Source organism: Homo sapiens, chromosome 13, assembly GCF_000001405.40.
Source record: "Homo sapiens chromosome 13, GRCh38.p14 Primary Assembly".
Taxonomy (NCBI): Eukaryota; Metazoa; Chordata; class Mammalia; order Primates; family Hominidae; genus Homo; species Homo sapiens.
Window position 1 is genome coordinate 42,028,271 of NC_000013.11, and position 534,032 is coordinate 42,562,302.

At 39.2% G+C, this 534,032-nt stretch overlaps 2 protein-coding genes, 1 long non-coding RNA gene and 4 pseudogenes across 30 annotated transcripts, besides 31 other annotated features; 4 read left to right on the forward strand and 3 right to left on the reverse strand.

Moving 5' to 3' along the window:
- Positions 11,535-11,704: an enhancer, noted in NCBI's record as "active region_7637". NCBI's record gives its function as "activates an Ori minimal core promoter by ATAC-STARR-seq in GM12878 lymphoblastoid cells {active_cell/tissue: GM12878}" and the evidence as "EXISTENCE:reporter gene assay evidence [ECO:0000049][PMID:35858748]".
- Positions 11,800-228,314, forward strand: DGKH (diacylglycerol kinase eta). Of its 8 annotated transcripts, NR_123715.2 has the most exons (32): positions 109,788-109,879; positions 112,127-112,573; positions 125,480-125,645; positions 127,021-127,125; positions 127,397-127,529; positions 130,996-131,102; positions 131,741-131,866; positions 137,061-137,163; positions 138,245-138,404; positions 140,170-140,278; positions 140,409-140,548; positions 145,790-145,874; positions 149,865-149,950; positions 158,779-158,878; positions 160,766-161,039; positions 162,133-162,255; positions 166,615-166,746; positions 167,493-167,689; positions 170,208-170,323; positions 171,296-171,406; positions 171,543-171,639; positions 177,769-177,876; positions 180,689-180,802; positions 181,061-181,195; positions 182,332-182,495; positions 186,237-186,342; positions 187,305-187,397; positions 190,960-191,079; positions 191,416-191,524; positions 200,829-201,014; positions 224,139-224,211; positions 228,014-228,314. NR_123715.2 is itself a non-coding variant. In NM_001204504.3 (30 exons), exons 2-30 carry the CDS (start codon positions 20,504-20,506, stop codon positions 200,879-200,881), a joined length of 3,495 nt encoding a protein of 1,164 aa, NP_001191433.1. In that variant the 5' UTR covers positions 11,800-11,856; positions 20,492-20,503; the 3' UTR covers positions 200,882-214,626. The 8 variants fall into 8 exon arrangements, 6 of the variants coding, with proteins under 6 accessions (NP_001191433.1, NP_821077.1, NP_690874.2 ...); NM_001204504.3 differs by lacking the exons at positions 109,788-109,879; positions 112,127-112,573; positions 125,480-125,645; ... (1 more) ...; positions 224,139-224,211; positions 228,014-228,314 and adding exons at positions 11,800-11,856; positions 20,492-20,695; positions 99,193-99,303; positions 101,282-101,362 and having other exon boundaries at positions 170,208-170,325; positions 200,829-214,626; NM_178009.5 differs by lacking the exons at positions 109,788-109,879; positions 112,127-112,573; positions 125,480-125,645; ... (1 more) ...; positions 224,139-224,211; positions 228,014-228,314 and adding exons at positions 20,378-20,695; positions 99,193-99,303; positions 101,282-101,362; positions 192,994-193,124 and having other exon boundaries at positions 170,208-170,325; positions 200,829-214,626.
- Positions 11,855-12,414: a silencer, noted in NCBI's record as "silent region_5294". NCBI's record gives its function as "represses an Ori minimal core promoter by ATAC-STARR-seq in GM12878 lymphoblastoid cells {active_cell/tissue: GM12878}" and the evidence as "EXISTENCE:reporter gene assay evidence [ECO:0000049][PMID:35858748]".
- Positions 12,435-12,524: a silencer, noted in NCBI's record as "silent region_5295". NCBI's record gives its function as "represses an Ori minimal core promoter by ATAC-STARR-seq in GM12878 lymphoblastoid cells {active_cell/tissue: GM12878}" and the evidence as "EXISTENCE:reporter gene assay evidence [ECO:0000049][PMID:35858748]".
- Positions 12,715-12,824: a silencer, noted in NCBI's record as "silent region_5296". NCBI's record gives its function as "represses an Ori minimal core promoter by ATAC-STARR-seq in GM12878 lymphoblastoid cells {active_cell/tissue: GM12878}" and the evidence as "EXISTENCE:reporter gene assay evidence [ECO:0000049][PMID:35858748]".
- Positions 19,525-19,614: an enhancer, noted in NCBI's record as "active region_7638". NCBI's record gives its function as "activates an Ori minimal core promoter by ATAC-STARR-seq in GM12878 lymphoblastoid cells {active_cell/tissue: GM12878}" and the evidence as "EXISTENCE:reporter gene assay evidence [ECO:0000049][PMID:35858748]".
- Positions 20,155-20,684: a silencer, noted in NCBI's record as "silent region_5297". NCBI's record gives its function as "represses an Ori minimal core promoter by ATAC-STARR-seq in GM12878 lymphoblastoid cells {active_cell/tissue: GM12878}" and the evidence as "EXISTENCE:reporter gene assay evidence [ECO:0000049][PMID:35858748]".
- MAPK6P3 (mitogen-activated protein kinase 6 pseudogene 3) lies at positions 39,447-43,608 on the reverse strand (annotated as a pseudogene).
- Positions 66,503-66,797: a silencer, noted in NCBI's record as "tiled region #14917; HepG2 Repressive non-DNase unmatched - State 24:Quies". NCBI's record gives its function as "represses a minimal TATA promoter and a strong SV40 promoter by Sharpr-MPRA in HepG2 cells {active_cell/tissue: HepG2}" and the evidence as "EXISTENCE:reporter gene assay evidence [ECO:0000049][PMID:27701403]".
- Positions 141,599-142,230: an enhancer, noted in NCBI's record as "OCT4-NANOG hESC enhancer chr13:42744005-42744636 (GRCh37/hg19 assembly coordinates)". NCBI's record gives its function as "activates a minimal SCP1, AML or CMV promoter by ChIP-STARR-seq in naive H9 embryonic stem cells {active_cell/tissue: H9 hESC(naive)}" and the evidence as "EXISTENCE:reporter gene assay evidence [ECO:0000049][PMID:30033119]".
- Positions 153,194-153,927, reverse strand: CHCHD2P11 (coiled-coil-helix-coiled-coil-helix domain containing 2 pseudogene 11; annotated as a pseudogene).
- On the forward strand, positions 227,601-228,305 carry FHP1 (fumarate hydratase pseudogene 1; annotated as a pseudogene).
- Positions 230,551-230,816: a transcriptional cis regulatory region, noted in NCBI's record as "candidate enhancer chr13.544 targeted for multiplex CRISPR interference". NCBI's record gives its function as "positively regulates AKAP11 gene expression with high confidence in K562 cells {active_cell/tissue: K562}" and the evidence as "EXISTENCE:mutant phenotype evidence [ECO:0000015][PMID:30612741]".
- Positions 231,197-231,703: a transcriptional cis regulatory region, noted in NCBI's record as "candidate enhancer chr13.545 targeted for multiplex CRISPR interference". NCBI's record gives its function as "positively regulates AKAP11 gene expression with high confidence in K562 cells {active_cell/tissue: K562}" and the evidence as "EXISTENCE:mutant phenotype evidence [ECO:0000015][PMID:30612741]".
- Positions 243,072-243,251: an enhancer, noted in NCBI's record as "active region_7639". NCBI's record gives its function as "activates an Ori minimal core promoter by ATAC-STARR-seq in GM12878 lymphoblastoid cells {active_cell/tissue: GM12878}" and the evidence as "EXISTENCE:reporter gene assay evidence [ECO:0000049][PMID:35858748]".
- On the forward strand, positions 243,207-294,991 carry AKAP11 (A-kinase anchoring protein 11). 21 transcript variants are annotated; one of them, XM_011534904.2, is made up of 13 exons: positions 243,207-243,494; positions 257,716-257,765; positions 258,030-258,129; positions 264,115-264,231; positions 267,425-267,472; positions 268,778-268,912; positions 270,263-270,527; positions 271,093-275,593; positions 280,184-280,339; positions 284,777-284,860; positions 285,624-285,670; positions 289,258-289,418; positions 290,818-294,991. In XM_011534904.2, the coding sequence occupies exons 3-13, from the start codon at positions 258,079-258,081 to the stop codon at positions 290,956-290,958; spliced, it is 5,706 nt and encodes a 1,901-aa protein (XP_011533206.1). In that variant the 5' UTR covers positions 243,207-243,494; positions 257,716-257,765; positions 258,030-258,078; the 3' UTR covers positions 290,959-294,991. The 21 variants fall into 21 exon arrangements, with proteins under 21 accessions (XP_011533206.1, XP_047286029.1, XP_047286033.1 ...); XM_011534903.3 differs by lacking the exon at positions 243,207-243,494 and adding an exon at positions 243,752-243,813; XM_017020381.3 differs by lacking the exon at positions 243,207-243,494 and adding an exon at positions 243,882-244,491.
- Positions 243,792-244,141: a silencer, noted in NCBI's record as "silent region_5298". NCBI's record gives its function as "represses an Ori minimal core promoter by ATAC-STARR-seq in GM12878 lymphoblastoid cells {active_cell/tissue: GM12878}" and the evidence as "EXISTENCE:reporter gene assay evidence [ECO:0000049][PMID:35858748]".
- Positions 255,782-256,283: an enhancer, noted in NCBI's record as "NANOG hESC enhancer chr13:42858188-42858689 (GRCh37/hg19 assembly coordinates)". NCBI's record gives its function as "activates a minimal SCP1, AML or CMV promoter by ChIP-STARR-seq in naive H9 embryonic stem cells {active_cell/tissue: H9 hESC(naive)}" and the evidence as "EXISTENCE:reporter gene assay evidence [ECO:0000049][PMID:30033119]".
- Positions 270,164-271,363: an enhancer, noted in NCBI's record as "BRD4-independent group 4 enhancer chr13:42872570-42873769 (GRCh37/hg19 assembly coordinates)". NCBI's record gives its function as "activates an origin of replication core promoter dependent on BRD2, P300/CBP, MED14 and CDK7 cofactors, and independent of BRD4, by STARR-seq in HCT116 cells {active_cell/tissue: HCT116}" and the evidence as "EXISTENCE:reporter gene assay evidence [ECO:0000049][PMID:35650434]".
- Positions 306,001-306,070: an enhancer, noted in NCBI's record as "active region_7640". NCBI's record gives its function as "activates an Ori minimal core promoter by ATAC-STARR-seq in GM12878 lymphoblastoid cells {active_cell/tissue: GM12878}" and the evidence as "EXISTENCE:reporter gene assay evidence [ECO:0000049][PMID:35858748]".
- Positions 325,927-326,016: an enhancer, noted in NCBI's record as "active region_7641". NCBI's record gives its function as "activates an Ori minimal core promoter by ATAC-STARR-seq in GM12878 lymphoblastoid cells {active_cell/tissue: GM12878}" and the evidence as "EXISTENCE:reporter gene assay evidence [ECO:0000049][PMID:35858748]".
- Positions 326,057-326,146: an enhancer, noted in NCBI's record as "active region_7642". NCBI's record gives its function as "activates an Ori minimal core promoter by ATAC-STARR-seq in GM12878 lymphoblastoid cells {active_cell/tissue: GM12878}" and the evidence as "EXISTENCE:reporter gene assay evidence [ECO:0000049][PMID:35858748]".
- Positions 331,047-332,246: an enhancer, noted in NCBI's record as "BRD4-independent group 4 enhancer chr13:42933453-42934652 (GRCh37/hg19 assembly coordinates)". NCBI's record gives its function as "activates an origin of replication core promoter dependent on BRD2, P300/CBP, MED14 and CDK7 cofactors, and independent of BRD4, by STARR-seq in HCT116 cells {active_cell/tissue: HCT116}" and the evidence as "EXISTENCE:reporter gene assay evidence [ECO:0000049][PMID:35650434]".
- Positions 340,758-341,451, reverse strand: FABP3P2 (fatty acid binding protein 3 pseudogene 2; annotated as a pseudogene).
- Positions 340,778-340,827: an enhancer, noted in NCBI's record as "active region_7643". NCBI's record gives its function as "activates an Ori minimal core promoter by ATAC-STARR-seq in GM12878 lymphoblastoid cells {active_cell/tissue: GM12878}" and the evidence as "EXISTENCE:reporter gene assay evidence [ECO:0000049][PMID:35858748]".
- Positions 349,739-349,818: an enhancer, noted in NCBI's record as "active region_7644". NCBI's record gives its function as "activates an Ori minimal core promoter by ATAC-STARR-seq in GM12878 lymphoblastoid cells {active_cell/tissue: GM12878}" and the evidence as "EXISTENCE:reporter gene assay evidence [ECO:0000049][PMID:35858748]".
- Positions 353,189-353,258: a silencer, noted in NCBI's record as "silent region_5299". NCBI's record gives its function as "represses an Ori minimal core promoter by ATAC-STARR-seq in GM12878 lymphoblastoid cells {active_cell/tissue: GM12878}" and the evidence as "EXISTENCE:reporter gene assay evidence [ECO:0000049][PMID:35858748]".
- Positions 366,483-366,532: an enhancer, noted in NCBI's record as "active region_7645". NCBI's record gives its function as "activates an Ori minimal core promoter by ATAC-STARR-seq in GM12878 lymphoblastoid cells {active_cell/tissue: GM12878}" and the evidence as "EXISTENCE:reporter gene assay evidence [ECO:0000049][PMID:35858748]".
- Positions 367,433-367,582: an enhancer, noted in NCBI's record as "active region_7646". NCBI's record gives its function as "activates an Ori minimal core promoter by ATAC-STARR-seq in GM12878 lymphoblastoid cells {active_cell/tissue: GM12878}" and the evidence as "EXISTENCE:reporter gene assay evidence [ECO:0000049][PMID:35858748]".
- Positions 372,294-372,383: a silencer, noted in NCBI's record as "silent region_5300". NCBI's record gives its function as "represses an Ori minimal core promoter by ATAC-STARR-seq in GM12878 lymphoblastoid cells {active_cell/tissue: GM12878}" and the evidence as "EXISTENCE:reporter gene assay evidence [ECO:0000049][PMID:35858748]".
- Positions 377,316-378,515: an enhancer, noted in NCBI's record as "BRD4-independent group 4 enhancer chr13:42979722-42980921 (GRCh37/hg19 assembly coordinates)". NCBI's record gives its function as "activates an origin of replication core promoter dependent on BRD2, P300/CBP, MED14 and CDK7 cofactors, and independent of BRD4, by STARR-seq in HCT116 cells {active_cell/tissue: HCT116}" and the evidence as "EXISTENCE:reporter gene assay evidence [ECO:0000049][PMID:35650434]".
- Positions 377,609-378,018: an enhancer, noted in NCBI's record as "active region_7647". NCBI's record gives its function as "activates an Ori minimal core promoter by ATAC-STARR-seq in GM12878 lymphoblastoid cells {active_cell/tissue: GM12878}" and the evidence as "EXISTENCE:reporter gene assay evidence [ECO:0000049][PMID:35858748]".
- Positions 384,623-384,772: an enhancer, noted in NCBI's record as "active region_7648". NCBI's record gives its function as "activates an Ori minimal core promoter by ATAC-STARR-seq in GM12878 lymphoblastoid cells {active_cell/tissue: GM12878}" and the evidence as "EXISTENCE:reporter gene assay evidence [ECO:0000049][PMID:35858748]".
- Positions 389,530-389,669: an enhancer, noted in NCBI's record as "active region_7649". NCBI's record gives its function as "activates an Ori minimal core promoter by ATAC-STARR-seq in GM12878 lymphoblastoid cells {active_cell/tissue: GM12878}" and the evidence as "EXISTENCE:reporter gene assay evidence [ECO:0000049][PMID:35858748]".
- LINC02341 (long intergenic non-protein coding RNA 2341) lies at positions 396,622-457,686 on the forward strand. Its single transcript, NR_135319.1, has 4 exons — positions 396,622-396,708; positions 406,930-407,023; positions 409,048-409,202; positions 457,199-457,686. It is a non-coding gene; the product is annotated as a long intergenic non-protein coding RNA 2341 (long non-coding RNA).
- Positions 467,757-467,856: an enhancer, noted in NCBI's record as "active region_7650". NCBI's record gives its function as "activates an Ori minimal core promoter by ATAC-STARR-seq in GM12878 lymphoblastoid cells {active_cell/tissue: GM12878}" and the evidence as "EXISTENCE:reporter gene assay evidence [ECO:0000049][PMID:35858748]".
- Positions 496,203-496,322: an enhancer, noted in NCBI's record as "active region_7651". NCBI's record gives its function as "activates an Ori minimal core promoter by ATAC-STARR-seq in GM12878 lymphoblastoid cells {active_cell/tissue: GM12878}" and the evidence as "EXISTENCE:reporter gene assay evidence [ECO:0000049][PMID:35858748]".
- Positions 521,081-521,130: an enhancer, noted in NCBI's record as "active region_7652". NCBI's record gives its function as "activates an Ori minimal core promoter by ATAC-STARR-seq in GM12878 lymphoblastoid cells {active_cell/tissue: GM12878}" and the evidence as "EXISTENCE:reporter gene assay evidence [ECO:0000049][PMID:35858748]".

A 534,032-nucleotide genomic window follows, 5' to 3' on the forward strand; every position in this document is an offset into this window, starting at 1 on the left:
AACCCATTTGTGGCACAGGCATGACACAGGAGGTAACACCAGCCAGGTCAGGCCAAGCTCCTGAAGTCCTAGCCCATCATCTGCCTGTGGCCTTCCAGGCTCCTTCTGGGCTAAAAAGGCAGAGAGATGGAGGAGAGAAAGGGGCACCTCAGGATGATTAGCTGGGTCCCCGGTGGGTGAGAAGGTGCAGGAAGCAGGGTCAAAAGAAATCAAATGAAGGAGAGTGTCTAGGAAAGAGGTGTCATGTATGCAAGAGGCTGGTAAAAGGGAGGGACAGACTGGACCCAGCCTGTTTAAGACCTTTGTACTGAGGGCAGCTGCTGTATCCTGGGGCAACGGGAAAGAAAACACACTTTAGCACTGGATTCCAGTCCAGGTCATAACAACAGTTAACATTTGCAGTGCGTTTCTCTTCCTTGTGTCCTTTATTCTTGGCTCTGAAAAGACAGAGTTCTCCAAGTCTTATTCCTCAACCTGCACACCAGACCTTTCCCCACTGATTAGTCCTCTCTCTTTGGAATGTCTTTCTATTCCCCTACTAGCTCCTTTACACTTGTCTTAACACATGTTTGTTTCCCTCTATTGCAAGACAATAATAACCTCCCTCCACAACTTCACCACCTGAGTTCCTGAAGTGTAGTCCATTCTCCTTCCCACTCCTCCCTTTGCACCGTGATTTCCTGATTCGTCTTCTACCCCTTTTTATTGGTAAAAAAATTAAACTGTGAGGGGACTTCTGTGCGCTTAGAACTCCACATCTTAGCTCCATTTCCTAACAGTGCTCTGACCTTGGACAAATTGTTTAATTCCTGAACCTTGGTCTCCTCATCTATAAAATGGGGATAATGATAATCTCCTCATATGGTTGTTCTGATGATTAAAACTAAAGTGTCACTCATTTAAAAGAGAGCTTTAAAAACCTGTTATGTGCAAAAGTTTTTAAAACCTATGGGTTTCTAATTCTAGTAGCCACTAAAAGTATATGACTTCCTGCATTAATAATGAGAGGCAATGCTCCCCAAGTAATTTGGTGACATAAAAGTAATAATCCTCCTATTTCTTTTCCTTTTCAGCTGGGGTTTTTATGCATGTAAAGAACTCATATCATGCCAGACATTTTTAGTACAGTCTTTCATTTCGCCCTCCAAGGGTACTAAGAAATTGGTATTATAATGCTTGTTTTAAAATGGGAGAAACAGCTGGGTGGGGTGGCTGATTCATGTAATCCCAGCACTTTCGGAGGCCAAGGTGGGTGGATCACCTGAGGTCAAAAGTTTGAGACCAAGAGTTTCTGTATTTAGGGATTTAGTAGAGATGGTGAAACCCCATCTCTACTAAAAATACAAAAATTAGCTGGGTGTGGTGGTGCGTGCCTGTTGTCCCAGCTACTTGGGAGGCTGAGGCAGGAGAATCACTTGAACCCAGGAGGCGGAGATTGCAGTGAGCTGAGATCACGCCACTGCACTCCAGCCTGGGTGACAGAGTGAGACTCTGTCTCAAAAAATAAAAATAAAATAAAATAAAATAAAATGGGAGAAACAACTTGCCTAAAATCCTGAGGTTGATAAACAGAAGAGCAGGCGTTCCAGCACTGTTCTCTTTAACAGCAAATTCCATGCTCTTTTCACTAAGCGCTAGTGTAGCTAGTGTACCTTGGTGACAAAGTGCCAACCCTCACTCTTCTTGCCATGATTCCTTCCTTGCATAGTTTTCCAAAAGAAAAGTGTCCCTAACCCTCTTTGAGAAAACCACTGCATAAACATTGCTGCATTTCTTGCTTCAGGTTAGTCCCTTAACCTGGCCTGGTTTTGCTGAAGTTCCCTGCCCCTGGTGTCGAAGGCCAACAATTGGCCACTGCTCCCACTGTGCTCTCCAGCCTCCTTGACTCCCGATTCCTTTTCTGCCGATGGGCACTCAGCTTGGTCCTGAGCCACCTGCCTTGGCACTTCCTTCATCCCCCTTGCCCCAGTTCTCAGCACTTCACCTGGGCTTGATTCATGCTATTCAGTTCTTGACAGCCCCCTTACTACAATCTAGAACTCAGTCCTTTAAAGCAGCTGGGGCCTTGCCACTGCCCAGATGAAGTCTGCTGAATGTATTCTCAGGGATCACGAGAGCTACATTCCTCATCCTTTACTCTGCTTGCTTGGTGGGAACCCCATTTTTTTTTAGATACAGTCTTGCTCTGTTGCCTAGACTGGAGTGCAGTGGCACTATCTCGGCTCACTGCAGCCTCCACCTCCTAGGGTCAAGCGATTCTTCTGCCTCAGCCTCCTGAGTAGCTGGGATTACAGGTGCCCACCATCACACCCAGCTAATTTTTGTATTTTTAGTAGAGATGGGGTTTCACCATGTTGCCCAGGCTGGTCTCGAACTCCCGACCTTGGGTGAGCCACCTGCCTCAGTCTCCCAAAGTGCTGGGATTACAGGCGTGAGCCAGTTGTGCCTGGCTGTAACCCCCTGCAGTAACCCAACATTTTGCTGTTGTTTGAATCACAACTAAACCTGTCACATTGTATCTTAATCCTAGATCTAATTTTGCACCCTTGCCCAGCCTAGAACAGAGGTCCCCCACCCCCCGGTTACTGACGGGTACTGGTCTATGACCTATTAGAAACTGAGTTGCACGTTGATGCAAAAATCCTCAATAAAATACTGGCAAACCAAATCCAGCAGCACATCAAAAAGCTTATCCACCATGATCAAGTGGGCTTCATCCCTGGGATGCAAGGCTGGTTCAATATACGCAAATCAATAAATGTAATCCAGCATATAAACAGAACCAAAGACAAAAACCACATGATTATCTCAATAGATGCAGAAAAGGCCTTTGACAAAATTCAACAACCCTTCATGCTAAAAACTCTCAATAAATTAGGTATTGATGGGACGTATCTCAAAATAATAAGAGCTGTCTATGACAAACCAACGGCCAATATCATACTGATTGGGCAAAAACTGGAAGCATTCCCTTTGAAAACTGGCACAAGACAGGGATGCCCTCTCTCACCACTCCTATTCAACATAGTGTTGGAAGTTCTGGCCAGGGCAATCAGGCAGGAGAAGGAAATAAAGGGTATTCAATTAGGAAAAGAGGAAGTCAAATTGTCCCTGTGTGCAGGTGACATGATTGTATATCTAGAAAACCCCATTGTCTCAGCCCAAAATCTCCTTAAGCTGATAAGCAACTTCAGCAAAGTCTCAGGATACAAAATCAATGTGCAAAAATCACAAGCATTCTTATACACCAATAACAGACAAACAGAGGGCCAAATCATGAGTGAACTCCCATTCACAATTGCTTCAAAGAGAACAAAATACCTAGGAATTCAACTTACAAGGGACATGAAGGACCTCTTCAAGGAGGACTACAAACCACTGCTCAATGAAATAAAAGAGGATACAAAGAAATGGAAGAACATTCCATGCTCATGGGTAGGAAGAATCAATATCATGAAAATGGCCATACTGCCCAAGGTAATTTATAGATTCAATGCCATCCCCATCAAGCTACCAATGACTTTCTTCACAGAATTGGAAAAAACTACTTTAAAGTTCATAAGGAACCAAAAAAGAGCCCACATCGCCAAGTCAATCCTAAGCCAAAAGAACAAAGCTGGAAGCATCATGCTACCTGACTTCAAACTATACTACAAGGCTACAGTAACCAAAACAGCATGGTACTGGTACCAAAACAGAGATATAGATCAATGGAATAGAACAGAGCCCTCAGAAATAATGCCGCATATCTACAACTATCTGATCTTTGACAAACCTGAGAAAAACAAGCAATGGGGAAAGGATTCCCTATTTAATAAATGGTGCTGGGAAAACTGGCTAGCCATATGTAGAAAGCTGAAACTGGATCCCTTCCTTACTACCTTATACAAAAATTAATTCAAGATAGATTAAAGACTTAAACGTTAGACCTAAAATGAGAAAAACCCTAGAAGAAAACCTAGGCATTACCATTCAGGACATAGGCATGGGCAAGGACTTCATGTCTAAAACACCAAAAGCAATGGCAACAAAAGCCAAAATTGACAAATGGGATCTAATTAAACTAAAGAGCTTCTGCACAGCAAAAGAAACTACCATCAGAGTGAACAGGCAACATACAGAATGGGAGAAAATTTTCACAACCTACTCATCTGACAAAGGGCTAATATCCAGAATCTACAATGAACTCAAACAAATTTACAAGAAAAAAACAAACAGCCCCATCAAAAAGTGGGCAAAGGACATGAACAGACACTTCTCAAAAGAAAACATTTATGCAGCCAAAAAACACATGAAAAAATGCTCACCATCACTGGCCATCAGAGAAATGCAAATCAAAACCACAATGAGATACCATCTCACACCAGTTAGAATGGCGATCATTAAAAAGTCAGGAAACAACAGGTGCTGGAGAGGATGTGGAGAAATAGGAACACTTTTACACTGTTGGTGGGACTGTAAACTAGTTCAACCATTGTGGAAGTCAGTGTGGCGATTCCTCAGGGATCTAGAACTAGAAATACCATTTGACCCAGCCATCCCATTACTGGGTATATACCCAAAGACTATAAATCATGCTGCTATAAAGACACATGCACACGAATGTTTATTGCGGCATTATTCACAATAGCAAAGACTTGGAACCAACCCAAATGTCCAACAATGATAGACTGGATTAAGAAAATGTGGCACATATACACCATGGAATACTATGCAGCCATAAAAAATGATGAGTTCATGTCCTTTGTAGGGACATGGATGAAATTGGAAATCATCATTCTCAGTAAACTCTCGCAAGAACAAAAAACCAAACACCACATGTTCTCACTCATAGGCGGGAATTGAACAATGAGCACACATGGACACAGGAAGGGGAACATCACACTCTGGGGACTGTTGTGGGGTGGGGGGAGGGGGGAGGGATAACATTAGGAGATATACCTAATGCTAAATGACGAGTTAATGGGTGCAGCACACCAGCATGGCACATGTATACATATGTAACTAACCTGCACATTGTGTACATGAACCCTAAAACTTAAAGTACAATTAAAAAAAAAAAAAAGAAACTGAGCTGCACAGCAGGAGGTGTTGGAGAGGTGCCTGTGCGAGCATTACCACCTGAGCTCCGCCTCCTGTCAGATCAGCCGCAGCATTAGATTCTCATAGGAGCGCAAACCCTATTGTGAACTGTGCACGTGAGGGATCTAGTTGCATACTCCTTATGAGAACCTAAGGCTTGATGATCTGAGATAGAAGAGTTTCATCCCAAAACCATCCCCCACCCCATTGTCCGTGGAAAACTTGTGGAAAAACTGTCTTCCATGAAACTGGTCCCTGGTGCCAAAAAGATTGGGGACCGCTGCCCTAGCGGACAGAACCCTATGCCCCTGTTATTTTGCCTTCTCCTCTGCTCCATTGCTACCTCATTCTCAGGCCCCAAATACATTTTTTCTGTATTTAGGGATTTATATTTTCATAATTGTGTTCTACATTGATTTTTTTGTTAACCTAATTATGAGCAATTATTAATAATTTTCTTCTCTCATAAGCAAAGAATGCTTATTGTGGGAAAACAAAGAATATAAAAAATCCTACCACATGTCAAACAAAAACAAGAAAGGAAAAAACACATGAGGATTACGGAATCCTACTGTCCATCACTAATCACTAACCACTTTTCCAGGCTGCAGTGTAGTGGCGCCATCAGGGCTCACTGCAGCTTCAACCTGCTGGGCTTAAGTGATCCTCCTGCCTCAGCCTCCCAAGTAGCTGGGACTGAAGCCACCTGCCACCAAGCTTCACTAATTTTTAAACATTTTTAGTAGAGAGGAGGTTTCGCTACACTGCCCAGACTGGTGAACTCCTGGCCTCAAGCAATCCTCTCACCTTGGCCTCCCAAAGTGCTGGGATTACAGGTGTGAGCCACTGCCCAGGTGGCCAATATATTTTAAATAATTTTTAAGTTTTTTTTGTCTCTTTATATTGTATGGGATGAGGGCAGGAGAGAAAGATAAGATCATCTGTAGAATTTGCACACCTGAGTTGTGGTCTATAAGAAATCGAGAATATCACTGCACACTTGGCTACATGAAGAACCATGAAGGCCATTCTCACTAAAGACAGCAGGGATAATCTAGCCAATGAGACTAGAGAATAGTTTGGTTTGTTATGAATCCTCTTTTTGTGTGTTTCAGATTACTTTCATAAAGTAAAATGGGGGCTGAAATTTCCATCTCTTGCTTCAGGTTCATTATTACTACGATGCCATCTGCTTATGAACCTGCTTCAAGTGTAATCCTCAATGAGAAAGTCTTTATCAGATTATTTCTATGAGAAGGTTTGTTAGACTCCAATGTATGCTCCATAAAAGCTCTGGCTGGGTGGGCAGTGGAATGCTGCAGCGCTTTGCTTTTCCAGTGTGAGGACTCTATGCCTGTATTTTAGTAGGTTACATTCCCCATTGAAGAGAATCCATGGTCTCCAGGTGTTGTGTCAGAGGGAAGGAATATCCTTCTATGCTTGCAGGCTGTGCTGATAATGGACCTCTGAGTCCCCAGGAGCATGAACACCAAAACCTACTGAGATACACCAATGCTGTATTGGATTATTCCAAAGATGACACCACAAGCATACATAGCTCATTCCACGTGTACTTCTTACAATGTTCCTGACTTCTCCCCCTAATAGGTGAGGGTCTATATTCTATACTCTTCAATCTGGACAAGGTCTTTTTCTTCTCTTTTTTCTTTTTTTTTTTTTTTTTTTTTTTTTTTACAGTTCCAACCAATTCATTTGGTGGAAGTGATGCTATGTGACTTCTGAGGTGACTTTATAAAAAGGATAGAGCTTTCACCTAGCTCTCACTCTTGACATACACCATAGGAATCCTGATCCTACATGTAAGAAGTCAGTTCAGCTACTTCAAAGCTATGATGCTGTGAGGAGTTGTGGGGAGGGCTCTTGGAGATAGGGAGAAATACCCAAGGATTCCCAGTTATGATAGCCCTCAGCTGTTTTGAGTCTTCCAGCATCAGCTGCCAGAATATGAGTGAGCCAAGTAAACCTATAGATTCCTGGCAGAGTCAAAAGTAAGACCCCTCTAGATAGGTGGCTCCATAAGGCATGCATTACTTCCACGGAGAACAAGTCCTACTGAAGAGAAGCTCACAGAAAACATAAAGCTTGCAAGGAAACAAGCCACTGCAAATATGAGTCAGCAAAGGCAACAAATGCGAGAATTTACACACCAGCAACTCTAGATAATAGATCAACTTGAAACCCACTTCTAAATAAATGTGTTTAAAATGTTTAAAAAGACAAAGAAAGACTAGACTCTAAGAGAAAGTTAGATATTATGAAAAAAGAATGTAAATTTGAAAAATAATGAACATTCTAGAAATGTAAATAAAAAGTTAATGGACATATTATAGACTGAATATAATTGCAAAGAGAATTAGGGAATCAGATAATAAATTTGAGGAAATTACCCAAGACTAGCAAAGAGAAGTAAAAAGATGGAAAATTCTAAAGAAAAATTAAGACATGGAGGATAAAATGAGAAACTCCAGCCCATAGCTAATAGGAGCTCTAGAAGGATAAAACAGAGGAAAATGCATGGAGTAGGGGGTGGGGTAAGTAATATTTGAATACATAAGGGCTGAAAAATTTCCAGAATTGAAGGATTTTGGGGTCTTCAGGTTAAAATGCACACCAAGTCCTGAACAAGATATACAAAAACAAAACCCACCTTGAAACAGTGCAATAATGCAAATATCAAGTGATAAAAGAAAATGTTAACTAGAGAGAAAAAAAAATCTGTAAGTGATAATGAGACTGACTGCAGACTTCTAATCAACAGCAGCAGATGACAAAAGATAATGGAATAGTCACTTTGAAATGTTAGTGTCAATGATGTCAATTTAGAATTCCCTAGCTGATAAAATTATTACTCAAAAGCATAAGGGAAATGGAGTGAGAGTGATATACAAAGTTGTAGAAAATTTTACCCACAGACCTTTGGTGAAAGAACTCCTAAAGAATGTGCTTCCTCAAGACAGAAATTAAGCCCAAAAGGAAAGCATGAGATAAAAAAACAAGCAATAAGAGAAAACATTGGTAAAATATGTTGGTAAATTGAATTAGATAATAACTATAAAAGCAGTAACAATGATGACTAATCAGTAGAGAATTTAAAATAAGAGGGAATTTAAAAATACTAGACAGTAATACATAGTTTATAGGAGGGGAATTTGAGAGTTAAAATGTTTTCTTTTGTTTAAGATCTTGAAAAGAAGGGGGAGATATTAACTAACCTTTGATATTAAGTATAAATGTTAACATTTTAAGGGTAATCACTAAGAATTGAAACAGGAGGTATACATTTTAAATCAGTAGAAGTGTTTAGAAAAGTGAGTAAACTAAAGAAAATTCAATCAATTCAATTAATAAAACAGCAGGCAAGAAAGGAGAAAAAAGAAGCAAAGAAAAAGAAAGTGAAATAAATACAAAATGAGAATGTGGTAATAAATCCAAAGATAGTCATCATAATTTAACAGAGAGTGCTAGTTTTCAGCAAAATCTGTTAAGTCTTCGGTAGTAATAGAATTGCGGTTGGGATACAGCTGTCCAGCTAGTGACCTCATTTTCCTGCTCCTTTGCTGCTAGCTACGGTCATGAAACTAAGTTCTGGCCATTGGGATATGAGCAGGTGAGAAGTGGGTCACCACTCACTTCTGGGTCTGGGCCTTAAGCAGTTGGGTTTGTGCTCCTTTATGCTCTCTTCTTCCTTCCTTAAACAGGGTCTCCCTAATCAGCTTTCACCCTGTAGATAAGGGCAATGCTCTAGAAATTGGAACGGCAATGTGGAACAAAGAAGCCACCCCCAACAAACTGACCACTAATCCTGGCACTGTTCCATGAGAGAAAGCAACACTGTGTGTCTGGTGAGGCAGGGGGAAGGATCTTTCTTATGACAACTTTTTATTCTAATTAATAGACATGATAAATGAAAACAGATGAAAATAGACTACTAAAAGGCAGACTCTCAGAACGGGTCAATAATATAAAAATTCAAGTGTTATTTACAAGACACACTTAAAACATAATGACTCAGACTGGTTTAAAATAAAAAGATGGAGAGATTCTTGGCAACCACTAACAAAAATCTACAAAATAGAATCATACTAAACAGAATTTAAGGGGAAAAATAATGGATAGCTGTCATAGTCTGTTTCGGCTGCTCTAACAACATACCATAGCCTGGGTGGCTAATAACAGAAATGTATTTCTTACAGCTCTGGAGGCTGGGAAGTGCAAGATGCAGATGTGTTGTCTGGCGAGGGCCCGTTTCCTCATAGTTAGCCATCTGCTCACTTTAACCTCACATGGCAGAAGGAGTCAGAAGTCTCTTTCTGGACCTCTTTTATAAGGGCACTAATCCCATTTATGAGGGCTCAACCCTCATGACCAAATAGTCTTCCAAAATTCCTACTTCCTAATACCATCACCCTGGGAATGAGGATTTCAACATATGAATTTTGGGGAGACATAAACATTCAGACCATAGAAACAGGCAAACATATAATGAACTGAACTGGGCAAACTGAGTTCAAGTCCTGGCTCTGAAGTATATACAGTAGAACCTTGGGCAGATTGCTTTATTCCTTTGTAGCTTCAGTTTCCATTTCTATAAAAGGTGATAATGATATATCTTTTGCAGAACTGTCAAGAGTGAAATGAGATAACGCATGGGAAAACGATTTTCTATAAGCCACAAAAATATAATAACTCAAGGTACATCACATAATTAATTCATTCCACAAACACTGAGCACCTACTAATGTCAGGAACTGTACTGGGAACTAAGAAGACGAAAGTAAGTCTGTCATAATACTTGCCATCAGGAAGACTATAAATAAAAACTGAGTTTAATAAAGTCTTCTAAAGCATTATAATTGGGGGAGAGAGGCATTTAGTGTAGAGAAAGCTCAGTGAAATCAGTTCTAACCTGCAGCAGGGTCAGAAATGATTTCATAAGGAATGTGACTCTTAGGGTGAATCTTGAAAGAGCAGGTAAACTTAGGCTGTGTAAGAGAAAGGACACTCCATGTGAGGGCACAGCATAAAAGTAAGTGGCCCAACAGGGAATGGTGGTGCAAGAAACTCACTGTTTAAAGAGAGTGGAGACTTAGGCCCTGGCTAAGATATCGGGACTTTACCCTGCAGGCTATGGGGAGCCATTGGCAGGGCTGATGTGGGGAATGACTTGGTCAAAAATTTGTATTTTAGAAGGCTTACTTCGGTCACAACGTGAGATGGCAAGGGTGGAGGTGCAACAAACTTAGAGGCAGTGAGACTAATAAGGAGAGTAATATAGTGTTTCAGGGTCTTGAAACAAGAGACCTGAAACTAGGCAAAAAGCAGTGGAATGGAGGGAAGGTGATAGACAGAAATGATAGGTGCATGGATGGGCAGACAGCAGATGAGAGAAGGAAAAGCCTGGGATAATTTCCAGATTTCTCCTTTGGGTGACTAAGTGGATTGTGGTGACATTTACTGAGAATGAGACTAGAGAGAAAAGCCAGCTGGCAGGAAAGTTGAGTTCTGTTTTAGTCAAGTTGAGTTTAAGGCCGATGGGACATCTGGGTAGAGATTTCTGGTAAAAAGTTCGTTTTATAGAACTGGAGATGTGGGACAGAAATGGAAATTTATGAGTTATCAGCACATGGTTGGTAATTGAAGCCATGTGCCTAGGCAGCATTAGAGACAGACTAAGGGCAAGACCATTTAGATGCTCCAACATGCAAGAGGTGGCTGAGCAAGAAAAGGTTAGGAAACACGGAGACCGAGGTGTCACAGAGCCAATGGAAGGGATGGTTTCAAGAATAAAAATCGGGGCCAGGCGCATTGGCTCACTCCTGTAATCCCAGCGTTTTGGGAGGCCCAGACCAAAGGATCGCTTGAGGCCAGCTTGGGTAACGTAGTGAGTCCCCCCTCGTCTCTACTAACAATAAAACAATTAGTTGAGCTTTGTGGCGCCCGCCTGTAGTCCCAGTGCTGGAGAGGCTGAGGCGAGAGGATCGCTTTAGCCCAGGAGGTCGAGGATACAGGGAGCCATGATCGCGCCACTGCACTCCAGCTTGGGCGACAGAGCGAGATCCTGTCTGAAAATAAATAAATATCTGATCAACAGTGCAAACGCTGCAAATAGGTCAAGTAAGACGGGCATTGGAAAATATACAATGGTTTAGGGGATTTTCAAAACCACGAAGTGACTTTCGTCAGTGCAGTCCCCGTGGAACAGCCGGCACAGAAGTCGGTTTGCAGGATCCTGAAGAATTAGAGGGCTGGGGACGGGCTAGATCAATTATGTGTTTTTGACTTGACGATTTGTTTTTAAAATTTGTGAATGCATTTGACATGATGGCATGATTGAGGGCCCTGAAAAGATGCTGAAAGAACGAACCTGAAAGTCCAGGAGGGGGAGTAACCTGTGTAAAGCCAGTCACACTTGGACTGGAACTAGATGAAAATCGCTTACAATGCCAAGATGATCCGAAACGCTTTTTCAAAGGGCAGGAGGAGACTTGCTGTTTACTGAGTGCTCACTGAGAGCCAGCCCATGTCCTAATTTGAGTCTAGGGATAAAACTGGAAGACAGATCGACTCCTTAGCCGGTTCTTTCCATGAAAACGTTGATAATGAATTTAAAAAGCACGCCCTCAAGTTTAACCTCTCCTGTAGTTGGTAACCCATCTGCATTCTTTTGAACGTCACAAGGAAGAAACGGTGCCCGGCGCAGCTTGCCCTGGAGCGTAGCTGGAGTGCGGCTGAGTTTTCGCTCCGCTGAAGCCGGTTACTGTCCAGTGGGATTTCGCTCAAGCCTCAGCACCCCCAGGAGGGGAGGCGCCTGCAGCGCGGGCCGCCAGCGTTTGGAGGGAGGCGGGTGCGGGCTGCACCGGGAGACGGCGAGAGCGAGAGACAGGGGCGCTGGGAGGCGTCTCCCGGGACCCGCGTCTGCTCCCGTCGCCAGCGCGGTGGCCAGCCTAGCCCAGCCCAGCCCGGGCTTTCCTCGCCGCTCTCCGCGCGCCCGGCCCCGGGGGAGGCCGCTCCTTTCCGCGCGGCCGCCCGGTGCCCGTGACCACCCGGCGGCCGCTTTCGGTTCCGCGCCTTATAAGGCCTGACAGGGGGGTCACGTGTGTCCCGGGCCACCCGCCGGGAGGAGGGGCGGCGGGGGGGAGGGGCGGGTAGCGGGGAGGAAAAGGGGAGGGCGCCGGGGGCGGAGGAAGGAGCGAGGGGCGGATTCTGCGCCCGTGGGAGGCTGCGGCGGTGGCGGGGAGCGGACCGCTCGGAGCCGCGCAGGGGAGCGGGACCGTGGAGAAGGAGGAGGCGGCGGAGGAGGAAGGGACCGGCGCGGGGGCGGGAGAGCGCGGCGGAAGCCGGAGACGGCGGGTGGGCCGGTGGCTGGCCCCGGGCGGGGAGCCGGGGCGGCGGCGGCGGCGGCCGAGAGGGACCGCGGCGAGGGAAGCGCATCCAGGAGCCCCGGCGCAGCGGCGGCGGCGGGGACCCGGGTCTGCGCGCCCGGGCGGCCGGCGGGCGCGGGCTGGCGCGATGGAGCCTCAGCACGTGCGCCCCGCGCCCGGCGCCCGCAGCCCAGCGTGGGAGGAACCGGTGGGTACCGCGCCCGCGCCCACCCCCTCCCGCTTCTCCTTTGCTCCCCCCGCCCGGGCCGGGTTCCGTTCAGGAAATGGCCCGGGATGAGGTCCCCAGCTGCTTCCCAGCCGGGTTAGCGCTTCCTCCGCCGCCCGGGCTCCTCCTCGCGCGCCGCCTGGAGCGCCTTTGTCCGGCTGATCGAGGCTCTCCCCGAGGAACCGCTGGCAAACCGCTGGCGACGGCCCTGCGAGGACCGTTTCCCGGCTTCACCGACTCCTCAACTTTTCACTTGCTTTGAGACCGTGGAATGTAGGCGGGGGAGAGGAGAAGCCAGGCTGCGCGGTCAGCGTGGGGAGTCTGAGGAGCCCGGTTTTCCCTGTCGAGACCGCGCCCTGGTCGTCACCTGGGCGCGCAGGTTCCCGGGGACACGCGCCTGGAGAGGCTGAGCGCGGCGCGGAGCCCAGAACCACGCCTCCGACTCCTGCCAGCCGCTAAAGCTTGGGCGTCTGGAGGGTGCAACGGGTTTTGCCGGGGACGAAGCAGAAAGCTGACTTCGCTTTCGCCTGGGATTTCGCTGCACACGCAACGCGGAGGTTGAGTAATTTTAGGAACCAAGAGTAGTGTGTGTGCGTGTCTTAAGTGTGCGAGGATAAGGAGGAAGAGACCAGGGGGCTTTGGATTTGTTCCCTCAAACTCCCTCAACTTCCTTCTCTCTTCCGATTCAAACAGAACCGTCTCACATCCCTCCAGGGATTCCACCCCGGAATCCCCCTCTCACTCAGAGCTCTGGAAGCCTGTGTGGGCTGCCTTTTCCCTGGCGTCGAATTTTGACTCTCCACGCCCTGCCTCGATATTTGCTACTCCTTCTTGGTTGACATTGTGAGCCAGTCTGAAAAGCCCCGTCCGAAATTTCTGGCCTCACCCATGTTCCGGTCAACGTGTTCGGATGCTGTTTTCCCAGGGACTCTCCGAGTCTGCTCAGGCCGGCCCTCTGCCTGTTGAGAGCCGCTAGGTCAGGTGCCAGGGTTGGCTGTCCTTTTTCTTTTCTAGTATATACGCTCTCAGCTCCTTTGCCCAGAGTACCTCCTTTGCCCAGAGTACGTTTCTCGGCCTGATTCCTGACCTTTCAGAAGCGTCCTTCGACTCTGATCCCTCTGCATCTGCAGCTGTCTTTGCTTTCGTGAATTTGAACATGTCGTCAGGTTGCCCATCTGCTCTTGTTTCTTCCATTGTGGTTATCACAGGGGCTTAAGCTAGTCTCCAAATTAAAAATACAATCCAGTTTTGAAGTTTAAATCAAAGATCATTGAGAACTAAATTCAGTGACTTTACTTTTAAACTTTCCTGTAGGAACCTGCATACTTTAAGCCAACACCAATCACAATGGAAATATCCGGGTGTATGTGTTTTGCTTTAGGCTGCTGATGTCGGAACTACTTAACATTTAGAAAATTAGATAATTTTTTTTTCTTCTCAAAAGTGACAAGTAAAATGCTCATTTATTTTCCACAGAAAATATTCAGTTTCCAGTCTTAGCACTGGAGCCTCTAAAACTAGAGCCCTAACATAAATGTGTGAATGGACTACAATACTTTATTCAGACTGCAGAGCCATCTTTTAAAAATTAGGTTTATTTTCTTTAAACACTGAAGGCCTTTTCATTTGCTCTGCACCTATTTTCATTCCGCACCTATTATGTTCCGGGACTGTTGGATAGCAGTTACCAACAACAGAGAAACAGATCCTTGACCTCAGAAAGCTAACGTTCTTAACTAAACAGAATGTCTTGTTTCGTATATGTTAATGGTTTACAATCAGAAAGTCACAAAAAATACATTCAGAGATCATGGCTATGTGGCATAAAATAATACTTTTTACAAGCGACTTTATTCTAAACCCTGTGGTCGTACAGATATCACCAAGTCCATCGAAGAACTAATGAAGGGAATTTTCATTTAACTTCTTAAAAAAGACAATTTATCCAAATTACTAAAAAGTGGCATATAAAGATAAATGTGGGATACATTAGGGAAAAAAGTAGTGTTTAAATGTTAAACCTTTCAGGCATTTGGAGCAAGGGGAAAAGGGGGTGGAGAGACAGATTAAATATGTTTTGAAGGGACACAAAATCCATCAAAATTGGGGATTTGTGACCTTTTTTGGGGTCAGCAATCCCTTTAAGAATCTGATCAAAGCTATGGACCCTTTTTCCCTCAAACATGCACTTATGTGACATATATGTTACATACATATGCTTTATATATGTATTGATGTGTGTGTGTATATATATATGTAAAACATTTTAATACAATTTCAAGAGTACCACAGATTTCTTTAAGACCAATCTGTGGATCCTCAAAGACCTCAGGTTAGGAATACCTGCTTTGACTTGGACTCCATTTCAAAGTTTTTTTTTAATTTAAAAACTTTTTTGTTTTGTTTTTTTTGAGACAGGGGCTTGCTGTGTTGCCCAGGCTGGAGTGCAGTGGTATGATCGTAGCTCACTGCAGCCAGGAGGGATCCTCCCGTCTCAGCCTCCTGAGTAGCTAGGACTACAGGCACATGCCACCATGCTGGGCTCATTTTGGATTTTTTTTGTAGAGGTGGGATCTGCCCAGGCTGGTCTCAAACTTGTGGCCTTAAGAGATCCTCCTGACATGGCATCCCAAAGAGCTAGGATTACAGGTCAGAGTTATGTAAAATTTGCTTTTTAAATTCAAATATAGGCAACTTAATGCTTTACCATAAAAGTATGCTCATTTACATTTATGAAAAGGAATGTTCAATACTGAACAATATTGAATACGCTTAATATTCATTCTGTTCAATAATGAACAGATCCTGTTGCATTATCCCTTATGGGATAACATAAGGGCATGTACATATAACAATAGCATGCATGTAACCATTTACTCTCCTCATTGTTTGAGGCAGTGTCTCACTGTGTCACCCAGGCTGGAGTGCAGGGGCCTGATTCTCAGCTCACTGCAACCTTTGCCTCCTGGGCTCAAGCAATTCTCCTACCTCAGCCTCCCGAGTAGCTGGGACCTATAGGTGCTTGCCCCCATGCCGGGCTAATTTTGGCATTTTCTTGTATAGATGGGCGTGGTGGTGCGCACCTATAGTTCTAGATATGTTGCCCAGACTGGCCTTGAACTCCTGGGCTCAAGCGATCTGCCCACCTCAGCCTCCTAACGTGCTGGGATTACTGGCATGAGCCACTGCACCTGGCCTCTCCTCATTCATTTTTGATGGAACCTAAAACATGATGGTGTGATTCTGCGTGGAACTATTCAGGCAGAAGAGTAAACACAGTATCAGGAATTGATGCTGACAAACAGTAAAGAGAACAGCACTTCTTTCTTTTTTTTCTTTTTCTTCTTCTTTTTTTTTTGAGACAGACTCACTCTGTTGCCCAGGCTGGAGTGCAGTGGCGCCATCTTGGCTCACTGCAACCTCCGCCTCCTGGATTCTCCTGCCTCAGCCTCCCAAGTAGCTGGGATTACAGGCGCGTGCCACCATGCCTGGCTAATTCTTTGTATTTTTAGTAGACACGGGGTTTCACCTTGTTAGCCAGGATGGTCTCGATCTCCTGACCTCGTGATCCGTTCGCCTTGGCCTCCCAAAGTTTTGGGATTACAGGAGTGAGCCACTGCGCCCGCCCCAGCACTTCTTTCTTAAAACGCAGCCATGTTGAGCTGTTGCTGAACTTTACGACACGATTGGGAGATGAACTGAAGTTAGTTAAGCGAACCATTTAAATAAACGATCAGCCTTAGCATTCTGGGGAAGTCATTGGGCCTAAAGAAGATAAATTTTAGCATTCTAAGTTTCTGTGTATTTTCTTTAATGCTAGCTTTGAAATGCAATCAAATTTCAGTGGAAATAGAGGCATAAACTAAATTTCTAATCAATTAAAAAATACTTTAGTGGTGGGCATGGATGGGTAGAAAGATATTTAGCCAAACAAGCCTTACTGGGGGGAAAATAGGTAGTTAGAATTCTAGCCAACACTTCAAAAATGTGGAAGTATTTACAAAGTAGTCCTTAGTTGGGGGATGCTAGAGTACACTTATTAAAATTTGCTTTTGGTGCTGTGGCTCATGCCTGTAATCCCAACACTTTGGGAGGCCGAAGTGGGAGGATCTCTTGAGGCCAGGAGTTTGAGACCATCCTGGGGAAGATGACCAGGGGGAGATGATGTCTAAATAACAACAACCACAACAAAACTAGCTAGGACTGGTGATGCATGTCTGTAGTCCCAGGTATCCTGTGACTACCCTGGGAGGCTGATGCCAGAGGAGCCTTTGAGCCCAGAGTTTAAGGACGCAGTGAGCTGTGATTGGCCATTGCACTCCAGCCTGGGCAAAAGAGCAAGACTTTGTCTCTAAAAAAAGAAAAAAAATTTGCTTTATTTTGAAATGGTTTTATACTAGTTAGCGCTGATAAAACTATCCAGGTCGAAAGGAAAATTAGGAAGGAAAGAGTTTCAAAGGATAGGGCCAAAATGTAAATGAGAGGTTATAAACATCTTTGCATTAGGTCTAGATGATGAAAGGTTTTTGCCTCAGATACGAGGATGACCATATGTATATGCAGTTAATATCACAGTTAATCCCCAAATCTTTTTCATTCAGGTAACAACTAAGGAAATGGTAATAGGTTAAAAGTTTCGAATGTTAAATTCTTAATATGTAGCAAATAGCGTGTTCTTAAGTTTTAATTAAGGCAGCTTCTCAATGCCTGTACTTGGTCAACCTGCAGTATTCTTTGCATGGTTCCTTATTGATTAGGAACACAAGTCCTAGAACACTTTGAACTCTTCAGGATATAAAATGTAACATTCTGCGTATTTATGGCGTAATATTTAAGATAAAGCCATAGAATATGTGAGATTTGAAAGTTGCCAATGGGTATAAAACCCCTTTTGTTATGAGTAGTGATCAGTAAAAATACAATTCAAAATACCTCTGTAGAAAATAATACACGAATATTCATAAAGTTGACATGAAATTTGGCTGTGACTTACACATCTTCAGTCTAATAGGTGTTCTTTGTTTTAATGGGCCAGGATCTCTATTAAGTAAAAACCTAATTTAGGGGTAGCTACCACCTATTTCCATTTCACCCTAAATGCAGTGTCTACACAGCTTATGTTGAAGTCTTTAATAGTGTGTTTGTCACATGTTCTGAACAGAGATTTCAAAGTAACAATAAAAATGTAAGATGCATCTAAGCAATTACTGAAAAATCTGAAATCACTAAGTAAGGAAAAGATCAAGGAATTCTTATAAATCAAATAAATAATGTAAGATACCACATATTTGAAATTGTTTCAGTTGCTATTTTGAGCTACATGGTTGAAATGGTTGGAAAGATTGAGACCTTGACCTTGTAATACTCTTGAGGAAGGTGAAGTACATTGCAGGTACACAGTGCACAAATTAGATATTCATTCTAAAAACTTCTAATTTACAGATAAGACCGAGAAGAGGCTAGTAAGTCAGGTATCTTAAATAATGGATTCGTTGAAACTGGCTCTTCAGAAGAGGTGATTGCAGAAGTGCAAAGCTGGCTCTGAGGTTAAATCTTTATGAGAAAGGAATACCTTTACTTTGAGGTATTAAATGGCTCAGCTCTGGGATATGAAACTTTTTAAGTATCTTTAAGCAATCAGTGTTCAAATCAAAGAGTGAGATGCGTAATCTGACCTGTTAAAATCACAAAATCAGGCTGGGCATTAGATAATGCCTTTCAGTTTAATCACTCGCTGCCTGGATTCTGGAAAATGTTGCTATATAAAACACATAATGTATGAATAGAAGTATATGGTAACTGACAGACTTTTGTTATACAGTGTGATAAAGTGAATAGAACATTAGAATACTAACCGCATGATTTTGACTTTGGTCTCAGTTTGTCAGTTGGGGCCTTAGTTTCTTTACATTAAAGGAGAAGACTAAACTAAGTTTATTCTTTCAAAAGACCCTTTACTAGGTGTCCTTGTCTACATTTCCAAAATATTGGACTTGTCCATGACCAAACAGGTGGGAATGAAGGCCATTATTTTGATTATTTTTCTCTTTTAAGAATTTCCAGAAATATGTTCTTTGTAGATAAAGAATTACATATTTGTAGAGTTCTAAGCGTTCTTAAAATTCATTTTGCCCAACTCCTTCCTTTCCTAAAGGAGACAACAGAAGCTGCAGAAATAGCCTCTCTGTTATTATTACATAGCAGCAGTCTCCTGTCTTTAAATATTTGAACTAAACACATTTTACATTTTAATGAATTTAATTTACAGTGTGATGTCCAGTATTGGGATTGCATACTATTTCTTAAAACTTCTTAGAACTGTTAGCTCTAATATATCAAATTTCTTGTTGGGAGTAAGACTGCAAGTTAAAAAAAAAAATTAGAACCTTAGTTTGGAGGAACCTTAAAGGTCATGTCAACTGAAAAAATACGAAAGGAATGGTACTGAAAGGCATGAACATAACAGAGATTGAATGCTTTCTCCAGGTGGAGAGACTCCACAGTCTGGCAGGGACTTTTTGTCCTATTTAAAAATATAGCTAACACCAGTTTGGTGTTCTCTTTGGATGACAAGAGGGATCTGTCGTTTTAATGTCTTCTCTCGCAGCCCCCTCACCGCAGCCCCCTCACACCTGTGAGGCTTCTTTGACGTTGAGCGTGCACAACCCGCTGCCAGTCCGCGGTTCCCAAGTGCCCGCGCAGCCAGCTTGCAGGGGAGTTGTGCGCGGTGGCTACAGCCTGTTGATCCCACTTCCTCCTGCTCTAGTCCGGGCTAGGGAGTGGCTCTGCCAGGACTTCCAAGGCTTTTTGTCTCGGGTACTGGTGTTCGCATGGCTCGAGTGTATTGTTTTCTTCCAGGCAATCTCGGTTAGCGCTTCAGCTTAGACACTTCTTGTGCGTTCTGTCGTCTTGGGCTGCGTGTAGTCTCTTGTTTCTGCGCTTTCTCCACGCCCTTCCCAGTTTCCTGTTAGCCGAAGGGGATCGCTCTTTCTGAACGAAAAGTTCTCAGAGCGGAGCTGAACCTCCCGGAAAATGCTCTTCTCTTCCGTGTGCGCCGGATGGGGGTGGGGGTGGGCCAGAAACTGAACGCCGCCGTCAGGAGAGCTGAGGGGACCCGACGGCCCTGGCGGAGGCGGGAGAGGTACGGTCCTCGGAGTGGGGCTGGGGGTGGGGAAACCGACGAGGGGCAGCCCCCGACTGTCTTGGTGGCAGAGGGGACTTTTATTCAGCTGGAACCGCGCGGCGAGGCCCAAGTGTCTCTGGAGAGATTCGGGGTTCAGGAGGTGGCGGGTGCACCCAAGGGTGCTGGGAGGAAGCTCCAGGTTCCCATTCTTCCCCAGGGATCGGCGTTGCCCCTGCTGTCCAGAAGTGAGAGGGGGTGTGCGGGCATCGCCACTACGGGGTGGGCTGCAGAGGTTTCCTGCCTCCCCCACCCTCCTGTCCATCCTAGGGACCCAGACCGTAAGGGAGTGGAAGAGATGTTGCTCCAAACCCTGTCACCCCATCCTCTCTACCCGCGCTGGTCCTATCCGAGGCTGGGTGCGCAGGGGTCCGAGGCGGGCGGGGGTCCGTTACCTCTGCGTCCCACCGTGGCCGCCGCTCCGGCGGGAACCGAGCGGAGGAGCCGGGTGGACCCCTGCCTGGAGGGCGCCTGCCCCGGGCGACCCTTACCTCGCGGGGGTAGCTAGGGAAACGGAAGATGGCGGCGGCGGCCGGGCACGGGGTTCCGGGCTCCGCTCGGGCAGAGCCCACCCGCTGACCAACGCCGCCGCCCCCGCCGGGCGGTGCTGTGTCCCCGCAGGAGTCGGAGAGGATGGCAGGGGCCGGAGGCCAGCACCACCCTCCGGGCGCCGCTGGAGGAGCGGCCGCCGGAGCCGGCGCCGCGGTCACCTCCGCCGCTGCCTCGGCGGGGCCGGGAGAGGATTCGTCTGACAGCGAAGCGGAGCAAGAGGGACCCCAGAAACTGATCCGCAAAGTGTCTACCTCGGGGCAGATCCGGACCAAGGTAGGGCGGAGGAGGCGGGCCTGAGGGCCGCGTGGAAAGCGGGAGGTGGAGAGGGCGCGGGGGCGCTGGAACGCGCCGGGCGATCCCGGGAAGGCGGGGAAGGCGGGGAAGGCGGGGAAGGCGGGGAAGGCGGGGAAGGCGGGGAAGGCGGGGAAGGCGGGGAAGGCGGGGATGGTGAGACGGTGAGGCGGGGCGGGGCCTGGGGCGCGGGCGGGGCGGGGAGGGGTGGGGCGGGGCCCGGGGGCGCTGGACCGCGGTGCTGCGGGACGGATTCCCGGCGGCTGCGCGGGAGGCTGCGAGCCTGGGCTCCCAGGGAGTTCGACTGGCAGAGGCGGGTGCAGGGAACCCGCGGCTCGGCGGGAGCGTGGGAAAAAGCTGACGCGCAGTCGCGAGTTCCTACTTAGGGAACTTAAAAGGAGAGTTTCAATTTTTCTTCCCTGCCGTTCGGGGGAGCGTGCGCATGTGCTGGCCAACCAGCCTGCGCTGCAGTGAGCCCTGCTGCTTTCCCACTTAGGCCCACTCAGAGGGTGGGTGGAAGGTGACACCGGTCAGCCTTTCCTGCCCCTCTGCCTCCTGCTGCGGTCTGGAAGGCAGAAGCCCCGAGGCAGGCAAGTGGGACATGGTGTTCGCGGCTTAACCGCACCCTGCATGGCTCCAAGGGCTGGCCAGGCTTTCGTGTCGCAGGTTCCCGCCAAGTGCAGGCAGGGTTCAGAACCATGCGTCCATGGTTCTTTTTAATAATGAGAAGTTACCTCTGTGCTGTGTGGACATTAGGATGGTGTGTTACTCTTGTTAATGAAGCTTGTGCTGTCGACCTGTGAGGTCTCAAAGTTAATTTTTAATTTGATCATGAACATACCAAAGCAAATGCTTATGGATATTAAAGGATTTTTATGTATTCTAATTTTCATTGTAATTTAAAAATCTTCACAGAGAGAGTCTGTTATCAGTAGGGAAATTTAACGAGGATATTGAAAACGGAACCACAAAATCATTGGCTTGGGGTACCGTTTTTAAAAATAAATTTGCAAAAAATTCATTCTACAGTTATTTTTATGAAAAATTTTCCCTAAGGTCAATGAACTCCTATTTGGAAACATAATTTTTATTCAGTGCCTGTGGAGGCCGGTAACGGTGGCTCATGCCTGTAATCCCAGCACTTTGGGAGGCCAAGGCAGGCAGATCACTTGAGGCCAGGAGTTCCAGACCAGCCTGGCCAACATGGTGAAACCCCATGTCTATTAAAAATAAAAAAATTAGCTGGGCTTTGAGGCGTGCACCTGAGATCCCAGCTCCTCGGGAGGCTGAGGCAGGAGAATCGTTTGAACCCGGGAGGCGGAGGTTGTGGCGAGCAGAGATTGTGCCACTGCACTCCAGCCTGAGCGACAAAAAAAAAGCTAGTGGATTAATGTTTGTAGTAGCCTGCCTCCTTATTTTCTGAAATACATGTGTGTAAGAACAACACACAAGAACAACTGTTGACAAGATGCACTTACTAAAGAGTTAGGGATTCAGTCACTTTAGTTAAGAGTACATCTTGTAACTCCTTTTAATAGTGACGTTTTTGAGTTTGTAGTAAATTAAGAATATGGCATTTAATGTGTTTTTTAAGATTAAGGCTTTTACAAAGTTAGGGACTTTCCTAAAAGTGTTTTTAATATTTCAAATCTTAATTCTGAAAAAAGTTCATAAACTGTGTTAATGATGGGCAAAATGGCAGGTAAAAAAAAAAATTGTATAGGGGCCGGGCATGGTGGCTCACGCCTGTAATCCCTGCACTTTGGGAGAACAAGGTACCTGAGGATCACTTGAGCCCAGGAGTTCAAGGCTGCAGTGAACTGAGATCTTGCCATTGCACTCCAACCTGGGCAATGAAGCGAGACTGTCTCTTAAACAAACAAGCAAACAAACAAACAAACGTGTATGTTACATATTTATATGAAATGGTCAAAATTCCATGCATACTTATATCAGGATTAACCAGTAGATTTATACTGTTCGAAAGAAAACTGAGAGATGGCTCTAAATTGAATTGAATCATGTCAAACAACAAATTTGTTGGGAGTACCACTGTATTTTATAGGTTTCATGCGCTCGTTGTAATAGCTAAGATTATATGCTTATGGAGACTACAAGTAAATTTAAAAAGCACATTATTTGTGATTTTCTATCTGACTTTCTAATAAAAACATTTAGCACATACATTTTGCCATGAGAGATCATTTTTGACTATGAAATCAAATATTGCTTGAATTTCAAAAGTGTATTGAATGTCAGAAATTCAGCATTTTACAATTTCTCCTATGTTAGAGTGCATGTAAGTTCATCAACATTTTCATATATGAACACTTGAGATCAGGGTATAAGATTCTGAGACCAGTGAGCTTCAACCTCATACCCCGCCTCCTGCAACTGGACTGTTCATGTATGTCACAGACTTCATTATTTACGTCTTTTATCACATATACTGATTCTTGGGGAAGAAAGTGAGAGCAATAGGGGGAATTTATAGAATGAGAACTACTAAATTTAACGTTGGTTCCCAGTCTTCAATTATGATTCAGATGAGAATTAAGGAAGGATCTTTAGAAAAAGACAAATACTTTCTGTGTCTCCGCACAGGTGTGTAAGATGGGAGCACCTGGAGGAGAGGTAGGCCCTAAGATTAGCTCAAAGCCATCTTTTTTTTTTTTTTTTTTTTTTTTTTTTTTGAGATGGAGTTTCACTCTTGTTGCCCAGGCTGGAGTGCAATGGTGTGATCTCGGCTCACTGCAGCCTCCACCTCCCAGGTTCAAGCGATTCTCCTGCCCCTGCCTCAGCCTCCCGAGTAGCTGGGATTACAGGCATGCGCCACCACACCCAGCTAATTTTTTATTTTTAGTAAAGATGGGGTTTCTCCATGTTGGTCAGGCTGGTCTCGAACTCCCGACCTCAGGTGATCTGCCCACCTTGGCTTCCCAAAGTGCTAGGATTACAGGGGTGAGCCACGGCCTCAGCCCCAGTCATTTTTAAGACAGCACAAGCAGTTCTTGCTCATCTATCCTGCTTTGTCAGTAGGTCAAAACTGGTCAAATATGGAATGCTTCATATGGTTCAATCTAATATGTCATCATTTAACCAGTTTTTTGCAGAAGTAAATATGGGTTGTTTTAGGACAATGCACTAATCTCAGCTTTTTCATAGTGGATTTGATGGTTTTTAAGTAAAGAATGGAACTGGTATGCTTTTGAAATCAGTGTGGCTTAATAAAATCCTCATGTGTATTTTAGCACCCTCATCATAACTCCATACAGTATACTTTTTGTTCCCCTTTTCATTTTCCATTTATTCCTGGTTTCTTTGTATGTCTATGCTGTCCTCTCTACTATTTTCCTCTTCCTCTGTTTTGAACTTTTTCCTTTCTCTGAATAACCTAAGTGGAATTTCAGGTGGTCTCATCTAGCCACTCAGGTGCTAAACACTAAATGATTTTATGCCTGCCTTTATTTCCCAAAGACAAAAAGTCACTTATGTACAAAAGTGAAAGTGGTGCTGATGCAGGAAAGCCAAAATGGAGTCCTAACACTTGTCATATCTCTTCCCCCTCTTTACCTTCTTGAGTTTTTGGATTTGCATTCAGACATACTGTTGTAGAGAATTTCACAGGTATTTACTGAGAATAAGATATTTTTGAAACAACGCTAATACAGATTCAGACAAATTGGGTTTTGAGGATGAATGTGAAAGAAGCTTTGTGTGTTTTTTGTTGGCCCATGAATACTGCAACCTTTCATTTTATGGGAATGGCTGGAAGAAACTTGGTCAGGCTTACAGCCTAGGATTGTTCAACAATCATAAACCAAACAGTATAAACAAATGGGAACCATCTCAATGACTTTTTCTGCCTTTGGGTCATCTCGGCTAAGGTTGTGAAGCTGCATGTGTCAAAAATACTCCTGATGAGGTTTATTGTGTTCTCATTTATTTTTTATTTTTTGACATTTATATGTCTTCTTACAGCTAATGGCCACAAATGAGTCTCTAAATTTAGGTAAAACATACCTAAACACTAAAAAGATATTCAGAATTTTGCATCAACATTTTATCTAGGCTGAGGGCGGTGGCTTATGCCTATAATCCTACCACTTTGAGAGGCCAAGGTAGGACAATCAGTTGAACCCAAGAATTCAAGACTAGCTTGGGCAACAGTGAGACTCCATCTCAAAGAAAAAAACAAACCCAAAAGAAGACCAAAAAACACACCAGTATTCTATCTGGATTAAGATATATTTTTGGTGCAGCAAACCACCATGGCACATGTATACCTATGTAACAAACCTGCAGGTTCTGCACATGTAACCCAGAATTTAAAGTAAAATAAAAAAAAAATCTTACTACTACTACTAATTATATATATAACTATATATATAACTATATATAACTATATATGTAACTGTATATATATAACTATATATGTAACTCTATATGTAGCTATATATAACTATATATATAACTATATATAACTATATGTATAACTATATAACTATATGTATAGAACTGTAACTATACATAACTATATATAACTATATATGTATATATATAACTATATATGTATATATATAACTATATATGTATATATATAACTATATATATGTATATATATAACTATATATGTATATATATATATTTTTTTGAGACGGAGTCTTACTCTGTTGCCAGGCTGGAGTGCAGTGGCATGATCTCGGCTCACTGCAACCTCCGCCTCCTGGGTTCAAGCAATTCTCCTGTCTCAGCCTCCTGAGTTGCTGGGACTACAGGCGCATGCCACCATGCCCAGCTAATTTTTTTGTATTTTTGGTAGAGACAGGGGTTTCACCATGTTGGCCAGGGTGGTCTTGATCTCTTGACCTTGTGATCCACCTGCCTTGGCCTCCCAAAGTGCTGGGATTACAGGCGTGAGCCACCACGCCTGGCCAAAAACATGTATTTTTAAGCCCAGTAAGGATAATGATCACATTCTTCAATTGATATCTTGGTTTTAATTTAATATGAAGGATGTATAAGTAAACTCTTGTTCCTTTATGGTAAGGCAGTATATGAAAGTATTGATTTGCATTTTTCACTGCCTTACAAAGTACAATTTGTGCCATTAAAACATTATCTTTCATCACAAACCCTAGGTGAAGTATGCTGGGGAAGCCTTGCTCTGTGTTTTTGAAATTGTAGGTGGCAGCCCATTACTGGGTCATATGGTTCATGGCCAGCATTTAAAAGAGAAACAGAATAAATTAGGAAATATTATTTAAAACTTTTAGCTAGAGTTCTGTGTGGAAACATGGGAATCATAATGATCCAAATAGATGGGAAACAGAAACATGGCCAGAAGAATATTAGGAAATGAGAGTAAAGTGATACTGACAGCCTTATTGCTCTGAAACTCAATATGAAATGAGAAGCAAGTAGGAACTTTTACATTTTGATAGGTGATGAGCAGAAAGATATCTCAAGCAATTAACACACATCCAGGTCAGAAGTTGGCTAACTTTTCCCATAAAGGGCCAGATAGTAAATAGTTTAAATTCTGTGGGCCATAAGGTGTCTGCTGAAATTATTTAACTCAGAGAATGGAGGTTACTAAGAAGGGGAGGGTGCTGGGGAGAACTGGATAACTCCAGAATAATTCTGAGAATAAGTTCTTATTCTGGAGAATAGAATAAATTCTTTTGTACAGTAAGGTGACTGTAGTAATAATAAAGCATTGTATACTTGAAAATTGCTAAGAGTAGATCTTAAATGTTCTCACCCACAAAAAATTAAGTATGTGAGGTGATGGATATATTAATTCGCTTGATTTAATCATTTCACAATGAATACATACATGAAAAATCACTCCATGTACCAGAAATATGTACAATTTTTATTTGTCAATTATACCTTAGTAAAGAAAAAGAAAAAAAATTACTCTACTTTGTCATTGTAGCATAAAACAGCCATAGACAATACTTTAAGTGTTGCTGTGTTCCAACAAAACTTTATTTAAGGACACTGAAATTTGAATTTCATGTAATTTTCATGTGCTAAGAAATATTATTATTCCTCTTTTTAAGAAATCAGTTTGAACATGTGAAAACCTTCTTAGCTCGTCGACTATATAAAATCAGGCGGCCGGCAGGATATGGCCCATGGATATAGTCTGTGGGCTGTAGTTTGCTGGCACCTATGTTAGAAAATGGAAGGTAGTATAGTTAGGTTTGCCAAGCATTGCAAAGTTAAGGTGCTGTTAAATATGATCCACATTTAAGGGACCAAATAAAGCTAGATTTCAGTCCATTTAAAAAATCTAATCTTTGTAGAACATTTTATTTTTAGCTTGGTTTGCGTCTTTGCTTCCATTTTAATGTGAACTAAATATAGACTGGAAATTCTGACTCTCAGTACAGTAATATATGGTATAACACCTTTCTTTCCATTTTGATTACAAGTTAAACATGATATCCCATTATTAAAGATAAGAGACATAATAAATAATTTACTAAACCTTTACATATAACTTAACGATGCCGTATTTTAAAGTATCTAAATTTAGAACTCTTTCACTTAGTTTAAGTTTGCTTGTTTGCTGTTGTGGTAAAGAGGCAAAAGGTTATATGAAACTACCAGTATAAAGGACGTGGGGCCCCGTTCTGTTTCCAGGGTACAGTGTTTTTCACTCATATTGGATTTGTTAGGCTTTACTTACTCAGGAAATGTGTTTATAAGCAAAGGTTTTAATTAAAGAGAGTTTGTTTTACATCTAAGAATAGACCTTTGAAAAAGGCCATAACATGTTAGTACATTACAGTTTCCCTTGGCAAATTTGTTTGGTTTTGTTGGATATTGAGTATTTTACTCTATGACTATTTAGTCACTGGAAACACATTTGTAGCTGGGCACCGTGGCTCATGCCTGTAGTCCCAGCAATTTGGGAGGCTGAGCTGGTAAGGTTGCTTAATGCCAAGAGTCTGAGACAAACTTTAGCAAAACAAGGAGACCCCATCTCTATAAAACATTAAAAAATAAGAAAGTTAGCTGGGCGTGGTGGCACCTGTGGTCCCAGCTACTTGGAACCACTGCTCTCCAGCCTGGGTGACAGAGCAAGACCTTGCCTCTAAAACAAAAGAAATAAAGAAACATTTGTATTTTTGAGTTGGTTAAATGATTTTAAAGTGGTCAACAGCTATTGGTGATAGTATTAAATTAGGAGTTAATGTGCATCATTCCTATTTTATATAGTTCCTTATTTTTTTTTCAAATGATCATATATGGTAATAATTCTCTCCCTCCTGCTTTTTGTTATGAGGCTATTTGGGAGACTGTTAGGCTTCTGTTTTATATGAGGAAGTACGGTTAACTTTGTCATGTGTAGGGCTGGAATCTCTGACCTTCTCACTGTGTCATTTGAGTATCAGCACTTTTTCAGACCACCAGAATGTAATTTAGCATAATAGATCTTTTTAAATACAAGCTTGGTGCATTTAATTCAGAAATTTAGAAATACTTTTCTATTTAGCATTTTATTGGTTACAGAGCAGTTTTCTATACATGATCTTATGGAACAGTTGTGTACAGTTACCTAAATTTTATAAATGATTATACAAAAGTTTGAATATCTGCTGAGTAACGGACAAAGCTGGAACTCAAAAGCAGTTCCTTCTGATGATTGTACCCATATCCCTTTCACAGTGGATTAAAATGGGTGGGTTCCAGATGCCTTGCTTTCGGTAGCCCTGTAGCTTCTTGGGCAGTGAAACTTTAATCTACAGCATGCAATCATGTGTGTGTGCAGGCAGACAGGCTCCTTACTTCTCTTGGCCTCTCTCTCCTTCTCCTTCCCTTCGCTCTTTTCTCTCTCCCTTAGATTCCTCTTTTCCTCTCCCTTATTTCCCCCTTCTTCCTGCTCCTGCCTTTATTCGTTTGTTTAATCCATGAGCATATCTCTCATCAATGTTTTAGGTTTCATCATGCCGTTTTGCATTTGGATCCTACGTTTTTAGGGACAGATATATGACTGCACATTTGAAAAGTAAATTTTGAAATAAAAAATTCCAGCTGAAATTTATATTCATTTGAATTAAACTTAACAAAAATTATTGAGACTTTTTAACGTACTTTTAAAAGGATTATTTTAGAAAAAAATGCTTCTAGGTACCTAACTCTTCAAATAGGTTTTCAAAGAAAACTGTTAGTTTCACTTCTATAAGGTAAGATGCCATTTTTGAAAGGTCATGGTATAGTGTTAAAAAGAATCATGTGAAGTAATTTTCCACATGGCCTATTAAAACATATTTGAGGAAAAAATATGAGTAAAATTTATTTTTACCTAGCTAGAGAATGAAAACGACAGGAATTTTTTGGCCTACTTTTCTCCATCTCACTATTTTATGTAGGTAAGAAAAAGTGCAAGAGTTTTATCTGAGCAGGCACGGTGATTTGAGTTGTATTGTTCCTCGACACTCTTGTAGTACTTTAAAATTATGTGATATTATAATATTTGATATTTATAAGAATATATAATATCTCTGTAGTTTGTGAAGCACAGTGGTAAAATGAACACCCGTGAATCCAGCTTCAGAATGGGAACATTTTCAATATCATGCATCTTCCTGTGTGCTCCTTCTCAGTTTACTCCTTTGTTGCTCCTCAATTCATGCATTCAAAGAAATATCTATGGTGTTCCAAGTACTGCTGTAGGTACCAGGGATAGAGCAGTAAGCAAAAATATACAAAAACCTCTGCCCTCATGGAACTCACATTTTAATGCAAGGAGAATTTATGAACTTGTAAATACTTGAAACGCATAGTATATGAGAAGGTGATAAGTGCTATAGAGAGAAATAGAGCATGGCTGTGAGTGGAGGTGGAGTGGGAAGGGATTTTTAGGCAATGAGCCATGTGGACCTCTGGGTGAAGAGCAGGCTAAGTAGAAGGAACAGCAGCTGCAAAGAGGGAGGTCAGTGGGGCTGAAGGGGGTTGGGGGGAACCAAGTAGAAAGTTGAAAGTGAGTTAACAGTGTCCAAAGTAAGGTACTATAGAGAAAAGTTCTTAGCCTGGGTTCATGCATCCCTGGTTTTGTTGGGTTTTAGAGGGCTCTCCACCAAAGTTTATGTCTATGTGTATGCCCCTCAGAAGGTTAAAACCACTGATTTGTGAAAGGGAACTGCAGGTCAGAAAATAGAGATAGGTGAAAAAAATACATATATATGTAGTAAGTCCTCACTTAACATCGTTGATAGATTCATGGAAACTGACTTTTAAGTGAAATGACATATAACAAAACCAATTTTCTTTCTCATTGATGTTATAATGAAATGATGCATGAAAAAGTGTTATTCTAGGACCTACTGTACATCATTTCACTTAACATCACAGTTTCTGAGAACCTATTGATGTTGTTAAGTGAGGACTTACTGAATACACAATATAATTCCACAGTAATATTGAACTCTTGAATATAAACCAGCTGTTGTCATTTTCATTTGGAGAAATGTTAAATTTGCTGGTGGGTTCAATGAAATGGAGTGAGCCAGCGGCATAGAATAGCAAGGTTCCTGGAGAAGTTAGATAGTGTTGGGTTTGATTCTCAGCTTGTCATGTACTATATTATATTAGATGACCTCAGACATGTTACTTAAGGGGGCAGAGAATGCTGTGCCCACTGATAACTGTGTTTTTCTATTCTTCTTGGCCCACCATTAGACTTCCTTTTCCCCTTGCAGATAGATGGAGCTATGTAACTGACTTCTGGCCAGTGAAATACAGGTGAGAGTGATGTCTGTCACTTGGCCTCTCAAGCTGTGGGACTCTCCATGCCTTATGTTTTCCCTCACCTGCCAGGTAGATACAGATTATCCAGTGGAAGCAGCCTGGATCCCTGAATGACTTCATGGAGCAGAGCCCTTTGTGCTCCTCCCTGAATCCCATTAGCCACATTGGATTTTGACATGAGGGGGAAATAGAGCTTTATTGTGTTAAGTCCCTGAGATTTGGGCATTGTTTGCTATAGCAGTTAGCATACCCTGAGCAATACACATCATCACTCTGAATTGAGGATTTCTCCATTTCCAAATTGGACGTAGTATTCCTACCTTGTAAGGTAGTAATGGTGATTAAATAAATATAAAATATGTTTTTGTATCTGTAATTATTATAATTATTTTAAAAAATTGGTATTAAAATTCTGATAATTACTCCTATGTGTGTCTTTTACATAATTTAATCTGTGGTGTGTATAGGCCACTGTCTTTTGTTAATGATTTTTCAAGTGTCTTTTTTCTTTTTTTTTTTAAGACGGAGTCTCGCTCTGTTGCCCAGGCTGGAGTGCAGTGGCATGATCTCAGCTCACTGCAGCCTCTGCCTCTGGGGTTTAAGCGATTCTCCTGCCTCAGCCTCCCAAGTAGCTGGGATTACAGGTGCGTGCCACTGTGTCCTGCTAATTATTGTATTTTTAGTAGAGACGGGGTTTCTCTATGTTGACCAGGCTGTTCTTGAACTCCTAACTTCAAGTGGTCTGCCCACGTTGGCCTCCCAAAGTGCTAGGATTACAGGCGTGACCCACCGCGCCTGGCCTTCAAGTGTCTTATGAAAAAATATTTTAATAAGAATGAATGACCACTTGGAGGTGGTAGTGGAAATAATTGGCCAGGTTGGCTTTTAGGTGCTTCTATGGCCTGTTCTATTTAATCTTGAAATATCTTTCTAAGAGCCTTCTTATCTGCCCTTCTTCAGCTTCTATTTACTCTTCATTCTACTGCAGCTATTTCATGAAACTTCTTTTGCAAAGGCCCTTAGTAATTTTAATTGCTAAAATCGAGTGGTCTCTAGTTTTCAGTCAACTGCTTCTTGCCAATTTGGATGCTATTGACCACATCTTCTCACATCTTCTCTTCTTTTGCTTTCAAAGTTTAAGTTCTCTCTCTTTTTTCTTTTTTTTTTTTTTTATATATATAGAGTCTCACTCTGTCATTCAGGCTGGAGTACAGTGGCACAATCTTGGCTCACTGCAAACTCCGCCTACCAGGTTTAAGTGATTCTCCTGCTTCAGCATTTTGAGCAGCTGGGATTACAGGTGCATGCCACCACGCCTGGCTAATTTTTGTATTTTTAGTAGAGATGGGGTTTCACCGTGTTGGCCAGGCTGGTCTCGAACTCCTGACCTCAGGTGATCCACCGGCCTCGGCCTCCCAAAGTGTTGGGATTACAGGCATGAGCCACTGGGCACAGCCAAGTTCTCTTATCTTTCTTACTGTCTTTTCACTGCCTCTTAGCCTCTATCCCTGATTCCTTTATCTATTGTCAAATGTTTTTGTTTCCTAGAAGTCTTAATTCTGTTTGCCCCTTCCTAAGTTAATGTGATTAATTAGATTAGGCTTTGACCACCACCTCTATCGGTCTTTTTCTAGCCTGTACTTCTGAGATCTGGGCCTCTAGTTCCTTTGCCTACCAGACATTTCCTGTAGGGGGTCCCCTAGCCATCTCAGTCTCCGTATTCTCAAACTGAACATATTTGTGCAGTCTACTCATTCCCGGCCAAATTTTGCTCCACAGCTTTTATGTCCTGTAGAATAAATTGCCTCGTATAGAAGGGATTGACTTTTTGTCTTGCTAATCACTATCATTAATTCATTTGCTTTCATCAAATACCCATTTAGTGCCTGCTATGGCCAGGCATAGTGTTAGGTGCTGGTGATTTAGAAGTGTATGAAAGAGACACATCCCCACCCACAAGGACCTCACTCATAGTCAGTGGTCACCAAATTTGTTCATTTCTGTATATCTTAGATCTTATTTAATCCTCATAGTAAAACTATGAGGTAGGTAAGTACAATTATTCTCTCCTTTTTAGAAATAAGAAAACCAAAGATTAGATAAGTAACATGCCCCAGGTCACACATGTCAAGTGACTTGTTTGATGCCTGATTTAACTGTTTTTGAAGTGGCTATGTTGTCTGGGGTATATACCCTGGGGTTCATTGTCACACTCCAGGAAAACTTAGGACATGGACACACAGGAGGAGTTTAGGAGCGGCGGTTTAATAGGTAGAATAAAAGAGAAAGGGAAACAACTTCCTCCATAGAGGAAGGGGTCTCCGAGCAGAAAGGACTGGCTGATGGCAAATGCACTGAGTTTTATAGTCCCGTTTGAGGAGGCGGTGTCTGATTTACATAGGGCTCACAGATTGGTTCAATCAGGTATGATGTTTATATAGCATGTGTGGAAGGCTGGTTGCCCCACCCTAATCTTCTTATGCAACTGGGCTTTCCCGTTGATCTGCGCCATCTTGTCTGCTCCTTACAATACACGTAGCTGGCAGAGAAGGGAAGATGGAACTGCCATCTTGAAAATGTCTAGTCCTTAGTTCCTGCAGGCATTCACCTATGCAAGCTCCCAGCTTGTAGGCCGCTCTTTGTTAGAAAATGATTTGGGGCTGCTTTTTATTAAAAAGAAAAGCCTTACCGAGGACTCCCATACTCTTGCTATCTGTCTAAGTAATTTCTTCTTAACTCCTATATCATTATGATATACTGTCCCTTTGCTGCATGAATCTCTCCTGAATTCATTTCTCCCTTTCCATTTGCTGCTTACCCTAACTTCATTTAACCTTTATTATCTGTCATTTGGATTTTTGCCATATATTTCCTCTCTTCTCCATTCTCTACTCCAGTGCCAGAGTTATCTTTGTAAAAGAGAAATATGATACATAATACATTTTGCATAAGCTCTTAGACTTTGCCCATTACTGGTGGGATAAAGTCTAAATTAGTCTTTTCTAATTTGATACTAAATGACCTTTCTATTCATTCAACCAATTTTTATTGAGTTCTATTCTAGGTGCTGAGATGGTAAAAGAACATAAAAGCCCTGCTGTTATAGAGCTTATAGTCTATCAAGGGAGAAGTTAATTAACGTATACACAGACACAGTTCTATCATATAGCTGGTGTTCATAAGCATAATGAAGGAAGATAAAGCAGGGTAAAGGGAGAAAGATGGAGAGTGTGTGTGTGGGTGTGTGTGTGTGTGTGTGTGTAAAATATTTGGGTTCAATTGACCAGGATAGACTCTCTTTGATAAGGTAATATTTGAACAGAGATCTTAGTGAAGTGACAGAAGCTATGTATGCAGATATCTGGGCTCCAAGCACCCTAGGCAGAGCCAATGCCATGGTATTCCAGTTGTGTTTTCTGTCACTGTCATCCTCTGTACAGTCATGCAAACTCTTCTGTTTCCAAAGTAAGGCAGGCATTTTCATCCATCCAAGTGTTACAGGTATCTCCCTTTTCCTATTTCTCTGTTTGACTTTTTATTTATATACCATTATTTCCACACATTTTTCAAAATATTCAAAATGGTTTATATTCCACACTGTGTATTAAGCTTAGGTAAAATAGGGCTAGAGGACTATGAGATTAGGAAGAAGGTTAGAAGGCTAATATATAGAGTGAGGTGTCTTGCACAGCTAGAGATGAGTTGTAAATTTGATCCCGGGTAGCCAGAGCAGCAAGACCAGTTATAAAGTCGTATTACCAGCGGGAAAAAAGCCCTCTAGATTTTAAGGGGGAAAAGCTTTTCTAGCTTTCCTTGGGGGAACCAAAGAAATATGTTCTATCAGTCTTTGATGTGGGTGGGAGTGAGGTCTGCAATATGTTCCCCTCACCTACATCCACTTGGGAGGTGTCCTTATGATGTCCTCCCTTGTGAGGTCAGGACATAATCCAGACTTCAACTTTGTGTGACAGTAGTTCTGTAGGAGATGTAATTAAGGCAGTTTTAGTTACGGCCAACTTCAGGCATAAAATCCAAATTATTTTTGAAGATTGAATAAATGGCATGTACTTGAAACAGTTCTCGGGTTAAACCAGGTATCTGCTGAAATACTTTCAAAGTGTAGAATCTCAGGTTATCTGCGTTTTTATTTATCTGTTCACTTGTAGTTGATACAAGGGGATGGAGTGATATGTTCTTAGCTATTATGGGAAGAAAAATCTGGTATTTCTTGGTGGCTCTCATAAAAACTGGTAAAATGATTCTACATTCAGGTTTAAAAAATGTTCTTTGGAGCTTTATGAGTGCATTGCAGAATATTAAAAGCTGTGTGTATTTTAGGATTATTGTGAAAATAGTGTTGACTTCATGGACCTTTGAAAAAGGTCTTGGGAACACTTGAAAATCCTGCTAGGGCAATGTATCTGGACCTATTTTTTTTTTTGAAGAGAGTGCCATGAGGATATCTGGAGGAAGAGCAGAGCAAGCTGAAAGAACAGCAAATGCAAAGGTTTTGAGGAAGAGACACACCTGACACATTCCAGGGATGAGCATTCCCGAACAGCTGACACATTCCAGCTGGTGGGAAGGGAGTGAGGGGAAAGTGAGTAGCAGGAAAAAAAGTCAGACATCAGGGGAGCAGTAGAGAGGTTGCTGTGACAATTTCCTTGACAGTTTAGCACAGTGGTTAGCACATAATTAGCACTTAATAGATGCTAGTTACCATATTAATATTAAAAGAATACTATTGCCGATCCATTAGCAAGTTTGATCTTTAAAATCAGCATCTAAAACAAACCCTTTAAACGAGAGGAGGGAAAAAATGAAGCAGTGGCTGGAGAGGGATGCTGGGGTCAAGCTACAGCTTTTTTAAAAAAGTGAAATGACTTTTTTAGGAGAAAGACTGTGGGCTGGCCGGATGTGGTGGCTCACGCCTGTCATCCCAGCGCTTTGGGAAGCTGAGGCGGGTGGGTCACCTGAGGTCAGGAGTTCGAGACCAGCCTGACCAACATGGAGAAACCCCGTCTCTATTAAAAATACAAAATTAGCCGGGCTTGTTGGCGCATGCATGTAATCCCAGCTAGTCGGGAGGCTGAGGCAAGAGAATCTCTTGAACCTGGAAGGCGGAGGTTGTGGTGAGCTGAGATCGCACCATTGCACTCCAGCCTGGGCAACAAGAGCAAAACTCCGTCTGAAAAAAAAAATATATATATATATATACTGTGGGCTGAGGAGAATAATCTAGCTGAGAGAAAAGATTAAATGATGCAAAAAAAGAGAGGAGAATTACTGGAGCAATGTCCTTATATATGCGAGATGGGGTGGGATGGCGTGAGGAGCTGGGCTTCCCTCAGAGCAGGTCAGTTTATCCATACAAGCCACTTTATCCATAAAATGCAGTAGGGGCAGAGGTTGGCACTTCTAGAAATTATTTTCTGATTATTTTGATTTTCCCAGTGGAATATGAAGTTAGGTCGTCAGCTGAGAATCAAGATGGAGAGGGTATGGAGGTCTGAGGCTAGAGGAAAGGTATGAAATGCTTGAACAGGGGCGTGGGAAAGGGAATAGACTAGAGAAATGCAGCAGTGTGAATATCAAGTTGCATTTAGGGCACACCTGAGCCGGGTGACCAGGACTCTAAGCGCTGTCAGCCTGGTGTGGGATCATGTTCAGCTGCTTGGGTGCAGTAAGTGAAGTGGAGGACAGGGTCAAACCACTGTTGCGGTTTGTCTGTGTGTGCCAGGAAAAGCGTGGGTGGATACAGTAACAAGCTCTGGAAATGATGTTGGATGAAGAGTGAGGGCTCGAGTCAGGTCCTAGGGAGTAACCATGGGACTGAGCAGCTGAGGTAGGAAGGAAGAGAAGACTGTTGGCAGAGGTTAAGTCCAAGAATTAAACTTTAATCATTCAAATTTAAAAAAGGAAAGAAAGAAAAGAAAGAGTACTAAAAGAAACTGTATAATTTTAATGATTTTAGATATGCATTAGAGATGCGTTAATAACAGGTTTTGCTGGGGAAAATCTCTAGCTCATGTATGCACAGCTGGGGGCCCTCTTTAGTAAAATACAAAGACCGTTTTACTTAGAACACAAAAAGAAAGTATCCTAAAGAAAGAAATAAATCTGATTTGGATTTTTTTTTTTAAATTTACAAATGAAACCCTGAAATGCATTGAAGAACACGAGTCCCAGTTTGAGTTCCTATTAGGCAAGTTATATAACCTCTTCAAACCTTACTTTTCCTCATATGTAAACGTTCATAAGGATATTCTGAGGATTAAGGAGATAAAACCTTCAGCCTGGCATACAGTAAGTGCTAGTAAATGCCAATTACGTATTCAGGAATCTTGACGTGAAGGGCACTTTTTCCAATAGGGCACCTCCGAACGTCAGAAGGGTGTGAGTGAATGAGAAGCTAGTGAAATCTTCCAGTCACAGGGAAAGAATTCTCATGCATGTTCTGCCTTGGACAAGCCAGAAACCAGAACTGTTTGTAAACCTTTTTGTAGATTTTGTAGATTGAGTATCATCTAAGTAGACAGAGCTTTTTATCATAGATCTAGCTAAGATTCCACAGTAGGAAGGGAAGAATGTTGAAGGAAATTCAACCTTCCCTTGGTAATAAACACTTCTACCTTATCATCATTCATGGATGTCACAACAATTTTAAATTATTACCGTTTGAGTATTTGTGGTCTTACTCTTTCTCCTCTTAGAGAGGCAACACCCTAGCCTGTTGGATCAACTCCTTCATTGTCATTTGCTATGGAACAAGGGAGTGGATATAATGAAGGGAGAGGAGAGAATCACTTTATGGCATTGCCTTAAGGCCCCAGGGTGTGTGGAGTAATTGAGGGTCTGGAGTGAACAGGTGAGTCACAGGAACTTTACTTTCCTGTACAGTGGTGGACTGGGGGTAGTTGAAGGGAGAGGCGAATATGAGCATATGTGAGACATTCTGTAGGAAATACTTGGGTGAGGAAGGAGGCCGGGGTCCCATCGGAGTAAGTAAGGGAAATAGCCAGTAGTAAAATGTGGATTATTGTCATCATTGTAACCCCATGTTTGTCTGTAGGCTGATAAAGCTTGGGGAGCTTGATGTACTCTTTAATTAGCCACAAGCAATGTGATCATATGATATATAAAACATTAAAATTATTATTATTTTTTGAGACAGAGTCTCCTTCTGTGATCCAGGCTGGAGTGCGGTGGTGTGATCTTGGCTCACTGCAACCTCTGCCTCCTGGGTTCAAGCAATTCTCCTGCCTCAGCCTCCTGAGTAGCTGGGATTACAGGCGTGTACCACAATGCCTGACTAATTTTCTTGTATTTTTATTGGAGACAGGGTTTCATCATGTTGGCCAGGCTGGTCACTTCTGAGCTCAAGTGATCCGCCCACCTGGGCCTCCCAAAGTGCTGGGATTACAGGTGTGAGCCACCGCGCCCAGCCGAAAACAATACAATTGTGAAGCAGTTCTACACCATGTTCGTAGCAGCGTTATTCATAGGAGCCAAAAAGTGGAAGCAACCCAACTGTTCACTGATGGATGAATGGATAAACAAAATGTGGCACACACATATAATAATGGGACATTATTCAGCCTTGAACTGGAGGGAAATTCTGACAGGTCACTGTGAGGTGAAAGGTCGCATTTTCAGGTGTCAGGGAATCTTTACTGCAATTTGCTGACATTATTGAACACCACCACATTTAGCATATTTTCACATAACAAAAAACACTACATGTATGTACTTAACATTTTATAGGGTCGATCTTCCTTATTCATGGTTTCAGTATTTGCTAATTTACCTACTCACTAACATTTATTTGTGACTCCAAAATCAATACTTGTATGTAATTTTTCACATGTGAAAAATTGGAGTTGCCCAATGTGCACATTCGCAGCTAAGGTTGAACCTGGCTGTGCTCTGTCTTCTTGTTTTAGCTCTCATGCAATAAACAAGCACCCTTTCATGACGTGGTTTTGCATTTTTGTACTTTTTGTTGATGATCTCACTGTTTACAGCGGCCCCCTGTGCGGAAGTGCTGTCTGGTTTTTTCCTAAAAGTAAAATGTTATGATGTGCATTATTGAAAAAATATGTGTATTAGTCAGGCTTCCTTCAGGCATGAGCTATAGTGCCGTTGGCCCTGAGTTCAGTGTTAATGAATCAAGTATACTTACATTTTGTTTAAAGAATGTATGTATATGTTTTATTAAGAATATAACATATAACATGTGATGTTATATATGTCATATATATTGTTAATATATATGTATATACACATATTCTTTAAACAGAAGCACACATAAAATGAAATTATATGTTGATTAATTGACAAAGATGTTGTGACCAGAGGTTTGCAGGAACCTAAACCTAGTATTTCCCATAGGGTCAGTGGTTCAATATCTGTTAATCTAGAGTTGTAGTGACTTTATTGAACATAACTACTGCAAATAATGAGAATCAAATGCGTGTTAAACTATTTTAAGGGAAAAATAGTATTAATTTCTGTGCTTTTCAAGGAAAACCAATATTTGAGTTGAAATCCATCAGTTTAGAACCTATCAAATGAGAATAGTATATCAAATCAGAATAGTATACCCAAAAATCTCTTCTGTAAAAATAGATACTAGTTTATGCTTTAATTTTCAACACGCTTAAAAAAGAATTTGAAGATAGAACACAGAATTACTCATTTCATTTAAGAAGACCATTTTTCTCTCCTCACCAAGCACATATCTGGCTTTGAGATAATTTGTTCATGTCATAGAAAAATGTCTTTTATTCTAGAAAGATCATAAAGGCTTGAAATGACAAATAGATACCATTGTGTGTGCTAACGCCAACATTTTATATTACCTCTTAATCTTTAGTTTTAATTAATTATTGCCACAACTGATCTAGCAATTAATAGTACATTTCTTGCTTTTATAGTTGATTTAATTAATTAATTAATTAATTTTTTTTTTGCTGGCCATGTTTTATTTGTCCTTTTACTTCAAACAGGATAACCAAAGATATAGACAGTATTCAATAAAATAAAATAGATGAAACAAATTCTAAGAGACTGTGACGCCACATGCTACATTTAACCTAATTTTATTCATGCTTGCCTTGGGATGGGGAATAGATCATTCAGTGAAAACAAAATGTCTTATCATGTACAACTTTTAAACTATAATAATGATGTACCTTAATTACTTCCATGCACACAATTCTAACATTCATTTTTTTAAAAAAATAAACACAATTAAGACTTCTAGAGCATTTTATAATAAAGTAATTCCTAATTAATTTTTCTTTGTAGCTAGATCAAGCACCTCCAAAATACAAATTCCTATACACAGTGAGCACGTTACTTAAAATGAGTATGTGGACCGCCTTAGGATAAACTGACATAGATTCGGCTAGGTAGGCAACAAACCATAGTGCCAAATGGAAAAAGTGTATTTGCAAATAAATTTTAAAAACTAAGTTAATTTTTATAATTAAATACAGAAAATATATTGATTTGCTAAAATAAATAAGATGTGATGTATTAACACTTCACTATAAAGAATGAATACCAGAACATTTATAAACAGTGAATGAGTCTTATTAAGAATAGTTTACTACAATACACACTGGCTAAATAGAAGTGCGTTTTGTGAAGCACTATGGGTGGTATGTTTTGCCGCATATTTTTGTTACTTTGAGGTAGATAACACACATATACCAAATTCAGCATTCATTTTCAGTTGCTTCTGGTATCGTGTGTTTTACGAAATGTGTACAGTATGAAAAACTTGAAACTACTCATGAATGAAAAATGTCTTAGGATAAAAATAGATATTTTCATGCAATTATGTACAGTCTCACTGTAAATTTCAAGGCAAAATTTGTTTCCTGTAAAACAGATCATTGTTCTATGAGAGGATGGTCTTCACTTGTCTTAGTGCATTTCTTTTGTCTCCTCCTGCATTGCATTATTTTGCTCTATTCATTTTGCAAATGACATGTCAGTTAAAATGAAAACTATCTCACATGTAGAAAAAGAAAGTCTGGATTTTAAAAACCAAGTACTCATAAAATCCTTACTAAATGACACCATCTGATTCAAGTAAAAAATGACTTAAACTCTAGTAATAAAAAAGACAAAATACATTTCATAAGAATACAAAGATAAATGTCTGCTGAGTGTTTTAGTTCAGATGTTCAGAATGCCGCTGTATGTTTGATGAGGAATTTGAGGGGAAGATTTCATAGCAGAAGCTGTTAATGTGGCCTGTATTGACTTAAGTGGTGACCCAACTGGACTGTGAAACTGCGGGATGCCTATTGGGCTCGAGCTGCTTATTAAAGAGGAACTCCTCACTGTTGTTCAGAAATCCTTCCTCATTTCTCTCTCCCCAAGCTTCCCATCCTCTACTGGCTCAGTTTCTAGCATTTCAGGATCTTCTTTCCTGCTGAAGAACTTGTCTAAGTAACTAGTGTGTTTTCCTTCTTAACTTGTTCATCCTTTCTTACTTCACAAAACTGATTTATGAGAAAACAGTTCTCCCCATCACTCACAAACTGGCTGTCCCAAGAAGATGGGTACAAAGTTTCTAATTGAGCCAGATTTGCCATTCCTTTTTCCTGTTTTTCTTGACTTACTGACTTTGATATCAAACTTTTCAATTCTAGTTGGGACACTGAGCTATTCAAGTCGATTTAATTTATCAACAACATCAGTAGACTCATGTTGGAAACTAAATTGAATAGTTCCTGCAATAAAGGAATGAAAATCAAATCCCTGATTCTTTTCCCTTTCTTTTCCAGCCAGTTGCCGTGATGCTTCCTCTAGCGCTATCTGGGCTTTAACCAATCCATTCCTTTCACATTTTGATTTTCTTTTCTTATCAGATTTTTCTTTGCTTTGTTCTTTCCAATTGGAAAGATCTGTAATAAGCTTGGGTTCATAGTAACAGTTAACTTCATTCTCTCTCCAAACTAAGTTATCTAAATATGATCATGACCTCGTTTTGTAATTACAAGTATGGCTACACTCCAGATCACAATATTTGTTTTCATGATGATCTGGGTACTGCCAACAAGGCTCAGCAGAGTAATTGGTATGGAAAGCAGGATCCCCCAGATACCTTTCCCGATCTCCATCCAAATAATTTCAGGGATCGACTTGTACTTCTTCATCAGTGACATCAGACAGAGCTCTTGGATTAAGCTGAACTTCATCAATATCAAAGTTGTTATGTATAGGCCAATCATGCTCTGAAAACTGACAGTCATAGTACCTTTCCCAGTTATAAATGTGACTGTGAGTTTCATCCATAAGCAAAATATTATGAGCTTCATCTTCAATATGAAAAGGATGGCTTGAAATTGGCTTATCCATTGGAAAAGAACATATGCTCATGTAAGGATGGGAGAGCGCTTCTTCTGCTATTAACCAATCCATGGGGCTAAATGTCAAAATTTGTTCCAGGAAATTCAGTGCTTCGCGACTAATTCCTGGAAGTAGCTGAGTTAAAGGTTTGTGTGGCTCAGTCATGTGATTTCTAATGTAAACTGGAATTACGCTGAGAAGCTCCTGACGATCTTCCTCATGTGCAACAGGAATAGATTCTAAAGTCAGCTGCATCTGTTCAAGTTCATGTGCACCTGCAAAAAGGGTTTTACAAAACAGTCAGCATTTCAGCAGAGATGCAGCCTGCAGCCCACATGTCAATGGCTTTAGTATAATTATTAGGAGAAAGTAAAAGACATGGAGATCTGTACCATTTAGTAACCAATCCTTCAAAAGATGACTCTTACGGGAATAATGAGGATCCATGATCCGTGCAAGACCAAAGTCGCCTATCTTCAGCACCAAGTCTTCAGTATTAATGAAAAGATTAGTTGGTTTGAGATCTCTGTGCAGTACATTTGCAGAGTGAATATACTTGAGCCCCCGTAGCAGCTGATACATGAAAAGCCTGGCATGCTCTTCCAGTAAAGGGCCCTGCTCCAGCACTTTAGACAAGTCTGTCTTCATGTACTCCTGAACAATGTAAACACTGTTTAGTTCCGTAAGAGAGCCCACATCATCTGTTAATTGGCTCCCACTGGGACCAGGAATTTCAAACACTTTCACAATGTTATCATGGTCAAGTCTTCTAATAATCTTGATTTCACATAGAGCATGTTTGACACTCTGGGGATTGGTAAGGACAATTTTCTTGATGGCTACTCTTTTGTCACAATCATTGTCTACAGCAGAAAAAAACAAGTAATTGCCTCCACAACCCAGTGGTTTTAAGTCCATATACGTAGAATCCAGATCAAAACCATGAATGTTCATGAGACTTTCAAATTTCTCTGCCACTTTGAAACCCTTATGATTGCCTTTTCCTTTGGAATTGTTGAACTTGTGTAAACAAGGAAGAAAACTGGCATCAAAAGGAAAGATCTTTCAAAAAGGGATAAGAAAAATAATTATGCTTCCACAGCAAGATGGTTTCTTGATGTTCATTGCTTCTGCCAAACAGGCCTGTTGATTTCCCCGTAGGTTTAAAGCTCAAAAAGCTCTACTCATGTTGAGAATTTAAAAGATTGCAGTACTCATAGTTCAAGAAAGGGGCAGCAACTCTGCAGACATTTAAAGAAGACACTCAAGAAACTCAAACAGAATGAAATGACATACTATGCACTCAGATTACTCTGCTAAACGATTTAACATTTAACAAAAATGTGAATAAATATGCACACAACAGGCTTCTATGAACATTCTCCTCACAGTGCAGATACATTCAGTGTTGGACTGGTCCTGAGCAGCATCGTTCTAAGGTGCTGGTAAGCACTATTTGCGTTTTGCTTCTTTTCTTCCTTTGTTGCTATATATTTCAACAGGAACCCCTGGCGGCTGTTGGATAACAGAAGATGTCCTTTGTTAATGAACAGGTGGCTCCAGCTCACCACAATTAAAATCAAAGCTACTGTCCATCTTACTCTGATACAACGGGACTTCTCTGACTCATCAAGAGAGTGCAGGCCCCGCGGACAGCCCCCAATGTCAGCTCAGGTCTCTGGCTGTGCTGGCGGCAGTGGTGTCTCTGAGGCCCTCACTTTGCCGCAGTCACCGCCATGTAACACCGACCCGTGAGAGAGGGCCATGTTGGTTTAATTTAAAAGGAACAACCCTGAGACTAGAGACATTCTTAGAGACAGAAGGATGTGGTTTACTTTTATCAGTACATTTTATTTCCTTTTCCCTATCGTAAAGACCCTGGCATCACTACTCAGTGTTTATGTAATAGATTCCCAAGATGGTCTTTAAAAATAGGAGCTGTATTTTGCTCCTATGAGTTCATATTGCTTAATGTTTGAATTAGAAGAAAAAACTTTTGTTAGGTCACTTTCTTATTAAGTTTATATTTGAACAGTTAGTAAGCAGGCATATTGAAATGCTGTATGACATAACCGCTCTTATCTTTGAGGCAATGCAGTGTTGTGGTTAAGATCATGGACTTTGTGTTTTGAGAAAGGCCTGGTCTTAAATCCCAGTTGTCCTATTTACCCTCTAAGTGACTTCGGGTAAGTTACTTAATCTCTGTAACCCAGCCTTATCTCTGAAATCTGGACAATCAATGTACCTACCTCACAGAGTTGTCGTGATGATTTGCATGAGATAATTTGAGTATTTAGAACTGTGGCTGGAACATATTGGTTCTTAAAAGAGATAAATTATTGTATTGATGTTAAAAGAATATAGATGATGTTCCACAGTAAGTAAATAAAATCAGCATCTAAAACAAACTTGAATTGTGATGATCAAGAAAAAAAATGTTTACCTTGCAAAGAAATACAGATCTGCCCACTGTCATGAGACAGTGGCTTCCCATTAGCTCTGTTTTAGATCATTTCTAAATTTACTAGATTGTAAAATCTCATTATGAAAGCCTAGACAGGGTGATGTATGTGGAGTTCTGTTTATAATTAACACCTTATAGAATGTAATGTTTTTAACCAATGAATTTTTAAACAAAAGAAAAAGGGATTTTCAACTAATAAAAGTCCCTCCCTCACCTCAGAGGTCACCTTCTCAGGGCGACCTGCCCTGGTGATGCTATCCAGCATTGCAGTCCCCACCCCCAACCTGGCATGCCCCAACTTCCTTTCCTTCTTAACTTCTCCCCTTAGCACTGATCACCACCGAATACACTAGATAGTACCATTTTCTCTAAATCCATCTTCTAATATTAGAATATAAACTCCATGGGGGCAGGGATATTTGTCTATTTTTTTCCCTGCCCTGTCTCCTGTGCCCAGAACACTGCCTGTTACATAGTCATTGCTTAAACGATATTTGTTGAATGAAAAAGGGAATGGTTCTAGTTTTGAGAAATTCTTTTATATATTTTAGCTGTTATGATAATGTTCATCCTTCTCTTTGCTATCTATTTGGTAAGAGGAATGAAATTTTAGAGCAGTGTCCTGCTCGATATACCCTCAAGATTTTAGAGCAGGGTATGCAGTGTATTAATTCTTTGTTTTCTTTGCCATTTATTAAAATAGTGTGTATTTTGTGCAGGAGATCAACAATTAGTAGAATGCAGTCCTTTCTTATAGTGGGGGAGACAGCTATATGTACAGATATACAGATGGTCTTTGACTTTTGATGGTTTGACTTAAGATTTTTCAAATTTACGGTGGCAAAAGCAATACATATTTAGTGGAAAACATACTTTGAATGCCCATACAACTATTCTGTTTTTCACTTTCAGTACAGTACTCGATAAATTATATGAGATATCCAACACTGTATTATAAAATAGGCTTCATGTTAGATGATTTTGTCCAACTGTAGACAAAATGTGAGTGTTCTGAGCACATGTAAAGTAGGCAAAGCTAAGCCGTGATATTTGGCAGGTTAGGCGTATTAAATGCATTTTCAGCTTATGATATTTTTAGCTTTCTATGGGTTTAAGAGGATGTAATGCCATTGTAAGTTGAGGAGCATCTGTATATGGTATACAACCATGCATGCAAATATATATGGTAATGGATACATGCTGTCACAGAAACAAACATAGCGGGCACTCTTGAGCAGATATGGAAGGCTTCCAGAGAGGGTCACATTGAGCTGAGTATTGAAATGTGGTTAATGACAGTCGTGCACCAGGAAAAGGATAGCATTCTAGCATGACTGAACTGCACAATGGCTTTGGCATTTCCTCCTAGTACTCTGCTATGAAGCGTCCACTGAATTCATGGAACTTAGTTCTCATAGAAATTATCTTGATGTTTTTGTTAGACTGTCTACAACAGGAAAGATGAACTAGAAAATTTACTGAGTTGTTTATACTCTTATTATGATCAAATAAGTGTTTTTGAATTAAATATATATAAAATTAGAGTCATTATTGTCTTAAGGTACATAGTGGAAAACTCAATAATAGTTGAAGGAAGCTGATTTGTTTGCATTGCTGTGTTTTGGACATAGAGAATTATTACTGGGGTAATGTGTTTTGTTTTAAAGAGTAATTTGGCTTAGGTATTGCTATTCTTCAGAATATGATTTCTGCCATTTTTAAACCCTATTATTCTTACAGCTTCATGTCTTCTGTCAGGTCTTCACATCATTTATCAAAATTTCCATCCTGAGGATGATAAAAGTTCAGGTATCTCATTCCAAATTGGTTGTGAAAATTACCTAGATTTCATCTTCCTGTTTTCCTTCAAATAAAGGAAATATTTGCAAACTTTTTATTTATCAGTGACATAGTAAAATAACTATTAAGATATGATTTGAAAGAATCCACATGGAAGGGCAAGAAAGACACCCTTGCCCTACCTTGGCATACAGGCTATAACTTACCTGTTTATTTCCTAACCCAAATGATGTATCAAAACAGGCCACTGTCTGTATTGTATCTATCCGTCCATCCATCCATCCATCCATCCATCCATCCATCCATCCATGCATCCACTCATCCCCTAACAACTTGAATATAGATCCTATTTATGTGCTGGACTTACAAAGACTAATGAAACACGTCTACATTTTAGCTGTTCACTATCTAGTGTGGTTATCTAATGTTGAAGAAAAGCTAGAGACATGCTTCTAATAAATGCATAATTTAATTTAGCAAAACAGTTTTTGGAAAAATAGAATTGGAATTTGAAAGTGTGTGCCACTCATGAAATAAGGGTTACGTGGGGCTTTGTTTCACATGGAGCATGAGAGTGGCAATGTGTAGTAATGGAGATTAAGTTAGTACAGCAAACAGGCCTTTATGCCTTTTATACTTACTAATTGTGTGATAATAAAGGAGTTATGTAACATATTAAAACCTCAGTTTCCTAATTTTAAAATAGAGATACATTCATATGGTTGGATTGTTATACAGATTAAACGAGATAACTGCAAGTGAGCTTTGATTTACTTCTTGTTTTTTCATACTTTTTCCTGTGTTAGTCGTGTTTCTGCAGTTTGTTAAATTCATGTGTACATTTTCTAGTGGTGTTTGAAGGTGTAATAATCCTTCCAATTTGTTAATACATTTAGAATAGTGCTTTTGGGGCTAGAAGATTGGTGGTGACCATGCTGTCACATTGTTTCTCACTGTTCTAAAGTGAAAGAACTTTATAATGAAAATATTTATTTCATCATGAAAGTGTGTCTCTTGGGACCCAGGACATCAATGAATATGAGATCTAAGTGTAAAAGTGCACTAAGGACTTGGCGCAACTTCCACTATCATTATTTTTGCACCATTGTTAATCTGTATATAAAATAACTTTTTCTTTCCTTAAATCTTTCAGAAGCCCCTTTGAAACTTAGCCCTTAACAGATTTGTCAACTCATGCCTGTTGCTGCTGCTAGCTTATTTAGTCTACTGAAAGGTTATTTATTAATGTCTACAGGTTGCTGGAGCCACTAACTGAAACTTAAGAAAGGTGCAGGTGGGGACTCTTTTAAGCCTCATGCCATGATGGATGTTCATCCAGTCATCATGGTTACCATGGCAAGCACTGGCTGCTACCTGTTTCAGCAGCTTCCTCCTACTCTTTCCTATTTTCAGACTGCTATCTACATTTTACAAGCTCATTGTCACCTTGTTTCTGCCAGTGTTACCTAATTCCATCCTTGATTTCTATGCTTCTAATTGAACTTTCCTGTTTTTATTTTTAAAGGCACCAAATCTCCAGAACAGTCTTAAACAATGTTATAATACCATAAGCTTTAAGTATCATACAATAATAGCCTTTTCCTTTTTAATATAGCCCACTTTCAATGTGATTCTACTTTCCATTTGGGATTGTTGCGTGTAATCCTCTTATAGCCTTTTTCTGGAAATTCCAGATGGTGTTTGTAAATATTGTGCAAGTGTATTTTGTAAATAAATTCCTCAAAATTTAGTCTATGATTTTTTAAAAAAACCGAAGTCTGTAGGCACCAAGACACCAACTTAAGTTTTTAAAAATCACTTAACAAGTAAAATCATTTCTCATGTTGTTTGCAGCCTGTGTAACAGACTGCTGTGTTTGTTGGATAGGAGACAGCTCAATTCTTTATTGGCGTAAAGAATAAAAGAATTATTACACAGAGAGAAATTCCATGTATGCTATATTTGTATGTGCAGCTGATCTAAAGTAGTGATTCATTTTCTATTACCTGTCATATTCTTGTCACGCAAACTTTCTGTACTGGCCTTTTGGATAATGGCCAATTGAAGAGAGAAAAGAAAATCAACCCCCAACATAGAGCTGGAGGGAGAAAGACACGGTATTTATATCAGGAGAGTGTTGTGTAAGAAAACATCGTAACCCTCTTTTTTATTGCCCATTTTCCAGAAATCTTACTGCTATTCAAGTTTAGGTTAACCCCTTTTTGTCTGCAGTTGGGTCTATTTTTACTTTGTTTCTATGTCTTGTGACCATAATGTTTTAACATATAATGTTGGGAATGTAATTATTTTACCACAAATAATTTATGGCTCTTTTCCAAGAATATATAAGCAACAGAATATTGGTTTAAAAAAAGTACTGTTTAGATTTTTTTCTTTCTACAGATGTGACAGTGTAATTCATCCAAGGGAAGCTGCTTGAATCTGCTAATTAAAATGACTTGTTATAGCTCCAATTTCTGTAGGATGAGAAAGAAGTTATATAAGTTATTGGAAGTTATGGGTTCTTATTTCTTAAACATGCTGTAAAATGTGTCTGTGTGTAATTTTTTTCTTTCAGTAGTTCATAGCTGAGATTTTTATCCTGTTAAATGAAAGCCCTCAAAGATTTTCTTCATCACCTTTTATAGAATATAGAATTATGCATCACTTTCTCTTCATAATGTTTACTTACTTTCTTTTGGCAGTTTGGTTTAGATATTCTTCTTGGTACTTTCAAATTGCTCATATTTGTAATAATTCTTCCACTAGACCATTAATAAATTCTGTAACATAGCCCCTGAGAGACTGGATAGTGTATAAAAAGACTAAAAGCTGCTTTATTATTCTGCCCATATTATGAATTTCACAACATTTGTAAAAATAACAGTATGTTTTCCTGATGTGGTTTAGATCTCCACTTTATTAATACTTAAAATACTTAATAAATTAATACTTAGAATACTTAAACATGAGTTGCAAACTTCAGAGCAGAAAAACATCATTAGAGAAAGTCTGGTATCAGAACCTTGGAAAGCTTCATGAAGCTTTACTATTGATTATTACTGGTGACACTACCTTAATGTTTCAATAGCAAGAAAGAATAAAGTCATTTATCCAAGATATAAAAAAGGATCAATAGTATGGTCATACAAGGAATGACAAATACAGTTTTCTGAATATTATCCATCTGAAGCAGAATAGAAATTGGAAAATAACTTTTACTATGCTTGGCCCTGGCCTTGAACTTTTATCTGGTTAATGGAAAAGTTAGAGTGATTTAGGTCAGCCTATTTAGAAACATCTTAGACTGGTTTGTCTTTGGTTGAAGGCATTCATATTCTCTTCTGTCTAAAGAAAATAAAAGAGACAGCTGACCATCCAGATTTAAAGGCTGTCTACTTCCATTCCAACCAAATAGAATTAGGATAAAAATATCCAGCTATAATGTGAGCTGCAAGGGTAGTTTGGGGTTATTTCATCAGCAATCTAAGTGATTTTTCTGATTCCAGCCCTGCTTCCCCCTAGTTCTTTCTCTACAGTTAAAATGATCTGTTTATTTCTTTAAAAGAGAAATATTTTGGGGAAAATGAATGGAAAAGTAAAAAGAAGATAATAGTCTTTCATAGTCCCACCATCCAGAATTAAATAGCATGAACATCTTGTTATATAGTTGCTCCTATTCTTGTTTTTATTTTCTGGAACTAAAATTACTCTGTTCTTTTTGCAAATATAAATATGATACATCAAAGAATCAAAAGAAGTGTAGTAAGTACTGCATCAGTGAGCTTTCAATGTTGGAAGCAAAATATTTTAGGCGTTTTAAGCAGAAAGGGATTTAATTCAGGGAATTGCCTTCTTAAAAAATTCCTGAGAGGTCGGGATGTGTGAAAATCAGAGGCTGCCACTGGACTGTAAGTGTTAAGTTGCCATCTAGAGGTCAGGAGGCCGCTCCTATTACTGGTAGCACTGCTGCCACTGCCATAGCTGTCTCATACCTACAGGGCTGGTGACTAGATGCCGGAATATGGATTCTGGTCACTGCAAACACATACTTCTGTTGGACCTTGTTTTCTGGCTACCTGTTAACAGCTAAAAGATGGCCTTTACTTCACTTTCACCTTTCAAATCTAGTGCATCTGATTGGCAGAACTCAAATCACATCCAGAACCTATGGGAGTCTGGGAAATGGAGTTTTTAGCTTTCCTGCCCATGTGCTCTGAGGGGTTGGGCGGGGGACATGGGGGATGCACATGGATGCCAGATGCCAACAGATAATACCAAACTGAAGCATAAAACTGAAAACTCTAAAAAAACCTTGAAATTCCACTTGCCAGAAATAACTCTAATTAACATTAGGGGTACTTCATTCCAGACATACTTTCTATGCATATAGACAGATAGACAAAAATACCTTAAGAATTAGGTTCATACAATAGATATTTTAAAAGTAATTCATTTTACTTTAACATACTGACAGAATGACTGAATTTCAAATACATTACTTTCCTCTCTTAAAGAGGTATATTCTCCTTTTTTTTTTTTTTTTTTTTTTTTGAGATGGAGTCTGTCTCTGTTGCCCAGAGTGCAGTGGCATGATCTTGGCTCACTGCAACCTCCGCCTTCTGGGTTCAAGCGATTCTCCTGCCTCAGCCTCCCGAGTAGCTGGGATTTACAGGCACCCACCATCACACCCAGCTAATTTTTTATATATTTTTTAGTAGAGACGGGGTTTTGCCATGTTGCCCAGGCTGGTCTTGAACTACTGACCTCAGGTGATCCACCTGCCTCGGTCTCCCAAAGTGCTGGGATTACAGGCGTGAGCCACCATGCCTGGCCCAAGAGGCATATTCTTTAAAAATATATGTACAAAGTTATGGAGTATATGCACAAAGTTATTTGTATATTTTTAAAAAATATATACCAAGTTATGGGTATATGTACAAAGTTATGGGGTATATGTGCAATTTCATTACATGCACAGATTGCATAGTGATCAACTCAGGGCTTTTAGGGTATACATCACCCAGATAATATACAGTGTACCCACTAACCAATTTCTCATCATCCATTCCCCTCCTACCCTCTCGCCCCTCCAAGCCTCCGTTGTCTCATTTCACTAAAAGAGGGATATTCTTAAAGAAACCTCTAGGTTTAAGAACAGAGTAAAAAAATGATTTCAGTTGCTTTGGTCAGTGGGTTTTTTTGCTCTTCACCCCCATTCCAGTTTAGGTGTGCTCCCTTGACCTACTAGGAAAGATGAACTATTCTCACTCACGGAGTTCATCCCTGTCCCCTCCCACCACCTCCTAACTTTGTATGATCATGTCGACCTTTTGTTTTGTAACCATAATGCTAACTTTAAAAATTATTTTTATTTGAATGCATTCAGCACTCACCATAAGTCATTTTACCACAGTTTGTGCACTTCTGAGTTCTTTATTTTTGACTCTGTTCTTAATTACTTGTATTTCATTGTTAAGTAGTACTTCCAAGAATGGTGCATGGGTGTTTTTTGAGTTCTTTGAGGTTTGAAAATGTCTGCTTGTTGTTTTTAATACACAAATAACTTGGCTAAATATGACACTCTTTGGTCCCATTTTCCTTCCACTTTCTTTTGACTTTTTTATTGTGGAAAAACCTGAGGTCAGCCTGATTTTCTCACGTTGCTTTTTCGATCAGGATAACCTGAAAAATTCTTTCTTTATCTTTGAAGTTCAATAATTTAATGTCTTTGTTTTCACTATACCCAAATACAAAATTAAATTGCTACTTAACATGGTAATTTAGATTTCTTCCTCATCTGTTGGTGCCCTTTTTATTGTATGCTTTTTGATGTGGTGCATTCTACAGAATAGTTAATGTTTGTTAGATCAAATGTAAGAGTGTTACAGAAGGCATTTAACTGCACGATTCCAGATTCACTCTATACTTTATGAGGTGCTGAGTTTCGTACCATATAGGTGGATGAGCACTTGTGGTTATGAGATGGATTTCTGCCCCCTGGGAGAGAAGTTCCTTCCCAGCTTTGTTATTCCTTAATGAGTATATTATGACTTCCAGTATAAGCTCATACCTAGGCCGTATTCTAGTGAAATTTTTTGAGTGGTCATTATGTTTGGTGTAATGAAATGAATGAACTGTTTCCGTTTCTTGGTCATAATCTCTTGAAAACTAACTTCTGAATTCATTTTACAGAAATCTTCCTCGAAGAGTTTTAGATTCGGAAAAGGCTACTAAATATGACAATTGTGAATGAAGGAAAAATCAAGTCTACAATATTATATTAGAGTATAACAAATAATCTTTGTGACTATTTATTTGCCTGTCCTACTTTTTTTTTTCTTGAAATCTGTAAGCTCCAGGTTTCCAGGCATTTTCTGATAAGTATACCAATTTTAACTGTTATTTAAGCTTTCCTCGGAAGATTTTTATCTCATTATTTATCCGAGTTTTATATATTACAGCTTTTTATAAGATTTTATTTGAAAAAAGAGGCTTTATTGAATTTAATAGTTTAGAACTATGAATCTAAGTTCATATCACTTTACAGGCGAGGAAACTAAGAATCAGAGAAGTAAGTGACCTAGCCCAGCCCAGCCAGTAAGTCACAGAGCCTGACTCCTAATTTTTATGCTTCTTTAGCCAAACAATACTGGGAAATGAAAGCTTGGATTATTCTTTGTTCAAAATTTACCATGCTATATACATATTTTTTAATATTAGAGATACATTTTATTTTGAAATAATTACTATCATGGTTGCCAAATGAATTTTCCAATTTTATCGTTCTTTATTTTCATCATTCTTTTCTCTATTTAGGTTGCCATGCTACTAAGAAAAATCTTTCTCTCCTATTTTTTTTTTCCTGGAGATGTGTTCTCGCTCTGTTGCCCAGGCTGGAGTGCAGCGGCACGATGTTGGCTCACTGCAACTTCTACCTCCTGGGTTCAAGCGATTCTCCTACCTCAGCCTCCCAAGTAACTGGGACTACAGGTGTGCACCACCACGCCTGGCTAACTTTTGTGTTTTTAACAGAGACAGGGTTTCACCATGTAGGCCAGGCTGGTCCTGAACTCCTGACCTCAAGTGATCCACCTGCCTTGGTTTCCCAAAGTGCTGAGATTACAGGTGTGAGCTACTGCGCCTGGCCTTTTTCTCCTATTTTTAAAATTATCTTTGTATATATCAGTTTGGACTTAAACAGCTCCATGTTTTATTCAATGTATATAAGCCATTAGAATTATTATTTCTTTGGATGCCTGAATTGTCTCAGATTATAACAGTAGGAGCCACCTCAGGCTGTTTTCTCAATTCTTCTGATATGTCCCCAGCATTCTTAAGCACTTAATTTTCTGGCATAATGAGATATCCAGAGTTCATCTTGCTCTCTCTTTGCCCCAGCTTTGAAATAGCTCTTTCTCCAAGGATTCCTGCTTCCTTTCCGTGAAGAATAGTATTTAGAAACCAAGATCTGAGCCTTAGGTGTGCTCATTGGTATTGAGGTGTCACTGTTCCCAGGCCCTCTCAGTGGACAGAGTTACATCTTATTTATTTTTGTATCAATTAATATTGAAAACAATGAGTTCACATAGGAACCTTTGATTCCAGTCCACCCCACAAAGTTCATTCACATTTTTTTCCTTAGACAGTGAGAAATGTGGCTCTCATTATCCTCAATATATTTAACCTATCAGATCAATCCTCATTGCTATCCTCATTCCATGTAGTCTCTCACACCTCCTGTTGGGCTGCACACGTATCCTTCTTGCTCTGCTTGGACTCTGACACTGGCACTGGCTCATGAGGAGACCTGCATTACCCTTCTGGGCATTTGACACCCCACACTTGTCTACCTTGCTCAGTCTCACCTAATGGCTTTTGGGTTGAGTTATTAAAGAAGGGAAAACATCTTACATGTTTATTGATAGCAATAATAGCAAAAGTAAAGCTATTTTAAAAGAGTATTTTTCTAGACCTTACAATTGTATTTTTAATGACCTTCTTTATGTCCTTAGGATTTTCATATTCTTTACTTAGTGTTTATTCTCATGTTGTTTGCCTTATTATCCCAAATTATATTCAGCCATCAATTTCTATTACAGGATTTTTCCTTCCCCAGAGTTAATACATTTCCAAGACAAAGACCCATTTTCTTTTGAACTTTAGTTTATGGTACAGTGATTTTGCTTGAGGTCATGGATGATTGGATCTCACTGCTTGTCCTGCAGTAGAAATAATGTTTGTAAAATAATGCTAGGTTGCTCCAAGTAGTCAGTATTTTCAAGTCACCATTTTCACCAGGTTCTAGAATGCTGTCTAAATTTACTAAGAGAAAGGCACTCCATATTGACATTTCTTGTAGAAGGTTAGATGCCCCTTCTGTGGACATCAGTAATACTCTGTATTTCCCTTTCCTTTACATGTACAAATTGCATTGTCAATTTATATTTGTTTCCCCACTAAAGCCTCCAAACCTTGCTTGTTTTGTTTAAGTATCCCTGGGGCTCATCACAGGGCCTGTTGAAGTTCTTTTGAAATGAATTGAAGAATGTGAATAATAGTTCTAGTTCTTCGGGATAATGGAAAGCTAATAAGGTTTATGCTAGAGGCTCTTACTGCTGGGACTCTCTTCCTGTTTTTGGTTTTTAGGAAAAAAGCTAGAAAATCCAACTTCAGCTAGAGTAACAGTAGTAACTGACTTGAAAGTATGTCAAAACAAAAACTGTTAAGGTCATGAGGATTTTAAAAGATTAGTGAATATAAATGAAGATGTTTAAAGATGACACTGTTAGTAAATATGCTGCCAGTGGTCAGCATTTTAAAATGTGTGTGAAGCAAAAAACAAAAACAAAAACACAAAAAAAGAGGGAGAGAGATTTGCTTCGTGCTTCAAGGAACTTGCAACTTAAATGATGAGAAATCCAGAGGGGTGGTGATGCGAGGGTGTGGTGATACTGTAAGTAGTGGTATGACGTCGGAAGGTCATTGAAACTCTTTTTTCCGCTTGTAAAATGGTGACATGCTCTCCTCTTTCTGTTTTATTCAGCTGCGAGGCTCAAATGGAGAACTTTTAAAAACCATAGTTATACAAATGCAAGTTTGGGTTATTTTACTATTTGGTAATGCAGGAAGTTCTGGCGGGGTTCCTGGCGCCATTTTATCTAGCGCCGCCGCTGTAGGCGTGGAAGTACCTTCCCTGCCCTGGGGTATAGCGGAAGTTTGGATGCGGGCTGAACTGGGCTTCGGGTTGGACTGGGCTTCTGTGGCTTCCCTGAGCAACTCGTTGCTTCTTGAGGACCCATGTCTGGGTCACTAACCCACCCACTAATCTTTTCCCTTTAGGGAGCCCAAGCTACTAGGACAGACAACTTAACCTCTGTCTTTAAAAGCTTTTAAAGAAATATTGAAAAAATGAAACAGGCTAAATAAAAAGAGAGAGAAGAGAAAAAGTACTCCTGGAAACCAACGATATTTTCTCAAGTATTGTACTTTGTAAGAAATAAAAGTGGAATTAGTGTTAAACCCACTTTCAAGAAGCATGAACGACACGGGGATGGGCAGCATTCCTGCCCGTCTCTACCTGGAATGCAGGTAGAGACAGCGACCAAAAGTGACCTTTTACAGGTAGAGACAGCGACCAAAATATGAGAGCAAATTATGGTGAAGCCATAACTAGAAATTGATCACTAACCTTTAATCAGAATCTAGACATAATTATTGATATAAAATAACTCCTGGTCATCCATATTCATGTAAATATATTCAATATTTAATATAAAAGACAATAGACATTTATACATATATGTCTTGCATCATAGTTTGTATACGCTTACAGATGCTTGCTCCATAAAATTATTTTTAAAAATCACTTAAAAATTTTTTTTTGCCATGTTTATTCACAGGTATCTCTTGGAAGTTCTTTGCTGTTCATTTTATTGCTGTCCAAATAGAAATAGTACAATCTGTTTTCTTTTTCTTTGATACTACATCTTAGGAAATGATCCCATCTGCTATTCAGTGTTGTATATAAGAGTGCTTGTGTGTTTTTAGTTTAGGTGTAAATATTTAAAACTACCAGATTTTTTTAAAGGAAGTTATTCACAATAGCCTCATTCATCTTAAAGAGTTTTATAATTAAAAATTTTAGGTAACTAGATCTATGTTTATATAGAGTTAACCTTAGTTATATGTATTACAATGTATTGCGTATTTTTAAACAAATGTTAAAATAACTTTGATGGCTATGTTTTATTTAACCTTTATATTTTTAGAATATAATTTTACAGTTAACAATATTCTTTATAGGTTGCTACAGCTAAGGATTAGACTTTTTTTTTTCCAGGCTAGTAGTATAAACGTGCTACTAGTTTATATACCCTTAATAATTTGGGTTGGTAGTGTCTGGCAAAATGACAAGGACTTTAATGCCACCTAGGTTCTAACCATAACTAAGATGTATAGCAATTTGGAAAACAGATGTTAGTGGTTAATTTAATCTTGCTTTATTAACCTAGTGAAAAGTTTCATAATGATTGTTCTTAGTAAAAAAAAAAAAATTAATCCTATAAATAGATATGTATGCATTCTGGATTTCTGTTTTTGCTCATGATACTTTACATTGCTATTTTTATTCCTACTTTTAAACATGAAGCAGTTGTCCATTTTGAGTTACCCATTTTATGAATTGGCATATGATATAATATAAGAAAAAAATTTAAATTTAGGTTATGTTAATGCAGATGATATAAAAACAGCTGAGACATGCTAGATCATTACCTGAATTAATAGCTGGGGGATACTGACCAATGCAGTCTTTATAGGGCATGCGAAACCTCTTAGAATATAACTGAATATGTAAATCATAATTAATGTTACATTTCATGCTGGTGAAATGTAGGTGAGCAAAATAGTTTATGGATTCCCTTTCTCCCTTCCCCCTATGCTTCTCTCTCCCCAAAATGGCCGTCCTGCCTGTGAACCTCTCTAGAAGCTGCCCAGAAATGCCATGGTTCCATGGAATACACTCTGAGATACATTGCTGTAAAGGGAAAAGCCCAGTGATTGTGATTTGGAGTTTGTGGCAATAGGTAATTTGAAGGTTCTGACCATTCTCAAAATATGAGCAATAAGGCTGCTATGATATGGCAGACCTACACTGTGAAATGTTAAAAGAAATGATTTAAGATGGTAGGTTTACAGCAGAGTAAGCCTATTATGTGGATGGAAAGGATTGTTTTTGGGGAAAAATGTAAAGTAGAAATAACATTTTCAAAGAGAACAAAAAAACGAGCCAGAGTTTGATTCTAAGACATAATCTTGTGCTTTTTACTTGAAGCTAATATAGCCAGAATATTTAAGTTGAAATAATTGTTTTTAAAAAAATTATTCAACTCTTGGAAAATCCAGGTATGTTTGAAGTCCATAGTCTGAGTGATCTCTTTCCTCTATGAATTTCTGTAACACTTAAGAAATATTTTTCCAAAGATATTTACTACATACTGATACTCATGCATGATGTCTGTATTTTTATCTAACCTATTAAACTAAGTTTTTTTTTTTGAGACAGAGTCTTACTCTGTTGCCTAGGCTGGAGTGCGTAGTACAGTCATGGCTCACTGCAGCCTCTGCCTCTGGGTTCAAGCGATTCTCGTGCCTCAGCCCTTGAGTAGATGGGATTACAGGCATGCACCACTACACCCACCTAATTTTTGTATTTTTAGTAAAGATGGGGTTTCATCATGTTGTCCAGGCTGGGCTTGAACTCCTGACCTCAAGTAATCCGCCCACCTTTGTTTCCCAAAGTGTTGGGATTACAGGTGTGAGCCCCCATGCCCAGCAAACCTTAAATTTCTTATAAGAGCAATAAAAACAGGGATCTTTCACTCATCTTTGTGTCAACCTTGTTGCCTAAAGTGTTGCTTTAGATATAATCAGATTCAGTAAGTGTTTATTATGAAGAAGTGAGCAAATTTCCTTGCCATTTCTCTTACTTTGCTGTCTCTACAATATTGGTATAAGGACAAGCCTGAAAGCTATGATAACTTTATTGTTACATGGTCAACCTGAAAATTTTATATTTTTATGGTTTTGTATACTGAGGAAAAAATTACTCTAACATATATCTTCCAACTATAATTTTTCTCAAGCAAACAACAAAAATCAGTTATAATATGTTCTTTTAAAATTGATTTTATACAAATGGATTTTTAGAGAAAGGAAACAGTTTTAATTAATAACAAAATAATTTGTCTTTGGCAAGATAGACTAACAGGGACTTTCTGCCTTAAAGAACTATTCTAAACAATGGTCTGTTTTCAGACCACAGGCAGGACATGACAGTGATCACTTAGAGAAAGAGGGAAAAGCAATGTAAGAAACAAACCTGGGTGTGAGCCCTCTGATTGTCCCAACTTGCTGCCTAGAGAGTTTTCAGACCACAGTGCTGGAGGGGAAACCCAAAGAATGCCCTATGGTCTTGTTGAGTTGAAGCAGCAGAGTTCAGAGTTTGAGGAGGCTAGAATTTGTGGGGGAAAATATGAGAGAGTTGGGAACCACACAGAAAGAAAGCTCTAGAGATCTGCTGTGTCGGCCTGAGTCTGTGGCCAAGAACTATTCTGTGCGTTAATGGGAGAAAATTGTTCGAGGAAAGAAATGCCAGAAGGAAAACACACACACACACACACACACACACACACACACACACACCTCAGAACAGAGTAGGCACAACAATCCTTGAAGCTCATACAGAACTAGGAGTAGTTCATATTCCCACTGGACAGAGTGGAAAGGCCTCATAATACACAGAGATCCTGTAGAAGCCTCAGAAGGGCCTTGCCTCAGTAATGGGACAGGTTAGCCTTAGAGTAAAGGCTGCTCTGGACATGCCATAACAGAACTTAAAAAGTAAGCCTGAAATGAATTTAAGTGTATCCCACTACAAAGCCTGACAATATTTAAAGGAATACAACAAAATCCAGATCCCAACAGTGTAACATTAATAATGTTGAATATTCATTAGAGCATCATCACACATACAAAAGCTGGAAAATTCAACCCAGAAATAGGAGAAAATGTAACCAATAGAAAAGGGGTTAGAAATGAAAGGGATGATAGAATTGGTTAACAAGTTCATTCAAACAACTACTATTAGTATACTTCGTTTGTTCAAGGAGGTAAAAAAAACATGAACACAAGAGGATTCATAAAGGACTCAGATTCAACTTCTAGTGATGAAAATGCAATATCTGAAATGAAAATACTCTGAATGGGATTAACAGATACTACAGAAGTAAAGAAAAGTCAATTTGAAGACACAGAATTTAAAAATACACAATATAAAACAGAATAAAAAGTTGATGCACTGCTCATTTTTTTTTTTTTTTTGCAATGAGCTGTGGGACAGTATCATGCTTCTTACATAAGCGTATTTGGAGTTCCAGTAGGAGAAGAGAGAGAGACAGAAAAAGCATTTGAGGAAGTAATGGCCACAATTTCCCTAAATTTGATGAAAATTATAAATTCACAAAATCCAAGAAGCTCCATCAGCTTCAATCAGAAGAATCATGAACAAAACAACCTGATAGCACATCAGAATCAACTTGCAGGAAACCAGGAGTAAGGAGAAAATCCTAAAAGCAGCCAGAGGAACAAAGACAGATTTTATGTAGAACAAAGATTAAAAATTAATAGCAGATTTCTCAACAGAAACTATGACAGATAGAAGACAATAGAGCGACAGTTTTAAATGGCTAAAAGAAAAAACCATCAACCTAGAATTATATGCTCAGTGAAAAATATCTTTCAAAAGTGAAGGCAAAATAAATAATTTTGGACAAACAAAAACTGTGAGAATTTATCACCAGGAGACCTTCACTGGAAGAAATTTTAAAGGAAGCTATCTAGGCCAAATAAAAATAGTACCAGATGAAAATTTGCAAGTTCAGAGAGGAATGAAGAGCACTAGAAATAATTAGAATATGGGTAAATACAAAAGACATTTTCTGATTATTTTCCAAATTAGAGGATAATCAACTTTTTAAAGTAAAACTAATAATGTTTTCTGGGGCTTATAAACTTGTGAAATAGCAGTAGAACAAAGGAGGGGAGTTTGAGGAAATGGATGTTTACCATTGTAAGAGTCTCATACTGTAACCGAAGAGAAAATATTATTTGAGTGCACATTGTGATAAATTAAAGATGGATATAGTAAACCTTAGAGAAACCACTTTAAAAAATAGAAACACTAAAAAAAAGAGCATGAGTAATAAGCCAAAAATGTTGATAAATTGAATCCTAGAAAATACTGAGTTAATCCAAAAGAAGGCAAGAAAAAAGAAAGAAGAGATGAGACCAATATTAAACAGCAAAATTGTAGATTTAAACCTAATTATATTGATAATCACATTAATTGTAAGTTTTCTAAACACTTCCTTTTGAATGCCTTGTTGGGCTGGATAAATCAATACAATCCAATTATTTGCTCTACAAGAATCTCACTTTAAATACAAAGATACAGATGTTTTAAAAGTAAAATGATGGGAAAAGATATACCATGCAAATGTAAATCAAAAGGAAAAACTAGAGTTGTTATATTAATATCAGACAAAATAGACTTCAGAACAAGAACCATTACTAGGGATAGTGAGGGATATTACATATGACAAAGGGGTAAATTCATCAAGAAGATCTAATATCCTAAATGTGCATGCAGCCGATAACAGCTTTGAAATGCATGAAGCAAAGATTGATGGATCTGAAAGGAGAAATGGACAAATTCCCAATTATATTTGGAAATTTCAGCACCCTTTTTCAATAACTGATAGAACAAGTAGACAAAAATCAGTAAGGATATTGACTGGAACATCATTAACTAACTTGACCTAATTAATATTTGCAGAGCATTCAATCCAACAGCAGCAGACTGTACATTCTTTTCAAATATATTTCCTAAGATAGGCCATATTCTAGATAATAAAGTATTAATAAATTTAATGTTTTCATTTTTTATGGCTATGGTGACAAATGACTGCAAACTTATTGGCTTAATACAATACAAATTTATTATCTTATAGTTCTGGAGGTCTGAAGTCCAGAATGGGTCTCAGCTAAAATCAAGGTATTAGCAAAGCTGTGTTCTTTCTGGAGGCTCTGGGAAGAGAATCTATTTCTTTGCCTTCTCCAAGTGCTAGAGACCACTAACATTCTTGGCTTGCAGTTCCATTCCTCTATCTCCAACAGCAGCAATATCTAATTTTTCCTCACACCACCATCTCTGCTTCTCTGCCTTCTGCTGCCTTCTTCTACTTATAAGGATCCTTGTGATTTCATTGGGCCCCCTTGGGTAATCCAGAATAACCTCCATCTCTCAAGATCAGCTGATGAGCAAACTTAACTTCATCTGGAAACTTAATCCCCCTTTGCCACATAAAGTAAAGTATGCCCAGGTTCTGGGGATTAGGACATGGTCTCTTTGTGGAGGGACATTACTCTGCCTACTACATTTTAAATGGTTGAAATCATGTCAAATATATTCTCAGATTACAAAAAATTAAATTAGAAAAAAAACAAACCCCAGAAAGGTATTTGGAAAATTCTCACATATTTGGAAGCCAAATAATGCACTTCCAAATAACCCATGGATCAAAGAATAAATCACAACCCTAATTATAATATATTTGGAAAAGTTGGGTGAAATCCCAGAGGAGCTGACTGGAAAAAAGGTGAAGATGTGGCTACTGGAGTGGGACACTCTGATTTTGTGGAGCAACAGTCCTGGCATCTGAGGAGGGAAAACTGCACTTAAAATAGTATCAAAATGAAATATCTATGAATAAATTTTAAAAAACTGTATGCAAAATTGTGAACTAAATATTATAAAACATGCATAAAATAGATATCTTGGGTTTATATATTGGGAGGAATTAATATTGTTAAAATTTCAGTACTCTCCAAAGTGACCTACAGATTCAGTGTAATCCCTATGAAAGTTCCAGTGGCATTTTTTTCATAAATAGAAAAATACGTTCTAAATTTCATGTAGAATCTCAAGGGACCCCAAATAGACAAAACAAATCTTGGAAAAGAACAAAGTTGGATGTCTCACACTGCCTGATTTCAAAACTTATAAACTACAATAATGCAAAGAGTGGTACTGGCATAAAGACAGACATATAGACGAGTGGAATAGAATAGAGAGCCTAGAAATCAACCCATACACATATGGTCTAATGATTTTCCATGACGATGCTAAGATCTTTCACTAGGGAAAGGACAATTTTTTAACACATTGTTTTGGGAGAACTAGATATCTGTATTGCAAAAGCATGAAGTTAGACCCTTACTGCTATGATCTGAATGTTTTCGTCTCCTCCAAAATTCACATTGAAACTAAATTGCCAGTGTGAAGGTATTAAGAGGTAGGGCTTTAAAGAGGTGATTGAGCCATGGGGACAGAGCCCCCATGGATGGCATTAGGGTGCTTATGATAGGGTTTGAGGGAATGGGTGTGCTTCTCTTCTGCTCTTCTGCCGGTGAGGAGACAGCGTTCCTTCTCTCTGGAGGATGCAGCAACAAGGAGCCACCTTGGAAGCAGAGAGAGCAGCCCTCACCAACACTGAACCTGCAGGTGACTTGATCATGGACTTCCCAGCGTTCAGAACTGTGAGAAATACATTTCTGTTGTTTATAAATTACTAATTTTGTGGTATTTTGTTATAGCAGCACAAATAGACTAAGACATTTACATTACATTATATGCAAAAATTATCTCAAAAGTGATCAAAGACCTAAACATAAGAGCTAAAACTAGAAGAACATAGATATGCTCGTAGAAGAAAACATAGAAGAAAAGCTTCATGAAGAGTTTCATTAGATTTAGCAATGACTTCTTGGATATGACACCAAAACATAGATAATAAAAGAAAAAATAAATAAATTGAACCACATTAAAATTAAAAACTTCTGTGTGTCAAAAGACACTATCAAGGTTGAAAAGGTATCCTAAGAATGGGTGAAGATATTTGCAAATCATATATCTGATAAGCAGTTAATATCCAGAAAATGAAAAGAACTCCTACAATTCAACAAAAATACAAACAACCCAATTAAAAAAATGGGCAAAGGACTTGAATAGACATTTCTTCAAAGATATACAAATCATTTTGTGTAAGGCACAAGCAACAAAAGCATAAATAGATAAATGGTATTACATCGAGCTACAAAGCTCTGCATAGCAAAGGAAACAATGAAGTGAAGAGACAACCTACAGAATGGGAGGAAATATTTGCAAACTGTTCATCTGACAAGGGATTAATAACCAGAATATGGAAGGAACTCAAACAACTCAATAACAACAACAAAAAATCCGATTTAAAAATGGGCAAAATACTTGAATAGACATTTCTTAAAAGAAGACATACAAATGGCCAACAGGTATATGGAAAAATGCTCAACATCACTAATCATCAGGGAAATGCAAATCAAAACCACAATGAGCTATCATTTTACACCTGTTAGAATGGCTATTATCAAAAAGGCAAAAAATAATAAATGCTGGGATTGTTGGATCATATGGTAGTTCTTTTTTAGTTTTTTGAGGAACCTCCACGCTGTTTTCTGTAATTGGCTGTACTACTTTATAGTCTTACCAGCACTGTATGAGTGTTCATTTCACTTCAGTCAGAATGGCTATTATCAAAAGACAAAAGATAACAAGTTTTGGCAAGGATGTAAGGGGAACCCTTACACAATATTGGTAGGAATAGAAAGTAGTAAAGTAGTGCAGCCATTATGGAAAGTAGTAGAAGGTTCCTCTACAAACTAAAAATAGATCTACTGTATGATCCAGCAATCCCACTGCTGGCTATATATCCAAAAGAAACGTATCAGTATACTGAAGAAATATCTGTACTCCCATGTTTATTGCCCACTGTTCACAATAGTCAAGATATGGAATCAACCGAAGTATTCATCAATGGATGGGTGGATAAAAAATGTGGTATATATACAAAATAAAATATTATTCAGCCATGCAGCCATGAAAAGAATGAAATTCTGTCATTTTCTGTGACATGGATGGAACTGGAGGTCATTATATGAAGGGGAATAAACCAAGGACAGAAAGACAAGTATTGCATGTTTTCACTCATGTGAGAGCTTTAAAAAAGGTGAATCTTATTGAGATAGAGAGTGGAATGGTGGTTACTAGAGGCTGGGAAGGGAAACGGGGAGGGAGAGGATGAAAGAGTCTGGTTAATGGTACAAAAAATATAGTTAGATAGAAGGAGTAAGTTGTAGTGTCTGATAGTATAAAATGGAAATTATAGTTAATAATTTATTGTTTATTTCAAGAACTTTAGAAAAAAATAATCGTAATGTTACAAGCACAAAGAAAAGGTAAATGTTTAAGGTGATGGATGTCCCAATTAACCTGATTTTATCATTACACATTGTATACAAGTATCAAAAACAGCATGTGTACACCCAAAATGTTACAATTATGATACAACAATGCAAAAGTACAAAAAAATTTAAGAAGAAGGTATACAAATCATCAGCAAGCACACGAAAAGATGCTCAGCATTGGCCGGGCACAGTGGCTCACACCTAAAATCCCAGCACTTTTGGGAGGCCGAGGTGGGCAGATTGCTTGAGTCCAGGAGTTCCAGACCAGCCAGGGCAACATGGTGAAGCCCTATCTCTACTAAAAATGCAAAAATTAGCCAGGCATGGTGGCACACACTTGTAGTCCCAGCTGCTTGGGAGGCTGAGGTGGGAGGATTACCTGAGCCCGGAAGATGGAGGTTGCAGTGAACTGAGATCATGCTACTGCACTCCAGCCTGGGCGTCAGAGCAAAACTCTGTCTCCAAAAAAAAAAAAAAAGATGCTCAACATCAGTAATCATTTGGGAAATGCAATCAAAACTACGATGAGATACCACCTTACACCCACTAGGATGGCTGCTCTTAAAAAAAAAGATAAAGAAAATAGCAATGTTGGCAAGAATGTAGAGAAAGTGGGACCCTTCTGCACTGACGTATAATTGTGTAGCCATGGTGGAAAACAGTATGATGGCTCTTTAAAAAAATTAAAATAGAATTATTTCATGATCCAGCGATTTCACTTCTGGTAATATACTCAAAAGAATTGAAAGCAGGGTCTTAAAGTGATATTTATACATCTATGTTCATAGCAGTATTATTCCTAATAGCCAAAAGGTATAAACAACGCAAGTGCCAATAAACAGACGAATGGGTAAAGAAAATGTGGTGTATACATACAGTGGAGTATTTTTCAGCCTTAAACAGGAAGGGAATTCTGACATGTTCTACAGCATGGATGAACCTTGAAGGCATTATGCTAAGTGAAATAAGCCAGTCATAAAGGGATATTTCTGTATGATTCCACTTATATGAGGTACCTCGAGTAGTCGAACTTACAAAGACAGAAAGTAGGATGGTAGTTGCCAGGGGCTGAGAAGCGGGGGAGTGGGGAGTTGTTCCATGGGTGTAGAGTTTTGGTTTTGCAAGGTGAAGAATTCTGGAGATTGGTTGCACAATACTGTGAATGTACTTAACAGCACTGAACTGTACACTTAAAAATGGTTAAGATGGTAAATTTTGTCATGTGTATTTTCCCTCAATAAAAAAAACTTGCAGAAATTGTATAACAATGATGTCAAATTGAACAATGAGAACACATGGACACAGGAAGGGGAATATCACACACTGGGGCCTGTTGTGGGTTGGGGGGAGGGGGGAGGGATAGCATTAGGAGATATTCCTAATGTTAAATGATGAGTTAATGGGTGCAGCACACCGACATGGCACATGTATACATGTGTAACAAACCTGCACGTTGTGCACCTGTACCCTAAAACTTAAAGTATAATAATAAAAAAAGATGTCAAAATAGCATTTCTGATCTAACAATTGATCAACTCTGATGATACTTTTAAATTTTAAGCAGCTTTAAAAGGCAAACTTTGACTCAAACTTGTTAGTACAGTTTTCATCTTTAAATATACATTTTTTTCAATCATAAATTAGAGTTGGGCTTGGGGGAAATATTAGAATTTAGTGTGAGTCTTTGAGAAGCATCACGAAGTTCAAAGAGGTCTGTCTTGGTATCTCTGTGGTAATGCTTTGTTTGAATGTTGATGTTTCACAAAGAGTTTACATTTTATCTTCCTATTTCTCACAGGCCTAGGTCTGTGTAGTGAATTGAGCGTCCTCAGTTGGATGGAGTTAAGAGCCAAACGTACAACATTGTACCATTTACAAGTTTTATTTCAAAAGGAGATTTAAATTTTTATACAGTCAAATTTCTGCCAAAAGAGAGATTCCAAATTAATTTTTGTTTATGCAAAGCCCATATGTTGTTTTCCACAGTCTCAAAAAGAGTGCAAATTGACAGATTCCTGCATCTGTATCTCACAGGATACATATGTATCATTGCTACCACTCACTTATTTCCTGCCAGATTTTTAGCAATTGTGTTTGAAAAGAAAACCTGTAGAAAGGTAGCAGAAAACAAATGGGTAGTGGGATATGTGTCAGCTAGTTCCCTAACTATAGAAACCCTTGAAATAAGGCAAAAAACTTGTGTTAACCTGGGAAGGAAAGGAAAAATTGGGCAGCAGGATATGAAGGGGCCATGGAAGGAGCGGTGGGTCCTCCTGAGACGCTTTCCTGCTTTATAATTTTTTCCATTTTGACTGTGGGAGATACTACTGTAATACTTTCCTAGATATAGCAGCCGCTCAATAAATGTTGACTCCTTTTTTTTTTTTTTTTTTTTTTTTGAGACAGAGTCTCCCTCTGTTGCCCAGGCTGGAGTGCAGTGGTGCGATCTTGGCTCACTGCAGCCTCTGCCTCCCAGGTTCAAGTGATTCTCCTGCCTCAGCCTCCTGAGTAACTGGGATTACAGGCACCTGCCACCATGCCTGGCTAATTTTTTTATTTTTTGTAGAGATGGGATTTCACCATGTTGGCCAGGCTGGTCTTGAACACCTGAACTCAAGTGATCCCCCTGCCTCAGCCTCTCCAAGTGCTGGGATTATAGGCATGAGCCACTGCACCCAGCCAAATGTTGACTACTTTTAATGAGTGCTTAATACCTATTGGTAGAAGAAATTACATGTTGGAGTTAGGAGCTGTGTTTTTAGCCTTTTAACTTGAATTAGACACTGATGATTAGTAATTTTTTGTTCCTCCCAATTTTCTTCTATATTCCCTCTCCTTCAAAGAAAAGCAAAGGAAACTCGTTCTTCCTGTTTTTCTTAAAATGAATTTAAAATTTTACCATCTCTATATATCTATGTGAATATATATTTATATGCCCCACTTCTATAAAGCAGTATTTGATTTGGTACCTATGGATAACTATTAGCCTAATACTGCCATAATTACAATTCAATTAAGTTTATAACCTGACTTGTTCACTAGTTGGGAAGTAACTATGCATTTGTTGGCATTCTGGTTTAAAAACTTTACATTTGCTTGAACCAATCTGTCTAAATTTATAGAACAGAGTACTTACAAATGTCTAATTGTTTATTTTAAAGTTATATTGTTTCTATGTCATTGCTTGTTATTTTCTTAATAGAATTGAAAACTTTTTTGATTTTATGAATACTTATATTTTGATTTTTGTAAATTCAGTAGTTTTAGGTCACAACAAGTAATGTTTTGTCTTTCAAATTTAATTTGATTTTCATTTTATTTTAAACTTTTATGTTCAGGGGGGTCCATGTGCAGGTTTGTTACCCGGGTATATTGTGGGATGCTGAGGTTTGGAGTATGAGTGATCCTGTCACCCAGGTACTGAACACAGTACCCAACAGTTAATTTTTTAACCCCTCCCCACCTGCCCATCTAGTAGTCCTTAGTGTCTGTTGTTCCCATCTTTATGTTTATGAGTACCCAATGTTTAGCTCCCACTTATAAATGAGAACAGGCAGTATTTGGTTTTCTGTTCCTGCGTTAATTTGCTTAGGACAATGGCCTCCAGCTGCATCCATGTTGCTGCAAAGGACATGATTTCATTCTTGTTTATGGCTGCATAGTATTCCGTGGTGTATATGTACCACATTTTCTTTATCTAATCCACCATTGATGGACACCTGGGATGATTCCATGTTTTTGCCATATGACAAGTAATTTTTGAGAGACTTCAAATTTAATTCAGATCCCATTTATGTGGTAAGCTTTTCAGTCACTCCAGACTTGCCTGTTCTCTCCTGGCAATGAATTTCAATGACTTTTACCCAATAATGTCATGCATTGCACATTCTGCAAGGTTTAGTGGAATTGGCAAAGATGAATAAAATTGCTACCCTACTGGAAGCTAATGTTCCTGTTACCTGACTGAGGACCCTTTCAAGATGGAGGTATCATCATTTGAGGTGGGGTTGAGGGAACCACATGAGAAAGGAAAATGTACAAAGATTATTCAGGGACCAATGAGTTTGATCATATGGGAAGAAAAAGTCCTGCACACGTGGGTTTCCGTGTCTGAAGATGGTTCCATTTTTCTTTAACACAAGATTGGTGGTTCATCTGGGTTTAGAATTCTAGGTGAGAAGCCATTTATCTCTCAGACCATTGAAGGCATTGTTCCACTGAGTTCTAGCCTCCAGAACTGGGAAATCCTTTACAAGCTGGATCTTTGTATAATAGCTTTTCCCCAGCCTTTCCCTCCGGGGCTTTCAGGATCTTCTCTTTTCCTTAGGAATCTGAAACTTCAAAGTGAAATTCGTGTGGGTTTATTTTCATCCATTGTGTGGGCTTTTTGTATTCCCTTTCAGTTTTCAGTTCTGGGAAATTGTCTTGAATTAGCTCTTCCTTCTGTTTTCTCTGGTCTTTCTTTTTGGAATCACTATTATTTAGATGTTGGACCTCTTCCACTTACTGTGTAATTTTCCTATCTCCCTATCTCCCCCATTTTTCATCTTTTTGTCTTTTCATTCACACACACAAGAGAACACGAATACCCTTGAAGCCGACTGGAATCTCTGTGTTGGTTCAGTGGGGGGACTTGTCGCCTGTGTCCGTCACTGTTTAATCAAACTAGTCATTTTGTTGGTAACCCCTGTTATCAGCATTTTTTAACTCTTTTCTCTCAACTTTGTTAGATCCCCAAATAAGACTCATCCAGTGGAAAGTTGTAGCCCCAGATGCCGGCAACTGGGAGCCCAATAAACAGGAAATCCAGGGAACTCTGAATATTTAATATGTAAAATTTGTGTAACCCTCCTGTTTTCAATAATATATTCTTGCCCTCAGTTATTTTTGGGTCTTCTATTCCAGACATTCTCTGCTGGACCCTCTCCAGAATAAACCTCCAGCCTTATTCCTGGGTGGGGGAGGCAGTTGCAGCTTTCCAGAGGTGAAGAAATAGGGAGTGAGGTGCAGGGGGTGTGTAAGGGGAGGAAGGAGCACTTAGTGATTCTAAAATACATTTTCACCCAATCCTTGTTAGCTTCATCTTATCCTGGCATCCAGAGGTACATGGTACTGCCAGTTTTTGAGACATTTGAGGATTGTTTGTTCAAGTGAGTTGATTTTCAACCCTATATCTGTCTTCTGGTTGTGCTAAGTCAATTCTCAGCCATCCATCTGCTTTATATCTTACAAAATCTTCCAGTTCTTGTCTTCTCTCCCATTTTGTTTTCCTTATAGTTTTACACATTTTTAGAAGTCTCTTTTTTATTGGGAATGAGTAGAGCTAAAAGCCTACACTCATTAAGGTGTTTTTAATTAGGAATTTGAGAAATTAAAACTTTACACAGGTGAAAAAATAATTAATATTATAAATTGAAAATTAGGCCAGGGCACGGTGCCTCATGCCTGTAATCCCAGTACTTTGGGAGGCCAAGGTGGGCAGATCACTGGAGGCCAGAAGTTCAAGACCAGCCTGGCCAACATGGCGAAACCCTGTCTCTACTAAAAATACAAAAATTAGCTGGGCATGGTGGCACATGCCTGTGGTCCCAGCTACTCGGGAGGCTGAGGCATGAGAATGACTTGAACTCGGGATGCAGAGGTTCCAGCGAGCCAAGATCATGCCACTGCACTTCAGCCTGAGCAACAGAGCGAGACTCTGTCTCAAAAAAAAAAAATAAATTAATACTTAAAAGTTTGTTAATGTGTAGTGGCATTTGTGTCATATTTTAGGAGCCATTCCTTTTGATGACACTTACAAAATCAATCAGAAGATTCTTAAGTATATGATTCTTCAAGTTTTTATTTTCTTTATGTTCTTAATGTCATGCTGGTCTCTTTGTGATCTAAATGATGCAGTGAATATTTCATAAATACAAATAATTTAATCTTAAATTTGTTAATAGTGTGTATTTATAAAGTGAATTTTATTAAAAATCCACTAACAACTGTTTGAGTGCATCTTTGTGCTAATGCTATGAGGTAATTATATTCTTAAGCTAAAGTCAGCACTTCCGAATTACTCTCAGGTGAGAAAAATAACTTTTAATATGAAAGGACACATTCCGGAAGTACACTGGAGTGCATAAGGAGTTACCAAAGAGTTTTCTTGTTGGAAAAATTACAAATTCATAGGAAACATGATTAAATGCCAAATTCTATATTAGACTTAATTGCAATAGAAGGTCAGAGAGAGAGAAATCAGTGTGGGCCAGGATAGCAAGAGGTTGCTTCATCCCTGCTTGTGTAGCCTTTTGTCAAAAATGCACCTTTAAAACTGGACTCCTCATCTTCTCGCCCACACTAATTCATAGAGTCAGGTTTGCGAGTAACCTTAAAGGTGCTCAGTTCACTGGCGCTTTCCGGCTGATTTCATCCTGTCCTGCTTGTGTTTCTTTGCCTTATTCCACATTATCAAGGCTTGTTGATTCTTCCTTTGTAACAGGTCTCAGTTTGTCCATTCAATCTAGTGCCTCAACATGTTTATTTAAGCATCTACTGTGTGTCAGATGTTGTGCAGAGTGCGGGGCTGAATAAGGGCCCTGAAGGAGCCTGCATCCCTTCATGTGTGCAGTGGACACAGAAAATTTCCGGAAAAATGTGGGGTGTGCTAGGAAAGTGTTCACACTGGGTCTGTGGCAGCATGGAGGATTGATGCTGAAGCCACCTGGGGAGAAGACCTGAGAGAGCAGGGGGTATTTGGGCATAGTTCAGTGTCTCTGAAGTGTGAATGGCGGGGCTGAGGCCATCTTCACTGCAGGTGAAGCAGCACTGGTAGTAAGCAAGGGTAAAGGCTTGAAAGGTGTGTTACCCATTCAGCAAATATTTATTGTGTGCCAACTACGAGCTAGGCAACTATTTTGCAACCGAATGCAACAGTGAAGAAAACATGAAAAGCATAAGTATGATAAATAAGATGACTGAGTAGCGCGTGTGAAGGTGAAATGTGTTGTCGAAAATGATAAAGCAAGATGATGGAGTTGGGGACTTTGGGCCCTAAGCTGGGGTTGAAGGATGTTTAGGGTGTACTCCACAGAACTCTGGGGGCTGCAGAGGTGCTTCTGGGGTCTATAAGAATTGTTCTAAATTTTGTTTTAAAATATGCCTTAAAACATTTCAAAAACAGTAATGAAGAACAGCATGAGCAAACAGATACATTATTGTGAAAATTTACACATTAGATCAGGGGTCCCCATCCCCTGGGCCACCAGTCCGTGGCCTGTGAGGAACCAGGCCACACAGTAGGAGGTGAGTGGGGGGCAAGTGAGTGAAGCTTCATCTGTATTTACAGTTGCTCCCCATTGCTGGCATTACCACCTGAGCTCCGCCTCCTGTCAGATCTGCAGCGGCATTAGATTCTCATAGGAGTGCAAACCCTGTTGGGAACAGTGCATGCCAGGGATCTAGGTTGTGCACTTCTTATGAGAATCTAACTAATGCCTGATGATCTGTCACTGTCTCCCATCAGCCCCAGATGGGACTGTCTAGTTGCAAGAAAACAAGCTTAGGGCTCCCACTGATTGTACATTATGGTGAGTTGAATTATTTTATTATATATTACAATGTAGTAATAATAAAAATAAAGTGCACAATAAATGTAATGTGCTTGAGTCATCCTGAAACCACCCCCTCCACCCCCGATCCATGGAAAAACTGTCTTTCACGAAACCGGTCCCTGGTGCTAAAAAGGTTGGGGACTGCTGCATTAGACACCACCAGCGCATTAACTGGTGCCGCCATGGTAGCTCATGTTTGGAAAAATGCGTGGATTTTAAAACAATTTTTTTTATTAATTGACTTCATAATATATAATTTTGCCCATTTAAACCTAAAGTTGAATTTACATTAATAAAACATCTCATTTACACATTTTGTATAAAGAGAATCTACTGCTGAAATTATTGGACATTCACCTTACAGGAATTCAACCCGCCTTACTCTTGGATTATCATAGTTGCCCTCAGCACCTTCAAATTATCTCCCTTCTAATCTCTTTTGCATACCATTGCTAGAGTTAATTTTCTTAAATCACTAAATCTTTTAATTAAATGCTTGAAACTCAAACTCTGTGGTGGGGGCAAGTAGACTTACTAGTTACAGTTCTGCCACAAAATGCTCTGTGGCCTTAAGCAAGTCTTTGTTTTCTCATCTGTAAGAATCTTTTTTGCTCTCAGATTTTACTCCCATAACTCTCCTCACTAGCTGTTGATGATCTTTGTGATCTGTCTCTAGCTTATCCATCCAGCACTGGCTCCCCCACTAATCTCTGCCTTTATCCTCTGCTCTAGCATGGCCATTCTCTTCATTCCTGTCTCCTTCCTTCTGCAATGCACACACCACTAGCTGATTAATTATGCTCGCATATGTTGATGTTATTTCCCCAGCCCAGACTGGCCTCTTTAGTTCATTGACTTACATTCTGCGTATCCTTTAAAAATAGTCTTCTAGAACTTATGGTTAAAGAAAATTTATTGGAAGAACAATAACGGCACCAAATGATACAGCATTAAGGCACATTGAGAACTAGGAATAAACCATTTGATTTGTTGAAAGCTGTGCTGTCTAGTACAGTAGCCACTAGCTACATGTGGCTATTTAAATTAAAACCAATTAAAATTTCACACAATGAAAAACTCAGTTTCTCAGTCTTACCAGTCACAGTTCAATGGTTCCATTTGGCTAGTGGCTACGCTATCAGACAGTGCAGACAACGAACATTTCCATCATTGCAGAAAGGTTTGTTGGACAGTGCTGGTCATGGGTGGCTTGAAAGTTTTGTTTCAGGGACTTCTGGAGGAGAAATAATATATTTACAGATGGTCCAGAAGGAAATGTTTGATAAAGAAATGGAGGTGAGGAGTATTGATTCTAGAGGTCTGACAGTGGCAAGAAAGAGGGACGGGGAACAGGTAACGTCCAAGTTAAAAGAGGTATGTGTGTATGTGTGTGTGTGAGAGAGAGAGAGAGAGAGAGAAAGAGAGAGAAATAAGAACATTTTTAAAGGCAAAGAAAGTTGTGGCAATGGAAAGACTGGATCTGTTGTAGACATTGGAAGAAGAGTGTGTAGGAAGAGGTAGGCATATTGGATGTCAGGAAAACAAGTGAAACAGGATGTTGAGATAGGTTTCATTCTGTCTCAGTTTTGGCTGAGGCCCCAAAACATTACCAAGAAAACAATAAGTGGCAATGAAATCACATTCCTTAGTGAAGGTTTCTAACCCTCAGCCCAGCATCTTGATGGTGTGATTGAAGTCCAAGAGATCAAGGCCGGGGCTGGGAAGGCAGGAAGGAAAGGGATGATTCCGTCTCACCTCAGGCTGAGTGAGGGAGTTGCAAGGAGACTGCTTGGCTCTGTTGACTTGCTCTGTGTCCTCTGGAGGCTGTGGAGACACTAAACCTACTAACCCTGAACTAGAGAAGTTTAGAGGTCAAACACCTGCTGGAGCTACACCTGCCTGGCTGGCTGCAGAGCAAAGAGGCAGCTGCACTGGGAGCCAGCTGTGCTTTTGCTAATAAAGCAGCAGGATCTGCTGTCCAGGGGCCAGGAGAAGCCTGGTGGCTTTTTAAAAAGTGGCCCCACTCAAGAGTCCTTCCTGCCAATGGACAATGTGGCCTTGGCAGTGGAGGCTGGAGGTGTGCCCAGCAGACGCAGATGTTGGAGTGTAGGCAGCATTCTAAGTGACCACCTGCTTGGACCCTGGGAGCTGCAGAAGGCTCCTTCCAGCAGGAAAACCTCTGCAGAATGAATGAAGAAGTCCCATTTGAGGAGCAGACACTCTGCCTAGTGAATTAAAGGAAGGAGCTGACTGATTCAGGAGAATCCTGCTCTGCCTGGAATAGCCCAGATGGGGGAGAGGAGAGACAACTTTGAGTAGAGTTTGGAATTGGGGCCTGGACGTTTTCCCTACTGAAATGTAACATGTTTTTGTGAGTAGAGGTGACCAGAGAACTTTGAATTTTTTATGAAAGACTAGGAAAGCCTTGGAACGGAGTTCATTCAGGACAAGAAATGAATAGGCTTCTGAATGACTTTAGATGCCTGGAGAAAGCATGGCTTTTTGCTGCTTGCACTCTGTAGGGTCCTACTTACTTGGGACAATGACTATACTGATTTGGTGTTTGATGAGAGTACAGAATGTTTAGAAAAGCTCTGAGAGATGTGTTGAGAATTAAGAAGTAAGTGAATAATAACCTGCAAGAGGCCTGATTGAAGAGAAGCAGCAGGAATTAAGTGGACTGCTCAAATGAGATTTTTTGCCTCCCTTTCCAGAAGAAGTCTGCAGTCTGGGATCAGGAGATTGTTGTATATTTATTTGGGGTTATAGTGTGGGTAATTGGAAGCCTTGTGGTTTTGTGGAGTGTCATTTTGAAGGAAGCATAAGGTAAATGGAGAATGCTACTTGAATGCAGCTGGGTTTTCTTCTGCATGTGGTGGTGCAGGAGCCCTTTGATGTTATTAGGGTGGTAGTAATTAAACACGTTTCTTCCATATGAAATGATTGGGATAGGGAGTAGTATAATATTTCTGTTTCTAGCATGGTTTATTTATTATCTACATTATATGAGGACTCTTGTTGTATTTTATTTGTTAGGATGCTGCAGTTAACAAAAAAACCCACATCATGTTGGCGAAGCACCTGGAGACAGGGCCAGCTCTGACTCACTTCCCTCTGCGATTCCCAAGTCCCTGCTCTCCCGCATGAGTGCTATCCTTAGCAAAGTGCCTGAATCAATTCCAGGTGTCACATCCAGGCAGCAGACAGAAAAAGGGTTCTCTCTTGCTGTGCACCAAATGCAGTCCCCCATGGCACCTCCACTTACCTCTGATTGGCTGGAACTGGGTCACATCTCACCTCTGAACTAATTGCTAATGGCAAGGGGAAAGGAATCCTCATAAGCAATTTATTAAACTAATTAGTATGTACTTGCTAAAGCCAGGAATAGAGTCAGCATTCCCTAAGCACATGACTTGGAGAGAAGGAGTGGATACCTAAACCAAATCAGGGTTCGGTTAGGAAGGAGGAAAGGGGAAATGGATGTTGGGTAGTCTTGCACCTCTTCCTAGAATTATATAGAATGACTACTATAACTAATCAAAAATGAGTGATTACGGATTAGATGGTAGGAACATATTAATAGTATATATAGACTAACAAGCTGTGGCAAATGTCAGAAATGCAGTGGCTCAAATAACATCAAAGTTTATTTCTCTCTCACCAGTAACAGTTCAGAGGTATGTGGTCCTAAGCTGGTGGGGTGCCTCTAATATAGCTTAAATATTAGAGTTGTAAAGTTGTAATAACAAATAAGTCCCCCAAATTCAGGGACTTAGGGAACAAAGACATTTCTCTCTTATATCCCAGTCCAAGGAAAGCTGCTGAAGTGAGTATCTCTGTTGCACGGGACCATTCAAGGGCCCAGGTTCCTCCCATGTTGTTGCTCTGCCATTTCTCCCCCCCAGGGAATTGTCTTTGCTTGGGCTAAAACTGGGTCACCACTTCCAGGTTCCAGCTAGAAAGTGGAAAAGGAGAACATGAAGGAGATAGACCAGTTTATAAAGGCCTAGGCCAAAGTGGCACCCGTGACCATTGCTCGCATTTCATTGGCAAGATCTTAGTGACATGGGGGCTTCAAACTTCAAATAGCCTGGGATATGTAGTCTCACAGGGCAGTTTTCAGTGTTGCTTGAGTCGTCCCTATTTCTGGTCAGTAGAAAGAAATAGGACCAGGTGTCTTTAAGAGGATGAATCTTAAGTTGCATCCCTCATTTCCGCTCATGTCCTGTTGGCCTAAAGTTGTTCACATGGCCAGATGCTAGGGAGGTCAGGAAATGGAGTTTGTAGCTGGGAGGGTAAGTACTGGGAGAAAGAATGGATTATGGTAGACCATTAGCTGTTTCTCTCACACAAAAATTTCTCTCTGCTCTGCATAGGATCTTTCTATCTGGAGACCTGACTTATTAAATGTTAAAGAAAATTTTATCTAATGCCTAAAGCTGGTAATTCCTCATCATTATTTGGCTGAATTTGGTAACTTGCCATTCTTCTACCATAGGAAAGACTGATATTAATAGTAAAGCAATATTACTTTTTTGTAATAGACATTACAAAAAAAAGTTCCAAAATGCTTTTTATAAAATATATGAACTTGGCCTTCTAAAACAACTTGTATAGTTGTATCATGTGTTTATGTACATACATATGTATGTATGTATGTATGTATGTATGTGTAGTTTTAAACCTTTATGACTGTCTTAGTCTGTTTAGTGCTGCTATAATAGAATACCTGAGATTGGATAATTTATAATGAACAGAAATTGACTGGCTCACAGTTCCAGAGGCTGGGAAGTCCAGTATCAAGGGGCTGGCATCTTGTAAGGACCTTCTTGCTGTGACATCCCATGGCTGAAGGCAGAAGGGCAAGAGAGGGCCAGAGAGAGAGAGAGAGAGGAAATGAGAGCAAGTGCACGAGGGGGTTAAACTCGTCCTTTTACAAGGAACCCCCTCTATGATAACAACATTAATCCATTCATGAGGGCAGAGCCCCTGTGACCCAGACACCTCTCATTAGGCCCCACCTCCCAACACCACCACACTGGGGATCAAGTTTTCAACACATGAACTGTGGGAGATACATTCCAACCATAGCAGTGACCTAAAATTGTATGTTTGATTTTTTTTAAAAGGCATCCTTTTGGAGATGAGTAGTGAATTATCTTCTCAAAGTCTGTTTAGACTTTGATTCTGCTACTTTGATGTGGACTTCTGCTTTCTTATCTGGAAAAGTATTGTCTGAGTTGTCATAGGATGTTGTCCTAAACTTTGATGTTTATTCTTCCACATGCTAGCTCAGGTTTTCTTTGGTCATGCCTACAAACTGGTAAGCTTTATAAGTAGATAAGGAGATTAAACAAACCTTTTATATGTAGGTAAATGAAATTAGGTGTCAGAAATCCTTTCTAGATCTTAAATATGGCCTTCGATATATGGTTAGCTCCCTGCAAGCAGGCATTTTTCTTTGTTTTGTTTACTGCTATATCTCCAGCACTCTCAGCACTTCCTGGCATGCAGTAGGCACTCAGTAACTATGTTTAATTAATGAATAGATCTGTGAAAACAATGTATTTCATATGTGAATAATTAAACCTGATTTTTACCTTGGAACTTAAGGAATGTGGTTTTTTTTTTTTTAATTTTTTTTATTTTGAGACAGAGTCTTGCTCTGTCACCCAGGCTGGAGTGCAGTGGCACAATCTTGGCTCACTGCAACCTTCGCCTCCTTGGTTCAAGTGATGGTCCTGACTCAGCCTCCTGAGTAGCTGGAATTACAGGCGTGTACCACCATGCCTGGCTAGTTTTTGTATTTTTAGTAGAGATGGGGTTTCACAATGTTGGCCAGGCTGGTCTTCAACTCCTGACCTCAGGTGATTCACCCACCTTGGCCTCCCAAAGTGCTGGGATTACAGGCATGAGCCACTGTGCCTGGCCTCAGGAATGTGTGTTTCTTAGGCATCTGGATGAAGTCATCTTTATTTGCCATGCCTTCCAAGTGAAAAGCTCAGCAAGCCTTCGAGTCCTGCCTGGCTCTGCATACTCTCAGCAGAGGACGACTGCACCGTGTGCAGAGCAGCATAGACAATGAGAGTAACATGTGATATGGCCTCACATCCAGGACGTAGGAAAAGAAATGCTTCACTTCATCCCAACAATGAAAAAAGTCTACTCTTTTCAAGACAGCTATTCTCAAGTAGAGTGGCATGTGGGTAGGATGAAGAAATAAAGTAATTTGGATGCTGGAATGACTTTTGGGGTTAGGGAGATAAAGTTAGACTATCTTCTAAAGATTGAGTGGATAAACTTAACCTGTTTTATGATTTACCTTCTCCTCATACTGTAATACAGATTTCAGAATTCATATACCACTGAAAATATTGAAAAAAGAGGCTGGGCGCGGTGGCTCATGCCTGTAATCTCAGCGCTTTGGAAGGCCGAGGCGGGTGGATCACAAGTCAGGAGTTCAAGACCAGCGTGGCTAAGATGGTGAAACCCCGTCTCTACTAAAAATACAAAAAAAAGTAGCCAGGCACAGTGGCAGGTGCCTGTAATCACAGCTACTCGGAAGGTTGAGGCAGGAGAATCACTTGAACCTGGGCAGCAGAGGTTGCAGTGAGCTGAGATTGCACCACTGCACTCCAGCCTGGGCGACAGAGTGAGACTGTGTCTCAAAAAAAAAGAGAGAAAAGATAATTTTGTGCATCACACTCCTGTGTGAATCTATTGCAATTTACAAATATGGCTCTGTGAGGACTGACAACATAGAATTGCAAATGAGTGAGCTCTGCTTGAGTGACATTTGGAGGAGCGGTTATTTAAGTCCAGCATTTAAGGGTGAGTCACGAGAGGAAAGGTCCAGGGCGGGGGTGTGCATTCTGCACCTGCAGAAAGCCACCCATATGAAGAACCCAAGGTGGGAGGAAGATGAGTGTTTTGTTTGGCCAATGGCAGGTAGACCAGAATGCCAGGAGCAGACACTGCAGGCAGTGGGGAGTGGGGATAGAAGTGATGTTTCAAGAGGGTGAAGCTGTGAAGATGAAACCAGTGGGAGGCCTTCCATGCCGAATTAAAGGGCTTTGCCTTGTTCTGTAGTTGATGAACAACCAATAAAGATTTTGAGCAGGGAAGTGACCAGATGAGATCTGCCTTAAGGAAACAATTCTGGAGGGAGGGAGGGAGTATGGAGGATTAATTAGACAGGGGGCTAGTTCAGTGTAAGGAAATACATCTGTTTTTCCTGTTTCTGTCCATGTGATTGTCTTGTGAACAGTGGGGGACTTTTGTGGGACTGTGGTGTTCAGTTGAGGCCTGCCCGGGTAAGGCAGCCCCGCTGTGAGTACAGGAACAAGAACTGCAAGGACAGATCGTAGACAGGCAAGCAGGAGGGCTCGGCTTCTTAGCTTTGGTGTGGAGACCTTGAGTGTGCTGTCTCTCTGAGCTTGTGCTCCTTGGCCTTTGGGGACCCCTGGTATGCCCCTGATGGGGGAGCTGAGACAGAAGGGTCCTAGAGTCTCTCTTTGGGCTCAGAGGCATGGAGGACAAAAGGGATTTTGTCCTATTGTCTAAAATGGTACTTTCTGTCTACTTCCCTTTTATTAGTGCCAACCTTTAGAAAAGTCTTGTTTGAGTGTTCTGTGTCACCTCTGCTTTATTACGAGTCCTTAAAAGAAGAGTCATTTTTCACACTCGGGCCAAACTTCAAGAGGAATCAAATGAAGAGTTAGTGTTGTGACAGGCAGGTGGTGGTTCTGGCCCTGCTCACCATCAGGAGGTTCTTTCTGGTGTGCTGGTCTTGGAAGCATTTCTTCATAGGGGGTCATTGTTATAGTCTAGGCAAGAATAATAAAATCACAAGCATTAGGTCACTGGGCACAGGAGCAAAAAGGAAGACCAGTTTTCAGAAACCTTTTGATTGGCAGATTAATTTAAGGGTGAGGGAAAATAAATTTAAGGGTGAGGGAAAATAAAAGATAGGTTGGGAGTTCTGGGGTTCCTAAGCAGTGCTTAGGAAAATACACTGCTGCTAGCAGGTGAGGTCATAGGAAGAGGAGCAGAATTGCCACGGGAAGGTGCTGAATTCATTTGGAATTCCGTATAGAGTGACTTTTACCCAGTGCCGTGTAGTTAGCTGCTGGCAATTTTGGAATTAGAATCTAGGTTTTCTGAAGCCAGGCCAGTGTCTTTTCTATTAAACTAAGACATGTGTTACGTGAAATAAAATGTACTTGAGTTTCAGGTGGTGACGGCATCTCTAAGTGGAGATGTCAGGCAGGCAGTTGTAAATGGAGCTGGAGTGAAAATGAGAATAAATACAGAAATTTATTTTAGGAGTTATGTATATATTTAGAGGAGATAATTGGAACTATGGGAAGAAGTTCATTCAGAGAGATTTGGCACATAGGCTGTAATTGGAAATAGCCAAGGGGTAGATTTCCTGAAAAGGAGGGAGTGGAAGCTATAATGCATGCAGTAAGGCTGAAGGAAAGGAAAGGACAGAGGCAGCGAGAGGATTCTAATTTTTTAAAGCGGTTTTGTCATAATGGAGAGGAAGGCATAGCTTGGAAGCTGGGACATAATCAAGAGGTGGAAAAAGTTGTTATTTTTAAAAATAAGATATGCCAACGGGAAGGAATGGATGGAGAGAGAACGATTAGAGATGAAAGACAGAGGGACTAGTTCAATTTAGTTTAACAAACAAATTGTAAGTACCACTGAGGTGATAGGCATAGTGCTGGGTGCTAAGGAGACAAAGATGAAGTAAACATGAATCTGACTTGGGGACATTTACTGTCTAATAAAGGACAGGAACGAGAGTAACACAAGACCAGCTGGTATTTACTGAGCACCGTGTGTCAGGAACCATTGCAGATACTTTACATGCATTGACTCACTGAGTCCTCACAACACCCCTATGGCTTAGTTATTGTTATTATCCATAAAGAAGCAGAAACTCAGTCACAGAAACGTTAAGTAATTTGTTCAAAGTCTTTAACAACTAGTCAGCCGTGGAGCCAAGGTTTGAACCCAGGCCGTACCTCTGCACCTCTGTGCATGATGGAGATGGACGATTACACCACAACGCAAAGGTGGAAATAAGAACAATAAACAGAAGTAGCCTAAGGGAGAGAGGGCTTAGATTTTTTTGGCAAATGATAGAGAAATATAGAAAGATCTCAAAGGAGGAATAAATGGAAGACAGGATGGATCCAGATGAAGGGATGCAAGAAAATGCTGTCAAGACCAAAGTAGAGAACCCATGTGCAGCTGTGCGTGCGTGCCTGTGCGTGCGTGTGTGTGCGTGTGTGTGTGTGTGTGTGTCTGTTGCTGTTTTTTCTAGTAATTTGCACAGCCTTCATCTCTGACCATTTCTTGGTTCCATGCTAACCATTTCTTGGTTCCATGCTAATCACAGAGGACACTCACATTTGATTCTCTTCATTTCTGTGAACAGTTATTAATAAGATATTTTTAAAAAATCTACTAGAACTGGGTTATCCTTTTTAGGGGTATCAGTCTGGTCCATCAAAATCATCATTGGAGTGGAGTTTATGATATTAAATATAACATATATATGTGTATCTATCTATATCTATCTATCTATGTATCTAATCTGTCTACCCATCCAGAGAACTGACAGATTTCTAACTGATTTCTGATTTCCCATGTAGTTGGGACTCAGATATTCTTTGGGGAAAGAACTAGAGAATTTCAGAGGCAGATTATTGAAGATGCAGTTGAAATTCCAGAAAATAAGCAGATCTTTTGCGTGAAATGCTGAGTAGCTCTTTCTGAGATAACTGTATGTGGTAGATGTGAGATTCCTGATTGTCTGTGGCTCAGCAGTCAGATGCCTGCACTTCACCCTGTTTCCCATCCCACCCTTGACCTTACCACTGACCCCCAGCTCCTCCTGCAGCCACAAACTGCATTCCAGGATAGGGGACATTGTAAGCGCAGCAGTCCTGTGAGACTCAGGTATGGTGTGAGGCTCTCTACTTTGCACATTAGTTATTAGTTAAAAAAACAAACGTGATGTCTAGTGGTTTATTTTAGACAACATCAGAATGTCCCCACATCAAAATAGTTGCATCATTGTGGCCATGGGGGAAAGTGGTTGGTTACATCAAAATGTCATGTGTGGGCAAAGGGATTATTCTTGGATGTGAGTAGGGGCATTTGATAAGGAAGAAGTAAATTCAGAATTTGAAGGATAATCATTCATTCATTCATTCATTCGTTGTTTTACCCATTTACAACACAGTTACACATACGACATTCAGGCATTTACCAGTTACGGGAAGGATTTGTGCAACTGAAGAAAAGCCCATCTGTGTTCACATTTGAGAAAGAAAATCCTAATCATTAGCATAGCACCACTGCCACCTTGTGGTAATGCATGGTAGTTCATTATATTTTATGAAAAAACTGTTATGTCTGGTATTTATACAGCATGTACATTTTGTACCTTCTGCATGTAACGGTACGTTATAAAGCCATATACTTTTACCTAATACTAATTTAAAAATACACTCAGTGGGGGGAGGAAGAGCATTAGGAAAAATAGCTAATACCTGCTGGGCTTAACACCTAGGTGATGGGTTGATAGGTGCAGCAAACCACTATGGCACATGTTTACCTACGTAACAAACCTGCACATCCTGCACATGCACCCCGGAACTTAAAATAAAAATTAAAAAAAGAAAAATACATTCAGAAACTGCTCTAAAGAAGGTACATATAAAAAAAGGAGAGACAGCTTAATTTTAGAAATTAATAAATAAATGTTCACAAAATACAGTCTCAAGGAGGTAATTACATCATTATAGATATTCTCGAGAAAATTATAAGCCATTGCAAGGGACAAAGTACATTAGCAATCACTAGATGGTTTACTGATACAGAGGGTGATTAGAATATGTTGGATAGGCCAGGCACAGTGGCTCATGCCTGTAATCCCAGTACTTTGGGAGGCGAGGTGGGCAGATCTCTTGAGGTCAGGAGTTCGAGACCAGCCTCGGCAACATGGTGAAACCCCGTTTCTACTAAAAATACAAAAATTAGCCGGGCGTGGTGGCACGTGCCTGTAGTCCCAGCTACTTGGGAGGTTGAGGTGCGAGAATCGCTTGAACCTGGGAGGCGGAGGTTGCAGTGAGCTGAGAGTGTGCCACTGCACTCCAGCCTGGGGAAGAGTGAGACTCCATCTCAAAAAAAAATATGTTGGATAATCTTCATTATTTTGCTTTAGAATGCATAATTTATATTTAAATGTAAATGTCCCAAATATTAGAGTTTATAGTATTTCAAACAAAATAATAAAGATATTTGAATATATCCAGAGGTGTTGGAATACTTCACTAGACAGGGGGAAGCTTGCTTCTGTGCATTTCTTGGGCATACATTCCCTCAATTAGGTCTCGCGGGGCAGACATAACCACTTCTCAGGTTTGCACAGGCTGCAGCATAACTGGCTTTTGACAGGTTGAATTTCTTCCTTTCTGGACAGGGAAAAGGGCACAGGAATTGTGGTGGAAAGCCATTTTTTTTATACCTGGGTTGAGCATGGCAGGATGGAATACTGCAGACAGACCCACTGAAGAGCGAGCGCTTCACTGGGCTTCACCCTGGCATGCCCTGCACAGAGAGTGAATGCTGCCAGCACACATTACACTGTGGCCAGACTACAGCTTTCTGTCACATGGATGTCTCAGACAACCAGAATCAGAACATGTGTGTGTTTTATATGTAAAAGTAAACGATTACTTCTAGTGAAATTAAAAACAAAAACAAAAGTCGTATATGGTTTTTGTGAATGAAAACAGACTATTGTACAAACCTCTAGAATATTAAATATCAAGGTTTTATGTAATGTTAAATGTCATTATAGTCAATGCATACCATCTAGCCTTGTGGCTTTTTTTTTTTTTTTTTGACTTAGTCTCGTTCTGTTGCCCAGGCTGGAGTGCAGTGGTGCAATCATAGCTCACTGCAGCCTTGACATCCTGGGCTCAAGCGATCCTCTGGCCTTGGCCTCCTGAGTAGGTGGGACTACAAGAGTGAGCCACGATGCCTGGCCCCACGTGGCTTTGGAACTCTGTTTCACAGAGCCATAGAATTCCTCAGAGGCATCCCAGAATGGGGAGGCTGTGCTGCTTAGATTCTGGATGGCCTGTTCAAAGTGCCTGGTCACATGTATTTGGGAAAAGCTCAGATGATCCTGATACACCAAACTGCTTGAGAACAACTACTCCTGGTGGCAGTTTATAAAAAGGGAAATGTTTTGTGATATTGTAAATGACAAATCACCCTCATCATCTGATTGCATTGTCATTAAATGTTGATCCCAGAAACATCCCTCACCGCCATTCTCCTGTAAGCGGGGACATCATTCTCTGAAGCTCCCCTTGTTCCCGCTGTAGTTCTTCCACCAGCATTTGCTTTCCTGGCGAGGTCAGCGAGACAGTGCGGGGATGGACATATCACAAAAGGGGGCATACAGCAGCTGGAGCCATTCTTCTCTGCCCGTGTCCAGAAATTTCCCAGCACACAGGGTTGAGTCCAGTACCCATGCAGCTCTTATTCCCTCGTTGGAGGTCATATTCCAGTCTTCATCTGCAGTTGGATCTGGCTTTTGTTCGGATCATAGTTGAGTGTAGCTTGGTTTCTTGTGGGTGGCTAGCCCTGAAGAGCTACAGTGAGCATGCTCAGTCATTAAACCTAAATTAGCTTCTGCTCCTACTCCTGGGTGGGGGCAGAGCTTCCTAAAAATGTGTTTTAGGAAGATTTTGACACCAGATTTTTAAAATGCACAGAGCCAGGTAAAAGTAAGTGGTTACACTTAATGATATTAGTTAAAGGTGCGTGGAAAAAGGAACAAAAGTGCTGAATTATACCTTTTTAAAGGGTTTATGCAAATTATTATATGTACAATAGTCTTTTAAGCCTGATAATTCCAATCACCAAAAGAGATTTTAGTATGTGTAGGTTCCTATGCCCTACTCTAAACCAATTGAATCAAAGTGCATTAATGTTTATAAAGGTCTCCAAGTAATGATCAGCCAGACTTTAGAGCAACTGGCTTATTTAATAGAGCTTAGTGTCATGTATGTATCCTTATTTAAATACAGAGTCTTACATTTACTTTTAAGAAAGTAGGAAATTCATGGTGGGACAAAATTCACAAGGGGAAAGGAGGATACCAGCACAAAGCCAAGAGTCTGGAGTCAAAAGGAGCTGATGGGAAAGTTTGGAGGCTGATACGAAAGCCAGGCTTGAAGCAGTTTCACAGGTGGCCGATGAAGGAGGTTGACAGATGGAATCAGAGCAAGATCAAATGACTTCCCTTCCAGACCCACGGGAGGAGGAGCAGTCATTGCTGAGATATGAGTTCCGGCATGGCTACGGGGAAAAATAGTTCTTATATGATAATCACATAAAAATATTTAGAAGGGCAAATAAAAGGAAAAAGCAATGTTATGATAGGAGACACAATATATTGAATATATTGTGGTGAAGATAGGCTTTAGGATGGGGTAAAACATGGGTCTGTGTGGTTTGTGTTTGGCCACCTTTGAAGCTAAATTATGCTAAGTTTAACTGCTGGATAAAATATGGAAGGATAGAAAATCTACTGTCTTTTAATTTCACTCTCTACAAATAGTAGTTCATTTACACATTTTGTAGGTATATCTCTTCTGTATACCCATCCTCTCCACAAAGATAATATTAATGTGGACAAGATAGATAGCTTCCCCTAATAACAATGAAATGGTAGTGGATAAAAGCAGAATGGCTTTTAATTTGGGGGAAAAAAGTCCAGAATAGACAACAGCTAATTGCTTATATTTGCCACAGGGACAATTTGCAAGTGAGGAGATGACCCGCCACAAAATAGGCACCTCTGGCTAGAGTTCTTACAGTGCTGCTGGGTTCCTGCCAAGGGTCTGCCTGAAGAGCTCCTAAAGATAGGCTTCTGTGCAAGTTTCCCCCAAAAGCCATCTCAGCTACTTTATCGGAATGTCAGTGTTCATTCATTCATTTGTTCAGTATATCATTACTAAGAGCTATTATCTGTGCCAGGAACTCTGGTAAGCGCCAGGGCTCCAGTGATGACTGAGGTGGACATGGCCTCTGCTCTCGCTGAGCATGCAGGCTACTCAGGGAGACAGACATATTAGTTTGGGGCTTATTGAATTTTGAAGAGCCAGTGGCATCCAAGTGGAGTTATCCAGCAGCAATTCTAATCATTTCCTAATTTTCACTGGTAAACAAGATAAGATCGGTGTTCTAAGAAGTAAAATAATATACATAGCTTGTTATAAACCATGCTCCATTATTATATTAAATAAAATTTCATGATTGATTTTTGCTTTTATGCTTAAGATTTAGAAAACTTTAGACATTTTCTTTATGTGGTTAAATTAGGGTTTTGTGCAATAATTTATCCAAATAGAAGCATTAGGCCCTTGTCCAGGATTGTCTCTTTATGTACTTTGTATCAGTCCCACTAAAAACACCTTTTTCCCCAAAGTGTGACCTACTCAAATAGTACCTTACTTCTGATACTTCATAGCATTTCGGAGTTTACAGGAGATATTTGCTTATCATTTTGTTTCTTCCTGACAAGTCTGAGGAATACAGGGCAGGTGATGTTTATTTATTTACAGATGGGGAAACTTAGGTTCATAGATATGATTACTTATGTGAAGTCACAGAGCTAGTAAATGGTGGAGGCGGAAGTGGAACCCAGCCTGGGGCTCTTTTACAGGAGTCAGGTCTATTTTTGTTTTATGCTTCCTGCCAGTATAGTGACTTGCTGGAAAGAAAAATCGAATTGTCTTTTTCCACTGAATTCCTCCAGTTGTTATCAAAGAAAAAAAGTTTTAATCGTTTAATTTCTTACTTTTTGTTTCCTGATTCTTCAACAAATTAGTTAACATGTATTAATTATTTTCTTCATATCAAATACTTGGCTATATGTGGGATAGAAAAATAAATGAGGTACAGTTTTTGTCACTGAGAAACTCAGTCCTATAGGAGAGACCCAGGCATTAAAAAAAATCCCTATGCAGCATGATTAATGCTATAAATAATGCATGAGCATAGAGCTGTGGGTATACCAAGGATGTGATAGTGGCCAGAGCTTTGAAGGAGGATGGGATGGGGTGGGAGGTTTAGAAGAGGCAGTGGAGGACGATATTGAGTAGAAGGGAGAGCTGGTGAAAAAGCTTGGACACAGGGAAGCATGGTGTATTTGGGGATTACCAAGTACTTCTCTTTTACTTTACTATTAGGGGAACTTAGGAGGATTGCTGAAGATGGGGCTGTTAAGGAAGGTGGGGCACTTATGGACAAAAGAGTCTTGTATGACCAGCTAAGAGGTCTGGAATTATGCGGGTGATGGGTACACCTTGAACATATTGAACCAGAGTTTGGCAGTTTTTCAGAGATAATTTTGTCCACAGTGGAAGGAATGGACTAGTGGTGGGAAAAATTGATAGCATGGAGAGCACCTAGTAAACTATTGAGTCCAAGAGAATTAGAGGAGCCCAAACTAAGGCAATAGCAAGAGGAGTGGAAAGGGATGGATTTAAGGAACAAAAACTTTTCCATAATAAATAATGCTTAGGATGAGGACTGTTATGATGATAATATCTTGACATGCCATGTTTTTAAAGAATTATATATTATTTTGAATCCATTGCCTCACATATCATCATAGCACATAGTGATATGCAGGCATTATTTCCATTTCAGAGGTGTAAGTCTGTTAACTATAGAGGCTTAGTTTGACCATTAAAGATAGTCAGATAGATTCATGATGTTACAGGTTTTGTACAGACACCCAAGAAAGCCTAACACAGCTTTCCTGGAATTTATATGACAAATGAATAAGGAAATATATAGGCCAAAGAAAAATTGTTTGAGAGGACACAATAGATAGTAGTTAGAAGAGACAGGAAAGAAGTGACACAAATAAAATGTAGAGTGTTGAAATCTCCCCTGATCCATCTCTCCCATGACGCCAAATTCCATTCCTTAGATGAGAAGTGGAGGTCATGCTGGGACATGACTGGTAGAAGCTAGAGGTTCTTCTGGAATTCTTGAAGGCATCTGTAAAAGACATGCATCCTCACTGACCTTTGCACTTTACACACCTGTTTAACACTCCTCTAAAAGCCAGCATCGCATATGAAAGTGTATACCTACTGGATAAATCAGGCAGTGCCTGATTTTTCAAGGATTCTTAGCTTTACAAAAGGCTCATCGAAGGGCTGTTTTTAAAGTTGCATTCTCCTTGGGGCATTAAAGTGGTTTTCCATCTAAGGAGCTTCCACTTGTGACACAGAGGCGTTTCTGAAAATTTAGGTGACATCCTGGAGCATCCATGTGTGTATATAATTTAAAAGAGAAATTACTTTTATTTTCTTTAAGCAAAGGGCATGAAATGAGCAATTCTGCAGCTTTAAGACATTGGACTAAAAACAGTTACAGAAAGCCAGCTATATAAAAATTTATTCAACTTGTAATGCTTTTATTTTTGGAAAACGATTTTTCAAAGTCAGGTTCATTGATCTTTTTGCTTTTAATTTTTTTAAACTAGGTTATTGGATTCCAGTTGGAGTCTATATGGCTTTACTGATTTTCCATGAGGGTCAGGTAGTACTAAACCATTAACTGCCAGATTATATGACTAAATGGCAGTTAATACAAATGTTTCTAAGCCCTTTTTGGGAGGAGGGGGGAGTTAATGCCTCATCCTAGAATTTGTGAACAAAGTAAAACTAAAACATACTTGCTTTTAACAGATTCTTAACCATAACTCTGATTATAACTATTTCTTATATTTGTTACTAACTTTGTTATTTTGGTTGAACATTAATATCGAATATAATAGCATGATTTTTAAAAAATGAATCTTTGTTTCTTCACTTGGTATACTCATTATTTTGAAATATTTGGAGCCACTTGCTTTTTTCTTAACCACACTTTGATTGTATGATTATATTTGCTAGAGCTGTTACAAATTAATCACTTTTTGGTTATGCTTGTTCTTTTATGAGAAGCGTCTGTTTAGCCGTACATAAACAGAAGTTTATTTTGAGGATTAACTTTCACGTGAATAACTGCCTCCCAGCTAAATCTTTTTAATCATATCTTTTAGAGGAAGGCAAGAATGTTTTTTCCTTTTCTTTTTTTTCTTCAAGAATTTAAAATTAGCTGTTTGTATATTGTAACATAGAGAGGTTTGTAGCTTCGTGAAGGCAAGGACTATATTTTATACATCTTTATATATACACCACAGCCTCACACATCACAGGAGATTAATACATGCTTATGTAAGATTTGAAGAATGTAATAATTCTATAGAAAAAACATAAATTATTTGCTTTGAAAATGACTCTATAAGGAACATCTCTAAATGCACAATATTCTCATAAAAAATCAGGATAGACATTTTCTGCCCCTCCAGAGGTATACCTTTGAGCGTTGTGTCCATTTTCATACACGTGAAAAGAAACAGCCTGAAATCTGCTGAACCCTGGAAACCATAAAGGCATTTCCGGCCAGGCGTGGTGGCTCACACCTGTAATCCCAGCACTTTGGGAGGCCGAGACAGGCGGATCACGAGGTCAGGAGATGGAGACCATCTTGGCTAACATGGTGAAACCCCGTCTCTACCAAAAAGACAAAAAATTAGCCGGGCGTGTTGGCGGGCGCCTGTAGTCCCAGCTACTCGGGAGGCTGAGGCAGGAGAATGGCATGAACCCGGGAGGCGGAGCTTGCAGTGAGCCCAGGTCGCACCACTGCACTCCAGCCTGGGCAAGAGAGAGAGACTCCGTCTCAAAAAAAAAAGCATTTCCAGCCTGTGTTTCTTGTTTACTCATTGATACCATTTCCCCTCAATCAGGGGCCCAGCGCTTTCCCGTTTTCTAATTTTTTGTCTTTGTTTTAAAATACACAGTTACCTTACATACCATTGTATACTGTTGGTAAAAGTTGTTTAGGTCAACTCAACCAACATTTATTTATGGAGGCCCTATGATGTGTTACCTAATGCCATGGATGGTGATGTTACAAAAATGGGTAGGTTGCTGTCTTTGCCCTCTTAAAGGCCGCGACCTGGTGGGACCATAAATATGTGGATGGACACTGTTCAGTGTCATAGGTGCTGTTACACAGACAGGATAAGGATGTATTAGAGACCCGAAGGTGGGAGTGGTGGCTTCTTCCTACCCCTACGGGGTCAAGGACGCCTTCCCAGGGCTAATGGTGCTGGATGAATGTTGAGATGAATAGATTTCAAGACAGACAAGTGGAGCAGAGGATATTTAGGGCAGAGGAAGGAGCTTAGGAGGGGTAGGCCACGCATTTGGAGGGCTGTGTAGGGGCCTTCTATGGTACATGTAGGAGCTTGGACTTTATGTAGCAGGCAGAAGAGAACTAATGAAGGGCTTGAAGCGGTGGCGTAATTTAACTAGATTTTCATTTTAGAAAATTACACGCAAAACCATGGGAGAATGAAGTAGGTTATTTACATTTCCTTAAAACAGTACTTTTAGAACATAAATAGACCAAACATTAACTTTTCTTCCCCATTGCCTTAAACAGAACTTTACAAAAATCCGAATACACCCACTTCTGCCATTTGAATTTCCAAATGATTTATTCTTTGGCCAAGATGTATTTTTATAGCACTTTAATGTTCTGTGTTTGGGTTTAGGAATTATGGGCTGCCTACCTTGGGTGACACCAGATGCTACGGTGATGCAGCTCATCATATAACTCTCCGGAATCCCCCTTGGCAGTGGCTGCAGGCTTCCCGTATTTCTCCTCAAAGCATCTTGAAATAGGACTGTATTGAATGGGCATGACTGGACTGCATATTTTAGGCATTTTCAGGAAAAGAAATAAAGAATTTGTATGTGAATGAATCTGAGCAAGCATCTGAAAGAAGAGGAATGGATTTAGAGTAACAAAAGACTAGCATGATGTCACATGACAAAGTTCAGAGACGCTCCTCTTAGCCGAGGTGGCTTCCCATGGTGTTACTGGTCATCTGCACTCTGGTCCAAAAAGCAGTCCTGTGGTCAGTGCTAGGCCATAAGTCTTCAGTTCTGAACACGGTGAGATGGCTCTTCCATGACATTCAGTGTAGTTTCTTTCTCCTTCTCTCACTAACTTTGTTAGACTAGAAGCTACATTATCCTCTTAAAAGTTTTTAGCTCTTATCCCAAGGACTTTCTGGGATATTTAAGAGTGTTGTAATCTCTTCTTTTTAAAAAAATTATTTACATTATGGTAAAAATTTTATAACAAAAATTTTATAACAGAATTTACTATCTTAATCATTTCTAAATGTGCATTTCAGTAGCTTTAAGTATATTCACATTGTTTTGCCATGTAATCTGTATGTTTTTAAATGAATACTTCATATTCCTTTCTCATCAAGTTAATGATTATTTAACATACTATCAAGTCTTGATTTTTATACCTCTTATTTTTTGCACATTCTCTTTTTAATCATAAATGCTGAATCAATGTTATTTTTTTGAAGAATAACTCTCTTAAATACTGATAATACAAACTTTGATACTTCCTTTCTACTGTGGTTATATTTTCCCCATATTATCTTTTGACCTCTCTCTATGGCAGTGTCCTTTTATGAGTCACAAGTGCACACTTTATGCAGCAGTGAACCATGAAACTGGATAGGACATTAAAGACTCTGAACCGTTGTTTGGTTATTTCAGGTTATTGAGGTGTGGGTGCTAATTGAGCTTTCCTAGTCTAAAGTGAAAATAATATGTTACCCAGAGGTTCCACATCTCCAATCTTGGTTTGAAAATAAACTAGGACTGAAAACATGGAATGAAAATATATTCTTTTGTGTTTTGAAGGAATGAATATTTGAATTCAAATTAATTTTTCTTAGGGTAAGCTTTTCATTTTTATAAAATAATGTTTAATCATCTTGGGAAGAACAACTATGTAGTATATCTTCAAAAATAAAATTTTCAAATTGAATAAATAAGTATATTTCAAACTTTCGAATTAGGAAATGCCTGTATATTTTAGGATTTGTTTGGTTATATAATTATTAACTACTGCTGAAAATGCAACAGAAAATTGGAACTCAAAATTTTTCAGTTATTGCTCTCTAACCTCAAGTAATATCAAATTACGCTGTTTCAAATGGTATAGGAGACCATTAAGCTAACTGAAGACAAAGTTTAAAAGAATTATTATTTGTTACCCATAACCATATTAAGGATATGATTTATTTAAAAAACAACAACCAAAAAACTAATCCAATTATTTAAAAAACAACCACCAAAACACTAATCCAATTTACTGTTATATGGAGGCTGTAATTTTTAGTTATGGTAGATCTCGAAAGTTCATGAACCCTCTAAAATTGTATGTAATTTTTAGTGTGTATATTGTGTGTGTATGTGCGCACATGCAGGCATGTTTCTGGAGAGATAGTATTCACAACTTTCAACAGATTCTGAAAAGGCATCTTGATCCAACCAAAGTTATGAACCACTGTCACAGAGGTTACTTTGCCCATTTTCCTTTTTACTTACAGACCCCAACCCACAACTAGATTTTGTTCCAGAAGTAGTTTGTTTATGAACTGGTTGTTTGGAACTTAGACCACATTTTTCTATGAAAGTAATAATATATATTATACACACACACACACACACACACACAACATGCGCACACACACACACACGCACACAAGACATTCCCTGACTTACAGTGGTTCAACTTAATAATTTTCCAATTTTCTGATATGAAAGCAGTATGAATTCAGTACAAAACGTACTTTGAGTTCTCATGCAACCATTCTGTTTTCACTTTCAGTGTGATATTCAATTACATGAGATATTCAATACTTTATTAGAAAATAGGCTTTGTATTAGATGATTTTGCCCACCTGTAGGCTAACGTAAGTGTTCTGAGCACGTTTAAGGTAGATTAGGCTAAGCTGTGATGTTCAGTAGGCTAGGTATATGAAATGCATTTTTGACTTACAATATTTTCAACTTATGATGAGTTTATTAGTATGTTCATTGTAACTTGAGGAGCATCTGTACTTACATAAATTATAGAACCTTCACAATGGTGATACAAAGACAAATGAGATAGACCTCCCGGACTCCAAGGAGTTTATAATCCAGGCCAGTGCAAAAGGCAGGTAAAACCTATCCTCAGTTGAGATTGACCTCCTAATTTGCCTGTGACCTTCCTGTTCATTTTTCTGCAGCTATGTCAGGACTCATTCCTTCTCACCACTACACCCATAGAAGTATTAGGCAACTGGTATCCTTGGGATTCAGACACATGAGACTATAGCATGGGGACTTAAGCGTTAAGGCAGATTTATGACATGGTTTCTATGGAAAGATGTACTCCTAGTTCTAACTTGGAACCCAGGTTCCTGGGACACAGAGAGTCCTTCACTTGGAGCCTCATTAGTGGATACTGTCTGTGTGATGAATGAAGAGTACACCTCACCTCCGCCGTGGAGTCTCTCCCTCAAGAGTTCTTTACACAGCCAGAATAAAGACCTTCTCATTACTAATGACCATTTGTGTTTGAAATATTCATAAGTCAGACTTTTCTTTCTGAGGTGCGGCATGAAAAATTTTCCCCACTACCCCAATTAGGTTCTTGATGAGGGACATGATAGTTCTTTGTAGCTAGACTACATAATTTCTGGTAGAACTTTTATAATATATGTTAGTTGTTGACCAAAGGGAGAAGCTAAAGGGTGAAAGAGGGCAGAAAGAGAAAGTGGAATGAGAGGGCATGAGTGCTTCATGATGTCATCACAAGATTTAGCTTCTCATTATGCCACATAAAGAGTGGCAGTTTCTTAGTTCATTTTTCTTGCTTAGAACACCTGAGGCTGGGTGATTTATAAGGAAAATAAATTTATTTGTTACAGTTCTGGAGGCTGGAAAGTCCAAGGGCATAGCTGGGCATCTGGTGAGAGCCTTCTTCCTGGCAGGGACTCTCTGCAGAGTCCCAAGGTTACACAGAGTATCACATGGCAAGGGGGCTGAGCATGCTAATGTGCTAGCTCAGATCTTTCTTTCTTCTCTTGTAAAGCCATCAGTTCCACTCTCATGTTAGCCCATTGATCCATTAACCATTAATCTATGTATGGATTAATCCATTCATGCAGGCAGAGCACTCATGACCCCATAGCTTCTTGAAGGCTCTAGGTCTCAACACTGCCATATTGAGGATTGTATTTCATCATAAGTTTCAGAGGGGACATCAAATTATAATAGACAGTGTCAGTCTTTCTTTATAATTCTTCATGTTTTCTACAGGTCCTGGGAAAGCTTTTTAGATTAGACTGTTAGCGTATCTTGTCATTGCATATGATGTGTGCACATATTTTGAAACATGGATCAAGAAGACATGCTCCACCTATATAGATGAATAGGAGGAAATTTTGTCTTCAGAGAATACAGCAAAGAGTGGTCATGTTTTGGAGTTAAACATGAATTTACACTAAGAATTATAATTACTTTAGCCAAATAATTTTGCAAGATGTTCTTTGATTTGACTAAAAAATCTGTATGATCCAAGACCACAATAATTTTTAGCGTTATAAAAAGATGTGACTAACTTTAGAAAAGTCAGATTGGATTAGCTTGTACATTCACCATTTGCTACCAAAAAGCCAACGTAGAGGACTGTGGTCTATTTCTTAGTTACATATTAGCTACATTAAGTCGCTAATTCCTCAAATATGGAGGTGCCTCTTTATGGATATGCAAAATGTATATTATAAATTTCAAAAGTTATACATTTTATGATGTTCCTCTAATAGTTTATCTACAGGGTAATTGCTACAAACCAGTATTTTAGATAATTATACCTGTTCATATTTTCTAAAAAAAAAATAAAGCAATGTAGACAGGAAATTAGTAACAGAACAACTGAAAATTGGAATGACTAGATTCTATGTTGAGATTAATAGTCATGCATGTGCAAATAATGTTTTCCCATAGAAGATAATCTTTGTGACTTTGGGTTAGACAAAGCTGTTTTAGATTTGACATGATTCATAAAAGAAAAAAATTGATAAATAGGACTTCATCAAATTCAGGATCCTCTGCTCTTCAAAAGATGCCATTAATACAATGGAAAAAAAAAGTCACAGACTGGGAAGAAATATTTGCAAATCACATATTAGATAAATATCTTGCATCCAGAATATGTAAAGGGCATTTAAGATGCAAAAATAGGAAAACAGTTCAATTTTAAAAATGGACTAAAGATTCAAACAGACATTTCACCAGTGAAGATGTGCACATGAAAAATAAGCAGAGGAAAATGCTCAAAGTCAGTAGTCTTTAGGGAAACGCACATTAAAACCACAATGAGATACTATGTACCTATTAGAATGCCTAAAATTAAAGTGACTGACTGAATGTTGGTGAGGATGTGAAGCAACTGTTGGCAGCAGACCAGTGGTTGCCTGGGGACAGGTAGTGATTATAAAGGGATGCAAGGAAAGTTTTGAGTGTGGCGAATATGTTCAGTATCTTGACTATGGTAGTGGTTTCATGGCCATATTTGTATGTCAAAACATATCAAATTGTATACTTTATGTGCAGTTTCTAATATGATCATGATATCTCAATAAAGTTGTAAATTTTTTTTCCTGTAATGTTGCTTCCTTTGGTTTGTATTTCTGACTTAATTGGTGATAACATAGATTTTATTTCAGGGGTAAATTCTCAAGATATATGACATTTAAAATATACAAAATAATTAGATGATTAATATGGATTTTTAGTCTTTCTGGTATAAATGTCACATAATAAATCTGAATATTTTTGGTAACTGACATGTAGCTAATACTGATACGCACTTACTATAACACTCTCAGCCTCAATAGATTTAAATAATTTGACTTATTTAGAAATTTATATCATTTATGTTTTTCCCCTTTTTAAAAATACCTTTGTTATGCATGTGTTTTAATTTTTATTGTTATAAGCAAAACTTTAGTGTGATTTATGGAATAAAAAGGTAATTATAGAATATAAGTCAGTGTGAATTGCTGGTACATGTTATTTCCTTTCTGTATTGGGATTCCATGTTATGAAATATTGCTAAAAATAAGTAGGCTTTGGGGTGAGACTTGGGGACCTTTTAATTCCTGCTACAGTCAGTGGTGGTAATGGTGTATTTGGTGATGGGATTTGCCCTGTGTTTACATGGGTCCTGAGCTCTGGTGATGGGAGAGATGATAGAAGATAACTTATTCCCATCCCTGTATATTAAGCTGGTACCATGTGGTAGGACATTGAAATGGTTGTTTACACTATAAAAAATGAGTTGCAATTATAAAAACAAAGGCGGAGGAGGGAGGCCATAGAATGCTGGCATTAAATCTTATTTTTCTTAAGAGTCTGTGCAAAATGGGGCCTGGAGTTTCACTCCAGGAGCACTTTTAGCTGCTGCCACATGAAGCTTATTAAGGGCAAGATTTTCTCCTGACACCTGGCCTTTCTCACTGCTTCCTCTCAGGAGACCTCTCTTACCATTGCTTCTGTGTGGACTCCGACAGCTATAATTGGTTTAGATGTGCAGCTAGACCCTCCCCTAGTCTAAGGCAGTGGTTTTCCACCGTGGCTGCCATTTGAATCGCCACCTCCTTTCTCACCCGTTTCCCCATTGTCACTTTCCTGCCTTAAACATTTCCCTAGCTTTTTGCACTTAGAAGAAAAAGCACACTCCCTGTTGTGTCCAGCATATTCTGACTCTTGTCTCCTATAACCTCCTCTCTTGATACAGTCCTACTCCAGCTGTTATTTGTCCTGACAGTGGCTGCAAACACTTATTTACTTCTTACAAGAAGCTCTTATAATTTGATGCCTGGCAAACACTCCCTGGACTTAATAGCATAATGATATCATAATAATAACACTTTCTGCCATCTATTGAATGTTTTCTCTAACCCAGACAGTGTGCTAAGTGCTCTACAGGCATTATCTTATAATTAAGTTAGATGCAACAAGCTTGTGAAGTTGGTATTGTTATTTCCGATTTTTAGGAGACAAAACTGAGGCATAGAGTTGGGGTAATTTGTCCAGGTTCATACTGTTATTGTATGCTGGAGCCTGGCTTGAAATCTGTCTGTCTGACTCTAAATTTGCTCTTTGGTACTGACTTTCAAAAGTGTTTTGTTACGATTAAATTGTAATGATTTCATAACAGTTCCAGGAAGACAGTCTTAGAGCAAGCTGTAGAGTAAAATTCTTATTGAAATTCAAAGTAAATATTAACTCAACTTAACTGTCTTATTGGAGACAACAAACTTTTCTCAATATATTATGTCTTTATGGTAGTAAGAAATAGTGTCATGTAAAAGTTGGAAATGAACTGTGGAATCAGACAGACAGAAATATGATCTCAGCACCTGCCATTTATTCATATAGATCTCATTATCATATGTAGCAGATAATGTTCTAGGCACTGGAGATATTGTCAGTGTGCAATCCAGTGGGATGATTAAAAATTTTGGTTCTACAAGCTGTTTTTGTCTTGGAGGCTCACTATAGCACTGTAACTCTTTATTGAATGCTGTATAAATGTGATCCATCTTGGACCCTATCCTAAGGGGGTCTATTTGAGCCAGTGTTGTGACATGGCCTCTAAGGTAATCCTATAGAAAGGCTCTAGTGTAGTTTGCTTTCTTTTTTCCTTCCTCTCTTCTTTCCATCCAATTAAAATGAAACATTAAATTTAACTTTTTTAGATATAATAAACTCAGGGACCTTATATTCTAATAGGGGTAGCACAATAAACGTAGTAAATTACATTATGTGTCAGAAGATGGAAAGTACTTCGTGGGGTGGGTAATAAGATCAGGATGGGGGAAAATATGGTGAGCAAGCACAAGTTTCAGTGTGAAACACGCAGTTACTCAGGTGGGTCTCATTGAGATGGTCAAGACCTGAAGGAGGTGAAGGGGTCAGCCAGAGGGATATCTGAGGGAGGAGAGGGGAGGTAGTGCCAGCCTACAGCAGGAGTATGTAGGCCCACTGCAGAAGAACGCAGCCATTGTGATGGAGGAAATCAAGAGAGGGAAACGCTAGATGAGGTCAGAGAGGTTCAAAGTATTTTGCTGGTGAAAACAAAATGAACTAGCATACCTAAGGCACTTAACCAGAGCCTGGCCCAGGGCCACAGAGTCCCTGCCTACCTCTTACAGCTGCATCTCCCTCTGCTCCCTCTTGCAAACTTTTCACTGCATTTATAGCAGAAAGCTCTTTGAAGATGCCTCAAATATCCATGTTGTTTTAACCTTTCTACTTTTGCACACACCTAAAATGCCCTTCCCCCATCTCTTGTCATAAACTCCTTCAAGACCCACCTTGGGCCCTTGTCTGGGAACATTGCTTTGACTCCCTCTGAGGCGAGTTGATGCTTCCTTCTCTGGACCACCTGCATAGTACTGTGTATATGTTAGAAATAACACCTGGCTGATGGTAACTAACTTTAATGAGCACATACTATACACCATGCACTAAGTCCTTTAACGTGTTTTTCATTTATTTCTCACAACAACCCTATAAGGTATGTCCTATTGTCATCCCCATTTTACAGATGAATAAATAAAGCCATGAAGAAGTTTAGTAACTTGCCTGAGATCATCCAGCTACTAAGTGGTGGCACCAGGAGGTGAACCCAAGGTTTCTGGCTCCAGGACCTCTGCTCTTTCGTAATCATATTATACTGCACCTCCACCATACTTAATATATACAAGGCAGTGTGCACATAACACTGTATTGCAAGTATTAGTGTATGTGCATGTGTCTTGCCTATTATTTGTGAATTCTTTGAGGGCGGAGAACCATGTCACATTCACTTTTGCTCTTTGGGGCTTTGCACATATGCAAAGCTGTGGTGAGAGTAAAATATTCTCCTGTAATTTGTAAGACATGAGAAATATTATTCAAAATGTTAATGAAAATGCACCATTGGCTCTGAATTTCATTTGGTTTTGAATTTCATTTTAATCGTGTCATTGTGCTTCTGCTTCTCTCTAGACCAGTATTAAAGAGGGACAGCTATTGAAGCAAACCAGTTCTTTCCAAAGGTGGAAAAAGCGATACTTCAAACTTCGAGGCCGCACCCTTTACTATGCAAAGGACTCAAAGGTAACTCACGAGAATACTAGTTTCAAGCAATTGAGGCTATGGATGGATGTAAAATTTTGGTTCTGTAAGCTGTTTTTGTCTTGGAAGCGCACTGTAGCATTATGCTCTTATATGAATTCAATATAAATGTGATCTATCGGTGACCCCATCCCAAGCGGGTCTATTTGAGTCAGTCCCATAACAGGTCCCTAAGAATAATCTTTTAGGAAGGCTCTAGTGTAGTTTCATTTCGTTCTTCCTTTCTTCTTTCTTTCCAATTAAAATAAAACATTAAATGTAACCTTATTAGATGTAATAAACGCAACATTCTGGGTTTCCACCTTTTACCTTGTAAATCTTTCCCTGACCATGAGAGAGAGAGAGAGAGAGAGCTGCTATAGTTGCTAAGAATTCATGCTCTGTGTTCAGACAAGAGCTCATATCCCACTTCCAGCATATTCCAATGGAGTGGCTGTGGACAGCATGTGTTGCTGAGAGGAGGCTTAAAGGAGAAAATACACATCAAGAGCTTCCATAGTACCTGATTCAAAATAATCACTCCAGTATGCTAGCAATTAGGAATACAAATCATATTGAAATAAAATCAAGACTTAAAATATTTTTTATATAACCATTGAATCAAATAATAATAATATAGTTTTGGGAGAAGCAATTTGTAAAAACTCGTATTTTAGTATTCAAAAATAAATTAAGATTTCTGGCTACTGTGCCAGTTGAATAATTAATTATTTTCATTTTTATAAATGTATGCTCCTGATATAATTGGTAGGGTTGTACACCAGGAGGTAAAAACAAGCAAACAAACCTAATTCTAAGTTTATGTATCTATAGAAGTAATAACCATGTAAAATAATCTTATTTTACAAGTCATTATGTTCAAAATTGTCCCTGATCTGTCTCCATCCTGATTTTTCACATTTATCTCTAGACAGCATTGGCTATTTGACAGCCTCCAGTTTGGGCTCATGCTACCATCACTAGGATGACTTTTCCTTTTCCATCTGCACTTGACAAAGTTCCCTGTTTTCTTCAAGATCCCCTCAAATAGTCCTTATTCCATGATTCACGAGAGAGAGTTCAGTTTTCTGCTGGATAAATCATCTGTGATCTTCTATAGCATTTCATTGTATTTCTTCTCTTTTAATTGTCTATCTTACCTTAAAGTTAGTTGTGTCTATTTAATCTCCTGTGCTAGACTGTAGGTTCCTTCCAGTCAACGAACAAGTCTTACAGTCACATTGGTTGAATTGAAGTAGACTAGTTCTACAGTCTACTTCAGTTTCAAGTTCCGCTGTCAACTACTTCAAGTTCTAGTTTCCGCAGTTCTTGCGGTGCACCGTTATCCCTGCCTTGCTGGAACAACGCTGAATGAGTATGAACAATGAGTGACTAAAAGTGGGAAGCCTACATTTATTGACTAGGATTTCCTACTTGCTACCTTGGATGTTAAGAGTATACAAAAAAGGTCATCTGCTACTTGCAAAGCAAATTCATTACCTCATTTGAACGCATAGTTATAGATGAGGAAAATAAGGTTCAGAAGGTTCAGTTACTTGTTGTGAGCTAAGCCAGGACTGGTTCTCAGCTCTCACCTTGCAAACCTGGAAACAATGATATTGCCTCTGCCTCCCTGGCAGAGCTGTTACAAGCTTCAGAGACATTGCATTGTGCATGTGTATGCCACGCACTCAGCAGGTTCCCCGTAAGTGGTAGCTGTTATGCTTCCAGAGAGCACAGCACATTTGCATTGAAACAGTGTTCCCAGGGTGTCTTTAAAGCCCTTTTCAGTTGGGGATTTATGGATTAGTTGTACTTTATGCTTTTATTTTTCCTTTCTAGGAAGAAATTGCAGAAAGTACCACCAACTTAACTTTTTTCCCCCATTTTCTATTCCTAATTCCTGTATTGAAAAAATGTATTGAAGAGCATTGAGTTAGGTTTTCTTCTAATGTCTTTGTATGTTTTTTTTCATTAACAGTCTCTGATATTTGATGAAGTTGACCTCTCAGATGCTAGTGTAGCTGAAGCAAGCACGAAAAATGCTAACAACAGCTTCACGGTATGGTTATATTCTGCTAACTCCCTTCTCAAAAGTTATAGAATGACCTTTCTTAAGCGTGTACAGAATGCCCTGTTCAATTACAAACTGTTGCTAACTTATGCATGTTGGAGTTCCTACCAACACAATCAGCTTTAAATACACTGTATATTCTAACACCCAGTACCAGTTATGACTCAGTTAACCTGAGGTTAAATATACTTTTTAAAAATTTTATAATTTTTCCCTTTTAATTTTAGTGCTTTAAGTTTTTCACCTCCTCTAAATTAATACTTCAATTAATTCCATTGTTCTTGAATATTTAAGAAGTTTATTTACCTTCAGTCTTAAATATAATATTTTCTCCATGTAGCCTACTTTCACTCCATTTCACCCCAGTTGCCATCGTTCAGGCAGTTGCCATAGTTCAGGTCACTTCTCACTTAGGTGATTCATTCGGCAGCTCTGTTCCAGTTTCTTCTTTTCTGATCACAGATCACATTGCTTAAAAAGACCTCACTGGTTCCACATTGCCTGCAAATGGCATCCCCCAACTCAGTCTTCAGATCTTGTAAGATCATGCCTCAGCATTCTAGTATTACCAGACAATTTATTTGTCCTTCTCTGTCCCACCAGTGCAGCAATTCTACCCATGCCTATGCTTTTCCTGTTCCCTCTGACTTCAGTGATTCCTCCCCCATCTGTCACGGTGGGAATCCTACCAATTCTTCAAAGCTTATTTCAGATAACCCATTTTTTTCCAGCTTCTTTCATTCACAAAGTATGGATTGAGTTCCCACCATGTGTTAAGCACAAGAAATTCAGAGGTGAATGTGTATGTATATAATTTCCCTCAAGATATTCCTGACGTCGTTCAGCCCAATTTCATGTGGGCTACTTTTTATAACTACATACTCCCTAGGTCTTCAAAGGTGCATTGTTCTTGCTGTGTTGTCACTCCCATCCACACTCCCAGTCCTCCCTGGAAAGCTACCACTCCTGACAGCAGTGTGCAGTGTCCATCCCCTAGGCATGACAGAGCAGGGGAGACAGACTGCTAAACAGGTGCACAGCGGTGCCATGATAGAGGTGAGCACTGGTAGGGGTTGGGGGAAGAGAGGACACAAATGAATTCAGATGTTGCCTTATTGATTTATGGGCATGTGGGTTAATTCATAGTGTAAATATTCCTCCCCGTCTCCCCTGATCCCCAGGGAGAGTTTAGTTTGAGAAGAGGAAAGCCAAGAATAGAGTCCTGGGAAAATGTTAAAATTCAAGGTTTAACCAATAAAGACTGAGAGCATTCTTAAGTAAAGGAGAATCAGGAGTCAGTGATGTTATAAAAACCAAGCAGAAGAGAGTTTCAAGACAGATGCTTTGACACGTCCTATACTGTAGAGAGGTCAAGTCAAAGAAGAATTGAAAAGTGATGGTTCAATTTGTTAACTTGGAGGTCATTTGGTCCCATTGATGTGAGTAGTTTCAGTGTGGGGCAGGCTGGGGGCAGGCATTAGGCTGTACTGTGAATGCAAAGTGAAAGGCAGGCAGAGACAAGGTAGGTAACTGTTTTCTAAAAGCTTGGCTGTTAAAAGGAGAACAGAGATAGCTAGTAAAATGTTTCATCCAGAAGAGAATTTTAGTTTTGTTGTTGTTCTTTTGTTGTGTTTTAAAAATGATTTTGAATGCATTTATATGAAGAGAGGAGGAATAGTTAGAACCAAAAGTTGAAGACTCAGGAGAGAGAGGGAATGACTGATGAAGCATGATTGCTGAGTAAGCTGACGGGTGTAGGAATCAGAGCGCAGGTTAAGAGATCAGCATTGAACGGGAGACAGAAAGCTTACAGAGGCAGGTGTGACCAGGAAGTTTATATATTTCAAAACCAAATACTGTTTTCTCATTGAAATTGAAGGATAAGGTTATTTGCTGTGAGTGAAAGTTGAGGATGGTTAATAGTGGCTTCTATAGAAAAAGATAATCGAAACTGAACAGGGACCTATAGATGATTACTAAGTAGTGAGTGGTGTCTACCAAAGATTGGAGATCAAGTTTAGTAATGTTGTTACTCGCTGTGCTTATAACATTTTCTTTAAGTGGGAGTAGAGAACAAACAAATGAATTGATCCAGGGTTGGTGGTTTATAGGGCATATTGGACAGAAAGAGAAAGGGAGAGATTGCTAGATATTTGAGGGATTGTTAACTCATCCATCTCCCTGCTCTTCTCAGTTTTTGAGACTACAGTACAAAGAGTAGGGGACAGCTTTGGCTGAACAGGATCCAACAACCACTAAATGCAGAGCTTCTGATGAATTGTTGGAGACCTAAGGCCAAAACCTTGCTTATTCCTTCTTTCTTCCACTTGAAGGTGGGGTAGGGTGAGATAGAAAGAACTTCACCAGTCCTACTAGTAGGATTAGCCACTTGCTTTTCCCTGAGCAGTGAAGAATAATCGTCTCTCTGCTGGAGCCTCATGGAGGGTGAATAAGGTTTTCCCCCAATCAACATTTATTTGTTTTTTAATGCTTTTTATTTTTTTAATGACACACAATGATTGTACATATTTGTAGGATACATAGTGATGTTTCGATATATGCAATGTACAGTGATCAGATCAAGGTAATTAGGATATCCATCATCTCAAACATCAACCATTTCTTTGTGTTGCACACATTCAATATTTTCCTGTGGCTGTTTGAAGCTATATAATATGTTATTGTTAACTATAGTCATCCTACGGTGCTATAGAACACTGAAAATTATTCTTCCTATTTAGCTAGAATTTTGTATCCTTTAAGAGTTTAATCTGAAAGAGGGTTTCAGAATTTAAGATTTGAAGCATGCATTAATTTCTGGTGAAGACAAGGTCTAGGGTTTTGGAGTAGGAAATTATTCAAATCCTTATACAGGTCTTTCTTGGCCCTTCAGCTGGGCTTGTGATCTCTCCTGTAATGTCTTTCTTACAGAATTTAGCATATGCTGCCTTATACTTAGTTAAGTATTTATTTTTGACCAGGCACAGTGGCTCACACCTGTAATCCCAACACTTTGAGAGGCTGAAGCAGGAGGATTACTTGAGGCCAGGAGTTTGAGACCAGCCTGGGGAACATAGATTCCCATCTCTACAACAAATACAAAAATTAGCTGGGTATGGTGGCATGCACCTATAGTCCCAGCCACTCAGGAGGCTGATTGCTTGAGGAGTTTGAGGCTCTAGTGAGCCATGATCCCAGCCTGGGCAACAGAGTGAGACCCTGTCTAAAAAAAATTTTTTTTTGGCCGGGCGTGATGGCTCACGTCTGTAATCCCAGCACTTTGGGAGGCTGAGGTGGGCAGATCATGAGGTCAGGAGATCGAGACCATCCTGGCTAACACGGTGAAACCCCGTCTTTACTAAAAAAAATACAAAAAATTAGTCAGGCATGGTGCCACGTGCCTGTAGTCCCAGCTACTTGGGTGGCTGAGGCAGGAGAATCGCTTGAACCCAGCAGGTGGAGGTTGCAGTGAGTCGAGATTGCGCCACTGCACTCCAGCCTGGGTGACAGAGCAAGACTTTGTCTCAAAAAAAAAAAAAATTTTTTTTTTTACTATTTATTTTTATTATAACCTCCTTGAGGATAGGGACTCTGTCATACCTTTTTAATCTTATGGTGCCTTATCCATAAGTATTTGTTGATTTTAACTAATAAGATGAATGTTTATTTTAGGCATGAGAAGACTTTTTGTTGAAATATTTTGAAGAAGTTTCTTCATTCAACCAAATACTATTTTTTTAGTTTACTGGACTAGAAATATAGGGACTGGTTGGGCACAGTGGCTCACGCCTATAATGCCAGCATTTTGGGAGGCTGGTGGTAGGATCTCATGAAGCCAGGACTTTGAGACCAGCCTGGGGAACATAGTGAGACACCCCTTCTCTACAAAAAAAATCCAAAAATTAGCCAGGTGTAGTGGTGCGTGCCTGTAGTGCCAGCTATTCTGGAGGCTGAGATGGGAGGATCGCTTGAGCTCTGGAGTTTGAGGTTGCAGTGAGCTATGATTGCACCACTGCTCTCCAGCCTGGACAACAAAGTGATTCCCTGTCTCTAAAACAAAACAAAACAAAATAAAAGAACAAAGAACAAAGAAACAAAAACAAATGTAGGGACTAAAAAGTTAGGCAGATTGCTTAGGGTTTTAGAGCAAATGAATTTGGTAGAACTTTCCAGGGTATAAAATGGAGCAAGAGACATGTTTTCAACCAGTAATTGACAAACCTTCCTCTCTTTAAATATTTAAATATCTTACCTTCCTCAATTATTGTGACTGCTACTGATGCTGTTATTGTGGCTGGTTTGTGTCAGAGGCTAATGGTGCAGTTTGGTGTATTATGGCTGGAGGATCCAGGAATGGCCAAATTCGACTTCATTTCAGCCATCCCTCCTCTTGCTGAAGTTTCTAAGGGTGATATATTGACAAAGTACAATAGTGGGTGGAAACTACATAAACGGTAAATGGAAAATGGAAAACCTGTGCTTTGCCTGAAAACCCAGTGCTGAACTCTCTGGTAAAATGGGTTCTAGAGATCAGGGCAGTGATTGACCTAGCCTGGGAAGTTCCTCAGTGTCATTTCCACGACATTCAGTTGGTATTCAATTGGTATGAATGAGTCACTAAGGCCAGCCAGGCTTCAAGGGGGGCCACAGACATTAAGACAGTCGTGTCAAAGGATTTGGGACATGATTTAAAACCTACACACAGTAAGATTACTCTTCCTTTCTTGTGCAGTCTCTCACTCCCATCTCTGGAGTTAATAACTTTGTTTTTTCAGTTATCTAAATTGCCTCAGGTATTCTATTAGTTTTCTATTGCTGTATAACAACCAACCACAAACTTAGTGGCTTAAAAAAACAAAGCCCATTTATCTCAGGTTTTATAGGCCACACAGTATTGCTAGATTCTTCTGCTCCAGGTCTTACAATATAAATAAATAGATATGGGTTGGGCAGGGTGGCTCATGTCTGTAATCCCTGCACTTTGGGAGGCTGAGGTGGGTGGGTCACTTGAGGTCAGGAGTTTGAAGCCAGCCTGGCCAACATGGTGAAACCCTGTCTCTACTAAATACAAAAATTTGCTGGGCGTGGTGGCTCATGCCTGTAATCCCAGCACTTTGGGAGGCCCAGGCAGGTGGATCGCTTGAGGCTAGGCGAACCCCCCTTGTCTACTAAATATACAAAAATTAGCTGGACGTATTGGTGCATGCCAGTAGTTCCAGCTATTTGGGAGGCTGAGGCAGGAGAATTGCTTGAACCCGGGAAGCGGAGGTTGCAGTGAGCCGAGATCGTGCCACTGCACTCCAGCCTGGGCAACAGGAAAAGACTCTGTCTCTAAAAAAAAGAAAGAAACAGATATGACAAATTTATATATATACTTGTATTGACTCAAATTAAGCTAATTTTAGCCATAGTTTGAGTTTATGATTACACAAGTGTCTTCTGCCATAATAAAACTTACTAACAATGAAAGTATTTTTTTGTGATTTTAGGTGGCAGTGATGCAATCAGGGAATGGAAAAGGACAATTTCTGACAGGATTTAGGTTAATGTTTATTAATATATTTGTAGTTCAAGCCAGGCATGGTGGCTCATGCCTGTAATCCCAACACTTTGGGAGGCCGAGGTGGGAGAATCACTTGAGCCCAAGAGTTTAAGACCAGCCTGGGCAAAATGGCGAAACCCCATCTCTACAAAAAATGAAAAAATTAACTGAGCATCGTGGTGCATGCCTGTAGTCAAAGCTACTCAGGAGGCTGAGGTGGGAGGATCTCTTGAGCGGAGGTTGCAGTAAGCCAAGATCGCACCACTGCACTCCAGTCTGGGTGGCAGAGAAAGACCCTGTCTCAGAAAAAAAAAAAAAAAAAGAGAGAGAGAGAAAAAGAAAAAAAATAATAATTTATTTGTAGTTTAAGTTCTACCATGGCATTTTCTATGATTGTTAAATCAATAAAATGTTCTTTTTTGTTGTTCATTTAAAAAAATTCATTTTAAAAATTTGATTGCTATCTGCATGGTGTTCTGGAAGTTTCATTTTTATCTTTAACATAGCCCTATGCTGTATGTGAATGTATTCCTCCCAGATGAGGCTAGAGAGAATTGATCTCCTTTTGGTCACACTGATGCCACCCTGGGAAAGGGCTCCCAGACCTCCTGATGTTTAATCTAAGGCTCTTTCCAATCAGACAGAGTCCTTTCTATCTGGGTAGTCTCTGCCTCTACTGTTCTCTTTCTTCCTCAAACACTGCTCTCTTTTCTCACTAATCATGATATGTCTATCCCCAGATTTGTTTTTATTTACCCAATTTGTAGAGGATAGGAGCTTAGACCATGAAAGTCAAACAGCCTGGGTTTGGGTCCTGACTTGGCTACATCCAGTTATGTGACCTTGGACAAATGGGTTAACCTTTCTAAATCCCAGTTTCCTCAACAGTCATTGAGAATAACAAGAGTACCTACCTCATAGGATTATAAGGATTAAATTAAATGTGATAATACACCACAATACCTGCAGTTTAATAAAAGTGGCAGTTATTCTCCCGAGTTTATCATCTCCCTATTTCCAAGTAGCAGTATGTTGCCGATTCCTGAAAGTTTGGGAATTTGGAAGAAGAATGTGGATGAACTTTATCTTGAGAAAACATTCCATGCTGCTTATCTTTCAGAGATATAGCAAAGATTTATTTCCACTTTTATCTCATATTAATAACTATGACTGGGAATAATAAATGAAATTATAATCTGACCATGTTAGGTAAATGTTATTTGCGAAAGAAGAGCTATTTAATGATATGAAAGTCATCACAATCACATGGCATATGTTAACCTTTCAAAGCATGCTGTTCAAATGACTGTTTTCTTTAAATTTTAATGAAGATTAGGCTAACTCTTAAATGAGTCACAATTTTAAAGAAATTTTTGTACTGGTATTGTTAAAACTTCTTATGGAAGTTTGCTAGAGAAAGTAGCATGTGTTTTTTATTTGTTTGTTTGAAGTAGAAAGAAATACATAGGTAATTTAATTCATTTATTTAACCACCCATAACATTTTCTGGGGGCAGTCTGTAGGTGTGTGTGAAATTTCATGGGTACGGCACACCCACATGGGCTTACTCGGTTGATGAAACACAGGCACCCTCTGGTAACACTTATATTTAGAACTAAATGATCACTGGAAGAAAAAGGGATTTTAGTTCAGGGGTCCCTTTCCACAGCAGATGTGAGTAAAGTTTATTAGCATTAGATTATTATTCTTTCTACGAGGGTTTAAAAGGTCTACATAAAAAGACACCAATAAACATGAGAACATACTCTTATGGCACATCAAATATCAGAAATTATGCATTCATAATATAATTGAAATGAGCAGAGTGGGTTTTAGTGGTACAGAACAAAATGTTCTTAAGAATTCCTTTAATGTTTCCTTTCTATTTATTCTGCTTTTCCCTTAGCTTCCTCTCAGTTAATACAGTTTACTTCATCTCTCTCTTAGAGGGAGATCACATCCTTTGAACTTAAAAAGCTGTCAGTTTATTTTTCTCCATTAATCTATCAATATTTACTTACAAAGGCAATAACTAAAAGCTACTTTCTTTTCATATCACTTGTGAATGCACACACACAAAAGGTATTTAGATTATCACCTGAATAATCACTGACAAGTAAGTTGCCTACCTTATTTGATATTTGTTGTAACTGTTATATTTCTGTTCTGAATGCTTTATGTCTGATAACTCATTCAATTCTTTATATGAATCCTAGAGTGCAAGAATTATTGTGATTCCCATTTGATAGATGAAGAATCTGAAACAGAGAGGCTAACATCTAATAATATAATGACTAGAATCTGAACCTGTCCACATCATCTGGCCTCAATTTCTATCTTCATGACTTTGCTATGCTGCGTCTTTATTGTGGAGTTTTAAATAAATGTGGTTTAGGTAGTATTCCTCTAACTGGTTATTACATGTTCAGTTGTTTTTTCTACAAGTCAAGCAGAGTCTTATGCTGCATCACCAGATGAATAGCAAGCACTTGCTGGTCAGACTACAAATTTAGAATATTTCATTGTATTTTGGCACTGTACTTTAAAGAGAAATGTTGACTAAAGAGCTCACAGAGGATGGTAACCATTATTATAAAAAAGGTCTGGGAATCCTGGGATTGATTGGCATTTCAGGGCACTCTTTATTTTAAAAATTTGGAAAAATGTGACAAATGTATTTTTAATATTTGAGGCGTTATCATATAGGAGAGGCTGTAGACAGGTTTTGTGTTACTGCAGTGCGCAGGACCTGTGGTTGAATTCGTGGAGGAATAATTCAAGCTCAGTATAACAGAGAACTTTCTAACTTGAGTCATCTGATAGAACAGGCCCCTTGTGAGGTAATAGCTCTTCCCATTATTAGAAATCTTTAGTCATCTCATTCCCTGTGAGCTGAAAGGGGCCTTCAAGAAGAGAGTTCTCAGAGCAGACTCAGCTTTAGGTGCTGAAATGAATTTCTCAAGGTTAGATGGCTAATAGCAGGGCACAGCTAATATGGAATTCAGGGCTCTCAGCTCTTGATGTTTGTTGGGAATAGGCAAAGAAGAGTGGATTTAGAGACTGCTGGGCACTATGCTAGACACTTTACATATGGAGGCCCATTATACCACACAGCAAGAGCTAAATGACCATCTTTCTAGAATGCAGTTGGGGAGTTCTTTGCACAGTGTGTGCATGTGAGAGGGGGTGAGGAGAGATGGTGGAAACTGAAATTTCCTTGCAGATGCAAAGACTGTGTCTTCTTTACCACTGAATCCTCAAGGCTAACACAGTGCCTGGCACAGAGGGAAAGCTAATAAATATTTGTTGAATAAATGAAGGGATATATCCTTGTTGGATGAATGAATTAGTGACATTTGTAAACTGTAGTGGGTTTTTTTGGACAAAAAGTATTAGGTCATGTTTTGGCTTAGAGAACAGTTTTCTAATCCCTCCCTATGATATTGGTTTATATATATTATACCCATAAATTCTTGCACCCTCATTGAAATATTTATGTAATGACTTGACTATTTTATACCATGTTTACAAACATGATTCTTGCCTTTCATTAATCATTGCAGTGGTCCCACCTTTGCTTACATAATTTTTAGATGACTGATAGCAGCAAACCTCATATTTTAACATTTATATTAGTTAAAATATTTTATAGCACTCTAAAATGATGCCATATTAATGCAATTTAAGTGGTTGTGTTTTTTGCCTTTTAAAACTGATTTAAGTACAATTTAGATGGCTTTATACTCTGAAAGCTGATAATTTATGTTAAGTTTAAAATTCATATTCCTTTTTCTATCTTAGAAATTAGGGGCTTTTAGAAATGAAATATCTTATCTTTGTTTCTGTGGGTGTTTCATATTTATCTTTTTATTTAGTGATATAGCATCTTTTCCAAGACTAACCCAGAGAAATAGCTCTTAAGGTTATTATTGGCTTCCTCACACCAAAGTCTTAGGGCGTAAGAAACCATTGGTCCTTTTGTAGCTAGACGAAAATCTTGGGGTGAAGATAAGGTGTGGAAGAAGAACAGAACCGGTGTCTCCACCTTCACTAGTAGCCTTCCAGAAATCTTTCAAATGGGCTTTCTAAAGTAAGGCAAGACCCAGTGAGCATGTCCTCGGTTCTTCTGCCAACTCTGGAGCTCTGGGAACCTAGGACTTGCTTGCAAAACCAGACCAGGGGAGTCCCAGGACATAGATCAGTTTCATCAAAGGGTCCGAGGTGGTTAATAGACACTATCAATAGGTTGGGAGAGGGCACTTGTCATCCAAAGAGCTGTGTCGGACTTTCAGTCAGGGTGTCATGATCATTTGCTGTGCCTGGTGTTACCATGTTCCCCTTGCCCTTACTGAAGATCCATGACTCGGAAAACATAGTGCTCCTGCTCAGTAACCTTCAACCTGCTGCCTCTAGTACTTTTTCTGTCCTAGTCTGTTGCACAGCAGCCCACTCCCCATCTATCTGTCCACTTCCAGGACTGCCCTTAGAATTCATTCATTCATTTATTTAACAAATATTTATCGAAGAGTTCATTATATATAGCAGGCATTTGTGCTAGATTTTGGATATACAGTGCTAAATAAAAAAAATTGGCCACTGAGTACCAAATTTTTAAAAAGTTTTTGCTTGAATTTAAACAAATTTAAAGGCTATGCTGCCTGCCTTCAGGGATAGGTCCCTGTCTTTAAAGTATGTGGCCTTGTGAATAGGATTATTTGGATACCAAAAACGAGGAACTCGCCTCCCAACTGGGACTGGAAACTGTGCCATCATAGGGGCCCAGGTTATAGGAAGGAGGGGACGGAATTACAATCTTCTTAGAACTTGAGGCCCAGACCATTCAGGATTCCATAAACAAACTTCTGTGAGACTAGTTCATCTGCTCTTCTCCACAAACATGCCCCCCTCCCAGTATTTCTGAGGCCAAACCCTGGCCACTGTGTAGAACTTTTTATCCCTGAGTCTGAATATCCATGTTTTATGAAGCTGATTTCCTAGGTGGCCTTTAGCCTTTGGCACCTTGTGGATTGCCAGTGGCAGACTGCTGTCACATGAAAAGCTTGGCCAGTTATAACCTTGTATCATGGAGGACTGACCTTCCCAGTGTGTGTGCCATGTTGTAGCTCCCAGTGCATGGCCACGTGCTGTGCTGCCTCCTGGTCTTGGGGCTGGTTATAAATCTGCAGTTCACTCATGTGTTCCTATACGAGGCCTTTTACAGACTCCAAATAGATGGTCCTGAGCTGATACTGTCATTGTCACCATGATCCTGGAGACACAGCCTGTAGCTGTGTGGAAGTAAACTTCTAAAACCTGTCTCTTCTGAGAGTTACTGCATGAAAACAGGCAAGGATGGGTCAAGTTTTGGACCAGCAGCCCAAGTTCCACCAACCACTCTGTTATACAGAGGCTTCTAAGCTATGCAGAGTGCTATGAAGGGTTTATTCTTCTTTTGCCCACCTGACTGATATACTGATGTACTTTTTGAAGAAGGGCAATGGAATTTACCTAGACGTCACTGTGGTCTTGATGTGGCTGAAGTGTTTTGTTGAAGGCTCTTTAGTCCTGTACTCATTTAGATTGACTCTCACTTCTGGTCCCTTTTTGTGGTGCAGACTAAAGCCTCAAACTCTGTAAAAGACAATGGCTTGTCTCATGTAAGTATGTGGAATAGGGGCCTAATACGGGAAAATAAGCTACTGGCAGTAAAAAAATTTTATATTTTTATTTATTTTTTATTTTTTTATTTTTATTTTTATTATACTTTAAGTTTTAGGGTACATGTGCACAACGTGCAGATTAGTTACATATGTATACATGTGCCATGTTGGTGTGCTGAACCCTCCTAATGCTATCCCTCCCCCCTCCCACCAACCCCACAACAGGCCCCAGTGCGTGATGTTCCCCTTCCTGTGTCCATGTGTTCTCATTCTTCAATTCCCACCTATGAGTGAGAACATGCAGTGTTTGGTTTTTTGTCCCTGAGATAGTTTGCTGAGAATCATGGTTTCCAGCTTCATCCATGTCCCTACAAAGGACATGAACTCATCATTTTTTATGGCTGCATAGTATTCCATGGTGTATATGTGCCACATTTTCTTAATCCAGTCTATCATTGTTGGGCATTTGGGTTGGTTTCAAGTCTGCTATTGTGAATAGTGCTGCAGCAAACATACATGTGCGTGTGTCTGTATAGCAGCATGATTTATAGTCCTTTGGGTATATACCCAGTAATGGGATGGCTGGGTCAAATGGCATTTCTAGTTCTAGATTCCTGAGGAATCACCACACTGACTTCCACAACGGTTGAACTAGTTTACAGTCCCACCAACAGTGTAAAAGTGTTCCTATATCTCCACATCCTCTCCAGCACCTGTTGTTTCCTGCCTTTTAATGATCTCCATTCTAACTGGTGTGAGATGGTATCTCATTGTGGTTTTGATTTGCATTTCTCTGATGGCCAGTATTGATGAGCATTTTTTCATGTGTCTTTTGGCTGTATAAATGTCTTCTTTTGAGAAGTGTCTGTTCATATCCTTCACCTACTTTTTGATGGGGTGTTTGTTTTTTTCTTGTAAGTTTGTTGGAGTTCATTGTAGATTCTGGATACCCTTTGTCAGATGAGTAGATTGCAAAAATTTTCTCCCATTCTGTAGGTTGCCTGTTCACTCTGATGGTAGTTTCTTTTGCTGTGCAGAAGCTCTTTAGTTTAATTAGATCCCATTTGTCAATTTTGGCTTTTGTTGCCATTGCTTTTGGTGTTTTAGACATGAAGTCCTTGCCCATGCCTATGTCCTGAATGGTATTGCCTAGGTTTTCTTCTAGGGTTTTTATGGTTTTAGGTCTAACATTTAAGTCTTTAATCCATCTTGAATTAATTTTTGTATAAGGTGTAAGGAAGGGATCCAGTTTCAGCTTTCTACATATGGCTAGCCAGTTTTCCCAGCACCATTTATTAAATAGGGAATCGTTTCCCCATTTCTTGTTTTAGTCAGGTTTGTCAAAGATCGAATGGTTGTAGATATGTGGCATTATTTCTGAGGGCTCTATTCTGTTTCATTGGTCTATATGTCTGTTTTGGTACCAGTACCATGCTGTTTTGGTTACTGTAGCCTTGTAGTATAGTTTGAAGTCAGGTAGCGTGATGCCTCCAGCTTTGTTCTTTTGGCTTGGGATTGACTTGGCAATGCGGGCTCTTTTTTGGTTCCATATGAACTTTAAAGTCGTTTTTTCCAATTCTGTGAAGAAAGTCATTGGTAGCTTGATGGGGATGGCATTGAATCTATAAATTACCTTGGGCAGTATGGCCATTTTCATGATATTGATTCTTCCTACCCATGAGCATGGAATGTTCTTCCATTTGTTTGTATCCTCTTTTATTTCATTGAGCAGTGGTTTGTAGTTCTCCTTGAAGAGGTCCTTCATGTCCCTTGTAAGTTGGATTCCTAGGTATTTTATTCTTTTTGAAGCAATTGTGAATGGGAGTTCACTCATGATTTGGCTCTCTGTTTGTCTGTTATTGGTGTATAAGAATGCTTGTGATTTTTGCACATTGATTTTGTATCCTGAGACTTTGCTGAAGTTGCCTATCACCTTAAGGAGATTTTGGGCTGAGACGATGGGGTTTTCTAGATATGCAATCATGTCATCTACAAAAAGGGACAATTTGACTTCCTGTTTTCCTAACTGAATACCGTTTATTTCCTTCTCCTGCCTAATTGCCCTGGCCAGAACTTCCAACACTGTGTTGAATAGGAGTGGTGAGAGAGGGCATCCCTGTCTTGTGCCAGTTTTCAAAGGGAATGCTTCCAGTTTTTGCCCATTCAGTATGATATTGGCTGTGGGTTTGTCATAAATAGCTCTTATTACTTTGAGATACATCCCATCAATACCTAATTTTTTTGAGAGTTTTTAGCATGAAGGGTTGTTGAATTTTGTCAAAGGCCTTTTCTGCATCTGTTGAGATAATCATATGGTTTTTGTTGTCGGTTCTGTTTATATGCTGGATTATGTTTATTGATTTGCGTATGTTGAACCAGCCTTGCATCCCAGGGATGAAGCCCACTTGATCATGGTGGATAAGCTTTTTGATGTGCTGCTGGATTCGGTTTGCCAGTATTTTATTGGGGATTTTTGCATTGATGTTCATCAGGGATATTGGTCTAAAATTCTCTTTTTTTTGTCGTGTCTCTGCCAGGCTTTAGTATCAGGATGATGCTGCCCTCATAAAATGAGTTAGGGAGGATTCCTTCTTTTTCTATTGATTGGAATGGTTTCAGAAGGAATAGTACCAGCTCCTCCTTGTACCTCTGGTAGAATTCAGCTGTGAATCCGTCTGGTCCTGGACTTTTTTTGGTTGGTAAGCTATTAATTATTGCCTCAATTTCAGAGCCTGTTATTGGTCTATTCAGAGATTCAACTTCTTCCTGGTTTCGTCTTGGGAGGGTGTATGTGTCGAGGAATTTATCCATTTCTTCTAGATTTTCTAGTTTATTTGCGTAGAGGTGTTTATAGTATTCTCTGATGGTAGTTTGTATTTCTGTGGGATCAGTGGTGATATCCCCTTTATCATTTTTTATTGTATCTATTTGATTCTTCTCTCTTTTTTTCTTTATTAGTCTTGCTAGTGGTCTATCAATTTTGTTGATCTTTTAAAAAAACCAGCTTCTGGATTCATTGATTTTTTGAAGGGTTTTTTGTGTCTCTATTTCCTTTAGTTCTGCTCTGATCTTAGTTATTTCTAACATCACAATTAAAAGAACTAGAGAAGCAAGAGCAAACACATTCAAAAGCTAGCAGAAGGCAAGAAATAACTAAAAAAAATTATTTTAATTCCCACTATAAATATCTGGATATTAGCAAAAGAGAGTCTGATACACAGTAACCATCTCATTGAAACAGCAGAGCTCTGAAGAGTTTTAATATCTTGACAGTTCTATCCTGGCTAGCATGATGGAGTTCTGTTTGCTGAAATTTTTTATGTTCCATAACCTCCTTGAAAGCCAGAATCTTTGGTGTTAACTACAGTTTCTTAACTATACCTGTTAAGAAATAAGGTATAGTAGGGAGGCATGGTGCTCAAACTCTCTGGAAAATCCCAGAGATGTTTGCAACCCTATGCCTCGTGAACAACCCAAGCCTGGTGAAGTCCTGAATCACCCTAAGAGGCCCCCAGTGATGTGCACGAAAATCTTAGGGTGAAGGTAAGGGGTTCAGTGGGCCAGACCCGGTGGCTCACGCCTGTAATCCTAGCATGTTGGGAGGCCGAGGTGGGTGGATCACCTGAGGCCTGGAGTTAGAGACCAGCCTGGCCAACATGGTGAAACCCCTTCTCTACTAAAAATACAAAAATGGGCAGGGCATGGTGGCGCGTGCCTGTAATTCCAGCTACTCAGGAGGCAGAGACAGGAGAATTGCTTGAACCCTGGAGGCAGAGATTGAGCTGAGATCGTGCCACTGCACTCTTGCTTGGGTGGTAGAGTGAGACTGTGTCTCAAAAAAAAAAAAAAGAAAGAAAGAAAAGAAAGGGGTTCCATGTCCATCACACGTGGTCTTATTGACAACTCCAGAATTGGGCTTTACATCCTGTATGAAATGCTTTAAAAATATGAACACATTGTTATACCTCACAGATTTTGGTTCCATTAGACAGTAAAATCACAGTAACCAAGTAAAAGCCCACCCTTTTAAATAGGATTTAGTCTAGCCTGGCCATTCCTAGTGAATCCTTATTACCTTCAAGTGAGAAGAAAGCTCACCTAGAACAGTGTTGCAGCTAGCAGTGATTAAAGTGCTTGTGCCATGGCATTGATTCTTGCGGTCACTAGGTTGATTGTCTTTAATGGATGAGAGAGGATTAGCAATTTTGATTCCCCTTTGCATTTTATTCTTACGTAAGGATTTAATTTCCAACAAGAAAATCATGAAATTAGTTTCTGGCAAAAAGAGATTTTCTATTTACTGGTTTCTGCCTTACACATTTTTGTGGTCTCTGGATCCAGTTTAAGCTTCGCTGAGCCCAAATCTCAATTTATGAAGGCAAAAGTAGGTTTGTACTTAAGAGAGACAAATGACAATCTAGTCAGCAACAGATAAGGGAAGTCAGAAGCAAGATCTTCCTGTTGACAACAGATAGGTTGAGTGTTATCTAGTTGGAGATTTTATTTTTTAGTTGTTTATTTTGTCGGTTGCCACAGGTTGAGACTTGCTGGTAGCACATCTAAGGTCTTTGGGACAATCCTGGAACTCAGGGTTGAGGTGGAGGGTTGGCCAGCTGTCAGGATGCTCTCGGAACCTTCTGGTAAGCTGCTCCCACTGAGATGGAACTCAAGGCAGAAGTTAGTCTTTGTATCTTGGAAATAAACAGATTAGTAGTAAGAAACTATTAAAGAGAGCTGACATCTTAGAAGGTGTGGCTACACAACAGCCCTGGCCCTTGACATCAGGACTTGGTAAGGCCAAGACATCAGCGATGTCTTCCACTGATCCAAACACCAGGCAATGCCTAGTGATGTAGTTTTTTGGAATCAGTTGGTAGGGTTTCTTGTTGGTAGGGGATGCTTTGACATACTTCATTAATGCTTTGTAATAATCTAGCATAACACTATTTAGTATGAAATGTCTGACAGTAGTTAGCTACTGGGGGAGTAACTAGCAGCCACATAGGCCTAATATTTCAAGTGGCAAGAGTCACAGCATTCTGTGTTATAGATCTCATGTTTGTAAGAGCAGTAGGCTGAGTGTTTGGCCTTTGTGGTCTGGTTTCTGCACAAATTTTGGTCATTTTATTTTTCAAAATTCCGCCAGTAAAGGGTGCTAATAATAACTAATTTTTCCCAATTACTCAACAATATTATTAGAGCTGCCCCATTTGTTAGAACCATAATGTGAGAAAAGCTGTCAGTACAAAGCAGTTAATCCTTTTCCCTTTGGAGCCTTTGTAAGAGTTCAGATTCTGGGGAGGCTTTTTTTTTTTTTTTTTTGTACAGGTAAAGTATTCATATGAATGTACTTTAGATTGCATGGACCTTTTTAGGAAAATGTAGGATCTTGTCCACCAGCAAGGACAGACGTGACTATCCTCAAAATGACTGTAGATAAACTTCTAAAAGGCGTTTACCTGAAGTTTAACACAATATCAGGACACACACTTTATAGGACAGAGTGTAAAGAAAGGTTTTCAAGTCTTTAGATTCATCAGTGCCTTCACTACTATCATTATCTGGAATCAGCAGGCGTACTGAAGTGTGCCATTTATGTGTACAAAGACATGTATACAAGGATATGATTGCACATTGTAATAGCAAAAGATTGGAAACAACCCAAATGCACAAGTTAGAGACCCGTTGGAGTAGATTGTGAAATATATCATGCAATGGAATGTTATGCAGCCATTAAAAAGATGAATGAGTTCTGTCTGTAACAATACATACCAAACTTCAAGTTTTATTCAGTAGGAAAAGCCAGATGGGAAACAGTGTGAATTGTAAGATGTTACTCTGTGTGTGTTTGTGTGTGTGCACACATGCATGCATTTAAACCTCAACAGAGCATATAGTTGTTGTATATGGATAGAATATCCCTGGAGAGAAATACAAGAAGATAAATAGTTGCCTTCAGTAAAGGAAGTCAGTAGCTGGGGGCAGGCTTAGGAGGGATATGTGCTTTTCATTCTAAATACATTTTGAATTTTGTATCATAAATGTTTATTGCCTATTCAGAATTTTAAAAAATGCTACATGGGACCCACCTTCTGGAATGCATTTGATAGGAGTGATGGATTCAGCAGGAAGACCACCTTAGACACTGTCAGGATGTTCAGGGAAACCAGGATAAGGACATAGATTAGCTTGTCTGCACTGGGAAGGAAGGAAGGGCTAGATGAGAGACTTTGTGCACAAGGACTGGAGAGCTGTGTGGCCGAAGGGAGGGGAGAAGGAGAGGAGGAAGTGAATGTGGAGTTACTGATTTGGGGAGGATTGGTATATAAATGATGCCTTTAATTAAGAGTTGAAAATGGGAATAAAAGCAGGTTGGTAGTGGGGGTTGTGAAAAGAAGACTTCAGGTCCAGACATGGTGAATTTGAAGTGATGTGAGATACCCTGGTGATGTCTTGCAGTCAATTCAGAGAACAGCTTTAAACACTATTAAAATGGCTTAAAGTACTTTTTTGCTATCATTTTCATAGTTCTTTTGAAGTTTTTAGCATACTCAAATATCTTTTCCATTCCTTAAGTATGATTATGGTGTAATGGAAAATTTAGGTTTTAAAAATATTTTAGTTTTGTGGTGACCAATACAAAACAAGATAATTATTTTGTTTTGAAATTTCCCATTACATATGTGTCTTGTACAAAGCCATTTACCGTTATAAACTAAAAGAGCTTGTGCCAAGGGAATGAGACTAATGGATTGTTCCAATCTCTGGTACAGTCGGAAAATATTAAATGAATGGTAAAACATTTAATGTGTCCATTAACTAATACTGCTAATTTACAGTGGGAGTGTGTGTGAAAGCCTACATAAATAATTTCTGAAGTCACTGTGATCCCTGTAATTACAATTAATACTGAAAAAACTTCTCAATTTCCCATGTGCGTTGTAATAGTTCCAAAACAATGCCCTGTGTTAATATATATCTTGTAAATATTTTGTTCTCGGAAGGTGCCTGGCTTACATAGACTTGCCTATGTGAGTGAATGAAGTCATTATTACTATTATTATTACTAGCCAGCACTTTCACATTTCCTTTCTTGCTCACCATTTAAAAATGCATAGTAAGGTATAAGGCTGAGATGCAACTGTGCAGCAGCCCTCAATATTGTTCTTAAGGGGAGAAAAAGTGAGCAGCACGTGCAGTCTTTTCTGCCTGTCCTTTCAGGATAATGTCAGTAAATTCTTTGCCAATCCTTCATTCTCTCGTAGATGGCTAGGGAGGAAGGCAGATATAGTTTCAAATCTTACCTACACATCGTGACCTTGGACAAGTTGCAAACCTTTCTAAGCCTTAGGGTCCTCCCAGCAAAGGACTGCTTGCCACTCTTTGAATTATGTGGATGAAATGAGATGATATACCTGGCCTGTTATAATTACTCCATAAATGGTAAATCTTAGTATTTTGGACTTGTGAAATGATTTCAACTCCAAACATGAATAATGGAGTCATCTAAACCCTCCCTCACGGTCACTCCTCACAATGAGTTAGCAAGTCCCATGAATTCTACCTCCTAAAAATCTATGGAATCCTTTTTTATCTCTGTCAGCTGCTGAAATCTTCATGGAGTGCTCCTATGCACAGCAGCCTCACTGCACCCCTAACTCATGCCCTGCCATGCCTTTCCTGCCATTTAATAAGAGTCTCCCACCACGGCTTTCCACTACCAAGTGGACCATCTACACTGCTGCCCTGCCAGTTATCTTCCTAAAATGAGTATCTGGTTTGTGTCTCTTCCTGGCTTAAACCCCTTTAGTAACCGTGCTCTGTCACTTTTAGGATCAAATCTGTACTCTTTGGTGTGGTTAAAAGGTTCCTCATAATTGCCCCTCTGCTTTTATTTTCCATTTGCAGCCCATGGTTGTCACATCACGCTGTTTATAATGCCCAGCCCCTGCCTGATCTCTCTTCTTCAATGTGCTCATGTGTCCCTTGGCTTACAGTATCCATGCCTTCTCCTTCTCCCTCCTTGTGGCTTCTTCCCCGCCGACATACACAGGAAACCTTACTTGGCCTTCCCACCCACAACCCCGCCCGCCCCTTCTTTTTTTTTTTTTTTTTTTTTGAGACAAGTCTCACTCTTGGCTGGGCTGGAATGCAGTGGCGTGATCATAGCTCACTGTAGCCTCAATCTCCTGGGCTCAGGTGATCCTCCTGCTCCGGCTTTCCCAGGCATATGCCACCATGCTAGGCTAATTTTTGAGTTTTTGTAGAGATGGGGCCTTGTGATATTGCCCAGGCTGGTCTCAAACTTCTGGCCTCAAGTAGTCTTCCCACGTTGGCCTCCTAAATTGATGGGATTACAGACATGAGGCATCGCTCCTGACCTCTTCCTCCCTTCTTATTTGAGTATCTTCTTCCCCGACAAAGCATTCTCAGATCCTCTAGTCTTGGTTAGTTTCCCCTTCACTGTGTTCTCATTGCACCCCAGATGTTGAAAGCATAAATACAGTTCAGATCACGAAGGGTCTTGTAAGCCATGCCAAGTGGTTTAGAAGATGACAGGAACCTACTCCACTGAAATTAGTTTCACTTATCTGTGTTTCCCCATTGGACTGTGAGCTCTCTGAGTGAAAGGACTGGGTATTTCATTTCTGTTTCCTGGAGGCTGCAACATTGTTTGGCAGAAAATAGGAATACTTTGTATTTTCTAATGAATGAACGGATGGATTCAAATGGAGAGTGTAAGTTTTAAACTATCACAATAGGTGACCTTCTGCACTTTGCTCACAACCTTATAGCTTATCTAACCCTTCACCTTTGCCCATCACTGAAAACATTAACATACTCTGTTGTTGGATTGTCTTTTAGAATAAAGTCACAAAACAGACATGAAGTGGGTGCAGCAAATCAAATGTTAATATGTAAGTGGAGAAAAGTGCTATAAAGATAAGAATAGCATGTCGTGATGGAGAATAAAAGGGGAGACCTTAGATAAACTTATAAGGGAAAACCAGAAAACTCTTATTTTTCAAACACTTGTTTATTGAACTCACAAGGAGCTCACAAACTTGGAGACACTAGGCAAACTACATAGAATTATGCTGCAGATTTGTGTGGCTTGCGTGTCAGTTTTGAGTTCTTTTATTTACCTTGTAAAATATGCTTGCTTTATATTGGCAGTGTAGTATTAATTGACTTTAGTCTGTTCTTAGAGTACTAAGTACTTTTTAGATTTTTAAAACCAATTTTAGTAATAAGACATAGCTATGTATTATATAGTGAAATGAAATTATGCTTAATTATTTTAAAAATTATGATAGGAAAAATAATTTTGTTATTGGTAATCTGAAACTTTCTTTCCATATCTTAACCTTTTTATTTCTGTTGAACAGTTGTTTTTTATGACCTTTGAAATCTTAGAGTTCCATATAACAAAATATGGCAAAATGGATTGTGCCCTAGACAGGGTTCCATGGACTACGTGGAGGAGCCTGAGAAATAGGCACTATTTGTCTAGTATAACAGGAGAAAGAGGTTGTGATTTAAAGCTGAAAGACCTGACTACATCTTCTGCCTGCGTGACTTACCAAGTTTGCAATTTTAAAAAAGTTACATTTCTTTTTACCTCTTATATACACCAGTTACATGGAAGATTAAATGAGATGGTGAATATGATCATATTGATAGCAAAGCACTTTGAAAATGTAAGATGCTGCGGAAGTAATCCTTCTGTTTATTTATCAAAATCAGAGCCCCATTAAGTGTCCTGTGTTTAATGAGCTTAATTATTAGTTCTTTTGGTTGTTTGTAACCATAGATATTAATTGATATTATTGAAATTACGAATATAAGAGAATAGATTTCAGGTATTATTGATTTACCAGTTTATTACAATATCAAAATTTGTAATTATTTTTTTTATGGGTGTGGTAGGCTGAATAATGGACCCCCAAAGATGTTCACATCCTAATCCCTGGAACTTACAGAATGAGTGGCACGTTACCTGGCAAAAGAAACTTTGTAATTGTGATCATGTGATCTTCATATGAGATGATCCTGGATTATCTAGGTGGGCCCAGTGCAATAAGAGGGAAGCAAGAGGAATCAGAGAGTCAGAGAAGGTGTGACTATGAAGGCAAGAGGTTGGAGAGATGCAAGGAAGGGGCTGCAAGCGGAGGAAGGTAGGCAGACCCTGGAAGCTGAGAAGGGCAAAGACATGGATTCTCCTCTAGAGTCGAGAGTCTCTGGAAGGAATGGAGCCCTCCCAACATCTTTATTTTATTTTATTCATTTTTAAAAATAGATTTAGAGGGTACAGGAGCAGCTTTATTACATGGATATATTGCATAGTGGTGAAGTCTGGATTTTTAGTGTAACCATCACCTGAATAGTGCACATTGTGCAAATTAAGTAATTTATCATCAGTCACCTCCCTTCCACCCTTTAGAGTCTCCAGTGTCCATTATTCCACACTATGTCCATGTGTACACATTATTTAACTCCCACGTATAAGTGAGAACATGTGGTACTTCTGCTTCTGAGTTATTTCGCTGAAGATTAATGGCTTCTAGTTCCATCCATTATTCTGCAGAAGACATGATTTTATTCTTTTTTGTGACTGAGTAGTATTCCATGGTGTGTGTGTGTGTGTGTGTGTGTGTGTATACACATGTATATATATACACGTGTATATATATATATACACGTGTATATATGTAGTTTCACTTATATGTATACACACACACACACACACACACACACACACACACACCCCATGGAAAACTACTCAGTCATAAAAAAGAATAAAATATATATATATCACATTTTCTTTATGCAATCATCTGTTGATGGATACTGGATACTTAGGTTGATTCCATATCTTTGCTATTGTTAATAGTGTTGTAATAAACATATAAGTGCAGGTATCTTTTTAATATAATGATTTCTTTTCCTGTAGGTAGATACCCAGTGGTGAGATTGCTGTGTCAAATGGTAGTACAATTTTTAGTTCTTTGAGAAATCTCTATACTGTTTTCCATAGATGTTGTACTAATTTACATTCACACCAACAGTGTACAAGCATTCCCTTTGCTCCACATTCTTGCTAATACCTGTTGTTTTTTGACTTTTTAATGACTGCTCTAAGATGGTGTCTCATTGTGGTTTTAGTTTGCATTTCTCATGATGAGTGATGTTGAGCATTTTTTTTGTATGTTTCTTGGCCGTTTGTATGTCTTTTGAAAAATGTCTGTTCCTGTCCTTTGCCCACTTTTTAATGAGGCTATTTGTTGTTGTCATTTTGTTCAACATCTTGATTTTAAACTTCTGAAATCTACAACTTTAAGAGAGTACATTTGTGTTGTTTTAAGCCACTAAAATTGTGATAATTTGTTACAATGGCAATAGGAAACTAGTACAATGTGGATTGACTAAACATTAATAACTATAATTTGTTTGAATTCTAAGAAATTAAATTCTAGCTTTGTCCAATAGTCTTCAAAAGAAATGGTGGTGAAATTGAATTCTAGCTTTGACCAATAGTCTTCAAAAGAAATGGGGGTTTATTATTGAACATATGATTATATATGTGTATATATATATATACATACACACACATATATATACATACACATGTATACACACACATACACACACAAACATATATATATTATATATATATATAAATCACATAATAAGATACCCCAACAAGTAACACATGAAGCCTTTCTTGGTGATTCCTCAAGGCCAAGTCCTTTGTCATGTCATTTTCCCATGGAAGGCAGGGCAGAAGGGCACAGCTGCACAGGGACCTCTTTATTCTTGATGGTTTCACTATCACCTTCTATTTTTGATGCTCTGGTGAACCAGAGACTTCTGTGAAGTAACAGTTAGAACCATGATTCTGAAATACAGGCTTAAAGACATTAAGAGGGGACAGTTCCCTGGACTCCTCCGCGGGACCTGTGACAGGGGTGGGAGGGGTGGCTTGTTTCGCTGGGCCGAGTTCAAACCCATTGTGGGAGGGGGAGCACATGGGCCAGCAGGTCCTGGGGCAGGTGTGAGTGCTTTTGGGCTCCAGCCCCACGGTAGCATCTGGGGGTGTGTTACAATTAATGCTCTTTTAGCAGTTGCTGTCCGTGGACAAATCTAATCAGTAGATTTCTTAATCACAAGGCCTATAAATCAAAATAATTTTCCAGTTTTTTTTGCCTCTGGAAAACGTAACTGTATTAAGTGTGTTATGATCTTTCCTTGCTCATTACTGTTCACTTTAAAACAAGTTTTTATTGAAAAGGAGAAATTGCAAATGTATACATTTTACTTTAGTAGTATATAAGTACACATGGTTTATTTTGCTGAAATCATTTAGAATTGAGGCATTTGTGTAATTCCAAATACACAAAGAAAAATTAGAAGCTATTCTTTATCCTTCTTTCTCCCCTTTTTCTTGAATTCACAATGACTTTACAAGACATTTAATGTAAAGGCACTAAAGACAGTTAAAACCATTAGTCATCATGCTTTACTTAGAATTCAGCAAAGAACAAAGTTAAAGAACAAAATAGCAAGCCTGGTTTATTTGTCTGAATAATGCTTGTCTCATGATACTTTATCTCATATAAGGGAAGGAGAGGAAATCCTTAGTTACATCATATAAGGTAGCAAAAAATAAATACAATAAATGCTAGAGACAATATTTATTCAGAAAACATCAGTGAGTCCAGTGAAACTTGGAGACTCTGAAATGCTGTGCCAGTCATTAGAGCCAGGAGTGTATTATGATTTAATGGTACCTCTCTGCTGCATCTCATGAGCTGTCCTAGAAAAACATTTTGAAGCAATAAAGCATCCATTTGGCTCCTAAGTAATGAGAGGCATTGTTCTTTGCATTAACTATTTATTCAGGAAGAGAAGTGACCAACTGTTAATAAGCTTTATCCAAAGAGGGTCGTGGAAAACAAGAAAATGCAAAAGTGAGGTTCTCTTCAATTTCATATGCAATTAACAAATATCCAGAGCTGACTGATTGGTGCTCCTCTTCCATGTGACTTTTGGCTGGCTGTATTTAAGGGTGAGTGCCTGTTAGATGTATTCAAAGCTTCTGGGTTTAAGGAAGGATTCTGTAGCCTAAACCCATGACAAATGAGAGGCGGCAATGACTCGTGAGTAGCTAAGACTGGATTGATCTCTGTTGTTTTGAATATTGGACTTATTTTCTAAGATGAATAGTAATGATTTAGGCTTACTAGTTTATTCCTTTTGGGAAGGATTCTTTTTGTTTGTTTGTTTTAGAAGATTATTGCTTTTTCATTACTTGTGAAATCTGCTCTATAATCCAATGTAATGTTTAGACTTATCACTTGATCAAGAAGCTTTTAACTTGAGAAAAATTCTTATTTGGTATATAAATAGGTATGTGCTTTATTCTTTGGAAATAGTTTCCAGGTAGGAATGCAACATTTTTCTCTTGTTCTGCAAGTAAATAAATGATCTCTTCTTGACAGTAAATGTGTAGGATTTAGTAACTTTGAGATTCCAACCAGAATATTGTATTCACAAATAAATAGGGGCTTCTTTCAAGTCATTTCAGAACCTTACTTTGAAGCACTTTGATCCTATGAGAGTGTGAAGTTTTCATTCCACTTGCTTTAAGGTCCTTAATATAATTAAGTTGCCTTTTTAATAACATGAGAAAAGATAAAAGTCGCAATTCTTTCCTTCCCTAAAGCCAACAAAAGGATGTTTATGGTAATTCTTTGTCCCTGCTCTCGCTAAATACTAGTACAGTGGAGTTCTACACAGTGGGGGAAGAATCTTCATAAATCATTAAAATAGACAGTGGAAGTGATATGTAAACTCAATATTATTTAAATATTAACAGAATATTCTTGATACCATAATAAATCAATTAGGTGGCCGGGCGCAGTGGCTCACGGCTGTAATCCCAGCACTTTGGGAGGCCGAGGGGGGCGGATCACGAGGTCAAGAGATCCAGACCATCCTGGCCAACATGGTGAAACCCTGCCTCTACTAAAAAAAAAAAAATTAAGAAATCATTTAATATTGCATTCCTTTGATTTTTAATTTAAAAATATTTTCCATATTGAAAACTATGTATTCCTGCTAAGCTTACTATGAATTATTTTGAAGTATATTTAAAATCAGTTTGTAAGATGTATTTCGTGGAATAAGAATGCATTGTGTATTTGGGTCCATAGCCTTAGAAAAAAGGGCTAAAGAGCCCAAGTCAGTAGCAAAAGGATCAAAGGTAGAAAAACTCCTTAGGCTTTTTCTTTCCTAGACCACATTATTTTATCATACAGATTACAAAAACGTAAGAAATAAAGACTCAAGTTAGAAATGGAATTACCTCAGAAGATGTTAGGTTTTGCAACAATCTTTCTCTTTGGGTATTAACAATCATTAGATTGAATTATCCCTTTCAGATCATCACTCCATTCAGAAGGCTAATGCTGTGTGCTGAGAACAGAAAGGAGATGGAGGATTGGATCAGCTCACTGAAGTCTGTACAGACCAGAGAACCCTACGAGGTAAAATAGCATCTTTTCTTTCATCTCGTGTTCTTAGGAAATAAATGTTAACCAAAGGGCTAGAGCTCTACCGTGCAAACATAAGTATGTGTACACTCATTCAGCAACTTGTTTAAACCAGATTTTGAAATTCTTATCTTAAAGCAAAGTGCTTTGGTTTTAAAAATGATGGATTTGAAAATTTGACCATAACTATATGCATTCCAAACAGTTCAGCATCTGTAGCCTTGTTCACTGGCTTGGCAAATCTGTCCTCACATCTCATTTCTAGGTGGCCCAGTTTAATGTGGAACATTTCTCAGGGATGCACAACTGGTACGCCTGCTCCCACGCCCGACCCACCTTCTGTAACGTGTGCAGAGAGAGTCTTTCTGGAGTCACCTCCCATGGCCTGTCCTGCGAAGGTACTGTAGCACCTAGCATGTGTTTTCTCCCAACAGTAACCATACTGTAGACATGCTGCCACTGGTTTTATTGTAGCTTAAAATTGAGCTCTCCACACATAGGACTAGCTTGGAAAATATTTTTGCTCAGGAAAAAAAAACATAGTCATTTAAAGGAAACATACATCAAAATACAGCATTTCACCCCCAAGAAACTAGGAACTACTGTCTAAAAAAAAAAATCTTTGGACTTTGTATAATCATTCTGGTATTCTTTATTCTGGTTGATTATGGAGAGCAAAACTTTTTGTGAGGACAGTATATACTCTTTGGCAGAATTTCTGATTGTTAATTATATTGCATTGTTTTAAATATTGTTTTCTTTCATTTCATTTGTTTAATCTGAATAGGTATCATCCTTTTTAATTTCCTTAAAATTTTCTAAAAATAAGGCCTATGCTGTTGTTACTTTGTTTTGTTTCGAGAAGGGGTCTCACTCTGTCACCCATCCTGGAATGCAGTGGCATGATCAAGTCTCCCTGCAGCCTCAGCCTCCTGGGCTCAAACGATCCTCCTACCTCAGTCTCCCTAGTAGCTGGGACTACAGTCAAGCACCACCACACCTGGCTAATCTTTTTTTTTTAAGTTTTTTAAGTCTCACTATGTTGCCCAGGCTGGTCTCAAACTCCTGGGCTCAAGCAATCCTCCCACATTGGCCTCCCAAAGAGGCATGAGCAAATTTGTGAGTTATTTTTAATATAAGAGCAGTGACCACCAAAAGCAAATACATTAATAATTGCCAACAGAAAACTCATAACTTCTTTAGATTTATTTTATTTCATACTTCAGTGATTACACTGTTGTATACTACTTTTTGAACTATATATGATAATAATAATACCAGCTTTTTTTCTCTAATCCAAAAATTTCGTAATTTGGAATATCACTTATTTATAATTAAGTAATAAAGTAGTAATAGAATCACAGCCTTAATTGATTTTAAACTATAAAATCTGTGATATGTCATTGTTTCAACTATTTAATATGATACACCATAGTGGTTAAGAATAGAGCTCTTCAGTCAAACCCTCTTCCACTTCCACCATTACAAACTATAACCAGGAGAAGTTGTTTAACTCACTTAGGCTTTCCTCTCCTCATCGATAAGATGGGGATAATAGTCATTTATGCCTCATAGAATCACTATAAAAATTAAATGAGGGAATACATACAATAAAACTACTTTTCTAGTTCAATAAATTGGAAGAAGTTTGTAACTGTTTTGTAAGAAACTTATTCCAAATTTGCATCATGGGCTTGATGCATTAAAATTCATGAAGGAGAAAATTTGGAGAAGGCATTAAAGCTTTCTTTTTAGACTTAAAGAATGATTGCAAAAGAGATCTGATTGGCCTGTATTATGACTTTAGTAATCTAAAAGGATTCACATAGAGCTGAATAACTCCTACCAGGTCTGTAATATGGTATTATTTTAAAGATTTTACTAAAATCTTTATTCCAAAAATGCTGAAAAGACACCACATCTGAGACACTCTGTGGTACCCTTCTGATTTGAGTGTTATACATTATTAAATATTTTTATTTAAAAATTGAGTCAGTAGTGGAATGACTGAGTATTTTTCTAAGCATTTTAAAAGAAAAATGAAAATTACATTATTTGGTGAGAATAAGAAACTTAAAAGTCTTTAAATAAATTTGTTATATTCGGCCGGGCACGGTGGCTCACGCCTGTAATCCCAGCACTTCGGGAGGCCAAGGCAGGCGGATCACCTGAGGTTGGGAGTTGTAAGCCACCACGCCCAGCCTCAAGTGAAGTATTATTTTCTATATGAAGTCTGTGTTCTAGTTACACACTCATTTATAACAAAAATGGTGGAAGGGAAAGAATTTTTCAAAGTACACAAAAGAGAAGGTAAGCAAAACATTTTCAGTGTGTATACATTATTATCATTATTATTATTGTTATTATTTTTTGAGACAGAGTGTTGCTGTGTCTCCCAGGCTGGAGTGCAGTGGCATGATCTTGGCTCATTGCAACCTCTGCCTTCCTGGGCTCAAGCAATTCTTATGTCTCATAAGAATCCCGAGTAGCTGGGATTACAGGCATGCGCCATCACACCCGGCTAATTTTTTTATTTTTAGTAGAGACAAGGTTTCACCTTTGTGACCAGGCTGGTCTCAAACTCCTGACCTCAGGTGATCCACCACCTCAGCGTCCCAGAGTGCTGGGATTACAGGCGTGAGCCACTGTGCCTGGCCTAGACGAATATTTTTCAAGGATAAACCAGCTCAGTTTAACCATCCATTTGTACATAGACTAGTCATGATACCTGAAGCACTTTGAACATTTGGCTAAAGACATCTTAGTTATTTTACCTGAAACTTTTGTTTTCGTGTTATATCCAATTAAGACAGTTTCAAGAGAATGGTGTGTAATGCAAAATTTGTTAATGATTGACTTAGAAATCCAGAAAAATCACATGAAAAGGAGATACCTTTCATTTAAATTTAGCAACACTTACCTTAGTATGTTTCCACTGAAATGCTCTCTACTTTTAACTGTTTAGCTAAAAGTCAGGAGCTGACCTAATATCAGTATCCCCTCATACTTGAATAATTTCCTTAGAGAGATAAACATGTTTAATAATAGTCAAGTTCCAATTTTTGTAAGTATGGTCAATTTTTCAAATAACCTATAGTTCATTTGTTTTTCCATATATGTGCTGCTTTTTTTCCCTAGTTATTTCCTCCAATTTCTCTTTTATAAGTTCCTTTTGATAATATGGCTGGGGAGATTTAGTGAAGCCTGTAGTGACAACATCACTTCATCATCCCTTCTTTCTACATTTGTCATTTGGTCATCTCAACATAATACTTTCCAAAGATAGGGCCGTGTTGGTCACCCTCACCAACCTATTTTCCATGATGCCTGGCTGTCTTGTTGGTATACTTGCACTTTACAGCCCCCTGGATCAACTTTATCGTACTGACATTTTCAGACTTATAATCAGTATTTTATATGTATAGAAAAATACAATACCAGAAATGTACAGCTTGATGAATTTTCACAAATTAAACACATTCGTATAATCAGCACCTACATTTAAAATGGGATGTCACCAGCAGACCTGCTACCAAATTTTATTTGCTTCCCTCTCTCCCTCTCTCCTATGTGTGTGTTGTCTGCCTTCTCAAGCAGTAATTCTTTTGCATTTATTTCTTTTCTGTTCCTCTAAGTAGCAGTCTACTTATAGCTTTATAAAAGTGCTTCATAAATACATAGCCGTATTTGTTTTCTAGAATACCATTACTATTGTTGCAGAATAATTTAATCTTTTAAATATATTTGTTTTCTTCTACTTCCTCCTTCCCTTTTAAAATTTTATGCTGTGATTTCCTTTAATCATTGGTCCAAAATTTCTTGTCCACTTAAAAGCAGTTGCTCTTTTTTTTTTTTTTTTTTTAGTGTGTAAATTCAAGGCTCACAAAAGATGTGCAGTGAGAGCAACAAATAACTGTAAATGGACTACCCTGGCCTCCATCGGGAAGGACATTATAGAAGATGAAGATGGCGTAAGCTGCTGCTCTGTCTCTGCTCTCTTCCCACTAACTCCTCTTTTATGTTCTGCTCTTGTGGAAGCTGAGAAAGATAAGTAGGAATGCTTATTATTAGGATTTAATAGAAGGTTTGGTTGATTCTGAGTTTTTATTTTTAATTCAATCCTTCATAGCTTCTTTAGCTCTTAGATTTTGAAGGAAATCTGTTGTGAATAGGGCTTAGAAGTGGCCGTTGTGCTGGGCTGTTGTTGTCGACCTCTGATGAACTCTGAGATGTTCTTTAAGGCTTAGCTGAGAGGTTCACTCTTCAGACATTGGGGTTGCCTCTCAACAGTATACCTCCACTTTCAAAACCTCACCTCCACTGCACCATGCATATGGATTTCTGGGAACGCTTAGTGATCACTTTATTGTAATCCCTTTACATGCCTCAGCTAAATCTACCTGAACCCTGAAGGGAAAAGCTTTTACCTTACTTTTATATTCCTTGAACGTTCATAATAGATGCTCAATAAACGTGGGGTAAATGAGTGAATGCTATGCATGAAACGTACTACTGACCCTCTAGAGTGAGAAATGATTCAAAATCTCCCCTGGGGTAAGGTTGGTGTCCGCCAGTCTTCACCTGGCTGCCCTTTCTTCCTTCTCCACAGGTCGCGATGCCTCACCAGTGGCTTGAGGGCAACCTGCCTGTAAGTGCCAAGTGTGCTGTCTGCGACAAAACATGTGGCAGTGTTCTCCGTCTACAGGATTGGAAATGCCTTTGGTGTAAGACAATGGTGAGGGTTTTGGAATCAGTTCATCCTTTTTAATTAGCTTCTTTCCCTAACTTTGTCATCCACGTGGTTTAGAGGCAAAGCAAAGAATTTATGACAGAGCTGAACCTGGTAGCATACGCATCTCATGATGACATTCTTCTTTCCTTACAGTATAGTCCTCCTAGTCTGGTCATTGTTTCAAATGCCCTGTAAAACTTATTCTTGTTCATCCGTGTCCTGTGCCTCAGGATCTCTTACCCATAGTTGTATTGTTTTTTCATTTTGCTTTATCAACAAAGTGATTTGCTGTATTCAGGCCTATTTTACTACCTGAAAGCCCTTCTCTGGTATGTCACCAAATTTTGGTTGACATGTGACATGTAAATTTGCTACAACCCTACCAGTGCTCTCTGACAGAGGTGAACAGCACATGCAGCCGAACATGAAGCCAACAGCTGATTATTTATGCCAGATATGGTGAGGACAGGGCCTCTGGACTGTGTGAAGACAGTCAGAGTAGGAAGGAGATCATGTAGACAGTGGCATGGGACTGAAAAACTGCAGGATGAGGAGGTCGTGGGTGTGAGCGTTCATCTCAGCACTGGGCGATGCTGCTCTACAATGATAGTGATTGCCTTGCACTGGGGCTGACTTATTTGGTGGTTTTGAGTCTTGTCTTTTAACATTGCTGGCTGAAATTTGGAAGCCAGCCTCAAATTTTAAAATATGGAAAAACTATTGTTTTTGGTATGTATGGTGTAGATCAGCAAATGTAAGAGATGTGTGATGTATTGCTTTCCTAATCAATGAGATTGTCTGATAGGCTACAAAGGAAAATAAGTCCTACAACTTTTTAGTTAGGCCTGATAGGTAAATCTGTGTTTCTTTTCTTTGTCCTCATGCTTTTGTTATTCTTCATTGATTGCCTCTTTTACTAGCCTTAGATATGTTACTAATACTTTTTCTCTTATCTCATTTAATCTAATATATAGACTGTAACAGGTGTCTCTCTTTACAATCTTAGTGCAAGCCTAGCCCCTAAAACCTTGTCATGCCATTTTTTTATTTTAAAGGAATTCTACCCATAAACAAGATTTTAAATCATCATTCCACCTCAGATTTCTTTTTGAGAGGACAACCACTGATAACAAATTTTCCTGCTATTTTTATTGGCCTGTACATTTACTAAAGTCGATTTCTCTACTTCTAGAGCTTCAACTGTTCACTTCCAATGTATTAGAAAGAAAACACGGCCGGGCGCGGTGGCTCACACCTGTAATCCCAGCACTTTGGGAGGCCAAGGTGGGCGGATCATGGGGTCAGGAGATCAAGACCATCCTGGCTAACACAGTGAAACCCCATCTCTACTAAAAATACAAAAATTAGCTGGGCGTGGTGGTGGGCGCCTGTAATCCCAGCACTTTGGGAGGCCAAGGTGGGCGGATCATGGGGTCAGGAGATCAAGACCATCCTGGCTAACACAGTGAAACCCCATCTCTACTAAAAATACAAAAATTAGCTGGGCGTGGTGGTGGGCGCCTGTAATCCCAGCTACTCGGGAGGCTGAGGCAGGAGAATTGCTTGAACCCAGGAGGCGGAGGTTGCAGTGAGCTGAGATCGTGCCACTGCACTCCAGCCTGGGTGACAGAGCAAGACTCTGCCTCTCAAAAAAAAAAAAAGAAAAGAAAAGAAAAAGAAAACACATAATGTGTGATGAATTATTTTAGAAAGGTTTTATGTAAATTTTTTTCCCTGCAATTTGTATATCTTTACTTTAAAAAAAAATCAGTAGTTTTTAAACTCTGTTAACTTTAACAGCAGGAGTTAATTAGGTTTATTACTTGCTCATTCTATTCACCCCTAACTTTTAAACATTTCTTAACTAGAATAGCAGTGGTATTACAGATGGTAGAAGGGAGGATGCCTTTTCTCTCGTTTTTCGTGGCAAACTCAAATTTCACCTTGTGACATCATTCCTGCCCCACCCTATGTAAGTTGGACTTGCTGGTTTCTGAGCTACCATCACCTTATAGCACCTCTCTTAGTCTTGCACTTCCTATACACAACCATTTGCCTGTTTACATATTATTTTGCCTTTAAAACATGAGTTTCTGGCCTGGTGCAGTGGCTCATGCCTGTAATCCCAGCACCTTGGGAGGCCAAGGCATGTGAATCACCTGAGGTCAGGAGTTCGAGACCAGCTTGACCAACATGGTGGAACCCCATCTGTACTAAAAATACAAAAAAATTAGCTGGGCACGGTAGTGCATACCTGTAATCCCAGCTACTTGGGATGCTGAGGCAGGAGAATCGCTTGAACCTGGGAGTTGGAGGTTGCAGTGAGCTGAGATTGCACCATTCCACTCCAGCCTGGGCAACAAGAGCAAAACATCATCTCAAAAAATAAAAAATAAAAAAACATGAACACCTGTAATTCCAGCACTTTGGGAGGCCAAGGCGGGTGGATCATCTGAGGTCAGAAGTTCAAGACCAGCCTGGCTAACATGGTGAAACCCCGTTTTTACTAAAAATACAAAAATTAGCCAGGAGCAGTGGCAGGTACCTGTAATCCCAGCCACTTGGGAGGCTGAGGCAGTAGAGTTGCTTGAACCCTGGAGGTGGAGGTTGCAGTGAGCTGAGATTGCGCCATTGCACTCCAGCTTGGGCAACAAGAGTGAAACTCCATGTCAAAACACAAACAAAAACATGAGTTTCTTTTTTTTTTTTTTATTTTGCGTATGTCTTTTTTTTTAATTATTATTATACTTTTAGTTTTAGGGTACATGTGCACAATGTGCAGGTTAGTTACATAGGTATACATGTGCCATGCTAGTGTGCTGCACCCATTAACTCATCATTTAGCATTAGGTATATCTCCTAATGCTATCCCTCCCCCCTCCCCCAACCCCACAACAGTCCCCAGAGTGTGATGTTCCCCTTCCTGTGTCCACGTGTTCTCATTGTTCAATTCCCATCTATGAGTGAGAACATGCGGTGTTTGGTTTTTTGTCCTTGCTATAGTTTACTGAGAATGATGATTTCCAATTTCATCCATGTCCCTACAAAGGACATGAACTCATCATTTTTTATGGCTGCATAGTATTCCATGGTGTATATGTGCCACATTTTCTTAATCCAGTCTATCATTGTTGGACATTTGGGTTGGTTCCAAGTCTTTGCTTTTGTGAATAGTGCCGCAATAAACATACGTGTGCATGTGTCTTTATAGCAGCATGATTTATAGTCTTTGGGTATATACCCAGTAATGGGATGGCTGGGTCAAATGGTATTTCTAGTTCTAGATCCCTGAGGAATCGCCACACTGACTTCCACAATGGTTGAACCAGGTTACAGTCCCACCAACAGTGTAAAAGTGTTCCTATTTCTCCACATCCTCTCCAGCACCTGTTGTTTCCTGACTTTTTAATGATTGCCATTCTAACGGGTGTGAGATGGTATCTCATTGTGGTTTTGATCTGCATTTCTCTGATGGCCAGTGATAGTGAGCATTTTTTCATGTGTCTTTTGGCTGCATAAATGTCTTCTTTTGAGAAGTGTCTGTTCATATCCTTTGCCCACTTTTTGATGGGGTTGTTTGTTTTTTTCTTGTAAATTTGTTTGAGTTCATTGTAGATTCTGGATATTAGCCCTTTGTCAGATGAGTAGGTTGCGAAAATTTTCTCCCATTTTGTAGGTTGCCTGTTCACTCTGATGGTAGTTTCTTTTGCTGTGCAGAAGCTCTTTAGTTTAATTAGATCCCATTTGTCAATTTTGGCTTTTGTTGCCACTGCTTTTGGTGTTTCAGACATGAAGTCCTTGCCCATGCCTATGTCCTGAATGGTAATGCCTAGGTTTTCTTCTAGGGTTTTTATGGTTTTAGGTCTAAAGTTTAAGTCTTTAATCCATCTTGAATTGATTTTTGTATAAGGTGTAAGGAAGGGATCCAGTTTCAGCTTTATGAGTTTCTAACAGCAGGATATCTAGTGCCTAAAACATAATCTATGTAGTGAAAAAAGAAAACAAACAAAATAAAAAAGCCCATAGCCCTATAAACCTAATGAATCAACTTATAATTTTTCCTACTGTCATCCAGGTCTGTGGACATAGTTTTACCTTTTCTGTAAAAATTGTGAAGATATAATTTGATCATCTGCTTTTCTTATTTAGCATTATTATAAATACCTTTCTGTTTTGCTCCATGGTTCTTATACATTTTAAAATTACTTTTAAAGCTATCTGTGTGTGCTAGTTTTTCTAAAATGCATTTGGATTGTTAATTATTGTAAAGCATAATAGAAAACTGTCTAAAAACAGGTCTTCACCAGAATTAGAATTATTATTGAATTTTAGTTATTCTCCCAAAGGTTTTGATAAATACAGGTTTAATTATGCCAGTTTTCTAAAAGGACTAATAAAATAAAGTCATATTAAATAAGAACTTGATGAAAAGTGTCTGCTTTTACTGGTTAAAACATTTAGAAGGCTCTCCAGACAAGTACACAAACTAAATTGCCTGGGTCCTACTTAATAAGTTATCCTTGTTTTTGTTCTCAGTAGTACCTTGCATGACCATGAAACTCATTTCTACTGAAAGCACATTTACTGGGTGCCTGTGATACGCATCACTTTCCTTTACCTTACAGGGCAGCAGTCCAGCTGAGAAAATAAGCATGGGGGTACTTGTAACTTTAATAATAGGGAAATGTCATAAAAGAAATGTGAATAGAAAGTTATGGGATTACTGCAGAAAAAGCAGGCACTTTATAGATTTTATCTTTGTTAAATTTTATAAGAATTTTTATAAGAACAAAATAAATGTTCTGTCATCAATTTATTTTATGGGCAATGATATTGACACACTGGTTAGTTTCCGTCCTTCTTCTTCCTTTTCCCCTTCTTTTTCTCTTCTCTGCCTCCCTTCCTCTGCACTTGGTCTCTTCTCTTTCTCTCTCTTCGCCTTCAACAGTTATTCATTAACTATATATTCCTCTCTGAGATAATTACAAAAATTGGTTGCATGGACTAAAATCAAATTTCCATTTCTAAAATGTTTAGTCATTTCCTGAAGTATAAATGTTATACCATTTAAAGTAGTTTATGAATTACTGAACATTTTGTGGTACAGTTGATTCTAGATTATCAGTTCCTTAGATGTGATTTATAATGGCAGAACATTATTTTTATGATTCTTGAAGGTATATTTGTTTGTCATTAGGTACACACTGCCTGCAAAGATTTATACCATCCAATATGTCCACTTGGTCAATGTAAAGTATCTATCATACCTCCAATTGCACTAAACAGCACCGATTCCGATGGTATGTAGCAGTAGTGTAAGTACGTATATTTCTGGTATATTTAACATTGATATGTATATTTCTTTTCCTAGAATAATAACTATGATGGTAATTGACTATTGTAGTCAGTTTTTCTAAAATAATTCCATTTAAATTGCTGAAAGTACATTCCATTTTTAAAAGAATATATTTAAGTGAAAGTTGTAGAATAGCTGTTAACATTGGCGAAATTACTGTATATAAGACTTCTAGATTTTATGTTTTAGTAAATAAAACAAGATCATTACTCTGTACGGCAATACAATCTGAAAAGGTTAATTTTTATAAGTGTTTTTTTCCTCTATAATTGAAACTGCCTATTAGCATGGCTGTTATTAAAATCTGTTTTTCTGTAATTTCATTGTAGGAATTTATATTCCTATAAATGCACTTTTCCCAAAATCTTACAACTTAACTCTAAAGTGCTGAGGAACCCCTCTACAACACCGGTTTTGGGATTGCATACTAATTACTTCCTTCTAAGCAAACCGTATTGCAAAGGCTTTTTACCATGTATAATGCTATGCTGTTTTATGTAACAGACTTGAGCAACTGTGGATTTTGATATTCATAGGGTTCCTGCAGCCAATTCCCCCAAAATATACAGGGAGGACTGTACTATTATTAATGTCTTGCATTGATATCATGCCTTATGCTTTTCAAACTTTTTAATTTATGCCAATAGATATCTTAGATATAAGTTTATAAACCTGAAGATGTAAGTTTATAAACCTCAAAATATGTGACTTTTTTAAAAACCTGTGCTATTAACAGCCCTCTCCCCCAACCTAAGCCCTGATTTTGTTTACTATAAATTTTAAAATATTCTCTCAGACTTCAGAAAAGAGCAGTTAAAATACTTTGAAATATTGAATATGAACATAAGAATTACATACAAACATATAGGTTTGTATGTAAATAGTTAACCTATCTCTATTTGGAGAGCTAAATTATAACTTAATGCTCCAGTTTTTATGAATTTATTTTCTTTTCTCTGAATGTTTGCTAATAATTTAAAAGAGAAAGCTGTATGTATTGATCTTGTGTTGTGTTTTTTTCACAGGTTTCTGTAGAGCAACATTTTCGTTCTGTGTTAGTCCTCTATTGGTTTTTGTCAATTCTAAGAGTGGAGATAATCAGGGAGTAAAGTTCCTCCGTCGCTTTAAACAGTTGCTAAATCCGGCTCAGGTGTTTGATTTAATGAATGGAGGTCCTCATTTAGGGTAACTGATTATTGATAAATCTTATTTGAATACAATGTAGGACTAGGTGTTAAATGTGTTTGGTTTTTCAGCTCATGAAAATTACAGATTCCTCTAGATCCCTCCCTCGTTTTTAAAGCTCTAATTATAAGTTTTAACACAACCTTTTGGATAGTTATACAACTGTCTTGTATAAATTCCTAATTTCTCAATTCCAAAATTTGTTTAGAAAATGTTTTAGAATATATTCTACATCAAACAATACTAACAATTTCTTTAGCTCCAAGAAAGATCAACTTGCGTAAATATAGAAATATAAAGTAATATTAGAAAATGATTTGCATGGAAGGCTGATATTGATTTACATACAATATAAATAATCGATTATTAAACCAAAGTACAGGGACTCTCATGGCTGTCAAGGGCAGTTCTTCAAGGATCTCAGACTCAGTTCACATAAATGACAAAGAAATACTTTATTGATGATTCTTTTCAGCTTTCTGGATGTCATATAACTTAAAATCTGTAAGATAAAATGAACTAAGTGGTATTTTCACTGAGGGAAAATATACCTTTTGGCACTTTCAATACATTTTTAGGGTATGCATATGATTTTTCTTAAGAGGCGATATTATGTCTTCTGAACCAGGGGCCTTCAAACCTCTATGTAACATACTTACAGCAACTCAGCTTTTCTCTTGGGTTCCACCATTACCTTAAAGCATGAACACGGAAGTAGAAGTGGGGATTTTTGATACCAGTGCCTGAAAAGGCATTTTGTGTTTCGTAATGTGATACTTTCCTCTGTCTTCTCTATTTCTCTCCTTTCTTCTCTCTTGGTGCCTCTGTTCACTTTTGCCCCCTGAGTCTTCCTTCCTGCTTCCATTGCCTTTATCTTGCTAAGTCTCAGGCCCTTCTGGTCACATGGATGTTGGTCTTCTTCATTTATACCCAGCTTCCTCCTTATCTACGTGTACTGCCCTTCCTTTCCTCTGCTGAGGTCCTAGAGTTTCCTCATCTAGCCTCTCTTCTCACCTTCTTTGTCTCTGCCATGCTAGGGTAGTTTTGTCCCCCTTTCTAACACGTCCATTTTATAATCCTTTATAGTTCCATTATCTTATAGTCTTGATTTATTTTCCCATTTGTCCTCGAAGGCTTCAAGGACCTCTCTTGATGAAACTTCCTGAGATTGTCCCTCTAATATTTTTCAGATTTTCCATAATACTTGAAGTAAGTGTACAAGGGTACATTTAGGAGACGGGATGTGTCAAAAGTTGAGATGAGGGAAAATAGAAGGATGGGCCTGAGAATAGGAGAAGAGGAGGAGAAAAAGCCAGTTGGGAGTCCTGAGAGCAATACAATGATTGGTGTCTTTAGGAACTGCCTGAGCGTCACTCATTAGCATCAGCACCCTAGATTCCTTACCCATGGTTTGTAATTCTTAAGGAAAGAATTTATTCTTGTAATAGAAAGAGAAGAACCACTACTTCCACCATCTTGTATTACTTTACCTTTCCCGGTTTCTGCTGCTTTTTTGTTTTCTCATTTCTCACCCCCATTCCTCCTAATTTTATCTTCATTTCTACTTATCATTCCCTTTCCTCCTTATGATTCAGAAGTTTTCTTGAGTTAAAATTACACTTCAGTGAATGTTTATGGTATAATTAACATGTAAGTAGGAGTTCTTATATTTAATCTGAATATGAATACTGATACAGAATAACAAAGAATTGAGGAAAGTGATTTTTATTTCTTTATACTAAAATAAAATCCTTTTTGCTTTCAGTTTAAGATTATTTCAGAAGTTTGACAATTTCCGGATTCTTGTTTGTGGAGGCGATGGAAGTGTAGGTTGGGTTTTGTCAGAAATCGATAAGCTCAACTTGAATAAACAGGCAAGTGCTAATTCTTTTACTTGCTAGTTAACATGAATGCATACTAACATACTTACCAGAGAGGTGCAGAAATGCAGTAGTCCCTATTTCTCAACTTGTCTGAAAGTCACCCTGTTGCACTGTCTTTCAGTGTCAGCTGGGAGTGTTGCCTTTGGGTACAGGAAATGACCTTGCCCGAGTTCTTGGCTGGGGAGGTTCATATGACGATGACACCCAACTTCCTCAGATCCTAGAGAAACTGGAACGAGCCAGTACCAAAATGTTGGACAGGTAAAAGTAAATTCTTTTCTACAACTAGATGGAAAATGGCATACTGAAATCATTTTTTTGATGATTTCTTAATAAATATTTATTAATAAATTTTACTGACTAGAAGCTCCACGAAGGCAGAGCCTTCCTGATCTTGTCCACTGGTTAATCCCTGAGATGGAGAACAGGGCCTATCACAGAGAAGACACTCAATAAAGATGTTTTATAGTGAATGAATGAATTATAAAAAACTAGTCTGAGGAACTCATTATTTTAAATACAGAAGGCTATGTTACTACTATTTACTTTTAATTGCAGTTCAGGTCAGAAAACGAAAATAGTTCATTTTGTGGGGGGCCTTTTGATGAGTATGGTAGGTAGTCTCCTGTCATTGTATGGTTTCCAAAAAGCTAAAGAGGACATATAAACGTTAGATTTGTTAGAATATCTCCTCTTAAATATACATATTAAGAATGCATTGATCCAATAAGAACTAGATATGTTAAAATATAAGCAGTCCTTTCCCAGGGGCAGGAAAATATTAGGAAGACAGCTTCAAATGAAGGGACTATCATTGTGTTTATGCTGTTCTTGATCACATCTCTTAATTGCTTTCTCTCTGAATGTCCGTGTATAAAAAAGAAGCTACAATGTGTGTACCCTGCGTGTTATGGAGGAAGTGTTTAAAATTTGGGTATAAGGAACAACAGGACTCAGTAACCAGCCACTCCCCAACCCCCAATGTCAGTAGAAGACAGATGTCAAAATATCATGATCAACTTGAGGTAGCATAAATCAAAACAATTTTGATAGAATTAGCCATCTGTGGAACTCTTCCCGAAAATAACAAAATTTCACCAGGGAGCCACCAATCTGAAATGTAATTACTCTAAGATGGGCTATAACCTAATTAATTGTAACCTTGCCTGTCATAAGGTAAAATATTTTGCTGACAGAATATTTAAAAAGAGAGCTGGGAAATAGAACATTTGTCTCTGTTCATCCAAAATTACATGAGAGAGATACTCCAGTAGCTTGGGTGCATAAAAGTTTATAATCTTATGTGCTACTGGGTTCAGCCTCCATCCTTTAAAATAATCTGGAGGTTAAAAGAAGAAAAGGAATGAAAAAGAGAAATGGTACCTATGGATATGTTAGTTAGCTTGATTGTGTTGTATATATATCCAAACATCAAGTTGTACACCTTAAATATATACAATTTTTTATTTGTCAATTATACCTAACTGGGGAAAAAAGATTGGAAATAAATAAATAAAATCACCATTATTTGTAAATGAGCCTGGAGGTGACTTCCCAGACAACTGTCCAATTCTGTGGTTACCAAACAAAAGGGGTTATTTAAATGCTGTCTTTGTTGCAAATGTAAAGACCACTTCCCCTGCTGTTAGGCATTTCATCTACCCTGGGTATGTGCTTTCCCCTCGTGTGCTATAGAAATTCACTTCTCAGTCGGGGGAGGTGGCTCACGCCTATAATCCCAACACTTTGGAAGGCCGATGTGGGAGGATCACTTGAGCCCAGGAGGTGGAGGTGGCAGTGAGCCACAATTGCACCACTGCCCTACAATCTGGGCGACAGAGTGAGACCCTGTCTCAAAAAAAATTAAAAATAAATAAATAAATGAATAAAAAGTCACTTCTCCAGGTGGTTAGCCAAGAAACAGCACCCCCATGGTGAAATTCCTTGAATACCAACTGATATGCAAAATCAAAACAAAACAAAAGAAAATACACACACACAAAAATCAAAGTGGATTCAGAAACTTAAGATCTTTGTTAGAAACATAGGAATATTTTATTCCTATGTTTCCTTTATTAATTTACTGTTTGTAAAGAACAAGTGGGTTGGTTGCAGTGGCTCACGCCTGTAATCCCAGCACTTTGGGAGGCCCAGGTGGGCGAATTACCTGAGGTCAGGAGTTCGAGACCAGCCTGGCCAACACGGTGAAACCCCGTCTCTACTAAAAATACAAAAATTAACTGGGCATGGTGGTGGGTACCTGTAATCCCAGCTACTCGGGAGGCTGAGGCAGGAGAATCGCTTGAACCCGGGAGGCGGAGGTTGCAGTGAGCCAAGATCATGCCAATGCACTGAAGCCTGGCCAACAGAGCGAGACTCTGTCTCAAAAAAAAAAAAAAAAATACACCAGTTAAAAAGTCATTGTTTAATGTTTTAAATTAGATGAGTTTTTCAAATATATTTATTTGATCCTCAGAACAACACTTTGGGTTGGGTCAGAAAAGCATTATTTTACAAAGATGAAAATGTAGTTTTCTGGATACAGTGGGAATAAAAACAACTAATTTTTTGTCTGCTAGCACTTTCTAGTTGCTTTACTTCGTGTATCATCTCATTTAATTAAATCCCTTCTCCTAGAGATAGCTAATATTGCCATCTCCATTTTACTGGTGAAAAGGTTTAGGAGGCTTTCACATTATCTAAGTTAAATAGCTAATAAGTAATAGAACGGGCATGGTAAACTGCAATCCCTGCTCTGTCTAGTGTCCAGGGTCCTTTCTCAACTCTGCACTCTTTCCCCTTTATGTGTGTAGGCCAGATGGTTCCTTCCTTCTGGCCTGTGCCTCTGCTTAGCTGATACTCATATGCACCTCTTCCTCACTTTTTCATCTCTTGCTGCCACTTTCTCCTTTTTATTTAGCTCCAACCATTTCCTATCGAGTGGGGAGGTATAGCATGGAGGGTGCAAGGAACTCAGACATTTGGATGGATTTATTTACCATTTATTTAACTGTCTTTGACCAGAAAAGTATTTCCAGCTATAAGGAACTTGACTTTTATGTTTCTACTCGTGGTTTTCCCTGTTTGGATATTTACAAAGTTTAATTGTTTTGTTTGCTTGCATCATACCTATTTTTTGCACTGGAATGTTAGCTTCATTGGGGAAGCCTATTCACCCTTGTGTTTCCAGACCCTGTGACTTTGAGATGCTCAATATAGTATATCTGCTGCATGGATAAATGATGGCTTTTGGTTTTCAAATATAAATTTCTTTTTTTTTTTTTTTTTTTGAGACGGAGTCTCGCTCTGTAGCCCAGGCTGGAGTGCAGTGGTGCGATCTTGCCTCACTGCAAGCTCCGCCTCCCAGGTTCACGCCATTCTCCTGCCTCAGCCTCCCAAGTAGCTGGGACTATAGGTGCCCGCCACCACGCCCGGCTAATTTTTGTATTTTTAGTAGAGACGGGGTTTCACCATGTTAGCCAGGATGGTCTTGATCTCCTGACCTCGTGATCCGCCCGCCTCGGCCTCCCAAAGTGCTGGGATTATAGGCATGAGCCACCACACCCAGCCTCTTTTTTTTGAGATAGAGTTTCGCTCTGTCACCAGGCTGGAGTTCAGTGGCACAATCTCGGCTCACTGTAACCTCCACATTCAAGCGATACTCCTGCCTCAGCCTCCCAAGTAGTTGGGACTACAGGCGTGTGCCACCACACCCAGCTGATTTTTGTATTTTTAGTAGAGATGGGGTTTCACCATGTTGGCCAGGATGGTCTTGATCTTTTGACCTCTTGACCTCGTGATCTGCCCGCCTCAGCCTCCCAAAGTAAATTTCTTTTAAAGTATTTTCATGGGAAGAGTTGAATAGTAGCTAAAAGTAACTAGTTTACATGTCCCAAAATATAATGTATGTCTATTGGGGGGCTTTCTGGGAATTTGAATTTTTATGCAAATATTTATTCTCATAGGCTGAATGATACACTAGGTTCTGTTTAAATATTGATCTTGGGATTTTCCTCTGGGTTCTATCAGTAGCTTCAGCTGTGTTATGCTTTTCTTAAAATTCATTTGTTAAGGTACTGCTTTTATTATGCTTTGTTTCTGTGTAAAAATCTTTATTTTACATCTTTTTCTTTGAGATGGAGTTTTGCTGTTGTCATCGAGGCTGGAGTGCAGTGGCATGATCTTGGCTCACTGCAACCTCTGCCTCGCAGGTTCAAGTGATTCTCCTGCCTCAGCCTCCTGAGTAGCTGGGATTACAGGTGCCCGCCACCACACCTGGCTAATTTTTAATATTTTTAGTAGAGACGGGGTTTCACCATGTTGGCCAGGCTGATCTTGAACTCCTGACCGCAGGTGATCCACCTGCCATGGCCTCCCAAAGTGCTGGGATTATAGGCATGATTTACTGCACCTGGCCTTTTTTCTTTTTTTTGAGACAGGGTCTGGCTCTGTCGCCCAGGCTGGAGTGCAGTGGCATGATCTCAGCTCACTGCAACCTCCACCTCCCAGGCTCAAGTGATCCTCCCTCCTCAGCAATCCAAGTAGCTGGGATTACAGGTGCACAGCACCATGCCAGGCTATTTTTAATTTTTTTGTAGAGACAAGGTTTCACCATGTTGCCCAGGCTGGTCTGGAACTCCTGAGCCCCAGCAATTCATTCACTTCAGTCTCCCAAAGTGCTGGGATTACAGGCATGAGGCACCACACCTGGCCTTTATTTCATATTTTGTTAGTCTACAATAATGTCCTGGCCCAACTCTTCTTCCCAAATTTTGAAATTACTATTTTGGATAGAAAACTGGACTTATCTTGAGTTGATTGCTTTTCTCTAACACCAAATGATTTTATGTTTGCTTTGAAATTAATACTTGTAGCTAATTGAAATAAATTTACTTCAGTTAAGTATTATTAATATTTTCCCCCTACTCTCATGCTTACATTCATTATTTCTTAATTTAAGAAGGGGTATTTAGCTAATTTTCATTTTATGTATGTATAAGCTGATTTGGCAAGTGTGATTGAGTAACAGTTTATAGGTAGTATGTATTTATTTAATTTAAGACATTGTTTTAAAACTTTGGGTTATGACTCATTAGTAATTTATAACCTAGTTAGTAAACTGCAATGAGCATTATTTTTTAAATAGAACAGAAAAGAATGGAAAAGTCAGAATGCATTGCACCTGAGAAGAAATGGGGGCGTTGTAACGTGTGGATTTCTTATTGTGGGCTATGGGTCTTAAAACATTTGGAAGCCACTAATTGGAGAAATGGTAAGATGTAGAAATCATAAATTATAAATTCAACATTTTATGAGATTACTGAAATGTGATCTCTTTTCCCATTTTTGGTTGTTTTAAGATAAAATAAACCATAGTTCATGAATGTGTGTGTGTGTGTGTGCGTGCGTGTGTGTGTGTGTGTGTGCGCGTTTATGAGATGCTAACAGTTAGTTTATCCAATTTTAAGGAAATCTTTGACCAAAGAGTTTTTCTCCCTTCAGGTGGAGTATAATGACATATGAACTCAAATTGCCACCAAAAGCTTCCCTACTTCCAGGACCTCCAGAAGCATCTGAAGAATTTTATGTAAGACTTAACCCTTTACCTATCATTTGAAATGGGGGTGGATATCTTGAGAAAAAAAAAAGAAAGAGAGAGAAAATGTACTCCTAATATATTGTGGTAGCATGTTAACTTAATTTTATTTTTGGGGTATGGTCTCATTGACTGACTACCTCTAGTCCTCTCCCCCAGAGAGAAGAATCCTGAATCTAGGCTAGAGTCCTTCCATGACCACCCACACCGGGAGTGCCCAGTCACTCCTCTTCCTGGGACTCTTCATGTGTAAAGTGAGGCTACAAAGTCATGGGAGTTAAATGATGTAACAGATGTGTAAAGCACTATCTCTTCTCCTGCCCAGATAATTCCTCCCTGCATGTTCTATCTGCCTGTTTCCGTTTTATCAGCAGAGCTCTAGGAAGGTCAGCTGGTGTTTCCTGTTAGTGTTTATTCATCTTCTACTTTGGCCATTAGATTGTTTGATTATAAGATGTTAGCTTCTTTAAACAGTATCCAAACATACCAATACTCGTGGCCAGAATATTATGCAATTTCTGTCTTACTGCTTGCTTTGCGTACTCTTTTCTTGTTCTTTTCTTTTTGAGACAGGGTCTTGCTCTGTGGCCCAGGCTGGCTGGAATGCGATGATGCAAACACAGCTCACTGCAGCCTTGACCTCCTGGTCTCAAGAGATCCTCCTGCCTTAGCCTCCCAAAGTGCTGGGATTACAGGCATGAGACACTGTGGCCGGCCCCTACTCTTCTGAAGGGACAGCAAGACAGGTCTCTGGGTTAAGCCTGTTGATATAGTTAAAGAAAGACCACTTAATTCCATCTCTACTACAGACCATAAATGACTAACGTTTTTAAAGATTCAGCATTCTGATTAAACCTCAAAGCGGTGTAGATTTAAAACAGAACCTGACTTTCAAAGGATTAGTCTCTGACTCATTAAGACCATTTGATCTATGCTAGCTTATTTTTCCCTCCAGGAAAATTCATCTGTTTATTTTACAGTTGAAATCTTTGTTTTGTCATTAAGAAAATTATGATCTTGTCAAAACCAAGGCAAGGAATGATAACTAAAAACATGGGGCCGTTTCTTAGAGAAGCTAATTGTATTTTAAAAACTTTTTCTGACATAAAAACTGCTGATAGCCAAAACTGCTTCTAAAAAAATTTGGGAAATACAAAATTATATGAAAAAGAAAATAAAATCACCTGTAGTCCTACCACCCAGAGATAATCACTATTAAAGATTAATATATTTACCATTTTATTTTCAGCAGCATTTTTAGTTATGTGATTCCATAAACATAACACATTTTTATGGAAATCAGTCCTTTATCTTAACAGTATTTTTGTAAATGTTATTAATTTCTTTCCAAAAAAGACAAAAAGGAGAATTTTTTTCTTCCATTTACTTCAGAAATGTCTGTTTTCTAGCATATAAAATAACAGTAAATATTTACTTTTATCACGTGTATAATCACTAAATATGAGGTACAATTCTAAAGATATGAAGGAAATCTCTCTTTTTTTGTACAAAAGAGTTTTAAATGAAACTTTGCTTTTTAAAAATAAACTTACTTTTGTAACAAAGGGATAGCATACTTTAAGATAACAGATTAAATGAGTGTTCTGAATGGCCCTGACTAGGCCCTGAACTAGGCTGGCACCAGGAATGCATTTTACTGTGTGTGGCCTTTTTACCTTGAAAACTGCGATAAAAGTAGACTAAATCTTTCTTCTTAGCTTTTGTATACTTCATTAGCTGTGGGTCTTAGGCAAATTACTCAGTAAGCCTCAGGTTCTTTGGCTATAAAACAGGACAGAGGGGTAAATATATACAGAGTGCTTAATTACAGCGCCTGGTACACAATGCAAAATATTAACTCTTATTATTACTTACCTTTCTGACCGTGCTAAGTGACTGCATAGTAGGTTAATAAGTTACATCTATAATTTTATCTTTGAACATAGAGGCTATTTTATTTTCCTCTGAGAGAAATTGTATTTTTTGATCTTCAAATATTTTTAATGGACAAAAACTTGGATTTTTTGAATGTAAGTTTCAAATGGCATTAATCAAATGTTATTAATTAATACATTAGTCAACTGGCATTAATGAATTTATTAATAGCATTAATGATCATGTAAAATATTTTCTACCCTGCAGGGAAGAAAAATAAAACCAATCTCTGGAGAACATTTTCTTTTTTCAAATTTTAAAGTTTATTTTTAGATTATATATTTTCATTTTTCTCATCCTAGCTGTAAAGATGTAATTTTTAGTGTTTAAGAGATCAGTAAGGTGGATTTGTGGGTAAATGCAACATCTTGTGTAACTTGGGAGCTCCTGGCCTCACTTCCTTTCTTTGATGTAAAATTGCTTTCCTGTAGTGGTCTGCCTTTGAAGGAGAATGTAGAAATTTAAAAGAGTAACATACTTTTGAAAGAGTAACATAACCACTTGTGGAATGAAGGTAAATTAGGAATGTGGTTCTTTTGGGAAGAGTCTAGTCAGGAAAGCTTTGTGGGGAAGGCTTATTCAGACTTAATTGAATCTTCAAATAAGTCTGAATAAACTGAGGCTGATTGGTAGAAGTAATGAAAAGATACCTGAGTCAGGCAGAAGAGCATAGGCGGCCAGCTTGCCTAGAGCAGATCATTTATACTAGAAAATTTTGCGCTGTGTGAAATGGAATATTATTTGAGGCATACATTTGATGTAAGGCTCTGAATATGAGGCTGTTTAAATATTGTGCACATTTTTACATATTAGGAAAATGTATGTGGTCTTTCAACGGGATGTTAAAGTTTGAGTCAAATAGAAAAGGGATTATGGATGCTTTTGGCATTTTGACTATTGTTTAACAGAAATATTTATTTACATGATTATATGAAAGTGTATTCAGCATTTTTAAAAACTTTTTTATTGAATTATACATACAGAAGAGTGCACAGGTCATAAATGTATAGCTTGGTAAATTTTCACAAACTAAACAAATCTATGCCAGGCCACCCGTCAGTGTTCAAGTATCCCATAAGCCCCCTCATGCCCTCTTTCAGTCAAGACCCCCACCTCCTACCCCAATAATCACTGTGCTGACTTCTAATAGCATAGATTGGTATCTGTTTTGTACTTATAAAATAGAATCATTTTGTATGCTCTCATTTGTTTCTGGATTCTTTCACTCAATGTTATGTTTATCAGATTGATCTATACTGTGGCTTGGCTATAAATCATTCATTCTCATTCTCCTATGGTCTTCCATTGCACAAATACACTGCAATTTGTCATCTATTCTACTATTAGATGAATGCTGCTGTGAACATCCTAGTGCATGTCTTTTGGTGAACACAATTTTGCATTTCTTTTGGGTGTAGATATAGAAGTTGAATTTCTGAGTCCTGTGATATCATTGCATATGTTCAGCTTTAAGAGACACTATCAAATCGTTTGTGAGAGTGTATCAGTTTGCATTCCCATCAGCAGCGTTTGAGAATTCTGTAGCTCCATAGCCTTGCTAGCACTTGCCATTTTCTAGTTGTTTTCATTTTAGCCATTTTGGAGCTGCATGGTGGTACTGCATTGTGGTTTTAGTTTCCATTTGCCTGATGGCTGAGATTGGATATGTTTTCATCGGTTTATGGGCCATTTGGATATTTTTATATTTAAATGTCTAGTCTTTTGCCCAATTTTTATTAGATTTTTTGGCTTTTATTGTACTACTTTGTAGGAATTATTTTTATATTGAGATATTTTTACATTAAAAAATTTTGTAAAGGAGTTTTTATGGATTTCTATAAGAATATAAATTAAAGAATTCCAGAAACCGAAAGCCTTTTGCCAAAAGGAAATATCTATTTTGCATGATGACTCTTTCATATATTTCATTATAGTGATTGCCTTGCCTAAACATATGTCATGAAGGGTTCCATTTCTGGAGCAGCAATAAGTGAGTTGTATAAATGCCAGCAACAATAATACAGTGTAGAGTTTTCTTTTCTTCAGATGACGATTTATGAAGACTCAGTTGCAACGCATCTTACAAAAATCCTCAATTCTGATGAACATGCAGTGGTCATATCTTCTGCCAAGTGAGTTGTGGGTTTTAAGTCTTTAAATATGGTGAAAATGAAATGATAGCTGGCTCCTACCATTTAGGTCATTTCTTTGTGAGTTTTCTTCTCAAAAAATATCTTGGAAGTAGCTTATAAAATTAGATGTACTAAATTTGAATTGATTTTTAAAAATCATGTTAGCATCTTATTTGCAGTGGTGTATACTTAGAGGGTATTTTTTTAATGTTTAATTTGAAACATTTTTATCAAAAAGGTGTAAGAAGCGTTTAGAGTTTAATTAACCTAAATGTCTATTTAAGGAAATGTTTATGATTACTTATAATATGGAAAACACATTTCATTATAATTCATTATTTCCATAAACACTACTATTTAGGAACTGTTTACATCACATTAGAAAAAGGAAAATGATGAGATTTTTCAAAATGATGTTTCTCAGCATGTTTAAATTGAATAATTACATTTTAATTCAAAGTTATCATATTTTAGTGAAGTTGATTTTGTACATGGAGCCAAAGCTACTTGATGTTATTATCCCAAATGTTGCCTGGCTGGAATTTAGAATTTAGTTTTGAAACATCCTATGCTGATGTCAAGAGACTGGAAAGTCGACTAGAAGAAGGGGTGACACCAACTGAAATTTTCAACTGATAAGCAAAAGAATGCATTCAAATTCTGGCTTAGCAAGCACGGGTTACTGTTATGCAGGAAGAGAGCAGAAAAGGGGAAGAAAGAAAGAAAAGGAGTGGGAAAGTGGTAAAGAAAAAATATACAAATTTTGGTATATTATGTACTTAATTCACAGTAAAGTTGAGGAAAGACAAGATCAATCATTATAAACAAATTTGCTTGTGAAAAAAGTACAAATGTAGTAACAATTGCTTTTGACAACATATTCCCCAGAAATAGGAAGCAGGACTGCACAACAGGAAAAGAATTGAATGGCTTACAGCAAGGGAAGCACACTAGTTGGCCCAGGAGAGGTGGGCTGCAGACTGTATTTGGCGGGCAGTGCTGCAGGTTTCTGTTTTGTGCAAATATTGGACTAAAGCATCTTCTGCCATTTTTACTTAATTGAAAACAATTTTCCTTACAATCATGCAACTAAAATAAAATACAGAAATAATTGGAAACTGCATCGAATAGAAGACTGTAACTGTCATCTGTAACTTTATTGCTTAATTTTTCTTGTAAAGGAGAAAATTTAATTCTATCTAATTTATTAATGTCAACAAAACAGAGTTTTAGTATTTTAATATTGGAATTCTGTGTAAGATTGTATTTGAACCAGGTACCGTGGCTCATGCCTGTAATTCCAACACTTTGGGAGGCCAAGGTGGGCAGATTACTTGAAGCCCAGGAGTTCAAGACCAGCCTGGGCAATATGACAAAACCTCATCTCTACTCAAAGTATACATACTAAAATTAGCCAGGTGTGGTGGTGCTTGCCTGTAGTCCCAGCTTCTCAGGAGGCTGAGGTGGGAGGATCACTTGAGCCTGGGAGGTGGAGGTTGTACTAGAGCTAAGATGGCACCACTGCACTCCAGCCTGGGTGACAGAGTGAGATCTTGTCTCAAAAAAAAAAAAAAAAGATTTTATTAGAGAAAAGGTTTCCACTGCCAAAAATGTTGTACTACAAAGGTGTTAAGATTAAGAATGATAGGGAGAAAAAGGGGTGGCTACTCTAATTATCCTGTTTGCATCTGTAGAAATTTCTTAACAAGAATTCCACTTCATTAAAAATATGTGAAATATATGAAAGGTAGTGATCAAACACATGAAAGTAAATATAAAGGTTTTGCTGACATCCAAACTATAAAAAGTGGCCAGTTAAAATATTTACTTAACTATATTAAACAAAAAATAATTCTCTTATGACTTGCTATACCTTAAAAAAGCTTCCATTACAGCTTTCCACCTTTTCTAGCAATGTCCTCTGAAATGTCATATCAAAATACATTTGATTCACAGGGCAAGGGCCAGCCCATCACTTAGGTGTATGAACTGGGCCTGGGATGAGAAAGACAATAGGGAGTGCTAAAGCCTGGGACAAACTGGAGATTTGTCCATTTCACCATCAAGCAATACAATTCATTGAAAACCCCAGTGGCACTGCCCACCAAACAAAGAGAGTGTGTAGCCCACCTCTCCTGGGCCAGTCATTGTGCTTCCATTCAGCGTTTTTTCTAGTGTTCAATCCTGTTTCCTATTTGTGGGGGATATGGAAAGAAGGCCTGTTATTTCTCCCTCATGGAACTGCTAGGATAATTAAGCTGAGTAATATAATAAGTATAGAGCTTATAAATGACAGAGGGCTGTATTAAATTATGGTAGCATCACCTCACGTTTTACCCGATTACATTTCAGATGTTTTCTTTGACCTTGGCCTGACTCTTTGTCTAAGGCTCTGCTCCCAGCCCTAGCTTTGGGTTTCTCCCTAACCAGCTTGCCTGCCCTTAAGCAGATTCCATTCTGATGCAGCATCCCTCCTGTCACTCACTCATCTATGCTTCCAGGCCTTTACAACCCCAGATACAATTCTAGGGAATTTGCCATAAAGAGGCTGAAGAGAAAAAAGAGGAGACAATATATAATTATTTGGTACTAGTAATACAATATATGTTAAATTTTATTTCTTCTTCTTATTATTTTTGGAAGAAAATCACTTTATTCCAGTTATCTCACAAACAATAAAATCACAACAGCTGGTTTAAGGAGGCCACACATTTACCCAGTCCCAAATTCTATACCATCTTAATGAAATTCTGCACAGTAAGAATATCCTCTTCGGCCGGGCGCGGTGGCTCACGCTTGTAATCCCAGCACTTTGGAAGGCCGAGGCGGGCGGATCACGAGGTCAGGAGATCGAGACCATCCTGGCTAACACGGTGAAACCCCGTCTCTACTAAAAATACAAAAAAATTAGCCGGGCGTGATGGTGGGCGCCTGTAGTCCTAGCTACTCGGGAGGCTGAGGCAGGAGAATGGCGTGAACCCGGGAGGCGGAGCTTGCAGTGAGCGGAGATTGCGCCACTGCACTCCCGCCTGGGCCACAGAGCGAGACTCTGTCTCAAAAAAAAAAAAAAAAAAAAAAAAGAATATCCTCTTCCACTGCAATTCTGAAGCAAGGAAGCTATGAATGACAGAGGAGAGGCTTAACTGCTGGTTTCTCACTTTATACCTTCACTATCTGTTACATTTTTATGCTAAATTTACTTGGTCATGAAAGCTGATTTTCCATGTCTTCAGCTGAACTTGATTAGGCCAGTCCATGTGCACGTCTGCACTGTTTCAGCACCTCCTTGGAACCCTCACTGAGCTTGACATCACCCTAGTTCTGGGAACACTCCAGAAACTGTTCTGTCTTATACAAGCAAGGCTGCTGCTGCTGTGCAGCTAGTCTCCCAGAGGCTCCTGGTAAGTGATGTCAGGCCTTGTGAGCCCAGCATTACTTCCTCTGTTTAAGCCACCCCATTCCCATGATAGTTGACCCAGTATATGCCCCACAGCAGGGCCCACAGCCACGCCAGCTGCAGTGGTTGCCATCTGGACCATCAGACCTGGCTGCCAGGATGCAGCAGCAGGAGACTCAACTGCAGTGGGTGGGGCCACTGCTGGCAGCTGAGCTGCTGGTGCTGGCAGCTGAGCTGCTGGTGCTGGCAGCTGAGCTGCTGGTGCTGGCAGCTGAGCTGCTGGTGCTGGCAGCTGAGCTGCTGGTGCTGGCAGCTGAGCTGCTGGTGCTGGCAGCTGAGCTGCTGGTGCTGGCAGCTGAGCTGCTGGTGCTGGCAGCTGAGCTGCTGGTGCTGGCAGCTGAGCTGCTGGTGCTGGCAGCTGAGCTGCTGGTGCTGGCAGCTGAGCTGCTGGTGCTGGCAGCTGAGCTGCTGGTGCTGGCAGCTGAGCTGCTGGTGCTGGCCGGGGTGCAGGTCTCATTGGAGGTGGCTGGCTGGCCAGAGGGGCCATGCTGGAGGTGCAGCTTTGACTTCCATGTGCCATCACAAATGGGCAGTGGCTCAGCATCTCTAAATTTTATTTTTATGGACATTTTCAAACAAAACTGATATAATTACTTCCCACTGTACCCATCATTCAGTTTCAGTATTTACCAACATTTTGCCATCTGCTTCCTACTTTATTTTGCTACAGTATCTCTAAGAACATCCTGAAAATTATTCTACTACACTTTTGGTATATAGTCCTCCCTCTCTATCCATGGGGGATTGGCTCCAGGACCCCCTTGGATACCAATATTCATAGGTACTCAAGTCCCTCATAGAAAATGCCATAGTATTTGCATATAACCTACACACATCCTTCCACATACTTTAATCATCTCTAGATTATTTATAATAACAAATGTATTTGCTATGTAAATAGTTGTTATACTGTATTGTTCAGGGAATGATGACAAAAAAAAGTCTGCACATATTCAGTGTAGACAAAACAATCTGTTTTCTTTTTCAAATGTTTTCAGACCATGGTTGGTTGACTCCATGGATGTGGAACCCATGAATATGGAGGGCTAACTGTATGTGTGTGTGTGTGCTTGTGTGCACGTGTGCATGTGCGCACATATAATCTTTTTAAAAATCTAAAAATTAATAATAATTCTCTAACACTATCAATATTACTTAAGCCATATCCCATTTCCCTTAGTTTTCTCAGAGGTTTTTCTGTGAACCTTGTCTGAATTTTGACAAGGTCTTTAAAAAAAAAAAAAACCACACACACTTTATTTGTTCAAAATTCAGACAATGCTCACACACTACATTTGAGTGATATCTCTTTAAGACTTTAAAAATCTTGACCAGGCATGGTGGTCCATGCCTATAATCTCAACACTTTGGGAGGCCAAGGTGGGAGGATTACTTGAGCCCAGGAGTTCAAGACCAGCCTGGGCAACATAGTGGAATCCCATCTCTACAAAAAGTTTTAAAATTAGCTGGGTGTGGTGGTATGTGCCTGTAGTCCTAGCTACTCAGGAGGCTGAGTTGAGAGGATCCTTTGAGCATGAGAGTTCGAGGCTGCAGTGAGCTGTGATCACGCCATTGCACTCCAATCTGGATGACAGAGTGAGATCCCGTCTTAAAAAAAAAAAACACTTAAAAATTCTATAATGGTTTCCCTTTAAAAAACAATTCTTACTGAGGCATGACATATACAGTAAAGCACCTAAATCACAAGAGCACAACTCAATGATTAAAAAAATACTGCATGTACGCACAGTCACACACAGACACACATACACACTTGTAATTACTACCTAGATAAAGAATTCCCTTTTTTTGTGAATGTTATTTATTTATTCAGTGATACAATATTAAGGCAAAATGTTTAAACCCTCTTGTGCCTGTTTGTATTTATTTCATGCAATAATAATTCCCAGTAGCCTTAACTGTTTTCAGCTATTTTTAAAATGTTGAAATGCTAATGGAAAAGTTGTATTCCACTAACATAGCTAACATGTAGGTTAACCTAAAACAACATTTCTTTGACCTTAGAACTTCATCAATTTGGTATGGTAATAAGAGTTATCTTCTGAGAATCACAGCTCTAACTAGCAATCATAGATACCATTTATTAGTAAAAATGTAAAACAGTTATTAAATAAGTTGTCTTTAGCTACAATGTATGTCTCTCCTTTTATTTAGTCAGTAGTTTAAAAACTTTTTTAGCTTTAACAGTAGGAGTTAATTAGGTTTTTTACTTACGCACTCTACTCACCCCCCAAGTTTTGAAATAAATGCATTTTGTTCTGTGTACAAAAGTTTCAGAAAATGGGATAACTAGCTAGCAGGAATATTGACGCCATTGTCATAGAACCATAGAATTTAGATTTGGAATCTACTTTAGGGATAATTTAGGCCAACCCGCCTCATTTAATTGGTAAAGTGAGGTAGTTGTTAAAAATATTTCCTCAGAGCACAAAGACAGCTAGAGACAAAGATAGCTAGAGATTTTTATGTATTATGCATTGATACTTCTAAATCATCTTCAGTTTCAAATTGGAACTTTTTATTAGATGAAAAATGAATTTTTCAGATATGATGACCCTGCCTGCCAATCTATGATTCTGTCTGGGTACCATTGCCATATTTATCTTAGTGTAGTATGTGCATATTTTACTGTCATTTGCCCACACTTTAAGAAATTAAGTGGAAAGGTGATAAATGAGGGTACTAATACTAGTGATGAGAAGTATGGGTCTAACATATGTAATATAGTAGAGATGATAGTGGAAATCATCAGGTATGTGAAATGTGGACTGTTGTTAGCCTCAACTGAGTATTTGGTTCACACAGTTGACTATGTTCAATTTTGAAGGAAGAGAACAAAATTAAGGAAATAAAATGTTGGAAATGCCAAAAGTTCTGTCTAGGCCTTATGCAGTGGCTCACCCCTGTAATCTCATTGCTTTGGGAGTGCAAGTCAGGAGGATCGCTTGAGGCCATGAGTTAGAGACCAGCTGGGGCGACACAGAGAGACTACATCTCTACCAAAAAAAATTTTTTTAAATTAGCTCAGCATGGTGACATGGACCTGTGGTCCTAGCTACTCAGGAGGCTAAGCTGGGAGGATCACTTGAGCCCAGGAGTTCAGGGATGCAGTTACCTATGATCACACCATTGCACTCCAGCCTAGGCAACTGAGCAAGACCCCCATCTCTAAAAATGTTTTTTTTTTTTTAAAAAAAAAGTTCTAACATTGATTAAAGATATAATTAGGAATTTAGAATTTTTTAATCTCTATGGGAAAATCTGCATTCTACTTTCATTTATTTGACTTTTGCACATATTTTCTGGAAGTCTTATGTATAAAGTAGAAAACTGTGTGTATAGTTGGAGAATATCTTTTGTCTTCCTATAGTAAATACATCTTAAGATTGTTTTTTCTCCAATTTGCACGTTTCTGGTTGGTAGGACTTTGCAATCATACTGTTTTTAAGTATATATTTTATTTCTGTTTTAATAACTCTACATTCACTATTTAGGTATAATAAAAGGTTACTTCATTCCCCCAGAATATAAATATCCTATATTCCTTTTAGCATATGGAACTTAATGAGCAATAAGATAGAGCATGTCTTCTGATTCTTTCCACACTTGTGTGGCGAGCACTCTCCTAACCTTCACATGCCCCTTCCTCAGCTCCTTTGGCCACCACTGCCACAGGATCATAGTGTCTCTGTCAGCCTCTGTTTGCCTCAGTGACATGGCACACTGAGGAGGGGCACCCCTGCTGCCCTTTTCATTCCTAGGCTGATGGACTGAAGGGCTCTGTCTCTAGGAGTGAATAAGATACCAACAAAAGCAGCTATGATAATGATATGACATATGCAGTTTCACAAACCAAGAGAAAATTATGACAAGATGATGTTATAATAATGGCAAGAAAAACCTCTATTTCAGAGTTACAGGAAGATGCATCAATGCTCCTCTCCCTTAAAGTAGCGCATTTTACAGAAACTTTCAGTAAAATGCCTAGAAGAGATTTTGTGATAGTGTTATATATATTTCGAGAAATCCCATGAAGTATTGTTCATGATCAAAGAAGACAAAACTTGACATGAAGTACATGAATGCATGTCTAGTAAATGATAAGCTAGATTCTCTGTAGAAATTTGAGTTTAAAAAGCCAACAAAGAAGGTTCAGGATTAGAAAATATTACCTTTTGTTCAAATAAAATCTAGAAATGTTTGCTAAAAAATAATAAAACAAAAATTGTTAGGAGGAATACAATTTCCAAGGTGATAAATCTGAAGGTTGGTAGTGTGTGTGTCTGTTGGGGGAGGAGTGGTGGTGGTGGTGGTGTGTGTGTGTGTGTGTGTGTGTGTGTGTGTGTGTGTGTATGTCCTGTGTCTATTGAATTGCTCAAGTTCATAATACTGAAGTATATGGAAATTTACCATTTTGCCACTCAACTACCAGAGAAAGTTGTGAGTGTAATAGAAAAAATAACTGCTGGAACCTTTTTTAAATTTAAATTTCTCAATTTATATCAATGATAGAAAGCAATACTATGATTTAAAAAATAGCCTGATTCTATCAGCATAAGCCTTGGCTTTAAAAAAGCTGGTCATATACCATTCTGTTGATTGTTGTTTTTAATCCAGCACCAGATCCAGATCCAGATCCAAAGCCTTTCAAAAGGCAGATTTTGTTAGTGTTTCAAGTTATTTTGTCTTTTAGCTTATTTCTATCGCAAAGAAGCCAAATGTAATTAAAATAAACAAACAAGTAAACCATATACTGCTGACACTAACAAGACCTAAATTAAATTAGTCTTGTAGTTATTGCATTGATTATCTCAAGGAAAAAATGAATAGATTTACAGAGAATATAACTCAAGTGGCAGATTTGTTTTCAGCATAACGCACAACCTCTTTCTCTTCAGTAATAATATATTGTAACTGTAACAATCAAAATATCCATATGATGAGTCGTGGCTTGACAGTGACAAGTGACAATCTTATTTTTGTTCAGCAATGTAATTTCTGTTATGAAAATATGTAAGTTTAGAATTTCAGTGGAGAAAGCAAGATGATGCTTTATCATTTTTAAATGGGATCTAAAAATAATTTAAATGTTTGAGGAAAGCTTCTTATAACATTAATTACTATAATTTAAGTAATATACAGCAAGGCTTATTCATGTATGCATTTATCACTTAGAATGTCTTGGACTTATGTGAGACAAACTGCACAGCAGATAGAAGCATAGATTTATATACAGATGACCCAGATATTTGACAGTTTGCTTAATTGTGTTTCTTTTTAAATATATTCATAAATCAAGGCAAATTAATTCATGAAGCTTACTAAATTGTACAACTTCTTTTCCTCAAAGGACGCTATGTGAAACTGTAAAGGACTTCGTTGCCAAAGTAGAAAAGACGTATGACAAAACCTTGGAAAATGCCGTTGTAGCTGATGCCGTGGCCAGTAAAGTAAGAGGGGACTCTTCAGGGCATGAGAGTTGTTTATGGACAATGCTCACATTCAACTGTGTTTCAAAGCTAAATTGATTAGGTGGTTTTCCTGCCAAAACATCTTAAATCGAGAGAAAAATTACTTTGGATCAGATCTGAGAATTTTAAAAAATATTCTATTTTATTGTTACCCTTTAATATGTAGGAAAACTGCATTGCTGAAAACCTAACTCAAATCCCTGTCCCAGTGATTGATTTTTTTTGGAGACAGAGTCTTGCTCTGTCACCCAGGCTAGAGTGCAGTGATGCTCTCTCTACTCACTGCAACCTTCACCTCCCAGGTTCAAGCGATTCTCCTGTCTCAGCCCCCCAAGTAGCTGGATTACAGGTGCTTGCCACCACACTCAAATAATTTTTGTATTTCTAGTAGAGACGGGGTTTCACCATGTTGGCCAGGCTGGTCTTGAACTCCTGACCTCAGGTGATCCGTCCACCTCAGCCTCCCAAAATGCTGGGATTACAAGTGTGAGCCACCACACCTGGCCATGATTGACTGAAGGGGAGATGCATAGCAGTCAGACCACAGGGGATCCCATGCAGCTGGGCTCCAGTGGAGAAAGCAAGGTTTTCCATTTCCAAGCAGATTTGGGCCAGTTCAGCTGTCTTCCAGCATGGTTCTTTGGATTTCCTAGACATTACAATTCTTGGTCTCTTTCAGAGTGCTGCTTCTTGCATTGCTTTTTTCTTTACAGATTTCTTTCCCCCTTTATAAACTAAAATAAGAACAGTTTACTGAATCTTAAAAACTACCATCTTTGCTTTCATTGGTTCACAACAGGACCTTCTTACAAAAGGCTTGAGTATCTTGGGCTTGCAAAGGAATTAACTTCCCCAAATCCATGTTGGAGATGGCAGTTTAATTGAGTGGAAGAAAAAGAAAATAGAAATAAATATACATTTGAAGTTTTCTGCCTTTTTCTCTTGTCTTTCTGCTCTGTGGAGAGTTTCAGAAAATAGAAACCCTTTCTGGCCATACTTCTGTCTCTAAAGTATTTCTGCTCTAACCTTGTCTCAGCATATCATCAAAGACAAATAGATGAGGAGGAAAGGGACTGGAAATTTTATGGAGATGAAAAGTATATTGGGGGGTAGCATCAACAGCTTCAGTCCTAAATGTTTCTTCACCTCTCGTAATACAAGAAAAGCAGAAAGAAACAAGGGCTTGCCTAGTGCATGCTTTTCTTTCTGTATCCCTCTTCTTTTCCCTCCTTATCCTTGTGCATTTTCCTTCCTGCACTTTCTTTGAGCCAATAATCCCTTAGGCATTGTTCACTCCTTTGCAAACCAAAGCTTTGAAGGGGAGTTTGCCACAACTCAGCCAGATGTGCCATTTATGACGCTCAAAATGGTGCATTAAGTCAATTACTTTTTTTAAAAAGTTGATCCAATGTTTTGTGTAATGTATAGCAAATTTTGTGTAATTTTTTATATAAAGCATCCCTTTGTATAAAATGTCTGTTGTGTTATTTTGAGAAAAATAGCTGTATAAATATTATAAAGATGTTTTTCCCCATGAAATGGAGTCTGAGTGGCTCTGAAATTATATAATAATTGTGCCAACTTAAAAAATTATAAATTATTTCATGTAGTAAACATCAATAAAGCCATTGTCCCTCTAAATCAAAAGCCATAATTTAAATTATAGTTGTCTATCTCTACTAAATGGAGATTTTAAAATTAGCTGCTTCCAGAACCAAAACATCTACAAAATTAAAGGTGAGAATTTTGGTGTTTTTCTCTCTAGTGATTAAACTTTCAAAACATCTCTATAAAAATTTCTTGTACTTTGTCTGCTGATCTTGATTCTTTTTGAGTATTTTTCTCATTGCCATATTTTCCTCTCAGTGTTCAGTCCTAAACGAGAAGCTCGAACAACTGCTGCAGGCTTTGCACACAGATTCCCAGGCTGCGCCTGTTCTCCCTGGCCTCAGCCCTCTCATTGTGGAAGAAGATGCTGTGGAATCGTCCAGTGAAGAGTCCCTGGGTGAAAGCAAAGAGCAGCTTGGGGATGACGTTACAAAACCTTCCTCCCAGAAAGCCGTCAAACCAAGGGAAATCATGTTGCGGGCAAATAGTTTAAAGAAAGCAGTGAGGCAAGTCATTGAGGAAGCCGGAAAAGGTACACATTAACAAATTTAGCTTTGGAAGAAGTTGGCAGCATTTCTACTGCAAGCATAACGGAGTTTCCATAGTGGTCAGATTGGACACACTTTTTAAAAATAAAATTTTTAAGGCAAGATAGAAGATACAGTCATTATAAGAAAACTTGTACATAGTCTTATATATTGTTATGGTAGTAGTAAGAATCAGCATATTAGTGAGGAATAAAATAAAATAGCAGAAATAAATGGAAACATTTCTATCTAAAATACAAAACTAGTTTAAATGACATTTAAAAAATTTTAGATATAGTTTACTTAATTGGAATCTGTTGAATTCTTAAAGAAAATAAAACCTATAAACTACTTTGAAAATATAGAAAAAAAAATTTTTTGAGAAAGGGTCTCACTCTGTTGCCCAAGCTGGAGTACAGTGGCGTGATCTCAGCTCACTGCAACGTCCACCTCCCAGGCTCGAGCTATCCTCCTCCCTCAGCCTCCCGAGTAGTTGGGACCACAGATGTGCACCGCCATACCCAGCTAATTTTTTGTAGTTTTGGTGGAGATGGGATTTCACCATGTTGCCCAGGCTGATCTCAAACTCCTGGGCTCAAGTGATTCGTCCACCTCAGCCTCCCGAAGTGCTGGGATTACAGGCGTGAACCACTGCACCCTGCCAGAAAATATTTTCTTAACATTAATTTCCCAAATGTTTATGTTGCTTTATTAAGAGCTTATAAAAGCTCTGCCTTGTTTTAATTAATGTGTATATTAATACTTCTCAGAATTTTAGCTATAGTCTAAATGTTAATTTTAGTATGAATAATTAATGTTCAAAAACCCCTTTATAGATTGTAACTTGTAATTGTATTTCATTCTCTAAAATTCTTATACTTTACTTGTTTATTCTGATAAAAATATAATTTTAGCAACTTTAGTTTTTGATCTTTAGTTCTTCGGACATCAACCCCAAGTTCATTGCTAAATAGTGTTTATTTGTGAATCTGGAATTTTGTTTGGCATATGTTTCAATTTGCCTTTCCTGAGCATATCTTAATATTAATGGGCTTTATTTTCACTTATCCAAACTATTTGTCTTCTTACTACCTGAAGTTATGGATGACCCGACAGTTCACCCCTGTGAACCAGCTAATCAGTCCTCTGATTATGACAGCACAGAAACAGATGAATCTAAGGAGGAAGCTAAAGATGATGGTGCCAAAGAATCAATAACTGGTGAGGAAACTGGGAAAAAATTATTTTGGAATTAAATAAAATGTCATTTTGCTTTTAGTTTTCAAAAGGCTGATCAGTTTGAAAAAAACTATTTGTATTTTTATTTTTGAAAAGGCTTTTTGGAAGTTAAAGCTTAGATAAATATTCATGAATAATAAAACAATAAAGATAACACCTAGACTATTGTCCAGTACTCTCACATCCCTCTCTTATCATGTAATCTAGAGATTATAACAATAAACTAAGGATTATAGGACTAAGGATGATTAAATATGTTGGTTTTCCTGAGGAAAGAGGAAACACCTAAATCATCTGATTTGAACCTATTATAGCTCACAGATTTCTTTGAGAATTGTAAGAAAGCTGCAGCTCTCCTAACGCTCCAAATGCAGAAAATTTGGCATTTAAGTGATTCAGCAGTCCCTTAAGTTCCATCGATCAACCTTCTGGGTTGATAGTCCTTATTAAGCTTCAAAATCATAGGACTTTAAAGCAAGCGTTAAAATCACTGGACTTCTAATTACAGCCCTTGCTTTGTCAAAACTATTTTGGTAAGGAAATGAATATGTAATTGCTTGAAGAATGTTAAATATCTTTCTACCTTTTAGATTTTAATTGAAAATGAATTTATACTTTTAATATTGTATATTGCCTAAGGGAAAAGTTTCTAACGTACTGGAATAAAACAAAGCAGAAATTAAACTATTAATGAAGATGAGACAATATGAAAATAAATACATGGCACTTATGAAAAGTCAGCACAATTATATCAGAATTGTTTGCAGTCATTGGGGGCAATAGACAATAGACATTGGGGACTACTAGAAGTGGGAGGGTAGGAATGGTAGAAAAGCTAACTATTGGGTCCTATGCTCTGTACCTTGTTGATGATATCAATCATACCCCAAACCTCCGCATCACTCAATATACTCAGATAATAAACCTGCACATGTCCCCCTGAATCTAAAATAAAAGTTGAAATTATAAAAAAAGAAATTGTCTTCATACAATGAAAAAAAACCAAATTTTTGGAGAGCTGACCATATCAGATTAACATTTTCTGCTTGAGCTGTGGCATGATGAAGACCTTTCATTCCCCATGTTTATGGCCGATTTTTCCACAGGACTAGTAGTAGTGAGTACATTTTAAATTTTACATGTTTGAAACATCTCTTGTTAACTATGAAAAAAATTAGATAGTAGGTTTATTAATATGTTGTTGCTAAATTTATTCCAGCTTTCATATGAAGCTAAATAAGTAAAACGTAAACTTAATAAGTAAAAGAAAGGGTAGTTGATAAAGTTACTTTAAATTTAAAAACCTGTTTTTATCTTATTCTCAAAAAATTTTAAAAAATGTTTGCAATCATTAAATTTTTGCTTTTACTTTCACTACATATAAACTTGGGCAAATTTCTTAACCTCTTTTTGGTTTTCTCATCTCTAATATGAGGATAATAATCTACCTACTTCATTGGGTTGCTGCGAAGGTTGAAAAGTTACTATAAGTAAAGTGCCTAGAATAGTGTCTGGTAGATAGTGCTGCCTGAGTGTTCACTGTCATCTTTATTGTTGTTATTTTTATTGCTACTACTGCTGCTGCTGCTGTCACTAATTACATTAACGGTGAGAGAATATTTCATTGTACTTGAGACTCTTAAAAACTTTGAAATCAGACCTCATGGACCTCACATGTTCAGCATACCACCCAATGCAGGCATGTTCTAGGACCCTTGAAGCAGATGGCCACAAGCCTTAGGACCACTCACTTTCAATACATCCCACTCTTATGGTCAGCTCTAATTGTTAGAAAGTCATTCTTTATATTGGGCTTTCTATTTTCTCCCCTAAATTTCTACCCATGATTACAGTAATTATTAGGTTTTATGAATGATAGTTTGACAGTAACAACTACTGGCCTTTATGTAGTGTTTATGGTTAGTTTAAGGAGCAATTTCATATACATTTGACTGTATCAAAGAGGACTCTGACTCTGGAGCTATTTCTCCTCTTCCTTCTCCTCCTCCTCCTCCCTTCCTCCTCCTCCTCCTTCTTCTTCTTTTTCCTCTTCCTCTTCTTCTTCTTCTTCTTTTCTTTCTTCTTTCTTCTTCTTCTTCCTTCTTTCTTCTTTCTTCTTCTTGTTCTTCATGTGGCAGCCCTTTAATGATACCAAAAACAGCTTTGGTGGGATCAGATCTTCTCTCACCTTACATCTTCTTTTCCAGATGATCTGCCCTAAGGTTTCTCTACCAGTTTTTAAACTGATGATTTTAAACCTTTTGTTTTCCTTGTTGCACCCATTTGGTCAATGTTTATCTTAAAATGTGATGCACCATTTTAAACAAAATTCTTCAGATATTTTCTGTGGTGTATTAGCACATTGGTACCCATACACTACTCATTAAGGACATTTTTGATGTTACAAAGACTACTCAAGACTTCTCTTTTAAAAACCTAATTATAGTAGTTTACACTCATCCCAATGAACTTTTATCTTTTTTATTTAGATCTATTATTTCATCCTGTGAAGCTCTTTGGAAGCTTGATTCTATCATCTTAAGTTTATTTCATCTGTGAATTTGATAAGCAGGCCTTTGATGTTTTCATCTATTAGAAAGTGTTGATTACAGCAGAGATGACAATGGCATCCTTACTATACACTGATAATTCCTCCTAAGATGATGGCTGTTAGGAGGATTGGTTTGTCAAAGCTTATTTAATGGTTTTCCAACCGGCTATCATCCCACCTTGCCATACTCTTAAACTTGACACTTCCGTTGTGGCCTATAAAGGAAACTAAAAAATACAAATATAGTGCTGTAAATGTTGATATTGAAATAGACAGAGATTTAGAAAAGTCTTTAATGGTACAGTATTTGGTCTTTATTTTGGCTAGTAATCTAACTTGTTGGAAATGAATAGCAATAGTGGAAGTAGAAGTATATGAAATACTACTTTTTGAGGCACATTTATTGTATCATCATGTAATAATTCATATGTCTGAGATGTGAGAAATACCGTATATTAATATGATTGATGAGATGCTTTATTTAAGAAGAACCAGAAAACATTAATTTAGTTACTTGTAATGGAACATCAGTCTTAGTCATTAGTACGCTCTCTGCTTTTTGTCAGAGTTGAACATCAAAAAGTTGTTTTTATGAGAAATTAGCCCAGGAGTCCTATCTATTTAAAAAAGGGGTGGCTGTTCTGTTACTTTAGTGCAATGGGACTGTTTTTGAATGAGACAATAGAGTGTAAAATTAATATAGTTAGCTTGTAATTAGTTTTAGGGAGAGTGAAGATAATTAAGTTTTAGAGTATTTTAAAATTGAGTTTGAGAATTACTGTTTCTTAAAAATACCTACCAGTAACTCCTAAATTGGTTAAAGGTACCATTTGCTCTGCATTAACTTGCCTCAGTTTAGAGTTAAATCTTTCTTCTTCTTGTGTACTTTGAGAATAATTATGTTTTAGAATAATTTTTTAAATGTATTGAGCTTTTACAAGAATATGATAGAACTGTTTGGGCAAATCATCATTTTGAATAAATAATTGAGAAGTACAGGAAAAATACGTTCATTTCACTTGAAGATGGATGCTATTTTTCTTCCATTTATTTGTTTATGTATGAGACAGAGTCTTACTGTGTCACCCAGGCTAGAGTACAGTGATGTGATCATAGCTCACTGCAACCTCAAACTCCTGGGCTCACGTGATCCTCCAGCCTCAGCCTCCCAAGTAGCAGGGACTACAGGTGCATGCCACCATGCCTGGCTAACATTTTTATAGAGGCAGGGTCTCGCTGTGTTGCCCAGTCTGGTCTTCAATTCCTGACCTCAAGTGATCCTCCTGCCTTAGCCTCCCAAAGCTCTGGGATTACAGGCATGAGCCACCACACCTGGCCTCTTCCATTTATTGAAGACAATGTTAAATCATGTTTCACGTGTTTGCTCTGGGAATTACATTAATTAAATTTGATCATTCACTTGATATTTATGAGACAAGGATTACATGGGTAGTGTGCATTATAATACATATGTTTCATTTTCAAAAATGGACTTCAAAAGCTTCATTTATCTTTAAGTGTGCATTGATCATATTCAAATTTTGAGTATTAGTGACCTTTAATTATGGTAGACATCTATTTTCTACTGATATTCATTGATTTGAGATGAGGAATCAAGACTTCTTATTCCCTCCATGTAAGTCTCAAGAAAATGTAAACGATAGCTATGCATAATATTTTCATTTCTACTGATTGATTTAAACATTATTTTATGTTTTAAATTTATAGGAACGTGCTTATTTTTATAGCTTTATCATTATCTCTTTTTAATCTGGACTTTTTGCCAACAGTTAAAACTGCACCTCGGTCTCCAGATGCCCGGGCAAGTTATGGCCATTCCCAAACTGATTCTGTCCCTGGTCCAGCTGTGGCAGCCAGCAAAGAAAACCTCCCTGTGCTCAATACCAGAATAATCTGCCCAGGTAGTACAGATTCTGAAACATCGTGTATTTTTCAGTATTTCTGTGAAAAGGTGTAAGTATTTATTTCTATTACTGTGGAAACATGTTCTTAAAGATAAATATTCTTTAGTAGAATGTTCTTGTTATACTTTCAGTCAGAATCCAGGCCCTTAGATTCTTCCCTGTGTAACAGTTGCCTAGAAAGTATTAAAACACTTGTTTCGGCCAGGTGCAGTGGCTCACACCTGTAATCGCAGCACTTTGGGAAGCCAAGATGGGCAGATCACAAGGTCAGGAGTTCGAGACAAGCCTGGCCAACACAGTGACAAGCCTGTCTCTACTAAAAATACAAAAAAATTAGCTAAGTGTAGTGGTACACCCCTGTAATCTTAGCTACTCAGGAGGCTGAGGCCCGAGAATTGCTTGAACTCGGGAGGCGGAGGGTGCGGTAAGCTGAGATCACACCACTGCACTCCAGCCTGGGAGACAGAGTGAGACTCTGTCTCAGAAAACAAACAAACAAACACATGTTTCTGGGCCCTGCCCTGGGAAATTATGAGTCGGTAGTTCTGGAGTGGAGTCCAGGAATCTGCATTTACTAAGTTCCCAAAGTAAGTCTGAACTTACTAAGTTCTACTACTTCTTAAGCTTTCCTTTGGTGTTTTTTTAGTCAGCATTCTGCTGAATCCTTTTGGTTTTAAGCCATGAGTCTCTCTGTAGTCATTTTTAGACAACATTGATGTAAATTATTCATGATTTTGGATTAGGCAATGATTTCTCAGATATGACAAGCACACGCCACAAAAGACAAATAAATTGGACTTCACCGAAATGAATAGTTTTGTGATTCAAAGGACACTATCGAGAAAGTGAAATGACAATTTAAGAATTTACAAATAATATATCTGATAAAGGACTAGTATCCAGAACATATAAAGAACCCTTAAAATTCAACAATAAAAAGGTAAGTATCTCACTTTTAAAATGAGAAAGGAATCTAAATAGACATTTTCCCAAAGAAAATACACAAATAGCCAGTAAATACATGAAAGGATGCTCAACATCGTTAGTCACCAGGGGAATGCAAATTAAAACCATAATGAGGTGCCCCTTTATGCCACTAGGTTGACTGTGATCAAAATAGACAGATGATAACAAATATTGGCACAGATGTGAAGAAATTAGAACTTTCATGCATTGGTGGTAGGAATGTAAAATGGTGCAGCCATTTTAAGAATAGTTTCACAGTTCCCCAAAAAGTTAAACATAGAGTTTACATGTGACCCAGCAATTTTACTACTAGGTATACACCCAAGAGAATTGAAAATACATGTCTACACAAAAACTTGTTCATGACTATTTATAGCAGCATTCACAATAGCCCCAAAGTGGAAGCAACCCAAACATCCATCAGTTGAATGGAAGAAACAAAAGTGATATATTCATACAATGGAATATTATCTACCCATTAAAAAGAATGAAGCACTGATACATGCTATATAGAAACACTATGGAAAATGAACATAAAAGCCAAATGTAATATGACTGCATTTATATGAAATGCGCAGAATAGTCATAACGCATAGAGACAGAAAGTAGACGGTGGTTCCCAAGGACCTGGAGGTGAGGTGATCGACGGAATGGAAAATGACAGCTAGTGGGTACACCGTTACTTTGCAGGGTAACGAAAAGGTTTTAGAATTAACAGTGATGGTTGCACAACTTTGTGTATATATTACAAACAACTGAATTATCTAAAAACTTTAAAAGGGTTAATTTTATAATATATCAGTTGTATCAGAATAGAAATATTAAAAGAAAAAAAGAAAGATCAATCTGAAACAAACTGGTTCTGGAAAGGCCTTCAGGTTTAGATGCTGTGTTTCTATTCCAACTAGGAACCTTGGGATAACCCCTCTGGAATAAAGCTGAAAGGAATATGGCTAACCCTAAAACATCTTAGAAAATATTAACATGGCTGGGCGTGGTGGCTCACGCCTGTAATCCCAGCATTTTGGGAGGCTGAGGCAGGCGGATCACCTGAGGTCAGGAGTTTGAGACCTGGCTAACATGGTGAAACCCCGTCTCTACTAAAAATACAAAAATTAGCCAGGCATGCTGGCTCACCCCTTTAATCCCAGCTACTTGAGAGACTGAGGCAGGATTATCCCTTGAAGCCGGGAGGCGGAGGTTGCAGTGATCTGAGATCATGCTACTATACTCCAGCCTGGGCAACAGAGTGAGACTCTATCTCAACAAAAAAAAAAAAAAAAAAGAAAGAAAATATTAACACTTCCCTCTAGGGCAGCTGGAGTGTGGCTCTCACCTCTCCAAACTGTTCTTTATGCTTACTAAATTTATTGTTTTCTTCATTCATTTACTTGTTTAGACATAAGGGAAATTGGCATAAAGAAGTATGCCACAGTATATTCAAAACTATGACATTAAACGAAAGAACAAAATTCATTGTATTTGATAATTGCCTAAACATTAAAATAATGAATAATAATAATTCCCTAAGAAGAGCATAGTGCTGAGGAAAGGAATGTTTGCTAAAGAAAGGAATTGCTGGGCATGGTGGCACATGCCCTGTAGTCCCAGCTACTTGGGAGACTGAGGTGGGAGGATCGCTTGAACCCTGGGAGATGGAGGCTGCAGTGAGCTGTGATCACACCATTGCACTCCAGCCTAGGTGAGAGAGTGAGACTCATCTCTAAAAAAAAATAAAATAAAAAGAAAGAACTTGTTTTTCTAATTTCCTCGTGTTTCCCTTGTTCTTGTAGGTTCCTATTAGTTTGTCTCCTCTCCAGTCTTTAGTGCTTCTAGCTTTCATATTGGGTTGAGTAGATCATAAAATTCATTAGCTTTGAATACTGTAACAGTTAGAAAACTAGTTGGAAAGCATGTTGAAATAAATTTGAAGTAAGAGGCTTCATTTTTTATATTTAATACTATATTCTTCTAAAATTCACAGATACCTACATTTAATACTTTACTGCTTATTCTTAAAATTAACACTGAGTTTTCACCTTAATACATCTCTTAATATTTTAAATTAAGTATCATTATCTATGATTTGAGAATATGGAACTGATAACTCCATGACATTTTGGGTAATTCCGCCTTTATTGTAAATTCCTTATAGACTTAATACCATCTTTGCTATAACAAAGGAAGTAAAATGTATTTGTTATAGAATTATTGGGATGGTAAATGAGAAAGTGTCACAAAGCCATTCCTATTTAGGTCCTCCTCTCCTTAATTCTTTATGATAACATATAGATCCTTGGAAGTGTCAAAAGCCTTGTACTCACAAATGTCATTGTTTTTAATTTTCATTAATGAGAAGAGTAGGCACTGAAATAAGGCACTGAAAACCTTGCTTTTAAAAGTAAGATATTTGATATCAGGCCTGGATGGACTGGTTCTTTCTGTGTTTTTTCTTAACATGCGATCCCATATGTGTTTGCTTTTCTTTCCAGGTTTAAGAGCAGGACTGGCTGCCTCAATTGCTGGGAGTTCGATTATCAACAAAATGTTACTGGCAAACATTGATCCTTTTGGTGCCACGCCGTTTATTGACCCGGATCTAGATTCCGTGTAAGAAAATGCTTTTGCAAATATTTTGTTTGGGTTTTTCTTGTTTTTTTTTTTTTTCAACATGAACTGTAACATTTTAAATGTATTACAATAAATATGGTCCCATGTAAAAAAAGGATGATCAGAAAATTACAAAAGTTGATAATGCCAAGCACATTGAGTCTTTTAAAATTCAGTGGTCTCCGTGATCTGTCCCTGAGATAGGTCCTTTTCCAGCCCGTTCTCTCTGAGAGCAACCCTCTGGCAAAGGAAGGCACCAATAAATAGAACTGATGCTATTCCCTTTACCTCCTTTCTTCTCAGTCTTGCCAGATCTGTCATCTTTCCACGTCAGCTTCTAGGTTTACTTATTTTGGGAATCTTTTGGCCCACACTGATCTCTTCCCTTCTTAAGACTCCTACAATTTTTTGGCATTTCAAGATATACTTTCTTTTACTTCCTTTTTAAATTTTGCTTTTGTTATATCATTTCTGTAATGACATTCCTCAAGGAGAGTACCATATTTTAAACGTTCCAAAACACCTGGAAGAATGGATTGGATCTAGTACTTTTTTGCTCAATAAATATTTGTCCATTGTTAAGTGTAGAAATGGAGGGGACTTTCTAATGATAAAAAAGAGAGAGAGAGAATTGGCACCTGACTGTAAAGCCTTCCCATAATCACCTGCATTTTTTCTGTGTAGTGAGGAACTTAAGTAGAAATAGAACTAAGATTTTGTTACAGTTAGAGAAAATCACACCATAACTGTGTGTCTTACTCACCATCCCTTTATGTCACATGTACCAGAAATTGTACACATGTCCTGTGGTTGTACACATGGCATAGGAATAGGAAGTGATTAGTGCTAAGTTTTACAATCTGCTATAAAATGAAAGCTTAAATGGTTTTAAGTACTATCTTGTGTACAAATTGTAATTGTTATAATGAATCTCAAATTGACTTTGATGTACTTTTCCCTGTGATCATAGAGATGGATATTCAGAAAAATGTGTCATGAACAATTACTTTGGGATTGGATTAGATGCAAAAATTTCATTAGAATTTAATAATAAAAGAGAGGAGCACCCTGAAAAATGCAGGTAATTTTAGTAAAAGTAATAATGCTATTACATAAAGGCAATTTTTTCTTCATTTATTATGTCTTTTTGCTTGCTCTGCCTTTAAGGAGTAAATAAATAAAATTTCCTGAAATTGCCTGCCAATATTTATTTTCAGGAGCCGAACTAAAAACTTGATGTGGTATGGAGTCCTTGGAACCCGGGAGTTATTACAGAGATCGTACAAGAATTTAGAACAAAGGGTTCAACTTGAGGTAAGTTCATCTTAAAGTAAAGATATTTCATATTATCTTACTTAAAAAAAATATCGTTTTGGAGCTAATTTGACCTAAATGCGTTTTGATTAGCAATTAAATAAATATTCAAGGGGAAAAATGAATGTGATTATCAACTTTGTACTAAAGGAAGTATATACACAGGATATGAATGACACACTTAATTATCATCATCATTATCTCCTGAAATTGGGGCTACTCTGGAGTTGTGGTGCCCCACGTAAAAGTGGAGCCAAGGGAGCACATTTATAGGAGAGGGTTTTTAATGGATTTTCTCATTTAAGCTTCCAAATTCTGACCCAATTCTGTAATAACAAAAGTTTTTCAAATCCCTGAAAATAGCATTTGAAGTAAATAGAATCTTTTAATTTAAATATACGTTTATTTTTTGCTCCAATTATTTCTAACAACAAGTAAAATTAAAAGAGATTTTGAGCATTTAAATGTTTTACTGTTTTTTACTAATTTAAATAGGAAATTAAGGACAGAAAAAGTTATTTTATTTCTTCCAACAACAGAAACAACAAGGCTGAGGATATAGCTCTAAAAAGACTATTAATTTCTGTGAATTTTATTTTATTTTACCTTTGATCCAGGACTCACTGTTTATGCCGATGGGGCATGTCTTTCCTATCTTGTATCTTTTTGTAACTATATATTTTTAATTAAAGCATATCATACATATAGAAAATTATGAAATCTTAAGTCTACAGCTCAACAAAATAAATAGAACATTATTATTTGGGGTGTTATCCAAACACTGGAATGTGGACTAAAGAGGTGTCTCGCTCATTCTTTAAAAACTATATTTCCTAGTGAAGATGAGCCTATTATACTTTCCACTCTAAACATACAACTGTATGATCAGCTGGTTTGATTTATTATTGCTTATAAAATTAAGATAGACTTACTGGATAAAAAGGTACAAAATCAGGAAGGTTCACATTTTGTAAATGCTATCCTTGACACCCCATACCCAGGTCAGCTTAGGTGCTCTCCTAATCATGTAATCATTCCTTTTTTTCTTCATGTACCCCGGTTGGCCACATTCTTTTTATTTATTTATTTATTTATTTTTTTGAGATGGAGTCTCGCTCTGTCAACCACGCTGCAGTGTAGTGGTGCGATCTCGGCTCACTGCAACCTCTACCTGCTGGGTTCAAGCGATTCTTCTGCCTCAGCCTTCCAAGTAGCTGGAACTACAGGTGCACGCCACCACGCCCAGCTAATTTTTGTATTTTCAGTATACATGGGGTTTCACCATGTTGGCCAGGATGGTTTCCATCTCTTGACCTCATGGTCTGCCCGCCTCGGCCTTCCAAAGTGCTGGGATTACTGGTGTGTGCCACCGTGCCCAGTTTGGCCACACCCAAGGACACATAGGAAGTTGTTTTTATCTTTGTTATCCCCAGTGTTTAGCTCAGCACTGGTCCTATTTTGAGGGTGAAATAGATGGGTAAGTGATCACTTTAGCACAATTTATTAAGTGCTGTGATCAAGCATAGCCAGCTATCTTTAAGGGTTGAAAAACTGGCTGGATCTGAATGGCTGGATGGTCTTAGTTCCTGGAAGAGCCTCAGCTCTTCAGAAATAGGATTAGTAACCTCTTGTACTGGTGTTCCAAATTTTGAACAAGATATCTTATTTACACAGCTGCTTTGTACTCTCCTTTTTAAAAGGTTCTTAATCTTTTTTGAGTTGTAGGCACCTTTGGCATTCTGGTGAAAATAAAGACCCCTTCTCAGAATATTGTTTTCAAATGCATTATATGAAATACAGACTTACAAAAGAAGACTTACCAATAAGATTAAAATAAATTAACAACATATTTTTATGTTGCTAAAGAATAATATATGTGTTTCATCGTTACCGTATCAAATAAAAATCTAATGGCATGTCTAATAAATACCATAACTTCAAAGTGATGATGAACTTATATACAAGATATCTGAAACATCTATAACGTAATATAAAAATGTCTCATTTCGATTGATGATGAAATCACGGGTGTTACTAATGCCTTTTTTCCCCTACATTTATAATTGAGGGCGATGCTAAACTTCAGAGGTTAGTGAACATAAAGATACAGATTTTTACCATGAAGTTAACAAGTCACCTGAATCTATCCATGGACTCCTGGTTTCTGAACCTTAAGTTAAGAACACTTGATATAGATGTATATGTTAAATGATAAGGGAAAATAAAATGAGTAAAACAAGATAAATGAAAACATGTTAATATACATAAAAATAAAGTAGAAAAAGTAGAGCACTCTTTGCCATCATTAACAAAAAATAGTAACAATAAAGTAAACCAAAAAGATACATTCTACTTCTAAAGACGATGGAAGGCCGTTGTCTAAAAATTCATTTTTCTGATGATGGTTCACTCGGGATAAAGGTGGAAAAGAGAGACCCACACCTTGGGAGGCTCTTTCCAGAGAGACGCCTTCACCAATGGCCTTCCTTTTTAGCTTTTTACTCTTACCTTTTTCCTCAGATAAGTTTTCCCTCCCCGTTATGTTGTTGGTATGGAACGAGGCTGACTTCATGTCTTAACTTTAAATTTGTGCAGAACAAAGACTTTGACCTTGGTTTCCCTATATACGAAATTGATAAAATAATGATTTTATGCAAATCATAAATAAATGAGCCCAAGGTACTGTAAATCACAGTGTGAATGGGAAAGAACTGTACAAATGCAAACTTTGTTTCCCAAGCCACATTATCAGTGATTCTGATATATACTCAACTTTCAGAAACTTGGAGTGAGATTTAGAATCCTTTTTACAATGATGGGAATTCCAGAAATGTAAATAACGTCACAGTATCATATTTTGCTACTTTTAGAGTAGAAACACCTTTCACATGTAAATGGAAGAATTGTATTAAAATTCCAAACATTTTTTGTAAGAAGGATGACTTTTTTGCCCATAATATACGTAATTTACATGGGTTAAGGAGACTGTTCTATTTATTAACTGAAATAATAATTATATATTGTTTCAAGTTCTGTAAGTACTAAGATACATGAAGAAAAACAAATAACTTTAAAAAACAGTCTTCATCTGTAGGCTATAATGAAATATGTGATTGAGAACAAGTAGTTGTTTAATTCACATTTTTAGTTATTTCAAATCTTCCCATAATCTGTATCTTTTTAAAAAACAAAATAAATTTAGTTTATTATATTAATAGTAATTTCTGTATTTGTTTAATTCATTTCAGTAATAACTAGTTGTAACTACTTTTTAAATCATTTTGAATGAAGTTTACTGTGTGCCTTCTACATACCACCTTTAATTCTTAACAACTCATGAGGTAGGTATTATTATTCAGTTCGGAAGAGTAAAGGCATTGCTTAAGTTCAAACAGCTGATAAGTGGAAGAGCCAACATTTCAAATCCAGTGTTTTTTCCATAAGACAATTTGTAATTATAACTGAAGAAGGAAATTTACTGACTTCCCACATGTGTTCTAGGTGCTTTTCTTTACCTTATCTCATTGGCCTCACTGTGTGCTAAGAATTGTTAGCCCATTTTACAGATGAGCAAAGTGAAGCTCTAAAAGCTTAAGGGACTTACCCAAATACTAAGTGACAGAATTCAATCCAGCTCCACCATCTTCCCTCCATATCAGATTGTCTGGTGAAAGGAGCAGAGAAAACAAACACTAATGAGAAATATATATATAGCTGCAGTTTTGTAGCATTTTGCAACATCATGAACCACAAATAGAAACATGGGATGGCTAGGGAGCCAGCTCTGGTGGTGTGCACCTATAATCCCAGCTACTTGGAAGCCTGAGGCAGGAGGATTGCTTGAGCCCAGGAGTTCAAGACTGCAGTAAGCTGTGATGGCACCACTACATTCTATCCTGAGCGACAGAGCAAGACCACATCTCTCAAAAAGAATAAATAAATAAAAATAAAGGATATATGGGGCTACTGGAAATATTTTTTAAAAATTTAACACTCCTGAAGTTTTTCCTGGATATGAGAAACTTTTAAATCATGTGAATTTGTTAATTTGTTGAATCTGTATTCCTCGTATTTTTCCTATGAGACTCTATGAAATGGACATTAAGCATTTAGATTTAGATGTGTTGCTTAATATATATATATTCACTTCAGCACCGCACATAGGACTTCTTTCTGAAAATCTTCATCGTTTTCCATACCATGTTTGCAAATAAAGTGCATCCATTTGGAAAATATTTTTAAAATATTTCTTTTATATTTACAGAGATAGTATTTTTCCCCATTTCCTTTGTTAGTCATATGATTTAAAGCAGCTTTTTCTAAAGCACATAAAGATATCTGTTTAATGTATTGGGTTGAGAAAAAGTTTATTATTCTGTTAAGTATTTCATATTTATTCATTCAACAAATATACATTGAGCACCAATTATGTGCCAGACAAACCCCCAGGTGCATGGACCTTTGAATGTGAAAAGCTAAACCTGCTAATGGTTAACACTGTGTTTTCATGAAAAAGAAGAAAAGGAATTGTGAAACATTCCCGTGAAGGTAAATCAACCAATCCTGGCCTTCATCCATTACACCATTCCAATCAGCCAATAACCCTGAGGTCTTCCCAAGAACTGACTTTGGCTGAATTAGCGAACACAAGCTTCTGTGTGATTCTGATGGTGAACATTTTTTGCAGTACTTGGGGATGAGATTAATCTCCTATGCATCCTCACTAAGCTCTTATTCTTCCCCATTCTCAGATTCACAGAGCAGAGAAGTCCCTTACGGGTTGGTCTTGGACCAGCTGTAACAATTTCCAAGTGTTTGCTGGTCTCTGCCCTGGATTTTCACCAGTTTAGCGAGCTAACTTGGAGAATCAGAACCTCACTACTGAATAGACATTAAAGAAAATATTGGTACTCTTGACATTGAGACCTTTTCCTTCCATCTTTGCTAAACCCAAACCATCCTAGACCAGTAGGACTTAATACTCTTTTTAATGAGATGTCCCATTACAGAAACTCTTTCCCTCACCTTGGTTTCTCCCCTAGAACAAATTATTCTCTCACAGTCTCAGAAATACAGTTTATTTCTTTCTGTTGGAAATCATTTTTATTGGGCATTAAAATGTAATTTTTAAGAAGCTATGTTAATTATTTTTAATATAAGAATTATTTAATGAAAATATAGCATCCATTTTAGGTGTGACATCTGTAAGCTGTTCTCTTTTAAAATGAAGGCTTAAACATTTCCATTGGATTTAAATGTTCACTTAGAAAAATGTTAAGTGGTTTGGTTTAAATGTTAATTAAAATAATAAGTATGATCATAAAATGTATGTAACATAATTATGCTCATTTTTCTTGAGTAATTTTTAAAAAATTAGTTTCATAACTAATTGTTTCCTTAATAGCCAACTAGACTTTATTTAAAAGTTAATAGAATAAACAGCATTAATTGAAATTAAGAAACAACATTTATGAGAGAAGGTAACAGTTCTGCTTCTACTCAGTAAGAATTTATTCACATCCATTCACCAGCCATATCCTTTTTTTCCATTTACATGGTAATTTACTTTTCATTTAAGTGCTTAATGAGAAAGTAAGGACTGCAAGGAGCTTTCTGAGATGCATATATTTTTGCTTGACTTTGGTTCTGACTTGTACTTGAAGTATTCAGCTTTGAGTTTCACCAGTCCCCAGGTGGTTGTAGAGCCCCAGCAATGTACCAGGGACTGTGAGAGGGGCTAAGTGAGATGGTTAGGATCAACTTTCTCTTACCCAGTCTGCTTTCAAAAAGATGCTTAAAATAAGTACATAGAGGACCACAATGCAGGTGAAAGTACATAAAAGGCCTGAAAATGATTCAAGAAAAGGACTCCCTGGTTTTGGAGGAAAGAGGTAAAGCATTTCTTTAAAAATCAGTTTTTTGTAATAACTTCTGCTATAGTTATTTATACTTCAAACTTTTTTTAATTAAAAAAAATAAGATAAATGATTTGGTAACGTGTAGAGAGCAGACATTACGAACACACTGTGCTCCATTGTCCTTCATCTTTAGTGTTTTAGTATCTTCCATACTAGTGGTTCTGCTCTTTTTATCTAATCTCTACTTTTTTTTTTTTTTTTTACCTTACAGTGTGATGGGCAGTATATTCCTCTTCCCAGCTTGCAAGGCATAGCCGTGTTGAACATTCCCAGCTATGCTGGAGGCACTAACTTTTGGGGTGGAACTAAAGAGGATGATGTAAGTAATGGGAGTAAATAGTTTGTTTCCTCAAAAATAATTATATCACTGGAATAATTTGCTTTTGTAAATGGGCTGTTGAATAGTAGTTTAATTTCATGTTAAATATTTTGCATTGGGTAAGTGAGGCATGGAATAGATTTATTTAAGATTTTATTGTAACAGTCTCTTGTGGATGTACTCCAACTTTTCTCATGTTGAAGATACAGATATTCGTATCTTGGGATGTATGTCACAATTTTCTGGATGAACATTAAATAGTGGGTCTGCTTTTGGAAAGTAGATTTATGAAATAAGGAAGGGAAGATTTTACTTTTTAATTTTATACCTGCATCTGTTTTCTATCGCTGCTATAACAAGTTAACACAAATTTAGCCACCTCAAACACATTTATCATCTTACTGTTGTATATGATGGGAGACTGGCACAGTCTTACTGGGCTAAAATCAAGGTGTCAGCTGGGCTGTTGCCTTCCGGAGGCTCTAAGGGAGACTCTTATTTCCCTGTCTTTGGAGCGTCTCGAGGCTGCCCACATTCCCCTCCATCTTCAAAGCCAGCAAAGGCAGGTTGAATCCTTCTCACATGGCATCTCTCTGATGTCTGCTGCTTCCTCTTCCACTTTTGATGACCACTGTGATTACATTGGGCCCACCTAGATCACCCAGGATCATCCCCATCTCAAGGCCCTTTATTTAATCACATCTGCAAAGTTCCTTTTGCTGTGTAAGGTAACAGATTCACGGGTTTGGGGGATTAGGACATGGACATTTTAGGGGGCAGAGAGGGGGCATTATTCTGCCTACCACAATACCTTTTGGTACTTTTACTTTTTCTTTCTTTCTTTCTTTCTTTCTTTCTTTCTTTCTTTCTTTCTTTCTTTTTCTTTCTTTCTTTCCTTCTTTCCTTCTTTCCTTCCTTCTTTCTTTCTTTCTTTCTTTCTTTCTTTCTTTCTTTCTTTCTTTCTTTCTCTTTCTCTCTCCTTCCTTCCTTCCTTCCTTCCTTCCTTCCTTCCTTCCTTCCTTCCTTCCTTCCTTCCTTCCTTCCTTCCTTCTTTCTTTTTTGAGACAGAATCTTACTCTGTCGCTCAGACTGGAGTGCAATGGCGTAATCTCAGCTCGCTACAACCTCTGCCTCTCAGGTTCAAGCAGTTCCCCTGCCTCAGCCTCCTGGGTAGCTGGGACTACAGGCACACACCACCACACCTGGCTAATTTTTGCATTTTTAGTAGAGACGGGGGTTTCACCATGTTGGCCAGGGTGGTCTCGAACTTCTGACCTCAGGTGATCCACCCACCTCGGCCTCCCAAAGTCCTAGGATTACAGGGATGAGCCACTGCATCCAGCCTCAGTACTTTTAATTTTCTAAACTTGTGTGTGTATATATTTTTTATTTTCAGAAATATCAAGAGGGCTCATTTGGCCGGTCGAGTTTAGGGCTATTTTTGTTTTTCTTTTCATACTTTTCTATATTAGAAAAAGAAGAAAACACAACCTTACAAATGTAATTGTTGTGAAAAGAATGAAAGAGAGGGCACAATTATTAAAGTGTGTATATATATATATATATATATCAGTAAAAATGAGAAGTGTTATCACAGTCTTTATTTGAAGAGTCACATCCATTGATTTGAGTTTATGATATAATGATATAATGGTTCCTACTGATCTGTTATTCTCAAAGATCTTAAATGGACAGATAGGGATACAGTATAAGATCAATTGGAAAGTATTTGTAATTTTCATGACATAAATATATTCCAGTCCTATTCGAGTATAAAAGCATCTTTTGTCTGCTTGTCACTATTAAGTATTTTGAAGGGGAGAAATCAGTGAGATTAAGGTAAATAAAGCCAACATTCCTTGAACACCTGCTAGGTAGTCCGACAATGTTCTAAGAGCTTCACATTCATTATTTAATGTCCACGTTGTTTATTTGATTTTTACTGCTGAAGAATCTAAGACAAAGTTTCCAGTTAGTAATAGCAGAGACAGGGTTTAAATTCAGGCAGTATAATAAAAAAATTACAAATTACAATGTTAGCAACTTTGTGTCCTGATATTTTCAGTGAAAGTTTTAATTAGCTTATTACTTTATACTGAAAATTGTTTCAGATGCATATTATTTATGATATAGTAAAAGAGAGAGTAAGGTAATACAGCCTACATATAAAATTTTAGAGTAAATTAATTTTGTGAAAATGCATCTAATGTAAAGACAAAATAAGTCTGCATAATTTTTATCTTCTGAGGTTTCTATTTGCATACTCTCAAGTTCCCTCAAAAGTTTTGTATTAAAATATAAAGCACATATGTATATTGCTTGTAAAACCTTGAAAGATTTCCCTTAGAATATATCAAGTAAACTGGATCATAATTTGCATCTTCATTAGCTTTAACTTTATGAAACTATATCACCTTTCTATGACACTATATCGCCTTTGTAGTTTTTTTTAGATTTCCAAAACTTACATGTATCATCTTATTAACATGTTTGAATTAGGTATGAACATGTATTTAACATGTTTTATTCCAAGGTGAATTATTTAGAAATATATTAGTTAACTGGTCCAAAGAGTAGTTTAATGAGAGGTATGAGTAGTATATCCGTGTATATTTGAAAACCCTTTTTAAAGTTAGGTTTATTGGAAGTCATCTTCAGAGATTTTTTTCTTGGATTATTATTTCCTAATAATATTTACTTAAATATATTATTAAATATATTAAATATATGTAGATATATATTGCAGTTTACATTGCTTAACGTGCTCTTCACCTAAACATTCAGTAGAAGTGTAATGTAGTTTTTCTTTCAGATATTTGCTGCACCATCCTTTGATGACAAGATCCTGGAAGTTGTAGCAATATTTGATAGCATGCAAATGGCAGTTTCAAGGGTCATTAAACTGCAGCATCATCGAATAGCCCAGGTTGGTTTCTCTCGTCAAACCTGACTGCACTTCTTGGGCTAAGGAGGGTTGAAGGAATCTATTCTAAACAACTCGTACACTGGATATTCATCTATAATATTCTGACTTTGTTGTCATATCAGTTTTTACCATGTCATTTATAAGTGATAAAGCATAATAGTCTATTCTGTAGAATAGTCTAATACTCAAGCCTTCATAAAGATTGAGTGTCATTTTCTCTGGATGATTTGTACTCTAAAATGATTTGTTTTATTTCAGTGCCGTACAGTGAAAATCACTATATTTGGTGACGAAGGAGTCCCAGTGCAAGTGGATGGTGAAGCGTGGGTTCAGCCTCCAGGGATTATCAAAATTGTGCACAAAAACAGAGCACAAATGCTAACAAGGGACAGAGTATGTAACAAAAACATTCTTCTAGAATATTGTCAGGTTTTTAAAGAATCTGAAATTGTTATAAAAAAATAGAAAATGAAAACATTTAAATTGTCTCTTAAATCTGACATTTAGGTCATGGTGGTTTGAAATATGAACAAATATTTATTTATTTCAGTAGGAGTTTATTTTTTAGAGCCATTTTAGGTTTACAGAAAAACTGGGCAGAAAGTAAAGAGAATTCGAATTACGTTCCTATATACTTCCTCCTCCCCCTTCTTCCCTACACATGTAAATTCCCCTGTTAACATCTTGCATTAGTGTGGCACATTTGTTACAACTGTTGAGTCAATACTGATTGATTATTATTAACTAAAGTCCATAGTTTCCATTACTCTTTGAGTTGTACATCTGTGAGTTTGGACAAAGATATAATCACTTGTATCCACCACTGCAGTATCATACAAAATTATTTCACGACCCTAAAAATTCCTTATGGTCTACCTGTTCATCCCTCCTTCCCTTACCCTTACTCCTGGCAATCATTGATTTTTTTTTTTTTTTTTTTACTGTCTCTATTATTTTTCCTTTTGCAGAATATGTTTTTAATTAAGGTCTGTCTTTATCAAAGAAGACTGCTAATATTTGCCCATCTAGTATATATAAAATAGTAAAGATTAAAGAATAAATTGAAGCAATAGTAAAGATTGAAGCATGAAATATTTTTTTGTTTTTGTTTTTGTTTTGAAACAGTCCTGCTTCATTGCACATGCTGGAGTACAGTGGTGTGATCATAGCTCACTGCAACCTTAAACTCCTGGGCTCAAGCAATCCTCCTACCTCAGCCCAGCTAATTAAAAAAAAAATCTTTTTTGTAGAGATGAGGTCTCACTATGTTGCCTAGACTGGCCTCAGGTGATTGTCCCGCCTTGACCTAAATCTCTTTTTTAACTTTTAAATGATGTATTCATGATCATTGACTGCACTACTTTTCATGTGTTGCAGTACATTGGAAAACTTTGAAATGTCTTTTTTATACTTGTGATTTATTTGAGGAGTCATTAGAGAAAAAGCAATTGTAGTTTTATTAAAGCACACATTTACATGGACCTCTGAGTTCTAAACTAACAATTCGTTACAATATTGACTTTAAATAGGCCTTTGAGAGCACTCTGAAATCTTGGGAAGATAAGCAGAAGTGTGATTCTGGTAAACCAGTTCTCCGAACCCATTTGTACATCCATCACGCCATTGACTTGGCAACAGAAGAGGTGTCGCAGATGCAGCTATGCTCCCAGGCTGCAGAGGAGCTCATTACTAGGTAGGGGGCTCTGCTGACTTTTCAGGCTGTGGGAACTGTGGTCTCAGCCAATTTTTGTTTTTTTAATCTTAATACATTGTTTCAGTAGTGGTATCAAAAAGAGATGCAATTACTCTTCTTCACACAGCACTCTTTCCATTATTGTTTATTTCTCCATTTTATATACATCTTTACACTATACTACCTACTTATATGTTGCCTTCTAATTACTAATTAAATGTTTATGGAATGGAGAGGGAAGTCTAAACATTCATCCTGTTCCAGAGAAGAGTCAGGAGCAAAAAGAATAAAAAGACTTCAAAAACCAATTTCTGACAAGTTATTAGAGAGATTTTGAGACCACACATAACATTAATTCCAATAGACAAAAAGAAAAGAGATAAAAAGCAAGCCTATGAGTGTTAAACAAATAAAAATCACTATGACCAGGGAAAACTTCAGAGGGGAGGAGGGACCATGGGCCAGTGTCTTACCTCCTCACCTGAGTCTTATCTACCGAATGGGGCTAATAAGAGCTGTTTCAATAGGGTGTGTGAAGATTAAATGAGACTCTAGGGATGAGTCCTATAAGCACATTGTATTAGTCCATTTTCATATGGCTATGAAGAAATACCTGAGACCGGGTAATTTATAAAGAAAAACAGGTTTCAGGCCAGGCACAGTGGCTCATGCCTGTAATCCCAACACTTTGGGAGGCTGAGGCAGGTGGATCAGTTGAGGTCAGGAGTTCGAGACCAGCCTGGCCAACATGGTGAAACCCCGTCTCTACTAAAAATACAAAAATTTGCCGTGTGTGGTGGTGGGCACCTGCAGTCCCAGTTCCTCAGGAGGCTGAGGCAGGAGAATCACTTGAACCTGAGTGGTGGAAGTTGCAGTGAGCCAAGATCACGCCACTGCACTGCAGCCTGGACGACAGAGTGAGACTCCGTCTTCAAAAAAAGAAGAAAAAAAAGAGGTTTAATAGACTCACAGCTCCACATGTCTGGGGAGGCCTCACAATCATGGCAGCAGGCAAAGGAGGAGCAAAGGCACGTCTTACATGGCAGTAGGCAAGAGAGCATGTGCAAGGGAACTGCCCTTTATAAAGCCATCACATCTTGTGAGACTTAGTCACTATCACGAGAACAGTACAGGAAAAACTCACCCCCATGATTCAGTTACCTCCCACTGGTCTCTCTCATGATTCATAGGGATTATGGGAGCTACAATTCAAGATGAGATTTGGGTGGGGACACAGCCAAACGATATGACACATCATGTCTGGCATATTGAGTGCTCTGTGTATAGTAACTTAAGATTCTTCCCACACCTTCATCTGGTCACTGATAAAAATGTTGAAAAAGAAAAGAAGGAAAGCAAAGCTCAGTGGTTTCAGCGGCTAACTCACATCTTTCCTCCTCTCTACTATTTGCCATCTGCTCCCCTCCCATTCCTTACTCTCTTTAAATATTTATTAGATAACTAGACTGTGTGAGATGTTAGAGACAGAAGAGAAAAGGCATACACCCCCTACTGCTGGACCAACATTCAGAATTAGAATCAAGTCTTACAACTGCAAAATACTGGGCAGCTCAGAAGAAAGGGAAGAGAAAATGAATATTTACTCAGCTATACCCACACAGCTGCATTATTGTACATCTCGGCTTCTTATCCATAGGGTTGTTAGTTTCAGACTAAATACATCTCTTTTAGATACTACAGACAACTTCTGTGGCCTCTAATTTACAGTGTTTTTTTGAAACCAAAATATACTTCCCATGTTCTCATCCTGTGAACCAACCAAATAATCTTATTGTAAAAAGGAAGCGAAGATTGACTAGGCTTGCTTCTGGTCAACGTAGTTTGGCTTCCCATCTGTTTTTAAATTTTGCAGATGAAATCAGGCTCACTTGTCTATTTTCAGAATTTATTCATTGACTATGCAAACATATTCAATTTTTGAACCTCTTCTTAGGCTGGGGATACAAGATGATTATTTGACAGCCCTACTTAATTGGCTCACAGATTAGTAGGAGGGAGAAATGTGGCCAAAGGATTGACATGAGGCACACAGTGGACTCTGTAGATACACTCTAGAGGAAGTCAGAGGCAGTGAAGGAGGGCTGCCTGGAAGAAGTGACCTTTCATCCGAGTCTTGAGGGAAGAGTGAGAAAAGGAGCAATTTAAGCATGGGAACCAGCTTAGGAAGAGGCCCAGAGGAGTGTGAATGCATGCTACTTTCAGGAAATCTCAGAGAGTTTGGGGTGACTGAAAGGTTGGCATAGTATATGCAAGATTGTGTGGAATGTAGATGAAGAGGTGAGGAGGAGCCAGATCTTTACTGGGCTGTTCTAGAAGTAGTGTGGAGGGGTTTTTCTGGACGACAGCAAAGCTGGGGCAAGGTGAACACTGAGGATGCTGTAGAAGTTGTCCCTATAAAAAATGATAGACTAAAGCAGTAAAGATAGAAAGGACAAGCAAGATTAAAGACAGTTTAGGATTTAAAATTGGTAAATGGGTATGAATTAGGAAACAGGTTGACCTTAATGTTCTAATGAATGGCTGGATGATTGTGGGGTGCCTTTGATGGAGCCATAGGGTTCAGGAAGAGGAGTAGGTATTAGAAGGAAAATGATGGGTTCCATGTTGGGCTTTAGAATTTAAATTACATTAAAAATACCTAGCAGATTTCAGTAGGCAATTAGAAATGTTGATCTGAAGTTGATTTATGTCTTTCCCTTTCTCTGAAAATTAGAATAACCTTTATCCATCTCTGTTCTTCTGAAAAATAGCCCATTCTTCATGGTTTCTCAGGGTTGCTGATAATAGTGCTGAGGTGACATTTGCAAGCTTCTTTGTGCCTTAGATATCCATTGTATAATCCTTAAGAATTAAATTCTTTTTCTTTACTCTTGGTTCAGCTATATAGGGCCTCAGTCCCTTTTCTTGTTCTGTCCTTTCCAGATAGAAAATATTTCTCCATGAAGCTGTCAGAAGCAAAAAAAACACTTGAACAGCCCTGCCTTCTTGCTCATCTGCAGGTCTTACATCATTTTCTAGCAATCGGAGGGACTTTTTCTCCTTTCTTGTCCTTGGCCTTAGTGCCTTCCAGAATTTGGTCTTTTCAGGACTATTCTTAGAGGTTTGGATACCAGTGGAGTATGGCACAACAGGCTTTGGAGTTAAATAGACATGGATTCCGATCCTGGCTCTACGATTTACTGGCTCTGTATGCCTACCACGTCTCTCTGAGCCTCAATGTCATCATCAATAATATGGAGATAGTAAATCATAGCTACATTTAAAGGCTGTGAATGTTAACTTATATACTGCTTATGATCACTTTGTGTATTGATGACAAATATGGTAATGCTCTTCCCTAATCTGTTGCATTTGCAGTTTCAATGAATGAAAGAGAAGTTTCTAGTCTTTATACTTGTGATCCCTCTCACTTTCCAAGGATACTGAAAAATGAAGTATTACTATATTTCATTCTTCAAAATAGCACTTCAATATGTCTCCCTCTGATTTTTAAGCCTAATTTTTTATACAAAGATTTTTTATTTCATATTTTTTGTTGCAGTGGGGTCTGGATTTATAGATCTACCTGTGCCATTCATAATTGAGCAGCCATTAAAAGTGTTCTTCCATACTGATCTTCATATATTTTTTACTTGTTTTATCCTAACATTTCTATACTTCAAAAAAAATGAGCAATACTCAAAAAAGTTTTTTATTCATTTGTTTCATTTTTGCTTTTAGGATATGTGACGCAGCCACAATTCACTGTCTTTTGGAGCAAGAACTGGCCCATGCTGTGAATGCCTGCTCCCATGCCCTGAATAAAGCCAACCCAAGGTGCCCGGAGGTGAGGATCTAATGGTAAATTCTCATTCCACAGATTCTTTTGGGTGTTACACATGTATTTTAATACTGTAAAATATGCCACGCCCTGTGACAGAAAGTTATGTTGTCTATATGAGTCTCTACAAACCTGCAGTAAAATCGTGGACAACTTTTTATTTTCCTTTTCCTGTTATTTTTTCATTCCTGCTCTTAAATTCTCTCATTTTTTATGTTTCACTTTCAATCACTTGTCACCTTCCATCTGTCTTCACTTCTTTCTTTTTTGAACTTTAATCGTCCTTTCTTACTCCTTCTTTTACCTTACCTTCTGCCCTGTACCTTGTTAAAGGGCAATCCTAGATATCATCAGCGTGCATTTTGTTAGAGATGTCCACTCGTTTTTGAAGTTATGCACTGAAATTATTCCTACTTCATTTTGTTTTGCTAAATCGGAAATTGATGCTTCTGTAAAATTTTTAATGTATAAGTTAATAATAGAATGGATAGAATATAACTCTTAAAATGTGCCACATGGTACAATGCTATAGTATGGAGAAAACTGATAGCGTTTTTTTTTTTAATTATTTGATTGAAGTTACTTAAATTAATATACAGTTAAGTGCTTGTTCTCAAGATAATAGTCTAAAAAGCAATATGGTTAGTGTTACTGAGAGTAAAAGTTTTTTTTGACTTAACTTTTTAATGGGAATATGTATATGCTGGTGCTAGCATATACATATTCATTAGGTAGGAGATGTGATCCTGAGTGTATTCACTGTAATCGGTGCATTCTTTTTGTTCTGTAATATAATAATAATGAGATAGTCATACAAACAAATGTATGAAACTTTGCGATTATAGAATTTTGGTAGATTAAAAATGTGTGCTGTGAATTTAAATTATAAGAATAAAATTTAAAGTGTTTATGGTAATGAAATCCTATTTTAATACAGATCACATGTCTTTGATATTCTTCTTTTCTAGAGTCTTACAAGAGACACTGCCACTGAAATAGCCATCAATGTGAAGGCGCTGTATAATGAAACAGAATCTTTGCTAGTTGGCAGGGTTCCTTTGGTAAGGAAAAGAATGACTGGTAACATAAGAATGATGAATTAAATGTCTGGGTCTTACCTTCATTGGGGAACAGGCATTTGGCAGATTCTAAGGCAGAAGCAGCCTTCTGGCTTCCATCCTGAGAGCTGCCTCTTCACCTGGTTTTTGTCTTCAAGAAAATATATGGCTGAAGTTGGGAGTCATGATTCAGGCTAACAGGAGTGGAGATTTCCCCTCATATATGCCATCCTGTTTTTAGGCAGCCCTGCTCTGCCCCATTCAGCTTCGAGAGACGTGAGCTTTATAAAGTGTAGTAGACATTCCTTAGGTACTTATTATTGCACACAAGTAGAGGAACTCATGGAGTTTGTTCCCTGAATTAGCATTTGAATATGACTGGTATGGTCCTCCAGGTTTGCTTAAAAGAGGACATTTTCTAGACACAGTGTTTCAAGAAGTAAATTTCAAGAACTCTGCCTTGTTTAATCCAGATTGGTCCTGGAAATCAAGTTTAGGCCAAGTCTGAATCAGACCACAGTCCATGGATCTCAAGCATAAATGCTGGAAGCTTGTGGATGTCCTATTTTGTTAGCAGCACGAGTTAGCCTTTCTTTATAAATACCTCACCATTTTCAAGTATTCTAGCATCTTGGCTCTTGCCGCCACCTAGAGTTCGGTTGTGGCTTATTCCCACATGCTGTTATCACTGTGTGGAAGGCCTAATTCATTTGCTGTTTTTTTATTCCTTTTTATAATTCTGGTTAATTGGTAGTTGATGATCTTAAAACATTTCTTTTGAAAGTAATTTTCTCACTTGGTTGGGCAAATCTACACCTAAATAAAAGTGATACTAAGAGTCATAGTATCTGGCACAGTGGGTGAATGAATGGGAGGTGCATCCCACAGCCTTGCTATTAAGTGCCTGAGCTTAGGGTTTCTGTTTTCGCCTATGGTCCAGAAAAGTGCCACCTTTGGGGCATCCTTTGCTCTGAGAAGAGAAGCTGAAAGGCTGCATGAAAGCCATCACTCTTACCTACCTCCAAAGGAAACTGAAACACAGCTTCCTTGGGACAAGAGGTGACTGGCTCTACTATGGCCATGAAGAAAACCTTTTACGAAGAAACATTGGTTATCTCTTTTGATAAAACCAGTGGAGCCCCTTCTTGGCTTTTTTTGGCACTACTGTTTTTAACCAGAATCTTCTGCTGGTCCTATAGGAAATCCAGTGACCTATGACGATCATTTCTTACAACTAAAAGCATAATTTATTCTGTACTTATTTTCTCTACACGAAAAGTACCTGCTGAGTGCTACCTTGCTAATATTTATTATTTGTATTATGTTAATATGGATGGACTTTCCTTCTCCACTTTTAATTTTCTCTCATTGTTAAATATGAATTTTGGTTTAAAATGTGTACTGGTGAATTTTACCAAAACTTTTGACAATAGTGATATTACAATAAGGAATTGATTGTATTTGAGAGCAACTAAGGTTTACTCTATATTTTAGTGCCAGAATGAATTTGTAATAACCATTTTATACGTTTTATAACACATATTCTTAGACTAAACGAAAATTAATAAATTTTAAACACAACAGGGTAGAGAATCTCCTTTTTTTTTGAGACAGGGACGCACTCTGTCGCAGTAGCGTGATCTCTGCTCACTGCAACCTCAGCCTCTCTGGTTCCAAGTGATTCTCCTGCCTCAGCTGCCAAGTAGCTGGGACTACAATCGCGCACCACCATGCCTGGCAATTTTTTTTTTTCTTTTCAATAGAGACAGAATTTCACTATGTTGGCCAGGCTGGTCTCGAACTCCTGACTTCAAGTGATCCACCCGTCTCGGCCTCCCAGAGTGCTGGGATTACAGGCATGAGCCACTGCGCCCAGCCAAGAATCTCCGTATTTTTAATCACTACTAGAAGTGGTAGATACTGTGAATAACAAGGGGAAACAAAAAAAAAAGTTCATAATAACAGTAATATTATCTCTGAACTTTTAGTTCTAAAATTCTATAAACATATTTATGAGAACTCTATAATTTTAAAGTAATTTATAAATATATTGATTAGCTAGAAGAGACCTCAAAAATAATCTAGTCGGCCAGGCTCAGTGGCTCACGCCTGTAATTCCGGCACTTTGGGAGGCTGAGGCAGGCAGCTCATTGTAGACCAGGAGTTTGAGACCAGCCTGGACAACATGGTGAAACCCCATCTCTACTAAAAATACAAAAATTAGCCAGGCCTGGTGGCATGCGCCTGTAAACCCAGCTACTTTGGTGGCTGAGGCACGAGAATTGCTTGAACCCAGAAGGCCAAGGTTACAGTGAGCTGAGATTGCGCCATTGCACTTCCAGCCTGGGCAACAGAACAAGACTCTGTCTCAAATCATCATCATCATCATCATCATCACCTTGTGCTATTTCCAGAGGAAGAAATAAAGTCTCCTGAAGTCAATTAACCTTCCTTTGGTTACTTAGTTAATTACAAGGCCAGGAGTAGAATCCAATCGACTGCCTTCCAGTTCTGTGCAGAGGAATGTTTATTTAATCTTTATTCATTTATTGAACTTGTAAGTGCATTTTAATACCTGCTTTCAATGAGTTAATGCAGATAATAGGTGAGCAGTTAAATTCTCCTTAAAATATCCAAACCCAGTTTCAGATGATAAGCCATTGAGCTTTTTGCTTTGCCCTAATTTTTACAACAGTTTTTCATCACAGATTTTTCTAAGATTCATGATTTTTTACCCTTAAGCCTATTCTTTAAATTTTCAAGGAGATTTTTCTGCAGTTCTTTTTATATGACAAGTTTTTAACCAGTTTAAAAAGTATTATTTGTTCATGTGGTGACTTTTTTTTTTTTTTTTTTTTTTGAGTCAGAGTTTCTGGCTCTGGCACCCAGGCTGGAGTGCAGTGGCGCTATCTCTGCTCACTGCAATCTCCACTTCCCAGGCTCAAGCAATTCTCTTGCCTCAGCCTCCCAAGGAGCTGGGATTACAGGCGCCCAACACCATGCCTAACTAATTTTTGTATTTTTAGTAGAGGCGGGGTTTCATCATGTTGGCCAGTCTGGTTTCCAACTCCTGACCTCAAATGATCCGCCCACATTGGCCTCCCAAAGTGCTGGGATTATGGGCATGAGCTATCATGCCCAGCCTGGTGACCTATTTAAATCAGAAGGATTTTTGGCACAAATAAGTAGAATAGTAAGACTGCACACTTATACAACCAGGAAGAATTGGTAGATAAATGCTTGGAAAGCATGAAGGAGGGAGACAGGAAAGAAGACATTTACACAGAAAAAAACACCAAAATAATACTTTTTCTATGAAGTTATTAAAGTTACACTAGCTACTCATATGATCTTTGGGAAGTAATGATTAGATTAAATCTATTCAGATTTTTTAAAAATGAAATCAATATAAAAGAATTTATTCTTCTCTTAATATTCCTTAATTTAAAAAATACTACCTTAATAAGGAGTGAGGCTGTTCACTGTCAAAGTACAATGATTTATTCTACGTGAGGCTGGCCACTGAGTCTTGTTTTGTTTTGTCTTTTAATCTGCTGGTAAATAGCAGCTGGAATCGCCACATGAAGAGCGAGTATCCAATGCCTTACACTCTGTGGAGGTGGAATTACAGAAACTGACAGAGATTCCTTGGCTTTATTATATCTTACACCCAAATGAGGATGAGGTATGTAAAATTCAGCCTGTTTCTCTAGAAATGTAGACCATATTGCTATAGAATTTGAACTCATCTTTGAAAAAGAGATATTTAGGGAAAAATGAATTTTGAATACTACTTTCAAATGTTCTGTTCTTGAACAAATGAGAAAAGGCATTTATGTGAACGCATTTTAGGGGAATTGGGACATTTTTAGTAGTACATTGTGAACTTTTTTTGAAGAAGTTATCACTGTTCTATAATGTTTAGTGTTTATAACTTATTCCTGTGTTATCCCTATTATCAGAGTAGGTTTTTCTCCTTTTCATATCCTGAAAAAATTATTTTCTTGCTCGATTTGAACAGGAACCTCCTATGGATTGCACCAAAAGGAACAACAGAAGCACCGTATTTCGAATAGTGCCAAAGTTTAAAAAGGAAAAGGTTCAGAAGCAGAAGACAAGTTCACAGCCTGGTAGGTGGTCCATATGGAAGGGGAAATATAACATTATGAAAAAAGAGCTGATTAAAGTGACATCATGGAGGTCGTGAAAATGTTCTGGAGCTAGATGGTGGTTGAGCATTGTGCAGTATGATGAACATACTGTCATTGAATTCTATGCTTTAAAATGGTTAAAATGGGGAATTTCATGCTTTATGAATTTTACCATAAAAGAATCCTCTCATACCTAAAACACATCTGAGTATCAGTGGGAATCTCTAGTAAGGAAGCACACAAAAAAATGAAGTGGTTGCTAATTTGCTTCTACTTTGTTTAGTGGATGTCAGCATTTCTGTTCAGATGGTTCTTTCTCAACAGCAAGTCAAAGCATCAGTGTATAATTTGTTTTTCTTCTTTTAAGTACAATTTTTAGATTACTTTGATAAATGGAACATAGAAACTTTCATTTACTCATTTAACTTGCCGATTACATTTTCCACCTAAAGTTATATATTCCCTTTCTCCTGTTTTGAGGACACTGTTTCAACCCCTCGACAATGACAATATGCTGTGATACTTGCATTCTCAAGCAAAGATTAAGCCCCCTCTTCGCTGCTATTTCTCTCGTTCCTTTTTCACCTTTCCTTAGAGTTTAAATGTACAGGTATGCTAGTACTAAAGCACCTTCAAATTCTGTTTATACAATGGTAGCTGCCTTTCATAACCAAATAATTTTATAAATTCCTCTGAGTGTGCTATCTTTAAAAAAGTGATGTAAAGCCTTATTTGTGATATTCATAAAGCAGCTAATGAAAGCCATTTAAAAACCAAATACAGCAAATAAGTAGGCTTTTATTAAGCTAATCAATGTTGAATAAAATGTATAAGCAAATGATACACACTGAAAATAACGTAATCCAACTAATGTCAGAGAGCAGTGCTATGGACTTTTTAAATGATATTAAATTGTGATTTAATAGCACATTGATTGCCGTTATTATCAGTAGTAGGAGAATCAATCAACACTACACTTGAAGTCAGCAAGACCTTAAGCAGAAAAGTCTGTGTAAAATTGAATACCCCATATCAGATTTTAAATTGTAATTAGCATTTGTAGCTCATTTCAGTCTATAGCCGTTTTCATACAGGGTCTGAAGGAAATCATCAGAGCTTATTTAGAGCTTGCACCATTGATCCTAATGATGTGAAATACATTTTGTATGCATATTGTGTAGGTTGGGTGGCTTTAATGAGGAAACTGGACTAAAGCTAAGCATGGGTGCACGGCAGCAAATGGTTTTGTATAGTCGGATCCTTGTGTTGATAGTGTGTAACTTGCATGGGAAAAAGTGGAACTATGGTTTTGTTGAAACAACACCTTTAACCTTTTCTTTTGCTAGCACTGCCGCTGCACTCTGTTTTGCATCTTCTTTGGCCAACCTTTGCTTTGTAATGCATTGAGCATGTAGAAATTAAGGGGGTTTTGCTCTTAACTTTGGTAGTTCAGAAATGGGGCACAGAGGAAGTTGCTGCTTGGCTGGATCTGCTCAATTTGGGAGAGTACAAAGATATCTTCATCCGTCATGACATCAGAGGGGCTGAACTTTTGCATCTGGAAAGGCGAGATCTTAAGGTATTTCCTTTGTGCTCTTCTGTTCTTGAAAATTTTATTGCAAAACAGAATCCTTTCTCCTGTGCCTCTTCTGATACTTGCTTTTAGCTTCGCTTATGTCATGCAAATGTGTAGTAACCTAACATTCACTGTCCTGTGGTCTGAGTTTCTTGTATGCTTTTTAACAAGAATGTCAGCAGTATTTTCCTGTCAGAATCACTCTATTATAGCTAAAGCTTAGCATGAACTTAGTAATTTTTCTCTGCATCTAGTGATATGACTGTTGCTGTGCTAGTATTTCCAAATGGATCATGTTTCCATCAGCTCATTTTATTGCATCAGCATGGAAGGTGATAATTTGGCTGAAAATGACTAAAATCTAATATATGGTTAACAACTAAAAATTAATGCAAAATACCAATAACAAAGCCTTTCTAACATATGGAATGAGAAGAGAGACTTACAGCAATGGCTACTTAGAATCTTACAATTTGTTGTATTTCTAAGTCAGCCTTTTTTAGGTCACATGAATAACTAGACTGAGAAATTCAAATTTCCTTTCTATGACATATTATTAAAATTCTATTATTCTCAAAAAGAATTTTTTTTCTTTAGTAAACGAGGTAAAAATTTTGCCTAGCTTTTGCTAGAAAACAGCTCAGAGCCTATTTGTGAATTGACGATAGAGAAAACCATTCCTTCATCACCTGAGGCATTTCCCTTTTATTCTGTGGGTGAAGTCTCAGTAGTAGTAGAAACAGCTGAAGTAGGCTCTCTGGCCAAGGTTTAGGAGTAGGATTTTGTCACGTTGTATTTTCTTACCACATATTGCCATTTTAAATTTCCAATAAGTAGTAACGTTTGTTGGAGTGATCCCTTTCATGTAGACCAAGTTCTAAAATGCATTAAATTTTATCATAATACAGAGAATTCCTAACAAATTAATGAACTGTTGTTGCACCTTTATCTACAAATACATTAGCAAAGATCTTTGAATAGATAATTGGTAGTATAAAGATCTTTATTAAACAGATTCACAAAGAGTTTTAGCACATCAAAAGATGACACCACTTATACCTAAACAACTTTAGCCATAATAAAATAAAATAATTAATTAATTACCTTAGTTGAGAGTCCTAAATCTGGAACATAGCAAAATATGTAGTATTAGAGTTCATAAAGCAAAAGTTGGCTTCCAAGCTTGAAATGAGTCCACAAAAAAGTAAATGTAGGGGGGATCATGATATCCAACATGTTTTTGTAACTTCTGATATCCTTGGCAGATACCAATATTTATTAATGACTGATTAATATATTATGCTAGCTTCTCTGCATGATACCTGTCCTCTAGAAGCATGCACCGCATTTGCTGTGAATAAGCATACATTCAGGGAAAAGACTGTGTGTGTATGTATAAAAAATATACATACATAAATGCATATATGTGTACGTGTTATATATATACATACAAACATAGATATATACAGGTACACACACAATGAATGTAGCAGAATGAATGTGTAGAATGGAAAAACATACACTAAGGCAAAGTTAGAAAAGAATAGAAAGAAGATGGTTAAGAATTATCTTAGAAAACGTTCTTTTTGCTTTTCATGGGACTTTTTTGTTCTGTTTTGTTTTTATTTTTAATGCAAATTACATTCTCTCTCTTAAAACTTTTAGACATTTGTATTGACATGGATTTTAAAAATTGTATTAGGTCTGAAACAAGATGTGGGGGGTGGATGAGAAAAGGAACATTTCACAGAAAGAGTCTTCTGTAGCACAAAATCATAAAGCTAGAGAAGAGCTCCCATTGTTCTCTGCGGTTGTAGCTGTCAGCAGCGGCAAGTCCTTCAGACCGATGCCTCTAAATGCTGGTGAGGGATCACTCACTCCTTAGGTACTCCATTGCTTCCGGTACTACTTGTGAATATGTCAGTGGCACACAGGTTCTCTCTCAGCCCTGCCTGACCTGATTTGTGAACTTTTGGATTATAGCACCAACCGGCTACTTGGTACTCAGGTATTATACAGGGATATCAATCTCTGTTTTTGCTTTTTAAAAATTAATTTATTTTTATTTATACAAAAATATATGGGTACAGCTGGGCACGGTGGCTCACTCCTATAATCCCAGCACTTTGGGAGTCCGAGGCGGGCGGATCACGAGGTCAGGAGATCGAGACCATCTGGCTAACACAATGAAACCCCATCTCTACTAAAACTACAAAAAAACTAGCTAGGTGTGGTGGCACGCTCCTATAGTTTCAGCTACTCAGGAGGCTGAGGCAGGCGAATTTCTTGAATACAGAAGGCAGAGGTTGCAGTGAGCCGAGATCACACCACTGCACTCCAGCTTGGGCGACAGAGCAAGACTCTGTCTCCAAAAATGAATATATATATATATGGATACAAGTGCAATTTTATTACCTTCATAGTGGTTAAGTCAGGGCTTTTACGGAATCCATTGCCTGAATAACATATATTGTACCCAATAAGCAATTTCTTATCCACTCCCTCCCACTCCCTTACCCCTCCAAGTCTCCATTGTCTATCATTCCACTAGGTCCTTGTATATACCTTATTTAACACCCACTTATGAGTGAGAACATGCAATGTTTGTCTTCCCGTGTCTTCTTGTTTCATTTAAGATAATGACCTCAAGTTCCATCCAAGTTGCTGCAAAAGACATGTTTTCATTCTTTTTTAAAATTTATTTTCTATGGCTGAATAATATTCCAATGTATATATGTGCCACATTTTCTTTATGCAGTCATCCATTGATGGAAACCTAGGTTAGAGAATTTCAATCTTAACATGTCCAAAAGCAACTCTTGAGCTCCTATTGCACTCCTGTTCTGCCCCTTCTCCAGTGCTCTGCATTTTATAAATCAGATCTCTGGCCCTCCAGGCACTCTAGGCAGAGAAATGAGGCTCATACTTAGCACCTTCCTCTTTTTTGTCCATCTTCCCCTAACCCATCAAGCCCATCACCAAGTCATATTGATTCTAATGTCCATTCACTTCTCTTTATATCCTGTCCACAATCCTGCTCCATGCTACTGTCCAGTTTTGCTTGTATAAGATCAATAGCTTCCTAACTGGTCTTTCCGCTGCCACTCTGTCTTCACAGTCCATTATCCACGTTGCAACCAGAGTGTTATTTTAGCATCATCAATCAGGTGTACACTTTTCTGCTTAAAACTTTTCAGTAGCTTCCCATTTCTAGGGAATAAAAACTCACATCTTTATGCAGGCCTACAAGGTTCTGCCTATGTATTCAACCTCCTGTGAAGTCTCTGGCTCCTCCCTGGGCTATGCTCCATTCATCCTGGCCTTATTTCAGTTGCTTAAAAATTCTATACTTTTTCTCACCTTGGGGATGTACTCTCTTTTGCTGTGCTTCTTCCCCTACCCTTCACCTGGTTAACTCCTGCTCAGAGATTAGCTCAAGTGTTACTCCCATATCACCAAAACAACTAGACATAGTAACATGACAGTCTAAAGTTGGGAAAAGGAAAAAAAAAATATATATATATATACATATATTTGTTGTTGTTGTTGAGATAGACTCTCATTCTGTCACCCAGGATGGAGTGCAGTAATGCAATCATGGCTCACTGCAGCCTCAACCTCCTGAGCTCAGGTGACCCTCCCGCCTCAGCCTCCTGAATAGCTAGGACTACATGTGCATGCCGTCACACCCAACTAATATCTTTTATTTTTTGTAGAGACAGGGTCTTGCTGTGTTGTCCAGGCTGGTCTTGAACTCCTGGCCTCAAGAGATCGGCCTGCCTTGGCCTCCTACAATGCTGGGATTACTGGTGTGAGCCACCATGCCCAGCCAGGAAAGTATTTCCAATGTGCTTTAGCAGATAAGGAAACAAACTGATTGCATCATTTTCTTTGCTAGAACACAGTAGGAGAAAAAAGAGACACCAAAGAAAATGGTAAACATATGGTGAGAGTTTTTTGTTTAGTTTATTTTTTGTTTTTTCTATTTGGAAAGTTGTGTATGTATGGCTGGAAGGATAACTGAATATCTACAAAGCATGCTTTGTCAAAATTTGGACTGTTTATCCAGGGAAAGAGAAAGCTACTCATATGATAAAAACTGGCCAGGCGAGGTGGCTTATCCCTGTAATCCCAGCACTTTGGGAGGCCAAGGCAGGTGGATCATGAGGTCAAGAGTTCAAGACCAGCCTGACCAACATGGTGAAACCACATCTCTACTAAAAATACAAAAATTAGCTGGGCATGGTGGTGCATGCCTGTAGTCCCAGCTACTCGGGAGGCTGAGGCAGGAGGATCGCTTGAACCCAGGAGGTGGAGGTTGCAGTGAGCTGAGATCATGCCACTGCACTCCAGCCTGAGTGACAGATTGAGACTCTGTCTCAAAAAAAAAAAAAAGAATATGATAAAAATTAATATATAATGATATGTGATAAAAATAAAGATAGAACAAATGTCACAGCATAGCTTTATTACAGCCTATACCCTCAAAGGCATAAAAATATTGAACTCAAACTAAAACGTCAAAAGCAATTGCAACAAAAGCCAAAATTGACAAATGGGATCTAATTACACTAAAGAGCTTCTGCACAGCAAAAGAAACTATAATCAGAGCGAACAGACAACCTACAGAATGGGAGAAAATTTTTGCAATCTGTCCATCTGAACAAAGGTCTAATATCCAGAATCTACAAGGAACTTAAACAAATTTACAAGAAAAAAAACAACCCCCATTAAAAAGTGAGCAAAGGACATGAACAGACATTTTTCAAAAGAAGACATGTGGCCAACAAACATATGAAAAAAAAGTTCAACATCAGTGATCATTAGAGAAGTGCAAATCAAAACCTCAATGAGATACTATCTCACACTAGTCAGAACGGCAATTGTTAAAAAGTCAAGAAGCAACAGGTGCTGGTGAGGCTGTGGAGAAATAGGAAAGCTTTTACACTGTTGGTGGGAATGTAAATTAGTTCAATCATTGTGGAAAACAGTGTGGCAATCCCTCAAAGACCTAGAACCCGAAATACCATTTGACCCAGTAATCCCATTACTGGGTATATACCCACAGGAATATAAATCATTGTATTATAAAGATACATGCACACATATGTTCATTGCAGCACTGTTAACAATAGCAAAGACATGGAATCAACCCAATTGCCCATCAGTTGTAGACTGGATAGGCCGGGTGTGGTGGCTCAGGCCTGTAATCCCAGCACTTTGGGAGGCTGAGGCAGGTGGATCACGAGGTCAGGCATTCGATATCAGCCTGGGCAACATAGTGAAACCCTGTCTCTACTAAAAATAGAAAAAAAATTAGCTGAGCATGGTGGCAGGTGCCTGTAATCCCAGCTACTTGAGAGGCTGAGGCAGGAGAATCGTTTGAACCTGGGAAGCAGAGGTTGCAGTGAGCCGAGATCACGCCATTGCACTCCAGCCCAAGCGACAGTATGAGACTCTGTCTCAAAAAAAAAAAAAAATAGTAGACTGGATAAAGAAAATGTGGTGTATATATACACCATGGAATACTATGCAGCCATAAAAAGGAACTGGATCATGTCCTTTGCAGGGACATGGATGGAGCTGGAAGTCATTGTCCTCAGTAAACTAACACAGGAACAGAAAATCAAACACCACACGTTCTTGTAAGTGGGAGCTAAACAATGAGAACACATAGACACAGGGAGGGGAACAACATACACTGGGTCCTGTTGTGGGGGCAGAAGGAGGGGAGAATATCAGGATAAATAGCTAATGCCTGTGGGGCTTACTACCTAGGTGATGAGTTGATAGGTGCAGCAAACTACCATGGCACACTTTTACCTATGTAACAAACCTGCACATCCTGCACATGTATCCTGGAACTTAAAATTAAATTAATTTAAAAAAAAGTATAGCTAAGAAGTTAATGTAATTCTATGGAAAACATTCTTCTCATTTTATACCAAAATAGTAATTCTAAATAGATTCTACCTCCCCCAAAGAAGATTTAGTCTTGAGAATACAATGTATTTATGGCCTAAAATAAAATATTTAATATTTAAATATATTTTGTAGTTGCATACCTATGTTTTCACAAAGTGTAAAGATATTTAAATATTCCACTCAAAAAATCTAAATGTGACTGTAAACGCATGTACATTTCAAATTTAGGTAGCAAGCATCGGTATATTCCTCTAGGATTTGGCCTTGCTTTTAAGCTTGATACTTTTGCACGTATTCAGGAAATGTATAGTTGCCTTAGGACTAATTTTGGATGCCCTGTGTCATAGGAGAAAATATTTTTCTGAGTCAGTTAAATATTTATGAAATATCTTGAAATTATCTCAAGTTTGACAATAGCATTGGCTATGGAAAGAGTATTTTCCAGAAGGATTCATTACTGCTAAAGAACTCCAAGAGCTCTTAAAGGGTAAACGAGAGAAAGAGAGAGACAATGACCGAAGACTTAAACCAGTTTGATCTATTTCATTCAAAAGTTGAAAAATAAATAAATTATAAAACAGGGTGGATATTTGGAATCTTTAACTTCTCAGACAGGTTATTTTATAACCCTGTTTTTTAGGCCATTTTGGAAGTCATCTTTTTAATAATTTTCAAATATTTCAATTTTTTTGGAAGAAGTTGTTTGACTTCACATATTAGCAAACTGACTATGCCTTTTACTTAAAGAAACTAGGATTTGGAGGCCTTAACTGTTTCTTTTAGTTTTTCAGACAGTGAATAACTAGCAGTTATTCACCCTTGGATAGGTTTAATTTATTCCTGCAACAAATATTTGCAAGGTACTTGCTGTGCACACTCTGCAGTCATCATCTATTTCTGAAAGTTAAATATTGAATTCTTGGCACTTATAAGAAGAAGTTTCTTTAAGAAGCAAGAATAATAATTTTGAGAGAAAAGAGCCAATAGTGTTTTGAGGGAAAGCATCAACCAACAGATAATTATGTTTAAGTAATTTTTTACACACATACATTACAAAGTATAAAGACTAATTAAATTAAATATTCCTCTCAAATTGAAGCCTTGTAATGCAACTGCAAATGCATTTACAGTCCAAATTTATGTAGCAGATACTGGTATCTTTCTCTAGAATTAGGTCTCACTTTTAAATTTAATATTTTAGCACAAGAAATGTTGCCTTAGGACTAATTGTGGGTGCCCTGCTGTCCCGCATCATTTTTTTCTCAGAGATCCCAAAAGAGCCTTTGAGAGAGAGAGAGAGAGAGGGAGAGAGAGAAGAAAAAGAAAGAAAAGAAAGAAAGAAGAAAGGGAGAGAAAGAAAGAGAAAAGAAAGAGAGAGAGATGAAATAAAGAAAGAAAGAAAGAAAAGAAAGAAAGAGAAAGAAAGAAACTAAATTGGTTTTGACTTTTGAAGTCAAAAGCCACTGTGTATAATTATGAGAATGTCACAGTTAAGAGTTTATGTAGAATGTGATTTTTTTTTGTACCAGTTGGGAATTCTTTGGTGTCAGGTTATTTTTGTTTTATGAACTTATTTTTCTAGCTTTCACTTCCTGAATCACTGAATATAAACTAAAATGAATGAACTGAATGCTAATTATGTTTCTTGCTGGTTAAATATTTAATCCCCAATTTTCTATTTTCAATAAACTTTTTTCCTTTTCTTTCATTTTTAAAATTTTCTTTCTGTGTTTTTTCTTTCATTTTTAATTATTTCTACCTTTTTCTGTTCTTTTATTTTAGGATCTGGGGATACCGAAAGTGGGTCATGTGAAGCGAATTCTCCAGGGAATTAAAGAGCTTGGAAGGAGCACTCCACAGTCGGAGGTGTAATCATATTGGTGCTATTTCTTGGAAGAGAAGTTATTGCCACTTAATACAAAGTCCTTGGAAGCAAGTGGCTGTTCTTGTAGTTTTCTGCATAGATAAGTAAGCACCACTGAAGCACCTCTGTGGCTTGATATTTTGCTGTGGGTGAAATTTTGATTTGAGGTATTAGAAAATATTTTTGTGCCGAACAATACATTCCACAAAGCCATTTTCTTTTTGTGCAAACCTGACATGTTCAAATATATTCACAATGGTAATAAGGTAGGAGGAATCTGAGACGATTGCATTGTCTAAACAGTGGAATTGCAAAATGTTTACTTTCCATAGATCTGGTCTGATGGAATGTTCCTACTGTGCAACTGCATAACAATATGTGGTTAAAACTTCCTAGGTTTCATTACGGGGGGGCATTGGCCATTTTCTTAAAATCATAGGTTAGGAGACTAAAATATAAATTAAGTTGTGATTTGAATGTAGATTGGTATCACCTCCAACTCCTAGTGCTTAGTGGTCAAATATGTTGAAAACCTTTCCAATACTATGAATGAATGCAAATCTTAATGCACGATGTTCCTGCCTGAAATGTCTTTCTTTTTCTTGCATGTCACATCTAATACTGTAACACTTTAAATAGCTTTCATGTCAGTTTTAATGTTAATGGGATTTAATTTATTACTAAAGTACATTTTTGTTGGTTAAGGGCACTGCACTTTTCTGTTTTTTAATGTGGGATTTTGCGTAAATATTCTGTACCTAAGACTTTGTGAAAGTGTGTCTGTGCCATAATCAACAAATGATATACATCACATGCAAGTCAATTTTATTTCAATCTATCATAAGCAGTAGGCGTGCACGTTAAGAAAATTCTCTGGATATTTTCATAAAATTACATGCTCCCTTACCTGACAAAACTTGTTACAGCTTTCCAAACCAAAATTTCCACATTTTGTTTCTAATTTTTAATTTCAATTTAATAATTATTTAATATTCTATTTGAATTTATAATATAGTAAAGTGTTGATATCCAGGAATTCCCTGAGGTGTCAACTGAGATTTATATACTGACAGATAACCCAGACTCACCCGCTCTCTACAGTGACTTCTGACACGATCTTCCAAACAGAAGGGATTTAAATTTTTTCTTAAGGGCTTTATGTTGTTATTATTATTATCTCACTTAATTCTTAATTCTTATCAGGTGGATATTATTTTCCTTTTTCTAAACCACTGTACTTCAGTGTAGCTTATTATTAGAAGTCAACATTACAATGATCAAATCTTTGAAAGCCAAAGGCATACGTATCAAAAAGTCACAAAAATATCCTTAAATAAGCTTTCTTTAGCCATTATATACCAAAACATTAATTATAATATTTTAAAATTTGTATATAAGAGAAATAAACAGGGTACTGACTCAGTGGTGACAATTTTTATGAAGTAGCCTGCTAGGTGCTTAATAGATATATATACACACAGATATATACATATACACATATATGTGTATATATACATACATACACATATACATTTATATGTGTATATATATACCTACATACATATAACCTTGTGATATGGCATCATTGATATTTTCTAGACAATTATTTCCCCAGTGTTTAAAGAGAAATACTAATAGGCGAGCATTTAAAATGAACTATTGTCAGGCATATTATTTAATTACATCAAAGGAGTTTAACTGTTTGACACTTTACTCTTGTTTATAACTTGGGTATTTAACTACTAGTAAAAATCACAAAATTTTAATGTCTTTAAAATAAATGACCCTGAGGGATTCCTGACCAAGTATGTCTGACTATATATTTTACCTAAGTTGTAAATAAATGGAAATTTTCCAAAGACAGTTATATCAAGTAGTTTAAAAAGTCATGAGGCAGGGTGCTGTGGCTCACGCCTGTAATCCCAGCACTTCGGGAGGTTTAGGTGGGTAGATCACCGGAGGTCAGGAGTTCGAGACCAGCCTGACCAGTGTATGAAACCCCATCTCTACTAAAAATACAAAAATTAGCCGGGTGTGGTGGCACGCACCTGTAATCCCAGCTACTCGGGAGGCTGAGGCAGGAGAATTGCTTGAACCCAGGAGATGGAGGTTGCAGTGACTGAGATCACACCACTGCACTCTACTAGCCTGGGTGACAGAGCAAGACTCCCATCTCAATCTCAAAAAAAAATAGTCATGAATTATGCAATTATTCTAATTGTATCTGCACTTACGAAGTCAGAGGTCTCCTTTTTCAGTCCCTCTGATAGTCCCACCTAAGTGCTGTCCTGCTCCTGTGAACACTTTCCTGTGCAACCAAACAGGAGGTGCCAGGTTCCCAGAACTCTCTAACATTACAGATCTCTGTCCATCTTTACTAAAAAAAGGAAATGTGAGGGAAAGAAGGGGAAGAACTCTAGCATAAATAATGTATTAATATAAATATCTATATTGATTTTCACCCCCCATTCCCCTTTGCTAATAGAAAAGAGTCTAGCTATGATGTGTCCCAAATTTAAGAGTGTGATGTGAAGGACTGAATTTTTGTTTGTTCGTTTGGTGAGCTTTTCACTCGTAGGTGACATCTTTTGTATATGCTGTAAAGTCTCAGTTAATGGAATCCTACAGTGCATTTCTGGCTAGCTCGGTTGGTAGAGCGTGAGTCTCTTAATGGAATCCTTAATTAGCTAGAATTTTCCTGCAAATGGCTTTGGATGAGGGAAATTCTATAAAATGACAATTTGGATATACTTTTTGTTAAATGAGAGCAATTTTCTCTGTATGCTTTGTCTATGCATGGCTGTGCAGGGCCCAAATGACTTCACTGACACCTGTTTCCAGGAGGGGGTCTTCAGAGCCTCCTTAGGCTCTTGTCAGTATCATAAATAATTCCTCTTCTTATAGCGGATGGGGTTACCAAAAAAAATAAAAAGTAGGGAAGAGCTTCTCCATGGGATCAGATCACAGCTTTGGGGAGTGGGATGGGGCCTCTATGCTTTGATCTATGCATGAGCTGGGGTGAGAAGTTCCCACCTGCACCTGACTGCAATGACTGTAATGGCTGGAATTGTCACCTCTTCTCCCTGATAGGCTCTTCCTCACCTGGAGGATCGGGGCTGGTGGGAGGGCAGGGAAGGGGAGGCCATCAGCCAGAATGTATTTTCTTTCAGTTCCATTTCCTGAGGAAGAACTTGCTTTTAAAGGAGGAAAGGGACAGAATCAGACCTAAATAAAATTCCTGAGTATGCAATATTTCTCTTTAGTGTCTCTTCACCTCCCTTTCTGAGTTTCTTTCCTACATCCTGGCTCTTCATTTTCCCAATGCCCAATATAATCATGGTTGCTGAAATTCTCACTGCCTTCTACTTTCCTTTCCCCATCAATTAACCCACTACAAAATGACCCCTTTCATTTCTCGCTTAAGCATACATGGTGGGTCATTTAACTAAGTGTTAGGAAGAAAACAATTTAAAGACACTAATTTTACAGTTTGCGTTCTGTAAAAGGATACTTGCTGGATAATCTAAGTGAATTGATGGATTAGGTCATTTGGGATTGTGATATATATTGTTCTTGCTGACAAGAAATGACCCATGAATGTCTAGATCTATCCTGTCCAATATTGTAGCTACATGTGGCTATCTAAATTTAAATGTAATTTAATTAAGCCAGGCATAATGGCACAAGCCTGTAATTCCGGTGACTCAGGAGGCTTAGGAGGGAAGATGGCTTCAGGCCAGGAGTTTGAGACCAGCCTCGGCAACATAGTGAGACCCTGTCTCTGAAAAAAAATTTTTTTAACTAGCTAGGCATGGTGGCATGCGCCTGTAGTCCCAGCTATTCTGAAGGCTGAGGTGGGAGGATTGCTTGAGACCAGGAGTTCAAGGCTGCAGTGAGCCATGATCATGCTACTGCCCTCCAGCCTGGGCAGCAGAGCAAGACCCCTACTCTTTAAAAAAATTAATTTAATTAGAAACTCCATTTCTCAGTTGCACTAACTACATTTCAAGTGTTCAGTAACCATAGTGGACAGTGCAGATGTAGAAAATTTCCATCACTGCAAAAATTCTATTGGACAGCACTGGTGCAGATCATTGCTACTCAAAATGTGATCCATGGGCCAGCAGCATCAATATTACCTGGGAGCTTACAGAAATGCAGAATTTCAGGCCCACTGCAGATCTACCGAATCAAAATCTTCCTTTAGCAAAATTTCTCAAACGATTAGCACTGGCCTACATCCATTTTATCCTTCCTTAGCTATTAGGGATGTGAGGTCCGAGGGCTTCAAAAGGTCCCCGGAATAGCTTGTTCCTTCATCCACTGTGTCCTATTCATTCTTCAGCTAACTCCAGCAATGAGCTGAAACTCATTCATCACCCTTGCTGAGTTTTCTTCTCAATCCTTATTCCTAATTCTGGTTCTAGATGAGCCCTACCTACCCAGTGGTTGTATTTTTGTAGCCAGTGTGGGACACAGGAGATTGGCAGACCAACACAGCTAGCCTCTCTCTAGCCCTCCCTCCACCTCTAAGTCACTAACAATCCATGTTTGTTCAGTTTGTTGACATGTGGCATGTTCATTTGTTCACAACTTAATCACGGGGGACATTTCAGAAAAATGTGTACTAAGTTAAAACCATGTTTAGTCTCCTACAACTTGTACATTTTCATTTTCTCTTATCAGTAGATTGTCCTTGTTGACATAGCTCATGCATGAGGACACATAGCAGTACACACACATTGAATGAATTGTTAGTCATGCAAAAAAAGAAAAGGAATGAACCAAGATGATTGCAAGTTAATCTCATTTAAGCCCTCTAAAAAGGCATGCTTTGCTAGATTTAGATCTGTTTTCCTTACACTCACTTATCTTGATGTTCACATGGTTAATAATTCCTTAAAATAGTGCCTGAAGAATAATATTTCATATTCTTGACCCCCAAATAACAGTTTACTTAATTTTATAAGATTTTTCCCAATGAGACTTATTTTCAGGAATCCTTCTCTTAATAACTTTTACATATTGATATAATGTACCAAAACACAATTGCCTAGAGATGCTTTAGCTAATTTTTATTAATAAAGAGGACAATATTTTTGTCTTCATGGAACTTATTTTTAACAGGAATCAAGGAAGAAAATATTCATGCAGAGCTATGACTTAGAAAGTTATAGGGGCTGCCACTATACAGCACTTCTAAAGTAAAACATCTTCTATCTCCAACTGGGCTGTCAACATAGTGGACTTTCATGTTCTATGGATATGAATTCTTTAAGGATGTAGCCCTTAATTAAGCTGTAAAAACAATGCATCTCTCAACCTTGACATTTAGGATCTCTCCTGTCTGCCCCCTCTACGCCCCACTCCAATTAACTCATCCTACATCTCTCAGATGTAAGTTGGATAAGAGTGGGTTTGAAGTTTGGTAATACAAGTGGCAGTTTTAAAACACCAAATTCTTTAGATCAGCTGAAAAGAAGAGTGAGAATTGAAAATTCCTCCACTAGTAATTGTTAGCCAATAGAATAGCCTCCCAGAGCAGTCCCCACAGCACTTGGTTGCCATGGGTTTCTCTCCTCTCACTGCCTGCCCCAGTGCCATGATGTCTGGGGCTTGTCTCTTCTATGGCATCCCCTGATTGACTTTTGTATAGCAACCTCTGTGTCAAGTCAGTAATATGATGCCATTGTAATAGGAGGCCTTCCTAAAGAAGTAACTGCAACTTTTAAAACGTGATGATTATTGGTTTTTATAATACACAAAGCATTAATTTTTTCTTATCTTATTTTCTCTTTATTATTTCTTTCCAACTTTTGTTTGGAGACATTTATGTTAGAAGAAAAACTATAAAGTTTTATCATTGTAGAGAACAGAGAGATCAAAGACAGCTGGACTGTACCTGTTTGTGTAATTATTTCTGATATTTTTAGGAAAAGAAGTTTAACAGAGTAACTCAGACTGAGACTGTTAAACTCTGTTCATGATAAACTCCATATTACATAATATAGGTGAACAGATTAATTCCCTCCATGTAACTAAGATACTCTATTTACATTATTTATATACTCTCTTAGTTTTTTATGCACTTCCAAGTTTTAGTTGGAAAAATGAAAACCAAGCTACTACTTAAAAGTTATTAAAAACTTCACATAAAATATTTCATTTTAGCTACAAGTTATTCATTGCATAGGATTTTATAAATAGTCTGGGTATTTCATAGGAACTGCATTTCAAAAGTGAATTAACCAAACCTAAAAAAAGGGTTACTTTTAAAATGCATTAAAATAAAGAAGTTTCATATTCAGTTGATAAGGCCATTAAGGTAGGATAATGCAGTTACATATACAAACTAAAAAAGGAAAAAGAATATATTTTGTGGTCCTTAATGTTTGATTGCACTATTGTTTCCCACAGCTTAGCCGTATCTATTTCTGTATACCAAGTATTAAGCTGATATGTAGCTAAATATTTCTTACAGTTCTGGTAACTGGTAACTAGTGCTGTGAAAGGTTTTGGTATTGTAACATTCCCAGTTTTGTGAGTTATATATTGTATATTGAAGATGACTAGTAAATTCAAGTAATATATTTATCTACAGCTGGGAAAATATAATTATTTTCAAATCTTCAAGTAAGTTGTATCGAATGTTTTTCTTCCTCTTAAGTGAGATAAATCTCACTTTTATGTTAAAATGTCTATTTATACAACAGGTTTCTCCTTTTGCTGTTATTTTCATATTAAAATTTTTCTTATCTTTTTATATCAAAATAATTATGCTGGCTATTCAAACTGCCAAGATGTATTTTAGTTTGCAGGATTTTTGGCAGACAAAATATTTAATAACAAATATAAAAGCTTTGTATATTTTGTGGCATTAGGGGCAAGAATTTTACCTTTGGATTTCTCTATGTGAGGCAGTGCTGGTGTCAGCAAAGTCAGTAACAGACAGTATTACTTGTAATCATCAAAAGAAGGTTTCCACAAGTTGTATAAATCAGTGCATTTATTTATTATGTTGTGAAACTTAAGCTTTATATGAAATACATATTCTAGCTCTTTTCCTTTTTACTGCTGTTGTTTAGAGTGTGTAGTTCTGTTGATGATTTACTTATGTACTTGAAGTACTCATTTCTGTCAAACAGATGCCCAACTATTTTCCTTTTAAAAAACTGTATTCTTTACTGCAATAGATAGCGGAATAGTAATAGACACTTTGTTAAAAAAATAAGTTTCATGTTTAAAATAAATATTTTTTTAAAATATAAAGCCAAAATGAATTCACCAATATTAAGGATTTAATGTAGCCAAGGGATTCAGTGTGTTATATTTTGCCAATATGTATTTTATCTTCATGTCACAACTTATTTTCTGTAGCCAATTCTCAGTTTTAGTTGAAGAGAGATCTCAGTGATTGTACTGCCAATATGACATTCAAATGAACATTAGGAATCTTGAACCATGGCTGAGCGCTGTTGCTCAGGCCTGTAATCCCAGCACTTTGGAAAGCCGAGGGAGGTAGATCACCTGAGGTCAGGAGTTTGAGACCAGCCTGGCCAACTTAATACAAAAATTAGCCAGGTGTGGTGGTGGGTGCCTGTAATCCCAGCTACTCAGGAGGCTGAGGCAGGAGAATTGCTTGAACCCAGGAGGTGGAGGTTGCAGTGAGCCAAGATCTCGCCACTGCACTCCAGCCTGGGCGACAGAGCGAGACTCTGTCTCAGGGGGAAAAAAAAGAATTTTGAACCCCCCAAAATATCACATATCTAGCAGTTCTAGGTTCCAGGGTGGATATTTTTAACATATGTTTGCATTTGGTTCTGGGATAGTAACCGTTATGGATAATTGTTTGTTTCTGTCAAGTCGGTGAGATTTTAATTGTTTGAATTATTTCTATTTAAAATTACTCTCAATTTAACTGTTTAAAAAACTAAAAATTTAAAACATAATGGCACAACATACGACACAGAATAAAACACATGTTTTCAAGGAAGAAGAAAAAACTGTTTTGACTTAATGTGAAGCAGGGGTTTACCAAAGAAAATTGCTTTAATAAGCCCTAACTTTAACTGTTTTCTTCTATGTTACAGTGTTAGCGGTTGATGTATTGTGTACTGTTTAAGAACTCATAGGAGACTAATAATTAATTTACTATAATTTTAAAGGCAAAGAGTTTTATATTAATTTTACTGTTGCACAAGCAGTTATTGGAAGTGGGGGAAAAAAAGAAAACTGGTGAGAGAAATTACATGGAAATTATAGGAAAAAGGAACTTGAATTGGTAATTTGGCAAAGATTTGGGAACAAATAGTTTGAACATAGATTTCTTTCACCTTATATGATAGAAACACAAGGCACACGTGAGCTGTATAGTGTGCTGAGCACACCCCCAGAAAACAAAAAATATCACATTGATGAAGTCCGAGACTGTATCTAGATCTTAGCATAACTAGTGAATTCAGGGAGCACATCCTGCTGCTGAAATTGAGAAGTCAGTAAGAAGGTAGTTCAGATGACCTAATCATTCAAGACATTTGATGGAGTCCACACAAGGGTTTATGATGTGGGGCAAATATCTGTGCTTTCTCATCTCAGTGATTGATGTCTGGAGAACTAGTCAGACACACTTAGCTGGTTCCTATAGAAAAACACCAGTAAATGTGGATCAGACCATACCCTGCAGACCAAGGAGATTTTCTTAAACTTGCTAAGCCTTTCTTAAACTTGCCAAGTATTAGCAATGATAATTGCTAAATGGATTTTTTCCTTTCACTGAAACAACAAAACAATTATTGAAATTCACAATACCTAGAGATGGGAACATGGTTTAGGTTTATCCAGTTCTGTAACTGACTTTGGCATTGGCTCATTGTGTCCTTTCTACAAGTTATGTTTTGGTGACTTGGTGTCCCCAGTTAGAAATGGCACACAATATTATCAGTTGTTAGTACTTGGTAACGTTTCTTTTACTAAAGGAATTATATAAGTATGAATCATACCTAATTTTACAATTTCTTTCCCACGGTCATTTTGGATATAAAGATAGACTTCCCAGACAGTGAGGTTAGAAATTAGAAGTTCAAATTGATATCCCTGATGTTTAATTTAAAAATGAAAGTAAAGTTAAAATTAGTAGCATTTGTACCAGAGTAGATTATGGGTATTTTCATCTGTTATATTACATGTTCATATTATTCATTTTAGGATAGGCCAAAACTCACTTCTAAAATCTTCAAAAATTTTGAATAGTTTCATTTTTTCAATACTTAAGCCAAATGACAATTTTATAGATGTGAATATATGTTTTTTAAAGTTAAGTCCTTCATATCTTTTCTTAGTTTAACTCCCCAAAGAGGAAAATGTCTCTTTAAACCAGTAGTTAAAAAGATGGAGTATGTGATGTTCCTTTCTCTGTACTGAGTTCTGAATGTTTAATCCAGAGCATGGATCACTGACTGCGTTCTCTGACTGTGGAATGGTATTCTTTCATGCAAAGTACTTTCAAAACTTCCCATAAAGAAACTAAACTAGAGATTGTCTTTATTAATTAATGGAACTCTGGGTATGATTAAGGGAATTAAATTAGAAAGTAGAATAACCTAGTTAAAATCATTATATTAGTTATACATGAGAGTCAGTGAACGATGACTTGATTTTTACATGACATTTGAATTCTGTCACTATCTGATTCTTGACCTAAAGGTTTCTTTGCTAAATCTGATATTTATTATAGTATAATATGATAATTTGGAGCTCCTGTTGCATCTCACTGCCCCAAAAATGTTGGAATGCCATATGATACAGGGAAAAGATTGGAGTTCATCACCGTGGAATTTTGATCTGTCTTAATGACACAACTTAATTTTCATGATGATAGATCTCTGAATGATTAATCCAGAATGATTTGGTACAGTGACTGGAAGAAATTGTTTTTCTGGGAATTTGCTTCCCATAATGACCTGATATACAGGTGACCTTAGTATAATTGAAATTAATTATAATTTTAATTAGAACATGCTCTGTTTACAGATTATAATTGCGCAGCATTTTAAAAAAATATACATAATTATGAGGATGAGAGAATTGCAAACTTGAACAGTTCTTTTGTTTTCTCTCCTTTTACTTGAAAAGCTTTCAGAAAGCTTTTGAAAGATGACACAGTTTTCATAGCAACAGTATGCAAATTAGGTTTTTCTGCCAAGAAACTCATAAACTAAAGTATGGAATAACACAAATGCTTAATCTTAATCTTGGCTTTGGATTTTGTAAGCAAAAGCATTTTCTGCATCAATTTTTTTCAGTATGCAGTTGCATATTTCATTTTTTGATTATGTCAAAAGTTGAATTCTCATTTTATGCTGTGTTTCTCATTAGTTGCAGTAAAGTGTTGATTTCATTGCTGCCTTTCAGGCCTTCATCATACAAACCCTCACCATTTTTCACTCCTGTGCTTTTGCCATAGGTTTTTTTTTGTTTTTGGTTTTTTTCCAGCAACTAGTTTTTCTACTTTCACTCTTTCCCACCAGAGTGGTCTCTCTAAAACAAATTTGCTAAAGTTCTTAAGTAGGCTCTTTTTTCTCTAAATTACAGAATAGCAAACTAACTCCTAAGCAAGATGAGTCAGTGTCTATGACCTTGCCTCTTTCTTCCTTTTTAGTATCCTCACCAACCTTCCCTCTGTTGACTTTTGTAATCCAGGAATTTGGAACTACTTATGACTTAGTGCCTTGGCATAATCACATGCCATAGATGAACATGTTCAAGACTCAGTTCAAATTTAACTTTCTGTGAAGCCCTACCTGACTTCCCTAGGCAGGTATTTTCTCCATGCCTATAGTATATTGAAACTTTTTCTGTTAAAATAACATAACATTTCAATTACACACACACAACCTGTCTCTTCCACTGAACTTCTCTCTCCCCCTTTGTATTCTCAGTGTCTAGCTACACATAATAGGACTTTGATAAATATTTTTGAATGAAGGTAATAGAAAACCCGAACTTCTCTATATTTGTGTACTTTCACAAACAAAGGCTTAGAATTCCACATGAAAGTCCACATGAGGTAAGTGTGCATTCATGAGCATGTGTGCACTCTGGGCAAACCAACAGAAGATAAACAGCAAGGAAGAGCAGTTGTTTTGTGAAAAATAATCATCTGTTAGCTGTAAATCAGAAATATTGGCCAAATCAGAATTCTTGTTTCTAAAATGAGGCTTCTAAAATTTTCACATAACTGCCAAACTCTTATTTGTAATTCTTAAATATGCCCTAAAGATCATCTTTCTCTTTTATAGACATTTAGTGTATACAGTCCACATAAATACATATACTGATTACCTACAGACAATAATGAGACTTCAGAAAGAATCAAAAGCAATAGTGATGGTGGAATTTTTAAATAATATTCAGCTGGGGGGAAATAGACTGAGTTTGTGTGATTTCAGGTTATTTAGAGTTATTAATGTAAACATAAGAAGGCTTGTGACTCTTATCACCCTCTATAGAATATAAAGACTAAAAATAAAAACTATTACCTCTGGGCCTGTTTTTCTTTGGGATTAGATAAAGCCTTTCTACCATATCACCAAATACTCATAAAGGCTAACACAGAAAGCTTTTCCAAGTTAATAATTTCTAAAATTAAATATCAGGGCCAGGTGTGGTGGCTGACACCTGTAATCCCAGCACTTTGGGAGGCCGAAGTGGGTGGATTACCTGAGGTCAGGAGCTCGAGACAAGTCAACATGGTGAAACCTCATCTCTGCTAAAAATACAAAAACTAGCCAGGCATGGTGATGCACACCTGTAATCCCAGCTACTCGGGAGGCTGAGGCAGGAGAATTGCTTGAACCCAGGAGGCGGAGGTTGCAGTGAGCTGAGATTGCACCACTGCACTCCAGCCTGGGCGACAGAGTGAGACTCTGTCTCAAAAAAAAGAAAAAAAATCAAAATAATTGTAATTAACTGAAATGCCCTGTTCCTTCATTCACTTGATAGACTTTTCTACCTGCTCTATACTTGGCACTCAATTAGATTCTGGGGATACAGATAAAATAAGACAAAGCTCCCATCTGGTAGAGTCCAAGTTTGTTTTCACAGTTATTTTTCCACAGTCTGTTTAAGGTATTAGGAGGACTTTTATAAACCGAGTGTTTTTCAGGTTACTTCAGAGAGGAGTCTCCTTCCACCCAAAAAAACTAACCAAATTATTTTATCATAAAGAGGTAATCCCATTTTTATGTCCACAATTTTTACATTTTTGTATCAGCCACCAATAATTTTGACTGTTTTGTCAAGTACATATTTCATCAATCCTATTTCCACAGCCGTACATGTGATCCCAGTGACTGATAGATCTGTAGAATGTGAACTCACATTTAAAGTTTATTTTGGGAAGGCATATATGCCTTTTGATGACACACACACCAAAATATATAAGAGCTGTGCATGGTAAACCCACAGTAGAAGGGAAAAAGTAATGCTTTCTGGTATACTTCAGAGGCTCCATTTGAAGATGTGCGTTGATGTTTCCTTGATTATTTTGAATGAGGAGTAGGCGGTAATATTTAACAGGTAGCATACGTATCTAAGCATATAGTAAATATTACTAGTACTTGTGTGCCATGAGGCACTAATACATAGGTGAAACAAAAATATTTTTAGTTCTAAAAAATTCTCTAGATATTTATGGATGGTTAGGCAATAGGGTTCCTTCATGAGAAGGAAAAAACTGTATCTTTATTGTCAGTAAGTGTGGAAAAAAACCCGACTTGTATGTGTATTCACAGTTTGATAGGCATATTTTGAAGTCATTGTTTTCCATCAGTATTAAGTATCATCCATTTCTATGTTCTCTAGCAAAAGAAAATTCTTAGTGTGATACAGCTTTACTCTTTGTTTGACTTTGTACAAGGTCCACAAAAGGAGGAGGCTCAAAAGATTGGACACTTTACCCTGACATTCAGCACATTCATTTTATCTTTCGATAAAGATAACCAGAAATCATTTGCCTCTTGTTTATTATCATGTTGAAAACACAACAGTATAGTTCCTTTTGTCCCTTACATTGGAAAAGGTATTTTAAATTTAGCCTTGCCGTATTATTTATAGTTAGGAATTTACTACATTTTGGTAGTCTGTTTTGAAACTAAGCACTTGTGTCTGAAAGATGCAGATAATATCTATCTATTTATTACACAGTGGGCTCTGTTTGCTGCAGAAAAGAGTGAAACTTTTAACTGCTTAGCACACTTGCCAGTGAAATATACCTGACAGAGCAGAGGTTATAACTTTGGCTCTAATTACTTTTAGTAATGGTAAGACAACGTGAGTTTTGTTTGTTTACATGCTGTTTACAATGGCATAATTTTAAAAATATATACAATTGAGATATTTATTGCCTACTATTTTAAAGATGTTTTATGTGTTTTCACCTTTGGAATATATTGTTACATTTCCTTGTACAGATAATTTTGGTGGCTTTGTTAATGTAGCTAGTAATTTTTATGACTACTAAGTGACCAGTTTTCGGTGCCTTTTATTGTGGGATGCATGATTATGTATTTATTGTACGGAAGTCACTGACGTGTGTATTTTTGTACTTTGCTGAAAGTAATGGTTGATCCTGATGTACATGATGATGAAAGACATCTTTCCCAAAGGGCACTGCCTTGAGATCATCCTTCTCAAATAAAAAGAATGCATTTGAAGAAAGTGTGAAGTCTACGTTGTTTCTGGTGGGAAATCTTTTTTAAAATTAAACTTTTAATTTTGAGACAATTGTAGATTCACATGCAGTTGTAAAAAATAATGCAGAGAGAGCTCGTGTACCCTTTACCCATTTCCCCTCCAAAGGTAACATCTTGCAAAGCTGTAGTACAGTATCACAACCAGGACATTGAGATGCATAAGGTCACAATGCTGAACAGTTCTATCACCACAAGGACCCGTAATACAGATCCCTCATGTTTCCCTTTTATAGGCATACCTACTTCCCTCTTGCCCTCACACACTTCTTAACCCCGGGCAACCACTTCTATACTTTTATCATTTCAAGAATATTACATAAATGGAATCATACAGTATGCGATTTTTTTTCACTTTAGAATAATTCCCTGGAGATTCATCTAAATTGTGTGTATTGATAGTTCATTTCTTCTTATTGCTGAGTAGTCTCGCATCTGGTGAAGGAATTCTTGATTGTAAGAACATAATTTGGTTTGCATTTATAGTAATGATTCCTTAAAGTTCACCTCCCCCAAAAAACCACTCGTTAAAAGTCCAGTGCATGACAAGTGTTGTCTCTAGTGGTAATGATCTGTGAATAGCCCTTTAAAATCACTGTCTGGTGAGGAAGAAAGAGTGTTGTAACACAGAGTGTTATGTGCAGTGATAAAAAATATGCCACCAAGTTTAGGGGAGGACAAAGGAAGGGCAGAGATAGAGAAAGTTCAGGGGCACCTTCCTGGATAGGGGACATTAAGTCGAATCTTACATCAGTTAGCCAGGTGAAGTATGTGTGTGAGAAAGGCAGAGAGGACAGTGCAAGCAAAGATAGGCAAGCAGCATGGAGGGTAAAACATGCTGTTGCTGAAACATAAGGGAGAGATAGAAGGTGGAACTGGAGTAGGCAAGGTCAGAACTAAGCAATCCGGTTTGAGCCCTGGCCAAATCCGTGACTTCTGTTGGTGGGATTGACGTGAAGAGAGCAGAGGACAAGGAGATCGGTTAGAGGTTATGAAAGAAGTTTGAGTGAGAAATAGCAAGGGACTTCCTTAGTGCAGTTTTAGTGGAAATGGAAAGGAGGGAACAGATCTCAGAAATACTCAGGTGTAAATGGACTGTACTTGAGATTGGCTGTGGATGGATGAGGGGAGAGAAGAAACATAACAAATCCCAGGTTTCTGATAACTGAAGAGGGAAGCATGAAATTCAAGTTCAGACTCAGCCATCATGGTTTCAAGGTGACTGTCTATGGGATACATCATGTTGGAGAGAGGTACGGGAGGGAAATACAGATCTGAGAGTCATTGCCATATGGGCTGAAACCTTTGGAGAAGATGAAGTTATCCAGAAAGATCCTTAGGAACTTAGAAAAGGAGCCCCACAGAACTGGGATTCAGACCTCTGAGAAGGGGGCGCTCTCCCGATGGTGGTTCTAGGAATGCCAGAGGAAGAAGCCGGAGAATGAATGAAGCCACCTGCCTCTGCCAGGGTGAGAACCAGTGCCCCTGAGACACTGGCAGCAACAGTGAGCAAAACAGAAAGGGCAAGTCCTCTTTTCTTCTGCAGGAAAGCAGCTGGCAAAGCAGCAGTGCTGATCGCAGAGCCCAATGCCAGCATCACTGAGCAGAGTGTCAGGAGTGTATCTAGCACTGAGTAACAATAATCCAGTAGTTTGCCACTAAGTCTAACAAGGCGCTCTTAAGAACAACATACTGGCCGGGCGCGGTGGCTCACGCCTGTAATCCCAGCACTTTGGGAGGCCGAGGCGGGCGGATCACGAGGTCAGGAGATCGAGACCATCCTGGCTAAAACGGGGAAACCCCGTCTCTACTAAAAATACAAAAAATTAGCCGGGCGTAGTGGCGGGCGCCTGTAGTCCCAGCTACTTGGGAGGCTGAGGCAGGAGAATGGCGTGAACCCGGGAGGCGGAGCTTGCAGTGAGCCGAGATCCCGCCACTGCACTCCAGCCTGGGCGACAGAGCGAGACTCCGTCTCAAAAAAAAAAAAAAAAAAAAAAAAAAAAAAAGAACAACATACACAATCTTATCACCTTCAGGGGAAAGTGGGGCAAGAAGCTGACCCAGAAGGAATGCTTGAGGGACTGGAGGATTCTTAGCTTGGAAAAGAGAACATCCAGGGGCAGGGATTGGGGGTAGAGGTGGGAAATGAAGTTGGACTTAAGAACTGCCTTCAGATATCTGAGGGACTGTGATGGAGAAGTGGGCTTGCATTAGTTCTAAATGAGACAAGCAAGTGAAATTGACAGCAAAAACTGATTATCTAAAGATGCACTGGAGTATCTCATAAAATGAGATCTCCTTTGATAGAGAGATTCAAACAGAGGCTACCAACACTTGACGGTTGTTGACCCTTGAGAATGTGAACTCCATGAGGGAAAGGATTTTTTTCATGACGCTATCCCAATGCACGGAATAGTGGTTAGCATGTGGTATGTGCACATTATCTATTTGTTGAATAAATCAGAAGTAATTTAAGCATCAGATCAGAGGACCAGATCATCTTGAGGTCTCTTTCACCTATAGATTGAATGCAATTGATCATATGTAAAGGCAAAATATGCAGAGTCCTCACTGAATTAGGAAATAAATGAACCAGAATTTAAACTCCAAATAAGTTGGTTATCCACACCCTTTAAAAGCAGGTCACTACTAACCAATACTTTTGTTTTTTTTTTGAAATGGAGTCTCACTCTGTTTCCCAGGCTGGAGTGCAGTGGTGTGATCTTGGCTCACTGCAACCACCGCCTCCCAGGTTCAAGGGATTCTCCTGCCTCAGCCTCCCAAGTAGCTAGGACTACAGGCACGCGCCAACACACCTGGCTAATTTTTTAATTTTAGTAGAGACAAGTTTTCACCATATTGGCCAGGCTGGTCTCGAACCCCTGACCTCATGATCCGCCTGCCTCAGCCTCCCAAAGTGCTGGGATTACAGGTGTGAGCCATCTACATCATGACCCTGAGGCACCGCCTGATTCTGAAGGGCTAGCTGAATCATCATATTAAACTACTTTTATTTTAAAATGCTAATTGTATTATATATCCTAATTCTTTAAAAAGTAGCAGTGTGTTTACATAGCCATAACTCTTGGCAGCTAATGGGTTATAGTACTAGCAAGTTAGAATTTTCACCAGGAAATCTAAATACAATAGATTTTTCTGATGTGGAAATCAAGAATCATCCAAGCAATCCAAGGATCTGAACCCCATCTTTCCTGTCCTACTGTGGCCTTGGTGTTTGTCTCCATAAGTTCTTGTGCCACCACCAGTACGTTCACAAAATGTAACAATTGGTGGTATGGTTGGCAACATAATGGAGCTTGTCCCAAAGCAAGCCTGGGATGGTGATACCAGCCGCAAGAATGAGAGACTACAAGGCTGGGCGTGGTGGCTCGCACCTGTAATCCCTGCAGTTTGGGAGGCCAAGGGAGGAGGATCGCTTGAGCCCAGGAGTAGTTTGAGACCAGCCCAGGCAACATAGTGAGGCCTCATCTCTATTAAAAAAAAGAGAGAGAGAATACAGGCAAATATATAGTGTCATAGCAGTGTATAACACTTCTTAGTTTGAGGTACTATATCTACATTTAATCCTCATACCAACCCCGTGAGTTTATTATTAGCCCCATTTGAAACACCCTCACACCCTTGGAGTTGGGTCTACTTCTGGCAACGACATTTTGGATGAATGTGGGCATTGGAGCACTACCCTTTCTTAGAGGAGCGATACTGACTTATCGAATAAAAGGCAGCACAAGAATACAGTGAGTCAGGTAAAGTATGCTCTCCACATAGCTTCTCTCCCACGCAGGCCTCCCGCGCACCCTAATCCATGCTGCTGTATCACCCCCCGCAACTGAGAGGAAGGCCACAAATGAAAGTGATCTGAGATCTCGTTTAATTTGTTTCAAGCTTTTTTTGACTGCTCCCCATGGTGAGAAATACATTTTCCCCAATATACATAAATATATATGAATGTGTGTGTGTATATACACACACATGCAGTCATGTGCTTTATAACTGTTTCAGATAACAGTGGACCACATATATGACCACACAGATATCCGTGGTCCCACAAGATTATAATGAAGCTGAAAACTTCCTGTCGCCCAGTTACCTCATAGCCATCACAACATTGTAGTACAACACATTACTCTCATGTTTGTGGTGTAAACAAACCTACTCTGCTGCCAGTCATATTAAAGTACCATATAACACACACAATTACATACAATACATAATACTTAATGATGACAGTCAATGAATATGTTACTGATTGGTTTATACATTTCCTACACTATGTATACTTTTTTTTTTTTTTTTTTTTGAGACAGTCTTGCTCTGTTGGTCCAGGCTGGAATACAATGGCATGATCTCGACTCACGGCAACCTGTGCCTCCTGGGTTCAAGCAATCCTCCTGCCTCTGCCTCCCAAGTAGCTGGGACTACCAGTGTGCGCCACCATGCCCTGCTAATTTTTGTATTTTTAGTAGAGACGGGGTTTCACCATGTTTGCCAGGCTGGTCTCGAACTCCTGATCTCAAGCAATCCGCCTGCCTTGGCCTCCCAAAGTGCTGGGATTACAGGCGTGAGCCACTGTGCCCAGATCTACACTTTTTATCATTATATTAGAGGGTACTCCTACTTATTGAAAGAAAAAAAAGTTAACTATGAAACAGCCTCAGGCAGTTCCTTCAGGAGGCATTGTTATCATAGGAGATGACAGCTTCATGCATGTTTTTGTTCTGAAGACCTTCCAGTGGGACAAAATGTGTAGGTGGAAGACAGTGATACTGATGATCCTGAAACTGTGTAGGCCTAGGTTAATGTGTTTTGTGGTTTAGGTTTTTTTTAAAAAAGTTTAAAAAGTAAAAAAGTTAAAAACAAAAACAATTTTAATAGAAAAATGCTTATGGATTAAGGATATAAAGAAAAAGCTTTTGTATAACTATATGTTTGTGTTTTAATCTAAGTGTTAGTACAAAAGAGTCAAAAAGTTAAAAGAAGTTTACAAAGTAAAAATGTTTCAGTAAGCTAATATTTATTATTGAAGAAAGAAAAATATTTTAATAAATTCAGTTTAGCCTGTGTACAGTGTTTGTAAAGTCTACAGTAGTGCAAAGTAATGCCCCAGGCCTTCACATTCACTCGCCATTCACTCACTGACTCACCCAAGGCAACTTCCAGTCCTATAAGCTCCATTCATGAATTAAGTGTCCTATACAGATGTACCTTTAGCCTGTAATCCCAGCACTTTGGGAGGCCCAGGCAGGCCTATCATTTGAGGCCAGGAGTTCGAGACCAGCATGGCCAACATAGTGAAACCCTGTGTCTACCAAAAACATAAAAATTAGCTGGACATGGTGGCACATGCCTGTAATCCCAGCTACTCGGGAGGCTGAGGCAGGAGAATCGTCTGAACCCGGGAGGCAGAGGTTGCTTGCAGTGACCTGAGACGGGGCCACTGCACTCCAGCCTGGGTAACAGAGCGAGACACCGTCTCAAAAAAATATATATATAATATAGATATACATAAGTATAATATATAATTTATATATAATATTATATATATAATTTATAATTAAATAATATATATTTATGCAATTATTTAATAATTATTTAAATTATATTGTTTAATATTTAATATAAATATAAAATAATTTATAATTTCAATGTAATAATTTATATAATACATAATATATATTATTTGTAATATATAATTATGATATATATTTATATTATATTTTATATTTTTACTGTAGATATCTTTTATATCTTTACCGTACCTTTTCTCTGTTTAGATATGTTTAGATACACAAATACCATTTTATTACAATTGCCTGCAGCATTCAGTACACTAACATGCTATACAGGTTTGTAGCCTAGAAGCAACAGGCTATATCATATAGCTTAGGTGTGTAGTAGGCTATCCCATCTAGGTTTGTGTCAGTACAATGTGATGTTCACACAATGAAAAAAATCACCTAGCAATGCATATCTGAGAATGTGTCCCCGTTAGGTGATGCGTGACTGTGCATACACACACATATATACATGATATATAAGCAGATATGTTTATATATCACAAGTTTAACAAAATAGCACTTATGTACATGCAATATAGCTTAATATTTTCTATTCTATTTTGTTTTAAAAAAATTACTGATTGTGGCGGGCACAGTGGCTCATGCCTGTAATCCCAGCATGTTGAGAGGCCAAGGTAGGTGGATGGCTTGAGCCCAGGAGTTCCAGACCAGCCTGGGCAACTTGCAGAAACTCAGCCTCTACAAAAAATACAAAGATTAGCTCTGCTTGGTGGCGCATGCCTGTAGTCCCAGCTACTAGAGAGGCTAAGGTGGGAGGACCGATTGAGCCCGGGAGGACCAATTGAGCCTGGGAGGATGGAGTGAGCCCGGCCCTCTTGGTTGCAGTGAGCCAAGATCATGCCACTGCACTCCTGCCTGGGCACCAGAGCGAGACTCTGTCTCCAAACAAACAAACAAACAAACAAAAATACTGATTGTAAACAAAAATACTGATTGCAACCTATTAAACTGATTTTGTAACCCACTAATGAGAAGGTCAGCAAACTTTTTACGTAAAGGGCCAGATAGTAATATTTTCAGCTTTGCAGGACACGTGGTCTCTGTCAGGACTATTCTACTCTGCCAATGTGGCAGGAAAGCAGCCACAAACGATATGTAAATGAATGGGCATGGTTGGGTCCCAATAAAACATTATTTACAAAAACAGATGTTGGCACATCCCTACACTAATAGGTCATAGCCCACAGTATTAATTTTTAAAACCACAGAGCTAGTTCAACAGTTTCCAATGATTAGCTGAATGTCTAAGAATCATTTGCAGATTATGTTTTAAAAAAGTTTTCAGGAACCACCCTGGACCTACACAACTAGAATCTCTTGGGAAGGGGTTTGGGACACCAACATTTGAATCACTCTCCTTCATTGATTCTTACCTGTGGCCAGGATTAGGGATCACTGATTTGATCCAGCCTCCTCATTCACTCCAGCTCCAGTTTTTTTGTTTTTTTGTTTTTTTTTTTTAGATGGAGTCTTGCTCTGTTGCCCAGGCTGGAGTGCAGTGGCGCGATCTGGGCTCACTGCAACCTCCGCCTCTCGGGTTCAAGCGATTCTCCTGCCTCAGCCTCCCGAGTAGCTGGGACTACAGGCACATGCCACCACACCTAGCTAATTTTTGTGTTTTTAGTAGAGATGGGGCTTCACCATGTTAGCCAGGATGGTCTCGATCTCCTGACCTCCTGATCCACCCGCCTCGGCCTCCCAAAGTGCTGGGATTATAGGCATGAGCCCCCACGACCGGCCACTCCAGCTCCTATTTAAAAAAAAAAAAGTTTATAATTAACACGTAATTGTACATTTATAGGGTACAATGTGATACTTCAATACCTGTATACATTGTATAATGATCAAATCAGGATAGTTAACATGTCCATCACCTCGAACCTTTATCATTTCTTGATGGTAATAACTTTCAAGATAACTAGAAAAGAGGATCTTGAATGCTATCACCAGCCCCTATTTTACAAATAATAAACTGAAGCCTTGAAAAGCTATGTTCTGGGCTACAAACAATTGTCAATAATGTTGAAGAACCTGGGTCATACAAACTGGGGACTCTTACTACAGTGCAGTCACATTATAAATTAATAACAAAAAATCTGAAACAGAACATAATACTCACTCTTACAATTTGTTCAATACATATCCCTGCGGCACTTCAGCAGAAAGTGACAACCAATTAAAGGACAGAAGCCAGTGCCCATTAAAGTGATAATAAGAATATTAAGCATCTCATGGCTACTATAAAAGGTTGTTCAGCCTAAAGGCATAAATGTCTAGAAGCTCATTACTGCATGATAACAAATTTTCAACCAACAAAAAACACTAATATGTAGCACTCTAATTAGCTTAATTATGATTTCATGAGCTATGCAATTTCAATGGGAAATGATATTATTAAAGCATATCGGCTGATTTGAAAGTGATTACAGCATGCTGGCAATATGTTTAATGTTGTTTTGGCCTGCAGTAATCTTAATTTTAAAAGTAAAATTTGGTCTCTATTTTCATCAAGATAGAAATTATCTTGATACAGACTTTATATATGAACTTTAATATATTGAAAGAATAAAATGGGTAAAAATAGGCACAAATAAAAATTAAAAGTTAAAAACCGAGATTAGTGAAAAATTTATTGTAAAGCTCTGTGAATTTAAATATTTGTATTGGCCGGGCACAGTGGCTCACACCTGTAATCTCAACACTTCATGAGGCTGTGGTGGGCATATCGCTTGAGCCCAGGAGTTCAAGACCAGCGTGGGCAACATGGCAAAACACCGTCTGTACTGAAAATACAAAAATTACCTGGGCATGGTGACATGTGCCTGTAGTCCCAGCTACTTGGGAGTCTGAGGTGGGAGGATCAATTGAGTCCCTGTCTGAAAAAATACATATATTTATTTATTTATTTTATATCTATATTCCTTTTATACCCACTCATGTCTGTTCTGCAGTCTCTGATAACTTCATCCCTTTGGTATTAACTGAAATCACTTCTTCCCTCTGTGTATTGAGTCAAAATGAAAGGAACGCTTCCAAGCTCTCCTCTGATTTCTCATCCTTGTCCATTTTTCATCCTCCACACACTACATACAGATATGCACACCTGTGAACACATGCATCACCCTGCATTATATCCCTCCCATCCTCTCCACCTCCACTACCACCTCGTATTCACCTGTGAACCTTCTACTCATCCATAAAGTCTCACGGGGACCCTCAACAGAATCTTTCAAAACTCACCAAGAGTGTATAATGCTTAGATATTTTCATCTCTATTCCCATTACAGCGTGTTCCCATTACATACCCCCCACTAAAGCAATTATATTGCATCATAATTATTAACACAGTTATCTTTCCACTTAATTAGCTTTTGCTTGAGAACAGAGAGCATGTATTATTCATCCTGTCCTCATCACGCTGCACAAAGTTTGGTTCCTAGCTGGTCTTCAAAAAATGTCCTTTGAATGGGTGAGGAGAGTATTTCACTTGGAATATTGTTTAAAACTCTTAACCTCTGTGGTCACAAGTGATATTACACTGCCTTTGTCTAGTTTGGGAGCCAAGGTTACAGTAGGTCATAAAATGAAAGAGCTTTTCCTTTTTTTTTTTTCCCCAATCTGTGATGAATTTGTGTAAGAACAGAATTACCTGTTCTTTGAATGTATGGTAGAATTATCTGTAAAACTGTCCAGTAATAGTGGCAATCTTTTCTTTGGGTATGTTTTATTTTTCTGACTTCTTGGGTTGGATGTTTAATACAGTGTCTTTACTAATAAAAGCATGTAGAATTGTCTATTTTTCTGTAAGTACTACTTTAGCTGCATCCCGTAAGTTTTCTTTAAACATTTTTCAAAATAGAATTTTATTCTATTTTTTTAGAGGATATATATGAGTTCAAGATGGTCACCTGCTTCTCTAGGAATCCAAGGGACAACTTCAATTCCTTTAGGAGGTAAGTGGCCTGAGACTCCACACGGCCTATATCCCAAGCGAATGAATTGGTACTTAGGAAGTCCAGGCAGAATCTCAGTGAGATATCCTAGACCAGCATGGTGGAAGCAGGAAAGAGCCACAGAATAGGGATCCCATGGATGCTCAGGCTTGAAGGTAAGCTCCCCAGACACTAAACCTGCAATTGCACGCTAATTCTATATGCTAAATTCCACTGCGCAGAGACCTATGGCAACTGAGTCGGTTGGGGAAGGTCTCATGCATCCTACAACTTTTTTTTTTTTTGAGACAGAGTCTTGATCTGTCACCCAGGCTAGAGTGCAGTAGTGCGATCTCAGCTCACTACAACTTCCACCTCCCAGGTTCAAGCGATTCTTCTGCCTCAGCCTCCCAAGGAGCTAGGATTACAGGTGCCCACCACCATGCCTGGCTAATTTTTGTATTTTTAGTAGAGACAGGGTATCACTATGTTGGCCAGGTTGGTCTTGACCGGCCTCCTACAACTTTTAATAGGTAGTCTCATTATTATCCAATTTCAAGCATTTTATAATTGACTTTATAATTTCTTTGATTCACAAGATTTTAGTAAATGTGTTAAAGGCAGCTTTCTACCCTAAAGTTGAAGGTGTGGCATGGGTTAATTTCTGGTTCACCTTTATGCTGAGTGCTATAGTCTAGTTTGTGTCCCCCTAAAATTCACATGTTGAAACCTAATCCCCAAGGTAATGGTATTGGCAGGGGGATCTTTGGGAAGTGATTAGGTCATGAGAATGGAGTCCTCGAATGGGATTAATGCCCTTATAATAGAGGATTCAGAGAGCTCCCTTAACCCTTCCACCATGTGCGGACACAGCAAGCAGAGGCCATCCAGGAACCAGGAAGCAAAACCTCATCAGACACTGAATCAGCCATTGCCTTGATCTTGGACTTCTCAGCTTCCAGAGCTGAAAGTGAAATGAATGTTTCTTATTTATGAAAGAAATGTTTATTTATTTTATAAAAGAAATATTTCTTACGTATAAACTAGCTAGTCTATGGTATTTTGCTATAGCAGCCTAAATGAACTAAGACACTTCAGGTGCTGCCCTTTGGTGTTTTAGCTTAGCGGGGAGATTTCCTGTGAAAGTCCCCACTTAGAGTTGGTACTAGCTTGACTATCTTTCTCCTAAGCTCCTGGGAATAATAAAAATAACGCTTGAATTTAGCCATTGTGGTAAATGCCTTCAGATAAAATCTGATTCTGTGATAAGCTTAACTTTCTAGGTTCTTGCCTTCATTTTGTTTTATCCTGCATTTGCAGTTATTTACAAAGGAAAGGTGGTACAAATCTGCACCGTTCAATATGGTAGCCACTGGCTACATGTGTCTATTGAACATATGAAATGTAGCTCCTCTGAATTTTCTAAATACCCATTGGATTTTGCAACTTAGTATGAAAAAAAGAATGTAAAATGCCCCCATAATAATGTTATATTGTTCACATAGGCAGCCTCAAAATTGGGAGTGGGTTACCAAAAAAAAAAAAAAAAGTATATTAATTGCTTAAAGCCCAGAATTTATTACCTCTTAAGATGTTTCTGGTGGGAGAGTATATTGGTGTAGCATTTTGGGGAAAGAAATTGGCAACATAAATTAAAATTATCTTTCTACCCTAATAAGATTCAGTAATTCCACTCTTAGAATCTATCCCTTGAAAATAAATAGAGGAATGTTCAAAATGTATGCATAAGTATGTTAATCACAGTGTGGCATGAGATAGTGAAATACTGAGAACAATCTAAATGCCAGATGATAGGGACATGTTCATACAAATCATGATGCATTTATTTTGTGGGATACAAAGCAGCTTAAAACAATGGATATATGGCCAGGTGTGGTGGCTCATGCCTGTAATCCCAGCACTTTGGGAGGCTGAGGCAGATCACCTGATCACCTGAGGTCAGGAGTTCAAGACCAGCCTGGCCAACATGGTGATACCCTGTCCCTACTGAAAATACAAAAAATTAGCCAGGCATGGTGGCGGGTGCCTATAATCCCAGCTACGTGGGAGGCTGAGGCAGGAGAATCACTTGAACCTGGGAGGTGGAGGTTACAGTGAGCCAAGATCATGCCATTGCACTCCACTAGGCAACAAAAGCAAAGCTCCGTCAGAAAAAAAAAAAAAAAGAATGTTATATAGTTATACCTTCCTTGTGTTTGGCATGGAAACAATATAACGTATTAAGTAATAAACTAAATTGAAGGCAGTATATATGCTTTATAATCCTATTTTGAATTATACATATGTGTACGTATGTGTGTATATACTAATATAAATTCTGGATGAATGTTCAATGAAATGTTTCGTGATGATTTCTACATAGAATTAGAGATCATTTTCAAATGATTTTGCCATCTTTATGCATTTCTTTTTTTAAAATAATGAATGTGATGCTTTCATAGAAAAAGCAATGATGTTATTTTTGGCATTTTTATTAATAAAAGATTCTTACATTGCTAGACAAAAATTTTTATATTGACTAATTGTTGAAAATATCTTGTATATATTGGGGTAAATAAAATCTATTATTTTTGCGTGTTTCTTTTAGCTTTTTTACTGAGAGTACTAGAAAATTTAATATTATATAATGGCATACATTATATTTCTATTAGACTGTGGTAGTCTCAATAATCTAGTGTGCAGTATTGTTTAGGGAACATATCTTTTAACCATGCTATTAATCTTTTGTACATTATGAATGCTCAATATATGTTGCAGAATACTTGATAGATTGCTTATATTTTATGAGAATGAATGGAGATTTTTTTTAATTGAATAAGAATTTTTTTAAAAAACCAACTTAAATGGGGAGACTTTCAGTTCTAGTTATTTCCTAGAATTTTTACTTTAAAAGAGAACATATAATAAACATTTGATTTGCTGTCAGTGCTATCTCTGAGAAGGCAAATGAAACAATGAATTCCAACACAGCCCCTAATCTGTTTGAGTGTTCTGAGATACAGAAATAACAAGGTTTTTGGCTTGTAAAATGTCATTACATTATTGTAGAGGACAAAATGTGAAGGCAGAAAAATTTGGGCAATGTCAGCCATGTTCCTTAGACTTTAAGAAAGTTGGTGGTTAAAAATTAAGAGAAGAAAAACGTTATTCAGCAAATGATGTTGGAATAATTAGATGCTCATATGAAAAAAGAAAAAATATTAAGTCCCTTCTTCATACCATATTCTAAATGAGTTCCTAATAAATAAATGACATGTGGGAAGCAAAACTGCGAACTTCTCAGAAGAAAATATAAGGGAATATTTTCTCTGTCATTGGGTTAGGGAAAGATTATTTTAAGTAATATATAAAAAGGGCAGCCCATTTTTATCTTCAAAAAAGAGACTGATAGAGAAGGTTGCTGCAAAATTGGCTGCACGTACAGGCTTGCCTTTTGTCACTGCTCCAAATAAATTTGAAGCTCTGGCTGCTCATGACGCTCTGGTTGAGCTCAGTGGAGCCATGAACACTACTGCCTGTAGTCTGATGACGATAGCAAATAATATTCGTTTTCTGGGTTCTGGCCCTTGGTCAGGTCTGGGAGAACTGATCTTGCCTGAAAATGAACCAGGAAGTAGTATCATGCCAGGCAAGGTGAACCCTACTCAGTGTGAAGCAATGACCATGGTTGTAGCCCAAGTCATGGGGAATCATGTTGCTGTAACAGTTGGAGGCAGCAGTGGACATTTTGAGTTGAATGTTTTCAAGCCAATGATGATTAAAAATGTGTTACACTCAGCCAGGCTGCTGGCGGATGCTTCAGTTTCCTTTACAGAAAACTGCGTGGTGGGAATCCAGGCCAATACAGAAAGGATCAACAAGCTGATGAATGAGTCTCAAATGTTGGTGACAGCTCTCAATCCTCGTATAGCGTATGACAAGGCAGCAAAGATTGCTAAGACAGCACACAAAAATGGATCAACCTTAAAGGAAACTGTTATTGAACTTGGCTATCTCACACCAGAACAGTTTGATGAACAGGTAAAAACTAAGGACATGCTGAGTCCAAAGTGATTTAAGTAAATTTATAATGAAAATAAACGTGTATATAATTTTTTAAAAAACTGATAAATCTGACTAATAAAAATGCAAAAGCTTTATTCAATAATAAACAACACATAAAAGTTGAAAAGACAGGCTGTGGACTGTAAAAATATTTTTAAACATACAAGTGATCAAGGATTAGCATCCAACATGCATACATAGCTCCTAAAGTCACTTACTTATGTTTTAAGTCAAGCTTATTGAGGTGTAATTTACAAGCAAGAAAACTCATCCTTTTTACAACAGCTGTATGAATTTTAATACATGCATTCAATTTTGCAACCATCACTATAATTAATGCATATAACATTTGTTTTATCTTACAGAAAGGTCTGTAGGGCCTCTAGGTAATCAATCCCTCTCACACCTGAGCCGTTGGCAATCACAGATCTGTTTTCTATTCCTGTATTTTTGCCTTTTCAAAATGCCATTTAAATGGAATCACATATAATGTAGCTTTTATAGTCTGGCTTCTTTAACTTAACATACAAATATTGATTATATCTATAGATTTTCCTCTTTGTTGCTAAGTTGCATTCCATTATATGGATAGACCAGTTTGTTTATCCATTCACCAAGTGAAAGACACTGGAATGTTCCCAGTTTGGGGTGATTACAAATAAAACCACAATAAAAATTTGTATACATTTTTGTATGAACATGTATTTTCCTTTCAGGAAAGCACCACAGGACTGCTGGGTCATATGGTAGGTAGAAACTGCCAAACTATTTTCCAAAGTGACTGTGCCATTTTCATTACCACCATCGATGTATGAGTATCTGTTTTCATTGCTTCCATTCTAGCCAATACTTGGTATTGTCATTTTTATGACAGTTCTAATAGGAGAGTGGTGGTATCTCACATGGTTTTATTTTGCATTTCCTTAATGACTAATGATATTGAGCATCTTTTTTGTGTGCCACTTTGCTATCTGTATATATTCATACAAGTAAATTTTTAGAAAACCAAACAACCCATTTGAAAAATGGACAATTGTATGAACAGGGAATTCCCAGAAAAGAAATTTAGGAATCAGTAAACATCGAACAATATGTTCAGTAGTACTAGCAGTCAGAGAACTGCAGGGAAATGAGATATCATTTTGGGTCCCTTGGACTGGCCAAGCTGTGTAATTTTGGCAGGGGTGAGTAGAAATGGGAATTTGTACACACTGTAGATAGGAGTTTAAATCAGTACAACTACCTGGAGACCTATTTTGTAATACCTAGTAAGTTGAAGATGCGTCTAGTTTGTGACCCAACAGTCCTGCTACTAGTATATATATATGGGCACAAAGGTACTTGAAACAATGCTTATTGTAAGATTGTGTTAATGAATATGAGAGGCACTGAATAATAGGAGAATGAATAAAGTCATTTATTAATTCAACTGAGTGAATGAAATCAATATGACCAATCAGTATGAATAAATTCCAAGAACAATGTTGAGTGAAAAAATAAGCAGGCTGCAAAACTATATACTACATTATACCGTTTTTGTAAAAATTGTAAACATTCAAACAATGTATGTCTTGTTTATGGATTCATATATGTGTAGTAAAAGTATAAAAACATTCGTGGTAATGATATGCATCAATTTCAGGATGGTGGGTTCCTATGAAGAGAAAGGAAGAGAAAAGGGACTCTGAGAAAGGGGCTTTAGCTCTCCCTGGAACGTTTTACTTCTTAAAATAAAACACCTGTATTTATTTATTTATTTATTTATTTATTTATTTGAGATGGAGTCTCTGCGACCCAGGCTGGAGTGCAGTGGCATGATCTTGGCTCACTGCAGCCTCTGCTTCCCGGGTTCAAGCAATTCTCCTGCCTCAGTCTCCCAGGTAGCTGGGATTACAGGCACACGCCAACAAGCCTGGCTAATTTTTGTATTTTTAGTAGAGACGGGGTTTCACCATGTTGGCCAGGCTGGTCTCAAACTCCTGACCTCAGGTGATCCACCTGCCTTGGCCTCCCGAAGTGTTGGGATTACAAGCATGAGCCACCACGTCTGGCCTATTTTGGATTTATTTTAAATATTTTATAATTTAAAACAATATCCTAACTAGTTCCAACCTCTGCCTTCATTTTCTCCCTGCAGAACAACCTGAGCAAGGCTCTAGGCTCAAAACCTCTTTAGAATACACAAAATATCCTACTGTTGCCTCTAGCGTTAATCTTATGCCCCCGTTCTGAAAACATGGTTTCCTAATTTATTAGACTTCAGTTCTCTCTTTTCATTGAACTTGAGGTCCCTGGTAACTAAGGAGTTGACTGAGTACTGCTCACTGGTACTGACAGATGCAGGAAGCATGTAAGAGGGAGAATCCCTGGAGAATCTCCAGCCCACCTGCCACTGGGAGAATGGGGTGGAGCCACCGAGAAGTTTCTGCCTTGTGCACGGGGGAGGAGCCTGGGCTCTTGAGCTCCTGTGTGGTGGCCTGGTATTCAATCTGTGAGATGGGAGCCGTTGGCAGGAACCCCTCTCACTTTGCTGAGAGTTTTTTCTTTTTTCCTTTTCGCCCAATAAATTCCATTCCCCACCCTTCAATGTGTCTGCATGTCTAAGTTTTCCTGGTTGTGAGATAAACCCGAATTTAGCTGAACTAAGGGGCAAAAATTCTGCAACAGTAATATATATACCGAGTACTTGTCCTGGCCATCCCTGTCCCCTGTGGTGTCCTGCTTCCACACCCACAGGGATAGAGGCCATTTTATTTGTTGATATACTTTCTCAGTGCCTGCCCATTGTCAGGCTGGGTTTCTGAGTATCTCCTGATTCTCTAATGCTATATTTTGTTAGCTTTTTGGATCATCTCTTATACTTGGTGTTGGATCCTTTGACACCTGGTGCATTCATGAACTGTCTCTGGAACATGGAACTCTGAGCTCCAGACTGAATTTCCACCTAGCTCTCTTGCCTAAAACCTGTTCCAATCTAGTAGATGAATGTAATAGAGGGCCTAAGCCAAGATGAAAATTTACAGTTTTCAGCACTTGCTAAGCTTCCTTATTTCCTTCCTAACCTGTGTCAGACTGATCAAATTAAGCACTGGAGATGCAGGCTCTTGAAATAGAAAATGTGTTGGGACACAGCTGTCTTTCATTACCTTTCCTTACTCAGACCTAGAGATAAAGTATTTCTTGGAACTATAACCCTCTGTTTTGGAGATGATAGTGGCCTCCGGAGTCTTTTAAGTGAGTACACAGGAAGTCACGTCCCCAAGCTACTTGCCTTATAAAATGCAACACCTCTTAGCAATCCTTTTGTCTTAGGTTACCTGAATAGTTCTGCTTCGAACAGCTTGGCCCTCCTGCTAATTTTCCTCCGGTTCTATGCTAGGTTGGCTTCTTGCTTGTTTCTGGGACCCCTCTATTTATTTCCCTATTAGAGACCACAGCTTATGCTTGACTTAGACTCTTTAGTAACTGCATCGTACCCAACCTAAGCACCCCACTGTCTTCAAGGCTACTGACTCCAAGCCAGACCTTCACTGCTATTTTGTCCCCATTCCTCAGGTCAAGCCTCAAGAAACCATATGAAAAGAAAGAATGAAAAGGTATTGTGGAACAGCAGAAATGTGCCTGTTGATAACAATTGATGACAATTATTTGATTTTGTGACAGACCCTTGGGAGTCAATAAGGCACAGTCGCTACCTGCCTTCAAGTGGCACATTGGTCAAGTTGGTTATGAAGAACCAAAGATAATGTGTAAAACAGGAGTAATGTGTATGGCCAGAGTCACAGACTAGGGAAATGTATCCCATGTAGGCTTCCTGACAAATGTCTTTTCAAGAATTCTCAAGGAGAGTCAGATCCTTGGGACAGGAGGTGATGCTACCCCCTTCAACTGGACTAATGAGTTTTCTAGGGACCAAATTGCAGTAGAAATCCCAGCACTGTGGGTCTCTGCATCTTCCCTGTAGGGCAGTGGCCAAAGATCCCAATGGCAGGCAGAGATGAGGTGGCAGGCTCTCAGTATTTGTTTTTTTTCTTGTATTCCATTTGTTAAAGTATTGGATTTCTTTCCAGTGGAGTGAGAGTCTGAGGTGACATAAACTACATATTCCCAAATATAAAGTATGAAGAATAGGAGTTGAATTTGGCAGGATGAAGGAGGGACTAATGAAGTACACTCTGGAATTTGAAAGCATTAGGAGTTGTAATTATGTGTTACATACACAATGGTCATGATGAGGAGATGAGAACGGTAACATGTAGATTTGTTAAGAGTTATGTATAGAGAAATTACCAAGATGTCACTGAGACTAGTAACATTCCTTTAGGGTTGTCCCTGGGTACCACTGTTGACATATCATTTGAAGGTCTTAACATCCTTGAGAAAACTTGTCAGTTATTCTTGGTGGCTTAGAATTCTTCAACATATTCTACAGCTGCAAACACAAGTAGGCCCAAGAAATACCCTGGTTAGAAAATGTAGTTAATGCACATTTTGTGTTCCGAGATAAGAGTGGATGACATTTAAATAAGCAAGTTAGCTGACAGGAAGAAGAAACGATCAGTTAGTTATCTTGGTAGTGGGAAGGGTGGCACTGAATGTTGCAGATAGTGACTATCTGAGGCCGATGTTGTGTAAGTGGTAATAAGAATTTACCAAGTGATATGGGTTGGCTCTGTGTCCTCACCCAAATCTCATCTTGTAGCTTCCATAATTCCCACGTGTTATGGGAGGGACTCAGTGGGAGATGTTTGAATCATGCGGGTGGGTCTTTCACATGCTGTTCTCATGATAATAATAAGGCTCACGAGATCTGATGGTTTTAAAAATGGGAGTTTCCCTGCACAAATTCTCTCTCTTTGCCTGCCACCATCCATGTAAGATGTGACTTGCTCTTCCTTGCCTTCCACCATGATTGTGAGATCTCCCCAGCCGTGTGGAGCTGTAAGTCCATTAAACCTCTTTTTCTTCCCAGTGTTGGGCGTGTCTTTATCAGCAGTGTGAAAATGGACTAATACACCAAGACAATTGTAAGTAAAGAAAGACAGATTTATTAGAGAAAGTATGAAAGTATGTTTCAAGGAAGTAATGGGCAGGTCAGCAAGAGAGGAGCTGACTGCAAGGAGACAAAGGCCTGCTGAAGATTTTATAGGATGGTGCTTCTGTTATGTGAAGAGGGCTTTGTGCAGTACTGATAACACTAAGGTTTCAGTGAGCTAATTTGCATTTTTCTATCAGCCAAGGGTCTGGTGATAGCTAGGCACAGGAAGATTGTGAGTTAAATGTGCAAGAGGGCTATGTGTCCTGGACCATGAAGAAAGGCAGACTTATAACTTACCTGTTTTTTCTTTTTGCTTTCCTGTGGTCCTGCAGTCTGATTCCTTTTCCCAAATTAGGACTTCACATTGAAAATATATTATAGCCTTAGGGGTTGGCTGATTATTTCTGTACAGCTAGTAGTCTGGGGGTCGTATCCCAGGACAGGTCCATTTTGACTGACCGGTAGAGAAGAGGTTCTGCCTAAGGCAGGATATAAACAGGGTATCCAAATTCTTTTCTAAACTGAGATATTTTTGAAAAATAAAAGAGGCGCTAATAACAGGCAGCAACTGTGATTGTACCAGTCAAAATAGAATGTAAAATCACCCTAAATAGAAATACAGAAGGGTCCTCAGACCACAGCAATTTTGTTCATGGCTTTGTGGACCAGTATTACTATCCAAGTGACTCCTCTGGGGGTTCCCTGGCATAGGTGGAAGTGAGCCACTGGTTCTTGGAACAGCTCTGAAAGTGGTATTATATTACTGAGAGGAAGGGAGCTTAGTGAGGAAATCCATTATCAAGGTGGCCCAGGGGAACTGAATGTTTGGCAGGGATCACAGAAAACCTTTGGCTTTTCCCAGTAGGTGTTTGTTCTTCTGTATATTTTGTATATCATTGTATTCCACTACTTCCATTTTTTGACCTAGAGTTGTTAGAAGTCATGAGTCAAGGAAAGTAGAACCTTGTGTTCACCAAAATGAATGAATAAACAGAGGGCAGGATTCATGACAATTTTCTATAACATGTAAGTCATTTGAAACACACTTCTGTCTGAGGGCAAGCAGAGGGTTTGCTAGATCTCTTAATATATTATTGCCATTCCTGGGTGAGAAATGAGAAGGTCCAGTAGAAGCTGGATCATAGGAGAAAACACTATAGTATTACAAAACCCAGTCCCCAATGGAGGTGGTAAATTAGATTACTGAGAACAAGGAGAGGAAACATTTGCCATGTTCTGGCAGAAGGGGCTGGAATATAGATTCTGTATGGTGTCTAAGAATCAAGCATCATTTCTGTAGAGAGGGCTCTCTGTTTGTAGGATGGCATCATCCAGTCATATCTTAATGAGGGGATGCTGTAGCAGACAGCTGCACTGACCATGTAGCTAGAGACCAGGCAGAAATGTGGGTACTTCAGTGGAGGCTGATGTGGAAAGGTAGTAATGATCAAGAAACAGATAGCATAGTATACATTTCAGTGGACTTCAGTGGAGGACTTTATTCCTTCCTGGAACTTAGGTGAGAATTCTTAGAATTACATAAAGAGTAAAATGAGCAAGAAGTGTTCACAATAATTTTTTTAAAGTTACAAAAATATAGACTAATATTAAACTTCGAAGAGCATAGGGTTTGACACTGAAACCCAAGTAGCACCTTATAAATGTTGGCTTCTCTTTCACAGAAAAGAAATGCCGTTTCCTCAAACCATACATGAAAATTAGTATGATATTTTATCAGACCTTATTTTACTGCAGATATTACTTTCATCCGGAGTTTATATGCAATTTCAGAATAGCTACTGACCATCTAAAAAGGATAGAAAAAGTACAGGCCATTATACTATTAAGCTAGAGCTCTGTAGGAATCTTAATATACCCATTATAGTAAGCTTATAGGCATACTGTTTGAAGATAACAAAATCATTGTAAGATTATTACACCAACTGATAAGGATACTAACCTGCACAATCAAATGTGAGTAAGGACACACTTAAACAGGAAGAATGGTAAAATCAGTTTAGAGATAAAGAGCAGAATATGACAAATTATACATTTATAATATAAATTTATGAATTATAAATTTGGGCTCTACAAAGGGAATTTTCTAAATAAATTACAAAAGTGCCAAGAAATTTGACACCCATTGTTTATAAAGATAACCCATCTATTTGAAAAATAATGGTAATTATTATTTTTCCCCCTCACATTGAACAAAAATCTGTCCTCTTCCTCTGGAAGGACAGAGGAAGCCTCAGATAGTTCTCAGACATTAGCATTTCAACCTCAGTTTACTATATCCCTCTGAGTCTCCCCTTCTTCAGGTTAAATACCAACAAGATAAGTTTCACATATGAGATATTCCCTTAGGCTCCTCACCTCTGGTCATATTTCACTATGGCTAATGCAGGTGCATACTGACTAGTTAGAGTACAGTAGGACTAGCACCTCTTTTGTCTTGAGCATCACACTAGCATTCATGTAGCCTAAAGTTGCATTTGCCATGTTTTGGTAGCTGCATCCTTCCGATGAAGAAGATTGGACTAACCATAAAGGGTTGCAGGCCAGTAAACCAATAAATCAGAAATGGTTGGCTACTTTGATGTTCATGAAGATTGGCTATCAAGAAATCCTAGTCTATCTTTCAGAAGCTTAGCTGATTTCACATATTCCATTGTGGTGAAGGGGAACAAATGTGTTCAAGATGACTTTGGGCAATCCAAAATAAATTGGGATCAAATCTAGTAAGGGGACAGACTGGATATCTCTAACGTAGTTTAGTGGCTTAAAATTGCAAATAGAGCAAGGATTTCCTACAGCCTGGGCTAGGAGGCATTTGGGGGTCTTAAAAGTTCTACCACTTTTCAACCTAGATTTTTACCCCAGTGTTTAATGACTTTCTGTACCGTATGTAAGCATGTATTAATAATATTCATGTTTCATATGCATGACTATTACCTCCTTTAAAGATCTAATCACGTAAGGATATTTCTGTTAAATTTCATGTGAGCTAACTAATGAATAAGGATGCTCTGACTGACACTTTGAATTAATGTTTCATTTTTCAAGCAAAGCAGCTAAGCAACAGGAATGACAGACCCAGAAATAACTTGTTCTAAGATCTGTTTTATCTTGTCATAAAGTTAGGACAATATTCCAAAAGCTGACCTTGTCCTTTAGATATATAATCCAGGGGAAGTCATCTAACATCTTTTTTAAAGCAGTAAGCATGTATGCTATTGGCTCACATGAAGAGGAAGTCTATCTCACTTTTTGCAAAAGACATTTTTTAAAAGTTGTGTATAAATTTTATATGGTAAATTAAACTATTATTTACTTATGCTAAATGCTTTTGAAATGCTTGATAACATTCATGCTTCTTTGAACTTGTAATGTCTGTAACATAAGCTTTTTATAATACCTTGCACTTCTAATTTAACTATAAACCAGTCATGTAAAATCAGCAGAGCAATGATATTTAAATAAACTCTTTTATCTTATCAACTAGTTACATTTAGGCATAATTACTTGTTTTTGAACTTTGGACAAGTATATATTACATTTTCTTAAAAGAAGGTACATCTATGTTTTACATATTAGAAGTATTATAATTCAGTAATTAGCTATGATTTAAATCAGAAGAATCATTATATTTGAGTAAAATATATAGTAGGACTCAGATTGATTTTGCTGTTCAAGAAGTGTTTAATTTGGATTGGCACTTCTGAATTATCATTTGTACTATATTTACTAATTAGTATAGTTAGGATTCTATGATTTTAGCATTGAACAGTTAATGAGTGCCACCGTGTATTAAAATATCACTAGGTATAATTTTAACAGTGGTTAAGATGTGTCTCTATCCTTATAAAGACACTCGCTACAAAAGAATTAGGTAAGTGCTGTGAAATTAAATCATTTAAACTTAAAGCTGTTGGAACTTTACATTATTCTGTGCCTTGAGAGGAACATGGCTCTGCAGCCTGAGTCACACGGCATGCAGTTGCAACTTCTGCTCTTTTTTTTCTGTAAATAATTAGTAAGATCAAAAGGCACCAGATATAAGACCCTCTCAGATCACTACTCTTACTCACAGAGTAATAAAGTCATCTTCCTTGGAATGTAGCAATCTATAACCAATCAAATTGCTGTAATACACTGGTCTCCTGTGGAAAATGTGATAATCCTGCTAAAATTTCTCTCTCTGAGACTATGTAAGTGAAACCTTAACTTCTCCACTTTGGAATACTGACCCCATTCATCTGGAATTGTTGTTCCCAGGTTGTCATCCTCAAGCTTTATGCTCAAATAAACTCCATACTGAATCATATTTTCTGAATCTCATTAAGGTTGACAGTATGTACATTATAAAGTATATAGTAGACTGTGATATAATATATAGGCATTCAAACCGAAGGCATAAAAGAGGTATTTCACCTCTTGAACTTAAAAAGCACCTTTACATATTTAAACAGCTGATGAAACTGTAATTTCCACATTTTTCCCCTTTCAGAATGTTTTATTAATACATTGGTTTATTAAGTATTAACAAATTTGGCTGGATGCAGTGTCTCACGCCTATAATCCCAGCTCTTTGGGAGGCTTGAGCCCAGGAGTTCAAGACCAGCCTGGGCAACATAGCAAGACTCTGTATCTACAAAAAATTTTAAAAAATAGCCAGATGCAGTAGTGCGCACCTGTAGTCCTAGCTACACTGGAGGTAAGTGGGGAGGATCACTTGAGCCTAGGAGCTCAAGACTACACTGAGCTATGGTCACTGCACTACAGTTTGGGTGACAGAGACTCTGTCTCCAAACAAACACAAAATAATAATAAGTTAAATAATACATGTAAAGCAACCATCAAATAACTGGTCTGCTCCATTATTTTTTCTTGTATTTTCTAATGTTCTATATAACGTGTGTATTAATTCATAATCATAAAAAACAAAGTCCTAAAACTGAACAATGTAGAAAAGAAGGACTTGACATCTCACTTTTACAAGTGAGCCACCAGCTGGGACCATCACTCAGGCAGGAAATATCACTCAGGCAGGAATTCAGCAAGTGGGCCAAAGGGAGACTCAAGTTTTCAAACAGGAAGCGATATGGAATCTGCTCTTGGCTGTCAGAGGCTGCTACTGTAAAGCTCCAAAGCTCCTGGGGAAAGATGATGCCTGCCTTTGTAGTCAGAAGGTCACCAAGGGTATTAAGCTGAGAGGCTAGCTTTGTGTATTAGGCTTAGTTTTGTTGAAAGGTAGGACCAGACCGAACTAGCTAATTTTAGTCTGAACTATTCCATTTAGTGCCCCATGTGATCCAGAATAAATCATTCAACCTTGCTGGGTCATAATTCTTTCATGTGCCTATAACCCAAATGTCTTGTTTCTATTACAGTATGTCTAAAAATGAAAGAAATATTTCCATTAACTTAGAAAATTACAGTGGAGGAGACACCACCAATTTGATTGCTGGAAATTGGCCCACTAAAATGTCCCTAGGAGACACACAGGGGTTCCCAGGCACCCTCTTGGGTGCCCTTGGACACAGGCTGTGTTCCCTGACTTGCCACCCTGCTGCCCTGGCTCCTTTGTACACCACTGGTCTCTCCTCTCCCTACCCCGTTTCTGTGAGGAGTATGAGCAGGGGACACCTGTTTTCTCCCTGCTGCAACATCCCAAGCATGGGACATGCCTTGACATTCATTTCCCTTAACATAGCACAGATTTGGCTTATAGCATTTATCAGGACTTTACTGAGGACTCCTGACAATACAAATTAAAGAGAATAAAGAATAGTCTGGTAAGACACCCTCCTTCCCCGCTTCTCTTTTTTTGAATAGTTATTGAGTACCTACTATGTGCCTTAGGAACTCCTAAGCAAAAACAGAAACAGCCCTTGCTCATGGATCTCACAGTTCAGTGGAGGAGGGAGACAGACATTAACTAGGTAACCACACAAATAAAAATTGTTATAAGTTGATAAATGCGTTGAAGAAAAAGTAGGGAGTCCTAAGTAAAGGGGATTTACTTAGTCTGGGGAGTTAGGACGAAAGTTCCTGAGGAAGTGACAGTAGAGTTGAAAGGTGAAGGATTCTTGGGCATTCAGCTGTTAACAGGGATGGACAGAGAAAGAATATTGGATCCTGAAGAAACAGCCTGTGGAAGGTGATGAGGCAGGCAGGGTCTGGTCCTATTTTGAGGAACTGAAAAGGGGACAGTCTGAAAGGGAGAATGATATGAAAGCAAAGGAGAAAAGCAGATTATGAGGAAAACCATGAGAAGCCACTGAAGGATTGTAAGCAGGGGAATGGCATGGTCAGATGCAGTAGAAATGGCAGCCCTCTGGAGATAGAGTGCACATACTTCAACCAGCAGGCAAAAAAGACAAATCCTGGAAGCAAAGGAACGGTGCTAGGAGGAGAAATATGAACTCTGTAAATGGGATAAATAGAACGTCTTCTATTTTTTAGAGTATTAAAAAGAATCAGCAACATCCACACAAAATTTGTATAGGAATATTCAAAGCAGTATTATTCATAATAGCCAAAAAGTAGAAACAACTGAATTGTCTGTCAACTGATAAGTTGGCCAATAAAACTGTGCTATATACATAGAATGGAACTGTTATTCGGCAATAAAAAATAAATGAAGTACTGATACACGCTTCAACATGGATGATCCTTTAACACATGCTAAATGAACGAAGTGAGACCCAAGAGACCATGTATTGTATGACTCCATTTATATGAACTGTCCAGAATAGGCAAGTCTTTTTTATTTTTTATTTTATTTTTATTATACTTTAAGTTCTAAGGTACATGTGCACAACATGTTACAGAGGTATACATGTGCCATGTTGGTTTGCTGCACCCATCAACTTGTCATTTACATTAGGTATTTCTCCTAATGCTATCCCTCCCCCAGCCCCCCAACCCCCTACAGGCCCCGGTGTGCGATGTTCCCCGCCTTGTGTCCTGTGTCCATGTGTTCTCATTGTTCAACTCCCATCTATGAGTGAGAACATGCGGTGTTTGGTTTTCTGTCCTTGTGATAGTTTGCTTAGAATGATGGTTTCCACCTTCAGAATAGGCAAGTCTTTATAGACATAAAGTTGATTGGCTGCTACTGAGTATGTGAGTTTCTTTTAGGGAGGAACAAAACTTCTAAAATTAGATTTTGATGACAGTTGCACAACTGTAAATCTACCAGAAGCACTGAATTGTATGGTAAATGGATTACATCTCAGTAAAACTGTTAAAAAACACAGTTTTAAAAAGAATCCAGGAACTGGGGACACAGCAGAACTGGATCTCAATCCTAATTTTTTCTCACTTTGTATTAATGTACTGCAAATAATTGTAGCTAGCACAAGAGAGCACAATGACTGTCTTGCTAAGGTGAGTTGGGAGGATTTATTTCGGGCTCTGTTAATACATGTTCGATTGGGAGAGTTGGGCCCAGAGTTCATCTAAATTAGTAGTACCAAGCAGCTGTTTCAGTTAATCATTATGAGGGCTGTAAACACTCAAAAAATACTCAATTAACATTTTAAAAGAATGGTCCTACTTTGTTAAAATAGTACTTTTTCTCTTTTTGGCGTTTTTCCTTTTAAAAAGTAGCCCTATGTATCTTGAAATCTTGCTTTCGTTAAAATTAAGGTGTTAGCTTAACTTTAGGATATTGCCTCAGACCTTTTAAAAAATGTATTTGCTATCTAGTTCTTAAACTCTGATTAGGAACACATGAATCATTATTTAATACTACACAGGTTCAAAATAGCTTAAGAGAGATGGAATTCGAGGTTGAGCAGGTGGCGGTGTTTCCGTTTTCACACTCTGAGAAGGCCAAGGTTTCTTAGGGAAGCATTCCTGGTATCTGTATCAACCGTTTTCAGAGTTATTCAGCTGGTGTGTGTGTGTCTAATTTCATTTGGGTTGAGCCGCTGACTCTGTTAGGTTTTCATAAAAAATCATTTCATTTCCCTTTCCAGCTTCCGTCCTACTGGTATGTGCATGTTAAAGTGTAATTCAGGCTTAACTACTTTAGGTGTAGGCTAGTTACATTGCTTTGTTTTATGTATGAGGAAGCTGAGACTCAGTGGTGATAAGGAACCTTGATTTGGTTGTATCACTAATGACAGAGCTTCGAGTTGGAACTCATCTCCTGATTCGTTTCTTTTGGTGAAACATCCTCTTGATTTCTGAGCTTTCAACCTCTATCTTTTCAAATCTTACACTAAAGAATAAGTATCTGCGTAGAATTTCATTTTCTGTTCCCAGAATTGACTTTAAGAATAGACAGAAGAGGTGGTTGTCAGTGTAGCATAATGGAGGGAAAAAAATTAAAGATGGGCCCTTCCTTTTCAGCCATTTGTTTTCCCCCAGGTAACAAAAGAAAATCCTCCATTTTATTTTTCCTAGTAATTAGGAGAAATCCACATGTTTCAACAAAGGCAGAAACAGCATGAGGACTCTGACCTAATGGATTTTAGAAATGTTGAGATCATAGGAAATTAAATTAAATTTCATGACTGTCTCTCACCTGGCCTATAAATCTCCTAATCTCCCTTACTTCTGCTTTGGCCTCTTTAAGACCCATTCTTTTCAAAGACGAGACTTTTTTTTTTTAAAAAAAAGTAAACTCTGGGTGTCTCTCCCCTATTAAAAACTCTGTAATACCTTATATTGCGTTTAGAATAAACTTTCAATTCCTTTCTTGGCTAACAAAGCCTTACAGGATCTGGCCCATGCTAGTTTCTGACAGAGCAAGAGCATCACCATCTTGGACAAGCACCGCCATTTTAAGTTCCCCTTGATTAAAAACCGCCTAAATCCAGCCCCAGAAACATCAGCCTAATGGCTAATGTCAGCATGACCATAAACCACAAATAACACTTCTGACCAGAAACTTTCCAACCCTGAGATAAACCCCACTCTGATCAGAAATATGCCTCCCCTCCAACCAGAGACATTACACCCCTGACAATAAAACTCTCCTCCACCCAGAAACATTCCAAGTCTACAATATGCTCTCCCTCCCTAAACCACTAAATACCTTTAGTCTGTAAGAGAGAACACTCCTGACCGAAATCGGCCAGAAGCCCCTCTCAGGTTTATTCTCCAAAATAAACCTGTCTCTGTTAAGCTGCTTTTTGTGTTTCTTTCTTTAACTCTTACAGTTTCCATCTCCAGGCTCAAGAAAGTTTACTTTCTCATTTCTTCTTCCCTCAAATGCACTAGAATAGATCCTTACTTAGGGCCTTTGAATTAGTGTTATCCTTTTCCTGGAATGCTCTATGCTCTGATTTTTGCGTCTGTTATTCAAATCGCTGCTAAAATATCTCCTCCTTAAAAGGGCATCCCCTTTACTAGCCACTCAGTCACCATCACCATCACGTCACTTATTGTAACTTCTTTGCATACAGCTTAAAACCAACAGATTTTTTTTCTTTTCACCCTCAGATAAGTTCCCTAGAATCTACACTACTTGTCTTCATCATTGTTCAATCAACAGCCTAGAGTAGTGTTTGTTGAATGAAGAAATGAACAAACGAATGCACCCTTTCTTCCGTGACCCTCTCCTCTGAACAGGGCAAAACTTAACTCATAACGAGGATACACTCAAAAATGTCTTTCTTATTGCCAGGTGTTTCCACTCTTGAGGAACAGATGCCCTTTAGGAGACAGGGCAATTTGACTGGACTGGCCCTTCCGATTTTAGGTGAAAATAATCACCATAACAGCTTTTCATCTCTGGCTAGGCTTCCCAGTGACCAAAGCTTTACTTTCCGATTTCCATACCACGTAAAGACATCAGGGTGAGCACTAGGGCCCTGAGAACCCTGGAAGCTACTTCTTGGCTGGGATAGGGCTGGTTGCCCGGTGCGCTGTGAGTGGTCCTCCCCGGAGATGCTGGGAGAAGGGGCGGAGCCATCAGAAAGGATGAGCCTTCCTTGGGCCTTCGGATCTGGTGGGGCTGCCACTTTGGGAAGGGCCCCGGGCTTCGGAAGAAAGCAAAACTAGCCTTGTGGCGAAGAAGGAGCCCAGCTGGCCCCAGGCTGTTAAGACTAAGGGGTCGAGGGAAAAGAGGCAGAGCCTGAAACCAAATCTGCGGAGCAAGCCAAGGCCTGGGGACTTGCCAGAGGGAAGGGTTAAGCCGTTTCCAAGGCAACGGACCAGGAAGCGCGCAAGACGTCCGCCGCAGGTTCGTAGGTCGCCCTCGAATTTAAAGCTCCCAAGGCTGAGTGGGTCCCGGCCAATGGAGAGGCCCCCTTTAAGTCATGTGACCAGCGGGGCTGCCCCGCGGGCTGCTCCGCGGGCTGCACTGGAGCACGTGGGAAGGCTTTTTTTCCTGTTCCTTCTTTCCCTTTTTAAACGCCCACCCACTTTTGCGCGGGCTCGGCCGCGGAATTTTTCTCGCGAGAGGCGCGCTGCCCTCTCGCGAGAGAGAGTGGGAGGCGTGGAGAGTAGGCGGTGTTGCGGGCCGGAGCTGCGGCGGCGGCGGCGGCGGCGGAAGCCGAGGGGTGGGCAGGGCGGGGGCGGGCCGCGGGGCTGGGAGGGGGAGGGCTGGGGGTCAGCGCGGGAGGGGGCCAGCTTGCTTGCCCGGCTCGCTCACGGGTCGTTGAGGCCGGTGACATGTCTGTGAGCTGCGGAGGCTGCGGCCCCCAGGTGAGCCGGGCGCCGACGTGCTCGCCGCGGAGGCTGCGTTTAGATGGGGTGGCGGCGGGTGTGCGGCCGGCATGGATGGAGCGGCCCGGCTCCGGCGCTCCAGCCCCTCCGCCTGCCGCTGGTCCCCCTTCTGGCTTCGGGGCCGCCCGAGAGCTGCGCCTTCGCATGGCGGAGGGAGGAGGGCGGGAGGAGCGCGGCCGAAGGAGGAAACTCACCGCACCGGGCCCAGAGTAGAGGGAGGTGCTGGGTCTCGAGACGCGTCTTCCTGGGGTCCCAAGTGTGGCGGTGGAGCTGCCGCCCCTTTTAATGACAGGCTGTTTCCATCCCCGGGGTGGTCTTCAGAGACGGCCCCCCGGGTGCGTGGTGCGCGTGCTTAGTGTGTGTTCGTGGTGTGCGCACAGGAACATTTGCAGCGGTTGGGAGGACGTTGCACTTTGTTCCCGAACAGCATCCTTCACTGTCAGACCCCCGGAGCCTTGGAAGCAGGCGCTGCTCAGATCTTGTAAACGGAAGGCGTCAAGGGGCTCCTCAGAGTATTGATATTTGGATTTGCTGTCAAATACTCTCCTAGGCTGTTAATGGCTTAAGGCTGGCCATAAAGTACCCCGAATGGATTGAGTATACTGCTGTTAATCCAGGCATCTAAGCTGCTTTATAAAAAATATGTAGATGTAACCGAAGTATTAAAAAGTGACAATGACAGTAAAAGCTAACATTTTTTCTCTTCCCCATATTACCAGCTTTCATTTTTTTTCTCTGCTTTGTCTGTCTTCTAAAACCATATAAAGTTGGATGTGGTTTAGCTTTAGATGTTAAGGAGTTTCATGGTGAGAAAGACTGCTGAGATACATACCTAATAGCTTTAGTACAAACTGGAGTTAATTCCTGTTCTCTTTTCAGCTTTTCAATCGCTTGCAAAATGCTCGTTTTGCTTAGCTGCTTCCCACTGTTTTAGAAATGTCATGTCGATTGTTATTTTGTTATGTCTGAAAATACTCAAAATATGGAGTACTAAGAAAAAATGGGGTATCAGTAATGCACAGATATATTTTTTTTAATGTCATCATTTTAGGATGGCAGCCCAGTGCCTGGCATGATTGGTGTCAGTTAAAATAGTGCAATTGAATGATTTTTTTTTTTTTTGAAAAACACATTTACTTTTTCAAACGGTACCCTGATTATTCATTTTTTCTTGTCGTTGTTCCTCCTGACAAAACTGACCCAGGGGTGGACAGTGAATGTCACTATTGTAGCTGTAACAGTAATTTATGAAAGGTCAAAGAATGTAAGGAAATCAGGGAAGAAGTGGGTTCCCAAGCTGAGCTAGAGACTAATGTATGTACCCACATAACTGCAGTATCGACAATATTGATAAGGGCCTAGCAGTGGACTCCTAGGCCAGTGATATTTTGCAGTTGTTGAGGATATGGGAAGTTGCCTAAGACATGGAACCATAGTGAGAAATTCTCTAGCCTTCTCTAGCCCCCTGAACTCCAGGGATAAGTCTAGAAGCTGAAGAAGTCCTCTTTTGCCTTTAGAGGCTGGAAAAAATACGGTACTTTTAATTTTTTTATTTTTTAATTTTAGGAACTTACTGTCTGGAAAAGGAACTCAAACCAATTTGGACAATATATTAAAGGCCGTTTTAAGAGAAAATGCCAGTTGTAAATAGGTAGAGGAATTCTGTCTATACGTGACAAAAATGTGAAAGACTTAGAAAATATCTCTTTGTGAATGGGCAGAGGAGACCAGTGTTGATTAGAAAAAATTCCTTCTTACTCCATCTTAGCAAACTAATTTTCAGAAGTAGAAAAATAAATTTTTTGGCTGGTCTTCATAACCTTTTGGCAAGGGTTTCAAACTTGTAGGGCGTGTGGTGTTTGGTTTTTCAAAAGTAATTGAAGTAACTTTGGATAGGGTAACTGATTTTGTTTTTTTTCCTGTCTTGTGGTCTGCATTTTATTAATCAACTACCTGGAAGGATTGAAGGGTGAGGACAGGTCGAGAAAAGCTTTAAGTTAAGCCTGGGCATGAGTTAAGGGTCAATGAGCTGGTAATATGGGGAAGAGAAAGAAAAATGCTTTATCAGTTTAAAAACAGCCTGGAAAGATCCAAGTGTCTCGATTCTCCCAGTCATCCTTACATATAAAAGTTTATTAAAAAAATACTTCTGGGCCAGGCTTGGTGCCTTACACTTGTAATCCCAGGACTTTAGGAGGCTGAGGCGGGTGGATCACTTGAGACCAGGAGTTCAAGACCAGCCTGGCCAACATGGAAAAACCCTGTCTTTACTAAAAAATAAAAAATTAGCCACGTGTTATGGCACATGCCTGTAATCCCATCTAGTCGAGAGGCTGAGGCACAAGAATCGCTTGAGCCTGAGAGATGGGAGATTGCAGTGAGCCGAGATCGTGCCACTGCACTCCACCCTGGGCGACTGAGTGAGACTCTGCCTCAAAAAACAACAACAAAAAACTTCTGGAGTAAAGGCATTTGAAATTTGTAGATTAGAGACTGGACATGGTAAAAGGAGAAAAGTTATCATTTTTAGAATAATCTGAGAATGTTTCTTGGGAAATAAATGGGGTAGAGGCCTGGAACAGAGAGGATGTTACTTGACTGAAAATGAGGTATATTGTAAAGAGTTTCGGTTTGGGAGTCAGGTCTATTAATTAAATGAGCCTCATTTTCTTCATACCCACCTCAAAAAGTTAGTGCGAAGCACATAGTAGCTGCTTACTCAGTGTTTTTATTTTTACCTCCCGTAATGGTTTGAGGATTCTTTGATTGCAAGGAAGAAAAAGCCAATTTAATTAGCCTACTTAAAAAAAAAGCATTTGTCATACAGTGCTGCTGAAGTCCATTGCATGATTCCAATTCAGCGTTTTGGGAACCAGAAAGTCTTCAGGCAGTTACTCTTCCAGTTTTTCTCTGGAAGCACATGGTCTTATGTCTCTGCTACTCACGCAGGTCTGTTCCAGTTTCTTTCAGATTGGCCTTCTCTTTAAAGCTCTTGGTTTCCACTTCCCCAAAACTTTGATTTGCATGAGACTTTGGTTTGCCATGATGCCAACATCAGACTCACTGACTATGCAACATGGTTCTCAGCAAACATCTCCAAGTCTCAGTTATGTTTCTAGAGAGAGAATCCAATTGGTCAGGTTTCTGCTTCTAGCACAGTTGGCTGGAGAGTGAGGAAAGATAGGAATGGGAAAAATGGATGAGGAAGAGACTTAGATTTGTCTCACAGTTTGCAGGGCTGCTCCTTTTAAACTGGCCATGCCAACATATTTAACAAAAGGAGAGTGGACAGGGAGGAAGTGATGGATACCTCAGGTGTGCTTTAACATCCTGCAATTTGAGTTCTTCCTCTGGCATTGCATTGAACTTGCTCTCAGCTTGGTAATGTTCTAACCAGATCTAACCAGTAGTCTCTTTACAGGACAGATTCTCCTGGGTGTGGGAGTTCAGGCAAATTACTGAAATGCTTGATGACTCAGTTTTCCTATGCGTAGAATGGGCATAATAGCACCTTCTGTGGTGAGAATTATGAATTCATGTATGTAAAGCAATTAAACAGTGTCTGGCATATGGCAGGCACAATGCAAGGGTACGGTATTAGTATTTGTTGAGAGCATACCGTGTGGCAGGTACTGTGATACAGGCTTCTGGTCGTGTTCAGAGAGGAAGGAATTTCTGCCCTCAAGAAGTCTAGAAGTCCAGTGCTGACCACTCATGCTTAAAACCATTTCTTGACTTCAGTGACACTAAATTCTTCTAAATCTCTACCTCACCTACCTTTCTGACTGCCATTTATTTGTGGTTCCTTTTATGCCGGTCCTGGAACCCTTTATCATGGTTGTCTTCATAGATGCTCTCTTGAATTTCTGTTCTTTCCCAGTCGCTGAGACCAGCTTTCAGGTTCTCTATATGTGGATTATTCTTAGAGTAACATCTCCATCTCTGACCCCAAGTAAATCTCTTAATTTTTAGTTCTTTTTTTGGGTATTATTATTTATATAATTTATATGTTTTGAGACATGGTCTTGCTCTGTCACCCAGGCTAGGGTGCAGTGGCGCAATCTTGGCTCACTGCAACCTCCTCCTCCCAGGGCTCAAGCGATTCTCCCTTCTCAGCTTCCCGAGTAGCTGGAACCACAGGTGTGTGCTACCACGCCTAGCTAATTTTTATATTTTTTTAGAGGTGGGGTTTCACCGTGTTGGCCAGGCTGGTCTCAAACTCCTGGGCTCAAGCCGTCCACCTGCCTTGGCCTCCCAATGTGCTGGGATTACAGGTATGCGCCCACTGTACCTAGCCTCTTGGATATTCCTATGTTGATATAAAATACTGTCTTCCAGTTACCTTCTAATTTGCAAAGCCTTCTGATTTACCTTCTGATTTGCAAAGAAAAAAATTTTCTTTCAGCATCCCAGGCTTAAAACCTTAAAGTTATTTTTCACATTCTTCTTTTTTTATGCTGTAATATACCCTGTTAGTTAATAGGTTCTGTGTGGGCTTTTGGGTGCTTCCTATGACTGGCCCATCTGCAAAGTAGATCTGTTGACTTATTTCGGCTACTGGCAGCTTAGGATAGATCCTTATATCTGTAAGAGCTACTTAAATGCCTTTTCAGCAATATACTCTTAGAGTCATGGCGTCATAGATGTCACTGATAAAAAGAAATGTGTTCCTGGGTTAAAATTCTGAACATATTTTCTGTTAGAAATAGTCTTGTGGATAGGGCTACGTACAAGATTAAGAATGTTACTCCATTTTCTAGGGAGCATATTCATGTTGAAAGCACAATCTCAAGATTTTAGTTTTTTGTTGTTGCATTTTTTTGTAGGTATTCAATTACATAGCATTTTAATTATAGCATATCATCCTTATAATATTGCCATACACATATACAAAGTTTTATTATAAATCAGTTGTTGAAAATATTTTTGAAAGTCAAATATATTACAGATGCACACTCAATAGTGAAACTAAGATAATCATTTGAGGGCATATATCCTTTACAGTGATTTCTTAAAACTGTATTCAAATGTAGGTCTAATGAGTTTTTTATTATGAAAATGTTAACTGTTTTATCCTCCTGCCTTCATCTGATTATTCTAATTAACTTCTAACAATGGACCGTTGCATGTTTAAAAGTTGTGTTTATTGTTGCTGAATAAGTAGTTTTGAAGTCAGTAGCCATTCACACTTAGTACTTTGTCAACTAGACCCATGTTATTCCTTTCAATACCAGTGGCTAGTTGGGCTCAAACATACCTTATAAGTAGATCTCAATCTGGAATGCAGTTGAAAAATCAATAATTTTTCTCTGTGACTGTTTGGGAAAACAAAAGTGACAGAACAAATATTCTTGGATTAATTTTGTAAAAAGTCATTAGGTAAGTGGCCCTATTTTCTATTTGGTGATGTTGCTTTTGCCACCAAATGCCTGTCTGCATTCACGTCATTGATGAAATTTCTCTTCACCGTACAGCTCGTTCACTTCAGTAAATCTATAGTTGCTTATTATGAGTAAGGCCTTTGGGGAATGCAGAGATGAGTAAGGCATGGCGATGGAATGAAATTCACTGTTGTATCCCAATCACTGTTACTTAGACGCTTGGTGAATGTATGTGTTGAACGTTGGTAGTACTTACAGTCCAGTGCAGGGCATAGACATGTAGACATTTAACTGTTACATAAGGCACTGTAGTCTAAAGTGCTAAAATAGGGTAAGTGGTGATTTTGCTCCCCAAGGAAATGTTTGGTAATATTTGGAGACAGTTTTGGTTACTGCAACTGAGTGCTACTGGCATCTAGTGGGTAGAGGCCAAGGAAGCTGCTAAGTGTCCTACCATGCATACACAGCCTCCTACAACAAAGACTTATCTGACCCAAAATGTTAGTAATGCTGAGATTGAGAAACTCTGTAGCGGTAAGAACATATATATTGTGAATGCAGGAATGAGGTTGAGGATTAAAAAGGAAAAAGGCAGAAACTATAAAGAAGCAAATATCTTAATAGATATTAAGACATACTAAAATCATTTTATACGATTGACTGTTGTTTTGAAAAACAAAATAGTATCTGATAGCTGTAGTAGTTTTAGATTTTGTAAGTCAAATAACAGGTCTGTACCCAAGAAAGGAACTTAGCTTCCTTATTTGCAAAAAGGGGGATAACATCACTTTTATTCTGCTGTTCACCTATTAGGTATTATTCTGTTTTATTTTTCTAGTGTTTGTGTTAGGGTTTACAAGATAACTTATTACAGGTTTTCTTCAAATAACATCACTTCATGTTTAATGTAGAAATCTATGACAGTCTTTTTTTGTCTCCATCTCCCCTGCCACATTTTTTATCCTATTTTGTCATACATTTTATCAATATGTCTGTCTTAAACCCTCTAATTAATTGTTACTATTTTTAAACAGTTATATTTTAACTGTTTAAAAGGGATTGAAAAATGAAGAATAACTTCTGTTACCCTCATATTTACCATTTCAGATGTTCTTTATTCCTTCGTGTAAGATTCAGATTTCCATCTGGTATTGTTTTACTTTGCCTGAAGAATTTCTTTCCATAGTTACTCTAGTGGTGGTCAACTGGTGGTGAATTTTCACGGCCCTTATTCATGTGAATAAATTTATTTTGCCTTAATTTTTGAAATACATTTTCATTGAGTATATCTGGGTTGATGCTTTTTTTTTTTTCTTCTTCTTAGTACTTTGAAGATAGTGCTCCATTGTCTTGTTTTCCGGTTCATATAGATGTGAAGTCTGTTGTCCTTGGTTCCTCTGTATATAATGTGTACTTTTTTTCTGGTCAATTAATATTTTTTCTTTATCACTGGTTTTCAGCCATTTGGTTATGATTTGCCTTGGCTTTCTTTATGTTTATTCTTAGGGTTTGCTGAGCTTCCTTGGTACTGTCAGTTTACGGTTTTCATCAAATTTGGGAAGTTCTCTGCTATTTTGTCTTCAAATTTTTTTTTCTTCTGCACCCACTTCCCCAGTGCACGCACGTGCACACCCACACACACACACACACACTCTCTCTCTCTCACTCACTCACTCGCTTACTCACTATGTCTCTTCGTGGAACTCCAGTTATTCACCTTTTATGGTGCTTAAAAAGTCACTTACACTCTACGTTTGTTTTTAAGTTTTGTCTCTCCATGTTTCATTTTGGATAGCTTCTATTACATTGTCTACAAGTTCACTGAGCTTTTCTTCTCTAGTTTAATCTGTTAATTGTATCCAGTATGGTTTTCGTTTCAGTATATTTAATTTTCATCTCTAAAAGTTCAATTTTGGTGTCTTTTGTATCTTCTCCTTCTCTCCTTATGGTGATGTTTTCCTCTCACTTCTTGAGTATATGGAACATATTTGTACTATAGTTTTACAATCCTTTTCTGTTCCTGCCATCATCACTGTCATTTCTAGGTCTTCATTTATTGCCTTTTTTTCTCTTGGTTATGGTTCATATTTTTCTCTTCCTTTGCATGCTTGGTAATTTTTATTGTATGCCAGCCATTGAGTTTATACTGTTGCTTGCTTGATTTATTATATTACTGAAGTGTGTTGGATTTAGTTGGGGTGCACAGTTACTTGGAATCTGTTGGGTTGTTTCAGGGCTTGCTTTTAGAATTTATTAGTGTGGGTCCAGAACAGTTTTTAACGTAGTGCTGAATTATTGTCTCTACTAAGGCTGCTTCTACTAAGGCTGCTACTTCTTCTGAGGAGTCTATCATTACCTGATACATTACAAGGTTTTTCTATTCTGGTGGAATATATTATGGTTTATCTCTAGGGCTCTCACTTACTTTCAGCTCTCCCTCCAGCTTAATACCCTGTAAATTCTAGCCATCTTGGTCTCTCCAAACTGATCTGTGTTTAAAACTCAGTGAAACCACCAGACTGCTTGGCTTTCCTGTCCCTGTATTGTGACCTGGAAGTAGCTGGCAGCCAGTGTTTCCCTTCTCTCAGGGATCACAATCCCGTGTTCCCTGTTGTCTGATGTTTAAAACCAATGTTTCATATATATTCTGTCCTGTTTTCTTGTAGTTATATTCAACAGAATATTAATTTTTAACACTTGGCCATTTGGCATTTGGTCAAAATGTGTATTTGGAGTGTTTACTCTAAATGTGATCTCAGATACTATAAAGTAGAAATTATTGGAAACACAAATGTATTTTCACAAACTCATTAAATGTAGACATACTCATTTAAATATTTGAAGGCATACTTTGCTCTTTATTCTGTTTTATATTTTTCAGCCTACATCATGCTTTGAACTTTGTTCTTTAAATATGTTACTTTTTATTTATTAGTTCAGCAGATGTTTGAATGCCTACTATGTAAAAATACATAAAACACTTTTGTCCTCATGGAACTTACAACAGGAGGGAAGTATGCAAACAGTGGCACCAGAGGATTAAATTATAAACCACTTAGAGAGCACAAAGGAGGTGGTTACTATTTGGGCAAGGAGGGATAAAGGAGAGATATGAGCCAAGCCTATTTTAGGGAGGGAAGTTTTTGAACTGGTGCGTGAATAGTAAGTAGCAGTTCAGCTGGTGGAAGAGAGAGGGTAGATTTGAGAGAAGTTTAGGAGAATGACAAGTCAGGATTTGGCAATTTACTAGGCGAGGTAGTCTGTAGGAATTGAGGGGAAGACCAGTTTCCAGCTTGGCCTACTGGTTGGGTTTGGTTTAATGGCTCTTACTGAGATAGAGAATACAGGAGGAGATCGTTTAGGGAGAAAGTTTTATTTACCTTTTGAACATACAAATTTTGGAGTAACTGGGATATTTAGTTGGAAGTGTCTAATAGGAAATTAGATATACAGAACTGAAGAATAAATTAGGGAGTTATTTGCATAGTTAAAACCAGAGGTAAGGATAAAATGTCCTTGAAAAACTAAATAAAATGAGACAAGAGGATAAGGATGAAGACTAAGAAATATTAGTATTTGAGTAACAAGTTATGAAATAATTTAGGAAAGGAAACTTACATACAGAGAGACAAGTTTTTCTCAACCAGAAATTACATGTGGCAGTTGTTAAAAGTACAGATTCCTATGTTCCATGTAGACCTGTTGAATTTGGATCTTCTGGTGGGGGAGTTGTGTGTGTTAGAAATAAGCTGATGTGTACAGGTACTGAGGTTTGAGAACTAGTGCAGTAGGAAGAGAGTCAAGATATGGCAATATTGTTGACAGGCGCTTCACAGACTGGCATAGTTAATTCTCCTGATACAAAAAAGGTCAAGTAATAGGTGATGTCAACTTGAACATTTCTTAGGTCAGAGGAGATAAGGAAAGACTTGGAGAATATATATTTTTTAATTATAAAAGAATTTATGTTCATTCAGAAAAGTACAAAACTCAACATACATAGACACAAAATGAAACACCCATGATTGTATCTACCCAGATGAAACCAATGTCTGTACTCATCTAGTGTATGTCTTCTTTTATATTACATATATAGATACACACATGTAGTTATACAGATTTTTCACAAAATGGGATAATGCTAATATGCCAGAACCTGTCTTATTTTACTTAATGATCTACCATCTTCTCATATTGTAGATAGATGACATTTTATAAAATTTAAAAGTCCCACTTGCATGGGTGACCACTGGCATCAGTTTAGTGTACCTCCTTCAAGTCATTTCCTGTGGATGCACAAATATTTACATATGTGTGTCAGAGTTGTGTCTGTATATAATTTTTTCTTTCTTTTTTTTTTTTTTTTGAGACTCTGTGGCCCAGGTTGGAGTGCAGTGGTACAATCTTGGCTCACTGCAACCTCCGTCTCTTGGGTTCAAGCAATTCTTGTGCCTCAGCCTCCCGAGTGGCCGGGATTACAGGCATATACCACCACACCCAGCTAATTTTTGTATTTTTAGTAGAGTCTGGGTTTTGCCATGTTGCCCAGGCTGTTCTTGAACTCCTGGCCTCAAGTGATCTTCCTGCCTTGGCCTCCCAAAGTGCTGGGAGCCACTGTGCTAGGCCAGTCTTTTTTTTTTTTTTTTTTTTTTAAATTACAAGTGAGAGCATCCTATTAACACCATTCTGCAACTTGCTCTTTCACGCCAGTATGGATCACTCTAACTCATTATTTCCAATAGCTGAGTAATAATCATGTGAATTTATTTGAATTGATGAACTTCTAGATTATTTTCAGTTTTTTCATTTTATTTCAGTGAATAGTCTTTCACATATCTTTGTGAATTTTGTGCAAGTATATATGTAGGATAAATTTTAAGAAGTGAAATAGCAGGACTAAAGGATATGTGTATTTATTTAAAGTGCCCTATATCTCTGTTCTCTGTATTCTTTATAATTGTTTCTGTAATTGCTTTCATTTGTTTACTTTTGCATTCTGTGATTTTTCTTAAAATCTTCTTGGTTTTCCATTGTTTTTAGCAATGTCTGTTCTGCTTTTTTGTTATTTCTAAGGGGATTTCATTTGTTTAGTGATAGTTTTCTGTGTGTTTCCTGAGCTATAGTGGTTCACTTCGTAGTTGTTTGCCTTGTCTGCCTCTTTCTTGTCTCTCATCTGCTTTTTTCCAAGCCATGTAGGTTCACTTTAATTTCTTTGACTATAGATAACGCACTTAGTTATTCTTTGCTTAGGACTCTTGTTTCTTCATCCAGAATAGGGCACAAAGCAGTAAAGCACTAAATGAAAAGTTTATCATAATACAAATGTATTTTAGGTGAATATACTGTATTTTTGTTCTTCTTGTGAAATCTGTCAAAAACGATGTGCTCTCTAATTATATAAGATGCTAAAGAAATCCTGCTCTAGTAGCTGTTATCCTTTCTTCCCCCATCAATCTTTGCATCATTTCCAAAGATGATTTTTTTCTTTGCTTTACAAAAGTATGTCATATCATCTCATATTGGATTCACTTTTATGTTGCACAGATATTCTCTAATAGATTTCTTTCTTCCTGAGACAGTATTTTATTTATGTTTAAATGAAAAAGTGGTGGAGTAAGGCAGTAAGTTGTTTTTCTTCCATGAGTGAAACAGAGTGTAAATATAGAATTAAACTGTTTCTCTTTCATTAATTTCAAACAATGATTTGAATTCTGAGATAATGTGAGTCTCAGGGGCATGATTATATTTGTCTGGATTTTTTCTTTTTATGTATATTGTATGTTGTTTGTTTTTCAGTGTTCCTTCGCAGATCCCATACTGAATTCCATTTGCTTTATTATTCAATCTTGAATAAGGGTGTTTTATCTGGATCTGCTATTCAGGAAAATTGTGGGTAAAGTGAACTGGGGTAGCCAGCCCTGTCAAATCCCGGATGTTGTTTCAGAGCACTCCCACCTCTCCCTGCCCAACTTTGAAACTGTTTCTTCTACCTTAGGTGCTTGTTGCACCTGAGGGTGAGCAGCTCATTTAGATAGTTGGTCCCATTTATTTGATGGTGAAGTCTCCTGGGAGTTAATGTTTATCTTTGCTCAGTTGACTTTAGTCAGCAGCTGCAAAGGTAATTGTTGTTTCCTATCTCTTTTCCCTACTTCCCTTTTAGGCAAGGTTAGGAGCAGACTCAGAGAAAGTGATGTAAGGCGTGCCATTCCTTTGTCCTGCAGTATTGTTTTTAATGGCTGCCATGGCGTCATTGTGGGAATGAACCTAAGATCATTTAATTACTCTCTTGTTTCTGGCATCTAGATTGCTTCGTATTTCTATTGTGAGTTGTAATGAACCAGACTATAAAACCTTTATGCACTGTAGAGGAGTGGTGAAGAGCCCCAGTGCTGGAGTTAGAAAATTTGGACTTGAATCCCACCTGTGCCATTTATTTACTCTGTGGGCCTGGGCAAATTGCTAAGCTTCCTCTTGCCTCAGTTTTTCTCATCGTCAAACCGGGGTCCTATTCTGTAGTCTTAAGGACAACATGAGATGTTTACATAAACCTCTTAGCAAAACAGAACACTTGGTGCATTATGAGCCCTTGTTAATAAACTAGATGCTCTAGGATCATTATTTGCTTTGATGCATTCCCAAAAGCAGAAATGCTGAGTCAAAGAAGTATTTCCAGGGTTTTGACACGCATTACAAAACTGCCCTGCAGGTGCCACTTTACTTAGGAGCCTTCTTTGACAGTCTCTGGTTTCTTGGAACCCTTATGTTGGCTTCTATGTTTTATGTTACATTTGAGAAAAGCCCACTTGCCTCTGAGGCTTTCTGGCAGTTGAGGAGAACACTGTGGAGAAGAAAGGAGAGTGAAGTGGCCTGGGACAAATAAAAGGATTATCTTTTTGCTTTGGCCACTATACATTTTTATACTTAAACTTTGTTTTGATAATTTTTGGTCCACTTGATCATTTTGGTCCTTAGGTAAATATTTAAGTCTTCTTTTGCCTGTGTTTTATAGTTTTCAAAGTACCTCCCATAAATTATTTTTCATTTGAGTCTCACAGTAAACTTCTCTGGTAAATACGGTATCATATACATTGAGGAAAAAGTTCCAGAGACATTGCAGTTTACCCAGAGGAAACAAAGCTAATAAGAGGCAGCACAGGGAGACGCATGATCGTCTTCTGGATTCTGGGGTATCACCCTTTACCTTGTGCTGTTGGGAACTCCTTGTGTTAGGCTGAGCCTTTCTCATGCTGCTGCTTCAATTTCAGTAATTAATCAGATTTTATTGTTATAGAGACCACTAGGGCTTATCTTAGTTCAGAATAGAATACAATCATACTTCTTTGTCTAAAAATTAAAATGTAGAAATCTCTAAAGAAGTGTGTGTGTTTGTGCACTCACGCTATAGTCTTATCTGCATAGCAAAAGAATATACAATTTGAACTTCACTAAAATTTAGTTTTTTAAAAGTTCTGACGGTGGGGGGCTAGATTGAAGTTTGTTTTTGCGTATAAATCTCCTCATAGTATAAATTTATGTTAACCAAATGTCTTGGAAACCTCAGCTAAGCAATTCATTTTTTGTCTTTTTGTTTTTTTCAGAAACTGGGTCTTACAATATTGTCTAGACTGGCTTTGAACTCCTGGGCTCAAGCAGTCCTCCCACATCAGCCTCTCGAGTAGCTGAGACTGCAGGCATGCACCACTGTGCCTGGCTTCAACTAGGCAGTTCTTGATAAGACCAGATTGATTTTCTGAAAATACTTGAAACTAAGAATTTCTTAAATATTTATTTGACTTTTTAAAAAAAGTATTTAGTTCCCCACTTCTACTCTTTATTGTGATGAAACTTTTTCCTTTGAAGGCTTTGAATGCAGGAGGGCCATATCTATCTTGTTTCTCTTGTATCCATAGCATCTAGCACAAGTAGATTTTAAATGAATGGACAAGATACTGTGGTCAAATGCAGATACCGAGTGGTTAATGCCTGGAGTGGATTTAAGTTCTCAAAGATGTTAAAGCATCTTTAAAAAGTTGAGACTTAGTTTTGAGTGTTTCACCTGGCAGGTGTTGTGTGTGTTAAGTACTGGTAATCATTTGACTTGGATGTCTTCTGAAATTTTGTCAATGGTATGCTCTTAAGCTTCCTATACAAAGAATGTATCTAATTTGATATGTACAGATTTCTCATTCGTCTATTATCAAACCCTTCTGCCCAAGAAATAAGAATGTCAAGAGCATTCACTGTTGCCATAGAGATAAGAGTGTCTTGGGAGGCAGGGAAGTTGGAATTCTTTTTGTAATATTCTCTACTTAAGCTTCTATTTTTAAAATGTTTTTTAAAAAACTTGTTTTTCAGATCTTTCTCTTTGACACTTTGCAATAAAAAAGGGCAGTGAGATTGAATAGGTAAGGGTGTAAACTATTTTATAATTTTGAACCAAAATATAAGATTTTTATAATAATTTTCTATCTCATTAAGGTACCAATATTCATATATTTTTCAAATATTCTTGCTGGATTGCAAGTAAATTGGGGGGGGTGCTCAGATTATTTTTGTTTTCATTTTTATTTTTCTTTTAATGACTGAGTTAAAATAAATTAATTTAGCACAAAATGCTTGCCTGAATTGTTAAGATCAATAAATAAGTTGTTTTAATATGTTTTCTTTAGGTGTTTTGTGGATTAACTCTTCATTGATTATATACAACAAAAAATAGTTATGGCGACTTTCAGAAACAATCACATGAAGACTAAAGCATCTGTCAGAAAAGTAAGTTCACTCTATTAGGTTTCTTTTAGTGAAAGTTTTAATTAAAATGTTGATTTTTTTTTAAGTCCTACAGCTATGATGTTTTGTTTAAATGAATCTTATTATTTGAATTAGTAACATTGAACTACTGCAAAGATTGGCATGTATGAAAATAGTGATACAAAATCATGATTACAGTGATTTTATTTCCTAAAGATCACAGTGCTTTCTCCCCATTTTTTCTCTACACATAGATATCCATGTGCTTTTTTGCAATATAGGCTGTCAGGTGTAAGCTTTCTTATATACCTTTAGCTTTACCATTCATTCATTCCTTCATTCAGCAAATACACACTTGAGTTCTTATAAGCCAGACCATATGTTAGATGTTGGGTAATCAGTAACAAGCAAACAAAATATGATTCTTAATCCTTTCTTCCTTCTAGTCTAAGGAGGAACCTCCTCACTTCCTTTCTTAAAACAATTTGGTTAACCTTCCATTTCTTGACATTTTTGTCTTTGCTAAAACTTTGGAGGCACTACCCATGAACAAAGAAGGGAAGAATGGAGCCTGGAAGATAATTAACAGTCTTTGTTATTTCTTTTTCTGGACTTCATCTTCTGCATTATATGACACCATTGACCAATCCTTACACATTAAGACAATATTTGATTTTCATTATAGGTTTTTCTTGGTTTCCTTCTCTTTTATGGTAACTCTTGTCTCCTTTGCTAATCTTTCCAAATTCTAATTATCAGTGTTCCTATGAGCTTCTGGGCCTGCCATTCATTTATGTAGAGAGCTAAAAGATGTATAGGTTTGACTGCTAAGTCTAAGAGGATGGCTTCCAAATCTACAGGATGCCTGCAAAATAGAAAGTAAACTTATCCTTAAACAGTATGTTAATTACTTTTTTTTTTTTGGGACACAGTTTCGCTCTGTTGCCCAGGCTGGAGTGCAGTGGCGTGATCTTGGCTTACTGCAAGCTCTGACTCCTGGGTTCATGCCATTCTCCTGCCTCAGCCTCCCGAGTAGCTGGGACTACAGGTGCCCGCCACCACACCTGGCTAATTTTTTTGTATTTTTAGTAGAGACGGGGTTTCACCGTGTTAGCCAGGATGATCGCGATCTCCTGACCTCGTGATCTGCCTGCCTCGGCCTCCCAAAGTGCTGGGATTACAGGTGTGAGCCACTGCGTCTGGCCAATTACATTTTAAAGTAATATGCTCCATATGTTTTGAGGTAAATTACCTTTAAATTTAATAGGTCCACTTTTTAATTTGAAAAAAGTACAATAAAAACTATTTTCTGTTTCTACTCTTTGTAAACTATAGTGTATTTATTATACTTTTTCAGATTAGCAACTAGACCCATAGCTTTAAATTGATTATACTGCTGGCTTTAAACTAATAACTAATAATATATACAAAATATAATAGCAAACTGATAACCATGGTCTTCAAGAATGATGCTACCTGACTTGAATATTTACCCCATACATTGCCAGAGATTCAGGGATTAGACAGCAGCTGAAATTTCATACTATTATTACCAGGTTAGTGTCTTTTGTTATTCAACGTATTGTCCATATTAGGCACTCAGTAAAGATTTAATTTGAATTCAACTTGAATTATTGGAATCCCTTTTAGATAAAAGTATGTGAATCCAGATATTACATACTGTTTATATAAACAGTTATGCACACACATACACCACCTTCTACATCTTGGTGCATCTTAATGTCAGACACTTCCCTATTGGCTACTGTGGAAATTGAAAGATATACTTGAATTCTTTAGATTTCACTTTAATTTGCATTAAATATAGAGATACATTAAATATTTATTGGGAATTAATGTTGCAAAATTAAAAATAGCTATAGTTTCTACCCCAGTAATTTTTTCTAACATTTTATTATGAAAAATTTCAAACACATAGAAAAGTTAAAAGCATAATACACACACAAACCCACGTACCTACCACCCATATTCAACAGTAGTTAATAATTTGTCTTGTTTGCTTTGTGTCTGTGTATGTGTGTATTTACTTTCAGGCAGTACCATTTGCAAGTTATGATCATAATGTTTCTTCACCCTGAACACTTCAGCATGCTTCTCCCAGGAATAACAACATCTTCCCACATAACACTAATACCATGAACACATCCAAGAAAAATAAATTCCCATATATCTAATACTCAGCCATACTCAGATTTCCTGTATTACCCCCAAAATATCTTTTATAGTTCACTCTGCCCCTGTTTGGATCCAGTCTAGCCTCTTAGTCTCTGTTGCCTTTGGCAGTTAGGACTTAGCATTTCTTTTGGTTTGAAAGAATTTTTCCTTTTTTTCTTTATATTCAATTCTGACATCTTGAATAGGCCAGGCTAGTTTTATTTTCTTGTACCATGTTTCACATCTGGATTTCTCTGGTTGTTTTCTCATATTGCTATTTAATTTGATCCTCTCCCTTGTATATTTCACATAAAGTAGAAGTTATGTTTAAAGGTTTAATTGGATCAGGTTAAGCATTTATGGCAAGAATACTTTATAGGGTGATGTGAGGACAGAATTTCAGGTTTTCCCATGATCAGTGATGCTATGATTGATCAGTTGACTAAGGTGATAACCCTGCTAGCATTTCCATTGTAAAAGTACATTTTCTGTTTTTTGGTTAGCACATAATCTGTGATGATACTTGGCTGTGTGCAAATATCCTTTTTTTCCCCCAACAACCATTGAGCTAATGTTTTTGGCATCCCTTGCTTACTCTTTCCTGAATTCATTATTTCATGGGAGTTGCAAAATGGTGATTTTCCTAATTCTACCATTCCTTTCACATTTATTTGCTGGTATTAAAGAAAAGCTTCCCTCATTCACCTTAGATGAACTATATAATATCTCCTATAGAGGCAGGGCAAATGCCCTTTAATTACCAGTTTTCAGATTAATGACAGGGCATCATAGTTAACACCAGTGGTAGCAAGTGAGTTTATTTCCCCACATTAATTCACTAATTTATTTGTAATGCTCTGGACTCATGGATTTTTGCAGTTCTATATTTTATAACCTTTTATTTCTTTACAGTCATTAATTCATCTATGTAAGTTGCTCAAATTTTTCCAAAATTGATACCTGAGAGCCCCTCCAAGTAGGTACCTATATCCTTTTGTCTCAGGCTCATAACTTTGATTGCTTTTTCACTTTCGGGTTGTATCCTTTTGGTACAGGATGACCTAATTTCACCTACTTTACCTTCCTCAGACCTGAAATTGGCTATTTTTTTTTTAAAGAACCCTGAATAGTATTTAAAACCCAAGATCTGGATACTAGGAGTTGCCTTTGCACTTACCATGTCATGAGTTTATATTGACAGTTCACGTTCAGATTTCACATATTTTTTCCTGTTTTGATTTCCTGTTTCTAAATTAGTGTGAAAATCCCCGTTTATTAAGGAAAACAAAATTGTTTAAAATATTGAATATTTTCAAGCCCACAGAAAAGTTGAGAAAAAAACCTAGTACAATGAGCACCTCATATAGTCTTCACTCAGATTCACCCTCGGTTAGCATCATACCTTTAAGTATGTCAGTATCATTACCACCTCTTTGAAAATCATTAATTCAGTAACATCATCTAGCATGCATTCCAAACACAGATTTCCCTGTGTCTCAAGTATCCTTGTAACTTTTTCCTTGCTTCTCTTCTAGGATCCACACTGTATTTGGTCAAGGTTCACACACTGTATTTGGGGATTGTATCTCTTTGGTCTTCCCCATTCTAGACCATTCCAATAGTCTAAATTCTTTTCTCATGCAGCAAATCTTCTGAAGAGTCTAGGCCAGTTGTGTTGTAGAATATTTTTATATTTGGGTTCATTTGTTTTTCCCTGTAATTAGATTCAACACAACACCTGAAAGGTGATGTTGTGTTCATTCCGGTCTATCAGATCTGAAGTCCATATTGTTGATGTTAGGCTTGACTAGGTGGTTAAGGTAATAACCACCAGATATCTCCAATATAAATGCACATAATCTCTTTATGATTAATACACTTAATAAACTATAAGGTGATCCTCTGAGACAGTATGAGTGTCCTTTTCCCCAGCTTTTAACCCAGTAGATTTAGGATACATGGATAATCCTTTCCTAAATCAGTAATTGCATTGGGAGTTTACAAATGGGGTTTTCTAACTTTGTCATTCTGTCCATACTAGCCAGCATTTTTAGGTAAAGGAGCTCCTCTGACTTTGTCTCTTTTAATGGACTCACAGATTTTTTTTAATCCAGTAGTCATAATTCATTACCATTTTCATTCTTCTTGATTCCACATTGTCCCATATTTGGCCAGTGGGAATTCTTTCAAGCTGGCTTCTGTGTTTTTTGAAATTACCCTATTAGTCTTTGAGCATTTCCTTGCATTCTGGCACAGTTAGATGTTCCAGGCTCGCTTCATACATTCTCAGCCTCAGACCTGGAACCAGCCATTTCCCCAGGGAAATCTAGTTCTTTTTATTGGTGATAGATATTTACAGACCAAAAGCTGGGTGCTGACTATGCTCATTGCCACTGAAGGTCATTGTTTCTAAGACTTTTCAGTGGAAAAAAGGTAGTACATGTATTCAAAGAATTACGAATTTGTAATGACAGGTCAGATTCAAATGTAACAGTACAGCTTTTTATCATAAATTCTTTGAGTTTATATTTGTACCTCTTAGACTAAAGATTTCCATTTATTTTAATTTATTAAGATTGCAGCTGTTTGAGTTAATCTAGTGTGAGGTTCTGAAATATGGGGAAACAAAGTGAGTGAAACACAGTCTGTGACTTCCATAATTTGTTTTAATGGGTAGGAAAGAATCTGATTATAGTAATTATATGTTTTTTGTTTTCGAGACGGAATCTCACTCTGTCGCCCAGGCTGGAGTGCAGTGGCGCAGTCTCAGCTAACTGCAACCCCCACCTCCCAGGTTCAAGCAATTCTTCTGCCTCAGCCTTCCGAGCAGCTGGGATTACAGGCACGTGGCACCATGCCAGGCTAATTTGTGTATTTTTAGTAAAGACGGGCTTTCGCTATGTTGGCCAGGCTGGTCTCGAACTCCTTACCTCAAGTGATCCACCCGCCTCCCAAAGTGCTGGGATTACACACGTGAGCCACTGTGCCCAGCCAATAATTATAATATGTTTTGGTGTGGATTAAATGATCTTAGTGCACAACATACAGCAGGAACTTTGAGAGAGATTTATTAGGACTAAGGAATGGAAAAATCTTCACAGGTCTTGGGATGGGTAGGATTTCTACATGGGAAGACTGGGAAGTAAGGACATTTCTGATTGAAGAGCAGATTGACAAGTCAGTGGAAGGGGGCATAAGGTAGAAGGAAATAAGTGTTCTATTTATGCCTGACTATAATACTCATTATTTTCTTTATGTAACTTTTTCCTTGTACTTGTGACAAACATCTCACCCTGAAATTTGGAATCCCCTCTCATTTTCATCAGACAGCTTCCTTAAGATCCATGGAAAACCTTATTTTGGATTATTATCTTATTTTTCTGTCTCCAACTTTGTTAATGGAGTAATCACTGTTGTTAAGGGAGTAATCACTGTTGTGCACCTTACCATAGCTCCCACATCATCTCATTCAATCATATAAATTGTTGCTTCTGTTCTACGCCAGTGACTTGGAAATCAGATATGCAGTTTGTTAAGTTTTAGTGTAAGGTAAGAGTAAGTGAACCTGGTATGAGATCTCACGTGATCTTCTAGTGAGTTGAATGCCCAGGCTCCAGTAGTATGTGTTTTGGGCATGTGAAACTCTGCCTAAACCTTTTCAGCTGAATGGAGCTTTTCTTCTCAGTGGAATTGAGTTCCGCATTCAGTATCAAAAGGTGCCAGTGAATATTAGTTAGAGAATGAGTGACTATCTAAAACATCTCCAGGATCTCTTACCCTTGTCTTAGAATTAAATAAATTTGAAATATCTTTGCTTTCTTTCCCCTGCAGAGCTTCAGTGAAGATGTGTTCCAGTCTGTAAAGTCTTTATTGCAGAGTCAGAAGGAACTATGCAGTGTAACAGCAGAGGACTGTTTACAGCAGGATGAGCATGCCAATTTAACTGAGGTTTAACATACTACTTTCTAAACCCTTTCCTAATAATGCACAGCATATTTTCATGCATCTTTGTAGGACTCTATGATCTATTTTTAAAATGCCTAAAATCTCTATTTGTTGTTACATGTATCAGAAGTACCTGTTTTGTGGGCGGGAGAGGGGAAAAAAAAGAAGTACCTGTTTTAAATACTGGCTAAAATAATTTTCTTAATTGACAATGAACTCAAACAAATGAGCACATTTATTTTATGCAGAGTACTAATTGGATATATAGCATTACATTAGATGATGCCTACTATATTCAGCAACTGATACTTTAATATGAATTTTTCTACTCTGAAACATAGAACAAATGCATGATTCTTATGTTGATTTTTTGGGTTATTTTCTTGACTGTTTAAATTCAGTGCTTTGATTAAAAATGAAAAAGTAGTGATAAATTTATCTTTGAAATTAAGATACTTACTCTATTACTTGAGGATAAGATAATATACCTTGCTCACCTATTTCTCTGCTACATCCAGTGTTTCAAATCTTTGTTTGAATTTATTATTATAAAAAGAGTAAGATCCTTTTCTATAATATATCCATACTTCATCATCACATTTGTTACCAAATACGAGATGTATTAGGTCGTTGCAGCTCACAACTGATGAATATTTGAAGTTAAAACATTTTATTTTGAAATAAGCGTTCTAATAAAATCGTGGTTATAGATAGATGCTCCTGGACTTATGATCGAGTTACATCCTGATAGATCCATTTTTCATCAAAAATATTCTAAGTTGAAAATGCATTTAAGACCTCATAAATCCATTGTAAAGTTAAAAAGTCAGAAGTCCAACCATCATAAGTTGGGGACTGTATGTATTCTCTTTCGGGTGGATGATTTTCTTAATATTCCTTGAGAAATTCTCTATTTGACGTCATTTCATAGGAAGATGAGCATATGTTTTAGGCCTGTAGTGTTCTGGTGCCTCATCCTCTTTTTGTGTCAGCTTAATTTCACTATTATTTTCTTTGCTAACCTTTTTCATTTTACTTTAGCAAAACCAAGCCACTCTTAATCTACTTGGTTGTTTCCAAATAAACAGTGGCAGAACATAACAGGCCTAATACATATGCTCATCTTCTATGAAATGATGTCCTGTGTCCTGTCCTCCAGTGGTTTTCCAGCTCGGATAGGTCGCAGTGCTTTTCCAAGCCCACATTCCTTGGTGAGGCCTTTCTTGACCAATGGGAAAGATAAAACTCCCCCGGCATCTTCAAAACCCTATGCCAGCTTATTTTCTCTCTTGTATTCAGTAAAGCAAACTTGAAGGAATAGATGGAATTTCTATTCCATTTTAGGGTGTGCAAATCTCTGAGTATCTTTTCAAATAAAGGAAGGAAATTAGTTATTTGCCTATCTGTTATTGAGTGCCTGTAATGTGCTAGGCACTTTCCTCTACATTATCCAGTTAACCTCAGAACTATGAGAGGGAAGTTGTATTGCCTTAAGTTTTACAGATAAGGAGACAGGCTCCTAGAGGTTAGCAATTCACCTAGATGCCTAGAAGTTAACTGTATGTAACACTTACATGAAGTAATAGCCATAATTAATCAGAATAAAGATCTCAGAGTAATATAAGATTCTGACTTGCTTCTGAATCATCAGAAATAGATCGAAAATATATTCAGTGTTGCTATATTCTGACTATACTATTGTCCCCACATTCTTGAGAATCGATTATTAATATTGCCGTCATTTAAGTATTGCATATTTTTTAGCCACAGTGGTTGCTTAGTGGACAGTTTACTACACTGTCTTCAAATGGAAAAAATGTCTTACTATGATGCCAAATACATAGAGAATATAAATGTAAAAAGTAACACTTTTTCAGGTTATAAAAGTAGTATATATATATTTTTTTCTTTTCTTTTTTTTTGAGACATAGTCTTGCCCTGCTGCCCAGGCTGGAGTGCAGTGGCGTGATTTCAGCTCATTGCAACCTCCACCTCCAGGGTTCAAGTGATTCTCCTGTCTCAGCCTCCCGAGTAGCTGGGACTATAGGCATGCACCACCATGCCTGGCTAATTTTTTGTATTTTTAGTAGAGACGAGGTTTCACCATGTTGGCCAGGCTGGTCTTGAACTGGCCTCAAGTGATCCATCCACCTCAGCCTCCCAAAGTGCTGGGATTACAGACATGAGCCACTGCACCTGGCCAGTATATATTCTTTGTAGAAAAATAAGAAATACTCAAAGTAGAACAAAGAAAATGACTATCATTGATCTTATGACTTAGGGAAAAAATGCAGAGGGGAAAAGAATGGGAAAAAAATAGCTCCATCATCCAGAGTTAATCACTGCTTATAGTTTGGTGTATTGCCTTCCAGTATTATTTTCCATGCATATGTTTTTAAAAATAAGGTTGAAATTGTATGCAGGCTGTAAATCATTTTTCTATGACTTGTCCTTTTTACTTAATAATGTGACAGTTCTTCATGCATTAGGTATTCTTTAGAAAGTCTGTTTATATAAAGTTCTGCAGAGTAATCTCTACATAAGGATATTGAAGGAAATAAATGGTGGTATCACAGAGTCAATGAAGAAGTAGCCTCAGGAGTCTACCCAGGGGGAAGGCCTCTCTGAGGAGGTGACACTTGCATCGAAACTTGAAGAATGAGAAGCCAGGCATGTAACCATCCAAGGAAGAGAGATCCAGATTGAGGGCGCAACTGTGAAGTCCTTAGGCAGGAATGTACAGGGCGTGTTCCAGACCCAGAAAGGGGGCTCGTGTGTAAGTGAAAATGGTAGAAGGATGAAAGCATTAGGTAACCTCACTTAGGATTTTGCCATGGGAAGCATGGAGGAGTTTGAATAGGGAGGTGGCATGGTAATAGGACCAGGTGGGAGAGGATTGTACTAGTGTAGGTGAGAAGGGTGGCTGGGGAATGGAGAGAAGTGGATATATTTGAAATATGTTTTGGGGTTAGAATTGATTGAACTTGCTAGTGAGGGAGAATGGATGAGGTTTAAGAACTGCGTTTTGGAGCCCAATCTTTGGTGAAAAATATTTTTGGGTCATCTTTGAAAAAAATCCTTTTCAAGCAGACAGCATTTTAATGCTTTGTCTGTTTTTTCCTGTTTGTCAGCTCTGTCACCAGCCTGAAAGATTTAAAAATTCAAATTAATGGAGGTTTATTTGTTCTTTACTCAGGTCACATTTCTGGGTTTTAATGAAGAGACAGATGCTGCTCATATACAGGTATGGTGAATTTTAGCATTTTTACTGAGTATTCTTGTCATGGAAATCAGCTTTAGGTTTGACCACAAAAGTCATTTATCTGAGAAGGTTGCAAACCGCAGACTGACTTTTTCTGCATTCTGTGTATAATACAGAATGTATGACTTGTTTGTTTATTTTGATGGCTTTAATAATTTTGACCTTAACAGTAAAAATTCTTATGTTTTTAGTTAAGATTGAGTTAAATTTAAAAGGTAAGATTTGTAAAAATTAACAATTAGCCAATGCAAAAATTTAGCCTGTTTGATTTAGGCAGTTATTGACAGAGGGACTGATGTTTGAGATTGGGATCAGCAAAGGAAAGCTTCACAGTTACATAAACAGTGGTTGAAGTTCCTGTACATATGATAGGCATACTTTTCTTTTTCCCTCGTGCTGCTTCTTAAAAATTTGTGATTCCTACATATTTCCTTTTGTGGCAGTAAAGTGTCTCCTCATAGAGGAGGAAATAACATTTTTAGGTCTTTCTGAATAATGCATATCAGGTGATTATGGGCAAAAACTGCTGTATATTTTGATTGTGGCCTTGCTTGAAGGAAATAATTTGGACAGAAGGAACAAGAGAGGATATATTCTTGAGAACATACATAGCTGGAAAGAGAAGTATTCCAAGATATTTCTTTAATGTTCTTCTTCTCCTTTAAGAGTTACTGATAAAACCATGTTTATAAAGGAAAGTACTCTACAAAGGGTCAAAGACTTTAATAATTCTTTAGCTGGGTAAAATATTTGTGTATAAAGGGCAAACAAGAAGAAGAAATAAAAGCGATTTTCTTTTCCTTTAATCTTCATTAAAATTATCAGTTAAAGTCTAATACAATACCTTGGAGAGGAAAGATAGAAAAACGGATTATATTGTACAGAGTTTTTAAAAAAAAGTTTTTAAGATGTACATTCTCTAGCAAAAAATTTTGTATGAAAAAAATTTCATAAAGTTAAGTTAAGACCTATATGTTGACATTGCTAAAAACTATTAAATGCTTAATTGTCATGGATGTGTTAGGTACCCTGTACAATTTTTTTATAGCTTGATATCAGTACATTTTAAAGGCTACGGGGATAGCCAGTATTTAATAATTTTAGTATATTTTATTTTTGAATTTTTGAAAAATTATCTGTGAATAATAAACTGTATATGTTAACTATTATGAACCAGGAAATTCACTAGCCAGTAGACCTTAAAATTTTTGGATAGGGTCCACATTATAGGAACCTTAACAAAAGTGTTACTCTACAGTGTTACTTATTGTTATTATTTTAAATCAGGATTTAGCTGCAGTTTCTTTGGAACTTCCAGATATTCTGAATTCACTCCACTTCTGCAGTCTAAATGAAAATGAAATTATTTGTATGAAGAATATAAATAAACCATTAGATATAAGCAGTGATCCTCTAAATCAGGTAACTTTTGTAGATAATTTCTAATGAGATTTTTAGGGCAAATTTTACTATATTTGATAAAGATGATTAAACTTTTAAATGCTTGGATGACATTTGTTTTTTTTAAATGGTATCTCAAGGAAATATGATTCATAAGAAATATAACTCATGAAGCATTGACATCCCTGAAGGATATAATAATTTTGGTCATATCTTATAAATTATATTTTTTAACTGTGAAGTTCCGTAGATGGTATGCAAGTACATGTTAATTTTTTCTGAAAATTTATTATTTCTGGATTTCTTGAACTACTTTTACCTTTGTATAAGCTACAGTGACTTTTCCCTATTATGGCCAATTTCAAATTTATATAAATGTTACGCTATATGTTTTAGAGAATGTACTTCAGTTCATTTTCTGGTTTAAAAAAATTCCATGTAAAGTGGACATCTGATGTGTTCTTTATAAATAAAAATGTTACCATTTCTTACAGGTGGTTAGTTTTATAATATTCAGCATTTAGTTCTTTACCAAGTATGATTTTGTTGATAATGCATCAGAGAAAATGCTTTGCATTCTAAGAGATAAGACATATACAATTGAACCAGAAAATTTAAAATTTGGATTATTTTAGTTTTAAAAAAACTGCTATGTTGTTCTTTATAAGGTCTGCCAATAAAACTAGAACTGCTTGCTTCATTTCCTTAATTATGTTCTTTATTCGTATTTGCTTTATTTGCTAGGATATAAGAGGTGATAAGCTATTATATTTGATTTCTAGTTTTTTGAATAAATAATTTCATCAGTATTTACTTGAAAAAAGTAGTATGAGGGGGAAAATCTGGTTACTTGTATTTTTAAAGCTATAAACATTGTAAGTTGTAATGCTAGGGAAATTTAAGTAAAAGGAGTAGACTTTTAACAATTGTGATAGGAAGGAAGATGGCATCATACTTGAAACTACGGGAAAATGGGATTAAAAATAAAAGAAAATAGAACTTGGTTGCTGCCCCCAAACAATTTATAATAGTTAGTGAGATAGGTGAATGATTAAGGAAAATCATAGGGCTGTACAGTAATACAGGAAAACATAATTGCTCAAAGGAATGGATAGTAAGTTTCATAACATTTCAGGAGACTGGGTAGAATTTGAATACCTGGATAAAAGAAGATGGGAGAAAAAAGGACTGGAAAGTGAAAAATGTAGAGAAAGAATTAAGAAGTAAACATTACAAAACCAAGGAGCTTTTCAGGATGCATGAATTTCTTGTTTGTTTTTTTCTCTGAGATTGTCTTATATCTAGGCTTTACTTCATGTTGTTTTGTATTTGAAATTAAAATTGTTTTTATTATCTTTTATCTTTCCCAAGAGTCATCCTTCTGGAATGCTTTGTGTCATGAGAGTGTCACCTACATCACCAAGACTTAGGATTGATTTTATCTTTAGTCTCCTAAGTAAATATGCTACTGGTATAAGGTACACCTTGGACACATTCTTGCATCAGAAGCACCAACTTGAGACCACTGATGAAGATGATGATGATACTAACCAGTCTGTGTCATCCATAGAGGATGACTTTGTCACTGCTTTTGAGCACTTAGAAGAGGAAGAGACTTCAAAGCCATACAATGATGGTTTGTTTTTCATTAGACTTTTTCCTAAAATAGGGAATTAAAATTTTTCAGTTTTGAAAATTTTAAGGCAGGCTTGTTCAGTTGAAATTTATGTTGAGATTTGATTCAATTTAAACCTTTTAACTTTTTTTCTGATTACCTAAGGAAATTCCTTATGATTTTTAAGTTCATTGTAATCTGGTTTTCAGTTTTGCTTATTTCAGGTTTTCATATTTAGTTGGTGCTGTTCACGCACTGGTTACATCATTAAGTGTCTGGAACATTCCTAGGTTCCAATTTTGGAAGAGTTAGCTGGCAGAGTCTCCACGGTAATTTTTCTAACATGCGTGACAGCATGCAAAACATCCCATAGACCAGGTATCCCTAGACATAGAGTAAACTGAAATTATTTTATAAACAGTATATTTACTTTCAAATGTTACTTGGGTGAATCTTTCTGTTAAACATAGTTTAGAAGATACACATAAATATTATATGTTTAAAGTCAGTTTATTCCATGGATTTAAGTTAATTTCCAAAAAGTTTTGTTCAAAAATAATTTCACCATTTCATTCTTTTCCTATAGGAATGAACATTACTGTGCTAAGGAGCCAGTGTGATGCTGCTTCCCAGACGGTTACTGGTCATCATTTAGAAACCCATGATTTAAAGATTCTCATTAGCTCTGGACAGCAGAAGTCATTGGCTAAACCCTCAACTTCCTCAGTGAATGTCCTGGGACATAAAGAACTACCTTCTGTGAAAACTTCAGTCACAACATCAATTTCAGAGCCTTGGACCCAAAGGAGTTTCTATAGGTCATCTAATGCTTCAGATAAAGATAGTGATTTACAGAAAACATTTTTTTCGTCTTCTCCTGCCTACTCATCTGAATCAGAATGTTCAAGTCCAAGTCCTGTTATTTTCTTGGATGAAGAGGGATATCAAAAAAGCTTAAAAGCAAAACTTGAGCTGCCTAAAATTCCTGTGATGAAAGATGATATAGAGGATTCAGACTCAGAAGTAAGTGAATTTTTTGATAGTTTTGATCAGTTTGATGAACTAGAACAAACTTTAGAGACTTGCCTGTTTAACAAAGATCCCGTCATAGGGAAGTCATCGCAGAGGAAAGGGCACAAACATGGAAAGTCATGTATGAATCCTCAAAAATTCAAGTTTGATCGTCCAGCTCTCCCAGCTAATGTTAGAAAGCCAACTCCTCGTAAACCAGAATCTCCATATGGTAACCTGTGTGATGCTCCGGATTCTCCTCGCCCAGTGAAGGCATCAAGGGAAGATAGTGGTTTATTTAGTCCTATTCGATCCTCTGCTTTTAGTCCTCTTGGAGGCTGTACTCCAGCTGAATGTTTTTGCCAAACAGATATTGGTGGAGATAGGATTCATGAAAATCATGATTCTGTTTATTACACCTATGAAGACTATGCAAAAAGCATTTCATGTGAAGTACTAGGCTCAGTTCTTCGTACCCACCATACTAATACCCTATCAAATATTAACAGTATTAAACATGGAGAAAATAAAACTGTAACTTTTAAGCATGGAAACCTTGATCAAAAAAATAAATCTAAAAATAAATCCTTAATGATTAAAGATAGCATTCAAAAATTTGCAGCAGATCTTGTGGAAAAAAGTTTTGGCAGTGCATTTAAAGACTTACAGAAAGGAGTCTCTTCATGTACCAATGCTTTGTACCACTTAGCCATCAAATTGACATCATCTGTTTTGCAGATGGCATTTGATGAGCTGAGAAGGCAGCGTGCATTTTCACTAAAAGAACGTGCCATTAGTGGCCTGGCTAACTTTTTGGTGAGTGAAGCTTTATCAAATGCCTTAAAAGATTTACAGTATGTAAAGAAGCAGATATTCACAAACACAGTTGCTAGGTTTGCTGCAGATCTTGCTGAAGAGCTTGTTTTTGAAGGCATCATGGAGGTGTGTCAGTTTTCATATCCTCAAACGCCTGCATCTCCACAGTGTGGGTCGTTTGACTTTGAAGACAAAGTAGTGAAGTTGTATGCAAAAGATTTGTCTGAATCTGTAATACAGGAAGCATTCATTGAGCTATCACAAGTTGATGTGACCTTTACAACAAAGGCAGCAGTTAGTGTCTCTACGGATAATATCAAGTATGTGAGTGCAGAAAGTGTAGTGCCATCGACACAGGCTGTCACGTTTTCCCCTTCTTTTCACAATCAAGCAATTATGGTGACAAAACCAGTGCAGGAATATAAAAAGGAATACACAGTGCAGCAGGCCTTGTTTTGTACTTCTGGAATTGTTACTTCTATACCGGTGCCCTTGGCAGGAAGTGCCCTTCTCCCATATCATATTTCATCTACTGCATGTCAGGCCAAGGCTCATCTGTCATCTGATGATAGTAATTCAAATGGTGATTCTGCCCAAGTGCATATTGCCACAAAAAACAGAGAAGAAAAAGCAGCTTGTCTCAGAAATATTTGTTTACCTTCAGAACACAATCCAGGTAATCAGAATGATTTTAAACCAACTAATGACGATATTGAAATGCAGAGTTCCTCAAAATTACCAAATGATCCTGCAATTATTAGCAACTTTTCTGCAGCAGTGGTGCATACGATAGTAAATGAAACTTTAGAGTCAATGACATCATTGGAAGTTACAAAAATGGTTGATGAACGTACAGATTATTTAACTAAATCTTTAAAGGAGAAAACCCCTCCATTTTCCCACTGTGATCAGGCAGTGCTGCAATGCAGTGAAGCTAGTAGCAATAAGGACATGTTTGCTGACCGGTTATCTAAATCTATTATTAAACATTCCATAGATAAGAGCAAATCAGTGATCCCAAATATAGATAAAAATGCAGTATACAAGGAAAGCTTGCCTGTTTCTGGAGAAGAATCACAGTTGACACCAGAAAAGTCTCCCAAATTTCCTGACTCTCAGAATCAGTTAACTCACTGCTCACTTTCAGCTGCAAAGGATTGTGTTCCAGAATGTAAAGTTTCTATGGTTCATGGATCCTCCCTAGAGACACTGCCATCTTGTCCAGCTGTGACAGGTCAGAAATCTGACTTGAAGGAATCTGCTAAGGATCAACCACTGAAAAAGCATAACTTGAATAGTACATCACTTGAGGCCTTGTCTTTTGGACAGGAAAACCCCTTTCCTCATTCACATACTTTCTCATCTACAGCACTTACCTGTGTAGATGGTTTGCATGTGGAAGATAAACAGAAAGTCAGAGACAGAAATGTAATACCTGATACTCCTCCATCAACTCCTCTAGTACCATCCCGGGCTAGTTCTGAATGGGATATCAAGAAGTTAACTAAAAAGCTCAAGGGAGAATTAGCCAAAGAGTTTGCACCTGCTACACCACCTTCTACTCCACACAACTCATCTGTTGGTAGTTTGTCTGAGAATGAACAAAATACTATAGAAAAAGAAGAGTTCATGTTGAAACTCATGCGATCTCTTTCTGAAGAAGTTGAGAGTAGTGAAAGTGGAGAGCTCCCAGAAGTGGATGTGAAGTCGGAGCACTCAGGGAAGAAGGTTCAGTTTGCAGAAGCATTAGCTACACACATCCTTTCTCTTGCAACTGAAATGGCAGCTTCCCATTTAGATAACAAAATAATTCAAGAACCCAAGGTTAAAAACCCTTGCTTAAATGTGCAAAGTCAAAGAAGTGTGTCGCCTACTTTTTTAAACCCCTCAGACGAAAATTTGAAAACATTATGCAATTTTGCGGGTGATCTGGCAGCAGAAGTCATTACAGAAGCTGAGAAAATAGCAAAAGTCCGAAATTGTATGCTTTTCAAGCAAAAGAAGAACAGTTGTTATGCTGATGGTGACGAAGATTATAAAGTAGAAGAGAAGTTGGATATAGAGGCTGTAGTGCACCCAAGAGAAGTGGATCCGTTTATTCTTTCATTACCACCAAGTTCTTGTATGTCAGGTCTGATGTATAAGTATCCCAGCTGTGAAAGTGTGACAGATGAATATGCAGGTCACCTTATTCAGATACTAAAACAGGAAGGTGGTAATAGTGAGTTGATAATGGATCAGTATGCCAATAGGCTTGCCTACCGATCTGTTAAATCAGGATTACAGGAAGCAGCTAAGACAACCAAAGTGCAGTGCAACTCAAGAATGTTCCCTGTGCCAAGTTCACAAGTGAAAACAAACAAGGAACTGTTAATGTTTTCAAACAAAGAGCACCACCAAGAAGCAGACAAAAAGAGACAAAGTAAAAGAAATGAAGGTTACTTTTGTAAAAATCAAACTTGTGAAAGGACCCTGGATCCATATAGAAATGAGGTCTCCCAACTGTATAGTTTTTCAACCTCTCTGGTTCACAGCATAACAAAAGATGCTAAGGAAGAGTTGACAGCCTCTCTAGTTGGCCTACCAAAATCCTTAACAGATTCTTGCTTGTTTGAAAAATCTGGATATGAAGAAGATAATGAGTGTCACGTTACACCAGAATTGCCTAAGTCTCTTCAGCCTTCCTCACAAAATCACAGGTTTTACCACAGCACTGGCAGTTTAAATGGATATGGTTGTGGAGACAATGTTGTTCAAGCTGTAGAACAGTATGCCAAAAAAGTAGTGGATGACACTCTAGAGCTAACTCTAGGATCTACAGTGTTCCGAGTGTCTGAGACCACAAAATCAGCAGACAGGGTCACTTATGCAGAAAAGTTGTCACCTCTTACAGGTCAAGCTTGCAGATACTGTGACCTTAAAGAACTCCACAATTGCACTGGAAATTCATCTCAGCACTTTTTCAGACAGGGTTCTCTCGCCAGTAGTAAGCCAGCTTCTAATCCAAAATTTAGCAGCCGCTATCAGAAATCTAGGATTTTTCATCTCAGTGTCCCTCAGATTCATGTTAATCTTGATAAGAAGGCAGTGCTTGCTGAGAAGATAGTTGCTGAAGCCATTGAAAAAGCTGAGCGAGAGCTGAGCAGTACCAGCCTGGCAGCCGACAGTGGGATCGGACAGGAGGGTGCCAGCTTTGCTGAAAGCCTTGCCACAGAAACCATGACAGCAGCTGTCACAAATGTTGGGCATGCTGTTAGCAGGTAAGTTTCACGTTTCTTTTGGTTGTTAATGATAAATTAAAAAGATAAATGTGATCCTATATGTCTTAGGTCCTGTTCATAAAGGAATGATTATTTTTAACCCTACATAAACAAAAGTTTTCCCTGTTGCATTTATGTATTGTTTCATATCCTACACATGACTTTAATATATTTTGGTCTCCTGATCCCTTTTGAGGGAAGGTGTTATCCATTTACAGAGCTGGAAAATGAGGGTTGGAGAAAATAATCACCTTATCCAAGTTCATAGAGCTATGAAATAGGTAAAGTTGAATTAAATAAATAGCTAGAGAATTTTATATAGTAGTCCCCCCTTATTCTCAATTTTGCTTTCCTCAATCTGAAAATGTTAAATGGAAAATTCCAGAAATAAGCGATTCGTAAGTTTTAAGTTGCATGTTCTGAGTAGCATGATGAAGTCTCACACCATCTCACTCAGGATGTGAATTACCCCTTTATCCAGTTTATCCATACTACATGTGCTGTTCACCTGTTAGTCACTTAGAAGGTATCTCAGTTATCAGGTCCACAAACCTGGTATGTACAGGGCTTGATGCTATCTGCAGTTTCAGACATCCACTGGGTGTCTTAGATCATATCCCCCATGGATAAGGGGGGACTATTCTATAGTAAATGTAGAATATTACTATATTAATTTACTATTCTGAGATTAAATTTTTGTACACCTTTCTTCATTCACAAGGGTAAGTTTTCTTATAAAGACCATGGTTAAACTACTCTGAAGAAGAAAGTGAAAATTCTTTACATACTTACACCATTTCTCTTGATTGGTTCACAATCTAAGAGGACAGTTCTTTCTGGTAGTCCTACAGTGTCCTGTTTTTCAGTAGCTATCTCTTGTGCTCAGTGATTCTTTTTTTTTTTTTGAGATGGAGTCTCGCACTGTTGCCCAGGCTGGAGTGCAGTGGCACAATCTCAGCTCACTGCAACCTTTGCCTCCCGGGTTCAAGCGATTCCTGTGCCTCAGCCTCCCTAGTAGCTGGGATTACAGGCACCCACCACCACGCCCAGCTAATTTTTGTATTTTTAGTAGAGACAGGGTTTCACCAAGTTGGCCAGGCTGGTCTTGAACTCCTGACCTTAGGTGATCTGCCCACCTCAGCTTCCCAAAGTGCTGGGATCACAGGCGTGAGCCACCGCAACCAGCCATGCTCAGTGATTCTTTAATAACAACTTAGTTACAGTTTTTCAGTTTAAACCTTCTTTGTCCCTGAGAAGATATCAGGACCAACTTGTGTTATTAGTTGATAGGATGATATTTGTAAGTCCTGCTTGAAAGAGAAAATGCTTTAAGTTGAGGTGGAATTTAATTGAGTCACATGATATTCCAGATTTTTGAGTAGCTTCTGTTAAAGCCATGACATGGTCTGCCTCTTTTCTTATCCATCTTAAAATAGGGAGATATAGCTTGGCCAGGATTCTTGAATCCAATTGCTCCATAGCGTCTACTTGAGATGAGAGATGATGTAGGTTTCTGGTGAACTAGGAGAGGTCTCTATTTGCCCTAATCAGGCAGCCTTCTTTCTCCTAGACCAGGGGTTGGCAAACTACAGTCTGTGGGCCAATGTGGCCTACTGGTTGTTTTTGTATGGACTGCAAGCTAAGAACAGATTTCATGTTTTTTTTTAATGGTTGAAAAAAATCAAATGATATTTTGTGATGTGGAAATTATATGAAATTCAAATTTCAGTATTTATAAATAAAGTTTTATTGGGACACCACCATGCTCATTCAATTACACATTTCTGTGGCTGCCTTTGTGCTATAATGGCAGAGTTGAGTAGTTGGGACAGAGGCTGTATGACCAGCAGTGCCTATGTACTTCCTGTTTGGCCTGTATTAGTTCATTTTCACACTGCTATAAAGATACCACCTGAGACTGAGTAATTTATAAACAAAGGAGGTTTAATTGACTCACAGTTCTGCATGGCTGGGAAAGCCTCAGGAGACTTACAGTCATGGCACAAGGCAAAGGGGAAGCAAGTGTTTTCTTCACAAGGCAGCAGGAGAGAGAGAGAAGGGGGAGCTGCCAGACACTTTTAAAACCATCAGCTCTCATGAGAACTCCCTCACTGTCATGAGAACAGCATGGAGGAAGCCGCCCTCATGATCCAATCACCTCCCACCAGGTCCCTCCCTGGGGGTTACAATTTGAGATGAGATTTGGGTAGGGACATAGAGCCAAACCATATCATGGCCTCTTACAGAAAACAATTGCGAACCTCTGTCCTAGATCCACATTTTCGTTTTCACTACATACCAGTTCCTAGTATGATAATAAACATAATAAATTGTTAATAAATATTCTCATGAATAGGTAATAAATTAGGCCTTTTTACAATTGAAATAATTTTCCTCATACAGGTTGCTTCAGGCTATTTTACTTTTTACTCCTCCTCAGTTCAGTCCTGTCTGCCCTACGGACCCATCCATCCCCCTTTCCTCCCACCCTCATGGGAAGAAAAGAGACTGTCCTCTAAAGTTTTTAAGACATCACTCTCAGGGGCTAGCAAATGCCTTTGTTATTGATTTTCTCAGTAATTTCCACTTTTCCTTCTTAGAGTTGGGTGAGTAGATAGCCCCTAAAGTTCTTCCTGTAAGCCAGTGCTGTCCAATTTCAGCTTTTTATTAAGGCTGGAGTAATTATTTTCCTGCTTCTCTTCTTAATAATTGTGCTAGGGTTCTGTAAATACTGACTAAGGAAAGCTGACTCTAGTGTGTAGAGTTTACGTTTAACATTTTTTATTTCTAAAGTTAAATTTGTCTTTCAAACTTGAAAGGAGATTCATTCAGATGGATTATTCTTTAAGGTATTATTTCACCTGATGTCCCTTTTTGTTTGATTCATGAACATGACCATAAATATTTCACAAACTGTAATGAACAGAGAGGTGGCATGTGAATGCAATTGGGAAATTATGTGATAGTACATTTTTATTCATTTTTGTTTGTTGTTGTTTGTTTGTAGAGATGAGATCTCACTATGTTGCTCAGGCTGATCTTGAATTCCTGAGCTCAAGCAATCCTCCTGCCCTAGCCTCCCAAAGTGCTGAGATTGCAAGCATGAGCCACCGTGCCTGGCTGATAGTGCATTTTTAGCCAACAAAACGATTATATTCTAAGCTATCATTCCGAGCCAAAATAACCTCACAGTCATTATAAACTCTTCTCTGGACCTCATCCTTTGGGTCATTTCAGCCAAAAACCATGAGAATGTGGCACATATTAGGAAAAGTATTCAAAAAAACAAAGTAGTAATCTATCAATGGTTCAGAACTATAATGTGCCTATGCTTGGAATGCTCAGTATCATTCTGTATCTTACAAAATTAGAATAGCTGAAAAAATGGGGGGCAATTCAGGGGCTATTCTCAGGATAGCACTAGGGATACGGAAGTAAGTAAAACAGGCAAAAATCTGCATTCTCTTGGAGCTTATGTTATAGTGGAATAAGACAATAGGTAAGTAAAATATATAGTATGTCACATAGTGATAAGTGCTTTGGGGGAAAAATAAAGCAAGGTAGGGAGTTAGGGAGTTAGAGAGTGCTGGTGGTGACAGTGGCGGTGGCCATTAGGGCTGGTTTACAGTTTTGGATAGGTAGCAGGGGAAACAATACTGGCAAAGTGATACTTGAGCCAAAAACCAAAAGTGAAATGAGAATAAGTCATGTGGGAGTCACCGAGAACAGATTTCCAGGCCTAGGGGTGGGACTGTGCATGTTTGGGAAACAACAGAGAGGCTTGTATTGCTGAAGTGGGAGGAGTGGGCCAGGGAGAACATAGGAGGAGTGGGCCAGGGAGAACAGTAGGAGTTCAGATGGATGTTATAAGAGGGGACAGGCAGTATGTTTTAAGGATTTGGGCTCTTCGGCTTGGTGGGAAGCCATTGGAAGGTTTTGATCCGAAGACTGACATTTTTTCTTTTTATGGAAACATCACTTTGAACTACTTTGTTGAACATAAAATGTAGTGGGACAATTAAAATAGTTGAGCAGTGAATGGACTTTCTTGTGATGATGGAATAAAAGTATAAATGCCTCTTATTGAGAAAAATGAAAGGGGTTATGATCTATGTTCAAAATCTTGAAGAGATTTGGTTAGTTTGAATACAGGCTTGGTTGACAATACTAGAATTTCTTGAACGACTTTTTTGTTCTTAAAGCCAGAAAGAGACTCCTTTAACATAAATAAAAGTACTGTTTTACAAAGCAGATGATAACTTAGGAACTTGTACTGCCCCATGGTATCTCAGTTGAAAAATGAACTGCTTTAAGTAGAATTTAGAGAAATAATGCCCTAGGGATAGATCCATTGTAGATTAACAAAGTAAGTTATGGCTGTTGGTGGGTACCTCAGTTAACTTTGAAATTAATACGCTATCCTACAGTCTGTTTGTTGGCAGACTCAAATAAAGGATTACATGAGCCACTGGTCTGATTCCGAATACCATTTCTTGTTTTTATCATCTTTGTCATCAAATTGATAGTCTTGTAAGTTCAGAATCTGGGATGCTTTCAATTTGATTTTTTTTCTTTTTTTCTTCTTTTTAGTTCAAAAGAAATAGAAGACTTTCAGTCAACCGAGTCTGTCAGTAGCCAGCAGATGAACCTCAGTATTGGTGATGACAGCACTGGTAGCTGGTCCAATTTAAGTTTTGAAGATGAACACCAAGATGAAAGCAGCAGTTTTCATCATCTAAGTGAAAGGTAACTACACTTTTGCATATAATTGTGTAGTTTAGGTCCTCAGATCTTAGAAGTGAGCTATAAATTTACATTATTATTTAAAAATTCTAAATTTGAAAATATGCTATTACTTTCAAAATGTATTTTATTATTCACAATGTATTTCTAATTGTTTTTAACACTTATTTAATACAGTAAGTAGCCCAGCTAATTTTATTGGGGTGTGCCAATAGTTGATTTGAAAAATATTGCATACATTTAATTTTATGCCTTTTAAGCTTCTCCCAAACTTTTTATGAACTTCTGAGGAAAAATTTTTTTTTTCACTTTAAAAAGGGTACTTTTTTTTCTTTAAAGAACAAGAAAAAGGACAGGTATCTGTAAAAGGCATCAAAGTAGCCCTGTACTTTTCCTGACATTAGTTAAAATAGTATCTTTTTGGTGGGGCGAGGGTCCCTGCTTGTCCTGCTGTTAGGAACAAAATGACCTGGAAGACTTATGCTTGAATGATTGAAAATACGTAAGTCAAAGCCATTATAAAAATGTGATTTTGTATAGCACAAGGCACTTACCTCATATATAACTTTTCTTAGTTAACTTTGTTCATAACAGTGGTGTTTGAAATATTTTATTAATTATGAGACAGTTGTTTCTTATAGTCTTAACCTCTACCTAAAGGCATTTCTGACTAACCTATAAAATTCTATAAACTCTTTATCCACATTAAGTGATAACTGGAAATAATAGATACCATTTGTAGCAGAGTCTTGAGGGAGGAAAGGGTTCTTAGCATATTGCTGGTTTCAGGCATGTGTGGAAAGGACCTGTGGACCATCAGTTGAACTTAGCCCCTGGAAATGGCAAACTAGGTGTGGGAGGGAAGGCAACTCTTGGAAAAGGGAATGAGGTAGCATAAGGAAAGGAAATGGCTTTTCACCTGATAGAACACTTCATCTCGAAGAGTTTTGTTCGATGCTTGGATTAACCTGGAAATATTAATATTTTTGTAAAGTATATTTTGTCATAGTTTATTATGGTGCTATATAAACCACCAATATTTCTTAAAATCTAGGTCCAAAAAGACAGTGTTTAAAACTGGTAGAAGCAAGTGGGGGCAATGTCACAAATCATGATTTGGCCCTTTTCTATAACTTTATCTAGAAAAGGATACTAACATTTAGTTTCTTCTCTCATTTTGAGAAACACAGGCTTCTATGATTTCAGTGGGGTTGACAGTGTTGCCTAGGAAATCCTGGCGTTAAAATGGGAGATTGAGGTGTGGGTAGAGGCTTTAAGCATTAAGAGGACTTGTAGTCAGTTGAACAACTCTGTGCTGAATATTATCTAATTTGATGAGAAAAAGGAGTCGTCTTACCGGTTTCTGTCCTTGGTTCTGTCCTCCTTAGCATTATTTATTAATGATGTGGAATACTCATTTGTGGATGATTCAACACAGGCTGAAAAAAGAATCTCATTAACAGAACAAAGGTTAAAAAGACCAAATCAAGCTGAGGTTAAAATAATTATGTTTAACATGGATAAATGCATTTAGGCTCAGAAAATTAATGATTAATATTTGAACTTAAGTGGGGAGCAAACCTGGCTTGATGGCATTTTGTCAGAAAAAGACCTGTGTTTCCATTGACCAAAGTTGTAATGTGACTTAATGTAATGCTGCGTGGCATTAAGGTTCTGGCACAGAGAAAAAGCGGGGCTCATCCAGGATTGGTGGTGTGCTCGTTGCATATACAGTGTCCAGGGTCTCACCTCCAGAGATGAAGATTTATGAAGTCAGTGAAGGGTCCTGAGAATCTGCATGCTTGATAAGCATCACAGATGATTTCAGTGCAGGTGATTCAGAGACCTCACTTGAAAATATATTGATTTACAAGATATGTTGCATCTGTTGATGACAATTGATATCTATACTGTTCTTTTCTGCTACAGAGATCAAGGTAGGAGATAAAGACTTCGGCGATTTGGGCTGGGCGCGGTGATTCACGCCTGTAATCCCAGAACTCTGGGAAGCCAATGGGGGTGGGGGTGGATCACTTGAGGTCAGGAGTTCAAGACCAGCCTGGGCAACATGGTGAAACCCCGTCTCTACCAAAAATACAAAAATTAGCCAGGCGTGGTGGCAGGCACCTGTAATCCCAGCTACTTGGGAGGCTAAGGCAGGAGAATTGCTTGAACCTGGGAGGCAGAGATTGCAGTGAGCTGAGATTGTGCCACTGTACTCCATCCTGGGCGACAGAGACAGACTCCGTCAAAAAAAAAAAAAAAAGACTGTGACAATTTGAAAACACCTTGCCAGTTTCATTATAAGCAGGAAGTTCAGTGGAGGGCAACAACTAAAAAACACACTAATTTCAGATTTTCAAAAGTGTTTAGGAGGATTATATAATTATTTGATCAGAAAAGAACTGGTCTCTGTCTGTGACTGTCTTAAATATTTAGGTAGTTTGTTATTCTCTTAGGAATTATGAATTAGATTAGGTTAAGGGATGGGGCCAGATTTGCAGAATGTTTCAGATAATTTTTATAAGATGTATCACAATCAAGACCAGTCTTGATATGGCTAAAAGCTGCAATAAAGCATTGCAGTACTGGACCACTGTAGTACTTATACCACTGGTTGGAGTACTCCTGTGCTAGACATAGGAAATATGAAAAGACATAAAAGAAAGTGATGGAAGCAGGGTAGTGTTTCAAGAGTGAAGTAGGAAAACTCTTAAGTGAAGAAATTAAGTTTTTTAAATGTTGGGTTAATACAGGGTGATCATACTTCCCACTTAGGATAGTTTGGCTTATTTCTGCTGTTCTGTTGTAATTATTAACGGTGAGGTCTTTAAAAAAGTGTCCTGGTTAGATGAAAAATGTATACAGTCACCTAGTTAGAAGTGGCATTTTATGAAGAATGACTTCAAATACCCATTTGGAGGCACAAAGAGGGAGGGGTGATAAGGTTAGAGGGAATTTGAATTTTTAGTCTTTACTTCGTTTAGCTGTTTTTTTTTAATGTTTATGTAATAGGTAGGTGATGGATTTTATTAAGTGGAAGAATCTGTGTGATGGGTAGAAAAATTTTATATTTTTTTGTTATAATCATTCTATTAATAGAAGTAAATAGAGTGTTTGAGATGATTAATTTTCTTTTTCTCCTTTGCTCACAGCTGTCTGTCCATTCTTTGTTTGTATATTTTCTTATTTTTAGTTTATCTGACAATGAACTACATGGGTTTTAACAGTTTTATAATAGAGCTATATTTGTTTGAACATATGTTAAAAAGACCCTGCTCAGTTTTAACTTTTACTCTCTAATACATCATGATTTGTGACAGTTTGATCATGTTAGAGTGAATATAACTATGCAAATTATTTGAGATTGCTTGGAAGTTTTTTAGAACTTGAAGTAATCACCTTTTTTTGTTAACCATACCAACATTTACTGATGTACATAAAATGATTTTATGTTTACTTTTTTAGAACCAAAATTTTGGTTTGTATAAATATTACTTTTTATAATTGCCTAGCATAATATTGGGAAAAATCGCTGCTTATCACTGCAAACTAATGTGCTTACTAATGTTTAATAATTAGAAATGATTAGAATTTTTAAATTGCATGCTGAGGGTTTTAATCTGAAAATTTGAATTTAATTTTATTTCTGAACATGGTTGCTTTTTTTAAAAATTGCTTTGCTGCAGTTTTAGAAAGTAGTTGCTTTCTTCTTCAGTTGATTAGGTAGTGTAAGACATTATCTGTATGTGGCATTTGTGACTGGCCAACTAGACAAGTGTAATGCTTGATTAAGCCTTGGCTATTCTAGCTGTATTCTGAAGAAAATGTTTGTTATTTGCCATCTACTGAATTATACATAATATATGAAATGAAGATAATTGACATAATAGTATTTTAAAATCTGAGAACATGTTTTGCCCAAATAGTTAGAAAAGGTCTGTTTGGGACTATGTCTTTATAGAGTCTTCCATCCCATCTCCCCCCAACATCCCCTCACCCATACCTGTCACTGTTTTGCACTATCTAAAGACCTGAGAGAATGTTAACCTGTTTTTTTTAACTTTATCCAAATAGAAAGGTATTGGCATTTCACAAATTATAGTTCAAGATTGGTCCTAAGACATTAATTTTCCTGTGAAACTTATTACTTCATGCATTCATTTGCTGTCCTAAAAGTCATTCTGTTAATCTGTAAAATATAAGTTTAGATAATTTTCATGATCTGTTGAGAAGAAAGAAAAAACTCCCGAATCTCTGAACTTGTCAGGCACCTTTTAGCATAGGAGTGATGGTCAATCTCCTCTCTGGATGTTCCCCTTCACTGTGGCAGCTTCAGAACATCTGCAGTTATCAAGGACAGAAGCTGTTCCGAGGAAACAAAGGTCTTTTCTACTATTCATTTTCTAGTTCAGCTCTGTTCTTTTCTTCCTCTGGCAGTAATGGTAACAGCAGTAGCTGGAGCAGTCTTGGTTTAGAAGGAGATTTGTATGAGGACAATTTATCCTTTCCAACATCAGACAGGTTGGTCCAGTCTAGAAACTTAAAAACTGATGAGTCTGTCACCACTAATGCATGATGTCATATTCTTCAAAGAATGTGGGTTACAGTGCCAGTATGTATCAACCTGCTTTTCTCCTATATTTTGACATGATTCTGCTTGATGAATTCACATCTAATGAAAAACTTCAACTGTGCTAAGATATGACTGACATCTAATTGCAAAATGTGTCACTGTTATGCATGTGTTGCTCTGCTTGCTATTTTTCATTCTACCAATTATTTCATTCAAAAGAGCTTGCTTCCTACAGGATTTCTGTTGGGTTTTTTTGTTATGTTTTATTTTTGTGTGTGATTTTATTTTATATATAAGAAAAGTATAGGTAAAAAGTGTTTTTACTGTATTAAAAATATATATAAATTGCATCAGCTAAACCATTAACAAATATTCCTGGCATTTTGTAATATTCAAATGCTACATTAAATTAGTAGACTATTTCAACTTTAAATGATTTTAAATTGAATATTATGAAATTACATGGCACTATGTATCATGGTAAGGTAGGATTTCTTGGTTTTGATAACTTTAGGGATCATTTGCAATTCAGATTTTAACATGAAATGATGTGAGAAGCAAAGCTTCCTTTTTTAATTGTCATTTCTCCCCTTTCTAAATGTCATATGTCATATTGTAACATTCATTCATTACCACATTTTTAAGAATTTGTTTTGATACCATTATTAATTAAATTTTTTTTGTAACTGCTTCTGCTATTTTATTCATAAGTGATGGACCAGATGATAAAGATGAAGAGCATGAGGACGAAGTAGAAGGTAATTTGATTTGTTTTTCAAAGTGTTGGCATGTGTTTTGTATAAGGTTTCCTAGAAGAGTCTTTATGCATTTTCATCAGATAGGCTCTAGGTTATCAGTGTAAAACATTATAAATCAGGGTATTCTTGAACTAATTTTGTTTGTCCACTTTTAGATCCTTTGTTGAGTAGTTTTATTTGATTGCTACACTAATGAAATTGTCATTGGTATAAAGAAATACTGGGCAGGCACGGTGGCTTACGCCTATAATCCCAGCATTTTGGGTGGCTGAGGTGGGTGGATCGCATGAGGCCAGGAATTTGAGACCAGCCTGGCCAACATGGTGAAACCCCATCTCTACTGAAAATGCAAAAATTAGCTGGGCGTGGTGGCGGGCACCTGTAATCCCAGCTATTTGAGAGGCTGAGGCGCAGGATTCACTTGAACCTGGGAGGCAGAGGTTGCAGTGAGCCGAGATCATGCCACTGCACTCCAGCCTGGGTAACAGAGCCAGAGACTCTGACTTAAAAAAAAAAAAAAAAAAAAAAAAGGAATACTTTATGAGAATTATTTGACTATTTGAGAGAGATTAATTACAGTCTCTCTACATAATTATTTTCAAAATACAAAAGCTAAAATTCTTACTCATGTTATAAGATAATTTATTATAACTATGGCATATTATTTTCATAATATTTTCCTTCCAAACTGGTAACTTGTAGAACCAGGGTTTCATGTCAAACTTACGTGAGTCAGTAAGTAATATTTTTACTTACCTTGTTTTCTAAAAGATATTTCTAAATTAATTATTCTTCCCTCCCCCAGTTCCAGTGCTTCACTCACGCATACACATATTTGAAGAAAATACTCAGATCCTTCCTTAATGAACATAGTTCCAAGTATGTCAATACTAGATATCACTGGCCACAGAGTTTTGGACCATAGTTTGTAATCCTTAATTCATGTTAGAGTATCTGAGTTTATTCATCTGAGTGAATTTAGAAACTTTACTTTGAAGCTGAGTTTTCATTATATTCAGGCGGTTGTTGAATTTTTTTCTGAAAGTCTAATTTTTTTCTTAATTTTGAAAATACCAATAATGTCTTCTATAAAGTGCACTTATAAAAGTATTTGTACTCTTTGAGATATTTGTTTTTGAACTAGTGATGTTTTAAAAATTGCTTCTCTAGAAGCAGGCAAACAGAAAATAGCTAAAAAGAATTTCTCGAAATTTACTTTATGACACCTGAATTTTCAGTTAGTTTAACACCTTGTTTAGGGAAGTCACATCCCAGTTTTTAAGCTGTAATCTTCAGACTTAAGATTATTATTTTTTAGTTTTAATGCCTCTGTAAGTAGACATTCTTTATATAAGGCTTCTAGAAGTCAGTTTTTCTCATCAGATATAAAGTCGAGATGGGGCAATATTTTTAGTGTTATTGATATTTGATATTGATATTCCCCACTGCAATATTTGTTTCATTCTTGTTCACTAAAAAAGTGTTGACTTTGTTTATAAAAGTTATGCCTTTTCTCAAGTAACATCTGTGAACAGTTATTCTAAAGGCTATACATCGTATAAATGCATGTGGTTACGTATTCTCTAATGAACTAGCGATTGTTTAACTAGCTTTACTGAGGAATGATTAAGAAAAAAGAAGATACAAGTTAATGTAAATATGAAATTTATCTTGAAAAAGATTACTTTTGGCACTAACCAGGCTGTTAAGGATTTCTTTTGTAGTTGGTAGAAATCAGGAGATTAATTATATGTTGATATGTCATTACTGAGTTTTTGAGATTATAGGTATTTCTCATTATATAGAAAGTTACAGCCAGCTTTAAATTTGTTAGAGATTGGTAAATTAGGAGCTAGATTGGTCTGGATTTATAGAAAGATTCAAAATTATGGAAATCCCAAGGCAACAAACTTATTTTTTTAAAAAAATAATTTTGTAGTTGCAGGATGTCAGTCCCTCCCCTTTTCACTAATGGTTAGAGACTTCTCTAAAGAGAGAGCCGTTTGGAGGTTCTTGTAGGCCAGGCAACCAGGAGTCCTGAACTGAGAAAACACCAGCAGTGCAAAGAAGCAGTGGGATGATTAGCTTCTAGCCCCCTGAACTCCTCAGGATTGCAGAAAGGCCCAGAGACCATGCCTTGTACCATGGTATGCCAAACCTATTTTTGATTGAGAGTGTTGGAGAGAGGGGAGGGAAGAGACAATACATTTATTTTTAGAGAGTAATGTGGACCAAATCTTTTTAATTAAAAATTAGGGACCAACACAACTCCTAAAAATAATTAATAGTGGTCTAGAATGGCCTGCAAGCTGTAGCAGAGAATCAGAGACATCTGTCAACAACCTTCCATTACTGGTACATGTTGGCATGATGTCTGCCAGCATGCCCTGGTGCTCACCTCTTGTGGTGTGTGTTAAGGGGTGGAGGGGTCCTGGTCTCAGCACTCCTTATTGCTCAGGTATCATTAAGCAGCAGGAATGTTAAACGCATGATATTGGCCCATAAGTCATTATTTCTGTCAACAGAGATGGATCCCTCTTTGTGATGAAAACATAATTATCATAAAAAAAGAAAATAAATTTGAGATAATCTTGAGACTAGAAGTATACCAGAAAATTCCCTGATCTGGCTTTTGGGTGTAAGTGGTTGCATATGGCATTTCCCCCCACTTTTGTCTGAAGAATGAGAGATTAAGAGCATGGAGCCAGACTGCCTGTGTAAATGTCCTGGCTCAGCCACTTCCCCACTGGAAGACTCTGGGGCTCTCTTTGCCTCAGATCTCTCACCTGTAGAATGGAGACAATAATAGTTTCTACCTCATAGAGTGGTTGTGAGGATTAAAGGAGTTTGTACATATAAAGAGCTTAGAACAATACTTAGGATGGAATATGTGCTGCACAGATGTTGCTGCTCTTCTTTATTTGAGATTTCTGTTTTTTTGTGGGGTTTTGTTTGTTTTTTGGGACAAAGTCTTGCTCTGTTGCCCAGGCTGGGTGGTGCAATCTCGGATCACTGCAACCTCTGCCTCCTGGGTTCCAGCGATTCTTGTGCCACAGCCTCCTGAGTAGCTGGGACTACAGGCATGTGCCACCACGCCTGGCCGGATTTTGTATTTTTAATAGCGCTGGGGTTTCACCATGTTGGGCAGGCTGGTCTCGAACTCTTGGCCTCAAGCGATCTGCCCACGTCGGCCTCCCAGAGTGCTGGGATTACAGGCCTGAGCCACCATGCCCAGCCTCATTTTTATTTTTATTGTAATGATAGCTTTATAGTTTTATTTTCTCTCTAACCCACTGGTCATAATTTATATCAAATTATGGCATTTATAGAACTTGAATTCAGTATGTTAAAATGATGTTTTATATTTTTGCAATCAATAAATGATCAAAGTTATTCCTTTGTTTTACATTATTTTGCCCTTTAGAAGTTTTAGTTGAGGTTATGGTGTGGTTAGAAAAAGATGGATATTTTTTTCACCATTCATTAGAATCCTAAGAACCAGAAAATATTTGTATCTACTTGACAACCAGAGTATTGAGAGTTAAATTGATGAGTTTTACTTTATATTGTTTACATTTAAATATTAGGTTTGGGGCAAGATGGAAAGACACTGCTAATTACGAATATTGACATGGAGCCATGCACGGTAGACCCCCAGCTAAGGATTATTCTTCAGTGGCTCATTGCCTCTGAGGCTGAAGTTGCAGAACTTTATTTTCATGACTCTGCAAATAAGGAGTTTATGCTAGTAAGTACCTACCTTACAGAGTGTGAGGATACATTTAACAGTATATGATGTTCTTGTCATGTGATTGGTCTAACAAGATGCCTGGTGATGGTTAAATTCTTAGGCTGTAGTGTCCAACAGTTTGGGTTCAGACATCAGCTCTGCCACTTTCTAGCAGTATAACCAGAGGCAGGTTCACCAGTCTGTCTCATTGCCCCTAACTGCACTATGCAAATGAATATAGAATCTACCTTACAGGGGTTTATGAGGATTAAATATAATGTTAAAAAAAATGCTTGGTCTAATGCCTGGCATAACACTAAGCTCTCAAAGGTAGATGCTATTAATAAGCATTGTGTGTGTTCCTATGAAAAAATTGAATTATTCTCTGTATTTAATTGATTTGTAATTGTACCTAATGATTAATATATCTGTTTCTCTGATAATCCAGTTTCATTTGTATGAGCAGCTGTCATAATTAAAAGCCGATAAAAGTTTAAACAAGATGCTTACTATGTGCCAAGTACCTTATTAGTCAAGATTTTCAGTTTACAGTCTTAAGGTTTTTGTTCCATAATTTTCTTTATCAGAACTTTCCTTTTGGGGTGGTAGAAATATTCGAATTGTGGTGTTGGTTGCATTCAACTTGGAGAACATACTAAAAACCATTGACTAGGACACTTTGGGTGAATTGTATGTTATGTGAGTTTTATCTCAATAAAGCTGTTTTTAAAAAGGTTAAGCATATATATGTTACACAAAATTAAAGTAGTTTTTCAGAATTTAACTTACAGATCTTTCAAAACTTAAGAGCTTTTACAGAACTTAGTAGAAAAAGAAATGAACAAAAGCATGTCGTGAGTGGTGACAACAGGATTTATTTAAACCTGTATTTATTTATTTATTTATTTGTTGTTTTGTTGTTGAAACATTAACATTCTTTAACTTAGAAAGCCATGTTTCCATTGAGGCTAGAGTGTGTATTCCAGAAAAATGCCACACTATATGTTGTGGAAGGAAAATCCACATCCTTTTATTGAGTTTGACGTTGTCTTTATTATTTTATGTCCTAATTGAGGGTGTGGCAGTTGTATTTAGTTAGGTGAAGAATTTCCTGTAGAAACTCAGCCTCTGCATGTCCATGCAGACTATTTGCTTGGTGAGGTTTGTGGAGCTCTGTCTCCAGCGATCCCAAAGTGTCATTCTCTGGAGGAGATGTGTTTATAAAGGGGAAGAAGGGAAAATGTTTAATTTGGGTAAAGGGGTAGCGGTTTAGAGGGGAAGACCTTGTTATAACTAGGAAACGGTATTTAATTGTAAACAGCAGGATTCTTAAGTTTCAGCTAATATTGAAAATAAAAATAAAAGCTTTGTTATAAAATTGTTTTTGGTTAATGTTTGACACATCTTTCTTTCTTAGCTTTCAAAACAATTACAAGAGAAAGGATGGAAAGTGGGAGACCTCCTGCAGGCTGTGCTTCAATACTATGAAGTGATGGAAAAAGCTTCCAGTGAGGAGAGATGCAAGTCGCTGTTTGATTGGCTCTTGGAAAATGCATAGAGCAAACCCCAAACCAGTATATTTTAGTATTTGTTTGGGGAGGGGAACAAGCCAATAAAGATGTTTAGGATAAAATTTGAATAGTGAATATTAACATCGTAAGTCAGTTGGGAGGCAAGTAAATATAGCTTTCTGAGCGCTTTGTGTTATCACTCGGTGTATATAGTTCATACTTTTGTAATCTGTCAAAATACTACCTTCATTTATTCTTCTATACACATGTGTAGTGTGTCAAGACCCTAAGAACATGTATTTGAAGGAAGGTCTAACCAGGGGGTTTTCAGGGGCATTGTCTGACCACATTCTTTTTGTATCCAAATAGTGCTGCTAGAAACTGCACTGAAGTGGCTGAGGATAGGTTCCAGTGATAGAGTTATAATTTTGCTCCTTTGCAAACAAATGGTATCTAATTAATAACTAGTCTGACATCAGAAAATAAAATTGAGGCTGATTTTTAAAAATTTCTAGTAGATTTTTGGCCTTTCCTGTTTTTAAAAATCAGTTTCATTTTCATATTTCATAGATCAGCTATTGGTAGCTTTTTGATTTCCCCAAACTATTTAATTTCTTAGCAGAAACATTAGTATTTTAGGTTTCTATAAACACTATAAGTGATAGTTTCCCCCATCCTTTCATTGACATTATTTGCCAATGCTGCCAGTCATTCTGGCATGAAAGGTGTGTGTGTGTGTGTGTGTGTGTGTGTGTGTGTGTGTGTGTGTAAGGGAGTACTTTAACCTTGCCAGTTTGTTCCCTCTTTTATTTTACTGTTTTCTTTTTAGAAACCCACTGTTAAAATTTAAAAAGGTGCTTTAAAATAAAACGCCTATAAAGATTGTGCAGTAAGAATTTTTATTGACAATAATTAAAATTTTTTTTGACAATTTTGGGTTCCCAACTTATCTTACAAGTGAAAACTTAAATTGTAAAACATGTTGAAATTTTAAAAATTAATGTTAATATGGAAATGCATTTAGAGAAGCCCAGTAGTTTTTATTGTTGGATTTTTGAAAAAACCTCTACCAAGAATGTGGTGTTTTTTTTGTTTGTTTGTTTGTTTGTTTTAGAAAAATTGGGATTTCCCCCCACCCCGCCCCACCCAGATAAACTATATCTACACTGTCTCGTCAAGTTCTCTGACACGATCTTTCTGGGCTCTACATTTCCTACTAGTTTGTGTCCAGAAACTGCAAGTTGACATGAATAGAGGACAAAGGTTGTGTCTTGCTTTTGTCTCTCTCTTCCCTCCCTGCAACTCTCTCTCCCCTCCTCCCACTCTCTTCCCCCTCCCCCCTCCTCCCACTGTCTCTCACCTCCCCCACCCCCCACTCTCTCTCATCTCTCGCTGTGTCCTGTGTATGTGTGGGTGTGTGTGTATTTGGGTGTGTAAATGTTGGTTCTTCCACTACTGGATTTTGTAATCTAGGATAAATCACTTTTTTTGGGGACTTTGATTTTGCTCCATTACGTTTTCATTTTTTCTGAGCACTGACTGTTCTGAAAGCTGCACAAAACGTAGAAAGAAGACATAGCGCCTGCCAGGGAATAGGAAATGAGGGCACTTACACATTAATGTGAATTAGTAATTGTGGTATAGAAATGTTTTATAGTGAAAGATTCAAATTTGCTTTTCAAGAAAAATGCCAAAAGCTATTTAAATAATTCGAGGTTACATCGTAGGTTTTGATTTTTCTCAATTTAAGATACAGAAATACAGCAAGCCTTAATATAAAGTTTCCTAAAGTTTCTTCAAGTATTTTTTAAGGTGGAGAAATGCAGGAATTGTATAACCAGAATTGTTCCTGCCTTTAGCTTTTCAGAACTTGAGATGTGGCAGCACTGGACTGGGTTTTTTTAAATGTTAGGACTAGGAATGTTTGCTCTTGTTAATTATGAATTAATTGATTATTAAGTTTAGAATGCATTTTTACAAGTATCTAACTATCAAATTGTGTTTAGTAACTTGAGTGTATGCACAAGTTTGATCAACAGCAAAATAGAGTTCTGAATTTCTTTTAAAGTGATGATATATTATTTTGTGAAACTTTGTGTTTGAAAATGTTTATTTCTGTTTATGGTGTAATCATTCTGAGGTGAGGCTTTTCTTATTTCCTTTGCATTTTGCTAGAGCTGTGCTGAGTTCAGCATTTGCTTATTTAACCACTACATAATGACAGACCAGTTATTAGGTATTAGCATGTGTGGTAATAATAATAGTGGAACTTCACACTTACATCAATTCAGTGCAGGGGCATAGAATAAAATATTAAATATTGGCAGATGTATGAAAAGAAGTGTGAGTTAAAAATATTGAATATTGGCAGGTGTGAAAACAAGTGTCAAAATTCCTCATATAGAGAAAATAATTTTGAGTTTAGAGTATTATCTTTTAATTAAGTGTAGTCTAAACTTAACTTTCTGTAAAGGCACTTTGTGGTTTTTCCAAAGATGTTCTAGATCTATTTGGTTGCTCTATAGTCAAACAGCTCTTTTGAAGACAACTGTCTTATTTTATTACAAATTGGCTTGACATATTTATACTGTAACATTGTAATATTGCTGTGCTGTACATTTTGGCCCTTACGAAATACGTCTTTTTCAGAACTGTTAAAGTTTTGATGTACATCGAGCTGAATTCTGTTTTTACCAGTTTCAAAACCTTCAAGTGATATGTGGAAAAAAGTGAATGAGACCTCTGATAGGGGGTTTTCAGAACCTTGTTCACACCAAAATGTGACAGTTCTTTCATGTTTTCCTAAACCAAGTTAAAATTACATGTATATTTTGGTGTTAAGGTTGATTTTTAAGATACTTCTGATTTGTACAAAAGGAATGTTTCCTTTATAAATCACAGAAGAAAATGACAATATCTGTTGGATATTTGATATAATTTAATGGTGTTATAAAACCTTTAAGAGGATTCATGGTGAATATATGTGATAACATCTTTATACTTTGAAAAATGTTCCACTTACCCTTCAGATATTTGTTGTAAGTTAATTCAATTCTTAATACTTTAATTTTGCTCCAACAAGGGCTTTATGTTGCTGGTAAGAGAATTTATTTACTAAATGCACTATGTATAAAGTGAAAGATAGTTTACTTATCTGACTTTGATATTAGATGGCTGACATTAGTGCACATAATGCAGAGTTTAACCTTGATTCTTCAACAGAGTCCAGATTTAAATGTCTACTTAGTTAATTAGTTAGCTGATATTCTTCCACAATTAATATATTCAATTTCCCATCAGTATATCACTTTAAATTTTATGTTTTTCTAAGGAAACTTTCCACAGAATTTTAAACAACTGATGCATCCATACTCAGGGTGTAGGGAGAATACTTTGCATTTAAAAACCCTGTCCACCTGTCACCAGCACAAGAGAATTAGAGCTTCAGTGAGAATTTAGAAAAATTATACTAAAGTGAGATGCATTTTTTCTCATTTTCAGCAAGACTCCTCTAAGCATTTACTCATTTACTGTATTCCTGCTCTGAAGATGTGGATACAGAATTAGTCACTCTTGTCACTTTATTTATTTATTGGTTTTTTTTTAACCATCTGTGTACATTCCTTTCATAGGGTAGAGTTCTAGTTCTAGAAGTTCTTATTTTGTTTTTGTTGTAATGTTTGAATACTATTTAATATCCGGTTTTAATATTGCTGGATTTGCTACCTTTGGTTACTTGTGCAGTGTTAAAAGTAATCCACTTTCTTGTTTAATATACCAGATACATAGCAAAAGCAGCTTGGAATAATTATAGCTGTTTATTTGGCTGTGCTCAGTTACTATATTAAGATCTTGTACTGTGTAACAGTAACTCTTTTTTGCTTTTCAGTAATTTAATATGTTCACTTAACAAAATACGAACTTTGAGATGCACTAAAGTTTTGTTTCAGCAGTGGCTCAAAAAATTTCAGAAATTACTTTTGTAATTATTTGCAATTAATTGTTCTTTTATCTTACAATTGTTTAAGCCTGTGATCTTTCTTCTCCCAGCTAAGAGTTCTTCAATAAATTTAAGAAATACCTGGTCTTGGTTTTCATTCTATAATATCTCATTAACTGCTCTGTACTGAGTGGGACTGCTATGACAGAAGACCACATAAGAGGACTGAAGTGCTAGATCATGGTTTTGAGAACAAGAGAAGTTAGAAATATTTCCAATTGGACACTAGATTCTACCTACTTATAGATACCCCAAATGCAGACATAGTGACTTAAAAGGCTGGTTGCCCAACCTGTTTTTGCAAAGTAGAATATTATGGTTGCCTTGAATATGAACATGGCTATGAAATTCTTCTGGCCTGGTTTGAACACTCTTTCCATAATAAGACCATACCTCTGTTAAACCATGTACACAAGATAACTTAAAAGCTGCTGGGTTTTTTTTTTTTTAATTACTAATGGATCTGACTTTGTCTTAAGAATTTTTTTCCTTTTAAATAGACCATTTTTAGAGCACTTTTATTTAGATGCACAGCAAAATTGAGCAGAAAATACAGAGCTCCCGTATACCCTCTTTGCCCAGCCTCCTTCGGTGTCAACACCCCACAACAGAGTGGGACATTTGTTACAATCTGTGGTCCTGCGTTGACACACACACCATTATCATCCACAGTCCATAGTTGACATTAGAGTTCACTCTTGTGCATTTGTAGGTTTGGACAAATACATAATTATATGTACATAACTGTAATATCATACAAATAGTTTTACTGTGCCCTATCTTAATGTAATTTAAGCCCAGAAATTAGGAAATTGTTTTAAAATTTTTTTCATGTTTTAAAATGCTAGGAAATAATAGCAAACAATGAGAAGGTTTGGTTGTAAGTGCACCCCAGTTACTAAGCAAACCAAAAGTGCTGAGAAGAAGTAAGCAAGATTCCATAGATTATAATGCCAAAAAGGAAGTATGGCTCAAAAAGAATGGGAAATGTGGCAAAGGACATTTGACAGTTTTACACAGAGGGATCATATGTGATTTGTATCTTAGCTAGGACAGAGAGGAAGGTGAGGGACAGGGCTTGAATTACCTCAGATTTTTTAAAGTGTGAGATGGAGAGGTCATTTATCTAAGGATGAATGTACTGTTGTTCCTATAATACAAAGAGTAAAAATCAGTGTTTTTGCGTCATTGAGTTTACAGCAAGAACAATAAAGAGTATATTTTGCACTTTTTTCTCTATCCTTTGTAATTTTATAGTCACCTCTCATTTTAACTTTTGGTCAAGGAGGGTAATACTTTAGACTGGAGAGAGTGAAAAACAGTTTCAAGAGGGGGTTGAAGCCCCAATTTTGAGTTTAACTCATCCCTCTGCACCCCTACCCCCTTTTAAACAGACACCTAAATGAATTTGTTAAAGCACGGGATTAAAACCAGACTTCTGTGTACTGAATTCTGCCCGTCTGTATGTTTTGGTCTGGTGTAGAATCTTTTAAAAATAGTTACCAAACTTAAAAATAAAGATTTCACATTTAAATAAGTTTTGTATTTTCATCTTCTTGAAACAATTGAAAGCTCTGAAGCAGTGACTGGGCTCTTATATGGCAACAATTTAGCAGGAGCTGAATAGTGATTGCCCCTTTAATCCCAGAGTAAGTTCTCTTTTTGCCTCTGGCATGACTTACTCCAATTCCCTCATTTCTGTTGCCTGCTGGGGCCTTGTAGACAGTTGAGATGCACCCACTGACTTAAAGCAGATAAGATAATGTGCTTAGAAAATCTGAACAACATTCTAGTGACTCTTTCATTCTCTAGGGTTGCTCAAAGAGGGGAGGAACATTCTAGAAATTATAAAAGCTGAGTTTATTGCTCCTGAGTAGAAAACAAATAGTAATTGTTAAAAGCATAGTTTTATTTTTTTTTAAGTATGTGGAGAAGGGAGAGCCAGCATAGGTTTACCAAGAGCAGAGTCTATCAGATTTACACTTTATTTTCAGTAGAGTTATTTTGACATATTAGAGGATGAGAGATACAGTATCTAGATTTTATTGAGGCATTTTTATATGGAGAGAAGGAATGAATAACTGGCTTCCTAACGTTTTGAGAAATGTGTTCCCAAAGGCTTGTGGTTAATAGATCATTGTCTACCTGGAGGTCAGTGCTATGTGTCTATATTAGTTCTTGCATTGCTATAAATACCTGAGACTGAGTATAAGAAAAGAAGTTTAATTGGCTCACAGTTCTGCAGGCTCTGCAGAAGCATGGTAGCATCTGCTTCTGGGGAGGTCTCAGGAAGCTTCCAGTCATGGTAGAAGGCAAAGGGGGAGCAGGCACATCACATGGTGGGAGCAGGAGCAAGAGAGAAGGATGGGGGAGGTGCTACACACTTTTAAATGATCAGATCTTGTGAGAACTCACTATTGTGAGGACAATACCAAGAGGATGATACTAAACCATTCATGAGAAACTGTCCCTATAATCCAATCAACTCCTACCAGGCCCTACCTTCAACACTGAGGATTACAATTCAGCATGAGATCTGGGTGAGGACACATCCTGATCATATCAGTGTCATAGGCCATTTCATGTATGGCCTTTTTATCCAGCCGTGGAGTGAAGATTTTGTTGGAGTAAGCTCCTCAAGGATGTCAAAAAGCATTAGAGTTATTACATAGTAACTATACTGAGGGATAATATTCAAACAGTTGAAATGAACTGGGAGAGCGGATAAGAGACTTTTGAGTCTATTTCTTCCCTTTGTCCTTTGACCAGCCACAGATTTGACATTCTCCTCCAAAGGTGGGGAGGTTCTGTGTTTACATACTGCCATTTTATAACTAGGACTTGAATATTTTCCTTCAAATACTATATTTTTATGGCTTTCTTGATATAAACTTAGTTATTTCCCTGTTACTTAGTAAATTATATGAACCGGGACTTCTAAATATATGGGAACTGATGCTAAGGAATCCTATAAGAGCTTAAATCCTATAAGAGCTTAAAATGCTGTGGACTTTTGAGGAGTCACAAGGCTATCAGAAAAAAAAAAGGCCACCAGAACCACTAATAATCTACAATTAACCTCTTAACCTCTTTTCTGTTTATAACGGGATGTGGGTGGCTGTGGCAGGTGAATGTGGATTCCAGGAGATCGTGATGTTACAATAGCGTTTCCAACCTATAAATCTTCTTTGAGTCAACTTTAGATGGCTTGTGACAAACGCTGGGAGGTTAAGCTGCTTAATCTGAAACCCAGTGGACTTCACTGTCCTTGAACCCTGAGAAGCCATGGCTTCCAGAAGGAGGGGGCCCTTGGTTGAGTGACAAAGTCTGCAGTGATACAGAGCTGGTGAGACAGTATGTGGGAAGACAGATCCAATTAGGCCTTCATAGACCCAAATGGCTAAGTGCTCTAATAAGGTGGGGTAAATACTAGGTCTTGCATAAGTACAGAGTGGTAGGAGATGAAAATAGTCCGTGCCTTTATGGAGCTTCTTGTTTAGTGAAGCAGAGAGTCATTAAATGAGTGACTGTATACAGTGAAGTCCTCGCTTACGTCATTGAGAGGATCTTAGAAACTGCAACTTTAAGCAAAATGCCATATAATGAAATCATTATTTTCTCATCAACCTTATAATGAAGTGAGGTAAATATTTAATTACTGTTGTTCAAAGGTGTCGGAAGCTAAAGACGGGAATCTAGTCAAAGCTTCCCTAAAGCCGTTCTGAGGCTTAAGCTAGGTTTGAACTGAGTAGGAACCAGACAAGGGGAGTTGGAGGGTGGAGGTGAGAAGGGCAGGTGGGGAGAAGAGGTTTCCACTAGAGAAAAACCATGCACAAATGCCCGGGAGTATAGGACTTCTTTGGAAAACCAAAGACCAGTTTGGCTGGAGCATGAAGAGAAGTGACACATCCTGAGAAACACACATCTAGCTGGCTGTCAGCCAGGTGGTCCAAGAAAGTGTTTGTAGTTTGTTACACCACAAGTCACCGGTTTTAAGTCCAAGGCATGGCGGATGATCGTCTTCACTTGACACTGTGCTTTCCAGACCATGCCTAGAGTATTGTGTTTAGTTCCCGATACCATTTTACAAAGGACAGAGATACATGGAACCATCCACATCCATGACTGTCTAATGAGGCCAAGGAGCTAAAAATGTATTAAATGAGTTCAGTGAAAGACAAAAAGGCTGTTTGGCCTAAAGAAGGAGAGATGTAGGAGTAACCTCAAAACTGCCTTTAAATATATGAAGTGCTTTTAGTGGAGACAGATTAAAACCTGTGACCCTAGTGGAGGGGATGAGGTCCCATGAGGAGAAATTAGCAGTGGATTTCAGCTTGTGCTCTAAAAATTGGAGCTTTGCAATATGGGCGAGACCCCCTTAATGAAAAGGAGCATTTCTGGCCCTTGGAGAGGTTTCCACAGTGCTGGCTGATCACTCCTGCAAGTTTTGATAAGAAATCCAAACAGCTTATAACTTTGGATTAGGTGACCTTTGTGTTCCAACACGTCCTTTCCCACACACTACTTAATTTTTTCCACAGTCGTTTAGTGAAGTTGTTAAGAACCTGGGCTCTGGGGTCAAAAGAACTTGATTTAAAATCCCAGAGCAAAGGCCCAGGATGATGGTATCTTGGGGGATTTTCATTTTCTTCTGGCAGGTGCCTGGGGGCACAGCTAGTCTTGGAGCACCTTGATTTAAATTCAAGCTTTGAGGGTTTTGGATCCCTCTGGTGGCTTGATGTGCTGCATGTCCAGGTCAGGGCCTGTGTCTGGAAGGTGTAGCCCTTTGGGGTTACAAGTAGAGAGGGGATGGTTTATGAGAATCTCTTTGTTGGAGGGGGTGGGGAGAACTGACTTTTGCCTTTCTGGCCTTGTGAGTCTGCCAAAATACTATCCTGTATCACAGTCTTTTTTCCTTCAGGTTTGACAAATATTCTTAGGATGAAAGAGTGGCTTTGAATGCTCAGTGGTTTACTTCTTGGGGTTCTTTGCTTTTGCTAGATATTTGACCCATTGCATCCTCAATATCTTACTAGCTGTTTAAATGCTTTCAAGAAGGTGTTTCTTTTTTTTCTGAGACGGAGTTTCACTCTTGTCGCCCAGGCTGGAGTGCAGTGGTGCGATCTACATTCACTGCAGCCTCTGCGTCCCAGGTTCAAGCAATTCTCCTGCCTCAGCCCCTGGAGTAGTTGGGATTACAGGTGCCCGCCACCACGCCTGGCTAATTTTTTGTATGTTTAGTAGAGACGGGGTTTCACCATCTTGGCCATTCTGGTCTCAAACTCCTGACCTCAGGTGATCCACGCGCCTTGGCCTCCCAAAGTGCTGGGATTACAGGTGTGAGCCACTGGGCCTCCAGATGTTTCATATTTTATCCAACTTAATTACTTCTAATATTTTAATTTACATGAAGGACTTTTATTATTATTATTTTTTTTGCTTAGCTCCATGTGATTAACTGTTAATATCCTTTTAATTTTCTTTTACATTTTAATTTATCTTCTTGAAAGGGTTATATATGCATATGGTATTAAATTCCAAAAGGTATAAGAATGTATAGTGACAAGTATCCCTCTCACCACTCTCTAGCCACCAAGTACCCCCACCACCCCCAGAGATAACCACTGTTACCAGTTTCTGTTCCATCAGCACTGTGCTATACAGGACCTTTCAAAACTTAGATTGGCTTTTGTAACTTGTAGTTGGATACAAATCTGAAAGTTTCAAAAAACAGGAAATGACCAAATCATTTAGTAAGGATAGTGGTTACTTCTAGGGGAGAAGGAGGTACAGGAGCCTCCCATGGTGCCAACAATATTCTGTTTTCTTGACTTTGGATTGTGGTTAAACTGCCCAGATAGATTCTAAGCAATTCTGTGTATATATTTCACATCATGCATGTGTATGCACATGCACACACATCTAAAAAAAATCTGCAAAACTGATCATCTTGAAGACAACCAGAGAGAACAAATGGGTTACCTGAAAAACAAAATTGATTCACAGTAGTGTGCTCAAAGATGATGATAGAAGCCAAAAGGAAATAATGTCTTCAAAGTGCTGATTTTAAAAAAGTCAGTCTAGAATTTCATATCCTTCAAAACTGTTTTTCAAGAGTGAATGTAAATTTAAAGTAATTTCTAATAGATTGAAAGAGTTTACAATGAACTGTGCTGAAAAAAACTACTGAAGGATATATTACTTTTGTAAGAAGGAAATTGAGCTTATAAGGAAATAGCACTGTTTAAAATAAGAATTAAAATAGAAAATGAAAGAGAAAGAGTGAGCACCTAAAATGTAATGCAGGTTCATATAATAATTCCTGTTTACTCTCTATGGCAAGCATTTCCTATCATTGAATCCAGTATCAACCCTGTCATTATTATTTCTGTTTTTCATGTGAGAAGCTGAGGCTCAGAGGGGTTAAGTTTCTTACCCAATGAGCATAGTGGTAATGAATGCCCAGGTCTGGCAGGCTCCAATGCCCAAGTTCTGTCCATTGCACTACAATCTATCACCAAATTTAGAAACAGAAATATAAAAAGATGACAAAATCACTTGTAATAACACATAGTGTATTAGTCTGTTCTAACACTGCTAATAAAGACATACCTGAGACTGGGTAATTTATAAAGGAAAGAGGTTTAATTGACTCACAGTTCAGCATGGCTGGGGAGGCCTCAGGAAACTTAAAATCTTGGTGGGAGGGGAAGCAAACATGTCCTTCTTCTCATGGTGGCATCAAGGAGAAGTGCAGAGCGAAGTGGAGGAAAAGCCCCTTACAAAACCATCAGATCTCGTGAGAACTCACTATCACGAGAACAGCATGAGGGTAACCACCCCCATGATTCAATGACCTCCCCCCAGGTCCCTCCCATGACACGTGGGGATTATGGGAACTAGAATTCAAGATGAGATTTAGGTGGGGACACAGCCAAACCATATCACATAGATAACAATTATTTATATAGTAGTATATTTCTTTCCCGTTTTTACTCCCACATACATATTTTAAACAAGTGAAATTTCCCTTATTTCATAAATATTTGTCAAAAACATTTTAAAACCCCCAAACTGACCTTTGGCCTTTTCAAGTTTGGCAATGATGAATCTGGCCATTGTCATGGCTGGAAATATCTTGGTTGGGGCTCTTTGTTCTGACTGTTACATAGTCGGATTCTCTTTGTCTTCTTATGTGGTATTGCTTTGAGCTTCAGACTGATACAGCTGACAATCTTTACAAAGTAAGGATTTTAAGTAGATAAATTTTGAGAAGGACAACATGTAAAAAGGATCTCTGGGTGCCTTCCAGAAACCAGGCACAAGTTTTTATTATCTCAGCTTAACTATATGGTTTTCTTCTTTCTTTGCCTTCATTCTTTTGCTGCCTGTCAGAGCTGACAGCAATAGAGGCCATTTCATGCATGGTTTCCATGTCTCACAAAACATGGTCTGAAGAAAAAATTACCGAAAGAACAAATGCCCTTTTCAAGCTCTTGGTCCCTTTTTTCAGTTATTGGGCGGTCTTTTCCCATTGCCCTCTGTCTTTAGAGTCCAGTATGTCTAAAATCAAGCTCTTCTTGCCCCAGCACCTATTCCAGGTATCCTACCTACATTATGCTGGCCATTCAGGTGTAACACCTTCCAATGATCTCTGAGTATTATCTACCTCTTCCTCTCCATCTCGCCTCCTCTCTCCAAGAGATGAGAGAAAGCGGGGTGATAACATGAGAGGAAGGAGAGATGGCAGGTGTCGGGGAGCAAACAGTCCTCCATCCAGGGGGGAAGGGAGAGAAAGTGAAATGTTAAAAGATGTTCGTAATGTGATGCAGTGTAACCCCACACTCCATAGCCATCAGAGAACTTTAGCAAGGAAGGATTTACCTTGCTTCTTGGTGATTTTGAATCAGATTTATATAGTTATAATCATTACTATTATTATTTATTTGATGCAGTAAGTTGAGTATTGCAAAAAGAAGATGACTCAGCAATGCCCAGATGATAGAGGTCACCAAGGGATGAGCCACATTTCATGATGAAATGGTTTGCAAGGTAAGTTAAGGAAAAGCACAATAAAGCAGCTCATTTACTGACTTCATCTGTACTCATATGGCAGAATGAGCCACTCTGACCAACCCACCCATGGGAAACAATTAAACATTTTGGATAAAATATAAAAAATATTCCTAAAAGCATTGTTGGGCTGGCATGAAGGCAGGATTTATGCAGGCCAAAAACCCAATGAAGGTAGAAATGTGCAACTGTAAGCAGGCAGTAAAACCAACTTTGGCTTTGAAGGCATTTGCTGAGCCCAGTGAACTTGAGCTTCAGGTTTGATTGACTGATGCGGCATGGGAGAGAGAAGCTGCATGTATTAGTCAGGTTCTCCAGAGAAACAGAGACAATAGGATATTTGTGTGTGTGTGTGTGTGTGTGTGTGTGTGTGTGTGTGTGTATCTTTGTCTATAGACATATATATATAGAGAGAGAGAGAGGGAGAGATTGACTTATTTAAGGAATTAGCTCATGCAATTGCAAAGACTGGCAAGTTCAAAATTGGCAGGGCAGGCAGGAAAGTTGGAGACCCAGAGAAGAGCTGATGTTGCAGCTTGAGTCTGAAGACAGTCTGGAGGCAGAATTTCATCTTCCTTGCAGGACCTCAGTCTGTTTTCCTTAAAGCCTTCAACTGATTGAATGAGGCCCACTCACATCATGGAGGGTCATCTACTTGCTGAAAGTATACTGATTTAAAAAATAATCTTTTTTTTTTTTTTTTTTTTTTGAGATAGAGTTTCCCTCTTGTCGTCCAGGCTGGAATGCAATGGCCTAATCTTGGGTCACTGCAACCTCCGCCTCCTGGGTTCAAGTGATTCTCCTGCCTCAGCGTCCCGAGTAGCTGGGATTACAGGTGCCCACCACCATGCCTTGCTAATTTTTATATTTTTAGTAGACACGGGGTTTCACCATGTTGGTCAGGCTGGTCTCGAACTCCTGACCTCAAGTGATCTGCCTGCCTTGACCTCCCAAAGTGCTGAGATTATAGGCGTGAGCCACTGCACCTGGCCCAAACTTTCAAAAATCAAAACTAAGATAATTGAAATAAAACACTCAACAATTGAGTTTACCAGCAGATTAGACATAGCTGAGAGAGAATTAGTGAATTAGAAAACCTTATCCAGAATGCGGCACAGAAAGACAAAAATGCGATATATGGAAAAAGTTTAAGTGACCTTGAGGGAAAGGAGATTTAACTCATGCCTAAAAAGTATAGAAGGAGAAGAAGGAGGGAATCGGGGCAGAATTAATATTTGAAAAGACGATGGCTGGAAAATTTCTGGAAATGAAAGATGATAATCCACAGATTCAAAAAAACCTAACAATTTCCAAGCAAAAACAGAATACATATTAAATTTCTTAGGGAGGGCTATACATGTATTTGTCTATTTTTCTGGACTATTCAAAAAACAAGCTAAAATTCTATGGTAAAAGGGTAGAAATAAATTGTATATAAAATTCAGGATAGTGATTTCCTGATAGTGACAGTGACCTTTAAAGGTGGGGGAAGAGAGGAGGATGTGACACAGGCTTCTAAGGTACTAGTAATATTCTGTTTATGAATTCTATGCCCCTGGATTTTTAATTTATGATCTTTCTTCAGATTGCACACATCCTCTATATACTATTTTAAATGTATATTGTATTTCATGGTGGAAAATTAATTTCAAATATATTATTCAACAAGATTTGATCAAAGAGGTTGTGGGTGTATTAACAAGGTGGCTTCTGGAATTTTTGCAAAAACAAGAGAGAAAACTTCGAAGAGAAATAATGTTTAGGCTAGGTGTGGTGGTTCACCTATAATCCCAGCACTTTGGGAGGCCGAGGTGGGTGGATCACTTTAGGCCAGGAGTTCAAGACCAGCCTGGTCAACATGGCAAAACCTCGTCTCTACTAAAAAAAAATACAAAAACTATCTGGGCTTGGTGGCGCATGCCTGTAGTTCCAGCTACTCGGGAGGCTGAGAGGCAAGAGAATCACTTGAACCTAGGAGGCAGAGGTTGCAGTGAGCCGAGATCCTGCCACTGCACTCCAGCCTGAGCAACAGAGCAAGACTCTGTTTCAAAAAAAAAAAAAAAAAAAAAGAAATAGTATGCAGGTTAATATGTTTAGGCACAAATGAAAGTAGTTTATTAAAAAGAAAAAAAAAAAAAAAAAGCCAGAAAACTTTTCTGTGTCCCGAAATGCCTCCTGAAAAGCACACATTACTTGGGTTTTCTTTTTCGCCTCTTAAAATTGGGGTGGGTTAGGGTGAGGGGAAGACTGCTCTCCACCGAGGAAGGCAGAGAGAAGCTGCTGCAGTTGCCTGTCTTATCTCTGCCTCGGTCTTGCACCCCACTACACCAGTCCCTATTCCCACGTCTGGACCCCCGCCCCGTCTCCTGACACAGAGGCTTGGCTATCCAAATCCCAACCCCGAGTCTGTAACTAGGAAGTGCCTGCTGTCCTGCCAAGGGACTGGATTGGAGGAGGAGAGTGCAGGGGTGGGATGAGGGAAGAGATGGAGGAGGGGGCTTTAAGCCAGAGTTTCTAGCAGGAGCAAATACCGGCACAGGGAAGGACACCATTGGCCAGGGTATGCAGAGGAAGGCAAAGCTGCTGAATGGCCACTGTGGTCCTCAGCCATGAGTAGGGACGTCTGATGGCCTCAGAAGCTGCCTTGTGATTGAGCGTGAAGGGACAGGATCTGAGGTGCTGGAGCTCGGGGTAGGCTAAGATGGCCATCTTGGCAGTTTGCCCTAGACAGTGGTGCCTATGCACCTCTCAGCCAGGCTGGGCTGGTCTTAGCGTCACAGGGCTGAGTGGCAGCCATTGAGTTCGCTACTGTCCCGAAAACAGCCCTGCAGTCTCTCCCGTGGGGTTCACTACAGGGCGGTGCTTGCCACCAATCCAGGGGTACATAGAATTTTATCACAGTGAGAAGGAGGCTTTGGGCAGAGACCACAGAAGTCCAGCGGCATTGATGACCAACTCTGCTTTCTTAAAGCTGCAGTGTTACTTGGAGCCTCAAGGTGGTACAGCAACACAGTCTATGGTTTAAAAAAGCCTGAATTACACTTTGTGAAAAGCTTCCTTGGGCACAATTAGCTTGACGATTTGAACTGTTTCTCAGTCGCTTCCCTTCCTTGTTTCAAATAGCCTGGCTTCTAATCTGGCCTGACCTTTGAGGTCCTTTCTTGCTGGCTCATCCACCTCCATCCCCACTCGGAATCGGGAGGGTTTTCTTAGTTCTTTGGTTACTGAAAAGGAAATCCTTTTCTGCCCAGGTTCCCTCCTCAGATTCAGGCCAGAACTGCTCCCCTGTGGTCATGGGGCCTGTCTTCATAGGCGCCACCTGGACCTGTGCCAGGCAGACAGCAGAGGTGAGTTCCAGGGGGTTCCTCTGAGGTCACACCTGCTTAGGTGCATGGAGGCTCAGGTGAGCAGACTGCAGACTGCCACCACCAGCGTCCCTTCTCTGTTTAAGCCACCTGCTTCCTTATTTCACTGATTCCCACTGGCCTCCCCTTCATATACATCCTCACTATCGTTTTTGGAATTTTCTATTAACATTTCATGATATCCATGCTGTTTAGAATTCGCTTCTATTCTAAACATACTCTAAATTTTACTCCAAATTTACTCTCTACTCAAATGTCACCTTATCCATATGGTATTCCCTGACCACCTGTGAACAGCAGCAACCTTCCATCACTAGTGAGCCCCTTATGTTGCTTTATGTTCCTTCTTAGCCCTTTCACCACCTGGCATAAGTATATATTTGTTATCTCTTCACCCCCAAGGGCAGAAGGCCCCCAGTTTTGTTCTCTTCTGCATCTCCAGCCCTGGAACAGCGTTTGCATGTGGTGGGCACTCAGCAAATGCTGGTTGAATGGATGGATGGATGGATGAATGAATGAGTGGCTAGGGAGAATTTCACCCCTTCCCAACAGGTCAAAAGCATTGTTCTGACAGTTTGTAGTCTAGGGTCTGGCTTTGGCTGAGCCACTAGTTACTTGTAAGACTTTGAGCAAGTCACTTGGCCTCCCCAATGGCCTATTTTTGAATCTGCACAATGAGTGGACTGGACTGCATTGTCTGCGGTTCCTTCCTGCCCCAACAGTTTTTGGTTTTATGATTATCCTCCAAAAGGGGCTAAAGCCATAAGCCAGGTGACAGACAATATGCATTATTGGCATGACACTTGCAAGTAATAAGCTAGCATCAAAAGATGCATTGATATATGTAAATAAACATACTTACTTCACAATCTTTAAGTCTTTAAAAATTATGTCCTTAAGAAAGTCTCAAATGTATTGGCCTTATGTTTCTATTTTGATCTCTGGCTCCATGTGTTAATGACTCTGATATTTTTCTGACAAATAAAAGGTTTTAAAAATTGCTATTGCTTATTTGGGTTCTTCCTAGGTTATTTCTTCTCATTAGTAACATTTCTGGGGAAAGATGTCATGCTCTTAGTGTGCATCCAACATGAAAAAATATTTCAAAATAAAACAATAGTAATTTTTTAAAAACCCTCTTACCTTTGAAAAGAACCATCGCCTTATGCCATAATCTTCCTCTTGCTATTTGGCTGTGGTTATTTTTTAGGATTGGTATATGTCTGGCATCTAGAAGACATTAAAATATTTTTAATGAAGAGTCAGTGTCATGTGGGAGGAAAAAATTCGTATCCTGGGATATGGGTGGAACTTCATGAAAGTGATTGTGTCTTTCTTATCCAAGGGAAGAAGTTTTTGTTCTTTCTGAATGAACTTGAGGGAAAAAGGCAATCAATGTTTTTCCAGTGTAACCTGATAGATTCTCCAAGTCCTCAAGTTCAAATATTTATTCTTTTGTCTTTGTAATGAAAACAAAACCAAACTTGTAGTAGGCATACTCATGATCTCCCAAATATGTCCAGGTCCCTATCCCTGGAAACTGCGAATGTGTTACTTTACATGGCAAAAGGGACTTTGCTGATGGGATAAAAGGAGGGATCTTGAGATGGGGAGATTATCATGGATTATTCAGGTGGATCCAATCTAATCTCCTTAAACTGAGAAACATTTCCCAGCTATGGTCAGAGGACAACACGATCAGAGGGAGCGTCTGAGATGCATCCTTGCCGGCTTTGAAGAGGGAGGAAGGGGGTCAAGGGCCAATGAGTACAGGTAGCTTCTAGAAGCTGGAAAAGGCAGGACATAGATTCTTCCTCAGAGCCTCCAGAAGGAAAGATAATCCTGATGAGACTTTTATTTTAGCCCAGTGAGACCTATGTCAGACGGAACTCCAGAACTGTATGATAATAAAATGTGTATGGTAAGGCACTAAGTTTGTGGAATTTGTTACAGCAGCAATAGCAATACATTACCTTCTTATTTGAACAGAGGCTTTCAGCTCCGCAGTGTAAAAGAAAAGAAGCCAGGCTAGGGTCTAGAGTTGTGCCCTTCAGTTTGGTAGCTGCTGGTCACATGTGGCTACTGGAGCCCTTGAAATGAGTGCTGAGATGTGCCGAAGTGTAGAATAGATGTCGATTTCACAAAGATTGAGTGTGAAAAAGAAAATATCTCCTAATTTAATAATTTATTCGTGTCTATTACATGTTGAAATGCCATTACTTTGGATATGCTGGTTTAAGTGAAATATACTATTAACATTTATTTCACATATTTTTTGAACTTTTGTTTTTAATGTGACTACTAGAAAATTTAAATCATTTGTGGTCCACGTTATACTTCTATTGGACAGGGCTGTTCTAGAGAATCCCTAAATATAGGAGGTGGTCATTTCAACAGTAGACAGGTCTCCAACCAAGTGGTGAGTGATGAAAAAGTCCAGGCACAGAATTCCAGGAGGAGAGGTCAGGCTTTCTTACGTCTTCCTGTATTGGACCATAAGAGAAGGTGTTGTATGGGTCTTTATGTCCTCAGGGCCTGGCACATACTCAGAAATTGTTTGCAGAGCATCCATTTGATGTTGCTGACCCTAGAAAGTTCTTTGACAAGGCACCAAAGGGTGGAAAATTAGTCTTGAAACAATTGCCCTGAAGGAACTTGAAACTGTGGTCTAACAGAAAACAGGATGCAACAACTGGGTCTTTTCCCGTTTGACCAGTATTTGTTGCCCCACCTTACACCTCATGGACACGGGCATTTACCATTTCCAGGAAAGAAAGATCTCAAAAAGAATTACAAACCAAAAGGCAGCCTTGGGTATCAGAGCCCAAATACCAAGAAGCATTCATGTAATGATTTCAGTTTGGCCTCTTTCTTATCTCGGTGCCAATTTCTCAGCAATGCAGAGAAAAATGACTTGAGCTCAGAATTAGGAGATGAACTTTCCATTTGAAATGTGCGTTCTCCTCTGACTTGCTCCATGAACAAGTTAGCTTCCCTGCAGTCCCCTTCATCATGCCTGCTAAGAGGCAAGTGTTTACATTTATCAGGACTGAGCGCTACGAGGTGAGGATTAATTAGTGACTCTACTTAGAATTATTTTTAAAATATCAAGAATAATTTGCTTCCATAACAAATTATCCTGGCTTGGGATTCTGGGACAGGATTTGGGATTCTGATCAGTTGCTTCCCTAACAGCCTGACACTGACATTTGCAGAATCTGTTGTGGTTTAACAGGTATTATAAGTTCAAATATCATATTTCAGAGTGTCTGCTATGGTTACAGGTAACTAAAGGTTACAGTTTTCCCCCCATATGATGTCATTTGCTTAACTCAAATGAACTTTGTGCCATTAAAAATGGGGAAACACAATTTATTTCAATGCCATTTGAGTCTGTTTTGAGGTATTGCGGACGGAAATATCCTGGTTACTGGGTTTGGATGATTCATGCAGTAGAGCAGTCTGAGGAATAAACTTTATCTTGTCCTCATCTTTATTTTTGTTTTCTATATGGAAACTAATCATTTGAGGTTGGCAACATGGATTTGGGCTAAATTTCTTCAATGAATTTTTTTCTACGTTTCCCTACTTCAGACCAAAAATCTCCAACCCTAGGCTGTTTTCCAAAAGCAAACCTGCTCATGAGCTCTCTGACAGAGTGCTAGCCTGTCGGAAATTACAGTAAGTCTCCTTCTGAGGTTGGTTAGGCTGAGAATTCATTGTATTTTGGTTAAAAACAGAGTGTTACAATTTGATCCTGGGAGCAAGAAAGAATTAGTAATGAAAACATTGTTGGTGGAGACTGTTGCCTGGTACACAGGCTGAACTCATTTGTCTGGCCCCCGGTACGGGTGGCCCATGTGAAAATACACACATACACACACACACACACACAGACACACACCACCCATCTGTTACGTTTTTCCTGATGCTTCAGGAAAGTCTGCAAATTAAGACAAATGATATTATCTGGGAGTAACTGATCATCTTTTCACTATGAAAATGTCATATTCATAGGAAATGAATAACACACCTGCCAAAAATCAGGTCGCCTAAATGAAGGGATCAAGGGATTGAATACCCATGGAGAAAATAAGACAGACACAATCCAACTGTTCTATACTAGTTGACAGCAACCTATTCTAATGATATGGTTAAGATTTATAATGGCCATATAGGTTTACCTTCTCCAACCAAACTATTTAAATAATTCCACAAGTCTCCTATTTAATATTGAAGACCATCTCCTTAGCTAAAATTATTATGCTTTAATTGACCATATATAAATATCGGAGGGTTTTGGAGAGTACCATTAGACCATGCACAACCAAGCACAGTTGGATTGAGCCTTGAAGATGTGCATGGTTCCTCCCGCCCGTGCTCTTCCTGGTGAATGAGTAGCTTTTTTCCCTGCACTAATCTGTTCAGTTTGAGGGCTGCTGGAAGCACTACCTTTTATTCTCTTTTCATTTTCTTTACTTCACTAGTTCACAGAGCTGGAGGCCACAGGACTGTTTGTTACATCATCACTGCTTTAAAAGCTTATTTTTGTGAATGCGATTGTACTTGGGGGTTGTCAAAACCTGTGGAAATGTGGCCTTTGGTGACCGGCCATGGCATAATATGACAACATTTCTGGAGTAGTCCAGCACTGGGAATGGTACCCTTGGGTCAGGCAAGTAGGAGGCAGTCATTTTTGTCTCTGGAGCTGCTGGCACTCAAGCGTAGAGGAGGTAGACATTTCAATGGCCAGTTGCTTTTGTATTTAAACAAATAGATCCTGGATTGTAGATTTTTAGAAAACTGCAGATGCAACCTGCAACAGAATCACCTGGTTAGCTTACTCCCCTACCAGCTGACGAGTCTTAGATCAGATATACTGAAGCACAGCCTCTGGGGATGGGGCACTCAGGAATCCAAATTTCTTTAAATAAACTTTAAATTTTAGAATAGTTTCAGATTTGCAAAAAAGTTGTAAAAATAGTACAAAGAGTTCCCATATACCTCATACCCAGTTTTCCTTATTAATATCTTACATTAGGATACATATAATATACATTTGTACAAATGTGCAATGTAAGTAATATAAAATGTACATTTGTACGATATACGTTATCTGTATCATAATGTAATGTACAATGTAAATCCTAATGAAGGATACAGGTAATGTACTTTGTGATGTACAAATAACATCTTACATTAGAATGCAGATAATGTACATCTCCCCCACTCGTTTATTTATTTGATCATTTTTTTATGTCAGTATGGACTCATGAATACCAAGTTATATTTCAGTACCACATTATAAATGTACATTATCTGTATCTTAATGTAAGATATTAATAAGGAAAGCTAGGTGTGAGGTATATGGGAATGCTTTGTACTAGTTTTAAAATTTTTTTGCAAATCTGAATGTATGAATGTACATTAGGTGCATTTGTCACAATCTCATGATTAACCAAAGTCAATACTCTATGACCTGATGTCCTTTTTCTGTAAGATTCCATCCAGGATGCCACGTTACATTTAATTGTTACGTCTCCATAGGCTCCTCTTGGCTGAGACAGTTTCTCAGACTCTCCTTGTTTTCAGTGACCTTTGATAGTTTTGAAGGGTCCTGGAGAGTATTTTGTAGAATGTTCCTTAGTTGAATTGTTTGATGTTTTTCTCATGTTTTAACTGAGGTTATGGGTTTCTGGAAGAAAGATCACAGAGGCAAAGTGCCCTTCTCATCACGTTGCATCAGTGGCACCCTCAACGCAACTCACAGTTGATGTTCACCTTGATGACCTGGCTGAGGTAGTCTTGACAGGTTTTTCTACTGTAAAGTGATTCTTTTTTCCACCTTTTCATACTTTACTCTTTGGAGGGGAGTCACTGTGGATAGCCCGCACTTAAGGAGTGGGAGTTGTACTCCACCTCCCTGAGGGGGAGTAGCTACATACATGATGGAATTCTTCTGTCTAGAGATTTATCTATTCTCCCCCACTTGTTTATTTATATGTTCATTTATTTATGTCAGTATAGACTCATGAATATCAAGTTATACTCCAGTGCTACTTTGTTAATCAGATTGTTCCAGCTTTGTCCATTGGGAACTCTTTCAGTGGGATCCCATGTCTCTTTGATGTATCCCCTTTCTTGTGATGTTTTTGGGAGCCCTTCCGGCACTTTCTGCCACTACAAGATGCTCCAGGAATTAACATTTTTGACCAGCTCTATCATACTGAAAAAAACCAAGATTTATCATTTTCGGCCATCAAGACCAGAAATTTTAAATGTCCCGCTTATTGTTGGATGTGGAACAAAGCTGTCAAAAGAAAAATCACACTAAAGAATGTGTATGTATCTTCAAAATCTCTCTGTTTATTTGGTAACATCTATAGCCCAGGCACGTACAGAGAGGCAGTTATTTAAATCCAATCAAGAGACTAAGAAGTTCAAGAGATCTATTGTATAACATGGTAGCTATAGTTAATAACAATGTATTGTACACTTGAAAATTGTCGAAAGAGCAGATTTTAGGTGTTATCACAAAAATCATAATGAGAAGTACATGAGGTGATGCATAAGTTAATTAGTTTGATCTAGCCATCCACATGTATATACATTTTAAAACATCAGGTTGTACACCATAGACACATATACTTTTTGTCAATTTAAAAAAGTAGTGATTTTTTTTTAAAGAGACTAAAAATTGAGGAGAATCATCTATGAAACATTTTCCTGGAAACCACAAGGCTTTTGGGCCACAGGCACCTCACTGGGTGTGGATAACAATTGTTGAGTTAGCCCAGCCCCTATCAAAGAGGATCTTAAGCCATATCAACCACTTCTTAGGATTTTCTGGTGACTTCTGAGAGAGGAAGAGTCAGAAACACCCATGGGCAGTAACACCCAGGGCTGGCTCTGGAGTGGGGGTGAGGTCATTGAGGGGAAGGCCAGGGTTTGGGTGAGCCTGTGCTGTAGGGATGGAACTCTGGTTGGCATAGGGTACTGAGCGTGTCTCTGTATGTGCATCCATGCAGACTTGCACATGGGTAAAAATTCATTTAACCCACCTTGATAACTACCATCTACCTTTTGTAACTGGATTTGATTTAGAGTCAGCTGTAGCAGGGTGTGTGTGCTATGTTGACACAACAAATCATGGAGATGCATTTAGGACCCATTTCAGATCCTTGTTGAATGCTCTACGGTGATGATGACAATACAGTCACGATACACAAAACCAGGCCCAGCATGAAGGCAACTGGCTTTTGCTTTTCTTGGCCCTTCCTTGGCTTCTACATTTGCCTTGGCTTCTCTGCCATCGTGGAACATCAGTTCACCTTTCCAGAATACATCTGGTGGTGTTTCTATTAAGTAATACCAGCAAATTACATATAATCCTTGGCATTAGGACATTTAAAAACTGGTGAATGTGGCTGGGTGTGGTGGCTCATGCCTATAATCCCAGCACTCCGGAAGGCCAAGGCAGGCAGATAACTTGAGGCCAGGAGTTTGAGACCAGCCTGGCCAACATGGTGAAACCCTGTCTCTACTAAAAGTACAAAAAGTAGCCGGGCGTGGTGATGGGCACCTGTAATCTCAGCTACTCGGGAGGCCGAGGCAGGAGAATCGCTTGAACCTGGGAGACGGAGGTTGCAGTGAGCCGAGATCGTGCCACTGCACTCCAGCCTGGGCGACTGAGCAAGACACTGTCTCACAAAGGAAACAAAACAAAATAAGACAAAAACAGAAAACCTCAAAAAACCCTGCTGAGTTTCTGGTCTCATGCACGCCAGGAATCATTTGTCAGTGATTATGATGTATACTCCCATGTGTCCATTTTGACTGTTTTTCCTCCTCTCTACCCCAGGCCGTACCATTCCTCCTGCCGTCCTCACATATTCTCCCACGGTTCTGCAGATGAAATGTAAGAACTTCCTCCAGGTAATCTTCCACTGGCAGGCTGCATTGTCAACAGCAGCTGTCCTCCAGGTAGGATTCTTGGCATACCCTGAAGCATTCTGGAAGCACTTGTGTTTTTTAGCACTTTAGCCAGTATTGATTATTTTTATTGGGGATTGAGTGTGTTGTGTTTTGTCTCACAGGACTTTTTCACATCTGTTGCTGTGCTTAAGTTTATGGCAGAGATTCATTTGAAATGGGATTTTTTTGTCTTTTTTTTCCATTTGAGGCAAGAGTGCAGATGGGCTTTTAATTTTCTTGCTGCCACCTGGGAAGAATTTGTCATTTCATTCCTAAAGACAAAAAGAAACACATCTGATATAATCTAACACAAGTCTATGCTAAACAACTCCAACAACTCGGGTAGAGTAATTCCAGCAATTTGTGTTGATTATCTATGTTTGTTAAGGATATCTCAGTGGGAAGACTTCCAAGTAACCCTTTTGAGTTTCCACTCAAGGCATTTTTTTTCTTCTTCATATTCATAAAGCTCCTAAAGGTATAGATTGATAATTTGACGGGAAAAGCTAGGTAAATAGAACCAAGCAACTGACTTACAAGAGAGCTAGCGTAAAATGGATGGAGACACAAGGAAGAAAAAGCTTTGTGTATCTTCGCAGATATGAACAAAGCACTAGGCGGAGCTGGTGGCCTTGTAGGATGGTGACCCAGGGTTTCTGCACAGGGTCTGCCTCCCTGCTTGTCACCCCTGGGTCCTCTCTCTGGCTACACTGCTGTGTTTTCCCTGGCCACTTCCTCTCCAGGGCTGCCTCACACTGAGGGGTACTTTCCTCTGCCTTCCCCAAGGATGCTTCTCTGGGCTTCAAGCCACCCAGCTTTGACCTTGCAGTCACCTCCTTCATTTTCTTCCTTTGGAAGGTCTCAGTGAGATTCCACCCTAACGCCTCACCCATTTCTTCTTTCCAAACTGTCAGAGAGCATCTAGAGTGCTACCCAATGATGAAAGCATATCCCAGTTTTGGGGGAAGCCTGGCTTCTTTGAGCATTCAAATGCTGCAAACTGGCTCTTGGGTCCTACCCTGTAATCGCTGCAAAGGCCCATGGGCTGGCTTGGTCCATCAGCAAAAGGTCCCTTCTTCCTTATGCCAGTTGGAACACACCCAGAGGCCAGACTGTGGTGCAGGCATTTTCTCTGGGAGAGGGGAATCCTCTAGTGTTTCCTCTGGACAGGACACCTACCTGGCACAGGTGCCCAGACTCCCCTTTTGGTCTTTCTCCTGCTTTCCTTTTCTCTCTCCTTCAGGGGTGCCATTTAATTCAGCAAGGACAGTTTCTCTTGCTGTTGACGTGTGGATCAACTCTGTTAACCCTGGATCCTTAATGTTCTTCAGAGCCACAGCCCACAAGATCAAACCCTCTCCAACAAAATAAAATGAAACAAAACAAAGAAACCCTCTTGCTAATATAAAACTTCGATGTATAATGTGCCAAACCTTCCCACCCTAAACACACACACAACACAGACCAGGGGTGAGGGTTGGGAGGATAAGGTGAATACAAGCTCATCTTTTGCCATTAGCAATTCTCTAGTAGCCCTGGGAGCTCCCAGGTCCATTGAGTTTTGGAGGTTGGTGGCATCACGCAGGTCCCACTATGGAAGGAAATATGTTACCCAACAGTTTTTGTTTCTTTCAAAACACCTACTTCCTTTGGCAGCAAACTCCTGCTTCTTGTGTGAGAGGCATCTTCATCTCACACCTTGGAGCGAGCAAAGATGCCTCATGTCCCAGAGCAGAGCAGTGGCTGCTTGCACTTCCTGCTCTTCCATCTGCCCCAGGTTTCTTAAGAACTCACACCATTCCCTGTATTCCATTTCTTGTAATCTTTTTTGAACAGTTATTCAAATATTGTGCCAGACAGTGTGAGGGTGGTGGGGCAAATAATGGAAAGTGTTCTTGTTCCCCTGGGACCTACATTTCGAGGGAGAGGTAGATAGGCATTTTCATAATCTTCATTTTCTTTGCATTCTTTATTTGTGTTTACCTTTCTATTGAGTGGACTGTTAAGGAAGCACCAGAGGAGGGAGAGAAGAGCTTTGACGTAGATGACCAGGAGAGTGTTCTTGTGGAAGGAGGAATTTGGTCATGACCTCGAAGGACATCTAGGACTGTGATTGGCAGGAATGCATGGTGGAAAGAACAGTTCTAGCACAACAGAGCACAGGAGTGGGACATGTCAGGGCCGGACCTCAGGGTCCCCTGAGTAGTTCCATGGGAGAGCTGTGGCACCCGTGGCGAGGTGTGGAAATAGAAATGGGAAGGGACCTTGGGGTGATGCTGTTGGAGGCTTCTGCAGTAGAGGAGTGTTTTTCCAGTTATTACAGTGTTAACTATATAAAAACTACTTTGTCTATATACATCAAAAATACCCAGCATAATTATTTTTCCAGTATAGCTGTCACTCACCACTATACTGTTGCTTTCAATTTTAAGCTTTAAAGATGATGTGAGAGAAAAATAGTATCCTAGTACCTGTGTGGATTTTTTTCCCTTCCTAAAATCAATAATTCTTTCATTTTTAAAGTCAATTTTGCCTTTGTAAATGACTTCATGCCTTTTGTTTTTGTTTTGTGCTTGTAGCTTGTACGTTTTGGAGCTTTAAAAACAAACTCTGGGGCCAATCCACCTAGGTTTAAATCTCAGCTCTGTTGCTTCACAGAAGTGCAATTTGGGCAAGTTACTTAACTCGCCTGTTTTTTAGTTTCTTTATCCATAGAATGGAGATAATATTTCTATGTATCCTTCACAGAAAATAATCTGTGAGGATGAAGTGGAATACATGTTACAAGCTCTCACTGCCTCGCATGGAGTAAACAATAAGGGTTTACTATTGTTATTATTCTTTTAAAAATTAAATGAATTCATGTTGGTGTTGAAAGAGGGTGATACGTGCACATGGGGATGTGACAATCACAGTTACAGCCCTCTATTAATAGCCAAGGGTGAATCATAAATGAAACTCCCACCCAAAGCCTCCCAAGGCCTCCCCAGGCTGAGGCAGTCACTGTTCGGTTTCTGGTGTATCCTTCCAGAATCACTTTGAGTTTCTAGGGTGTATGTGTATGCCTTCCTGTCTCTGAATCTGAAATGTGTGTGTGTCAATCTGTGTGTGTGTATATATATATCTGCACACATATACATGTGTACATGTATATGTATAGTTTCACACCTTGTATTTTCCTATCTTAACGTATCATACTGATTATTTCATATCTGCAATATAGATCTATATAATTCTTTTAAATGGCAATGTAGTATCTCATTTCATAGATATATAAAACCAGTCCCTTAAAAATGGGCTATTAAGATGCTTCTAGCCTTTGTCTTACAATGTTGCAATGATCCTTTTAGTACATTTTTATTTCGATGGATATTATTCAATTGTAAATTATGAAGTAAATTCTTCCCTGTCTTTCCATAAAATCAATGCAGTCTACATTTTTTCCCTCATGCTTTATGAAATGGATTTACTTTGAGATGTGCATGCTGCTTCAAGGTGGTATCGAAAAATCAGTTTACTTACATGCGAGTTATAGGGAGAACTATTTAAGTGAAGAAAATTCCTCTGTAGGAATACTACATTGCCCTTTAGATGTTTCTTTTGAAGAAAAAAATGTTTACCACCTTAAGCACAAAAAGCAGAATACACATCACTATTTATGACTGCAGATATTGCTTTCTCAGTATATTTTAAAACAAATTCATGAGTTAAAAAAGACAAAGGTGGAATATCTGTGTATGAGTAGGTGAATATTCTTAAATTTTCCGTATTTTTCCAGTCTTAGGGAATGGGCATGTGTTGTTTTCATAATTGAACATAAAAAGGAAGAAGACACTTTTAAGAGTATCAAATTAAAAGAGAGAAATGACTGCTGGAGGAAGACCTGTGGACAATTTTAAGAAAAAGGGACAAAAGGGGAAAGGGACATATAAGAATCAAGAAACCCGATAGTGGGGTCTACAGCTAAAATCCTAGGGACTCCAGGCAACTCTTGGATAATACTACAGCTAACACGATAGATATTAATATTTGGGGATCTTGAGTCATTGCAAGAAAGGCTTAGCAAAAACATATTGGTTCAAGTAAGCTAGCAAGGACGCATGTAGTACATCTTAATCTCCATCAAGATAATTTTGAAGTGTTGTCGTTTAAAGGGTAAATCAGCTGCTATCTGGACAATGCACTTATATGGACAACCTCATTGCTTAACAATGCTGGATAAATGAGGCCTTTACCGCATTTCTTTTTCTTAAAAGTATAGTTACTTTTAAAAATGCTATCTTCAGACAAATCTGTTTGCTGATTATTTGGTTAGCTATCTTTGATTATACTAGTCCCTCCTTGTTCAAGTTGTTTAAGAAAGTGTCACTATAAAATATTGAAAGTGGCCGTGGCATGACTTGGAAAAATGACCCACAGTTCTAATTCCATTCCAAAGAATTCAAGGGACTTTCCAGATAAATTCATTTGGAGTCTACATGGAATTTGCAGTTAGGAAAGGAGCTGATAGAAGCTTATACTTTAACCATCTATAAAGACAGGGTTTACAAAGCAGATAACATGTTTAACTTTCAGGAAACAAACTCCTTAAGTATCATCAGGTTTTGTTGCAGATGTCTGTTCACAAACAAATGGTGTGTGGTATATGACATTCCTGATCAACCTCATTTTAAAATTTAACTTCCAAGAGATTTACTCGACAGCAATCTATTAATCTACTTGTAACAATGATACATTTCATTTTGGTTTTTTTGAGTCAGATTTCCCTCCCTAGCCCTCTGTCATTCCTTAAATGGCTTTGAATTACGAGGTTAATGTCTCATTTTACTAACCTATTTTGTAAATTTATTGTATTGAATATTCTTGAAATTATGGGCCTTGAATTTCCATTTTTTTCAACTTTTATTTTAGAATTAGGGGGAACATGTACAGGTTTGTTGCATTGACATATTGCATCATGCTGAGATTTGAAGAACAAATGAATCCATTACCCAGCTAGTGAGCATATACCCCAAAGGTAGCTTTTCAGCCCTTGCCCTTCTCCCTCTCCCCTCATCTAATAGTCTCCAGTATCTACTGTTCCCATCGTTATGTCCATGAGTACCTAATATTTAGCTCACACTTATAAGGGAGAACATGCGGTATTTTGTTTTGTTTCTGTGTTAGTTTGCTTAGGATAATGGCCTCCAGCTGCAGCCATGTTGCTGCAAAGGACAAGATTTCATTCTTTTTTATGGCTGCTTAGTATTCTATGGTATACAGGTACTACATTTTCTTTATCCATTCTGCAGTTGATGGGCACCTTGATTGATTCCATGTCGTTGCTATTGTGACTAGCACTATGATGAAGATATGGGTACATGTATCTTTTGGCAGAACAATTTATTTTCATTCGGGTACATACCCAGTAATGAGATTGCTGGGTCAAATGGTAGCTCAACTCCTGGTTCTTTGAGAAGTCTCCCAACTGCTCTCCACAGTGGCTGGACTTTTTTTTTTTAATGTGGAGATTTTGTCACAATGATTTCTGCTTTGATCTATAAGGAGAATGTCATCCTTTTCTCCTTATTGCCAATTTGTTTTTATCCCCAGTCTTAATGAAGATTCTGTTAGCCTTCCCCTACCCTACCATTTGTCCCCATATTCCTAAAACCAGATACATAAGCTACTGAAGGAAAGAAAACCATAGAAATACAGTTTATCTCTCACAGAAATACATTTCTTACAATCTGCCAGTGAATGCCAAACAACTTCTCGAGGCTGTGATTCTTGTGATCCAAGTGATCCCTCCCAGGTGTTGATGCCTTTGACATCAGGGCAGGTGATTCTTGCCTGAGTTGATGGGCCAGCCCAGCTGAGCAGTCAGTTGAGCCCTCTGTGCTGGATGACTATGGTCCTCACTGAGACACAGCTGAGCTTAATGAGCCATAGACTGGAGGCTGGGACTCCTGGATTTTTTGCCAACTCTTGACCTTAGGAAATACCTCACCTCTCTGGTCTTCAATTCCACCATCTTTGATATAGGAGTGTGAAAATTTTAGAAAGTCGTTTCTGGATCTGAAGTTCTTGATTCTAATGGAAGGAAAAGAAAAGCAATCACACGTTCCTAGCTATAGCTTAAATCAGGAGGTATTGTTCTCACTTACCAAGACTTTCTCTCTTTTCCCTCCCCCATGCTCTGGGGTTCATCATTCCTTCCACTGGGTTCCCACTGTGGTTTGCCCTTGAAGACTCCACCCGAGAGTTTATGACTTGATATTATAATTATCTGTTTATATTTTCCGTTCCTTTATGGGACCAAGACCTGCTAGAAGGCAGGAACTGTATCTCACTCCTCTTCCCATCTCCAGTCCCACACCCAGGATCTCTCACATCACAGGTATCCAAGAATGACTGTTGAACAATAGAATTAGAACAGTAGAGGTAAAAAGCAACAACTCTGAGATCCCGAGAGAGATTTTTTCCTTATCAGAGCACTGGACTGGCAGTCAAGAGACACTGGTTTGGCACCTGATGGCCCTTGGACAGCTCATTTAACCTGCAGTTTGCCAAAATCACCTTGAAGAATAGAGTCACTAATTGTCACAATTTCTTGAACCCATACTAAACCTATTATTACCATCCCCATTTTGCTGATGAGGAAATCAAGTCCCAGAGAGTATTAGATGACTTGTTCAAGGCATGCCAGTTAACAAGCGGATGGGCTGGCATTCAAAGCTTATGCTTTTCTGACTACACCGCACTGCCTCCTATTATGCAGTGTATATTGCTAGATTGATATGTCAGCACTTCATGAATTCATAATATGTACAGGGTGCAGTGTATGTGCTTGGTGGTAGTGAGGAAGTTGTAAAAAACATTACTTAGATGCTACATTTGTACCCAATGTGTAGTTTTTAGCCCTTATGCGATTTAATCTGTTCCCACTGTTTGATCCTATTGGCCACTTCCTCCTTGAAACACATTTTTCTCTTGGCTTTTGTGTCACATCCTTCTGTTTGTGGCTACTCTTTTTCAGTCTCTTTTGAAGATTCTTCTTTCAAAGCCATTAAGAATTGATGTTTCTTAAAGCTCGGCCCTAGACTCCCTGCTCTGTTCATTCCTTCTCCCTCCCAAGCATCAACATCTGAGGCAAGGGCTTTGGTGACTACCTCTGTACTGATGATTCCTAAGTTGTATCCCTGAGCTCCAGACTAGTATGCCTGCTAGACATCTCCACTTGAATGTCTCTAGGGCACTGAAAGTTGAGGTCCAACTAAATTCATGCTGTCCATCCTCTTTCCAATGCCCCCTTCTGGTTTTCTTCCAGTTTTTCTGAATGCCCCATCATGTATGTAAGCCAGAACCCAGGAGCTATCCTTTGGACTGCTTTCTCCTTCACTTTTCTCCAGAAGCAAATTCATTACCAACCCCTATCAGTGCTACCAATAATGAGTTCTTATATCTGCCTCCTTCTATTTCCACTGCCACCGTTGTAGTTCAAGCCACCACAACCTCTCACTGAGATGCCTGCATTAGCAGCCTAATCTGGTCTTCCTCTATCCTCAATGACTCTCCTCCTTCTGTTTCTTTTTCACTCTGCAGAGTGACCTTTTAAAAATGCAAATGCATCCCTTTTCCCCTTCCCAACAGATTTGCATTTCTCTTCAGGAAACGACCCAAATCTCTCACATGGCATTGGCTGAGTGCTCGGGTTCTCACTCAGTCCTCTGGCCCCATCTCATCCACCCCTCTGAGCTCTCTATGCTTCAGTCTCAGTAGCCTTGCAGCTCTAGGGGGTGCCTTCTCCAACCGGCAGTTGAGCCATAACAGGCTGTTCCCTCTGTTTGGAATGCTCATTCCACCCCAACGCCTCTGTGGTAGGCTGAATTATGGTCCCCAAAGATATCCAGGTCCTAATCTCTGAGACCTTTGAATGTTACCTTAAATGATATCAGGGATTTTGCAGATAAGGATAAAGGGACTCTCCTGAAATGGGGAGACTGTGCTGGATTATCTGGGTAGGCCCCGAGTGTAATCACAAGCATCCTTATAAGAGGGAAGCAGAGGGACGTCTGACTCAGAAGGCAGAAGGCAATGTGACAATGGAAACAGAGAGATTTGAGAATGCCATGACATTGGCTTTGAAGATAGAGGAAGGGGCCATGGGCAAGCAATGTTCTCTAGAAGCTGGAAAAGGTAAAGAAACAGATTTTCCTCAGGAGCTGCTGAGTGGATGTGGCCCTGCCTATATCTTGGTTTCTGCCCAGTGAAACCCATTTTGGACTTCTGGCCTCCAGTAAGAGAGCAGGTTTCTGTTGTTTTAACCCACAAAGTTTGTGGTAATTTGTTATAGCCCCCAGAGGAAACTAATACAATGACTTCATGTTTGAGCAAATGCTTTGCACTCCCCAGAGTAAAAGAGGAGAGCCCTGACCAAGGGTCTAGAACAATACCACCCAATAAGGTAGCCATTGGCCACAGGGGACTGCTGAGCACTCGAAAGCTGCACTTTAACTAGGGCAACTGGGGTGAAGCTGTAAGAAATTTGGGTGATTTAAAAAAGAGTCATGTAAATCCGTTGGGTCTAGGGGAGAGCAATGCATTTGCATTTGGTGGGCCCTCCCTTGCCGCAGCTTCAGTAATGGATGCATGATCCAGGTCCGGCCAATAATGATATCCTATCCTTAGGGCCACAGTAATTGGCCTGATGGTCTAGTCCTGAGCCGGACCAATCAGGGTCCTCTCCAGAGATTTGATATGACCGCTGGGATGGCGGGCTACCACTCTCTCCCCAAGACTTGCTGAGCTGGGGATTAGAAAGACTGGAACCCTCTGTGACCTGGTGCTCCCTTCTCCCTCTGCATAGGGGGTGTGCGCCACAGCAGAGACAGTAAGGCTGACACGCAGAGAGAAGACCGGGACTGGCAGGCATGGGTATAGAGAGAGACACTGCCCTGATTACATTTTGGGAGTTGCTGGTGTCCCTAAGGCCAGATTTACCCAAGATCACAAGGGTAAAGGATCGCAAGACCCGGAGTTGTAGGAGCCCCTTTAGCCACTACATGGAGTGAGCTTGCCAGGAATGGAGCACGCAGAGTAAGGTGAGTCTGGAAGACCGGGAGAAAGAGCTGACATCCCGAAGACGGCTTTTGAAATTCCAGGATCCAGTGTGCCTGAGGCTAGCCTGACCTCTTTGCTGTCCCAATCATGGGAACAAATAAGATCCCCCTTTTTTCTTACATATTTTGAGTTTGGCTTTTTCACTGGACCAGTTGAATTTTATTCATACAACTAGCAAAGCTACTGTGCATTATTTGAAATAAGATTTTTAAAAATTTACATTTGCACTAGGAAGAGAAAAAGAAATTATTTAGAGATTCTTGATTAGGCAGTAGGATAAATAACCTATTTTACAGCAGCCCTGTTAATTACTGCAATAAATCCAGGCCCCAGAAAATCAATTGCCTCCTGTTAAGTTCCATTTCATCCATCCTCCCCACCCTCCCATTCCTAGGGTTCAGTTGTGGTGACAAAGAAGGCACAGGGTCTGTGATCTCAGTGACATTTTCTCCATTATTATTTATTTTTAATTGACAAATAAAAATTGTATATATTTATTGTGAACACAGATTTTTTTTTTTTTTGACGGAGTCTTGCTCTTATTGCCCAGGCTGGGGAGCAGTGGTGCAATCTCAGCTCACTGCAACCTCTGCCTTCCAGCTTCAAGCTATTCTCCTGCCTCACCCTCCCAAGTAGCTGTTATTATTATAGGCACCTGCCACCACGTCTGGCTAATTTTTTTGTATTTTTAGTAAAGATGGGTTTTCACCATGTTGGCCAGGCTGGTCTTGAACTCCTGACCTCAGGTGATCCGCCCACCTTGCCCTCCCAAAGTGTTGAGATTACAGGTGTGAGCCACTGCGCCCGGCCACAACATGATGTTTTGAAATATGTATACATTGTGGAATGGCTCAAACCAGGTAATTAATATAATCATTATCTCACATACTTAATTTTGTGATGAGAATACTTAAAATCTACTCTTAGCAATTTTCAAAAATGCAGTACATTGTTGTTAACTATAGTATCCATGTTGTACAACAGACTGTTGAACTTATCCCTCCTGTCTGCTTATATGTTGTATCCTTTGACCACCATCTACCCCTAGCCCCAACCTCTCCAGTCTCTGGTAACTAGCATTCTACTCTCTACTTCTATGAGTTCAACCTTTTTAGATTTCACATGTAAGTGCACTCACATAGTATTTGTCTTCCTGTACCAGGCTTATTTCACTTAACATAATGTCCTCTAGGTTCAGCCATATTATTGTGAATGACAGGATTTCCTTCTTTCTTAAAACTGAATAGTATTCTGTTGTGTATATATAGTACATTTCCTTTTTTTTGAGGTATATACATTTAAAATATATTTTTTATTACGATAGTAAAATATGCTCATTGAAAAAAAATACCCAAACAACATAGGAGGAAATAAAGTGAAAAGTAAAAATATCCCCCTTCCCCAAGGCTTCTAAGCTTCTTTCAGAACTCAAGGTCTACGCTTTTAGACTTTTGTATATAGCATGTTTTCTTTATCTATTTATTCATTGATGAAGGTTGATTCCATGTCTTGGCTATTGTGAATAATGCTGCAGTGAACGTGGGAGTATAGATAACTCTTTGACATGATGATTTTATTTCCTTTGGAAATATACCCAGAAAGGGGATTGCTGGATAATATGGTAGTTCTATTTTCAGTTTCTTAAGGAATCTCCACATTGTTTTTCATAGTGGCTGTCCTCATTTACACTCCCACCAACAATGTTTAAGGATTCTCTTTTCTCCACATTCTCACCAGCATCTGTTATCTTTTGTCTTTTGAATACTAGCCATTCCAACAGATGCAAGGTGATAGCTCATTGTGGTTTTGATTTGCATTTGCCTTATGATTAGTAATATTTAGCATTTTTTCATATACCTATTGGCCATTTGTATGTCTTTATGTCTTCTTTTGAGAAAAGTCTATTCAGGAATCTCAGTGACTTTATTGCTTTTTATCTTTGTCCTGCTGATGATGACTTGGAAAGTTTTAAAATATAAAACCTACAAGGTGGGGATTTTTTTTGTCTGTTTTGCTCCCTGTTATATATCTAGTGCCTAAAAGTGCCTGGCTTATAATAAGCACTCAAAAAATATTTTTGAATGAATGAATTAATGCATAGCAGCAACATTTACTTTGCACCTGTTGTGTTAAGTATGTTAAGAGATGCAAGGGAATTGAAGAAGCTAGGAATGGTTCCTGGGCCCTCACAGAAATTACGGATTAGTTTTCATTCAAATCCTTTATTTTTAAATTTATTAAAGACTGATAGCCTGAACATCATTGAATTTGTTCTTTTATATTTGGAAAATATGCTTCCAAGAGCATCGGTGTTCGTAGAGATTCTCACATTATCTGGTTCAGGGATTTCCTTGGATACTGCGAATTTGTAAGGATTAAATGCTTTAAAATTATAGACTCCTTGGAAAGCCCCAAGCTGATCTTATAAAGTACAACCACCTTTTTGTTTTTAAGCATAGGAAGTAGATGACTGAGAGAATAGGATGATTTAATTACACATCTGGGGTGAAAACATGGCAGTGTATTCTGTGTTACTCATGGAGCAAATATAATTCATTCAAGCAAGCCACGGAAATTGTGAATACAACTACCATAATGACTTGGTGATGATGGCTTTCTGAATGCCACCAGTCAGTCCACCTTGGGAGACTGATTTGCCAGAGGCCTCTCCTTTCTATCTGTGCTTCTGAACTGGGCTTGAATCAAAGCCAACCTACTGCCACTGCTCTAACTTGACTGCATTGTTTATGGTAATCCACGTGGACCCTGAAACCTGGTCGTCTGATGCACTACATGCATGCACAGACTGAGGGCAGCCTTCTCAGCATCAGCACAACCTCTGCAGTGAGTACTGCTCATAAGATCAGTGCAGGGAGCAGCAGATGTTTGCTCCAACCTTCTGCAGTACATGTAGTAGCAATCGCAGGGCTGAGGCTCTGTGGGCAGAGCCCACGTGGGCAGTCTCCCAATTTCCTCCTAGGGAGAAATGCATACAGAGGCTTAGCACCACAGTTGGGTGCTGTTCACTTCTGTCTAGTTAAGGAGTCATTATTAGCCAGAAAGGAACTATGATGTCAGTTTGGTCTTTGTGGATTTCCTGACTCAGTGTTTATGAAGGAGACACATTAGTAATGGTCTAAGATATCTGGTCCAATTTGTATCAAACAATAGTCGTTTCTCATTTTCCATTGCTGTGGTAATTTTAATGCATTCTCCTCTGTGAGGCAGTGGAAATAAATACCATGGAGGAAGATTCAAGGAGATGGTGCTTTTTTAGTCTTTTTTCCCTTCTAGCAACAGGATGAGGGTGTAAAAAAGGTCATGGACCAAGGCAATTTGGAGAATCATTATTTTCAGAGTCTGTCCTGTAATGACAGAGCTGTGGCTTTGTGTGCTCTATCTTCCCCAAGGATCCAGTGTCCAGAGTCAGGGGTGTTTCTGAGCCTGAGCACTCTGCAGCTCTCCGAGAGACCTGCACAGGAGTGCTGAGATCCTGCTGGCTTCCCTTTCTTATCTGTGAAGTGAAGATCTGAGAGCTGAGCCCTGCCTACGTTCAAGGGGTGGGAGAGTATCTGTGAGGCTTTTAGGCCTTTGAAGGCAGGTGCTGTAAGAGTGTGAGATAAAAGTTTCCGGAGATGAAACAGTGATCAGGAGGCCTCTGGAGGGCTGCCATCACTGCAGCTGATTTTCCCCTCTCTCTCACCAAGCCCTTGTCATTCAGTTTGTGGCCAGGTAAAGACTTAAGTTGAGGCGGGGAACATGGTACTGTAATGGCCTGTGAGGTCTCCTTCCTCATCCCTCCACTGGGGAAATGGGAAAGAAGAAAGGAGAGAAAGAAGGAAGGTTTGAGGGGGAGGGAAGGGGAGGTCTTTGATGGCATCTGTTCCTAAGAGCTCAGGAGGAGAGAGGCATTAAAGCTGCCAAGTGCCGGCTGCTTCCAGGATGTCTCATGCTCCTTCAAGCCCTTCTGCAGTTGTGGTCCTCTGAGCTAGGGCTGCCCTTGTCTCCGTCCTCACCTGGGGACTGGTGAAGCTCTCACTGGTATTGGCCTGGTGGGGGGTCAGGTGTCTTGGTCTTGGTGAGTACCCCGCTGTAGCACATGGTGTCATCCTGCACCATTCATTGTGTGTCTGACTCTCCCACTAGGCTGAACTCTCTAAGGATAGGCTGGGATTTATCCATCTTTACACCACCTCCCCCAGTTCTGAGTCCCAAGTGCCTAGCACAGAACCTGCCTAAGAAGGGAGACTGATGGTTCAAGAGGAACACCCCCATATCAAGCCCAAGAGAGCGCCTATGCTCCAGCAATGGAAGGTCCTCTCGGCACAGCCATGCTGCAGGGTAGAGTTGGAACATGACAACTGTGAATCTGGTTAATTTTATATCCACCCCACATCCTCTTCATCTCCATGTCTGTCGTTTGTACAGCTTCTGTACTATACATCTCTTTATAGGTGAAGCTACAGTCTCATTTATATTCACAGGCTGCGTTTGTACTTCCTAACATCCACTCCTCTCCCGCAGCCCAATACTCTGCACATAGTAGGTGCATCTGACATGTCTGTATACTCGAAGTTTCCTCAGCCTACATGAGCCTGGGTGGCTGTGATAGGCTGAATAATGGCTCCCAGATATGTTCACTTCCTGAAAACGTCATCTTTCTAAGGATCTTGAGATGGGGAGATTATCTTGGATGATCTGAGTGGGCCTGAGGTAATCATAGCAGTTCTTATAAGAAGAGTGAGTCAGAGGAGAAGGTGATGTGGCCACAGCTGCCTAGGTGGGAGTGATGAATATGGAGGAAGAGGCCACAAGCCAAAGAATATATGTGGCCACTAGTAGCCGAAAAAGGCAAGCAAATGGATTCTCCTCTGGAGCCTCCAGAAGGAACTGGCCCTGCCAACACCTTGGCTTGAGCCCAGTGAGACTGATTTTGGATTTCTGACCTCCAGACCCGTAAGAGAATAAATGTTTTAAGCCACAAAGTTTGTGGTTAATTTGTTACAGCAGCAATAGGATGCTGTACAGTGGCACACCTGGTACCAGTGCTCTGGGGCAACTTCAGAATGGTACAAAAGTCATGCTGAACTGAGGAATGGAGGAAACAGGTACAGATGGATCTGCTGACTTGCAGCCTTCTTCTGGCTCTTAGGACGAGGGGTACTGTGGCCTTCCAGCTTTGTGCCTCTCTAGGACTTAAATGAACCACTCTGGCTGGAGTAGTTCCTTGGTGAGGATGCAGCTGCTGGGAGTAGCCAACAATGCTTCATGGTGCCTGGGGCTCCCCACCTTGGGGCTCATCCCCCTCTTCCTTAAAATCACCTGCAGTGACACAGACCAGGGTCTAGCTTTTGGTTCTTCCCCAAAACACATTTCCAGAAAACAGGAACTAATACTCCTAGGGAAAATGAGCTTCCAGATAATAACTACCTTAAAAACAATAAATTGGACAGCTTTAGCATTCAAAACAGTCACTGAACATTAGAGCATGATTAATATACCCAGAGGGATAAGGGACAATATTAGTGATATGAAACAAGTTGAGAAGCAAAAAGGAACAAAATGGAAATATGTATGAGAAATTTAGAAATAAATAGTGTGGTGAAGTGATTAATACTCAGAAGAATACAGCTGAAAGTAAGCTTGTGAGTTAGAATATCAGATTGAGGCCAGGCATGGTGGCTTATGCCTGTAATCCTAACATTTTGGGAGGCCAAGGTGGCAGGATCGCTTGAGCTCAGGAGTTAGAGACCATCCTGGGCAACATAGTGAGAACTTGTCTCTACAAAAATGTTAAAAAATTAGGTGTGCGGGTGTGAGCTTGTGGTCTCAGCAACTGGAGAGGCTGAGTTGGGAGGATCGCTTGAGCCCAGGAGGGTGAGCCTGCAGTGAGTCATGTTCATACTAGTGCTCTCCAACCTAAGTGACCGAGTAAAACTCTGTCTCAAAAAAAAAAAAAAAAAAAAAAAAAAAGAAGAAAAACAAAGAAAGAAAAGGAAAGAATATCAGATTGAGGGACTCTCCTAGAAGTTTGCAGGAAAGGGTCAAGAGATAGGAAATTGAGAAGAAAAGCCAAAGCTAAGGACACAGATAGAATTAGTGGAAATATCTATTATTCATCTAATAGGAGTCCCAGAAAGAAAAATACAAAAAAAAGAAAAGAAGAAATATTTGGAGAAATAATGGAGATTAAATAATGGAGATTAACAGATGCAATTACAGATGCAAAAACATATTAAAAGACCCCTAGCAAGATAATGAGAACCCCACACCTAGATAGATTACAGTGAAATATGGGAACATCAAAGACAATGAAAATAGACTATTTATTAAGCCATAAAGGAAGTCACCATAAAGACCAAAGGATGAGTATGTAGAACATAGTATAGACTATGTTTTACAACTATAAAATAATATAGGCCTATTTCACTGTTGGATGTAGATGCATAATCCTTAAATAAAACATTAGCTAACTAAATCCAACAATGTTTTTATAAACCCATCATGATCTCATAGGAGTATGTTGATAAATGCAAGAATAACATTAAATGGATCATAGCATTAAGAAGAGATTTTAAAGGTATAAACCTGGATAAAGTAAGAAATAGGTGAGATATTCACAAAATACATTTTACATAAGTCAAAAGCACATGCACACAAAACACCAATATACCTTTTGCAGGAACTTATACAAACAAAAAGAGGCATGATGAACAAGTCAGAGTGGTTGCCTAGGCATAGGGTGATAGAAATAGAAGTGGGGACTGGGGATAAAAGGATATAGAAAAGATTGAAAGGACAATCTGAGTGTAGCATGGAATACTGAAACTCAGTTATTCCTCCTATCCTCTCCCAAGATAGATCTCCTACATGGCCACGGCACTTTGCAATTCGTCTTATGAAGAGGTGGGGTCTACTTTCCAATTTTTTATATTTCACCTTGTGACTGTCTTTGATCAGGTTTCTTTGTGGAAGTTCTGATACTAAGTCTCAAGATGCCACATGGCTTCTGCTAGTACTGCTGGGAACTCTGAAGCCATCAGATGATCATGCTTGAGCAGCCTTTGGATGTTGAATAACTATGCGGATAATCGTACATAAAACAATTCTCAGCAAATGCAATAGAACTGAAATTATACCAAACACACTCTGAGACCACAGCACAATAAAAATAGGAGTCAAGAATAAGAAAATCACTCAAAACCATGCAATTACATGGGAATTAAACAACATGCTTCTGAATGACTTATGGGTAAATAATGAAATTATTTTTCTAAAAATACAAATCAGATCCTAACTGGTTCTTGCTTAAAATCCTCTTTGCTAATAGGATAAAGTCAACTCTTTTACCAGGGCTCTCCAAGCCTCCTGTGATCTGGATCCTATCACCTTTCTGCCCTCACTCAGCTCCCGTGAAATCTTTTAACATCGTATGCCTCCGTCCCTTTATACACCTGCCTCACTTTGTGTTTCTTCTTCTGGTTCTCCCAGCAGATTCCTATTCACTCACCAGCAGTCAGCTTATGTTCATTCCTCTGGCAAGCCTTTCCCACCTCTCCTTACTGAACCATTCTGGGTGCCGCCTCGAATCTCACATCTGTTGTAGTCTCTGTATGATGGTGCTTTTCAACTAGACCTAAGCATCAACATCGTCTGTGTGCAGCTTTTAACATTTAATGATCCCCGGACCTTATTGCTAGGGATTAAGTTCAGGAGTTTGTGGAGTAGAAAGTCCTCTGACATGGAATTGCTTTTCTATGTGTTGGTTTCTTTCAACAGTGGTGAAGAGCAAGGATTCTGGAGCAAGACTGCTTGAATTTGAATTCTGGCTCTGCTACCTGGCTGCTGAGTCATCTCTAGTTTTTTTCACATTATCTATAAAACGAGAATAATAACACTAATGTCTTAAATGTGGTGAGGATTAAGTTAGTAATACATGTAAATCCCTTAGAACAATGCCTGGTAACTATTCAATACATATGAACTATTATTTGCTGTTACCAAAAGTGTTCAGAGCAGAAACTGGGTTGTCAATTCTTTGAATTCTAAGGCCTAGCACCTTGCCTGGCTCATGGGCTGGCATTTAGTAAAAGGTTGAGGAGCTGAATTAAAAATTATAATTAATGTGGGAAGAAAATTGGAAGATAAGATGGGGGTAACTTCCTGCTTTATCAGAAGTTCTTAGCGCAATAAAAGTCAGTAGCCCATCTGATTTTTGTCCAAAGATGAGCACCAGCAGACTGATACGGAGTGAAAATAGCTCCAGCTAGATAAGATGCAGAAATATGGAGAAGAAGCTGGGCAGCCTCTGGAAGATTTGTTGGAAAAGCTTTTGTATTTTTCCAAATATATTGCTTGGTAAATGAAACACTGAATAAATATAATATATATTCATGTTAAGTAGTGGTTTTAAAAAATTACATGATTTTATCAGCTTTCATGTTAGTGCTGAATGCAGTCTTAGACATCTTGACTCTTCAGATCTCTGTTTTTCCTTATTTATAAATGAAGGAAAATTGCAGTGGTTTCTCTAAAGTCACGTGACCACTTGTGCCAAAATCAGGACCCGTGTCGGTGCTGGGCCCACTACAGCCTGCTGCCGCCGTTGTAATGAGCTGTGATTATTATACAATCCAATACATTCCCTTCTGTCAGGCCTGCTCCTCCTCTGGTTATGATCAATGACATCGCTCCTGTCCTAGCTGCCTTGGGTTGGTTAGTGTTGACCAGAGCGCAAATCTATCAAGTGAGAAGAGGGAAACAGAGCCGTTTAGTAGAATGTGTAAGTCAGTGAAGCAGGAAAACATACATAGATTAGCACATGAGTGTGGGAATGCAAGCACAAAACCATGGAAGGCTGGTACTCTCTTCAGAGTGAGATAAGCCAAGAGGACTTTTTTTTTTTTCTCTAGCCTGATAAGTAGGCTTAAATTCTTCACAAACAGTAGACTTCAGAAATAGTATTTCCAGGTGCCCTCAGTTGTGGTAATTTAGTTCATCATAATATGTTGATGTATATTTTAATGAACTGTGTTCAGTTTTATTCTTTCCAAGATTATAAAGCACATTGCCTCATACATAGAAGCAGGCAATAAGTGATATGTTGAATTGAATTCAACTGCACTGCAGAGCTGTGGTCCAGCGCCATCAAAAATCAAAGAACTAGATAGTTTCTCTCAATGGCCCTTTCACTCAAATTTATCTGTACAAGTCAGTTGATTTCATTAGTATTAAATTTCATGAAATGACTGGGGATAGGTGTGCATTTTGATTTTCTCCAGTTTTTGGGAAACTTCTAGGCCATCCCTAGCTGCGTGACCTTAGCCTGTGTTTTTTTGTTTGTTTAACTCTGGAAGCCTCATATTTCTCCTCTTTGAAACAAGGGTAACAAAATTGGTAGCACAAGAGGGTTGTATATGTATTTTTTTTCTTTTTTTTTTTTTTTTTGAGATGGAGTCTTGCTCTGTCACCCAGGGTGGAGTGCAGTGGCATGATCTCAGCTCACTGCAACCTCTGCTTCCCGGGTTCAAGCGATTCTCCTACCTCAGCCTCCTGAGTAGCTGAGACTACAGATGCAAGCCACCATGCCAGCTAATTTTTGTATTTTTAGTAGGGACAGGGTTTCACCATGTTGGCCAGGCTGGTCTCGAACTCCTAACCTTAAGTGATCCGTCCATCTCAGCCTCCCAAATGTATATGTATTTCTGAGTGGCTGAATGCACCAGTAAAACATCTAGCACACAGCAAACACTCCAAATATTTTGCTCCCTACTGCTATTTCACCTTTTCCCTTACCTTTCTTTCTTCCTTTCAAGGATAGCAAATTATCCTTGCCTCGGACATTTAGATTATCTAAGGAATTATTATTTAATTTCTGGGGAAGTAGCTAATCCTGATTAATACTTCTCCCTCAGTTCCATCTCATCCTTCTTAATGCAAGTGGTTACAGGAATGGAAAGAAACCTATAAGTGGTCGGTTGTTGCAGCCTCCAAATAGAAGATGGCTATTGTACGAGTAGAACGAGTGTGCCCTTAATTAAGCACTTTGACTGTAGGCATCACCTCCTACATAAAAGATGAGATCTAGACCCGAGATAGAGCGCTGAAAAAGGAAGTTAGAGTATGTAACAACTAATTTATTTCTGTAGATTTTCCATCCACTGGCCTGACAAGGCAGCTGTTCAGAGGCTCCTGCTGCATAAACAAAAGCCAGAGCTTTCCAGAAAGGGGCTGCTGAACTGCACGCCATGACTTCCTGGATATATTCCTCAAATTACATAATATTAAAAAAAAACATGGCAAGAAATGATGCGGAATGGGAAGTGGAAACATGGCAATAAGGAGTTAAGCCACTGAATTCAGGCAATTCTTATTAGTATTTCTGGTGATTTTCTGTACTTAAATTTTGTCTCCAATTAACATATGTTAGGAGTAGAATCCTTTTTTTTTTTTTTTTTTTTTTTTTGAGACAGAGTCTTACTCTGTCACCCAGGCTGGAGTCCAAATTGTGTGGTTTCGGCTCAATGCAACCTCTACCTCCCGGGTTCAAGCAATTCTCCTGCTTCAGCCTCCTGAGTAGCTAGGACTACAGGCACATGCCACCACACCCAGCTAATTTTTGTATTTTTAGTAGAGACGGGGTTTCACTATGTTGGCTAGGCTGGTCTCGAACTTCTGACCTCATGATCTGTCCGCCTCGGCCTCCCAAAGTGCTGGGATTACAGACGTGAGTCACTGCGCCCGGCCAGAATCACACTTTCATAAGTGATCCTAACAAAGGCCTCATCCAAGAAGGAGTTGAAGGGAGAAGTATCCTGTGCCTCTAGAGGGAAACAAGTTTGAGTGTGTTGGCAAGAGGGGTCTCCAAGAGACTGAGGAGGCAGTCCTGGAGATGGACGATTGTGGAGGTTAAAGAAATGCCTTTTTTAAAAAAAAGTTCCAAGCTTAAATATTTTTACGTTATACATGCTTAAGGTAAAAATTTAATTCAGGATAGAGGGGAACTTGATATCCAAACCTTTAGGAGTAATGACTCTTAACAAATTGATAAACGTCCTTCCAGACATCTTTCTGTGCATTTATTTATTTAAAATATGTGCATATAATTTTACATAAATGGTATTATGCAACTTGCATTTTTCTCAACCATATATCTTAACAGATTTCTATGGTCAAATGATAAAGGTTTTCGTCATTATCGTTAATGGCCCCGTTATTATTTAAAGAGTCTCCTTTGATTGGCTATGGGAAGCAATGCTGTAATGAATATCCTTGGGCATATTCTTTTCCATTTGGGTGATAATCACTTTAGGTAAGTTTCTAAAAAGTTAGTTTATTGGGTCATTTAACATTTTGATACATATTATATAAATTTATGCTTTGATACATATTATATAAATTATACTTCCACAAGTGATAACATGAATGCCTGTGCCTCACACCCTAATAGGGGTTATAAATTCCTTGTCTTTTGTATATACTGCAAATATTTTCCTCTAGGTTAATTTTTTTTCAATTCTTTCTAATGATGTGGTGATGATTTAAACTTAAATTTTTCAGTCTTAATTTCTGGTTTGGTGGTGGTGGTGGTGTGTGTGTGTGTGTGTGAGAGAGAGAGAGAGAGAGAGGGAGGGAGAGAAAGAGAGAGAGAGATAGAGAAAGAGATGCTTACTTTTATTCCCTCAGCTATGGAAATATTCTACCATATCATTTTATGGTACTTACTTAATTTTATTTTTCAAGTCTTCAAATCTTTGAGATATCTGGAATTTATTTTAATACAGAGAAAGGGGTATGGATCTTTTTGTATTTCTCGCCCCCCTCCAAATATCTACCTAATTTTCCAACAACATCTTTCATTAAATGTATCATATTTTCCCCATTGATATTAAAATTGATCTTTATTTTCTACATGTTTGAACCTATTATGAGATTGTTTATTGTTTCTATTCAGTTTATCATTTGACCTATTCCTGCACTAGTGACTCATTTATAAAATTATTATTGTTATGTATTTTAAATATATGACGGGCAAGTTCCCTATTGCTGACCCCACCTCCAATTTTTCTTGTTTCTAAGATGGATATTTTTTCATGTTTTTCTGCCAGCAATCTTTCAGAAGCATTTCTGATTGACTTTTGGATCATACCAAATTTACAGATTAATTAGGAGAGCGGAGATCTCCATAATATTAATTTTTTTATCGATCAATACCTTTCTTGTTTATTCATATTGTTTTTATGTCTATCAGTACTGTTTTATGTTTTATATGTTTTTTCCATAGAGTCCCATGCATTGCTCATGAAGTTTATTTTTAGTTATTCAGCAAAGTGTAATGTTTTGTACCATGTCATGACAGCTACTCAGGAACCACTTTTTCCAGAGTTTTTTCCCCTGTTGACCCAGGTTAGGGTTGGCTACAAGAGAAACTTGCATGGACTTTGGAGTCAGAAATGAATCAATAGTTGTCAGTCAGAGGTGGTGAAGGACAGATGCAGAGGTCCTGATGGGTTTCAGTTTGTCCTTGTTTCTCCCAATGCCATATCTTCCTTCTCTGTCCTCTGCTGACCCCACTGACAAGCAGTGACTCCAGGTGCCTCCAGTTCACCCCATTGGCAGTGACTCCAGGTGCACCCACAGATATTTCCCTGAAGCTCACACAGTGACAACCATGAGGAGGCACCAGCCTTCCATGGACTTCCGCACCAGTCCCCCTTTGGGTTCCTCTGCAGCAGCTGCGTGTGCCTCACATCCTGCAAGCTCTGACTCATGTACCCACCTCAGGGATAGGGAGTGACTTTTCTCTGATCCCTTTCAGAGCTCCACTTTCCTAGTTTCTCTCACAATTTTCTAAGGCGCAATTCAGATAATAAATGTCTTATTCCTTAATATTTGCAGTAGTTCTGCTTCCCTGATCAAATTCTAACTGGTTCACAAAGGGTGGAGAAAATGACACACAGGACAGGCTGATGCAGATCTGTGAGGAAGGCTTCAGACTCAGGGCCAGCGGGAGGCATGGCATCATTCACTCAAGAACAGGATGCACTGGGGTTTTAACTCCAGGAGAGGAACCCTGGTATTTCTACTGCCTTCTGTGCTTGTAGAGGAGTTGGAAGGGGCAGAGTCGAAATCAAGTTAGCAGGACCTAGGTTTTGCAAGTGAAATCACAGCTTTGCTAGTGTGAGAAGTGATTGGTGCCCACCCACTAATTACTTGGGAAGTTGCCTGTAGGGGCTTAGAGCTTTCTGCTGAGCCAGAGTTGCTGACTCCCTGAGGGAGGGCAGCTGAAGGCATCTAGGAGCTAACTGGCTCTTCCCAAATAGCTATTTCATGATTTTGTTGCTATTGGACACAGGCATGTGCAGCTTGTACTAAAATTTTTAACTGTTATTTGTCTATAGGAAAGCAATTGATTTTCCACATATCGGTTTAGTAAGCTTCCACTTTACTAAGCTCTGATTATTTCAGCTGTAAATATAATTCTCCTGCTTTCTTTCCAATATAGACTCATTGTGGCTTTCTGTGCAATTGCATTGATTAGATTGTTCAATGTTAAATGTAAATGGTGATTGAGGAAAACTTTCTGGTTCTTGATTAATTTGAAGCATGTTTGACTCTTGATTACAGGCACATAGATGCACACACAGACACACACACACACACACACACACACACACACAGAGAGAGAGAGAGAGAGAGAGAGAGAAATAAGTATCATGATAAGGAGGTATCCATCCATTCCTATTTTACTGAATATTTTGATCAGTAGGAATATTTATCAAAAGCATTTTTGGAATTTACAGAGATGCTAATTTTTTTTTCTCTTGACCAATTTACATGGTAACTTTTATAAATGATTTTCTCAGTTTGAACAATCTTGGCATTCTTAAAATAAAACTCTTAATTATATGCATTATCTCTTTATTGTATGAATAATACATGAATATTTGCTTTTTTATTTTTGGCTACTAAAATATTTGCCAATATTAAATTTTTCTCTTGGATAAATATTCAGGAACAAAACTATAAGGCAGTTATTTCTGTTTGTTGTCATGATCGAGTTTTGGGATCAGAGCTATGTAAGTCTTAAAAAAATGGGAAAGTTTCAGATTTTTTCTTTGTCTAAAACCCATAAATATCACAGAGATTATCTATGTCTTGAATGTTTGTTGTAACTTTTCTATAAAATTAATCAGGCCTTATCCACTTTCAGGGTGTAAATCTTTACCTGTGTTTTCAATTAAAAAAATAGTTTTTCTATCTCTTCTTGAGCAAATTCTGTTAATTTTAATTTCCTACAATTATTATAGTCATAAGTTTTTTACACAGTATTCCTTTATGAAAAAATCTGATCTCTATGTAGGGTTATAAACTCTCTAAAAAATTCCCAATATTATGCAGTTGTGCTTTCTATTCTCACAGGTTAGTTTATTTTAACATCTATTCAATGGTACATCTTATTCATTCTGATGCTTTTATTTTTTTCTAAATAATTTATTTCTGATTATTATTTACTCCTTTTTAATTTTGTTTTTTTAGCTTCTTAAGTTGAATGCTTTTTTGATTTAATTGAAATTTTTCTTATGTGATAACAATGTTAAAAGTAATGGATTTTCTATTGAAAGTGACATTGGCTATATTTTTTGAGTTTTCTATGGAGTATTCCTACTGCCATTAATTCTTAAAGAATGTATAATTCAAGTTTTACTTTCCTTTTGATGAAAGAATTATTTATAGATCAAATTTTTATTTCCAGGAAGATACTTTTTAAATTTTATTTTGTTGTCAGTTTCTAGTTTTATTGTATTGTGGTCAGAAAATTAATAAGTATCTCACTGGACTGTGAAAATAAGGTATATTATTTGGTTTGATGTATGTGGTATCAATATCTTGTTTATGCTACTGATATTTGTATTTCTACCCATGCCTTTTCCTGAAGTATAAGTATACCTCAATTTCAAACTTTCTTGTCAATGTCGATATGTTTTACATGTGTCTTATGAACTGTGTACATCAAATATATGAATTTTGCTTGTATCTATTTTTATTTATTTAAACAATCCTTTTACTTCAGAATAGTTTTAGATTTACAGAAAACTTGTTAGTACAGAGTTTCCCATATATCCTTACCTAGTTTGCACTATGATCAACATCTTTTATTGGTTTGGTACATTTGTCACAGGGAAATTGTGCGGTTTCTTGAAAAAGTCAATAAAGTTGATCAAATTGCTAGCCAGACAAATGAAGAAAAAGAGAGGAGATACAAATTCCTTATATCAAAAATGAAAAAAGTGTCATTACTACTTATCCCATGGACATTCAAATGGTGACAAAGGAATATTATAGATAATTCTATGCCCCACCCCCCCAAATTTGACACTTAAATATAATGGACCAATTTCTTGAAAGACACACAGTACAAGGGGAAATATATGGAATATATGGGAAACTCACACAAAGGGAAATAGATATTGTGAATAGGCATATATCTATTACAGAAATTAAGTCAATAACTAATAACCTTCCGAAAAAAAAAAAAAAAAAAAACACCAGCCCTGGATGGTTTTCCTGGTACATCTACCAAACATTTACCAAAGAAATAATAGCAATTTTCTATAATCTCTTGTAGATAATAGAAGCAAATGGAGCACTTTCTGGCTTATTCTTGAGTGCAGAATCACCCTAATACCAAAACCAGATAAAGACACAATGAGAAAGGAAACTATAGATCAATATCTCTCATGAAAATAGATAATAGATAAAAAAAATCCTCAAAAGATATTAGCAAATTGAATCCAACAATATATAAAAATTAGAATATGCCACAACCAAGTGGAATTTATTCCAGGCATGTGAGGTTGGTTTAACATTTGAAATATAGTTAATGTAATCCATCACATCAAGACACTAAAGAGACAGTAAAAAGGTTAGTGTTTGCCAGGGGTTGGGAGGGTGGGGAGAAGAAGGATGAATACAGGTGAAACACAGGGGATTTGAGAGTGGTGAAACTGTTTTATACAATATTATAGGAGTAGATACATGACATTCTGCATTTATCAAAACCCATGGAACTGTATGACATAAGGAGTAAATCTTAATGTAAACCGTGAACTTTAGTTAATATAATACATCAATATTGAATCATTGATTGTAACAACTGTACCGCATTAGTGCAAGATGTAATAATAGGAGGAGAAACTGCATGGGTGTGGGGGGGGGGTATGTGGAAACTCTCTAAGCTATCTGCTTAAATCATAAACTGTTTTAAAAAAGGAAGTGCATTTTTTTTAAAGGAGCTCACTCTTTTATGATGCAATGTTGCTTTTCTATAGATTTAACAAGGTGCAGGAAGATGCAGACTGGGATGAATAAGCACCAAGCTGAATGAACTCCTTTACCCTGAAGAGATCTTGGCCCCTTTCACAACCTACCGTATCAACCTCTTAGCCTATATATATATTTTTTTGTCAGATGTTTGTTTTTATAATGAAAATACTCAAGCTCTTTTGTTCCTATGCAATAAAACATTTAGCAGTAGAATGCACTTTTTTTCGCCATACACTATGCCTAAGAGCCCTTATTGTACTGGGTATATTTGCAATATAAGGAAAAAGGCTATAGGGCTAAAAACCAAGTTAGAATCGCTTTCTGGCATTTTTTTCTGTAAATTGCTGATTCACTTTCTGACACTCTTGCTTTTAAATTAGTCTAAGGCAAGCACAGAAGCATACTTGATAAAAGGCTTTAAAAGAATCCTGATTGCTGGGGCTCCGGTCTTTCTGACCTTATTAAGTGGGGTTGGGGACATTTAAGCCTCTTCTCTTTTTTTGATCACCACTGCAGAGCTTGCTGAAATCTGAAAAGCTAACTTGTCCTGCTAGCCATCCATCAGGGGTAATTTAGAAGAAGAAGGCCAGAAAATGCTTTGCCTTTAAGAATAAAAGAGAATTGGTAATGGGGTTTTTATTTTATTCTGGTACCTAACAATATCTGCAGTGGCCAATTGCAAACTACTGTGATTTTAATGGTACAGAAGCATTAATCTATAATCAGATGATGTTAAATACATTATTCTATACTTGAGTTAATAGTCACTGGTGCTGCTAATGAAGTCAAGGGACACTAAGAACCCTAAATCCTTAAATATGATTAAATTAAATCCTTAAATTAGCATGGTAGGTTCTTCTGCCTCGGCAGTTTTCAAAGTGAGGTCCTGAAACCTTTTCAGTTATACCTGAAAAGAGTTTTTGCTGTTTTCATAATAATTCAAAGACACAATTTGCCCATTTCACGAGGTTGACTTTGCACTGATATTGGACAATTTTTCTTTTTTTGGCCTTGGATCTGCTTTGTTGACCTCAGAGCACACTTTGAATGCCATTAAAAAGCAAACCACATACACAACAGGAACTAGAACTGGATCTGAAGTCTTCTGAGGCACATGACCTCAGAAGAATTCTTCAACAAGGTGGATTTATACAAAATGCAGGGGAAATAAATGAGGCAATGTGGTGCTGAGTCAAAGGGTAACAGAGGAACAGTCAGTGACAGCGCAGGCAGACGATACCTCTTTCTCATAAGTGCGAGTGTAAACCGCAGTGCCCTGGGTGAGTGTCAGGATGAGTTTCCCATCACTTAGCTCTGGCACAAGTGTCCTCTCTTGCCCGTTACACTTCTGCAGGTGAAAAAGTTTGCTTCCATCCAGTGTCACAATGGACTTGACCTTTTTGTCATCTGCTGTTGTCTCATCGAACCCCATCCCCAGCTTAAAGCTGATCTCTGTGTTCTTGAACATGCTCTGTGTTTTTAAGGTGATAATGTCCCCATTCTTTTTGATGATTGTGGTAGGCTTTGTCATGCTAGCCACCTGCCTGATAGCAAAACTTGCACCGATTAACTTCATGTAGTCATCAAAATTCTTGCTGTCTGAGAGCTTCCAGGTGCACAGGAAGGCATCTACCATGGTGATGCTGGCCTAGACTGAGAAAGAAGCTGTGAGAGAGCAGGTGTGCAAGGAGTTGGACTGCCGATATTGGATGCAATTTTTGGTGCCTTAGGACCAGTTGAGGCAGTGGCACTAAACTGTGCTAATGCTCATTGTATTTTTCCCCACCAGACAGTGGCAATATAATTTGTGAGTATCGTCTTGCTTCAACTCATCCGTCATGACTTTCTCACAGCTATTAAAACATGTTTTACAAGCAGAAACTTACATTTTAGATGAATAAATGCAGGCTCCTGAGGAAAGGCACTTTCATGATTGTTTGAGCTGTGAGCTCAACTATCTGCTTTTCCATGGAACACCATATTTGTTTGAAAGGCCAACTGATAGACAGGCTGTGGCTATTCAGACTTGTATATTTGGCAGGCATTTTGTAAAAAATAAGAAATCTGAGTCTGACATCACAAGGAAAACAAATGACAGTATTTATAGCCAACGATAAAATTTGAGCTCTTAAGTGAAAATTAGAATTTTGGGATACTTGCATATGCCACCATGAGCTTGGCAGCTTTGCAATACTTAAAGGCTTTTCTAATGAGAACAGCGGTCATATGAATGGATGTAATGTTTTGATATTTATACTAGAAGTGTCACTGTTTCAAAGATCTGCTGATATTTTCCCAAAGACCAATGCATGATGTTGCAAAGTGACATGGTTTGGCTGTGACCTCACCCAAATCTCATCTTGAATTGTAACTCCCACAATTCTCATGTGTCGTGGGAGGAACCCAGTGGGAGGTGATGGAATTATGTGTGGGGGCGGGTCTTTAATGCACTGTTCTTGTGATAGTAAATGAGTCTCATGAGGTCTGATGGCTTTAAAAATGGGAGTTTCGCTGCATAAGCTTTCTTCTCTTGTCTGCCACCATGTGAAACACGCCTTTCACCTTCCACCATGATTGTGAGGCCTCCTCAGCCACGTGGAACTGTAAGTTCAATAAACCTCTTTCTTTTGTAAATTGCCCAGTCTCGGGTCTGTCTTTATCAGCAGCATGAAAATGGGCTAATACACAAACAAAATTCAAAATGTAAGGAAGACTAATGGATTTTAATGTAATGGTTTTAGATTCCACGTTGCAGCCCATCTTTAAGAAACTACCACTTGTTCAGGTTTGGTGCACTATCAGAGAAGAATATCCCGATGATCTGAAATGGCTATTATACTGCTTACCCTCCTTTCAATTGCATATCTGTGTGAGGCTGAATTTTCTTCATATACTTCAACCAAAAGCATACCTTGTAACAGATTGAATGCACAAGTGGATTTGAGAGTCCAGCTGTCCTCTAGTAAGCCAGATATTAAGGAAATTTGCAAAAATATAAAACAATGCCAGTTTTCTCACTGATTTTTTAAATTAAAATTTTAAATTTGTGATACATGTAGATTTGCAGAAAATTGTAGAAAATAATACAGTGTGTTGAGCACTGTGGCTCATGCCTGTAATTCCAGCTATTCAGGAAGCTGTGGCAGGAAGATCAGTTGAGCCCAGGAGTTCGAGGCTGTAGTGAGCTATGATTGCACCACTGCATTCTAGCCTGGGGAGAGAGTGACTCTATCTTTTTGTATGCATGTGTATATTTAGTTCTGTGCAATTTTAATGCATGTGTGGTTTCATGTTTCTTCTGCCACAGTAAAGATATTGAGAAGTTCCTTCTCTACAAAGGTCCCTCCTGTTGTCCTTTCATGACCATATGCACCTCCCTCCTCCCAATCCTTCTCCCTATGATATGTTGTTTTTTCTGTTTATGATTGTTCCATTTTATTATTAGTTGATGTTAATCTCTTTTTAATTTTTAATTGACATGTACTAATTGTACATCTCTGTGGGGTACAGTGTGATATTTCAATACCTTTATGCCATGTGTAATGATCAAATCAAAGTAATTAGCATATCCATCACCTCAAACATTGATCATTTCTTTGTGCTGAAACATTCTAGCTATTTGAACACATAGAACAAATTATTGTTAACTAGTCACCTTACAGCGCTAAAGAACACTAGAGCTCATTTCTCCTATCCAGCCATGATCCTGTATCCACTAACCAATCTGTCATCTCCTCTCCCTCCTTCCTCCCCAGCCTCTCGATCCCCCTGTTCTATCCTCTACTTCTATGAGAGTAATTTATTGAGCTTCCACATCAGTCTCACTGTTTTTTTTTGTTTTAAAAGATATAGTTCTTTTTTTTATAAGAATATGTTATTTATGTTAACAGGCAATGGGTTTATTCTTTTTTTTTTTTTTTTTTTTTTTTTTTTTTTTTTTGAGACGGAGTCTCGCTCTGTCGCCCAGGCTGGAGTGCAGTGGTGCGATCTCGGCTCACTGCAAGCTCCGCCTCCCGGGTTCACGCCATTCTCCTGCCTCAGCCTCCCGAGTAGCTGGGACTACAGGCGCCCGCTACCACGCCCGGCTAATTTTTTGTATTTTTAGTAGAGACGGGGTTTCACCGTGTTAGCCAGGATGGTCTCGATCTCCTGACCTCGTGATCCGCCCGCCTCGGCCTCCCAAAGTGCTGGGATTACAGGCGTGAGCCACCGCGCCCGGCCGCAATGGGTTTATTCTTATTTTGTTTTATTTTTTTGAGATGTAATCTTGCTCTGTTGCCCAGGTTGGAGTGCAGTGGTGCCATCTTGGCTCACTGCAACCTCCACCTCCTGGGTTCAAGTGATCCTCCTGCCTCAGCCTCCTGAGTAGCTGAGATCATACCCGGCTAATTTTTTGTGTGTTTTTAGTACACATGGCGTTTCACCATGTTGACCATGCTGGTCTCGAACTCCTGACCTCAAGTGATCCACTTGCCTCGGCTTCCCAAAGTGCTGGGATTGCAGGTGTGAGCCACCACCCCTGGCTTATTCTTATTTTAAAATAAGTTACTACATATTAAAGAATCTTTTAGTTTTAATTTCTAACCGCTAAATATTGATAGATGTAACCACATAAATAGAGATCTTTGGAGTTCTCAGTAGCTTTTAAGAGTTTAAAAGGGTCCTAAGACTAGAAAGTTGGAAAACCACAAGAAACAAGTCAACAGACACCATTATCTTTTGGGTTAACTCTCTTGAATTGTTAGTAATGTCTTCTTTATAGAGTCTCATTGAATTTTTTTTTTTTTTGAGGTGAAGTCTCACTCTGTCACTCAGGCTGGAGTGCAGTGGTGGGATCTTGGCTCACTGCAACCTCCAACTCCTGGGTTCAAGCGATTCTTCTGCCTCAGCCTCCTGAGTAGCTGGGACTACAGGCACACACCACCACAACAGCTAATCTTTTGTATTTTTAGTAGACATAGGGTTTCACCATGTTGGCCAGGGTGGTCTTGAACTCCTGACCTCAGTGATCCGCCAGCCTTGGCCTCCCAAAGTGCTGGGATTACAGGCATGAGTCACTGCGACTGGCTGAGTTTTTAATATTTCTCACAGTGCCCATGATAGTGCTGGGCCTAGTATTCACTCAATAAATATAAACAGAATTGATGTGAATATCTTCATCAAGTTTATAAGCTTCATCACTGTGGTTGTGGCTTTTTTGGCAACAATGGACCCTGCGTATATAGGCGTTGCTCGCCAATTCTAGATGTGACTTGGAAACTGTGTGACTTAAAATGTGAAGCAGCTACCTATTTACCTCAGGATTTATCACTTTAAATCATCTTCAGTTTGCATATCAACTGATGTGATGACTGACAGGTTCACTTTGGTCCCTGTTTCTTTTCATCAAAGTTAATGATCACTCATCAAACCTAGAGAAGAAACTTCATAGTCACTAAGGAAAAAAGGATACAAAATCCTTCCCCTTAAGGAATTTACAAATTAAGGTGATTATTCTTTTTAGAAAAACTTGTGGGAATTTACAGGGGCTGTGGTAAAGTGGGTTAAATACAACGAATCCTAAGACAGACAGAACCTACCCCGTGTCCCCTCGAGTGGGTGGCCAGGCAAGTATGATGACAGACACATGCTGAGACATACAGGTTTAGAGTTAGAAACTGTCAGAATCTCTATTATTTGGTTGAGCTTGTCATTGTGAGCTTCTGTGGAAAGGAGACAAAATTCTAATAGCCATTGCAACACTAAAAACTTCTCTGGGTTTAAAATTTTTTTAATTAAAGACATAAGACTCAAGTAAATATTAATACAACTGCTAATAATGACAGTAATAAAACTCAGGAAATTTATTTTAAACTCACTTATATCCAAAGTAGTTAATAACAATTTTTGACTTTCATTATGCCTTCCTCCAGCCATTTGTCATGACTTTCTAAAAGCTATTAAAACATGTTTTACAAATGGAAGTTTACATTTTAGATGAGTGGATGCAGGTGCTTGCAAAAAAAAAAAAAAACCACTTTGTCAACAAGAGGGTCCTTATTTCTATCTATTTAATGGAAGAAAATCAAAACGTAGAAATCTGCCATTTAATCATGCAAGGTAGCATCACCTCAATGTAATCAGCTAACCAAAATCTCCTTGTTCAATTTACTAGTCATAAACCCAATTATTTAAAATTCAGGAAACAGATAAAGTGACCTGCATAGTTAATTCAGTTTTTCCCCCTTAAAATACAATCACAATTATTTATTGAGCACTGACAATTGGAAAGGCACTGGGCTAGGTACTGGAAAGAATTATAAAATGACATGGAATCTCTTCCCGTGGCACTTGGTTCATGCTTCCTTTAATTTTTTTCCCCCACTTCAAAGTACTTGAGGTGTCCTAGTCCATTTTGTGCTGCTATAAGAAAATAACTGAGACTGGGTAATTTATATAGAATAGAAGTTTACTTCTCACAGTTCTGGAGGTTAGAGTTTCAAGATCAAGTTGACTGCAGGTTCGGGCATCTGATGAGGGCTGCTGTCTGCTTCCAAGATAGCTCCTTGAAAACTGCATCCTTCAGAGGGAGGAGCACTGTGTCCTCACATGGAGGAAGGCGGAAGGCAAAGAGGAACAAACTCCCTTTGTCAAGTTGTTTTGTAAGGGTGCCTGATCCCATTCTTGAGAGAGGTGCTCTCATGGCCTAATCACTTCTTAAAGGCCCCACCTTCTAATACTATTTTAAATTTTGGAGGGGACATGTTCAAACTATAGCAGTCGAGTATGGTATTCTGATCACCATTGTATTTATCTGCTTCAGACAAATTTGGAGAATTTGACTTAAAGCACAGCTGTTGATAGCCCCAAATTCCATTCCAGCACTTCTTTGCTATATAGTCTGGCCATCATCCATCCCCCTTAGACCAGATGTAATACATTGTAGGATGAAGTAGGTGTTTCATGTGATGGAATGGGTATTAACCATCCCATAGATTGGATTAATTTTAGAATGTCACATCACTTCAAGTCTTGTTGGCATGCTCAGAACTTATGCTTTCTGAGGCAACTTGAGTGGCTGCCTACAGCAGGATGAATCCTGTGGCTTGTGACAAACCTGGCTTCTGCCTGTGTCTATGAGGCACCACGGCAAAGATGCCATGGCTCTGAATCCCAGCTTCACTGTGCTTAGTACATGGTCTGGAACAGAGAATGCACTTCATGTATCTTCATTATCACCACTGCCACAACTACCAGATGAGCTTAGTCAACCTGTTCACTGAGGCTTCCTGAGAGTGATGCCTATTTTATTTACCTTGCAATATTATTGTGAAAATTATAAGAAAGTTTGCATAAAAAGTAATTTGCATAGTGTCCAATAAAGAGTAGAATTAAGGAAAATGTAACTACTACTATTATTGATGTTGTTGTTACTATTATTATCACTACTGAGGCTGGAAGAATATCTACTTCTGCTGTGCCATCAGTACAATACATCATGACAATGGATTATAGCAATTATTGCTCTAAGGCACTGACATTTTCTAAACAGATAAAACATTGTATCAACTGCTGTTTTTATAATTTGGAACTGACATCATCATATATTTGTAGGCACACCATAAAAATCTCTTCATTAACACACTGATAGCATCTTTTATTTTCCTTCACTCAGAGTTTTTTTTTCTGCCAACAATTAGTCTTGATTTCATCAAAAGCAATGATTACCTAAAGGAATATTGACATTCTACAGAACTATGTCCTTCTTGCATTTTTGTAGTTGTCATGGGAAATTAAGATCAGATCAGAGTCATAGCTTATAGTATAGGAAATATATGGTTCAAAAACAGCACAAGGTATTTGATGTGGTCACCAGATAACCTTGAATTGTAGACCCTTGCCAAACACTGCAGAAATGCTTTGGGCTGGAGTGTTCTTGCTTCACAGACTTCTTCATTTTATGATTGCCAGAGTCATTGAAAATAAATTTTGGATTGTGCTAAAGGGAAATAACAAAGATACTATCTGGGATCAGTCTCTCAGATTTGACAGACAATTTCATGCTTTTAATTGATTCCAATCTTTGCAAAAAAGTGGAACGAAGTAATAGACAAAAATTAACAACAAAGATGCCAGAAGTGACTATCATTGCATGAAACTTTTGCTGTGTTGTTTGCAAATTGCGTTCCAGTACTATATTCTCATTTGTTGAAAGATATTAGAAAAGAATCCAATCCCCAAGCTTTGTAAAGATTTTGATGTTGTGGCATATAGTAATCGTATTCATTTCCCCCTTTATCCTTTTTGTATTATAATCTTCCAAGTTCTAATTGGGCACACAAACTCCTTTTCCTGGGGTAACTTAAGCTAGATATGTGATTAAATTCTGGCCAATGGGATGTGAGTTGCAACTTCTTGCTAATACCCTTTAAAAAGAAACTGATTGCTCTGTACTCTCTTTTACCCTTCCTTTGGGGCAGAATAAAGAGGAGGTGCTGCAGATAAGAGCAACATTCTAGGGAATGTTGCTAGGGCAACAAGTGGAAACACTTGGAAAAGTGTATTTGGCTCTATAGAAATTAGATTTAATTTTTTTTAAAAACAGAAGATGATCCTGGGTCCCTGGAGGACCTCATGGAGCAGAGTCAGCTTCTTGGCCTTGCCTTACCCACAACCTATGTGCTCCTCTGTTAAAAGGAAATATTTTTCCATTCTGCTTGAGGCACTGTGTTTTGTGTAACTTTGCTACAGCAACTTGGGCTATGCCCTAATACTAGATGTGTTCTAAATTTTCCACACTTGCTGTTTTCCCATTGGATGAAGGGCTTGTGAGACACAGCATATGTTAAAAAAAAAAAAAAGACTTCTCTATTACTCTTTTTCAAGGTGGCAGACAAAGTTCAAATTCACATTATAGGCTCTTTTAGTATATTACATGTCCTCAGCACTGGTACTTGGTTCCCTCCCTCCCTCCCTTCCTTCCCTCCTTCCTTTTTTCCTTCCTTCCCCTCCTTCCTTCCTCCCCCCACCCCCTTTGTCTTTCTTTCTTGAGACAGGGTCTAGCTCTGTTGCCCAGGCTGGAATACAGTACGTCCCATCCTTGCTCACTGCAGCCTCGAACATCTGTGCTCAATGAATCCTCCTGCCTTAGTCTCCTGAGTAGCTAGGACTGTAGGAGCATGCCACCATGCCAAGCTAATTTTCTATTTTTGTAGAAATTGGGTCTTACTATGTTGCCCAAGCCGGTTTTGAACTCCCTGCTCTTGACCTCCCAAAGAGTTGGGATTACACACGTGAGTCACTGTGCCTAGCCAGTACTCAATTTCATTTTGAAAGTTGTATTTCTGTTTTATTTTTGTTAAATGGAATTAAAATGTCTGTGCAGTGTCTATCATAACCTAGTACAAAAGCAATAAAACTATTGTAAGCACTAAGCAATGTGGTCATTATTGACTTCTTTTTCTAGCAAAGGAAAGAGATAGGAAAATGGCTTTTGCATGGGGAATTTAATGTGTCACAGAAAATGATATAGAAGATAATGTAAATTGTGATGATGTGAACGCGGAGTAGTTTGTGTCGAGCATGATGGCCAATGGCAGCTAACTATGCCCTTCTGGAAACAGATGCACCCCTTTGCGTATATCAAATCTCCAAGCTGCACTGCACCAAAAGAACCCTGGGCACCATGTTACTTAGCTGGAAGGAAATGGGGAAGCTGTGGGAACCCCTATAAAACTCCCTCTGACATATTTAGCCTGTGGCTTGTGGGTATTCACTCAAACTCCAGGAGTGTGGGTTACCTTTAGTCAAATCTGAAGGAGTTTTGCATCTGTCACCCAATGCAGAGCTGAAGGAGAGGGAGCAGGTGTGAAATACAACCCAGACTTCCTTTTTAGTCCCAGTGGGGGTACATTTTTGTCTCACTGTTACCCTTGGTAACTCTGGGATGGTAAATAGTGAGATGAGTAATTCAGAAAGTGGAAACGGAAAGTGTTACTATATCTGCTACGAAGCTTTGCATCAGAAAAGTACTTCCTTTGCTTCTAAAGAGACTTGAAGAGTTTTGGGCTTCTTCTTCTTCTCTCTAGGTAGCTTTTTATTATCTCATGTTATAGTTACTTACATAAACGTATTGCTGGGAATTCTAGTAGCACAGGGATTATAGGAGTTTCCTGTGATTTAACTAAATCACTGGTGTCTTCAATACCATGTCCATGCTTCCCCCACAAACATCAGAGAAAATGACTTCTTGGCATGGGAAGTTTATGAGTCCAGAAATAATCTATATTTAGTATTTTTGGCATGGAGCCCTCCATAATCTGGCTCCAGGCTGCCTTATTCCTAGGCTCTGCCTCTTCCCTCCGTGTGATATCATATCAGATGGCAGAGGCAATGGAACCATCAGACTAGATTGTGGTTTTGGGCCACAAAGCATGACCCATCAGTCTTTCAGATTCTTAGTAGATGGGATGACCCCATGAGCTTTACCACCATAATTTTATTTTTACACCCATGAAAGTCATGGGCACTAGTTGGTGAGATCCAGAGGCCAATCCTGAGGTCCTGAGATGGTTCTCCAGGAGGGAGGTGCGTAGGAAGTGAGAGGTCACACTGTCTTCTCACACTAACCTCAGCCTCAGGGTGTGAGGCCAGCTTCAGAGGGGAGACCACAGTTCTGGGGCCCAGCCGTTTCAGCCACTGCCTTCTTGCCTTCTTTACTAAGGTCGTTAACAAGCATACTCATTAGTGGCAATTTCCCTGGTGGTTTTTGTGATGTGGGATTTGTTTGCTATGAAATGGCTGAATCCGCAAATCATTTAAAATAGTCAATCCTACTGGAGATAGAAATAACTCCTTGCCTGTGTTGATCCTAGCTAGTGACCAGTGTCCAGGAGGTGAAATCTTGGGAAGAGAGGCCTGGGCTTCTGACTCAGCAGAAACCACCGTCTTGACATTTTTAGTCTTTTCTTTGGTCTTGTCCTACTATAGAGACTTCTTTCTACAGGCCAGATTTGACAAAATAGCCCTACCAAATCATAATCAGAGGTGCACCAGCCACCCTCCCCCAATAAATTTGGCCTTATTTCTTGTTACCCTGATGATGCTCAGGATTCATAATACATATCTCTAAGGAATCTCCAGATTTGTATAATACTTGAAACAGAATATCCAAGAAGAGGAGAAAAAGAAATGGCTACAATAGATCAGTCCTCCACCAGGAGTGGCTTGAATCTCAGGGGAGGTTTGACAATGTCTGGAGACATTTTTGGTTTTCACAACAATGGGAAGGGGGTTTGTACCACTGGTGTCTAGTGGGAGGTCCCAGGAAGCTGCTAAATGTCTTACAACATGCAGGACAGTCCTCTACAACAAAGAACTATTCAGTCCAAAATGTCAATAAGGCTGAAACCCTGAAATAGAGGAAGACAAAGAGGTCTTCATATATCCTGCAGTTTAAGAAATGGGTTTTAAATATTTACTGAGCATCTATTATGTATATAAATGGTGCTTTTTTTATGAGATGGTCCAAGGAATAAAAGTCACATTCACGAACATCAAAAAGTTTCCAGTTTACTTGGAGATGGTACATACACAATGAAATTGTGTGTTATTTATTACAGCAATACTTCACTTGCAATGGAGATTGATACTTATATTGGTTTGCTAGGGCTGCCATAATAAAGTTGGCTTAAATAACAGAAATTTATTTTCTTTCAATTCTGGAGGCTGTACGTCCAAGATCAAGGTGTCAGCTGAGTTGTTTTTTGCTGAGGCCTCCCTCCTTAGCTTGTAGGTGGCTGTCTTCTCTCTGTGATTTCACATGGTCTTCCTTCTGTCTTTGTCTGTGTCCTTATCTCTTCTTCTTATAAGGAGACCAGTTATTTTGGATTAGGGCCCACTCTATGTGCCCTCGTTTTAATGCAATGACCTTTTTAAATACCCTATCTCCAAATGCAATCACATTCTGAGGTACTGGCTGGTTAGGACTTCAACATATAAATTTGGGGAAGATGCAATGTAGCTCAGAACAGTACTCTCGGGTTATAACTTGGTAGCCAACGGTAGAAAGTTAAAAAGCAGCACAGAAATTCATTTTAGAGTATTATGTAAGAGCTGTCACACTAAGAAAAATATTTAAATTTTTCTAAAACTAAAAGAAGGAATATGCTTAAGAGATCTGTTGTACAACATGGTAACTGCAAAAGTCACAGCAAGTTAGTAATGGAGCTACTTTATAATTTACTTTCATCCTACCCTCAATTAATTTACTGGAATTCAACTACTGGGTAAAAGAAAACAAACAGAGAGGGCTTAGGGCAGATATCATGGGTCCTGGACCATTAAGCCTCAAACAGTCCAGCCTTGCTAGAAAGTTTAGGGGAAGAATTATGTGTTTAAAATAAACCTTAAAAAATTGAAGTATTATGATCATACAGAAAAGCGCACAGTCACCAGTGTTCAGCTTGATGAATTATGACACAGTGAGCACACCTGTATTAACCACAGCCAAGGTCAAGAAACAGAACTTCATCATAACCCCAGAGGTTCCCTTGTCCCACTCACTGCCAGCCCTGGTTTCTCTTCCTCCCTCTTGTAAACGATTTTAATGATTTTCCAGCCTCCCTCAGAGAAGAGAAGCACTTTGTTCAGGAGGCCTGGCCGAGGCTGGTGGAAGAGTGGAGGAATCAACTGAAGAATTAATTGAAAGTCATAGAGAAACAATGACCAACAAAGAATTGGGAGAACAGACACAGAATTGTATACGTATAGCCTTTTATTCCAGGCAGTATTCTAGGAACAGTTTAAGACATTTTTAAGGGCATTTTCCACTCTTTACGATTTTCACTTGAGTACTGTTTAGGTTTTAACCAAACTTCGTGTCATCTTAAATCGCCCTGAGAACCGGCGGGGGTTCTCTGCTCAGCGGAGGCTGAGGCTCTCAGCTGGCTCACAGCTTTAGGGAAGCTGCTACTTCCTCCTACTCACCTGCCCTTGAGCGCAGGGTGCACAGAGGGGAGGGGGCAGAGAGCAAGACGACTGGGCCAGCTCAGAGCCAGACAGTCCTACCTCAGTTTACTCATTCTGTCTCAGGGATGAGAGATGAACAAGGTCCCTAGAAAGAGAGTGAGTTGATTCAGCTGCCCTAGGGAAACAGCTCCATTCTGCTTATGGCCTCAGCCAACTGAGGTCCACAGTGCCAGATAACCTCACCCCAGCGTGGGGCTGCGGCCCACGCCCCCTCGTGAGAGGTGAAGCCAGCAGGACTTCCTGGGTCCAGTGGAACTTGGAGAACTTTTCTGTCTTACAAGAGGATTGTAAAATGCACCACTCAGCACTCTGTAGCTAGGATTGTAAAATGCACCAATCAGCACTCTGTAGCTTCCTAGAGGTTTGTAAAATGCTCCAATCAGTGCTCTGTAAAAATGCACCAATGGATGGTCTGTAGCTAGCTAGAAGTTTGTAAAATGCACCAATCAGTGCTCTGTAAAAACGCACCACTCAGCACTCTATAGCTAGCTAGAGGTTTGTAAAATGGACCAATCAGCACCCTGTAAAATGGACCAATCAGCACACTGTAAAATGGACCAATCAGCAGGACATGGGCGGGAACAAATAAGAGAATAAAAGCTGGCCACCTCAGTCAGCAGCAGAAATTTGCTTGGGTCCGTTTCCACGCTTTGTTCTTTTGCTCTTCACAATAAATCTTGCTGCTGCTCACTCTTTGGGTCCCTGCCACTTTTAAGAGCTGTAACACTCACTGCAAAGGTCCGCGGCTTCATTGTTGAAGTCAGTGAGACCGCGAACCCACTGGAAGGAACAAACTCCTGGACACACTCGCTGGTGCATTGGTGATGCAGCCCAATCAGATTAGCAACCCCTCCTCTTGGGGCAGAGCTAAGAGGGGTGTGTCCCTGTTATAGACAAGATTAGGAGCAATCAAGGGAGAACCACTGCACGTGCTAAGGAGGGTGTAATTGGGTTGGCTGGCTGTGGCTGAGCTGGGGAACAGGAGTGTGGGGTGCTGGGAGTTGGGTAGGGTGATGAGTTCATGTTGAGAAGTGGCGAAAGTAGGAAAGGAGTGACAGGCCAGACGTTGAAGGTCTTGAATATTGGGAAACAGATTTTAACTGTGTTGTATCTTGTAGGTTACTGGGAAACGGTTGTTGGATCTTGAGCAGAACAGTGACAAGGTTGTATTTCACGAAAATTGTAAATCAGTGGGGGGTGGGGGCCAGGGAGTATTGCGGGGAGAGAACGGAGCTAAGAGAGGAAGGGAGACCGTTGAAGGACAGGTGATGCACATCTAGATTAGCATGTGGCCTCCAGGAAATGGATGAAGTTTAGAGAAGTACTCAGTCCTAGCATCAGGCTTCAGACAAGGGGCAGGCTGGGGAGCTTCTAACAAAGCCCCGAGAAATTTTTTTCTTTTGGACCTGAGTGAGTAGCGGGTTGAGTTAATCATACTCTTCTGTGTATAATCACCGTCATCATTAGTTCACTGGCGCCCTCACTTAGTTTGTGTATTCATTTGCTTAGTCATTCATTTTTTTAATCCCCATTCTGCACTGTTGTTATTCTCCCCCCTTATATGCAGCTTGTCTAATGTTTGTGCTTTTTTGTTTCTGAGTGTTCTTTCAAAGTGTTTGTTGTTTTCTTGTTTGTATGTTATTTTAAAAACTTTTTATTGTGGAGGGGAATTTTGAACATATCCAAAAAGACATAGAAGAATATAATAAATCCCGTGTGCCCATCATTCATCCTTAACTACCATCAGGCCATGGCCAGTCCTACTTCATCTACATCCCATCCACTGCCTGCCTTCCACACATCAGATCATTTCTCCCATAAGTATTTGAGTGTGTTTTTCTGCAAGATAACACAACCACAAAATCCTCATCAATAGCTTTAAAAGAACAATGTTTTCTTAATATCAAAAAGCTAATCCTCAAATTTCCAATCTTCTAATGACTGTTATTTTTTCCACAGTTTGTTTATATGAGTCCAGATTTAAATAAGGCCCAAACATAGTGATTAAACATAGTGATTGGTTTATATTTCTATAAGTCTCTTTTAATTAGCAGGTTTCTTACCGAATCTGTTTCTTTTTTCCCCTACAGTTTGTTTGTTGAGAAACTCAGGTCTTTTGTCCCGTAGAATTTAACAAAGTGTAGATTTTGCTGATTGCGTCCCTGTGGTGTAGTTTAACGAGTTCCTCCGTTCTTTTGTAGTTTCTTTGAGTTGGTAGCTGAATCTAGGGATCTCATCACATCTGTATTTAATTTTTTTAACAAGACTGTTTCATGGTTTGTCTTGTGTTCTTTCGTCAGGATGTGCATAACGTGGTTGTCTCTTTTTTATGTGACATTAGCAGCCACTGATGATCAAAGCCTAGGACTATTTATTTTTGTATTACTTATCTATTGCTGTGTAACACTATTGATGCAAACTTAGTGGTTTATAGCAAAACATATTAATTATCTCAGTGTTTATGGATCAAAATCCAGGCATGAATCAGCTGATTCCTCTGCTTCCAGATGTCTCAGAAGTCTGCAAACAAGGTGTTGACCAGGGCTGGGGTGTCACCTGAGGCTTGACTAATATAGGATCCCCTTTCAAGTTTATGTGGCTGTTGGCAGGATTTCATTCTTTGGGGGTTGTCTAACTAAGGGCCTCATTTCCTTGCTGGCTGTTGGTCAGAGGCCACCGTTAGTTGCTTGCCCTGTGAGCCTCCCCATATAGCAGCTTAGTTCATCAACTTCAGCAGTACAGAGACCCATAGAGAAAGCCTGCTAGCAAGAGAGAGGCTACAATTGTATGTAACATAATCATGGAAGTGACACCCATAGCTTTTACATATTGTGTTGGTTGGAAGTAAATCACAGGTCCCATCCACACTCAAGGGGAGGGGATTGCACAATGGTGTAAGTATCAGGGATAATTGCAGGCTGTCTTAGAGTCTATTTGCCACAGTTGAGTTTGCAAACTGATGATATTGTAATTCTGGGATTTCTTCTTTGTTTACTAGCTGGAATATTTCTATAAGAAAAAACTTCTCCTTGTATTGTTTGACTATCCATGGTATATTTTAGAAAGGGATCAGAATAAATGCTTGATTCTTCCCTTTTACTTACCAGTTTTAAAAACTAATAAGTTGATTCCCTTGCATTCTCCAATGGTGGTCAATTACATGGGCAGGTATTGTTAATTATGTAAATATTGTGCTAAATATTGTATTCTGTTTATTTCCTTTTCAGAAACTCAGTACTGTGTTTTAAAGATCTATTCATAATGATGTGCGTACATCTGGTTCTTAGCTTCTACTTGTTGAAGAGTCTTCATGGTGCGTGTAACCCCTTTCACCTATCTACTCAGCCAATGGACACCAAGACTGCCTCCAAGTCTCTGCCACGATGACCATTCTCATACAGCTTCCCTCATGGACTCACACACCTGCAGTGGAATTGGTGAGTCATACAGTGTAACTAAGTAGTCAGTTTGCTTAAGTAGTGCCAGATTGCTTTCCAGAATGGCTGCACAAAGCTGTTCTCTCATGAAAATGATTTATTACCATATGTAGCTTAGCTTAAGGTGGGAGGAAACACCTTAGTATCTTCATGAATTTTATGCCCTTCACTAAGCTGAACTAAATTTCTTAAGAAGGTTTCCTATCAGAAGCATCCAAGTTACTCCATATCTCCAAAGCCACAGCCGTGCTGGGTGATGAGAGCTAGGAGACAGAATCTTATACTATTATATCCCAACCTCGACTATTGCAACCTGGTAAACTATGCAAATTCTATCCCAGGCCTCAGAGATGAGGGAGAGGAAGATGGGAAGAAGAAGGTATGATGTATTAGGCCGTTTTTGCATTACTTGTAAAGAAATAACTGAGGCTGGGTAATTTTATTTTATTTTATTTTATTTATTTATTTATTTTATTTATTTTTTTATTATACTTTTAAGTTTTAGGGTACATGTGCACATTGTGCAGGTTAGTTACATACGTATACATGTGCCATGCTGGTGTGCTGCACCCACTAACTCGTCCTCTAGCATTAGGTATATCTCCCAATGCTATCCCTCCCCCCTCCCCCCTACAACAGTCCCCAGAGTGTGATGTTCCCCTTCCTGTGTCCATGTGATCTCATTGTTCAGTTCCCAACTATGAGTGAGAATATGCGGTGTTTGGTTTTTTGTTCTTGCGGTAGTTTACTGAGAATGATGATTTCCAATTTCATCCATGTCCCTACAAAGGACATGAACTCATCATTTTTTATGGCTGCATAGTATTCCATGGTGTATATGTGCCACATTTTCTTAATCCAGTCTATCGTTGTTGGACATTTGGGTTGGTTCCAAGTCTTTGCTATTGTGAATAATGCCTCAATAAACATACGTGTGCATGTGTCTTTATAGCAGCATGATTTATAGTCATTTGGGTATATACCCAGTAATGGGATGGCTGGGTCAAATGGTATTTCTAGTTCTAGATCCCTGAGGAATTGCCACACTGACTTCCACAATGGTTGAACTAGTTCACAGTCCCACCAACAGTGTAAAAGTGTTCCTATTTCTCCACATCCTCTCCAGCACCTGTTGTTTCCTGACTTTTTAATGATTGCCATTCTAACTGGTGTGAGATGGTATCTCATTGTGGTTTTGATTTGCATTTCTCTGATGGCCAGTGATGATGAGCATTTTTTCATGTGTTTTTTGGCTGCATAAATGTCTTCTTTTGAGAAGTGTCTGTTCATGTCCTTCGCCCGCTTTTTGATGGGGTTGTTTGTTTTTTTCTTGTAAATTTGTTTGGGTTCATTGTAGATTCTGGATATTAGCCCTTTGTCAGATGAATAGGTTGTGAAAATTTTCCCCCATTTTGTAGGTTGCCTGTTCACTCTGATGGTAGTTTCTTTTGCTGTGCAGAAGCTCTTTAGTTTAATTAGATCCCATTTGTCAATTTTGGCTTTTGTTGCCATTGCTTTTGGTGTTTTAGACATGAAGTCCTTGCCCACGCCTATGTCCTGAATGGTAATGCCTAGGTTTTCTTCTAGGGTTTTTATGGTTTTAGGTCTAACGTTTAAGTCTTTAATCCATCTTGAATTGATTTTTGTACAAGGTGTAAGGAAGAGATCCAGTTTCAGCTTTCTACATATGGCTAGCCAGTTTTCCCAGCACCATTTATTAAATAGGGAATCCTTTCCCCATTTCTTGTTTTTCTCAGGTTTGTCAAAGATCAGATAGTTGTAGATATGCGGTGTTATTTCTGAGGGCTCTGTTCTGTTCCATTGATCTATATCTCTGTTTTGGTACCAGTACCATGCTGTTTTGGTTACTGTAGCCTTGTAGTATAGTTTGAAGTCAGGTAGTGTGATGCCTCCAGCTTTGTTCTTTTGGCTTAGGATTGACTTGGCGATGTGGGCTCTTTTTTGGTTCCATATGAACTTTAAAGTAGTTTTTTCCAATTCTGTGAAGAAAGGCATTGGTAGTTTGATGGAGATGGCATTGAATCTGTAAATTACCTTGGGCAGTATGGCCATTTTCACGATATTGATTCTTCCTACCCATGAGCATGGAATGTTCTTCCATTTGTTTGTATCCTCTTTTATTTCCTTGAGCAGTGGTTTGTAGTTCTCCTTGAAGAGGTCCTTCACATCCCTTGTAAGTTGGATTCCTAAGTATTTTATTCTCTTTGAAGCAATTGTGAATGGGAGTTCACTCATTTTATAAAGAAATTAGCTCATGGTTCTGCAGCATTGCTCCAGCATCCGCATCAGGTGAAGGCCTTGGGAACCTTACAATCATGGTGGAAGGCAAAGGGGGAGCAGGCATCACATGGTGAGAGCACGTGCAAGAGAGAGAGATTTTAAACAAACAGATCTTGTGAGAACTCATTCACTATCTAGAGGACAGCACCAAGCCATGAGGGATCCACCCTGATAACCCAAACACCTCTTACTAGGCCCCCACCTCCAACATTGGGGATCATATTTCAACATGAGATTGGAGGGACACACATACAAAGTTTACCAAAGAGATAAAGGAAAGATTGGGAAACAGGTGAGAAAAATTACTTCACTTATGTAGGAAGGAGCAATGGGGAATCATGCTCTATTGTTCATTCACCAACTCAGCTTCTTGTTTTATAGACATGGAAACAAAGACCTAGGGATGAAGCCATGTCTCCAAGGATTATATGGTGAGTTTAAGACTGCTAGGCTAGTCTGCTGGCTTCCAAGTGAGGTCTGGGATGCGGGGAAGGTTACAGAGAGACATATGCAAAGAGTAGAGAGAGAAGTATATTGGCTGATGGCTGAAGACTGCAGCAAGTTAAGACTGAATCTTGGACAATGTTAATATTTAAAAGAGATGAAAATGTGAAGCAGAGAGGATCAGATCAGTCTATTGTCCCCTCATGGAGACTGTGTATCTATTAAACACTTTATAAGCAGCTAACTCAGTCTTCACTACAACTCTTACAAAGAAGGGATTATCATTCATTTTTTACATATGTGGGAACAGACACTCAATAGTTTTCAAGCAATTTCCTCAATGTCTTGCAGTTGCAAAGTGTTAGACTGCAATTCATATTCAGGTTTGTTGATGCCAGAATCTTTACCCTTAACACACACACACACACACACACACACACACACACACACACACACACACACACACTCAGAGAGAGAGAGTGAGTGATATTCAAGGAGGGTGTGGTTAATAGAGCCAAATGCTGAAGAGAGGTCAAGGAGAGTGAGGAGAGGAAATGGTTTCAGAAATTGTGATCTTACATGGAGAAATTACTTCACCAATGTCCTTAGGCTGCTGAGTGGGGCAGTTAGGAGCTCATAACTACTGATTTGGGGAGGCTTTAAGACAAGTAGAATACTGGGACCACAGACAAGTGGAAATACATGGTTGGATCTTGAAACCTTAAATTAGATGCAATTTCAAACAGAATTTTGCTGGCTTAATCATCAACTTAAAGAAACCATAAGCGACCAGACTGACAATAGCTTTTGTCCAAGTCCAGGCAATGACATGGAGAACATTGAAACGGTGTTGATGATGCAGGTGCTATAAAGGAGACTGTAGAAAGACCATTAAAGCATTATTCTCACATGCCTGTGTCAGCAGAAAGCAAAGGGGGTGTCAAGGAACATGTTTTTTAGTTTGTCTAACCTGAAGGTTCACTGAAAAATTAATGTGTTTGGTAGTAAGGAGCAATTAATTATCAATGAGCTTCTCCACCTGCATTCTCTTCTTTGGAAAAGGATCTTTCAATTTGGGCATCATAAATAGCAGTCTTTTTTTTTCAAACAGCATTTTAATGAGCAGAACATAAATAAATTCATTGCTTCCAAAAACAATGCAGAGATTGAAGTGGCAGAGCACCAGGCAAGTTGCCTTTTGGGTTTTAAAAAACCCAATATTTCATGACCATTGCAAGACCAAGGCAGGGTTTGCAGGATGGGCTCTTTATTGAAGCCAGGTGTAAGCTGTCTGCTCTTCCTGGCGGGGAGGCTGTTTGGGTTGAGTATTTCCTGTGGTGGCTGCGCATTCTGGCCCAAGTCCCTGGTGCCACTAGTCTTCCCCACTACTCCCACAATCTCTTCTTGCCTTTTCTCCCTTTCTCCCCTCCTTCCTTGCTTACTCTTTCCCTCCCTCCCCAAGTCTACTTTCTTGAGGCAGTTCCATTCACACACTCTACCCAAAATGTTTAAAAAATTATTCATAATTCCACAATTCAGCTCATGTTATTGGACCCATGGCATGTTATTTATGTTCAGTGTGGCTACAGTAGAACTTGGACCCTGGAGTGATGGCATCTGGAGTGTTTCTGTTCACTCTTAGCTGAAAAGAAGCAGTGTTTGTAATTTTTGTCTGAGGATTCCTTCTTCTGTAAAATGGAACAACAGTTCCTGCCTTACCACAAGCTTGTAAGGAGAAAATTAAATACAGTATATGAAAACCCCTAGGTCAGTGCCTGGCACATGGAAGGTGCTTGGTAAATATTGGCTACTGTGAACATAAACGTAAGATGACTGATTCCTTCTACCCCTCCAAAACAAAAGAAGGTGCATCCCTTCCTTAAAAGAAAAAGTGAGAAAATCCTGAAACTAGGGGCAGAGAAGTCAGGGAACAGAGCTCAAACATCTGTTCTTGAAGCCAGCTGCTTTGAAGTTGATATTATGGGAATTGGGAACTCTTGATTTTTTGGTAACAGCTTTAAGATATCATTGACATATGAAGGCTGTATATATTTAAGGCATACAACTTGATGTTTTGATATGTGTATACATTGTGAAATAATCACTGCTTTCCACATAATTAACATATATATTGCCTCTACAAAGTTATGCTTTTTTTTTTTTTTTTTTTTTTTTCTGTGTTGCCCAGGCTGGAATGCAGTAGTGCAATCCTTGCTCACTCTAACCTCAAACTCCTGGGCTCAAGCAATTTTCCCACCTCAGCCTCCTGAGTAGCTGGGACTACAAGTGTGTGCCACCTTGACTGGCTAATTTTGTGTGTGTGTGTGTGTGTGTGTGTGTGTGTGTGTGTAGATAGGGTCTTGCTCTGTTGCCCAGGCTAGTCTCAAACTCCTGGCTTCAAACAATCCTCCCACCTCAGCCTCCCAAAGTACTGGGACTACAGGTGTGAGCCACTGTGCCTGGCCTGTAGTTACCATTTTTATACTTCATGACCAACATCGCCCCATTCCCCCTTCTGCCAACCCTTGGCAACCACCATCTTACTATGAATTTGATTATTTTAAATTCCACATGTAAGTAAAATTGTTCAGTATTTCTCTTTCTATGTCTCATTTAGCATAATGACCTCCAGCTCCATCCATGTTGTTACACATGACAGGATTTTATTTATTTTAAAAGGCTGAATAATATTGCATTGTGTATATGTCTATCATGAGAATTTTGAAGAAGCCTCAAGAGTGGTCAAGGAGAATCCTGGCTACAAGAAGATGATGTTTAATTATGGGCATTAAATTGTCTAATTAATAACCAAGGTCATCTGGAGAAAATCTGTGGGTAGATGGGATCAGGTTTCTGGGATTCAATCTGACACACGACTCATTAATCAATGAGGCCAAAGCTCCCCAGTGACCTCCATATTGTCAAACTCACTATGTGCTTCTTGGTTCTTGACCTCTAAAATTAACTGATGTTGGTGACCCTCTACCCCTTAAATCAGTGACTGATATGACAAAATTCTCTTTTGATCTTATATGTTTTGGGGGTTCTTGGTTGAATCTTCCTCTGTATGGCTTTTAAAAGCTGGTGTTGCCAAGGATTTGGGCCTTAGTCTTCTCCCGTTTGTGTAGGCAATTTGATCAGTATCTTTACTTTTTTTTGAGATGGAGTCTCGCTCTGTCACCAGGCTGGAGTGCAGTGGCGTGATCGAGGCTTACTGCAACCTCTGCCTCCTGGGTTCAAGCGATTCTCCTGCCTCAGCCTCCCAAGTAACTGGGACTACGGGCACGCACCACCATGCCTAGTCAATTTTTGTATTTTTAGTAGAGACGGAGTTTCACCATGTTGGCCAGGATGATTTCGAACTCCTGACCTCAAGTGATCTGCCCACCTCGGCCTCCCAAAGTATTGGGATTACAGGCGTGAGCCCTTGCCTGGCCAGTATCTTCACTTTTAACCACCACCCATTTGTAGATGTTACCCAGCATAAAACTGTGCTATCTTTGTAAGGAGGCTCTTTGAACTTAGCCCAATCCAGTTGGCTGGTATGTCCATCAGTTCTTCCTGCTGTATGTCCTTTCAGGCCCTTCTCTTCTCTACAGCCCCATCCCAGAGCTGCCTTAGGTAAGGTCTTCCTCATCTTATGTGTGGCAGAGCCAAGTCTCTGTGGCAGAAACCCTGACATCTACTTCGACTCCCTCTACTGCTTTGCCAACAACGTGCACTTTCTAAAATACATGAGCTTTTAAAAAAATTCAACCTGATAGATTGTCTTCTAATACATGAATTTAATATGTTGATATTTATTGTGATTATCACCATATTTGGACTTATTGTTAACATCTTAAAAATACATACATTTTAATTTCTTCCCAACACTTTTTTCTCTCCATTGCTTTGGAAACTATACATTTAACTTTTTGGTAGGTTATATCTTTACCATACATGAGTTTTCTAATAACATCTGAAATTATTCAGTCACTCTCATTCCTCTATCTTCCTTATTTTTGTCACCTAGAATTTAAAATAAAAGAGTTATTTTTGATAGTTAGTAGTTAAATTATCAATATAATTTACCAGTTTCTTTGCTCACCATTTAAAATAAATTTGTACTCCTTCTTTGTGATCCTTTTTCCTCTTGAGGAACTATTTTTCATTTAGTGAGTGTCCGTAGGTGTTAAAAGTTCTTAGACTTCATATGTCTAAAAATATCTACCTCACCTTCTTCTTAAATGATAGTTCAAATAGGTAAAGAATACTTATTTTTCCTTAAGCTTTGATCACATCACTCTTCTGTCTTCTGATATTTGTTGTTAATGATGAGAAGTCTGCTGTTGGTCTTATTGCTACTCTTTTGTGGATTGTCTTTTTCCCTGTTAGATTTTAAATTTTTTTCTCTATAGCAATGTTCTGCAGTTTCATTACAATGCATCTAGTTAGGAATATATATATTTGATGCCCAGTGTTCACTATAAATCTATGATTTTTTTCAATACTGGAAAATTATGAACTGTTAGTTCCTTCTATATATTTTTTTCTACACCAATTCTTCTATTCTTTCATTTTGGGGCTGCTGTGAGTCTTCTGTTGGAATCCCTCAGTCTGTCCTCTTGGCTTCTGATGACCCTTTTCATGTCTTCTTTTTATCTTCTGTGCTATCTTCTGGGCAGTCTGTGAGCTTCCAATTTCAATGACAGTATATTCTGTTTTCAGGACTAGTATTTGGTTGCTTTTCAGAACCATATATTGTTTATTCATATCTGCTTTTTTTGTTTGTTTGTTTCTCATAGATGTAATTACTTCCTTTATCTCTGAGGGTTTTAAGCATGCTTCTTTTAAATGCTTTTGAGATTGCTCAGGTGTTTCTATTTGGAGGGAGTAAATGTTGCTGGTCTTTGAGCTTGTTGTCTAACTTTCTTCCTGTTAAATTTTCTTTCAAATTTAGGTTTGTATGCTCTTCCTGAGGAGCTCACTTCTCCCCATAGCTCTGGGTTATTTTCCTCCCCAGTTAATGGTTTTGACATTGCCTCTGTCTGGTTCCCAGGAACTCTGTTCTGGATCCAGGTTGAATGTTGGTGGATGGGCTCTTACCTCATGTACTGGGGATACCTACATGTAGCCACTCAGCTGGTGGGTGGCTTCCCCCAGGACGGGGCTCCAGGGCTGTGCCTGCTTCCTGCCCATCCACTGGCCTATAGAAAGGCCAATGTTTTAGCTTTTCCACCTCCTTTTACAAACAAGGGAGCTCAGCACCATGCCTGGCTTCAGGTGGTGATCCTGACTTGGGTCCTCTGCCATATCTGGAAGGTTTTGCTCCCTGTTACCCCAAAAGAATCAGACTTTGGTCATCTATGCCTTCTTGACCAAGAGACCAAGAGGCCCATGGTTTTGACACTATTTATTACTCTTTCTTTTTCATGGAAGTATTTATCTGATTTTTCAGTGTGATTTTATTTTTATTGCAGAAATACATGTTTTACATATTATTGCTGTGTTTGGAGTAGAGATGAGGGGGCCCACAACTTGAGCTCAAAATGCCATTTTGCCAGGGAATATCTCTCCCTATTAATCTTTGTGTTCCCATGCTTGTCACATAGCAGGTGCTTGATGAATTTTGGTGGTTTGCTGTTACTGAGACATGGGCCTATTGGAGGCACAGAGGCCTGATGGTGAGAAAACCCCAGTTACCACAAAGTCAGGGAAAGCTCTGTCTGAGGCCCTCTTCTGTGACTTGGAGGCCTATCTCAGAAAGCTCTACTTCCTGGAAGGACTATCAGGGTGTTAAAGTGTCCTCGCTACTAGAGAGAGGACTGATCCTTTTAGTGCAGAAAAGCATCCTCATCCACTTATGAGCCTTTCGTGTAGTGTTTAAAGAAAGTGTTGTCATTTAAGCTGATTTGTGGCCCATCAGAAGACTCAATATCCCCAAATTTGGATTCCTGGGCCAGTGGGTCAGTGTTCTCTTCAGCAGACTGCCTCAGTGGTAGAGACAGGAGCTGCATTGATTGTTGACAGGACACCAACCTGTGTGAAAAGCAGGTCTCACATAATCTGTCCAGGCGATAATCTGCTTTAGGATTGATAGATGCCCTCTGTGGAGAAAATAAGTCAGTAATGTGCTCTCAGCAGGAAACTTTGTCAGCAGCGGGTTGTTAGAAGTAAAGGGTGTGATTACAATCTAACTTCAGTGTAACTTTGACTCTTCCGTGTGTTTTTCTCATTTATCTCATGAGTCATAAAAACATTTTGATGATTGCAGCAAAGTCTGTGGCTACTTAGCTCTACCACACTGGAAACACTTTATCCAGTAATAGAAAGAAATAGAGTGCCACATTGTTATGTTCCAGAGATCCAGCCTCCGCTCTTTCTTTGTCTTTTATTGGAAACTTGTGAGATTTGGAAGACTGTTCCCTGGATGCATTTGGCATCCCAGTTTGCTGAGAGTTTCTACAGTTCTGGTTCACTGCTGGCTCAGCGTGGTGTGGGAGACATTGGGTGTTTTGCCTGTCCAGCATCTATTTCCATTCTTCTAGGAACTGGATGTTTCTGTCTGGTGGAGAACGTATTCCACAACTGGAGCCAGACCCACCCTGCCACAGAGGAAGCCACGTGACCCAGGAGTGGTTTAGAAATGGGCACATGACCCAAGCAGAGGCTTCCCAGGACCTTTCTGTTGGAACTATTTGAAACTACTTTCATTCCACTGGAATTCTATGCTGGCAACCACCTTCTCACCTTTTGGAGAGCACCTGTCCAGCAGGTGCAGAGAGAGGCACGTGTATGATGACATTGTCTGAAACCTTACATCAGCCTTGCCCGAGGTCAAATGCATTTCAGTGAATAAACTCATGGATTTCTTTCTTGATTTAAGCTAATTTGAGTTGAATTTCTGTCACTCAAGACTGAAAGTGTCCTGACCCTTATGTGTAGGAGTTAGGAGTGAGAAATCATTTAACAGAATTCTTGAGAGCATGCTCTGTTTACATCTTCACTCATTTCAAGCCCAGGCTACTTATGATGCATGCCTGGCCCTTAGGCACTCTCAGCATAGTTGTTTATGAAGGATTTTGGACAATAATTGACTTTTTGGGTGTCTAAGGTTTGAGTTTCTTTTATCAACTAGTGCTGGAGGAGCCAAATAGTCAAGACTGGGGAAAGGAGAGGAGGAAGAAGACCATGAAGTAGGGAACCTACTGATCCTAGGAGCCATCCAGGAACTGCAACTATTGTGTGCCTAAATACAGGAAGGGCCAGCGACTGAGGATGTGCCTTCTGGATGCCTGCCACGTTTCCTGCTCATTCACCCAAGCCTGCCGAGATATCAGTTTACCCAGAGAGTCAACGTACTTTTTCCACAGTGAGACCAATTGAGAACACAAGTATCCCAATTTCCAGGCAAGTGCTCTATTTATCAGATCACACTTCCTTCCTGCTTTGAGAACAAAATAACCTAGCAGTCAGAAAGCACAATTGGGCACAAGATTCTACAAACAACAGGAGAACATATCCTGTAGAAAAACAGCACAGTGTGCGTGGTCTGTGTAGCTGGGAGCTCCTGTAGAACAGGTGGGCTTTCAGAAGTTCAAGAGAAGGAAGATAGGACAGAGAACCTCTGAGCTTGCCTCTTTCCACCAAAAAGCTGTGGAGGTTCTGACTCAGGGTACACAGGTGCAGTAAGACTGTGTGGGGCAGGAGGAACAGCAGGAGGAGAAGACATAGAAATCAGTAGAAGGCAAGGCTGAATGAGGGGACTGATTGCTGATTAGAATCTTGCTCTTCTCTTCTATGTGTTGTGTTCCAAGGGAACCCCTAAGTCTGAATATGGATTGGAATAGGAACCTTGAAACTGTCATTGAGGAGCGAAGCATGGCAGTGTTGGGGTGGGTGTTGCCAGGTGGACGGGATGGGGAGAGGAAGTGGTTTTGTAGGAGAACAAAAGAGAAGCAAGTGAAGATGGTTTCTTCACCAGAAGCTGCCCTCAAGCCGAGTAAGCGAGGCATGGAATGTTGGGCTTCTAGAAAGATCCTGGACCTTAGGCCCTGATCCAGGTGGAGCCCAGAGGGCTGAGATCAGAGGAAACCTGCTGAGAAAGTGTGGGATTTCTTACCACAAGACAGTCTTACTGCCCTGACCAGACCTGGCCACGATTGACATTTAGACAAAAAAGAGCACACAGAGAACACTGAGGAGCGTGGCCCACCCATGCTGTGTAGGAGGCAGACAGACACCTTTTGTCTGTGAGGCCAGTACACTCTGTGTGTCTCCTCTAGTCTACAGCCAATTCCCTCAGCCATCGCTGGCTTTTAATCCAAAAACTCATCTGTGGGAGATTGATTCAGCGCCTACGTGCTGCCTGTCAGCTCAGGGCCAGGGCAAAGCCAAGCAGGGCACAGATGTGGCTTCTGCTCCCACCTTTCTGGCTCCTCCATGCCCTTTAATTCATTGCATCAGGTTCCCCTTTTTAAGAGCTTAACGACTGAGGTGTGTGCACAGCTTGTGTTCCTGACCAAGGAAAAACTCTGTGCTCTGTCTGCGGCACGTCAGCATCCTCCCCCGTCTCCTGTTGCCAGCCTCTGCCCTGCCCAATGCAGTTCAGCTGGCTTGCCAGCACCGATGGGAAGCCTTCTGGTTGCCCCTGGCTGATGAAGGTCTTCTCTCCCCACCCCCAGCCCTGCTCCCAAATGGGGAGAGTTTTTGGAGACCCTCAAAATAATTATTCACTCCATTAATTAGATGTGTAAAAAGGGTGGGGGATATTACTCTAGGAACGAATTTGAGACCCTTGTGGTGTCAGAGAAAGGACTAAATGGACAACAAGCCCACATTATAAATTATTTATTTCATCCATTCCATCTGAACAATGGATACGTCCATGTGAAAACCAGAGCTCAAAAATCAGAATCAAAGGACTGACCACCATGGCCCACAAGCACCCTCTACATCACTGACCCCCTAGTATGTCATTAAAATAATTAAAAATAAAGAGGCTGGGTGCAAGGGCTCATGCCTGTAGTCCCAGCAGTTTGAGAGGCCAAGGTCAGAGGATGGCTTCTGGTCAGGAGTTCAAGACCAGCCTGGTCAACATAGTGAGACTCAATCCCTACGAATTTTTTTTTTTTAAAGACAAGAAAAAAAAAGAAAAGAAAAGCCAGTTGATTCAGGTGCTCTAATGAGATCTCTAGACTTGTTCTTTGAACCCATGTTTATGTTAAACAGGAGCTTCCAGCTCTAGGTTCTTGGGCACAGGCTGATGTGAGTTCATTGTGGATTCCTGTGAAGTGTGTTACTGCAGGTGACCGAAACTGGACTTGGACTGAGGTATGAGGACTCTCCCTGAGATACAAGTGCTTTACTAGTTGCTTTGTTTTGTGTCGGGAGAAAGCTTGGCGGCTCCTCCTCTATATCGTAGCCTCTGTCAGAACTGTTGTGCCTTGTCATCAGCCCTTTCTGGGTGGTGCCATCTCCTGCGTGGCCTTGCCATGAAGAGACTTCCTTTTGGGTACCTGGGGCAGACGCTGCCACAACCGCAGGCGTCCTTTGCTGAGTGCTAGTTGTGGTGAGGAGCTGAGGCCAGCTGACATGAGTGTGCCGGTGCTCCAGGATTATGCTGGTTGACCAAGTTGGTCAGCTGAAAAATTCCTTAAAATACCCCAGGGGCCTGTTTTTATTTTGTATTGTTTCTGAAAGGATAAATACTTGAAAACATGGATGCCAGAGAAGAGAGCTCTATGACTTTTATGAAATTGGCCATGCGCAAGTTTAACAAAAAACTAGTTAAAAGACTAGAAATTATGGTTACAAAATATCTTTGCTAATAGTTTACTGTCTGGCTTGGGTGAGTTTAACTTTAAGGTGTGGTAGCTCTGGAAATTTATCGTGAGTCACACATAATAACCGGCTACACCATCAGGCATCAGCCCACACACAATTTTCCAGCCCTGAACTTTGAGTGTTTCATAGAAAATGAAAATAATGCAGTTTTATGTTTTATTCTAGGGATGAGGTGGTTGGCACCATTTTAGGCTTTGCTGAAGACTTGTGAATTTGATGTTTCCTACCAAATTAAAACATATTGAGGGAGTACTTAGTTTCTAGTTGACAAACATAAATCTCCTTTAAGAGAAAACCATACCAAAAAACCATGGTATATTGTCTGTATGTTGATTTCCTCCTTTGTTGGTTACTTGTTTGACCTGGACCATCAGTTCTCAAAATGGCCAACTCAGCTCTTGAAATCATAATTACACATTTGAAGGAAGCCGAAACCAGCGCACGCAGATGGCTATCTGCCTGCATGCTTTCTTTTTCTTGCCTTCTGTTCTCTTTCTGAGATTGGAACACCATTGATATACTTTCTCTTGTACTGAATCAAAGATGCCATCATGCAGGAGATGGTCAGTAGATGTTCTTTCTCTACATGCTGGGATTGGTCTTGAGTTTTAATAGTTATTAAATGCAATTGTGCTGGGCCCTTGGAAAACCAACTTTTATTATGTAAATTCATGACAGACAATTATTTTCCTGAAAGCCTGTCTCTGTCTGGGATGTCTCTCTATTCTGAAAGGCTTTCTCCATCTGGGATATTTTCTTGTTTCATCAAAATCCTCCTCAAACTCTGTGGTTCTGCTAAAATATCTCCTTCCTTGACTTTCTTTCTTCCGCTTGTCCTTTATTCTTTGAGATTCCCTTGGCACTTGTCATGTATATCCATTCTGGATGCTTGGTCAGTTTTTTAATGTGTTCTCTTGCATGTGTTCATACCATCTTCTTAACTAGTCTACAAGTTCAGCAAAGGAAAAAAATGCTTTGCTCATTTTTATAAATGTCACTGTCTAACACGCAATAGGCACCCTGGAAATGATTTGTTAATGTAGTTCGTGTGTTCATTAACTTTCATGTAGAGCAAACCATGTGCGAGACCCTCTGTTAGGTATTTTCACCTCCACTGTCTACTTGAATCTTTCTAGGGACTCTAGGAGATAGGCATTATTATAATTTTTAGGTGACAGAACTAATCCACAAAGAGCTTCCCTGATGTCCCCAAGCCAGGAAATGGCAGAGCCAAATTCAGTATAATTCCCAGTCTAATACTTCTTTTGCAATGCCATCTTCACAATAAAAATTATCAAGAAGGCCAGGAGGCAGGGATGCTTCCTTTTACAGGTAGGAAAGCCTGTTTAGGAAGTCAGCTCCTCAGGAGCCCTGGGACCTGTTGGAGGTGTCCTCAGGGAATGACTGTGCAAGCTGCTGGCAAGCTCCCACAGCCCTGTTGGGTGCTAGAGACTCTTAAGTGTCTCTAAACTCTCTGCTCAGTTCTTCTGACTATAGCCTTGTTATGCTAACTGATATCCAGGGTCCTGATGGCCATAGGCAAGGAGCGTGCCTCTGAAAGCTCTTTTATTTTCCCTGGCATGGGATTCTTTCCACTTGATGCACTTGTGTCCTGTGCACTGTTACGCTGTAAGCTTTCTTCTAGACAGAGCTTGCTGCAGGCAGAAAGGACAAAGAACAGCTGGCCCTGAGGATAGGAAGGCAGCTCTGCAGACACTGAACAGGGCTTGTGAAATCCCTTGAGTCCATGGTGGGTGAGGAGTCTTGCTGCAAATGTGCATGTCTGTGCTCACAGAGCAACACTAAACCCATGCAGCTGGGCTGGTGTGCCGTCACCCGAAGCAGTATAGTTGAACAGGCTTGCCTGGATGGGAATCCACATGACTGTACACAAGGAGAAATATTGGTACCTAGCAAAGAAGCATTGTGACAAAAGAGAAAACTTGGCTAACATATTCTAGTGGTTTTAGATAATTTCCCTTTGTTGGTCAATAAACCAGCCTTTGGGGCGGGGGATGTGAAAAATTTCACCCATACACAGCAGAGTTTCTCAGTGTCAAATGTCTGTCACAAATTTTGCTTGTGGTCATCTCTAAAGCCTACAATTTAAAAAAAAAAAGCGGCAATTATCTCAACCAAAGTGCTATTGAGTGCACTTCCCAGTGGCTGATCCTCAGACTCCTTTCCCAACAATGTTTTCCTCGTGCAAAAAGCCCAAAGGAGCGTGTGCGTGGTTCTGAAGCCGAGAAGTCAACTCCGCGGAAAATTTGCATGCTGTAATTGAGTTGCCAGGAATACTCAAGACATAATTCTTCAGGCTTGTAATGATTGTGATTCCCTGCAGCCTTCCAGACTGGCAGTGGAAATGGCAGCTGGACTCCTCCAGGCTCTTGTAACCTGGTTGTAAGATTGGGCCTATCCCATGCAGCTCTGATTCCCTTGTTTTCAGGAGGTTGTAGCTGGTCAGCCCTCAGCCTTCCCCTCCTTTAAACTCCTCCAGTTTATTATGCATTTACAACTCCTTTGGACATGGGGTCATGTGGTTGCCTAGTGTGCTGGATTGAAATATTTAGTATAGAGGCATCTTGTGACTACAGGGTAAGTTCTTGGAGGAAAAGAATCTTCTCATACTTCTTTAGATAAGCACTTAGTAGATGCTGAGTACTTTTGAATGAGTGAACAGAGATGGATTTTGCATTCCTTTGTAAACATTTTGAGTGCCTGTTTGTGATGTGGCCCTGTGGACATGCATGACATAAAGGTGTGATCAGGATGAAGTTGAAGAAGGTACCAGTGTAGAACCTTTGTGGATAATTTTCAAGAAAATTAGTTGGTCAATCATTCCTGGTTGACAGATTGAACTTAATATGGGAGTCATTTAGTTGATATTGCATCTTTGAGCATTAGGGCAAAGGCAAGACCCTCTGCTCCTTGTCTGCCCTAATGCTCAAAGATGCAATATGAGGGTTTGTGTGTGTGTGTGTGTGTGTGCGTGTGTATATGTGTGGAAGTCTACACTGGATCTTGTCACTGCATTGCAGTGAAGCAGGACACAGTTGATTCCTAACTTGGAGGAAGCTTCCATCACTTCATCCCATTATGCTATATCTTGGGATACTTTCTTGTGTTTTGGGGCATCCTTTTCTCTGATTCTATTTTTGAACCCTAAAATACTTCCTTAGTGAAATATTTGACTATCCAAAGTTCAAGTATGCTCAGACAGTAAATCTTGAGATGTAGAGATGAAGAAGGGTCGGGGGAATGTTTCTTGGTATAATTTAGACTAAAGGCAGGTATAAACTTTGTTTTGGAGATTTTGGATTGACTGTCTCCATGGTCCTGAATCCCAGGGCCAATCAGAGGCAAAACTGAAAAAGTGAAATTTACCTCTGAAAGTTTCTCACCTCCCTTTCCATCTCCTGGATGCTTTTCCCCATGGTGATAGTCTCTCTAAACAGATGGCTCATTGCACAGATGACCTCCTTCCCCAGCCTCCTGTCAAAATCTGTGTCCAAGTTGCTACAACTTTGGACACTTGAGGTTACCCCAAGCTCAACTAGAGCCACTGGTGAGGCATAGCTTTAACAACAGGAAGTGCTCTTCCAGAGCACATTATAGAAGTGACTGTTGATTAAAGAGGTGACAGTCCTAGGGTGTTCTTCATTGGTCAGATCACATTTGTTTAGTTCTGAGGAGCACCCTTTAAGAGGCATGTTGATCAATGAGGGCATATCCAGATGAGGGTGGGACAACTAGATTGATGAAATATGAAGACAGTGTTCTAGGAGTAATGATGGAAGAATTGAACCTTTGAAGCCTGACAGAAGAGGCCAGGATGGTCCTAGAAGCTGAAGGTTAGGAGGTAAAGGTGATCCAGTTTAAATACCGCTTCTGGTGTTTGATTTTAAGCACTACACCTTTCTGCCAGATGATCAACTGACTTGGTCTGAATACCTCTTATGGCAGAAAGCTCACTAACCAGAACCCCAGAACATGGCAGCTACCTTTAAATATTTTACATGGAATGGTGTAAAACCTCCAGAAGGCAGAATATCTGCCAATGGGAAGGAATAAGAAAAAGTCATTCTTCTGGTTCAGAGTCCAATGGACTCTGTCTTCTGAAGTATACATATATTTTTAAAAATTTATATTTATATATACATATGTATTTTGAAAGACAGAACATTCAGAATTAGTTTCTGGCATCATGTTCTATCTTTCAGGATGCATGATGTGCATCTTCTTTCACCCCGGAGTGAAGAGCATGATGACAAATGAGAAAGAATCATTTCACACATCCTGGTAAAATAAATATTCTTTGTCAGAACAGCAGGTGATTAGATCTTCATTTTGATATATGCTGCAGTGTCTTCAGAAATGAACTAGTAAGACCCAATTTCAAAGAGAATGCAAATTTGCAGCTCAGGAATATGTTGAGGAGATTAGAAGCCTGTGTAAAATAGTGTAGAGGTGAATCCACTCAAGGCACATGGTCTTGCATCAGTGAATCCCATTAGGGCAGATTCAAGTCTGGGCACGTAGACTAAGGGTGCCTGATTGAATACTCATTTCTACTACTTGTGGTACCATTATTAGCTGTGACTTTTGTTGAAGCATTAATATGCTCGAGCCATCTCCCAGGTGGAGTCATGGCTTGATTCCTATAAATGATTAATCTTGGGGAAGAAACGCTTGATTCAAAAATTAATTTGAGTAAACTTGCTAGTTTACAGAGTAACTTATATAAGTGGGACATCAGTTGTTATCTGATGTGAATAAGAATTAACATAAAGTGCTTTGCCTGGAAAGCTTTTCTCCTGCCTTTCTCAGTAGAGCGTTCCTTTCTGGGAGGAGAGGCAGAACAGTGTCTGACTGAGAGCATAGCACCTGGAGCCAGGTGTCTTCTGCTTTGATACCAACTTTGCCACTTGTCAGCAGCATGGCTTTGGGCGAAGTACTTCATCACTCTTTACTTTGGCTTCCTAATCTGTAAAGTGGGGATGTTGATAATAAGACCTAACCTGGAGGATCGTTATGGGGCAAAACATATTCTTACTTTTATGGACAAGAAGACCCAGGCTCAGAAAGTCAAGTGTCTTCCAAGTTCACGGAGCTGGTGAGTGGATGGGTCTGGTTTCAAACTTTAGGCTGTCAGCCCCACATCTGTGCCATTCTTCACTAGCACTGCCTCCCAAACTGGCCCATCATGAGAGTCACCTGGAGGTGCCTGTTAAAACCACAGATTCCTGTGAACCAGGAATGTGAGATATTAACAAAGTCCCAGGTGGTAAGATCTGGTGGTGGTGTACCAGAGCTCTCCAGCCCCTGAGCTTTCTTAGCTGGATGTGTGGATTTGTGTGCAGAGGTGTTTTGTTCCCCCTTTCCCATTCATGTGTTTCCAACTTCCCCCTTAACCAACCTTTTCGTTCCCCACAACTTTTCCTGTGTTGTCCACTGTGCCTTTGAGAGTGCTGATTACTTAAATCATCTCTCTCTCAGATTTTCCAGGCCCTCCATGTGTCTCATCACTTTGTTCAAGCTGCCTGACAACCCAGCCTTCGCCTTTAAATGTCCTTGTATCTTCCTTCCAGCTGACCTTTTGTTCTTCTTTCATTGCTATTTTACCTCCCACTTTTCCTTCCCTTTGGGTTTCTCAGAACCCTTGAGATGACCGCAGATGGCATTTTGTATGCCACATTGTAATGAAAACTGTAGTATAAATTATTTTCAGAGTACAGTATGGCATAATAAAGTCTATTATTTATATTAAGTGTATATAATTTTAGTGAAGAGAAAATAATGACTGCTATATATTTGACTGAAAGTGATTATATTTTAATCTAAAAGCCAAAGTGAGTGCAGTGAGCCCTGCTAATAGCCAGCCATGCCTGTGTAATTTGTAGAGAGTCACCTCTTTGACATGCTGTTTCAAGACCTGTATTGTCTTCTTTCGGCAATGCTTGGATTTGGAACATGGAGTCATAGCTGCAAATCCTAATTTCCTGCAAGGCCAAATGATGGTTCAAGAAACAATATTCCATGGAGTAACCTTGATTTCTGCAATTGTGTAGGTCAGAGTCAAATGCACTCATCTGATGTGATGACAAATTAGTTCAAGGGCTTTGGCCCACAAGCTGCCACTCAAGGAGTCAAGCATGAATTTGAGGCACAAATGGGCAGTTGTGTATGCTATTGCGGTCTGAATAAATAGCATTCAGAAGCACTAAATTGATTGCATACCCAGGAAAGGAGAAATAATTGGGCGAATGAAGTTTGTAGCTGGTTATTTACACACCAATGTGGATTTTTCAGTTGAGAGGCACATAATTATTACAGGTCCAGTGGAGGAGTTCTTGGAGAATAGGAATTACACATATTCATGAATAATTACGTCAGTCTCTTATATATTCCATTATCATTACACATTTCTTGCATTTATTATACTTCTCAAGGTATGTGTGAGCAAAGCTTGTAACACAAAGTACTTTCCTCAGGGATCTATAATGTTTTGGTATTTTGAGAATTTATTAATTCAATATTTTTATGGGCCCTAGGCATTGTAAGGAAAAATTCAGTTCAAAATGGTTTTGTTAGAATGACTGAGGAGGTGTAGTTCAAAGATTGAGGTTAAGTCCCAGTAACTGTGTGACCTTGAGCAACTAAGTCACTTTAGCTGTGTAAGCACCATTTTCATCACCTACAAAATGGAATGCTGCCTATCTCATTGGGTTGTTGAGATAATGATATATCATTGCATCCAAGATTGCCTGGTGAACTTAAAAGCCCAGTTGCACTAGATTATCATTGTTTTACGTTTGGTGGAAAGGGACAGCCAGTTGTTTAACATTGCTTGATTCCCGTTGACTGTACCTGCACTGGGCTACCTCTGCTAAGGGTGTCTGTTGGGACTTGGGAAATTTTGATGTGACTGAATTGTGAGATGATATTATCACATGTTGAGAACAGAGAACAACCCAGTCTTTACCACTTGGTGGGGACTGATGCCCATGATGGTGCTGGCTAGTTAGAATGTCAAAGCTAGAGTGGTCTCCTGGGGCTTCAACCACCTAGCAGATAGCTCGTAGTCTAGTGTTTCCCAAATGGTTTTGCAAAGAATTCCAGTCCTTTGGAAGCAGAATTTTATGGCTCAACAAGTTTGGTAAATGCTGTATGTGCTGGCTCCCTCTTAGAGCTAGCATTATAAATGTGTATGTGTGATATAAGTTGTGCTTTCTGAAATATAGAAACTAGCCCCATCTGGCTATTTAACTACAAACTAATTAATAAAATAAAAAATTCAATTTCTCCATTACACTAGCTACATTTCAAATGCTTAATAGCCATATGTGGCTCATGGCTGCCATATTGGAAAGTACATACATAGAACATTTCCATCATTGCAGAAAGTTATGTTGGACAGTGCAGAAAAGGCTCTGAGACCTCTTGCAGCAAAATTACTTATTTAACTTTGTTCATTTCTCAAGCCTTTTAGTACCCAGCAGAGTTGCCATTCTGTAAGACACTGTTTAGAAAATATAGTTTGGCATCCTTGGAGAGATGATTTTTTCTGCCTGAGTATGGTGTTCTAGGAATCTGCTCTGCAGCTCCTGTATCTTTGCAGCTTTTCAAATCCTGCTTCTGTTATGACCACAGTCATATTTATTTGTGTTCTTGTCCATGATGAAAGAGAATTATTTTGCTATTATAAGACATATCCCCCGATGCTTCATATCTCTGTTAAATCTTCCAATAGCCAGTGTTCCCTCGGTTATAGACACAGAACTTCAGGGTTGGGAGAAATCTTAGAAAGCATATAGTTCAATTTTTTTTATTCTTATTTTTGAGACAGGGTCTCACTCTGTTGCTCAGGCTGGAATGCAGTGGCATGATCACGGCTCACTGCAGCCTTGACCTCCTGGGCTCAAGTGATCCTCCCTCCCCAGCCTCCCAAGTAGCTGGACCACAAGTATGCATCACCACATCCAGCTAACTATTTTTTAAAAAAATTTTTATAGAGACAAAGTCTCACTGTTTTATCCAGGCTTGCCTCGAACTGCTGGGCTCAAGCGATCCTCCCACCTCAGCTTCCCTATGTGATGGGATTACAGGTGTGAGCCACTGCACCTGGCCTAGTTCAATCTTATTTTACTTATGATACAACTGAAGCCCAGAAAGATTATATGACTTTCCCAAGGTCACTCAGTTAATAGGACAGTTCATACTCCAGATACCTATTTCTTATTAATGCTGTTGGTTCCTCTCTTCACAATATGAAAAAAAGCAATTATTAATGGACTAGGATTGTGTCAATGGTTATATGAGTTTTATCTCTAGTTAGAAATCTTGCCTATCTTTGTGAGAGTAGGCTCTGAATAAATGTACTCTGTATTTCTTAGCCTAATATGTATTTGCATGTTCTGACTCCATAGAACCCATCAGTGAATACATCACTCTTCACTCAATTCCTTCCCACTGCTTTGTGAGAAAGTCTTTGATGATTTTCTGCAAACAGCCAATAGTATCTTCTTGAGTTTTCATCTACTTTTGTACCCACTTAGTGCTCCTTTGATTAGAGATTCTAACTACAGTATCTGCTTTTCACTTTTTGGGACATGGAATATAAAAGTGGGTGGAAATTGCAATCTGCATAATGGAAGAAAAATTGCACTCCTACTAGTTTATAGAAAGGTTGACATTTGCTGTGAAGCGTTCAGTTCCCGGGTTCTGGTCAGATATGCATTTCTGTGCTCACCACTGTGGAGAGGAAGGTACCACATGGGGGTGTCACGTAGGTTGTAAAAGGAAGACGGTTGTCTGTCAGGGTAGTGTCCCAAGAGAAACTGCCCTATTACGGCTGTGATCTGGAATGAATATACTTCTGGCACCTTTACTAGGATGTCAGTGGGAAAGTCCCATTAGTCATCTTTGCCAGATGGGGGCTTCCGGACACCTCCGCATGGCTGTACATGTCTGTATTAATAAAAACACTGAAGCCACATGGGTTTTGGCCACACGTCTCATCCTGTCGACCCTCTGGCCCTGCAAGGATTACAAAGAGGGAAATAAGTCATGGAGCCTGATCTTTGAATGGTTTTACTTTTGAAATGTGGGAGATGTTATGTTCACTATTTCTCTTGGGATAAACCTCCAGAGAATTTGGAGCTTTAAGGGCAGAGCCCACTTTAGGCTACCCTGGGAGCTCTGAAAGAGGTGCCTTTCCAGGTGATTCTGATAAGCTCTGATGTTTGAGAATCACTGCTTTGAAGAAATCACTCATTTTCTCAGGATGTCATCAGCCCAATAAACAGTGATACAACTTAATTGACATCAAAAAGAATGATACCATTATCTTTGTTTTGACTTCACTGAATTCAAATTTTGCTCTTCTTCATACAGAAGCTGGTATGAACATCCTGGTTAATGACCGCATACTATAGAAGAAGCCCGTTTTGTTTTTCTGCTGCCTGCTTGTGGTGTCACTTTCTGTTCTATTACATGTAACCAGAGTCAGAGGAAATTCTGGCTCAAGATAGAACCCAGAGAGTAAAGTCCCCTGAACTTTTTCTTCCACTGGGTACTCCGCCGGCGATGAATGATCAGGTATTAGGGCAAGCCCTAAAATGCATGCCCAGGACCAGACCCCTTGCTCTGTTCTCTCCTGCTCCGTGGAGGTGATGTGGCTGTTAGTGGAGTTTGTTGTTACGGGTGGACTTGGTCAGTAGGAGCTGCTATGGTTTGAATATGTCCCCTAAAGTTCATGAGTTAAAAATTGAATTGCTGGCCAGGTGCAGTGGCTCATCCCTGTAATCCCAGCACTTTGGGAGGCTGAGGTGGGTGGATCACCTGAGGTCAGGAGTTCGAGACCAGCCTGGCCAACATGGTGAAACCCCATCTCTACTGAAAATACAAAAAATTAGCCAGGCGTGGTGGCAGACACCTGTAATCCCAGCTACTCGGGAGGCTGAGGCATGAGAATCGCCTGAACCCTGGAGGCAGAGGTTGCAGTGAGCTGAGATCATGCCACTGCACTCCAGCCTGGGCAACAAGAGTGAAACTCCGTCTCAAGAAAAAAAAAAAATTGAATTGCCGTTTTAACAGTATTAAGAGGTGGAGCCTTTAAAAGGTGATGAGGTCATGAAGGCTGTGTCCTCGTTACTGGATTAATGCTGCTATCTGGGTTAATTATCTCGGGAGTGGGCTCCTGATAAAAAGTTAAGTTTAGCCTCCACTATCTCTGTCTGTCTCTTCTGCTCTTACCATATGATGCCCTTCCGTCAGTCATGGCATAGCAGAAGGTCCTCACCAGATGCATCCCCTCAATGTTGGACTTTCAGTCTCCAGAACTGTGGCCAAATAAATCTCTTTTCTTTGTAAATTACCCAACCTGTGGTATTCTGTTATAGCCACAGAAAATGGACTAAGAAAAGAGCCTATCTGATTGCCTGGATCCAGAGCTTTATCTGCAGTGGATGTAATCCTCTTCTAAGAGGGGAAGCTCCGTATAGAGAAAACAGCCCCAGGAAAAGAGCCAGGAGACCAGAGTCCTGCCTCTGACTCTCCAGTCAGCCAACTGGTGGTCCTGGACATGTGTGTTCAAGTCTCTAGGCCTCTCTTTCTTAACCTGTAAAATGAAGTTGGTGGTAGCGGTGCAAGTTAAACTGGATTTACTAAATCCAGTGGCCTCTTTGTCATTTTATTTATATATCAGCTATAACATTTAATATTGTTGATCATTTTCTCCTTAAAATATTCACCTTTTTGGCTTTTGGGTCACCATTTTCATGTTGGTTCAACAAATGTTATTGGATTAGGCATTGTCTTAGGGAGTGAGAATACATGTAAGACAGTTTTTGTCTTTGAGGTGCCCACAAGATATGTAAACATCATCTAACAATTTTTTTCTCTCTCTGCTCCTTCCTTCAAATCTCTATTTACTTCTTTAATTTTTGTTTTTGTTCTATAACTAACTGTCTTCAACTTCTCTGTATATCCTCCTTGGAAGATGGTACTCATCACCCTGGTTTCAACTACCATTTAGATGTTGTGGATTAAAAACTATTTCTCTTTAACCATGATTCACCCTCACTCACCCTTGAGTTATGAAGTTTTATTTATATCTGCATCCCAGTCATTTTTACCTGGGAATCCCTCTGGGATGTCCCATTCAAAAAACCATAAACCAAACCCATTTTACCTTATCCACTGCTTTCCTTCTGCTATTAAAACCCACTCCTCCTGAGTTTCCAATCCAGGGCATTGCCATCCATTAAGTCACTCAAATTAGAAACCTCAGAGTCATGTACCTCTTCCCTTTCTCTGCATCTAGTTGGGCACACAACTTTTAGAATCCACCTCTGATGGATTCTGATTGGCCTTTGTCCCCTTATTCCTATTACTCCCATTACTGCCCTAGTAGAGGCCCAGGTGAGTGCTCATTGGGATATCATCAATTTTAAAATGTCCTTCACATCCCACACTTTATCATCTGCAAAGCCAGGAAGCATCTTACAGGCAGCAGTCATGAGGGGGACACCATGGTCTGTGCGTGTGCATCCAGACTTGCAGAATAGGCATCAGGCACTTGGAAGAAAATCCCAGAAACAACAGTGGAGCTTTATAAAAACACAGAATGCTCCCTCCATTCACATTCTAGATAGCTTTTGAGTGGACAGTGCTTCAGAAGAGTCAGATTCTGAATAGAAAATAAATGTTAGAAATACCTTGACCAAATTATTTTGCTTATATTTTCCCATTTATGTATGTGCAAGGGTGATATATGATAAAAATCTGACAGTATAAGTATAAAGGATCCCTTTTAGTAAGTATAAAATACAAATTCCAAGTGATAAGAAACATTAGGTTATTGTTTAATTGGCAGACGTGTTCTTTCTAGAGGTGAATATAATAGTGGTGTGACATCATCAATGTCATCTTAGGCTTGAAAAAATACAGATAAAATGCAAAAATCTCTGATCAATCAATACTTTCATTACTCTTTTCAGCCCCTCCCACCTTCAGTGTCTTCTCTTCTGATCCGTTTTTCACGTTGCCATTGGCACACCCAGATCTGATTATATAATTCCAATACTTAGAAATATTCTGTATGGCAGAGGTGCATCAGAGTCACCTGGAGGGCTTGTGAAAACATAGATGACTGTGCTTTAGCCCCAGCCCCAGAGTTTCTGATTCCATAGGCCCAGGCTAGGGCTGGGCCATTTGCATTTCTAATAGGCTGCCAGGTGACACTGATGCTGCTGACTGCTCAGCGGCCACACTTGGAGAATCACTGCCCTTTGGTATAAAGTTCACACTCCTTTATGGCATTCAAGGCTCTTTCCCAAGGATCCTTGCTATACATCTGCAGCATCATTTTTCAGTGTTCTCACACACTTTATTCTCCATCATGCTTGGAATTCTCCATTCAGACCATGGAGGGTACTTCTTGATCTGTGATTTTTTTTATACACTGCCTGATAGCTCTTAAAAATTATTCGACTTTTAAGATACAGTCCAATAAACAAATTCTTCAGCAGAAAATATTTCTTTCAGCAGAAAATATTTCTTTTACTTATCTTTCCCAAAGAGGTAAATTTCAGGATGTTTATCTATTAAGATCAACTTCTAAGATAGCTAAGCTTACTGCTCAGGCTTTTCCAGTAATTAGAAAGATATTCTTTGGGGACCATCAGGTCACAAAGTTTGATGGGGTTTTCCAATTTTCTGGATTATCAATTTGGCAATCATCCCTACACTAAACACAGAATTTATTATGAGTCAATGGAGTCATTATTATGACAATTTTAAATATTTATAAGATGTTGTAAATATATATAGTACTGAAAAGCACTTTAAACTGCACCAAGCCAACAAAATCCTCCCTATTTCAATGTATTTATAGTTCAGGCTCATAAATAATATAACAAGATAAGAACTGTGGGAAGTGGGAGCATAGGCAGAGTGGGAATACAGGAGGGTGATGTTAAGGTGTGCTGTGAAGCAGACAAACCCTGAATTATGGCCTGCATTATGTCATGGCTTTTCCAGATGTGTGGTCTTTGACAATGGACCTACATTTGAAGTCAAATAAGGGTTTAAGCTGTATGTTTTTAGGGGGAGTTGCCACTTTGTTGATTTGTTTAAGTCATGGACTATTTCCTGAGTAGGAGTCTTTACCAGTTTTATATATTGTGCATGTATGTTCATGTACATACATACACAGACACATCTAGACTCACACACACCTAGAGCCACACACACACCCAGACACACACACACACACACGAATTCTTAATCCATAACAACTTCAGAAATGCAGAGTTAGTGGATGTAAGTATTGTCCTCTGGTCTGCTCAAGTTTCATGAATACAATTTTCATCCTTTCATTTATTCATTGAATGAACGCTGGAGTACATAGTGTATGCAAACCTTATGTTGACCCTTAACATGCAACAAATAATAAGTTTACACAATAATAAATGAATAAACAAATGCCTTTATAGAACTCAGAATACAACAGGAACAACTTAGAATACAATTATTATACCTGTCTACATTTCCAGCATTTCCAGAACCCTTTCCATGTGCCAGGCTCATGCTAGAATTTCCACACATTTTATCAGTTGACACAACTATGTAAAGTTGAGTACAATTATTATTCCTGAGGATATGGATTCCTAGGGAGGCTAAGAACCTCATCCAATATTACATAGCTTAACAGTTGTAGAGCCAAGATTTAAAGCGAGCATAACCTTATGCTATGTAGTTTCTAGTCTACAGTGCTGAAGTCTCATCAGGGAGATAGATTAATAAGAAATTACAATGCTGTGTGATAAATGCTATGGTAGGGAAATGCACAGGGTTGTGGGAATACATAACAGGGGGCAAGAAAATTTTTTCAAAGAAAATATGGTCTAGCAGCTGGCCAGAACTGGGGGAAGGGCATCTACAAAGGTCTGGAGGTTTGAGAGAGGTCTGCAATATAGGAGACTGGGGGAAGGTCAGAAAAGTTGGAGCAAGAAAGTCCCCTCAGCTAACATCAGCCATTCCTTGTGTGATGTCAGTTGCCAGCTGTGTCAGTCAGCGTTCTCCAGAGAAACAGAACCAATATGGTGTATACACAGATATATAACAGGAGGTTTATTATGGGAATCAGCTCATGGGATTATGGAGCTCAAGAAGTCCCATGATCTGCCATCTGCTAGCCGGAGAACCAGGAAAGCTGTGATGTAATTCAGTCCAAGCCCGAAGGCTTAAGAAACTCAGGGGGCTGCTGGTGTAAGTCATGGAGTCTGAAGTCCTGAGTGCTTGTAGTTCTGATGACCAGAAGAAGATAGAGATAGGAGAAGCCTCTTCTTCTCCACAGGAGAAGGAGAGAATTTTGCCCCTCCTTTGCCTTTTTAGAGGATGCCTGCCTACCTCGGTAAGGGTGATCTTCTTCACTTAGTTTACCAATTCAAATACGTATCTCCTTCAGAAATACCCTCATAGACACACCCAGAAATATTTTACCAGCTGTTTGGACATTCGTTAGCTCAGTCAAGTTGACCAATAGAACTAATTAACACACCAACCATACACTGGTGACTCCCAGTCTATATCTCTTGTAGTTTGCTCATAACCTGATTGGATTTTCGATGTAAATGTTTCAGCCTCAACAAGGTTGCAAACATCTTGTGCACTGGGTATATGTCTCATAATGTGTGTACTATTCAATGTAGCCAGCACCATTCTTTGTTTCTGGCAGGCAAATTTCATTGAAATTTGTAGAATAAAGTGCATATTTTCTGTTAAACAGTGTGCAAGGTTTAGTGCTCTTTTCTATGGCTGCTGAGTTATTCTCTGCCTTTCTCCAAACAGAATTAAGTAGGAATGTGACTTCATTTCTGCTTGTCCCTGGAGCAACTCTGCAGATTCACCTGGGCTGTCTAAGGCAGGAGTGATTTTTGTAAAGAGCTGGCTGCCTGTCTGCATGGTCTTGGATTGCTTGCAGCCTGAAGGAACCACTGGAAATAAAGTACGTAAGGAGCTAGGGTGTGCTCATGACAAAAGAAGAGGGAAGGAAATACATAGAAAAAGCAGAGGCTTCCCCTGTCCCTTTCCTGTCAAGGCCACAGTTACTCTCAAGAAGCTGCATGATTGACCCTATTGGGTGCTTTAATACCATTCCTAGAAGATGGCCAGGTGCATACTTGCACTTCAAATGTTGGCTTTCAAATATAGATGTCAGAGTACGAAGACTGAATAGCATTCAGGGTCAGTTCCCAGAATTCCAGCCTGGCTTTCTCAAGGTAGTAGTCACTGCCTTAACCATTTCCATCCATGTCCCCACTCTTTCCATTGGGAAAAATATAACTAAATTTTTTTCATCTACTCCCTGTAGACTTTGAACTGGTTTATGCTTTAAAGACCACCAGTGCCTAAATGTCCCCTCATCATTGGCTCTTTTCCCATTTCCCAATGATTTTCATGTCAATGAAGTGTATCAAACATTCTTACATCACACACACACACACACACACACACACACACACACATACACACACAGATGTCATTTTTTTTCAGACTCTTAGCTCTCCATGAAAGAAAAGCAATAGTAGTACACTAACATTTAATTACATGTCTTTTTCCAACTATTTGGTAGTACTTTACATGAGGTTTTGGTTCTTTTTCTTCAAATATGTAACAATCTGACAAAATATCCATATTTCCTTCAAATATGTAATCACCTCGTTCGGGTGAGACTTAGGTTTTGGGGGTTTTGAAGCACAAATCATCTGTATAACCAAGAGAGAATGGCTTCAGGTGTTCTAAATATTTTTTCAAAATGCACGCACACAATTGAAAGTCCTTTAATAACAATGAAAGATGCAGTTTTGGCCCTAGAAACTCCCTAATGAATCAATACTTTCACTATGAATCAACTAAAAAGAAATTTAAAATTAGTTCTAGGGCCTGCTGAAATTCATTTGAAAAAAACTAATTTTGCACTCAGAAATCAATGTCTAATAGCTAGGTTTCAGCAGCCTTGATGGTGATTTGTGAATGTCAGTGGCAGCCCCATAGCTCGCTCGTGATGCTGTTCCACCTGGAATCCACTGAGGTAGATGAGTTTCACGAAGGTATCAGTGGCCTTGGCATCAGATTTTACGTGACACTTTTCCTATGGTTGAAAACTGAGGTCACATATGAAAGATAAATGCAATAAAAAAATAGCAAAAATCTACCCAATAAACATGCAGCAAGAAGGCTGTCTTTATTTCTTGAATCTGGTATATATATGACATGCATATTTTGTTTTTCTCCATTTGACTAAGCAATCATCTTAAAGTAAAAGATTAACATATTGATGGACTGCTGGTAGTATGGGGAATTAACTGACAATTTTGATTGATGAAAAAAATTGTTTTTTGTTGTTGTTGTTGTGGAAGAAACAGATGTCTGAGAAACTTTAAGAAAGTCTTTTCTTCTACTAGCCATTGGATTCCAAGAGCTGTAATAAACTCCCTTGAGGATTTCGGAGTCCTTTGTGATAGCCTGGTAACACTTCTGGAGCAGGGCCCAGCAAACTGGAAATGTTCCCATTCTGTGATCACTGAAGAAGCAGCCCTCTTTTTGTATCAGAATTTCTGTAGCTTGCTTTGAATTTATTTTTAAGAATTGAAAGCAGCGCTCCAGCTCTTCAGTCAGTACGAATGAAGAAAGCAGACCTCTTCATGCATGTTAGCTGGGTTCTTCCATTGAAGAGGAGCTTTTGGGACTTCATCCAGAGGCCAGGAGGTACCCTGCCTACTGCAGCACTCCAGGCCAGATGAGAGCAGCCCCGCAAAACCATAACATGAACTTTACAGATACTTCCGCCAAGCCCTCAAAGGCTCATGGCTCTTATGGATCCCAGCCTGGTTTGCATGGCTCTTACTCCTGGGCTCTTTTCCATCCACTTGGATTGTTTCTCTTAAGAGCCACTCTACTCCCCAAGTTGAGGCCACACTCCTGGCCCTAGCTGTAAAGCAAGGTGGTCTAATGTATAGTTGAGAGTATGGCTCTGGGCCACACTATTTAGGTTCACATACCAATTTCACAACTTACTAACTGGGCAAGTCACATAAGTTATCTGTGCTTTAGTTTTGCATCAATAAGATGGGGGGTGGGGAGTTATAATACTACCAACCTCATAAGATTTCCAGAAGATTAAATGACTTTATTAGTCAGGGTTCTCCAGAGGGACAGTGCCAATAGGATATATGTATATATGAAAGGGAGTTTCTTAGAGAGAAACTTCACAAGGTGAAGTTCCACAATAGGCTGTCTGCAAGCTGGGGAAGAAAGAAGCTGGTAGTGGCTCAGTCCAAGTCTGAAAGCCTCAAAACCATGTAAGCCAACACTGCAGCCTTCAGTGTGTGGCCAAAGGCCTGCGAGACCCCCGCAAGCCACTGGTACAAGTCCCAGAGCCCAAAGGCAAAAGAACTGGCAGTCTGATGTCCAAAGGCAGGAGGAGCAAAAGGGAGCATCCAGCAAGGGAAAAAGATGGAAGCCAGAAGTCCCAGCAAGCCAGCTTATCTCTCCTCCTAGCCACACTGGCAGTTGATTGGATGGTGACCACCCACATTGAGGGTGAGTCTTCCTCTCCCAGTCCACCAACTCAAATGTCAATCTCCTCTGGCAACACCCTTACGGACACACCCAGAAACGATACTTTACCAGCCATCCAGACATCCTTCAATCCAATAGAGTTGACACCTAGTATTAACCATTACATTGACCTAATACATGTTAAGCACTTAGAATGTTGCCTGATATGCAGTAGATTCTAAGTAAATATTAGCTGTTACTATCATCACATCATTCACTTTATTTCACTCACAACATTTACTAAAGCAGTGAAAGTGGAGGTGGGGGGATTGTTTCTCACGCAGATGCCAAGCCCTGAGGCAGTACACACCTCTTGCCCTGTTGAGCTGCTGAGGCTTCACAGGAAGGAGGCACCTGCAGAATGAGCTTGATGGAGCCCATCCTGCCATAGCTCTGAGCTGGGATGAAGCCCTTTCCAGTGGCTGAGCCACAGAATTTCCTCCTGGGGGTGGCGTCACCTGGAAATGATGGCGTTGGTCAGGTGAACTTGGACTTGTGGCTATTTCTGCAGCTTTCATGTAAAATAATAGCTTGGGAATAAATTCACACTCAACTAGGCTTCTCAGACTATGCTATAGATTCATTATTTTAAAAGTATCATGAAATTAAAAATACCACTTTTATATTCATTTGGCTATAATATTTTCTTTAAAATTCCATTTGTGTGCCCTCCTTGAATTAAAGCCATTTGGAAGCATTAGTTCATTGCCCTTTAAACCTGTATTTGTGAAAACCTTTGGGTCAACAACTCTGGTTTTTGTTTTGACTCCCTGTTCTGGTAGCCAAAATGTGATTGCAGTTCCAAGGCGAATCTCATGTATGTATTCTGATTCTGATGGTGTTCAATTCTTGAATGTCCACCACCAAAATGCTGGTGGGCATGTCTCACTATTTCAGTGTGATTTAGTTCTTCTGCCTGCCTGCGGCCAGGATAAAGAATAATAGAAAATGAGGCTCTGCATTCCAAATGAAACGTAAACAAATCCCTTTGCCTTAGGTTGTTCTCTGGTTCCTAGTTACAGTTGCTCCAGCTATACAGTCGTCCCTCAGTATCTGCTGGGTATTGGTTCTAGGACCCCCTTAGGTACCACAATCCCTGGGTACCTTTTAAGTCTCTTATATAAAATGTCATAATGTTTGTATATAATCCACCCAATCATCCCGTATACTTTAAATCATCTCCAGATTACTTTTAATACCTAACACAATGTAAATGCTAAGTAAATAGTTGTTATACTGTATTTTTATTTGTATTATTTTTTATTGTTTCTTGAAAAATATTTTTGATCCTCAGTTGGTTGAATCTGTGGATGTGGAACCCATGGATAGGAAGGACGGGCTGTAATATGAGCCTTTTGGGAATCATGTTTTATCTTTCTTTACATCTCCATGGTGCTCAGTACTTACAAAGTATCTCATAAAAACCTCTGATTGCGCTTTGGTAAATAAATGCTTGTTGAATGCATGAATAAAAACCAATAATCTTTTTGTACTCCTTTTTTGGGTGGTCACAAGACAGGTTCTCTGTACTCTGCTGTTCTGTTTCCTATCCAAGCTCATGTTAAACTTTAAACTGGCCGGAGGTTCATAACAATCGTAGCTCAACTTTTGCAATTCGTGGATAGTAAAGCTTAAAACAAAACAAAACAAAACAAAACCCCTGGGGATTAACATATGGTTTTCAACTTATTCCAAATAAGAAAGTTCATTAAAAATAACTAGCATTGGCCTGGTGTGGTGGCTCACACCTGTAATCCCAGCACTTTGGGAGGCCGAGGTGGGCAGATCACGAGGTCAGGAGATCGAGACCATCCTGGCTAACATGGTGAAACCCCGTCTCTACTAAAAATACAAAAAGTTAGCTGGGCGTGGTGGTGGGCGCCTGTAGTCCCAGCTACTCGGGAGGCTGAGGCAGGAGAATGGCGTGAACCTGGGAGGCAGAGCTTGCAGTGAGCAGAGATTGTGCCACTGCACTCCAGCCTGGGTGACAAAGCGAGACTCCGTCTCAAAAAAAAAAAACTAGCATTGTGCTATGCTGAATAATGGCCTTCAAAGATGTCCATGTCCTAATCCTTGGAACCTGAGAATATGTTACCCTTATGTAATAAAACTGACTTTGCAGATGTGATTAGGTTCAGGATCTTGAGATGGGGAGATGATCCTTGATTATCCAGGTGGGCCCAGTGTAATCACAAAATCTTTTTAAGAGGGAAGCAGGAGAGTGACAGTCAGACAGAGGTTGGAAGATGCTACGCTGTTGGCTTTGAAAATGGAGGAAGGGTCCATAAGCCAAGGATGGAGGCAACCTCTGTAGGCCAGGAAGGGTAAGGAAAGGGATTCTCCCAGAGCCTCCCGAAGGGGCACAGTCTTGCCCATCCATTTTGGACTTCTGACCTCCAGAACTGGAAAATAATACATTGTAATTTTTTGAGCTATCTGTCACATTTGTGGTAATTTGTTACAGTAGCAACAGAAAATGAATACAATCATCTATATGTTCCATCATTCCATTAAATGAAGAATGTTTTTTGTTTGTTTGTTTTTAGACAGAGTCTTTCTCTGTCACCCAGGCTGGAGTGTAGTGGAATCATGGCTTGCTGCAGCCTTGACTTCCAGGGCTCAAGTGATCCTCCCACCTCAGCCTCCCGAGTAGTTGTGACTACAGATGTGTGCCACTATGCCCAGCTGATTTTAAAATATTTTTAAAAATATTTTAAATATTTTAAAATATTTTTAAAAATATTTTAAATATTTTAAATATTTTTTAATAGAGACAGGGTTTCACCATGTTGCCCAGGCTGGTCTTGAACTCCTGGCTCAAGCAGTCCTTCTTCTTGGCCTCCCAACGTGCTGGGATTACAGGCGTGAGCCACTGCATCCAGCCAATAAACCTTTAAGGTCAAAAAAGCAGGGAGATGAGATCTCCTAAAAGCACATTGGCAATTTTGCATGATATACAGATGTACAGAGAGGTACATGTATTTGGGGGCTATCAAGGCATAGGTCTGTTGTTCTTAGCTGTTCCGAAGACAACAGGGGAAAATACCATTGTGGGTGTGTGAAGGAAACCCAGAGCTACCAAGTGAGCTACCCAGAAGCTACCAAGCAGTGTAAAGAGCTACCAAGAGCTACCAAGCAGTGTAAAGAGCTACCAAAAACCCAGAGCTACCAAGCAGTGTAAAGAGCCAGCCCAGCCTCTATCCACAGGTGCAAAGCTGCCTGCCACAGCCTTCTTTCATGTGTGAAGGCATAGCTCTCCTACTTCTGAGCACTTTCCATTGACTTCCAGAAACATGCTCGATCCAGCACTGGAGAATATGACTTGCTTTTTCAACGGGAATTGAATTAGGGAAGTTCCATAAGTTTAATTTAAGTCTACATGAAATCTATTAAGCGTATTCAGATTCTATTCCAATACATTTTAGAGTTCATGAATAACAAGTAAATGTCTAGACTAGCTTTGTAGAAGCCCTCAACTTTCAGAGTCTTTTCAGATTCTTTCTTTAAAATATCTACATTTTTCTCTTGTATAAATATTTTTAAAGAGAGTCTAGTGACAGGGCCTGAGTGCTTTGCTATATTCATTGTGAAATATCTTCATTCTTAACTCTGTTCTCAAATTGAAGCCTGTAGAGGTGTGATCAACTTAGTGAGCCTAATTTTCCCTGGCAGTTCCTTGCACTGGATGGAGAAGGGAAAATGAGGCTCATTCTTGTGGCAGGAAATAGCCACCCCTTCACCTAGCACTGCATAAGGCTGCTCCATGCTGATTTCCTCACAATGGCGATATGGACAGACAGCTTGAGAAACGTGTTATTTCTCTCATAAGCTTCAAAGTCATGGTAACAGTACTGTTCTGATGAGCTTGATCTCTGAAGTCAGACAGACCTGGGTTCAAATCCTGGCTCTGTCACTGATTAGCTGTATGATATTGGTAAGTTGATGATCTCTCTAAGCATCAGTTTCCTTATTTGGGATGGTATTAGCATGATTTACCTCATTGTGAAAACTGAATGGACTGGGAGCTGTGGTGGTTCAGGCCGGTTGTCCTGGCATATGAGGAGGTGAGGCTATGTGTTTGAGGCCAACCTGGACAACGTTAAAAGCCTCACATCCTTAAAAAAAGAAACTTGAATAGAAAGCACTCAGCACAGAGTACTTAATATTAATGGTACTTAATCATTATTCAATAAACGTTGCTTTAATATTGTCTAGGTATCATTTATACAAATTTTGGAGATGTTGGATGACTAATATTCTCTGTATGCTAAAACTCCAAAACTTTTCCCTCCCTTCCTGCATTGATGTCTGAAGATTGATTTGATAGGAGGCAGTTGTTACTCAAAGGAGTTAGCATCTAATGGATGTTCTCTGGTAACTTGGGTCCCTCTGGAGTTGCACATTAGATAGCTCGGGTGATGGGGGCATTGGCTGATAGTTTGATGTTTGCTTTAGAATGCATGTGCTATTTCTGTGGAAATCCCCTTTATATCTATGAGATATCCACATGTCAAAAGTGATTTTCATCTTCATTCTTTCCCACTTCTCCTCCCATCCTTCTGACCCCCTTACAGGACAAGAGCTTCATTATCCCTTTTTCTCAGGTTTACTTGAGAGACTTCTGTCTTTGCCAGGCTTGGTACCCAGACCATCTGGAGGCTATTGAAAGGGAAGGATCAGTCCATAGTGAGAGTCATTCATTTCTCCCTCCAGCTCATCCCTATCTGGGTATTGGCTGTCAGCACTCTACTAGGCTCACAGTTCTTGTTTTGTTTTTCAGACAGGCAGCTTGATGTCATGGGGCCCCATACACCTTTACCCTCACCTGCCAGCAGATGCTACTTGCCCATTAGTTCACCGTTAGATCCGTGTCGCACCATTTAATGAGACTTTTAAAAGTACCTTTTGCAGCAGAAGCCTGTCTGTTGGAAACATATCCCACATTTAGTTCTCTGTCTCTCTCACTCTCATACTTTCTGTGTTCCCCGGATCATGATAGCTTGATAGCACCAGCAAGTTGATATCTCGGCATCATCTTTGATCCCCTTCATCTTTACCCTTACAGCCACTCAACCTTCAGATTCCGTTGCATCTGCCTCCACAATCCTCCTTGACTTTACCTTCTTTCCTTCCCCACAGGCATTGTCCTAGTCCAGGCCACCTTATCTTGCCACCCACAGTGCTTCTGGATTGACCTCTCTGCCTCCAGTCTTTTCCCAAATATTGCAGAGAGAGTCATCTTTCTGAAACACACATCTGATCACCAATGATGCCTTGTTGTCCTGTGGATAAACCGCATGCTCTTCAGTGGAGCTTACAGCATGGTGCACCATAGCACAGTGGGTCACAGGTTGAACCTCAAAGTCAGGCATATGGGTTCAAAGGATGGCACCATCACTTACTAGCTTTGTGATCTTAAATGAGTTGCTTTACCTTTCTGTGTCTCAAGTTATCTCAAAATAGAGATAATATTATTTCATAAGATTGTTGTGAAGAGTAAATGTGATGATACATGTAGAGTTCTTTGACCAGAGCCTGATATATACATTAGGCATTCCAAAATGTTAACTACTGCGACCGCAACTGCTGCACGGCTAACTGCAGATGCCCTAATATCCCACTGCTGTCCTGGCTGGGGTACTGGCAAAAGGCTTAGGTTGTCTAGAAATCTAACTTTCTTCCTTCAATATCTGCAATGAAAATGGAGCTGAAGGATATTAAAGAACACCATCGTTTCTGATCCCCAATCTGAAAAATACTAAGGAGATGACACCAGCATCTGGAGTGGGTGTGCGTGGGAGGGAAAGGAGGAGGTGAAGATGTGATTTGATGTATCACTTCAGCTAGAGATGTAATGCAGTGGAGTGGTTTTTACCACAACTGAAACCAAGAGTGAAAGATGAATTTAAAGGGTTCTAGATCAGTCTAAACCAGGCTGACTTTCTCTAAGTCCAGCAGGGCATAGGGGCTCCAAGCCTGTAAAAACTGGCATGGTTTCTGGGCTATACAGATACTAATATTTCACACATTTGTAGTCTCCACCTTGTTGCATCAAAGCCTCATCATTTGGACTCTGCAGCTGTAAACAAAAATTCTATGACTTTAAAAAATTCAATATACAAACTAAGTATAGGGAAAGTAATTATGTTTCAAAGGATAGCTTTAAAAACTTTGTAATGCTCTCCATCCCTAAATTTTCTTAGGCCTAAATAAATGGCTTTATATTCCTAAAGAGGGCCCATTATCTTAATGATTTTAAATTGAGCTTTCTAGAACTATACCATTTTTGTATAAAAGTTAATTAGATAAGGCAGCATCTGCACTTTTTTCTTATCTATTTATATGAATGAGACCATCCTTTGAAAAATGTGCATTCTGTAGTGGCCCACTGAAGGGAAATTAGACAAATGCAGCCAAGAGAACCCTTGTCACCGACCAGCCAGGGTGATAAGAATGCCGATTAAATGCACACCTGATTTGTTTCAAGTAGGATGGGAGTGTATCTATTTCATTCAAAGATTTCTTGGATTTACCTTCCAGAAGACTCCTGTGTTTGGGATTGCCCTAGATCAGTGGTTCTTAGCCAAGGAGGATTTTGCCTCCAGAAGACATTTGGCAATATCTGAAGATGTTTTTAGTTTTTACAACTAAAGGGGTGGGTGTTACCGGCATCTACTGGGCAGAGGCCAGGGATGCTGCTGAACATCCTGCAATGCATGGGACAGGCCACCACAGCAGAGGACTGTCCAGCCCCACATGCAGTTGCAAGACCCTGGAATAGATGTTTTTGGCCTGGCGGGATAGTCTGGGTGAGGCTCCTTCTGGTGCTTATCCTGAATCTCCATCCAGAATAGCTCTAGATAGGGCTTAGTCCAGAAAGGTCTCCAGTGAACTCTTGGGGCTAGAGAAATAAGTTTTCTCATTATTCCCCTAAAATCTCCCTCACTTGTTTACTGAGTTCTAAAGTTATATCAAAATTTGAAATGAGGTTTAAATTGTGACTATATCTGAGAAGGAGGACAGGTTGACTTCAATTTTAAAAAATACATGGGCAGTTATAATTTTCTTTTCTTTTTTTTTTTTTTTGAGACGGAATCTGGCTCTGTCAGCCAGGCTGGTGCCATCTCACTGCAACCTCTGCCTCCCAGTTCAAGTGATTCTCCTCCTGAGCAGCTGGGATTACGGGCATGTGCCACCATGCCTGGCTAATTTTTGTACTTATAGAAGAGATGGGATTTCATCATGTTGGCCAGGCTGGTCTCGAATTCCTGACCTCAAGTGATCCACCTGCCCTCGGCTTCCCAAAGTGCTGAGATTACTTGTGTGAACCACCACGCCCAGCCTATAATTTTCTTGACAAGCAATTTTGATGAGGTAGGGAGAACACAAAGTCCCTAGGCAGGGTTGCCAGATTTAGTAAATAAAAATACAGAACATCCAGTTAATTTGGATTTTAGATAGGCAAGAAATAATATTTTAGTGTTTGTCCCAAATATAAGACATATTTCTACTAAAAAGTTATTTGCTGTTTATTGGAGCTTCACATTTAATTGGACATCCTGTATTTTATCTGGTCACTCTGTCTCTGAGTGATCAGAGAAGGTGAAGGTAATTCTTGAAGAAGAGAAAAGGCCAAGAGTTGGGGGCCTATAAGACATATTGCATCTGTGATAACTTATTTAATCTCTCTGTTCCTGAGTTTTGTCAGGTGTTAAGTGGGGGTAAAAATAGTACTCACTTTACAGAGAAGTTATGAGGATTGTTAGTTAATGTATATAAAGTACTCAGAAAAATACCTGACTACGTAAAAACTTTGTCCATGTTAGCTATTATTATTATTATTAGGACTATAAGTATCATTCCAAGGCAACTGGGTGCATCTTGGTCTGGCCTTTTCTCTTTTGTACTACTGAAATTAACTTTACTTTTATCATTTGGAAGGGTAGCAAATGAGGAATCCTTTCCCCCCACTTTTCCAAGGGGGTTATATGTGTGGCTATTATTTGGTACTGCTATTGGGTAACAGACAACCTCCAAACCAAGGCACACATTTTGCCTTGAAAAAGATTAATTGCCAAGAAGAATCATCTGCATTTCAGAGTAGCCCCATGTTTGATTTCTGCCAGTTGCCAACCTGACAGTACTTGCATTAATCCTGTCAGATATCAAAGGTGAGTTACAGTCACTATGGAGAAAGAATCTGTGTCAGTACAAGATAATTTGTCACGCTGATTCTGCAGTGAAGAATGATTAGAGTTCTGGGTAGAGCAATTTTCCTGGGGATATCTGAATCTATATCTACAGCTGAATGTAGCAAAGAGTTTCTTCAACATAGGGTTTAAAAAATCCTTTTCACAGAGATGTCCGAAGTATTCTGTTCTTCTTTTCAAAAACCTTTAATAACTTTTTCTTACCTACAGAATAATAGAATTGTATGAGATCACCTAACATCTGAAGGGAGACCAGGGTAAGATTAACCCAGAAGAAACCTAAGAAGGAAGACAGGAGAAGAGGGATAGAGTTTTATCTTGAAGCCAATGGAGAAGAGCATTTCAAAATAGAAGGGTTGGTAAACAGTGCCAAATTCTTAGGGTTAGGAATCTGTTGGGAAGGAGTTTAAGAAGACTTTTGATCTAGATGATTACATAAATTGTTACTTTGACAGATTTTTATCTGCTCCTAACACACAGTAATGACAGATAAAATATGAAAGAAGAAAATTCAAAAGATACATTTAGGCTAAAAGATACAGTCACTGAAATGAAAAAACGAAAACAAAAGCAAAAATCCTCAATAGGTATAATGAGTTATAGTTTTAACACAGTTAAAAAGAGCATTAGAAATTTGGAAGATAGTATAGAATAATTAACCCAGAAAATAGAACAAAAACATAAAGAGATTCAAAAATATGAAAAAGGTGTTAAGAGACACAGCAAGTAGATTTATGATTTTCCATATTTTTAAGAGGAGTTCCAAAGAAAGAGACTGAATAAAATGCTAGATATTTTAAGAGGTATTTGACATTTTTCCTGAATTAAAGAAAGACATGAATCCTTATAGCAAGTGTGCACTTATGAACTCAAACTTACAAGTAGGACTAGTAAAGATAAATTCACATTGTTATGGGTTGAATTGTGTTCCGCAAAAGATATGTTGAGGTCTTAACCCTTGACTGTGAATCTATTTTTGCACATAGGATCTTTGGAGATGTAATCAAATCATACTGGATTAGGATAAGCCCTAATTCTGTGAATGGTGACTTTGTAAGAGGAAGAAGAGGGATATTTGGATACACAGATACAAAGGAAACACAGGGAAGAGGTCCATATTAAGGCAGAGGCAGAGATTGCAGTGATGCAGCTGCAAGTCAACGAACATGAAAAATTGCCAACAACCGTAAGCTAGGAAAGAGGCAAGCAAGGATTCTTTTCCACAGCCTTCAGAGAGAGCATGGCCCTGCTGACAATTTGTGCTATAAAACCCTTTGAGAACAGTTTGACAGTTTCTTAAAAGACTAAATATACACTTACCATACAACTCAGCCATTTTACTCCTAAGTATTTATGCAAGGTAAATGAAAACACGTCTACACAGAGACTTGTACATGAATGTTCATAGCAGCTGTTTGTGTAATATCCAAAACCTCCCAAAATGCAAATAGCCATCAACTGGTAAAATAAATAAGTTATGGTATATCTATACAATGAAATACTACTCAGTGATGAAAAGGGATGAACTATTGATATACACAATTGTAAGGATCCATCTCAAAATCATTATGCTGAGTGAAAGAAGCTAGGTATAACAAAGAATACATACCGAATGATTCAATGTATTTTATGTAACATTTTAAGAAATGCAAACTAATATATAGTGACAGAAAGATAAGTGGTTGTATGAGGATAGGGGTGGAGGGAGGTATGGATTATTAAAGGGCACCAGGAAATTTTAGGGGTGATAGAAATGTTCATTATTTTGATTGTAGTGATGTTTTCAAAGGTGTATGCCTGTGTCAGAATTCATCAAATTGAACCCTTTCAACATATACAGTTTATCGTAAGTCAATTACACCTCAATAAAAAAGCAAAAAAAAAAGTATACTCATTAAAAGATATACAAGAAATGAATCAATAAAACCACAGACTGGTGGAAAATATTTGTGATACCTATATCTGACAAAATACTTAGATCTGGACTGTATAAAGAACTCTTGGGGGGAGGAGCCAAGATGGCCGAATAGGAACAGCTCCGGTCTACAGCTCCCAGCATGACCGACGCAGAAGACCGGTGATTTCTGCATTTCCATCTGAGGTACCGGGTTCATCTCACTAGGGAGTGCCAGACAGTGGGCGCAGGCCAGTGGGTGCGTGCACGGCGCGCAAGCCAAAGCAGGGCGAGGCATTGCCTCACCTGGGAAGTGCAAGGGGTCAGGGAGTTCCCTTTCCGAGTCAAAGAAAGGGGTGACGGACGCACCTGGAAAATCGGGTCACTCCCACCCGAATATTGCGCTTTTCAGACCGGCTTAAAAAATGGCGCACCACGAGACTATATCCCACACCTGGCTCTGAGGGTCCTATGCCCACGGAATCTCGCTGATTGCTAGCACAGCAGTCTGTGATCAAACTGCAAGGCGGCAGCGAGGCTGGGGGAGGGGCGCCCGCCATTGCCCAGGCTTGCTTAGGTAAACAAAGCAGCCAGGAAGCTCGAACTGGGTGGAGCCCACCACAGCTCAAGGAGGCCTGCCTGCCTCCGTAGGCTCCACCTCTGGGGGCAGGGCACAGACAAACAAAAAGACAGCAGTAACCTCTGCAGACTTAAATGTCCCTGTCTGACAGCTTTGAAGGGAGCAGTGGTTCTCCCAGCACGCAGCTGGAGATCTGAGAACCGGCAGACTGCCTCTTCAAGTGGGTCCCTGACCCCTGACCCCCGAGCAGCCTAACTGGGAGGCACCCCCCAGCAGGGGCACACTGACACCTCACACGGCAGGGTATTCCAACAGACCTGCAGCTGAGGGTCCTGTCTGTTAGAAGGAAAACTAACAAACAGAAAGGACATCCACACCAAAAACCCATCTGTACATCACCATCATCAAAGACCAAAAGTAGATAAAACCACAAAGATGGGGAAAAAACAGAACAGAAAAACTGGAAGCTCTAAAAATCAGAGCGCCTCTCCTCCTCCAAAGGAACGCAGCTCCTCACCAGCAACAGAACAAAGCTGGATGGAGAATGACTTTGACGAGCTGAGAGAAGAAGGCTTCAGACGATCAAATTACTCTGAGCTACAGGAGGACGTTCAAACCAAAGGCAAAGAAGTTGAAAACTTTGAAAAAAATTTAGAAGAATGTATAACTAGAATAACCAATACAGAGAAGTGCTTAAAGGAGCTGATGGAGCTGAAAACCAAGGCTCGAGAACTACATGAAGAATGCAGAAGCCTCAGGAGCCGATGGGATCAACTGGAAGAAAGGGTGTCAGCAATGGAAGATGAAATGAATGAAATGAAGCGAGAAGGGAAGTTTAGAGAAAAAAGAATAAAAAGAAATGAGCAAAGCCTCCAAGAAATATGGGACTATGTGAAAAGACCAAATCTACGTCTGATTGGTGTACCTGAAAGTGATGGGGAGAATGGAACCAAGTTGGAAAACACTCTGCAGGATATTATCCAGGAGAACTTCCCCAATCTAGCAAGGCAGGCCAACGTTCAGATTCAGGAAATACAGAGAATGCCACAAAGATACTCCTCGAGAAGAGCAACTCCAAGACACATAATTGTCAGATTCACCAAAGTTGAAATGAAGGAAAAAATGTTAAGGGCAGCCAGAGAGAAAGGTCGGGTTACCCTCAAAGGGAAGCCCATCAGACTAACAGCGGATCTCTCGGCAGAAACCCTACAAGCCAGAAGAGAGTGGGGGCCAATATTCAACATTCTTAAAGAAAAGAATTTTCAACCCAGAATTTCATATCCAGCCAAGCTAAGCTTCATAAGTGAAGGAGAAATAAAATACTTTACAGACAAGCAAATGCTGAGAGACTTTGTCACCACCAGACCTGCCCTAAAAGAGCTCCTGAAGGAAGCGCTAAACATGGAAAGGAACAACCAGTACCAGCTGCTGCAAAATCATGCCAAAATGTAAAGACCATCGAGACTAGGAAGAAACTGCATCAACTAACGAGCAAAATCACCAGCTAACATCATAATGACAGGATCAAATTCACACATAACAATATTAACTTTAAATGTAAATGGACTAAATGCTCCAATTAAAAGACACAGACTGGCAAATTGGATAAAGAGTCAAGACCCATCAGTGTGCTGTATTCAGGAAACCCATCTCACGTGCAGAGACACACATAGGCTCAAAATAAAAGGATGGAGGAAGATCTACCAAGCAAATGGAAAACAAAAAAAGGTAGGGGTTGCAATCCTAGTCTCTGATAAAACAGACTTTAAACCAACAAAGATCAAAAGAGACAAAGAAGGCCATTACATAATGGTAAAGGGATCAATTCAACAAGAAGAGCTAACTATCCTAAATATATATGCACCCAATACAGGAGCACCCAGATTCATAAAGCAAGTCCTGAGTGACCTACAAAGAGACTTAGACTCCCACACAATAATAATGGGAGACTTTAACACCCCACTGTCAACATTAGACAGATCAACGAGACAGAAAGTCAACAAGGATACCCAGGAATTGAACTCAGCTCTGCACCAAGCGGACCTAATAGACATCTACAGAACTCTCCACCCCAAATCAACAGAATATACATTTTTTTCAGCACCACACCACACCTATTCCAAAATTGACCACATACTTGGAAGTAAAGCTCTCCTCAGCAAACGTAAAAGAACAGAAATTATAACAAACTATCTCTCAGACCACAGTGCAATCAAACTAGAACTCAGGATTAAGAATCTCACTCAAAGCCGCTCAACTACATGGAAACTGAACAACCTGCTCCTGAATGACTACTGGCTACATAACGAAATGAAGGCAGAAATAAAGATGTTCTTTGAAACCAACGAGAACAAAGACACCACATACCAGAATCTCTGGGACGCATTCAAAGCAGTGTGTAGAGGGAAATTTATAGCACTAAATGCCCGCAAGAGAAAGCAGGAAAGATCCAAAATTGACACCCTAACATCACAATTAAAAGAACTAGAAAAGCAAGAGCAAACACATTCAAAAGCTAGCAGAAGGCAAGAAATAATTAAAATCAGAGCAGAACTGAAGGAAATAGAGACACAAAAAACCCTTCAAAAAATCAATGAATCCAGGAGCTGGTTTTTTGAAAGGATCAACAAAATTGATAGACCGCTAGCAAGACTAATAAAGAAAAAAACAGAGAAGAATCAAATAGACACAATAAAAAATGATAAAGGGGATATCACCACCGATCCCACAGAAATACAAACTACCATCAGAGAATACTACAAACACCTCTACGCAAATAAACTAGAAAATCTAGAAGAAATGGATAAATTCCTCGACACATACACTCTCCCAAGACTAAACCAGGAAGAAGTTGAATCTCTTAATAGACCAATAACAGGAGCTGAAATTGTGGCAATAATCAATAGCTTACCAACCAAAAAGAGTCCAGGACCAGATGGATTCACAGCCGAATTCTACCAGAGGTACAAGGAGGAACTGGTACTATTCCTTCTGAAACTATTCCAATCAATAGAAAAAGAGGGAATCCTCCCTAACTCATTTTATGAGGCCAGCATCATTCTGATACCAAAGCCGGGCAGAGATACAACAAAAAAAGAGAATTTTAGACCAATATCCTTGATGAACATTGATGCAAAAATCCTCAATAAAATACTGGCAAACCGAATCCAGCAGCACATCAAAAAGCTTATCCACCATGGTCAAGTGGGCTTCATCCCTGGGATGCAAGGCTGGTTCAATATATGCAAATCAATAAATGTAATCCAGCATATAAACAGAACCAAAGACAAAAACCACATGATTATCTCAATAGATGCAGAAAAAGCCTTTGACAAAATTCAACAACCCTTCATGCTAAAAACTCTCAATGAATTAGGTATTGATGGGACGTATTTCAAAATAATAAGAGCTATCTATGACAAACCCACAGCCAATATCATACTGAATGGGCAAAAACTGGAAGCATTCCCTTTGAAAACTGGCACAAGACAGGGATGCCCTCTCTCACCACTCCTATTCAACATAGTGTTGGAAGTTCTGGCCAGGGCAATTAGGCAGGAGAAGGAAATAAAGGGTATTCAATTAGGAAAAGAGGAAGTCAAATTGTCCCTGTTTGCAGATGACATGATTGTATATCTAGAAAACCCCATGGTCTCAGCCCAAAATCTCCTTAAGCTGATAAGCAACTTCAGCAAAGTCTCAGGATACAAAATCAATGTACAAAAATCACAAGCATTCTTATACACCAACAACAGACAAACAGAGAGCCAAATCATGAGTGAACTCCCATTCACAATTGCTTCAAAGAGAATAAAATACCTAGGAATCCAACTTACAAGGGATGTGAAGGACCTCTTCAAGGAGAACTACAAACCACTGCTCAAGGAAATAAAAGAGGATACAAACAAATGGAAGAACATTCCATGCTCATGGGTAGGAAGAATCAATATTGTGAAAATGGCCATACTGCCCAAGGTAATTTACAGATTCAATGCCATCTCCATCAAGCTACCAATGACTTTCTTCACAGAATTGGAAAAAACTACTTTAAAGTTCATATGGAACCAAAAAAGAGCCCGCATCGCCAAGTCAATCCTAAGCCAAAAGAACAAAGCTGGAGGCATCACGCTACCTGACTTCAAACTATACTACAAGGCTACAGTAACCAAAACAGCATGGTACTGGTACCAAAACAGAGATATAGATCAGTGGAACAGAACAGAGACCTCAGAAATAACGCCGCATACCTACAACTGTCTGATCTTTGACAAACCTGAGAAAAACAAGAAATGGGGAAAGGATTCCCTATTTAATAAATGGTGCTGGGAAAACTGGCTAGCCATATGTAGAAAGCTGAAACTGGATCCCTTCCTTACACCTTATACAAAAATCAATTCAAGATGGATTAAAGATTTAAACGTTAGACCTAAAACCATAAAAACCCTAGAAGAAAACCTAGGCATTACCATTCAGGACATAGGCATGGGCAAGGACTTCATGTCCAAAACACCAAAAGCAATGGCAACAAAAGACAAAATTGACAAATGGGATCTAATTAAACTCAAGAGCTTCTGCACAGCAAAAGAAACTACCATCAGAGTGAACAGGCAACCGACAAAATGGGAGAAAATTTTCGCAACCTACTCATCTGACAAAGGGCTAATATCCAGAATCTACAATGAACTCAAACAAATTTACAAGAAAAAAACAAACAACCCCATCAAAAAGTGGGCGAAGGACATGAACAGACACTTCTCAAAAGAAGACATTTATGCAGCCAAAAAACACATGAAAAAATGCTCATCATCACTGGCCATCAGAGAAATGCAAATCAAAACCACAATGAGATACCATCTCACACCAGTTAGAATGGCAATCATTAAAAAGTCAGGAAACAACAGGTGCTGGAGAGGATGTGGAGAAATAGGAACACTTTTACATTGTTGGTGGGACTGTAAACTAGTTCAACCATTGTGGAAGTCAGTGTGGCGATTCCTCAGGGATCTAGAACTAGAAATACCATTTGACCCAGCCATCCCATTACTGGGTATATACCCAAATGACTATAAATCATGCTGCTATAAAGACACATGCACACGTATGTTTATTGAGGCATTATTCACAATAGCAAAGACTTGGAACCAACCCAAATGTCCAACAATGATAGACTGGATTAAGAAAATGTGGCACATATACACCATGGAATACTATGCAGCCATCAAAAATGATGAGTTCATGTCCTTTGTAGGGCCATGGATGAAATTGGAAATCATCATTCTCAGTAAACTATCGCAAGAAGAAAAAACCAAACACCCCATATTCTCACTCATAGGTGGGAATTGAACAATGAGATCACATGGACACAGGAAGGGGAATATCACACTCTGGGGACTGTGGTGGGGTGGGGGGAGGGGGGAGGTATAGCATTGGGAGATATACTTAATGCTAGATGACGAGTTAGTGGGTGCAGCGCACCAGCATGGCACATGTATACATATGTAACTAACCTGCACAATGTGCACATGTACCCTAAAACTTAAAGTATAATAAAAAAAAAGAAAAAAAAAAAAGAACTCTTAACAACTCAAAAATAAAATGATTAATGACACAAAAACAAATCAGTTATGAAAGGCCAGTAAGCTCATGTAAGGCTGCCCAACATCATTAGACGTTAGGGAAATATAATAAAAATCACAAGGAAATACCACTTCATACTAAGTAAAATAGCTAAAATAAAAAAGATGTACAATAATAAACGTAAGCAAGGATGTGGGGCAACTGTGATTCTCATACATTGCTGCTGGGAAAGTAAAATTAGATAATTTGAAAAACTATTTTGCAATTTCTTCTGAACTTTATTATAAAGTAAAGTATATACCTACCCCATGACTTATAGGTATTTACACAAGAGAAATGAACACATATGTCCATAAAAAGACTTTTATGAGAATATCAATAGTGGCTCTATTCATAATAACCCAAACTTGAAACAACTAAAATGTCCCTCGACTAGCAGAATAAATAAGCAAATTGTGGCATATTTAGGCATTAGAATAATACTCAGCAGTAAAAAGGGAGGAACTACTGATACATGGAACAACATGAACACACTTCTAAGACATTATTTTGAATAAAAGAAGCCAGCTGCAAAAGATTCTATTACTACATTTAAGATGGAAATAAAAACAATGGCTGCCTAGGGGATGCTGGCGGTGCTGGCAATGGGGGGTAGGATTCAACAAAGGGGCAGGAGGAAACCTTCTGGGGGATAGAAATGTCCTATATCTTGCTCTTAAAATCTATGTATTTTATTGTAGGTAAGCTGTACCTCACTGAAAAAATATTTTAAAAAGCAAGGACCAAAGAGCTAATGCAAATGTGATGAAATGTTGGTAATTGTTGAATCTGGGGAATGGGCTTATGGGGGTTTATCAAACCATTCTCTCGACATCCTAATCCCTAGAATCTGTGAATATGTTACCTTACATTGCAAAAGGGAATTTGTATTTGTGACTAAGGTTAAGGACCTTGAGATGGGGGAGATAATCCTGAATGAATCCTTAAAAATGGAGAACCTTTCTTGGCTATGGTCAGATGAGGTATGACTATGGAAGAATGGTCAGAGATGCAACATTGCTGGGTTTTGAAGATGAAGGAAGGAGCTGTGAGCAAGGAAGAGGGGTGGCCTCTAGAAGCCGGAAAAGGCAAGAAAGGGGATTCTTCCTTCTAAGCTCCATAAATGCACCCCAGTCAACACTATGATTTTAGTTCATTAAGACCCATGTTGAACTGCCAATCTACAGCAATGTGAAACAATAAATATGTGTTGTTCAAGCTACTAAGTTTGTGACAATTTGTTACAGTAGCAAAAAAAAAGCAATATATGCATATAACTGATAAAATATTGATATCAATAATATATGAATAACTCCCCCAAATCAATAAGAAATGCATTAAAAGCAATACAAAATGAAAACAGGATATAAATAGACAATTAACAAAAAATAAAATGCATATGGCCAATAAACATATTTAAAAATGCCCAACTTTACTAGTTAACATTGAAATAAAAAATTACAAAATAGCTGAAAATACTCAATGTTGTGGATGAGTGGATAAACTAGAACTCTCCTACAGTGCTAAGTAGAATAACAAATTGGTATTAATACAACCACTTTTCAGAGTAATTTGATAAGCTCTGAAAATACATATACTTATGATCTAGATATTCCAGTTTTAGGTATATTCTCCAGAGGAACTTGCACATGGGCTCTAGAAGACATGCTCAAGAATGTTTATTAGGTCGTCATTTGTAACAATAAAAGATTGGAAACAATCTAGATATTCATCAACAAGAGCATATACAGCTAACCTGGGGCATTCTGGTCAAAACTGCAGTTGCTCTTTATTGCACTCAGAGTCAAAGTCAAAGTTCTTACCATAGCCTTCAAGGCTGTCTGTAATCTGGCCCTCATTATAATCTTATTGATCTTCCTTTGATTTGCTTCATTCCAGCCACACTGGCCTCTCTGCTGATCCTTAAACATTGTAGACATTCCTCTACCTCAGGGGCCTTTGCACTGGATGTTTCCTTCTGCCTGAAGCACATTTCTTCCATATTTCTCACCTTCTTTAAGTATTTGATCCAATGTCACAAACTCAATAAGGCCTGCCTTGACCACTCTATTTAAAATTGCCACCTCCTCCGCAACTGATACTACCAACCCACCTTACTTGCTTTCATGACCTTTTGTATAGTATTTATCACTTTCTAACATGGCCAGGCATGGTGGCTCACGCTTGTAATCCCAGCACTTTGGGAGGCCGAGGTGGATGGCTCACCTGAGGTCAGGAGTTCAAGACCAGCCTGGGCAATATGGTGAAACCCTGTCTCTACTAAAAATACAAAAATTAACCAGGTGTGGTGGCGCACACCTGTAATCCCAGCCACTCGAGAGGCTGAGGCACAAGAATTGCTTGAACCCGGGAGGTGGAGGTTGCAGTGAGCCAAGATCGTGCCATTGCACTCCAGCCTGGGTGACAGAGCAAGACTCCGTCTCAAAATAAATAAATAAATAAAAATGTTTGTGGCACCCCATCTTCACACTCTGTCTCTTGCTGCCATGTAAGACATCCTTGCTTTCCTTTTGCCTTCTGCCATGACTGTAAGTTTCCTGAGGCCTCCCCAGCCATGCGTAACTGTGAATCAAAAAATTATATAGTCTCAGGTAGTTCTTTATAGCAGTGTGAAAACAGACTAATACACTCATTGTTTATGATGATCTAATTCCATAAAAAACAATAAGGTCCAGAAGGGTGAGGGTCTTGATTGTGTTTCACTAATATATTCTAAGATCCCAAAGTTGTGCCTGACATGTAGTAAGGATGCAGTACATATATTTTGAATAATTAATAAATGAAATATATTCAGACAGAGGAATATTATTTACAAAAAGTTTCAAAAATTTATAAATATGAATTGTATATGAATATACATGTTTGTATTAGTAATATAAGCAACTTTCATTAGACTGATAGATATTAAAATTAGGGTGCAATTATTGTTGGAGAAAAGGGGAAAGTAAGATTATGGTGGTATATACAGGAACTTCAATTGCACCTGAAATGTTGTATTTCTTAAAAAGTAAGAGTTGAAGCCAATATAAAATTTAAGATTTAAAAATGTGTGATATGTATATGAAGTGTTATTATTCTGTATGCTTGTCTGTATGTATAAATTTTGTCATAATAAATTTTTCAAAAATAACAGAATAGGAAATGTGAAAGTAGAGATAACTCTACTTTAAAATTGTGCTTTAAAATTGTGCTGACACAATTTTAAAGAAAGTTAGCCTGAAAAGAAGGCAAGAAAGTGGAAGATAGAGAGGATGTAGGGTTTGAAGGAAAACTTTTTTTTTTGAGACGGAGTCTTGCTTCTTTGCCCAGACTGGAGTGTAATGGCAGAATCTGGGCTCACTGCAACCTCCACCTCCCCAGTTTAAGCGATTCTCCTGCCTCAGCCTTCCCAGTAGCTGGGATTATAGGCATGTGCCACCACCCCCAGCTAATTTTTGTGTTTTTAGTAGAGATGAAGTTTCACCATGTTGGCCAGGCTGGTCTCGAACTGCTGACCTCAAGTGATCTGCCCGCCTCAGCCTCACAAAGTGCTGGAATTACAGGCATGAGACACTGTGCCTGGCCAGGAAAACTTTTTTTAAGATGAGAGACTTGGACATGTCTACATATTGAAGGGAAGGAACAAATAAAGGAAGATAAAGGAATGGTGAGAAGTGATTAAGACTTTAACTTCTGAGAAGGGTGGGAGTTATGGCTTATCAGAGGCCACAAAATATTGCAGAGCCACACTGATGGACTGGCTCTTATTCACTCATTTATTCATTCATTCACTCATTCAACCAATATTATAGGCCCACTGTTGAGAAAATTTCAGCATCTCTCTAGAGGATTCCCAGCAGAAGGGGTATCCTTTAGGGAGAACCAATATTCATTCAACATTCAGCGGGGTGGAGAATGTGTTTCTGGAAGAGTTTGAGAATAGAAGCATCAAGAGCTAGGAAAAACAAGTTGGAAGGGAAGATAGCAGAGAGAACACAAAAACTTGAAATTATGAGTCCCATGAAGACAGGAACAGAATCCAACCCTGACATAATGAAGTAGGAGATTTGCCCATTGATAGAATGAACTAGCTTGGTGGCCCCTGCCATGACTTGATGGGGCTGGAGACAATGAGTTTGAGTTGTGATCTGGTACTCTCTGTTGCCCACGGTGCTGTACTGCTCTTGAGGCCATTCCTAAGTGTAGCGTTAACTCTGTCACCTCTTTTACAGGTCTCACCTACCAAATCATAATAAATATCTATATATTTGGAGATAGAGATGAAAACCATGTGGCTGTATCCAGTTGGAGTGAAAAATATGAACTGTAAGTATTTTTTTATTGTGGAAAAAAGCACATGTCATAACTTTCTAGTGTTAAGTGTACAGTTCAGTAGTGTTAAGTATATTCACATTGTTGTGAATCAGATCTCCAGGATTTTTTCTTCTTGCAGAACTAAAACCATACCCATTAAAAAACAATTCTCATTTGTCTCCTATCCCCATTCCCTAGTAACTTTCATTCTATGTTTTATAGCTATGTATTTGACTACTTTAGATATCTAATGTAAGTAGAATCACACAGTATTTGTCATTTTGTAACTAACTTATTTCACTTAGCATAACGTTCTCAAGAGTCATCCATGTTGTAGCATGTGACAGGGTTTCCTTCCTTTTTAAGGCTGAGTAATATTTCATTATGTGGATATACACATTTTGTTAATCCATTCATCTGTCCATGGACACTTGGGTTGTTTCCACCTCTTAACTATTGTGGATAATGCTGCTATAAACATGGGTGTGCAAATATCTCTTTGAGACCCTCCTTTCCATTATTTAGGATGCATACCCAGAAGTGGGCTTACTGGATCATATAATAGTTCTATTCTTAATTTTTGGAGTAATTGCCATATTGTTTTCCATAGCAGCTGCACCATTTGCAATTCTACCAACAGTATGCAAGAGTTCCAACTTTTTTTTACATTCTTGTCAGCACTTGTTATTTTCTGAGTTGTTGATAGTAGCCATCCTAATAGGTGTGAGGTGATATCTCATTGTGGTTTTGAAGTGCATTTCTTTAATGATTAGTGATGTTGAACATCTTTTCATATGTTTCTTGGCCACTTGTACATCTTCTTTGCAGAAATGTCTATTCAAGTCCTGTGCCCATTTAAAAATCAAGTTATTTGATTTTTTGTTGTTAAGTCCTAGGAGTTCTTTATATATTTTGGACACCAACCCCTTATCAGATATATAATTTGTAAATATTTTTCCCATTCCATAGGTTGTCTTTTCACTCTGCTGATTGTGTCTATTGATGAACAAAAGTTTTTGAGTTTGAAATAGTCTCATTTACCTATTTTGCATCTGTTGCCTATTTCGTGTCATTTCTAAGAAATCATTGCCAGATTCAATATCATAAAGCTTTCCCCCTTTTTCTTGTAACAGTTTTGTAAGTTTGGGTTCTTACCTTTGGGTCATTAGCCCAAGTTAATTTTTGAACATGGTGTAAGATAAGTGTTCAATTTCATTCTTTTGCATGAGGATATCTAGTCTTCCCAATACCATTTGTTGAAGGGACTGTCAATTTTTGATATTTTCAAAGAACTAACTCTTAGTTTTATGTAGTTTTCTATTATTTTCCTATTTTCTATTTCATTTGTCTCTGCTCTAATCTTTATTTTCTCCCTTCTGCTAGCATTAGGTTTAGTTTGTTTTTCTTTTTCGGGTTCCTTGAGGTGTAAAGTTAGGTTTTTAATTCGAGATCTTTCTTCTTCTTTTAATTGTATGTTTATAGCTATAAACTCTCCTCTTAGCACTGCTTTTCCTACATCTCGTAAGCTTTATTTTTATTTGTCTCAAGATATTTTCTAATTTCTCTTATGACTTCGTCTTTGACCTATTGGTTGTTTAAGGTGGTGTTTTTAAATTTCCACTTATTTGTGTATTTCCAGTTTTCCTTCTGCTATTGATTTCTAGTTTATTTTTACCACTTTTAGAAAAAGATAGTTTCTATAATACTGGTCTTTTAAAATTTGTTGAGCTTTGTTTTGTGGCTGTATATTTTTTTAAGGAAGGACAGCTTAATTGCTTTTAGGTCCTGCATATGAAAATTCAAATTATAGTTAGGTGTGAATTCATGGACACAGTCGTTGTTACATCTCTAAATGGGGAATCTGGGAAGTATTACATAATCATGAATCACAAACATGAATCCTAAGTTAAGTCATCTATTTTACAACCTTTCACTCAACGAAAATTATGTATGGAACCTACAATCATAGTCTCATAAAGTTATGTACTGGTCAAATTGGCCTTAGTGGTCACTTAATGTGTTCCCTTATGTTGCAGATGAAGAAAGAAGGAGTTCTGCTTCTTCCAAAGGAGTGACTCCCAAAGGAACAAGAATTGACCATAGGTTATGGCTTGTGTTACAATACACCGATGTTGTCTTTGAGGCCATCCACTGACGTCCTCACCCATGGCATAAGCAAGTTTTTCTGAAGGTATTTTTGGATGTTTACAATGTTTGCATAGTCTAAAACTCAGAACTATTTTTAAACTAGATTTATTCTTTAGAGAAGTTTTAGGTTCACAGCAAAATTGATCAGAAAGTATAGAGAATTCTCATACCTTCTGCCCCTACACAAGCATAGCCTCCCAAACTAGCAACATCCTGTACCAGAATGGTGCATTTGTTACAACCAATTAACCCGAACTGAGAAATCATTATCACCCAAAGTCCATAGTTTAAATTAGGGTTCACTCTTGGTGTTGGTATGTTCTGCTTTAAAAAAATATGATATTAATACTTATTTAAAATTTACCACTTAGCCATTTATAGCATACAGTTCAGTAGTGTTAAGTATATTCACACTGTTGTGAAACAGATCTCCAGAACTTTTTCATCTTGCAGGAGTTTAAATAACAACTCCAGTTTTCCTCTTCTCCTCAGCCCCTTGGTAACCACCATTCTACTTTCTGTTTCTATGAATTTGACTACTCTAGGTACCTCATATGAGTGGAGTCATACAGTATTTGTCTTTTTGTGACTAGATGATTTCATTTAGCATGTCTTCAAGGTTCATCCGTGTTGTAACATGTGACAGGATTTCCTCCCTTTTTAAGGCTGAGTAATATTCCACTGTATGTATATAGAACATTTTGTTTATCCATTCATCCTTTGATGAACACTTGGGTTTCTTCTACCTTTTGGCTATTGTGGGAATAATGCTGCTATGAACATATTGAGACCCTGCTTTCAATGCTTTTGGATATATACCCAGAAATGGGATTGCTGGATCATATAGTAGTTCTATTTTTAATTTTTGAGGAATTACCACACTATTTTCCATAGTAATTGCACCATTTTACAGTCTTACCAACACTGGTTCCAGTTCCTCCACATCCTTACCAACACATTATTCTTTTTTCTTTCTTTTTAAATAACAGACATTCTAACAGGTATGAGGTGTAGAATTTAGAACTTGTTAATCTCTCTCACGGATTTCTTTCTCACAACGGAACTTCCACAGAATTTTGTTTTTTCATTGTGTTAGGGTTAACTGCCAACTTCCTATTTAGGATTGGGACAAAAATTCTACAGACAAAATATGGGGGAAATGAAATGTTTCCTAAGGAAGAGAAATAGATTTGTGAGATATTATGTATCAATGAATTATTCCTAAAAAGCTTTAAAGTAGGACAATTATCCTGGATTACCCAGGTGGGCCAGATGTAATCATATGAGCCCTTGAAATCATAAGAGGAAGGTACAGGGGAAGTCAGAGGGCTGTGAAGTATGACAAGTGCTAAATCCACCATTGCTGGCTTCAAGACAGAGGGGAAACATGGGAACCATGAGAAGGAAATGAATTCTGTCGACAACATGAATGGACCAGAGAGTGGATTCTCCCTTAGAACCTCCCATGGAGAGCCTTGACACCCTGAGTTTGGACTTGTGAGATCCTAAGCAGAATCCCAGCCTAGTCTGCTGGACATCTGACCTATAAAACTGTGAAATAATAAATGAGTGTTGTTTTAAGCTGCCAGGTTTGTGGTAATTTTTGTGGCAGCAATAGAAAACCAAAGCACTAGATATTCATTTTATGTGTTGAAAACAGTAGAACGTTCTCTCCAGATGAAATATTTGGATCACTGCAGAGCTTCTTTGGTCACATCTAGGGATTGTGTGTGAGACTCCACTGAACATATCTTCCAGGCATCCCCTCAAAGCATTTGAATAGATTTAGATATAGACATCCTATGAGTAAACCTGATCTCAATACTTAACTGCAGTGCACTGTGGCTTCTGTTACTTCTTCATCATTCCCACTGGACTGTATAATCCATAAGGGCAGGAGCCATTTCTTCTTAATTTTCATTCCCCAAGAGCAAAACACAGTGTTGACAAAAGGTAGGCACTCAATAAACATTTTTATGAATGAATGTTAAGAGAGTTTGACAACTAATGTCTCCAGAGGACAATATTGGTTATGGGTAGAGGCAGAGCAAAGAACTAGAAGCACAGCAGTGAACAAGATAGGGAAGGAAAGAATTTCATGGACAAAGGAATGTAGAGTTTAATACATGCATAATTATTGTTTGTTTAAAAAATTTCCATGATATATTTCTCCTACTGGCACCACCAGTGGAATCAATTTCAGGAAGTAGGCTGACCGTTGCATAAGTGGCTTGTGAAACATCACATCGTAGCTCACATTCCCAACAACTTGAATAAATATGTGTGTGTGTGTGTGTGTGTGTGTGTGTGTGTGTGTGTGTGTAGTTTACCCCCCAAGGACAATTCTCCTGGCTTCCCTGCAGCTGAAGTCAGATTTGTGTTTAGTAATCTCGTGGTGACTATGTTTTCCCTGCGGGAATAGAATACACCAGGGTTGATGCCCCCCATGTGGAGAGGAGCTGAGACTCCGTGCAGCTTGGTGAGGTGTGGGTACACAGACAGTCCAGGGAACTTGGTTCAAGCTCCGAGAACCTGAAGATGGCCTGTGAGGCTGCAGCAGGAGAACACATGTTACTGGTTATACCCCAAAGGCAAGCCAGAGGCAGGGGCTGTGAAGATGGCAAGCCAGAGATGTCTGTGAGGAAGGCAAGCCGTGGGAGCATGCAGCAAATGGGAGGAACCTTAAGCACACACACCCCCAATTCATTTTTGTGAAGACTGACTCTGTCTTGAAAACTAATTAAATAAATGCCAGCCCATTCTCTCTTCCCAGTGCACTTCTTACTATTTTAGTCACTGTAATTGAGAGTAGAAATAATCTCCACTGTGCCTGAAAAACAGCTCTTGGATACTCTATTTTACATGAAGTAGAAAAACATGAGGTGAATGTGACAACTGGCCTTCAAGGAATGGCAACTGGCTGTATATCCAGTTTCACTGGTTTTGCTCTGCAGTTTGTGATTTGTGCAGTTAGTGAAGTAGATCTCCACATGCTTTCAGGGTTTTTGTTGCCCCTGGTACTGGAGCAGAGAACTATTATCAGGAGTAAATTTTATGACTTCAATCTAGGTTGTGAATTTGGGTCAGCCATTTTACCATTTAAAGTCTCCACTTCTTGTTCTTAAACAAAACAAAACAAAACAAAAAAACAGAATAAGTCAAAGAGGAGATGAGAGGTAGAGGAACTTGAAAGTGCTCACTTTTAAAGCTAGCTTCTGGACTTTTCTTATTTCATCACTTGATGGTTTTGTCTACTTTCCATGAATTCTAAATTTTATGGTGGGTTTGGAAGAAACATGTCTTCTATATATGGGCAGATCCAGGTTTTGTGGAGCTTGAGCCTTAAGCAATGTTGGAAACCCTCTTTAAGGAAAAGAGGCCGGGCGCGGTGGCTCACGCCTGTAATCCCAGCACTTTGGGAGGCCGAGACGGGCGGATCACGAGGTCAGGAGATCGAGACCATCCTGGCTAACACGGTGAAACCCCGTCTCTACTAAAAATACGAAAATTAGCCGGGCATGGTGGCGCGCGCCTGTAGTCTCAGCTACACGGGAGGCTGAGGCAGGAGAATGGCGTGAACCCAGGAGGCGGAGCTTGCAGTGAGTCGAGATCGCGCCACTGCACTCCAGCCTGGGCGACAGAGCGAAACTCCGTCTCAAAAAAAAAAAAAAAAAAAAAAAAAGAAAAAGAATACGGGCCGGGCATGGTGGCTCATGCCTGTAATCCCAGAACTTTAGGAAGCCGAGGAGGGAGGATCCCTTGAGGCCAAGAGTTTGAGACCAGCCTGGGAAACATAGAAAGACCTTATCTCTACAAAAACAAAAAGTGAAAAAATTTAACCAGGTATGGTAGAGCACACCTGTAGTCCCAGTTACTTGGGAAGCTGAGACAGAAGGATAGCTTGAGCCCAGGAGTTAAAGGCTGCAGTGAGCTGTGATCAGGCCACTACACTCCAGCCTGGGTGAGAGAGAGAGATCCTGTCTCAAAATAATAATAATAATAAGAGAAAGAAAGAAATAATTTTAAAAAACACACAAGGTACCTACATTGGCAAATTTTACAAAAATATATGACCCTGTGAACACATCATCACCTCCAGGGCCAGGGAATAGTTTGTGCAGATGAGTGGCCCTGAATCTCATGCTTTATGACTTCCTGGTAAATCCACCTCCGCATCTACACGTGAGAATCATGTTGCTTCCCTGAGAAGAACAGAGTGAGGCAAGAGCAAAATACTGTATTAATCCAATCAGACCTAAAATGAATCCTGCCCTTTTACAGAGGAACAGAGGAGGAAACTGGGGTTCAGAGAGGACAAGTAACACCCAACATCACATATACAATCAGTGTTAGAATCTGCTTCCTTTAACTTCAATTTTCAGACTGGTATTTCTGTGCTATTTCCCAGGAAAGCTTGTAAAACCAGAGGAAACAATAGGAGTAAATATGTTACAGTCTGTTTTTCCTTATAGAGGTACTGTATACACACAGCCAACAAGGAGGACATAGCCAACCCAGTAGAATCTGAGAGAGGATGACTGAGAGATTTTGCATCATCTGATCCCTTCCCTCTTTCCTGTTTTCAGAGGCTTACGAGGTGTGACTGCATGCTTTTTTTTGGTCAAGTTCAAAAGGACATTCATATCCAAATGAATGTTATCTTCTTGTTCCTTTCAAAGTAGGTTCTTATTCCAAATTGCTGCCATTTTTAGAAACTTCTTTTTGGACTAACATTTTGTCAGTTTGAGTCACCCAAGAAAATCAGTACTTTGGGCAATTTTCTGTCTTCCTCCTTTCTTCTCTCCCTTCTTTCCTTGTTAATGAAAAAAGCATATTATCTAGTTTATTCACCAGGCTTGGTGCTAAGTGATTTTTAGATATTTCCAAAGAATCATGCCCATGATTAAAGGTTTAAAATTTGGTATCATAAAAATATTAAAAATAATTTGATATGGATTCCAAAGAGGACTATAATTTTCACCTAAAACCTATGAGAGGAAGGGAAAAATTTGTTTTAAGTTCAAGGTAGGTAGGATTTATACCTTCTTATATTAAAAAGACCTATGCAAGGTGAAAGAACATCTGCCATGTGCCAGGCATTGTCCTAGATGGTTTCATGTGACATTTCTTACAATAATTTGCACTTATTCCTCCAATCTTAGGGAAACTGAGGCACTGAGAAGTTAGAAAACTTGCAGTGGTAGAGATGAGATTAAAACCTAGTCTGCTAGTTCCCACATCAGTGCTCTTTCCCCTAGTCAACACACTTTACCTTATGCAGTCATCTACATGAATGTCTGCCTTGAATTCACAGTGGGTCTGCCAGATCCTATGTGCTCCCAGCACAGGTTATAACTGGGAAGTGAAGTCACAAAATCAGCCTCAAAGAAGTGCAGGCCAAGTCCACCTGGCAGCCTTCAGGGAGAATTCATGAGCTAGAAATTACCCAAGGACAGCTCTGGAGAAAGATGTAAAGGCCTTGTTGGTTTTTTTTCCTGACACAGAATGCTTGAAGCCTGTTTATTTCTCTGATCTGTTCCTGTCTGTCTTTGCCACCACCCCCTCTCAGGCATAGTTCTTTTCACAATTGTCCACATCCCTTCCACCCCAACAAATCTCTTCTTCCAGAATAATTTTATGTTAACACCTTTAGTCATTGCTTTGAACTTCATTTCAACATTGGCTGTACCCTATTTTCCACACTCTGCATTCCTAGTATTCGTTATTTCATCGGAATAAGCAATATAAGCAATTATGTGTATATAGCAAATAAGACTGGAGCCTTCTCTCAATAACCAAGCCCCTCCTCATCATACACTGAAGTGTGGTGATGGTGAAATTTAGAGAAAGACATTTGAAGGTCAGCATAGTATTATTGACGAAGATTAAACCCCAGACATTAGGTCAACTTTTATCTTGAGGAGTGGTCCTTGTGCATTTTGTACATATTTTCTGATATTCACCCACATTATTTATCCTGGAATGACCCATCTGCTGAAATAAAGGTCTTTGAGAGGAGGGCATCTCTTCAACTCCTGCCAAGGGTCAACAAGTAGGAACATAAGGGCTTTATACTAAGGTAGACCTGAATTTGAGGAAACTGGGTTCATCACCAATTGGCTCTGTGACAAAGAGCAAATTACTTAACTTTTTTGAGTCTCAGTTTCCTCATCTGAAGAATGGGATTATTATAGCTGTCTTAGAGGACTGTGTTAAGGACACAGGTTTTGAAGTTAGATCAAAGTCTGACTCTTACTCTGCCATTGATTAGTTGCATAGTACTAGGCAAGTTAACTTCTCTAGCCTTGTTTCTGCCTAGTAAAATGAAAGATAATAATACTTATTTTATAGGATTGTCAGTAGGATTCAAATAAGTAATATATTTAAAGCTCTTAGTCTAGAATATGGCACAAAGCAAGCACTTAACAAATGATAGCTATTCTTAGAACTAATGAGATGGCATATATCAAGTTTCCAGCATAATAACTGCCCACAGTTGAGTTTCAATAAATGTTAATTCCTTTTCTTCCCTCCCAGGAAGAAGCAGCAGAATAAATTGGATACTTAATGATTGTCTACCCCTTCAAGCTAATGTGCATAAGATTAACACTACTCCATTTCCCACTACTTTGCATCTGGGGACACTTCTTACAAGGATTCATATGCCATGAGGACTGGCATTATGTTGAGGTGGAATAAAGAGCTGGTTACATCCTATAATTTCAGAAGCACTGCAAGCTTTATTTGCCACAAATGCCTATCCTCTAGCAGACTTCTTAGAGTTGGAATAGAGCTTTTTAAGAGAATTTCCTTTGGGTTACAACACTATATCCAGAAAATTTTTGTTAAAGTGCAGTTGTCTTACCTGAGTAGGATAACATATACCCTGTCATTCACACATCAGCATGGGTTAGTCCAGTAAAGACCATGCAGGACTAGAATATGGGAATGGTGAATTTTAAGAAAGAAGAACTATAAAATCTGGAGCTGTCTAGAGAAGCAGTAATAGGCTTAAGCAGACAGGAGTTTCCTAAATGGGCCCAGGGTGGACTTGGTCTACTTCCACAATTTGCCTTGGGAGCTCCTCTGTAAGAAGGAGCAGAGATTGAGAAGACCCAGAGAACCTCTCTCTGGAGGCCTCTAAGGACTCTGTGGATGGTGGAGTTCAGTAACATGGACACTGCTCACTAATCCTAAGGCAGTAGCAGATTATGATGATAGGTTCTGATGTGGCTCTGTCATGTCTTATCAAATGCAAATTGGAGAGTGCCTAGCTTTGGTGGATGTTTCTGTGAAATGGGTCACAGAAAGAATAAAGAACATGACAGAAATGCCAAGTATAGCTAGATCAGGTCAAGTACTCACAGAACTAATAACTCACAGAGACTGGAGTTCACATGTGGGGACTCAGAAAACAAAGATAATGATGTAACTCCAATGTCACACATAGAAGTGGGTGGAAAGTCAGGATGTCTGAGGACAGGTTGATAGCAAATAAGAAATGGAAATACAGAGGTTTTTTTTAAGCTTTAAGAAACAGGGTTTGAGGAACAGCAAGCTATGCAGAAAGAGCTCCTTTTGTATTTAAACTCTGATGTTGAGCTTAAAGACTGGTCTTTTGAATTAATCCAGTTGGACAAAAATAAAGGAAAAAGAATTTAAGGAAATGGACAAAGTCTTCAAGAAATATGGGATTATGTAAAGCAACCAAATCTATGAATTATTACTGATATTGCCAAGAGAGAAGGAGAAAAAATAAACAACCTGGAAAACATATTTGAGGGAATAATTCAATAAAATTTTCTTAATCTCGATAGAAAGGTAGACATCCAAATATGAAAAATCCAGAGAACACCTGTGAGATATTATACAAAATGAGTATCACCAAGGCATATGGTCACCAGAATGTCCAATAAAGAAAAAATAGTAAAAGCAGCTACAGAAAAAGGTCATATCTCATACAAAGGGAACCCCATCAGTCTAACAGTAGTCTTCTCTGCAGAAACCTTACAAGCCAGGAGAGATTGAAAACTTATTTTAAACATTCTTTATGGAAAGAAATTCCATCCAGAATTTTCATACCCTGCCAAACTAAGCTTCATAAACAAAGGGGAAATAAAATATTTTGCAGACGAGCAAGCACTAAGGGAATTTGTTACCACTAGACCAGGCTTATAAGAGATCCTTAATGGCTGGTCTGAGTACACTGGTGTTTACAACTAATTGATCACAAGAGACCCTTAAGAGAGTTCTAAACATAGAAATGAAAGAATGATACCTGCTGATATGGTTTGGCTTTGTGTCCCCACCCAAATATCATCTTGAATTGTAATCCCCACATATCAAGGGAGATACCTGGTGGGACGTGATCATAAGTGTTATTTCTCCCATGCTGTTTCTGTGATAGTGAGCAAGTTCTCACAAGATCTGATGGTTTTATAAGAAGCTCTTCCCTCTTCACTCCCCCCTCTCTCGTCTGCTGCCATGTAAGATGTGTCTCTTCCCCTTCTAGCATTATTGTAAGTTTCCTGAGGTCTCCCCAGCCATGTGGAACTGTGAGTCAATTAAACCTCTTTTCTTTATAAATTACTAAGTCTTGGGTAGTATCTTTATAGCAGTGTGAGAATGGACAATATAGTTAATTGCTACTGGTAGAGTAGGTTACTGGTATAAAGATACCTGAAAATGTGGATGTGACTTTGAAACTGAGAAATGGGCAGAGTTTGGAACAGTTTGGAGGGCTCAGAAGAAGACAAGAAGATGTGGGAAAGTTTGGAACTTCCTAGAGACTTGCTGAATGGTTTTGACTAAAATGCTGATAATGATGTGGACAATGATGTTCAGGCTGAAGTGGTCTCAGATGGAGATCAGAAACTTCTTGGGAACTGGAGCAAAGGTAATTCTTGCTATGCTTTAGCAAAGAGACTGGTGACATTTTGCCCCTGCCCTAGAGATCTGCGGAAATTTGAACTTGAGAGAGATGATTTAAGGTATCTGGTGGAAGAAATTTCTAAGCAGCAAAGCATTCAAGATGTGACCTGGATTATTCTGAAATCATTCAGTTTTATGCATTCACCAAGAGATGGTTTGAAATTGGAACTTATGTTTAAAAGAGAAGCAGAGCATGAAAGTTTGAAAAATTTTCAGCCTGATGATGTAATAGAAAAGAAAAAACCCATTTTCTGGGGAAAATTCAAGCCAGCTGCAGAAATTTGCATAAGTAATGAGGAGCCAAACGTTAATCACCAAGACAATGCGAAAATGTCTCCAGGGCATGTCAGAGACCTTCATCGCGGCCCCTCCCATCACAGGCCTAGAGGCCTAGGAGAAAAAAATGGTTTCATAGGCTGGGTCCAGGGCCCTTCTGCTGTGTGCAGCCTTGGAGCTTGGTGCCAGCCACCCAGGCATGGCTAAAAGGGGCCAAGGTACAACTCAGGCCATTGCTTCAGAAGGTACAAGCCCCAAGCCTTGGCAGCTTCCATGTGGTGTTGGTCCTGTGGGTGCACAGAAAGACAAGAATTAAGGTTTAGGAAACTCTGCCTAGATTTCAGAGGATGTACGGAAGTGCCTGGATGTCCAGGCAAAGGAGTGCTGCAGGGGTGGAGCCCTAATGGAGAACTTCTGCTACTGCAGTGTGGAAGGGAAATTTGGGGTTGAAGCCCCCACACTAACTTGCTTTTGAGGACTAACTTGCTTTTGAGTCCTCACTGGGTGGAGCACTATCTAGTGGAGCTGTGAGAAGAGGGCCACCATCCTCCAGATCGCAGAATGGTAGATCCACTGACAGCTTGCCTTACATGCCTGGAAAAGCTGCAGATGCTCCATGCCAGCCATGAAAGTGGCTAGGATGGGGGGCTGTATCCTACAAAGCTACAGGGGCAGAGCTTCCGAAGACCATGGGAGCCCACCTCTTGCATCAGCATGATCCAGACGTGAGATATGGAGTTAAAGGAGATAATTTTGGAGCTTTAAGATTTAATGACTTCCCTGTTTGATTTCAGACTTGCGTGGGGCCTGTAGCCCCTTTGTTTTGGTCAATTTCTCCCATTTGGAATGGGAGCATTTATCCAATGCCCGTACCCCCATTGTATAATAAAGGAACTAACATGCTTGGGATTTTACAGGCTTCCTTTATCCATCCTTTGGAACAGATTGCTTCACAGTCAAATTCCACAAGATGCATGAAGAAGAGCTGGTATGAATTCTACCAAAACTTTCCAAAAAATTGAGAAGGAGGGGCTTCTCCTTAACTCATTCAATAAAGCCAGCATCACCCTGATACCAAAACCTGGCAAAGACGCAATGACAAAAGGAAACTATAGGCCAATATCCCTGATGAACACAGACACAAAAATTCTCAACAAAATATTAGCAAACTGAATCCAGCAGCACGTTAAAAAATAAATTCACCATGATCAAGTAGGCTTCATTTCTGGGATGCAGGTTTGGTTAAACATATGCAGAAGGAACTTCCTTGTTTCAGATGAGACTTTGGACTTGGACTTTTGAATTAATGTTGGAATGCATTAAGACTTTGGGGACTGCTGGGAAGGCATGATTGGTTTTGAAATGTGAGGACATGAGATTTGAGAGGGGCCAGAGGTGAAATGATATGGTTAGCTTTGTGTCCCCACCCAAATCTCATCTTGAATTGTAATCCTCACATGTCAAGGGAGAGACCTAATGGGAGGTGATTGAATAATGGGGGTGGTTTCCTTCATGCTGTTCTCATGATAGTGAGTGAGTTCTCACAAGATCTGATGGTTTTACAGGGGGCTCTTCCCCCTTCACTCACCCCTCTCTCTCTCCTGCTGCCATATAAGATGTGCATCTTCCCCTTCTGTCATGATTGTAAGTTTCCTGAGGCCACCCCAGCCATACAGAACTGTGAGTCAATTAAACCTCTTTTCTATATAAATTACCCAGTCTTGGGTAGTATCTTTATAGCAGTGTGAGAATGGACTAATACACTTGCTTCTACAAAACACACCTGAGTACATAGCCCACGGACCCTATAAAATAACCACATAGTAGAAACTACAAAAGCAACCAGCTAACAACTTCATGATAGGTTCAATATCTCATATATCAATATGAACCTTGAATGTAAATGGTCTAAACACCCCACTTAAAAGGAACAGAGTGGCAAGTTGGATAAGAAAAACAAGAACTATCTTTCTGCTGTTTTCAAGAGACCCACCTCATATGCAACTACACCCATAGGCTCAGCAATAAGGGCTGAGGAAAGATCTATCATGCAGACAGAAAACAAAAAGAGATAAAGATAAAATAGACTTTAAACCAGTAATAGTAAAAAAGAATAGAGAACAGCATTACATAATGATAAAGAGTTCAATTCAACAAGAAGACTTAACTATCCTAAATATATATGCATCCAATATTAAAGCACACAGTTTCCAAAAACAAATACTTCTGACCCACAAAAAGACTTGAACAGCCACACAATAATATTCAGGGGCTGCAACACCCCACTGACAGCATTAGACAGATCATTCAGGCATAAAAGTAACAAAGAAATTTGGGACTTAAACTTGACATGTGACCAACTGGACATAATAGACATCTACAGAATTCTCCACCCATCAACCACAGAATATAAATTCTTCTCATCTGCACATGGAACGTGCTCCAAGATTGACTATAAAAATGTCTGAATAATTTTTTAAAAAATCTAAATTATACCAAGCACACCCTTGGACCACAGTGGAATAAAAATAGAAATATATATTCAGATCTTTCAAAATCACACAATTACATGGAAATTAAACAACCTGCTCCTGAATGACTTTTGAATAAACAAGAAAATTAGGGCAGAAATCAAAAAATTATTTCAAATAAACAAAAACAGTGACACAACATACCAAAACCTCTGGGATGCAGCAAAAGCAGTGTTAAGAGGAAGGTTTACAGTGATAAGTGCTTACCTTAAAAAGTTAGAAAGATCTCAGAGCAATAATCTAACATCACACCTAGAGGAACTAGGGAAACAAGAGCAAGCCAACTCCAAAGCTAGTAGAAGAAAAGAAGTAACAAAAATCAGAGCAGAACAGAATGAAACCAAGACCCAAAAATCCATATAAAGAGTCAATGAAAACAAAAGTTAGATTTTAAAAGGATAAACAAAATTGATAGACCACTAGATAGATTAACAAAGAGAGACAATCCAAATAAGCACAAACAAGAAAGGTGACATCGCAACCAATCACACAGAAATACAAATGATCCACAGTGACTATTATGAGTACCTCCATGCACAAAAACTAGAAAATCTAGAGGAAATAGATAAGTTCTTGGAAACATATAACCTCCCAATATTGAATCAGGAAGAAACTGAAACGCTGAACACACCAATGTTGAGTTCTGAAATTGAATCAGTAAAAAAATCTTACCAACCAAAAAACCCCTGGAACAGATGGATTCACAGTCAAATTCCACAAGATGTATAAAGAAGAGCTGGTACCAATTCTACTGAAACGTTCCAAACAATCGAGAAGGATGGACTTTTCTCTAACTCATTCAATAAAGCCAGCATCACCCTGATAGCAAAACCTGGCAAAGACACAATGAAAAAGGAAACTACAGGCCAACACCCCTGATGAACATAGACACAAAAATTCTCAGCAAAATATTAGCAAACTGAATCCAGCAGCACATAAAAAAAGAATTTGCCATGATTAAGTAGGCTTCATTTCTGGGATGCAAAATTGGTTAAACATACACAAGTCAATAAATGTGATTCATCACACAAACAGAACTAAAAGCCAAAACCACATCATCATCTCAATAGATGCAGAAAAGGCTTCTGGTAGAATCCAACATCCCTTCAAGATAAAAACCATTAACAAACTGAGAATTGATGGAACATACCCAAAATAATCAGCCATCTATAATAAACCCGCAGCCAACATTATACTGAATGGACAAAAGCTGGAAGTGTTCCCCCTGAGAGCTGGAAAAAGACAAGCATGGCCACTCTCACCACTCCCATTCAATACAGCCCTGGAAGTTCTAGCCAGAGCAACCAGGCAAAAGAAAGACTAAAAATAATTCAAATAGGAAAAAAGTCATCAAACTATCTGTCTTTACTGATGATATGACTCTATACCTACAGCACCTTGAAGACCCTGCTGAAAGTTTCTTGGAACTGTAAACAACTTCAGTAAAGATTCAGAATACAAAATCAGTGTACAAAAATCAGTAGCATTTCTGTACATGAATAACACTCAAGCTAAGAGCCAAATCAAGAATGGAATCCTATTTACAATAGCCATACACAAAAATAAAATACCTAAAGATACATCTAACTGAGGAGGTGAAAGATTTTTGCAAGGGGAACTATAAAACACTGCAGAAAGAAATCATAAATGACACAAACAAATCACAAAACCTTCCATGCTCATGGATTGGAAGAACCAATATTGTTAAAATGACCATCCTGCCCAAAGCAATCTACATATTCAACACTATTCCTATTGAACTACCAATGTCATTTTTCATAGATGAGAAAAAACTGTTTTAAAATTCATGTGGAATCAAAAAGAAGCCTGAATAGCCAAAGCAATACTGAGCAAAAGACAAAGCTGAAAACATTACATTACCCACATCAAACTATAAGACTACCATAACCAAAATAGCACAGTATTGGTACAAAAACAGACACATAGACCAATGGAACAGAATAGAGAATCTGGAAATAAAGCCACAAACCTACAACCATCTGATCTTGACAGGGCTGACAAAAGCAAGCAATGGGGAAAGGACTACCTGTTTGATAAGTGGTGCTGGGATAACTGGCTAGCCATAGGCAGAAGAATGAAACTAGACCCCTACCTTTCATCAGGTACAAAAATTAATTCAAGATGGATTGAAGATTTAAATGTAAGACCTCAAACAATAAGAATCCTAGAAGAAAACCTAAGAAACACCATTCTGGACATTGGCTTTGGAAAAGAATTTATGGCAACATCCTCAAAAACAATTGCAACGAAAACAAAAATTGACAAGTGGGATCTATTTAAACTAGAGAGCTTCTACAAGACAAAAGAAATTATCAACAGAGTAAACAGGCAACCTACAGAATGAGAGAAAATATTTGTAAACTATGCACCGACAGAGGTCTAATATCCAGAACCAACAAGGAACTTAAACAATTCAAGAATCAAAAAACAAATAATCTCTTTAAATAATGGACAAAAGGGTTGCTCTTCTCGAGGAATATGTTTGTGGTTTCTCCATATTTCCTGAATTTGAATGTTGGCCTGTCTTGCTAGTTTGGAGAAGTTCTCCTGGATAATAGCCTGAAGAGTGTTTTTCAACTTGGTTCCACTCTCCCCGTCACTTTCAGGTACACCAATCAAACATAGGTTTGGTCTTTCCACACAGTCCCATATTTCTTGGAGGCTTTGTTCATTCCTTTTCATTCTTTTTTCTCTAATCTTGTCTTCACGCTTTATTTCAATATGTTGATCTTCAATCTCTGATATCCTTTCTTCTGCTTGATCGATTCGGCTATTGATACTTGTGTATGCTTCACGAAGTTCTCGTGCTGTGTTTTTCAGTTCCGTCAGGTCATTTATGTTCTTCTCTAAACTGGTTATTCTAGTTAGCAATTCCTCTAACCTTTTTTCAAGGTTCTTAGCTTCCTTGCATTGGATTAGAACATGCTCCTTTAGCTCGGAGAAGTTTGTTATTACCCACCTTCTGAAGCCTACTTCTGTCAATTCGTCAAACTAATTCTCCATCCAGTTTTGTTCCCTTGCTGGCGAGGAATTGTGATCCTTTGGAGGATAAGAGGTGTTCTGGGTTTAGGAATTTTCAGCCTTTTGCACTGGTTTTTCCCCATCTTCATGGATTTATCTACTTTTGGTCTTCGAGGTTGGTGACCTTCAGATGGAGTTTTTGTGTGGATGTCCTTTTTGTTAATGTTGATGGTATTCCTTTCTGTTTGTTAGTTTTCCTTCTAACAGTCAAATCTGTCTGCTGCAGGTCTGCTGGAGTTTGCTGGAGGTCCATTCCAGACCCTTTGTGACTGGGTATCACAGGCAAAGGCTGCAGAACAGCAAAGATTTTTGCCTGTTCCTTCCTCTGGAAGCTTGGTCCCAGAGAGGCACCCACCAGATGCCAGCCAGAGCTCTCCTGTATGGGGTGTCTGTTGACCCCTGCTGGGAGGTGTCTCCCAGTCAGGAGGCACGGGGGTCAGGGACCCACTTGAGGAGGCAGTCTGTCTCTTAGCAGAGCTCAAACGCTGTGCTGGGAGATCTGCTTTTCTCTTCAGAGCCGGCAGGCAGGAACATGTCAGTCTGCTGAAGCTGCGCCTACAGCCGCCCCTTCCCCCAGGTACTCTGTCCCAGGGAAATGGGAGTTTTATCTATAAGCCCCTGACTGGGCCTGCTGGCTTTCTTTCAGATGCACCTTGCCCATAGAGGAGGAATCTAGAGAGGCAGTCTGGCTACAGTGGCTTTGTGGCACTGCAGTGGGCTCTGCCCAGTCTGAACTTCCAGGTGGTTTTATTTACACTGTGAGGGGAAAACCGCCTACTCAAGCCTCAGTAATGTTGGACGCCCCTCCCCCCACCAAGCTCCAGCATCCCAGGTTGACTTCAGATTGCTGTGCTAGCAGTGAGAATTTCAAGCCAGTGGATCTTAGCTTGCTGGGCTCTGTGGGGGTGGGATCCACGGAGCTAGACCACTTGGCTCCCTGACATCAGCCCCCTATCCAGGGGAGTCAAGGGTTCTGTCTTGCTGGCATTCCAGGCACCACTGGGGGTATGAAAAAAAACTGCAGCTCGCTTGGTGTCTGCCCAAACATGACCGCCCAGTTTTGAGCTTGAAACCCAGGGCCCTGCTAGTGTAGGTGCCTGAGGGAATCTCCTGGTCTGCGGGTTGCGAAGACCATGCGAAAAGCATAGTATCTGGGCCAGAGTGCACTGTTCCTCATGGCACAGTACCTTATGGCTTCCCTTCGAACTCCCTCTCTGACCGCCTGTGCTTCCTGGGTGAGGTGATGCCCCACCCTGGTCCTGCTCGCCCTCCGTGGGGTGCACCCACTGTCTAACCTGTCCCAATGAGATGAGCCCGGTACCTCAGTTGGAAATGCAGCAATCACCTGCCTTCCATGTTAATCTCACTTTGAGCTGTAGACTGGAGCTGTTCCTATTTGGCCATCTTGTCAGCCACTGCCCATTACAGTATTTTTAATTCCAAAGGTGTAAACAATGTAAATAGCCCAAAATAGAGTTGTGATAAATATAACTACTCTGTGGCATCGTTAAAAATCATGTAAGGACATGGGTCAGTGCTCACAATATACTAAGAGGGAAACTGTAAGGTTAAAAACAATATATAAATTATGATCCCACTTACTTTTAAGCACTTATACATTAATTTATTTAAAAAAAATTCCAAAATGTTAAATATGTTATAATTTCTGGATGATTCCAGTCCAAGTAATTTTTATCTGCTTTATATTATTCTGCATTTTTTTTTTCTTGAGACAGAGTACCACTCTTTTTGCCCAGGCTAGAGTGCAGTGGTAGGATCTCAGCTCACTACACCCTCCACCTCCTGGATTCAAGGGATTCTCCTGCCTCGGCCTCCTGAGTAGCTGGGATTATAGGCACTGGCCACTACACCCAGCTAATTTTTGTGTTTTTAGTAGAGATGGGGTTTTGCCATGTTGGTCAGGCTGGTCTCGAACTCCTGAACTCAAGTGATCGGCCTGCCTCAGCCTCCCAAACTGCAGGGATTACAGGCGTGAGCCACTGTGCCTGGCCTATTTTTCTGTATTTTACAAAATGTTTGCAATCACTATATATTACTTTTAGAATTAGGAAAAAGAGGATCCTTTTTTTTAATTTTCAAGTTCAAACAGCCAAACACCACTAAAGAGCTAGTTGTGTTCTGTAACGCTGCAACAGGCTAATGGGTTACAGTGGTCAAGTCAGCCTTCTGTGGGGCTAGGTTTTCCTGTTCATCATGAAGAGAAGTGAAATGTCTCTGCCTCCCTCATAGCTAACGTAAGAGAGCTTCTACTGAGGCTCCTAGTCTTCCAAGTCATTTGGCTTCTCTAACTCCCCTGGATAAGGGACAATTTTCCCCTCCCAAAGCCTTTGCTCTCCATCTTCTTCCTGGACCAGGCAGACAGAAAGAAAACACACATGCCTGCTGCCCATTCACCTCTGAGGTCTTCTTAATGCGGGAGGGCACCACCACCCAGCCACCTTCACTGCAAGGTAACAGACCAACGTGTTCCAGGCAAGAACCCAAGGTCTAGAGAGATTACGTGGTCAAAGTTCTCCTGCTTCTCCAATGCTGCACACTCGCGCTTTCGTTTGCTTAAGGAAACCAGGGAACATTTGAGTGAGAAAATGGCATACTGAGAATTTTCTACAATAGTGAATTCAGGTTTCCTACCTACATTCTTTCCAAGGTAGTTAGTGGCTAAGTCAATGTTCCAGAACTTGAATTCTAACACACTAGATGTTTTCACCCTTGTCAGCAAATTCTCACTGGGTACTATTGTGCCCTGCACTGGGCAAAGTCGTACGTATAAAGAAGTGACTGCGGTTTTCCTGCCCTTAGGAATTAGAATAAAGGGAAAGTCACATAACACTATGGAAGCATGAGCTTATTGTTGGTAGAATAATATATCTTTGGAATTTCCAGCTTTTTATTTTAAGTCTTCCTGTGCTATAAGTAAAAAAGAATGGCCAGAATAACCTTAGTTTTATTGTACAAAATTAACATTTAAAAACATTTGTGTATTCTCCCCCCAAATCTCAGTGTTTCAAGAGACTGGAATTTAATTAATGTAGCTATTTAGAGATACAAATCAGCCATTACTGTTCTTTTTTTATAAGGATATTGAGTTTAATTATATCATTGTCTTCACTAGCCTCTAATGCTAGGTAGAGAACATAAGATTGATCCATTTTCCCCAAAGCTTTTGTGTAGTAAGTTTTTATGTAAGTGGAAAACTTAATGCTAACAGAAACAAATTCAACCACACTTTTAAAATTACAGGATAATTGCTAATTCTGTGGTCATTCATTCCCAGGCCATACTCCAACACAGGAAACTATGAGAAATGTAACCACTGGTAAAATTAAACCTGCAATTATAGCACCAATTTCTAGGATATGTTGATTTTTCTCTATTTTGCAACATGTGCACAAATATATAAAATTTTCTGATTTATTTATCATGTTGACCTTTTAAATTCAGAGTCTGTCATATCATGATGAATATACTTAAGACAGGTTTTTTTTTTTTTGAGATGGAGTCTCGCTCTGTTGTGCAGGCTGGAGTGCAGTGGCAGTATCTTGGCTCACTGCAACCTCTGCCTCCCAGGTTCAAATGATTCTCCTGCCTCAGCCTCCCGAGTAGCTGGGATTACAGGCACCTGCCACCACACCAAGCTAATTTTTGTATTTTTAGTAGAGACAGCGTTTCACCATGTTGGCCAGGCTGGTCTCGAACTCCTGACCTCAAGTGATCAGCTCGCCTCATCCTCCCAAAGTGCTGGAATTACAGGTGTGAGGTACCACACCCAGCCTTAAGACAGGTTTTTATTCTGCTTATAGTCTTCTTTATTAGTTAAATTTTTAAATTGTCATCGAATGTCAAGGGCAATAATATACTCGGTGAATTAGCATAAGCTACCTTTGAAAATATGAATCAGAAAAAAAAGAAACAAGCATGTAGCAAACCCATGCTTTATCCTAATCCACCATCCTTTTGGATAATGATTATCTTTGTCACCTAGCAGTTGGATCAGTCTCTCTATTTGCAATAAAGTCTCAATGCACCCCATATCTTTACTAATATCCACCATCGGCTTCCAGAACTTTTTCTAGGTACCCTCTATTTCTCTCATCCACTACCCTCAGCTTTTCCTAGTTCTTGGAACTGTGCATCCAATGCTTCACTGTACCCTAACCTAGAATTATTCACACAACTCCCACATTTTCCTCATTGGTTGAAGCTTTCTCTAACCAGAATCCTTCTTCTAATAATAATTAGATGCATAATTAGTTTTTGATCTTTTTCCTTTCCCATGGCCTTAGTAAACTGTTAGTTTGTTATATTTCATCCAATTCTACATTGTGTTGTATGCCTCTCTGGATCAGTGTTTTTGGCCCTAGAGCATCAGTTCGATTAGAAGGGGCCCTGGCTAATTCCAACGACACAACAGCACATCTGGTATGACACAGCCCCACCCACATATTGGGAGTGGGGACGATGGCAATTCTAGAAATAGTAAATATTGAGCATTCAGTGTTTTGCATGTACTATCTGGATTCAAACCCAGACAGTCTGAATGTAGAGCCAGCACTTTTCACACTGCACTATGCTGTTGTGATGAAGAGGAAAGAAAGTAAGATGCAGAAGAGGAGGAGGCAACAGAAGAGGAGGAGGAGGCAGGAGGTGGAATTCCAGTGGTTAAATCTCTGGATCCAGAGAAGTACTGTAATAGATTCCTCACTGTGGCACTTCCTACTATATGACTGCATATATGGCCCAAGGGCCACATGTATTGAACAAATACAAACTCTCATGTACCAGGTTGTGTGCTATGTGCTACACACTGCCTATTGAGCAAATACCCTGCTCTTCCACGGCTGGCAGCTTAGTAATCCAGAAAGATAAGGGGGCATAGAAAAACATGGAGACAGTGCGGTCTTCTCAGAGGAAGTAATGTCTGATGGGTGGCAGGATGGATTAGTATTAATCAGATGGGTTAAGGATGGGCTAGTGTGCATCAGAAAGGGGTAGAGAAGGGCATTCCAAACAAAGGAACTAGCCTGTGCAAAGGCCCCCACCTCATATGAAAGTGAGGTTTATTAAGGCAGTGCAAAGAAAGCACTGAACATAGTTCCTGGCACATGGTAATAGTTGATAATGTTTACAATGATGACAATAATAACGATGATTGTGGTGGTGACCAACTTTGTGATAGAGGAACATATCCTTCTTAAATTATTGCCATTATGGTTTTTGATTTCTTTTGTTTTATTTTGTTTTTTAGTGACAAGGTCTTGCACTGTTGCCCAGGCTCGAGTACAATGAAGTAATCAAAGCTCACTGCAGCCTCGACCTCCTGGGCTCAAGCGATTCTCCCACGTAGGCCTCCCAGGCAGCTAGTATTATAGGCCTCAGCCACAATGCCTGGCTAATAATTTTTTTAAAAAAATTTGGTAGAGATGGAGTCTTGCTTTGTTGTCCAGGTTGGTCTCAAACACCTAGGCTCAAGTGATGCTTCTGCTTTGGCCTCTCAAAGTTCTGAGATTACAGGCATGAGACACCATGCCCATAATCACCACAGCTGATTAACTGAGATTTATTTTTCCCAGCTCCCATCTCACCCTTTAATGAGGGCATTTTTTAAGGTACATTTCCCTAAGGATAGGCAAGAAAGGGAAAAAGAAGGAGAACTTGAAGCCTAAATCATGGATATGTGACTAATCTTGCTCTTATTTATAGATTTGTTTAAATGCAGTGTTATAGGGCTAGTTGGTTTAATCTTTACAAATGGAAAAAAATATAGAGATAATGTGTTGTGTTCATTATGGTATAGGTGATCAGTTTCTCCAGAGAAACACCTAACTAGAACAATTAGATGAGACATTTACCTAATGATTCGAGTTTCTCAGTAGTAGCAGAACAAAAAAAAAAATTTTTTTTCCAAAGTAAACAACATCTTCCAGACCACACCTTTTTCAGACCACTTCTAAGAGATGAATGTTAATGGCAGTAGGGATTTTCGAACTGTCTTGCAGAACGTGTGGAAATCATGGTCCATGTAGTTTCCTTGTTCATCTTCGTATTTACCAGGCAATTCAAATACATAGATACTTCCTACAAAAACTTCTGAAATGCTATGGTAACGTATGCCATGAAATACAATTTGCATGGATGATTAAGTTCCTATTTACAGCCTTCACCTCTTTTTACAGCTGCTGTACAAATAACAAAGTTCAAAGAATGGAAAATCTAACAGTTATAAACACTGAGTTCCCACACCCAAAAGATTTTCATAAAAGCCAAATAGAAACATACAGAAAGGTGCGGTTGCTCACTCTCATTTTCTTTTAAGTTGAGTGATTATTTCCTATTAGACTTCACCTGGTTTGTTTATTTAATGATTCTTTCCAGTAGGCTGTTATTACCTGAAGGAGCATAAAATAGAAACTACAAGCATGAGTTAGAGAAAACTGCAATCTTCCTACGAGAGCATGGGAAATAATTAATACTCTAGGAACATTTTTCCACCCAAATCCTGAAATTATGCTCAGAACTGTGGTTCATACGCGTAGGTGCACTGTTCCCCTTTAGGAGAGGAGCCATAGCTTTTTTGGGGGTCTTCAATAAAGTCCATAGCTTCAAAGAATTGTTAAAACACATTTTTCAACAGTGTTTTCCTTTTGCTATACTTTCACTCAGTAACATTTCCACACCTGGAAAGATACTTTAAAAAGCAAACACCTTTGTTTAAGTGCTCATAAATTAAGCCTGAGCAACATAATGTACAATAAGTATAAAAATAATATGGACGTTAAACAGTGTGGCAAAGTGGTCACCAGTCCAATCATCAGAAAATATCGAGAGGGATCCCAGATGAATTGGAATATATGACCCTATTTATTTATTTCAGTGGCTGTTTTAAAAGTTTGAAAACCTCAGGGTGTGAGTAGATTATTGTGTGATGTCCTTCGGACAAAATTCTTTTAAGTTGACCTGCAGGACAGGAATTTAAGTGCTGTAGGAAAATCACCACATTTGCTGATGGCATCTTTTTTGCAATTGTCATGCTCTGTGAATTTTTGGAGTCATAGTTTCATTTCCCCGCACTTGGTCCTTCTATGCCTTGCTCATTTTTTCCAATGATCCTCATCCTTCAATGGTTATAATCCTAAATATCCTCAAAGGTGGGATGCTACAGATGATAACTGAGTTCATGTTTACCTATAACCAATAATTTATACTGGAAGTTAAACTAGCAGTTCTGGAACAACATGAAATGCTGGGGCGTGGGATGAGCAGTTTGGATGAAGTGATACTATTCACTCTTCAGCAGGGACATAATAAATACCTGAATTCTTTTCCTATAAAAGTAAAAGATTCCACTGAGCTTGCATTACTTATGTGATGTCCTTTTTTAAGATACCTTTTCCGGCACATTATCATTAATGATGTATGTTTATAAAATAATTTTTAAAAGGTTGGTTTTTAAAAGAAGAAGGAAGTGGAGCAGGAGAAATAGAAGCAGCAGCAGTAGTTGAGGTGAATCAGAGACAGAGGAGGAAGAGGAGAAGTAGATTGGGAAGAGAAGTGAATGTCCAGAGAATTGCTGGTGCAATATAGCCTTTAAAGAATAAGCCAGGCCAATAAACACTAGTGTCTTGGAACTAAATTTCTGTCTTTCTGTCTGTTGAGAGGAGAAGACCAAAAATGAAGAAAGAGGCAGGAAGACCCAGCCCTTTCTGTCAAACTCCAGATGGAGTCATCCTGGTTAAGGGTTCTGAGGAAGCATGGACAGTGCCCCCATAGTTCCAGGCACTATTTGTCTGAAGCAGAGGTTCTGGGAGGAACATTCCCCATCCAAATCCTAAAATTATATTCGAAATGATGCATTCATATGCAGAGATGCATTTTTTCTCCTAAGGGGAGGAGACATAGCTTTCTTTAGATACTCAACACAGTCTATAACCTCAAAAAACATGATAAAACAGGTTGTTCAAGGTTAGGGATTCCCAGAACCTCTCTTTCCAGAAGCATCCAAGTTGTCCTGCATCTATCTCCTAAGCCTTCTTCCCTAGGGGGAATAACTAACCCCTAAGCGTATTGGAACAACTTTTTCCTGAGGATAAAACCTAAGTAGCTTGAACCATTGAGTAACTTCAGCCTCCTTAAGCTTATGTGCTAAATTGGTTAACGGCCCAGATTTCAGATGATCTGCCACGGCTATTTGTGGGCAGTATTTTGCAGTTTTTCATCATTCTTTCCCATTTTCTATGTCATTTGTTACACACCTTTAGAGTTAAGTAGGACTCCCTCCCTTTAGTTCCCATTTATGGAACAAGAAATTGAGAGTAAAGCGACTTGCCCAAGTTCCCAAGTAGCAGCCTGCCAGGCTGAGAATCTAGGCAGGGACTCCAGGGAGGGTAAGGCATGTCTGTCTGCAAGGAAGTTAGTCTAAATACAGTTGTGTTGTTATTGTTTTCCTCCAGTGGCAAAATTTACATGTGTATATACATATATATATATATTTTAATTTATTTATTTTTTTAAATTATACTTTAAGTTCTAGGGTACATGTGCACAATGTGCAGGTTTGTTACATATGTATACATGTGCCATGTTGGTGTGCTGCACCCATTAACTGGTCATTTACCTAATTGAAATGTTTTAATTCCCCTAACCCAACCCTACACACATTCTTCCACCACATCTTGGCCTTTCTCAGAGAGAAACTGAATCAAAATCACGCAAAGAGAGTCTGTGCTTTTCTCAGACAACAAAGAAATAGGCAGAGCATATCATGCTGCCAGCAAACTCCAGACACTTCAGAAAAACAAACAAACAAACAAACAATGTTCCTCATTATGTTTGAAGATATATTTTGTTTGGAAGTACAGAGCCAGAAACTACCTCATAGGGAAAAGCATCTCCCTTTTGTAAACATGTATTGTGCACATTAATGTTTTAAGAAATATTTTTGTTTACTAGAATCTTCAATAGATAGTGTTATTGGCTCTAACATTTTCCTCCTCTCTGTATCTGCATTGTTCTCCACAATGCACTCGCAATGTGGGAAAGATGTACTTCTGAGATTCTTGGCTTTGGGTTTGGACATAGGACTTGCTTTTGCCAACAGAATTAGGCCAAAGTCATACTGTGCTCATTCTGGGCAAAACCACAGAAGCCTTGTGTTTCCTCTCCTCTCTTGTACTTCTGCTGTCACCTTGAGAAGACTATGCCAGGCTAATCCATTGGTACCAGAAGGGAAGAACAGACATTTAGGACAAACCTGCATCAACCAAGTCACCCCCACTCATCGTAGGCTGCATTAGCCAATGCCCCAAAAGACACCTCTCTGAAGATGGCATGAAGACCAAACTATCAGCTGTGTTTGTTACAAAGTGAAGTTCTCTTCGCAATAAGCCATGTATTTTTTTGTCCAAATGCAGCAGATAAGGCAGTATTACTTGATCACTGCTGTTGAGTTTTCATAAAGAATTTTTAGGACTCCTTGGTTCCCTTCCATGAGTTCTCTTTATGTAGGAAAGACCAGATGTACCTAAGGAGTTTGGCCCAGTTGCTAACTGGACTGTTCACAAGTATCTCATCTTCCACACCAACCCATTGTTCTTGTCTACATGAAAGTTTGTGGTTGGAAAGACAGAAGCATAAAGAGAATAAATTACTGAATTGATAAATAGCCTGTGATAAAAATTTAGATTCCATCACAATGTCTTGAAAATTCTAAGGGAAAATGATTTGTAACCTGAAATTCCATACCCAGCTAAACTATTATGCAAGTATATGGGTGGACACAGACCTTTTCTTTTTTTTTTTTAATTATACTTTAAGTTTTAGGGTACATGTGCACAACGTGCAGGTTAGTTACATATGTATACATGTGCCATGTTGGTGTGCTGTACCCATTAACTCATCATCTGGACAAAGACATTTTCAGATACATAAGAACTACCTGAGAGAATCTCTGGGACACAGCTAAAGCAGTGTTTAGAGAGAAATTTATGGCACTAAATGCCCACAGGAGAAAGTAAGAAACATCTAAAATCAACACCTTAACACCACAATTAAAAGAAGTAGAGAAGCAAAACCAAACAAATTCAAAAGCTAACAGAAGACAAGAAATAACTAAGATCAGAGCAGAACTGAAGGAGACAGAGACATGAAAAACCCTTCAAAACATCAATGAATCCAGGATCTAGTTTTTCAAAAAGATTAACAAAATAGATAGACTGCTAGCCAGATTAATAAAGAAGGAAAGAGAGAATAATCAAATAGACACAATAAAAAATGAAAAAGGGGATATCACCACTGATCCCACACAAATACAAACTACCATCAGAGAATGCTATAAACACCTCTATGAAAATAAACTAGAAAATCTGGAAGAAATGGATAAATTCCTGGACACATACACCCTCCCAAGACTAAACCAGGAAGAAGTCGAATCCCTGAATAGACCAGTAACAAGTTCTGAAATTGAGGCAGTAATTAATAGGCTACCAACCAAAGAAAGCCCAGGACCAGACAGATTCCCAGCCAACTTCTACCGGAGATACAAAGAGGAGCTGGTACCATTCCTTCTGAAACTATTCCAATCAATAGAAAAAAAGGGAATCCTCCCTAACTCATTTTATGAGGCCAGCATCATCCTGATACCAAAACCTGGCAGAGACACAACATAAAAAGAAAATTTCAGGCCTATATCCCTGATGTACATCGAGGTGAAAATCCTCAGTAAAATACTGGCAAACTGAATCCAGCAGCACATCAAAAAGCTGATCCACCATGATCAAGTTGGCTTCATCCCTGGGATGCAAGGCTGGTTCAACATATGTAAATCAATAAACATAATCCATCACATAAACAGAACCAAAGACAAAAACCACATGATTATATCAATAGATGCAGAAAAGACCTATGTTAAAATTCAACACCCCTTCTTGCTAAAAACTCTCAATAAACTAGGTATTGATGGAACATATCTCAAAATAATAAGAGCTATTTATGACAAACCCACAGCTAATATCATACTGAATGGGCAAAAGCTAGACACATTCCCTTTGAAAACCGGCACAAGACAAGGATACCCTCTTTCACCACTCCTGTTCAACATAGTATTGGAAGCTCTGGCTAAGGCAATCAGGCAAGAGAAAGAAATAAAGGGTATTCAAATAGGGAGAGAGGAAGTCAAGTTGTCTCTGTTTGCAGATGACATGATTGTATATTTAGAAAACCCCATCATCTCAGCCCAAAATTCTCCTTAAGCTGATAAACAACTTCAGAAAAATTTCTGGATACCAAATCAATGTGCAAAAATCACAAGCATTCCTAGACACCAATAACAGGCAAACAGAGAGCCAAATCATGAGTGAACTCCTATTCACGATTGCTACACAGAGAATAAAATACCTAGGAATCCAACTTACAAGGGATGTGAAGGGCCTCTTCAAGGAGGACTACAAACCATTGCTCAACGAAATCAGAGAGGACACAAACAAATGGAAAAACATTCCATGCTCATGGATAGGAAGAATCAATATCGTGAAAATGGCTGTACTACCCAGAGTAATTTATACATTCAATGCTATCCCCATCAAGCTACCACTGACTTTCTTCACAGAATTAGAAAAACTACTTTAAATTTCATATGGAACCAAAAAAGAGCCCGTATAGCCAAGACAATCCTAAGCAAATGAACAAAGCTGGAGGCATGACACTACCTGACTTCAAACTATACTATGAGGCTACAGTAACCAAAACAGCATGGTACTGGTACCAAAACAGATATATAGACCAATGGAACAGAACAGAGGCCTCAGAAATAGCACTACACATCAACAAGTCAGGAAAGAACAGATGCTGGAGAGGATGTGGAGAAATAGGAATGCTTTTACATTGTTGGTGGGAGTATAATTTAGTTCAACCATTGTGGAAGACAGTGTGGCAATTCCTCAAGGAACTAAAACCAGAAATACCATTTGTCCCAGCAATCCCATTACTGTGTATATACCCTAAGGATTATAAATCATTCTGCTATAAAGACACATGTGCACATATGTTTATTGCAACACTGTTCACAATAGCAAAGACTTGGAACCAACCCAAATGCCCATCAATGATAGACTGGATAAAGAAAATGTGGCACATATACATCATGGAATACTATGCAGCCATAAAAAAGGATGAGTTTATGTCCTTTGCAGGGACATGGATGAAGCTGTAAGCCATCATTCTCTGCAAACTAACACAGGAAGAGAAAACCAAACACCACATGTTCTCACTCATAAGTGGGAGTTGAACAACAAGAACATGTGGACACAGGGAGGGGAGCGTCACACACTGGAGCCTGTTGGGGAGTTGGGGGGGCTAGGTGAGGGAGAGCATTAGGAGAAATACCTAATGTAGATGACGGGTTGATGGTGCAGTAAACCACCATGGCATGTGTATACCTATGTAACATGCTGCACATGTATCCCAGAACTTAGCGTATAATAAAAAAATGGGCAAAAGACGTAAACAGACACTTCTCAAAATAAGACATACGAGTGGTCAAGAAACATGTGAAAAGATGCTCAATGTCACTAATCATAAGAGAAATGCAAATAAAAACCACAGTGAGATACCATCTTACACCAGTCAGAATGACTACTATTAAAAAGTCAAAAAAACAACAGATGCTGGCAAAAATGTAGAGAAAAGGTAACACTTACACACTGTTGGTAGTAATGTTTTTAGCTCAGCCATGTAGAAAACAGTTTGAAGATTTCTCAAATAACTTAAAGCAGAACTATTATTTGACCCAGCAATGCCATTACTGGGTATATATATATAAAAGAAAATAAATCATTCTACCAAAAAGACACACTCATATGTTATCAAAAAGATTCACTCATATGTTTATCACCACACTATTCACAATAGACATGGAAGCAACCTAGGTGTCCATCAGTGGAGGCTTGGATAAAAAAAAATTGGTACATATGCATTATATAATACTATGCAGCCATAAAAAGAATAAAATCATGTCCTCTGCAGCAACATGGATGCATCTGGAGGCCATTATTCAAAGATTAACGCAGGAACAGAAAACCAAATATCGCATGTTCTAATTTTTAAGTGGGAGCTAAACATTAGATACTCATGGGCATAAAGATGGCAATAATAGCCACTGCGGACTACTAGAGTGGAGAAGGAGGAAGAGGGGCATGGGTTGAAAAACTAACTATTGGGTACTATGCTCACTACCTGGGCGACAGGATCATCCATATGCCAAACCTCAGCGTTATGCAATATACTCATGTGACAAACCTACACATGTACTCCCTGAATCTAAAATGAAATTTGAAATTATTTAAAAAAAACCCTCTGGTGTCTAAATACCATAGTAGCAAAACCAACACTACTTAACACTACTTTAATAAGTGAGTTTACATACTTTAGCACTTCTTTCTGAAAGCTTTTCATTCATCAGAGCTTAATTATTGTCATTTAAATATTTTCATATTTGTTAACATAATTAGGAATGTTGCAAATACTTTGTCATTTCCAGTTCACAAATGGAATGATGAAGGAACAGCTAGACTACGGCTTGTGTAACAGATACACATATTCCTTGTGTGTCTATCTGTCCGAAATCCAATTTTCTGTTCAGATGTGTAAATATACGTACATATCATTATGATTAATGTTCTATAGAAGGGGTCTGGTGGAGCAGAAGAAAGGTAAGAAAGGTTGCCTCTTAAGTATAATTATAGCTGCTGGGGAGGGCTATTGTGAGAATGAGAAATATAGAGAAAGTAAATAACACTACACAATGGAGAGGTTAAAGTCTTTCAGGAATTACACAGATTAGAAATTGATCCTGTCTTGCCAAAAGCTAAGGGAGCTTTAAAACCCTTCCTCCTCCCACAGTGAGACATTTGACAGCAGTCTTTCTCTAGACTCATAGGAGAGTTGTATTTACAGCATTCGTATAGCTAATAGTAACCAATAACTCTTATTGAGTAATTGGAGTAATCTATGTGCCACACTGAGTCCTTCATATAGTTTGTCTCATTATATAATTAGAATCTATAAAGTAGGAAATGACAGACGTGCTTAGAACCAAGGAAATAGTGCGGTTAGAACCAAGGAAGTAGTAAATAAAATTAGACGTGGTTAGAACTAAGGAAATGAAGATTCTACACTTAAAAATAAAAAAGCAACTTTTGAGTAATTGCAGAAAGGCCTGGGATTTTCTACAATTTGTAGATAAATCCTGATACCATCTAATGATGTTTACTGTGGTTTCTGGGCCCAGGTAGAGTGTAACAAGGACCAGCAAATAACCTCTTAAATAGGTCCGGGTCAATAACCAGAACAGAAAACTTGCTTTTGGCCACATCTCTTAAGGAGGGGCCATTACTAGTTAAGAAGAGAGTTCCATATTAAATAAATAAATAAATGTTCTGGTTGTGGGTTGTTTAATTCAAATTCCTATTCAGTTCATCTGATAATAAACTATATTTAATTCATGATGTAATTCTGTGTTCCGTAATGGTTTTTACAAAGCCCCAACTTGAAAAAACTTTTTTGGGTATTGCTTATTAGTGGATGCAGCTGTTGAGAAGGGGCAAGGTTTTGACTTTATGTTGTAGTTCATGTTCACTGATGCAGAGAGGTGTTTATAATGTATTGTGAGTGACTTAAGCAGAGCATAAAACACCATATTATCCCATTTTGTAAAATAAAAAAACAGGCAAATGAAACACTAAACAACATTATTTATTAACATTAGAAAATTTGAAACATCAAAACATACTTCAGAGCAAAGAAAATGGGGAACACCTAAATGTTTAACTATAAAGCACCAGCTTAATAAATTGAGGTAGATATATATGTAGCCTTGAAATATGGCTGTATAAAGGAGTACTAAGAGGGAATTTTGTAGCTATAAGTGCCTACATTAAAAAAGAAGAAAAACTTCATAAAAAAGAATGATGCATCTCAAAGAATTAGAAAAGCAAGAGCAAACCAAAGCCAAAATTAGTAGAAGAAAAAGAAACAATAAAGATCAGACAAAAATGAAATTGAAATAAAGAAAATAATACGAAAGATCAATGAAACAAAAAGTTGGTTTTTGAAAAGTTAAACATAATTGGTAAACTTTTAGCCAGACTGAGAAAAAATAAGCAGATCCAAATAAATAAACTCAAAGTTGAAAAAGGAGACATTACAACTGATACTGCAGAAACTCAAAGGACAATTATTGGTTACTATGAGCAACTATATGCCAATAAATTGGGAAATTTAGAAGAATGGACAAATTCCTACACACATGCAATCTACCAAGACTGAACCATGAAGAAATCCAAAACCTGAACAGACCAATAACAAGTAATGAGATCAAAGCTGTAATAAAAAGTCTCCCAGTAAAGAAAAGTCCAGGACCTGATGACTTCACTGCTGAATTCTACCAGACATTTTAAAAAGAACTAATATGAATTCTACTCAAATTATTCCAAAAAATAGAGGAGGAGGGAACACTTCCAAACTTATTCTGTGAGGCCAGTATTATCCTGATGCCAAAACCAGACAAAAACACATCAAAAAAAAAAAAAGAAAAAGAAAATTACAGGCCAATATCTCTGATGAATATTGATGCAAAAATCCTCAACAAAATACTAGCAAAACAACAATACATTAAAAAAGGCCATTTCTCCTGACCAAGTGAAATTTATCCTTGGGATGCAAGGATGGTTCAACATATGCAAATCAATCAGTGTGATACATCATATTAACAGAATGAAGGACAAAAATCATGTGATCATTTCAATTGATGCTGAAAAAGCATTTGATAAAAGTTAACCCCTTCATGATGAAAACCCTCAAAAAACTGGGTATAGAAGAAACATATCTCAACATTATAAAAGCCGTATATGACAGACCCACGGGTAATATAATACTGAATGGGGAAAAACTGAAAGCCTTTCCTCTAAGATTTGGAACACGACAAGGACGCCCACTTTCACCACTGTTATTCAGCATAGTACTGGAAGTCCTAGCTAGAGCAATCAGACAAGAGAAAGAAATAAAGGGCATCCAAATTGGAAAGGAAGAAGTCAAATTATCCTTGTTTGCAGATAATATGATCTTACATTTGGGAAAACCTAAAGACTCCACCAAAAAACTATTAGAACTGATAAACAAATTCAGTAAGCTTGCAGGATACAAAATCAACACACAAAAATTTGGCATTTCTACATACCAATAGTGAACAACCTGAAAAATAAATTAAAAAGTAATCCTATTTACAATAATCACATATAAAATTAAATACCTAGGAATTAATTTAACCAAAGAAGTGAAAGATCTCTATAATGAAAACTATAAAATACCCATCAAAGGAATGCAAACACTAAAAAAATGGGAAGATATTCCATGTTCATGAATTGTAAGAATCAATGTTGTAAAAATGTCCACACTACCCAAAGCAATCTACAGATTCAATGCAATCCTTATCAAAGTACCAATGACATTTCTCACAAATAGAGAAAAAATAATCCTAAAACTTATATGGAACCACAAAAGACCCATAATAACAAAAGCTATCCTAAGTGAAAAGAACGAAACTGGAGGAATCACGTTACCTGGCTTCAAATTATACTACGGAGCTATAGTAACCACAATAGCGTGGTACTGGCATAAAAACATACATGTAGACCAATGAAACAGAATAGGGAACCCAGAAACAAATCCACACACCTACAGTGAACTCATTTTTGACAAAGGTGTCAAAAACGTACACTGGGGAAAAGACAGTCTCTTCAATAAATGATGCTGGGAAAACTGGGTATCCATATGCAGAAAAATGAAACTAGATCTCTATCTCTTGCCATATACAAAAATCAAGTCAAAATGGATTAAAGGTCCAGCATGGTGGCTTACGCCTGTAATCTCAGCACTTTGGGAGGCCAAGGTGCGTGGATCACCTGAGGTCAGGAGTTCAAGACTAGCCTGGCCAACATGGTGAAACCCCATCTCTACTAAAAATAACAAAAATTAGCTGGGCATGGTGGTGGGAACCTGTAATCCCAGATACTTGGAAGGCTGAGGCAGGAGAATCGCTTGAACCCAGGAGGCAGAGGTTGCAGTGAGCCAAGATTGTGCCATTGCACTCCAGCCTGGGTGACAGTGAGAGACTCTGTATCAAAATTAAAAAAAATTAAAAAAAAAGGATTGAAGACTGAAATGTAAGGCCTCAAACTTTGAAACTACTACAAGAAAACATCAAGGAAACTCTCCAGGACATTGGTCTGGGCAAAGATTTCTTGAGTAATACCCCGCAAGTACACGCAACCAAGGCAAAAATGGACAAATGGGGTCTCATCAAGTTAAAAAGCTTCTGCACGGCAAAGGAAACTATCAACAAAGTCAAGAGACAACCTACAGAATGGGAGAAAATATTTGCAAGCTACCCATCTGACAAGGGATTAATAAACAGAATATATAAGGAGCCCAAACAACTCTATAGAAAAAAATATAATAATCTGATTAAAAACAGCAAAATGTTTGAATAGACATTTATCAAAAGAAGACATACATAAGGCAAACAGATATATGAAAAGATGATCAACACTGTTGATCATCAGATAAATGCAAATCAAAACTACAGTGAGATATTATTTCATCCCAGTTAAAATGGCTTATATCCAAAAGACAGCAATAACAAAGGCTGCTGAGGATGTGGAGAAAAGGGAACACATGTACACTGTTGGTGGGAATTTAAATGAGCACAACCACTATGGAGAACAGTTTGGAAGTTCCTCAAAAAACTAAAAATAGAACTACCATGTGATCCAACAATCTCACTGCTGGGCATATACCTGAAAGAAAGGATATCAGTATATTGATGAGATATCTGCACTCCCATGTTTGTTTCAGCACTGTTTGCAATAGTCAAAATTTGGAGGCAACCTAAGTGTATATCAACAGATGAACGGATAAAGAAAATGTCCCATATACACACAATGGAGTACTTATTCAGCCATGAAAATGAATGAGATCCTGTCATTTGCACAAGATGGATGGAACTGGAGGTCATTATGCTAACTGAAATAAGCCAGGCACATAAAGACAAACATAGCATATTCTCATTTATTTGTGGGATCTGAAAATCAAAACAATTGAACTCATGGAGCTAAAGAGCAGAAGGATGGTTAACAGAGGCTGGGAAGGGTAGTGGGAGGGTTGGGGTGGGGGCACAGTGGGGATGGTTAATGGGTACAAAAAAATTAGAAAGAATGAATAATTCCCAGCATTTGATAGCATAATAGGGTGACTACAGTCAATAAGAATTTAATAGTACATTTAAAAATAACTAAAAGAGTATAATGGGATTGTTTGTAACACAAAGGATAAATACTTGAGGGGATGAAAACCCCATTTTACATGATGTGATGTAAACACATTGGATGCCTGTATCAAAACATCTCATGTACCATATAAATATATATAGCTACTATGAGCTCACAGAAATATAAAATAAAAAATTAAAAAAAACAAATAAACAAAAGTAACCATGGACAATATATAAACAAATGGATTTCATGTGTTCCAATAAAACTTTATTCAGAAAAAATATAGCTGTAGAAAAACTGATTGACACAATATTCATAACTTATTGTTAAAAGCAATAAAACATAATCCAAAATATTTCGATTTATTTTTATAAAAGAAAATGTATACATAGATAAAACATTTAGAAATATAGATACTAATATATTAACACGTTTACTTTGAATGGTGAGATTACAATTGATTTTTTTTTTTACATAATTTAAATAGACTTTTTTTTAGAGCGGTTGTAGATTTACAGAAAGTTGAGAAGATAGTGGAGAGGGTTACCATATATCCCATATCCAGTTTCCCCTATTATTACCATCCTATATCAGTAGCATACATTTGTTACATTAATAAATCAACACTGAAATATCATTAACTAAAATTCATACTTTGTTAGAATTTCTTTAGTTTCTATTTAGTGTCTTTTTCCCTGTTCCAGGATCCCATCTAGGATACCACATTACATTTAGCATCATGTCTCCTTAGGAACCTCTTGGTTGTGACAGTTTCTCAGACATTTGTTTTTGTTAACCATGACAGTTTTGAGGAGTATTGGTCAGGTATTTTGTAGGATGCCCCACTATCGGAATTTGTCTATGTTTTTGTTATGATTAGGCTGGGGTTATGGGTTTGGGGGAGGAACAGTTGATTTTTGTATTCTTTTAATTAATTTATCTATTTACTAAAATGAACATGTTTTACTATTGTACTAAAACAGTTACGATGAAATCATGCATACACACACACACACACACGCACACACACGCACACACGTATATGCATTCATCATTGCTAGCCATCAGTTATAAGGATGGTTGCCTGGGTCGGCACTAGGTGAAACTGCGGTTAGCAAATTTTCTCCTCAGTAAGTTTCAGCTGCTCTTTTCAGCATCCTCTCATTCCCGTTTCAATGTGTCTGACAGTTGGTAAATGTTTAAGATACAGCTTCTTTATGAAGACTCTTGCATTTTAATATAAGATTCTAAAAATCTGATGTTTTCAATACCCAAAGGAATTAGACTCTAATTCCTTTGCAAGTGGATAGAGGATAGAGAAGTTGCAAGTGGATAGAGGAGGAACTGTTCCCCGCACCTCTATTCCTGATTTTGCAAAGTGAATATTGTCTATGTGAGATGCTCATACAAAGACTCATCAGAGACAAGCAACGTACAGGTTAGCAAAGGAATCAAATAAACTATCTGTCAGAAACTGAATTATGACCTTAGAATAGTTTTCTCCCTGATCCTAGGAATCTGTCGTTTTTGTCTTCAAAACCCTATTTCTTCCTTCCTTTTATAATAGCAGCCTCATTTTCCTTTAGTGGTTCGCTTTCTCCCACTCTCTCCTGCAATTCCAGAAATGACTATCTGACCAGACCTAGAGTCCAATAGCTCCCTCCCTTCCCACAGTGATTGGTGGATCTGGAATAAACATGTGACTCTAATTGAGCCAATGGGAGCTTGTCCTGAGACTTTTGCCAAAGCTGTTAGGAAAGAGGAGCTTTGTTTCTGTGATGGATGTTAAGCTGATAGGATGTAAGACTGGAGTTGCTAAGGATTATCCAGACTACGACAGAGAAAAAATCTGTCTGAGAAGGAAGCCAACACAAGAGGAATAGATTCTTGAAGATAATGTGTGATTTTTCTGACAAACTAGATTTATCTCCTAGACTTTCCAGTTACATGAGCCAGTAAAGTTTTTGTGTGTGTGTGTTAAGTCAGTTCAGGTTGTGTTTTTGGGACTGCAACTAAAAAACCCTCCATTAAAAGACTCTCTTAAGACCCTATTCTTTTAAATAAATTAACTATCTTCTTACTCAAGTGTCTGATCTCAGCATACTTTCCATTTCTCAACGTTATTTTTAAAAAAAATCTTTGGACTCTTGTATCTTGTTCTTATAAAAAAAAAAAGATAACCTGTTAAAAATTCAGTCAGGTTGATTATTTGGTTTCATGTAGTCTAATATAGTTTATTTCCACTGGTGATAAAATCAAATTCAGAACACACTAAAATATTGAACATATTGAAAATATCTCTGTGATTAGGATATAGCTACAAGTTTCTGACTTTAAAAGATTTTGGGCTAGGCACGGTGCTCATGCTGGTAATCCCAGCACTTTGGGAGGCTGAGGCAGGTGGATCGCTTGAGCCCAGGAGTTGGAGACCAGCGCGGGCCACATAACGAAACCCCATCTCTACTAAAAATACAAACACTAGCCAGGCGTGGTGGTGCACACCTATAATTCCAGTTACTCAGGGCGCTGAGGCAGGAGAATCGCTTGAACCTGGGAGGCAGGGGTTGCAACGAGTCGGGATTGGGCCACTGCATTCCAGCCTGGGGGACTGAGATTCTGTCTCAACAACAACAACAACAACAACAACATCAACAACAACAACAACAACAACAACAACAAAAGCCGTAAAAGATTTTGTTTAACTTTTTTTTTTTGAGGCAGAATCTCACTCTGTTGCACAGGCTGGAGCGCAGTGGCGCAATCTTGGCTCATTGCAACCTCTGCTTCCCGGGTTCAAGCGATTCTCCTGCCTCGGCCTCCTGAGTAGCTGGGATTACAGGTGCGTGCCACCACATCTGGCTAATTTTTTTTTTTTTGGTATTTTTAGTAGACGTGGGGTTTCACCATGTTGGTCAGGCTGGTCTCGAACTCCTGACCTCATGATCCGCCCACCTCAGCCTCCCAAAGTGCTGGGATTACAGGCATGAGCCACTGCACCCAGCCGATTTTGTTTAATTTTAAGCAAGCGTGTTAACCGGTGGGGACCTCTCTCTTGCCCCAGTAGTTTCTCAACTATCAGAAAATTCTTCTGGTCAGTTTCCGTGGCAGCAACACCAGCTCAGGTTTCCTGATTTTAATGCGTCATTTGGCAAATGATCAATCAGCCACTTTCTACCACACTTCAATCACTGGCCAATGTGAAATGAGTTAAATGGTATTCTTTGCACTGGAAGAAACGTGAAGGTGATACAATTGCTCTCAAGAATTCATTCATACAAGGTTAAGGGTTAAATGCTTAGACATTTCACAGCCTCTAAAACCTGGATCTCAACCCCAACTCTGCTGTTTACTTGCTATCTGACTGCAGAGAGGTAACGAAAATCTCTGTGATTCAGTCTCATCATCTAAGAAACAGGAATAATAATAGAAAAATAACCTAAAATAATATATAATACAATATCATATAAAACAATAGGGCTGGTGTGAGATTAAGAGAACTGGTCCATAAAGCACTAAACATGGTGGCTGACACAGAGGAAATGCTCAGTCAGCATCAGGTGGCTCTTTAGATATGCAGTTGTGATCACATCTGGAATTCACTATGTGCTTAAAATGGATACTTTATATGAAGTCTGTCTATTTGAGATATCCCAAAAAATTAAAAATCAAGCTGACTGGTCTTTTGAGAATGAAAGATGTGGGGAAAAATGCAATGAAGATTGAATTTGGGTCAATTACTCACTGTCTTGCTTGTTCGGGAATTATGACTAGAAGTGTTAATAAAAGAATTAAGCCATGAGTTACTCTCAGAAGTATTGCTATAAACATTTGACCTCTGCTACCATCCCTGTTGTAAGGACTCATTGAACACTTACATGTTGCATGGTGCGTGCTCATTAATTTTTCTATTGCACTAAAGTTAACATTCTACATAGATATCAAAATTATTCCTACTTCACGAGTCTGTATCAGAAAAAGATTTTCAAGACAAGTGCCATTGCTTATGACTTTTCTGAACATAGGTCATGGGAAATCTAATCAGCATCAAAACTATGCTAGCATTTCTCATATTTTATTTTGAAAGGACAGCAAATGATCTCAGGATGGTACTGGCCCATCTCTCCAAACACTCTCTGTTGTTGCATGATAGAAGAGTGTGTGAGAATTCAAATGATAATTCATAATGGATTTGAAGGATGTCTTCTTTCTTGGTGATGAGGGGCTAGCATAAAGGGAACTTGGTTGACTTCCAATCCTTGAAGCTATTGCTTCTGATTCACTTCTGTTAAGCAGATATTTTTGGATAATGATACTATAGGATAAATGCTGATTAGGTCCATTGTTAGCAGAGGGGAGCTGAGCTAAAGCAATTTGCAAGTTGTGACTGTAGTTGCTTGATGAACTATTGAACTAATTGCCTACATTGCTGAACTAACTAAAGAATTTCTTTAAGTTAGAGGATGATGACAGGGAAGAGACTATTTACAAATAGTGCTTCTTGTACAGCTGGGTAGAATTTAGGGTCATTCATTTATGTTCAGCATTTCCAAAGGTTAACAATATGAATCATACAACTGAAATTGGCATCACATGGCTTTAGAATGTCACCACATCAAACACGCAGCTGGCGTCAGGGAAGGAGGCCTGATGTCATTGTATGTTTGGCCTATATGTTTTCTTAACCCAACAGCTAGCTTCCTGTGAAACAGTACATCCGCATGGAATGTCTCCGTGGACTACACGTAGAGTTCAGGATACTTCTGCCATCTTAGTTGTGTGAGTGAGCCAAATCACACAGCCAAATGCCCATTTGGAAAATAGGTTCTGAATTTATACACATGAAAAACCAAGGGAAAAAGATTTGCCTATAGAGAGATCACACCAAGGATACTGAGCTGGGGATGATTAAAATAAAAGTGACATTGACCAGGTAAAATTCCATTTTAGGTGACTGTCGCTGTCACACAGTTCTAGTGATACATTTGCAGCAACCAACTTTGCAAGCTACAAAGGATCAGCCTTATGATCCAGATTTGGCCTTTGATTTGGGGGATGCTATTTGCATTATGGCACTCTTCCTGTGATGAGCTTTATGACTTCTTATTACCCAGTACATAAAACTCTGCTATTGCATTGTGATGACTATTCATTTTAATCTTGAAGAATTTATAACCTGACTCGAGGTGAGTGATTTAAAATAGAAAAACAACCAAAGACATATGTTACAAATACCAGTGCTTCCCCTGAGTTCTCTGAGGCTAGTGTTGGGCTCTCTTGAGGCCAGCATGGTCATGGTTTCTGCTCTACCACCTCTGTGCATCATGAACCTGGAGTGTCTATACCTTCCCCATGTTTAGAACGGACAGATTTGATGGATGAAGAGTCTCCAGCTAAAGTTTCCTGAGGGAAGGTTCTGTCTCTTATGCAGCATTATATAAATCTAGTGTCTGGCATGGTGCCTAATGTATAGTGGGAATATAAGTATTTTGATTGAATGAATAAACAAATATAGATGTGCACATGGGAAGTAGACCACACAGGAAAAGTTACTGTGTATTGATTCATTTGCTGACTAGCAAATAGGATGTTTGGAAATAAATTGGTCATATTGCTATTACCCTCCAAATAATCACATTATTTCTACAGATTGCAATATAGGCATAAGCATCATGTGAAGTAGGTATCCATTCTGATTATAAAAATAAGGTGGTGCCATCTGGGAAGTGAGGAGCGCCTCTGCCCGGCCGCCCCATCTGGGAGGTGAGGAGCGTCTCCGCCCGGCCGCCCCGTCTGGGAGGTGGGGAGCGCCTCCGCCCGGCCGCCCCGTCTGGGAGGTGGGGAGCGCCTCCGCCCGGCCGCCCCGTCTGGGAGGTGGGGAGCGCCTCCGCCCGGCCGCCCCGTCTGGGAGGTGTACCCAACAGCTCCGAAGAGACAGCGACCATCGAGAATGGGCCATGATGACGATGGGGGTTTTGTTGAAAAGAAAAGGGGGAAATGTGGGGAAAAGAAAGAGAGATCAGATTGTTACTGTGTCTGTGTAGAAAGAAGTAGACATAGGAGACTCCATTTTGTTCTGTACTAAGAAAAATTCTTCTGCCTTGGGATGCTGTTAATCTATAACCTTACCCCCAACCCCATGCTCTCTGAAACATGTGCTGTGTCCACTCAGGGTTAAATGGATTAAGGGCGGTGCAAGATGTGCTTTGTTAAACAGATGCTTGAAGGCAGCATACTGGTTAAGAGTCATCACCACTCCCTAATCTCAAGTACCCAGGGACACAAACACTGCGGAAGGCCAAAGGGTCCTCTGCCTAGGAAAACCAGAGACCTTTGTTCACGTGTTTATCTGCTGACCTTCTCTCCACTATTATCCTATGACTCTGCCACATCCCCCTCTCTGAGAAACACCCAAGAATGATCAATAAATACTAAAAAAAAATAATAATAAAAATAAAAAAAAATAAGGTGGTGCATCGAATGGCAAAGTGATTAGGAATCCCTTTGGACAGTTCATTCGTAAGGAATTTGATTCTGAACTTTAAATTCCTTCTGGTAAGGTGAGCTAGCTTGCTTTAGCTAACACTTGCTCTGCCTGATTCTTGCATATCTTGATGCCTCTGTTATAAAGCACAGTAGTGACTAAATCAGTAGAAAACACTGCAGCCACTCCATGGGTCAGGGGGCTGGAGGGGATGATATTTAAGGACCCTTCTGTCCCTGAATTGTTCTAAGCCTATTAAAAAACCAACAAAATAAGACAACAAAAAAGGAAAAAGCCCACTTCCAGAAGCAGTCTTTTCTGTGAAAAAAAAAAAAAAAAAATTAATCAATCTATTATTTGGCATCTTGTTGAAAAGGCACAGTTAAAAAAAAAGATTATGAGACAAGTTTTTTTAATTTGCATTTCTACAAGTTGCTTTGCTGTCATCTAGAAATGGCTCAAGCCTTATGTTTCGGATCTTAGCATGAGTCAGGAGGGGCTTAGCTTCTGCCCCCAACCCTTATCCACCTGCTGATGGTGATGGGGAGGCTTTTGCATTTGTTTCCATGTCAGCTGACCCTTGGGCTTGGGTTCTGGAGCTTGCAATGTCCCTCACAGGGACAGGGACTGATCCTGGAATTGGCCTGGCAGTGTACTCACCCAGCGGGGTGAACTCAGACAACCGACAACTTGGTGACTTCGACAGATGTTTTTGTCTCAAAGCCTTGGGCACCTTGCCCTGCTGTCTCGCATGCAGAGGGTGATGCCTGGCGCCCTGCCTGGTGCCACCAGGAATGAGTGTAGCCCCAGGGAGTACTGCCAAGTCATGTCGGTGAGCTGCTTTCTGGGGGCCAACTGGCCACTGGATAAATGTGTTGGTCGGCGTGTTCAGAACAGTCAGGGGTCACACTAGCTTAAGTATCTCACTGCTTTATGTGGCTGTAACTTCTAAGTCTATGTTCTGTGTTTCAAGCCATTTTGTTTATACATTGCATGTGCTTCATTGTGCAATTGTGGTGACTGAGGGGGTTCATTGGACAGAAGCCATAGGTTTCACGGTTGTGTCTGTAGCAAAATATTAGTGGGAAAACATGCTGCCCCGAGTGTATTCTGGTTCAACTCTGAAGATTGAAGTCACCTAAACAATAAATAAGAGATAAACCCTGCCAGTCAACAACAGATTACATAGACCCACTTTTGGTAAAGCATGGTGCAGTTGAAAAGCACTGAGCTTGTAGTCAGGAAGCCTCTGCATATTCTGCTTCACCATTTATAAGCTGGGCCCTTGAATGTTTTCAATGTATTTTAAATTTGGTCCTGTTCCTATTTTAATAACTTTATTTTGTATTGAAGTATCTCTCAAATTAAAAAGAAAATGAGTGAAGAGGTTGCAAATTTATCAGATTACTTAAGTCTTTGTGCCTCAATTTCCTTACCTGTATAATCGAGTTCATTTATTCATTCAATACACAGCCACAGCAGTTGAATATTTTCTCCCTGCTAGGCACTGGCCTGGGTCCTGGGGGTACAATGGGGAAGAAGACAGACTGGGTCCTGCTCCTGTTCCAGGGAACAGAGTCATTATTCAGGGACAAATCCCAGAGCAAAGAACAAGGTGCTCTTGCAGAGAAAAGAACCCAGAGTCATTGGAATATGGAGGCCAAAGAAAGTTATTCTGCTGGGACCTTAAGCTCCATCTAGAGGTGATGTTTTGCGCTGAGCTAAAAAGATGAGCTGGGATTCTGTCAAGACTTGGAGCAGGAGCAGGGTGAGTGCATTCTGAACAAAGGGGAAAGTGTGTTTGGTCACATGAGGCAATGAAAGAGTATCTGGAAACAGGGAGATGCTGCTCCTGGAGAAAGACAGAGTGGCAGAAGTGCGAAGCGCAGCAGCAGTGAGGTGTTGTGCCTGTACTACCTTACTTCACAGAGGTGCTGGGACCATCAACTATGACAACACTCTGCAGGCTAGGAAAATGATTAACAGAGGTTTTTTTGTTTTTTTTTTTTTCTGATTGTGAAAACAACAAGCATTACATTTAAGGCCAATGTGATTGACAGGATTTGGTGATAGAGTGCCATGGGAGCTGAGGAAGGAGAAACTGAGGATGAGTAGTCATGGATTCACAGACATTAAAGTGCAGATAGTTTTATTTAATTGTAGTTAATTTAGGAAATACACGTTAGTATTAAAAAAAAACAAACCCTCCAGAATCTCTCCCCGGAGAAAGAACTGTAACATTTTGATGTGTTTCTTAACACCTAGGTGTGATTCCTTGTTACTCTCTGTGATGTTTAAACTGAGACCTAAAGATTAAGAAGGGAGTGGTAGCAGAGACATGGGAGGTGCCTCCAGGCAGAGATGAGCTTGTGGAAGGCCCCGAGAGGGGAGAGACCGGCCTGTGGAAGGACCTGGAAGAAGATCAGGGGGCTGGAGTCGAGGGTGAGAGCAAGAGCAGTGGGATGAAGTTGCAGGTTGGCAGCCAGATCACATGGGACCTTGTGGGGCATGCCCAGCATTTGGGCAACTGGGAAGTTTGATGAGTTTTGACCAGGAAACTGATATGCCATGGTCTTTCTTTTCCCAAAGACCACTGATTGTGGGAGGCAGGTGTGGAAGCAGGGAGACCAGATACATTCTCGTGAAAGATTATGGTGGCAGTGGAGATAGAAAGCATTACATTTAAGGCCAATGTGATTGACAGGATTTGGTGATAGAGTGCCATGGGAGCTGAGGAAGGAGAAACTGAGGATGAGTAGTCATGGATTCACAGACATTAAAGTGCAGATAGTTTTATTATACTCAGATAATAGAAGTGAACTGTAGTTAAGATGTTTCTGATTTCCCCATATTTTATCAATGCTCTATCATCACTTATCACTGATTCTTGTGTTTTTCCACTTTAGGCCTTGAAGAAATGCATGTTGGTCGAGAAGATTGCTTTACTTATCCCCTTTGTTTTCTGCCCTTCCTTCTCTCTACCCCTAATTCCAGGAATTTCCATCCCTTTCTGGGTGCTGGTCAGAACTCATAACTCGGAGCCACACCCATGATGTGGCCTAAAGGGGAGGCAGAGGAGACTTGGATGAGCAGACACAAGACATCCCAAAATGTGCTGGACAGGCAGGGGAAGGGAAGTGCTGCCCTTCCTTCTGATGTGGAACCTGCCCTCCCCACTCCCACACTCTGGATGAATCTCTTGCCTCTCTTGATCTTCTAGGTTAAACCAATATCTGGAGGTAAAGCTGAGTTGCTGAAGGTCTCATGAGTAGATGAGAAAACCAGTCTTAGTTTTCTCATCTACTGAGAAATGAGAGAATGAACTCCAGTCAGCTTTAGAACACTGACAAAAGTCAAAGCTGATGGTTTGACATGGAGTTAATGTTGACTGGTTAGGATGACTGGCTGGTGGTGAACTGGAATGTTAGCAGTGGGTATCTCTAACTCGTGAGATTACAGGTGACATTAATTTTCTTCTTTGTAGGTCTGTGTATTTTACAAGTTTTCTGCAATGAGCACGTGCTCTTTAAAAAACCTGATGAAAAATCAGTTTTATTATTGCCATTGCTGTAAAATTATATATACTTCTCAAATTCACCAGTTTTAATAACTATGTGAAATGTGTTTAATTTTAGGGAAAAGATGGCTTAGTTTTTATTGAAAGGAATTACCATTCTGTTTCTTTTGAATGACAGAGCTGAGAGCCCCTAAAAATAGATTGCCTATTTGTAAATCTGCCTTGTATACTTGGAAGTTTCTAAGAAAATGCAAATTGAGATTTTACTCAAAATGTTTAAAAATATAAGTAGTAGGCCAGGCATGGTGGCTCAGGCCTGTAATCCCAGCACTTTGGGAGGCCGAGGTGGGCGGATCACGAGGTCAGGAGATTGAGACCATCCTGGCTAACACTGTGAAACCCCGTCTCTACTAAAAATACAAAAAATTAGCCAGGCATTGTGGCGGGCACCTGTAGTCCCAGCTTCAGGAGGCTGAGGCAGGAGAATGGCGTGAACACAGCAGGCGGAGCTTGCAGTGAGCCAAGATCATGCCACTGCACTCCAGGTGGGTGACCAGTGAGACTCTGTCTCAAAAAGAAAAAAAAAAAAAGAAAGAAAGAAAAAAAATAAGTAGTATATCTAAGAACTTTAACCATATGACTATCATATATAAGCTGTGGCATATGTGTGTATGTGTATACACACATACTTATATATATACACACACACACACAATATACATTTACATACATAAAATTTACATATATAATATACATTTATACATATATGAAATCTTTGTATCACCCACAGAATTTAACTTAGTACCAGAATATTAGTTTTAGTATCTCAATAATTGGTAAATAATTGTTGGAAGTATGTGCTATTCTGGATTTTACTTATTAAAAATGGTAGGAAATGCAAATGACAGGAGGGAGCTTACTTTAAGTTTTTTTTTTTTTTTTTTTTGAGACAGGAGTCTCTGTCGCCCAGGCTGGAGTGCAGTGGCACGATCTCGGCTCACTGCAAGCTCCGCCTCCCAGGTTCACGCCATTCTCCTGCCTCAGCCTCCTGAGTAGCTGGGACTACAAGCACCCGCCACCACACCTGGCTGATTTTTTTTTGTATTTTTAGTAGAGACGGAGTTTCACCATGTTAGCCAGGATGGTCTCGATCTCCTGACCTCGTGATCCACCCGCCTCAGCCTCCCAAGGTGCTAGGATTACAGGAGTGAGCCACCGCGCCCGGCCAAAGTTTTTAAGCTTTTTAAAAACAGCTGTATGTTTGGATGAAAAAAATCAAGTAGGTACAAATAAAAGGACTTGATATAAGAGCAGTACATCCAGAAAGGAGATAGAGGCTTTAATTTACTAAGATCTCAATATGATGTAATGATTAAAAATAAAGAAATATAATTTTAGGCTGCATTAATATAATACAGTATCTTCAACAAGCGATATAGTACTTTTCACTTAAAAACAAGCCCTGTGTAGGCCGGGCATGGTGGCTCATGCCTGTAATCCCAGCACTTTGGGAGGCCGAGGTGGGCAGATAGATCACTTGAGGTCAGGAGTTCAAGACCAGCCTGGCCAACATAGTGAAACTCTCTCTACTAAAAATATAAAAATTGGTCAGGTGTGGTGGAGCATTCTTGTAGTCCCAGCTACTCAGGAGGCTGAGGCAGAAGAGTCACTTGAGCCTGGGAGGTGGAGGTTGCAGTGAGCTGAGATTACACCACTGCACTCCAGCCTGGGCAACAGAGACAGAATCCGACTCAAACACAAAGAAAGACAACCAAAAAACCCACCAAACCCTGTGTAATTTTCTTTGAAGAGAAAATATCTTCACATGGTTCAAATATAAAAAAATATAAAAATATGTTTATTGAAAAATTTACACTCCTTTTCTATCCTGTGTCAGCCTGGTTCCCATCTCCCCCAAGAGGTAAGCACTGGTGTCAACTCATTTATTCTTCTAACGATTTTGTGTAGTTTCAAACATTCTCTTCCTTTTAAACAAATGACAGCATTATGCACAGTGTTCTATACCTCTATGCCTTTTTAAATTAAAAGAGTATTTCAGAAATTATTTAATATTGGTTCTTCTTTATAGCTATATAATATTCCATTGTGTGGATGTACTATGATTAACAAATCCCCTGCTAATAAACAGTTAGGTTTTTCCCTCTTTTCCCTTGGCCAAACAAAGCTTCAGAAAAACATCTTAAAGCATTATGTGTATAAATATATTAGTAAGATAAATTTCTAGAAATGGAATTATTAACTCAAAGGGTATATACTTTTTTTTTTTTTTTTGAGGTGGAGTCTCGCTCTGTCGCCCAGGCTGGAGTGCAGTGGTGCAATCTCGGCTCACTGCAACCTCCGCCTCCCGGGTTCACGCCTTTCTCCTGCCTCAGCCTCCTGAGTAGCTGGGACTACAGGCGCCCGCCACCATGTCTGGCTAATTTTTTGTATTTTTAGTAGAGATGGGGTTTCACCGTGTTAGCCAGGATGGTCTCGATCTCCTGACGTCATGATCCACCCACCTCGGCCTCCCAAAGTGCTGGGATTACAGGTGTGAGCCACCGCACCCGGCCCCTCAAAGAGTATATACATTTTTAAAATTATACAGTTCCTGATAATTTTTCTCTAGGATTAAACAATTTATAGTCCTATTAGCAATGAATAAGAGTAACTATCTACATTCTCACCAACAATGTGTTATCAAGCATATAATTGTATAAGTGAAAAGTGGTATTTCGGTGTAGTTTTTGATTTCTATTTCTTCAATGGAGGGAGGACACACATGTTTCTAGGTTTATAGGTCATTCATATTTCCTTTTCTGTGTACTCTCATTCATACATTTTGTCTAGTTTTCTTTTATGTTGGTTATATTACCCTGTTAAAGCTAAACCCTTACTAGGGTCCAGAAGGCCTTATGATCTGGTACCCAGGTGTGTAAAATTTTCTGTGGATTAGATAATACCAGAGAAAATTTGTGAGAGATGATAAAAATGGAAAAATGATGCTAAAGCATTCCAAAGGCTATGGCCTGGGTGCTCACTTTTGCTTTAAAAACTTCCACATACTGGGAATATTTCCTTGGGAAAATAATCGGATTTCATAGTGGAAATTAGAAGAAAATATTTGTGTTAAGAAAATTCATGTTATCTTCTACTGTGATGGAAATCAACTTTTTCCCCATTAAAAAATATAAATCGTGTTACAGATTCAAGTGCAAGTGATTTTTAAAGTGACATGGCAAAGTGAAATGGAGGATTGAAGCAGTTTTCTGGATAGCCCAGGCTACCACCTGACCACCTCATCTGATATGTACATGTAATTAACAATTTTTCGTGAGAAGTTTAAATCACTATAGCAGTCAACTGTTTTCCAAAATTCATTCTTCTTTTCTTCTACTCTACTGGATTGTTTTCCTAAGCACAAAGAATTTTGCCACAGCTAAAGTCAGTATTTCTCAGCTTCTTATTGCAGCTAGATGTGGCCATGTGATTATGTTTTGGCGATGGGATATGAACAAAAATGATATGTGGCACATTCAAGTCCTGACCTGAAAGGATTGTTATGTGAACATCCATTGTGTCTTCTCCCTTTCTGCTGACTGAGATGTAGTTGTGATAGCGGGAACTGGAGGAGCCACTTTGGACTCAGAGATGGAAAACCTGTGTTGAGGAGTCCTGGACTTTTATGTGAAAACTTCTATTTAAACTATTGTATGTCTGAGTCCTTTGATCACAGCATCTTGTGCTGTATTCCCAAAAGTACAATATCTTTGCTTCATAATAAACTGTCTCCAAATGCAGTGACTTAAAAAAACAATCATTTATTAGCTCCTGATACTGTTGTTTGTCAATATGGTCTATGCTCATCTGGGCAGTTGCCTGGGTTCACTCACATGGCTGCAGGTAGCTGGTGGGTGTGCCAAGGGATAATTGGCTCTGGATGGTCTAATTCATGTGATTGACAGGGGCAGTGGGAGCAACTGTGTTCCATGTCTCTAGCATTTAACAAGTTCAGGCTTCTTCTCATGGTGGCTGGATTCCAAATGTAACCAGAGATAGCAAGCCCCAGTGAGCAATCACTTTTTACACCCCTGCTTGTGTTATACTTGGTAATGCCACACTGGCCAAAAAAAATAGCATGGCCAAACCAAGAGTGAATGTGGGAAGGTGTATATTTACAGCAGGGTTTCTGAACAGCAACACTACTGATATTGGGGCTGGAAAATTCTTTGTCTTGTGGGCCATCCTGTGCATTGTAGGACATTCAACAGCATTCCTGGCTTCTACCCCTCAGATATCAGTAGCAGTTCAGGCCATAACCTTCACACACCCCAGACCATAACACACAAACATGTCTCTAACATTGCCAATGACCTTTGCATGGAAAAATTGCCTTCAGTTGAAAATAACTGGTTTACAGGGAGATGTGAATCTGGTGTGAAACTTTGAGGACTATTAATGCAACAATCTGCCACATACAACAATTGATATAGTCAGCTTATTTTTCTTTGCTGTGTTGTTACTCTTAAATTCGGACACTGTTGCTAATTATCTCCACTGATGTGTATGTTTTTGAAAGCTGTTGTTTAGTTCAAGGACTCAGCCCTTGTGTTTAGAGCTTGATGTTGTTTGTGATTCTGCCTTTTATACTTGGACTACTAGCACAAAACTGGCCTTAGTTACTAGAAAATATTAGTATTGTGCTATATTGGATTATTATACTCAAATCTTTCCTTCTTCTCTGTAATAATACATTTCTTCCTGTTGTCAGGTGACTTACCATGCCTCACAGGAGGCAGAATACACATCTTTGCTCCATTGTCCTTGGGCTTGGCCGTGTGACTTGTTTTGACAGATAGAGGGTGGGCATATGTAAATGCCAATTCTGACAGAGGTTTTAAAAGGCTTTGCATGTTTCTGCAGGTCTCTCTTGTGCTCCTGCCTCCTGCCATGAGAACAGCAAGTCCCAGGTAAGAACTAATCCTTCTGCCTAACTCTCCATAGGAGAAAACCTGAACTTGACCTACGTTCTGGAACAGAGCCACCCAGATGACCCACAGACACTGGGAGAGAAATGAAGACTTATTGTTTTAGACTTTGATATTCTGGAATTGATTGCAGCATCATTACGGCAAAAGCTGACTAATACAATTCCATTTGTTATTCTATTAAGTTCTTTTTGTTAAAAAAGTATATAACCATTGTTGAAAAATTAGAAAATACAGAAAATCAAAATGAAGAAAAAAATTGGGTAGGAAGACAGGCTCAAACAACTATGATGCAATTACATGTTTATTTACAATTGTGATAAGTGCTATAAAGGGAAAGTCTGTATTCTAGGATAATATTAATATTTAAAAAGAGGGCATAGGCTAGGCATGGTGGCTCATGCCTATAATCCCAGCACTTTGGGAGGCCGAGGCGGACAGATCACCTGAGGTCAGGAGTTTGAGACCACCCTGGCCAACATGGTGAAATTCCATCTCTACTAAAAATACAACAATTAGCTGGGCGTGGTGGCACATACTTGTAATCCCAGCTGGTCGGGAGGCTGAGGCAGGAGAACCACTTGAACCCGGGAGGCGGAGGTCGCAGTGAGCCAAGAGCACACCACTGCACTCCAGCCTGGGCAACAGAGCGAGACTCCATCTCAAAAAAAAAAAAAAAAAAAGAAGGCATGATATAATCTGGAATCAGGAAAAACTTTCCAAAAGAAATAATGTTACGCATATCGTGTATTAAATACATAAAAACTATAATGTTGCATCTATTATAATACACACATACTTTTATATTACAAATAGGTTAGTTCTTATATATATATTTCTTATACATACTTCTCTCATATATAATGTAACATGTATAAGAGAACATATTACTGAATTTATTCTCTTCAATGGACAATATAAAATTAACATCTTTCCATATTAGCAAATATGTTCTCACATCATCATTTATTTTAATGCCTGTCTCATATTCCAGTGATATGTGTGGGCCATGGTTGATTCAACCCATCCTCTGATGTTGGACGTTTGAGTTGATTTTCATTTTTTGTCACTCTGAACAATCTTGTAATGAACATTCTAGCAAGGACTCTAACCTGTTTGCTGAAGAGAAATAATTGTGGTGAAAATGAGAAAATTATGTGCTGTGAAGCAAAATTCTATGACATATCCTGACCTTATGTATCCCCTCAGGAAGCATAATGGAAATATTTATGTTTGAAATAAAATTTCTCATGTACTTCCAGCTACACTCAGTGAGTCATTCCTGAAGATCCTTGGGGAAAATTTAGACTATGTTTCTTGGATGAAGATTGATTGGTGGCAGACAGGGGCAGAACATCAAGGGAGATGATATATATGTATAAAGTGGAGGAAACTAGACTATTACTTCTGCTTTTTCAAGTCAAGATGTGATCTGCTGTCATAATATTATATTGCTGGCTTGGCTTTTTTTTGTTTTTTTCTGTCAGTGTGGTTATTGTTACTTCATCTGTGGCCTGTTTCCAAAAGCAATGAGTGAGCCCCCGCAAGATAATCACTAGATTATCTGGTTCTTTCATGACTAATAGGCCAGGGGAATGTACTAAACAAACAGTTCAGCTCGAACGTGTTGCAGGGGATTGAAACTGTCTGAATGAAAATAAAATATGATAAAATAATATAATTCACATGATTCATCTTCTGCAGGACAACCAAGTCTGACATTCCTATTCCATATAAGAAGTGGTAATTTCACAGTGTACATTCAGTAAGGATATAAAATGTAATTTTGGCAGGTTTCATGGTATAAAGTTATAATATGGTTTTGGGGGTTTATAATATGGATGACTTTATTTACCTTGTGGCTGACTATGAGGTAAACTTGCAAATATGTGTCCATATTACATTCATCTACTATGAGCAAATACTTTCGGGTTGTGAACCCAAGGGAAGAAAGTGGTAAAATGGCTTATTTTGCCGCATGAATTTCAGTTTACTCGGGTAATACGAACGTGGCAGGGGCACATTTGTAATTTAGGGAGTTATAACATCAGTGGTTACATTTAATTAAATGACCATCAACATGGGATTATTTAGGAAGCATTTCTTCTTCTTTTCGGTTAAACCTGGATTGACTCACATTTTAAAGCATTTTTGTCCAGAAGAGTAATGGAATCCAACAACTCTCTGTTTTAAATCAATGACTTTGAATCAGTGAGTGGTACTCATAAGAAAAAATACAAGCTAGTTTTTCAGGGGAAAGTATTTCTTTCCTTTACTCAGATATTAGACTCTCGCTCTCAGATGACACATGGGGGTACATTTCTTATCTTCCAATTTTCTTTGGAAAGGATCAGATCAGAAGATGAGAAAACAAATGTTCAGTGTCCACAGAAATCCTGCTTCTTTTAAACAGTGAAATTATGGCTATAATGCTTTATTCGGTGTTCAGTGCAAGTTTAACCCAGCTTTCTAAATGGCGATTTGGTGACATTCAAACCGACAGCCATGACAGGGGCTCAGAGAGGTGAATGACCTCTCAGTCCTCTAAAAGGAAGCCTTTATATACCCAAGTTTACTGTCCTTTCAGAAAATCGTCAGCCAAACGCACTTTATTCTTTCAACAAATGTGTACTGAATGTCCCCCAAGTGTCTTTGTAGTCTCTGACTTTTTGAAGCTTAAGGTCTGATGAGAGAGACAGAAAATATGCAGGTTTTTTAAAAAAATGAAGAGTAAGTCTGTGAAAGCAGTAAAAGTAGAATATAGGAGTGGAGAATGGGGCGGGGGGTGGCATAAGAGGAAGAACAAATTTAGACAGGGTGAGGAGGAAAGCCTCTCAGCTAAAGGCTGTGAAGGCATCAGCCATGAGCATCAATTGCTGTATCCATAGTACCTATAACAGGACCCAACACAGAGTAGGATCTCAATAAATACATGTAGAATGCACAAACGGACAGATGTGTGAGTGAACAGCGCTCGGGCAGAGGAACTGGGCTGGAGAGCAGACAGGTGGCCAGTGGCACTGGAGCACTGTGGACAAGCAGAGAACATGCTGAGATGGGAGGGCAGACAGGCAGGTCGCACACAGGTTACGCAGCAGGTTTTGGGTCCTCTTGGTAAGAAGTTTGAGTTGTACATGTCATAGGAAGATATTGGAGACTTTTAAGATGAGAGAAATCTGAATTTTCGCTTAAAAGATTGTCTAATATTATCCCAAATAGCCAAAACAATCTTCAAAAAGAAGAACAAAGCTGGAGGCCTCATATTTCTTTATTTATTTTATTACAAAATTGCAGTAATCAAGACAGGGTAGTGCTGGCATAAAGACAGACATGTAGAACAGCGGAATGAAATACAGCCCAGAGATCCTGTATATGATCAAATGATTTTCAGTAAGGGTGCCAAGACAATGGGGTAAAGAATAGTCTTTTCAACAAATGTTGGGAAAACTAGATCTCCCTGCAGAAGAATAAATTTGGATCTGTCTTACACCATATTCAAAAATTGACTCAAAATGAATCAAAGACCTAAGCATAAAACCTAAAACTATGAAACTCTTAGAAGAAAACATAGGGGAAAAGGTTCTTTGGATTTTGCAATGATTTCTTGGATATTACCCAAATGTACAGGCAACAAAAGTAAATGGACTACATCAAAAAAAAGAAAAAAGAACTTCTGTGTATCAAAGGACACACTCAACAGAGTGAAAAGGCAACCTATGGAATGGGAGAAAATATTTGTAAATCATATATTTGATATGGGGTTACTGTATAGAATATGTAAAGAACTCTTACAATTCAGCCAGGTGTGGTGGTATGCACCTGTAATCCCAGCTACTTGGGAGGTTGAGGCAGAGGATCATTTGAGCCCAGAAGTTCAAGGCTTAAGTGAACTATGATCATGTCACTGCACTCTAGCCTGGGTGACAGAGTGAGACCGTCTCTAAACTCCGCGCCTCCCTCCAAAAAATTATACACACGCACACACACACACTTCTTGCTCCTTCTTGCTATCCCCATTTCCTCTGCCTTAGTTTAAAAAATTAAGAGAGAGAAATCTGAATTTTGGTTTAAAAGATTGCCTAATATTATCCCCAAAACAATCAAAAACAATCTTCAAAAAGAAGAACAAAGCTGGAGGACTCATATTTCTTGATTTATCTTATTCCAAAATTACAGTAATCAAGACAGGGTAGTGCTGGCATAAAGACAAGCATGCAGAACAATGGAATGAAATAGAGCCCAGAAATAAACCCTCCTCTATACGATCAAATGATTTTCAGTAAAGGTGCCAAAACTAACTCCTACAACATAATAACAAAAAAAATACATAACAACATAATAATGTAATAACAAAAAACCCCACACAAACTATTTAAAAGTGGGCAAAGGACTTGAATAGACATTACTCCAAAAAAGATATACAAATGGCCAGCAAATAAGCATATGAAAATAAAATGCTGAACATCACTAAGCATTAGGAAAATGCAAATCAAAACCACAATGAGATATCACCTCATACCCATTAGGATGGCTACTACCAAAACACAAGAAAATACCAAGTGTTGACAAGGATGTGGAGAAATTAGAAAACTTGTGCACTGTTGGGAAAGGAAAATGGTGCAGCTGCCTTGGAAAACAGAATGACAGGTCCTCAAAAAATTACAAATAGTGTTACCATATCATCGAAACAATTCACTTCTGGATATGTATCTATTGAAAGCAGGGTTTCAAAGAGATATTTGTACATCCGTGTTCATGGCAGCATTATTCACAATAGCCAAAATGTGGAAGCAACACAAGTATTCATCAAACCGATGAACTGATAAACAAAATGTGATATGTACGTACAATGGAATATCATTCAGCTTTAAAGGAAGGAAATTCTGACATATGCTATAACATGGATGACTCTTGATGACATTATGCTAAGTGAAATAAGTCAGCCATGAAAAGACAATTACTGTATTATTTTACTTATATAAGGTAGGTGCCAAAGTGTAGCCCAATTCATGGAAGCAGAAACTTGAATTGTGGTTGCCAGAGGCTGTGGGGAGGGAGAAGCAGGAAGGTGTTGTTTATTGGATATCCACATAGAGTTTCAGTTTTGTGACATTAAAAAGTTCTTGAGTTTGATTGCATAAAAATTTAAATACGAGCAACACTACTGAACTATATGCTTAAAAATGATTAAGATGGCAAATTTTATGATATATGTATCTTGCCACAAGTAAATGAAAGATCGCCTAATATTAATGCCCTGAGGCAAAAGGTATCCTTCCTTCTCCTAGGAGTAGGCCCACGTTGCTCTCTTTCTGTGTAAATAGCATGCCAAGTGACCTGAACACTGAACCAGGTGTTTGCATTAGGCTTGCAGAGTCATTCATTTCTGTGTGCTGGGCTCACCCTCCCACTGGACTGGAACATCGCTTACCAGAAGCTGCTTTGCCTCCTCAATCCCCTGGCAGCCTGGCCACAGTCTGCTCTCCATGAATATTTGTCACCTGCACAAAGTTAGGTGCGATGCCCACAGGGAGCCTCTTCCTCAGATGTGAAGGGCAGTGAGATTCAAGTATACAGGGCCTGACAGCCTCGGGGATCAAGGGCCATAAAAGACACAGGTGAAGAACTAGCTCTACAGACTTTGAGAACATCACCCCAGAGGTGTTAGTGGGGGCTTAAAGACAGTGGCACCATGTCAGCCTGGGCTTGGGAAGGTTCTGATTGAGTAGATCTACGCAGTACTATCAAAAGCACTAGAGGGTGACTGGCAGAAGCATATATTAGAACAATTTCCATTTGGTATCCTTCCAAACATGTAGTAGGACATTACTGGCTTTAAGGTGTAACCAAAGGATTTACAACATTTCGGTGCATCCAGTTCACTCTAGTTTGGGGTACACAGTCCCTAAGTGGATTGCCTTTCTTAGTCCATTTGTACTGCTATAACAGAATAGCACAGACTGGGTAATTTATAAAAACCAGAAATTTTTTTTCTTACTATTTGGGAGGTAGGGAAGTGTAAGATCAGTAGATTTGGTGTCTGATGAGGGCCTGGTCCCTGCTTCTAAGGTGGTGTCTTGAAGATTTCACCCTCTGGAGAGGAGAAATGCTGTGTCTTCAGATGGCAGCAGAGCAGAAGACAGGTCAAACTCAATCCCCTAAGCCCTTTTTATAGCAGCATTAATCCACTCATGAGGGCACCACCCTTGTGACCTAAACACCTCCCATTAAGTCCCACCTCCCAATATTCTTGCATTTGGGGATTAAGATTCCAACAAATGAATTTTGGGAGGGAATACATTCAAACCATAGCAGTGATCAACTGTCAATTATCAAGATGACCCAAATATTTGCATATTTGGCATCAATTGAATTGCTTTCTCTACACCCATCCCCAAACTCTTAGCTTTTTATCATCGTATTTTAGCATAGCCTTACTGTTCTAAACAGTTTGCAAACATTGGGTTGAGGGATTCATAGGGAGGAGAAGGACGGAGGTAAGAAGAGGGGGAAAGGGACCAAGAAGGATAGGAAGAGGAGTGGAAAATATATTGTTTGAGCCCCTAAACCAGTGGTTCTCAAACTTGAATGTGCATCAGAATCACATGGAGGTTTGTTAACATGGAAGCCAGGTGCACCTGAGTTTCTAATTCAGGTCTGGGTTGGGGCCCAAGAATTGGCATTTCTAACTCATTCCCAGGAGATGCCAGTGCTGATGGTCGAAGCCCACACATTTGAGGGTCACTGCTCTAAACAAAAGTAGTGATCTTAATCATGACTGAGCAGCAGACTCACCCGAGGAGCTTTGAAAAATCCTACTGCCCTGGCCATACTCCAGGCCAATTACAAAGAATCTCTGAAGGCAGAACCCAGGCAATAGTATTTTTCAGAGTCCCAAGTGTTTCCAATGGGGCAGCCAAGCTTGAGAATCACAGCTGTAGGCCCTTCCTTCTGAATTTTGCAGGGCAGACCAGCAGCAACAGCATTGCTTGGGAGCATCTTAGAATGCAGAATCTCAGGCCCCAGCCCAAGCTGCTGAGTCAGCACCTGCATCTAAACGAGCAAACATCTCAAGCCTCCATGTGCATTGGGAGCTCTGCAGAGAAATCAAGCAGTGAGAAGCAAGTCCAGCAGAGAGAGATTTTGAGATGCTCACTACAGGATAAGAACCAAATATCTGCAGAAACTGGAAACTTGCTGCTGGTACTGACTCACTGGAGAGTGTGTGAAAGGAACAGATACTCAGACCAGGCAATAGAATATGCTCGTGACTGAATCCACATATCAACGTTGATTCTTAATGTGTCCAAACATGGTTTCTTGCAATGAGCCTTTCACTTAATAAATCAAATTGAGGCCGGGCACAGTGGCTCACACCTGTGATTCCAGCACATTGAGAGGCCAAGGCAGGAAGATCGCTTGGGCCCAGGAGCCAGAGACCAGCAACACAGTAAGACCCCATCTGTAAAAAAGATTATAAAATTAGGCTGGGCACTGTGGCTCAAGCCTGTAATCCCAGCACTTTGGGAGGCCGAGGTGGGCGCATCACCTGAGGTCAGGAGTTCGAGACCAGCCTGGCCAACATGGTGAAACTCTGTCTCTAATAAAAATACAAAAATTAGCCAGGTGTGGTGGTGGGCGCCTATAATCCCAGCTACTGGGGACTACTGGGGAGGCTGAGGCAGGGGAATCGCTTGAACCTGGGAGGTGGAGGTTGCAGTGAGCTGAGATCATGCCACTGTACTCCAGCCTGGGAGACAGAGTGAGACTCCATCTCAAAAAAAAAAAAAAAAAAAAAAAAATTAGCCAGGTGTGTGACACTTGCCTGTAGTCCCAGCTGCTTGGAAGGCTTAGGTGGGGAGGATCACTTGAGCCCAGGATTTTGAGGCTGTGATTGTGCCACTGTACTCGAGCCTGGCGGCAGAGTAAAACTCTGTCTCTAAAAAAGAAAAATCATAATAAAATCATATTGAGAAGAAATGCATTTTAAATCTTCATATGGATGAATTCCTTAGAGTATTAAAACAGTCAATTTTACATTGAATGTGCTTAAAATACCAATAGCTACAATCGTTATACCTTGTAGCACCAAGAATAGCAGCTGCCTTCGTGCAGGGAAGGCCGCCGGAGCAATTTCATCTGTGTGGCCCTTCATTTGGCCTCCCTGGCTCATGGCATCGCCATTCTTCAGATGCTGTTTGGTTAACTTTAAGGGTGATCTGAAAGTGCCAGATATGAGGTTCTGATCTTACCAAAAACAAAAACATCAGCAAACAACGACAACAACAACACAAAGCCAGAAGCAGCTCACATGGTGGAAAGCTACCAAAAGAGGCAAAGGGTATAGCAAAGCTTAGTGATTAGGCACAGGGGCTCTAGAGCCCAGCCTTGTGGGTTCAAACTGAGGCTGTGCCACTTACTAGCTGTGTGTCCTTAGCAAGTGACTTAATCTCTCTGTACTTCATTTTCTTCATTTCTAAAGTGAGGATGACAATGATAGTCCCTCCCTCGCAGGGGTTTTGAGAGGATAAAATGAGTTATTATGTGTCAAGCTTTTAATTCTGGCCAACTATAGTTGCTATATGATAATTACTAAGTGTACAGGTTAAGAGACATAAGGATTTATATTGTTTTTTACATTTTTATTTGTTTTTATTTCTTAGAGACAGGGGTCTTGCTCTGTTGTCCAGGCTGGTCTTGACCATCTGGCCTCAAGCGATCCTCCCACTTCAGCTTACGAGTAGCTGAGGATTTATATTCTTTTGCATAGCTCAACCCCAGGAAAAACCTGAAAGATAGTATCTCAAGCTCTGATGCTGTGGTTGAGTCAATTTGGTGAATAAATTTCTCTAAAGAGGATGGGACATAACTCTCAGTTGTGTAGCTGAGTAACAGGAAGTAAGACGTGATTTGGAACAATGATAAAAAGGACATAAATTAATGAAGAGGACTATTTTTAAAAAAGGAAAAAAAACCACTAACAGTCAACAAGTCCATAATAACCCTAATAGTTAACAATAATCAATAAGGAGTTTAGAAAAGCCCCAGTCCTAAAGAAAAGGATCGGATACATTAAATTCAGAAAAAATAGGCTTTTGTCGACTATTTACACACAACAGAATTCATATTAGAATATTATTTTTTAAATGCTCTCAACAGGCAAAATGAAAAATAAAACTTCCCCCACCCCCTCTTTGGCAAATGGAAGGAAATGTCCTCAGCAGACTTATTCAGAGGGTGTCCCTGGTCTCAAGGTTCTGTCTCTTGGGGCATGTGGGTCCACTAGCCACACAATCCAAACATACTAGAAACATACACAGGAAAATATAACCCAGGCTGTTTTCTCCAAACCTAGAGCTTCCATGAAACCACTGTGAGCCATACACAAGGATCACATCACTTCCCCAAATCACACATTTCAAATTATAAAAACAGCCTAGAGAGAAGTTTCTCCCTCCTGATTTGAAAGAGAGTCACCTCTGGTCAATCCTTATCCACTTCTTTTGTTGGTTCCTTCTTTTCTTGGCTATCTTTTAAAATAGAAGTCTCCTGTCCTTGACTTTCTTCTCTGTCACCAACCCCTCCCTTGAAAACCTCATTCTCATTTGCTTTTGTATCTCCAGTGTAGAAAGACCTCTCTCCTGAACTCCAGACTCATTGTACACAAGTGTCTACCCTTCCTCCAGCATATTTCTCAGATATCTGAAACCTATCACATCCAAAGGTGAACTTCTGACTTCTCCCCAAACCTCCTCCTTCTAAATCTCAGTTGATAGCAACTTGAAGCTTCCAGATATCCATGCCAAAAACCTCAGAGTTCTTCCTAAGTCTCCTCTGTCACATCTAGCATTGGTTCTACCAGGAAATTCTGATTCAAAAATTATCCAGAATGTGACCATGTCTCACCACCTCTGCTGCTGAACCACCCTGATCTGTATCTTTCCTGGATTATTGCAACAGCCTCCTAATCTTTTGAAAACATTACTCAGATCATGTCACTCCTCTGCTGAAAACCCTGCATGGTTCTGGTTCCATATTTCTTTTTTTTGTTTGTTTTTGAGATGGAGTTTCACTCTTGTTGCCCAGGCTGGAGTGCAATGGCACTATCTTAGCTCACTGCAACCACCACCTCCTGGGTTCAGGCGATTCTCCTGCCTCAGCCTTCCAAGTAACTGGGATTACAGGCACCCCCCACCATGTCTGGCTAATTTCTTGTATTTTTAGTAGAGATGGAGTTTCACCATGTTGACCGGGCTGGTCTCAAACTCCTGACCCCAGGTGATCCACCCGCCTCGGCCCCCCAAAGTGCTGGGATTACAGGTGTGAGCCGCTGTACCCGGCAGGTCCATATTTCACTCAGTAAAAATGAAAGTTCTCAGAACCTTCCATGGTCTGGTCACCCTCCTTGTTACCTCGCTGATGTCATTTCCTACAGCTCTCCCCCTCTCCTCCAGCTCTCCACCCATACCAGCCTCCTTGGGTGTGTTCCATCCTAGGGCCTTTGCACTGCAAATAATCCTTTTCATTCTGGTCACCTGCATGCTCTTCACTCAGGTGACCACGTGGCTTACTTCCTCACTCCCTTCCAGTCTTTGCTCAAAAGTCATCTCCTCAATGAGACCTACTCTGACCACTGTTTTTAAAACTGTAGTCTTCCCACTATATTCCCAATTCCCTTACCCTGCCTTACTTTTTGTTTCCCTGAGAACTTTTCATCTTCTGATATACTGAATAATTTACTCATTTACTATCTGTCTCTGCTTGCTAAACTGTAAGCACTGCCAGGTCATGGAAATTTGGCATATTTTATTCACATAGTAGGTACTCAATAAATATTTGTAGAATGAATGAATTATTGATTGACTTGGCTCCTGGCGTTAGTATTCAGCAATCCTATGGGGGGCAGGGAGTCCCGACAATCCTGCTGTGTCATAAGAAGGGTGTATTGCATTTAAAAGACTGAACAAGCATCCTCTTCCAGTAAGGAGCACTGGGCTTTGTACCTCTGCAAGCCCACGCCTTGTCCCTGCTGGCTTCTCCCTCCTGGCCCCAATGCCCACTTGCCTTGTCAAGTACCTGGCCACGCCAATGGTAGTCCTGGGTAAGCTCTGCCTCATATCAGTCTGCTTGGGCTCTGGCACCTTCTGCCACCCAATCCAACCCAAATTTATATAATTCAACAATACCAGCTGACCTTGTATGCTGTGGTCAGTCACTGGTCTAGCGCCAGGCTTCAGTAGGTAGAGGCATGTGTTTAGATCTGGTATCTTTAATTTTAGATATGGTGTAATGTACATCCCCATCACTGCCTTGGAACCAAAAGGAAAGGACAGTGATACCAAACATAATGACACCTTATAGCCTAGCTCCTTGAGGGCCATTTCACAGCCCTCCTATCTTTAGAATTGTAAAATGCCGGCCGGGCACAGTGGCTCATGCCTGTAATACCAGCACTTTGGGAGGCCGAGGCAGGTGGATCACAAGGTCAGGAGTTCAAGACCAGCCTGGCCAACAAGGTGAAACCCCATCTCTACTAAAACAATACAAAAATTAGCCGGGCTTGGTGGCATGTGCCTGTAATCCCAGCTACTCGGGAGGTTGAAGCTGGAGAATTGCTTTAACCCGGGAGGCGGAGGTTACAGTGAGCCAAGATTGTGCCACTGCATTCCAGCCTGGGTGACAGAGCAAGACTCAGTCTCAAAAAAAAGATTAAAAAAATTATAAAATGCCTATCCCTCAAAGTTGTAAGATTTGGTCGAGAAAGCTACAGATTCATTTCAGAATGAGTAGTCAGGGTGAGCCCCCACAGATTACTGAGAAAGCCATCAATCCCTGTCATCTCAGAACTGCTGATCATCATCTCATCTTTCTCTTTGCTCCAATTAACTCTTACTCTTTGGTTAAAACAACTAAGTTACGGGGGAATTAAAGGAAATTCTGTATTGACAAATACATGGGGCTGAACGGTGAATATATGCTAAGTAAGAAAACATATGTCTATTGGAAATTTAAGACTCTTTCCAGATGTTTACATAATTTACTTTTTCTTTCACTATACATGTAATGATTTAAAATGTTTTTTCCATGAAAGAATAAATTATGTTTAAATAGTAAAATGCCTATTGGCCTTGGGTTCTTCCAGGGAAGGCTACCAGTTCCCTTGGAGGTAAAAGCTAAGAAGTAACTAGAGGAGCAACATTGCTTCTGAGAACCCACACTGTGCCAGCCACTGTCATAGACATATGTCAGCTTGTTAGATCTTCAGAAGCACCATGAATGTTAGATGTTATACCTGTTTTACAGATATGGAAATGATGGTTTAGAGGGTGAAATAACTCGTCCAAGGTCACACAGCTAGTAAGTGGTGGAGTCAGGTTTTAAATCTAGGCAAGGCTATACTAAGTACCTGGATCATACCACACTTCTCCCCACTTGAGTCATGGGCTACTGCAGTTGGGGAAATGACTCAGACTTAGAGATAGTGCACATGTACATTCTCTGGAATAGTTCCTGGTATTGAGTAGAGGCTCATTGCATGTTAGTTTCTCACATCCTTTTCTCTAGGATGATTTCTGACAGCACATGAAGTCATGAAGGGGACACACATGAAGTGTGGCCTTAGATTAAAAGTGTGCAGTGTAATCATAATAATACCAAATAGTCCCTACTATTTGCCAGGTGCTGTACTATGTCATTTATGTGTATTAATTCATTTCATCATTTCAACAATCCCATGAAATACGTTCTACTTTTGTCACGCCGTTTAACACTTGCCAAGGTTTCACATTAGAGCTGGTAAATGAGAGAAATGGGACGTGAACTCAGGCAGTCTGTCTCGAGTCCAAGCCTTTAACCACTATGCGATACTGCCCACTAAATTATTAGCCTGCTGTAGTCTAGATACTGTGTACATATATATGTGTGTGTGTGTGTGTGCATATATATATATGTGTGTGTGTGTGTGTGTGTGTGTGTGTGTGTGTGTACTCCACCCTTGAGAATTGCGTTGATATGATTCTCTGGGTCCATCTTACAATGCCATATTATGATTCCACAATATGAGATTGTCCATTATCCTATTACAATGGCTTAATCAGACACATGCTATGAGCCAAGTGGTGGAGATGCCTTCAAAACACCCAAAGGAGTTGGCCAAAGCCGAAGAGGTTGACTTACAGCCCCACCACTCTTCAGCTCCAGGCACTGCACTGGAAACATGCACAATAAGGGAAAATTGACATTGCAATTTGAGTTGCAGATTGTACTGATGGTGTGGTTTGAATAAATACCATGCCCTTTGAAAGTCTTATATTATTACGCTAGACACATGAGGGTTTTCCTATTCCTATTGCAGGCAATAGGCAAAAATCTATCTTCATAGCTGAAATCTGTTTTGGAATTCATTGCTGCCTTTCTGGAAAGACACTGTTTAATTCTGTCTCCTGGGTGTGTGACCCTATGGTCTCTACCTTCTTTGTAGATCTGTGAATAAAGCTCTTTGTAATGAGGCCACTTTTTGTGCAACAACAACAAAATGTTTCTGAGAAGGATGTTAGAGCCAGACTTTCTTTAAGTAGTGGTGTCTGGTGTTGTTTACTTTTAAAATAGTTTCTAGTGCAAGGGAGAATTGTGTCCTAGAAGAACTGTCCCAAGGAGCTCATGAACAGGAATAATGGTTTGTACCACTACTTTCTGGAAAGCAAACGGGGATTTTGATGTGAACCCAGAAAGGGGTCGGACCACATTGACATATATTTTCTGGTTTCTAATCTTACCTCCACTGCCATTATGCACTGCATTACACAACCCTCTACCCTAAGGCCCAGCCACCCTACAGCCTTTTATCAACTCACAGAATGGTCTCAGCACAGCATGAATCTAGATGAGGGCTTAGGGACCCGTGGGTGGCCAGACCTCAGGCTCTGGGCATCAACAGGCAGACCTCCAGTTCTGCCCTGAAATAGAATTATGATATCATTGTGAGCCAATCAAATTGCCTGTCTGAGTTCAGTCCTGGATGCTCTGGGGTGGTAATTCCCAGATGATTTGATCTATGGTATTTTCTAGTAGTCTAATTTGATAATGTCATTTAACTGAAAAATATGTCTCTCATTATTATTATTATTATTATTATTATTATTATTATTATTATTTGCCAGTGTAGAAGGAAGTTAAGAAAGGGGGATTAACTTTAATTTTTTTCAGTTTAATGGAACATATACTAAGAAAAAAATGTCTCAGTAAGTGATGCTCACCATCCACTCAATTGTCCAATCCAAAATTTTAACCGGGAGTTGTTTATGTGTCCTCTCTTTCACTCGCCGCTGATGTCCAATCGATCAGTAAGTCTTGTCCTGTCAATTTCTGAATTTGGCTATTTTCGTCATAACCACTGTTAAGATTCTCATTCAAGGCATATCAACCGTCCCTTGTCTGGACCAATGCAACAGCCCCAACACTGATGTCCTGCTCCCCGTCTTGCCTCTCTGTCTCCACACAGAGGCCAGAGAGGTCTTTGTAAATAACAAGTCATATTATATCACTTGCCTGCTTCAAGCTCTTCAGTGCTTTCCCTTCCCAACCAGATGAAAATTCTGATTCCTTACAATGGATGGCCTGAAAGATATCGCATAGTGCCTGATCCCTGCTTCTCTCATTGACCCCCTCTCTCTCCACTCACAACTGCATTCACAATATTCAGGCACATTAACCTTGTCCTTGCTTCAAAGCTTTTGCATTGATGGTCACTCTGCCTGGAATGCTCTTCTTCTAGATCTTTGCACAGCTGCCTCTTCCTTATCACTCAGGTCTAACTCAAATGGCACCTCCTCAAGGAGGAAAAATGCATATCATGCCAACTTGCACACTTGTAGAATTCCTGCTCCTGTGCTCCAAGTATAAATGCCATGAGGGTCGGGACAGTGCCAGTGCTGTTCCTTCCTTTATCTGCAGTGCATAGCACCATGTCTTGTTCAAAAGAGGTATTTAATAAATGAATGAATTAATTCATGGATCCCAGCTAATTTGGTTGTTTACTGCTGGGGAAGTTCTCTAGCATGATATGTAACAGGCTCTTATAAACTGCATTGCACTGCAGTCCTATGATGATAATAAAAAGCACACTGATCTTTAGTTGGTTTTGTTACAGTTTTAAAAATTTCTACAGAAAATGCACCTTCTTATTTCCTCCATGGCATGGGCCATTCCCACTGCCTTGCCTTTGGTATGGTTCTGGGAAAAAATAATAGCCTTCCTCATAGCATTGAGGGTAGAAGACAGAGTCAGCTGACCCATGGAACATAAAATATTCACAAAAATATTCACATGAGAGGGAGTCACAAAGCAGTGTCACTAAAATGTACAGAAATAAATCACTCCTGGTACATAAGCAATTAAGGATAGAAATTTTGCAGAGCATTTTGGAAAAGCACCTGTATTAGACAGGATAGGTAGGATTGTGCTGCAGTAACAAATGACACAAAAATCTCAGTGGATGAGCACAGGTTTCTTTTGTTTGTTGTTTTTCACACCATGGTACCTGTTCATTGTGGAAGGCTAAGAGACTTCCCATTCATTGTAGTGACTCTGGGACAGAGGCTTTATCTGAACATGGGGTTCATGTTTGTTGAAGTGGGAAAAGGGAACATGGTAAAGTATGTACTAGCTCTTAAAGATTCTGCTTAGAAATGACACCTTTCATCTACAAAGAATTCAAACAAATTTCCAAGAAGAAAACAAATAATCCCATCAACAAGTGGGCAAAGGATATGAACAGACATTTCTCAAAAGAAGACATTTATGCAGACAAAAGACACGTGAAAAAATGCTCATCATCACTGGCCATCAGAGAAATGCAAATCAAAACCACAATGAGATACCATCTCACACCAGTTAGAATGGCGGTCATTAAAAAGTCAGGAAACAACAGGTGCTGGAGAGGATGTGGAGAAATAGGAACACTTTTACACTGTTGGTGGGACTGTAAACTAATTCAACCATTGTGGAAGTCAGTGTGGCGATTCCTCAGGGGTCTAGAACTAGAAATACCATTTGACCCAGCCATCCCATTACTGGGTATATAGCTAAAGGATTATAAATCATGCTGCTATAAAGACACATGCACACGTATGTTTACTGTGGCACTATTCACAATAGCGAAGACATGGAGCCAACCCAAATGTCCAACAATGATAGACTGGATTAAGAAAATGTGGCACATATACACCATGGAATACTATGCAGCCATAAAAAATGATGAGTTCATGTCCTTTGTAGGGACATGGATGAAGCTGGAAACCATCATTCTCAGCAAACTATCTCAAGGACAAAAATCCAAACACCACATGTTCTCACTCATAGGTGGGAATTGAACAATGAGAACACGTGGACACAGGAAGGGGAACATCACACACTGGGGCCTGTTGTGGGGTGGGGGGAGGTGGGAGGGATAGCATTAGGAGATATACCTAATGTAAATGACGAGTTAATGGGTGCAGCACACCAACATGGCACATGTATACATATGTAACTAACCTGCACATTGTGCACATGTACCCTAAAACTTAAAGTATAATAAAAAAAAGAAAAGAAAAGAAATGACACCTTTCACTTTTACTCATACTTTAATGATCAAAGGAAATTGCATGATCACCCATAACTTCAAGGGATCAGGAATATATAATCAATACCATGCAACTGGAAGGAGACCTGGAACTATCTGGGGAACTGCTCTAATAATGATCTCACTATCCTGGCAATCCAACTGATTAAAAAAGCTGTACTTAGGGAACTTTGAGCAGCTGCAAATCTACAAATGTATACAGTGGATGCATACACTGGTATGGGTCATACAGATATGGCCCAACAGCATGTGAAATATGGAACCATAGAAGAACTATCAATTGGGCATTAAGAGAAGAAAAATATGGATTGAATCAGACCAGAAACAATCCTTGTTACCAGCCCATATCAACCAGGATTTTAGGGGAGAATTAATCCCTGATGTTATGTGCATCTACAATGGTACTCTCCTATGTATCCTTAGGAGAATTGAAAAAAAATAGTTTTCAGTAATTTTCTCTAACAGCTTAATTCTCACATGGAACCCTGGTTGGAGAAAGGCTGTTTGTCATACCTTTGTAGGTGTTTCCACCAAATCCCTAAGTAGGAGGGTGTGGTAATTTACCAGTGAAAATGATTTGAAATTACTTTTGTATAACAAGGCTAAAGTTATCTAGAATGAGCTATACATAATTTTGTCCCCATCGTGTGGATTCCATTATCTTCCATTTTTATGCAACTTTTTATATGCTATCAATTGCTATAACCTATCAGTCTTTCTTTCTAAATTTCACTCTTCTATCAAATCCTTTCTGTTTCTACCAACCTATCCAAGGTACCTCTATATCCTATCTTAGTTATAACAATAGCTTTCTAACTGGCTACCTCTCATGTGCTGTCGTAACCCTCCAAACCAATTCATACATTGAAGCCAGAGTGCTTTTCAAAATTATTTCATGACACACACACAGCCAAAGAATTTTCAGTGGCTTTCCATTGAAGATCAGGATCCTCAACCTCCTCTGTCAGAGCCCAGACTGTCTGACTCCAAACTTCTCCAGCCTCATCTCGCACCACTCTGTCTCCTCCTCTCTGTTTGCCACGCACACTGCCACTGCCCTGCCTCTGCTGCCACCTTCTCCTCTTTTGATCAGAGTAATAATGTATACTAATACATGATTAAACAAAATCAAACAACACTGAAAAGCTTATAAATGTAAAGACAACAGACAAGACCTCTATCTATCTACCATTCCTCCCCACCTAAGAAGCAACTTAACTTTTAGCTACTTCATATGATACTTATGGTCATATTTATATAGAATATGCTTATACTGCTACTTCACATATCCATTTTTATACATTACTTATTTCCTGTTATTTGATGAGCATTTGACTATTCCTCTGCCATTCCCTTACCTCCTATCCTTCAAATACTACTAATCACTACTTTATATTAAACTAAAACTTGAGTCAGGTGTGCTGGTTTATGCCTATAATCTTAGCTATTTGGGAGGCTGAGGCAGGAGGACTGCTTGAGCCTGGAAGTTTGAGGCTGCAGTGAGCCGTGACTGTGCCACTGCACCCAAGCCTGGGCCACAGAGTGAGACCCTGTCTCAAAACAATAAAAAAAAACTATCACTTGAGATTTATTGTATTATGATTACATAAGTAAAATCCACTGCAGAACCAAGTATAGTATTATGATTGTCTTTCTTGTATAGATTTTTCTTAGGGGACTTAATTGCTTCATTATATTTCTTTCTGCTCATTTATTTTTTATTTTTCTAAAACTCCATCAATTGACTTTCAAGATTCTTGAAAGACTTTCTTCCTAGGACTCCCACCTTTCCATTCCAATCCTATCTGATAGTTCTTAAGGTCTGCTGCATAGGTGTCATCCTAGGTTTTTCCTTCACTTATCTCCTGGAGTAGGTTCACTTATAGCTTGCTATTTCTTTATTTACTTTGTTATTTTGCTGAATCATATTCTCAGGTAGTTCTTTTTTGTGTGTTTTTTATTATTATACTTTAAGTTCTGGGATACATGTGCAGAACATGCAGGTTTGTTACACAGGTACACACATGCCATGGTGGTTTGCTGTACCCATCAATCCGTCATTTACATTAGGTATTTCTCCTGATGCTATCCCTTCCCTTGCCCCCCACCCCACAACAGGCCCTGGTGTGTGATGTTCCCCTCTCTGTGCCCATATCTTCTCAGTATTCAACTCCCACTTATGAGTGAGAACATGTGGTGTTTGGTTTTCTCTTCTTGTGTTAGTTTGCTGAGAATGATGGTTTCTAGCTTCATCCGTGTCCGTGCAAAGGACATGAATTCATTCTTTTTTATGGCTGCATAGTATTCCATGGTGTATATGTGCTACATTTTCTTTATCCAGTCTATCATTGATGGGCATTAGGGTTGGTTCCAAGTCGTTGCCATTGTGAATAGTGCTGCAATAAACATACATATGCATGTTTCTTTATAGTAGAATGATTTGTAATCCTTGGGTATATAACCAGTAATAGGATTGCTGGGTCAAATGGTATTTCTAGTTCTAGATCCTTTAGGAATTGCCACACTGTCTTCCATAATGGTTGAACTAATTTACACTCCCACCAACAGTGTAAAAGTGTTCCTATTTCTCCACATCCTCTCCAGCATTTGTTGTTTCCTGACTTTTTAATGATTGCCATTCTAACTGGTGTCAGATGGTATCTCATTGTGGTTTTGATTTGCATTTCTCTAATGACCAGTGATGATGAGCTTCTTTTCACATGTGTGTTGGCTGCATACATGTCTTCTTTTGAAAAGTGTCTGTTCATATACCTTGTCCACTTTTGATGGGGTTGTTTGTTTTTTTCTTGTAAATTTGTCTAAGTTCCTTGTAGATTCTGGATATTAGCCCTTTGTCAAATGGATAGATTGCAAAACTTTTCTCCCATTCAGTAGGGTGCCTGTTCACTCTGATGATAGTTTCTTTTGCTGTGTTGAAGCTCTTTGGTTTAGTTAGATCCCATTTGTCTATTTTGGCTATTGTTGCAATTGCTTTGGTGTATTAGTCATGAAGTCTTTGCCCATGCCTATGTCCTGAATGGTATTGCCCATATTTTGTTCTAGGGTTTTTGTGTTTTTTTTTTTTCAAATGGAGTCTCGCTCTGTTGCCCAGGCTGGAGTGCAGTGGCGCAATCTCGGCTCACTGTAAGCTCTGCCTCCCGGGTTCATGCTATTCTCCTGCCTCAGCCTCCTGAGTAGCTGGGACTACAGGCACCCACAACCATGCCTGGCTAGTTTTTTGTATTTTTATTAGAAACAGGGTTTCTCTGTGTTAGCCTGGATGGTCTCAATCTCCTGACCTCGTGATCCTCCCGCCTCAGCCTCCCAAAGTGCTGGGATTACAGGCGTGAGCCACCATGCCTGGCCTCTTCTAGGGTTTTTATGGTTTTAGGTCTTATGTTTAAGTCTTTAATCCATCTCGAGTTAATTTTTGTATAAGGTGTAAGAAAGGGGTCCAGTTTCAGTTTTCTGCATAGGACTAGCCAGTTTTGCCAACACCATTTACTAAATACGGTATTCTTCCCCATTGCTTGTTTTTGTCAGGTTTGTCAAAGATCAGATTGTTCCAGACATGCAGCATTATTTCTGAGGCCTCTGTTCCATTCCATTGGTCTGTATATCTGTTTTGGTACCAGTACCATGCTGTTTTGGTTACTGTAGCCTCATAGTATAGTTTGAAGTCAGGTAGCGTGATGTCTCCAGCTTTGCTCTTTTTGCTTAGGACTGTATTTGACATACGAGCTCTTTTTTGCTTCCATATGAAACTTAAAGTAGTTTTTTCTAATTCTGTGAAGAAAGTCAGTGGTAGCTTGATGGGGATAGCGTTGAATCTACTTGGGGCAGCATGACCATTTTCATGATATTGATTCTTCCTATCCATGAGCATACAATGTTTTCCCATTTGTTTGTGTCCTCTCTGATTTCCTTGAGCAGTGGTTTGCAGTTCTCCTTGAAGAGGTCCTTCATATCCCTTGTAAGTTGTATTCCTAGGTATTTTATTCTCTTTGTAGCAACTGTGAATGGGAGTTCACTCAGGATTTGGCTCTCTGTTTGTCTATTATTGGTGTCTAGGAACGCTTGTGATTTTTGTACATTGATTTTGTATTCTGAGAATTTTCTGAAGTTGCTTATCAGCTTATGGAGTTTTTGGGCTGAGATGATGGGGTTTTCTAAATATACAATCATGTTATCTGCAAACAGAGATAATTTGACTTCCTCTCTTCCTATTTGAATACGCTTTATTTCTTTCTCTTGCCTGATTACCGTGGCGAGAACTTCCAATACTATGTTGAATAGGAGTGGTGAGAGAGGGCATCGTTGTCTTGTGCCAGTTTTCAAAGGGAATGCATCCCGCTTTTGCCCATTCAGTATGATATTGGCTGTGGGTTTCTCATAAATAGCTCTTATTATTTTGAGATATATTTCATCAATGTCTGGTTTATTGAGAATTTTTAGTATGAAGAGGTGTTGGATTTTATCAAAGGCCTTTTCTGCATCTATTGAGATAATCATGTGGTTTTTGTCATTGGCTCTGTTTATGTGATGGATTACATTTATTGATTTGCATTTGTTGAACCAGCCTTTCATCCCAGGGATGAAGCCAACTTGATCGTGGTGGATAAGCTTTTTGATGTACAGCTGGATTTGGTTTGCCAATATTTTATTGAGGATTCTCGCATCAATGTTCATCAAGGATATTGGCCTGAAATTTTCTTTTTTTGTTGTGTCTCTGCCAGGTTTTGGTATCAGGATGATGCTGGCCTCATAAAATGAGTTAGGGAAGCATCCCTCTTTTTCTATTGATTGGAATAGTTTCAGAAGGAATGGTATTAGCTGCTCTTTGTACCTCTGGTAGAATTCACTGTGAATCTGTCTAGTCCTGTGCTTTTTTTTTCTTTTTCTTTTTTTTTCTTGGTAGGCTGTTAGTTTCTGCCTCAATTTCAGAACTTGTTATTGGTCTATTCAGGGATTCGACTTCTTCCTGATTTTGTCTTGGGAGGGTGTATGTGTCCAGGAATTTATCTATTTCTTCTAGATTTTCTATTTGATTTACGTAGAGGTGTTTATTGTATTCTCTGATGGTAGTTTGTATTTCTGTGGGATCAGTGGTGATATCCTTTTCATCATTTTTTGTTGTGTCTATTTGATTCTTCTCTCTTTTCTTCTTTATTAGTCTGGCTAGCAGTCTATCTATTTTGTTAATCTTTTCAAACAACCAGCTCCTGGATTCATTGATTTTTTGAAGGTTTTCGTGTCTCTCTCTCCCTCAGTTCTGCTCTGATCTTAGTTCTTCTGCTAGCTTTTGAATTTGTTTTGCATTTGCTCTGACCTTCTTGTCTTCTATTAGTTTTGAATTTGTTTACTCTTGCTTCTCTAGTTCTTTTAATTGTGATCTTACGGTGTCAATGTTAGATCTTTCCCACTTCCTCCTGTGGGGATTTAATGTTATAAATTTTCCTCTAAACACTGCTTTAGCTGTGTCCCAGAGGTTCTCTCAGGTAGTTCTTATGTATATGAAAATGTTTTCATCTACCCATATACTTGCATGATAGTTTAGCTGGGTATAGAACTTTTGGTTACAAATAATTTTCCCTTAGAATTTTCAAGACATTGTGATGGAATCTAAATTTTTATTACAGGCTACTTATCAACTCAGTAATTTATTCTCTTTATGTTTTTGTCTTTCCAACCACAAACTTTCATGTAGACAAGAACAATGTGTTGGTGTGGAAGATGAGATACTCGTGAACTGTCCAGTTAGCAATTGGGCCAAACTCCTTAGGTACATCTGGTCTTTCCTACATAAAGAGAACTCATGGAAGGGAACCACAGAGTCCTAAAAATTCTTTATGAAAACTCAACAGCAGAGATCAAGTAATACTGCCTTATCTGCTGCATTCGGACAAAAAAATACATGGTTTATTGCGAAGAGAACTTCACTTTGTAACAAACACAGCTGATAGTTTGGTCTTCATGCCATCTTCAGAGAGGTGTCTTTTGGGGCGTTGGCTAATGCAGCCTACGATGAGTGGGGGTGACTTGGTTGATGTAGGTTTATCCTAAATGTCTGTTCTTCCCTTCCTGGTACCAATGGGTTAGCCTGGCATAGTCTTCTCAAGGTGACAGCAGAAGTACAAGAGAGGAGAGGAAACACAAGGCTTCTGTGGTTTTGCCCAGAATGAGCACAGTATGACTTTGGCCTGATTCTGCTGGCAAAAGCAAGTCCTATGTCCAAACCCAAAGCCAAGAATCTCAGAAGAACATCTTTCCCACATTGTGGGTGCATTGCAGAGTTATGTGGAGAACAATGCAGATACAGAGAGGAGGAAAATATTAGAGCCAATAACACTATCTATTGAAGATTCTAGTAAATAAACATATTTCTTAAAAAATTAATATGCACAATACATGTTTACTAAAGGAAGATGATTTTCCCTATGAGGCAGTTTCTGGCTCTGTATTTCTAAACAAAATATTTCTTCAAAAATGTGATGAGGAACATTGTTTGTTTGTTTGTTTTTCTGATGTATCTGGAGTTTGCTGGCAGCGTGATATGCTCTGGCTATTTCTTTGTTGTCTGAGAAAAGCACTGACTCTCTCTGAGTGATTTTGATTCAGTTTCTGTATGAGAAAGGCCAGGGAATGTGTGTAGGGTTGGGTTAGGGGAATTAAAACATTTTGCCACTGGAGGAAAACAACAACAACAACAACAACAACAACAATAACAACTGTATTTAGACTACCTTCCTTGCAGAGAGACATGCCTTACCCTCCCTGGAGTCCCTGCCTAGATTCTCAGCCTGGCAGGCTGCTACTTGGGAACTTGGGCAAGTGACTTTACTTCTCTGACTCTCAATTTCTTGTTCTGTAAATGGGAACTAATGGGACGGTGTCCTACTTAACTCCAAAGGTGTTGTGAGTAACAAATGATATAGCAAATGGGAAAGGATGATGAAAAACTGCAAAATACTGCCCACAAATAGCCGTGGCAGATCATCTGAAATCTGGGCTGTTAACCAATTTAGCACATAAGCTTAAGGAGGCTGAAGTTACTTAATGATTCAAGCTACTTAGGTTTTATCCTCAGGAAAAAGCTGTTCCATCACCCCAAGGGGTTAGTTATTCCCCCTAGGGAAGAACGCTTAGGAGATAAATGCAGGACAACTTGGATGCTTTTGGAAAGAGAGGTTCTGGGAATCCCTAGCCTTGAACAACCTGTTTCATCATGTCTTTTTAAGGTTATAGACTGTGTTGAGTATCTAAAGAAAGCTATGTCTCCTCCCTTAGGGCAAAAAATGCATCTCTGCATATGAATGCATCATTTTGAATATAATTTCAGGATTCGTATGGGGAATTTTCCTCCCTGAACCTCTGCTTTGGAGAAATAGTGCCTGGCACTATGGGGGCACTGTCCATGTTTCCTCAGAACCCTTCACCAGGATGACTCCATCTGGAGTTTGGCCGGAAGAGCTGGGTCTTCTTGCCTCTTTGCTCATTTTTGGTCTTCTCCTCTCCACGGACAGAAAGACAGAAATTTAGCTCTAAGAAACTAGTGTTTATTGGCCCAGTTTATTCTTTGAAGGCCATATTGCACCAGCAATTCTCTGGACATTCACTTCTCTTCTCAACCTCTTTCTCCTTCTCGTCTTCCTCCTCTGCCTCTGATTCACCTCAACTGCTGCTGCTTCTATCTTTCCTGCTTCACCTCCTCCTTCTTCTTTCAAAAACTACCTTTTAAAAAATCATTTTACAAAATTGCATCATTAATGATAATATGCCTTAAAAGGCATCTTAAAAGGGACATCACATAAGTAATGCAAGCTCAGTGGAATCTTTTACTTTTATAGGAAAAGAATTCAGGTATTTATTATGTCCCTGCTGAAGAGTGAATAGTATCACTTCATCCAAACTGCCCATCCCGCACCCCAGCATTTCGTGTTGTTGCAGAACTGCTAGTTTAGTTCTCCAGTATAAATAAATTATTGGTTATAGGTAGACGTGAACTCAATTATCAGCTGTAGCATCCCACCTTTGAGGATATTTAGGATTATAACCATTGAAGGATCAGGATCATTGGAAAAAATGAGCAAGGCATAGAAGGACCAAGTGCGGGGAAATGAAACTATGACTCCAAAAATTCACAGAGCATGACAATTGCAAAAAAGATGCCATCAGCAAATGTGGTGATTTTCCTACAGCACTCAAATTCCTGTCCTGCATGTCAACTTAAAAGAATTTTGTCCGAAGGACATCACACAATAATCTACTCACACCCTGAGGTTTTCAAACTTTTAAAACAGCAATTGAAAAAAAATAGGGTTATATATTCCAATTCATCTGGGATCCCTCTCGATATTTTCTGATGATTGGACTGGTGACCACTTTGCCACACTGTTTAACGTCCATATTATTTTTATACTTACTGTATATTATGTTGCTCAGGCTTAATTTATGAGCACTTAAACAAAGGTGTTTGCTTTTTAAAGTATCTTTCTAGGTGTGGAAATGTTACCGAGTGAAAGTACAGCAGAAGGAAAACACTGTTGAATGATGTGTTTTAATATTCTTTGAAGCTATGGACTTTATTGAAGACCCCCAAAAAAGCTATGGCTCCTCTCCTAAAGGAGGAACAGTGCACCTACGCGTATGAACCACAGTTCTGAGCATAATTTCAGGATTTGGGTGGAAAAATATTCCTAGAGTATTAATTATTTCCCATGCTCTCGTAGGAAGATTGCAGTTTTCTCTAACTCATGCTTGTAGTTTCTATTTTATGCTCCTTCAGGTAATAACAGCCTACTGGAAAGAATCATTAAATAAACAAACCAGGTGAAGTCTAACAGGAGATAGTCACTCAACTTAAAAGAAAATGAGAGTGAGCAACCACACTTTTCTGGATGTTTCTATTTGGCTTTTATGAAAATCTTTTGAGTGTGGGAATTCAGTGTTTATAACTGTTAGATTTTCCATCCTTTGAACTTTATTTGTACAGCAGCTGTAAAAAGAGGTGAAGGCCGTAAATAGGAACTTAATCATCCATGCAAATTGTATTTCATGGCATATGTTACCATAGCATTTCAGAAGTTTTTGTAGGAAGTATCTATGTATTTGAATTGCCTGGTAAATATGAAGATGAACAAGGAAACTACATGGACCATGATTTCCATACGTTCTGCAAGACTGTTCAAAAATCCCTACTGCCATTGACATTCATCTCTTAGAAGTGGTCTGAAAAAGGTGTGGTCTGGAAGATGTTGTTTACTTTGGAAAAAAAGATTTTTTTTTTGTTCTGCTACTACTGAGAAACTTGAATCATTAGGTAAATGTCTCATCTAATTGTTCTAGTTAGGTTTTTCTCTGGAGAAACTGATCACCTCTATGATAATGATCACCACACATTATCTCCACATTTTTTTCCATTTGTAAAGATTAAACCAACTAGCCCTATAACACTGCACTTAAACGAATTTACAAATAAGAGAAAGATTAGTCACAGGTCCATGATTTGGGCTTCTAGTTCTCTTTCTTTTTTCCTTTTCTTGCCTATCCTTAGGGAAATGCACCTTTAAAAAGTGCCCTCATTAAAGAGTGAGATGGAAGCAGGGAAAAAAATAAATCTCAGTTAATCATCTGTGCTGATTATGGGCATGGTGTCTCGTGCCTGTAATCCCAGCACTTTGGGAGGCCAAGGCAGAAGAATCACTTGAACCTAGGTGTTTGAGACCAACCTGGACAACAAAGCAAGACTCCATCTCTACCAAAATTTTTTTAAAAAACATTATTAGCCAGGCATTGTGGCTCAGGCCTATAATACTAGCTGCCTGGGAGGCCTACGTGGGAGAATTGCTTGAGCCCAGGAGGTCGAGGCTGCAGTGAGCTTTGATTACTTCATTGTACTCGAGCCTGGGCAACAGTGCAAGACCTTGTCACTAAAAAACAAAATAAAACAAAAGAAATCAAAAACCATAATGGCAATAATTTAAAAAGGATATGTTCCTCTATCACAAAGTTGGTCACCACCACAATCATCATTGTTATTATTGTGATCATTGCAAACATTATCAACTATTACCATGTGCCAGGAACTATGTTCAGTGCTTTCTTTGCACTGCCTTAATAAACCTCACTTTCATATGAGGTGGGGGCCTTTGCACAGGCTAGTTCCTTTGTTTGGAATGCCCTTCTCTGCCCCTTTCTGATGCACACTAGCCCATCCTTAACCCATCTGATTAATACTAACCCATCCTGCCACCCATCAGACATTACTTCCTCTGAGAAGACTGCACTGTCTCCATGTCCTTGTATGCCCCCTTATCTTTCTGGATTACGAAGCTGCCAGCCATGGAAGAGCAGGGACCATACGACTTTTTGCCCAATAGGCAGTATGCAGCACATAGCTCATGACCTAGTACATGAGACTTTGTATTTGTTGAATACATGTGGCCCTTGGGCCATATATGCAGTCATATAGTAGGAAGTGCCACAGTGAGGATTCTATTACAGTACTTCTCTGGATCCAGAGATTTAACCACTGGAATTCCACCTCCTGCCTCCTCCTCCTCTTCTGTTGCCTCCTCCTCTTCTGCATCTTACTTTCTTTCCTCTTCATCACAACAGCATAGTGCAGTGTGAAAAGTGCTGGCTCTACATTCAGACTGTCTGGGTTTGAATCCAGATAGTACATGCAAAACACTGAATGCTCAATATTTACTATTTCTAGAATTGCCATCATCCCCACTCCCAATATGTGGGTGGGGCTGTGTCATACCAGACGTGCTGTTGTGTCGTTGGAATTAGCCAGGGCCCCTTCCAATAGAATTGATGCGCTAGAGCCAAAAACTCTGATCCAGAGAGGCATACAACACATATGTAGAATTGGATGAAATATGACAAACTAATAGTTTACTAAGGCCATGGAAAAGGAAAAAGATCAAAAACTAATGATGTAGCTAATGGTGATGGAAGAAGGATTCTGGTTAGAGAAAGCTTCAACCAATGAGGAAAATATGGGGGCATGTGAATGGTTCTAGGTTAGGGTACAGTGAAGCCTTGGATACACTGCTCCAATAACAGGGAAATGCTGAGGGTAGTGGATGAGAGAAATAGAGGGTACCTAGAAAAAGTTCTGGAAGCCGATGGTGGATATTAGTAAAGATATGGGGTGCATTGAGAGTTTATTGCAAATAGAGAGACTGATCCAAATGCTAGGTGACAAAGATAATTATTAGGTAAAAGGATGGTGCATTAGGATAAAGCATGGGTTTGCTACATGCTTGTTTCTTATTTTTCTGATTAGTATTTTCAAAGGTAGATTGTGCTAATTCACTGAGTATATTATTACCCGTGGCATTTGATAAGAATTTTAAAAATTTAAGCAATAAAGAAGACTATAACCAGCATCAAAACCTTTCTCAAGGCCAGGTGTGGTGGCTCACACCTGTAATCACAGCCCTTTGGAAGGCTGAGGCGAGCTGACAACTTAAGGTCAGGAGTTTGAGACCAGCCTGGCCAACATGGTGAAATCCTGTCTGTACTAAAAATACAAAACTTAGCTGCATGTGGTGGCAGGTGCCTGTAATCCCAGCTACTCAGGAGGCTGAGGCAGGAGAATCATCTGAACCCAGGAGGCAGGGGTTGCAGTGAGCTGAGATCATGCCACTGCACTCCAGCCTGGGCGACAGAAAGAGACTCCGTCTCAAAACAAACAAACAAACCTGTCTTAAGTTTATTAAAGTAATCATGATATGACAGACTCTGAATTTAAAAGGTCAACATGTAAGTAAATGAGAAAATTTTATATATTTGTGCACATGTTGCAAAATAGAGAAAAATCAACATATCCTAGAAATTGGTGCTATAATTGCAGGTTTAATTTTACCAGTGGTTACATTTCTCATAGTTTCCTGTGTTGGAGTATGGCCTGGGAATGAATGACCACAGAATTAGCAATTATCCTGTAATTTTAAAAGTGTGGTTGAATTTGTTTCTGTTAGCATTAAGTTTTCCACTTACATAAAAACTTACTACACAAAAGCTTTGGGGAAAATGGATCAATCTTATGTTCTCTAGTGTTAGAAGCTAGTGAAGATAATGATATCATTAAGTCAATATCCTTATGAAAAAAAGAACAGTAATGGCTGATTTGTATCTCTAAATAGCTACATTAATTAAATTCCAGTCCCCTGAAACACTGAGATTTCGGGGGAGAATACACAAATGTTTTTAAATGTTAATTTTGTACAATAAAACTAAGGTTATTCTGGCCATTTGTTTTATTTATAGCACAGGGAGACTTAAAATAAAAAGCTGGAAGTCCCCAAAATATATTATTCTACCAACAACAAGCTCATGCTTCCATAATAGTGTTATGTGACTTTCCCTTTATTCTAATTCCTAAGGGCAGGAAAACTGCAGTCACTTCTTTTTACGTACGACTTTGCCCAGTGCAGGGCACAATAGTGCCCAGTGAGAATTTGCTGATGAGGGTGAATACACCTAGTGTGTTAGAATTCAAGTTCTGGAACATTGACTTAGTCACTAACTACCTTGGAAAGAATGTAGGTAGGAAACCTGGATTCACTGTTGTAGAAAATTCTCAGTATGCCATTTTCTCACTCAAATGTTCCCTGGTTTCCTTAAGCAAAGGAAAGTGCGAGTGTGCAGCATTGGAGAAGCAGGAGAACTTTGATCACATAATCTCTCTAGACCTTGGGTTCTTGCCTGGAACACGCTGGTCTGTTACCTTGCAGTGAAGGTGGCTGGGTGGTGGTGCCCTCCCTCATTAAGAAGACCTCAGAGGTGAAAGGGCAGCAGGCATGTGTGTTTTCTTTCTGTCTGCCTGGTCCAGGAAGAAGATGGAGAGCAAAGGCTTTGGGAGGGGAAAATTGTCCCTTATCCAGGGGAGTTAGAGAAGCCAAATAGCTTGCAAGACTAGGAGCTTCAGTAGAAGCTCTCTTACGTTAGCTATGAAGGAGGCAGGGACATTTCACGTCTCTTCCTGAGAAACAGGAAGACCCAGCCCCACAGAAGGCTGACTTGACCATTATAACCCATTAGCCTGTTGCAGAGTTGCAGAACACAGGTAGCTCTTTAGGTACTGGTATTTGGCTGGTTTGAACTTAAAAATTGAAAAAAAAAAAAAAAAAAAACCAAAAGGATCCTCTTTTTCCTAATTCTAAAGGTAATATACAGTGATTGCAGACATTTTGTAAAATACAGAAAAATAGGCCAGGCACGGTGGCTCACACCTGTAATCCTGGCACTTTGGGAGGGTGAGGCAGGTCGATCCCTTGAGGTCAGGAGTTCGAAACCCCGTCTCTGCTAACAATGCAAAAATTAGCTGGGAGTAGTGGCAGGCGCCTGTGATCTCAACTACTCGGGAGGCTGAGGCGGGAGAATCGCTTGAATCTGGGAGGTGGAGGTTGCAGTGAGCTTAGATCACGCCACTACACTCTAGCCTGGGCAACAAGAGCAAAACTTTGTCTCAAAAAAAAAACAACAACAACAACAAAAAAAACCAGAAGAATATAAATCAGATAAGAATTACTTGGTATGGAATCATCCAGAAATTATAACATATTTAATTTTGGAATATTTTCTTCTTTTTTAAATAAAGTAATGAATAAGTACTTAAAATGGATGGGATCATAATATATATATTGTTTGTAGCCTTATAGTTTCCCTCTTAGTATATTGTGAGCACTGACCCATATCCTTACATGATTTTTAATAATTCCACAAAATAGGTATATAAATCACAACTCTATTTGGGGTTATTTACATTGTTTACAGCTTTGGAATTAAAAATAATGCAATGGGCAATGGCTGGCAAGCTGGCCAAATAGGAACAGTTCCAGTCTGCAGCTCCCAGTGAAATCAACGCAGAAGGTGGGTGATTTCTGCATTTCCAACTGAGGTACCCGGCCCAACTCATTAGGACTGGTTAGACAGTGGGTGCAGCCCATGGAGGGTGAGCAGAAGCAGGATGAGGCATCCCCTCACCCAGGAAGCACAAGGGGTTCAGGAACTCCCTCGCCTAGCCAAGGGAAGCCATGAGGCACTGTGCCATGAGAAACCATGCATTCTGGCCCAGATACTATGCTTTTCTCATGGTCTGTGCAACCCACAGACCAGGAGATTCCCTCGGGTCCCTACATGACTAGGGCCTAGGGTTTCAGCACAAAATTGGGTGGCCATGTGGGCAGACACTGAGCTAGCTGCAGGAGGTTTTTTTTTTTTTCTTTCATACCCAGTGGTGCCTGGAACGCCAGCAAGACAGAACTGTTCACTCCCCTGGAAAGGGGGTTGAAGCCTGGGAGCCAAGTGATCTAGCTCAGTGGATCCCACCCCCTGGAGCCCAGCAAGCTAACATCAACTGGCTTAAAATTCTTCATGCCAGCACAGCAGTCTGAGGTCGACCTGGGATGCTCGAGCTTGATTGGAGAAGGGGTGTCCACAATTACTGAGGCATGAGTAGGTAGGTGGTTTTCTCCTCATAGTGTAAACAAAGCCACTGGGAAGTTTGAACCGGGCAGAGCCCACCACAACTCAGCAAAGCCACAGTAGACAGACTGCCTCTCTAGATTCCTCCTCTCTGGGCAGGGCATCTCTTAAAGAAAGGCAGCAGCCCTAGTCAGGGGCTTATAGAGAAGACTCCAATCTCCCTGGTACAGAACACCTGGGGGAAGGGGCAGCTGTGGGTGCAGCTTCAGCAGACTGAAACGTTCCTGCCTGCTGGCTCTGAAGACAGCAGTGGATCTCCCCGCACAGCGCTCAAGCCCTGCTAAGGGACAGACTGCCTCCTGAAGTGGGTCCCAGACCCCCGTGCCTCCTGACTGAGAGACACTTCCCAGCAGAGGTTGACAGACACCTCATACAGGAGAGCTCCAGCTGGCATCTGGCAGGTGCCTCTCTGGGATGAGTCTTCCAGAGGAAGACAGGCAGCAATCTTTGCTGTTCTGCAGGCTCTGCTGGTGATACCCAGGCAAAGAGGGTCTGGAGTGGACCTCCAGTAAACTCCAGCAGACCTGCAGCAGAGAGGCCTGAATTTTAGAAGGAAAAGTAACAAATAGAAAAGAATAGCATCAACATCAACATAAAGGACGTCCACACAAAAACCCCATCCGAAGGTAACCAAGGTCAAAGACCAAAGGTAGGCAAATCCACAAAGATGAGGAAAAACCATTGCAGAAAGACTGAAAATTCCAAAAACCAGAACACCTCTTCTCCTCCAAAGGATCACAACTTCTCACCAGCAAGGGAACAAAACTGGATGGAGAATGAGTGTGACAAATTGACAGAAGTAGGCTTCAGAAGGTGGCTAATAACAAACTACTCCAAGCTAAAGGAGCATGTTCTAACCCAATGCAAGGAAGCTAAGAACCTTGAAAAAAGGTTAGAGGAATTGCTGACTAGAATAACCAGTTTGGAGAAGAATATAAGTCACCTGGTGGAGCTGAAAAACACAGCATGAGAACTTTGTGAAGCATACACATGTATCAGTAGCCAAATCAATCATGCAGAAGAAAGGATATCAGAGATTGTAGATCAACACAATGAAATAAAACATGATGACAAGATTAGAGAAAAAATAGTGAAAAGGAATGAACAAAGCCTCAAAGAAATATGGGACTATGTGGAAAGACCAAACCTATGTTTGATTGGTGTACTTGAAACTGATGGGGAGAATGAAACCAAGTTGGAAAACACTCTTCAGGATATTATCCAGGAGAAATTCCCCAACCTAGCAAGAGAGGTCAACATTCAAATTCAGGAAATACAGAGAACACCACAAAGAGAAGAGCAACCCTAAGACACATAATTGTCATATTCACCAAGGTTGAAATGAAGGAAAAAATGTTAAGGGCAGCCAGAGAGAAAGGTCGGGTTACCCACAAAGGAAAGGCCATCAGATTAACAGTGGTTCTCTCTGCAGAAACCCTACAAGCCAGAAAAGAGTAGGGGCCAATATTCAACATTCTTAAAGAAAAGAATTTTCAACCCAGAATTTCATATTCAGCCAAACTAAGCTCATAAGCAAAGGAGAAATAAAATCCTTTACAGACAAGCAAATGCTGAGAGATTTTGTCACCATCAGGCCTGCCTTACAAGAGCTCCTGAAGGAAGCACTGAATATGGAAAGGAAAGACTGGTACCAGCCACAGCAAAAACATACCAAATTGTAAAGACTATCGACACTATGAAGAAACTGCATCAACTAATGAGCAAAATAACCAGTTAGCATCATAATGACAGGATCAAATTCACACATAAGAATATTAACCTTAAATGTAAATGGGCTCAATGCCCCAATTAAAAGGCACAGACTGGCAAATTGGATAAAGGGTAAAGACCCATTGGTGTGCTGTATTCAGGAGACCCATCTCATGTGCAAAGACACACATAAGCTCAAAATAAAGGGATGGAGGAATAGTTACCAAGCAAATGGAAAGCAAAACAAAAAGCAGGTGTTGCAATCCTGGTCTCTGATAAAACAGACTTTAAACCAACAAAGATCAAAAAAAGACAAAGAATGGCATTACATAATGGTAAAGGGATCAATGCAACAAGAAAAGCTAACTATCCTAAATATATATGCACCCAATACAGGAGCATCCAGATTCATAAAGTGAGTTCTTAGAGACCTACAAAGAGACTTAGACTTGCACACAATAATAGTGGGAGATATTAACACCCCACTCTCTATATTACACAGATCAATGAGACAGAAAATTAACAAGGATATTCAGGACTTGAACTCAGCTCTGGACCAAGTGGACCTAATAGACATCTACAGAACTCTTCACCCCAAATCAACAGAATATACATTCTTCTCAGCACCACATCACACTAATTCTAAAAGTGACCACATAATTGGAAGTAAAACACTCCTCAGCAAATGTAAAAGAAAGGGAATCATAACAGTCTCTCAGGCCACAGTGCAATCAAATTAGAACTCAGGATTAAGAAACTCACTCAAAACAGCAAAACTACATGGAAACTGAACAACCTGCTCCTGAATGACTACTGAGTAAATAATGAAATTAGGCAGAAATAAATAAGTTCTTTGAAACCAATGAGAACAAAGACACATTGTACCAGAATCTCTGGGACACAGCTAAAGCAGTGTATAGAGGGAAATTTATAGCACTAAATGCTCACAGGAGAAAGCAGGTAAGATCAAAATCAACCCTAATATCACAATTAAAAGAACTAGAGAAGCAAAAGCCAACAAATTCAAAAGCTATCAGAAGATAAGAAACAACTAAGATCAGAGCAGAAATGAAGGAGATAGAGACACGAAAAAACACTTCAAAAAATCAAAGAATCCAGGAGCTGGTTTTTTGAAAAGATAAACAAAATAGATAGACCGCTAGACAGACTAATAAAGAAGAAAAGAAAGAAGAATCAAATAGACACAATAAAAAATGATAAAGGAGATATCGCCACTGATCCCACACAAATACAAACTACCATCAGAGAAACCATAAACACCTCCATGCAAATAAACCAGAAAATTTAAAAGAAATGGATAAATTCCTGGACACATACATGCTCCCAAAACTAAATCAGGAAGAAGTCGAATCCCTGAATAGACCAATAACAAGTTCTGAAATTGAGGCAGAAATTAATAGCTTACCAATCAAAAAAAAGCCCAGGACCAGACGAATTCCCAGCCAAATTCTACCAGAGGTACAAAGAGGAGCTAATACCATTCCTTCTGAAATGACTCCACACAATTGAAAAACAGGGAATCCTCCCTAACTCATTTTATGAGGCCAACATCATCCTGATACCAAAACCTGGCAGAGACACAACAAAAAAAGAAAATTTCAGGCCTATATCCCCGATGTACATCGAGGTGAAAAGCCTCAATAAAATACTGGCAAACTGAATCCAGCAGCACATCAAAAAGCTTATCCACGACAATCAAGTTAGCTTCATCCCTGAGATGCAAGGCTGGTTCGACAAATGCAAATCAATAAACATAATCCATCACATAAACAGAACCAATGACAAAAACCACATGATTATCTCAATAGATGCAGAAAAGGCCTTTGACAAAATTCAACACTCCTTTATGCCAAAAACTCTCGATAAGCTAGGTATTGATGGAACATATCTCAAAATAATAAGAGCTATTTATGACAACCCACAGCCAATATCATACTGAATGGGCAAAAGCGGGATGCATTCCCTTTGAAAACTGGCACAAGACAACGATGCCCTCTCTCACCACTCCTATTCAACACAGTATTGGAAGTTCTGGTCAGGGTAATGAGGCAAGAGAAAGAAATAAAGCGTATTCAAATAGGAAGAGACGAAGTCAAGTTGTCTCTGTTTGCAGATGGCATGATTGTATATTTAGAAAACCCCATCGTCTCAGCCCCAAAACTCCATAAGCTGATAAGCAACTTGAGAAAACTCTCAAGATACAAAATCAATGTGCAAAAAAATCACAAGCATTCCTAGACACCAATAATAGACAAACAGAGAGCCAAATCCTGAGTGAACTCCCATTCACAGTTGCTACAAAGAGAATAAAATACCCAGGAATAGAGCTTACAAGGGATGTAAAGGACCTCTTTAAGGAGAACTACAAACCACTGCTCAAGGTAATAAAAGAGGACACAAACAAATGGAAAAACATTCTATGCTCATGGATAGGAAGAATCAGTATCGTGAAAATGGCCATGCTGCCCAAAGTAATTTATAGATTTAACGCTATCCCAATCAAGCTACCACTGACTTTCTTCACAGAAGTAGAAAAAACGACTTTAAATTTAATGTGGAACCAAAAAAGGAGCTCATATAGCCAAGACAATCCTAAGCAAAAACAGCAAATCTGGAGGCATCATGCTACCTGACTTCAAACTATACTACAATGCTTCAGTAACCAAAACAGCATGGTACTGGCACCAAAGCAGATATATAGACCAATGGAACAGAACAGAGGCCTCAGAAATAACACCACACATCTGCAACCATGTGATCTTTGACAAACCTGACAAAAACAAGCAATGGGGAAAGGATTCTCTATTTAATAAATGGTGTTGGGAAAACTGATTAGCCATATGCAGAAAACTGAAACTGGACCCCTTACTTACACCTTATACAAAAACTAACTCAAGATGGATTAAAGGCTTAAATGTAAGAACTGAAACCATAAAAACCCTAGAAGAAAACCTAGCCAATACCATTCAGAACATAGGCATGGGCAAAGACTTCATGACTAATACACCAAAAGCAATGGCAACAATAACCAAAATTGACAAATGGGATCTAATTAAAATGAAGAGCTTCTGCACAGCAAAAGAAACTATCATCAGAGTGAACAGGTAACCTACAGAATGGGAGAAACTTTTGCAATCTATCCATCTGACAAAGGGCTAATTTCCAGAATCTACAAAGAACTTAAACAAATTTACAAGAAAAACAAACAAACAACCCTATCAAAAAGTGGGCGAAGGATATTAACAGACACTTTTCAAAAGAAGACATGTATGCGGCCAACAAACATATGAAGAGAAGCTCAACATCACTGGTCATTAGAGAAATGCAAATCAAAACCACAATGAGATACCATCTCACGCCAGTTAGAATGCCAATCATTAAAAAGTCAGGAAACAACATGCTGGAGAGGATGTGGAGAAATAGGAATGCTTTTACACTGTTGGTGGGAGCGTAAATTAGTTCAACCATTATGGAAGACAGTGTGGCGATTCCTCAATGATCTAGAACTAGAAATACCATTTGACCCAGCAATCCCATTACTTGGCATATACCCAAAGGATTATAAATCATTCTACTATAAAAACACATGCACACATATATTTATTGCAGCACTGTTCACAGTAGCAAAGACTTGGAACCAACCCAAATGCTCATGAATGATAGACTGAATAAAGAAAATTAGCACATATACACCGTGGAATGCTATGCAGCCATAGAAAAGGGAGTTCATGTTCTTTGCAGGGATATGGATGAAGGTAGAAACCATCATTCTCAGCAAACTAACACAAGAACAGAAAACCAAACACTACATGTTCTCACTTGTAAGTGGGAGTTGAATAATGAGAATATATGGACACAGGGAGCGGAACATCACACACTGCAGCCTGTCATAGGGTGGGCGGCTAGGGGAGGGATAGCGTTAGGAGAAATACCTAATGTAGATGACGAGTTGATGGGTGCAGCAAACCACTATGACACGTGTATACCTATGTAACAAACCTGCATGTTCTGCATGTGTATCCCAGAACTTAAAGTATATGTAAAAAAATGCAATGATAAACCTCTTTGTCACTAAACTTTTGTGCATATTTCTGAATATTTCCTTTTGATACATTTTCCACAGTAATCACATTTTTTTTTAAATTTATAGACATGACAAAAATGCTCTTAAAAGATCTTTAAAAAATTATTTTTTAAAATGCCACTGACTACACATTCACAGACACAGACACACAATAGAAAAGATTCAATAAATTTAAGAATACCCCAGGCCTACCTCAAATCTTTAACAGCAGAATCTCCCATTTTTAACCTTCTTGTGCAGTCACCAGTGAATTGTGACTAGACATGTCTGAGAAAGACACCTCATTTAAAAAAGCATCACCCCGGGTGAGGTTACCCTGGAGTGGGGAATTCGTGATTTAGTGAGAATAATGAAGTAAAGTCCAATTTGATAAAACCTCTCACTCCTTCCTTCACTTTCTCTGCCTTAAGGGAAGAAAAAAGAAAGCCAATTTCCAGACCTGATTTACTGACATTTTCCACAGGCTGGCTTTATGCTCATTTCCTCTCAGCCTGGTTGGCACTACTGGAGTCCTTCATTTTAAACTTCCTCGTCCTGCCTTTCACTCAGGATGGAAAAAAGATCTCAACAGCTGTCTTTGCATTGTCTCAGTAAAGGTTTTGCAGATTTTAAGAGAAGTGAAGAATTTAGCAAATTGTCAGGTTTTCAGTTCCACTCATGTCATTAGGCACATGAAGAACTGAACAGGCTTTGAAATGAAAAGAGAACAGATTTTATTTTGGTAACCAGTAAGCCTTCCACAAGCCTTGAATGAACTCCACGGGGAGAACCTGTCTCATGTGACTGCTTCCCAAGCTGCCCTGATGTGACCACACTGAGGCAGCAGCATGGGGACCCAGAATGGTGGCAAGCAGAAGAAAAGAACGAACAGAAACTGAACAGTATTAACACTCCAAAGGAATCTCAGTGCTGAGCCCTTTGGCTCATCCATGCTCTGCTGGGATCAGGTCTGTAGCTAAGGCTGAGGTGGAGCAAAACCAAGATGGTGGAGATGTTGGCAAAATGGAATAAAACCAAGATGGTGGAGATGCTGATAAATGGAGCAAAATCAAGATGGTGGAGATGTTGATCTTCTAGCCATTCTCCACATTTATCCTACTTTAGTAGCTTTATTTTTCTCATATGCTCATGGATTTTTAAAATATACCTGCATTATCAAGATTTTTTTTCCAGAAAGAATCTGATAGATTAATTATCTCCACACTTTAGCCTTTAGCAGAAGTTAGGGATTGATAAACTGGCAGGGCAGGTGAGGATGGCTTGCCTCCAAAATGCTACCAGTCATAGGGGGCTCCCTTTCTTCTTGTAAGGAGAGTAACAATGGCTCTTTCTATTCCACCATTCTTGGAGAACAGTAATTTGTTGAAGAAAATGAAATGGAGTTTGTAGGTGAATGTGCATTTCAAGTTATAAATTAAAAAATAAAACTCTAGTACCACATAAGAGTTTTCTATGTATGTCTGTTTAAAGTCAAGAATAGCGGTGATATAATAACAATAATCCAAATTGATCAGCAGTTATAATTTTTCTCTTCTTTTGCTCTCCTCTACTGGGTGTCCCTGAACTCTGCTTCTTTGAACAATGTTGTTCACTCATCTGGATTAGCATAAAGACTCATTTTGGAAATTATATTCCACTATTGCTATTTGTTTTTACAGTTTTCAATTCAGCTCCTACTTAAGTTATTCAACATCACTACCATAGTTGATCTGTAATACCGAGAGCATGCACTCTCCATCAGTTAAAAAACAATGTCCTTGAAACATATATTAATCCATAGGTAGTAGAACATTAAAACATTTCTAATCCATTTCACTGAAGTTGCTGTGAACTGCAGCTCAACAAACAAGGAGGTTAGAACATCATAACTGATGGAGAAAACTCAACCCTGCCATTCCAGGTTGGTTGCAAGAATGCTGGGACGGGAAGCTCAGGGAAAGGAATCCAGAAGTTCAGCATGCAGCCTTGGTGTGGGTCAGGCACAGCCAACTGCTGAAGGTGTGTTTTGTGTCCAAGCTGGCAGGTTTACTAGGGTACGCCTCTTGAAGATGGTGGGTAGCCTGATTAGAGCCTAGAGTCAAGAATGTCAATGGGTTGGCCCTTCTGATGAGTTATAGTATCATGTCCCAGGAGAGCTAGATTTTCACGAACTCATTTCCTCAAATTCAAGGTTTTAGATAGTTTCTCTCCATGGCTATGAGGAAATGAAAATAATTAACTATGAAACAGTGACTTTGTCAGTCTTAGTGTTACTGCCATAAAACTTTCTGGCCATATGGGAGGAATTTGTTTCTCTGGTCTGATGTGGCCTGGTGTCAGCTGGAGGGGATCCATCTCAGCACTGATGTCACTCCTGGCCAGTTGTGTACTGTGTGCTTGGGTATCGAGTCATGGTCTGAAGTTCATCTTCATTGATCATCTCATAGTGAAGTTAATTATTTCTGAGACTCTGAAGTCATGGTCTGTTGTGAGTTCAATCAGGATGAAACTAGAATCATTAAAGAATGAGAGGGTTACTTTCTTCCTGCTGACTGGAGAGTGATTTTCAAACACTCCTTAGCAGTAGACTCTTTTGGTCAAACACACCTTTCTGCAGAATTCCAATATAGGAAATAGGTAAAAGTAGATGTTCTCTGGTACCCCTGGTGTCCAACCACAGACTTTACCCCCAGACACAGCATGAAGCCTGCTCAGGAAGAGATACCACTGACCAAAGTGGAAAATTCCTCTGCAAATTTGTACGGGAACAGAACTTGCTTGCACTGTGGTAGCACATGGAAAGAACCTGGCGACACTGAGGAATGTCATAGGAAGCAATTCTATGAAGCTTATTTCTGTGTTTACTGCAGGGATGTTGTCAAGGATGTGGTTGATGACATTCCACAGTGTTTCCTTTATGATGATCTGCTGAAGAAATTTTCCTCTCCCCTCAGGATGATGATTAACCACATTTCTCCTGAGCAGCTGGGCAGTTGACATCTTGTAGGTATTGTAAATTGTGGCCTGTCCCTATGTGTACCTATAGGGTAGGGTTCTCAAACCTTACTGCACACTGGAGTCATCTAGGGAGGTATTTAAATGCCAATTTCCAGGCTTACTCCAGACTAATTGCATCAGAATCTCAAGAGGGGGATCGACATCTTTAAAAAGTTTTCTGGGTGACCCAAAGAGTAGCCAGTTTTGAAAAAAACAAAAAAAAGGTTTATTTAATCAGGGAGCCTCTGAAGACACCTGGTTTCTGTTGAATATATCTTTTTTTTTTTAAATGAGAGGATATCCATGCATATGTATATATACATACTAGCTTATGATTATTAAATAAATGGTTAAAATAGTCATCTTCTTTTAGAGTAAAATTCAATTATTCTTATAGCTTCCTCCTGTAGTAAGGTGCTACTTAGGATTTTCCAAGAAGCAGACACCAAGTTGGAATTAGATGTGCAAGAAATTTACCAACAAGATGCCTGGGAGGGAAAATAGAGAGGAAGCTAGGAAGGGCTGTGACAGCTGATAGTGCCAGCTGTTGGTCTGAACTTTGGGAGGGAGAGAGTGAAGGAATAAGGGGTGGATGAGGAGTCCTAACTTGAGTGCAGTTGTAGGTAAGCCTGGCAAGGCTGATGGGGAGCCTTGAGTCAAAGTGATCAGTCAGAGAAGCTTGAGGCTCCCAGGGACGGGCCAGACTTAGGATCCTGCCGTTGTCTTAGCTATTGATGGGGAGCAACCGAGTAGGGTGATGTGGGGGCGTGAGGAGCTGGCCTTGTGCTAAGGCAATGGCGGGTTTCAGAGCGTAGCACTCGGGGCCAGCAATCCATGTGCTTGCTGTAGTTGCAGATCTGAGAAGCATGTTTTTCTGGCAGTCACAGTATATCACCTGAATTCCTTGCCCCCCCGATTCTTCCCATCATTTGTGTTTAGAAATAGCAAAGGATTGTGAGGAGTGAGGATGTGTGACACGAGGATGAAAGAAAGCAGCAGGGTCAGGAGAGTGGCAAATGGGGCTTTGTGAAGGTTGCTGCAGGGCATTAGATGGAGAATTAGTCCTGGTTCAGCAACAGATCAAAGAGAAAGAGGCAGGGTGGGGGCAGGAACAACTGGGAGAGGAGTGAGTAAAAAATTTGGAGCAGGAGTGAATAGACTGCTGGTTAGACCTTAGCAGAGAAAGATTAAAGTGTGGGTGTTACTTGCTCATAAGAAATAGACGCATATTTTCACCTAAGGGTGGCTACCTCGCCCCATCCAGCAAGGCACATTTCAGCTTTAATATGAAGAAACACACGTGATTTCTTTAGCATAGTGGTTTTCTTTCCTGGTCTTATGTTAGAATCATTTGGAGATCTGAAATATACAAATATCTGAAACTTTAACAGAATAATTAAATGAGAATTTTTGAGGGCAAGTGCAGATATCAGCATTTTTTAAAAGCACCTCTGGTGGTGCCAATGTGCAGCCCAAGTTTAGCTGCTTTACCAAATGGGTCTAAAAACTATTAACAGAGCCTGTGAAGGACCCATGAATAAAATATGCATTTATTCACATAAATCTCTGAGAATAATTCGAGGGTACATGCATTGCATAAGATGCTTCAAAGTGCTAAGATTTGTAAACATTTAAATCATCCATGAAAATTGTGTTTTCAGCCTGACTCTCCCTGTTTGCATCAAAGACCATGATAAAAACGTTATCTGCTCTGTCACATCAAAATTATGGATAGAACCGCTTCCCATTCCCTCTCACACACTTCTTTTGGAGGCAGAGTGAAAACGGGTTTCCATTCTTAACAGGTCAAAACAGATCTGAAGCAAGAATGTATAGGCCCACTGCACACACAGCAGAAGGCAACTCCTGCCTGAGGGTTCACTGTAACAATCATTCATTAAATACTTACCCTGTGCTTGGGGGACACTGAAGCAGATATGTCATAGGACAGGATGACTACTGGTACTCCTAGGACACCCAGACCCAGCCCTGCTTGAGAATGGGGAGGTCTGAAGATACAGATCCTAAAAAGGTGGGGCCTTCATAGTGGAAAGAGGAACGCCATTTGGATAGACATGAACCACCCAGGAGGCAGTCGTACATTGACTGAAGGACTAGTGGCAACGGTGGGGTAATTTCGTTTTCAGTATAAATCAGCAGTCATTAATTAATGAAGAACTTCTTATGTGATAGACACTGCAGGATGCTATGGAAATTTGTCTCACCTACTTTTTGAGGGTTCTCTGGTGCTGGCTTCTCCTCTTCCCTGACATGTTTCTGTGGTAGGCAGAATAATGGCTCCCACCTCACAAATGTCCTAATCCTCTAGGCCTGTGACTGAGTTTCATTATGTGGCAAAAGGAACTTTGCAGATGGGATTCAGTTAAAGACTTTGAGATGGGCTTATTCAGGTGGGCTCAATCTAATCACCTGTGTCCTTAAAAAAGGAAAACCCAGCTGGGCACGCTGGCTCATGCCTGTAATCCCAGCACTTTGGGAGGCTGAGGCGGGCGGATAACCTGAGTTCAGGAGTTTGAGACCAGCTGGACCAACATGGAGAAACCCTGTCTCTACTAAAAATACAAAATTAGCTGGGTGTGGTGGCGCACACCTATAGTTCCAGCTACTTGGGAGGCTGAGGCAGGAGAATCACTTGAACCTGGGAGGCGGAGGTTGCAGTGAGCCGAGATCGTGCCATTGCACTCCAGCCTGGGTAACAGGAGCGAAACTCCTCTCCAAAAAAAAAAAAAAAAAAAAGGAAAACCTTTCCTGGTTATAGTCGGAGAGGGGAATGTGACCAGGGAGGCAGATCAGAGAGATGGCAGTGTGACCGACCATGGCCGGCTTTGAAGGAAGGAGTCAAGAGCCAAGAAGTGCAGGCAGTTCCTAGAAACTGAAAAAAAGCCAAGAAAATCCTTCCATGGAGTTTCCAGAAAGGAACGCAGTCCTGATGACACGTTGTCTGTAGTCCAGTGAGACATATCTCAAATCTGACCTACAAAACCATAAGGTAACAAGTTTGTGTTGTGATAGGCCACTAAGTTTCTGGTAATTTGTTACAGCAGCAACAGGAAACACATATAATCCCTGAAGGATCTCAAATCCATTTGTAGCAAGAAGAGACATGCTGCTTAATTTCTTTCGGTTTTATTTTTAAAACTTTTGATTTTGAGATAATTTTAGAATTACAGAAGAGTTGCAAAATCAGAACAGAGTTTCCATATACCCTTCATGCAGTTTTCCATAATGTTAACATCATACATACTAGTAAATTGATCAGTATTAAGAAATTAATACTGATTCAATACATTTAACTAAACTATAGACTTTATTCATATTTTACCAGATTTTCCACCAAAGGTCTTCTCTTTTTTTCTGTCCCAGGATCCCCCTTTGCATTTAGTTGTCTATCTCCTTAGTTTCCCTCAATCTGTGATAGTTTCTCAGACTTTCCTTGTCTTTCAGAGCCTTCGCACTCCTGAAGACTACTGCTGTTTGGTAAAACGTTCCTCAGTTTGGGTTTGTTTGGAATTTTCTTTCTTTCTTTCTTTCTTTTTTTTTTGAGACAGAATCTCGCTCTGTCACACAGGCTGGAGTGCAGTGGCGTGATCTCGGCTCACTGCCAGCTCTGCCTCCCGGGTTCATGCCATTCTCCTGCCTCAACCTCCCGAGTAACTGGGACTACAGGGGCTCGCCACCACACACAGCTAATTTTTTGTAGTTTTAGTAGAGACAGGGTTTCACCCTGTTAACCAGGATGGTCTCGATCTCCTGACCTTGTGATCTGCCCGCCTCGGCCTCCCAAAGTGCTGGGATGACAGGCATGAGCCACCGCACCCGGCCTGGAATTTTCTCGTGATTAGATTGAAGTCATGTATTATTGGGGAGGTATCACAGGGACGTGTATCTTTCTCAGTGCATCACCAGAGGTACCTGATGTTCACTTGCCTTGTTACTGATCATGTTAACCTTGATCACCTGGCTAAAGGTTTTTCCAATGTAAAATTTCCATCTCTCCCTTTAAAATTACTATGTGTATATTTTGGAAGATATGCTTTGAGACTATACAAATAACCTTAAACATTTGCTCACTAATTTTATCATCCGTTAACAAATCTTGCCCTCACCAATTTCCACTGTGCTGTAATTGTGGGGACTTTCTAGTTTCCTTGCTCCTTCTACATTTACTAGTGGGAGTCTGTAAAGAAAAGTTATTTCTTCTCTGCCTTTTATTTATTCAGTTATTATTTATATCAGTATAGACTTACAGACTCAAGGATATTTATGTTATCCTTTGGGTTATGATCTAATGCTATCATCATTCTGTGGCTCTGTTTTGCATTTGGCCATTGGGAGTTCTTTCAGGTAGGTTTCTGTGCCCTTTCAAAATGTCCACGTCCCCCCTCTCTCCGTGCCTTTTTTTTTTTTTTTGAGTACTGCTCATTTTATATTTTCCCTGTCCCAGCCCTGAAATCAACCACTTTTCCAAGGAGCACCCTGTTTCTTTTTATTGGGGAATAGCATTTAGAAACCAAGATCTGAGCATCAGATGAGCTCATTGCTAATGGAGTGTCACGCTTTCAGGCCCTCCCAGCAGACAAAACTCGAGATATATGTATGTTTACTAACCCAATCCCCCTCACACACATTATATATGTGTATATATATATCTGCATCTATCTATGCATATATATGTATTTTAAAAATCAGCTCACACTGATTTTTCCAACTTCAATCCCACACCACAAGGTTCATTTTAAACTTCTTTTTATTTATTTCAAATTTTTGTCTCCAATTTTGAGAAGCCTGGCTCTCATTATCTATAGTATGTTTGCTTATTAGCTCATCCCTATTATGCTTACAAAATTGTTTCAGAATTGTGAAACCTCCTCACTGTGGGGAAAAAATTTACCAGCTAGACTGTAGTGTTTGTGTGCAGTTCTTTTCATATTTAGCTTAACAGACTCCAGTCAAAATATTTTTAAAAAGATACTTAGGTTAATTGCTTTCTTCTCCGTTGCTTGTTTTTAAAATCTTCATTCTTGCAACTTTTCTAGTATTTTAAAATGTGAGATGAATTGAAATTCATTCACTTTCAAGTGCTCAACTCGAAAACATCTTTTTGGAGTAGGAATAGTTCTTTTGCATCTACTCTAACTTTAACTCAGAGAATGGAGTTAGAAAGCTGTGGCTTTAACACTTTGACATTCAATCCCTTTGGCCTTGTTGGGGGGCATTCATTCTGTAATATAAATTTAATAAATCACTGTGCAGCACTTACCAATCCTGGATAGCGCTGGCAATTCCAACCTTACATGGTTATTTGCCACATGTGTGTTTCTCACTCTTCCAGCTAGCTTACAGGCTTCCTGAAGGTCCTGAAAGAACTAATTCCATCTTTCCATCCTTTTAGCAGACTACCTTGGCCACAACAGATGCTCAAATAGCTCCTTCATCTTTATCTATGGTCAATCTAAGTACAAGACTATTATAGACACTGTGTGTGTTGAATTTCCTGTTACAAAAAAACAGACAATCTCTTCTTCCACCCAGAACACTCTTTCTTATGTCTCTTCCTGTTTCCCTCTTGCCTAGCTAACATTTCTGGTAGGTCTAGATTGAGCTGAAGTATTCTTGGACCTCTCTCTCCCCTCCACCGTCATTAGGAGCTCTTTTTCTCTTCCTTCAAATGTGGGCAGATCTAGAAAAAATCTGGATAAAGCTTCTAGAGAGAACGTATGACTCTGTGGGGTAATTGTTGGTTTTCTGACCCATCTTCCTAAGGAGGTAATTGACTCTTTGAGTGCTGGCCCTGGGGGTTCTTCACCTTAGTAAGTAGATGCTCAGCAGGTGCCCACTGAACAAGTGAGTGTATATGAGTGGTAAGAGGAGTCCCATTGCAGATGCACTAACATGTGTGGTCATCTGGTCTTGGGAGGACTCTCAAAGACTGGTGGGCACTTGCAGACAAAACCTAAGTGCACAGCTGTCTAATTTACGGGCACAGGACTCATTGGAACCAAAAAATAATTGAGAAGAGAAATAGTATTCATCAAGTAGCTGTTATGTGCCAAAAATTAATAGATAATTTTCATGTATCACCTCATTTTAACCTTCAACAATCTGAGTCAAGTGACTTTCTCTCATCATGTAGAAGAGAAACATCTAGTGTTGGGGGATAGCTGGTTAATAACTTGTCTACTCTTCTCCCAGCTCTCACATGATGACACCATGTTTCAACCCATCTCCCTCTTCTTCTAAAGTCAATATGCTTCCTACCATAGCATGTTATTTAGAGGGAGACAAATGCATTGAATTAATCTGTTAAAATACTAGAAATGAAAATCAAAGAGCTTTATTTTATAAAATATAATAATGATTGTTGAAAATGAACACAAATCCTTACATTGAGATCAAGCTGCTTTTCATTACAAAGTATGCAGAGGCAAAATCTATCATTGCCAATACCACCCTTGACAAGTCTGCTAAATGATGATTGAAACCCTTGAACTAGGCTTACAGGATAAAACTTGGAAAACTCAAAACTGGCAGGCACTTAGATATCCTGCATAATCACTGGAAGTTTTTTGTTTTGAACATATGTCCTGTCATTCTTTTTCCTGAAGGTTCAAACAGCCAAGAGGTCACGGTATTGTTGATTTCCATACAAGAATCCAAAGGAGCAAAGGCTTTCCTTTGATTTCAATCATCTCACGCATTGGATTGGAAAGCGGGATATCAACTCATTAAAATGTCATGCAATGTTTATGGGTCTAAACTCGGCTCCATGACACTTGGCAGAGAGTGATGAGGAGTTATTTTTATTTACTTATTTATCTATATTTTTATATATATGTAATAGGTGTACATATTTTCAGGATACATGTGATAAATTGACACATTCATATAATCAAATCAGGGTAATTGGGATATCCATCAACTTAAATATTTATCTTTTCTTTATGCTAGGAGCATTTTAATTGTTCTCTTCTAGCTATTCTGAAATGTGTGATAGCTTAATGTTAACTATAGTCACTCTATGGATCTATTCAAATACCAAGTCTTATTTCTTCTATTTACCTCTGTATTTGTATCCATTAATCAACAGAAGTTTTTTTAAATACCCCAATTTTTTTCAGATAGACTCTTCATAGACCACAGTTTTTGTTCTACAAATTATTGCGATTAGAGTGGGGAAATTTGTTACAGTTCAAAATTTTCTCCAAATATTGTGTTGCAACTAGTTTTGCTTTCTAGCCAATTTTATGCTCTTGGGAAGCAAGTTATCAGCAAACAAGTCTTCAAATGAAACACGAACTTTCACTTCCCCATGGAAGATCACTCTTCCACTTCAGAGGACACTCATTGCCCCCAAAGTTAGACATGTGAGGGGTCAAGTCAATACTTTCCACGTATGGCATTCCATTCAACAATGTGTAATTCTACTTTAATAAATAAAGTGGATTAAAATGTTTGACAGTATTACATCCTTGTGACAAACAACTTTCTTACTCAGAGCAAACAATAATGGATAGTAAAAGAGGAAGTGGAAAATGATTTAAATCATTTATTGGATGAGGAATGTAAACAAATAAAAAAATTAGACAGAAAAATGGTTAGCTGTTATTTGAAAGCCATCTTTACTGCAGCCAGTCTACCTAAAGAATCACGTCTGAAGTGATACATTTAGTAGTTTTTCTTTAAGGAATGAAAAAAAAACCCTTGGCTTTCTTTCCCCTTTACTCATGCTTATACAAAATGAAAGACTGAAAATCTACAAAATAATTTAAATATAAAAGAAAATTATGAGGCTACCTTTTTGTAAAAGATATGCATATGAAAAATAAAAATCCACCCTTTGAACTGAGAAGTAATTTTAATAGCTTGTTGAAACTAAAGTCTTACAGCTGCGCTTGGTAAGCCTTTTTTTTCTATTCTTTTTTTTCTCATGCAAATAAAACCAAGAAAAACATACAGCCATGCAAACCCTACCTCAGACAAGTCTGAGAATGTATTATTTCTCAGAACTCAGTTGGATTTATGGTTATTTAGTGTGGATTCTGTTCTTAGAAGATAAATATAGGAAATAATTTCAAAAGGATAACACTTTTGCTTAAAACAAACAATTTTCTGGCTCTCCCCTTCTCGTACCATGCTGTGCCCCTAGACTTTGCTATTCTCATTTCTAATTCTTTTTTCTTCTTCTGTACTTCAGCTCTAGGCCGTAAGTGGCACTGATTATGCCATATGTCCTCATACACTTTTTGGTGTGAATTCATGAGTTCTGGGGCTCTGTATAAGGATGTGTAATAAAAGCCTCCTTTTTGCATCAGACAAAAGTTCCTCCGCCATTACTTAGATTTTCTCCTGGCTTAAGCCAGGCTTCCATTGCAAGGCATTAGCTCTATTCAAGTCACCAGTATATCATGGTATATCACTTAAACACCAGAGAAGTACACTAGAGTAGCCACTCAGGGACTGTGACGGACACACTAGAGCTAAGTCAGATCCCAGCAAAACAAACTCAGAACCACCTGACACTTTATCTTTAGAGGTGGCAGGAGATTACACTGGAGGGCTTAATTATTCATATGGAACTGGAAAAAAGGGTTGCAGGAAGCACTTTTTCCCCAAGCCCTCTTCCATGCTCCCATATACATCGCATGCATGTGTACATGTGCACACACATGTAAATGTCAGGTGTTTACACACTATAAACAGGCTTGCAGTCAACTGTTGTTGGAAAGAGCTTTAGTTAAATGGAATGGTGTTTTCTTGTAGCTGTCACCTGATTATCTTCCTTCTTCCCCTGGGGTGCAGCAGCCCTAAAGAAATATCTTCCATTATCCAAAGCCAGGTATCTGTTTGGTTAGCATGCTTGCAGATTTGTCTCTCGTGGACCGAGTCACAGAAATATCAGGTTCGGCCTACTTTCCATATGACCAGTAGCAGGTGGAGTCAGGAAGATCAGGTTGGAGACACCATATAGCAGGCTTCAGCTGGACTTGGCACATGGGCTCAGTAAGGTTTCAGTGGAACTGGGGTTCAATAGGCAGAGACTGCCCAAGGCAGACCCACTGGCAGGGCCAGCAGCATCAGATGGATTGTGGGTTGCTCAGAAACAAGAGTTAAGATCTGATAAGAGAATGAGGCACACTGGAGCTAAGGCTAGAGTGGGAACACAGAAGCAACTGTGGCAGAAACAAGGCCTGTTTCTAAGGAGGCCCTGCAAATCTTGGGTTGACTTTTGCTGTTTTCCCCACCCAGCACCCACTCTCTCTTCTAGTGATTATAGCGCTCTGATTCTATTAGACCCACTCCTCCCTCACTATTCTACATGTGGTTCCAGAGAAGCCGACTTTTCCCTAGGGTCCAGGGTGAAGCTGGACTAAGCCAATCATTGCATTCCATCCCCCAGCCCCTGGGATTGGTTCAGGGATGGGCACAGTACCCAAATAAGGCCAACCAGGGGCCAATGACACTGAATTCCAGAATGACTGTTTGAGTAGATGGGAAAGTGGACTCAATATCTTTGGCTGGACCCAAAACCCAAAAAGATGTAAGGGCTGAATCTGCTGCCACTATCTTATTACCATGTGTACTCTTTCTAAAGTCAACACAGAGAAAGATAGCCTTGTGAAATGGAGGGAGAGAGAAAAACTAAACCTGAATGGCATTGTTTGGCCCCTGAGTTCAGCTGAACCTGAAGCCATCAAGTACTATCCTTAGTCTTTGCCATTATGTGGTTCAATAAATTCCGTTTTCATTTAAGCACCTGTATTAGTCTGTTCTCACGCTGCTAATAAAGACATACCTGAGACTGGGTAATTTATAAAGCAAAAAGGTTTATTGACTCACATTTCCACATGGCTGGGGAGGTCTAACAATCATGGTGGAAGTTGAATGAGGAGCAAAGTCATGTCTTACATGGTGTCAGGCAAGACAGCTTGTGCAGGGGAACTTCCATTTATAACACCATCAGATCTTGTGACACTTATTCACTACCACGAGAAAAGTATGGAGGAAACCACCCCATGATTCAATTATCTCCACCTGACCCTGACCTTGACACATGGGGATTATTACAATTCAAGGTGAGACTTGGGTGGGGACACAGGCAAACCACATCAGCTTTTTGGGTTGGGTCTCTTGTCATCTGCAATGAGATGGGTCATTTTCTGATACAGGACTACATAGAATCTCTCTCATTACCAATTTTGAGCCAGGGTGGCTCAGGCTCCTTAAAAATGCCATAGTTGTACATTTTTTTTTCTCAAGTACCCAAAGGTTATACTCTCTGGATAAGAGAACAGGGAGAAGGTATAGGTGAACCTATGACTAGGCTGATGGTATGATCATAAGGATGATGCAGGAAGCCTTCATCCTCTCCTAATCACAGCATTTCTTGGGTAAAGATGGTCCAAGTGATACTTTCACAAGGACAGTTCTGGTGCAGGTGGGCCCAGCAGTCCTGCAGGATGGCCCAGCATTCAAACTCAGAGTAGGACCATGAGATATCCAAGCAGTGAATAGTTCCTGAACTTGATAGTTTGAAGTCTTGAAGGAGTAGTCAATCAGTCATTGAAAACATTGGTTTCCAGTGGTCACTGAAGGCCTCTGAGACGTCTGCATCTCAAGTATTCTTTAGTCCACTGCAAGTACCACCATGTGGCTGGATTTTTATTGTCCAGACTGTGTGTGGTTTGTGAAGTATAACCTAGTAAATTTCTCTGGATTTTCCAGATTGTCCCATAACCTTTGTCTTAGTGTTTTCTGACCTGGTGTTTTCTGCTGTTTCCTACTCTTACTGGTTCAGAGCACATAGGCATGTGCCCGTTTGGCAGCAGTTTCATATAAAAGCTTACCCGGTATTAAGGAAACAGGTGCCCTCTCTGCAGGTCCATATACACTTCAGCCCTTGCTAGGAAATAGCTGAGCACTGCTGAGTCCCATCACACTTGACTCAGGTACTTGTAGAAAGAAACCAGGGCTGGGACCCTAAGGCCTCAGTTGGTGGTTCTGAAAGCCCTGGTCATGGGGTATTAGGTGATAGATGAGATTTGTGTCCATGATCTTATTTCCTGTACCATGGACAGTGTGGGAACTGCCATCCCACTATGAAGGGCTGGGAGAAGGGCAGTGTTTTTGCTGTGGTATCAGTGGGTCAAGTCACAGTGGGCTGGAGCTGAGATAAGGTAGGATGTTGGCCAAAAAAGTCAGGGAGGCAGTAGCGAGGGTGGACAGATTTATTGGCAGAAGTGAGGCCATGGGCTTGCTATCAGATGGAGGCCCTGACAGGACATGGAGGCTCTTTACACAAAAATCGAGTCCAGGGAGTGGATAGCACAGATCAGGCTTGAATAGCAAGGGAAATTAGGGTTGGAGAAGCAGCAGAAACAGGAGCAAGATCAGAAGCAGAACTGGGATCAGCCCCCATGAGTGGATTTATTACTTTGCCAGGACACTGAAGACAACTGCAAATGTGTATTTTCCCTTAGCCTACTTCTGGCATTGTTCTAGCTTTTGAGGGGTAAGACTCTGCATCTTTCTGAATCTCTTTTTCCCAAAAAAAAAACAAACAAAAAACTGTGGGTGCTGGTTAGTATTCTCTAACTAGACCCCTACAGAGCTAATATGGGAAGTCTGGCTCCTCCAGGTGCTGGAGAGGGAGCAGGTTCTTCCAAAGCCTGGAATTCCCAGTGGATTCTTCCTATCTACACCTACTTAATCTTGGAATGTGAGTTCTTGAAAGCTTGGTGGGTTTTATTTAAGCCTCGAGTGTTGCTGTCAGAGAAATCACTTTTATTACTTTGTTTTCTTGGATAACAGAACGTTTTTTTTAAGAACATGAAATTTCTCACTGGCCATTGCTATTTGAGTGTTTTAAGCAATAATATAATGTATATAATGCTACACATATTTTAGAATTTGTATCCTTCCTACTTACAATAGAGTTTGAGGAAACCTGAAAAATAAGTGTTCATAAACTGAGACTATTGAAATTGAAAAAGAAAATTACAAACTATGCAGAAGGAGAAAACCAAACAGGTTACATTATCTGATATTTCTAAATAAACCAGGTCCTTGGGAGATACAATCTTTTTCCTGGTACTAAAAGGAACATATTGTGTGTGTATGTCCTAACACAAGGAACACAAAACAGCTTAGATAATATCTTCAATAGCAGTTTCAGAGATGATGGAATAGTGTTCATGAGTACGAGCTTTGATGGCAGGTTGTATAGGTTTAAATCCCAGCTATGCTAATTTCCAGTTGTATGTCTAGAGAAGTTACTTAATTTCCCTAGGTGTCAGTTCTTTAATTTGTAAAATGGAGACAATGGTAGAACCACTTTCATTTCATCTTGGGAAGATTAAATATATGAAGATATTAAAGTAGTTTGTGGCACATGGTGTTTGCCAATCAATAAATGTTACTGTTCTTGCTGTTTCTTGTGTGAATCCTCAATAGAGATGAAGGTTCGACAAAGGTCTAGTTCAAGAATTGCCCAAGGGCCTCTACAGATGAGTTTAGAGGCTCTAGGCTAACTATGTTTCATACTCCTCCTCATCCTTCAACTTTTGGGGGAACTTCCTTTAGAATCCCTGGCCTCCCCTTTCCCACAGACAAATTCTCTGCACCTCGTGTCCTCCCTGCCATCTTCCTGGTCTTGGACTCCCTGTAGCAGTGTTTGACTTATGCTTTCTGATGTCAGGGATTCCTATTCTGTTGTTCTTTTTACCCTTCCCTTCTTTTATACCTTGTGAAAATCAGCCTTTCCCAAGTACTGACCTCTCAGAAAACTGACAAATAAACATAATAAACTAATTTAAGCCAAGGTGTTTGTGATCGTTAATCTTGTGTGTCAACTTGGCTAGGTTACGGTTTCCAGTTTGGTGAAACACAAGTTTAAGATGTTGCTGTGAAAGTATTTTTCAGATGGGATTAACAGTTAAATCAGTATACTCTGAGTAAAGCAGATCACCCTCCATAATGTGGGTGGTCCTCATTCAATCAGTTGAATGCCTTGAGAGAAAAGACTGAGATTCTCCCACAGAAGGGGAGGAAGAAGGAAGGAAATTCTGCCTCCAGACTGTCTTTGGACTCAAGACACCACCACCAACTCCTGCTAGAATTCCCAGTCTGCATGTGTGCCCTGTGAATTTCTGACTTGCCAGTTCCCACAATTACATAAGCCAATTTTATAAATGAAACTTCCTACATATATATATATATATATATATATATATATATATATATATATATATATATATATATATATCTCCTATTGGTTCTGTTTCTCTGGAGCCCCCTGACTAATACAGTGTCAATACTTATCATGGGTAAATGTCTTATTTTCCTTGGTTGACATTTGCATTTTAATAAGGTCTCAGCTTTAAAAAGTGAGTGATGTGAACATTTCTGAACACCATCAGAGAGCCAGTTAAGAGTGGAGGGGTACTTACTAGTGACTTTGAAATCACTTCATATAAGCAGTGGTCTATTCATGAGATGGCCCTGGGCTAGTTCATATTTGGATTTATTTCCTCCTCCCTTGAAGCTGTGCATGGCACACATAGAAACGACTTTAGCTATTGGTGCATAACACACACATTTCTTTTAGTCTGGGTTAATGTTTGGGAATCACATATAAATAAAAATAGCCTTTGTGTTGCTGTGTGCATCTGCTTTCAGTGTTGGTGTAATTCACCTGTTCATCATAAACATCATAACAGCAAGGTTAACATGAATCATTGTTTCCTTAAGAGTCTGAAAGGAAACAAAATCAAATTTTTATCTGAAACTTCCTGGAAGAAAGCTAATCTTCTACCCATTACATTAGGGCAGAAAAATCAATCAGTCTAAAGTCAAAGTCTTTTTCTTTTTTAGCTATTCATGTGAAAGACTCATCAATAAATCCTCCAGAGTCATCGTGGTTCTTACAAGGGTAATAATATTGCATCCTTTCAGAAATGGGAGGACAATGATAATGTAAGGGCAAGGTGGACTTTGGAAAAGAAATGAGCTCCACCTGAAATGTGATAAAATACCAAATGGTTTTGGTTTCTACAATGCAGACTATTATTAGGGGGATTTTTTTTTTTCTCTGCATGAAAATCTTGAAAATTTATATTCATTGATAGAACATAGTTACTGTATTTCTTTTTTATTGTCAATGTTTTGACAATCACTTATTCTCATCCATTCTCACTCACTTGCCTGCTCTTTTTTCTGACTTTTGGTTTGCCTCGCGAGATCCTGGACATCATAAATTGCAAGAAGCAGAGGTTGTGATTCCATATCTTGCAATAGAAACAGAGCATCCAGGCAGTATTCTCCATGACAATGAGGAAGGAAGTCTGCAACAGAAGAACAATGGCAGAAATTTTAAGAAAAGTTTACCGCCTGGGACTATGACTCACCTTTTGGGAGAAAATGTGACTAACCCTTTGTAAGAGCTTGTTGAGAGCTCACTTTCCTGGGAGGAGTCGGGAGAAGGGGAGCATCAGCTGACGAAGAGGTGAAGGAGGTACCCAACAAGAAAAGCGTAGAAGGACCAGGGATTTGGGGTCGGGTCTTCCTCCTGATTCCAAGGGATGGCATAAGATATTGCCAAGTGAAGGAAGCGAAGTAGAGCCAGCAAAGGAAGGTGAACTGTTGTTTCATTAGAAATAATATGTTGTGATAATTATACAAAGTACTAATTAGTAAATTTCTTTCCAACCTCGACACTCCAAAAATCCCTGTACTTATATCCCGAAGGCCTCTTCTTCCCCAAGCTGGAAGACACGGTCACTCATTAGTCACCCACTGTCACAGGAGTAACAGAGACTACAAATATTGGACAGGACATAAGTGAGGGTCAAGCATCTGGATGCAGATGCATGACAGGATGCAAGTCTTCCCAGCTCTCATGGACTTTGCGACAGATGCACAGAGTGAGGTAGGGGAGGAGACGAGGGAGGATAGTGCAGAATGCCACCATCTGTAGCAAGGCACTTCCTTGGCAAGAGTGAGAGCTTGGCAGATGATGAGTAGCCACTGACTGGTCATTCTTGCTGCTGTCTTGTGGACAATTTCCATTCTGTGACTCAGTTACTCCTAAGGGTGATGTGAAGGTGGGGATCTGTGTAGTGACAAGATGGGTCTAGATTAGGGTTGCTAGACCCTGGCAATATTGATATTTTCAGCTAGATAATTGTTTGTGGGGGGCTGACCTGCGCATTGCAGTGTGTTTAGTAACATCTCTGAACTCTACTGGATACTCTATCAGCAGCATCATCACCCTAGTTATAACAACCCGAAATGTTTCCAGACATTGCCAAATGTCCCCCGGGAGGCAAAATTACCCCAGTTGGGAACCACTGGTCTAGGCTGAATTAGTTTAAAATCTCCCACTGAACCAGGATAACAGTGAATAGACTTGTCCATTACGATAATCACTGTATCTCTTAATTATATATGTATATATAAAATCTCGTAAACACCCCTCAAATCTGTCCTCTGTGCTCTGTCTCCAACACTGAGTTTGGAGCAGGCTAAGTTTTAGGCCTCGTTAGCCTGGACAACTGCTGCCTCCTAATGGGTCTCCTATATTCCCTCTTACCCTCCGCTATAGTTTGGATGTTTGTCCCCCTAAACCTCTTCATGTTGAAAGTCGATCCCCAGTGTTGGAGGTGGGGCCTAATGGGAGGTGTTTGGGCCATGGAAGTGAATCCCTCCTGAGTAGATTAACGCCTTCTGTGGGGTGGGTATGAGTGAGCTCTCATTCTTCTTAGTTCCCATGAGAACTGGTTGTTAAAAAAAAAAAAAAAGCCTGGAATTTCCCCCCACCCTCAACTCTTGCTTCCTCTCTTCCAATGTGATCTCTGCACACGCTGGCTCCCTGTAACTTTCTGTCATGAGTGGAAGCATCTGCATCCAGATGCTTGACTCAAACTTAGGTCCTGTCCGTGAGTGGTCCTCCAGGTGCAGATGCCAAATCTTGAACTTTTCTAGCAACAGAATCTCGAGCCAAAGAAACCTTTTTTCTTTATAAATTCCCCAGCCTCAGATATTCCTTTATAGCAACACTAAATGCATTAAGGCACCCTCTGAAAACCTATTCTCCACACTGAAGCCATAGTGATCTTTTAAAACACTTAAGGGCTTAAAGCCCTTTGGGCATTCCTATTTTCTTAAGATGAAGACAAAGTCCTTTGCTGCCTGGCATGGCCCTGTGTGGTCAAGCTGCTCTGCATCCTCCTCTCCTCCCATTACTCCCTTGTCTTTTGGGCCCCAACAACCTTGCCCCACTTTCATTCTTCCAGTGTGCTGTGATCCATCCAGCCACATGGCCTGCGCACATGCCATTCCTCTGCCTGAGAGATTGTCCCACTTATAGTGATATGTGCTTCTGGTGTTCATCCGTCAGCTCAGGCATCACTTCCTAGGGAGAGAGTTCTCTGACCACACAGAAAGAATCAGGCTCCCCCTGCCAAATGCACTGGTATCATCATGGAAGGCTCCTTTGTAGCACTTGTCACAGTCATGGTTTTACACTAGTGGGCAATTATGTAATTAATGTCTATTTCCTCTGGGTTGTAAGATGTAGAAGGCTAGTATTAACTGACTACCTCTCTCCTTCTCTTTATCTTCTTTCCTTCTTTCCTTTTCCCTTCAGTTTTTAAGGATACGTGGCCACCCAGGGCTCTCTAAAATATGACATCCATTTTTTCAGTTATTGATCTCTCAACCAGCCTTTCCTTCTTTACCAACTGTAAGCTGTTCCCTAGCCCCTCCACTTTTCTGTGAAGAAATCTTTTGAAGGACTTTTCTTTCTTTCTTTCTTTCTTTTGAGATGACCTCTCACTCTGTTGCCCAGGCTGGAGTGTAGTGGTGCAATCTCGGCTCACTACAACCTCCGCCTCCCAGGTTCAAGAGATTCTCCTGTCTCAACCTCCCAAGTAGCTGGGATTACAGATGTCCATCTCTGGCTAATTTTTGTATTCTTAGTAGAGACGGGGTTTCACCATGTTGGTCAGGCTGGTCTCAAACTCCCGACCTCATGATCTGCCCGCCTCGGCCTCCCAAAGTGCTGGGATTACAGGCGTGAGCCACTGCGCCCGGCTGAAGGACTTTTCAATGCAGTCTTTTGAATTAAAGCTGCTGGCAAGAAGTGCTGGAAGCTCTCTTTGTGGGACCCCTCCAAGGTGAGAAAAAAAGTCCCAGTCTTTGGTTCAAAGGAAAGGTAGTCCTAAGCCTTCCAATCACATCTCAGCCACAGCAGTGCTGCCCAGGGCTCTAGCATGCATAACTGGTGATTTCTTAAAAAATCAGATGGTGGCAATTAAGTAAAATCTAATTCATGATTTTTTTTTTCAGACAAACTGTACTTTAGCAGAGCTTTTCACAGTAGGCAAGAAAAAAAATAGTTAATGGTAATGGCTGATAGTGGTATTTCTGATGGGTCGTGAACTTGTCTGGCTCCTCAGTTTCTGGTTTGTGGTTCTATCCCAAGTCTGTAATGACATATAAAATAATAGACCACTTCTCCTGGTCATTCCTCCTCATTGCAAATCACATTTCTCGAGACAACACATGGAATTTACAGGATGTAAACGTGTCAGTAAAAATGCGCCTCATTCAATAGATTGCTACTGATTTAAGAACTCACACCTCATGTTCAACTGAAGCCTATTTCCGCCAACAGCTCCACTTTAAACAAACTCTCCTTGTTTCCATTTTGTCTACCCTCCATCTCAGCCCCTGCAGGCTGTTGAAATTCACTATTTATTTCCATATAAATGCTTCAGAACGTGTTATACACCAAGGAGTAATGAAGCCTTGAGCTTTTCCAGTCTTGACAAGACAGTGATGGGAATATAGAGCTCATAATCATAATGCAGAAACAATAATGGGAATTTATTACAGATTTCTATAGGTTATATGACACTTTTCACATCCATTATTGCATCCCAATGACACCTGTGGGATGCAAAGAGAAAATTCAAGGCCCCAGGCATAGATGGAAGAGGTATTCTTCTCCACTGGAAATTCCCTTTTACTTGGATTTCTAGTGTTAGCTCCCGGGGCCACATTCTTGTTTGCTTTGCAAACTCAAGGAGAAATACTCACTGAGAAATTCACAGAGGAGCTAGATGGGGGATTTAGCTGTTGTCCTGGTAACTGGCTTAAAGTCCATGATTGCAGAGACTGCATCTGTTTTGTTCAACACCATATTCCTAGAGCCCAGCAAATATCTGTTCCCAGAAAATATCTGTTTATCTTCTGTATGTGTGGAAAGTAAACACAACATGGAGATGGATGGGAAACCGCCCATGTAGACGGGAAGTAAGAGAAAATGTGGAAAATGAGGGAGAGTGGCAACAGGTGAGCTTACATTATTTTCATTCATAATATTCCTTATTCAATTCTATTATCTTTCCCAGGCTGTCTTTAAGACACCTTCTTAAAGGGATTGCTTCTTAAGGGATTGCTATTATTTCCATTGTTCATAGCTGGAGAAGAAAGAACGTAAAGTCTGAGTTTCCTTGAGTGATACAGTGAGTCTATTCAATCCTTTCTCTGTTTCAAAATATTTTTGCTACTTTTTTTGACCTTAAGTGGCACACATCTGTCTAACATTGTTGGAAAGTTCTGTTAGGGACAAAATTGTGCTACTGAAAACATTGTAGTCTAGACTAGTGTAACATAGAGGAGTGATCAGTTCCCAATTTGTATGAACAAATTAAATTTCTCTTTTGAACTTCCATGACACTGGAAGCCTTAGTTCTGTTGGAAGAATTTTCCTGGCACTTGGAGATGGAAGTTTATCCATCTTTGTTTTTTCTTCTCCACTAATGTATAGTAGACATCAACAAAGGAATATGTTATAAACACTTTCTTAAGAAAGGGAGATGTCCATTAAGCACTGATTGGATGCCCTGCTCTTTAAGATGTGAGGAACTGAAAATGCATGGTCCACTTTTTGCAGCTCAAATGTGGTGACAAAGCTAAGAAGTTAGGTAAGGACAGTATATTGCACAATAAAAAGACTGGCTTCTGATTCTCCTCCGAGGTTCAGGGCCTCAACAATTGCCTGCCACTCAGGCTTCTTATATTTGCCACTCCCTGCTTCTATCTCTTTTCTAATTCCCAGGCTATGTCATGGTTCTAAAGCTACAAAATCACATCACAAAACACACATACACAAGCAATTCCGTGGCTACTCATGATCTAATGGAACCACTCCACTGATTTTTTGAGTCTGAATCACTTGCTGCTAATTTGCAGTCTGACTTCAATTAGAACACTAACCTTGTTGTCCTTTTTTTTTTTTTTTTTACATTTGCCACTAGAAGATGTTCTTACTCATGCCACGATATAGGTCTAGGAGATTTAGGGAGATGTAAAGAAGAAGAAACGAGTCATGTTTTCTATTCCCAGAGGAAATTCAAATGCACTTAGAGTTGCTCCCATATTTCATTGAATCTGCATCACTATTGTTTGTTAATTTCAGAATTACTTTATACTCCATGAAAAAAACAACATGCAGCCAATTAAACTATGACACAATGCTGCTTCTTTCTTTGAAAAAAAAATGAGATTCTACAAGACATATTGTTGAATTTATTTTTATTTTTTAGAAATGGGAGTCTCATTATGTTGCCCAGGCTGGCTTCAAACTCCTGGCTCGAGGGATTCTTCTCACTTACAGGCATGGTGGTACATGGGACCACAGGCATGAGTCACCATGCCAGGCCACAATGCTGCTTCTCACAATAATTTTAATACATATTTTTATTTCAGAGATGTTAAAATGTGAAAAAAACTCAACAAAACATACATGTTCATTTCACCTATTGTTAGAGCCAGTAATATGGGCATTCCCAGTGAAAGCTACATTTCATGCTTTATAAAGTAGGCATTGTCAATGATATGAACTAGTATTTCAGAAACATTCTGTTTTATCACAATTATCATGTGAATTCTGAAAGAACTGAAAGCTTGGACCTTCTGACGGCTGTTTTCCTGAGTGTGGATGGACACGGTCTAATGCTCAGCATTTCACTTACATTACAGTTTTATTCTGCTTCCATGAGCCCATTTATTTGTTTTAAATCCAACATTCTTTCTATGAGAATTTCTTTTAAAATAATAGCCACTCTTTGGTGCCGTCCACAAATAACCAGCCTTGCACACTTGCTGCTGACTCGGCACTGCCAGTTAAACAGCCTGTTTCCCAGGGCTGTCGGGGTTCCTTCCGTCCCGCTTGAGGGATGCTAGGGCTGAGTGAGCCAGGACGTTGCAACCCTAACTGGCTTTGGAGGTACAAGCTTGTCAGTCAGGCTGCTGTCAGTCTCTGTTTAAAGGTGCAGTGAGGTTGATATTTTCCAAGGGAAAAATAGAAAAGTGTGGCTTGCTTCCTTCTTTTGTTTTATAATAGGAAACTTTGCTTGGTGAAGAATAGTTACATTCAAAACTGTGAGAGGTGGGTTAAGAGCCACTGTGATCGCTTTCGTCAGGAATGGTGACAGAATTTTGATGGTTTGCTTACTTGTCAATCAGCCTGGCTTTTGCCTGGGAGCAAGGCATAGGAGCTGTCAGGACAGAGGGGCGGGATGGAGAATGCTCTACATTCCTCTGTCAATTTGTGTAACAGTAGCTATTATTTGCTGCAGGCTTACTGTGTGCCAAGCACTGTTCTAAGCAATTCACAAGCTTGAGCCACTTATTTCTAATAACACATACAATAGGTGGGTAATAGTACTAGCCCATCTCACCAATAAGGAAACTGAGTGTTATGTGTTGCATTGTATCTCCTTAAAACTCATATGTTGGAGTCCTAACCCCTAGCACCTAAAGATATGACTATATTTGAAGATAGGGTTTTTACAGAGACAATCAAGTTAAAATGGGGTCATTAGGGTAGGCCCTAATCCAATAAACTGGTGTCCTTATAAGAAGAGAAAATTTGGACACAGACAGGCATGCAGGGAGAATTAACATTAAGATGGTCATCTATAAGCCAAGAAGAGAGGCCTGGAACTGTTCTTTGTCTCACAGCCCTCAGATGAAACTTCCCTGCTGACAGGGGGCTTTCTTCTAGCGTCTGGACTAACTTGGAAGGAACTCTCAGACTTGTAGCTTCCAGAACTGTGAGACAATAAATTTATGTTGTTTAAGCCACCTAGGTTGTAGCACTTTTTTATAGCAGCCTAAGTAAACTAATCTACTAAAGTTATGAACTGACACAAAAACCTAGGTGTCTGAGTCTGGAGCCTGTGCTCAATTTGACACCCCTCTCTGCAGTCCTTACTGAGTTGGAATGATCTCTCTGCCTAGGCTTCATGCTCCATGAAAATGGATGAGTCCATCTATGTGGGGTGCGTGGTTCCTATACATTTTCAATGTCGCACGGTAACCGGTTGTCTACCATGTTACATTGTTGGTGAAATATCAGTTATATTATTATTCCCCAGGGATTGACCCTGTACATTTGTCCTACGATCTGAAGACCCACACTGGGTCAGCACCAGAAACAGACTTCAGGGATGCTATTGTTCAGGTCAGCCTCTGGATCTGATGATTAGGGTCACTATGACCTATGACTAGGGTGCACTTTTTAAGGCATTTAAAGTCTCCTTAAATTATATCCCTGATCATGTCATTCAATGCTCAAAGACTTGGATGCCCATCCACCTCCTTGACATGCAGAATAAAGTTGTTAGTCCTTTATCCAGCATTTGAGACCTTACACAGCATTGGCTAGGCCTTCGTTTTCAGTCTTTGCTAGAATATACACACCTTTTCTCCCCACATGTGCAAAAGGGGAGGCATGCACACACTCAGACCCATTCTGGGCTCACAGTAGTGCTGGCCTACCCCTGTTAGTCCAAGATTCACCATGTATTTCTCACACCTCGCCTCTGGCTCTAGGTATTTTCTTCAACTTAAACTTCTTCCTTTTCCCTTTTTCACCTAAAGACATTCTACTCACTTGCACAGTCCCGTTCAAACCTCACAATCCCCAGACATTTCTCCCATCTCTTCATTTATTTCCCCTCTAACTCAAAGTCTCAGGACTTGTTTCCCAGCCAGACTTCCAATGCAGACAGTTATGACTCTTAGCCCGATGGGCTCTTGGAAGGCTCAGCCTTTGTCTTTTCAATTTTTGTGTCCTGCACAGTATTTAGCATGGCCTTCTTCATACAGTGGATACTCCATAAACTGTTGTTGGACTTAACGCAGTATGTAGGTCACCCCAATGCAGGCTTCCAGGCAGTCTCCAGAAAGTTCACCAGCCTTCAGAGATGAAAAGTGGAGACTGGGAGCCTCACCCTTCACTTTCATTTCAAGCAGAGCCAGCTCATAAAGACAGAATCACTCTTTCTCATGTTTTTCCTGGAAGACAAAGTGTGGGCATATGATCACCAAGTGTGCTTTGTGGTCTCAATTTCACTGTCTACTAGCTTATAAGGTTTTATTTTATTTCTAGACTTAACTACTTTGAACTCCAGGAGGAATATTACAGCATGCCCTGGCAATAACTCCTTTACCTTCAGTCAGGTAACAAAATGACAGCTCAGATAGCATGGTGGCCCCAAACAGAAACAACATTCGAGATCAAACTGGAAACTTCATATGGTCAAAGTTTACTGACTTTCTCTAGATTGCTTTCTTCATAAGAAATGTGAAGGTAGCGCCAAAGCAATATACTTCCCAGCTTATGGGCCTCACTGAGCCTCAGTGTCCAGTTTAAAACTGCTCTTGATCCTTGTGTCTTGATCTTGGTAACAACAACTTCATTAGCAGCATGATCCAAATCCTATGTCCCTTTGCCATGGGATAATTCATTTTGAATTTGATAGAAATTATTCAGCCCTTTTAGCAGGGTGTAATTGTTTAGTGTTAACCTCGAGTCATTTGCCTGGGAACAAATCCTGGCTCCAGTACTTACTAGATCTTAGGGATCCTATATATGACTTAACTTTCTGGACTTCAGTTTCATTATCCATAAAATGGGAGTATTTATTTATTTTAAATAAAGGACTGGTGTCTAAAACTATTATGATTAATTAATTAGTCAATACATGTAAAATGCATTGACTAGGACCCTGAACATAGTAATTGTTGGATTTGTTAGATGTTATTATTTTAAAGTGATCTCTTCACTCAAAAAAGGAAATGGCAGAGAATTCTATTGGCTTTGTTGTGAACTCTACCTCTAATTCCTTTCCCTCTGCTTCCTTTCTTTTTCTTTTCAGAACATGTTGGAAATTATAAGCAAACTTGTAAGTGATGTATGTATATTTAGTTTCATAGACAACCTCAGTGTTACTTTCTGGCATTCTTCCAAAGTATCTTACAAGTTATCAATCTTGCCAGGACAGAGTGTGTTTTCTGACCACTTCCCCTTTGCAATTAAGGACTGTGACCACTCGCTTACGCACAGACTGAGACCAGCAGCCTTAACCCCAAAGGAGGTCAGAAACTCCCAGCTCTCCCCGCCAAGGGGGCTAGCTGAGAACCCGATACTGTGTGTTTCAAGGCTGTGGCTAAGGCTGTGACCATAGGAACTGGGAACACCCACCAACACCCTGTTTCCCCCAGCCCCACTTCCTTCGCTTCAATGCCATTAAGCATGGTTGCAGCGCCTTTGTGAATGTTTTGAGTAGAGTTAGGTTTCTGGTGTTTATTGTTGAATTGCTAAAGATTTGGAGAGAAGACAAACAGACAAACAGACATACAATGAAGCAGATGACAAACACCCCTGGACAGACTAGCACTATGAGCAGACACGCTCAGGACGACCCAGGGTCCTGCGGAGAGGTCCGGGAAGGTCTGGGCTCTCATCAGAGCCCCAGGATTTGGTCAGTTGCTCTGCAAATAAAACCTGCCTTAGACATCCAGCAAAGAGGCTTTATTTGCATAGGAGATTTGCCAGTCTGGCCTCCAAGATAGTAGGTCACAGTGAGGGTGGTGGTGAGTTTTCCTGTTTACTGTCTACCTTTGTGGACACATTGAATGTGGGGGCTGAAAGGGGTCAGCAAGGGCTGTCTCCTCTCCTGTTTTCAGATTTGGTGTCTCAGTGAAATCCAGTGCTTTGCCTCTTTGATTGTGCTCTGTCTCAGTGCTTCTCAATAGCATGTGATGTGCAGAGAAGTAAAAGAAATGAACAAAGATTTCTCTTCTGAAGGTGTGGGAGGGCATGGGAGTGGGGCTGGTTGGGCTGATGATGGAAAGGTCAGATTGCATTGTGTCGTCCACAGGCTTTCCAGCTGGGCAGGAAGGCTTCCCCCTCTGACTGCATCATGGCACTTCTTGTACATACTCACTTACCCACAGAAACTAAACTCCGCATGGATAGAGGCTGTGCCTATGCGGTTGGCTATTGCACACCCAGCATCACCACAGTGCCTGGCACTATCAGACTCTTCGTGCCTATTTGTTGAAATGTCTACAAATAGACTAAATACATATCAGTTGGGATGGCCTTGATTTAAAATATATTAAGCCCCATTGCCTTTGTATCTACATTTGTGTTTGCCAGAACAATCATGCTGGCTTGGGGTTTTATCAATATGGTCGTTGCATCTGTTTTCCCTTTTCTATGGTGGAAGCAGGGATAGTGGTCCTTCAAGAGCTGGGAAGAATATACATTTGAGAACAGCATGTCCAGGCAGCCTGTGATTTCCTGGGAAAATGGACTCCAAATGCTCTTCCATCCTATTTGTGGAGTCTTGTCATATGCAGGCTTCTCCATCCAGGATTGATTGTAATTCCTTGAGATCCTGGAATCCCATCTCTCCTTGGGGAGAAGTTAAAAGTTTAAAGAAACTGAAGTTACTGGATCTGGTGAGGAGGAAGTTGAATGGCCCACTTTAAGATGATAAAAGGTTACATTTTTTTGAAGATTGTGTTGGCTGCAAGACTATAAATTATAGCTTAACATAGGAATCAAGAGCCTTACAGTTTTACCTTTTCATCTAGTAATTCTTCTAGGAATATAGCCTAAGGATAACATATGGAAATCAGTGAAAGATCCATACCCAGTAAAATTCATCGCATTGTTACTTATGCGAGCCAAAAGTGGGAAACAAGTTTAATGTCCAACAATGGGCAATGGCTGAGAAAATTATGGGGTGCAGCTATTAAAGTGGGAAGTAGGACATTTTGTTGTGGCTCTTTTGATACCATGGATGTTTTCTGTCCCTAAAGAACAAACCACTGAATTTCTAAGTCAAAAAAAAAAAAAGTGATATGTTTAATTCTTGCCGTCTCTGGAACCCTAATTCTTTCTATTTTTGACTCTAACCCTCAGGAGCTTTGGGGATTGGGTGGGTTTTAGAGATAGGATGAGGCCATCTACGATTCTCATAATTTGGGATTTAGAATAAAAAGTTTAGTGATTTATTCTTAGTGCCACCAAATAACTGTGGGTGTTAAAAGAAACATGACAACCAAAAACAGAATCAAACTTCTACTTAGGAAGATTCTATTTATTGATGATAAAACGTATTTATTGATGATATTGAGATAACTTATTGAGAAATACTTATGAGATAACTTATTGAGAAATACTTATAACATCAAATAAAAGCAAGATACACATGTGCATACATTTATATACATATATACAGATATCATATACTCAATTATTAACATTGATTTTCACCAGTAAATGATTATGAATAACTATTACTTTCTTCTTAATATTTTTATATTTTTTATAGATACACATTGATTTCATATTAAAGTAATATTTTATATTAAATTAAACTTACATTAAATATAACATTATATTAAATTAAAATTATAAAAACATTTAAGATTATAGCGTGATGGAGTTTGGTTAACCATAAAGAAAAACTTATTGATGGAAAATCAAAAAGTATTTAATACTGTACTTGAAATGAGCTCCTCAGGTAAAATATGTGGCTGCTTCCTCCTTGAGAGTTATGGGGAAAGAAAGCCAATTTCTCTCCCTGAAAGTTTAATGAATGTGAGGGCTGGGCAACCCTGGACCACAGGACACCTCTTGTGTTCTAAACCCCTGTTGAATGATGGTGACACAGGAAGGACGGTTTAGTGCTGCAGCCAGAAATGGGTCACTGTCTTGCTGGGCCATGTTTTTCTTTTCTTTTCTTTTCTTTTTCTTTTTTTGACAAATGCTTTGCAAGTGAGGAGGCTCAAACACCTGTCCCAGGGTATTTATAATAATGCCCTCGCTTACTAAGTTTCCTGTTTTTCACCTTCCTTAATAAGTTCCCTCCTTGTTATCACCTTCCTCCATTCAGGTCCCCTTTCAGTATAACCCCCATTACAGATGGTGGAAACCTGAGTGGTGGGGTTGATTTACTTCTCCCACTGTTTCCTATATGTTGTATTGTACTGGTGTATGAGTCATGCTGATGAAGTAAATGATAGTTTTAGTTAACAAAACCAGAAGCAGCCTAAGCTTTCTTGCCTTGTGCTTGGCTCTGACCCTTGCTCTTGACCCGTGAGGTCCAATTTTCTCAGGGATATAGATCCAGACCAGGGTAGGCATCAGAACAGGGCAGAAGAGTCCCCTGTGGTCTTCGGTAGCCTTTGGGGTTCTCCAAACATGGCTAACTGTCTAATAGAATGGCTATAATATGGCCATCCTGAATGGTTAAAGGAATCAACTACTTGTGATGGGCAATAAAGACATCTCATCTTTCAAGTAAAATGAAAGGCAATATACCTTTCATTTCATCAATACATTTGATTATTTGGGGGCAGTACACAGAAGAAAATATTTTATGGAGCAGGTACTTTGTTCCCAGAGAGCCTGACAAACTACTACTGGGACAAGAAGAATCTGATAAGAGTTACTGTTCATGGCAGCCTGGGTTTTCCTAGGGCCAACCTTGAAAGAATTGACTTGGACTTGGGGAACCCTTCAGAGCTTCCCTGGCCTCCCTGGGGAAAGACTGGATCCTGGAGCTGTTTCCTGGGAAGACTAATTTATTCTGGGAAATGGGAGAGGAGAAAGAACAGGGAGAGGGCTATCAAGTAAATTGACACAACTTATTTGTTACATTTAGGACAAAAGAGTCCAGGAAGGAAAAATAGCTCCAACCTAGGTCAGAGAAGTTCCCTGTGTTCCTCCCGGCTGTTTATTCAAGACAGTAAAAGAGGATCCCAAGAAAAGAAGTCGTATCCCTACTAAGAAGTCTGTGGCTTTACAGAGATGGGATGAGAAAAAGTCTGTATTTGTTTGCTAGGGCTGCTATAACAAAGTACCAGGGACTGGGTGGCTTAAACAGCAGAAACTTATGTTCTCACAGTCTTGGAGACCACAAGTCAAAAGTCAAGGTGTTTGCAGAGTTGACTTATTCCTAAAGCCATGGGGAAAATGATCTGTTCCAGGGGCTCCTCTTGACTTGTGAATGGCTGTCATTTCCCTGTGTCTTCATATTGTCTTCCCTCTGTATGTGGCTGTATTCAGATTTTCTCTTTGTATCAGGACAGTCATCAGATTAGATCCCAACCTAACTACCTAATTTTAACTTAAATACCTCTATAATGACCCTGTCACCAAATATGGTCACATTCTGGGGTACTGAGGGCAAGGACTTCAACATAGGAGGGTTTTTTGTGGGGTCTAGGGGGAAGAGGTGCAAAATTCAGCCCATTGACAAAGCCCATTTATTTCAGCCTATGGTAAACTCTGACATAGGAGTATCTCCTAATCTTTAGTGCCTGTAGGTCTGAGGTCCTCAATCCTTTTCACCAGTAGGACAGCAGTGGTAAAATTCAGCCAGCAAACATTGCATGCAAGACTTCACTTTTATAGCAAGTACTGAATGAACCATGTACTCAATGCCAGCCTAGCTGGACCTGCTGTCCTTCTAAATGGAGCAATTGCAGAAAAAGCAAAGTTCTATGGTGAATCCAAACAGTCTGAAACCATGAAGCTGGGCAGTCTGGCTGTGTGGTGCAGCCCATTCATTATGGTGTGTCCTGATCATGTTTATTTGTCTAAACTCTTCTTGGTGTTGCCAAACTGCCCTCCTTGGACATTAAACAACAGAAGAGTGAGAAGCCATGCAGTTGTAGTCATCTGTGGCTGCAGGTCTATGGTGAGGAGGCCCAGCCAGACTAATAGGGAGATCTGGGACACAGGGAGCCATGCTGTGTCTCACCGGGATGGGGCCCTACAAGCCCCAGGTTCCATGGGGCACAGTTTTGGTGTGACTGGTGGGGTCCCTAGAGCCAACGGCCATCTCCTTTATCATCAGCCAAAAGTTGTTCAGGTTAAACTGATGGACTGGGGGGAGGGAGATGGGTGATGAGGAGAGGGAAACGCTCTCAAGTCCTTTCCTAAATGCCTTTTTCCTGCCCCAGACTGTGGTAAAATAGAGCAGAGACCAGCTGGCCAGCCTTGTTTGTTTAAGTTGTTGACTAATCTCTGAGTTCATGTGCTGAGCTGGTTCATGAAGTTCTTGAACTTTTATTATCCTTGGACTTCTGACACAATGAGAATGAAATAAGAAACTGCTACTATATTTAAAAGCAGCCTATAAGATTGAGTGACTTAAATGTTTGACTTTGAATCCAAAGATTCAAGGAATTAAAAAAATTGTATAATATTCACTGAGAGCTACTCTGTGCCAGGCACTTATTTGAAATATAATGTTTTAAATGCAAAATGCTAATAAGCAAATGTAAATAAGAGATTCTAGAAAGTGGATATAGATTTGCGCTCTCCATTGTGGCAGCCACATTTCAGGTGTCCATAGCCACACATGGCTAATGGCTGCCATACTGGACAGTACAGATAGAGAACATTCTCATCACTGCAGAATGTTCTAGTGGATACAGATAATGAACAATAAATATGGACTTATATAGAATATTTTTTGTTTCAAAACATTTTGCAAACTGCAGTTTATCACACCTGGAAGGGCCAGTTAAGACTGCTAATTTGTATGTCAGGACTGGAAATAACCTTAAAGATTACTGAGATTAACGACCCACCCAATGATTAATCCACTCTACAACTTCCCCACCAAGCCTCTGTCCAAGTTGGGCTTGAAAATTCCAACAATAGACATTTACCTTCAAAGGCACTAGATTTTATCTGAACTTTCTGTAGTCCAAGATGGTTAGTATAATTCAGTACATGGCTCTTAGAAATGCTAATTTTTCTTTGAAAATATTAAGAAATTTTATATTCTTATAAATGCCTTTAGAGATGAGTCATACAATTTCCATAAAAATTGTGTATAGAAAGGGTAAATGTCAAATGTAAGTGTAAATGTCCAAAATAAAATGAGGTTATGCAGTCTGCCCACTTGTCCTGCGGTGTCCTTAAGTATGTTAATAATAATAATAATAAAGAGTTTATCAGCTTAAGGAGATTTTGGGCTGAGACAATGGGGTTTTCTAGATATACAATCATGTCATCTGCAAACAGGGACAATTTGACTTCCTCTTTTCCTAATTGAATACCCTTTATTTCCTTCTCCTGCCTAATTGCCCTGGCCAGAACTTCCAACACTATGTTGAATAGGAGTGGTGAGAGAGGGCATCCCTGTCTTGTGCCAGTTTTCAAAGGGAATGTTTCCAGTTTTTGCCCATTCAGTATGATATTGGCTGTGGGTTTGTCATAGATAGCTCTTATTATTTTGAGATATGTTCCATCAATACCTAATTTATTGAGAGCTTTTAGCATGAAGGTTGTTGAATTTTGTCAAAGGCCTTTTCTGCATCTATTGAGATAATCATGTGGTTTTTGTCTTTGGTTCTGTTTATATGCTGGATTACATTTATTGATTTGCTTATGTTGAACCAGCCTTGCATCCCAGGGATGAAGCCCACTCGATCATGGTGGATAAGCTTTTTGATGTGCTGCTGGATTTGGTTTGCCAGTATTTTATTGAGGATTTTTGCATCAATGTTCATCAAGGATATTGGTCTAAAATTCTCTTTTTTGGTTGTGTCTCTGCCCGGCTTTGGTGTCAGGATGATGCTGGCCTCATAAAATGAGTTAGGGAGGATTCCCTCTTTCTCTATTGATTGGGATAGTTTCAGAAGGAATGGTACCAGTTCCTCCTTGTACCTCTGGTAGAATTTGGCTGTGAATCCATCTGGTCCTGGACTCTTTTTGGTTGGTAAGCTATTGATTATTGCCACAATTTCAGATCCTGTTATTGGTCTATTCAGAGATTCAACTTCTTTCTGGTTTAGTCTTGGGAGAGTGTATGTGTCAAGGAATTTATCCATTTCTCCTAGATTTTCTAGTTTATTTGCATAGAGGTGTTTGTAGTATTCTCTGATGGTAGTTTGTATTTCTGTGGGATCGGTGGTGATATCCCCTTTATCATTTTTTATTGTGTCTATTTGATTCTTCTCTGTTTTTTTCTTTATTAGTCTTGCTAGCGGTCTAACAATTTTGTTGATACTTTCAAAAAACCAGCTCCTGGATTCATTAATTTTTTGAAGGATTTTTTTTGTCTCTATTTCCTTCAGTTCTGCTCTGATTTTAGTTATTTCTTGCCTTCTGTTAGCTTTTGAATGTGTTTGCTCTTGCTTTTCTAGTTCTTTTAATTGTGATGTTAGGGTGTCAATTTTGGATCTTTCCTGCTTTCTCTTGTGGGCATTTAGTGCTATAAATTTCCCTCTACACACTGCTTTGAATGTGTCCCAGAGATTCTGGTATGTTGTGTCTTTGTTCTCGTTGGTTTCAAAGAACATCTTTATTTCTGCCTTCATTTCGTTATGTAGCCAGTAGTCATTCAGGAGCAGGTTGTTCAGTTTCCATGTAGTTGAGCGGTTCAGCAAAGTCTCAGGATGCAAAATCAGTGTACAAAAATCACAAGCATTCTTATACACCAATAACAGACAAACAGAGAGCCAAATCTTGAGTGAACTCCCATTCACAATTGCTTCAAAGGGAATAAAATACTTAGGAATCCAATTTACAAGGGATGTGAAGGACCTCTTCAAGGAGAACTGCAAACCACTGCTCAATGAAATAAAAGAGGATACAAACAAATGGAAGAACATTCCATGCTCATGGGTAGGAAGAATCGATATCGTGAAAATGGCCATACTGCCCAAGGTAATTTATAGATTCAATGCCATCCCCATCAAGCTACCAATGACTTTCTTCACAGAATTGGAAAAAAACTACTTTAAAGTTCATATGGAACCAAAAAAGAGCCTGCCAAGTCAATCCTAAGCCAAAAGAACAAAGCTGGAGGCATCACGCTACCTGACTTCAAACTGTACTACAAGGCTACAGTAACCAAAACAGCATGGTACTGGTACCAAAACAGAGATATAGATCAATGGAACAGAACAGAGCCCTCAGAAATAACACCGCATATCTACAACTATCTGATCTTTGACAAACCTGAGAAAAACAAGCAATGGGGAAAGGATTCCCTATTTAATAAATGGTGCTGGGAAAACTGGCTAGCCATATGTACAAAGCTGAAACTGGATCCCTTCCTTACACCTTATACAAAAATTAATTCAAGATGGATTAAAGACTTAAACGTTAGATTTAAAACCATAAAAACCCTAGAAGAAAACCTACGTATTACCATTCAGGACATAGGCATGGGCAAGGACTTCATGTCTAAAACACCAAAAGCAATGGCAACAAAAGCCAAAACTGACAAATGGGATCTAATTAAACTAAAGAGCTTCTGCACAGCAAAAGAAACTACCATCAGAGGGAACAGGCAACCCACAAAATGGGAGAAAATTTTTGCAACCTACTCATCTGACAAAGGGCTAATATCCAGAATCTACAATGAACTCAAACAAATTTACAAGAAAAAAGCAAACAACCCCATCAAAAAGTGGGCAAAGGATATGAACAGACACTTCTCAAAAGAAGACATTTATGCAGCCAAAAGACACATGAAAAAATGCTCATCATCACTGGCCATCAGAGAAATGCAAATCAAAACCACAATGAGATACCATCTCACACCAGTTAGAATGGCAATCATTAAAAAGTCAGGAAACAACAGGTGCTGGAGAGGATGTGGAGAAATAGGAACACTTTTACACTGTTGGTGGGACTGTAAACTAGTTCAACCATTGTGGAAGTCAGTGTGGCGATTCCTCAGGGATCTAGAACTGGAAATACCATTTGACCCAGCCATCCCATTACTGGGTATATACCCAAAGGACTAAAAATCATGCTGCTATAAAGACACATGCACACTTATGTTTATTGCGGCACTATTCACAATAGCAAAGACTTGGAACCAATCCAAACGTCCAACAATGATACACTGGATTAAGAAAATGTGGCACATATACACCATGGAATACTATGCAGCCATAAAAAATGATGAGTTCATGTCCTTTGTAGGGACATGGATGAAATTGGAAATCATCATTCTCCGTAAACTATCGCAAGGACAAAAAACCAAACACTGCATATTCTCACTCATAGGTGGGAATTGAACAATGAGAACACGTGGACACAGGAAGGGGAACATCACACTCTGGGGACTGTTGTGCGGTGGGGGGAAGGGGGAGGGATAGCATTAGGAGATATACCTAATGCTAAATGACAAGTTAATGGGTGCAGCACGCCAACATGGCACATGTATACATATGTAACTAACCTGCACATTGTGCACATGTACCCTAAAACTTAAAGTATAATAATAATTAAAAAAAGAAAGAAAAAAGAATATTAAAAAAAAGAGCTTAGGCATATTAACATGCTAACAGATGACTTACTATGAAGAATGATCTTACGTATTTCTCAATAATTTTTTTCTCAAAAAAACTTTACAATTGAAAAATAAGTAAATGTTCTAGATAAAAAATTAATCTTACCTTTTATAACATACACCTTGAGAGAATTATAACCAATCACAGTAGAAATACTTAAATATTTTCTTTTTTTTTTTTTTTTTTGAGACAGTGTATTGCTCTGTCACCCAGGCAAGGCACATCTCGGCTCACTGCAACCTCTGCCTCCTGGGTTCAAGTGATTCTCCTGCCTCAGCCTCCCGAGTAGCTGAGATTACAGGCACACACCACCACACCTGGCTACTTTTTGTATTTTTAGTAGAGACGGGGTTTCACCATGTTAGCAAGGCTGGTCTTGAACTCCTGACCTAAAGTGATCCACCTACCTCGGCCTCTCAAAGTGCTGGGATTACAGGCGTGAGCTACCACGCCCGACCATATTTTCATGGAATGCCTCTACTTGAGTAAACAGGGTATGCTGATGTACTCCGACTTTTCCTCAAGGTCTTGCCATGGTCGACACCATGGGCCTGAATGGGACCATCGCACTGCTAAGGGGCACCTGCTGGGTGAGGCTGCAGCTGTCCTATTGCGTGTTCCTTGTTTCCTGTGGGATTCTTCTGGCTCCTCCCCAGCTTTCACCTATCATTTCTAATGGCCAGTGGCTGTCCTTTACTATAGGGAATGTCCAGCCAGTGCTTCGATTTTTCTCTCTTTTCATATACACTGGATTTATTTTCAAAGATAAGAGCCAGAATGATTACTCAAGATTCATTATGCTGCCACCAAGGAAAGTGCATGGACTTTGTGACAGCGCTTTTCCTTGGTGCCTTTCCTCCTACTTACAGGGCTGACTGATGTTGATGGAAATCTGACTGGCTGAATAATGATGCTGTCTAGTAGTCATTTTAACAACAACAACAAAAGTATAATAATGAAAAGAAGAATGGTGAGAACAACATGCATATATTAAGCACTGTTCTAAGGATTTGGTATAGATTGATTCATATTATACTTAAAACAACCCCATAAGCACTGAATCAGACCATTGCACCACTTAGGTGTACCAGCAGTGGGACCCTGTAACCACTCCCATTGAGTGTTTTGTCTTTCAAATGATGAAACTAAGGCACAGAAATATCACCCAGCCAGTAAGTGGCAGATCCTGGAATGAATCACAGGACATGTGGGCTCAGAGTCCCTCTTTTTAGCCACTTTGTTTTAGGATAGATTTCTAAAGCTTTCATTCTGTAATGGAGCATGAATATATTCATGTGTAAGACAATCACTTATTTCTATCCTTTTATTTTGCAGGGGGTAACTTTGGTAAAACCTGTGTACAGTTTCATGAGAGGGAGCTTGTTATAACAGGGAGATACATAAGATCCCCAGTCAGGCAGAGCTGATACTGAGAGGTGACAGCATGCTGGCAGCCCTCGCAGCCCTCGCTCTCGGGGCCTCCTCGGCCTTGGCACCCACTCTGGCCGCGCTTGAGGAGCCCTTCAGCCTGCGCTGCACTGTAGGAGCTCCTTTCTGGGCTGGCCAAGGCCAGAGCCAGCTCCCTCAGCTTGCGGGGAGGTGTGGAGGGAGAGGCCCGGGCGGGAACCAGGGCTGCGCTCGGTGCTTGCCGGCCAGCGCAAGTTCCGGGTGGGAGTGGGCTCTGTGGGCCCGCACTCGGAGCGGCCGGCGGGCCCCGCAGCCCCGGGCAGTGACGGGCTTAGCACCTGGGCCAGCAGCTGCTGTGCTCAATTTCTCGCCGGGCCTTAGCTGCCTTCCCTTGGGGCAGGGCTCGGGACCTGCAGCCCGCCATGCCTGAGCCTCCCCCGACCTCCGTGGGCTCCTGTGCAGCCGGAGCCTCCCTGATAAGCGCCGCCCCCTGCTCCATGGCACCCAGTCCCGTCGACCACCCAAGGGCTGAGGAGTGCGGGCACACGGCTCAGGACTGGCAGGTGGGATCCACTGGGTGAAGCCAGCTGGGCTCCTCAGCCTGGTGGGGACTTGGAGAACCTTTATGTCTAGCTAAGGGATTGTAAATACACCAATCGGCACTCTGTATCTAGCTCAAGGTTTGTAAACACACCAATCAGCACACTGTGTCTAGCTCAGGGTTTGTGAATGCACCAGTCGACACTCTGTATCTAGCTACTCTGGTGGGGACTTGGAGAACCTTTGTGTCCACACTCTGTATCTAGCTAATCTAGTGAGAAGGTGGAGAACTTTTGTGTCTAGCTCAGGGATTGTAAACGCACCAATCAGCACCCTGTCAAAACGGACCAATCAGCTTTCTGTAAAATGGACCAATCGACTCTCTGTAAAATGAACCAATCAGCAGGATGTGGGTGGGGCCAGATAAGAGAATAAAAGCAGGCTGCCCTGGCCACCAGTGGCAACTCGCTGGGGTCTCCTTGGTCACTGTGGAAGCTTTGTTCTTTACCTCTTGGCAGTAAATCTTGCTACTGCTCTCTCTTTGGGTCCACACGGCTTTTATGAGCTGTAACACTCAGCGTGAAGGTCTGCAGCTTCACTCCTGAAGCCAGCGAGACCACGAACCCACCGGGAGGAATGAACAACTCCAGACGTGCCGCGTTAAGAGCTGTAACACTTCTTGTGAGGGTCCGCAGCTTCATTCTTGAAGTCAGTGAGACCAAGAACCCACCAATTCTGGACACAATATGACATTGGTTCAGGCATTCAATCCTTAAGAAAGCTCCATCTGGATATCTCAGTTTTTACTCTTTTTATTCTACCTTTCCTGGAAGGCTGGCAGTACTTTGTTTGCAGGTGGTACATGTGTATTGTTGTAGTGATGATATCTTCCCCAGTGGGTATGTCTGATAGGTGTTTGTTCAGAAAGATCATACTGTATACATGTTTGCATCTGTATTACTGCTTCGATGTTTTCAGATTCAGGAGGATCCACTGTATTCAACAACACTAATAAAGAGCCTACTATGTGCAGGAATTTTGCTAGGTGATGAGAGTACAAATGATGAATAAAACATTCTGTATTTTCAAGACTTTTATAATCTACTAGAGAAGACACTCATATAGTTAAAGTCACTGTAATGAGGAAAGTGATAGGATAAAGTGAATGACAGGCTGGACGCGGTGGCTCACATCTATAATTCCAGCAATTTGGGAGGCGAAGTTGGGCAGATTGCTTGAGACCAGGAGTTCAAGACCAGCGTGGCCAACATGCTGAAACTCTATCTCTACTAAAAATACAAAAATTAGCCGGGCATGGTCACACACACCTGTAGTCTCAGCTACTCGGGAGGCTGAGGCACAAGAATTGCTTGAGCCTGGGAGGTGGATGTTGAAGTGAGCCAAGATTGCACCACTGCATTCCAGCCTGGGTAATGCCTCAAAAAAGTGAAATAAAACAAATAAAAAATAAAGGTGAGTGAGGAGCAAGAGAGGAAGGGCTCTTAGAAAATTCTGGGAATTTGGGAACAGCAAGAAGGCGATATCCTCTGGGCTGAGGTTTGAAGGTTGAAGAAGGTTGTCAATGAAACAAACAGAAGCAGGAAAGGCTTCCCCAGCATCTCAGACCTATGAATGTGAAGTGAGCTTGGCCAACCTGCTCTTCCTCCAGAGTGTTTCATATCAGCAAGTGGCACCAATTCAGTTGCCAAAGAGAGAAACCTGTGTGGCATCTTTGACTCCTTCCTCTTCTTCACCATGTCATGGCTGGTTAGTCACCAAACCCAACAGACTCCACTCCTAAGTGCCTCTGAGACCCATTGCTTCTCTCCACCCCTTCTGCCACCACCATGCTCAGTCCTGGCCTGGATGTGGCCCGTGGTCTAGTGACTGGCTCTCTTGAGTCCAGACTTGCTCTGCCCACCTCTTTCTACCACCCTCCCTGAAACCTATTCTCCACATTGCAGTCAAAGCACATTCTAAATTACACAACAGACCTGTCATTTTGCTGAGAAAAAAACTTTCAATGACTCTCCATTGCTTCCGAATAAAATTCAAATTTTTATTGTGAGTGACAAAAGCTTTGTGACTCAATCCCTGCTCGTTTTCTAGTCTCATTTTTCACTATTCTTCCTTCCCCTCTGATCAAGCTACACTAAACTTCTTTCAGTTCCTTGAATACATCCTGTTTTGCTT

Excerpts from the sequence above, each read along its gene's own strand:
- DGKH (NM_178009.5), top strand. The coding sequence starts at position 20,504 with ATGGCAGGGGCCGGAGGCCAGCACCACCCTCCGGGCGCCGCTGGAGGA. Across the intron at positions 140,549-145,789 it reads AGTACCAAAATGTTGGACAG|GTGGAGTATAATGACATATG; the intron begins GTAAAAGTAAAT and ends TTCTCCCTTCAG. Across the intron at positions 171,640-177,768 it reads AACAAAGGGTTCAACTTGAG|TGTGATGGGCAGTATATTCC; the intron begins GTAAGTTCATCT and ends TTTACCTTACAG.
- AKAP11 (XM_011534904.2), top strand. The coding sequence starts at position 258,079 with ATGGCGACTTTCAGAAACAATCACATGAAGACTAAAGCATCTGTCAGA. Across the intron at positions 264,232-267,424 it reads AGCATGCCAATTTAACTGAG|GTCACATTTCTGGGTTTTAA; the intron begins GTTTAACATACT and ends TTCTTTACTCAG. Across the intron at positions 280,340-284,776 it reads TTTCATCATCTAAGTGAAAG|TAATGGTAACAGCAGTAGCT; the intron begins GTAACTACACTT and ends TTCCTCTGGCAG.